Consider the following 576,716-nt stretch of genomic DNA (forward strand, 5'->3'; position numbering starts at 1 on the left):
GATGACTGGTGGATACTTGTTAATTGTGTACCTGGCTTATGTGTCTTTCACGGCTTCTGAGCTTCCGGTCCTACAGTTTGAGACCCATCAAACATTGACCTTAACTCCATCTCACTTTACTGCCAATAGTACCACAGAGCTCTTCACCGTCTGCACAAAGAAGTGCATCCAGCATGAGTCTCTTCCAGAAGCACTTACTGTTGAACATCAACTTGACTATGAGACTGCGTATTTAAATGGAAGCCGTACACTGACTACAGTAGTAGTACAAATACCTCAGAGCAATATCAAGAGCAAAAAGCAGAGCCATGCCACATTTATGCGCAGACGGAGGCAAATCTATGGACCAGATATCCGCTTTTCCATCAGAAGTCAGCGTTTTCTTAAAGAATTTCCTTTTGCAGCTGCTGTTCAGGTTTCCACAGGATGCACAGGAGTGTTGGTAACTGAGCGTCATGTGTTAACAGCTGCTCACTGTATCCATGATGGTCACGACTATGTTCAAGGAGCACGTAAGCTACGAGTTGGTTTCTTAAGACCAGGATCTCTTCCTTCTCTACGATGGGTACGTGTTAAAAGTACAAGGATACCTCGTGGATGGATTGGATCCCCAGTAGAACTTAGTATGGATTATGATTATGCATTATTGGAGCTACGGCGGGCACAATCTCAACCTCACATGCGCCTTGCTGCCTCTCCATCTTTGGAGAATTTGGCAGGAAAAAGAGTGCACTTCTCAGGATTTGACAGTGACCGACCTGGAGAATTGGTTTACAGATCCTGCAGAGTGCAACAGCAGACCGTACATTTGCTCTATCAGCACTGTGATGCACGCCCAGGTGCTAGTGGTTCTGGTGTTTATGGACGGCTGCGCCATGGTGACCGCTGGGAGAGGAAAGTTATTGGGGTATTCTCTGGACACCAGTGGGTTGAAGTATCTGGAGAGCCAAGAGAATATAATGTTGCTGTCAGACTGACCCCTCCCAAATTTGCACAGATTTGCTATTGGATACGGGGAACTAATACAAGTTGTCATTATAAATAAATAAGGGTATCATTAGAAATGAATGGTAATAATATTAAAACATCTTCTCAACATTCCATAAACAAGAAATTTGTCAAAGGAGCAAACATTCCAGCAAATTAAAAGGCCTCAAGCTTGAAGCTAACTGAGGAATTTACATAGAAAAAAAATACACATACGTTTACATCAGTCATAGTCCAGCAATCAAAATTCTGTCCGCTCTAGTCTAAAAGTAATCAGCCAGCATGACTCAGTAGAGAATAACTCTGCTTGCAAATTCTCTTATCTTCTTATGGGAATATCCAATATTCAAACAGTCAGAACTGATAATTATTTCATGCTACAGTATGCCAACTGGAAAAGATATACACGCCGAAGCTGTGGCAGATGAGCTCAGTGAAGGATAATGCTGCAGGGTCTGGAACAGTGTGTTAAAGTAACAACTGAACAAAGACTATAAATATTAGCAGAGTAAGCTATAGCAATTGGGACCATTACCCACACAGACCGAATCCGGATACAAACATTATTCATGATGAATGCATCATGTGCAGAATATTTGCATGGGAATGAAATGCATAAATAATAAAGCGTTAATTTTATGAATGTGTTCAAATCCTTAGTTGTTGGTGAGGCATAGCTGGGAGGTCATTGTGACAAGAATGTTTATATGCAGCAAAGACCTCTTTTTCTTGAGACTTAAAGTGCAACCGTCAGTTCAGATGATTTTTGATATTGGGTGGGGAAAGGGGTGTTGTGAACATTTTTCATATCTACTTCATTAAGAAATTATCCATCGTTTGTAAAGAAATTTAATGTGTAATGTACCGATTAGTTACAATGTTACTTGCATGTTGCTATGGCAAATCTGTCTACAGCATTGCAATAGGGTCTCTCTCTTCTCTCCTGTTTGTTACACAGCTGTCAGTGTTAACTACTCCTGCTCTCTCCCTGGCTGTCATAAGCTTTGAGCAGTATTTTTAAGCTGAAAGTGTAGGGGTAATTCTCAGAGCTGTTTAACCAAGCACAAGGACATTACATGTGAGCTCATGCAGCCTATATAGACACACATGATACAGGCTGGAATACACATCTCTGTGTGGCACCGTTCAGCGTCGCACACCAGGAAAAGATAGAGCTTGTTCTATCCTTTCGTGGGTGTGCGGCCGTGCACCGCTGTTTCCTGGGGAGGGGGTCACCTCCTCCTCCTTTCCAGGGCATACCACCGTATCAATGCACCCTAAGCAGAATTTGTTATTGAGAGTACATTAGAAAAATATATACCACATCCCACCAGACACGATATTAAATATTATTTCAAATGACAGTTTCACTTTAATTTATGGTTTTGAAACACAATGGGGCACATTTACTAAAAGCTTTGCGGCGCTTTTCGATGCACTTTAGTCAGACTGTTCCTGTTCTTCATGGCTAAAATGTCTTGCACAGGTATTAAAGGAGTGTGTGCGCTGCGATTGTAGAGCACGCAATCCTTTTGTGGCGCAGATGCGTTGGCTTCCAAATCAGGGGGCATGTCGTCAGACGGTTCGACTGATTTGAACTGAATGCTATATTTAACATTCGAATTATGTTGCACGCCCTATGTTAAAGATGCACCATAAAAAAGATTGTGAACTCTGCTGGACTTGAGCTGGGAAGCGACACATTCATGATTTCAGGCGCACAATCTTATTTAATAGCCGCACAGTGCATTATAGACGGACAATGCATTTCAGTGAACTCGAGTGACCTGGTAAGTAAATGTGCTCCAGTATCTTCGCATGTTTTGATCACATTTTATTCTCATACTGGATCAACATCCAAAATCTAAAATTAACAATATTTTTTGGTGTAGATTATAAAGGGGTTCTTGGATTTCGAGAAGCATCGTCCACTTCCTGCGATATCTCCCACTATGGCGGCTACGTTATCCACTGCTGAATCCAGACTGCAACTATCCATGCCTTTTATATATGATGGAGATGCAAAGTTATGCAGGGGATTAATCACCCAGTGGTCCTGCACATGGAACTAAATTCGCCACAGAATGGTCCAAGGTGGCTCTTGTGGTCAGCCTTCTCTCCGGCAAAGCCCTGGCATGGGTCACCCCTCTCTGGGATAGGAACGACTCGGTCATGGCTTATATCACCGCAATTTGGAAATAATCTCAATTTTCAAAGTTCAACATTTTCTACTTTTTCAACAGAGAGTCATAACAGCAAACTTAATGACTAATATTTATTAAATGTCTGCTTTATGTTGACATGTTGTTTTATGCATGAAACGCTCCACAAAGTTTGACACACAATTTCTCCCAAGTAAATTGCTGTATGGTCACACATCAGGGCATTGAAGGGAAGCTGCGCCATTGCGAGCATATTTGCATTGTTACTTTGTAAAGGCTATACCATAGCCATAGTTTATAAGGTTGAAGAAAGACACTTGTCCATCAAGTTCAACCAAGGAAGGGATACAAGGCATACAATCTTTATTTATTTGTAATTTGGACATATAAGGGCTTGCGAGATTAGATATACTTTACAAATACTTCATTTTAGTGGGTCTTTAGCTTATTGATGAGATTTTATTAATTCTTAAGTCCAGCACTAGGCTTACCCGGAGAAGCGCTGGGGCCCCAGAGCTCCCACAGAGCCCACCACAATCAGAATAATCAATTATGGTACATTGGCGACGGTAAGTTATTGTTTTTGAAGCCATCCATAGGTTTTTGCATTTTGCAACAATGCACAGTTCCCACCCCGAGATGACCCCAGATATGATAGATTGTATAAGGTTTGGCCCACATTAGACTATCTGAGTGCCCGATTTATGGAAGTGTATACTCCAAAAAGGCACACATCGATAGACGAGTCCCTGGTAGATTTCAATGGGAGACTTCAGTTCCGCAAGTATCTGCACAATAAGAGGGCAAGGTATGGCATGAAGATGTATAAGCTGTGTGAGAGTGCATCATGGTACACTTTTAGGTATAAGGTATATGAATGGAAGGACCCCCCCCCCCCCTTCCTAGGAATTGCTGGAAAGATAGTTTGGGATTTGGTGCACCCACTATTGGACCAGGGCTACCGCCTCTACTTGGACAATTTCTATTATAGTACTACCCTGTTCAAGTGCCTCTCTTCCAGACAAACTGCGGCATGCGGCACTGTTAGGAAAAATCAGAGAGGTCTCTCTAAGTTGCTGCTAGGGTAAAGCTCAGAAGGCACGAGAGCCCTAAGAGCACTAAGCAGCGACACATCCTTGTACTAACAATACATGGACACTCTACCACCCCTGCCCATGTACGAGGTACCAGTGCATAAGCCCCCAAGCCAGACTATATTTTGGATTACAATAGGTACATGGTAGGGGTGGATTTGTGGACCATCTACTTCAGCCATATAACACCATGTGGAAGTCAAGGGTGTGGTACAAGAAGCTGTCTGTGCACATCATGCAGATGGCATTGTATAATGCTTACATGCTACATCGATGTGCAGGCCAGAGGGGAACTTTCCTGGAATTTTAAGAGGTGGTAGTCAAGTCATTTTTAAAGACCAGGAAGGGGGGAGTTCTAGTACATCTGGAAGCGAGGCCACATCACCCATTGTAACAGGGCAGCACTTTCCAGGAGAATTTCCCCAAACTGCCACCAAGGGAAGGACACAGAAGAGGTGCAGGGTGTGCTCCAAAAGGGGCATAAAAAACAAACTATATACCAGTGTGACACATGCCCTGAGAAATGTATGAAAGATTGTTTCAGGATTTATCACACGTCCCTGGATATATAGTTGTACCCTGAACAATGCACTCACACAGCTTATACATCATGCCGCATGCCACATCTTCCCTGCTGAGTTCTGCCGTGTGCCCAGCCTGTAGATTATTGCTACATATGGGGTATTGTCATACCTGGGAGAACCCGCATCATGATTTTTGGGGTGTTTGTCTCTCGTGGCAGGAGCATCTACAAATGTTTAGGGCTAAATTTTAGGGCTAAATGAGAATAATCTCATTCAAAAATTGAAAATTTTGAAAGAATTAAAGAATTAAATTGAATAGTTTGAGATGTTAGGTTAATAAAGTGATGTTACTTGTGGTGATATATAGTGCATAAGCCTTTACAGGGCACTTCCAAACTGAATTGGTCAACAAAAATTTAACATTTTTCAAATCTCTTGAAAAATTACTACTACTTGAAACCTTCTCACATCCTTAAAAAAAAATGGAAACGTAAAACAAATTACCGAATTAAAAAGACGACCAATGGCAAAAGGTTTCTATCAAAATAAATTTGTGGTGTGACTTTTTGTCTAAAAAGTAGAAAATTTGAAACTTTGAAAATTGTCATTTTTTTCAATTTTTTCCTAAATTATTGAATTTTGACCCCCCAAAAAAGAAACTGATACCAAAATGACACTATTTATACAAACTACAATGTCTCAAAATTACAGGGATATCTTAAAGTGTTGAAAAGTTATTTCCACAAGAAGAGACACTGGTCAAATTTAAAAAAAAGGACTGAGCCTTAACGTACAAACAGGCTGTGTCCTTAAGGGGTGAATGGTGGTGGCTGCAGCCTCTGTTCTGTATATTTATTCCTAGAGGCTCTGCAGAGATATTATGGGGGGACAAAATGGCTTCCATGGGTGCACCTGCGACCCATGTACCTCCGTGTGCCCCTCTGCGGCTGATGCTTCACTCACCTCGCCAGGTTATTAAATTAAAAGGGCCATTGCGCCGCTAATTGGTACTGACCTGCTGATCTGTTAAATAGCCAGCCTCTTCATATCTTTGTGCCTTGTTGCCATTGAGAAAGCTTGTTCCTATATCCTCTGTGTTTATAATGATTTGCCGTTGTGACTTCTAATATATTCCTGACTACGGTCCTGTGCTGCCCGTTCTGACCTTTTGCTACGTCCCTGACTCTGATCCCGTGCTGCCTGTCCTGATCTCATGCCTGTCCCCGTCCATGAGTTTGCTGTACGATTCTGTACTTCGCCTTGGCCGCCACCGCGGACAAAGTCGCGCCTGTGGAACGACCAGGTAATATCACGCCACAGCAAGTCAAACCTGCTTCGTGGCAGGTGCTGGAGAAAACCGGGTGCCACTTAGACTCCGGTCCCAGGTGTTGGCTTACGTCATCGCCCACGCTGGTCCACTACCCCTAGTGCCTGACAATGGCTTGTGGGGGGCAGTATGGCGATGAGGGGCCACATTATGGGTTATGGGGGGGACAGTGTGGCTTATAGGGGACAATGTGGCTTATGGGGGGACAGCTTTACTATGGGGGATAGTGTGGGTACGGTGGGCAACAGTGGGACTTATGGGGGCACAGTATGGCTTATAGGGGATAATGTGCCTTATAGGAAACAGTGTGGCTACGGGGGTCACAGTGTGACTACGGGGGGGCACAGTGTGGCTTTAGGGGCGACAGTGTGGCTTATGGGGGAGAAAGTGTGGCTTATCCGGGCGACAGTGTGGCTTATGGTGGCGACAGTGTGGTTTATAGGGGACAATGTGCCTTATATGAAACAGTGTGGCTTATGGGGGCGATAGTGTGGCTTATGGGGGGACAGTTTTGCTATGGGGACGACAGTGTGGCTTACGGTCTTGGCTTATACTCGGGTATATATGTTAGTTAAAATCGTTTTTGTTTATATATCACCATCTTTCCATAACTTTAATATTTTTTTATTGACAGAGCTGGTTTAGGGCTTATTTTTTTATTTGTTGAATTGTTATTTTCAGTGGTACCATTTTGGCGCATATAACTTTTTTTTATCACTTTTTAGAACATTTTTGTGAAGGGATATTATGAAAAATTTACATTTCTGGCAAGTTTTTTGCTTTTGTTTTTACGGCGTTCATCAAGTGGGTCAAATTATGTTTCTGATTTATTGTGCAAATTGTTACAGATGCAGTGATACCAAATTATGTGGTTTTTTTTTGTGATTTTGTGTTTTTCGGACTTTTTTAGATATATTTAGGGGACTTTTACTTTATCTTATTATTTTAATTAAAAAAACTTGATAAATGTTTAACGCTTTTGTGTCATTTTTTCTTACAGGTTAGCTTGAACAAGCAATCGTCTGATCCTCAGATGTATTACATTGTGTTACAGCCAGCTCCAGGAAGACATCGAGTAGCCTGGGGGCACTGACCAGGCCTCTTGGCTGCCATCAGATCCCCCCGATAAGCACTGTAGGTGGATCATGTGTGACAAAGGCGTGTAAGAGGTTAATTGGAGGAATCTCGGATCGTCAGTGTTAGAGGTGGGTGTCAGCTTCTGGTACGTCATGTTGCAGTAAGTCCCTGCTGCCCATGACGTACTTTTACATCAAATGCCAGGAAGGCGGTTAAGGAATCCTACCATCACGGATCTACCTAATAAGGTAAATCCGGTGGCAGGTTCCAGTATTTATGGGCAGCCCGATGGTTTTTTAATTAAAAATTTTAGTCCCCCAGATACATATACAAAGTTTATTTTATTGATATGCTAATTTTCTTTGGAGGCTACTGGGGCATGAGTAGCCGCACTGTGGAGCAGGAGCTACGCTACTCCAAGCCCCAGTAGCCTCTTTCAATACCTCCTACAGGCCTCAGTGCACAGCTCAGTATAGCTCACATTCTTCGAAGCTAGAGTTCTGTACATGCACAGTAGCTCGGGCTTTTCAGGTGAGGTTGCGTAGCGGTAGGTGTGTATGTAGCTGTACATGCACAGAACTAAGGGAGCTAAAGCTAATGGGGCGTGGAGTAGCCTTAGCTCCCACTGCAAAGTACAGCTACTCCCCGTCTTAGTTGCCTCCAAAGAAAATTTGCATATTTATAAAATAAACTTTTTATAAATATATCTGGGTGACTAAAAGTTTTAATAAAAAATAGAAAAACACTGGCTACCCATAAATACAGGAACCTGCCACCGGATCTACCTTATTAGGAATGTGCCACTGGATCTATCTTATCAGGTTTCCTTTAGTATAGACCGGGATCTCTAGCAAAAAATGTATAAAAGCAATGAAATCATATATTCAATGATGGTGATTAGTATTTTTCTAATTATCTTTATTATTTTCCATTGCTTGTGCTGTCATTGGTATTTAATAAAAAAAAAATCTTTTCACACAGTAATGAACAGTACTATGTTATCCATCTATAATCTGGGTTTATTCCAGTCTGTACAATACATTAAATAGCTCAGAGGAATTGGAAATCTGCCAGGGACTAAAAAATGAGCTTTTATGTAAAAGGTAGAGGCAACTGAATAGTTTTTCAATTTATAGTTTTGTTGTCAGTATACAGTATTTTTAACCCTGAAAGGAGCCAAGCACAGGATTATCTGTCCACATGCAACATCTCCCCACTGGGGTTTGACCATTTTAGGTCTGGGGCAGCTGGATTTCCCTGGTATCTGAGTGGCTGGTTTGAGTGTGACCTACCACTCGACAGGGTCACGGTACAGGTGGAACAACCCTTGTCCGTGCTGGGTAGTTGTCAGACAGGTGCCTGTTATTACTGCAAAACTGGTATATGTGACAAGGTATTGGGGTCCTGTAGTATGTGTTAAGCACCGATGTGTGCTTTTTAAAAATGTTTTGAACTTTTTGGATTAATTAATAAAGATTTAATATGAATTTGGACTTTATGTGGGAATCCGATCTTTCTTATTGACAATACCTTGAAAAGACGGTGCATACCTGCTAATGTCTTTAATGCATCAGGACCCCCTGCGGTGCTCTAGTTCCAAAGGTAAGTAAATGTTCACACTTCAATCCATAAGACAGGACGGCACTCACTTACCATGATCGACAATCTTTTTATTCAGCGTTCAATAGACAGACATGTGAGGACGCCGAGGTAACAGGTAACAGGCTGTTTCACGCTCGTAGCGCTTTGTCAAACCTCCTCGTCATGTTCAGAACCATCCCTTATAACACTTAAAGGGGGGGTATCTGATCTCATGGCAAGTAGCACATTTCATAGTGCAAAAAAACGAACAGGTACATACAATTGACACCTACTCCTTCACCACCTCCTTTCCTTTTTTCACATAAATACACTTAAGTCATTTCTGTCATTTAGTCCTGCTGGACCCATTGCTCCCGTTTATATGATCCATTTTGCCTATTCCCATAATAATGCTCGTTGCCGCCGCCCCCCCCCTTCGGGTTATTCTTTACATGCATGATCCCTGCAGTTTGGGATATGGGACCCCTTTAAGGACATTATAGAATTGCAATGTTCACAAAACCTTATAAACAGATGACAGATTGTTTTCCCAATATTTGGAATATTTGCATGGACAGTAAATTTCACACACGAGGATCTGTAATTTATGAAGTTTGTACCTTATGTGTAATGCCAACAATATGTAACAAGTTGCTTGCACCCATCTGACTACAAAAATTGCAGTGCCCACATTTGAAATTACCTTTAGGGATGCCTGCATTTAACCATGTCCCAGCAGGTGTACTAAAGCGACTGTTGACTAAGATATTCCTTAGTGTTTTGCTTCTTCTGAATGCAATAATTGGTTTCTGTTCCGTCAACTCCTTTAAGTGGGGGTCCTGTTTAAGGATACCCTAGTTTCTATTTATTGCTGAACGGATTTTTGCTTCAAAAGTATTATATCCAAAGGAGAAGGCAAAACGATTTTGTTTATTTGTTCTATTTTTCCTACGCCTCTTTTTTCCCTAAAGGGCCTCTTCACTAGTGACAGAGCAAGCTCTCTTGGCTGCCTTTGCAACATTACCTTTTGGATACCCTTTTTTCTAGTCTTTCTGTTAGCTCTTCAGCTTGATCCAGAAAGGTGGAGACGTCACTATTTATTCTGCGTAGCCTAAGAAACTGACTGCATAGAACCCCTGTCTTGGTATGTTTGGGATGAAAACTTTTAAAATGCAACAGGGTTTTGGAGGCAGCTGTAATTAGAACATCAAGGAATTCTAATTTTGTATCCGTAAAATTTGCTGTGAAGAACATATTGTATTCTTTGGTTTCATTCAAGAAGCCCACGGATTCTGTGAACTCTCTTTTGTGACCCTCCACACAATGAACACATCGTCCATATATCTGAGGTATGAATGTATATATCTCAGAAATTGATTTGTTGTGTAGTATATATATGTTGTTCTTCTAAAGCTGCTAGAAATAAAATTGGGGCATAGCAGCCAGTCAGTATACTTGGAAAGGGGTTCTGTTAAAGAGTCTATGCCAGCCACTATGGGGCGGCCTGGTGGCTATTTTAACCCCTTTTGAACTTTAGGTAGAAAGTACCATTAAGGAAAGGTGGGGTGTGCTGGAAGTAATTTTCTGCAAACGGTTTAGTAAATATACCTGTTTCTACTCCTGTTCTTAACAAAGACTGAAGTTTCCCTTTAAACTTAAGGGTGGGGTTGGTGGATAGGGGGAGATATGTTTCTTCATCTTTTAGCTGTCTCTCTGACCCCTTTATATAGTAGTCTCTCGACTACTATTGCCCCCCTTGTCTGCGGCTTCACTATAATATCTTCCCTTGATTGTAGCTATCCGAGGGCAGAAAATTCTTCTTTAGTAAGGTTTAAACAGATTTTTTGGATAAATCAATGCTTTCAAATCACTCATAACTTTTCTTTGGAATTCTTCTACACTGCTACCAGCAGACAAGGAGGGTGGGGCAATAAGTAGAACCTATACCACCTCTGAAAACCTCTATTTCCTCTGTTACAGTGTGTGTGTGTGTGTGGGGGGGGGGGGGTATTTTACTACTATCTGAACTGCCCCATAAATTAGCCAAGATATATGCATCTGACATGTCCTGAAAATGTGTTTGTCAAAGAGGAAAATGCACTGAAACCTAGGGGGCCGATGGAACACAGAGTTTCATCCTGTCTCTGTGAGTTGGCACCTTCAGCAGTTTTGTTTGAAAACGCTTTTTTTAAATTAAGGCGCGTACTGCTTTGAAGAGGTCAATCTCAAACGAGACAGAGTCAAATTCTACAAAATTTAAACCTTTCTCCAACAATGATATGCATGCATCATCTAAAGTATAGGAAGTAAGATTAATCCCTTTCCTACCCAAGTCCTTTTTAGAATACTCACCCTTAAGTTTAAAGGGAAACTTCAGTCTTTGTTAAGAACAGGAGTAGAAAGAGGTATATTTACTAAACGGTTTGCAGAAAAATTACTTACAGCACACCCCACCTTTCCTTCATGGTACTTTCTACCTAAAGTTCACAAGAGGTTAAAAGCGCCACCAGGCGGGAGAGGCTGATGTATTGGTTTCTCCCTGGGGCAACCCCTGAGGTGTCTGTAGAATGGGGAAGCCCGTGGTGGTAAGCAGCCATATCCAGGGATCAGTTGGAGGCAACATTGTGCAAATCAACTTAAAGTCCTTTATTGAACAGCAGGCAATGGGCAGAAACGGTTAACAGCAGATCTTTGATGCTGGAGTGGTCATGTAGAGTTGGTCCGCAGGAAAGGTGCACACAGCCTGATGGCTGTGCAAATGGTGGAAGCTGCAGTTCTGAGATTAAGTCTCCAGACTTCTGGCAGTAGGCCTGAGGCACTAGAAGTTCCTGGGATGAATGGCTGTGGCAACACTGAAGGTGTGCTGCTCACTCTCCTGAAGAACAGACCATGTGCTCTCACCTAGCAGGAGTTTTTATACTCCCCCTGGTCAGCACCTCTCCAATCACCTTCCAGCTTTTATAACAATCAGATTGTTGGATAATTACATACACCAGCTAACTGTTGCCTTGCTAGACAGTGGGGCACATGTATCATAGTTTGGTCTCTCTGAGGTGAATTTTAGAGACTTTTGGCGGCTAGTTTTTGCACCTTATGTATGATCCTGTCTTTTTACTTGTGATACATGTTCAGTTTTTCCTTTCCTGGCAGGCGCAAATTTTGGCTTCTTTATGAGACTTTTTGTTGCAAATGTCTCAAATCCTCATGGACACAAGCCACGTAAGGGGGTTATATTCAGGAGTGGACACTACTGTTAATTTGGGATTTAACATGTTGCATTTTTAATGCATTGTGAAACTAATTACAACAGCTGAGGAGAGTTGAGTTTCCTAATTACATTACTGTTAATATTTGAATGTACAAAACGCATAGTAAACACAATGTTAACACATGCGTTAATGTGGCGTTTATATTGCATTTCACCTCTCCTCAATTGTTGTAATTAGTTTCAAAATACGTTAAAAACGCAATTAAACAGCTATGTGTGACCTCACCCTTAGAAGTAACCAATAATTAAAAAAAAAAAAAAAAAATGTAAAAATTTTGACAAAAGAGGTTACTGTGCAAAATGTTAAACAGTTAAAGAATGTGAAATAATTCCAATTTACATGTTAAAATCGGATCCATGAAAAAAAAAAACTTCCTTTGCACCTGCCCTGGACCAGGTGCATAATTGCGCCAAAAATGGTCCAAAAACTGCAAAAGTCGCACGGAACATCTGGAAGACAATGATACATAAGACACACTGCACAAAGGTGCAGGCAAGCCTTAATTGAAAAAGAATAGAGTTAAAAGTCGCAAATAAGGCGCAAAAATGTAGTGCAGAAACTATGATACATGTGCCCCAGTAACTATAGCTACAATTACACAATATCTCAATTCTAGAAGCTTCTTAGAGGGTTCAAGACTCCCCCTAACAGCTCCTGATCTGGAGAGGCCGCTACTCACAACCACCAGCTTGCCTATGCGTTGACAGAGGTGTTGCACAACTTTCTATGGAATTACACAGATTTCAGAATTAGCTGGCCATACTTCTTCGTCCATACATCTTGGGACTTTGGGACATAATTGGATAAATTAGATCAATTTCTTAAAGTAGCCTTTTCAATCAGCAGTTACACACACATCTCCCTGTACTGAAAAATGGTCCCTCTTTATTCAATTTCTGGGTGGGCAAATAGTACACAAGGTCAAAGCTTGCCCTCAGGTGATATTCTGTCCTGTGTCTAGAGAGCTGTCAGAGCGTGTATTCAGCCCATTGGTTCTTTTACTGCAATGAGAATGATTAACTGTGTCTGAACACCCTGAGCACCCTCAATCGCAGTTAGAGGAAGGATGTATAGTTTTACCATTGCCATTTTGTGGGTGTTAAAATCTGAGTTTCTATTGACTTCAATGAGATTCGTGTTCAAGTCAATTTTCGGCCTGAAGTCTGGGGCCCCACAGGGCCACATCTGCCATGAGGTGAGATTAAAATCTCGCCTCAGGTGGCAGAATGCAGAGCCCTTTGGGGAGTGGCAAAATTTGCTGCTCTAATGTGGACAATTTGGGTACCCGCTGCTGCCCAACTCACCCACCAGCTAAAAAAATCGCACCTGTCTCCGGGACACAGCGACGTGTGATGATGTTTCACGCCATCTGTGTCTCTGAGCAGAGCCGCGACTGACAGGAGAGCCGGGAAAAGAAGGGAGCCGCACAGTGTTGGAGCACACTGCCTGCAGGTAGGTATCAGCTTTTTTATTTTTCATGGACAATTATTGATTAAATGTGGCTCTATATATATTTCTATGGGGTCAAATACTGATATAACGGGATAGGAGTGGGGGGCTTCTATATATATTTATATGGGGCTGGATTCTGTATATACTGGGGGGGTGTTTGTATATATTTATATGGGGCCGGATACTGTATATACTGGGGGGAGGGGGGGTCTGTATATGTTTATATAGGGCTGGATTCTGTTTATACTGGGGGGCTGTATATATTTATAGGGGGCTCAATACTGTTTATACTGGTGGGGTCTGTTTATATGGGGCCAGATACTGTTTATACTGGGGGGGGGGCGTCTACATACATTTATATGGAACTGGATACTGTTTATACTGGGGGGGGTGTATATATTTATATGGGGCCAGATTCTGTTTATACTGGGGGGTCTATGAGCAAAAAAAAAAAAAAAATAGCAAACATAATTCTGCTCAAGGTGTCCCTGGGAATCATTCCTCAAAGTATTTTGCCCCTCGGTCCTCATCTATGTTTAATCCACGTTTATTAACAAAACAGCATGTACAAACATAATTCTCTGAGCATGGATGGTCGTCTCGCAGGACTCCAGCAGTAAAACACATCCAACGTCAATAATAGGCTGCCGGGTTGCGCTGAGGCAGAGGTCCACGGTCATCACTTAGTACCTTTTTTGGCCCAAAGCAACTATGGTTTCCAGCTCTCAAAAGAACTACAATCAGCAAGAAGGAGGGGTGGGACCTGCCTCCTGTCACCTCATCACAAGCACGACGTGCTGACAGTAGCCTACTCCTGTTCCATTGCCTGCACCTTGTTCAGTAAATGTTGAAAACTTTACTAACAATTATTCCTTTATATACCTGCCCAGTTCCATTAAATCTTGCTGGTTATATTTTCATACTCAGCTTTCTGTTGTTGTGTGCCGGAGGCGGGTTGAAATCTAATAAATAAAGCAGTTTTACAAGCCATACATCGGTTTCTGAAAATAATGAAGATGTGCTCCGGCACCAGCTCACCCTGATAATAATTGAGAGTTATAACTACCATTTTAAAGTGGTAGGTTTCCTTTAACCCCTAGGCGCACCACGACGTTATACTACGTCCCCGGGGCTAGATGCTTAGCGCACCGGGACGTAGTATAACGTCCAGCTTCTGGGACCGGCTCACGAACGGAGCCGGTACCAGAAGCAGCGGCTGTCAGCTGTCTATCACAGCTGACACCGCGCTGTAACACCCGCGATCGGAGCCGACTCCGATCGCGGGTGTTAACCCCTTACACGCCGCGGTCAAGCATGACCGCGGCGTGTAAGGGTGTTCCTGCTGTGGATCGGATCCCCCGTGCCGCTTACCGGGGGATCCGATCCTCTTCCGGGCAGCTCCGAGGACTGGCATGTGCCCCGGAGCTGCCCGGTCTCCATGGCAGCCAGACCCCTTCCGGGTCTGACTGCAAACTGTCTGAGCATGCGCAAGCTTGCTCAGACAGTTTACACTGCTCTACAATAAAATAGTATTGTAGAGCAGTGTATTGAACTTAAACCAGTGATCAGAGCATCACTGGTTTAAGTTCAAGTATGTATAAGTAAAAAAAATGCAAAAACAGTTAACACTACACATTATAATAACTAAAAAATAAATACATAAAATATAAGCCCCTAAAATGTCACTTTCCCATAATAAAGTATAAAAAACATAAAAACACAAAAAAACCCTGCATATTTGGTATTGCCGCTTCCGTAACAATCTGCATAATAAAACAGAATTGTTACTGGACCCGCACAGTAAACGCCGGAGGAAAAAAACGCAAAAAACGTTCCGAAAAAAGATAATTTTTAATTAATACCCTATAAAAAATGCTCTAAAAAGTGATTTTAAAAATTTTATGCACTCTAAAATAAGCCCACTAAAAAGAACAACTGTTCTCGCAAAAAATAAGCCCCTAACAAGATTTTTCAGCCAAAAAATAAAAAAGTTATGCATATAAAAAGATGGTGATGCTAAAATGAATAAGATTTTCTCCAAATTAGTTTTTATTCAGTACAATTGAATAAAATACACAAAACCCCCACATATTTGGTATCCCTGCGTCCGTAGCAATCTGTATAATAAAACAGAATTGTTATTAGATCCGCAAAGTGAACCCCGTAAAAAACAACCTAAAAAAACGCTCTCTGAAAAAGAAGATTTTTTATTAATGCCCTTTAAAAATGCTCTAAAAAAAGTGATTTTAAAAAGTTACGCAATCTAAAATAAGACCACTAAAAAGAGCTATCATTCTTGCAAAAAATAAGCCCTTAAACAGATTTGTGAGGTGAAAAATAAAAAAGTTATACATATGAAAGACGTTGATGCTAAAATTAACAACAATTTTGCCAAATTACTTTTTATTCAGTAAAAATGGTAAAAAATAAAAAATATATATAAATGAAGTATTTTCATAATCGTGGCGACCCATAGAATAAAAATAATATACTATTTTTATGGTATGGTTAACGGCCAAAAAAAAAAACACATAAAAATTTTCCTAAAAATTGATGATTTTCATTTCCTCCACCAACAAAGAGTTAATTAAATCTCACCAATTAGCTGTAGATGCCCCAAAATTACATACCAGAAAAGTGCATCTCATGTGGCAAAAGAAATAAGCCCTTATAGGTCCTCATTAAAAAAAAGAAAAAAATTATAGCCTGTACAATGTGACATAGCAAATCTGATTTGGATGGCGCCTCCTTCCCTTCTATGCCCGGCCGTGCGCCCATACAGCAGGTTACCAGCACATATGGGGTATCCGTGTACTCGGGAGAAATTGGGTATCAAACTTTGTGGAGCCTTTTTTAATTTAATCCATTTTAAATGTTTAATTTTCCACCCAAAATGAGTGTATTGTGAAAAAATATTACAATTTGCAGACTCCACCTCCGTTTTGTTTTAACCCCTATAAAACACGTAAAGGGTTAACAAACTTCTTAAAAGTAGTTTTTCATACGTTGAGGGGTGTAGTTTCCACAATGGGGTAATTTATGAGTCTCGCTATTATTTAGGCCTCTCAGTGTCAATTAGAAGTTGATCAGGTCCATCTAAGTACGGGTTTTGGCGATTTTACAAAAAATGTGAAAAATGGCACCCAAATTCTGAGTAAAACATTCTAGTAAAATATGTGGAATCTTAAAAAACCATGCCAACATAAAGCAGACATTTGGGAAATGTAAGTTATGAATTTATTTGGGTGCTTTGACTATCTGCATCAAAAGTAGAGAATTTAGAACGTTGAAAATAAAGAATTTTTCAAAATTTTTGCCAAATTTAGTTTTTTTTTATAACTAAACGCAAAAGATTTCATCCAAATTTTTAAACTAATTTGAAGTACAATGTGTCACGAGAAAACAATCTCAAAATCCCCTGGATATCTCATAGCGTTCCCACGCTATAACCACTTATAGTGACACAGGCCAGATTTGAAAAATGGGTCCGCGTCCTTTAGGCCAAAAGATGCTGAGTCCCCTAGGGGTTAATGTATTATTGAAATGCAGGGTATTTATCTAGCATAGGAGGGAAGAGCCTACTTAGGTACTATGCTTGGTTGTGATTGGCTTATCCTGCATATGCGCAGATACAAGATATAATGAACAACATATCATGTGATATTAACCCCTTAATGACCGCCCTATCGGCTTTTTACGGCGGTCATTAAGGGTACTCCTTCTGACGCGATGCCTTTCTACGGCGGTCGCGTCAGAAGAAGATTTGGGGACATCGGGTTTAGCTGGTGCCAGTGCGGGCTGTAATATCACAGCCCAGACTTGGCAAAAACACCCGGAATTGGAAAAACTTTATCCCCTTACACACCGCGTTGTCAAGCATGACAGCGCCGTGCAAGTGTCCCCACCGGTGTGCTTACCCGGGTATCCGATCCCTCCTGTTGTAACCCCGGGGTCCGTCGAGTGCCCCGAGGCTGCTGGCTTCTCTCCCTGCCGGGTTCAGCCTCCTGGCAGGACCTGGCTGTATGTATTTGAGTATGTGCAGCAATACAAGTGTGTTGCAGTGTAAAGGCTTAAACAAGCGTTCAGGTGAACGTTTGTTAAAGCCAAAAGGTTGAAAATGTAAAAAAGTAAAAAAAAAAAAAAATTTAATCATTTTATAATAATAGTTAAATAAATAAATAAATAAAATAAAAGTCGCATAATCTCCCCAGTTACACATAAAATGCAAATAAGGTAAATAAAACACACAAAAAGTACATATTTGGTATCTCCGCGTCCGTATTAATCTGTACAATAAATCTAAATCAATATTGAACCCGCTCGGTGAACGACGTAAAAAAAAACACGAAAAACTTCCTGTAATATACAATTTTTCATCAAACAGCATCACAAAAAATGTTCTAAAAAGTGATCAAAAAAGTAAAAAAAATTAGATTTCCTCCAGTATTGGTTTTGCTCAGTAAAATTGAGCAAAAATAAGAAAACTATATAAATGAGGTATCACCGTAAACGTAGTGAACCAAAGCATAAAGATAAAAAATTATTTTTACGTTACGGTGAGTGGGGGAAAAAAGTGCTAAAAATCCAAAAGTACACTCTGGAGAAATTGGGCATCAAATGTTGCAAAGCGTTTATTCATTTAATTTATTATGAAACTGTCAGTTTTGGCCTAAATGAATTTATTTTCCCAAAAAATTCAAAAGTTTCTAAATCGCATGTCCATATTGTTTTAACCCATGTGAAACACTTAAAGGGTTAATAGACCTAATTGAAGTTGTTTTACATACGTTGAGGGGTGAACTTTCTATAGTGGGGTTTTACTATTATTTAGGCCTTTCAAAGTCACCTGGAAGCTGAGTTGTCCCTCAAAATGTGAGTTTTGGGGATTTTCATGAAAATGAGAAAAATGGCACCTAAAGTTCTGCGTTCTGTGCAGACATTCCGTAAATGTTAATTATCAAGCTTTTTGGGTAGTTTTAATTCCTGTCTGGAAAGCAAAACATTTTAAACTTGGAAAATGAAGAATTTTTACGAACTTTTGCCAAATTTTCACTTTTTTTGCAGACTGAAACACAAAACTTATCACTCAAATTTTACAACTAACATGAAGTACAATGTGTCACGAGAAAACATTCTCAAAATCACCTGGATATGTTAAAGTGTTCCGAAGTTATAACCAATTATCGTGACACAGGGCAGATTTGTAAAATCGAGTCTGGTCATTAAAGGACACCTGTCATCAGGTCTGTGTCACTTGTCCTGTCACTACTACCTGTTGGAGCAGCTCACAAGAATCCATTCCAACCTTTATCTAGTCAATTCATACATTAATCATTGCAAAATCATCTTTTTTATTATGTAAATAAGGCTGGTCACATGGTCAGAGACAGTGATGTCATCCCTGTTACCCCTCCCCTCTCCTCCCCCAGCTCATGTCTGTGTGTATGTATAGAAAAACATTTCTAGTGTCTGTGTTTTATCTGATTACATGCTGCATCCTCTTAATACACATGTGAAAGACACAGACATCAGCTACACAAGTACCTGACATATTCTGCTATAACATGGCTGCCTGGAGCTGTTGTATCTCTCCTATACACACACAGGCTGCAGGGAGTGCCAGCACCAGGAAGCACATGGAGGAGCCATTAAACCATTATACCTCACATCATTGTACAGGCTGTCACTCAAGCACTGGGGGGTGTGGCTGTGCCTCCCACTCATGAATAAGTTGGACAGCTTGAATATGATAATGACTCATTGGACATCTCACAGGTCATTTGCATACAGCTTTAGGACCTCATTGCTTAAGTTTACAGGCATGCAGAGGGACAATGAAGGGATAGAGTCAATGCTTCCTAATGGCAGTTTATTTGCGATGTACCCTCTTCAAGGCCATGTTGTTGTTGTTGTTGTTTTGGAGGTCATAGCATACAAACACCATCCTGCTCATGGACAGTTGTGATCACATGACCGTCTATCTGCAGCTGTTTATTATTGACATGAACAAGTGGCAGTTTTTTTTGATGAATTCAAGTATTATAATTCTGTTAGGAGTCATTAAAGGGAACCTGTGACCAGGGACCTCTTTTCCTCTAAAGACAGGTTGCAGAAGCCCATCACACCTGCATTTCAAATCTGCCTTTCTGCCTTTTCTAAGTATTTGAATCACAATATAATTGAGTGTTATAACTTACCTTGCACCCTGACAAAATCCTGGGGTGGTCACAGAGGCTGGACTTTGGTTTGGATGTATTTCAAAAAACAACATGTGACTTGTCTGTGTTACTCACTCCTCAGAGCTTGGCCCCCACCTTTGTGCTCCTGTATAGCTCCTCCTTCTGCTCCTTCTCAGAGGTTACAGCCTGGTCAGCCTGACATCAGTGGGGGAGGGACAAGCTGTACAGGAGCACAAAGATGGAGGCAGCCTGCAGCTCAGTCTTGTCACATGTTGTTTTTTTGAATGCATCCAAACCAAAGCCCAACCCCTGTGACTACCCCAGGATTTTGTTAGGATGCAAGAGTAAGTTACAACACGCAATTATATTGTAATGTAGATGCTTAGAAAACGAAGAGAGGCATTTTTGCACTGCAGGTGTCATGGGCTTTTACAATCCGTTTTAGTGAAAATGAGGTCCCTGGTGACAGGTTCCCTCTAAAGAAGTATTGATGCCAGTCTTAGATCCTAAGACTCCTCATATACCAACATGAAAACTATCCATAATTTCCACTGGTGATGAGCGTGGAGGTCTAAAAATCCTTCTTACAGGCTTGAATATACATATGAATAAAGTGGTGCATAACTTCTAAAATGTGTTTATTGGTGAATTACCTAATATCCTGCGCCCCTCACTTACACACACAGTATAACATGTGGTAAAGTGGATAACCCATTTAAGGCACTAAGCCCCTGGGCTGCCTGTAATAAGGTGCATACATTATTAATTATCCATGATTTTTCAGTGTACAGAATCCTCACAACTCATATAAAAGCATATTGCAGTGACTGGCTATTGTGCAGAGCTGTCCAATCACAGCGTGTTTGGGGAAATGTCCAATCGGAGCTGCTGATGATATCAGCTGTTGCTGGGCAGAGTGAGATGTCGCTCTCATAGGAACGCTGACTGAACTGCCTCAGTAACACAGTAAGAGATCGTCACTGAGGTAAATCTATATGCACGGCTGCTGCTGGGTGCTGGGGACTTCTCATGGCTGACTGGGAAAGACAAACATTCAAGAGGGAGAAGGGAGTCATGTTAGTCTCATTCATGACCCCATGTAAACTCCTAATTATAGTCATACAGTTTATTTTTTTCAATCAGTTTTGGCTATCCGTAGCAGATTTCATATTGGGTATCTGTAGCAGCCTCATGTATTAATATCATACTTCAATAAAAATGTGCAAAATAAAAAACCTTTTCCAAAATTTTCTACAGAAAAAAACGTGAGCATTAACCCTTATAGAAGAAAACAAGGACAACTAAACCCATATTTCATGATGTTACAATATTAGGCAGCTTTCACACACGCTGTGTGGCACATATATCCGGCCTCAAAACGTCTGCGTGGACGGCTATGGTGACCCGGCGGCGGGCTCTGTCTTTCCCCTTGAAGCGCTATATCCTATTGAGAAAGGAGGGGTGAACAGCACTCAGCCCTCCTCCACTCCAGCGCACTGCCGTATCTGTAGCTGGGCGATCATATGTGCTGTGTGAAAGCAGCCTAGGCTGTGAAAGAAGAAGGCCACAGGTGATGTGTAACGGCCCTAAAAAATCCCTACTTGTATTTAGAAATGTACAAAACCCCTTATTTATCACAAAGACTACAGGTAAGGATAAAAGCAATTAAAATGCATGATAATGTGAATCCAGTCTAAGTGTAGGAATAAACACTGATTCTGAGGGTGGGGGGTCACATGTGCCGCTAGCATCGCGGCGCGATTGCACATGAGTTTCCATGAACCAGCACCTGGTATTAAGACAATACAAGACACCAGGTGTTGTTTACCGATTGCATGCGTTTCACTGGAAACACTTATGCGATAGAGCCGAGGCTCCATGCGCTAGCGTTACATGTGACTGCAGCCTACTGACAATATTAGGCTGTGTTTATACATTGTGGTTTCGCTTGGGTTTGGTTTTGTAAGCCTAAGACCATGTGAACGTGATTTAGTGCGCTTACAGTTTTTGGTTTGCACTCATTCTCATTTCATTCTACGGGTTCATGTAAACGTCCAGGTATTCTGCGACCAATCACGGATTTTCATATATGTGGTATGGACGCCCTGTTGCAGAAACATATCTTGTTTAATCTCTGAACTGAGTGGTTTTGCTCAAATAACTATTGTAAAGTTCAGGACAAAGGTGCAAACTGGCTCCTGTTTATAAACACAGGTTCTACTTACACAGGTGCAGCCTGAACTGTCCAGACAGGACTAATCAACCTGAGCTGGATGACTCATACACAGCAGCGCTCGATTACTTCTGCCTGTCAGGGACAACATAGTGATGATGTATTATCGGCCTATGCTGATAGGACAAGGCTGGAGCAGAACATAATAAGGGAAAAAACAGAGCGCTGGGGCAGCCACAGGAGCGACAGAGCCTCATTACCATAGTTTTATAATTCTATTGAATTCTATTGTACCACCTTTGTACAAATTTCCGTCCTGGGATTTGTGGTAATCCAAGAGAAAGGCTGTTGTATATTCCTATGCTGTTGCAGTGGCTGTTCTACATTTCTTTTTGTATATATCTCCCTTTCTCCCGCGCCATTGATAATTGGTGCGAAGTCCCTATTTGTTTACAGAGGCCGGCATGCTTTTCTTTGACAACTTCCGCCTGCCGGTGACACCCACCGATCCCCTGTCCCCGTGCCTGATACAGCAATATGACTTTTGTAGGAGGATGAATGGCACTGCTGCATCATGAAAACCATCTGTGAATCTCGGTCACATGACACCTATGTCATCTTAGTGTTAACCATTTAGGGCATTAAACTAACAATTGCTTGCTTTATCTTTTGGCTATAATTGTAACTTCAGATGTTCATATATTTTATTATATTATGGCGAGAAAGAACTAAGGCTACATTCACACTGCCGTTGCCCGCCCGTACTGTAGCGGGCAACGGCAGTGCACGGGGAGAGGAGAAGGAGGTGAGCGCAGCTCACCCCCGCCCCTCTCCATAGAGATACATGGCGCACGGCGCCGTATTAGGGGAAAAGATAGGACAGGTCCTATCTTTTTCGCGGGTACGGAGCGGTACGGCGCCACACGTGTGTGTATATACGTCCTCCATACGGCAGTGTGAATGTAGCCTAAGGCTGTTATAAAAACTTAACAGTATGTCCTCCAGCATCGGACTAGGTCCTGGAGTAGTGCATGCCTCTCCTAAGATAGCGCCCCAACACAACGGTGTTAAAGGGGTTGTCCGAGTTTTTGAAAAAAAGCTAAAAGTGGCCGGGACAGGGCTGCTTAAAAAAAATAAAGATGTACTTACCTCCTGGTGCCCTCCCGTATCCAGCGCTGCTGTCACTCCGGTCCGGGCGCCATGTAAACAAACATGGCCGCCGGAGCAGCGCTGGATTCAGCTTCCGGCCGGCCATGGCCGGGCACGCCTATCCGTCCCTATACACAGCATTGTGTATGGGGGGGCCAGAAGGTTGTTGGGTCCGGCCGGAACTGAGTGCAGCGCTGCTCCGGCGGCCATGTTTGTTTACATGGCGCCCGGACCGGAGTGACAGCAGCGCTGGATACGGGAGGGCACCGGGAGGTAAGTACATCTTTATTTTTTTTAAGCAGCCCTGTCCCGGCCACTTTTAGCTTTTTTTCAAAAACTCGGACAACCCCTTTAAGGCTGCATTGACTCGTCGGGGCACTTAGCCCTTCACAAGATGGCGTTGCTAACCACAAATGCGCTTCAGGCCCCACTTCTCAGAGGGTGGCCTTCCTGCCAACGGACGTCCGAGACCACGTTGTACTAGGAGCCGATTTAACTAATTGATGCCAAAAGAAGCCTGTTCTTCTACATACAGTAGTATGCTTAAGAACTATATAGTAAAAAGCAAGCTACATTTAATATTTGGAAAATGTCTCTCAGGATACTCTTCGTGCCCTTCAGTCCTCTTCGGCTCCTCTTCGGGTCTCCTCACCATGCCGGCGGCTCACAAACAATGACATCGGCAAGCGGCTGAAGTTATTGTGTGTGCCGGCCGAGCGCGTTGATCCAAAGAGAGCCGAACAACCCAAAGAGGACCTGAAGAAGATGGTAAGAAGAGGATCCGAAGCAAGAAGAGGATGTGTCGCAAAGGTGAGTACAGTGTTAATTTTTTTTTTCAATTAAAAGCTTGGCATACTAGGGGCAGGGTCCGGCAGACTATATACTATGGGACTCACAGGCTATGTACTGCAGGGGGCTGGGAGGCTATATACTACAGGGGCTGGCAGGCTATATATTGGTGGGGGTTGGATATATAGTACAGGAGCTGGCAGGATATATATTTGGGGGGTGGCTATGTACTACAGGGGTTGGCAGGATATGTACTACAGGGGCTAGCATTCTATATACTGGTGGGGCAGGGGCTGGCAGGCTATACACTACAGGGGGCTGGCTATTTACTACAGGGGCTGGTAGGCTATATACCAGTGGGGGCAGGGGCTGGCAGTCTATATACCGGGTGGGTGGGGGGCTGGCTATATACTGTAGGAGCTGGCAGCCTATATACTGGGAGACAGGGGCTGGCAGGCTATATACTGGGGGGGGGGGTGTCTGTGAGCAATGCATTTCCCACCCTTAGCTTATACTTGACTCAATGGGGGTCATTTACTAAGGGCCCGATTCGCATTTTCCCGACGTCTTACCCAAATATTTCCGATTTGCGCCGATTTTCCCTGAATTGCCCCGGGTTTTTGGTGCACGCGATCGGATTGTGGCACATCGACGCCGGTTTGCACGCGAAGGGAATCAGGGGGCGTGGCCGAACGAAAACCCGACGAATTCGGAGAAACCGCTGCATTTAAAAAAAAATAAAAAATGGCGCTTGACACGCGCTTACCTTCACCAGGAATAGGATCGTGAACTCCGGCAGACCTCGGCGGACTTCAGCGCAGCAGCGACACCTGGTGGACGTCGGAGGAACTGCCTTAGTGAATCGACGGAAGACCCGAATCCACCGCGGAGAAGGCGCTGCTGGATCGTGAATGGACCGGGTAAGTAAATCTGCCCCAATAGGTTTTCCCAGTTTTTTTGTGTTAAAATTGGGTGCCTCGGCTTATACTCGGGCTTGCTTATACTCGAGTATGTATGGTAAATGCACTCAATACTTTGTAGGGGCTTCTTTTGCATGAATGACTGAATCAATGCGGTGTGGCATGGAGGCGATCAGCAGAGGTGTTTTGGAAGCCCAGGTTGCTTTGATATAAGCCAGTGATGTCGAACCTTTTAGAGACCGAGTGCCCCAACTACAACCAAAACCCACTTAGTACCCTTATGTGCCAATGTGCCATTTTAAACAGTAACTTATTTCTACCTGTTCTTCCACTTCTTCAATTGTATCGGCCGCCTGAGGCCACCAATACAATTGAATCAAGGTGGGCAAATTAAGACTATCATTGTAGCTTCTCTCCAGGGTCTCTCTGTTTAGGAAGAATGGTGGGTCCAGCAGGAGGACCTCCAAAGATAATGCACTTCTTTCAACACATTCTCACTTTTCAAGCAGTTCCAAACAGTCAATGAAGTGTCGCTGTAAAATAGTGCTGTGCGCAGCATAGGACTGCAGGAAGATTTAATGGATTTGTTCCTGTTTGGTGAACTCTGTCCTTGGCTGTTGGCTTGAGTGCCCACAGAAAGGGCTCTGAGTGCCACCTCTGGCACCCGTGCCATAGGTTCGCCATCACTGGTATAAGCTTTTAGCTTGTCTTGTTGGGTCTGGTGTCTCTCATCTTCCTCTTGGCATTTGACAACTGAGATCCTCTTACCACTTTCACCTCTGGTGAAGCTCTCTGGATGCTTTACTATAGTCCCAGACTGCAATGATGAGCTGTAAAGTGTCTGTAATGAAGCTTTATTGATAATCCTTGGTCTCATTACAGCAAAAAAAATGAAAACTCCAATTGTCACTGGGGCAGAATTTTTTTTTGTCTAGAACTACAATTGTAAAGTATACAGTTTCGACTTACATACAAATTCAACTTAAGAACAAACCTATGGACCCTATCTTGTATGTAACCCGGGGACTGTCTGTACATGGTAACATCACAGTATGTGTACATACAGTGGGAAAAAAGGATTTAGTCAGTCACACACTGAGGCTGAAAGTACAGCATTACAGAGGGATTTGTGGAAGCTTGAGGAGTAGGCGGAGAAATGGCTGATAAGGTTGAGAGTCAATAAATGTAAAGTTGTGCACTTGGGCCATGGAAACAACATTATATTCTAAACAGTCAATTACTTGGTAAACTTGGAGCTGAAAAAGACTTGGGGGTATTGGTGGATGTTAAACTTAATTTTAGTGACCGGAGTCAGGCAGCTGCTGCTAAAGCAAATAAAATTATGGGATGTAGCAAGAGAGGAATAGATTCTCAAGATAAGGACATAGTTTTGCCCTTATACAAATCACTGGTCAGACCCAAGGCCTGATCATAGGGGAGGGGGCGTGGGGCGCGAGCCCAGGGCCCCCACTACTACTGCTCTTAAAGGGGCCCCCACCAAATGTGGGCGATTCGCCCACTGTGTACTTGAGTCCTCGCTGAACAGGCCAGGAAATGGGGCGCCCCGACTTAAGCCTATGGCAGAGCCAGGGAACAATAAGTCGGCGCATTATGTGACGTCACACACTGCGCCGGCAACTCCAGCGGGGCGCCGCCATCTTGGGACACCTCCGAGGATAACCGAGACGAAAGAAGACGAGGCGCGCATCGGGGAAACGGAGGTAGTTGAAGTATAATTTTATTATTTTACCTTGAACTGCACATAGTTATTATTGGGGGGTATATAGTTATTGTAGGGGTGAATATAGTTAGTTAACCCCTTAACGCTGAAGCCACTTTTCACCTTCCTGACACGGCCCATTTTTTCAAATCTGCCCTGTGTCACTATTTTAAAATTGTTTTCTCGTGACGCTTTGTACATCATGTTAGTTGAAAAATTTTGGTGTTATGTTTTGCATTTACAGGCGGTCCCCTACTTAAGGACACCCGACTTACAGACAACCCATAGTTACAGACGGACCCCTCTGCCCACTGTGACCTCTGGTGAAGCTCTCTGGATGCTTTAAAATAGTCCCAGATTGCAATAATCAGCTTAAAATTGTCTGCAATGAAGCTTTATTGATAATTCTTGGTCCTATTACAGCAAAACAATTGGAAACTCCAATTGTCACTGGGGCAAAAAAAAAAAATTGTCGGGAACTACAATGATAAAATATACAGTTTCGACTTACATACAAATTCAACTTAAGAACAAACCTACAGTCCCTATCTTGTATGTAACCCGGGGACTGCCTGTATTTATGAGAGAATCAGATATTTGGTGAAAATTTGGAAAAATTCTTGATTTTCGAACTTCAAAATGTTCTACTTTTTCCATACATAGTCATAACCGCAAAAAAATTTAATAACTAACATTCACTAAATGTCTAATTTATGTGGACATGGTTTTTTAGGCATCCTCTTATTTTTGTAGGATGTTATGGGCCTTTGAACGTTAGGTGCGATGTTTCACATTTTCATAAAAAAGGCAAAATCCTGCTATTGAGGGACCTGCTCAGGTTTTAAATCACTTTGAGAGGCCTAAATAAAAGTAAAACCCCATAAATTACCCCATTATAGAAACTACACCCCTCAACGTACGTAAAACAACTTTTATGAAGTTTGTTAACCCTTTAATTGTTTTAGAGGGGTTAAAACTAAATCGGATACAATTTTGAAAGTAAACTTTTTTGGCTAAATGAATGTGTTTTTCAAAAAATGTACAAATTCTCAGTGGATAAAATACCAAAACGCTCCACAAAATTTGATACCCAATCCCTCCCGCGTATAACAATACCCCATATGTGGTGGTAACCTGCTGTATGGGCACACGCCAGGGCATCGAAGGGAGCTGCGCCATTCAGAACAGATTTATGCATTGTCACTTTTTATTGGCTATACAATCTTTATTTTTTTGGCAATTTGGATATACAAGGGCTTATTTTTTGCGACATGAGATGCACTTTACAAATAATTCATTTTCGTGGGTCATTAGCTTATTGATGAGATTTTATTAACTCTCGAATGTATGGGTGAAAAGAAAATTGTCAATTTTGGTTTACTTTTTTTTCGTATTTTTTGGGGGTCGTACACCGTACACTAAAAATACTATATTATCTTTATTCTATAGGTGATTACGATTATGGTGATACCTCATTTATACAGTTTTTCATTTATTTTTACAATTTTACTGGATAAAAACTAATATGGAGGAAATCTCATTTGTTTTTGCATCGCCATCTTTTCGGAGACGTAACTTTAATATTTTTTGGTTGACAGAGCTAGTTTTGGGCTTATTTTTTTACAAGTTGAGTTGTTCTTTTCAGTGGTACCATTTTGGCGCACATAACTTTTTTTGATCACTTTTTAGAACATTTTTGTGTAGAGATTTTATGAAAAATGTAAATTTTGGCGTGTTTTACGGGTTTTGTTTTTACGGCGTTCACCGAGCGGGTCCAATAATGTTTCTGAGTTATTGTACGGATTGTTACCGACGCGGCGATACCAAATATGTGGGGTTTTTGGCGATTTTGTGTTTTTTTTTCACTTTATTGCATGTGTATAGGGAATATTTGTGTTTAGGGGACTTTAACTTTATTTAATTAATTCTTTTTATTAAAAAATGATTTTATGTAGTGTTTTTAACATTTTTTATTAACTTTTACAGGTTAGCTTGAACAAGTGATCCACTGATCACTTGTTCAAGCTCTTCTTCACATTACACAGTGTAATACAGATGTATTACACTGTGTAATGTAACACACTGAGCATGCTGCGCATGCTCAGTGTGTTACAGCCGGGTCCTGCCAGAAGGCACGGACCCGGCTCACAGAAGAGGATCGCGCAGTCCCGGGGCTGCGATCGGAGCAGCGGACCCCCCGGTGAGCGCCGCGGGGGGGTCCGATTCTTCTCAAATGCCCCTAGCATGCCGCGGTCAGCGCGACCGCGACGTGTCAGGGGTTAACACCCGTGATTGGAGAAATCTCCGATCACGTGTGTTAGAGGCGGGTGTCGGCTATAATATATAGCCAACACCCGCAGCTTCTGGCGCGGGCTCCGTTCTGGAGCCGGTGCCAGAAGCATGACGTACTATTACTGCATTTTGCGGGAACGCACCTCCCGCCATGCAGTAATAGTACGTCAAATGTCGGGAAGGGGTTAATATAGGGGGTGCATATAGTATATATCTCCTCCAAACAAGTTCTACTTTGGTTTCATCTGACAATATGATATTCTCCCAATACTCTTCTGGAACATCCAAATGCCCTCTAGCAAACTTCAGACAGGCCCGGGTATGTGCTGGCTTAAGCAGGGGGACACATCTGCAGGATATGAGTCCCTGGTGGTGTTATGTGCTTCTGACTGTAGCCTTTGTTACGTTGGTTACATGTGGTTCTGGGATTTTCGCTTAACGTCTTTGTGAATATTTTGACATTTTGGGTGAGATCCTGCGTGGAGCGCCTGATCGAGGGAGATTATCATTGGTCTTGTATTTCTATTTTTCTAATTATAGCTCCCACAGTTGTTTTATTCACACCAAGCTGTTTGCCTATTGCAGATTCCAGCTGTTCCCAGCGTGGTGCAGGTCTACAATTTAGTTTCTCGTGTCCTTTGACAGCTTTTTGGTCTTTTGGAGGAGCCTCTCAAAAAAGAAGTTACAGGCAGACAGAAATCTTGCTTGTCTGTAGGTTACCAAATACTTATTTCCACCATAATTTGCTTATATATTCTTTCTAAATCAGACAATGGGATTTGTTTTCACATTTTGTGAGGTCTACCTATGATGTCAATTATAGGCCTCTTTTTAAGTTGGAGACCTTGCACAATAGGTGGGTGACTAAACTTCGCCTTGGCCTCCACCGCGGACAAAGTCGCGCCTGTGGCACAATCTGTAGGTAGCACGCTGCAGCAAATCCAGCAAAAACCGGGTGCCACTTAGACTCAGGTCCCAGGTGTCGGCTTACGTCATTGTCCGCAGTGGTCCAGCGGGTCCACTACCCCAGACGCCTGACATGAAGGATGGAATGTGCCGGTTGGACAGGTGCTTGCCGGCTCATAAGGGGGAGGTTATAAAACCTCTTGTGGGTGGGAGCATACGGTCCAGTCTTGGTCCGAGGATTCCAGAATCTATTCCAGAGTGCAGCAGATACCTTTGCTAAAAAGTAAGTGTGCAACACCAGGAAGCAGAGGTGTCACAAGCTGCCTGACACCTTTGGCAGTGAGAAGACTAAAGCCCAGAGCAGAGCTCCACCACTCAGCTCCAGCCTAAAGCTATGATCCAGGCTGTGAGCATCCATCTTCCCACGGACCTGCACTCCGACCAGCTATCTCCTTCCAGCTGAAGTTCTGCTGATGTTAAAGCCGTTGCCTGCTGTTTGAAGTTCCAATAAAGAGCTGTAAGTTATTTTGCACCAATGTACCTCCTTGTGATTCCTGGATTAGGCTGATCACCATCACGAGCACCCCATCCTCCATCATCTGGGATCCCTATCTACACATCGGGGCTGCCTCAGGGAGAAACCTACTCTGTTAGCCTCTCCCTTCATTTTCTTGCACTAACCACCTGCTGGAGACCTGCCAGGCTCTGGACAAGGCCTCCTTTTACCAAGCACCGTGACCATAGCGCGCCCAAGGCTATTCACCCAGGCCACGAGTAAGGCTTGGCCCCGGTGGTGGATGGTATTTACCGTATATACTGGAGTATAAGCCGAGGTGCCTAATTTTAACACAAACTGGGAAACCTATTTTTTCAAGTATAACCGGAGGGTGGGAAATGCATTGGTCCCAGCCCCCCAGTATATAGCCTGCCGGCCCCTGTAGTATATAGCCTGCCGGCTCCTGTAGTATATAGCCTGCCAGCCCCTGTAGTATAACATTAACACTGTGATCACCTTTCCAACGCCTCGTCTTGCTTCAAATCCTCTTAGGGTTCTTCGGTCTTCTTCGGCTCATTCCGCTCTTTTTTAGGTCTTCGCACTCGGCTGGCACACAGAATGACCATCTCACCAAGTCCAGTTAACGGAGCTTCAGGGCTTGGGAGTGACATTTGCTGTTGCAAGAAACAGTGGACCACTCTTCTGGAATGGAAGTGGAGTACCTCTTGTGCGATGGTCCATCAGCCTCATGATATGGGAGGTTCCATGATGCTGTGCACCGAGGCCCACGCTACACCAAAGTCACAGAATGCTGTTTGAGGGGTCAAAAAAGTTGCAGAGAGGTTCCTGAAGCCCCTGAAGTAGTAAATGGACTGTAAAGGGCACAAATTGGAATGGATTACAATGCCTGAGCAGATCAGCAGATTTCTGCCTCTTGCTTGCACTGCTGCTAGGACATGCCCCGTATTGATTTTCTAAATCCAAAAATTCTATCTACGAATGAGTTGGCCAAGTCTGTCAGAATGGTGCCTATGTATTTGTTCTATAGGGATCATTCTGGCATGGCTACAGTTACTATGTAGAGACACTAGAGACAGTTACTATGGCTAGAGACACTATGAATCCAGTTTTGGTTTTATTGAGATGGGTATTAGCGATTGGGATGTACGACCCACATATTGGAGTGAACATGGACACTCCAATAGATATATAACACAATTGGAAGAACAATTCATAGAAGACTTTATCCTGTATTTGATGTGAATAATCGCCTTCTGTGTTCGGCATATCTTGTGTTACCACACTAAAAAAACCCATAGGCTCAGATTTACTAAGGGTTGCGCCAGTTTTCAGCACATGTATTTGTCGGGTGCGGCAAAGACTTACCGTTAACCCCCTCGATCGGTGCTAGCCTGTCGATTGCCGCCGGCAAAGCTGCCTCGTAATGGAAAATAGCGGCCAAAGTGAAAAATGCCATTTTTTTGCCATTTTGACAAATATAAAGAATTCAATAAAAAGTAACCACAGGTCGTAGAGTTCTCAAAGTGGTAGCATTGAAAACGTCATCAAAAGTCGCACAAAATAACACCACCCACAGCTCCATACACCGAAGTAGTTATTAGCGCCAGAAGATGGCAAAATACAAAAAAAAATTTGTACAGGAGGTTTTAATTTCTGTAAATGTATGAAAACATTATAAAAGCTATACAAATTTGGTACCGTCTTGATCATACCAACCGAGAGAATAAATAAGACATGTTTGGACCGCACAGGAAAGCCGTAAACACCAAGCCCACAAGAAAACGACGCTTATGTGTTTTTTCACCATTTTCACTGCATTTGGATTATTTTCCCGCTTCCCAGTACACGACACGAATATTCAATACCGTCACTATGAAGTGCAATTTGTAATGAAGAAAACAAGCCGTCACAGAGCTCTTTACCTGTAAAAATAAAAAATGTATAGATTTCTGAAGTGGGGAGTGAAAAATGGAAATGAAAACACACAAAAAAGGGCTAGGTTGGTAAAGGGTTAAGGAGTGACCAGGAGTTGCACGCAATCCTTTTGTTTCACAGCTACACTATTCTTTATGCGACACAAATTGCATAATTGAAATGGCCGTTCTGATGCACAGTTGGACCGTGCTCTACATTTAACATACAAAGTCCAACTGAAGTGTGTCAACACCCCATGATAAAGGTCCTCTCTGTCTGGGCAGTTCAGGGAGCACCAGATTCATGAAGATTGGGCACTACAATTCTTGAATTTGGTGCCATCTGCAAACTACACAGGAACTGTTTTTAGTAAAACAGTCTTTTGAAATGTAAACAGTCTTTTGAAATGTAGAAGTTTTGACCTTCTGGCAGACCTTACGTGTTCTTGTAGGTGCCAGTAGTGACTTAAGAGTGGGTGCTCTCCTAGAGATGAGTACTCGTCTTTCTGGTAAAGATTTGGCCAGATACAGATCCTTTTGCTGGAATGGATAGCACCGTTTTGTGATCTGTAGTAAAGGCCGTAATAAAATTGAGATTTCTGATAGTTGGATTTTGGGGGCTCTTTGCAGGAATAAGGCAGTCATTTGGGGTCAAGATGTCTGTTTTTTGGAAGGCATACTTCAAAACACTTAAAGACTAACCTTTCTGACGGAACCCTTTTCCTTTATAGGCCTGCTTGACATTAAATATGGTTTGATTTGAGCAATGTCTGCATATTCTCCTTTATAGGCTATGTGTTATGATTATTTGTTAATTTTTATAATGAGAGCTGTACATTTCTAGAAAATTGTTAATGTCCACAGACTTATAAATCCAGGCACTGTGACTGTGGTAATCTTCTTATATTAGATATTCATGGCCTCTATCCTTCTAAAATAAGCTTTGAAATTAAGCTAATGATGGTTGGCTGGTGGTTGGGTTTCCAGAGCACCTCTCTGCTGTTTTTTTACTGGTGATTTCCTCTGCTCTCTCTCCTTCCTTATGCCTGTGTAATCTAGCAGCAGCAGGAAATGTAGGGTGTCGGGAGACGCTCACCAGAGCACTTCATGGTTCATGGCAACATAATGTTAAATGTTGATTTTAAAAGAAGGGAGGCCGTGGATAACAACTATAAGAAAATTGCCACACTCAAGTGCATGTATCTATAAGTAAGTGTCCTTGGTTTATCATGCTTCACAGGCTGAGCCCTCTTCATACAGAGGTGGGGTTTGCTGCATATTGCACCCACCACTAATAGCCGTGGATGGTATTTGCATTGATCGTGCGTATTAACTCTTACCAAGCCATGGGCAAAGCTCCCGGTGGCAAATAAAAGACGGCGCATTAGCTCTGCCAATTTGGTTCCCATAATGTAATTGGGGGCAGCGATTGGTTGCCATGACGGCCTCTGGTCTTCGGCAGTGACTCATTGTAATGAATACTGTGCAAAAATGCCATATACTACAATACAGAAGTATTGCAGTATATGGTAGAAACCATCAGACCTTCAAGGGTTAATGTACCCTAGAGGGTCTAAAAAAATAGTAAAAAAAAAGTTTCAAAAAATAATAAAAAAAGTAATAAACCCAAAAGTTCAAATCACCCCCCTTTCCCTCAAACTGATATAAAATGTAATAAATAGTAACAATCACAGACACAATCACAGATGCCTTCACTCACCACCTCCCAGCATGGGAGAGGGAGGTGAAACCCAGCGAGAGGCGTGAATTCCCCCAGCATGGGAGAGGGAGGTGGTGCAGGCGTGGATATTTTGCATTCCGGAGTGCCGGACATCTTGTCGTCTTGCTCCATGCTGCTAATTATATATTTCTTTTCTAGATGATCCCAGTGTGTGTATCCCAGGTGAGTATCTTTAGCTGGTTTTTAAGTGGATGATTTCCTTTTTTTTTTTTCCAACTTACTTTTTATTATTTAACCAAGAATAATAAAAACAGACATGTACATTATGGGGGGAACAAAGACATATCTAGTATTATAAAGCAAGTAATCACTTCCGGGTCGCGCAGGACCCATCTAGACTCTTTAAGCTAAAGGATCGTAGGTCAGATACATCTGTTCTGAAAAAAAAAGAAGAAAGAAGGGGGGTCTTGCCATCATTCAGAGATCGTGATCAATGACAGGACAACAAGAGACAACAGTATTACAAACATAAATAGCACAGAGGTAAACACAGACCTTAGGAAAGAAGAATTTAAAAAAATAACTTTTCCATGGGTCCAACTATACAAAAAGTTCAACCTAACGTGTCCATGAGCCTCTAAGCGGTTAAAGACATAGTTTAATAGGGAAAGTTGTCACCAATCGCATCCCAAGGGGACCAGACTTTAAGAAAGGGATCCGACCTTTCCTGTAGGGTCGCATTCATGGATTCCAATGTCCGCATATGGCGTATGCGGGCACATAGATCCATTTGTGAAGGGGGAGCGACTCGCTTCCAGTAAGCAGAGATCAGGGTCTTTGCGGCACAAAGTATATGTAGAAACAATTTAGAGTGAGTCTTGCCCAGATTGTTAGGAGGGAGGCCTAAAAGGAAAGCGACAGGGTCTTTCTCAAGTGTGACTCCAAGAGTTTTTTCCAACACATTTTGGACCTCGCTCCAAAAGGGTTGTATATGGGGGCAGTCCTAGAAAATATGAAACATGGAAGCTCCATGTGCATCACACCTCCAACAAACATCTGGTATTTGTGGATTTAGTTTATGAAGCAGTGCTGGGGTGTGATACCACTGCATAAGGATTTCATACTGGTTCTCCTTGTATAATGCTGACAAGGAACCTTTAGGGGCCCTGTCCCATATAGCTTTCCAAATGGGTTCCGGTAACCGTCTCCCCAGCCAGTTTTCCCACCTTTGCATATATGCATGTTGAATTGGTTCTGAGTACGTCTGGGTCAGTAGTAGGGCGTAAAGATCACAAATCAAACCCTTAGATGAGGAGCTCCTAAGACAAATCCTCTCAAAGTCTGTGAGGGGTGGTACTATAGTGGAGCCTAATGTCTGGGAGCAAAATCGGTAAATTAGAGGGTAGGAGTCTGTTACTTGGCTAAACTGGTCAGACGCCGCGCAGCGATCTGAGAGGGTAAGTAGCTGTTTTGACGTCGGATGGGCAACGTCTTTAATGCGAAAGGCCTGCATGGGTTTCCAGAATTCCACGAAATCGGACTTCAGGCTCTGAGGTAGGTTTGGCGTATATAGAAAGGGGGTCAAAGGTGACTTAGATGTAGCCAAGGAGTATCTAATGCGACATCTACGCCATATCTCTCTAGTAAAGGACATTGGGGCCAGCAAAGATTTAAATGGAATCTCTATAGGTGGTCCCCAAACTAAGGCGCTAGGATGTGTTGGAGCTATCCAAAGCTTCTCAACCTCTGTCCACCTATTAAAGGCAGGCAGGGAAGTCCAAGAGGTAATATGGCGTAGATGGGTTGCATAGTAGTACAAGGTTATGTCCGGTAGACCTAAATGGTCCTCGGAAACCAAAACGAGCAAGGGTTCTGAACATGAACTGCCAATTTAACCGATCAAAGGCTTTTTCTGCGTCAAGACTAAGGAGCAGAGCCTCTGATTTTGTTTTTTGGACCACATCTATTAAATCGATGGTGCGACGTGTGTTGTCCCCTGCTTGCCTAAATTTAACGAACCTGACTTGGTCTTTATGCACCAAATTCGGGAGCCAATCGCCTAGTCTGTTAGCCAGTAGTTTGGTGAAAATTTTGAGGTCGGCATTGAGCAAACTAATGGGCTTATAGCTAGAGCACTCAGATGGGTCTTTTCCCTGTTTGGGGATTACTGTGATATGTGAGGATAGCATCGTCTGAGGAACTGGCTCACCCTGGAGAAATCCATTGAAGAGTTCAGTCATATTAGGGAGCAAGAGAGGGAGGAACGTCTTATAATATAGGTACGTAAACCCGTCTGGGCCAGGGGCCTTACCCCCGGGCAAATTCTTTATTGTATCCTCTATTTCCTCTGCCGTGATGGCTTGATTCAGGTGAGTCAGTGCCTCAGACGACAGCTGGGGAAGAGAGCCTTGAGAGAGGTAGTGATCTAGTGTAGCGTTTTGCTCTAAAGATGAAGATGGCGAAGGGGAGTCTAGAGAGTAAAGAGCGGAGTAATAGGTGTGGAATAGTACGGCTATTTTGGAGGGATGGTAATGCATAATACCCTTTTTATCTCTTATGGCGAAGGGGGCTTGAGAGGATGATTTATGTCTAAGCTGACGGGCCAGTAGTGTGTGAGCCTTATTACCGAATTCGTAGAATTTCCGTTTAGAGTATTTTATCATGAGCTCCACATCTAAAAGGTCTAACTCCCGAAATTTAGAACGTAGAACCTGGATTCGTTGTAGTAGGGAAGGTGTAGGGGAGGTGGCTAGATCTCTTTCAGCCTAAGATTCTGTTTATATCTAGAGTAATTAATTAATCTATCTCTTTTTATCTTAGTGGCTATGGATATAGCCTCACCTCTAAAAACTGTTTTGTGGGCCTCCCATAGAATTGGGACGGATGGCGCCGTCGGGGATTCTCTTGAGAGTGGGGAAGAAAGGAGGGTTTCATTAAGACGCCAGTGGGGAGATCTAAGTGGGGTATCTTCCAACCTCAGGTCCAGGGAAATCGGGGCATGGTCCGACCATGTTATTTGGCCAATTAAGCATCCCCTAGGGCTCGTAATGTCGGGTAGTTGCCAAAAAAATAGTCTATTCGCGTATGAGTCCTATGTGGGGGGGGGGAATAAAATGTAAAGTTCCTGGCCGTCGGGTTATTCACTCTCCATAGGTCATACAGTGAGCTTTTACGGATCAAATGGCGGAACCCTGTAGCTAACGTTTTCGTCCCCTGAGGTGTCGGGCGGGCTTGGACTGATAGGCGATCTACACTGTCCGAGAACACAACATTAAAGTCACCACCCACCAATAAAAGTTCGTGTTGATCAGATGCTAATCCAGAAAGGACCTTATTGAGAAAGGGGAGCTGGCTGGAGTTTGGAGCATACATATTACATAGTGTCATGTGAATGTTCATGAATGATCCCTTAATTATGATGTATCTGCCGTGGGGATCTGCTACGGTTTCCGTTAGCTGAAATGGGCAATGCCTAGGAATAAGAATATCTACACCTGCCTTCTTAGTGGGAGCATTGGATGATTTCCTTTAACCCCTTAACGATGCGTGACAAATTGTTATGTTATGTGCAGGCTGCGGGTGTTTGGAGGGGGCTCACTGGTAACACCAGTGTTAACCATGCGAAGCATTAAAAAGCGCCGCCATGTTGGCTAAGATTGTCTCTCACCAATGACGCTATCTGTTGCTATGACAGCCTCAGTGCACACAAAAAGGCCTGAGGCTGTCTTGACCATTTATTACAATATTCGATTTGCACATTGTAATAGCTGATGTGGAAAATCAACATATACTGCCATACAGTAGTATAGGGTACTTTCCTGATTGATCAAATTCATATCACCCCCCCCCCTTTTCCTAGAAATGATATAAACAGTAAAAAGCAAAAACTTGTTATGTATCAATGTCTCCCAAAATGTCCGATATTTTGAAATATAATAACGGTTATTCCTGGCGTTTAGCCCCATTAAAGGAAAATAGTGGCCAAAGTTGAAAATGCCACTTTTTTGCCATTTTGAAAAATATACAAATTTTTTGTTAAAAGGTAATCCAAAGGCCGTACAGTCCTCAAAATGGTAGCATTGAAAACGTCATCTAGAGTCGCAAAAATGACACCACATGCACTGAAGTATGAAAACGTTATTAGCGCCAGAACATGGCAAAATGAAGAATTTACAGGAGGTTTTAATTTTTGTAAATGTATGAAAACATTAAAAAACTTTTATACATTTGGTATCCCCCTGATCGTACTGACCCAAAGAATGAAGGTGACGCACAGTGAAAGCTGTAAAATTCAAGCCCACGAGCATGGAATATTAAATACCATCACTATGAAGTGCAATTTTTAAGCAGAAAATAAGCCCTCACACAGCTCTGTATATGGAAAAGTAAAAAGTTATGGAGTTTTGAAGGTGGAGAGTGAAAAAAAATTAAAAAGGGCCTGGCCTTAGGGGCTAAAGCAAAATCATAATGTATTAAAGTGTAATTAGAAATTGTCTTGTGACTGGTAAGAATGCTGAAAGATTTATTTCCATTTTTTTACCGTATCTCTACTACTGTGACATTTTTCTTTTGTGTCTTTATAGAACCAATAACAATGCATGAAGAAAATTGTTTTAAAGAATTAACAGGTAATATAACGCTCTAAAATGTAACATTTTTATTATAATACACTTTTAACTATACAGGCAGTTCTTAAGTTGAATTTGTATGCAAGTCGGAACTGTATATTTTATCATTGTAATCCCAGCCAGAACTTTTTTGGTCTCTGTGACAATTGGATTTTAAAAATGTTGGGTTGTCATAAGAACCAGGATTAACAAAAATTAAAAAAGCTTCCTTACAGACACCTGTGATAGCTGTCACAGCTTTTTTTAATGTAGCCTAAGACTAAAGTACAATAAATTACCAATATCCAGTGGTCCGTTTGTAACTAGGGTTCGTATGTAAGTCGAGTGTTCTTAAGTAGGGTAAGACCGTCTGTATTTTATTAAAGTTTTCAGAATTTTAAAAGTTATGCCAAAGATACACATGAGTTATTATCATGGTATGAAGAAGTTCCACAGCATTTTAAAGGAAATCTACCATCAAAATCAAGCATAATAAACCAGGGACACTTACTCATAGATCCATGCACTGTAACTGTGGTATTGTTCTCCTTGTTATATTTGTCATACTTTTTTGTAAAATAAACTTTTACAATGATGCTGGGGGTGTTATCGAAGCCCCTGTGACGAATCTTCACGAGCTGTTACAAAGAAATTACATCAGACAGAGACAGGGGCAGGGGTCGCAATAACACCTCTAAAAGCATGTATGATGCACGTAGGGTCTGAATCACTCACCATAAAAACCACGCTTGGTGACTTTCTTGTTTCACTTGCTGGCGGCTCCAAACGTTGCTGGCGCTCACTGCCGGTGCCACACCAGAAAGGCAGCGGGAGATCAAGGAGGTAAATAAGTGGCTCAAAAGTTGGTGTAGGAAGGAGGGGTTTGGGTTCATGGAGAACTGGGCTGACTTTTCTGTCGGCTACAGGCTCTACAGTAGGGATGGGCTGCACCTCAATGGGGAGGGGGGCGCTGTTTTAGGGGAAAAAATGGCTAGAAGGTTGGAGGAGTGTTTAAACTAGAGACCTGGGGGGAGGGCAACTACACTTGTGCAGGGCAAATAGACAGTGTAGATAGAGAGCTGGGAAGAGTCATAGTCCATGGGGGAGGAAGGGGGGCTGGAATGAGATTGAGGAATAAGGACAAAAGGAATACGGACAGGGAAAACCATATAAAGTGCATGTACACAAATGCCAGAAGCCTCACAAACAAAATGGAGGAACTGGAACTCTTGATGTTGGAACGGAAATATGATATAGTGGGTATCAGCGAGACATGGCTGGACAGTAGCTATGACTGGGCTGTTACTATAGATGGTTATAGTCTTTTTAGAAAGGATCGTATAAATAAAAAAGGGGGAGGGGTTTGTTTATATGTGAATTCTTGCCTCAAGCCCGTCTTGCGAGATGACATCAGTAACGCAAATGTGGAGTCCCTATGGGTGGAGATAAGAGGAGGGAAAAAGAATAATAAAATATTACTAGGGGTTTGTTATAAGGCTCCAAATATAATGGAGGCAGCAGAGGAAATGCTGATAAGTGAAATGGATGCGGCTTCAAAGCATGGTGAAGTACTTATCATGGGGGACTTCAATTACCCAGATATTGACTGGGGGGCAGAAACCTGCAGGTACTTCAAAGGCAGCAGGTTCTTGTCAACAACAAAAGACAATTACCTGTCGCAACTAGTCCTGGAGCCAACAAGAGGGGGGGCAATGCTGGACCTTATCCTTACCAACAGACCTGATAGGGTATCAAAACTACAGGTTGGGGGGAACCTGGGGAATAGTGATCATAATATCATTGATTTTGTATTACGCTTTACTAAGCACGTTAGTGAAGGGGCAACCAACACTCTAAACTTCAGGAGGGCAAATTTTCATCAACTAAGGGAAGACCTTAAAGGCATAGACTGGGATAATGCTCTCAAAGACAAAAGCCCCCCCAAAAAATTGGACTTTTTCTCATATATTCTGAAAAAGTCCTGTGAGAAACACATACCTTATGGGAAAAAGCATAAAAGGAGCAAGAAAAAGCCTATGTGGCTAACTAGTCTTGTAAGGAAAGCAATAAGCGAGAAAGATAAGGCGTTTAAGGTGCTAAAACGTGAAGGTAGCGATGAGGCATTACAGGATTATAGAGAGAAAAATAAATCCTGTAAAAAGCAGATAAAGGCTGCAAAAATAGAGACTGAGAGAAATATTGCCAGGGAGAGCAAAAATAATCCCAAATTATTTTTCAAGTATATAAATGATAAGAAATTAAAAATAGAGAGTGTGGGTCCCCTTAGAAATAACATGGGGGTCATGGTGGAAGGAGATGAGGAAAGGGCCAATCTACTGAATGTCGCCTTCTCAACTGTCTTTACCCAGGAAAATCCCCTGGTGGAAGACACAATGAGGAATAATGTAAATTCTTTTTATAATGTCAACAGTTTAACCCAGGAAGAGGTACGGCGCCGCCTCGCAACCACTAAGATAGATAAATCACCTGGGCCAGATGGCATACACCCCCGGGTTCTGCATGAATTATGTACCGTGATAGACAGACCGTTATTTTTAATATTTGAAGATTCACTGAGGACTGGTTATGTTCCACAGGAATGGCGCATAGCAAATGTGGTACCAATATACAAAAAAGGATCAAATAGCGATCCTGGAAACTACAGACCCGTGAGTCTAACTGCTCTGGTGGGGAAAATATTTGAGGGGTTTGTTAGAGATGCTATCCTGGAGTATCTCACTGTGCACAAACCAGCGTCAGCATGGGTTTATGAGAGATCGGTCCTGTCAGACTAATTTCTACGAGGAGGTAAGTTCAAGACTGGATCTGGGGGACGCTGTGGATGTTGTATATCTGGACTTTTCAAAGGCATTTGACACCGTGCCACATAAAAGGTTGGTATATAAAATGAGACTGCTGGGAATAGGAGAAAATCTGTGTATCTGGGTAAGTAATTGGCTTAGTGATAGAAAACAGAGGGTCGTCATTAATGGCACATTCTCAGATTGGGTTGATGTTACCAGTGGAGTGCCACAGGGGTCAGTATTGGGGCCACTTCTTTTTAATATTTTTATTAATGACCTTGTAGTGGGTTTACACAGTCAAGTTTCAATATTTGCAGATGATACTAAGCTGTGTAAAGTAATAAATACTGAGGTAGATAGTTTAGCATTACAGAGGGATTTGTGGAAGCTTGAGGGATGGGCAGAGAAATGGTTGATGAGGTTTAATGTAGATAAATGTAAAGTTATGCACTTGGGCCATGGAAACAAAAAGTATAATTATGTTCTAAACGGTCAATTACTTAGTAAAGCTCAAGCTGAAAAGGACTTGGGGGTATTGGTGGATGGTAAACTTAATTTTAGTGACCAGAGCCAGGCGGCTGCTGCTAAAGCAAACACAATAATGGGATGTATCAAGAGAGGAATAGATTCTCATGATAAAGACATAGTTCTGCCCTTATACAAATCCCTGGTCAGACCACACCTGGAATATTGTGTACAGTTTTGGGCACCAGTGTATAAAAAGGATATAGTAGAGCTGGAACGGGTGCAGAGGAGAGCAACCAGGATTATTAGGGGAATGGGGGGACTAGAATACAATGACAGATTACAAAATTTGGGATTATTCAGTTTAGAAAAAAGACGACTGAGGGGAGACCTCATTACAATGTACAAATACCTGAACGGACAGTACAAGGATCTCTCCAAAGATCTTTTTATACCTCGGCCTGTGACCAGGACAAGGGGGCATCCTCTACGCCTAGAGGAGAGGCGATTCTACCATCACCATAGACAAAGGTTCTTTACTGTAAGAGCAGTGAGACTATGGAACTCTCTGCCGCAGGAGGTTGTTATGGCCGACTCTATGTACATGTTCAAGAGAGGCCTGGATGCCTTTCTGGAGAGAAAAAATATCACGGGTTATGGGGATAAAACATTTATTTAATTCTTGAAGGTTGGACTTGATGGACTTGAGTCTCCTTCCAGCCTTATATACTATGATACTATGATCCTGATAGCAGCATGCCCTCCCATGGGCATGTAATGTAGAGCTATTTCTCCTCCCCAGCCAGGCAAGCTTGCGGCTCTGATAAAGGTTATGTAACCTTGTACAGCGGCCATGGACCAGAGCATTGAGGAGCTCTGCCCCAATCCAATAATAGTGTGCACTCATGCACACAGAGCCATCAACAGGATCAAGCAGTCTATATGACAGCCCGATCCTTTACTGTCATAGGGCCGATGTTATCAGTCTCAGCAGCCCCTGTATACAGTGAGAGGCATGCTGGGAGGATGCTATGTGCTTATAACAGTGCTCCAATGGGCTGTTACCATAAGATCACTGTTAAATGAAATAAAACATAAGCGGCAGCAGCCCCAGTGTCGCCTGAGGGGTCTGGGGCTGGCAATATCCTCAGCATGCTCTGGGGGGGTTTTGGGCCAGTGTCAGCCCTGCCTGCTCTGTAAGGGGGGTCTGGTGCCAACATCAACCCTAGCCAGTTCAGCCCTAGCCTTAGCTTGCTCTGAGAGGGGGGTTCTGGGGCCATCATCAACCCCAGCCTGCTCAGGCTTGATCTGGGGGCACCGTCAGCCCCAGCCTCAGCCCTCTTTGGGGGAAGTCTTGGGCTGTCATCAGCTACAGCCCATTGTGGGGGTTTCCGGGGCAAGTGTCAGCCCCAGCTGTTCTGGGGTGAGTTTGGGGCAGATGGGGCCCGCTCTGCGGACAGATGTCAGCCCTAGCCTCATAATGTTCTTTGGGGGGGGGGGGGGAAGGGTCAGCCTGGTCTTCTTACTATAATTGTCTCAATTGGCTACTTAACCACGGAAAACAGGGGCTGTAATGATTTTTTAATATAAATCATATTATATATGATTTACTGAAAATTTCATACTCCTCCTTGGCTCAAAATTATCCTCAAAAACGGTGAGAGGAGTATTTTTCCCCTTCTAGAAAGTATGCAAATACGTTGGTGTTAAATGGAAAACTATGCCTCCTTTTGCTACCTTGAAAGGCTGCCCCCTCAACACCAAGTATGACCTACAAGAAGCCTAATAACAAAATGTGGGATTAAGCCAAACCAGTATATCTATTCCAGAAGGAACATACTCCCAACTGTAGACAGCGCTGTTTCGACCTGGTTCGGTCTCCTCAGTACAGCGTAGGGAACTGGTTTGGTTGTGTGAGAGGCTATTGACTAGGGTCAGACAGTAGGTGTTCTCCTTACAGAGAGATTGCCCTTCTGGAAAAATGTAAATGCAGAGGGGGGGGGGGGGGTTGAGATTCTACCCCTGGAACCCTTCAGATTCATTAGCATAATTAAAAAACTTATCTTAGGCCGTGGATAACAAATAAAAGAAGGTGACCAGAGTCACAATGCCTCAATCTATGAGTAAGTGTCCCTGATTTATCATGGTTGATTTTGATGGTAGTTTTCCTTTAACCCCTTCCAAACATTTGACGTAGCAATATTTCACTGGCGACAGGGACTTGCCAAAACGTGACTTACTACCTGCTGAATGGAGCCCGTGCCAGAAGCTGTGGGTGTCAGCTGTATGTTATAGGTATCACCAAATATCAGTTTCTTTCATAAATAAATGCACACCATACCACCAAAATGTTTCAACGAACATGAACTACAAAGTGTCACGAGAAAACAGTTTCAAAATCACTTGGATATATTACGTTTTTCTAAATGTGTATACACTTATAGGGACACGTCAGATTTGAAAAAATGGGCCATGTTAGGAAAAAGTGGCTTTGGCGGCAAGGGGTTAAGAATACTGTATGGCTCCATCAAAAATCACAGACAAAATATTGTAGTTAGATGTTCTAACCGCATAATAGTAAATAATGTTGTCCAGGATCAGTTGATTTCCATCAGAAGGCAGATAACTTGTCTTTCACAATGGAACAGAAAAAGCAACAAGATATAAACTGAGCTGTACTATAACAACGTAACAACAAACTAAATGGTGCAGAGTAGGAAGACCACATGAGTTTCATTTGCAAAGTGGCGCTTTGAACCCGTTTTTGCCCGTTTTTAAGCATTCCGTTAAAAAACGCATTTGTTAAAAAGCACATCCATTTTTTTAAAACAGCATGCGTTTTTTTTAACGGACTGCTTAAAGGGAACCTGTCACCAGGACCTCATTTTCACTAAAGACAGATTGCAGAAGCCCTTCACACCTGCAGTGCAAATCTGCCTCTCTGCCTTTTCTAAGCATTTGCATTACAGTATAATTGTGTGTTATAACTTACTCTTGCACCCTGACAAAATCCTGGGGTAGTCACAGGGGCTGGACTTTGGTTTGATGCATTTCAAAAAACAACATGTGACTTGTCTGTTACCCACTACTCAGAGCTTGGCCCCCACCTTTGTGCTCCTGTCTAGCTCCACCTCCTGCTGGTTCTCAGAGGTTACAGCCTGGTGAGATGACATCAGTGGGGGAGGGACAGAGCTGTACAGGAGCACAAACATGGAGACAGCCTGCAGCTCAAACAGGTCACATGTTGTTTTTTGAAATGCATGCAAACCAAACTCCAGCCCCTGTGACTACCCCAGGATTTTGTCAGGATGCAAGAGTAAGTTATAACACACAATTATATTGTAATACAAATGCTTAGAAAAGGCAGAAAGGCAGATTTGCACTGCAGGTGTCATGGGCTTTTACAATCTGTCTTTAGTGAAAAAAGTGTGTGTTCTCGGTAAAAGGGCTGTGTCTGCATCAGAAATAACCTGTGCACCAAAAAATTCAGTCTGTGTGCCTGAAAAATGTAATATTATGGCGCAGACTAAAAGGGGGTCCAAAGTACAACTCACCAGTCCTATACTGTAACACATTAGTCATCTAGCATCAGACACAGTTAAACGCAGTGAAATCCTGTTATTTTATTTTGATAGATCGGGCATTTTCGGACCTGGCGAAACCTAATTTGTTTATGATTTTTACTGTTTATTTATATTTTTATCAGTTCTAGGGAACTGGTTTGAATTAGAATTTTTTATTTTTACTATTTTTCAGACCCCCTAGGGTTCTTTAACCCTAGGTTGTCTGATTGATCCTACCACAGTATATGGGGATTTTCTTCGCACATTGTAATTAAGTGGTTAAAACGAGACAGCCTCGGGTCTTCGGAAGACCCGAGGCTGTCATAGTGACCGCTCGCCGCTCCCGGGCGTCACGGGGAGCGACGATGCGCCGTCATGTTTTTGATGCGATTGATGGGATAACACAAGCAATATGCAGAAAAGACTTACTGGCTATGGAGAGGGCTCAACCGTACTCTGTCGGGAAGGGGTTAAGTCTAGTAATCCTTTAATTGTTTCACATGGGTTAAAACAATATGGACATGCGATTTAGAAACTTTTGAATCTTTTTGGAAAATACATTTATTTAGGCCAAAACTGACAGTTTCATAATGAGTAAAATTATGAAATGCTCTGCAAAGTTTGATGCCCAATTTCTCCCGAGTGTGCCGATATGTGGTACTAAACTGCTGTATGGGTGCATGGCCGGGCATGGAATAAAAGCAGCGCCATTCACAGATTTGTATTGTCACATTCTACAGGCTATAAAATTTTTTTGGTAATGTGAACATATGAGGGCTTAATACTTGTGGGGTGAGATACACTGTATAAGTAATTCATTTTGGGGGTCAGTAGCTCATTTAATATTTTATCTTAATTCTCTGGTTCACTACGATTACGGTGATATACACTCACCGGCCACTTTATTAGGTACACCTGTCCAACTGCTCGTTAACACTTAATTTCTAATCAGCCAATCACATGGCGGCAACTCAGCGCATTTAGGCATGTAGACATGGTCAAGACAATCTCCTGCAGTTCAAACCGAGCATCAGTATGGGGAAGAAAGGTGATTTGAGGCCTTTGAACGTGGCATGGTTGTTGGTGCCAGAAGGGCTGGTCTGAGTATTTCAGAAACTGCTGATCTACTGGGATTTTCACGCACAACCATCTCTAGGGTTTACAGAGAATGGTCCGAAAAAGAAAAAACATCCAGTGAGCGGCAGTTCTGTGGGCGGAAATTCCTTGTTGATACCAGAGGTCAGAGGAGAATGGGCAGACTGGTTTGAGCTGATAGAAAGGCAACAGTGACTCAAATCGCCACCCGTTACAACCAAGGTAGGCAGAAGAGCATCTCTGAACGCACAGTACGTCGAACTTTGAGGCAGATGGGCTACAGCAGCAGAAGACCACACCAGGTGCCACTCCTTTCAGCTAATAACAGGAAACTGAGGCTACAATTTGCACAAGCTTATCGAAATTGGACAGTAGAAGATTGGAAAAACGTTGCCTGGTCTGATGAGTCTCGATTTCTGCTGCGACATTCGGATGGTAGGGTCAGAATTTGGCGTCAACAACATGAAAGCATGGATCCATCCAGCCTTGTATCAACAGTTCAGGCTGGTGGTGGTGGTGGTGGTGGTGGTGTCATGGTGTGGGGAATATTTTCTTGGCACTTATGGGCCCCTTGGTACCAATTGAGCATCGCCACAGCCTTCCTGTGTATTGTTGCTGACCATGTCCATCCCTTTATGACCACAATGTACCCAACATCTGATGGCTACTTTCAGCAGGATAATGCGCCATGTCATAAAGCTGGAATCATCTCATACTGGTTTCTTGAACATGACAATGAGTTCACTGTACTCAAATGGCCTCCACAGTCACCAGATCTCAATCCAATAGAGCATCTTTGGGATGTGGTGGAACGGAAGATTCGCATCATGGATGTGCAGCCGACAAACCTGCGGCAACTGTGTGATGTCATCATGTCAATATGGACCAAAATCTCTGAGGAATGCTTCCAGCACCTTGTTGAATCTATGCTACGAAGAATTGAGGCAGTTCTGAAGGCAAAAGGGGGTCCAACCCGTTACTAGCATGGTGTACCTAATAAAGTGGCCGGTGAGTGTATATATATATATATATATATATATATATATATATATATATATATATATATATATATATATATACACACAGGCGGTCTCCTACTTACACCCGACTTACAGACAACCCTTACTACAAACGGACCTCCGGATTTTGGTAATATGCTGTACTTTAGCCTTAGGCTAAAATAAACAGCTATAACAGTTATGAAAGGTGTTTGTAATTAAGATTTATTGTTAATCCTGGTTCTTGTGACAACCCAACATTTTTAAAACCCAATAGTCATAGAAACGAAAAAGATTTTTGCCTCGGGTTACAATTATAAAGTATACAGTTACGACTTACATACAAAATCAACTTAAGAACAGACCTGCAGAACCTATCTTGTACGTAACCCTATATATTTATATGAATATATATATATATATGTGTGTGTGTGTGTTTATATTGTTTTTCTTATCTTTGCTCAATTTTATTAACACACACTAATCAGCTTGCCAAAATACTGTATTTATGTATTGAAGTAACTCCATCATATATCTTTTGTTTCTAAAGGCAATGTTGAAGAATTGCTAGAAATGCAGAATCATATTGATATAGGTCATGTTCTTGAGCAAATGTACAAAAAAGTCAAGTCTTTAGAAGAAAGTGTTGACAAAGGAATTTCTGACATGCAGGTTAGTATTTTTTGCCTACACAGCATATTCTCTTTCCACTTGTTTGTAACCCACAAGTTTAATTAAAGAAGGGGATACTTAGGAGAACATTTATAAATAGGCAGGTTCTTTGCAAAAGTCCTATGTCTTTGGTGCTCCACAGCCTGTCAGATTTATTAAAGTTGTTCAGGCCTTTAACCCCTTAGTGACCTGACCTGGCTCTATGACGGCTTGTGCGCCGTTTTCTTGTGTGCTTGGATTTGATGGCATTTTATGTGGGCCCAAAATGACACGTTTACTTTATTCTTTGCTACGGTGCGATCACGGGAATAACACATTTGTATAGGTTTTATAAAGTTTTTATACTCTTACAAAAATTAAAACCTCCTGTACAATTTTTTTTTTTAATTTTGCCATCTTCTGGCTCTAATAACTTTTTTATACTTTGGTGTACAAAGCTGTGGGTGTCATTTTTTGCGACTTTTGATGTAATTTTCAATGCTACCATTTTTAGGACTGTACAGCCTTTTGATCACTTTTTATTTAATTTTTTAAGTATTTTTCAAAATGGCAAAAAAGTGCCCTTTCAAATTTGGGCGCTATTTTCCGTGACAGTGTTAAGCGCAGTGAAAAAACGTTGTTATATTTTGATGGATTGGTCATTTTCAGACGTGGCGATACCTGTAATGTGATATCAAATGATAATGTGTTTGATTTTTATTTGATACGATCTCCAGCATCTTTGCCGGCAGCCGTGATCGGTGTTAACATTAAGTCTTTGCTGCAATATGCTGCAAAGACTTACCGGCTATGGAGAGGGCTTAGCCTGTGAGCCCTCTCCATGCACCCACAGCCGTTAAAGGCTTAATACTCCCCATCTCACAGAAACGTTGCGGTCATTACTTTCCCTCCAGCTTTATACTTCTGCACATGACATCAACTCTGCCTTCCTACAGAACACCAGTGATTGTCTCTCTGCCAGTGGCTCCGGTGCAAACTCATTGGGACGTAGCGGAAGCTCAGGACAGGCAGCACAGGATCGAAGTCAATAACGGAATTGGGGTCACAACAGTGTCGCAATAACAGCACAAGGTGTAGAAACAAAGCTTTCTCTAGGGCACAAGGCACGAAGATCTGGCGGGGTGTGCAGGGAGAGGCTGGGTTATAAGGGATTCTGGGATCGGGCAGCACTAATCAACGGTGCGCTGGCCCTTTAAATCTTCTGAAGCCGGTGTGTGCGCGCCCTAGGAGATAGGGAATCACACGCAAGACTGCTGAAGCAGGAATGGGGACAGGTAAGAAACGCTGCGGGGTTGCTGGAGCATGGAGAAGGGGCATACGGGTGACATAGCTCACGGGAGATTTGACATTGACAAGATCTTTGTGGTCTATGGCCTTCCGTAGGATATTATCCCTGTCTCTGAAATGCAGGATCCTTAGCAGAATGAGTCTTGTTTGGGCCTTGGTGGTAAAGGTCTGGTAGGCACCCTGCGTGATCTCAAAAGTGAATAAGAATGATAACATTTTTCTCCAAATTTCTCCCTTATCCAGGCCTCAAAAAAGTTGATAGGATGAGTGTCCTCCGCTCTATGAAAATATGTATTCATAGAGAAGAGGGCAGAGTCACAGTCATACTCTACAGCCAAAACATCTCTTATTGTAGATTCTACAGTAGAGGCTGTGGCTGCACCTGGGTACCTGTGAGTGGAGCAACCTGACTTGCAGCCTTCTCCGGAGACAGCTCCTGTATAGGTGCAGCATCACCCCCTCCACCCCCTCCGGCACAGGGTCCTCTGGCATAGCTTCAGGACTGTCCAGGGAGAAGATTCAACACTAGGAGCCAGGCAGGTGGAGAATCTCCCCAGTAGCACCGTGTACACTCTTATGTCTGCCATGGAGCCATACTGCTTTGCAGTGATGGACAGGCCGCACATATTTCCCTTCTTCTTCCTTGCTGATTTCTTTACCCTAATGCTTCAAATTACTCAGGGGGTCAGCAGTCGGGGTCACCTCTGCCAGTATGCAACGCAGGGAGCAGGATAAATGCAGGATCAATGCCACACCCCTCTTCTTTTTTTTTACATCTTTTTTCTTTTTTACAGATATTAGAATGATTATAGTTTTAGCAGCAAGTTCTCAGATTTTCAAGAGATTTCAAATACCTTTATTTTCGTGTCCAATTTAGTTTGGAAGTGTTTTTTAGGGGCTTATGTACTTTGAACCCCTATAACATACCCCCATTTTATAAAGTTTACATCTCCAACTACTCAAATCAACATTTAGAAACTCTCTTAACCCCTTAATGACTGCCCTATCGGGATTCTACGTCGGTCATTAAGGGTACTTCTTCTGACACGGCGCACCAGAAGAAGATTTCGGGACATCAGGTCAATCTGGTGCTGGTCTCGGGCTGTTATGTCACAGCCCAGTCCAGCACTAACACCAGGGATCGATAAATCTCCGATCCCGGGTGTTTATCCCCTTACACGACGCTGTCAAGAATGACCACGGAGTGTAGGTGTCCCCACCGTGGATTGGACCCCCCCCCCCCTGGAGTGTGTACCGGGGGATCCGATCCATTCTGCCGCTGCCCCGGGGTCTGGCGGGTACCCCAAGGCTGTCGGCTCCTCTGCACGCCGAAAGTCCCCTAATCAGCCCAATTACTAATGTGTCCTTATATGATACAAATGAAAAGAACAGCTCTTTTCGCAAAAAATAAGCCCTCAACCAGATCTGACAACAGAAAAATACAAAAGTTATGCCCCTAAAAAGTTGTTGATAGTAAAAACAATGCGATTTTCTCTAATATTGGTTTTACTCAGTAAAATTTAACAAAGATAAGAAAAACGATATAAATGATGTATCACCGTAATCGTAGTGAACCAGAGAATAAAGATAAAATATTATTTTTATGTTACGGTGAGCGGGGAAAAAAAAGTGCTAAAGATCCAAAATAAAAATGGATAATATTGTTTGTATCCCCCTTGAAATAGTTAATAAAGTCTCATGAATAAGCTTTAGACCCCCTAAATTAATTAGCTATACATTGTATCTCACCTCGCAAATAATAAGAATCATATGTTCACATTACCAAAAAATATGTAAATTTTATAGCCTGCACAATGTTACAATACAAATCTGCTCTGAATGGCGCTGCTTTGATCCTATGCCCAGCCGTGCGCCTATACAGCAGGTTATCACAACATATGGGGTATCAGTACACTCAGGAAAAATTGGATATCAAACTTTGCAGAGCATTTCATCATTTTATTCATTATAAAAGTGTCATTTTTGGCCTAAATGAATGTATTTTCCAATAAACTGAAAAGTTTCTAAATCGCACTTGCATTTTGTTTTAACCCATGTGAAAAACTTAGAGTTAATAGACTTAATAAAAGTTGTTTTACATACATTGAGGGGTAATTTATATAGTGAGGTAATTTATGGGGTTTTACTATGATTTAGGCCTTTCAAAGTCACTTGGAAGCTGAGTTGTCCCTAAAAATGTGAGTTTTGGCGACTTTAATGAAAATTTGAAAAATCGTACCTAAATTTCGAAGCCTCATAACATCCTAGAAAAAGGAGAGGATCGATAAAATATCATTCTACCATAAAGCAGTTATCGGAAATGTTAGTTATCTGGTTATTGGGATAGTTTTACTTCCTTTCTGGAATGCAGAACATTTCAAACTTTGAAAATGAAGATTTTTTTCCGAAATTTTGCCAAATTTTAATTTTTTCCTGAATGAAACGCAAAACTTAGCACTATTAATTTTACTTTAATTATGAAGTATAATGTGTCTCAAGAAAACAAAAATCTCAAAATCACCTTGATATAGATATGTTAAAGCATTCCGAAGTTATAACCAATTATCGTGAGACATGTCAGATTCGAAAAATCAAGTCTGGTCATTGAGCTGAAAACAAGCGTCGGTGATAAGGGGTTAACCCTTGATGATTGTTTTGCAGGCATTTTTAACATTCAAATTTTGTATAAGAATATTCTCATTTAGCACCTACAATGTAGACATTCACAAGGTATAAGAGGTAACAATAAATCCACAAATTTGTTCAGTAGCTTCTCCTGAGTACAGCAATGCCGCATACATGGATGTCAAAAGATGTTTTGGCACACATCGGTGGTTACAATTGTTTTTGGTTGCCACAATGTACTTGCAAAGTCCCTGAGGTACAAGTACAATAGAAATCCCCTAGATGTGCCCTAATTTTGGAGACAAGTGAGCATTTTAACCCCCGAGGTGCTGGCCTAAATGTAATACAACTTGAATGGCTCAGCGTAAAAATAGCCTTTTTTCTTTCAAAATGCCATTCTGGTGCCAAATATATTGTGCCCAACTTCTGCCACTGGAGACAAACACCCTAAAACGTATGAAGGTTCTCACAGGTATGGAAATACCCCATATGTGGCAATATTCTACAGGTTGGGACACGACAGGGCTTATAAGAGAAAGACTAAAATTTTGCTTGTGGGCCACTAACTGGACATACCGGCGTGCCCAGCCTGAACCACCACACACAGAAGCGCCATACCTGCCCCCTGGCAGGGGAGACCATCCTGCTTCCCCCGGAGCCCTGAAACTCCGCTTCTAGGAGGCGATATGCCGGGTGGCAGGTCCGGTTAGGGGATGAGGAGAGCCTTACAACATGGCGCCGCTGAGGCCACGCCTGCCCGCTCCACACGTGCTGCTGAGGCAGCCAGAGGTGCTGCAGAAAGGCTAGGACAGTTTGCCTGCAATAGGCCCACAGAAGGGGGTGACCGCAGGGCTGGTCCAAATTATTACTCCCCTGGAAGGGCAGCCACGGCTAGGAGCCGTTTTAGAGATCAGGAGGAGATGTCTGAGACAGAGGGAGCAGAGGAAGGCCGGGCAAAAAGCCACTCACCCACTGCCCAACATGATAACCCCCCCTAGATACACTCCTGGAGCGAGAATTGGAATGTTAGCTCCAGGGGAAGTCAGCCAATAGCAGAACACCACTGATATTAGGCTAAGGCACCCTGGGTTTGGTATGGGGTTAATGGGAATAAAGTACCCGGTTGATTGGAAGCAATGGCACGATCTTCCAATCAAAAGTTCTGGGGTTTTAATAAAACCCCAGACCTAAAAAGTACCTCACTGATGGGAGGGGGATAGAAAAACTCCCCCTCACAGTGACATTACAGCCAGGGGTAGGCGTCAAAAACTAGAAGACTGGATCGCTTTCTATGCCCTGTCCTCGGGCCAAAGAATTTCTTCCTATTTCAATAGCAAGACTTTTTTGTTTCCATTTTCCCTGTAGTAAGTATCGTGTATTGGATTGTTTTGAGTATTGTTTTTAACTTTTTCATTTTATCTGACAATTTTATTCTTCAAGTGTACTGTATTTTTTGAATGTAAATTAAAGTGTTAGCTTGTAGCCTTAAAGAATCTAAGTCTCCGAAGGGGATTACGTTGCCAGAGGTCATTTTTAGCATTGTCTATGTAGTAGGTGATTGCATGTTCTGTGTTGTAATATTCTATAAGTAGTGAGTGCATGTGCTGTGTAATCATCAGGGTGCATTGTCTGTGTGATTGAGGTGCCTACGGCCTTCTTTGTGTAAGTAACTCGTGGGTGGTGGCAATGACTAGTTTGGACTGGGTGCCGAGATTGCGTGGAGTAAATTTAGCGTTAAGTGGGCAGAGCTTAAGAGGTAAATTCTGGGACTACATAGAGTAACTCCGGTGATTGGGGTTCGTGACACGGATTATTCGGCAGATGTACAGAAAAGGAGAGCAAAGTTTCTAGATAACGAGATGCGTCTGCGAAATCTACAAGTCTCCTACTCCATGATGTACCCAGCTCGTCTGCTAGTTGTTGCTTTGGGCACCACTCATTTTTTCAATTCCCCCCAAGATGCGCTCAGATGGCTCAACATGCATGAGCAGCAAATAAGGGACAACATCAACGGCGCAGATCAATGGCAGGAATGAGACTGAGTTTCCTTACTATTTCTCAATGGTCGTGCTGTGAGCATGGCCCGACTTAAAGGAAACCTACCACTTGGGATAGGGTTTATAAGCTGGACATGCCGTGCACCAGCTCAGGGTGAGCTGGTGCCGGCGCTTATCTCCGTTATGTTTTTAAACAGTTTTAAAGTGTTTTAACAGTTTATTAATGTTTATATCCTTACTGCGTGCGACCGTGCGTGCATTTGAATAGGAAGCGGTAGCGCGCATGGTGCGCCGAGCGCGGACCCCGGTGCGGGAAAGCCAGTAAGGATATAAACATTAATAAACTGTTAAAACACTTTAAAACTGTTCAAAAACATAATGGAGATAAGCGCCGGCACCAGCTCACCCTGAGCTGGTGCACGGCATGTCAAGCTTATAAGCCCTATCCCAAGCGGTAGGTTTCCTTTAAGACTGTGGTCTCACACTGGACAGTCTGTTTCTAAAATACAGAGGTTCAGTATGATAAATGTGTTATTACAGGTATGCAAAGCATACGCATGTTTTATCAGCATATTACTTTACTGTAACTGACTCACAGGTTTATTGTGTTGTATGCTTTGAATCCATGTTGTCTAGGTAGCCTTGGGGGTTGAGGAGAGTTGCAGTGTGGCTCTTCTCATCCCGCACCATAGTGATTTCTAGATAACTCCCCCACAAACACTGCAAGTGTTGACACTTCCACCTTGGGGGTTCCTTTTTCACAGGACCTGTATTTCAATAGGCGACGGCGGTTGCACACTGAGTGGGACGTTTATGTTCCTTTATGGTTAGGAGGTTACATATATGCATATCTGATGTTTGGCCATATAGGTGGAGCGCTGCTGCCTCCTTGTGGGGAAAGAGGGCATGACGGCATCAATAACATACTTTACTGAACATCTATGGTGCTACCTATAGCCATAGTTACTTGGAATATGTGACTTCGGCTGGTGAGCCGTAAAAGAGACAGGCAGTGTTGGACACATTTGAAAACCTTACCCCAGTGATTTGCTGCTTGTAAGAAACCCACCTAACAGAAGAAACAACAAAAAATTTAAGCCATCAATGGGCTGGTCTATGCTACCATTCAGTGTATTCGTCTTACTCCTGAGCAAGTACCATTTACCTGCCATGAATCATTAATTGATAAGGAAGGCCGCTTTATATGTTTATATGGGGAACTATATAATGTACATTTTATGCTACTGGCAGTGTATGTACCCCCGCCCTACTCGGCGATAGTTCTAAAGAAGCTACTATGTTTTGTTGAAAAATACCCAGGTATCCCCCTGTTATTTAGTGATTCCCATCCCTCACCTCTGTCTAATACCCCTACTCAATTTGGTTGCACAGTGACTGATATTGGATTGATAGATGTATGGCGCATGTCGCACCCCATGGAAAAACAATATTCTTGTTACTCCAAATCACATTCACGCTATCCAGGATTGATCTAGCCCTTGGCAATCTACTAGTGATCCCTATGATCTTAGAAGCTAAATACATGTCAAGACGCCTTTCCGGTCACTCCCCACTCCTCGTGCGGTTAAGGCTCTTGCTAGAGCCTACTAAAGGACTGAGATGCAGACGCTTCAATCCATTCTGGCTGCCAGTATTGTCTGAAAAAAGTTGCATAATGGAATTACAAGCTACGATTATTGATTTTCTTACGCGCAACAATGGGTCTACTTCCCCTCTATTAGTGTGGGATTGTTCCAAGGTTTGTTTTAAGGATAGCCTGGTCACAGAGGTAGCCAGAGTAAAACGGAAATCTAAGGAACTTGGGGAAGTTCTTGGTAATACCTTAACAGCAACGGAAGAGGCCTAAATCTTACATCCGTCTGAGACCAACAAATTGTCATGGGAGGGGGCACAGAATCAATTTATTGAACATTTACTAACTGTCGCTGGCATGCAGAGGTTTTATGAGGGGGGGGGGGGGGGAGGCCGGCCACCTTCTAGTTATTATGCCCTCTAACCAGAGGACGGCCACCCATATACCAGCAATTAAGGACCCAAGTAGTCACCCAGACCCACAAAATTTTAGATAGCTTTAAATCTTTTTACTCTTCCCTTTACTCATCAAAGGTTAGCCCCACACAGGAGTGATTATACAGCTTCTTAGACAGCCTTATTCTACTTAAACTAGATAGAGAACAAAGGTCGGCACTGGAAGCCCTGTTTACATTAGAAGAGCTAGAACTAGCATAAGACTCTGTGTCCAATAATAAAGCTCCAGGAATAGATGGAATTCAAGTTGAAATCTTTAAAACATTTATATAACTTTATATAACGAGGCTTTGGACTTAGGCCACCTGTCACCATCAATGAGGGAGGCGGTTATAGTAGTTCTTTTAAAACCGGGGAAAGACCCTCTTGAAATGGACTCTTATCGTCCTATTTCACTCCTTACAGTTGATATCAAACTGATGGCCAAAATGCTAGCGACCAGGATGTCTAATGTCATCACGTCGGTTGTACATACTGACCAAGCAGGATTTATGCCTAATATGTCCACAGCTATTAATCTGCGCCGGCTATATTTAACCGGCTAAGGACATGGCCCTTTCCTGTTTTTTCATGTCCATTTTTCACTCCCCACCTTAAAAAATCTATAACTTTTTTATTTTTCCATGTACAGAGCTGTGTGACGGATTGTTTTCTGCGTAACAAATTGCACTTCATAGTGATGGTATTAAATATTCCATGCCATGTACTCGGAAGCAGGAAAAAAATTCCAAATACAGTGAAAATGGTGAAAAAACGCATTTACGCCATTTTTTTGTGGGCTTGGATATTACGGCTTTCACTGAGCGCCCCAAATGACATGTCTACTTTATTCTTTGGGTTGGTACGATTACGGGGATACCAAATTTGTATAGGTTTTATAATGTTTTCATACATTTACAAAAATTAAAACCTGCTGTACAAAAATTATTTTTTTGATTTTGCCATCTTCTGGCGCTAATAACTTTTTTATACTTTGTTGTACGGAGCTGTGGGTGGTTCATTTTTTGCGATATTTGATGATATTTTCAATGATATCATTTTTTGGACTGTATGACCTTTTGATCACTTTTTATAGATTTCTTTTATATTTTTCAAAATGGCAAAAAAGTGCCATTTTGGACCTTGGCCGCTATTTTCCGTTACGGGGTTAAACGCATTGAAAAACCGTTAATATATTTTGATAGATTGGGCATTTTCGGACGCGTCGATACCTAATGTGTTTATGATTTTTTTTGTGTTTATTTATATTTCTGTCAGATCTAGGTACTTTAACCCTAGGTTGTCTGATCGATCCTATCATATACTGCCATACTACAGTAGGGCAGTATATGGGGATTTTCCTCCTCATTCATTACAATGTGCTATCAGCACATTGTAATGAAGGGGTTAAAACGAAATAGCCTCAGGTCTTCGGAAGACCCAAGGCTACCATGGAGACAGATCGCCGCTCCCCAATGACGTCACAGGGAGCAAGGATCCTAGGCAAGATGGCGGCGCCCATGCGCAAAAACTTACCGGCTATGGAGAGGACTCAGCACGTGAGCCCTCTCCATGCAGCGGGACACGACGGTCGTGAACTAGTTAAACATCCAAGCCTCCCGTAGCCACTTACCGGATGCTGCGGTCGTGTCTTTTGACTTGGCCAAGGCAATCAATAGTGTGGAATGGCAGCATTTATTAGCAGTACTGCGAAAGTTAGGATTTGGGCCCAAATTCCTAAAATGGGTACATTTATTATACTCTTCTCCAATGGCTAGGCTACAGATAAACTCACTGCTTTCCCCCACATTTCCATTATTTAGAGGGAGTCAGGGGTGTCCGCTGTCGCCGCTACTATTTGCAGTCGCGGCGGAGCCTCTGGCGGCTGCCCTGCAGTCTGCTGTAAACGTAAAAGGTTTTCAATACGGAGAGCACCAAGAGAAAGTTGCATTATATGGTGACAACCTGTTTCTCTTCCTAGATAATTGGTCCCCCTCTCTGCAAGCGGCAATAGATATAATAACATCTTTTGGGTCCCTGTCAGGCTTTACTATCAACTGGACAAAATCAGTGGTAATGCCCCTATTCCCCCAGGTGTGTCCTAAACCACTCACTGAGTACGGTCTCTCAGTGGTGTCAGTCTTTAAATATCTGGGTGTCCGAATATCGGCAGACCCTACTGAATTCATTGCGCTCAATCTCTGATTTATAAGTTTCAGACGAAAGTAAAGGACTGGTGTAAACTTCCCCTCACCGTGATTGTCCACAGTGCACCTCCGCTCGAATTAACCTCCAAGCACGTTGCCATTGTTACCTCTGGAAACAGACCACCGGCTTTTGAACATACATGCTGTGATCCCGACACTGGGTCCCTCCGATCGTAATATTAACTGGAATAATATATAACGGTTGCAGCATGGCAGACAAGGTAGTGGAGTATGTGCCAGGCAGCAAATGATGGTGACAGTCCCCTGATTGCAGAAGTGATCTAGATAGAATAAACAAGATGATTGATAATTAGTATAATATAATTGTCAGGCTTAGAGGTTGTGGATCCTCTGAACCACTGCGGACGATGGCACAAGCCACTACCTGGGACCGGAGTCTAAGTGGTACCCGGTTTTCACCAGAGCCCGCCGCAAAGCGGGTTGGACTTGCTGCGGCGTGGTACCACCAGGTCGTTCCACAGGCGTGACTTGTCCGCAGTGGCAGCCAAGGTCGAGGTACAGAATCGGCAGGCAATCTCGTAGTCGGGGACAGGCAGGAGGTCAGGACGGGCAGCACAGGTTCGTAGTCAGAGTCGTAGCAACAGGTCAGGACAGGCGGCAAAGGAGCGTAGTCAGAAACGGAACTGGGGTCACAACAGGAAATCTCAAGAACAGCACAAGGCATCAAATACAGCTTTCTCTAGGGCGCAAGGCACAAAGATCCGGCAAGGGTAACAGGAAGAGGCAGGGTTAAATAGTTTAAAGGGAAAAGACCAGCGCCAATTAGTGGCGCGCTGGCCCTTTAAATTTGCAGAACTTGCCGCGCGCGCGCCCTAGCTGTCGGGGATGCGCGCGCACAGCCGAAGGGGACGGAGCAGCTGCGGACGGAGCCGATGCCGGCAGGGCAGGAGCCGGGACCCGTGAGTAGCGCTTGCAGCGCGCTGGCAGGGGACCGACGGCACGGGTGAGCCCGCGATCCGCGACGGGGATCGCGGGACCACCCGTGACAGTACCCCCCCTTCGGCCTCCCCCTTTTTCTGGGCTGGAGGAATCTCTGCAGGAGGTCCTGGTCCAGGATATTGTCCTCGGGCTCCCAGGATCTCTCCTCAGGCCCGAACCCCTTCCAGTCAACCAAGAAGAACCGCTTACCCCTTACAGTCTTGGCATCAAGGATCTCCTTTACCTCATAGATGTCAGAGGAGTCGGCCACCGGAGCAGGAGGAGACAGCTGTCGGGAAAAGCGGTTCAAGATGACAGGCTTGAGCAGGGAGACATGGAAGGAGTTCGGGATGCGCATGGTGGGAGGAAGGCGCAGCTTATATGAGACTGGATTGATGCGATGCATCACCTCGAAGGGACAGGAGAGAAGAAGGGGGGAGGCCTGCGTCTTTTATCGGCTTGAAATTTTGTTTGAGTCGAAGCCTGTAATAAGGAAAGGCGGGTCTGCTCCCAGATGGTTTTTAAGTCCTGTACCAACTCCTCAACAGCAGGAACATCAGAAGCCACGGGTAGAGGTAGAGGCGGGCGAGGATGGAGTCCATAGTTGACAAAAAATGGAGCGGAACCCGCTGATGCAGAGTCCAAGGAGTTATAGGAGAACTCCGCCCAAGGCAACAGTTGGGACCAATCGTCCTGACGGGCAGAAACAAAGTGGCGTAGATAGCAGCCCAAAGTCTGGTTAACTCTCTCCACCTGCCCGTTCGACTGGGGATGATAGGCGGAAGAGAAGTCCAACTTCACCTGTAGTTGGTTACAGAGAGAATGCCAAAATTTCGAGGCAAACTGTACTCCACGGTCAGAGACTATGTGTCGTGGAAGTCCATGGAGTCGGAAGATGTGGTGAAAGAACTGGTCGGCAAGACATGGAGCAGCTGGCAAACCTGGCAGAGGAATAAAATGGGCCATCTTAGAGAACCGGTCAGTCACCACCCAGATGACGGTATTGCCTGAAGAAGATGGTAGATCCGTGATGAAATCCATAGCAATATGAGTCCATGGACAGCTGGGTATCGGCAACGGCAGAAGACGACCAGCAGGCTTAAGACGTGAAGGCTTATTCCGGGCACAGGAAGTACAGGCACCCACAAAATCCCGGACATCCCTGGCCAGGTCTGGCCACCAGTAGAATCGGGTAATGAGGGCGATAGAACGCTGCACCCCAGGATGCCCAGCCACACGAGAGCAATGTCCCCAAGACAGAATTCTCCTCCGTAGCACAGGTCGTAAGTATGTCTTGCCAGGAGGTAATAGACGAAGATCCACTGGAGCGGCCAGTACAAGTCGGTCAGGAGAGATAACATGACGAGGAACCGGTTCTTCCCCAACGACATCCGAAGCACGAGAAAGGGCGTCTGCCTTGATGTTCTTCTCGGCCGGACGAAAATGAATGAGAAAATCGAACCGGGCGAAGAAGAGTGACCAACGAGCTTGGCGTGGGTTGAGTCGCTGAGCAGTCTGGAGATAGAGGAGGTTTTTGTGGTCTGTATAGATGCTGACCGGAAACCTAGCTCCCTCCAGGAGATAACGCCACTCTTCTAGGGCAAGCTTGATCGCCAATAATTCTCGATCTCCTATCCCGTAATTCCTCTCTGCGGAGGAAAAAGACTTGGAGAAGAATCCACAGGTGACTGTGCGGCCTTTGGGACCCTTCTGCGTGAGTACTGCTCCGGCCCCTACTGAGGAGGCATCCACTTCCAGATGAAAAGGCTTTTCAATGTCGGGACGCACCAGGACTGGAGCCGAGGCAAACAAAGATTTTAAGTTCTTAAAGGCCTCCTCAGCTGCCGAAGGCCAGAGTCGGGGATTGGCACCCTTCTTGGTAAGCGCCACAATTGGAGACACCAGAGAGGAAAAACGTGGGATGAACTGGCGGTAATAATTCGCAAAGCCCAGAAATCGCTGTATAGCGCGCAGTCCCACTGGGCGAGGCCACTGAAGAACCACCGACAGCTTGGCAGGATCCATACGAAGGCCTTTGTCCGAGATGACATAGCCGAGAAATGGAATACTCTGCTGATGGAACAGACACTTTTCGAGCTTGGCATAGAGACGATTGGTCCTTAATCGACTGAGTACTTGCCGTACTTGGACTCAAGGGGTCTCAAGGTCCGGAGAAAACACGAGGATATCGTCCAGATAGACCACCACACAGACATAAAGCAAGTCTCTAAAGATGTCATTCACGAACTCCTGAAAGACGGCTGGTGCATTACAGAGTCCGAACGGCATCACCAGATATTCAAAGTGTCCATCACGGGTATTAAAAGCGGTCTTCCATTCATCCCCTTGGCGTATACGAATGAGGTTGTAAGCCCCACGAAGATCAAATTTGGAGAAGATCTTGGCTCCACGAAGGCGGTCAAACAACTCAGTGACCAATGGCAACGGATAACGGTTCTTAACCGTGATTTTGTTAAGACCGCGATAGTCTATGCATGGTCGGAGTGACCCGTCCTTTTTGGTCACGAAGATAAAACCTGCACCAGCCGGAGAGGAAGACTTGCGTATAAATCCCCTCTGCAGATTTTCTTGGATATAGTCCGACATGGCTGAGGTTTCTGGTACAGAAAGCGGATACACACGACCCTGTGGGGGAGAAGTGCCTGGCAACAGATCCACAGGACAATCGTAGGGACGGTGAGGTGGCAACGTCTCAGCTTGCTTCTTTGAGAAGACATCACGAAAGTCCTTATAACATGCCGGAAGACCCTCCAGGGCCTTAAGGGACACAGAAGAGGCCAGAACTGGCACAGGACGAGGCAAATCCACACAGCGAGATTGGCAGTCGGGTCCCCACCGAAGGATCTCCCACGTCTTCCAGTCAAGAACGGGTGCGTGGAACTGCAACCATGGTAGACCCAACAGGATGGAGGATGTGGAACGTGGAAGCACATAAAAGGACAGGCTCTCCTTGTGCAGCACACCGACTTGCACAGACAGTGGCTTGGTGCGGTAGTGGACCGGGTCAGAAAGGATTTTTCCACTGACGGAGGAGATGACCAACGGCCTTTCAAGACCACAGGAAGGTGATGCCGGGAGACCAAGGCGGCATCCACGAAGTTCCCCGCGGAGCCTGAGTCCAAGAAGGCAGAGACCTGGATCTGGGTGCCGGTGCCCACGCTGAGAAGCACCGGTATCATCAAACGTGGAGAAGCTTTGCTCACACCTAGGGACGCTTCTCCCAAGAACCCTAGGTGCTGGCGTTTCCCGAAGGTTGGGGACGGATTGGGCAAGACCCCAGGAAGTGTCCAGGACTGGCACAGTAGAAGCAGAGGTTTCCCTGACGCCTTCTGATACGCTCCTGGGAAGAGAGTCTGCGCCTGTCCACCTCCATTGGCTCCTCCACGGGTGGTACATCAGGGGGCTGGAGCGGTCTTTGAAAAGCAGGAGCCAGGCGAGGAAATCGTCGTGGGCGAACTTGCGGTTGCTCTAGGCGTAATTCCTCAGCACGCTCTCTAAATCGCACGTCAATCCGGGTGGCTAAGGTGATAAGACCACCCAGGGTAGACGGCAGATCCCGAGCGGCCAGAGCGTCTTTAATATGAGGGGCAAGTCCCTTCTTGAAGGTTGCGGACAGGGCCGCATCGTTCCAGGAGAGTTCCGTGGCCAAGGTACGGAACTGGACCGCATATTCTCCCACGGATGAGCCCCCCTGGCGGAGATTCAACAGCGCAGTCTCAGCAGAAGAGGCCCGTGCAGGTTCCTCAAAAACGGACCGGAACTCCGCCAGAAATGCAGTGAGATTGTCTGTGACCGGGTCGTCTCTGTCCCAGAGAGGAGTAGCCCAGGCCAGGGCCTTACCAGAGAGAAGGCTGACGATGAAGGCCACCTTGGATCGTTCCGTGAAGAATTGAGACGGCATCAACTCAAAATGCAGGGAGCACTGGGTTATGAAGCCCCTGCAAGACTTGGGATCACCATCATACTTCCCGGGCATAGACAGCCGTAGCCTCGGTTCAGTGGCGGGAAGAGAAGCCGGGGTAGCGGGAGCCACTGGAGCGGCCTCAGGAACCTGTTGTTGCTGCTGGGTGGCCAGCAGCTGCTGCAGCATGGCGGTAACCTGTTCCAGCTGTTGGCGTTGAGCGACAATCTCTCGGGATTGTTGACCCACGATGGCAGCCAGAGTCGGCCGAGTAGGAAGCGGCACCTCAGCGGGATCCATGGCCGGATGTTACTGTCAGGCTTAGAGGTTGTGGATCCTCTGAACCACTGCGGACGATGGCACAAGCCACTACCTGGGACCGGAGTCTAAGTGGTACCCGGTTTTCACCAGAGCCCGCCGCAAAGCGGGTTGGACTTGCTGCGGCGTGGTACCACCAGGTCGTTCCACAGGCGTGACTTGTCCGCAGTGGCAGCCAAGGTCGAGGTACAGAATCGGCAGGCAATCTCGTAGTCGGGGACAGGCAGGAGGTCAGGACGGGCAGCACAGGTTCGTAGTCAGAGTCGTAGCAACAGGTCAGGACAGGCGGCAAAGGAGCGTAGTCAGAATCGGAACTGGGGTCACAACAGGAAATCTCAAGAACAGCACAAGGCATCAAATACAGCTTTCTCTAGGGCGCAAGGCACAAAGATCCGGCAAGGGTAACAGGAAGAGGCAGGGTTAAATAGTTTAAAGGGAAAAGACCAGCGCCAATTAGTGGCGCGCTGGCCCTTTAAATTTGCAGAACTTGCCGCGCGCACGCCCTAGCTGTCGGGGACGTGCGCGCACAGCCGAAGGGGACGGAGCAGCTGCGGACGGAGCCGATGCCGGCAGGGCAGGAGCCGGGACCCGTGAGTAGTGCTTGCTGCGCGCTGGCGGGGGACCGACGGCACGGGTGAGCCCGCGATCCGCGACGGGGATCGCGGGACCACCCGTGACAATAATAAAACAAGCAACATACAATTAGATACTTCCCAACACCGTAAGAAGTGTCATGCATGGTTCAGATGGGTACGGGCGAACTCATATCAGAGTGTTGAGATTAAAACTATGTTGAGCCCAGTAGAATGTACAGAATTTAATCTGTATATCCATTCTGTCTCACATTTTTTAAAGCCTTTTGTCTATTGCCACCTCTTCTAGCGGGTGGTACAGAGTCTATAATCCAAAATTTAAGTCGGTGGATCTTATGTTCAGCCTCAGAAAAATGTCGGGGGACTGGTAAATCTAGTTTACAAGTATTAACAGTTGAGCGATGATTGTGAAGTCTTGGTCTACATTCAGTGGTTGTTTCCCCTACATACAATTTGGCACACGGACACATGAGGACATAAATGATGTAGTCGGACCTACACGTCAAGCGTTGTCTAATATTGTACTTCTTTTGTCAGTGGGTCACTAAAGGTGTCCCCCTTAAGCATATGGCTGCAATTCTCAGCTCATGCAGGGGGTAGCATCCAGGTTTCAAAGTCATGGCAAGGCTGTCCTTCAGGTTTCTTGACCTGTTGTAAGAAAATAGTGGTGGTAATTGAAAAGACCCAATATTACTATGGTATTGTGACAAGATATGCCAATGTTTCCGTGTCGCCCTAGAAATATGGGGACTATGGGGCCCATAGGTGGATACAAAGGGAATCCTCATAGGTTTTTCTGGATTTTCAGCTCTTGGCGTTAATAGAGTAGATCTATCTAAATTCTTGGCCCTATCTCTGTATCTAGAGACCAACTGTGTGGGATAACCAATGGCTACAAATTTTTTAGACTTCTCTTGCAATCTGGTTTCGACCCATGTTGGGTCATCCACAATTCTGCGGGCCCTGACCGTCTTGCTGTATGGGAGGGAATGCATTATTCTCTTAGGGTGAGCACCGTCGTACTTCAACAAATTGTTATGGTCAGTGGGTTTTACATATAGGTCAGTTTTCAACCTATTGTATATGTTGGTGTATAGAAACTGAATGTTTGAGGAAGAATAAGTCAACATAAATTTTATATCTGGCTCGATCAAATTGAGTGTGTCAAAGAAAGCTCTAAAGTTCTCGAAACTTCCGGTCCAGATCACATCCTCTGACTGGCGATGCACACGTTTCCCTATTCCAAGATGGCCGCCAACGTACTAGGTGCAATCTCGTGATAACCACGGGACTCTGATGTTGACAGTGCGGAGACTAAGAAGCAAGCGATCGCTAGGTCCGAATGCAGCTGTCTTAATTAAAGCCCCTAGGACTTACAGGTATGGCCTCTTGCCGAGGGCATTTGGAGTGTGGCAAAGCCTATATATCCACTTTTTACTTCAAATGCTGCAGCTTGCGTGGTGGTCTCATAGAAACCACTGGACATGCGCCTTCACATTGTTTACAAACAATGATATCCTGGCACGTGGAGGTGTTTGTCTTCCTCATAAGCCTACACTTTTTTATGATTTCTGATTTTTATCTGCAATGGATAACATTGTATTTCACTGTAAATGTTTATATGCACATCTCTTTGACACTGATATGCAAATACCATTGTTCCTGTCACTGATTGATTGTGATGTCATATCCTGCAGGGATTTAAACCCGCTTTGTAACACTGGCTCACTATGCGTGAAAATGGCTACATTGAGTTAGCTGAAACGTTGCTGTTTGCCCACATGTGAATAAAATCCTGAAACTGATGGAGTGCTGCTTCTCTGCTTGGATATTTGGATAACCTGAAGGCCTTGAGTCGGACCTCGCTAGCTTGCACCCGCAACGGATTATAATCCTATTTCTTTATATACACTGTGCCACTCTTCAAAACCTGATCATTGCGATCCGGGGATGGGGGAGGGCTATCCTCACAGAAAGTGCTTCGGCATATTTTGGATATAGGCAATATTTGGGGCTCATTCAAAACTGTAGGTGGGGAGTTAGTAACATTGAAATGCGTAGACAAACTGTGGTGGAAGATGCCCAGCCTGCTAGGGATAGAGGGATATATTCTACATACCCCTATATGGCCAAATGTCCAATACCCTGAACTTGGTAAGCTCACTCCGTTACCTCAGTGGATAAGCAAGGGAATTACCACTATGGCTCAATTATATGAGGAAACTACACTGAAGTCCTTTGAGCAATTACGCTCGGAGTTCAACCTTCCACATACCTGTTTTTACCAATTTCTTCAAGTTAGGCATGCAGTAACCAAACAAGAATGCTCCCAACCAATTAAGAAGTCAGCCCACAACATAGAAGTGGATATGATAACTAAAGCAGGATTATGCGGGGTATTATCTCAGTTAATTACTACTCTCTCTCCTAAAAGAATCCTCATCACACGGCTAAACAGATCCTGCTAACAAATGCGCACCTGTAAAAATTACTCTCAACGTACTAATGGCATGGCACACTGAAAAGTGCGTCCAGTGTAAGAGAGCACTTATTAGAACAGCACACTTATAAGTGTGGTTTTAGGGCAAGGGACAGATGGATAATGGGAGTGTTCACAGGAACAGTACAAAGGATGATGAGTGTGATCACTGGCAACGTGGTGGCCTCATATGTAAGTGCCACGGCAAAACTGAATATATCTGTTGCTGATCGCTAATTGATAGTGTGCAGCAACGCATATATCCGTTGGGGACCATATATCCCCACAATGCCACACTTACCTACATCTCGCATGCTTTTCCATCTACCAGGACTTCTGGAATGCCCTAAAATACCCTGGACTATCATGCTAATACCCAAACTCCAAAGCTTCACACATTCTCTTAAAACCCATTCATTTAGGCGAGCCTAACTGCATTAAACTTCATCTCTCTTTTTACGAACCCATCCTGTGCACTCCAATTTGTTTTCCAGTGAAAACCAAATAAACTATAGGTTTCTGTGCAGTCCCAGAGAACCCGGACTCTGCATATAAGATTGCGGCTTACACCTCATGTGTCACCCCCTCATCTTCATAGACTGTAAATGCTACTACATCTCCAAATGAGAGCAAGGCACTGGATCTGTGTGTGTATATATAGCAGCACTTTGGTGCCCTAGGCAGGCATTAAAACTTGTCCGTCCTCCAACTTCATAGGAAAGTCATTAGTAGAAAAGAGAACAAAGGGCTCTAAATTTATGGTGCTTGAACCACAGGCAGAACAAAATAAAGATACACCCTATACCCGATATACTTCCTCTTCTTTTTTAAAAAAAACATCTCTATGTCCTCTATTTTCTCCAGCCAGGTTCCCCCTCTTTCTCAAAGAGTGAACCACAATGTCCCACATTCACACTGCCTGAACCCCAATTTCTTCCTCTTTCTCAAGTTACACCCTCATGCCCCCTTTTCCTTAAACTTTCACATTAATATTCCCCTCTTTGTGCAATGTTTTGCCCTTATGTATCTCTGTTTCTCGAGCTATCACCGTCTCTAACCTGCAACTTCATATTCGCCTTTTTTTTCCAAGTTGCACCATCATGGCCCCCTTTTTTCCATCCAGGTCCCCATTTTTGTCAGATCTTAGCCTCCAGGCCCCTCTCTTTTTTAGCTTTCGCCTCCTTCTTCCTCTCTTTCCCCAACTTGCGCCTCTGTGTTTTCCTCTCTTCTCAAAGAAAATAGAGAAAGACAAAGAGCCATCAAAATGGTAGTGTTAAACCAAGTGAGATGTATTCATGCTATTATGTTACAGACTTTCCCGCCATTACGTATTTTTTTTTATAGATCTTTTACATTGCTAATTATTGGCTTCTGATTTTTTTTCTGTTGTAGAATGTTGTAGAATTCTTTTACATTTTGATCACTAATATTCATTTGTAGACGGAAGAATGTGCAATTAACTTGTGGAATTGGGGAGTTGCTAAGAGAGCAGAAGATACTATCACAGAAGAGGAACAAGCAATGGGTAAATATGTTATTTGAGTACATGTTTAATATGATCTTTGAACATTTTTCCAATGTACTGTATGTTTTGTCCATACCACGTTTTGACAAAACAGTTACATAAATATATGCATCTAAGATACTTTTTTTTGGTGCTTGTCCTTCGGTAAGTTTTTATATTTCGATTTTAAAATCTCTGCACTTTATAAGACAGAACATTATGATTTTTCCATCCCCATTAATTTATTTTTGTAGGTATTTTATGGAAAAGGGGAATTATTAAATGACATATCTGTACAGAGTGCCAGCAGTGACGTCAAGACCAGTGCACCTACTCCAGCCTCTTCCCGCGGTCGGTGGGGTAGGTGTGCGCTGTGGCTGTGACATCACTGCTGAGCTTCTGTTTACATCCTCTTGATCACCGCCCATTACTGTAATTTATCTGAATCCAGTGAAGCAGATTTATTTATTGACAGAAATATATCAAAATTTGCAGCAAAATGCCTTGCTTTATATTTACGGGAATAAAGATTTTAGACAAACTTAAAGCTTGTATGACAAAATGGTTGTGGCCTTACAAAAAGTTGGCACATACATCAGGCACATTTTTTCTGTTGTAAACTAAGCAAACAAATAGAAGCAACATTGGACTGGACAGGTATGAGGTACACCAGATATTACACGCAGCATTAGGCACTCCAATACATGTCCCCTAAAGACTGTGATCAACCTGGCACCTGGAAGTCATGAGGATAAACTTCTGCAATTTAAGTGACACATATTTGAACCCTGAAACCTTTGGGTATGGATTGAGTAGTTTTAAAGGGATCAACTAGGTTCCATAAAATATTTGAGAGTTTTCTATTAAAATTACTTACTGATCTCCTTTTCAACAGTGATATGAGCATTGTACCTTGGTTGGTCATAAAGACTTCAATAAGTCATTTTTTGTTTAGTTCTAAACCAGGATTACGTTGGATCACATTGCCCTTTACAATTGTAACTCATATAAAAGGCAATACCAAATTTATTTAAATTTACATTTCTTCAAAAGATTTTAAAATATAATAAAAATGTGATATCTCTGTGACATAATGTCCATAAGAAAATGGCACATTTCACCCTTGTACCCTTGTAATCAAACCTGTGCACAGAGGAGACGGACCGCGGCGCTGGACATCAGCAGTGCCGGACGAGGTAATTATTGGGCTATTATTTTTAAATAGCCCAACCCAGCCCGGCCCTAAGTAAATTGTAACACCCAGATAACCCCTTTAAGTATCTGGTGTTTTTACTTGAAGAGACCATTGTAAGAACAGAAAATCCCTCACTACCTGATTTGACCCTAATTTGTAGCTTTTGAAATCACTGGGGATATTTGTCATTAAAGGGAACCTGTCCCCAGGAGACCCATTTTTAGCACTCCCCCAGTCCCCGCAGAGCGTAGTACATACACTGCCAAAGTGTTGTTGTATAAAAAAATTGTTTTACAGAGAAAAAGATATGTTATATAGTGCTGTGTGACTAGGCACTTGTCACCTGGGAGTGGCTGGAAAGGAACAGTCCCATCGCCCTCCCCCCACCCTTGGGAAACTGCTCCTCCATGTGTCCTTTCCAAATGTATGAAAACACCCATCACTTGGCTTAGCGACGCCCCCTGATCCTCTACAGCCAATCCCGAGTGATTGGAGTTACTCATTTATTTTAAAAGAATGCATGGAGGATCAGTTTCCCAAGGGTGGGCGATGGGACTATTCCTTTCCAGCCACTCCCAGGTGACGAGTGCCTAGTAACACAGGAGATGCTAATGAAAGGTACTATATAACATATCTTTTTTTTTCTGTAAAACATATTTTTTATACAGAAACACTTTGGCAGTGTATGTACTATGCTCTGTGGGGACTGTGGGAGTGCTAAAATGGGTCTCCTGGTGACAGGTTCCCTTTAAGCAGGCTTTATGCAGCAATTTTTTAGGCTGTCTTCTGAGCTTATGGCAGCTATGTTGGCTTTTAAAGCAACACTTGAGAAAAAAGGACTTCATATGGATATTATCCGTGTGTCCACATGTCAGAAAAAAATACTGAATGCTGCAATTTTTTCTCTCAGCCTGCACATTAGTGAAAAAAAATTAAACAGATCCATAAAAATCTATAGGTCAGAATGCTATCCGCAAAGAAAAAACATTGATACAGATACTGTTGATAGTGAATTTTATCTGCAACCCAGAGATAATTCAGTTAGTCATCTGATTATATGGTATATTTTAAATATATTAAATTGCTAATTCTGTGACAGTGCGGCATATATCCTGCAAGCTTAGCTGTTGGTCTCAAGGTTTGGAGGCATCCGAAGGCATTGTGGAGAGAAACATTTTAGTAAGTATATCTTTCCAAACTGAATTTGTTTAAAATGTAAGCTTTTAGTGAGAATTTTAAAATTTCGGGAATCATGTCTTTGTAAGTTTTAACTCTTTCCAGACATTTGATGTAGTTGACATCACGGTCGGCAGAAACTTGCGGACATGAGACATACTACTACGTCCAGCTTCTGACACCTGAATGGAGCCGGTGCCAGAAGCTGCAGGGGTCAGCTGTATATTACAGCTAACATCCACCTCTAACACTCGTGATCGGAGATTCCTCTGATCGCGCTTGTTAACGCCTTATAAGCTGCGGTCACGCATCCACACATATTTGGTATAGCGGTGTACGTAACAATATGTGCAATAATTCGGAAACATTATTGGACCCACTTGGTGAACACTGTAAAAAAAAATTAAAAAATCTCTTCACAAAATGCTCCAAAAAGTGCGCAAAAAGGTTAAGTGCCCCAAAATGGTACCACTGAAAAGAACATCTCAAAACATTGTGAGAAAGTGTTGTTTGGGAGAATCTGTCATACAAGCAGAAGGTTGCATGGAATAAGCCCTGGATTTGTCTGTGTGTGTCCCTGCTTCCTGCACTTCTACCAAGCGTCTAGCAGAGCAATTTCTCACAACATAAAAAATAAGCCCTAAACCATCTCTGTCACCAAAAAATATTAAAGTTCTGTCTCAGAAAAGATGACGATATGAAAACAAATGGGATTCTCTCTATTTTAGTTTTTCTACAGTAAAATTGTAAAAATATATAACCCTAATTGTAGTGATCTATGGAATAAAGATAACTTATTATTTTTTATAGTACAGTTACCGGAAACAAAAAATATGCACAAATTAGAAAACCAGAATTGATGATTTTCTTTTCTTCCATACATTCAATAAAATCACATCAAAAAGCTAAAGACCTTTTTAAATAAAGTATTTGTAAAGTGTATCGATTCTAACGGTAAATAAGCCCTAACATTTCCAAATTGCCAAAAAAAAGATTGTATACCCCTTAAAACGTGACATTGTACATCTGCTCTGAATGGCGCAGATTACCTTCAGTGCCATGGCGTGTTCCCATACAACAGTTTACCTCCACATATGGGGTATTGTTGTAACATAGAAATTGGGTATCAAACTTTGTGTAGCATTTTGTTATTTTATCCACTGAGAATGTTACATACCGTATATACCGGCGTATAAGACGACTTTTGAAGACAGAAAAATCTTCTGTCTTCTCTGGGGTCGTCTTATACGCCGGTAATCGTCTTATACGGCGGCGGTCCCGGTGCATGGAGAGGGCTCACGGGCTGAGCCCTCTCCATAGCCGGTAAGTCTTTGCTGCATATTGCAGCAAAGGCTTACCGGTAACACCTGCGATCGGTGCTAGCACCGATCGCGGGTGTTTGCACAGCGATGGCTGCCGGCAGCCTCAAAAAGCTGCCGGCAGCCTCAAAAATACATCGGGGGAAAATACTCACCCTCCGTTGGCCCCGATGTCCGCACTGTGCTGTCTTCAGTCTTCCGCGCCATCTTCTTTCTTCTGCTGGGCGCCGCCATGTCTTTCCTCGGGTCGGCGCCTAGTATGACGTCAGCAGCGGCGCGTCATACTAGGCGCCTGCCGGGGAAGATCAATTGCGGCGCCCAGCAGAAGAAAGAAGATGGCGCGGACATCGGGGGAGCAGCGCCGCACATCGGGGCCACCGGAGGGTGAGTATATAAGTTTTTTTTTTTTTTTTAATGCTGGGCAGTGCTGTAAAATACTGGGGGCAGTGCTGTATACTACTGGGGGCTGTGCTGTATACTACTGGGGGCTGTGGTGTATACTACTGGGGGCTGTGGTGTATACTACTGGGGGCTGTGCTGTATACCACTGGGGGCTGTGCTGTATACTACTGGGGGCTGTGCTGTATACTACTGGGGGCAGTGCTGTATACTACTGGGGGCTGTGCTGTATACTACTGGGGGCTGTGCTGTATACTACTGGGGGCAGTGCTGTATACTACTGGGGGCTGTGCTGTATACTACTGGGGGCTGTGCTGTATACTACTGGGGGCAGTGCTGTAATGGTAATGTTGTTGTTGTATGCCTTATGTTTATGAGCGACAGTTTTCCTGCTATATACCTGCATGTCATAAGAATTTACATTAAAAAAAGGACCATGTTAAATTCAAATCTGTTTTTTTTAAAATTTTTACCGGTGTTTTGTATGCGTTGGAAAAGGGGTAGTCTTATACGGCGAATATATCTTAAACTCTATATTTTAAACAGGAAAGTAGGGGGGTCGTCTTATACACCAGGTCGTCTTATACGCCGGAATATACGGTAGATTCATATATATATGGTTCAAAAAAGACACAAGTCCATCAAATTCAACCTAGGAAAATTTTTTGAAAAATGCATTTAGCCAAAAAAAATTCAAATTTCAAAATTGCACCCAATTTTGTTTTCACCCCTGTAAAACAATTAAAGGGTTAACAAACTACAAAACACTTGTTTAAAATACATTGAGGGGTGTAGTTTCTAAAATGGTGTACATAATTTATGGGGTTTTACTGTTATTTAGGCCCCTCAAAGTGACTTGAAATCTGAACAGGTCCCTCATAGTATGATTTTGCACTTTTTATGAAAATGTGAAATACTGCACCTCAAGTTTTAATCCTCATAATATAATATCCAACAAAAATGAGAGGTAGAAAACTTTGAATTTCCAAAGTAGAGAATTGTTTCATAAATAACCGCAAAACGTGTCACCAACATTTTTCAATGAACATGCAGTAAGGGGCGGACTGGGAATTTAAAATGGCCCTGGAAAAATCTGTAAAAGTGGCCCCCTATGTACAAGAATATAACTGCTATAATACTGCCCCCTATGTACAAGAATAAAACTGCTATAATACTGCCCCCTCTGTACAAGAATATAACTACTATTATACTGCCCCCTATGTACAAGAATATAACTACTATTATACTGCCCCCTATGTACAAGAATATAACTACTATAATACTGCCCCCTGTGTACAAGAATATAACTACTATAATACTGCCCCCTGTGTACAAGAATATAACTACTATAATACTACATATATACACAAAAGCAAACATGCAAAAAATCAGTATTTATCATATACAGCTACAGAAAACACATGAGATCCTCACCTATTACATCCAGTGACATCAGGTGACGTCTCCTCTGATTGTACTCGTTCCTCATCTTCTCCATTAGTTCCACCATCACCTTGTCTCTTCCTCCAGGTACACAGCTTTCCTGCAGAGTTTACCACACAGACGTCTTATGTTCTGCACTTTCCCATTGTCCCTTCTTCTGCTACCACCAATACTGTGCCCCAAATACTGTAATAGAGCCCCCTACAATATTAGTACCACACAAATAGTGCCCCATAATGTAAGGTTAATGTATTTCTTCTTTCTCTCCTTTAACCTCCTTAACCCCCCACCCCCACCCCAGTATTGATAGAGCTCCGACTATGACCCAGGTGTAATAATAATGGCCCCGGCCTACCCCAGTCATAAAATTAATGCCCCCAGCCTGCCCCAGACACAGAATCAATGCCACAGCCTGCCCCAGACATAAATTGAATGACCCCAGCCTCCCCCAGTCATAAAATTAATGCCCCCAGCCTACCCCAGACATAGAATTTATGCCCCCAGCCCGCCCCAGACATAGAATTAATGGCCCCAGCCTACCCCAGACATAGAATTAATGGCCCCAGCCTGCCCCAGACATAGAATTAACGGCCCCAGCCTGCCCCAGACATAGAATTAACGGCCCCAGCCTGCCCCAGACATAGAATTAATGGCCCCAGCCTACCCCAGACATAGGATTAATGGCCCCAGCCTACCCCAGACATAGAATCAATGGCCTCAGCCTTCCCCAGACATAGAATAATGGCCCCAGCCTGCCCCAGACATAGAATAATGCCCCCCCCCGCCCCAGACATATAATTAATGCTCCCGCCAGCCCAAGATATAGAATAATGCCCCCGACATATAATTAATGCCCCCTGCCAGCTCCAGATATACAATAATGTCTCCGCCATATAATTGATGGCTGTTGCCAGCCCCAGATATAGAATAATGCCCCCCCTGCCCCAGACATATCATTAATGCTCCCTGCCAGCCCCAGATATACAATAATGCCCCCACCATATAATGCCCCCTGCCAGCCCTAGATATAGAATAATGCCCCCTGCCCGCCCCAGACATATAATTAATGCCCCCTGCCAGTCCTAGATATACAATAATGCCCCCCTGCCCCAGACATATAATTTATGCCCCCTGCCAGCCCTAGATATACAATAATGCCCCCTGCCCCAGACATATAATTAATGCCCCCCCCCCCGCCCCAGACATATAATTTATGCCCCCTACCTGCCCCAGATATAGAATAATGCCCTCCCCCCGCCCCAGACATATAATTTATGCCCCCTGCCAGCCATAATGCCCCCCCCCCGCCCCAGACATATAATTAATGCCCCCCCCCCTGCCCCAGACATATAATTAATGCCCCCTGCCAGCCCTAATGCCCCCTGCCAGCCCTAATGAACCCCCCCCCCACCGCCCCAGACATATAATTAATGCCCCCCCACCCGCCCCAGACATATAATTTATGCCCCCTGCCAGCCCTAATGCACCCCCCCACCCCAGAAATAATTATTGTCCCCATTCTATCATTAAAAAAAAACAAAACTTCATACTCTCTTTGGTGCAGGTTTCTTCCCTCGGTTTTCTGTGGCTTGGTGTAGAGGCGCGGGATAGTGACGTCACTGCTCCACGCCTCCACACCAAGCCGCGGAGCCGCAGGGAGGGCCGGACAACTGACATGGTAAGTTCCAGCCTCCTCCACGCTACACAGGTCGCGCAATGACATCAATTGCGCGACCTGTGTAGCTGCCCATTATACACAGACGCAGAAGCAGCGGTGCTGCGCTGTGTACTAATCAATAGTACCTGCATCGTACAATGCAGGTACTATAGATTAGATGAAAAGTTGTAGGGAGGGAGTGCGGACCGGCCCCGCACCAGCTGCGGACCGGCCCATCGGGAAAACTCCCGGTGGGTACAATGGCCAGTCCGCCCCTGCATGCAGTACAATGTGTCAGGAGAAAACAATCTCAGAGTCCCCTGGATATGTTTCAGTGTGGTTGCGTCTCTTCAGTACAGTGAAGGGCACTGGTTTGGCTGGTTTGAGTGCAAGGCTTTTGACTGTGGTCAGAATGTAAGAGAGCTCCTTAACTGGCAAAATCTCTGTTATTAAAGAAACCATATGGCGGCTTGATTTACTAGCACCATTTTGTAATACATATGGATTTAACTTATTGGTTAATTTTGATTATTTTTTGGATGCAAGCGCAGTAAGCAAAAAAGCAATCAAGAAAAATTATTTGATGGAGTTTATTAATGTGTCACAGACCGTGCAGAGCTCGACAACATTTATTCTTTTTCAGCGACAGATTAATCATTGTACTGATTAAATTGTTGCAGTTTAACCCCTGAATGCTAAAGCTACTTTTCATCTTCCTGACACGGCCCGCTTTTTAAAATCTGACATGTGTCTATTTAAGTGGTTGTAACTTTGGAACGCTTTAACATATCCAGTTGATTTTGTTTTTTCGTGACACTTTGTACTTCATGTTGGTTGAGAAACTTAAGCAATATTTTTAGTATTTATTTATGAAATAAATAGAAATTTGGCGAAAATTTTGAAAAAAAACAATGTTTTCAGAATTCAAAATTTTCTGCTTTTTGGAAAGTTAGTCATATCACTAAAATAACTTGATAACTAACATTTTCCATATGTCTGAGTTAATTTGGCATCATTTTTCAAACATCTTTTCCTTTATTTAGGATGTTAGGAGGCTTATAGCTTTAGGTGCAATTGTTCAGATTTTCATGAAAATCATCAAAACCTACTTTTGGAGGGTCAATTTAGTTAGAAAAACCTAAATAAAAAAAACATAAAACCCACAAGTGCCCCTAGTTTGCTAACTACACTAATGAAATATTCAAGGGGTATAGGGAGCAATGTGATCTAACAGTTGTTACAATTATTCATTTTACCGAAATGAATTCACAACAGGTTGGGCGTGAATTGTGAATGTGTTGTGTATAAGAAGGCGATATATACCAAGGAAGCAACTAAACTTTTGTCACTCTGGAGGTGTCGCAGGTCTCTTAGTAGTATGTAATGTCCATCTTAACTCCTCTTTTGGAACAGACTCTTTATTGAGTCCCACCTTTAGAAGCAGCAGTATTCACCAGGAAAATGCTGTCCTGGCAAAACACTGCAAAGCATCTAATCCAAAGGTACTGGGGCCCCGTCCTTCTTGTCCAAATACTAGTTTCCTAATATCTTCCTCTTGAAAATCGAGAAATGATACGGCAGGACCTGCACATTGGAACAGCTTGTAAGATTTGTACAGCATCATCTGTACAATGTGTACGGCCAGCACTTTTGTACCATATCTTCGTTTTCCATAGGGAAATTATCGCCAAGTGTTGCTCTTATTCACCCTAGCGATGCGCATTGTGACGAATATTTCTGCTATTGGCTGGACCAAATCGACCAGCCAATAGCGGCAAACATGGACAGAGGGGGCTAGCAAAACCCCCTCTGGACCGCAAGGCAAAGTTGGTGGCTGTCAGGAACAGCCGCCACCCTGCCCCGAGTGCCCCACAGCGTCTTCAGACATGGTTATCGGTATTATTGACATCATAAGTAAATTCGCTGCTATTGGCTGGTCTGCATCGATGAGCCAATAGCATCAATCATGAACTGGGGGGGGTGGGGGGCATGAAACCCTTCTGGTCCATAGGGCAGGATGGATGGCTGTCAGGAACAGCCGCCATCTTGCCCCGATCACTGTGTCTGAACCGTGTTGGCAAGTCACTACTCGCCACACCGTTCTATGACAACGCACGTTGGGAATTGGGAATTTTTTGCGAGACGAGATGCACTGTAAAAAAAACCCTTCATTTTAGTGGGTTTTTAGCTTATTGAAGCAATTTTATTAACTCTTTACGTGTGGAGGAAAATAAAACATCAATTCTTGTTTTGGATTTTTAGGGGGGGGGGTTGTTCACTGTAGCATAACAATAATATATTATCTGTATTCTACGAGTCACTACGATTACAGTGATACCTCATTTATATAGTTTTATAAATATTTGTCCAATTTTATTGAAGGAAAACTAGAATAGAAAAAATTGCATTTTTTAGTATCGCCATTTTTACAGCGGCATGACTATAGTATTTTTTGGTTGACGGAGCTGGTTGTGAGATTATTTTTTGTGGGATAAAAAATTTTAATTTTTTGCAAGTTTTTTTTTTCCCCGCTGAGGGCGTCCAATTATGATTATGATTTATTGTACAGACACAGCGATACCAAATAAGTGGGGTTTTTTTGTGATTTAGTGGTTTTTGTACTTTATTACTTGTATACAGGGAAATGGGGGGACTTTCACTTTATTTCATTATTTATTTTTATTTAAAAAACCTTTATTTATAGTTTTAACTTTTTTTTTTTTTTTTTTTTACTGTTACTGACATGTAAGCTTGAACAAGTGATTTTCTGATCACTTCTTCAAGCGCAGATACAGCTTACACAGTGCAATACAGATGCGCATGCTCAGTGTCTTACAGCTGGGTCCTGCTAGAAGGCAGGGACCCGGCTCCCGGAAGAAGATCGCGCAACCCCGGGACACTGGCAACCCCGGGGCGATTGGAGCAGTAAGTGCCACGGGGGGTCCAGTTCACATTTGATGCCCCTAACATGCCGCGGTCAGCACGACCGCGGCGTGTTAGGGGTTAACACCCGCGATTGGATAAATCTCCGATCGCGGGTGTTGAAGGCGGGTGTCGGCTATAATATATAGCCGACACCCGCAGCTCCGTTGCCAGCTCTGTTCAGCTTGACGTAATAGTACCTCCCGCAATGCAGTATTATTACGTCAAATGTCGGGAAGGGGTTAAGACTGTCGAGTTCTACTTTTAGACCTACTTTTAGCTGTTCTAAACTGTGCGCCACAATGTGGTGTACACTCCCTATTTTTTTTGTAGCACAGACTATCTTCTTACCGGTCATGTCAGAAGAGCAGGAAAAGGGGAAAAAAGGTCTCAAAGCCTTAATAATGTTGTCGGAAGGTGTTTTTTGGTGCAAATTACACCAGAAAACTGCCTAGCATGACTTCATGAATCCCCATTACTGTCTTTGTTATTTTAATTTGATGCCTTTATTATTGCTGTGAACTTCAACTGTGTACACAGTGTTCTTGAGCATTTCTGTCACGGGCTCACCCGTGCTCCCCGGGGCTCACAGGCGCAGTGCTGGCGCGACTCACCTCTCCCCGCTCTGGAATCGCTGCCAGGTTCCGGCCGCATGTGTCCCCGCCTCCTAGGGCGCGCACGGCATCTTCGGGAAACTTAAAGGGCCTGTGCACCGCTAATTGGTGCACTGGCTGATCACTTCCCCTTTAAAAACCCTGCACCTTCCTCACACTCTTGCCGGATCTTTGTGCCTCACAGCCTGAGAGAAAGCTATTCTGCGATTTGCCTGCGATTCCTGCGTTCTTGTGTCTTCTGCGTTCCTGTGTCTCCTGTGTACCTGACCTCCTCTGTGTTCCAGTGTTCCCTGACCTCCTCCGTGTACCAGTGTTCCTCCGTGCTGCTGTCGTGTGTGCTGTGTTTCCGTACCCTTCTGCTTGGACCTCCTGTTGCTGACTCTGGACCGGACTCTGACGTTGCACCTCTGCCGCCTGCCCTGACCTTGTGCCTGGACTTCGACCACAAGATTGTCAGCCGTCTCTGTACTTCTACCTTGGCCGCCACTGCAGACAAGTCACGCCTGAGGATTGACCTGGTGGTACCACGCCGCAGCTTGTCTAACCCGCCTTGCGGCGGGCTCTGGTGAAAACTGGGTCCCACTTAGACTCCGGTCCCAGGTAGTGGCTTGTGTCATCGTCTGCAGTGGTCCAGAGGATCCACACCTGCAAGCCTGACAGTAAGATCCGGCCATGGATCCTGCCGAGGTTCCGTCTCCCAGCAAGCCAGATCTTGCCACTATTGTGATTGTTGCTCAGCGAGATCAACTGGAACAAGTCACCCCCATGCTTCAGCAACTGTTAGCTAACCAGCAACAGGTACCTGAGGCTGCTCTTGCGACCCCCACTGCTCCGACTAGTCTGCCTGCTCTTGAACCTAGAATGCGGTTGCCTATGCCTAGCAAGTTCGACGGCAATGCCAAGATGTGCCGGAGTTTTATTACTCAGTGCTCCCTGCACATAGAACTTATGCCGACCCAATTCATCACGGAGCGATCCAAGGTGGCATTTTATAGTCAGCCTTCTCTCGGGGAAAGCCTTGGCCTGGGCTACTCCCCTTTGGGATAGGAACAACCCATTTACGGCTTCTCTTGCAGCCTTTTTGTCTGAATTCCGGTCAGTATTTGAAGAACCGGCTCGGGCCTCCTCCGCAGAGTCAGCTTTATTGAATTTACGTCAGGGGAATTGCTCCGTGGGAGAGTATGCGGTCCAGTTCCGTACCTTAGCGTCGGAACTTTCCTGGAACGACACGGCTTTGTCTGCAGCTTTTAAGAAGGATCTATCCTCTCAGGTTAAGGACGCTCTGGCTGCTCGTGATCTACCATCTTCTCTGAGTGGACTCATCTCCCTAGCCCCCCGGATTGACGTGCGCTTCAGGGAGAGTGCCCAAGAGTCACGTTTTGAGCAGACTCCAGTCCGACCACGACGCCTTCCTCGACTAGCTCCTGTCTTCCAAAGACCGTTCCAGTCTCCAGTCGTACCACCTACAGAGTAGTCTATGGAGGTGGATAGAGCCAAATTGTCTTCTCATTAGCGTATCAGAAGACGCCAAGGAAACCTTTGCCTCTATTGCGGTAGTCCTGAGCATTTCCTTGCATCTTGTCCTATCCGACCCCAACGCCCGGGAAACGCCAGCACCTAGGGTTCTTGGGAGAAGCGTCCCTAGGTGTGAACAGTGCTTCTCCACGCCTGTTGATTCCGGTGCTGCTCAGCGTTGGTTCCGGCAATCAAACCCAAGTTTCTGCCTCCGGCTCCGCTGGGAATTTCATGGATGCTGCATTGGTTTCCCGGTACCACATTCCAGTGATTCTTCTTGACAAACCACTCGTTATTTCTTCGGTTAGTGGACAAATTCTCTCGGACCCCGTACGGTACCGCACGGAGCCGATAACCATGCAAGTTGGTGCCCCTCCTGCTAGGTCTTCCGTGGTTGCAGTTCCATTCGCCAGTCCTTGATTGGAGGACGGGGGAGGTTCTACGTTGGGGTCCAGACTGCCATTCTCGTTGCTTGGATGCTCCTTACCCTGTGCCTCTCATGCTAACTTCTGTGGTTGCCAAGTCTTTGAAGGACCTTCCGGTTTGCTACCGAGACTTTGCCGACGTTTTCTCTGAGAAGCAAGCAGAGGTTCTGCCTCCACATCGCCCATATGACTGTCCCATTGATTTGCTGCCGGGTACGTCTCCTCCACGAGGTCGGGTTTATCCGTTATCCGTGCCCGAGACTGAAGGCATGTCCGCTTACATAAAGGAAAATCTGCAAAAGGGGTTCATCCGCAAGTCTTCCTCCGCCGCTGGAGCTGGATTTTTCTTTGTCTCTAAGAAGGATGGTTCCCTCCAACCCTGCATAGACTATCGCGGTCTCAACAAGGTTACGGTGAAGAACCGCTATCCTTTGCCTCTTATCACCGAACTCTTTGACCTTCTACGAGGTACCAAAGTGTTTACCAAGCTGGATCTGCGGGGAGCATATAATCTCATCCGAATTCGGGAGGGCGACGAGTGGAAGACAGCTTTCAATACTCGTGACGGGCATTTTGAGTATTTGGTAATGCCCTTTGGTCTCTGCAATGCTCCAGCGGTATTCCAGGAGTTTGTTAATGATATTTTTAGAGACCTGCTCTACTCCTGTGTTATAGTCTACTTGGACGACATTTTGGTGTTTTCTTCAGATCTTCACTCTCACCAAAACCACGTCCGGCAGGTTCTCAGATGCTTAAGGACTAATCATTTATACGCCAAACTCGAAAAGTGTCAATTCCACCAAAGCAGTCTTCCGTTTTTTGGGATACGTCATTTCTGGCCAGGGACTCCAGATGGATCCTTCTAAATTGGCAGCCGTACTTCAGTGGCCTCGCACAGTGGGACTGCGTGCTGTTCAGAGATTCCTGGGCTTCGCCAATTACTATAGACAGTTTATTCCACACTTCACTTGTGGCTCCTATTGCTGCATTGACTAAGAAGAATGCCAATCCTAGACAATGGTCTCCAGCTGCTGAGGAAGCCTTTACTAAGTTAAAATCTGCCTTTGCCTCTGCCCCAGTACTTACAAGACCAGATACGGAGAAACCTTTTCAGTTGATGCTTCATCCGTTGGTGCTGGTGCAGTTCTTACCCAGAAGGGGCCCAAGGGTCGTACCTTCACCTGTGGGTTCTTCTCGAAGACATTCTCTCCTGCCGAGAAGAATTATTCCATTGGAAATCGGGAACTGTTGGCCATAAAGCTGGCTTTGGAGGAGTGGCGCTATCTCCTGGAGGGGGCTCGTCACCCGGTTCACATTTATACTGACCACAAGAACCTCCTGTACCTTCAGACCGCTCGGCGACTGAATCCTCGTCAAGCCCGTTGGTCTCTTTTCTTCTCCCGATTTGATTTCTTAATCCATTTCCGTCCTGCGGAGAAGAACGTTAAGGCTGATGCTCTCTCCCGTGCTTCGGATGTGGTTGGAGAAGACCCTGTTCCCAGTCATATTGTGCCTCCGGAACGTCTGGTCCTTGCAGCTCCAGTGGACCTTCGGCAGCTTCCACCAGGCAAGACGTACATCAGACCTGCTCTTCGTAAGAGGATCCTGATATGGGGACATTGCTCTCGTGTGGCTGGACACCCTGGAGTGCAGCATTCCATAGCCCTTATTTCCCGTTATTATTGGTGGCCAGACCTGGCCAAAGATGTGCAGGATTTTGTGGGTTCCTGCATCTCCTGTGCCCGAAACAAGTCATCACGCCTCAAACCTGCCGGTCTCCTGATGCTGTTGCCGATACCCAGCCGCCCGTTGACTCATGTGGCCATGGACTTCGTCACAGACCTGCCATCATCCTTGGGGAATACTGTCATCTGGGTGGTAACCGACCGGTTCTCGAAAATGTCCCATTTTGTCTCCTTGCCAGGTTTGCCATCTGCTCCGCGTCTTGCCAGCCTGTTCTTCTCTCACATCTTTCGGCTGCATGGAATCCCATTGCACATTGTTTCGGACTGTGGGGTCCAGTTTGTCTCCCGTTTCTGGCCATCCCTGTGTAACCATCCCTGTGTAACCTTCTCGTCAGCATATCATCCTCAGTCGAATGGACAGGTAGAGAGAGTCAATCAAACCCTTGGCTGCTACCTTCGGCATTTCGTCTCGGCCCGCCAAGATGACTGGTCTGCCTTGTTGCCATGGGCGGAGTTCTCATACAACTCCCTGGACTCTGAAGCTTCTGGTTCTACTCCCTTCTTCATTGTTTATGGACAACATCTACGTCCTCCTCTCCCTCTGCCTGTGTCCACGGAGGTTCCTGCTGTCGACGAGTTGGTACGAGACTTTAAGACCATTTGGGAACAAACTCGCCTTTCGTTGAAGCAGGCTTCCGCCCGTACCAAGCTCCTAGCGGATAAGAAACGCAGGCCACCTCCTGTTTTTTCTCCCGGGGACAAGGTCTGGTTGTCAGCTAGATACATCTGGTTAAAGATTCCTGGATACAAGCTTGGTCCACGGTTCTTAGGTCCTTTCGAGGTTATATCTCGCATAAATCCGGTGTCTTACAAGCTGCGCCTTCCTTCCACCATGCGCATCCCGAACTCCTTCCATGTCTCTCTACTCAAGCCTGTTATTCTGAACCGCTTCTCCCGGCAAGTACCTCCTCCTGCTCCAGTGGCTGACTCCTCAGACATTTATGAGGTAAAGGAGATCCTCGACATGAAGACCGTAAAGGGTAAGCGGTTCTTCTTGGTTGACTGGAAGGGGTTGGGGCCTGAGGAGAGATCTTGGGAGCCTGAAGACAACATCCTGGACCATGATCTACTACAGAGATTTTTACAACCCAAGAAGAGTGGGAGGCCGAAGTGGGGGGGTACTGTCACGGGTGGTCCCGCGACCTGTATCGCGGGTCGCGGGCTCACCCGTGCTCCCCGGGGCTCGCAAGCGCGGTGCCGGCGCAACTCACCTCTCCCCGCTCCGGAATCGCTGCCAGGTTCTGCCCGCGCGCGCCCTAGGAGGCGGCATCTTCAGGGAATTTAAAGGGCCAGTGCACCGCTAATTGGTGCACTGGCTGATCACTTCCCCTTTAAAAACCCTGCACCTTCCTCACACTCTTGCCGGATCTTTGTGCCTCACAGCCTGAGAGAAAGCTATTCTGCGATTTGCCTGCGATTCCTGCGTTCTTGTGTCTTCTGCGTTCCTGTGTCTCCTGTGTACCTGATCTCCTCCGTGTTCCAGTGTTCCCTGACCTCCTCCGTGTTCCCGTGTACCAGTGTTCCTCCGTGCTGCTGTCGTGTGTGCTGTGTTCCCGTACCCTTCTGCTTGGACCTCCTGTTGCTGACTCTGGACCGGACTCTGACGTTGCACCTCTGCCGCCTGCCCTGACCTTGTGCCTGGACTTCGACCACGAGATTGTCAGCCGTCTCTGTACTTCTACCTTGGCCGCCACTGCAGACAAGTCACGCCTGAGGAACAACCTGGTGGTACCACGCCGCAGCTTTTCTAACCCGCCTTGCGGCAGGCTCTGGTGTAAACTGGGTACCACTTAGACTCCGGTCCCAGGTAGTGGCTTGTGTCATCGTCTGCAGTGGTCCAGAGGATCCACACCTGCAAGCCTGACAATTTCATGCATGTACCCACTGCCCAGCCCATCAATTCATGTCCTACTGTTGTTTGATTTTATATATACGGTATATATATATATAATACGAAAAAACAGCAGCACAGTCCACAAAATTAAAGGTATTGGGTGGAGGTGGAATAAACGCTAAATTGATTTTTTTCACTATTTTGGAATGCTGCCGTTTTCTTATTTATATATACACTCACCGGCCACTTTATTAGCAACTTTATTAGCGAGCATCAGTATATGGAAGAAAGGTGATTTGAGTGCCTTTGAACGTGGCATGGTTGTTGGTGCCAGAAGGGCTGGTCTGAGTATTTCAGAAACTGCTGATCTACTGGGATTTTCACGCACAACCATCTCTAGGGTTTACAGAGAATGGTCCGAAAAAGAAAAAACATCCAGTGAGCGGCAGTTCTGTGGTTGGAAATGCCTTGTTGATGCCAGAGGTCAGAGGAGAATGGGCAGACTGGTTTGAGCTGATAGAAAGGCAACAGTGACTCAAATCGCCACCCGTTACAACCAAGGTAGGCAGAAGAGCATCTCTGAACGCACAGTACGTCGAACTTTGAGGCAGATGGACTACAGTAGCAGAAGACCACACCGGGTGCCACTCCTTTCAGCTAAGAACAGGAAACTGAGGCTACAATTTGCACAAGCTTATCAAAATTGGACAGTAGAAGATTGGAAAAATGTTGCCTGGTCTGATGAGTCTCGATTTCTGCTGAGACATTCGGATGGTAGGGTCAGAATTTGGCGTCAACAACATGAAAGCATGGATCCATGCAGCCTTGTATCAACGGTTCAGGCTGGTGGTGTCATGGTGTGGGGAATATTTTCTTGGCACTCTTTGGGCCCCCTGGTACCAATTGAGCATCGTTGCAACGCCACAGCCTACCTGAGTATTGTTGCTGACCATGTCCATCCCTTTATGACCACAATGTACCCAACATCTGATGGCTACTTTCAGCAGGATAATGCGCCATGTCATAAAGCTGGAATCATCTCAGACTGGTTTCTTGAACATGACAATGAGTTCACTGTACTCAAATGGCCTCCACAGTCACCAGATCTCAATCCAATAGAGCATCTTTGGGATGTGGTGGAACGGGAGATTCGTATCATGGATGTGCAGCCGACAAATCTGCGGCAACTGTGTGATGCCATCATGTCAATATGGACCAAAATCTCTGAGGAATGCTTCCAGCACCTTGTTGAATCTATGCCACGAAGAATTGAGGCAGTTCTAAAGGCAAAAGTTACTAGCATGGTGTACCTAATAAAGTGGCCGGTGAGTGTATATGTGTGTGTGTGTGTGTATATATATATATATATATATATATATATATATATATATATATATATATATATATATATATTATACAGACAGGCCCTGGGTTATGTCGAAGATTTTGTAGCTTTTTTCTTAAGTATGTATGTAATTTGTATGCAAGTCGGAATTGTATATTTTATTATTGTAACCCAAGCTAAATTTTTTTGGGTGATAATTGGATTTTAAAACTTTTAGGTTGTTATAATAACCAGGATTAACACTACAGCTTAATGACAAACACCTGTTTACAACTATTACAGCTGATCATTGTAGCGTATTCTTACATAGAGGACCACTTGTATATGTGTGTAATATAAAAAAAAAAAAAAATATATATATATATATATATATATATATATATATATATAGTAAGCATCTAATAGTAAAAAAACACATGCAATTGCATCTTGTACCTTCTAACTGCTATATATCCAGCAATATATATTGACTGTAATAAAAGTGAGCTTTACATCATAACACAGATGGCCATGGAGACTGGAAAAGGTTGGATAGATGCTGGGAAGCCTGACAATGCAACTGAATTTCTTGGACTTGCATTGAATGTAAGTGATTTTTTTTTAGATGGTGTTTGCTTCCAATAAAGCAAGAATTGTGACTCAGTTTGATATGTCTAATTAACTACCTTTTGTTTTACTGGTAGAGCCTAGAAAAATTGTATTTGATGATGACTCAAAGGAGCACCCAAGAAGCAGATCTAAATGTTCATAAAACCCATGTGGAACGGGATATTTTTAAAGTGTTAACATATCAAGCTGAAGCTGTAAGTCAACCTGATATAAATTATGCAGTAATCAAGACAGTAATGTTATTCTTTAAAGGCAATCTAACATCGAAATTAAGCATAATAAACCAAGGACACAGTGGCCCTTTTCACAATATTCATATATATGTCCCCATGCTCTATCTTCTCACGTGTTTACCAGAGGATCGAATGTTAATGTCTTATTAGGTTATGCATAACCTGTTCTGCTGCAGAACCTCATAACTCGTGGCTAAACTGCTGCAGAACCTAATAGGACATGCCTCAGCTGCTGCTGAACCTTATCAGTACACACCACATAAACAAATGAATTCCCTTGCTTATCTGCACCTATCCGCATTGTACCATTTGCTATGGTTACTTTACTGTTGCCCATGGTTGGCTGATTCCACCTGCTTGTGATGGCCACACCTACAGAAAAATTGCACCTGCCTATATTCAGCTTTGGATCCTTGGCAGAGGAGAATCTCCTTTTCTCCTTTGCTTTCTGTCTGGTTTCTTATATTCAACAGGATGCTTCATTGTTTACTTCCTGTGGATGAACACCAGACATTGGTCATGTGATGTCACACAGGGGCTTAACCCCTACGGGACACAGCATCTTTTGGCCTAAAGGACGCAGCCCCATTTTTCAAATCTGGCCTGTGTCACTATAAGTGGTTATAGCGTGGGAACGCTGTGAGATATCCAGGGGATTTTGAGATTGTTTTCTCGTGACACATTGTACTTCAAATTAGTTTAAAAATTTGGATGAAATCTTTTGCGTTTAGTTATGAAAAAAAACAAAATTTGGCAAAAATTTTGAAAAATTCTTTATTTTCAACGTTCTAAATTCTCTACTTTTGATTCAGAAAGTCATAGCACCCAAATAAATTCATAACTTACATTTCCCAAATGTCTGCTTTATGTTGGCATGGTTTTTTAAGATTCCACATATTTTACTAGAATGTTATGAGGCTCAGAATTTGGGTGCCATTTTTCACATTTTTTGTAAAATCGCCAAAACCTGTATTTAGATGGACCTGCTCAACTTCTAATTGACACTGAGAGGCCTAAATAATAGCGAGACTCGTAAATTACCCCATTGTGGAAACTACACACCTCAACGTATGAAAAACCACTTTTAAGAAGTTTGTTAACCCTTTACGTGTTTTATAGGGGTTAAAACAAAATGGAGGTGGAGTCTGCAAATTGTAATATTTTTTCACAATACACTCATTTTGGGTGGAAAATTTTACATTTCTAATGGATAAAATGAAAAAAGGCTCCACAAAGTTTGATACGCAATTTCTCCCGAGTACACCGATACCCTACATGTGGTGGTAACCTGCTGTATGGGCGCACGGCCGGGCATAGAAGGGAAGGAGGCGCCATCCAGATCAGATTTGCTATGTCACATTGTACAGGCTATAATTTTTTTCTTTTTTTTATTGTGCACCTATAGGGGCTTATTTCTTTTGCCACATGAGATGCACTTTTCTAATACATAATTTTGGGGCATCTATAGCTAATTGGTGAGATTTAATTAACTCTTTGTTGGTGGAGGAAATGAAAATCATCAATTTTTAGGAAAATTTTTATGTGGTTTTTTTTTTTGGCCGTTAACCATACCATGAAAATAGTATATTATTTTTATTCTTTGGGTCGCCACGTTTATGAAAATACTTCATTTATATATATTTTTTTTATTTTTTCCCATTTTTACTGTATAAAAAGTAATTTGGCAAAATTGTTGTTAATTTTAGCATCACCGTCTTTCATATGCATAACTTTTTTATTTTTCACCTCAAAAATCTGTTTAAGGGCTTATTTTTTGCAAGAATGATAGCTCTTTTTAGTGGTCTTATTTTAGATTGCGTAACTTTTTAAAATCACTTTTTTAGAGCATTTTTAAAGGGCATTAATAAAAAATCATCTTTAGCAGAGAGAGTTTTTTTAGGTTGTTTTTTACGGGGTTCACTTTGCGGATCTAATAACGATTCTGTTTTATTATGCAGATTGTTACGGACGCAGGGATACCAAATATGTGGGGGTTTTGTGTATTTTATTCAATTGTACTGAATAAAAACTAATTTGGAGAAAATCTTATTCATTTTAGCATCACCATCTTTTTATATGCATAACTTTTTTATTTTTTGGCAGATAAATCTTGTTAGGGGCTTATTTTTTGCGAGAACAGTTGTTCTTTTTAGTGGGCTTATTTTGGAGTGCATAACATTTTTTAAATCACTTTTTAGAGCATTTTTTATAGGGTATTAATTAAAAATTATCTTTTTTCGGAATGTTTTTTGCGTTTTTTTCCTCCGGCGTTTACCGTGCGGGTCCAGTAACGATTCTGTTTTATTATGCAGATTGTTACGGACGCGGCAATACCAAATATGCGGGTTTTTTTTGTGTTTTTATGTTTTTTATACTTTATTAAGTTTTTTTATGGGAAAGTGACATTTTAGGGGCTTATATTTTTATGTATTAATTTTTTATTTATTATAATGTGTAGTGTTAAGTGTTTTTGCATATTTTTACTTATACATACTTGAACTTAAACCAGTGATGCTCTGATCACTGGTTTAAGTTCAATACACTGCTCTACAATACTATTTTATTGTAGAGCAGTGTAAACTGTCTGAGCAAGCTTGCGCATGCTCAGACAGTTTACAGCCAGACCCGGAAGGGGTCTGGCTGCCATGGAGACCGGGCAGCTCCGGGGCACATGCCAGTCCTCGGAGCTGCCCGGAAGAGGATCGGATCCCCCGGTAAGCGGCACGGGGGATCCGATCCACAGCGCTAACACCGTTACACGCCGCGGTCATGTTTGACCGCGGCGTGTAAGGGGTTAACACCCGCGATCGGAGCCGGCTCCGATCGCGGGTGTTAGCGCAGGCTGTCAGCTGTACTAGACAGCTGACAGCCGCTGCTTCTGGTACCGGCTCCGTTCGTGAGCCGGTGCCAGAAGCAGGACGTTATAGAACGTCCCCGTGCGCTAAGTATCTAGCCCCGGGGACGTACTATAACGTCCAGGTGCGCCTAGGGGTTAAGCCTTTTAACTTATAAAAGTTCGCATTGTTGATAAATGTAATGGCTGTCTATCAATTGCACTACTACTGTGCTCAGGGCCGGTTCTAGACAAAGTGGGGCCCTGGGCAAAACTAAAAGGGGGGCGCCAAAATAAAAATATTTTATGACCAGTCACAGTCAGCAAGAGGCTCCCTTTAGTATGGTAAAACAAACTGTAATATTGGATATTTTATAGATGATAGGGAGATTGATGGGCAGCATGGTGGCTCAGTGGTTAGTACTACAGCCTCGCAGCGCTGGTCAACATCTGCAAAGAGTTTCTATGTTCTCTCTGTGTTGGCGTGGGTTTCCTCCGGGACCTCCGGTTCCATCCCATACTCCAAAAAATTACTGGTAGGTTGATTAGACTGTGAGGCCCATTGGGGATAGGGACCGATTTGGTAAGCTCTGTGCAGTGCTGCGTAATCTGTGTGCACTATATAAATAAAGAAATTATTAATTATTATTGTGATAGAAGATAAATATGAAAAATGATACAGATTTCTAGATAAAAAACTATAAAGTAGATGATATATACAGTAGATGGATATGAGAGATAAATACAGTAGAAGAGAAATAGAAGATTGATTAATAAATAGACAGAGAAAAAGTGAGATATATAAATGGTCAGATTATAGGAGATAGATAACTAGACAGATAGATATATAGACAGGAGACAGATGATAAGAATCTTCACCCGAGAATTAAACAAACCGGTATTAGCCCTTTCAATCCCCCCCCCACCCCTCCAGCATTTCTGGATATTTTGCTGCGTTATTGACCAAAGCAATTTTTACAGGTTTGACATTTAAAAATAAAATCAAAATTACAGCAAAAAGAATCAGAGTAAACCCAACAAACCACATATTTTATGAAAGCAAAGACTTGCCCCATTTTCAAAATTGCATTAAAGAGTTTATAGTCATAGGAGCCTTCATGCAATTTTAATTGAAACTGAAACATTTTATAAAAAATACTTAAAATTTGACTTTGATGGCAAAAAATTTGTTCCAAACAGAAAATATTTACCTTTACATCTCCAATATGTAATAGATGGACACGTGTACAGTTCACAAATGTCCCATATTGATATGTTCCCATAAATGCTTTTCAGCTAGAAATTTTAAGACAGTCACAACCTGCAAAATATAGCAATAAAACAGAATAAAAAGTAAAGGCGCCATAAAACCTATATCATTTTGAAAGCAGACAACCAGGCGATGCATTTGGCAATTAACATTCAAAATTTCCTCTAAAATATGTACAAATCCAGAATACTTATATAAAGAAAATATACTTTCCTAAAACAGTAAGATGTGAGGAGATCAGACATACCCCACATATGTATATTCACCAAAATATGCAGCACAGGGAACGTTAAATCCACAGGGGACACCAAATTATTTTTGCTGAGCTTCGCACAGATCTATCGTTGTTACCCAATGGTAACCCAAATAAATAACTATATATCCATAAACCAAGCTAATGAGATAGTAAAAGTCACATTTAGATGTGCGCCATTGTATTAGCCGCACAATAACAGTACCCTCCGCTCTTCATAAGAATTTGAGTGAGAACGTCATAACATAGGTGTAAATTATGGAGGATGGTGTGACATAAAAACTTTATTCCAGAACATGTGTGTGTTTTTGGTGTTACATATAACTTTATGGACATGTTCTGGTTGCGGTGTTAATTTGTAGTCACATTAGGCGAAGAGGATCGAATGTTCATCGTATCAGTCAATTTTCCCAAAACAAAAAACGATCACGAAATAAAAGGGATAAAAGAGATAAAGTTTTGCATAGAGAAGGGTTAAAAACATAAATATTAGTTGATATTATCCTTTCTCAAAATGTAGTAACATATAAAGTGAATATTTCCATTATCTGTGAGGTGCAGCCGCTCCTGTGTGCAGCAAATTCTCCCTGTAGCTGCCGGCTAAGAATCTGGAGGAGGGGGCTACAATTCAGGGGGCTGTATCTTTGGCTCTGTGACACATAGAACCTCACTTCTTTTTTCCTAAGAAAGAAGAGAGTCTCCTCTTTTATATGAATCTATGAATTTGTTTCTAAGCATTAGGAAAATGGAGACATTAACTGTTAAACTGTCGTTGGGAGTGATTTTTATATATAAAAATGGCTCCTTATATTCTCACTTTGAACCTGAATATCTTTAGATCCATGGCACCTAGAAACAAAATTCAAAATTAATTTGAAAGAAGAGACCCTGCCTGTAGTTCCATCTGAAGAAGAGACTCGTAATTAAAGAACAAGAGTCTTCCCCATATTTTGTCATCATTGCTTTCCAACTTTGTTGTTGGAGAGGCAATCTTTCTTATCCTCCTTTTGGATCCCTCTGTTGTGCTGTAGTGGTTTTTACATTACATATTGTGACTCACCAAGCTATCTTTAAAGGCAGTTTGATTAAATCCCATTAGAGCTCTAGGAAAACTCAGATTGTAGTTTTCTTCTTGTCAAATAATAATCTATTCTGTGGATCATGCCACTCATCTGCTGCCACACAGGGACATAAATTCCATATAGTTTGATTTTACAACCTACTAAATATGCTTCTAATTCATATCAAAAGAGGAGAAGTATTTCTTTTCTTCTGCAGATTCAGGTTCTGCAGCTAGATTTCAACAATTGCTTGCTGCTGCAAACACTCCCTTTCCAGAAGGCCAGTTCTGCAGTGCAAAGGCGAGCAGCAGCAGGCTATGACTGCCGAAAATGTGAACACATGCCATGCACTTGAAGCAGCGGCTTCAGCAGGTCTTGCCCAGGAATCTTTGCACCACCAGGTTCAGCACATGTGCATGGCATGGGATGTGCGTCAACCTGGCTAGGCCCAAAGTTACAACAAGGTTCTGGCCATTGTCGCACACCACTTTTTCGGCCCCGAGGTTCAGTGGTAGAACCCCCCTGTCTGTCTGCTGTTGGATTCCAGTCCACAGTTCCCATCAGTGTGCAACCTTTTGTCCAAAACAGGTGTGTATCAACACAACCTGCTGCCCTTTCCCCATGGTTTTGCTAAAATTGGTGGTGTGGTACTGTGCTAACTGAATGAAGGATGTCCGGCAATATTGTGTAGGGGCAGAATGTGTGCCAAAGCCGCCTTGGGACCAGGCGCCACTGCATTAACCCAGTGGGCAGTTAAGGAGATGTAATGTGCTTATTTATCCATGTCTCAGTTGTAAGGTGCACCTTGTAATTAATGGCATTGCACAGGGCACATCTCATGTGCAAAGTCATATATGAGGTGCTCAGATTGTTAAGGTTTTGGTTAGGCTTTATGGACCCTTTATGGTGGCACAGCATTCAAATGACATATGTTCTGTCATCTGCACTGTGCGAGAAAAAATGAACAGGACTTTTGTTTGCTGGTCCCTGGGTGCAGGCAACAATGTTTCTATGGGCTGACTGCTTCTCCTTGGCATCTTTCGCTTGTTCTGCCAGCTGCCTGGGACTTCCTGACCACCACCTTTTTGCCAAACTATCAATGACTTCCACCTGTGTAAGGTCTAAGACCTCATTATCACCTCTCACTTCCTCTAAAACCGAGCCCTCTCTACTGCCCTTCTTCTCCGCCACAGCAGTTGAGAGTTGAGTTTCATCATCATCGTAATTCTCTTCTGAGAATTACAGCTCTGACCAACTCTGTCTGGGGCAGATGGATAGCCCACATTTAAGATAGTCATCGTACAGCATGAGTGACGGCTCCATGACTTTTGGCTGAGACGGCTTTTCTGTTTTGAAGATGGCTTTGCTTAACAGAGGTTCAGTGTGACAAACATAATGCCATGGAAGTTGAGTTTGTCATATAATTAACCGAAATTTGGGTCTACAAGAATACGCTGCACTCCCTGGTGCCTGATTATATCAGAGGAACATATCCTCTTCCTGTAGGACTAGCTTTAGCAGCAGCACCATGGCCACTTAATTTCTGCTTTCCTCATCTTAAAAAAACCTGCAGTACCATTTGAGGATATATGTAGTTGAAATAATAACAACATCACTACAATAGAAGTACTGCATGTTGCCGATTTCTATCTGTCCCTAATCACAGCAGCCTCAGTAGCTCAGCAACCAGCATCGCTGGTTCAAGTTCAAGTATGTATACGTAAAAAAAGTTAAAAACGCTAAAGTTAACACATTAGAATAACTAAAAAATAAATACATAAAAATATAAGCCCCTAAAATGACACTTTCCCATAAAAACACTTAATAAAGTATAAAAAACACAAAAACCGCCACATATTTGGTATTGCCGCGTCCGTAACAATCTGTTTAATAAAACAGAATCGTTACTGGACCTGCATGGTAAATTAGGGGGGAAAAACGCAAAAAAAGTTCCAAAAAAAGCTAATTTTTAATTAATATCTTTAAAAAACATGTTCTAAAAAAATGTTACGCACTCTAAAATAAGACCACTAAAAAGAACAACTCTTCTCGCAAAACATAAGCCCCTAACCAGATTTGTCAGTCAAAAAATAAAAAAGTTATGCATATGAAAAATGGTGATGCTAAAATGAATAAAATTGTCTCCAAATTAGTTTTTATTCAGTAAAATTGAATAAAATACACAAAACCCCTTACATATTTGACATCACTACGTCCGTGACAATCTGCATAATAAAACAGAATTGTTATTGGACCTGCAAAATAAACCCCGTAAAAAACAACAATGCTCTAAAAATTGATTTAAAAAAGTTAAGCACTCTAAAATAAGACCACTGAAAAGAACAATCCTTCTCGCAAAAAGTAAGCCCCTAACCAGATTTGTAAGCCGAAAAATAAAAAAGTTCTGCATATGAAAGTTGGTGATGCTAAAATTTACATGTTTGCCTAATTACAATTTTATTCAGTAAAATGGGAACATTTTTTTTTGAATAATATACTATTGTTACGGTATGGTAAACGGCCCAAAAAAAACACACAAAAAAAGTTCCTAAAAATTGATGGTTTTCATTTCCTCCACCAACAAAGAGTTAATGAAATCTCACCAATTAGCTATAGATGCCCAAAAATTATGTACCAGAAAAGTGCATCTCATGTGGCAAAAAATAAGCCCCTATCAGTCCACAAGAAAAAACAAAAAAAATTATAGCTTTTACAATGTGACCTAGCAAATCTGATCTGGATGGCGCCTCCTTTCCTTCTTTGCCCGGCCGTGCGCCCATACAGCAGGTTACCACCACATATGGGGCTTCAGTGTACTCGGGAGAAATTGGGTATCACACTTTGTGGAGCCTTTTTTCATTTAAACCATTACAAATGTTTAATTTTCCACCCAAAATGAATGTATTGTCAAAAAGATTACAATTTGTAGACCGCACCTCCATTTTGTTTTAACCCCTATAAAACACCTAAAGGGTTAACAAACTCCTTAAAAGTGGTTTTTCATATGTTGAGGTGTGTAGTTTCCATAATGGGGTCATTCACAATTCTAGCTATTATTTAGGCCTCTCACAGTCAGTTAAAAGTTGAGCAGGTCCATCTAAATATTAGTTTTGGTGATTTTCCCAAAAATTTGAAAAATGGCACCTAAATTCTGAGCCTCAAAACATTCTAGTAAAATATGTGGAATCTTAAAAAACCTTCCAACATAAAGCAGACATTTGAGAAATGTAAGTTATGAATTTATTTGGGAGCTATGACTATCTGCATCAAAAGTAGAGAATTTAGAACTTTGAAAATAAAGATTTTTTCCAAATTTTTGCCAAATTTAGTTTTTTTTCATAACTAAACACAAAAGATATCATCCGATTTTTTTAAACTAATTTGAAGTACAATGTGTCTCGAGAAAACAATCTCAAAATCCCCTGGATATCTCATAGCGTTCCAAAGCTATAACCACTTATAGTGACACAGGGCAGATTTGAAAAATGGGACAGCGTCCTAAAGGCCAAAAGAGGCTGAGTCCCGTAGGGGTTAATAAAACTATCGAGTTAAAGTCTCGGGTCATGAAAAGAAAACAACATATAAACAGCTTCGATATCTTAATCTTTTCCAAAGATTTGCAAAACAGGACCTGCATAAACAGAGCATGCCGTTGATTATATTTTTGTTGTAATTCTGTGTATATTTCCACAGGCAGTGTTTCAAGGCAATTTTGAATTGGCCTCGCATTTGATTCAAAGATGCAAGGATATGTTACAAAGACAACCAGAAGAGGTGAGTGAGGTTCTAAAATGGTCAGCTGATCATGCCAGGATGACATAACGGTGACATATATGTTCTTCCTGAAAGGAACTCACTACTATGATAAATTGCTATTTAAAGCTGTTTTCTGAGATTATAACCATCAGGCATTAGGACAGGGGAATAGTAGGCGTGCCAGGTGGGCGGAAGTTGTCCCAGATATATTATTGTGCCTGCACCAGTTTTCTGTCAAAATTTTCATGAAAAGGTGTCTTTGCACATTATTTATTATGTGTGTGCGCCACTATAGTGTAGTGGCTCTATTGTGTCCAAGACTTTTGAAAACTCTGCATCTAAAGGGGCACATTGTTCTGCGTTCCCAGTTTGTGCCACATTTATTACTGCCATGCACCAAAGTTGTGTTGCAACAGCATAAAACAAAGTCCACCAAGAAAAAAAAGTGCAACTGTGTGCACATCCTGAAAACAGACCAGATTAATTAAGAGCATGTGACACTATTAAATAATGTGACACAAAGTGCACATTAGTTAGGTAAACTGCACTAAGGCATATTGCTCATGCTTTCATACATCTGAGTTAGTGTATGAACACAGCCTAATGCCATGTCTGCAAGATGTGCTTGAATTGCATTTGAAACGCATCTGCAGTCACTCCTTTCCAAATGCATATATTGCTAGACCTATACACTTGCCTTCAGTAAGTAGTCTTATAGATTTTTATCTGGGGCTCAAACCCCTAATCATTGTAAAGGTGACTTTCAAATTAAATGAGTCTGTGTCCAGCTTGGAATTGAGTAAACCAGGAAAGACACATTGTTCTTTTCTGAAGAATTACCTCGAGACTGTTACTTTATTGTGGGACTGACACATTTATAGAAAACCATAAGGCACTTTACATAAGGCGTGTAATTAGGAAAGCAGCAACTATAATTGGGTGTTCTCACCCAGGAAATGTAACACTATTGGATGTAAGCACACAAAGGAATGTAGAACCATTGGCTGTCTTCACATAAACCAAATGTCCAGATGTTCACCTGGATACCTTCCACTAGGTGGTGCTAGTGAGCACTAAGTCTTTGTGTGCTGAGGGGCGAACCCCACCCAAACTTAGTTATCACTACACAAAGTTATATGAAATGAATGCTGAGTCTTTAAAATGTCTGACAGTATGTAAGATGGCATCTGAGTCCAGTGTGATAGCTTTAACATTTCCCTCCTTTTGAGCTTTGCATGGCCTGTAGGCTAAACCCTTACCTGCTGGACTTGTTAACTCTTCACCAGATCCCCTGGAGGCCAGTCACTCGGGGGTTACAGGCCTGCATACTCAAATTACATCATTGTGTTTCCATAGTTTATGGGTTTATTAACAGGCTGGTTCTTCAACAAGACGGTATCCTCCACACCGGGACTTCTCCTGTCATGGTTCTTGCCATCTGGGACATGGTGGACTTGATGAGGGGGACCACACAACACGTAATAAGTGACGAGAGCAAAATCACAATCCCCAATATAACCCCCACTTACAGGAAACCCTTCCAATCCCCCAACCACAAAGTGAAGGACAAAGTGTCCACCCCAGAGTTTCTCTTGAGTTCCCTGGACAGTCCTTCAATCTCTTCAAGTGCATGGGTAATGGATCCATAGGGGGCGATGTCATCCGGGATGTACATGCAACAATCCACTCCCACCATCTTACAGACTCCTCCCTTCTCAGCAAGGATCATGTCCAGAGCCATGCGGTTCTGGGAAGCATCTCGGATATAATTCATAAATCTCTGTTGATTACAATAAAACTAGTTAAGCCAACCAACATCTTTACTCATAGCTCTCTGGGGAATAATGGACTCTAGACTTGCCCATATCTGATTGTGGGCCTTGTACTCATCTGGGACCCCCCCCCCCCTTGGTGCTCCCACTGTATCTATATAAACGTTGTCATATAGGTGCTCCTCTCAGACCTCCAGAATCCTTTGGGATTCTCTACCTTTACTTTATGTGTCCGATCAAACTTATCCCTGGGAATCACGAGGAAGGATTGCACAAGTGTTATCACAGTACACTCACCTTCCCAGCCTCTAGGCCTGACCTGACTCTCCTATCCCCACAAATCCTGTACACATCAGACACTGCTAATACAGGGTTACCTGTGCTGTCAATGTTATAGAAGGTCATTGTCCTGCACCAACCGTAGGTAAAGTCTCCTTCCCTGGGGGCATCCTGGTCAGCCCTATAGTTACAGTGATAGTCATGGTTGGGGTGTCCCTGAGAATACAATCAGCCCTATAGTTAAAGTGATAGTCATGGTTGGGGTGTCCCTGAGCATACAGTCAGTCAGAAGAGACCAGCTAGCAAGAAGAATCAGTAAGTTTGCAATAGAAAGCGTGGAAGCATGCTGGCTTCCCTCTAGCTTCACAGACGTGGCACTGGTCAGCAGGACTTGGAAAGGACCGTTGTAGTGAAGCTCCAGACTCCCTCTCTGGTCTCTTTACCACAATGTAGTCTCCTGGCTTCAGGTTATGCGTCCTGAGGTCTCTGTCTGGATCTGAAAAAAAGGAATCAGAAACACTTTTGCGGACCTTTTCCAAGGCCTGGCTCAACTGTGTGGCATGTTCCACCTGGTTTCCTGCCATCAGCTATAGGGTCTGTGGGAAGTAGGGGCCTAGTCTGGGTGCATAGCCAAAAAATACTTCAAAGGGGGACAATCCCATCTTTCTGTTGGGGGTGTTCCTAACTGTACGGTGGGCAGCAAGAAAGCACTCACGCCATGGTTTCCCTATTACTTCCATGGCCTTCTGGATCTCCAACTTAAGAGTGCCATTTATTCTCTCAAACCCACAACTAATTCGGGAAGGGGTGTGCAGGGCCTCTTCTACACCCAGGAGGGACAAGTCTTTAGGTCTTTACCTGTCCAGTGAAGTGGGTTCTGCGACTGGACTCTAGGGTCTCCGGAAGTTCAAACCTGCAGAAAAATCTCACTCACCACCTTCTTGGCTGCGGCTCTGGCAGTAGCCTTGGTCATGAGAGAAGCTTCTGGCCACCCTGGAAAGAGATCAATGCACACAGGCACGTACTCCTACGTGCCACTTTTGGTAGCTGGATAAAATCCATCTGCAGTCTTTGGAAGGGATACAGCGGCTTGGGTGTCACCTTCTGTGGGGTCTTTACCACCTTACCCGGGTTGTGGCGGGCACAGACAATACAGGCTTTCACTAGTCTAGTGACAGGGGTAGTAATGCCCGGGGCAAACCACTTATGGTTTATGAGCACTAGCATGGCCATTTTGGATGTGTGTGTCCGTTGACTACTTGACTTACTGTCGGGTGCAGGGCTCTGGGCAGGCACACCCTCTCTCCCAGCATCCAGGTCCCATCGGCATCTGGGCTCCAGCTTTCCTCCACACTCCCTTCACTTCTGATGACTCTCGGGTCACCAGGGACTGGAACACCTGTGGATCAAACTTTTAGCTCAGAACTCACCGCTGAGACTTCAGGACAGTCTCTGGGTTCCATCTGTGCAGCTGCCTTCGCCATCCCGTCAGCCACATACTTGCCCTTGGCTTGTGGAGTTACCAAATTGTGTGTGCTTTTACTTTTACTATCCCCACCTCTTGTGGAAGTAAGAGAGCATCCATGACCTCTTTAACCAGCGTGCCATGCTTAAAGGGGGTCCCTGCAGAGGTGAGGAAATCTCTAGCCTTCCATATGGGTTCATAGTCGTGTTTAGACCCCAGAACTATACCTTGAGTATAGATGTTTGCCCTTTTACCTTCCACCAGCTGTAGCACTTCCCTGAGTGCTGTCACTTCACCTCCTGCGCTGACCTGTGTGGAGGGAGTGGTTCTGCTTGTACTACCTCATGTGCGCCACTGACCACTGCATATCCAGTGTAGAACCGTCTGTCTTCTCCTACAGACCTGGAGCCACCTATGAGAAAAAACTCAACATCTGCATTAATCACCCTTCACTCCCCCCTCTCTGAATCCTGGAAAACTGGTGACAGAGCTGTGCACCTTGTCAGAGTGTCCTGGGGCATCAGGAGTGCACACTGGAGTCTGAGCTGTCTGGCCTTTGCTCAGATGCTTGGGCTGTACTTGGGTGAGGACACTGTGCAAGGTATGTGGCGTTTGCACTGTAATTGAGTGATCTAGGGTCTAGGATCAACTCACTGGCCTTGCTGAGCAGATTGATGGCTGCAGCTACTGACACATGTGGGGCTCCCCTCACGACTGAGTCTAACCGGGCCTAATAGTGGGCCACTGTGGAGGCCACCACGTTCCTGGACTCGACATCTTTGGCCTAGATACTCAGTGCAAAATAAAACAAAAGTTTTATCCAGTGGGATGTGCCTAGGGCCGGTGCAGACAGGATTTGCCACCGTAAGGCTATGGAATGCATCATTTGCCTCCTGACTAAGGGCAAATGGAGAAGAGGCAATTCAATTATCAAGGGGCAACATCAGGCTCGAGGCAGACCTTATCCCAGGCCTGTAGGAACCGGCCAGTCCTAGAAACATGTGCAGAGGCTTAGGGCCTCGGGGGAGGGGCACATTCTGGACTGCCAGCTTTCTTTCCTCTGTCAGGTGTCTGCCTGTGGCTGAAAAGCAGTGGCCTAGGAAGACCACCTTCTCCTGGCAGTACCGGAGCTTGTCTCCGGAAACTTTGCAACCCTTCTGGAACAGAAAACACATAAGGTCAATAAATGCATCCTGGCAAACAAAAACAGTAGGTCATCCACATACTGAAAAGGAGAACATCCAGTAAGGGGCTAGTCTGCCAGTCTACTCCCTGTAGGGCCGTGTAGTATGGAGTACTGGCTGGGGGAGTTTTACCCCCCTTGTGGGAATCTGCATCAGATATACTGGAATACTACACTGGTAAAGGCAAATAGATACTGGTAATCCTCATGTAGGGGCACAGAGAGGAAAACATTTGGCAACAGGGAAGAGTTCTACAATGAAAGGCACTAACTCTATTTGGGGGGGGGGGCTTTCAGAAGAGGGGGACTGTTCTTGCTGACATCCTTGTCCATTACCGCCCCCCTTGTCCCGCGCTGTTGGGGCCGTCTACGTTTCCTAGAGTGTGGGAAGTCACTTCAGTAATGTCTCCTCCCCGTAACGCCCACTTGGGTCGGGGTGTCGGCGGAACCCAGCTTTCTCTCAGTCTCACTTTGGCGTGGTCTGTGAAACTGGACTCTGTTCTTCCTGGCTTTCTATCACAAGTCTGCCAGAGACGTCTCTAGTTTGCTAACACCGGTCTCCGCTTTATCTCATCTAGACATATAGGATTCTCTCAACCATCTCTAGTTCAGTGTTCTGTGCTCTCTATAAAGTTCTGGCCAGACTCCAAGTCTCAAACAGAAGTCAGGTACACTTGTGTTGGTTTTTAATCAAAAAGGAACAAAAGTCAGTCATAGGCTCTGTAATACAGTTAGGGGCTTGTTCTTGCTTAGTCTGTTCGTGGGGTACACAGGAGGACGTCACATCATACTGTCTTTTTGTATTCTTATCACAAGCAAATTCCTTTAAGTCTTTTAGGCTGTTAGCTCTGTCTCCCCCACTCAACACAGATGCTTTCTGTGTGCTTCAAGGCCACTTCTCACAGACACAGATAAGGCAAAGCAAAGCCCAGCTGCACAGCTGCCCACAGATCTGACCCTGATTAACTCTTTCAACTCCAGAAAGCAGGTACCAGAGACATTGCAACACTTTTTCTAGTAATTTTTCTGCAATTGTCAAGATCAAATAAAAATAAAATAAACAAACAGCATTGCACACTCAAGACCCTTAGCAAATGTTTGAAATTGGTGAAAATATTCACCTGCCGGCATTTTATCTCAAACATCCGCCAGGATGCCTTAAGGGTGAAGCTGCTATCCTACAACCAGCCATTATGGCTGCCTACAGTGTAGAATCATAGGCAATTAACTTTCAGGGACTTGAAGGAAATATACTGTCTTAAGATGTCCGCCACTGAAAAATGGTATCTCTAACCCCCAGATACGGGGTTGGAGTCTAAGAGGGTGCTGGTCTGCATTCCAAAAGATTTTTCTTTTCTTTTTTTTTTTTAATGAGCACTCTCTAGGATTCCTGTCCCTCTGTCCTGGTCCGTCCGTAGTCACTGGTCTAAGTCTCCAGTAATCAACCCCATCCACTTTCCTTTGTCATTAACTCTCTACTTACATCAAGCCAACCTTCTGCCTGGGTGTGCCACTTTTTGTCTTTGAGCCAGCCACCATTTTCATCAAGTGCTGTCTCCCACCTTTGCACACTCAGGGGATCATCTAACATACCCAAAAACTTCAATACCTCATAACTTCCTTTTACCCACTCTTTACCTTTCCTGTGTTACACTTTGTCAGTTGACTTTTTAGGTCTGCAGTGTCCAGCTACAGTCTTACTTTGCTCACTACCCATTTTGTGGAATCTGTGGAATACCTGATTTTGTTCAAGGGCTATAGATATCCTCCGTACATACAGCTCCAGACTACCCCGCTACCTATCAGTAACTACAAATTAGAGACCTTCACACAATGTTTCAGAAATCAAGGATGTAACGCTCAACTGTAAAATTCCCATCAGTGTCCCTCTTGTCTCTACTGTCCTTAATGCATCACGGGGCTGATCCCAATCCCGAAGGAAAGATACGTAAATTTGGCCAGAATTTGTCTCTGCACACTTCCAGATTCTATCTGCGCTTACATGAACAAAAATCTCAACACCATCACAAACTTTCTGAACTACATCAACAATTCACAAGAGGGCACTGCAGACCTTTTTCTACAACATACATAGTCACGTCCAGTCTCTGTCAGTCACCTTACAAGAGATCCTTGCCACAATTAAAGTGAACATACTATTATATATGGACATATAAGGCAAAGTACATAATATCACACAAGGAGATGACCTTACCCAGTCCCTTTCAGCCAGTGAAACAGAACTACAGTCAAGGTAGACTTACCCCGACGAGCGCTCATTGTCAGTTCTGGTCACTGGCCGCCTGGACTCTTGCGGAGGTCACCTCGATGGTCAGATGTCAATAAAAGTATGCCCACCCAGGGACGCCAATTCTTATAGATGTTTATCTGGGGCTCAAACCCCTAATCATTGTAAAGGTGACTTTCAAATTAAATGAGTCTGTGTCCAGCTTGGAATGGAGTAAACCAGGAAAGACACATTGTTCTTTTCTGAAGAATTACCTCAAGACTGTTACTTTATTGTGGGACTGACACATTTATAGAAAACCATAAGGCACTTTACATAAGGCGTGTAATTAGGAAAGCAGCAACTATAATTGGGTGTTCTCACCCTGGAAATGTAACACTGTTGGAAGTAAGCACACAAAGGAATGTAGAACCATTGGCTGTCTTCACATAAACCAAATGTCCAGATGTTCACCTGGATACCTTCCACTAGGTGGTGCTAGTGAGCACTAAGTCTTTGTGTGCTTGGTGGCGAACCCCACCCAAACTTAGTTATCACTACACAAAGTTATATGAAATGAATGCTGAGTCTTTAAAATGTCTGACAGTATGTAAGAGGACGTCTGAGTCCAGTGTGATATCTTTAACAGTAGCAACAAATGCAATTCAATCACTGCAAACCGGTCCTGCCCATTGCGGGTCTGCATGAAATGATAAGAAGATCTGCAGTTTCCCACACAATGCTTATTGCTAAATTCACCATGCAGTGAAAGGGACAGCATTATGGTAACGGCAGGAAGAGGACTTTCTGTCTGCTCAGGTTGACATTTAAAGAGACACTGAGCTATCAATCAAAAAAGGAGGCAGGGTTCACTGGCAGCCTGGAGAAAACATGACTTTTCTATTCAGAAATTGATATGTATAATCATTTGCATATCAGAAAAATGGCTGTAATTAATTTGCTGTACAGGCGGTCCCCTACTTAAGAACACTCGACTTACATACGACCCCTAGTTACAAACGGACCTCTGGATATTGATAATTTATTGTACTTTAGTCCTAGGCTACAATAAACAGCTGTAACAGTTATCACAGGTGTCTGTAATGAAGCTTTAGTGTTAATATTGATTCTTATGCCAACCCAACATTTTTAAAATCCAATTGTCACAGAGACCAAAAAAGTTCTGGCTGGGATTACAATGATAAAATATACAGTTCTGACTTACATACAAATTCAACTTAAGAACAAACCTACAGACCCTATCTTGTATGTAACCCGGGGACTGCCTGTACTTCAGTGGCAGAAAATTAAGGGAAATAGGGTGAGTACTTTTAACCCTTTTCCAGCAGGAATTACTGGAGGGAGGGAAAAATTCTGATGACAAGTCTTCTTTAAGGTCCAACATTAGGCAGGACCTCTTGTTAGAAGCAATCTGTGCTTCACACTCATATTGTGGCCCTATCACCTCCTGCTTATTTTCTGACCCCATAATGGCCCAATATCAGATCCCCCTTCTTATTGTGACTACACAATGTATTATTAAAATTAACTTAAGATTCCCCACCTCTTCCCTTTCCCCCCCAACATCCTCTTCAATGCTGCTGCTATGATCTGTAATCACATCGAGCCTGCCGGCCTCTACTACGTAATCAGAGGCACAGTGATGATGTAGTGAGTTGAGGGTTCTCTGCATCATCATTGTACAGTCATGGCCATACGTTTGGAGAATGACACAAATATTATATTTTCACATGATCTGTTTCCCTCTGGTTTTTATGTGTGTTTGTCAGATGTTTTTATCACATACAGAAATACAAGTGCAATCATATTATGAGTAACAAAAGCTTTTATTGAGAGTTAGAATGAGTTAGTGCAGTAAGTCAATATTTGCAGTGTTGACCCTTCTTCTTCAGGACCTCTGCAATCCTCCCTGGCAGCTCTCAATCAACTTCTGGACCAAAACCTGACTGATAGCCGTCCATTCTTGCACAATCAATACTTGCATTTTGTCACAATTTGTTGGTTTTTGTTTGTCCAATGTCCACCTGTCTTTTGATGATTGACCACAAGTTCTCAATGGGATTAAGATCTGGGGAGTTTCCAGGCCATGGACCCAAAATCTCTGTTTTGTTCCCTGAGCCATTTAGATATCACCTTTGCTTTATGGCAAGGTGCTCCATCATGCTGGAAAAGGCATTGTTGATCACCAAACTGCTCTTGGATGGTTGGGAGAAGTTGCTCTTGGAGGACATTCTGGTACCATTCTTTATTCATGGATGTGTTTCTAGGCAAGACTGTGAGAGAGCCAATTCCCTTGGCTGAGAAGCAACCCCACACATGAATGGTTGCAGGATGCTTTACAGGTGGCATGAGACAAGACTGGTGGTATCGCTCACCTTGTCTTCTCCGAACAAGCTGTTTTCCAGATGTTCCAAACAATCGGAAAGGGGATTTACAGAGAAAATGAATTTACCCCAGTTCTCAGCAGTCCACTCCCTGTACCTTTTGCAGAATATCAGTCTGTCCCTATGTTTTTTTCTGGAGAGAACTGGCTTCTTTGCTGCTCTCCTTGACACTAGGCCTTGCTCCAAGAGTCTCCGCAGTCTCACAGTGCGTGCAGATGTACTCACTCCTGCCTGCTGCCATTGCTGAGCAAGCTCTGCACTGCTGGTAGCCCAATCCCAAAGCTGAAACACTTTTAAGAGACAGTCCTGGCACTGCTGGTCCTTCTTGGGCGCCCTGGAGCCTATTTGGCAACAATGGAACGTCTCTCCTTGAATTCCTTGAAGCTTCAATAGATTGTTGACTAAGGTGCAATCTTTCTAGCTGCGATACTCTTCCCTGTTAGGCCAGTTTTGTGCAGTGCAATGATGACTGCACGTGTTTCTTTAGAGATAACCATGGTTAACAGAAGAGAAACAATGATGCCAAGCACCAGCCTCCTTTTAAAGTGTCCAGTGGTGTGATTCTTACTTGATCATGACAGATTGATATCCAGCCCTGTCCTCATCAACACCCATACCTGTGTTACTGGAGTAATCACTGAAACGATGTTAGCTGCTCCTTTTAAGGCAGGCCTTAACTGACTTTGCAATTAATTGATGTTAAGCTGATCACTCTTTATAACATTCTGGAGTATGTGCAAATTGCCATTATAAAACCTGATGCAGTAGATTTTGTAAAAATTAACATTTGTGTCATTCTCAAAACTTATGGCCATGACTGTATTCAAATCCTATCTCTCTTCCGAGGACACAGATATAGTTGGAGTCAATAGGTTTTGGGACCCGCTGGTGGGCTTGACATTGCTTGGTGCTATGCATTAGATTTGATTAGACTATTCCATATTGCAGAAGTATATGATCTTCGTTTGTAAATCTAAAATGATAATTAGGGTTTCTTTGTTATGCTCAGTCAGATAAAATGCTAGATTGTTTAACTCACTACTATACTTGTTCGATTAGGCCTCCTTTGTAAAATCATATTTTATTGAATAACTGTACTGACTTTTCACAAAGACAACTACTTTTGTTTACAGGCTGTATTCCTTTCTTTACTTTGCTATAACTTCGGAGTGGAGACTTACGATAAAAAAGTTTATGACCAAAGCTCCTTTTGGTTAAGGTACAGATTACTTATCTTATAACTTTGGATTCATTAAAGGGATTGTGTCACCATAGCAAATGGCTGTAATTGGGTCCAATGCATTGTGACAAGTACTTTCACCATTTACACTTATTACAAAATATGCAGCCTTACTGAGATAACTCCTTTTGTCCTGGTTGCTGGCGCCCCCTGCTGGTAGCTGTGTCCCGTCCTGAGCAACACCTGATCTGGCCGAGTCTGCGCACAAGGAGTCAGCAGCTGCTCTGCTATACAGATCACTCCACTGGCTCACAGCTCCTCTCCACACTGAGAGATCAGCTGACACACTGCAGCCAATAGGAGGTGAGAGAGGAGGAGGGGCAGAGATTGTGCTGTGATGTCCTATGCTTACCAGCTCCACAGGAGCCTACAGCAGCAGATACAAGGTAACTGCAGCCAGCCAGACATGGCTATCTGCTGCACAGAGGAGTCCTCCCCTAACATGGATCATAGCAATGTAGCAGCCCTCTCCTCCCTCCACCTCACCTGTCATCTATCCATCCATCCATCTCATATGTATCTATCACATATCCATCTATCTATCTCATAACTATCGATCTAGTTATTTAGTTGCAATTCCTTACAAAATGCACAGAAAGAGATGCAATGAACGGCCCTAAAGTAAGATAAAAAAATACAAAAGTTTATTAGTAAAAGTCATAAAAACAACTGAAAAGGTCCATGTTATTGCACCTAATTTTGTACAATCAATGTATACAAGTATAGCAAAACAATGTATTCTCACAGCATCATGGTCGGTCAGGGGGACAGTAAAGTGTAAATATGTCGGAGGTCTGGAAAAATGCAGGGACGGCAAACTCCATGCGTATCCTCACTACAAAGTGACTTCCTCAGGGGTAAGTGTCACTTTGGAGTGACAATACACGTGGGGTTTGCCTCCCCTGCACCCACCTAGACTTCCGCCATGCATGTCAGCCTGACCGACCATGATGCTGTGAGAATACATAGTACATGTGCACTATGTGCAGTGTCCTGTGTAGTGTGCAGGGGGCGCCAGATTCAGGATTTCTGGTGCACGTTCTTCATGAATCTGGTGCCCCCTGCACTGCTTTGACAGACTGCACCAACTTTTTTTGGTGCACTTTTAATATGGGGCATATGACACATTTCTATTGGACTTCTATTGGATCAGTAATGCAGGGACTATTTGAGCACAGCAGGTGGAAGGAGACTCTGAAGGCTGAGCGCTCTGTAGCACTGAGTTGTGCAATAACTGCCGCTGTCAGTGCTGTGCATGTGCCTGGCTAGGCCCCTCCCACATCTGCTTCTGTGTGGAGCAGAATAGAGAAAGAGAGACAAAAACAACAGCGGAGGAGGACGGCGCCTCGCGTAATAACGTAGAGACAAGTGTACCGATAGAGGTGAGAAAAATTGGTTGCTCACCTGGTAACCACTTGGGTACAAGCGGTAATAATCAATATGTGGGAAGGATCCTTGATGGTGTGGAGATTTAAATCTTAGGTTACTGCAGCAACTTTTTGGCGCTCCAAAGCCGGTAGCCAGAGGTACCGTAGAGTAATTGTTACAAATTAGAAAAAAATGGAGGGGGCCGGGATAGTGCGCTTGTAACCAAACAGAAAACTCCAAGTATAGTGATAAACACAATTTTATTGGTAGCAGTGATATCCAGAGGCAACGCGTTTCGGGGAGACCCCTTCGTCAGGCCAAGACTAGCAAAATAGATAAATAAATAAAATAGAATAGATAAAGTACGATAAAAACATATATATATAGAGAATGTAGGTACATAAAAATCTTACAAAAAAGTTGATACTTAGTATAATACAATACGTTTATCGTGAAATTGTATAATTGTATACATGGCGTGAATAACATGAAACATATGCGGAAGGAGTGATGACTTAATTAATGAAGGGTAGAAGATGAAGTAGGACTCTAGTTACATAATAAATTAATTCGTCGATGCATAAAGCGGATTAGTTAGATTTAATTGAATGGTCAAAGGGGAGGGAGAATACCTGGAAAGCATCAGAGGTACAGTGTTGCAATAGTGATTATACCAAATTGAAACAAAAAAGAAAATTGCAGACTTACATGGAGATGTTGGGAGGATGCTTAAACTGAAAGGGGAAACAGAGGGCAAGAGATAAATAAATAAATGAAGGTAAGATCATAAGCCATAGATAGTAGTGAGGAGAGGAATAGAGCCAGTGATACTTACATAATAGCGCTGAGAGAGAGCTCAGGCGGTCAGCTGCTTAAAGCTGGCGCGCGGGGAGTGAGCCTGATATAAGGCTGAGAACGCCGGCGCCTGCGTGTAGAGCGGCGGGCAGAGGGAACCGGCGCATGCGCAATAGCGCCTGTGTGTGGAGCGGTGGCAGTAGATTGTGGCGCACGCGCACTAGGATCGACACTGCGGCGCATCAATGAGAAGTAGTGGGAGCATCGGCAATGCACATATAAGTGAATGGCAGGCCGGGAGGTAAAAGACACTGGCCACCATCGATGTTAGAGTGAGATAATGACTTGAAGTAGTAGGGTGAGGTACTTAAGGGTAAGTATCGGTAAGGGGATAGATCAAGGGATGCATCTGAGTGTTCCAATAATGGGTAATAAGTAAGGAACTAAGGTACAGAGGGGATACATAAAAGGGTACATAAGTGAAGAGAATTATTAATAATGAATAAATAAATAAAGGAACATCAATAATACCATTGAGAAGAATACATAAGAGGAAAGCACGGTTGCACTATATGATGATTTAGACATTATCTTTTGGATAATTTACTAACACGAGATACAAATAGATAAAAATTGAATAAAATTAAAAGTAATAATAAAAAAATGACAATTACACACAGCGATAAAACAATTGAATAATATATAAGCAATTAGCACACAAAATAATACCCAAAATAACAAATGTTATATAATATTGTAAAATGAGGCCATAAATTGTGATGCGAGAGAGATATAACTGAGAGAATAAAAGTGGGAAGGCTGGGGGTATAGTGAAAGTGTGTTTATTATTTAAAAGATATTTTCTAAAGACTCGTTGAGGCCGGCCGGCATGAGACACTGAAGTTTATAGATCCAGTACATTTCGCGTTTCTTTAAGTGTTCAAAACGCTGGGGGGTGGAGGGACTCACATGTTCAATTGGTGTTATGCTGAACTCCCTATAGTTCTGTTTATGGTATAAGGCCGCGTGTCTCGATATACTATGAAGGAGAAAGCCGTTAGTGATGTTACTCCGATGTTTATTCAAGCGTTCTCTTAGTGGTTGAATGGTGCGGCCAATGTACTGTAATTTACAAGTGCATTCAATCAAGTAGATCACGAAGTTAGAGCTACAGTTAAGGAAACTTTTGATTTCAAACATCTCTCCAGTTGTATTGGATTGGAAGGTGGATCTTCTGTGGTGAATGGTTTCGCAGCACTTACAAAGTTTGTGACCACATTTATAACTGCCTAAAACTTTTGGAAAAAATGATAGATCCGATTTGGTTTTCCTGGAGGTGCGTAAACGGCTAGGTGCCAGGATGTTTTTTAGAGAGAGTGGTCGTCGGAAAGTGATAGTAGGATTGGCAGAGATACTATTTTTGAGATATGGGTCGTGGAGTAATAAATTCCAGTGTTTTTTAAGGATATGTTTAATTCTGCCACCATCGTTGGAATAGGTGGTGATAAAATTGGCTTGATTGAAAGTTTCTCCGGTCTTTCTTAAGCTCGGTTTAAGGCATTCGTCTTGGCTTAGAGCGCCTGCCTTAGCGCAGGCGGAGGAGATGAGTGGGGGTGGGTAGCCTTTGGCTTTGAACCTATCTTTTAAGACTGTGCTTTGTGTGATATAGTCATCATTAGTGGTGCAGTTTCGTCTTATTCTTTTGAATTGGCCAAAAGGTATATTTGTTTTCCATTTCTTAAAATGGTTGCTCGTAAAGTCCAAGTAGCTATTACTGTCAACAGATTTAAAAAAGGTTTTGGTAAGAATCTTCTGGTCAACATGATAGACCGTGACATCGAGAAATTCAGCGAAGTTGGGTGTAATGTTGGATGTGAACTGTAGACCCCACTCGTTGGTGTTAAGATCCTCAATGAAATCTAGAGCTTCCTTCTCACTCCCTTTCCAGATTATAAAGATGTCATCTATGTATCGCTTGTAGACAACACATTTGTCATATGATGAATGTGTGTAGATGTTCTGTTCTTCAAACAGACCTACGTATAAGTTCGCGTAGCTGGGAGCGAATTTGCTACCCATCGCTGTACCCCTTTTTTGAATAAAGATCTGATCGTGAAAAGAAAAATAATTATGATGAAGGATAAATGTGATAGCCCTCAAGATGAAGTTACTCTGAATGGTGGACATGCAAGGGTCACGGGCAAGGAATTGTGAAGTGGCATGAACACCAAGGTCGTGGGGAATTACAGTGTATAGGGAAGAGATATCCATAGTAATGAAAAGGTAGGAATCAAACCAGGGGACTGGCAGAACGTGTCGGATTAGATCTGAAGTATCTAAAGTGAAGGAGACCAAGTTCTTGACATATTTTTGTAAAAACAGGTCTACATAGTGGGACAAATTCGCCGTGAGAGAATTGATCCCAGAAATGATGGGGCGTCCAGGTGGGTTGGTGGCGTTTTTGTGAACCTTGGGTAAATAGTAGAAAGTTGCCGTTGACGGTTCTTCAATTCGAAGGTATTGGAGCTCCTTTTTAGAAAGGACTCCTGATACGAAGCCCTCATCCAAAAGTGTATATAGTTGCGACTTGAACAAGTGGGTGGGATTTTTTTCTAGCTTTAAGTAGAAGGCCGTATCTGACAGAAGGCGAAAGGATTCTTTGATATAATCGGATTTATTAAGGAGGACGATCCCACCGCCTTTATCAGCGGGTTTGATAATAATCTCATCGTTAGAAGAGAGTTGTTTTAGTGCCTTCCTTTCTTTGGTTGTGAGATTATTTTTAGAAGTATTTAAATTCTGTGGGTTTTGTGTGCTGGATTTAAGATGCTTAAAGTCGGATGAAACTAACGTATAGAACGTTTCTAAATGGTTACCTTTATGTTGTGTGGGGTAAAAGGTGGACCTTGGTTTAAGATCTGTATGTATAATTGGTGTGGAATTGGATACGGAGGGGTTGATAGTGGTGGTGAATTCTTCGTTACTGTCCTGTTTGGAATTAATTATATTAAAGTGTCTTTTAAGCGTTAATTTACGAATAAATCTGTTCAGGTCCACAAACAGTTCAAAATCGTCTGAAGCTGATGAGGGGCAAAACGAGAGGCCCTTTTCCAGTGTTTTGGTCTCAATTTCATTGAGGACATAATTAGAGAGGTTAAAAATTTTAACTAGATTCACAGGGTTGGCTTTCCGTGTGTCATAAGGTGTTGTGGGGGGAATGCAAATCTCGGGGCCGGATAACTGAGGAGTGGAAGTATTGGGATCGGAGACTACTTCAATCTCTTTAATCTTGGTGTCTCTATTTGTGACTCGTCTCCTGAGGATGGACTGCCGGGATCTACGTTTGCCTCCTCTATTGCCTCTCTTGCGAGATTTTTTCTTTTTACACCTAAGGGAGCTGCCATGTGTACCGTTTCTTTGAGGTTCGGTGTATAATGAAACGTAGGGGTCTTTGTTGTGACTTCTTGAGGAAGTCCTAAAAAAGACGAGCTTGATTCATTGGTGGAGGGAGGATCTTGTGAAGGACCCGTGGGGTGTCCTCTATTATGGGAGGTCACTTGCGGGGTAAAAAATAATATGGCTTCATCTTGTGGGCTGTCAGGTTCCAAACAGCTGTCATGTATAGTGAGAATAGATGCATTAGGTTCTATAAATTTGCCCGAGGGCAAGGTAGGCTTGGGTAGTTCGAAATCGAATGGACTATTGCATGTGGGGTTGTGAGGAACAGCTGTTGACGTGAGTAGAGTGGGATGGGTTTTGGGTCTGGTAGATAGACTTGTACTGACTGGTGGAGCCGAGCCAATGGATGTTTTATTAGAGGTGACAAAGGTACGTCCACGTGTGGTGGATGTAGATGGAGGATTCTTATACTGTGTTTTATGGTGTATTGTGTTGGTCCAATTCTTGATAGTTTGGTTCTTGGCCAGGTTGGTGGAGGGTTGATGTCTAGATGGACGGGTCCCAACAGGGGGGTGTATGTTGGGTCTGATGTTTGTCAAGTTAGTTTTACTGTTTTTTGTCCAGAATTTGATGTTATTAGAGTTGTAGTCTGTACGGTCTCTCTCGAGTTTTCTAGTTTTTCTATTGAGAATATCTTTCTCAAAAGATTCAATCTCGAGATTCAATCCTTTGTTTAGTTTGTGGTATAGTGGATGTTGTTCGTAGGTTTTTAGTTTGGAACAGATGTTATCAATAGTCACAGTGGCAGTATTGGCGAGAGCCGATCTCTTATCGAACAAACATTTGATGAGTGTCAAAGAACAGTCATGAAGTAGTACATCCCAGTTTTTGACAAAGTCTAGATCATTTTTAAAGGCTGGTTCTGGACGGAGCCTTAGTCCCCTTGGAATAATGTTTTCTCGTAGATAGGTTTCTAGAAAGAGTCTATCGAGGTGGTGTTGTGATTCTGTTTTGAGAGATATTTCCAGATCATGGAAAAGATCTGTAATTATCTTTTCATCAGAGACAGAGGGTGTGCCGGTGGAGTTAGTGGTGATTGGCTTATCTGATTTTGAAGTGGCGTAGTCCTTAAATATCCGTTCACGTTCCCGGAGTCTGGCTTCTTTCTGGCTCATGTTGTAGAGATGAACCTATCAGTCAAACTTGTGGAGGTATAGGTAGTTGGGATGGATGATACCAGAGTTGCAGGCAGCCTGGAGATCTCCGTTGAAACTTAACCCGGGTCAGCCAAAAGGCCGCCGGTTAGGCTAGAGAAAGAGAGACAAAAACAACAGCGGAGGAGGACGGCGCCTCGCGTAATAACGTAGAGACAAGTGTACCGATAGAGGTGAGAAAAATTGGTTGCTCACCTGGTAACCACTTGGGTACAAGCGGTAATAATCAATATGTGGGAAGGATCCTTGATGGTGTGGAGATTTAAATCTTAGGTTACTGCAGCAACTTTTTGGCGCTCCAAAGCCGGTAGCCAGAGGTACCGTAGAGTAATTGTTACAAATTAGAAAAAAATGGAGGGGGCCGGGATAGTGCGCTTGTAACCAAACAGAAAACTCCAAGTATAGTGATAAACACAATTTTATTGGTAGCAGTGATATCCAGAGGCAACGCGTTTCGGGGAGACCCCTTCGTCAGGCCAAGACTAGCAAAATAGATAAATAAATAAAATAGAATAGATAAAGTACGATAAAAACATATATATATAGAGAATGTAGGTACATAAAAATCTTACAAAAAAGTTGATACTTAGTATAATACAATACGTTTATCGTGAAATTGTATAATTGTATACATGGCGTGAATAACATGAAACATATGCGGAAGGAGTGATGACTTAATTAATGAAGGGTAGAAGATGAAGTAGGACTCTAGTTACATAATAAATTAATTCGTCGATGCATAAAGCGGATTAGTTAGATTTAATTGAATGGTCAAAGGGGAGGGAGAATACCTGGAAAGCATCAGAGGTACAGTGTTGCAATAGTGATTATACCAAATTGAAACAAAAAAGAAAATTGCAGACTTACATGGAGATGTTGGGAGGATGCTTAAACTGAAAGGGGAAACAGAGGGCAAGAGATAAATAAATAAATGAAGGTAAGATCATAAGCCATAGATAGTAGTGAGGAGAGGAATAGAGCCAGTGATACTTACATAATAGCGCTGAGAGAGAGCTCAGGCGGTCAGCTGCTTAAAGCTGGCGCGCGGGGAGTGAGCCTGATATAAGGCTGAGAACGCCGGCGCCTGCGTGTAGAGCGGCGGGCAGAGGGAACCGGCGCATGCGCAATAGCGCCTGTGTGTGGAGCGGTGGCAGTAGATTGTGGCGCACGCGCACTAGGATCGACACTGCGGCGCATCAATGAGAAGTAGTGGGAGCATCGGCAATGCACATATAAGTGCATTGCCGATGGTGCACATAACATCCTGGCACCTAGCCGTTTACGCACCTCCAGGAAAACCAAATCGGATCTATCATTTTTTCCAAAAGTTTTAGGCAGTTATAAATGTGGTCACAAACTTTGTAAGTGCTGCGAAACCATTCACCACAGAAGATCCACCTTCCAATCCAATACAACTGGAGAGATGTTTGAAATCAAAAGTTTCCTTAACTGTAGCTCTAACTTCGTGATCTACTTGATTGAATGCACTTGTAAATTACAGTACATTGGCCGCACCATTCAACCACTAAGAGAACGCTTGAATAAACATCGGAGTAACATCACTAACGGCTTTCTCCTTCATAGTATATCGAGACACGCGGCCTTATACCATAAACAGAACTATAGGGAGTTCAGCATAACACCAATTGAACATGTGAGTCCCTCCACCCCCCAGCGTTTTGAACACTTAAAGAAACGCGAAATGTACTGGATCTATAAACTTCAGTGTCTCATGCCGGCCGGCCTCAACGAGTCTTTAGAAAATATCTTTTAAATAATAAACACACTTTCACTATACCCCCAGCCTTCCCACTTTTATTCTCTCAGTTATATCTCTCTCGCATCACAATTTATGGCCTCATTTTACAATATTATATAACATTTGTTATTTTGGGTATTATTTTGTGTGCTAATTGCTTATATATTATTCAATTGTTTTATCGCTGTGTGTAATTGTCATTTTTTTATTATTACTTTTAATTTTATTCAATTTTTATCTATTTGTATCTCGTGTTAGTAAATTATCCAAAAGATAATGTCTAAATCATCATATAGTGCAACCGTGCTTTCCTCTTATGTATTCTTCTCAATGGTATTATTGATGTTCCTTTATTTATTTATTCATTATTAATAATTCTCTTCACTTATGTACCCTTTTATGTATCCCCTCTGTACCTTAGTTCCTTACTTATTACCCATTATTGGAACACTCAGATGCATCCCTTGATCTATCCCCTTACCGATACTTACCCTTAAGTACCTCACCCTACTACTTCAAGTCATTATCTCACTCTAACATCGATGGTGGCCAGTGTCTTTTACCTCCCGGCCTGCCATTCACTTATATGTGCATTGCCGATGCTCCCACTACTTCTCATTGATGCGCCGCAGTGTCGATCCTAGTGCGCGTGCGCCACAATCTACTGCCACCGCTCCACACACAGGCGCTATTGCGCATGCGCCGGTTCCCTCTGCCCGCCGCTCTACACGCAGGCGCCGGCGTTCTCAGCCTTATATCAGGCTCACTCCCCGCGCGCCAGCTTTAAGCAGCTGACCGCCTGAGCTCTCTCTCAGCGCTATTATGTAAGTATCACTGGCTCTATTCCTCTCCTCACTACTATCTATGGCTTATGATCTTACCTTCATTTATTTATTTATCTCTTGCCCTCTGTTTCCCCTTTCAGTTTAAGCATCCTCCCAACATCTCCATGTAAGTCTGCAATTTTCTTTTTTGTTTCAATTTGGTATAATCACTATTGCAACACTGTACCTCTGATGCTTTCCAGGTATTCTCCCTCCCCTTTGACCATTCAATTAAATCTAACTAATCCGCTTTATGCATCGACGAATTAATTTATTATGTAACTAGAGTCCTACTTCATCTTCTACCCTTCATTAATTAAGTCATCACTCCTTCCGCATATGTTTCATGTTATTCACGCCATGTATACAATTATACAATTTCACGATAAACGTATTGTATTATACTAAGTATCAACTTTTTTGTAAGATTTTTATGTACCTACATTCTCTATATATATATGTTTTTATCGTACTTTATCTATTCTATTTTATTTATTTATCTATTTTGCTAGTCTTGGCCTGACGAAGGGGTCTCCCCGAAACGCGTTGCCTCTGGATATCACTGCTACCAATAAAATTGTGTTTATCACTATACTTGGAGTTTTCTGTTTGGTTACAAGCGCACTATCCCGGCCCCCTCCATTTTTTTCTAATTTGTAACAATTACTCTACGGTACCTCTGGCTACCGGCTTTGGAGCGCCAAAAAGTTGCTGCAGTAACCTAAGATTTAAATCTCCACACCATCAAGGATCCTTCCCACATATTGATTATTACCGCTTGTACCCAAGTGGTTACCAGGTGAGCAACCAATTTTTCTCACCTCTATCGGTACACTTGTCTCTACGTTATTACGCGAGGCGCCGTCCTCCTCCGCTGTTGTTTTTGTCTCTCTTTCTCTAGCCTAACCGGCGGCCTTTTGGCTGACCCGGGTTAAGTTTCAACGGAGATCTCCAGGCTGCCTGCAACTCTGGTATCATCCATCCCAACTACCTATACCTCCACAAGTTTGACTGATAGGTTCATCTCTACAACATGAGCCAGAAAGAAGCCAGACTCCGGGAACGTGAACGGATATTTAAGGACTACGCCACTTCAAAATCAGATAAGCCAATCACCACTAACTCCACCGGCACACCCTCTGTCTCTGATGAAAAGATAATTACAGATCTTTTCCATGATCTGGAAATATCTCTCAAAACAGAATCACAACACCACCTCGATAGACTCTTTCTAGAAACCTATCTACGAGAAAACATTATTCCAAGGGGACTAAGGCTCCGTCCAGAACCAGCCTTTAAAAATGATCTAGACTTTGTCAAAAACTGGGATGTACTACTTCATGACTGTTCTTTGACACTCATCAAATGTTTGTTCGATAAGAGATCGGCTCTCACCAATACTGCCACTGTGACTATTGATAACATCTGTTCCAAACTAAAAACCTACGAACAACATCCACTATACCACAAACTAAACAAAGGATTGAATCTCGAGATTGAATCTTTTGAGAAAGATATTCTCAATAGAAAAACTAGAAAACTCGAGAGAGACCGTACAGACTACAACTCTAATAACATCAAATTCTGGACAAAAAACAGTAAAACTAACTTGACAAACATCAGACCCAACATACACCCCCCTGTTGGGACCCGTCCATCTAGACATCAACCCTCCACCAACCTGGCCAAGAACCAAACTATCAAGAATTGGACCAACACAATACACCATAAAACACAGTATAAGAATCCTCCATCTACATCCACCACACGTGGACGTACCTTTGTCACCTCTAATAAAACATCCATTGGCTCGGCTCCACCAGTCAGTACAAGTCTATCTACCAGACCCAAAACCCATCCCACTCTACTCACGTCAACAGCTGTTCCTCACAACCCCACATGCAATAGTCCATTCGATTTCGAACTACCCAAGCCTACCTTGCCCTCGGGCAAATTTATAGAACCTAATGCATCTATTCTCACTATACATGACAGCTGTTTGGAACCTGACAGCCCACAAGATGAAGCCATATTATTTTTTACCCCGCAAGTGACCTCCCATAATAGAGGACACCCCACGGGTCCTTCACAAGATCCTCCCTCCACCAATGAATCAAGCTCGTCTTTTTTAGGACTTCCTCAAGAAGTCACAACAAAGACCCCTACGTTTCATTATACACCGAACCTCAAAGAAACGGTACACATGGCAGCTCCCTTAGGTGTAAAAAGAAAAAATCTCGCAAGAGAGGCAATAGAGGAGGCAAACGTAGATCCCGGCAGTCCATCCTCAGGAGACGAGTCACAAATAGAGACACCAAGATTAAAGAGATTGAAGTAGTCTCCGATCCCAATACTTCCACTCCTCAGTTATCCGGCCCCGAGATTTGCATTCCCCCCACAACACCTTATGACACACGGAAAGCCAACCCTGTGAATCTAGTTAAAATTTTTAACCTCTCTAATTATGTCCTCAATGAAATTGAGACCAAAACACTGGAAAAGGGCCTCTCGTTTTGCCCCTCATCAGCTTCAGACGATTTTGAACTGTTTGTGGACCTGAACAGATTTATTCGTAAATTAACGCTTAAAAGACACTTTAATATAATTAATTCCAAACAGGACAGTAACGAAGAATTCACCACCACTATCAACCCCTCCGTATCCAATTCCACACCAATTATACATACAGATCTTAAACCAAGGTCCACCTTTTACCCCACACAACATAAAGGTAACCATTTAGAAACGTTCTATACGTTAGTTTCATCCGACTTTAAGCATCTTAAATCCAGCACACAAAACCCACAGAATTTAAATACTTCTAAAAATAATCTCACAACCAAAGAAAGGAAGGCACTAAAACAACTCTCTTCTAACGATGAGATTATTATCAAACCCGCTGATAAAGGCGGTGGGATCGTCCTCCTTAATAAATCCGATTATATCAAAGAATCCTTTCGCCTTCTGTCAGATACGGCCTTCTACTTAAAGCTAGAAAAAAATCCCACCCACTTGTTCAAGTCGCAACTATATACACTTTTGGATGAGGGCTTCGTATCAGGAGTCCTTTCTAAAAAGGAGCTCCAATACCTTCGAATTGAAGAACCGTCAACGGCAACTTTCTACTATTTACCCAAGGTTCACAAAAACGCCACCAACCCACCTGGACGCCCCATCATTTCTGGGATCAATTCTCTCACGGCGAATTTGTCCCACTATGTAGACCTGTTTTTACAAAAATATGTCAAGAACTTGGTCTCCTTCACTTTAGATACTTCAGATCTAATCCGACACGTTCTGCCAGTCCCCTGGTTTGATTCCTACCTTTTCATTACTATGGATATCTCTTCCCTATACACTGTAATTCCCCACGACCTTGGTGTTCATGCCACTTCACAATTCCTTGCCCGTGACCCTTGCATGTCCACCATTCAGAGTAACTTCATCTTGAGGGCTATCACATTTATCCTTCATCATAATTATTTTTCTTTTCACGATCAGATCTTTATTCAAAAAAGGGGTACAGCGATGGGTAGCAAATTCGCTCCCAGCTACGCGAACTTATACGTAGGTCTGTTTGAAGAACAGAACATCTACACACATTCATCATATGACAAATGTGTTGTCTACAAGCGATACATAGATGACATCTTTATAATCTGGAAAGGGAGTGAGAAGGAAGCTCTAGATTTCATTGAGGATCTTAACACCAACGAGTGGGGTCTACAGTTCACATCCAACATTACACCCAACTTCGCTGAATTTCTCGATGTCACGGTCTATCATGTTGACCAGAAGATTCTTACCAAAACCTTTTTTAAATCTGTTGACAGTAATAGCTACTTGGACTTTACGAGCAACCATTTTAAGAAATGGAAAACAAATATACCTTTTGGCCAATTCAAAAGAATAAGACGAAACTGCACCACTAATGATGACTATATCACACAAAGCACAGTCTTAAAAGATAGGTTCAAAGCCAAAGGCTACCCACCCCCACTCATCTCCTCCGCCTGCGCTAAGGCAGGCGCTCTAAGCCAAGACGAATGCCTTAAACCGAGCTTAAGAAAGACCGGAGAAACTTTCAATCAAGCCAATTTTATCACCACCTATTCCAACGATGGTGGCAGAATTAAACATATCCTTAAAAAACACTGGAATTTATTACTCCACGACCCATATCTCAAAAATAGTATCTCTGCCAATCCTACTATCACTTTCCGACGACCACTCTCTCTAAAAAACATCCTGGCACCTAGCCGTTTACGCACCTCCAGGAAAACCAAATCGGATCTATCATTTTTTCCAAAAGTTTTAGGCAGTTATAAATGTGGTCACAAACTTTGTAAGTGCTGCGAAACCATTCACCACAGAAGATCCACCTTCCAATCCAATACAACTGGAGAGATGTTTGAAATCAAAAGTTTCCTTAACTGTAGCTCTAACTTCGTGATCTACTTGATTGAATGCACTTGTAAATTACAGTACATTGGCCGCACCATTCAACCACTAAGAGAACGCTTGAATAAACATCGGAGTAACATCACTAACGGCTTTCTCCTTCATAGTATATCGAGACACGCGGCCTTATACCATAAACAGAACTATAGGGAGTTCAGCATAACACCAATTGAACATGTGAGTCCCTCCACCCCCCAGCGTTTTGAACACTTAAAGAAACGCGAAATGTACTGGATCTATAAACTTCAGTGTCTCATGCCGGCCGGCCTCAACGAGTCTTTAGAAAATATCTTTTAAATAATAAACACACTTTCACTATACCCCCAGCCTTCCCACTTTTATTCTCTCAGTTATATCTCTCTCGCATCACAATTTATGGCCTCATTTTACAATATTATATAACATTTGTTATTTTGGGTATTATTTTGTGTGCTAATTGCTTATATATTATTCAATTGTTTTATCGCTGTGTGTAATTGTCATTTTTTTATTATTACTTTTAATTTTATTCAATTTTTATCTATTTGTATCTCGTGTTAGTAAATTATCCAAAAGATAATGTCTAAATCATCATATAGTGCAACCGTGCTTTCCTCTTATGTATTCTTCTCAATGGTATTATTGATGTTCCTTTATTTATTTATTCATTATTAATAATTCTCTTCACTTATGTACCCTTTTATGTATCCCCTCTGTACCTTAGTTCCTTACTTATTACCCATTATTGGAACACTCAGATGCATCCCTTGATCTATCCCCTTACCGATACTTACCCTTAAGTACCTCACCCTACTACTTCAAGTCATTATCTCACTCTAACATCGATGGTGGCCAGTGTCTTTTACCTCCCGGCCTGCCATTCACTTATATGTGCATTGCCGATGCTCCCACTACTTCTCATTGATGCGCCGCAGTGTCGATCCTAGTGCGCGTGCGCCACAATCTACTGCCACCGCTCCACACACAGGCGCTATTGCGCATGCGCCGGTTCCCTCTGCCCGCCGCTCTACACGCAGGCGCCGGCGTTCTCAGCCTTATATCAGGCTCACTCCCCGCGCGCCAGCTTTAAGCAGCTGACCGCCTGAGCTCTCTCTCAGCGCTATTATGTAAGTATCACTGGCTCTATTCCTCTCCTCACTACTATCTATGGCTTATGATCTTACCTTCATTTATTTATTTATCTCTTGCCCTCTGTTTCCCCTTTCAGTTTAAGCATCCTCCCAACATCTCCATGTAAGTCTGCAATTTTCTTTTTTGTTTCAATTTGGTATAATCACTATTGCAACACTGTACCTCTGATGCTTTCCAGGTATTCTCCCTCCCCTTTGACCATTCAATTAAATCTAACTAATCCGCTTTATGCATCGACGAATTAATTTATTATGTAACTAGAGTCCTACTTCATCTTCTACCCTTCATTAATTAAGTCATCACTCCTTCCGCATATGTTTCATGTTATTCACGCCATGTATACAATTATACAATTTCACGATAAACGTATTGTATTATACTAAGTATCAACTTTTTTGTAAGATTTTTATGTACCTACATTCTCTATATATATATGTTTTTATCGTACTTTATCTATTCTATTTTATTTATTTATCTATTTTGCTAGTCTTGGCCTGACGAAGGGGTCTCCCCGAAACGCGTTGCCTCTGGATATCACTGCTACCAATAAAATTGTGTTTATCACTATACTTGGAGTTTTCTGTTTGGTTACAAGCGCACTATCCCGGCCCCCTCCATTTTTTTCTAATTTGGAGCAGAATAGAGGCTGAACAAGCATCATAATAACAAATAGAAAGGAATCTTTAATTCCAGGTAACCATTACAAATAGATTTTTGAAATATTTTAACCACTTTGACAGCTTTTTGTAGTCAATTGTTTCGTGGCATAACCCCTTTAAGTACCTCATTGGTTGCAAACATTATGAAGATAAAACCACCTATTTTTTTTTATTTAGCCTTATTTAAAAATATACATTTTGCTTCCAAGCCATCTCTCTATTCTGTATTTCAACTTTACTTGGCCTCTATTCTCTGTTGCATATACCATTTTGCAACTGTATTTAACATCAGTCTAGTTACACTGTTGAGAATGTTCCCTTGCCCGCATCATCCTCCAGCATGACCTGTATAGTGGTGGGTCAATTATGCTAGTCAGAAGTGCCCTGACTGCCATTAGGTACTGGGATGAACTCCAAAGACCGATTGTGAGACCATATGCAGGTGGAGTGGGCCCTGGGTTCCTTCAGATGCATGACAATGCTAGAACTAATGTGGATTTAATATGTATGAAGTTCCTTATGATAAAGGCATTGATGCAATGGACAGAACCTACCCATTCCTTAAACCTGAATCCAATCAAGAACATTTGGGCCTTCTTGGGGCACATTTACTTACCCGGTCTCACGGAGTTCACCAAAAGTGCATTCTTTGACGATAGCTGACGGCACCTTGCGCCTGCCCCCTGCAGCTGCCGGCACTGGGTTTCCGCTCCCCCGCCTGCCGGCCTGCATCGAACGCTGGCCGGCCAACAATATGCTCACGCTCCCCACTACCCGCATACCCCTGCTCCCGCCCCCCAATCCCCGCATAACTCAGTTCCAGGCTTCCCCTCCACTCCCGTCTCAACCCCGCTCTGCTCCTGTGCCCCGCCCCTTCCTCTCAGGGCTCTTGGCTCCCTGCTCCTCCCAGCATTTTATACTACATGGCGGTATGCTGTATGCATTTTATACTACATGGCGGTATGCTGTATGCATTTTATACTACATGGTGATACGCTGTATGCATTTTATACTACATGGCGATACACTGTATGCATTTCATACTACATGACGGCACGCTGTATGCATTTTATACTACACAGCGGTATGCTGGATGCATTTTATACTACATGGTGGTATGCTGGATGCATTTTATACTACATGGCGGCACGCTGGATGCATTTCTTTTTTTTTAATATAATTGTGTTTTTATTAAAAGTTTAACAAACAATGTGATGACACATGTCAGCAAATAAACAGGCAGTATAAGATTTTTTTTTTTTTTTTAAACAATAAATACAAATAAAGAAAGACAGGATTTGTCGGATCTGAGAATACAAGCTTTCAACAATATAAAATGCAAACAGGGTTGGGACCTGAACATACGCAACCAATAACCTCATGTGGTGCCTGAAGTTGTTGGCCTCATAGCTGAGGTATGCAATCAGACTTATCCGCTTTTGTGCTAGCACATTTCTAGCAAAAGTCCTAATACACAAGAAAGGAAAAGAGAACCAGTAGAAGAGACACAGGGACCTCAGTCATACCCACAAGGACAAAAGACAACATATGAATTTCAAGACGGAGCCTCCTCAAACAGTTGGGCACCCACTTCACTCCTCCCCGCGCCCCAACTCCTCCGCCCAGAAGCGATCCCACTGTTCCCACACTTTATCAAAGGCCAAAATACGATTATCCAGGGAGGCAGTTAGGGACTCCATAGTGCGAATACTTCTCACTCTGGAGAGGAGGTCCAGGCGGGAAGGGGGGGCCTTCCTCTTCCAGAATTGCGAAATCAGGCATCTGGCTGCCGTCAGAATGTGTAGGCACATCTTGGTGATTGTCTTGGCCAGGGGCTGGGGAGAAACATTCAGTAGGTAAAATAGAGGGAAAAGTGGGACATCTACCGCTGTGACTGCTTGAATAAGGGCCTGCACCTCTTGCCAGAAGGGCTGTATGAATGGGCAGCTCCAGAAGATGTGCTGAAGGGTCCCACCGGCGAGACCACAGTGCCAGCAAGTATCGGGTTTGTCCGGAAACAGTTTATGTAGCAAGGAGGGTGTATGATACCATTGCATCATTAGCTTGTACTGGTTCTCCTTGTACGTGGCACAACGAGACGTCTCCGCAGCCCTCAGCCAAATCAACTGCCAAGTTTCCTGCGGTATCGCCTCCCCCACTATGGCCTCCCACTTGGTCATGTATGGATGTGAGATCACTTCTTCTGGGTCTGGGTGCAATAACACCATGTAAATATCTGAAATGAGACCAGCCGTGTGAGTAGCGTTTTTACAAATGTGCTCAAATACCGTGGGTATCGAGACCGTTTCAGTGCTCTCCAGGGATTGTAACAAGTGCCTAACCCGCATGTAATATAAGTTGGCGGAGGGCAGAAGATTGAACTTATCTTGCAAGTTCTCAAAGGGTAGAACCTTCCTATCTCGGTAGTCCATAATATCTGCAAATCTGAATAGACCCTTTTCATGCCAGGGCTTGGAATCCTGTGCACTCCCTGAGCATTGCAAGGAAGGAGTATGTAAAAAGGACTGCATTGGGGAACACTGTGACACCAAAGGGAATTTGTTCATACAAGCTTTCCAGACTCTGATTGTGAAAGCAATGGGACCTAGCAAGGAGCTAGGTGTCGGGGGCGGTTTCTTAGACCAGAGGTAGGAGTTGGGATGAAAGGGGGCTAACCACAATTTTTCAATCTCCATCCATTTGGAGAAAGCCCACAAGGTGGACCAAGCCGGAATTCGTCTCAGGTGGGTCGCCCAATAATACTTAATTATGTCTGGGACTGACAAGCCTCCTCTGGACTTATGGGATAGCAAAACTGATTTGGAAATCCTATGTCTCTTTTTGGCCCAAATAAAGTGCAAAATCATCGCCTGCAGAGATCGCAGGACGCTCAACGGAATCGATACCGGTAGAGTCTCGACTCCATAGAGCAGTTTGGGCAAGATGGTCATTTTGACCGCAGCTATCCTACCAAAAAGAGACAGGGGGAGGGAGTTCCACTTATCCGGCAGGGTTCTTATCTCCCGGAAGAGACCAGGGAAATTCTGCGTGTAAAGCGAGCCATAGGAGGGGGTCAGCAGTATCCCAAGGTATTTGATGGCATCTGTTTTCCAGTTATATATGAAGGTCAATTTAAGGTTGTCCACTAGGGGTTGCGGTAGATTAAGCGGCAGGGCCTCCGTCTTGGAGGTGTTGACCTTATAACCGGATAGACGCCCGTACTGTAATAGCCGAGCTTGCAAATTGGGCAGGGAAATGAGGGGTTGGGTTATGGTAAGCAAGATGTCATCTGCAAACAGCGCCAATTTAAATTCTTTATCTCGAAGTGCAATGCCGTGTATGTTGGGATCTTGCCTGATGATGGAGGCCAGGGGCTCTATGCACAGTATAAACAGAAGAGGGGATAGCGGGCAGCCCTGTCGGGTACCATTTCAAATCTGCAGAGGTGGGGAAGAAGCATGCGGGAGCTTAATTTGAGCTGTGGGATTTGAGTATAGCCCTTTCAATGCCTGAAGGAAGGGACCCCGTATGCCTATTTGTTCTAGAACCTGGAACATAAAGGGCCAACTGAGGTGGTCAAACGCCTTCTCAGGGTCCAGGCTCAAAACTAACGCTTGATCACCCCGTTTGTTAACCAAATCAATAAGATCAATCGTTCTTCTGGTGTTGTCAAACCCCGCCGACCAGGGACAAATCCCACCTGATCTTAATGGATCAAATGGGGGATCCACTGGATCAGACGATTGGCCAGTAATTTTGTAAAAATTTTTAGATCCGTGTTTAAAAGTGCTATTGGCCTATAGTTAGCACACTCAGTCGCATCCTTCCCCGGTTTGGGGATGAGGGTGATATACGAATGGGTGAGGGTCTCAGGCAGGGGTTCAGCTTTAAGAAAGGTATTAAATAGCTTCGTCATTCGGGGCAACAACACATCAGAGAAGGTCTGATAGTATAAGTATGTGAGTCCATCCGGCCCAGGAGACTTCCCATTAGGCATTTCCTTTATTACCTCTCCTATTTCATCCGGTGTTAGTTCTGAGTTAAGAGCCCCAACCGCCTCCCGGGACAACCCTGGAAGGGAGCAGGAGTCTAAAAAATCCACCAAAGCTGCATTCCTGTGATTTTCATCTTGGGGCAAGGTGTCTGGCAGGGAGTACAATTTGGTGTTAAAAACGTGGAAGCGGGATGCTATAGCCCTTGGGTCATGTAGTAAGCCCCCAGCCGCGTCCCGTATGACATGGGGTACCTGATGGTCTCTTTTTTCCCTCAACTGTCTCGCCAACAGGGAGTGTGGTTTATTGGCCTGCTCATAATACTTTTGTCTAGTAAACACAAGTAGCTTTTCTACCGCTTGGGTTTGAATTTCCCGGAGCTGCTCCCTCGTCAGCCGGCGTAGGCGACTCTTAGTGGGTTTAGCCAGGAGTGCTGCCTCTTGTTTGCCTATCTCTTTTCGCAGTTCCCCTTCCAGGTGCAGCCTGTTCTTTTTGAGTCTGGCCCCTTGCTCCATACAGTGTCCCCTAAAGACTGCCTTGTGAGCCTCCCATATCATAGGGATGGAGGGTATAGATTCCTCATTGAATTGAAAGTACTCTTTCAGAGCTGCAATAAGCTCTTCCTTAATTAAGGGTTTTTTTTTAGAAGGGACTCATTTAAGCGCCAGTGACAAGCCCTGACTGAGGAAAAATCCTCCTTGAGTGCCAGATGGACAGGCGCATGATCTGACCACGAAATATCCCCCACCTCTGCAAATTGCATCAACCGCAATATTTGTATATCCCCGAACCAGTAATCGATCCGGATGTGCGTGCCGTGTGGAGCGGAATAGAAGGTGAAGGAGCGGTCGCCCCGATTACCCACCCTCCATAGATCGTACAAAGCGAATCGTCGGATAACCCCACGAAAGGCCGTCGAAATGCTGTTTTGGGATCTTGCTGGAGGTGTTGGGTTAATTGCTAAGCGGTCCATAGTTTCTGAGAAAATTACGTTGAAGTCGCCCCCTAACAGTAATGGCGCAGGTGGAAGTTTGGCTAATTTGTTCAGGACTTTGGTGATAAACCGAACCTGAGACTTATTAGGGGCATACAAATTGCATAAGAGAATTGGCGACCCAAACATTTTACCCTGAATGATAATGTATCGCCCATTGGGATCCGAGGTCACCGATTCCAGGACAATGGGACAGGAAGTAGAGAATAAGATTGCCACTCCCGCTTTTTTATTGTCTGTGGAGGCCATATAGGAGACGGGATATAGGTGCCTCGCGAAGTTTAGGTTCCCTGTGGTGTCAAAGTGCATTTCCTGCAGGAAAACTACATCAGCTCTAGACCTTTTCAGCTCATTGAGCGCTAAGCAGCGCTTACGGGCTGAATTGAGCCCCTTCACATTCAAAGTCAAAAACTGAACCATGATGAGCTAAACAGTTAGAGCGTGGATATGATGCGGCTAAGACACCATAAGCGGGTTTTACCTTAGAGAGACTGGAGAGACTGGAATGCAAACTGGCTGCCAACCAGGTCAGTGAGGTCTGGAAGGGTATGAAACTAATAACAGGGATGCAAGCAAAGATGGGTGGTTTTTCAGGGAATAGAGATACTGCGAATGCCTTGAACTCCTTTTTTAATCGGTTTAGTACAGGGGAAGGGACCCCATGCACCGATTGTGATGGGGATACTGACGTGGAGGATTTTAGTTTGGGAAGTATGGCCAATAAAGACGTGGGTTTCTCAATTTTGGAAGAGGATGTAATACGTGAACTAAACAAACTAAAGGTTAGAAAGTCGTCAGGGCCGGATTGCATAAGTGCGAAAATCCTCCGAAGTTGCTCTTGGGAACTGGGTCCCGTTTTCTGTGATATGTTTAACCGTAGTATTTCAACTGTTGTGGTTCCAATGTTATGGAAGACGTTGTGTATTATTCTGGTTCAAAAGGTGAGGGCTCCAAAAGAACCAAATGACTACAGCCCGATAGCGTTAACACCGATAATTATGAAGGTGTTTGAACGTTTTGTTCTGCGATATCTTGCTGAAGTAGTTGGACCGTATCTTGACCCTCTACAATTCGCATACCAACCACATCTGGGTGTGGAGGATGCGATTCTTTACCTGCTCCACAGGGTATACATGCATCTGGATGAGCCGGGGTCTGAGATTGGGATAATGTTCTTCGACTTTGGGAGTGCTTTTAATAGGATTATCCCGAAACATCTATGTCAGAAATTGGGTAAAATGGGGGTTGGTTCTGGCCTAATTCAGTGGATCTTTAATTATCTGACATTAAGACCGCAGAAGGTGAAAATTGGAAACACGGTGTCGGATGTGGTTGTGAGTAACATTGGAGCCCCACAGGCAGGGGCGGACTGGCCATAAGACCCACCGGGAGAAATCCCGGTGGGCCGATTGGTTTGGGGCCGGTCCGGGGCCGGTCTGGGACAGGTGGGGCCGGTGGAAAAGTAAAAACACATGGAACTCACCTGTCCGATGCCCCGACGCTGCTCCCCTGCTTGATTCAGTCCGGCCGCGGTGACAGCTCCGTACGGGTCGGCGTCGCACAGACCATGACGTCGGCAAGCGGCTGACGTCATGGTCTGTGAGACGCCGGCGCGTACGGAGCTGTCACCACGGCCGGACTGAATCAAGCAGGGGAGCAGCGTCGGGGCATCGGAAAGGTGAGTTCCATGTGTTTTTATTTTTATGTACTGTGCTGGCGCTGTATAGTGGGGGATGTGGCTGTATACTGGGGGATTTGGCTGTATACTAGCGGCAGTGGCTGTATACTGGGGGCAGTGGCTGTATACTGGGGGCAGTGGCTGTATACTGGGGGCAGTGGCTGTATACTGGGGGATGTGGCTGTATACTGGGGGATGTGGCTGTATACGGGGGGCAGTGGCTGTATACGGGGGGCAGTGGCTGTATACTGGGGGCAGTGGCTGTATACTGGGGGATGTGGCTGTATACTGGGGGATGTGGCTGTATACTGGGGGCAGTGGCTGTATACTGGGGGCAAGGGCTGTATACTGGGGGCAGGGGCTGTATACTGGGGGCAAGGGCTGTATACTGGGGGCAGGGGCTGTATACTGGGGGCAGGGGCTGTATACTGGGGGCAGGGGCTGTATACTGGGGGCAGGGGCTGTATACTGGGGGCAGGGGCTGTATACTGGGGCTATGGGTTGGCAGGCTGTATACTGGAGCAAGGGCTGTATACTGGGGCTATGGGTTGGCAGGCTGTATACTGGAGCAAGGGCTGTATACTGGGGCTATGGGCTGGCAGGCCGTATAATGGGGGCATGGGCTGTATACTGGGGGCATGGGCTGTATACTGGGGGCATGGACTGTATACTGGGGGCTATGGGCTGGCAGGCCGTATACTGGGGCTATGGGCTGGCAGGCCATATACTGGGGCTATGGGCTGGCAGGCCGTATACTGGGGCTATGGGCTGGCAGGCCGTATACTGGGGCTATGGGCTGGCAGGCCGTATACTGGGGCTATGGGCTGGCAGGCCGTATACTGGGGCTATGGGCTGGCAGGCCGTATACTGGGGCTATGGGCTGGCAGGCCGTATACTGGGGCTATGGGCTGGCAGGCCGTATACTGGGGCTATGGGCTGGCAGGCCGTATACTGGGGCTATGGGCTGGCAGGCCGTATACTGGGGCTATGGGCTGGCAGGCCGTATACTGGGGCTATGGGCTGGCAGGCCGTATACTGGGGCTATGGGCTGGCAGGCCGTATACTGGGGCTATGGGCTGGCAGGCCGTATACTGGGGCTATGGGCTGGCAGGCCGTATACTGGGGCTATGGGCTGGCAGGCCGTATACTGGGGCTATGGGCTGGCAGGCCGTATACTGGGGCTATGGGCTGGCAGGCCGTATACTGGGGCTATGAGCTGGCAGGCCGTATACTGGGGCTATGGGCTGGCAGGCCGTATACTGGGGCTATGGGCTGGCAGGCCGTATACTGGGGCTATGAGCTATATTCTTGTACATAGGGAGCAGTATTCCAATATATTTTACTTAGGGGCAGTAGTATTATAGTAGTTACATTCTTGTTTATTGGAGAAGGTATTGTAGTATGTTTTTAGTGTACATATATGGCAGTATTAAGTTGTGTGCTCTTAAAATAGAAGTATTATTCCTGTACAAGGAGGCAGTATGAGTCTCTTTCTCTGGGCTGTACAAGTTGATTTAGACCATCTATAAACAGTTTGTATGGAGTTTAGTAACTCACATCACAAGGCCACACCTACTTGTTTTGACTCCGCCCACAGAATGGGGCCACTTTTACAGTTTTTTCCAGGGCCACTTTAAATTCCCAGTCCACCCCTGCCCACAGGGGACTGTTCTTGCCCTGTTTTTATTTACCATCTACACTGCAGACTTTCAAAAAAATAGAAGTCAGTGTTTCCTGCAGAAGTATTCGGATGACACTGCGATAATAGGGTGTATAAAGGAGGGAGATTTGTCTGAGTATTGGTCGACTATCGACTTGTTCTCGGAGTGGTGCGATACAAATGGCCTGAAATTGAATCCATCAAAGACCAAGGAAATGGTAATCAGTTTCCGAAAAGAACGGGATACTGATGGTGAGCCTACAAAGATTAGGGGTGTCGCAGTGGAACGCGCCACAAACTATAAGTATTTGGGCGTCTATCTGGATGATAAGTTATTGTGGCATATTAATTCAGAGAAATTGTATAAAAAGGCGTCTGGGAGACTGTACTTTTTAAGATCGCTTAGGTCTTTTGATGTGGACCGTAGGATGTTGCTGTCCTTTTACCAGTCTGTAATTGGAAGTGTTTTATTTTATGCGGTGGTATGTTGGGGAAACAATGCACGACTGACTTAAACAAGTTTAAGAAACTGGTTAGGAAGGTGAACTCAATTGTTGGAACTCAGACAGAGGATTGGGAGTCAGTCTTGTGTGCACGTATGCTCTCCAATTTTAAGTCCATTTCATGGAACGAGAAAAACCCATTACATAACATACTGATGGGTCAGCGTAGTTTATTTAGTGAACGGTTTCTGCATATTAAATGTAGAACGCATCGTTTTAAAAACTCTTTTATACCTAGGGCAATTGCATTAGTTAACTTGGGCAAGTAATTAAATCCTTAACTATGGTGCTTTTCTCTTTTTTACTGTTTTTTAAAAATTTTTATTACTTATTTGTATATGTGTGTTAGTACATGTATGTTAGCATCTTACTTGTCTGTATATGTACAATTGTGATCATGAATGGAGGTGTTCTTGTTGTCGTTGTGACGAAATCAATTTCCCCTATAGGGACAATAAAGCATTCTATTCTATTCTTCTGATGGGCGAGGTCTATACACTGCTACTTCCACACCTCCTTTAAGTGCAGAGAATGGAGTCCCGTGTGCACAGCACCCTAGAGCAGTGATGGCTAACCTATGGCACTGGTGCCGGAGGTGGCACTCAGAGCCCTTTCTGTGGGCACTCAGGCCATCACCAGAGATGACTCCAGGTATCTTCCTGCAGTCCCAGACAGCCCAGGACTTGCTGTGCACAGAGATATTTTAAAGTGACAGAGCTACGTGGGACTATTTTCTGCTTTATTGGTGTCCTGAGGGGCTGATATGAATGAAAGTTGTGACAGAGCAGGGAGTATAAATTTCTGTGGTGGCACTTTGCGATAATTAAGTGGGTTTTGGTTGTAGTTTGGGCACTTGGTCTCTAAAAGGTTCGCCATCACTGCCCTAGAGCAACAGGGAGACTAAAACGACACAAACACAGACACAACAGATACCTAGGAAGACAAACACTCGATCCGAAACAACAGGAAAGGGGAAACAAATAAAATAGAACGAATCCAAGAAAAAAAAGGGGGGGGGAGGAAGGGAAAAAGGACGGAAGAAAATAGAACAATCAATCTATAACTAGAGAGAAGGAGGCACCTCCTGTCTCCAGTGTAGGCCTAATCAGCCGATCTACCCCTAGACTCGGGGAGCACTGTCGGCTGGTTCAGAATCCTTCACCACCTAAGGGTTAGGAGGAAAAGGTCTGAGCAAGACCTACTTACCGAGGGTGTTGTGGCAACGGAAGCCTCTAAAAGGCTATAAACCTTGTAATATACAAGTCGATAACAGCTTAAGAAAAGTATTAAACAACAGATTACAATAAGACATCACACTGCGAGAAGCACCCCAGCGCCTTAGTGCACGTATGTACCCCGGAGGTACACCCAGATAAAAGAAAACACCCCTCCCCCCCAGACCAACATAGCTAAAGAAATTAACTTCAAAGGATATGTAGCAGGGCGGTCAGCCGCCCTCAATCACACGAGTCCCTGGAGAAGGTTCTATTTCTCGGTTTTCGTCGCTTCTGCTGGGGCTGGCTTCCCTCTTGCCTCTGATACATCGGTGGAGGGAGAAGGTCCCAGTCATCCATCTCCGGAATCGGGATATCCCAGACCTTGCAGAATTCTTGTAGGTCCGCTCTCGCAGATAGAGTGGTCGTGACTCCGTCTTTAGTAGCTGACAGAGCAAATGGAAAGTTCCAGCGGTAGGAAATCCCGTGTTCACGTAGCACATTCTGCAAAGGTCGCATCATCCTTCTCTTCTGTAGCGTAATTCCTGACAAGTCCTGGTAAAGCTGCACCTCTACGCTGTTAAAGGTGAAGTCTCTCTTCCTCCTTGCCAGGGACATAATCCGCTCTTTTAGCTCGAAGTCATGAACACAGCAGATGATATCTCTCGGGTTCGCCCCCATCGATTTAGGTCTCAGTGCTCGGTGCGCCCTGTCAAGCTTAACTTGTGTCTCCAGCTCATCCAGCAATGCAGAAAACAAAGCTTAGAACGCACATCCTCCTTACCCTCCACTTTGGGGATGCCCCTCACCCGGATATTGTTGCGTCTGCCCCTATTATCCAAGTCTTCCAGATGTCTGGCCATATCTTGTATCACAGAGGACGCAGGACTTGTTGCGTGTGTGAGATTTGGCGTTTCGTATCCGCTTGTTTGGCTTCCAAGTTGCCAATTTTCATAGACTGGATATCGCGCCTCATCTCCGAGAATTCGAATTTGAAAGTTTCTTTAACATCCGCAATCAGACATTTAAAGTCCTCTTTAGTGGGCAGATTCTGCAAGTGAGTGTGCCAGCTTAAATTTGGCGCTGCCTCGCCAGAGTGGAGCCCTGCTGTATTTGTGGCGCAGGGGCGCAACGATGGCGACCGGAGACCGCATAGTGCGGGGAGGCGTCCGCATGGCCTCGTACCTGTGGCGGCTGCACGGTGGCGTCCGGGGAGCTGCTTTTGCCTGCAGGAGCTGTGGGTGGCAGCTTGGTCCCTGGAGGAGCTGATGGCGCCATTTTCGCTGGCATCCTGCTACTGGGTGCAGGCCCCGCCGGTGGTTCAGTGGCGGAAACGGAGCGGAGGTACCGGGTAAGTGCCGTATTCCCTCCTGATGCAGCTGGTTTTGGTCCAGGGGTAGCTCCTCTCTTTTGGGTTGAATCAGGCACCGGGGTGGCAGAGCTCTCTCAATGTGCGGCCATCTTCCTTGAGGTCCAGCCACACCCCCCCAGCTGGATGCATTTCATACTACATGGCGGCCCGCTGGATGCATTTCATACTACATGGCGATATGTTGGATGCATTTTATACTACATGACGGTATGCTGGATGCGTTTATAGCTTATATGATCAAACAATAATTTGTAATGGTCAATGAATAATTGAAAATTGTTTTAAATGTATTATTTGCTTAACTTACAATCAATTTACAAGTATATATAGCTAGTGGTGAGCTATTGCATAGTGGGCCTATACAGTACAGACCAAAAATTTAGACACCGCTTCTCATTCAAAGAGTTTTCTGTATTTTCATGACTATAAAAATTGTAGATTCACACTGAAGGCATCAAAAATGAATTAACACATATGTAATTATATAATATATATATATGTATATGTGTTTGTGTGTGTGTGTATATATATATATATATATATATATATATATATATATACAGGCGGTGCCCCTACTTAAGGAGAACCGACTTAAAGACGATCCCTAATTAAAGACGGACGTCTCTGCCTACTGTGACCTCTGGTGAAGCTCTCTGAATGTTTTACTTTAATCCCAGGCTGCAATGATCAGCTGTAAAGTGTGTGTAATGAAGCTTTATTGATAATTGTTAGTCCCATTACATAAAAAATGTTAAAACTCCAATTGTCACTGTGGCAAAAAACTAATTTGTCTGGAACTACGATGATAAAATATACAGTTTCGACTTACATACAAATTCAACTTAAGACCTGCCTGTATTAAAAAGTATGAAACAACTAAAAATATGTCTTATATTCTAGGTTCTTCAAAGTAGCCACCTTTTACTTTGATTACTTCTTTGCACACTTTTGGCATTCTCTTAATGAGCTTCAAGAGGTAGTCACCAGAAAAGGTTTTCACATCACAGGTGTGCCCTGTCAGGTTTACTAAGTGGGATTTCTTGCCTTATAAATGGGGTAGGGACCATTAGTTGTGTTGTGCAAAAGTCAGGTGGATACACAGCTGATAATCCTACTGAATAGACTATTAGAATTTGTATTATGGCTAGAAAAAAAGCAGCTAAGTAAACAATTGTCCATTATTACTTTAAGAAATGAAGGTCAGTCAGTCTGAAAAATTGTGAAAACTTTGAAAGTGTCCCCAAGTTCAGTTGCAAAAACCATCAAGCGCCACAAAGAAACTGGCTCACAGGACGACGGCCCCAGGAAAGGAAGACCAAGAATCACCTCTGCTGCGGAGGATAAGGTCATCCGAGTCACTAGCCTCAGAAATCGCAGGTAAACAGCAGCTCAGACTAGAGAGACACATCTCTACAACTGTTAAGAGGAGACAGTATGCTTAGTGTGAAGTAGGCTTCATGGTAAAATAGCTGCTAGGAACCACTGCTAAGAACAGGCAACAAGCAGAAGAGACTTGTTTGGGCTAAAGAACACAAGAAATGGACATCCGACCAGGGGGAATCTGTGCTTTGGTCTGATAAGTCCAAATTTGAGATCTTTGGTTCCAACCACCGTTTTTTTGTGTGATCCCATCACAAAGCATGGGAGAGGAGTTTTGTGGTGTGGGGGTGCTTGGCTAGTGACACTGTTGGGGATTTATTCAAAATAGAAGGTATACTGAACCAGCATGGTTACCACAGCATCTTGCAGCGACATGCTATTCCTTTCGGTTTACATTTAGTAGGACCATCATTTATTTAACTTTGAAGAACCTAGAATATAAGACATATTTTTAGTTGTTTCACACTTTCTTGTATTATATAATTCCACATTTGTTAATTCATAGTTTTGATGCCTTCAATGTGAATCTACAATTTTTATAGTCATGAAAATACAGAAAACTCTTTGAATGAGAAGGTGTGTCCAAACATTTGATCTGTGCTGTAGATAGAGGGTTGTTATCAGAAAGGAAAATGTGGGGAAATAGTGGGAAATTAATCAAATGGGATAGCTTACCAAGTTTACCTAATCGTTGTGACCACGTCCGATCGGCTCTGCTTTTTTGTGTGATGGCGCCGGCTTTCGCTCGAAAAAGTGGCACAGGCGTAGTAGAAACTATGGGTGCATGCACATTGTGTGTATTGCTAGATCGTGGAATGGAGATGATTTGAGACTGTGGAGTTGGAAGGATTGCGGAGCAAAGGTAGATACTCTTTATGATATGATGGGGCAAAATTAATATTTTATTAGATGGGGTCAATGGAATTGAGAAAAGAACTGGGTAGAAAATGCCACAGCTAATTACAATACTTAATGGTAAGAAAAGATAATAGAGTATTTTAACTATGTGATTTTGAACATGGGTGCAGCGATGATAAATGAGGAATAATAACGATAAAGACTACAAGAGGATAATTGATATTATTTGTATAATGAAAAGTTACACAATTTTTCAATATACTTTCTGTATCAATTCCTCTGCTTGCTGTACTTCTATAGAAAACTTCTCTGTTTACTTCCAGTGGATAGAAATCTGTCCATGATCATGTAATGGGCATGCAGGTGCACAAGCCGTTATTATCACAGAGAGTAGTAGGAGTTGTGCTGTAAACTTACAAGCTTTCTATAGCAGGACAGCAAGCAGAGATCTGGAAAATGGCGAGGAACTGATACAGAAAGTATATTGCAAAATTATACAACTTTTCCTTAAACAAACAATATCAATTATTTGCTGAAAGTGGACAACCCCTTTAAATACCCGTAATAATAATAATATATACAATTAATAATGATAAATAAAGGCATGTTCAAAGACTGTCAATCAATGTTAAGCTTTAAATAATGTTTCAACCATATAGTTCAGGCTGTTTGGAGACATAATTGGGTATACAATTTATAGATCCAGAAATATTCACATTGGGGTAACTTCTGTAATCTGTTGGGAATAGAGGCTGGTATCTGTTCTTTTGTTGTTATCCAAGTGAAGTTGAAGTCTTTTTGATGCTTTAGAGCAATACAGCTTCAGATGCTTCTGGAAGCCATTTGTAATCTTCAATCGAATATGCAAATTTTGGGGGTTCGACCTAGATACTGAAATAGCAATTTAGGAAGGTTTTAATTTCAAAAGTGTCGCCTGTGGAAGTAGAGTAAAGCATTTTTATCATGTGTTGTGTATTAAAGTAGCAGAGACATACACTCACCGGCCACTTTATTAGGTACACTATGCTAGTAACGGGTTGGACCCCCCTTTTGCCTTCAGAACTGCCTCAAATCTTCGTGGCATAGATTCAACAAGGTGCTGGAAGCATTCCTCAGAGATTTTGGTCCATATTGATATGATGGCATCACACAGTTGCCGCAGATTTGTCGGCTGCACATCCATGATGCGAATCTCCCGTTCCACCACATCCCAAAGATGCTCTATTGGATTGAGATCTGGTGACTGTGGAGGTCATTTGAGTACAGTGAACTCATTGTCATGTTCAAGAAACCAGTCTGAGATGATTCCAGCTTTATGACATGGCGCATTATCCTGCTGAAAGTAGCCATCAGATGTTGGGTACATTGGGGTCATAAAGGGATGGACATGGTCAGCAACAATACTCAGGTAGGCTGTGGCGTTGCAACGATGCTCAATTGGTACCAAGGGGCTCAAAGAGTGCCAAGAAAATATTCCCCACACCATGAATGACACCACCACCACCAGCCTGAACTGTTGATAAAAGGCAGGATGGATCCATGCTTTCATGTTGTTGACGCCAAATTCTGACCCTACCATCTGAATGTCGCAGTAGAAATCGAGACTCATCAGACCAGGCAACGTTTTTCCAATCTTATACTGTCCAATTTCGATGAGCTTGTGCAAATTGTAGCCTCAGTTTCCTGTTCTTAGCTGAAAGGAGTGGCACCCGGTGTGGTCTTCTGCTGCTGTAGCCCATCTGCCTCAAAGTTTGACATACTGTGTGTTCAGAGATGCTCTTCTGCCTACCTTGGTTGTAACGGGTGGCAATTTGAGTCACTGTTGCCTTTCTATCAGCTCGAACCAGTCTGCCCATTCTCCTCTGACCTCTGGCATCAACAAGGCATTTCCGCCCACAGAACTGCCGCTCACTGGATGTTTTTTCTTTTTCGGACCATTCTCTGTAAACCCTAGAGATGGTTGTGCGTGAAAATCCCAGTAGATCAGCAGTTTCTGAAATACTCAGACCAGCCCTTCTGGCACCAACAACCATGCCACGTTCAAAGGCACTCACATCACCTTTCTTCCATATACTGATGCTCGGTTTGAACTGCAGGAGATTGTCTTGACCATGTCTACATGCCTAAATGCACTGAGTTGCCGCCATGTGATTGGCTGATTAGAAATTAAGTGTTAACGAGCAGTTGGACAGGTGTACCTAATAAAGTGGCCGGTGAGTGTATATTGGAGGTGTCTTGTACCGCCCTGAAGACCTGGCCCTTTTTTGTTTTTTTTTATTTCCATTTTCACTCCCCACCTTCAAAAATCTAAACTTTTTTATTTTAACAAGAAAAGACCTCTGTGATGGCTTGTTTTCTACGTAGCAAATTGCACTTCATAGTGATGGTATTTAATATTCCATGCCATGTACTGGGAAGCTGCAAAAAAAATCCAAATGCAGTGAAATTGTGAAAAAAAACCCATTTGCTTTGTTTTCTTGTGGGCTTGGATTTTACGGCTTTCACTGTGCTCCCCAAGTGACATGTCTACTTTATTCTTTGGGTCGGTACAATTATGGGGATACCAAATTAGTATAGGTTTTATAATGTTTTCATACATTTACAAAAATTAAAGCCTCCTGTACAACATTTTTTTTAAATTTTGCCATCTTCTGGCGCTAATAACTTTTACGTACTTCGTTCTAAGGAGCTGTGGGTGGTGTCATTTTTTGGGACTTTTGATGATGCTTTCAATTATATCATTTTTAGGACAGCATGACAAAATGGCAAAAAAGTGACATTTTCTACTTTGGGTGCTATTTTCCATTACGGGGTAAAATGCTGTGAAAAAATGTTATTATATTTTAATAGATACCTAATGTGTTTATGATTTTTAATGTTTATTTATATTTATGTCAGTTCTAGGGAAAGGGGGGTGATTTGAATTTTTAGTTTTTTGTGTGTAGACCCAAGGCTGTCATGACAACGGATCGCCGCTCCCAGATGATGTCACGGGGAACGACGATCCTCGTCAAGATGTGCCGCCATCTTTTTTAAGCCATCGGCAGCTTTGGATCTGTCTGTGGGTGTGAATTTGGTTCTTCAGAAAGCATTGTGAACTAGTAGTGTTAGGTAGGGTTTGACTCTAAATTTTTGTTAGAGAGTTTTGGCTTGTTAGTAAAAGGTTGTAGTGTTGGAGAAGTTATTGCAGATCCGTTTGAATTGTCTGTAGAGAATGTTTTGGAGATAACGAGTGTAGTGGGTGTGTAGTGTACTGTGGAAGTCTTAATAGCTGTTAACATGTAGAGACTTAAGTGTGTGCTAGAGGAAAGTAAATCGTTCTCACCAAGCTGAATGGATAAATCCAGAAATTCTATTGTAGTGGTGGAATAATTGTAGGTGAAGTTAAGACCTGTGGAGTTATTGTTAAGATGGCATATGAAATACTAAGCTTATTGTTGATTGCCTTTCCAAATAAAGAATAGGTCATCAACATAGGGTCAAAAAAATTGAATATTTTGCTAAAAAGTGCCTGCGTCTTATACAGGCAGCACACATACATACAGCACACATCATGAAATTCAAGTGTATACATACATATAAAGCTGCATTCACATGACTGTCAGGGGCCCGTATGTACGGCCGGAAGCTTGCTGCTGTACATATGTCCCCCACTGACGGCAATGGGCACATGGTGCCGCATCTCTGCGGCACCATACCGCTCTCTACACGGATAAAAGATAGGACATGTCCTATCTTTCCCCGTGTTATGGCACCGTGCGCCATGCATCGCTACGGAGAAGGGAGGGGTGACCCCTCCTCCTCTTCATTGCGGTAAACAGGCTACAGCCCAGAAGGCATACATTCATGTGCATGTAGCCTAACATATATATCGATATGTATACACATATTCCAATATGCAAACACAAATAAATCATGCATTTACATACACATATAATATGACATACGTAGATACACATAAGTATATTCTACCATACATGTATTACATATACATATTCATGTCCCTACATACACATGTGCTACAATATGCATACAAAAATGCATATGCTAACAAACTCAAGCACACATCATGCACATACGGTTTAAATAAATATACATACACACATTGTGCATATAGTTTACACATACATACACATAAGACTAAATGGTGTGCGCGGGGGGAGTAAGGTTTAATGTAGCAGAACTATCTATGCACAATTTACAGAGAGGCGTTTCTGTTGGAGCTATTGAGATGGGTGACAACCTGAAAATTTAAATTTCTTTTTTATGTCCAATTCTGGGTCTTATAGTAAGGTGTGCCTTATATTTATCAATGGCATTTTATTCATGCAGCCAGAGTTACGACATTGGGAAGACATATGAGCAATACAGCACTGGTCGTGAAACGCAGGTGAGCATGCAAATAGTTCCATTCAATATTACAAAATGAAAATTGAGTTGCAGAAAATTTTGCACACTAAATTTATGCCACTGGTTCACACTGTTTGTGGGCATTCACTTTATTTGAAGACATTTCCAGTTTAAAAATTCTTAATTTTTTTTTTTTTTAGCAGAAGGTCTTACCACTGTATTTGGTTAAAGGGGTATTCCAGGAATCAGCATAATTTATATACAAGTGGGCACTCAAAATATAAGCTAATGTGTAATTAGTTGTTATTTAAAATTTTGCCCCCCTTAGCAGAAAATGCTGATGACAGGCACTGTAATGAAGAATTAAAATGCTACTGGCCCTTTAATCAGTCCGTTAATTTCCTCAGCGCGGTCCGTTGCAGGACAGAAGATGGCTGCTGGTCACATGTCCATATCACATGTCCTGTACCTGCCTGGGCAGGTCATGTGATCACCACTATGTTTGGCTGTAGTCGGTTGGTTGCAGTGCATCCAGTATGGTCAGTGTTGTGGTGATGGCAGTTACACATCATTGCTATGGTAACAGAGCAAGAAAACCTGTTAGATCATCACTGTTAGCAGAGCATAAGTGATAGGAGGAGTTACTGAGAACTAAAGGCTCTTGGGACTTGTAGTTTGCAGTGCAGCCATCTTAGTGATAACTCCACCTACTTTAGAGAGGCCATAAGTTTTGTAAATCATAAAACCATATTATTTTAGCTCCGTTTTGTGACTAATGACCTTGAGTATTGTTGTACTCATTTATTTATATCATCATGGGTTTTTGTGTCAGCCGTTCATATTCCCGGAATACCCCTTTAAAGCATTTATATGGTAAATGTTAGCATAATGTGAGCATTTTCTAACATCTTTTTATTTTTTTTAGAATGTTAGAAGGCCCACCTGTCAATGTCCCAGTTCACACTTGCCTTCACATAAACTTATAGTCCTCCCCATCCCTCCATGGCGGTATACTGTGATTTCCTGTGATCAGTTACACACATAGGGTAGATTTTGCAAATATTAGGGGGTAGAGGACTTTAGATGATATCACCCTGGTCATATGATGAATGATGTAACAGAGCTCTCTATCAATGTTCCAGCAATGTTCCTCTACCCCTAATAATAAGTAAATAGAGCTGTATATGTCTGTATGTCAGCAGTGACACCTGTCAATCAGGAACAGGGAGGCAGGGCAGTGCAGTGAACTTTAAATATGCAGGACCCTATTAATATTATTGAACTCTCCTCAAGTGAGATGCATTTGAGTTTACAAACTTATTTTTAACGTCACAACCTTTTTAACCCCTTTACATTAAGATGTACATGTGCAGTCTATAGCCGTGTCCGGGTGTACATGTGCGTCTTCGCATTTGTGCAGGCTCAGAAGCAGAGTCCGTGTGATACCTGTTGAAGCCTGGCTGTGCGTGACAAGGGTGTTCATGTGCTTGGATGATCACTTGTTCAAGCCCCACCCTGTGACAAAATAAAAACGTTAAAAAAGTAAATAAAAAAACTACAAATAAAAAAAAATCATTAATAAAATAATAATTCTCCAATTTACCCAATCTCATGTTAAAATGCATATAGCATAAAAAGTGAAAAAAACCAAATAAATACTACATTATTGGTATTGCCGTGTCCGTAACAACCCGTAAAATAAAATTGTTACTGAAACATGCAATGAACGGCATAAAAACATGCAAAACTTACGAGATTTTCATACCCAACCACATACAAACAGGATAAAGTGACATTTACTCCAATATGCCCATACCAATAAAAAAGTATACCTTGTCACACACAAAACAAGCCCTAAAACAGATCTGTAAACACAAAAATAAAAATATTATGCCTCTTAGAACATGGCAATGCGAAAACAAGCAAATTTCTCAACAAATGAGTACTATATTCTGCAAAACAAGTCAACCATAAAAAGCCATATAAATGAGGTATCACATAATCATGGTGACCCATAGAATAAAGATAACAAACTATTTTTATGGTACATGAACAGCCAACAAAAAAAACCTAAAAACCCTAAACCAGAATTAATGATTTTCTTATCCCCACTAAGAAAGAGTTAATATAATCTCATCAAAGTGGAATGTAACCTGTAAAATGTGACAATGCAAATCTGCTCTGAATGGTGCTCTATTTCATTCTATACCCGGCTGTGTGCCTATACAGCAGTTTACCATCACATATGGGGTATGTACTCGGGAGACATTGGGTGTAAAACGTTGAAGGAGCATTCATCGTTTAATCCATTGTGAATGTTTAATTTTTGGGCCAAAATTATTGTATTGTTTAAAAAAACTACAAAATGTAAATTCCACCTCCATGTTTTTTAACCCCTGGGTTTTTCATACATTGAGTAGTGTAGTTTCTATAATGGAGTAATTTACAGGGTTTTATTATTAATTAGGCCTCTTAAATTGAGCCCAAAAGTTTACCTCTTTTTTTGACAGAGCAGTGTCCCATGGTTCCCCCCCCCCTCACAAAGTTATCCGTCTATTTCAAATTAAAACGGCTCCTCATAGCCCACTCCCAGAGAGCAGAGAGAAAGGTAAACTTTAATCTAATTTTTCTTTTTATTGGAAAAAGCCACTTTTATTATAAAACACTTTTTCCGAGTGAGAGCAAATGGTAACATTTCTCAGGAATTTTACTTGGGGAGAGGCACTAGACAAGGATGCCCTCTGTCCCCCCTCCTTTTTGCCTTGGCTATTGAGCCATTAGCAAGTCTTATTAGACAGGCTCCTAATATTGTTGGATTTCGTAGAGGGAGATTGGAAGAAAGGGTGTCTCTATATGCAGACGATATGCTTATCTATCTGGGAGATGTGGAGTCGTCTCTAAATCCAGTTATGAATATAATTAGGTCCTTTGGTCAGAAGTCAGGGCTCAAAATAAATTGGGACAAATCTGTGATTCTGCCAGTTGACCCCTTGCCTGAACCAATAAGATTGGAAGAGACATGTATTCAATCTGTGCAGTCATTCAAATACCTGGGTGTGATAGTATCTAAGAGACCACAAGATTATTTACATCTCAATATTCAGCCGCTCCTAGAGCGCACAGGAGCCAAGGCCTCCGCATGGAATAAACTACCCTTATCCTTAATAGGTCGTTGTAACCTTATAAAAATGATAATAATGCCACAATGGCTATATCTGCTACACAATGCGCCGATATGGATACCCCTTTTGTACTTTAGAAAGTTAGACAGAATATTCAGAACACTACTTTGGAAGGGAAAACAGGCGAGAATAAGGCTAGAAACCCTACAAAGAGGAAAAGAAGAGGGCGGTTTAGCACTCCCCAACGCCTGGATTTATTACTTGGCCTCACAAATACAACACATGAAGGGCTGGGACAGGGAAGAGCAATTAGGTTCGGCAGGTAAATTGGTAATAGAGGGTTCACCATGGAAACTCCCAATACATCTCCTAGAAATCTTAGATGGACACAAACAGTGGAAAGACGCCCCGACAGTTCAACTATTATACAAAGTATGGGACAGAGGGAAGTCGTGTGTAGGATTTTCGGGTTGGACCAAACATACCCCAATATGGCACAATGCCCATTTTCCAGAACTCCAAAAACTTAACGAAATTGACACGTGGATGTCGGCAGGAGTAGTGACAGTGGACAAGATAATAGAAGGTGGGAGACTTAAGCAATTTGACCAACTGCAAGAACAATATAATATCCCTCATCGTTCCTTTTATCAATATCTACAATTGAGGCACGCATGGTCTACTCAATTTAAAGATGAGGTCAGAGAAGTGGGATCCTTTCCTGTGCTAGGAATATTGGGGCAGGCTAAGAGCACGAAAGGGCTCATCTCAAGTATGTACAATCTACTACTTAGTAAACACCTGGAGAAGTCTCCCTTATCAGTAAAAAACAAATGGGAAAGAGATGTGGGACCAATATCTGAGGAACAGTGGAACAATATCCTAGAAATGACACCCCAATTATCTCTCTCAGAGATGCATAGATACTCGCAGCTCCTGCTGATTCATAGAGCATATAAGTCACCGGTTGTACTAGAGAAAATAGGGGCATGGGATACATCGAAGTGCCCCAAATGTGGGGTGGAAGGGGCAGATATAATGCACATGTTTTGGAGTTGTGTCAAAATTGGGCCATTCTGGAATGAAGTATTAGAAATAGTAAGGAGGGTATGCTCAATAACTCTCCAGGGCTCCCCAATTACATGCATCCTAGGGTGGCTGGAGGATTCATGTGAAGGTAACGCATTGACATTAACTGTTGCAAGACTACTATACCAAGCCCGCAAGCTTATTGCATCACACTGGATCCAACCCACTGTCCCTACCATTACAGAATTCTGTACAAGAGTAAACAACTATATTAGACTGGAGAGAGCGGTATACAAAAAAAGAGGGGTACTTAAGAAATTTGATGCTGTTTGGGGTAACTGGATCTCTACTCCGGGTTTGCCATCAGGAGCTTTGCTTAGAGATGACCTGATCCATATATAGACCTCTGGAGAGAAAAACGAACCTTATACGCACTAGGGTCCCATTGGCGCTTCCGGTGCCCTTATGGGTACATGCCGATCTGCAGGTCGGCCCGGTATGGGCCCTATGAGTTAGGGCCGGGAACGTATAAAATTCCTGGTATAAGGAACTCTGATAAAATATACACCGCTGCACTGCTTCACTTGCTTGGGAGGGAAGGGAAGGGGAGGGATGGGAGGGTTATTGTTATTAGTATTGTATGTAAATTGTGATCTGTATTGTTCATGTTACGTTTGTAATTTTCTGTTATGAAAATGGAAAATGAAGTTGGTGGTTAATAAAAATTACCTGATTTAAAAAAAAAAAAATAAAACACTTTTTCCACTAATGTCCACGCTATTCTCTATGGGGACAGGGGGAGCCAGAAAAGAGTTTCCCTTTAACCTTTATTTATCTTTCAAAATTTTCCAGTTTTATCATGGAGAAATATGTATAATAGACAAAAAATTATTATGCAATTTTATTTTTTTGCAGGCCAAAGTTCTTAGATTACTGGCCACTGTCTATCTTGAGTGGGACTGCAGAATGTTCAACGATAAAGCACTTAATGCTGTTCGATTAGCAAATGAGGTAAATGTCCCTAGTTATTTAAATGAATGGTCCTGACTTTTAGTAACTCACACACATCAGTGTTTTGGTCATAATTTTTCATCATTACAGGCGGTCTCCGACTTAAGGACACTCGACTTACAGATGACCCCTAGTTACAGACAGACTCCTCTGCCTACTGTGACCTCTGGTGAAGCTCTCTAGATGCTTTACTTTACTCTCAGGCTGTGATCAGCTTTTATGTGAAATGAGTGCAGTACAACTATGGGTTGCATTTGGCATCAAAATCTGCATTCTAAAGCAGACATAGGGGGTCATTTATAACAAGTGTCTGAGAGCAGAATTGTTCTACCGGTGTCTGTAATGGCGTTTTATTGATAATCCTTGGTCCCATTACAGCAAAACATTTTGAAAATCCAATTGTCACTGGGATAATAATAATTTTGTCTGGATCTACAAATATAAAATGTACAGTTCGGACTTACATACAAATTCAACTTGTACAAACCCAAGTAACCCAGGGATTGCCTGTATTTGTAAGCAAAACCAGGAGTGGAACTTTCCCACAAGGGTCGTTCCTGCCAGTAATTTCATGTTTACTCATATGCAAATAAGCAAAGTTTTGTTGTAATAATTACTTTGACATACATTGCTTAATCTTGGAGACCTAGAGCACCTCTCACATTTAGGCTCGTTTCACACTGCCGTTGTGGAGATGTATATATACGAGGTGGTACGGTAACCATACTCGTGTGGTACTGCACAGTGCACGGGGAAAAGATAAGGCATGCTCTATCTTTCTCTCTATGTACTCCCAGCACCGTGCATCTCTGGAGAAGGAAAGGGGGAACAGCTGTCACCCCTCCAGCGCGCCGCCATGTGCTTGCCTGGGCTACAGCTTTAGGCTGTGTCTCCTAGCCATAAAACCACATATACAGCCAAAAACACCTGTGAAAAACCTCAATACCAAATCATTGGATAATTTTAATAAATATGAATACATATGCGGGCAGTCCCCAGGTTACGTACAAGATAGGGTCCGGAGGTTTGTTCTCAAGTTGAATTGTATGTAAGTCGAAACTGTATATTTTATAATTGTACATCCAGACAAAAAAAAATTTGGCCCCAGTGACAATTGGAGTTTAAACATTTTTTGCTGTAATGTGACCAAGAATTATCAATAAAGCTTCATTACCGACGCCTTACAGCTGATTATTGCAATCTGAGACTATAGTAAAGCATTCAGAAAGCTTCACCAGAGGTCAGAGGGGTCTGTCTGTAACTATGGGTTGTCTGTAAGTGGGCCGTCCTTAAGTAGGGGACCGCCTGTACACATTAAAAAATACATCTTACAAGGAGAAAAAGCATTCTGTACGTTTCGGCTCCAAATGAGCCTTTGTCTGGGGGTGACGAAGACGAAGGCTCATTTGGAGCCGAAACGCGCGTCGGGGCGGGCAGCCATCCCAGGCAGTGGAACACTTAACCTCCCTCAACTTGGTAAGGACTGTTTCTTTGAGTAGACCTCCACATTACTTATTCATTGTTCAGGCACGGTATTCATCACCAGCATGTACTCTAGAGGTCCCCTCGGTATACATATTGACCCAGTCCTGTGTAACATCTTATATTACTATGTTCCTGTACTGTCCCGGTTGTTGACTGCTATTTTTCTGTGACCCACCACACTGTGTGCTATGTATCTTTTTCATGTATTTGTTATATTTTATGAAACTCTTCCTTGGTATAAATAAAATTTCTACTTTTTATACTATTGTCATAAATTAGTCGTTCCTCTCTTCCCTCCACTTCCGTTGGGGGGATACTATTGGTTTCATTAATTGTCTGAGGTACTAGATTTCATGCGTACACCATATGAGGGGTGCCACTTGGGCACTGAGTGAGGGATCCAGTACTATACACTTATAATTCATTGTTTTTTCCCCCGTTGCCTTCCCCTCGATCTGCTCCTTCTTGTTTTGTTCAATCATCTTATTTATGAGTAGGAGGCACAGCCAGGCCCCCCCCCCCCCAGTGCTTGACTAACAGCTTGTATAACGATGCTGGAGCTGGCTCCTCTATGTGTTTCCAGGTGCTGGAGACCGCGCTGATTATAGAGTCCCCTACAACCACTAGCTGCCTTGGCTTACCTGCACTCCCATCCACCCTACGCCTAAGCTGGTCTGCTCCCCTGGCTGTTTTGGAGAGCAGGATCCGCTAGGGCTGCCATTTCTGACACTGACGTCCTTACATTATTGCACAATTTTGCAATTTTGCTCGGATGTTCAGAGTCCGAATTGGCCTTCCTTTTCTTGGGCCCCTTTCTTCCCCCATTTACAGTAACCCAGGTCCTCTTGGCTTTTTTCTTCACTCTTAACTTCTATCCAGCTTATTGCTTGCTCAGTGAGCAGCATACTCCTCTCAGGATTGTTGATTGCTTGAGACGTGCAACATATTCCTCCAGATCTCTAACATGAGCTTCCAGGAGAAAAATATGGGCACATCTGTCACAGCGGTATTCACCTTGGAACTCCTGCTCCAGCAATGCATGGATACTGCAGAGTGTGCACTGGAGCATACCACTAATCTTGCTAGCCATATCCTAATTACAAAACTGTGAGGAGTTTATAAATCAAGAGATATAAAATAAGGATTACATATATACTTCGAGTATAAGCCAACCCGAGTATAAGCCGAGACTCCTAATTTTACCACCAAAAACTGGGAAAGCTATTGACTCAAGTATAACCCGAGGGTGTAGTATACAGCCAGCGAGCCCCAATTAGTATACAGCCAGCCAGCCCCCAGTAGTACACAGCCAGCCCCCAGTAGTATACAGTCAGCCCCCATATAGTATACAGTCAGCCCCCATATAGTATACAGTCAGCCCCCATATAGTATACAGCCAGCCCCCATGTAGTATACAGTCAGCCCCCATGTAGTATACAGCCAGCCCCCATGTAGTATACAGCCAGCCCCCTGCCAAAAAAAAATTAAGAGAGGAAGTAAAACTACCCAAAAAGCTAGATAGCTAACATTTCCGGATTGTCTGTTTTATGTTGGAATGATATTTTATTCGTCCTCTCATTTTTCTAGGATGTTATGAGGCTTAGAACTTTAGATGCAATTTTTCTTATTTTCAGGAAAATCAGCAAAACTCACATTTTGAAAGCAGCGCCAATCACAGCAGATTTGTATTGTCACAATGTATAGGCTAAAATCCAAACGGTGCTTCAAAATTCAAAAAACATAACTTTTAATAATGAGTCAACAAACCAGCAAGAGAGAAAACTGTCTGACCAGTGGCACACTCAACCTGATGCTGCATCAGCTAATCACCAGTAAGAACACAAACCCGGTGGGCTATGTCCAACAATGCCCATGAAGTTTCAGGAGGCCAGGAGTGCAGGTGTATGGCAATAGTCTAGATTGAGGTGTGATGCAGACCGAGGTCAGGTGAAAAGAGGGTAGGAGAGACAGCATGGCGGGGTGCATAACATGTAAGCTCTGGGGTGCATATAAACAGATAATGTTGGGCGGAAACCTGAACAGACCCTAAAGTAGTGGCTGGGGTCTAGGTCGCCCTAAAAGTCCTAACCTCGGAGCTGCAGCACTAAACAGCAGCACTAGACCGAAATCTGTCCCTTGTATCAGGCAAACTATCCCTAGGCTATAGCACCAAGAGAGACAGAGATAATAGGATGCCCATATATGGATCACAGATTATAAAATTCGGGGTCAAATATGCCGAGACGTGTTAGCACAAGGTCAACATGTACCCTACATGCCATGTTTCGCTCATCAGGGGTATGATAAATGACCACTAAATCTCATAGCAATAATGAGAGTAGAATGTAAGGGATTGCGACTGTGTCCATGCAATCCGAACATGGGATGCTTAGAGCCCTGCGTGCCCTATTGATGAGGGCGATCGATGAGCGGCACAATCGCTCCGTGTGCGTTTTTTTCTCTTGCTGGTTTGTTGGCTGATTTTAGGAACTCATTATTAAAAGTTATGTTTTATGAATTTTGAAGCACGGTTTGGATTTGTTTTTTACACATAAAGTCGCCTATGGCAGAGCAAAATTACCCATATCCGGACAAATATAGTGATTCTAAAACGTCACTTTTATTAATGTTCAAGAATAAAAATGGTAGTAGTGTGACTACTAACTGCTCAATTTGAGAAAGAAAAAGTATTAAAAACACAGGTGCCGAAGGTTGAATGATTTTAAGGTGGAACCACAAGGTTTGTGGTAGCATAGGCTGTAACAGTGAACCCTTACTGGGATGGCATATGGATGTGGGCTGCGGGGTATAAGCCCTAATGGTTATCTGGTAGAAGGTATCCTCAATAAACAATTGAGCCTAATATACACAGAGTCAGGGTTACGGGATCCTCTCCTAAACCAGCAGAGTGAATGGATATTTAGCTGCAGTATTTAATGCAGAGGGTTATTATCTTCTAAACCCAATGCATTAGGTTCTGTGATTTGAGATCGAGCACGATCCTGATTGTACACAGAATCCTATCACTCTGCTTGTAGTATAGGTGTGCTTGTGCTCATTGGCATCAATGTAAATGTCCCCTGCGCTACCTGTCGGTGTCTGTCACTACCTCGCCCCAGGCTAGTTGTAGCACAAGGGCTGCCACAGTCCTGCCACACTACGCCATATCGGAGGTTCACCACAGCTAAAGAACTATATTAACAAGACGTAAAGCTTGGCACACTGCACATTAAAAGTCACTACAGATTTGCCCCTCGACATGTTTCGCCAGAACCTGGCTTCATCAGGGTTCAGGCTAATAGTAATTGTCTACCATGCCGAGTATATAAAGACTAAACCCCTCCCATGTGCGGGCCGATGACCAATAGGCAGGATGGAAATGTTACCATGCCCCGGACCTCGAGGTGCTGATAGTTCCGGATAAGCCAATGGAGAGCTGTCTGACACTAATCAGCTGTTCCCCTATCCCTCCAATCAACGTGGATACCGCCATTAGAAACCCCACAGATTAAAATGTAAATACGGAAATTATGGGAGGAGTACAATCTGTGTACTGTGTACAATCGGGATCATGCTCGATCACAGAACTTAATGCATTGGGTTTAGAAGATAATATCCCTCTGCATTAAATACTGCAGCTAAATATCAATTCACTCTGCTGGTTTAGGAGAGGATCCCGTAACCCTGACTCTGTGTATATTAGGCTCACTTGTTTATTGAGGATACCTTCTACCAGATAACCATTAGGGCTTATACCCTGCAGCCCAAATCCATAGGCCATCCCAGTAAGGGTTCACTGTTACAGCCTATGCTACCACAAACCTTGTGGTTCCACCTTAAAAGTATTCAACCTTAGGCAACTGTGTTTTTAATACTTTCTTTCTCAAATTGAGCAGTTAGTAGTCACACTACTACCATTTTTATTCTTAAACATTAATAAAAGTGATGTTGTAGAATCACTATATTTGTCTGGATATGGTTAATTTTGTGCTGCCTTAGCCGGCTTTATGTGTAAAAAGTTGGCTCTAAATCCCTGTTGTGACAATAGGTCCAATATTTAGAAAAAACTCAGTTTGGATTTGGGCTCTTGCATCTAGGGGTGTTGACGGGGCTGGGGGTCTACTCCAACCTCCCCTCCTTTTTGTAATTTTTGGATTTTCACAATGTATAGGCCACAATATTTCAAATTTTTTGGTAATGTAACACAGTTGTTCGTGGTGCACAGTTTGCCCCTTAAGGAGCTACTCACGGTATAAGACCGGTCCACACAGTCTTTGAAAAAGTCCACAAAATAGAGAAAAATATTTTCACTATGACCGGAGCTCCAAGGATTCTAAAACTTCGATGAACAGCACCAATCTTCAATTTCTCCTGCTGAAAGTATGTCACCATTCAGACTAGCACCATCGCACTCTCATTCTCCTCCTTTATTATATTGTAACTGGAAGAAAATATGCAGGCAGATGGTGTTGTACGTTCCAACAAGGTTAAAATTTATTCCAATTCATTATACTCACAAAAATCCAATAAAAATGCGCATATCACAAATTCACATAACGGGACGCTAGCTTTCTCTCCGCCCTTCTCTCTTCTATCTTCCGGCATGGAGGCGGCCATGGTTTCTTAGTGGCCGCGCATACTATGACGTCAGCAGCGGCCGCGTCATAGTATGCGCATGCTAGAAGAAAACATGGCCGTGTCCATGCCGGAAGAGAGAAGAGAGAGAGACATCGGGAACATCGGTAAGTCGCGCCGACATCGGGGAGCCGCGCTGACATCGGAGGGTGAGTATATAAGTTTATTTTTTTAAGGGCCGTGGGGGCAGGCTGGCTGTATACTACTAGGGGCTTGCTGTATACTATTAGGGGCTTGCTGTATGCCACTAGGGGCTTGCTGTATGCCACTAGGGGCTTGCTGTATGCCACTAGGGGCTTGCTGTATGCTACTAGGGGCTTGCTGTATACTACTAGGGGGCTGCTGTATACTACTAGGGGCTTGCTGTATACTACTAGGGGCTTGCTGTATACTACTAGGGGCTTGCTGTATACTACTAGGGGGCTGCTGTATACTACTAGGGGCTGCTGTATACTACTAGGGGCTGCTAAATACTACATGGGGGCTGGCAGGCTGTATACTACTGGGGGGGTTTGACCAATGCATTTCCCACCCTCGGCTTATACTCGAGTCAGTAGTTTTTCCCAGTTTTTGGTGGTAAAATTAGGGGTCTCGGCTTATACTCGGGTCGGCTTATACTCTAGTATATACGGTAATTCATTTTGGGTGTCTATGGCTTATTCATGATATTTTATTAACTATTTAAAGGAGGACTTTAGCACTTTTTTTCCCCCTGCTCACCGTAACGTAAAACTAATATTTTAGCTGTATTCTTGGGTTCACTATGATGGCGGTGACCTTCATTTAACAATTATCTCACAAAAAGGTGTTTTTATTTGCTAAAGTAGTAAAACATAAAAAAAACCCAGTAAATAATTGGTATCTACTTAATCGCACTAACCTACAGATAAATTTTTTTCTCATTTTTTTTTTATACTGTAGGATCTAACGTTTAAATGTCTTAATAAAAAAAAAAAAACAAGCAGCTGATGGAAACTGTGTTTCCCCGAAAATAAGACAGTGTCTTATATAAATGTTTGCTCCTATTGAGGCACTAGATCTTATTTTTAGGGATATCTTGTTTTTCCATGAACATGAACATTTATTGTTAAACAAAAAAAGTCTAATTTATTAATATGCGGTGGTCATGTCATCACATACACCGGCATAAACAGCCAAACTCTGAATTCCATCAAGAAAAAATTAAAGTACTTTTACTGATGCCAATATTTGTGAAAAAGCAAGATTTTTTTTTAATTTTAAGACATTCATGTCAACAATTTCTGTAACATCCTTATAACTGTAAAAACACTGAATTCCATCAAAATTGTATAAAGTAAAAGATCCATACCTCCCAACCGTCCCGTTTTTGACGTGACAGTCCCGTTTTTTGGGCTATATACACGCGTCACGGGCGGTTGGGAGAATGTCACGGCTCCCCCCCCCCTCTCCCCCGCTTTGTCCCGCCTCCTCCTGGCCCCGTAGATAAGAGCTGCAGAGCAGCGGAAACATCGGAGCCAGGAGGAGGCGGGACCAGCCCCTGCTACCTCCTCACATGATGAAGTCATGGCTGGCTGGCCCCGCCCCCTCCGCGAGTCAAGTCGGAGCCCGGGAGAAGGAGGTAAGAACCTGAGGGGACAGGGGGCCACAGGAAGAGGGGGCCAGGAGGAGGATACAGGACAGGGAGAGCTGGAGGACACAGTTGAAGGCTGCTGGGGGACAGGAGGAGGCTACTGGGGGACAGGAGGAGGCTACTGGGGGACAGGAGGAGGCTGCTGGGGGACAGGAGGAGGCTGCTGGGGGACAGGAGGAGGCTACTGGGGGACAGGAGGAGGCTACTGGGGGACAGGAGGAGGCTGCTGGGGGACAGGAGGAGGCTGCTGGGGGACAGGAGGAGGCTGCTGGGGGACAGGAGGAGGCTACTGGGGGACAGGAGGAGGCTACTGGGGGACAGGAGGAGGCTACTGGGGGACAGGAGGAGGCTACTGGGGGACAGGAGGAGGCTACTGGGGGACAGTGAAGGCTGCTGGGGGACAGGAGGAGGCTACTGGGGGACAGTGAAGGCTGCTGGGGGGCAGGAGGAGGCTGCTGGGGGGCAGGAGGAGGCTGCTGGGGGACAGTGAAGGCTGCTGGGGGACAGTGAAGGCTGCTGGGGGACAGTGAAGGCTGCTGGGAAACAGGAGGAGGCTGCTGGGGGACAGTGAAGGCTGTTGGGGGACAGTAGGAGGCTGCTGGGGGACAGGAGGAGGCTAATGGGGGGACAGGTGAAGGCTGCTGGGGGACACCGGAGGAGGCTGCTGGAGGACAGGAGCTGCAGGAGGAGGATGGAGGCCACAGGAGGAGGATGGAGGTCACAGGAGGAGGATGGTGGACATGAGCTACAGAAGGAGGATGGTGGACATGAGCTACAGAAGGAGGATGGAGGACATGAGCTACAGAAGGAGGATGGAGAACAGGGAGATACAGGAGGTGCAGGAGCTACAAGAGGAAACTGGAGGCCACAGGAGGAGGATGGAGGACAGGAGCTACAGGAGGAGGCTGGAGGACAAGAGGCAACAGGAGGAGGATGGAGGACAGGGGGGCACAGGAGGAGGATGGAGGACAGTAGGCTACAGGAAGAGGCTACAGGAGGAGGAGGGAGGAAAGGACACTACAGGAGGAGGATGGAGGGCAGGAGGAGGATGGAGGACAGGAGGAGGATGGAGGACAGGAGGAGGATGGAGGACAGGAGGATACAGGAGGAGGATAGAGGACAGGAGGAGGATGGAGGGCAGGAGGATACAGGAGGAGGATAGGGGACAGGAGGAGGATACAGGAGGAGGATGGAGGACAGGAGGAGGATGGAGGATACTGGAGAAGGATGGAGCTACAGGAGGATACGGGAGAAGGATGGAGGACAGGAGGAGGATGGAGGATACTGGAGAAGTATGGAGGACAGGAGGAGGATGGAGGACAGGAGGAGGATGGAGGATACTGGAGGAGGACGGAGGATACTGGAGAAGGATGGAGGACAGGAGGATACAGGAGGAGGATAGAGGACAGGAGGAGGATACAGGAGGAGGATGGAGGACAGGCGGATACAGGAGGAGGATGGAGGACAGGAGGAGGATGGAGGATACTGGAGAAGGATGGAGGACAGGAGGATACAGGAGGAGGATGGAGGACAGGAGGAGGATGGAGGATACTGGAGAAGGATGGAGGACAGGAGGAGGATGGAGGACAGGAGGAGGATGGAGGATACTGGAGAAGGATGGAGGACAGGAGGATACAGGAGGAGGATGGAGGACAGGAGGAGGATGGAGGATACTGGAGAAGGATGGAGGACATGAGGCCACAGGAGGAGGATACTGGAGAAGGATGGAGGACAGGAGGATACAGGAGGAGGATGGAGGATACTGGAGAAGGATGGAGGACAGGAGGAGGATGGAGGAGGATGGAGGATACTGGAGAAGGATGGAGGACAGGAGGCCACAGGAGGAGGATGGAGGATACTGGAGAAGGATGGAGGACAGGAGGCCACAGGAGGAGGATACTGGAGAAGGATGGAGGACAGGAGGAGGATGGACGATACTGGAGAAGGATGGAGGACAGGAGGAGGATGGAGGATACTGGAGAAGGATGGAGGACAGGAGGCCACAGGAGGAAAATGGAGGATACTGGAGAAGGATGGAGGACAGGAGGATACAGGAGGAGGATGGAGGACAGGAGGAGGATGGAGGATACTGGAGAAGGATGGAGGACAGGAGGCCACAGGAGGAGGATACTGGAGAAGGATGGAGGACAGGAGGATACAGGAGGAGGATGGAGGATACTGGAGAAGGATGGAGGACAGGAGGATACAGGAGTAGGATGGAGGATACTGGAGAAGGATGGAGGAGGATGGAGGATACTGGAGAAGGATGGAGGACAGGAGGCCACAGGAGGAGGATGGATAACAGGAGGCCACAGAATGAGGAGGATAGAGAACTGGGACCACACCATGTGAGGAGGGGTGGGGGTAGGGGTACAGATAGGATTATGTATAAATTTGGGAGATTAAATAAAAGTGGAAAACCAAATATAAAGGGAGGATAAAATTAAAGAGGTGTTTTATATGTTGCAGAGTTGCATTAAGTGTAATTATATGGGTCCACGGGGGGGGGGGCAAAGTAAGGGGCATTGTTCTATGTGGGGACCATCAAGGTCAATATTATATTATGCTTGTGGGTGTGGCAATGGGCGTGGTTTAGAAAAGAGGGAGGGGCTTTTTGTCCCGCTTTCTCTCACCCAAAAGTTGGGAGGTATGAAGATCTACTTATACTAATGGATGTCGTGGGGGAAGCCATAGCAGGCTGCTGCTAGGTCTTATTTTCAGGGGAGGCCTTATATTTCTAAGCCTGAAAAAAATATTGCACTAGGTCTTATTTTCAAGGGGTGTCTTATTTATGGGGAAACTGGGTAGCTGTTTTATTCTGTTCCCACACAAGAAAGAGTTGATACATTTTTAGCAGTATTCTATTTACCCTAAAAACAAGGCCATTGGAAAATCCAACTCTTGTCTTGCTTTGTGTTCTGGAATTTGATAATGGAAAAATGAAAAAATTGTGCTCTCTTCTGGCGAAAACACACAACCTGAATCAAACAACATAAATTTGTTAACATTTATTTCAGGAACATTTGCATCCAGCTGGTCTTTATCTGAAAATGAAAATACTTCTTCAGTGTTCTTTGCCTGATGATGTAATCAGCATGGGTAAGCGGATATAAATTGTATCTATTTCCACAAATATCAACTCCAGCACTGTCCAATCTCTAAACAAAGCAAATACAGATGGTCCCCTACTTAAGAACACCTGACTTACAGACTACCCCTAGTTACAAACGGACCTCTGGATATTGGTAATTTATTGTACTTTAGTCCTAGGCTACAATAATCAGCTGTAACAGTTATCAAAGGTGTCTGTAATGAAGATTTATTGTTAATCCTGATTCTTATGACAACCCAACATTTTTTAAATCCAATTGTCACAGAGACCAAAAAAGTTCTGGCTGGGATTACAATGATAAAATATACAGTTCTGACTTACATACAAATTCAACTTAAGAGCAAACCTACAGACCCTTTCTTGTATGTAACCCGGGGACTGCCTGTATTAGTAAACCAATTAAGACATAAAAGGGGGAATTAATTAATTTTTCCCCTTGGGTTTTTATTTTGCACTTGTTCAAACTGATTTATAGCGTTGGTGCCACAAACTTTTTATTTTTAAACTTTCAATTTGGGCACATAATTTGCTTCTGTCCCTTTTTTCTTCACTTTCAGTTTTCTGCATCTATTTTTGGTGCACATTTACACAAAAAAAGCACTTCTACCAAGTTCTAAATCCCTTCCTGAATGTAGATTGTCATTTCCGATGCCCACTTTTTTTCTTACTACTGTGTGCCACATACATTAAGGCTTTTTGCCACAATGTAAAATCATAGTCCAAAAAAGCACTAAAGTCGAAAAGCCCAAAAATGAGACACAAATCATTAATTGAATAATGGCGCACGGTCTTAATCTAGCGCATCCTGCACTGCTCGGGAAGTGTGCACCAACTTTTTTGGTGCACCTTTAACATACAGCATACAACACAAGTCTGGAATGCTGCTTTTGGTGCTGAATTTTGTGTTGCCGTGGACATAGTACAGCAGTGACACGGTACTGGCGCAAACACTTCATAAATTCATGTACAACCGGTTTGCAAAGTCAGAGACAGAATACTGTCTCAAACGTTTTGATAAATGTGGGCCATTATCTAAAAAAATGTGTACTCATATTAACAAATTAAAAGGAACCTTTCACCAGGGACCTCATTTTCACTAAAGACCGTTTGCAGAAGCCCATCACACCTGCAGTGCAAATTTGCCTTTGTGATAGGACATTGGGGCAGATTTACTTACCCGGTCCATTCGCGATCCAGAGGCGCGTTCTCTGCGCTTGATTCAGGTCTGGCCGGGATTCATTAAGGTAGTTCCTCCGCCGTCCACCAGGTGGCAGTGCTGCGCTGAAAAGCATCGGAACGCACTGGAGTTCACCGAGCTGGGCTGAGTGAAGTTAAGTGCAAGCTCACCGACAGATTCTTTTTTAAACGCGGCAGTTTTTCTGAATCCGTCGGGTTTTCATTCGGCCACGCCCCCCGATTTCCGTCGCGTGCATGCCAGCGCCGATGTGCCACATTCCATTCGCGTGCGCCAAATTCCCAGGGCAATTCAGGGAAAATCAGCGCAAATCGGAAATTTTCGGGTAACACGTCAGGAAAATGCGAATCGGGCCCTTAGTAAATGACCCCCATTATGTACAAACTACCTAGTTCCGCCATACACTGCAGAAGCGTGCACTGCTACCCAGGAGATGAGAACGCCGCAGCACAAAAGGGGCTCCAAAGAAGATAAGTATAAGTTGTTTTCTCGCAGCCCCCAGGCCAGCTATATATATTTTTTAACACTCAAACAATCCCTTTAACCCCTTAACGCTCTGCGCCGTAGCTCTACGGCGCAGAGGTATAAGGGATGTATGAAGAGGGCTCACGGGCTGAGTCCTCTTCATACAGAGGTGGGGGTTTTTGCATTTTGCAGAAAACCCCAACCGCTAATAACCGCGGTCGGTGCTTGCCATCTTTTTTCCGATCGCCGCGCCCCCGAACGTCATCGGGGGGCGGCGATCGGTTACCATGGTAGCCTCGGGTCTTCTTTTGACACGAGGCTACATGGCTTATGCAGGTTCATTACAATGAGCCAGTGGCTCATTGTAATGTATGACCTGCAAAAATGCCATATATTGCAATACTGTAGTATTGCAGAATATGGTAGGAGCGATCTGACCATCTAGGGTTAATGTACCCTAGATGGTCTAAAAAATAGTGGAAAAAAAAAGTTTAAAAAAATAAAAACAATTTATAAAATATTAAAAGTTCAAATCACCCCCCTTTCCCTAGAATGGATGTAAAACATAATAGTAAACAGTAACAGTAAAACATAACAGTAAAAATCACAAACATATTAGGTATCGCCGCGTCCCAAAATGCCCGATCTATCAAAATATAAAAACGGTTACGGACGGCGGTGACCTCCGAGGCGGGAAATTCCGCCCAAATGTCCGAAATGCGACTTTTACACCTTTTTACATAACATAAAAAATGTAATAAAAAATGATCAAAATATCGCACAGACCTCAAAATGGTAGCAATGAAAACGTCGCCTCATTTCGCAAAAAAGGACCCCTCACACATCTCCGTGCGCCAAAGTATGAAAAAGTTATTAGCGTCAGAAGATGGCAAAAATTTTTTTTTCTTTTTTGTACACTTTCGTTTAATTTTTGAAAATGTATTAAAACGCAACAAAACCTATATAAATTTGGTATCACCGCGATCGCACCGAACCAAAGAATAAAGTAAGCGTGTTATTTGGAGCGAAGAGTGAAAGTCGTAAAAACTGAGCCCACAAGAACGTGACACACGTGCAGTTCTTTTCAATTTTTCCACATTTGGAATTTTTTTTCAGCTTCGCAGTACACGGCATGTTAAAATAAATAACATTACGGGAAAGTAAAATTTGTTACGCACAAAATAAGCCCTCACACAGGTCTGTACACGTAAAAATGAAAAAGTTATGGATTTTTGAAGTTGGAGAGCAAGAAATGAGCCGAAAAACCCTGCGTCCTTAAGGGGTTAAAGTGATACAACTTCCCAATTTGAAATGAATATGCAATATCCTTGTAATGGAAAACCAAAATGAAGTTGAAGATACAACATGTCTGCTCTTGAGATAAGACAGTTCATGGCCACTTTCATGGGAAACTATACCATTCGGAGGATAATGAGAGAAAACATGTGCATACACGTTTTTTTCCATATAGTTTGGTGATGCACAGACATGGGGTATAAAACTTCCGTACTATAGCCTAGTGGTGGATTTGAGAGAATTGAGAGCTAGCTATTGACTGATGTTGTACTGATTGGGTACTTGTGGGACGCCTCAAGACCTGATGATATCTGTCAATACCTGTCATTCTACTGCTTGGTGATAGTCTGTGAAGACCCCTACCTGCTGGAAGGTCATCAATAATGCTGGACAGAGTTGTAAGTTGATAAGCCCGTGAAGATTTTGTGTGCCGGAGCTCATCAATGAAAGTTGACAGTGTTGTGAGTATAATATTTGATTTAACTCTTTATATACTTTTGTATTACAATAAATCTTTTAAATATTGTTGACTGTGTCATTTTTCTTATTCTATAACACGAAATCCAAAGAACCTGTCACTCTTTGTAATACAATCCTGAATGTAAAAAGGAAAACTTAAGTATAATGCCACATTTTGGAAAGCAGTTTGTATAAGTGGACTCCCGGGATTGGTGTGGATCAAGTTAGATACCAAATATTTTTTACAGGGCTTCTTAAAAGTTGTGCATTTAATCATAGGGGTTGTTTTCTAAATGGCATTGGAGGCCAAGTTTCCTTTCTAAATCCATGAAAAACTTGCATTCTTTCCCAGAATTCTTAGTGAAGCATTCATGGCCTATTAGTCTCTATATGCTTGCAGAGATGCTCTCTGTAAAGTTCCCTGACTGCTTCATTCGACAATGGAAATGCAGAGATGTCTTTGTGCCTCAAGCCTCTTGACAGGAAAATTTGCCTGCGCAAGTCTCACAGTAAAGTCGGGGTACTGCACTACAGCTTCAGAACATATGTGCCATGGGTCCGGCTCTTGCCAATGAAGCAGGGGTGTACTTAGCCAGCTTCGCTACATTACTGCGCAGGGAGTTCCAAAATGGGTCTGATGTGCCTCATCGGTCCCATTTCTAGGTAAGTGTAACTTTTTTTTATAGAGGGCACTAAACCACTGGTTCATAAGGACATAAAGAAGAAGTGGTTCATATATATAATGTGTGTGTGTATATATGTAATATATTTTAATTTATGTTGTATTTATGTAAAATTTATTTATATAACTATAATGATGTTGTTTGATAAAGTCATGTGACCTACCCCATTACTATAAATGTATGTACATTTCTCACTATTGAGTTTAACATAGCCAAAACATAGCATATAACTGGGATAAAAGACCACAAAGGTATTTCGGCACTTGATTTTGGAGTGCTGATTATTTTTTCTTTTTATTAATTTATATATATGTGCGGGCTGTCCGAAGCACTGTGTCCCCAGTGTCTAGTGGCATATACTGCCCTGTGGGAATATATATACAGGCAGTCCCCGGATTACATACAAGATAGGGTCTGTAGGTTTGTTCTTAAGTTGAATTTGTATGTAAGTCCCACATATATCTCTGAACTCATCAGCCAATATCGCCACACACGTAATCTCTGTTCCTCACAAGACCTTCAGCTTCAATCTGTTACCATCCGCTCTTCTCACAACCGCATCCAGGACTTCTCCCGTGCATCTCCTATACTCTGGAAATCTCTATCAAAATGTGTCAGACTGTCTCCCACTTTCCAAACCTTTAAACTTAACCTCAAAACCCACCTGTTCAGGTTCGCTTACAACGCACGTTAAGCGCACTGCTCTGCTCCCTCACCTCGTGTCTCCATCTTCCCTCCCATATAGATTTTGAACCTGGGCAGGGTCCTCCGTGCATTTGTTTTTCTCTTACTGTACATCACCATGGAATTTATGGTGCTCTATAAATAATAATAATATATATATATATACACATACATACATAATAAATGCCCAATAATCCAATAATAAATACAATGGGGGAGATATATACAGGCGGTCCCCTACTTAAGAACACTCGATTTACATACGACCCCTAGTTATAAACGGACCTCTTAATATTGGTAATTTATTGTACTTTAGTCCCAGGCTACAATAAACAGCTATAACAGTTATCAGAGGTGTCTGTTATGAAGCTTTAGTGTTAATATTGATTCTTATGACAACCCAACATTTTTAAAATCCAATTGTCACAGAGGCCAAAAATGTTCTGGCTGGGATTACAATGATAAAATATACAGTTCTGACTTACATACAAATTCAACTTAAGAACAAACCTGCAGACCCTATCTTGTATGTAACCCGGGGACTGCCTGTATATAAAAAAAATGTTTTTAGTTCTTATTGACAGATATATTTATCTGTCAGTATTTAAAAAATTACTGTACACCAGCAGTGCAACCTATTGTTTTTCCAGCTGAGACCCACAGATTTCTAATGTAGACATACATAGTAGTAAACTTTAGATTCTGAATACTGTCACGCACCAGCAGCAATGAATTTATTTATACATTTTTAATACTGTGTATCATTCACTGTAAGAAATAATTACTTAACGCCGAAGCCACTTTTCACCTTCCTAACACGGCCCATTTTTAAAAATCTCACATGTGTCTATTTTAAGTGGTTATGACTTTGGAACGCTTTAACATATCCAGTTGGTTTTAACCTGTTAACGCTCAACGTCCGATATATCGGACGCTGAGCTGATGCAGGTTCAGCTCAAGATCTGAGCCGTACCGCCATCGGGAAACACGGAGTGCCGGCTGTAACATATAGCCGGCACCCCAGTGTAACACCCGTTAAATGCATCTAACATACCTTCCGGGGGTCTTTCCCCCACGCCGATTGTTTCTACGGCATCTTTGGGGTCCGATCATGACCCCAGAGATGCCTGAAGGCAGTGCCTGAAAGATGACATCTATGACATCATGTGCATAGGCTGACACTGCTAATACCCTGCAATACATGAGTATTGCAGGATATTATCATGAACAAGCAATCAGATGATTGCTTGTTCATGTCCATGGTGGAAATAGTCAAAAAGTAAAAAATAAATGTTTTTCAATAAAAAAAATAAAGTAATCACTAAAAATGCCCATAAGCCCCATAACATATAAAGAGACATATAACGTCCGTAACACTCCGTAGAATAAAACGAAGTAATTATTGAACCCGCACGATGAACGGCGTTAAAAAAAAAACTGTTAAAAACCCGCAAAAACTGTGATTTTTACTTATTGAACCCCACAAAAAATGCAATAAAAAGTGTGATACTGGTGCAAAGTACAACATGTCTCGCAAAAAACAAGCCATCAACCAGCTTAGTAGCCAAAAAAGTAAAAATGTTATCCCACTTGGAAGACGGCAATGCAAAAATGATAGATTTTTCCCACATTAGGGTTTTATTTGGCAAATTAGTAAAACGTATGAAAAAATATTCATGTCTGGTATCCCCGTAATCATATCGACTCAAAGAATAAAGATAACATGATTATTAGGCTAAACAGTGAACACAAAAAATCCAGTACAGAATTGATTACTTTTACTCCTGCCCTCAAAAAAAGTTCTACATTTTCAACAGTAGGGGATACCAACCCCAAAATTGTAACACTGGAAAAAGCATCTCATCCCGCAAAAAAAATGCCGTCACATGGCCCCAATAACGAAAAAGCAAAAATTGTATAGCCTACAAAAGGGGCTAATGAGGAAACTAAAATCCTGGCAATTGCAGGGCGCTCCTTCCCTCCTGCACCTCGCTGTGCGCCTAGAAAACAAGTAACGGCCATATGTGGGGGGTCTCTGTACTCAGGAGAAATTGTAGAACAAATTGTATGGTGGGTTTTCTGTTTTTACCTTTTGGAAATGTGTAAACCGGCACAATTTGACCATTCTAAATTTCACCTCCATTTTGATTTCATTACTATGAAGATCTCAAGGGGTTAAAAATCTTCCTAAAAGCTGTTTATGAAAACTTGAGGGGTGCAGATTTGAAAATGGGTTGGTTATATAGGGAATTTTTGATGCTAAATATGTAAAATTTCATTCAAAACGGGATTTAGCCCCAAAATAATCAATTCTGAAAATACGGAAAATCTATGTTCGATTTGTAACCCGCGCGACATCAAAATAAATTATCCAGATATATTTTAAAAATTATGAAAATGTAAAGTAGACATATGGGAAATGTATTCAGCAACTTTTTTAGGTGGTAAATCTATCAGCCTGAAAACGCAATGATTTCGAATTTCGACAATGGCAAATTTTTCAAAAAAATCATCATTTTTTCTTTTTTTTTGTAAATAAATGCAAAACTTATCAACCAAAATTTACCACTAAAATGAAGTACAACATGTGAGGAAAAAAGGATCTCAGAATCGTCTAGATAAGTAACAGTGTTCAAAAGTTATAACCATATAAAGTGACGCAATTCAGAATACAAAAAATGTGACTGATCCTTAAGTTACAAAATGGCTGCGTCCTTAAGGAGTCAAGATTGTTTTTTTTGTGACACATTGTACTTCATGTTGGTTGAGAAACTTAAGCAATATGTTTAGTATTTATTTATGAAATAAATGGAAATTTGGTGAAGTTCCAAATTCAAAATTTTTAATAACTTGATAACTAACATTTTCCATACGTGGCATCATTTTTCAAACATCTTTTCCTTTCTTTAGGATGTTAGGAGGCTTATAACTTTAGGTGCAATTTTTCTGATTTTCACGAAAATCATCAAAACCTACTTTTGGAGGGTTTTAGAAGTGACTTTATAAGGCCCACATGACAGAACCCCCCCCAGAAATGACACAAATTTAGAAACTACACCCCACAAAATATTCAAAACAACCTTTGGGAATTTTGTTAACCCTATGAGCGTTTCATGAGGATAAAAAATAAATGAAAGTGAAATTACAGAAATGTAATTTTATCTTACAATAGATTCATTGAACACTAAAATTTGCACCTTCACAATGGGTTAAAAAGGAAAATGCATTTTACAATGTTTAGTGCAATTCCTCCTGTGTATGCCAATACCCATTTTGTCCCTGTACCCTGCTGTACGGGCACAGGGGGGCACTTGGAAGGGAAAGAGCGTTGTTGCATTTTTGGAGGGCAAATATGGCTGAAAATGTTTTCATGTGTCAGGATGCATTTGGAGAGCCCTAATGGTACCAAAACAGAGGAAAGTACACCCCTTGGAGAGTTTAGCCAGTTGTAATTTGTGTATTTGCCACAACAGGTGTTTGATTCAAGTAGGCCCCAAAAAGGAAAAAGGTGAAAATTGTCTCAAAAAAGTCACTTTTACCCCAAATTTTTGTAAGCCACAAGGGATAAAAGATGAAACAACCCCCATAAATGTGTAAAACTATTTCTCCTAAGCACAGAATTGCACCACTTGTGCATATAAAGTGTTGTATGGGTACACAGTAGGGTTTAGAAGTGAATTTGGCCTTTGAGAAGCCAGATTTGACAGACATCCTTTACATGTGTCAGAATACATTTGGAGAGCCCTAGTGGTACCAAAACAGAGGGTGGTAACCCCAACAAGTGTCACCATTTTGGAAAGTGCAACCTTTGGAGAATTTAGCAAGGTGTAATATGTGTATTTGCCCCTACAGGTGTTTGCTTCAATTAGGTCCCTAAAAGGAAAAAGATGAAAATTTGCCCAAAAAAGTCACTTTTACGGCTAATTTTTGTATCCCATAAGGAATTAAAGATGAAACAACCCCAAAAAATGTGTACTAGCATTTCTCCCGAGTATAAAATTGTCCCGCACATGCAAATAAAATGTTGTATGGGTACGCAGTGAAGCTCAGAAAGGAAAGAGGGGTGTTTTTCTTTTAGAAGCCAAATTTGACAGACATCCTTTACATGTGTCAGGATGCATTTAGAGAGCTGTAGTGGTACCAAAAGAGAGGGGAACCCCAACAACTGTCACCATTTTGGAAAGTACATCCCTTAGAGAATTTAGTAAGGTGTAATATGTGTATTTGTCCATAAAGGTGTTTCATTTAATTTGGATAAAGACGAAAATTTTCCTATAAAGGTAATTTTACCCCTTATTTTTTATAGCCACATAAGATAAAAAATGTAATAACCCCCCAAAATGTGTAAACCTATTTCTCTCTAGTGTAGAAGTACCCCCACATGTGCATATAAAATGTTGTATGGGCGCACAGTAGAAGGAAAGAGGGATGTTTGCCTTTTAGAAGCCAAATTTGAAAGAAATGTTTTACCTGCATTTGGAGAACCCTAGTGGTATAAAACAGATACGAATCCGAAAAGTGACCCTTATTTTTGAATGCACACCCCTTAGAGAATTTTTCAATGTGTAATATACACTCACCGGCCACTTTATTAGGTACACCTGTCCAAATGCTCGTTAACACTTAATTTCTAACCAGCCAATCACATGGCAGCAACTCAGTGCATTTAGGCATGTAGACATGGTCGAGACAATCTCCTGCAGTTCAAACCGAGCATCAGTATGGGGAAGAAAGGTGATTTGAGTGCCTTTGAATGTGGCATGGTTGTTGGTGCCAGAAGGGCTGGTCTGAGTATTTCAGAAACTGCTGATCTACTGGGATTTTCACGCACAACCATCTCTAGGGTTTACAGAGAATGGTCCGAAAAAGAAAAAACATCCAGTGAGCGGCAGTTCTGTGGGCGGAAATGCCTTGTTGATGCCAGAGGTCAGAGGAGAATGGGCAGACTGGTTCGAGCTGATAGAAAGGCAACAGTGACTCAAATCTCCACCCGTTACAACCAAGGTAGGCAGAAGAGCATCTCTGAACGCACAGTACGTCGAACTTTGAGGCAGATGGGCTACAGCAGCAGAAGACCACACCGGGTGCCACTCCTTTCAGCTAAGAACAGGAAACTGAGGCTACAATTTGCACAAGCTCATCGAAATTGGACAGTAGAAGATTGGAAAAACGTTGCCTGGTCTGATGAGTCTCGATTTCTGCTGCGACATTCGGATGGTAGGGTCAGAATTTGGCATCAACAACATGAAAGCATGGATCCATCCTGCCTTGTATCAACGGTTCAGGCTGGTGGTGGTGGTGTCATGGTGTGGGGAATATTTTCTTGGCACTCTTTGGGCCCCTTGGTACCAATTGAGCATCGTTGCAACGCCACAGCCTACCTGAGTATTGTTGCTGACCATGTCCATCCCTTTATGACCACAATGTACCCAACATCTGATGGCTACTTTCAGCAGGATAATGCGCCATGTCATAATGCTGGAATCATCTCAGACTGGTTTCTTGAACATGACAATGAGTTCTCTGTACACAAATGGCCTCCACAGTCACCAAATCTCAATCCAATATGGACCAAAATCTCTGAGGAATGCTTCCAGCACCTTGTTGAATCTAAACCACGAAGAATTGAGGCAGTTCTGAAGGCAAAAGGGGGTCCAACCCGTTACTAGCATGGTGTACCTAATAAATTGGCCGGTGAGTGTATGTATTTGCCCCTACAGGTGAATGATTCAATTAGGCCCTAAAAATTTAAAAAGTGAAAATTTTCCTATAAATGTCACTTTTATCCCTAATTTTTGTAAGCCACAAGGGATAATATATGAAATAACCCTGACAAAGGTGTAAAACTATTTCTCATGAGTGTAGAAGTACCCCACATGTGCATATAAAATGCTGTATGGTCACACAGTAGAGGAAAAGAGGGATGTTTGTCTTTTAGAAGCCAAATTTGACAGAAATCCTTCTCATGTGTCAGGATTTGGAGAGCCCTAGTTGTACCAAAACAGAGGAAAACCTGAAAAGTGACCCTAATTGTTGAATGTACACCCCTTAGGGAATTTAGCAAGGTGTAATATGTGGTGTAGTGTAATACACGTGGTGAAATGAGCATTTGGAACATAATGGTGGTTTCCAAATATGATGTGCAATGGAGTCCAAGATCGAAATTGCAATTATTTCTGGAAAGTTCAGTGCCCATTATGTGATGCCCCGTTTCTGCAACTGTAAAATGTCAGCTCTCTGATTAGGAAGCCATATTTCCTGACGCAAGAAAGACCCAACATGTGATCTTAAATGCAACCAGAAACCCAGCAGGGCTCCGGAACGATAAAGCACTTGGAATATAAATAAATAATAAAAATAAATAAATAAAGAACTTGGAGAATTATAAAGGATCTGCTAACAATTCCAGAGACTTAGAGGGGATATAGAAAAACCTAAATAAAAAACATAAAACCTACAAGTGCCCCTAGTTTGCAAACTACATCCCGCAATGAAATAATGGAGGGGTATAGGGAACAATGTGACCTAACAGTTGTTACAATTATTCATTTTACCGAAATTAATTTACAACAGGTTACAGGTTACAATAATAACTTTACAGCTTGAAATTACTGACTCATTGCTATTAACCTGTGTCTGCAAAACCAAAAGCAGACGTACACATGAGAATATTATATATCTTTTTTTCACAGCAGCCATAGAGATGCTTCAACATGAATTGTCATTGGATATTTACTTAAACACAGTAAAACAACTTATGGAACATAATAGGTAAGATGGCTTTTAAGCTGAAAAAAAGTGGTAAAAAGTACAGTATGTCATGTCATGATTCATTTCTTTTTGAAACTATAAAGGCTTCTTTTTGTATTTCATGCCATGAAAGAAACAAAAACTAGAAGGTATTACGCGGCTTGACAATATACTGGTAGTGGTTTATTAGGCCAATTGCTGATAACAGTTAATGTTATTAATCAGATCTGGCCACAGTCTGTTATTGGTCAATGTTCTGATGCTGGCTTGGTCACTGTAGGTGTTTTTCATAACAATATTTCCCAGATATCTTAAACTGATAGGGCGCTTTTATTTCAACTTTATTTTAGTAATGTGTGAGGGCAGGATCTTGGGTAACTTACTAATATACATTTATGAAAATTTCTATACTGCATTCTTGAAATGGTAAGCCATGGAAATGCTATTAACCTTATCAGAAATCTATCCCCATCCATAAAATGGCAGAGTTATGACAGTATTCAGTCTTATCACATTGCCACTTAGTTTATTGATCCACGAAGGACAGCATCTCACAGTACAGGTATTTTAAAAAATAATATGAAGCACTGGAGCATCTGTGCAGAGCTTCATCTATGTGATTTCTCACTGTATCAGTGAAGTATAATATGGTGTGGGTTAAGGTTAGGTTTGGCTGCACAAGACCCTGCAGAGACCAGGAGGGATATTGGAAAACTTTTTCTGGATCAATTTGGTGCAATGGATAAGTCTGTGCCTTTGCCTCCTCCACGTCGCCAAGATGGCCGACTCTGGAATACTTCTGTAATGACGATCTTCACAATCAAGGTCCTGCTGACACACTCAGAACCATGTCCTGCCTTCTGTATCACACCTCCCCGGCCTCAAACTCTCCGATCTTCCAGCGTGGCACCAGTTCAATGTGGCCATACTGTCTGTGTCCCAGATTCCCCAGCTCACACTAAAATATGCAGCTGTGGATTACCAGCCAACATTTACCCCAATCCTGCAGGTCTTGTGGCTACTGATGAAGCTGCACCAGCTGCACTTCCCTGGGCCAATGCCTGATCCTACAGTCTCTCCTTCCTAGGAGACCTGTACAGTGCCTCAGCAACCCGCCTCACTCCACAGCCTGGGCTCATGAACCCCCAGGTTCCACTTTAGTACACGGCGTGGAAGAATAAATACCGTCACTATGAATTGCAATTTGTTATGCAGAAAACAAGCCTTCACAGCTCTTTACGTTAGATTTTTGTCCCTTCTACCTGCGTGGTTGTGGCGCACTCCTCACACTGCTTGTTCCTGGCTCTACCAGACCTCCACCTTCAGTACCAACAATTTGACAGAATACAGAAAGGATCCCATGCTGGATAACTTGTCTGGTAGAGTAGTATAGCCTATTCTGCAATGTGGAAGCTGAAACAATCGGTACTACATATTAAACTATGCGAAACTTGGAGACTGCAGAATCCCTCAGTTATTTCAGTTTTTATTCCTCTCCACATGGGGTTTATAGAAGGTTAATTATGTCCTGACTCAACTCGCTTCCCCCACTTACTTCTAGCTCCATTGGAAATATCTTCTTGCCTGACAATGCCCCTGTCTGTTACTCTTTCAGACTCCTCTTCTTAAATCGGAAGGAGTGGGCATGGAGTTTTAATGAGGCTTAATGAGTCTTTACTCCTAGACGCAGTCTTTATTGATGAGATCTCCTGCACCATCGCTCATTTTGCCCCGGACCATGTTGGAGACCCTGCCTCTACCTTGGTTCGATGGGAGACCTTCAAGGGCTCCATACGAAGTGTCCTCATCAACCATGGCTCTCGCCTTAAAAAAAAAGCTCACACCCCACACAAAGCACTTGAGAAGATCTCTTCCCTTGAGTTAAGGCACATAGAGGCCCTCTCCCCCCTGTACCGCGCAAACTCCAAGCTGTCAGACTGGAGGTTAAACATTTGCTAATTTCTGAATTTGGCAGCATGATAAAAGTGTACTGTAGAAAGTTCTATGAATAAAGGAACAAATGGCCTGGATGTTAGCTGGAGCCTTTAGAAGTACTTTTACATTTCATTTCTTTTATCATAAATATTTTATAGAATTTTTCAACAAATGAATATGAGCTGCCAACCCAGGCATGGGATACTGTCCCTGTGGTGCAAAGTTTGCATACAATGCAGTATCGTAGTTACTAACACATGGATAATAACTTGGACAAAACATACATTATCAACATTGATCACACATTCTTCCTACATTTCATTTCTTTTACACCAACCTCTAAAATCTACCCTCACTCTCAGCAGGCCTGTTCTCCTCAAACCTGAGGAATCCTAAAAGGAAACCTACCACTTGTAGTGGCAGGTTTCAGATGGCAATACCGGGCACCAGCTCAGGGTGAGCTGGTGCCAGAGCTTATTTTAGTTAGTGTTTTAAACCGCGGTATCGCGGTTTTAAACACTTTTTAAACTTTATAGCCGGCGCAGGCAGGTACGCGCTCGGCGCTTACCGTGCACGCGGCTACATAGGAAGTGAATGAGAGCCGCGTGCATGGTATGCGCCGAGCGCGTACCTGCCTGTGCCAGCTATAATGTTTAAAAAGTGTTTTAAACCGCGATACCGCGGTTTAAAACACTAACTAAAATAAGCTCCGGCACCAGCTCACCCTGAGCTGATGCCCGGTATTGCCATCGCAAACCTGCCACTACAAATGGTAGGTTTCCTTTAATCCTACAGATCTTTCATTGGTAGTGAAAGCCCTGCCTGAAAGGAAAACTCTGGCCTAGACAGATTTACTGGGGAACTTTATAAGCATTTCTTACATGAACTTAGCTCCATTTTGCTACAGGCGTTCAATGCTCCTGATTTCCCCTTCCCTCAACAGGCCACTTCTGCACATGTCGTGGTCATCCCTAAGCCTGTCAAAGATCCTCAACTGTGTTCTAGCTACTGACCTATTTCCTTACTGAACATGGATCTTATGATTTTTGCTAGGTTAAACTCTCTCTTACCTTCACTCATTCACCAGGACCAGGTGGGATTCGTGCAAGTCAGGGAGGCCCTTGACAATACTCTAAAGACCCGAGACATTATCCATCATGCCCAGACCCACAATATACCCATGATGATCCTGTCATTGATGATCCTTTCATTGGATGGTGAGAAGGCTATTGACAGGATTCTATTCTTGTACATTAATCCATCTGCCCAACATAAAATTAATCGCACCTTCTCGACCCCATGCTCTATTCACAATGGTGCACGTCAGGGGTCTATTAGGGGAAATTAGGTGTATACACATAGTGGGAGCAGAATACAAATGTTTGGCTTTTGCAGAATATCTCCTAGTCTATATTACTGACTCTTCACTTCCTATTTTGATGACTGAAATGAGTGCTTTTGGCCACTGATCTAACTTCCGTGTTAACATGAAGAAATCTGAGGCTCTTAAGATTTCATTGCCAGCTTCTGTGGTGTTCACTGTAATCTCCAGGTTCCTTTTTTTGCCACCATGAGGCATCAATTATTTTGGGGTGAAGATTTCCAAGTACTTAACAAGGCTATTCCCTTCCAAAGCTTTCCACGTGACCTCGGACTTGGTTGTCATCAACTCAGGATCCCATTCCTCTTTCATTCACTAATGCCCACATAACCTTTGGGCTACTTAATGGGGTTGTACAAGATTTATGAAAGAATGAAAAGGTGGCTGGGAGGGGGCTGCTTAAAAAAATGAAGATGCACTTACTTTTGGACGCCCTCCTTGTGCCCTGTTCTGCTGTCTCTCTGGTCCGTGCGCCATGTAAACAAACATGGCCTACGGAGCAGTGCTGAATTCAGCTTCTGGCCGGACCCGACAACTATCCGGCCAGCTTACGGTGGGCGTGAAGCTGAATCCAGCACTTCTCCAACGCCCATGTTTGTTTACATGGCGCGTGGACTGGACCGAAAGCAGCGTGGGACACCCAGAAGGGCGTCGGAAGGTAAGTACATCTTTATTTTTTAAGCACATGTTTTTTTCGTAACTCTCGGACAACCCCTTTAATGTCATATAGAAACAGGGTAGTGTGAAGGAAATCGTGTTTCTGACCCCTGAAATGTACGCAAGATCACTTAGTTATCCTTTTATAGACACTCCGAGAATGCACGGGTTCTGAGAGACGCAGGAAGAGATTTAAAGTTGTCCACACAACTTCTGGATATGGCACAACAATAAATTCCAGCCCTGAATGGCTATGAGACCCCTTTCACTAGCCCCTAGATATATTTACAGTTAAGCAGAGTACAAAATACAAAGGTAGCACTACTAGTATCAGCAGTTCAGTAAGTTAGTTACCTTGTATGTCGGCCTAATGGAACCTGATAGTCCAGACCTTAAGATCTTCTTCTGCACTTGATGGTAAAATGGGTGCCCAGACAAAGATGATGTGGCCTCAGAGGTGTCTGATTATATCAGGTGCAGACACCCCTCTATCCACCCCTTGGAGCGGTCAGGGGTCCCTCCTACCTGGTATTACGTCCAGAAACCTGGAGAAGTCATAGCTTCTGTAGGGGAAGTCATAGGGTCATGGTTCAGGTATCATTGGATCCGGATGAATCCCTCGATTTGATTTGATACCAAACCTGCTATGGCCTTATCCAGAGATATTTATTTCTCTGGACCCAAGGGTGCTAGAGCATCTGTAATTGGACCACTATGATCCCTTGAAGATAATGAATCCAAGTGTGTAATTGCCATTGGGCTGAGATAGACCATAGAGATAGAACATAGCTAGCTAAAGTGTTATCTAATTGTGATGAGGTTAGAGGGAGGTGGGGGATTTTAGTAGTACTGTATAAGGCCCCCTTCCCCTTGGCCATATTTATTACAGGTAGTATCAAGCATATTTGTATGTATACAATTAGAAATGTATTATTTATTATTATTTCACATATATATTGACAAGGGACAACGCGTTTCGGGGATTGTATTACCCCTTTGTCAGGTCCGATAAACAGTTCTGTAACAATGAGAAGATAGTAAAAAAAAATAATTATATGTAGAATGAATTATGACACTAAATAAAATGTTGGGTGTAGTCGTATTTACATAATATGCAATTAGGGAGACAAACCATTATTATGAAAAGAGTAATAGAATCCAGTTAAGTAAAATGGATAAAAAGACAATGAAAAGGTTCATATAAAAAGTCCATAAATACATGTGCATAAAATAGCAATCATATGTTAAGTCCATAAATAAATTCATAAGAAAATTCATATGCATAAAATAGTCATCAATTTAAAAAGGATGTTATAAAAACTTACAGCAAACATAAATAGACATTTCATAGATATTGTACTGACCAGTCTAGTTGCTTAAAGGGGTATTCCGGGAATATGAACGTCTGACACAAAAACCCTTGATGATATAAATAAATGAATCCAACAATACTCAATGTCATTAGTCACAAAACGGAGCTAAAATAATATCATTTTATGATTTACAAAATGTATGGCCTCTCTAAAGTAGGTGGAGTTATCTCGAAGATGGCCGCCACTATAATCTACAAGTTCCATGATCCTTTAGTTCTCAGTAACTCCTCCTACCACTTATGCCCTGCTCCCAGTAATGATATAACAGGTTTTCTTGCTCTGTTACCATAGTAATGATGTGTAACTGCCATCACCACAACACTGACCATACTGGATGCACTGCAACCAACCGACAACAGCCAAACGTAGTGGTGATCACATGACCCTGCCCAGGCAGGTATAGGACATGTGATGTGGACATGTGACCAGCGGCCATCTTCTTTTCTGCGATGGACCGCGCGGAGGAAATTAACGGACTGATTAAAGGGCCAGTAGCATTTTAATTCTTCATTACAGTCTATGTCACCAGCAATTTTTGCTAAGGGGAGCAAAATTTTAAATAACAGCTAATTACACATTAGCTTATATTTTGAGTGCCCACTTGTATATGAATTATGCTGATTCCTGGAATACCCCTTTAACAATACGCTTCTGCATACGGTTCTGCAGAGATTGTAGATGCAATGCTAAACAAATAATGTGCTTGTAAATATATAGTGAAGGGATCAGATTATGAAATGTAAAATATTATTAACCCCTTAACCCCCCAACTTGAAAAATCTATAACTTTTTTATTTTTCCATGTAAAGAGCTGTGTTTGGGCTTGTTTTCTGTTTAACAAATTGCACTTCATAGAGTTGGTATTTATTATTCCATGCTGTGTACTGGGAAGCAGCCAAAACATTCTGAATGCTGAAAATGATGAAATAACGCATTTGCACCATATTCTTGTGGGCTTAGATTTTACAGCTTTCACTGTGCACCACAAATGACATGTCTAATTTATTCTTTGGGTCGGTACACATTTGTATAGGTTTTATAATGTTTTCAAACAGTTACAAAAATGAAAACCTTCTGTACAAAAAAATTCTTCATTTTGCCATGTTCTGGCACTACTAACTTTTTCATATTTCAGGGTACAGAGCTGTGGGTGGTGTCATTTTTGACACTTTTGATGACATTTTTCTATCATTTTGAGGACTGTACGGTCTTTTGATCACTTTATAGAATTTTTTATATTTTTCAAAATGGCAAAAAAGGGGCACTTTCGACTTTGGGCGCTATTTTCCATTACAGGGTTAAACGCCGGTAATAATCATTATTATATTTTGATATATATAGCAATATTACAATATTACAGTATATAGCAATATTACAATGATTTCTAATAGCCTGCCATCTTCTGGCTATTAGAGATCATTGCACATAGCAAGCCTACGAGTCTCAACGACACTGTAGGCTGTCATGGCAACCGATCCCCGCCCTCCATGACATCCAAGGGGGCGCGATCATCCATCCAAATGGCGTCGCTTACTGTGTATGGTGAGAGCTCAGCTTGTGAGATCTCTCCATACACCCTTCGCAGCACGAAGACAATATAGTTCGTCCTTGTTCGCAAAGGTGTTAATGGATGATCGCACTGAATGGAGTGGAAGATTTCTACAAGGGAAGTAGGAAAGCATTACTCCGACTAAGGCTACATTCACACTGACGTATGGAGGACGTATATACGGCCGACGTATATACGGCCGATATACGTCCTCCATAGACGTCAATGGGCGCACAGCGCCCTACGGGAGCGGTACGGTGCAGCACACGTGCGGCACCGTACCGCTCCGTACCCGGAAAAAGATAGGACTTGTCCTATCTTTCTCCGTAGTACGGCGCCGTTACTTCCTATGGAGAGGGGTGGGGGTGAGCTGCACTCACCTCCTCCTCCTCTCCCTGTACACTGGCGTTGCCCGCTACGGTACGGTACGGGCGGGCAACGGCAGTGTGAATATAGCCTAAGGGTCGCGCATGCGCCTGGTTTGCTGGAATGTAAGGGTAAAAGCAGTCGCTTGTTAGTCCGTGAGCTTAAGGCAGGCTATAATAGAAACGGGCGGTGTGATAGAGAATAGAGAGGGAAGAATTTACTCATCAATCTGCAGAGTCATCTGGCAGCAGTGCGGGTTGCAGCCTGATGGGGTGTGTCTCAGCTTAAATGCTCTCTGTGAGCATTTTTTTTTCTCTGTTTGAAGGATCAAGCTTTAGGAAGAGAGAAGCCAGAGGTGATTGTCTAGGCAATGGGAATACAATGGTAATGAAACCTAATGTGACTAATACTGTACATTATGTACAGGCGGTCCCTTACTTAAGAACACCCGACTTACAGATGACCCCTAGATACAAAAGGACAAATTGGTCATTACTGAACAGGCTACAATATACAGCTATAACAGTTATGAAAGGTGTCTGCCATTAAGCTTTATTGTTAATCCTTATGACAATCCAACAGTTTTTAAATCCAATTGTCACAGACACCAATTTTTTTTTTCCTGGAGTTACAATTATAAATTATACAGTTCTGACTTACATACAAATTCAACTTAAGAACAAGCCTAAAGAACCTATCTTGTACGTACTTGTCCTGCCTGTATTGAATATAGGTACAAAATACTAATGTTGTATTTAGTGGAAGATATTAGGTGATGGTAAATGAAACCAATATTAAACTTTAAAAAGGATACTGTATGCTAGTGTTTTGCTTAATGGATGGTCATGTATGTTCTATTGCTTCATTAAAACCATAAGGACCTAATGGGGCCTATTTACTATAGGTGCCGTGGCCGTATTTCCGTCAGGTTTTACGACGTTGTCGGGGATTGCGCCACTGGGACAGGAATTTAGAAGGGGGTTGTAACATACGCAATCGGATTTTGGCACATCGGCTTTCATGCAACAGAAATCAGGGGACAGGCTGTCAGACAATCCGACTGATTCCGACTGAGCGCGGGATTTAACTTTAAAATTGTGTTGCAAGCCATGCACTGCAATGCATACACTGGGAAGAAGATGGTGAACTCCGGCGGAATGACCAGTGGAAGCGACACATGCAGGAAATCGGGCGCACAATCTTTGTGAATCGCGGCAGACTTCATCCTTATCGGACATTCCGGAACGGTGATCGCGCAGGGAACGGCTAAGTAAATCTGTTTAATTTAAAAATCCAAAAGTTCTATTCTATGTTGTTCTATAGAGAGAATCTTGGCCATATTGAAATCACTGTGGTGATGTGTTTTAAAATGTCTACAGACACTGTTTATCATGGTCTTGCTGCGGTGAGTGTTGACACGTTCCCTAAATGGTTGGGAGGTACATCCCACATATGTAGCAGACATACAGGCATTAAAACAGGTAAACCACATAACAGTTTAGAAAACTCTCAGATGTGGTATATGAAGTAAATGTGCAGGATCTATGTTGGATGGATTCGCATTTAAGATATTTTGCACTGATGCACCTGTATGCGCCCTTGAGGATAGGGAACATGGTGGTTCCTAGAGTGGATGAAGATGTACTCTTCTAATTTTTTGGAAAATACATTTTAGTTGGTGCCAATACTGTCTTTAAGGTGCTCTTCTGAAAGTGAATTTTGGGACTTTTGGTATCAACCGTGCCAAATAGGCATCTCTCTGTAATATAGTCCAGTGTTTTTCCAAGATGGATCTCACCGTTTTGTGGTTGGTGGAATAGGTTGTGATGAAATTTAAATTGTGACCAGTGCTCGGTATGGAGGATTTTAAAGACTGACGGAGGCAGTCTATCTGAGAGTGCGTTTGTCCTATGAAATGCATCCTTCAGGATTTTGGGTGGGTATCTTTTTTGTCGGAAGCGCTCTCTCAGAATGTCTGTTGTCTATAGGTGGTTGTGTCAGTACAAATTTTTCGAATCCTTTTGTACTGACTGTACGTAATGTTAGTAAACCATTTCCTATAATGCGAACTTGAAAAATAAAAAAAACTACGGTCTTGAAAAACGTTTTGGTGTTTAGTTCCGTCCTGATCTGGTCCATGGATATTAGTAGGTCCAGATATTCTATGCTCATACTGCTTACACTGTGTTCCAAATTATTATGCAAATAATTACCTTATGAATTGCAGTCATTGTAATTTTCCAGGCATCAACTATTCGAGTGTAATTGAAATGTTTTTAAACAAAATGCATATCATAACAGTATATTTTAAAAAAAAACACTCAAAATGCATGTTCTTATTATTATGCGCAGCAGAGTTTTAATTTTTATCAAGAACAAATGTCATTTGTGACATTATAAGCATTAGCGAGTTTTTCAAACTGAAATCAAACAGTTTTCAAGTCAAAAATGGATGATGTTATATTGATGTTGATAGGTGATGTTATATTTGCACATAGGACCATAAAGACACTGCAGATATAGTTACAAATTTACATAAAAAATACGGCTTCTATCACTGAAGGAATACAGAGGGTCATTGCATAGGGTCAAAAATTATGCAAATTCGAATTGGACAGGAATAGAAACAAATTATTATCAAATAAGTTTAGAAAAGAAACTACAAACAGAAAATTAGAGAAGATCATAACACCAGATGGCTCAATTACTTATGACCCCCACAAAATTGTAGTTCCCTTTCAAAACTTCTGCTCTGGTCTATATAATCTGGAGGCTCAAGGTTAGGGTACATTCACACAGCGGTATGCCCGCCGTGCGGGCATACCGCCGTGTGCTGGAGAGGAGGAGGAGGCAGCCCCTCCTCCCTCCATAGAGAATAGCGGCGCACGGCCGCACACACGCCAAAAGATAGAGCATGCTCTATCTTTTTGCGGTGTGCGGGCCGGATCGGTGCCACACATGTGTGGCACCGCATCTGCGCCGCGCCAATATTGCCGTCTATGGGGACGTACATGCGGCCGCAAATTTGCGGCCGCATGTACGTCCCCGCAGACGGCCATGTGAATGTGCCCTTAAGCTTTTAAACCAGATCTACACCCTATAAATGCCTTTCTAGACCCACTATCCCTACCTAGTATAAATTTACAACAAGCAAAGGAACTAGAAGCGGAATTTACTTAAAATGAGGTTTCCTGGAAGCGATATTGGTGAAGTTCTGACTCCCCTTAGGCTTTATCAGTATGTTATTAAGACTTTACGGATGACCCACCGCCTTCATAAGCGGTTTGGGGTTTTGCTCCAAAAAATGTATGATTGCTAATGGCGTCCGCCAGGGCTGTCCGCTCTCTCCCCTTTTATTCAGTATTTTTATAGAATCTTTTGCACAGGTGATTAGAATGAACAAATACATAAAAGGGATAAGTAAAAAGTAAAAAAGAGTCTGAATATATAATTGCTCTCTATGCAGATTATTTCAGGCTAAATCACTTGCCACTTTTAAGACACTTATAAAATTAATAAAAGTAAAAGTAAACTATTATTAATAAATGGAACTAGATAATAAAGTAAACAATATACCAAACTATCTGCAGAAATGTCACCTGAACTGGCTAAACAAAATAGCAGCAGTCAAAATAAATATAGTCCCCATAAAATTTTACTATATGAGATGTATTCCATTAATGTTCCTAAAGGAAGAAATTAAAAGGTTGCAAAAACACATTGATAGATACATCTGGAAAGCGAAACTCCCAAGGCTGCCTAAAGACACACTTTATGCTCCTAATTTTCTAGGAGGAGCAGCTTACCGGAACTTGTTGCGATATCATGATGCTATACATATAGAACCAATTAAACTTTTTTGGAAAGATATAAAGCATAAAAAGTGGATATCCATAGAAGAAGAGGTACTAAGGAAGACCCCTCTGAAAAGCTTAATTAACATGACCATATTAGATACTGCAAGGGACGATGTAAATGGCATGGCGTTCTTACCATTCACAGAGAAAGGGGCTGTCTCTGGGGAAACAGGAGGTCAGGTTAGATGTATTAAGTTTATGTATCCCAGACTTGTCATTGACTAAGTGGATCTATGCAAATATCCATGTAGATGATATTTTTAAAGAAGAAATATTAATGTACTTTGAGGAGATTTACCAAAAGTATAACATCCTTAAGTGCGAGTTCCTCAACTATAAAAAGAATAGAATTCTTTTTACGATCAGCTACTGCACGAGGAAAGCTATTTACGGACAATACAAATTTGCAGAAATTTATAACATTTCTGAATGCGGGAAACAAATTTAAAAGTGGAATTTCAATAGCATACAGAAACATGATCACCGTTAGCCATTTAAATAACAAACTAACCTATATGCTAAAGTGGGAATTGGACATAGGGAAGACCATTCCAGTAAAAGTCTGGCTTTCCTCATTAAAGGGAATCCGTCAGGCAAAATAACCCTCCTAAGCTAACTATATTTTCATTAACTACCATTAGAGAGCATTGCCTCTATCCCTTCATTATCCCTCTACATGCCTGTAAATCCAAGCAATGAGGTCCTAAAGCTGTATACAAATGACCTGTGAAATGTCCAATGAGTCATTAGCATATTCAAGCTGTCCAGCTTATTCATGAGTGGGAGGTACAGCCACACCCCCAGTGCTTGACTGACAGCCTGTATAATGATGTGAGGCTGTATAATGATGCGCTTCCTGGTGCTGGTGGCCACACCCCCTCCAGTCTGTGTGTTTGTATAGGAGAGATACAACAGTTCCAGGCAGCCATGTTATAGCAGAACGTGTCAGGTACTTGTGTAGCTGATGCCTGTGTCTCTGTGTATTAGGAGGATGCAGCATGTCAGCAGATGCAGTACACACACTAGCAATGCTTTACTATACATTACACATAGTCATGAGAAGAGGGAGGAGAGGGGAGGGGTAGCAGGGGTGACATCACTGCCTCTGACCATGTGACCAGCCTCATTTACATAATAAAGAAAAGATGATTTTTCAATGATTAATGTATGAAATGACTAGATAAAGGCTGGGATGGGATCCTTGTGAGCTGCTCCGACAGGTAGAGGTACAGAAATAGTGACACAGGCCTGATGACAGGTGTCCTTTAAATGAGGTAGTAAAGAGTTTAAACTGTCTTAACCACAGTGAAGGCTTCTATAAAATTATATCAAGGTGGTATTTGCCCCCTAACAGGTTGGCTAATATATATATATGATAATTATATTGGATGGATGATAACCGTACTGATTGACTTGTACAAAATATGTATTTTTTGTGTCGTTCTCTTTTTCTAAATATTGTAATTTAAAATATATATATATATATATATTTGCACATAAGACCCCTAGTTCGAAAGGAGCTTTTCTCTCTTTTGGATGGTTTCTGCTTCTATTGTTTTGCATTAGGACAGAATACCTTCCCAGAGCTGTTGCTTAGATGTGAACTGCCTCCTGCTATCATAGACACTCCTTTTGATGATGCTCCAGAGGTTCTCAATTGGGTTGAGGTCAGGGGAGCATGGGACCATACCATAAGTTTGTCCCCTTTTATGCCCATAGCAGCCAGAGATGCAGATGTGTTATTTGCATCGTGAGATGGTGCATTATCATCTTCTTAACCATGGCAGGAAGTGCTGTTTGAGAAACTCCACATACATTATGGAGTTTATCTTAACCCCTTCAGGGATCCTAAAGTGGCTGACAATCTCACTCCCCATGATTCCAGACAACATTACCCCACCTCCTCCTTGTTGGCGCCATAGCCGTGTTTGCATGAGGTGTCCATCAACCAGCCATCCTCCACTCCTTCGATCTGGACCATTGAGCGTTGCACTGCACACACTGGTGAACAAAACAGTTTTGAAGTTACTCTTCATGTATTGTTTGGCCCACTGGAGCCGTTTCTGCTTGTGTGCAGTGGATAGAGGAGGTCAACAGGATGGCTTACGCACAGCTGCAAACTTGTGAAGAACCTTGTTTCTTGTTGTTCGGTGGACGTTGGAGGCACCAGCAGCTTCAAGGCATTTTTGCAGCTGCTCTTTCAACCTGATGTAATTGCCTGTTGGAAAGAGTCCTCAACATGTGTGTGCTGTGAATCAGCTACATACTTCTTTGTATTGTGCGATGATCACGATGAAATGTCTTGGCAATGTTGATTGTAGTAATGCATTGCCCTAAACAGTCCACAATTTGTTGCTTCTCAGCAACCGACACATCCTTATTCTTAAAGGGGTATTCCCATCTGAGCATTTACATTTAATTTAATTTGTTTTTAAAAAAACAAAAATGTTCCTGTGTGAAGACAATTTCTCATAAATGTAGCCATGTTGTCCCTTAGAAACGAGATAGCTTCCTCGGATACGACCACCCCACACTCTGTCAGCGGTGGCCAGACATGTACTATTTAGTCCTGCCTGACCACCAGGATTCAGTAATCATTACCACAGGACGGCTGTGGGACCCGCAGTAACTCCCAGACATTTCATATACAAACACGCTTTGTGTCTTTGTGCAATCACTCCAGCAGGGGTGGCCGTATCCGAGGAAGCAAGGAACATTTTTTTAATAACATCTAATTGAAGAAATGTTTATATATGGCAGATTAATTAAACTGAATGTGAATGCCCAGATGAGAATACCCTTTTAACTATTTTGGATGAAAATGTAGGCTGATTAATAATGTGGGACAGACTTTTTAAGTAGTCTTGCTTTTGATTGGACACACCTGCCAAACTAATTAGCACAGATGTCTGCAATTACTTTCAGTGATATAAAGAGCCCTGACACACAGCAACCTCAATGAGTTTAACTCACAAACAAGAAAATTCTTACCTTATCACTCCTAAACAGATTTTGCATAATAATTTGGAACACAGTGGGGCACATATACTTACCCGTCCGAGTTGCGATCCCTGATCCCCCCATTGTGCAGATCATGTGCCGGAGTTCACCATCTTCTTCCCGGTGTATGTGAGTGCATGTCTTGCGACACAATTTAAATCCCGCGCTTAGTCTGAATCAGTTGGATCGTCCGGCGGCCCGCCCCCCGATTTCTGTCGCATAAATGCTGATACGCCAAAATCCGATCACGTGCAACACAAACCCCTTTTAAATGTGGCGGAAATAGTCTGAATACCCGACAAAGTGCAGTCCATGGACCCTTTGTAAATGAACCGCAATGTACACTTATCCCTTTCTCTCTGAGATGTTTAGAGCCCATTAGAAGCTCTGGTTTGGTTTACGTAGGTATTAGGTGACAAAGTTATCTAGCCGCTGCAGATCCTACTCCAACATGAAAACCTCAGCACTACTCATCACTTTCCATATGATCAACATTTCTACCATTCGCTAAAACAACATATGAGTCTGTCCCACGCTCAATCAAATTCATCTCCTGTATGGCCGGGGAAACCGAATTAGGAAAATCCTTCTCCCATGCTTAATGGACAAAATGCTTCTCAATGGTCCGCTGAAGCCACCAAACATCAGAAGATGAGTTATAAGGTTCTTACCAAATGGTACAGAGTGGTTACTGCCTGAAAATATAGAACACTTAAATGGTACAGAGTGCCCTCCCTTCTGCATCTCTGGTGGTCCTGCCCTCTCCTGAATAACCTATTGTCCACAGTGCTTAAATGCATACATGATGTTACAGGTACTGTGATCCCTACAACCCTCGAGGCTGTCCTCCTATTTATGTTTGACATGCCAACCTCTAAATATAAGAAGCCTCTAAATGTAAGAAGTCACCTTCCTCGGGTGACTAAAACGATCATTCCTAGAAATTTTACATTTTTAATGTCCATAGGAGAGTGGATAACAGAATTTGCTCTGACTCAGAGAATGGAAGAACTAATAGCCCACACCCCTGCAAACCGCTCTTGATATTACGTCTGTGGTGTTGGTTGATACCAAATTTAACTACCCCATTCAGCAAAACCTCCACCCTCCCCCCGCTCTCCCCAGACTGACAAACTGTACACTAGAGGCAGTATATCTACAATGCATTCTCACACCCGTGTGCCTTCCTTTTCCCCCTGGATCGTGTCTGCAGCTTCATTTGCGTTCCACGCACTCTGGAGCGCATGTCCCCGCCTCCTAGTGCGTGTGTACGCCGGCTCTGTAAGATTTAAAGGGCCAGTGCGGAGATAATTGGTGCTGGCCACCCACCTGCCATGATAAATTGCCAGCCCCTTCCTATGTCCCCTGCTGGATCTTTGAGCCCCGTGCCTTAAAAAAAGCTTGTTCCCTACGTCCTATGTGTTTATGATGATTTCCTGTGATTTGCTGTTGTGACCTCGATTCCGTTCCTGACTTCGCTCCTGTGCTGCCTGTCCTGACCTACCGCTACATCCCCGACTCTGATCCCATGCTGCCTGTCCTGACCTCCTGCCCATCCCCGACTCCATCTCTGCCCCACGATTCTGCACCTCGCCTTGACCACCACCGCGGACAAAGTTGTGCCTGTGGAGCAACCTGGTGGTACCATGCCACAGCAAGTCCAACCCACTTTGCGGCAGGCTCTGGTGAAAACCAGGTACCACTTATACTCTGCTCCCAGGTGTCGACTTACGTCATTGTCCACGGTGGTTCAGTGGGTCCACTATCCCTGAATCCTGACCCTGAATCAAATACCCTAGGACAGTGATGGCAAACCTTTTAGACACAGAGTGCCCAAACTACAACCAAAACCCACATATTTTTTGCAACCTGCCAATGTAACAATTTAGGCAGTGACTCATTACTCCCTGCTCTGTCACAGGTTTAAATTGTATAGGCACCAGAGGACACCAATAGTAAAAAGAAGAAGTTTGGATTATCATTGAGCTTCCTTCCAGTGTCCTGAGCTGCCTGGGAGTACAGAGTTCTGTTTGGCAAACTCTGTGCTGGGGTGAAGGCGCGAGTGCCCACAGAGAGGGCTCTGAGTGCCAGCTCTGGCACCCGTGCCATAGGTTCGCCACCCCTATCCTAGGGGGACTGAAATAATAGTAAAAACGTTTTTTATAAAGATGTCTTTTTTTTTTTACAATTATTCCTGCAATGAACCCTGTAACAGAAAATAGTGCCTAAATGTTCAAATCACCACTTTTCCCCCATTTTGCCTATAATAACAATTTGAACAAAAAGTGATCCAAAGGTCATACAGTTCAGAAAATGCTTTTAATGAAAATTTCATCCCAGACAATTTACACAGCTCCGTACACTGAAGTATGAAAAAGTTGTCAGAATATAGCGAAGTGAGGTGTTTTATTTTTTTTCATTATGCAAGGATTTTTTTTTTACAGTAATAAAACATAGCTAAATTATATATCTCTGTGCTTGTACCGATCCATAGAATATAGCAGAAGTGTCATCCTGACCACACAGAATAAAGCCCATCAGAATAAGGTGCATTCTCGGTCTTCTCAGTCCAAGGCATAGAATATTAAATGGTGCCTCTATTAACCCCTTAACGCTCTGCGCCGTAGCTCTATGGCGCAGAGGTGCAGGGAATGTATGAAGAGGGCTTACGAGCTGAATCCTCTTCATACAATGGTGGGGGTTGTTGCATATTGCAGCAAACCCCCACCGCTAATAACCGCAGTCGGTGCTTGCACCGATCGCGGCTATTAACCTCTCTGTTGCCGCCAGCAAAGTCGCCGGCGGCATTTAAGAGACGGCGGCACGTGGGCACCCCCATCTTTATTCCGATCGTCGCTCCCCCGAACGTCATTGGGGGACGGTGATCGGTTGCCATGGTAGCCTCGGGTCTTCGTTTGACCTGAGGCTACATGGCTTCTGCAGATTCGTTACAATGAGCCAGAGCCTCATTGTAATGAATGACCTGCAAAAATACCATATATTGCAATACAGAAGTATTGCAGTATATGGTAGGAACGATCCTACCATCTAGGGTTAATTTCCCCTTGATGGTCTAAGAAATAGTGAAAAAAAAAGTTTAAAAAAGAAAAAAAATTTATAAAATATTAAAAACTCAAATCACCCCCCTTTCCCTAGAACTGATATAAAACATAATAAACAGTAAAAATCACAAACACATTAGGTATCACCGCGTCCCAAAATGCCTGATCTATCAAAATATATAAACGGTTACGGCCGGCGGTGACCTCCGAGACGGGAAATGGCGCCCAAATGTCCGAAATGCGACTTTTACACCTTTTTAAATCACATAAAAAATGGAATAAAAAGTGATCAAAATGTCGCACAGAACTCAAAATGGTAGCAATGCAAACGTTGGCTCATTTCACAAACAATTTCATCTCACACAGCTTTGTACCCCAAAGTATGAAAAAGTTATTAGCGTCAGAAGATGGCAAAAATGTTTTTTTCTTTTTTGTACACATTCGTTGAATTTTTAAATATGTATTAAAATGCAATAAAACCTGTATAAATTTGGTATCACCGCGATCGTACCGAACCAAAGAATATAGCTGAGGTGTTATTTAGAGTGCACAGTCAAAGTCGTAAAAACTGAGCCCACAAGAACTTGACGTTTTTTAAAATTTTTCCACATTTGGAATTTTTTTTTGTTACGCACAAAATAAGCCCTCACACGTAAAAATGAAAAAGTTATGGATTTTTGAAGGTGGAGAGTGAGAAATAAGCGAAAATACCCTGCGTCCTTAAGGGGTTAAATACAATTTATCTTGCAGATATTAAGCTCTTATAAAGCTTTGTAAACTAAAAAATGATTAAGTTGCTTATGGAAGTACCAGGGTTAAAAAAAAAGCGAAAGTGCAAAAAAACTGGCCTTAAAAGGGTTAATACTGACAAGAGCCTGGGATCATTGTCTCATAAAAAGTGAAAACTATTGTGAATCCAGTTGTGGAAGTGGTGCTATAAATAAATTGAGGCAAATGGGGTTACTATTTTACATTAATCATGTTGCTGTTTTTTTGTCTTGAGAAATATACAAATAGGTTTTCTATTCGGAACAAAGGAAAACCACGCCTGTTTTGCTACTTTCTAAGGCAACCTCTTTACCATCAAGCATGATGGAAGCCTAATGACATGATATAGGATTGAAGACTAGGGTCTGGGAGTTGGAGAGTTTGCCAATTAAGGCCAAGTTCCCAATCAGGGTTTGACTGGGGGACCAAGGGCCCAACAGTGAAATTGATTTTGGGGGCCGACCTACTGCTACATAGGAATATTAATCCCTTACCGACATGTGACGTAATACTACGTCACATGTCGGGTGCGGCTGCATGGAGAGGGCTCACGGGCTGAGCCCTCTCCATAGCTGGTAAGTCTTTGCTGCATATTGCAGCAAAGGCTTAGCGGTAACACCAGCACCGATCGCAGGTGCATTCCTGCTGATCTCCGCCGGTGGCTTAAAAAAGATGGCGGCGTATGGGCGCCGGCATCTTGTCGAGGATTGTTGCTCACCATGACGGCGATCCATAAGCTATTCCAAAGACCCGAGGCTGCTTTGTGTTAACCTTTTAATTACAATGTGCTATCAGCTCATTGTAATGAATGAGGAGGAAAATCTCCATATACTGCCATACTGTAGTATGCCAGTATATGATAGGATCGTACAGACAACCTAGGGTTAAAGTACCCTAGGGCGTCTGAAAAATAGTAAAAATAAAAATTTTAAAAAGTTGGAAAATATATATCAAAATATATATCAAAATATAATAACGGTTTTTCATTGCGTTTAACCCCATAACGGAAAATAGCCGAAAATGGTACTTTTTTGCCATTTTAAAAAAAATAAATTCTATAAAAAGTGATCAAAAGGTCGTACAGATAATATTGTAAACGCCATCAAAAGCCGCAAAAAAGACACCTCCCAAAGCTCTGTATACCAAAATATAAAAAAGGTTAATAGCGCCAGAATATAATTGAAAACATCATCAAAAGTCCCATCATCTGTACAACGAAGTATGAAAAAGTTATTAGCACCAGAAGATGGCAAAATCCCCCAAAAAAATTTTGTACAGGAGGTTTTAATTTTTGTGAATGTATGAAAACATTATAAAACCTATACAAATTTGGTATCCCCGTAATCGTACCGACCCAAAGAATAAAGTAGACATGTGATTTGGGGCATCCATAATATCCAAGCCCACAAGAATATGGCACAATTTTTTTTTTTACCAATTTCAATGCATTTAGAATTTTTTTCCGCTTCCCAGTACAGGGCATGGAATATTAATTATCACTATTTTGAAGTGTAATTTATTACGCAGAAAATAAGCCATAACACAGCTCTGTACATGGAAAAATAAAAAAGTTATAGATTTTTGAAGGTTGGGAGTGAAAAATGAAACCGCAAAAACGAAAAAGGGCTGGAAAGGAGTTAAATGTACCGTAAATACTCAAGTGTAAGCGGGGTTTCTCAGCACAAAAAAAATATATATTCGAGTCTATAAAAAAGAAAAAAGGGGGAACTTAACTTCCGACGCCCCCCGCTCACGACCTGACGTCAGCTGCTTGCTGACATTCTAGTGTGTGCGCGCCACCATCGGTACACACTATGATGTCAGCGGGCAGCTAATGACGCAAGCAAAAGCACTGCGCGGGGGGCTCGAAGCCGAAGCATCAATGGAAAGAAGAGGAGGGGGGAATCGGAAGGTAAATACACGTTTTTGTTTTTTTTCTTATAGGATGGGAATTCCTCAGGGAGGAGCTGCCGGCTATATACTGGGGGCAGGGGCTACAGGCTGTATACTGGGGAGCAGGGGCTACAGGCTATATACTGGGGGGCAAGGGCTACACGTTATATACTGGCGGGCAGGGGCTACAGGCTTTATACTGGGGGCATGGGCTTCTGGCTATATATTGGGGCAGGGGCTGCTGGACATATACGGCGGCATGAGCTGGCAAGCTATATACTAGGCTTATGCTCAAGTCAATAGGTTTTTCCAGTTTTTTGTGTTAAATTTAGGTTATATTTAAAGTATATACGGTAACTTTTTAGGCCACATTGAAAAATTTCATTTCCCTGCTCTTATGGGCCCTCATCTTATTGTGGATCCCCTTTTATCCATCCCTCATTTTGTAGCCTCTCCTCTCCCATTGTGGGCCCCCTCTCATATTTTTTGCCACCTCTCAACTCCTGTCTTTTAATGTTGCCCCTTGTATCTCCCCCTCAATTTGAGCCCCTCACCCACTCTTATTGTTGGTCACCTGGTATCTTCCCTCATCTCCACCTCTTTTTCTAACCCACTCTAATCTCCCCCTATCTTGTTGTCCCTCCCTCATCTTCTGTTCCACCTCTCTTTTGTGGTTTTCTCATCTCCCTCCTCTTGCCTTCTTCTATCTCCTACTCTTATTATGGGCCCCCTTTCATCTCCTTCTCATTTTGTAGCCCCCTCATCTCCCCTCTCTTATTGTGGGCCACTTGGTATCTTCCCCTCTCATTGTGGGCCCCCCTAATCTTCTGTACCCCCTTTCATCCCTCTCATTTATGTCCCTCTCAATTCCCTCCTCTTAAGGTTATCCCTTTATATCTCCCCAACTTATTGTGAGGCCCCTCTCATCTCTCCCTCTTTTCTGCCCCACTCTCAACTCCACCTCTCAATGTGTCCCCCCCATTTTCTGGGCCCCCTCTCATTTTTCCTCTTTTTCGTGGTCCCTCTCATTTCCCTCTTTTTAATCCCTCTTATCTCCCCATATTTTTGAGGGCCACGCTCATCTCCCCCTCTTAGTGTAATTTCCTCTCCTCTTTGTAACATAGTTAAAAACAAACACCACATGCTCACCTTTCCACATTCCCCAGCAACTCCTATTGTTCTCTGCTGTTGTGTGCAAAAGGCCGGCATGCGATGATGTCATCATGTCATCATCCCCCAAAAAACTTCATAGATGTCATCATACGGCGCCTGCCGACCGGCTGTTCACAGCAGCTGAGAGACACAATGATTAAGCGGAGAGCTCCTCGCTCTCTGCATTATCTTGCTCTCGACTTCATTGGGCACAGAGTTGAAGCCCTGAACGGAAAAAGGGGCAGAGCCGGCGAGGGGCGGAGTCAGCAGGTGTCACGGCCCACCGATGTTTTCACCGCCACACTTGTAGGTGAGTGTGACCCTGTTCCCAATTAAGGCCTGTAAAGCGGCCCTTATTGGCAAATTCTCTGTAAGGAGAACCCTTACTCTCTCATCTTTGTCTTGAACTCAGTCCTGGTGATGTATGTAATGAGGTTGAAGTAGAAATGCAAAAACATCATACAGCCACAGGGGGAATGGGTTAAATAATGTTAGTTGCAATTCCTGGCCATGCAGTACCTCCACCCCAAGTGGCCAATGCTTATAATGGGCTGCAAGCATCCATGGGGATGCCGCACTGGTCCCTTAGCTATAGCCTGTGCCAGATCCTAGCCAGGGCTTGGGGTAGAAGTATTTGGCCAACGGGTCATGCACCTGAAATACTAAGAGGCTGGAGCCTCTTGGTGTGTCCCACACGACCTGCTGGGTCGGGTACATGATGTACCAGTGCTTGATTAATCCCCATTCCTTGTTTTTAATATGCCCTTTACTTGGCATAGCAGATTGGCATAGATTTTTAACTAAAATTGTCACACGTGATAAAATTTACGTGTGTTTGCACAACAAAAGTCTTAACTTCAGTTAAAAGGGGTGTTGTTTAAGTTGCGCCAAGAAAGCACGAAAAGCTGGCATATTTTTGAGCATAAACTAATAAGAGGTAATAAACTGTTTTAAACTACGCTGGATTGAACATCCAGAATCAGGCAATGTATAAATCTGATTGAGTATAAGTCTTCACAACTTTAACTGTTTGACACTTTTGGTATTATACAGCAAAAATCCACAGCAAAAATGATCCTGATTGCAGAACTCTTTAGATACTTTGGTCAGCTTCAGAAGACTTTGCAGTGTTTCAGCATGTTCACATATCTGATAAAAACAAATGCATACTTTACAAAATCTATTTTAAAATGTATTTTTTAGGGATTGTGTTGGATTTGATTTCCTAAAAATGATTTGCGACCAGTTTGAACAATCTCCTGATATTTGGAAGGTTCTACTTCTGCAACTTGATTTTTTGATAAAGCGGGGAAAAGAATTTCTTGCACAACAAAAATTGGAAGAGGTAATCAAAGGTATGGATAAATAAGAAATAAAGTATGGATTATGGGTTGCAGTTTCTAAATTGCTTTGGTAATGAATGTCTAGGGGTTTTCACATAAATGACACGTATTCACATATCAACAGACTATAGGGTATTCGATAGCCAGGAGCCCCATCCCCCCCCAATTGGCAGAATTGGTCACTGAGTTCTCCTCAACTAATTTGTATTGTCAAGTTCTGGCAATATCTTGATTGTCTCTGGAAGTCATGATGAAAATCCCAAAGCAATCTGTTTGAGGAAATGTTCTTTGCTCCATTGATTCCTATTTGTCTTGTAAGTTGGCAGTACAAGCCACCAAACCCCATTGCTTTGCCATCCTCTGTTCAATCATTCATGAGCTGTCGTTACAAGTACATATATACAAGTTATCTTACATAGGCACTCAAACACCTATGCCTATAGAGAAATCAAAAGGTGCCATTTTCTTTGTATCTCCTGCCTGCTCTTCCTCCTCCTCTAATACATAGTTCCTCCAGTCTGTAGAAAAGTCTATGAATTCATGTCAATACAACCTTGGAGAACATTCCTTCATTCTTAGTCTGCATTTGGATACCATTCTTAAATTATATATGATATATATAAGCTGAATGTATATGTGTGGGTGTGTATGTATGTCCACTAAAAGAATCTGCACTGTTGCATTTACATTTACCAAATTTTGCACAGCACCTACCCCCATTATATGGTCCCCACACATCCCCCCAGTATATATTTAGTCCCCACACATGCCCCCCAGTATATATGTAGTACCCACACATGCCCCCAGTATATATTTAGTCTCCACACATGCCCCCAGTATATATTTAGTCCCCACACATGCCCCCAGTATATATGTAGTACCCACACATGTCCCCAGTATATATTTAGTCTCCACATATGTCCCCAGTATATATTTAGTCTCCACATATGTCCCCAGTATATATTTAGTCCCCACACATGCCCCCAGTATATATTTAGTCCCCACACATGCCCCCAGTATATATTTAGTCCCCACACATGCCCCCAGTATATATTTAGTCCCCACACATGCCCCCAGTATATATTTAGTCCCCACACATGCCCCCAGTATATATTTAGTCCCCACACATGCCCCCCAGTATATATTTAGTCCCCACACATGCCCCCCAGTATATATGTAGAACCCACACATGTCCCCAGTATATATTTAGTCTCCACATATGTCCCCAGTATATATTTAGTCCCCACACATGCCCCCAGTATATATGTAGTACCCACACATGTCCCCAGTATATATTTAGTCTCCACATATGTCCCCAGTATATATTTAGTCTCCACATATGTCCCCAGTATATATTTAGTCTCCACATATGTCCCCAGTATATATTTAGTCCTCACACATGTCCCCAGTATATATTTAGTCTCCACATATGTCCCCAGTATATATTTAGTCCTCACACATGTCCCCAGTATATATTTAGTCTCCACATATGTCCCCAGTATATATTTAGTCCTCACACATGTCCCCAGTATATATTTAGTCTCCACATATGTCCCCAGTATATATTTAGTCTCCACATATGTCCCCAGTATATATTTAGTCCCCACACATGCCCCCCAGTATATATTTAGTCCCCACACATGCCCCCCAGTATATATGTAGTACCCACACATGTCCCCAGTATATATTTAGTCTCCACATATGTCCCCAGTATATATTTAGTCCCCACACATGCCCCCAGTATATATGTAGTACCCACACATGTCCCCAGTATATATTTAGTCCTCACACATGTCCCCAGTATATATTTAGTCTCCACATATGTCCCCAGTATATATTTAGTCTCCACATATGTCCCCAGTATATATTTAGTCCCCACACATGCCCCCCAGTATATATTTAGTCCCCACACATGCCCCCCAGTATATATGTAGTACCCACACATGTCCCCAGTATATATTTAGTCTCCACATATGTCCCCAGTATATATTTAGTCCCCACACATGCCCCCAGTATATATGTAGTACCCACACATGTCCCCAGTATATATTTAGTCTCCACATATGTCCCCAGTATATATTTAGTCTCCACACATGTCCCCAGTATATATTTAGTCCCCACACATGCCCCCAGTATATATTTAGTCTCCACACATGCCCCCAGTATATATTTAGTCTCCACACATGCCCCCAGTATATATTTAGTCTCCACATATGTCCCCAGTATATATTTAGTCTCCACACATGCCCCCAGTATATATTTAGTCCCCACACATGCCCCCAGTATATATTTAGTCTCCACATATGTCCCCAGTATATATTTAGTCTCCACACATGCCCCCAGTATATATTTAGTCTCCACACATGCCCCCAGTATATATTTAGTCTCCACACATGCCCCCAGTATATATTTAGTCCCCACACATGCCCCCAGTATATATTTAGTCCCCACACATGCCCCCAGTATATATGTGGTCCCCAAACATGTCCCCAGTATATATTTAGTCCCCGCACATGTCCCCCAGTCCCCAGTGAAGGGGTTAAGTCAACTGACTATGTTAGGTAAATGTACAGCAATATACATACCTCTGTGATCTGATGACTAGAACACACATTTACATTAAGTATAGAGAAGGTAAGTTTAGTACAACTCCACTGCTCTTGCCTTAAAGGGGTATTCCCGTCTGGACATTCACATTCAGTTTCATTAATCTGCCATTTATAAAACATTTCTTCAATTAGATGTTATTAAAAAAATGTTCCTGTGTGAAGATAATTTCTCATAAATGTAGTCATATTGTCCCTTAGAAACAAGACTGTGTCCCTGGATACGGCCACCTCTGCTGGAGTGATTGCACAAAGAAACAAAAAGTTTTTGTATATGAAATGTCCGGAAGTTACTGCAGATCCTGCAGGTGTCCTGTGGTAATGAATGCTGAAGCCAAATGGTTCGGATAGGACTCAATAGCGCATGTCTGGCCATTGCTGCCAGGGTGCGGGGTGTTCGTAACCAAGGAAGCTATCTCGTTTCTAAGGGACCATATCACTACATTTATGAGAAATTATCTTCACACAGATACATTTTTTTTTATAACATCCAATTGAAGAAATGTTTATATATGGCAGATTAATGAAACTGAATGTGAATGCCTAGATGAGAATATCCCTTTAAGCATCAGGCACATGAGCTTGGGGTCTGAAGTAGACTCAAGTGACTGGACATGAGCCTTTCCAATGTTTAGTTTGGGAACACTAAGTTAAACCCAAGTTTATACTTGTGTTTTAGGGGCTCCAAATCTTCAGGTTACCGTTATTATGTGGACCATAATAAGAAATTGTACTATTGGAAGCTCTACTAATCAGTTTTTCTATTCTTTTCAGGACACCACTCAGGAAAACAGCTGCCTCTTAATATATTGAACCACTTGCATTTTATCTTATGGAATTGTGCAGCTAAATATTTTAAGGTTTGCTGTGAATTTATAAATTATTTATTGAATGGAGGTTTATACGTATGGTCCATTATGAGTTATCTCTTCCCATTGCTAGACTTATTATACTGTGGCATAATGTTGGGGTTAGCATGACTGGGTTTGTATGCGTGTTTCATGTTGGTGACACTACACATTCCGAGACTATGATCTGTGACATGTATTCTCCATTTATGATTGGCATACTTTATGACTTTGTCAGTTTGTCACTCCTATTGTCCTCTACACTAAAATATATATACTGCAAATATATTTCTTGCTTTTTGAAAACTGTCATAAAAAGACTTTAAAAAACAGCAGCAAAGAAAAAGGTTAATACTCACCGACACGCTGCTGGCATGGGTGGTCCTTCCTGTGCCAGGTGGCAAGCAACTTAACAATATGGCATATTCTAGTCTGGGACTTAGTACAGGAACCAGGGCCAGGATAAAGCATTTTTGTGCCCTAGGCAGCCAAGCAAAATTGCGCCCCTCCCCCAAACACAGCCAAATTAGGGCCGGTTCTTACGCGAAGAATGAAATGTTCCCCCATTAAAAATAATAACGCAGAAATCTAAGTGGCCAACTACTATGGAAACATCTACAATAAGGCCTCCCAGCCGTAAATATAGTGTAAAATAAAATACTTTGTCCCTCCAGTGAAAATACCTGCGATGCTTATACCAAAAATATAAGCAATGAATATACCAAACACATAGATACCAATGACTGTGCCGCACATATAAATATTTACCAGCAATGAATAAACAGCACATAATAATATCCTGCACATATAAATATAGACCAAAAATGATTTTACTACATGCATCAATATATACCAGCAATAAATGTATAATGCACATCTGGGCTGCATATACATCACTTACTGTTAGGGTGCTGCTGTTTCCTTCTATGTCTGTGTTGGTCTCATCCATCCCACTCTTCTTCCTGTAGTCTCCTCATTGCTGCCAATCCTTCACCATGAGGAAGAGAGCGTCACGGCAACTTCTCCAGGCCGTGACTTACCTCTAAAATCAGTCAATATTATGTCCCCTAGATAAGAGCTAGGTACCCCCTACATATACAGATTATACACTCCTACCCATCCATATACTATAATTTAAACTTGCACATAATTTCACCATCATTAATCCTGTAGCTCCAGCGCACTTCCACAGTATATAGGTAGTCCATGCCCTCAGTATATAGCCAGCCAATATATATCCAGCGAATCCCATAGTATATAGCCAGCCTGCCACCCCAGTAGTATATAGCCAGCTCCCTGTGATATATAGCCAGGATGCCCCCCCTGTTGTGTATATATAGCCAGCCTACCCCCTGTAGCATATAGCCAGCCTGCCCCCCTGTAGCACATAGCCAGCCTGCCCCCTGTAGTATATGACCAGCCTGCCCCCTGTAGTATATAGTAATCCTGCCCCCCCTGTAGTATATAGTCAGCCTGTCCCCCCCTGTAGTATATAACCAGCCTGTCCCCCGGTAGTATATAGGCAGTATGCCCCCCTGTACTATATAGGCAGCCTGCCCCCCCTGTAGTATATAGTCAGCCTGCCCCCTGTATATATAGCCAGCCTTCCCTCCTGTAGTACAAAACCAGCCTGTACCCCCTGTATTATATAGCCAGCCTGCCCTCGCAGTAGTGTATAGCCACCCTGCCTCCCTGTAGTGTATAGCCGGCCTGCTCCCCCCTGTAGTATTAGGCAGCCTGCCCCCCCCTGTAGTATATAAGCAGCCTGCCCCCCCTGTAGTATATAGGCAGCCTGCCCTCCCTGTAGTATATAGCCAGCCTGCCACTCAGTAGTATATAGCCTTCCCTCCTGTAGTATATAGCAAGCCTGAACCCCCTGTAGTATATAGCCATGCAAAAAATAGTACCACCTACCTGCGCTCCCTGGAAGTGCCTGCTGTCTCCACGTCCCGCGCGCCTGGATCATAGAGGGTGCCGGCTGCGTAAAGCTACACATATCGCTGATCACTACTGAGGCCGGGACGGCGTTCCTGGATGGGAGGCAAGGGTAGCACTCTAGGTGATCGCCTACCCCGCGTCCTGGCCCTGTGATAAACGTGTTTTTTTTTTTATCTTATCAAGTAGGTTATGTGTTTAATGCCTAAAAGAGGTTATCCAACCATTGTAACTTTTAAGTCTTTACAGAAATTAAAGTTACAGATGCCTGGTTATCCAACTGGTAAGGTAATTAAAATAGATAATGGGTAAATAGATAGATGGGTAAATAAATTGTCATTATATTTTGTTTACTTTTAAAGGGGTTTTCTGAGAGTTTCAAACAATAAGGAGTCAAGCTAGGGTGGGCTTTTTAAAAAAATTTACTCACCACCTCCGTTGCTCCTGATGCCCCGCTCCACGGTCCCTCTGATCTTTGCCCCTGTTTGTTTACAAGAACACAGAAGCTGTGCTCGACAGCTTCCACCCGCCTGAGGAGGCCGGCCACGCCCACCCGTCATTGTCAAAGGCATATGGTGACGGAGGCCTTGTATGGGCGGAAGCTCCCTGAGCATAGCTTCTGTGCCCCTGTAAACAAACAGGGACATGCATCAGACAGACCATGGTGCAGGACATCAGGAGAGACATCAGGAGGTGAATACACATTTATTTATTTATTTTTAAAAAAGCCCATCCCAACCTGACTTCTTATTCTTTGGAACTCTTGGACAACCCCTTTAAGCTAATGAATCTGTCTATTTAAATCCACAGATAAAGAACTATACTGAAGCATTACAATGGTACAACTACTCTTATAGCTTTTATGATGCAAACCATAGTGATCCAAACCTTGCTAAATTATTGAGGAACCGTGCCTCCTGTTTTTTAAACCTCAATGAGCTATTTAAGGTCAGCAAGTTACTATTTAAACTTATCTTCAAAGTGAAATGATTCATATACAGCCTGTATTTTACCTATTGTTACGGAGATATCAGCACTGATATCTGACCATTATAATGTTTAATGTTTACTGTCAGAGAGTAGAGCAGAAGATAATCTTCTCTGATGCTTGCATAGAAGCATGTGGAGTACACATTGTGATCTCTCTATGCTCATCTAGATGCTATGTTCACAAATAGCATTTACATTTGCAAATTGCAATTACACTTACATTCTGCTAACCTACAGTTAACATTGTGTTTACATAACTTCAGTGTAGCGCAATTGTGATGTGAACGCAAACGGATGTTTTAGAAAATATGATGCAAATGTGATGTTACTGCAAATGCAATGTAAACACAAACACTATGTTAATGCACATAATGTTTACGGAATGATAATGTAAACCCAATGTAAACATTAATGTAAACTTCAATGTAATATAAATACGATGGAAACACAAATGCAATATAACCACAATGTAAATGCAATGTAAACCTCAACGTGTTGTAATCAATGGCTAAAAGAAAAGCCAAAGTCCCCCTGAATTTGTGCAAGCAGCCCCTACATTATGGTATGTTAATCTCCACATGTATGAGGTGGTGGGTTAAATATGTTTTAACATTGATATACAACAAAATTTTGGTAAAATGCAATTAAATTGATTTTTTATACAGGCAAAAGAAGCAGTAATGTTAGCTGAAAAGTGTGAAGAACACAGCTTCTTTACTCAATTTATCTTGTATAAAATTGCAATGAAAGAGAATGATGTCTTAAAAGGCAAGTATATGTTTTGTTTGTGCTATGTAAATAGAATGCTACAGCATGCCTTATTTACTTATTTATGCCTGCATACCGTAAATACATATGAATAATTTATATGTGGTCGCAAAATGTTAGGGAACATATTTTTACTACCTCCAGTTAAACATGATTAAAATTTTATTTTAAACAATATTACAAGTTACTTTGTGATAAATCTTTTAATTTAAAAAAAGCCATTCAGCAGACTTCTTTCTTGTTTTTTTGTTTTTAGAGTTACATCTAAGTCTCAGGTCATACCTATATTCGGCAGGTTCTGTTCCCTTTTTGTTTCCACATTCCGTTTACCTTCCATCCTTAGTTTCAGTTATCCTTTTCTAAAATGGAGAGTGTAAAAGAACTCCCACACAGAAACACACACAGGTGTGAAGAGAGTGATACAAAGAAGTCTATAAAGAGGGGAGGGTGTGGATAAGGCAAATGTTATAGACTCATTTGCTGCTAAATCCTGACTAGACAGCTGATTTGTCTATACTATGTCTATCCCCTTCATAGCCTTATGCCTTATGGCTATATACATCCTATTCGCAAATGCCCTGAGCCGAAATATTTTACACTGTTTCATTAGAAAAAAAAAAGGGTTGAACCATTATGTAAAGTCTTATAACTCTTGTGTCACCCCCTTCATCCTCACGGACTGTAAGCTCTTGCAACTAGGGCCCTCACTCCTATTGTTCCATGTCACTGTTTTTACTCTGTAATGTTATTTTATTGTATATGTCCCCTATGAGTTGTAAAGCACAACAAAATGTAATGGTGCTGTATAAATAAAGATTTTAAACGTCAAGACAGTGGCCAACTTCAAACTGCTATATCTCATGAACCCTGGCACCTAAAAACATAATGGGTACATTTACTTACCCAGTCCGGAGGAGATTTCGAAAGTGCATTGTCCAACAACAATGCACTGTGCCGCGATTCAAAAAGATCGTGTGCCCGATATCCCGCATGTGTCGCTTCCCCGCCAAGGTCCGCCGGAGTTCACCATCTTCTTCCCGGTGCATGTGCGTGCATGACTTGCAGCACAATTCTTAAGTTAAAACCGCGGTTTCTCCGATTTGCCCCGCCCCTCCCCCGATTTGTGTCACGTGTAAGCTGGCGCGATTGCGACTAAATCCGTTCGCGTACAACACAGTAAACTAAATACCTGTCCCAGCGGTGCGATCCCCGATAATGTCGGAAAACCAGACAGAAATGCAGCTGCAGGACCCTTAGTAAATAAGCCCTCATGTTTAATTCCCCTATTCTTAGCAAGTGCCCTCTTTTTCTGCCGTAATTCTTACTGTCTACTTTCTCAGTAAATGGCCCTTTTATTTGCCCCTAGCACACAAAAACTGTGATATGACAAAACTTACTGCATAGAAACTATAACACAACAAAGATATTACATGGGTACAGTACCAGAAATGATTTTACTACTAAGATACAGAACCGGAACCAAAATTACCACATACATACATTACCAGAACTAAGATTACTACATATATACATTAACAGAACCAAGATTAGTATATGTAAACCACACAAAAACCAAGATTACTACATAAATGCAGGAATAGAAACAGGACTTATATTGCAGTAAACTTATCACATTGATGCTGGATGATAAATCTGGTGCAGTATAATATGTCTCCATGTAGCTCCCCTCATAGGACAAGATAACAGAGAATCACAGCACAGGAGAGATGCTGAAGGATTGTGAGCTTATGTGTAATACTAGCACTTACCACAGTAGACTTTAATAAGTTATCCCCCCAGTAGCTATTAGTAATATTCGCACCCTCCCACAGCAGCGACCATTAGTAATATTTCCCTTCCCCCTCAGTACACTTTAATAAGCTATACTATTAGTAATATCCCCATCCCAGTGCCCATTAGCAGTTTTGCACCATAATAATAACAGGGCCCCAATATGGAGAGAAAAAAAAGAAAATAAGATACTCACCTTATTTCCCCTTCTTCTCAGGCAATTTGGTGCAGGCAGCATCTGATGACACATCTGCAAAGTCACATGCTGGGTCATAAACTTCAGCAGACCCAGCGCAGGCAGACGCGTCATTAAAGTGCCTGCATCATGGAGGCAGGTGGGATTCAACCCGACTTTATCCCGGTTGGATCCCATTATCTGATAGGGGACAGAGGGTGGGCGGAGCGGGAGGGCCGGCGAGTCGCAAGTTCTGATTATGAATTGTGACAGCCGCGGGTCCTCTCTTCCAGCGCACGGCCATGATATGCAGAACAGTCCATGCGCTGGAACATGGGGCCTGTGGTTGTCACAATTCATAATCAGACATCTGCCCCATGTGCTGTGACCAAGGTAGTTACACCCCTGAGTCTCTGCCAGTGGTTTGTCCCCCTTGGTATCGATTGGATTAGGACTTTGCAATAATATTTATGCAACTTGACTGTACTAATTTGTCACTTTTCTTTTTCAACTTGTGAACCAACGGTTCACAAGTCAAATCATTAGTCAAAATTGCAAGTGCCTGTTCTTACAGTCTATAGGGAAAAATTTTAATGTGATTACATACTCGGACATGAGCCAGGACTGGTAATTTATTATTCTCTTTTTGCCCAAGGACATTGTTGGCAGTATTCCATCACTGTGGTATTCTTTCTATCTCTGTATACATACTCTGACTTGACACGTACATAGTTACAGTTACATGCTAACAGTAGAGGCCTCTGGCATTATCAAGGTTTGCAGCTTATAGATTTTTATTGCATTTAATTTCATTAATAAAACATTCTACTTATCTATCAATTATTGCAGCTACAAGTGCAATCCTAGCTATGGGGGAGATGGCAAGTCAGACAGAAATCAAGGAAATGCTCTTGGAGGAAAACTACTCAGCTACAGATCTGCTAAGCATAGCTGCACAGATAGCTCTAGACGTAAGTAAACAGTGAAGATACAACCAAAATCAGTTTCCGTAAACTGCAATAAACCGAAAAGTTTACCATACGCCTTTAATCACAAATAAACTCCTTTCACTTCTTTAACCAATTTGCCAATGTTTAAAGGGAAATTCCACTTGATCATAATCATGAGGGTTCACACATGAAATGTAATCCATTATCTTAACTTCACTCATAGGCCAATGAAAAAAAAGTGGCTATCAAGGCTCTTGAATCTGTAGTTGAACATTGTCAAGATACAGACCAGCTGTTTACTTCGCTCAGGTAAACTTCGTTCCACTTACATGCAAATATGCAGGTAAATATTTATTATTTATTATTATAAATAATTGCATATACAATACAGCAGTCTTTTCATTATAGAATTTTAATGTGTGGGAAACTCCCACGTAGTAAGGGCTGTTTGATAAATAAAAGTAAGGTTCAGGGTCGCAACATAGGCGGGGGGCGGCCAGGACACCTGCCCTGGGGCCCTCCACCACTTTGCCCTTAAAGGGGCCCCCACCAAATGTGGGTGATTCGGGCGGTCATGTGTATTTGGCTCCGGGCTCCCCAGGCTAAATCCCACCGTTGTGCCTGACTTTAGTCTATGGCAGAGCGAGGGAACAATATATAGGTAATGTTGGGAGCTGTATACAGTGATTACTGGGAGTTGTATACGGTGATTGCGGGAGGAGCTGTATACAGTGATTAATGGGAGCTGTAAATAGTGATTTATGGGAGAACTGTATATAGTGGTTGCTGGGAGAGCTGTATATAGTGGTTGCTGTGGAGCTTTATATAGTGATGTCTGGGGGCTGTATATAGTGAATACTGGGCGCTGTATAGCGTGATTACTGGGGAGGCTGTATATAGTTATTCCTGGGGAGTGGTATATAGCGATTTCTGTTCCCTGTCTGGACTACATTCAATGGGGGCCCCCACCATATTTTGCACCCAAGGGCCCCCACCAACCTTAATACGGCCCTGGTAAGGTTCTAAACAGAGATTGCATTGTGAATACAAGCGTAGACTGCAAAACACCAAACAGTCTGATGCAGTGGCATATACAATACAGCATACAGTATTTTTATTGTCTGGTTTTAAATGAAAAATCCAGAAAGCTTCCCAACTATTTGTCTTCCAATCACCCCCACGTTAAGGTCTGTTAACCTCTTCAATGTGAAAAAACGAAAAATGGGTAAGTAAAAAAATGTTTTGAAGCTTACTACGTGGGAGTTTCCCACACATTACAGTTCTATAATGAAAAAATACATGCAGTATTATATATGGTTTTATATCAGACTGTTTGGTGTTTCATGTCCTGCAGTGTATGTTTGTATTCGCGCTGCATTCCCTATGCAACATCAAAACACGGGTGGGGTTCTAACCCCACCCGTGTTTTGATGTTGCTTTAGATGTCGCTGCAGTTTTCTTCTGCTCCTGTGCTAGCTGTGGGATCAGGACCGGTCACCAGGAGACCCTAGGGAGAAGGGAGATGTGGTTTATTACCGCTTCTCCGCTTCTCACAGCATTGCGCCGAATTAGCGCGCTGCATAGAGGAGCAGAGCTGGCACCTCTGCCGGCTCTATAGACTCGGTGGTCATGTGACCGCCAGCTCTAAAGAGTTAATTAGAGCTCTGATTAACATCAACCTTCACAGGTAGTCATTTCCCCCTGTAACTGAGGCTCTTATAGATGCCTCAGTTACTGGGGAGAACTTAAAAAGGAAAAATGTGAAAATGTCTCCTAGAGGTATTTTATAACCTCATGGGGGACATTTTTGGTAAAAACACACATACACAAAAAATATGAATATTCAGAAAACATACATTTGTAAAGTGTAACCCCGCTACACTACAAAACAAATCACCATAGTCGCCCCGTTTGCCCGAGACTATACGTATTGGGGGTCATTTACTAAGGGCCCGATTCGCGTTTCCCGACGTGTTACCCGAATATTTCCGATTTGCGCCAATTGTACCTGAATTGCCCAGGGATTGTGGCGCACGCGATCGGATTGTGGCGCATCGGCGCCGGCATGCGCGCGACGGAAATCGGGGGGCGTGGCCGAACAAAAACCCGACGTATTCGGAAAAACCACCGCATTTAAAAACCGAAAAAGTGTCGCTTGGGGAGCGCTTACCTTCACCTGGTCCGAGGTGGTGCATTCCGGCGCGATGAGATGACTTTCAGCGGGGGTCATTTACTAAGGGCCCGATTCGCGTTTTCCCGACGTGTTACCCGAATATTTCCGATTTGCGCCAATTGTACCTGAATTGCCCAGGGATTGTGGCGCACGCGATCGGATTGTGGCGCATCGGCGCCGGCATGCGCGCGACGGAAATCGGGGTGCGTGGCCGAACGAAAACCCGACGTATTCGGAAAAACCACCGCATTTAAAAACCGAAAAAGTGTCGCTTGGGGAGCGCTTACCTTCACCTGGTCCGAGGTGGTGTATTCCGGCGCGATGAGATGACTTTCAGCGCAGCAGCGCCACCTGGTGGACGGCGGAAGAACTACATTCATAAATCCCGGCCGGACCCGAATCCAGAGCAGAGAACGCGCCGCTGGATCGCGACTGGACCGGGTAAGTAAATGTGCCCCATTATGTATCAAAACGAACAAAATTCAATAATAATGTTCATTTTGAGTTAATTTGAAAATCAAAAAATATGTACTATAAATCACAAAAAAAAGTCTTTTTTACACTTTTAACCCCAAATCATACTAAAGATTAAAAAAAATTCAACTTTTATTACATTTTAACTAGCTTTATGTGTCCCGGACAAAACACTGCAAAAAATTTTTAAGGTATCATGCAAAAAAAAAAGTTATGACCCTTAAAGGGGTATTCTCGTCTGGGCATTCACATCCAGATTAATTAATCTACCATATATAAACATTTCTTCAATTAGATGTTATTAAAAAAAAATGTTCCTGTGTGAAGATAATTTCTCATAAGTGTAGTAATATGGTCCCTTAGAAACAAGACTGTGTCCCTAGATACGACCACGTCTGCTGGAGGGATTGAACAAATAAACAAAAAGTTTTTGTACATGAAATGTCCGGGAGTTACTGCGTGTTCCGCAGCCGTCCTGTAGTAATGATTGCTGATGCCAGGTGGTCAGGCAGGACTGAATAGCGCATGTCTGGCCACTGCTCCTGGAGTGTGACGTGGTCGTAACCGAGGAAGCTATATCGTTTTTAAGGGACAACATAATGAGAAATTTTCTTCACACAGGAACATTTTTTTTAATAACATCCAATTGAAGAAATGTTTATATATGGCAGATTAATGAAACTGAATGTGAGTGCCCAGATGAGAATACCCCTTTAAACCATTGCATGCAAAAATTTGCTATAAATGCCTGGTCACTAGAGGCTTTTCAGCTTGCACACCTTGGGGTTAAACATGCCAACATTGTATACATGGATTTCTTGCGTCTTTATCTCTTACTAACTACGAAAATAAGTAAGGAATACTTTTTTCTTGTAGGTGTATGGTGCGATTGTCACAAGAACATGATGATGACAAGAATGTTGATAACCATCAGTAAGCATAGTAGGCTTAGGAGCAATTTATCATTCTGTTAAGTTGCGCAAAAACTGTTTAAAATGCCTTTTACCACATTTATCAAGAGTTTAGTAAGGTTTTAGACCATATGACACGTGCCAAAAGAGTGTGTCTTTACAATAAAAGCAGTTTGTAGCAAAAATATTTAGACATAGGGGGTGCAAAGTTAGGCTAGACAGATTCATCATTCAGCATTAGACACTTATAAATCTAGTATGCTGTAGTTTGACTTTACATCTAACTTTGAGACACTTTTTTTTAATAATTTCCTGTTTTCAACACTTTAAAATTGAAGAGTAACCATCATTACAGAATTTCAGATAATTTTTGATATTGTTTGGAGGGAGTGTTGTTAAAATTTTTATTATATAATTCATTGAGAAATTCTCCTTAGGCTGCATTCACACCAATGCAAGGGGGACGTATATACGGGCGACATACGTCCCCCATAGACGGCATTGGGCGCTCCTATTTTTTCGCGGCATACGGCGCCGTGCACCATGTATCCCTATGGAGAGGGGCGGGGTGAGCAGCGCGGGCAACGGTAGTGTGCATCCAGCCTTAGTTGGTAAAGAAACAGACTGTAAAGTGCCCTTTAGTTATAATGTTACTTTGGCAATGCTATGGCAAAGCTGTCTACCAGATTGATGAGGGGTCTCTCTCTGCTCTCTTGTTTGTTACACAGCTGTTAACCCTTTCTGCTCTCTCTCACTGTAGTATGCTACGAGTGGTATCTTAAGATCAAGTTTAAAAACTCTTAAGGACCAAGCCACTTTAGGGCTTTCGAGCAAATCACGATTTTTTTAAATCTTCCCTGTGTCACTATAAGGGGTTATAAACTTCAAATGCTTTAACATATTCAGGTAATTTTGAGATTGTTTTCTCGTCACACATTGTACTTCGAGTGTTGGAATCCCAGCTGTTACTGCAGCAGCCCGACTTACACATACAGCGGAGCTCCCACAGCGACCGCACAGGCTCTGCTACTGAGCCTGGGTGATCGGCGAGACGTACATGTACGTCGGGACAAAGCTTATTGTGGACCCCCTACTGGCATCCATTTCCATATTGATACATAACATTGTATACACATTTTTTTTTTTAACAAAACATTTTAAAGCGAAGACAACCTAGACTCTTTTGACAGGACCCTACTCTACTGCATGTATACAGACTGCTCCCCTTGCACATGCCCACTCAGTCCACAGCTGATGCCCCCTTGAAAAAATAAATCTATACTCACCCTCGGCTTCTTTTCCCAGGCCTTGCGGCTCGGTCTTCTCCTATTCCGACTCCGGTGTATTCACTATGACATGGCGGTCATAGTGTCGTGACAGCATGACGTCATAGTGCAAGAGTCTGCACTATGTATGCTCCCGGGCCAGAAGAGGAAGAAGAAGCTGAAAGTGAGGATAGATTTTTATCTCAGACTGATGGTGACAGTGCTAGGGGGTTTGTGGGTACTGTGAGCACCTTGGGCAGTGCAGCTCTCCCTTTTCAGAGCTGCTTAACCAAACACAAGGAGATATGATGTTAGCTCATACAGCTTCCAGTGACACACTGCACAGGCAGGAGCAGCTTGATTTTTTTTTATAATGTTTGAAAAAGATTCACATCCACCCCCCACACACACGTAAACGATACAAAAAATGATCTCAGATTACGGCTTTAATTCAAATCAATGAAGTGTGCTTTCAATTTTTATGGATAGGAACTGGGACAGGGTGGGAGTAAAAAAATACAAAACTCCTTGCCTGCTTCTGTTAAAATGGGGAGACAAATCAGGGTATGTTTTTTTCCCCATGTCCCCATGACTCACCTCAAAACGGTTTTCCAGGAAAGCTGAAAAAACCCTTGAGGATGCAGCCAAACGTGCAGTTTTTGGATGATAATGGGTGAGGACTCCTATTTACACTCTACTCCTGGTTTGGCCATCAAAAACTGTTTTTGAAAAACTGAACGTGTGGACGCACACTAAATTAAATGTAGATTTTTGTAATATTATTTCAATGCTAATATTTTGTTAAATATTCCTTTATCTACAGGATCACCAAAAATTTGATTTCTTATTTAAAAACAGGTATGTTTGAAATGAAAAGAAATTAAAATTTGTATAATATAGACGGTCCCCTACTTAAGGACACCCGACTTACAGACAGACGCCTCTGCCCACTGTGACCTCTGGTGAAGCTCTCAGGATGCTTTACTATAGTCCTAGGCTGCAATGATCAGCTGTAAGGTGTCTGTAATGAAGGTTTATTGATAATCCTTGATAATCCCATTACAGAAAAAATGGGACAAAAAAAATTTGTCTGGAGCTACAATTATAAAATTAAGTACCTGAAAATAGCATAACAAATAAAATAACAAGCCTGGTCAACAAAGCAAAAAGGAAAAAAGTATTGAACATGCTTACTGAAATTCATTTAATACTTTGTACAAAAACTTTTGTTGCTCATGACATATTCAAGATGCCTCCTGTACAGAGAAACTAGTTGCATGCATTTAGCATGTGTGACTTATGCCCATTCTTCTACACAAAAGCTCTTCAAATCTTGGAGGTTCCATGGACTCCTTCTTTGATCTGTGGGCCATTATAGCAGGTTTATTTTCTTTCTCTGAAACCAATTGATGCCTGGTTGCAATTGTGTTTTTACTGAAACACTTGAAATTGACAACATTGTTTAAATTCAGAATGTGGTGCTTGTTGACAATTGTAAGGGCCAAGTCTCTCCATTCAGTCTTCAAATTAATTTTCAAAATGCAATTCAAACACTGTGACTGCAGCATAAGGGTGCGTCCACAAGTGGCGTTTTGCGGATGAGTTTTAAAATGCATGTGTCAGAACACATGCATTTTACATGTTACCAGGCATTTGTCTGCTTTGACAGTGTTTTTCCTATTGCTGGAAGTGTAAGGCTACATTCAGACTACAGTATGGGGGACGTATATACGGCCGACGTATATGCGGCCGATATACGTCCCCCATACACTTCTATGGGCTCACGGCCCTGTACGGGAGCGGTACGGTGCAGCACACGTGCGGCACCGTACCGCTCCGTAGCCCGGGGAAAGATAGGACATGTCCTATCTTTCCCCGTATTACGGCGCCGTGCGCCATTACTTTCTATGGAGAGGGGCGGGGATGAGCTGCGCTCACCTCCTCCTCTCCCCACGCTGCCGTGTGCCCGCCGTACTACGGCGCGGTGGGCTCACGGCAGTGTGAATTTAGCCTAAGCTAGGGATCCACCCTTTATTTCATTTTCATCATCCTGGTAAATGCAGCAGATATTTTACAAGATTACCTTGGTGCTTGTGTCCTTTCACCCTTCCTTCAATTATATGAACTTTACTGTTTGTTTTGGGGTGATATGCAGTGCCTTTTGCCTCCAAACATAATGTACATGATTGACATCCAAAGATTTCAATTTTGGTCTCCTCTGACCAGACTATATTCTTTGAGTATTTCATAGTCTTGTCTAAATGTTGTTGAGCAAACTTTAATCATATTTGAACATTTTTTTTAGCAATGCAGTCTTGAGTGGTCTCTATTGCTATATATTCTTTTATAGAATGGAATATGGGACACCAAGAACTGCATGTATGACCCTCAGCATGGGTGTCCTGAAGTTTTAATTTTTTACCAATAGCGTAAAAGTTGGTGGACGTATTTGACCACTGCATCTAATTGATTGAACAATACACTGTTGGTGTGCTATGTTGCCATAGTGCACATCTAATAATAATAATAATAATTCTTTATTTATATAGCGCACACAGATTACGCACGCTGCACAAAGCATGTCAAATCGGTCCCTGTCCCCATAGGGCTCACAATCTAAGCAACCTAACAGTATGTTTTGGAGTGTGGGAGGAATCACATCTGCCTTATATTAACCCCTTACTGACATGTGACATAATACTATGTCACATGCCGGGTGCGGGTGCATGGAGAGGGCTCGCAGGCTTAGCGCTCTCCATAGCCGGTAAGTCTTTGCTGGATATCGCAGGTGTTTTCCCGATGATCGCCGCTGGCAAAGCTGCCGGGGGCTTCAAAAAGATGGCGGTGGAGAGGATCGTCTCTCCCTGTGATGTCATCGGGGAGCTGCGATCCATCGCCATGGCAGCCTCGGGACTTCCGAAGACCCAAGGCTGCTTCGGGTTAACCTATTCATTACTGTAGTATGGCAGTATATGTTAGGATCGTACAGACAACCTAACGTTAAAGTACCCTAGGGAGTCTGAAAAATAGTAAAAACAAAAAGTTATACTGTGCGTCCTGGAATGTCCGGGGCTTAGGCGCTGCAAATAAACAAAGGGCCATCTTTAAATATATGAAAGACCATTCAGTTTCCATAATGGGGTTACAGGAAACGCATTTAACGAGGGATACGGTGTCGGTACTGCACCGTTCGTGGATTAGCCACGGGTTTCACGCATTCCATTCTACCTATTCGAGAGGAGTGAGCTTGTTGGTCAAACAATCAGTGCCTTTCCGATGCCATGCCTCCTTTGCGGATCCGGAGGGTCGATTTGTGGGGGTGCATTGTAGAATATACCGCTGGGATTGCATTATAGTGGTGGTATATGTTCCGCCACCCTTCTCTAGCGTAACGCTGAGGGCCATATTGGAACGTTTGTCCTCTTTACCGGAGGCACCACTTATTATTATGGGAGATTTTAATGCCGTATTGGATGAAAGCATTGACAGGTTTCCTAGTGGGGGGGGGAGGGGGACTACAGGTTCCACACTACTGGCGAGATGGTGTGAAGAGTTAGGTATGCATGATTTGTGGCGGGTACGACATGTGGGAGTCCGTCAGTATTCTTGTGCCTCTGCTACTTATAGAACTATGTCGCGCATTGATATGATACTGGGCTCTGAGAGGGTGCTGCCGGTGGTGATGGACGTGAAGTATTTGCCTAGAACCCTTTCGGATCATTCCCCTGTTGTGATGCAGGTAAATGGAAGTGGAGAGAGGGAAGTGGTGAGTAAGAATGGTGGGATATGGAGACTGAATGCGTTTTGGTTGAAACTGTTTGAAGGGGTACGAATGAAGGAACAACTGAGAGAGTTCTTTGCCCTTAATGAGGGATCTGTGCCTAGACGGGTATTGTGGGATTATTTTAAGGTATATTTGCGAGACAGGTGTAAAAGCGAGATCAAAAAGGTCAAGGAGACTTCTAGGCAGATAGGGGCAGACCTACAAAGGAGGGTGGTGGAGTCAGAGGAGAATCACATTATGGGTGGTACCCCGGAAACTGAGAAAGTGTGGATGGAGGCACAACATCAGCTTACAAAATTCCATTTAGAACAAGCTGATAATAAACGTATGTTCTTAAAGCAGCAATTCTATGCGGAAGGAGAACAGACGGGAAGGTTGTTGGCAAGGATGGCTCAGGGGCAAAAAGAAAATAACTTTGTGCATAGTATGCAGAATGAGGAGGGGGAGTTGCTTACAGACACTAAGGGTATCTTAGGAGTCTTTGAAACTTTTTACGCCAGATTATATGCATCCAGGGTTAATTATTCAACGGCTCAATTGGAGGAGTATTTGGGGGGGATTGCAATGCCCAGATTGGGACAGGAGGCACGGGATATGTTAGAGGGACCCATAACAATGGAAGAACTTGAGGAGGCGGCTATGGGCATGGCCAATGAGAAGGCCCCGGGTATGGATGGCATACCGGCTGAAATGTATAAAGAGTATGGGGATATCCTGTTACCTCAGTGGTGGGAAACCTTAAAGGAATGCTTTGAGGAAGGCTGTCTTCCTGCCTCATGTTATGAGGCATTGATAGTGGTGCTTCTGAAGGAAGGGAAGGAGGCCCAAATACCTGAATCCTATAGACCGGTCTCCTTGCTAACGTCTGATATTAAGATTCTGGCGAAAATATTAGCCAATCGGCTGAGCAGGATAATAGGGACTGTAGTACATCACGACCAAACGGGATTTATCCCATCCAAATCCACGGCTATTAACATACGTCGCTTGTTTTTAAATCTACAAGTACATCAGGAGGGGGCGGAGGAGGCGGCGGTGCTATCTTTAGATGCCGCCAAAGCCTTTGATAGTATAGAATGGGAATACCTATGGGCAGTGCTGAAGAAACTGGGCTTTGGGCCACATTTTAGAAAGTGGGTGCAGATGTTGTATAGGGCTCCCGTAGCTTGTGTCCGAGTTAATGGAATGGTGTCTGAACGCCTGTGCCTGCGAAGGGGTACGAGGCAGGGATGCCCGTTGTCCCCACTATTATTTGCTATGGCTATTGAGCCCTTGGCCTGCCTGATAAGACAGCACCCGGACTTAACAGGGTTTAGATATACCGGGGGGGAGGAAAGGATCGCATTATATGCAGATGATATGCTCCTTTTCCTGGCTGGAGTAGACCGAGGCTTGCCCACGGTAATGAACCTCTTAATTCAATTTGGAGACTTCTCAGGGCTGCGCATTAATTGGACGAAGTCAGCATTACTACCTTTACGGGCATCTAGTTCTACCGGCATGCAGAGGTGGGGGATACCGGTGGTGGAGAAATTTAAATACTTAGGCATATGGGTCACAAGATCTTTGGCGGCTTATATAGATTTGAACTTGGCCCCTCTGTTGGGCAGAATGAGGTCCCGAGTGTTGGTGTGGAATAAACTGCCCTTATCGGCGCTGGGCCGATCCAACCTCATTAAAATGATTTTAATGCCACAATTACTCTACATATTACACAACGCACCAGTTTGGATTCCGAAGTTTTGGTTCCGAAGGATACATAGCTTGTTTAGGGACTTGATTTGGAAGAAGGGGGTCCCCAGAATTAAGTTGGAAAAGTTACAGCTTCCTAAGGGCCAGGGAGGTCTAGCAATCCCAAATGCATGGGTATATTTCCTTGCAGCACAATGTCAGCACCTCGGGGGGTGGGATATGCCTGGCTCGGAGTCATGGTGTCCGAGGGTTCTGCAGCATTTCTGTGGTCCATTGTCTCCAATGGCGGCTTTGGAGGCGGGGGTCTTTGGGAGAGTAGCTAGGGGACACCCGACAGTGCTCTTGGTTCAGAAAATATGGGGAACTTATAAGAAGATAATGGAAATAGGACCCATTACAAAATATACCTCTTTATGGGATAACCCGTACCTGGGGGAAATATATATGCTGGAAGGTATGCAAGGGTGGAAACAGCAGGGAATAAAAATGCTTGCACAATTATATGACCAGTCTGTACTGAAATCATTTCAGCAATTGGTGGATGAATTTGAGCTACCCCGTTCATTGTTCTTTCAGTACCTTCAGATTCGCCACGCTGTGCAGGCTCAATTCGGCCCTGAGGAAGTGATGTTCTCTTCCATTAAAGTGATGCAGGGGGTAGTGTCTGCTAAGCATATGAGGGGGCTAATATCTCTTGTATATATGGTCTTACTGGATAAGGTGTTGGGGGACCCAATGGCAGGGGTGAGAAGAAAGTGGGAGGAGAGAGTCGGGAGCATGGAGGATGAGGAATGGGGGGAAGTATTGTCATCTCCAAGTACGCTGTCTATAAATGTGGCGCAGAGGCGATCGCAGCTGTTCTTACTCCATAGAGTATACAGGACGCCACAGGTGTTGCAAAGGATGGGTTTGAGGGGGGATGCCTGCTGTCCAAGGTGTTCAGAGGAGGAAGCAGACGATCTACATATGTTCTGGACATGTAGAGAGTTGGATGACCTGTGGAACAGAGTGCTGGAAATGATACACAGGGTGTTTGAAGTGGAGGTGCCAAGGAATCCAAAAGTGTGTATGTTGGGGTATGTGGGAGAGCTCGAGGTTAATAAAAAACAACAGCTGGCGATAGCTAAGGTGTTATATCAGGTGCGCAAATCCATTGCCATGCACTGGTTGGATGCTGCCCCGCCGAGGGTGAGGGAAGTGCAGAAATTTTTGAATAATACCATATGGTTGGAGCTGAAGGTGTATGTGAGAAGAGGTGCGGTGGATAAATTTGAGAAGCAGTGGGGAAAGTGGCTTGAATGTCCGGGGATGGCATCGGAGGAATTGTCGCGGAGCTGGATGCGGGCCAGACCAGGGGGAGTGGTAGGAGTTTAGAAATGATGGGGTATCCTAGTGGAGGAGGGGATAGGAGGGAGTGGGTTAGGAAGATTGTAACGGTGGACCAGATCACAGGGAGGGAAAGGGTTCTGGGGAGGTAAAGGGGTGGGTTTTATTGTATTATCAATATGTTCTTTTTGATGCAGTTTGTAATATGCTTAAAATGTAAAGCTGTAATTTACTCTGAGATATCTGCGTTAATAAAATGATCTTTGATTTATAAAAACAAAAAGTTAAAAAGTAAAAAAAAAAATTAGAATTAAAAAACCTAAAAACTCAAATCACCCCCCTTTCCCTAGAACTGATATAAATATAAATAAACAGTAAAAATCATAAATACATTAGGTATCCACATGTCTGAAAATGCCCGATCTATCAAAATATAATAAAGTTTTTTCACTGCGTAACGGAAAATCGCGCCAAAAGTCGAAATGGCACTTTTTTGGCATTTTTTTAAAAAATTTAAAAATTCTATAAAAAGTGATCAAAAGGTCATACAGTCCTGAAAATGATAACATTGTAAAAGTCATCAAAATCCGCAAAAAACGACACCACCCAAAGCTCCATACGCCAAAGTATAAAAAAGTTATTAGCGCCAGAATATGGCAAAATCCCCCCAAAAATTTTTGTACAGGAGGTTTTCATTTTTTTTTAATGTATGAAAACATTATAAAACCTATACAAATTTGGTATCTCCGTAATCGCACCAACCCAAAGAATAAAGTAGACATGTCATTTGTAGCATATAGGGAAATCCGTAAAATCCAAGCCCACAAGAACACGGCACAAATGCGTTTTTTTACCAATTTCACTGCATTTAGATTTTTTTGTCCCGCTTTCCAGTACACGGCATGGAATATTAAATACCACCATTTTGAAGTGTAATTTGTTACGCAGAAAATAAGCCAGAACACAGCTCTGTACATGGAAAAATAAAAAAGTTATAGATTTTTGAAGGTTGGGAGTGAAAAATGAAAACGCAAAAACGAAAAAGGGCATCGGCGGGAAGGGGTTAAACAAAAAAGCCTTACAAATGTACCTGTTCGACACCAAATGTAATATTTGAAGCTGCTAATTAGCAGGTAACTGGAGTTATAAATATATGCACTTAATCTTTGATACCATAGATGTCCAGACGGTATGTAGTTGTTTACTTCACTTTGATTAGTGAAGTGGGAAAGGAGGCCCAAAACATTCTAGCCGACTTTACCCATAAACCAGTGCATACCAGACAGAAATGCCCCCATAAGTGTATTTGACAGCAACAATTTCTTACATAATCGTGTATGCTAGCCACTGGTGCCTCTTTATTTTCTTGATTCATCAGATTATGCACACCAACAACTCCCCCCAGACCCCATTATGTCCACCAGGGGTTTATCATGTGCTATTCTTCTAATCAAATGTGACAGATGCCCAGAGAGGTTCCAAATGGAGCCTTATTTTATTTATATTGGATACAAGAAGAGATAAACATGAGGGCAGCGCGTCTTCTGATAATGGAAAGATTTATTAGATATAGGAGAACTACGCGTTTCAGCTCTGTACCAGAGCCTTCATCAGGTTGAAACATCACAACAGCTTTTCAACCTGATAAAGGCTCTGGTACAGAGCCAAAACACGTAGTTCTCTAATATGCAATAAATCATTCCATTGTCAGAAGAGGTGCTGCCCTCATGTGGATTCCTTCTTGCTTCCAATATATCTAATCTTTGACGAGTAGCTATCCATGGAAGACGCCACATTCACATGTGATGAACACAAAGTATTTTGGCTAGTGTCACTTTTTTAGTATGTTTTTCTATTGAATTTCTTAAATTTAATAGATTTTTCTTTCTTCAGCTTACAAGAAGCTAGAAGATCCCCTGATTTGGAATGAAAGACAGGAACAGCGCATCAAAGAGGGTCACTGGTTCAGAAAAATTGGTAATATTTTAATCCATTAAGGACATGCCATGTGTTACCATATGCAGTTATAACTTTGGAACGTTTTATCTTATAAAGTTTATTTTTATACAGTTTTTTTCATGACATGTTGTACTTAACATCAATGCTATATTTTTGTTAAAATTTTTTGCACCTTTTTATAAAAAAAATTAAAATTTGTGCAAATTTATAAAAATTAGCTTTTTAGATTTCTTAATGTTACCACTTACCTTTAGGTGTCTATCTGACTGAGTGATTACACTTAGGGGTTGATTCTCCGGTCTAAATTACATCCTGAGACTGGTGTAGATTAATGGGTGTGAAAACTCTAGGGAAGGATAAATATTGCCAAGAGGGTATCATGTATGAAAAAACAGGGGGAAAGTGAAAGTACAAGAAACCTAGGCTACTGTCATCCCTCTCACATGATCCTTCTGATCCCTACAGCTATCAGAGCCGAGCCTGTATCTGAGATTGGCTATTTTTATAGACAGCTTCTGAACCCTTTTTTCTTTTTTAATGAAATACAAATTAAGTTATTTTGTTTTAAATGTCCTTCTCTAAAGGCAGTATTAAAGTTATTACAATTTGGACATAAACACGTGTATTGCAAATTGTTTTTGTCATCATACAGTTAACCTAACTATCTAAATTGATTGCTAACTAACATTAAAGGGGTTCTCCTGTCACTAAACGTACTTTTTTTTTTAAACTGGCCGATTCTTTTGCATATATTATAGTGACACGCCCATACCTCACATCCACAGATTCAATTATTTTAGAGGCCATTTCATTTTTAGGCCAGCATGGTGGTGCAGTGGTTAGCACTACAACATTTCAGTGCTGGGTTCAAGTCCCATCCAGGTCAACATCTCCAAAGAGTTTGTATGTTCTCTCTGTGTTTCGTGTGGCTCAGGGCAGCCCTGTGTAATCTGTGTGCACTATATACATAAAGAATTATTATTATTTTTAAAACTGCTTCCCTCAAAATATTCAAAACAGCCTTTGGTAGGTTTGTTAAACCTTCAAGTATCTCACAAGAATCAAGAATTAAAACAAAATGGAGGTTCTATTTGGAATGTTTAAATTTCAGCAATAAAATTATTATTTCACCCTAAAATTTCTAAAAGTTCATGCTGGATAAAGCACATCTCAAATTTTGTTGTGCAGTTTCTTACGAGTATAACAAAAACCCCACATGTGAATGTAAACTACTTCAGGGACCCACAGGATTTCACAGGAGGGAAGGAGACATTGAGCTTTAGGAGGCCAGATTTTGATGACGTTGTTTTCGGGTGCCATTACACTTTTGAAAAGTTCCTAAGGTACCAGAACAGTAAACATCCCACAAATGATCCTATTTTGGAAACTATACCCCAATAATGTATCAAGCTTATTATTGAGTTTTATACCAGATGTTTTATAGAAAGTATTTACATTGGCTCGTATAAGTGAATATCCTTTTACAAAAAAAACTTGCTTTGGCACCTAAATTAGTATTTTTAGAAGAGGTTAAAGAAGTAAATGCAGCCCATAGTTTAATACACAGTTTTTCTAGGATACAGCTATATCCCACACGTGGTCACAAACTGTTGTAGGGGCGCACTGGGGGTTTGGAAGGGAAGGAGCATCTATTGGTTTTTGATGGGCGGATTTTACTGCAACAAATTTCAGTTTTTAAAAGAGTTTTAGACGGTATATGGGGCATTTAGCGGACTTTTATTATGTATGAAATTTCATTTTTATTAAACTTTTTAAAGTTTTTTTACACTTTTTTTTTTGTTCACCTCTCATTATCATCTGATCACTAATTCAAGTGAATACACTGCCTGCTTTCAACCTGCAGTTACACGACCTTTGAAGGACCTTCTAAGGTCCTGAAATGGCTCTTGGCAACATGTGTATTGAGAGAAGAATCAGATGTATGAGGATCACATGGCTTAAAGTCCTAATCAGTATAAAATTTGGTTGGGGGTTTTGATGGCCATAGCCCCCCGGGCTACTGCCCTAAATGCCTACTTTATATTCCACTACTGTCCCGACCCTAATGTCAGAAGATTAACGGTCGGATCCTGGGGCAACCGAAAGTGTAAACACCAGGACTTAAAGGTTGGAATTATATCTGTGAAATTATGTATTTTTGTTAATAACAGTGAATTAGAGAGCACACACCACACACTCTAATAATAGACCACCCCCCACAAATAACACACCCATAAATGGTTTGATTTTACATTTTTGTAGCTCCCTGCTCTGTGCTTCTCATCTCATATGGTGCGCCTGCATCAGATCCCTGCTACATAGGCCAGAGACCTGAATAGGACTTTGACCTGTGATGCATCCATCCCGGTGCAGGCGCATGTGATGAAGCCATTGTAGGCTGTGCAGGAGGCAACAGAAGCCGCACTGGAGGAGACAACAGTGGTGAAGTAAGTACTGTTTTTTTTCTGGCAATTCTGGGCGGTCTTATTATTACAGACTACTGGTGCACTGTTACTTTCTACTACTGGGAGCACTGTTCTGTCCACTGGGGCACTGCTCTATCTACTGGGGTCACTGATCTTACTACTGGGGGCCAGTGTTACTTTGTGCTACTGTTGGCACTTTTACTAGTTACTTCTGGGGACACTGCTCTGGCTACGAGAACCACTACTGATGGCAGTGTTACTACTGGCTACTAGGGGCACTATTCTGGCTACTAAGGCACTGTTTCATTTTGCTCCTGGGGGCACTGTTATTTTCTGCTACTGGGGGCACTGTTGCTTCTTGCTACTGTGATCTGTCACACAGTAGCAAATTCCACAGCGCTTTAGAAATCATAAGGGACGTATACAATATTACATTACAGAGTACAAACTGTCATATGTAACAATAGAAGTGAGGGGCCTGCTCGCAAGAGCTTACAGTCAATGAGGATGAAGGGGGTGACACAAGAGGTAAAGAGCTTGTATAATAGTCCAGCCATTCTTTATAAGGGATAAGTATAACATAATATAATAAATAAAAATTCTGCTGCTTGAACCATTCATCTGCCGCCATGTTATATACAAAGTCCAAGGTGAAAGTAACTGCAGAGAAGCCTGGAGCATGATATATATCTGGTGTTTGCTGGATAACAGACGGGAAGAGAACACAGGATGAGTTAGTAAACAGAAAGTTGACATTTAATGCAGTGAGTGAGTGTGATAGGCTTGCCTAAAGCAGTGATGGGCAACCTTTTGAGCTTGGTGTGTCAAAATTCGCCAAAAAAACGAGCATAACTCGGTGGTGTGTCACCTTGACAAAAAAACATAATTTTGTGATATTTATAGTTTAAATAACAAATATGTATAATTATTTAACTTCTAGGGTACTTTAACCCTAGGTTGTGTGATTGATCCTACCATGTACTGCCATACTACATCTATTTACAGGCGGTCCCCTACTTAAGGACACCCGACTTACAGACAACCCATAGTTACAGACGGACCCCTCTGCCCACTGTGACCTCTGGTGAAGCTCTCTGGATGCTTTACTATAGTCCCAGACTGCAATGATCAGCTGTAAGATGTCTGTAATGAAGCTTTATTGATAATTCTTGGTCCAATTACACCAAAAATTTTGAAACTCCAATTGTCACTGGGGCAAAAGAAAAAAAATTGTCTAGAACTTCCATTATAAAATATACAGTTTCAACTTACATACAAATTCAACTTAAGAACAAACCTCCAGACCCTATCTTGTATGTAACCCAGGGACTGCCTGTATTACAATGTGCTGGACAATCTCTCAGCCTCCCGGCTACTGCACCTGGCCGTGTAGGAGCGGAGGATGAAACTTAACTCTCTGGCGGCCGTGTGTCACTGAAAATGGCTATGCGTGTCAGCACTGACACGCGTGTCATAGGTTGGCCATCACTGGCCTAAAGAGATGGGGTTTAAGAGCACGTTTGAAACATTGAAGGTTGGATGTTACTCTGGGGAAGGTCATTCCAGAGCATTGGTGCAGCTTGGGAGAAGTCCTGGAGGTGTGCATGAGAGGTTCCAAGTAAGGTAGAGATTAAGCTAATATCATTGGCAGATTGCAGGGAGAGCATGGGTTGGAGCAATAGACTGAGATGAGAGAAGAGAGATAGGAAGGTGCAGCATTCTGCAGAGCTTTGTGGATGAGGGTAATTATTTTAAACTGTATTCAGTGCAGTGATTGGCACAAGTTGGAGGCATTCTTGTAACGTTTGGTCTGAAAGACGAGCCTGGCTGCTGCATTTAGAATAGATTATAGAGGAGAGAGTTTAGTGAGTGGAAGACCGATTAGTAGGAAGTTACAGTAGTCTAGTCAAGAGTGAATCAGAGCACCAATTAGCATTTTAGAGGTTTCAATTGTAAGAAATGGGTGGATTCTGCAGATGTTTCTGACAAGCATGCAAGAGCAAGCAAGAGATTGAATATGTGGTACAAAGGAAAGGTCGGTGTCCAGCACAACCCCAAGACAGCTGGGCTGCAGAGGGCATGATTGGGTTGGTTAGTAGATGGTGGAAAGACAAGAGGTTCAGACTTAGAAAGATTAAGTTTCAATAAGAGAGAAGACAGGATGTTAGAGACAGCAGAATGTGTTCTGAAGGAGGAAGTTAGCTGAGAGATAGCGGTTTGGTCAAGAATAAACCAGGCATTCCACTAGTTTTATAGATGAAAGATATCTGCTGGCACTCTTACTACTGGATACTAGGGGCACTGTTCTGGCTACTGGGGACACTGTTTCTTTATGCTACTTAGGGCACTTTTGCCTCTTGCTACTGGGGTACTGTTACTTCTTGCTTCTGTTCATCTCTGTTCTGGCTCCAGGTGCAACTGTAACTTTTTGCTATTGGGGACAGTGTTGTGGTCCCTGGTGGCACTGTTCTTTCTAGTGGGAACATTTTTCCTTTTTGCAACTGGAGTCTCTGTTCTGGCTACTGGTGGTAGTGTTCGCTTTTGCGTCTGCTGGCACTGTTATTTCTTGCTACTGCTGGTACTTTTACTACTAGTTTCTGCTGGCACTCTTACTACTGGATACTAGGGGCACTGTTCTGGCTACTGGGGTAACTGTTCTGGCTACTGGGGGCACTGTTTCCTTATGCTACTTAGGGCACTGGTGCTTCTTGCTACTGGGGGTGCTGTTACTTCTTGCTTCTGTTCATCTCTGTTCTGGCTCCAGGCGGAACTGTAACTTTTTGCTATTGAGGACAGTGTTGTGGTCACTGGTGGCACTGTTCTGGCTAGTGGGAGCACTTTTCCTTTTTGCAACTGGGGGCACTGTTCTTGCTACTTCAGTCCATGCTCTGCTACTTGGGAAATTTTTGCTATTGGAGGCACTGTTCTATCTACTTTATGAACTGTTGCTACTTGAGGCTCTTTTTTCTACCCGTGGCACAGTAACTTCTTGCTCTTGGTGGCACACTTCCTTCTTGCTACTGGTGGCACACTTCCTTCTTGCTACTGGTGGCACAGTTACTTCTTGCTACTGGTAGCAAAGTTACTTCTTGCTATTGGGGCACTGTTGCTTTTAGTTACTGGGGCAGTGTTCTGCCTAATACAGGTACAGTTCTGTCTACTTGGGGCTCTAGTATTACTTGCTACTTGGGGCAGCGTTGCTTTTGGGCCATTGGCGACACTGCAGTGGCTATTGGGGGCTCTAGTATTACTGGCTACTGGGGATACTGTTCTTGCTAATGAGGACACTGTACTGGCAGCACTGTTATTCCAGGCTACTCAGTGAACTGTTATTCCTGGCTACTCAGGACACAGTAACTTCTGGCTACTGGGGGCACAGTAACTTCTAGTCACTTGAGGCACTGCGAATATTTGCTACTGTGCATTGCAGCTAATGTGGCTACTGTGGGTGACAGAAACTAATGGCTAATGTAGGGCACTATACATTTATTGGCTATTTGGGGCACTGTTACTTTATTGTCCACTGTAGAGCAATGTTAGTATATTGGCTAATGTGGGGTCCCTATTACTATGTTGGCTACTGTAGGGGCAGTGTGACTTTATTGGCTACTGTGGGGGCACTGTTACTTTATTGGTTACGAGGGGGCCATTTCTCTATTTTGGTTACTATATGTCTTCCATGATACTATTATAATATTGACTACTATTATTGACACACATATTGGATTTTCTGGAGAACTTATATTGGCTCCTGTGGGGTAGTAGTATGTAACTAAAATGTTAGTGTTGCAGAGATGAGTCGTGACTATAAGGTGATGTGGTGGTCTTGGTCTAAGAAGAAAATGAGACTTCCCCAGTCAAACCCAACATCTGTGTTTCACGAGAAAGTAAATGCTTGTATTAACCATGAGCTCACAATTCTTTGGCATATCCCCGTGCTACCGTATGATGTGCTTTTGTTTTCCTACTATGAGGGCAGATAGACATAGACTTTGTGGGAAATATTTATCATACACCAGCGCTTGTGCGCCGGCATATGATAGCCCCGCCGCTGCATTTTCGCAGTGCCATACATCAAGAGGCTACTGCTCCAGCACCCCTCGCCCTCCGGATTGGGGCAAATAATTGCAACTGCTAGCAATAAGCTAACATTTGCGATTATTTCACTGATGTGGCTCAGAGGCACTGATAAATATGCCCGTGTATGTTGGATCTGTGCAATCAGTTCAAATTAGTCTAAAAATGAGTTCATATAGACTTCAAATAGTATGTACAGGTAGATTCTGTATGTAAACAATTTTATTTATAGTTAGTTAAATGTTTATTACATTTTAAGATAAATTTCTATAAAGTTTTAAAAAAAAAGTTAATTTAAACATTAAATATATATTAATATAAAGATTATTTAAAATAGGGCAATTCTTTACAGTACTGGAGAAAAAAGCAGATTTGAATCCAGCACTCTATGCCAAACACGGAGACGGTCCAATGTAGAAAAAATGTTCCTTTATTGAAGATAAAATCATGCGGACACACATAGCTGATTGTAAGGGATCAACGCGTTTCGGCAGAAGCTGCCTTAGTCATGATCTGATATACACAGTAGAACATGATGCTTTTAAAATAACCCGCTTCATGACCTCACGAGTCAGGTGACCAATGTGGGAGGGGTTACACACGTCACAGAATCATGTGATGCGGTGTCAGACCTCATGAACCTGAAATCGAGAGGTAGAAGAAATCCGGTAATAAAAACACAATGTAAACATTGCAAGATGACAGAAGGGACTCAAGTCATGGCATAACAAATAACATATTGGAAAGATATACAAATAGCATCTAAGGAGAAATATATGGACCTCTGTAACAATCGCTCGGGGAGAAAAACGCACAGGTAAGTAAAAACAGGTCATTATTCACATTGTTAAATCATAGGTGTGCAAACAAGCGTAATAGTATAAAGTGCATCAAATAGCAACCACAGGTAAGTCTCTGTGATAATCCCTAAATGAGGTACATGTGAAATATTGTGATGATATATCATGTACAAAGAGACTGCATAAACATAACACTTATAAAGTGCCAGAATGTAAACATACGGTAAGTTTCCGTGGTGATCAAAGAATGGATGCACGTATCAAGACATCTATGCAGACATATAAACAATCGCTCAAAAAGAAAAACGCACAGGTAAGTAAAAACAGGTCATTATTCACATTGTTAAGTCGTAGATGTGCAAACAAGCATAATAGTATAAAGTGCATCAAATAGCAACCACAGGTAAGTCTCTGTGATAATCCCTAAATGAGGTACATGTAAAATGTTGTGATAATATATCATGTACAAAGAGACTGCATAAACGTAACACTTATAAAGTGCCGGAATGTAAACATACGGTAAGTTTCCGTGGTGATCAAAGAATGGATACACGTATCAGGACATCTATGTAGATATATAAACAATGTTAGAATAATGTAAGTTGTTTACAGATAACACATGATACGTGAACAATGCGCTAGCATGAACCAAATAAAAAAAGGGAAATGTTTATGAACCGATAACAAAATAAAAAACGTACCTCCAGAGGGAAAGAGGATATTATTAATATGTTAATATAATATCAGATCTTTTGTTTAAGCCCTCTGGTTGGCGACTGGCTAGGGTGAACATCCAAAAAGTCTCTCGATTGAGAAGCTTGCGTTTAATATCTCCCCCTCTAATAGGTTGGTATACTCTCTCTATGCCAGTCCAAGAGAAGCCATCAGTACGTTTACTGTGGCAATCTCTGAAATGTTTGGAAATAGAAGAAACATTTACCGAATTGTTGCTTATGTCAGATAGATGCCTACGTATCCTAATTTTTAAAGGACCAGCTGTATGTCCTACGTATTGTTTGTTACATTTCAAACAAGAAGCTACATAAATAGCATTGGAGGTATTACAGTTAATATAGGATTTAATATTGTGACATGTGCCTGTATGCATCGATGTAACAGTGTCTCCTGTTTTAATGAAGTCGCAGGCTATGCACTGTTTATGTCCACACCTAAAATTACCTTTGTATTTTAACCAAGTGGGTTTTTTCTTGTCCTCACTGAGGAAGAGGCTTGGAGAAAGACTATTACCTAGAGTGGGAGCTCTTCTGGCAATATATTTTATTCCAGGGGATATAATTTCTCGTAAGACGGGATCTTGAATAAGCATTGGGATAAATCTTTTGATAATGTTTGTTATTTGGGAATATTGATTACTATACGATGTAATGAATGGCACCATTTGTTTCCCTACTTCCCTGATATGTTTCTTTTCACTCATATCCAATAATGCTTTTTGTGAAACATTGTTAATTTTCTTGGCCGCTATAGCTATATCTTTGTTTTTATACCGGCGGGTTCTTAGTCGTTGACCTAGGTTTTGTCTCTCCGTTATAAAGTCCTGATCTGTTTCGGCGTAGTCTTATCATTTCCCCATAGGGGATGTTTCTAATGACGTGTTGGGGATGACATGAAGTAGCTAGCAGGGTGGTGTTTCCTGAGACTTTCTTTCTGAAAGGTTTGACTGATACCCTATCTCCTGTACCAATGAGGGTAATATCCAAAAAGCTAATTGAATTTCCTCCAAACTCTGAGGTAAATTTTAAATTCATTTCATTGATGTTTAAATAATTAACGAACTCAAAAAATCTATCCTTTGAGTCTCCCCAGACCCATATCAAGTCGTCGATAAATCTACCGAACCATACAATAGATTGAGAATATGGGTTGGTGTCTGAAAAAATATGTAACTCCTCCCATTGGGACATGTAGATATTTGCAAGGGAGGGGGAAAACTTAGCCCCCATGGGGGCCCCCTCCACTTGCAAATAAAACACACGATCGAAAATAAAGAAATTATTTTTCAGCAAAAATTCAGTAACCATCAGTAGAAATGTTTTCAGATGTTCGTCATATGTGCTGTATATGTCTAGATGTCTCTTTAGAAAAAATAAACCCATTGAATGAGGGATGGAGGAATACAATGAAGCCACATCACATGTGGCCCAACTATAGTTGTGACTCCACTCGAAATTGTCCATGGTGTGTATGATGTGCTTCGTGTCCTGTATGAAGCTGGGAGTAACGTGTGTAAGGGACTGGAGATACATATCAAGCCATTCTCCTAGCTTTTCTCCTAGGCTTCCAATACCAGCCACAATTGGCCTCATAGGAGGAGGGAATGTGTCCTTATGGACTTTCGGTAGAGAGTGGAAAATCGCTGTAACCGGATGTTCAACATATAGATGTTCCTCCAGCTTCTGTGTTAAAATGCCCATGTATACCCCTTCTTTTAAGAGTCGTTTCAGTTCTAATTGACTGCCCTGTGTAGGATCCCCATTTAGTTGTTTATAGGTAGTTTGGTCTTGTAGCATGGCTACATTCAGTTTTCTGTACAAAGAGGAATTTAGGACAACCACCGCCCCACCTTTGTCCGCATTTCTAATAGTGATATCAGTGTTATCTTTAAGGTTCTTAAGTGCTGAAAATTCACCCTTAGATAAATTATGGTGAGAGTGTGATTGTTGGATACCTATTTCGTTATGTAGTTTAATTACCTCGCCCTCCACAATCTCTTGAAATCTATCCAGTATAGGTGGGCGTGAACCCACTGGATAAAAATCAGGATTTTTAACAGAAAAATTTTTTTTAACAACATTATTGGCTTCAGAACCACCGCACATTAAAGATCGCATACACAAAATATTACATTGTTCTGAAAAATTTGTATGTAAACTGGGTATAGATAATTCTGTAATATAGTCATTTGACACAACATCCTGCATACATGTATTAGCCTCCTCTATGCTAGTATCAAAAAAATGCTTTTTAACCGTGATGTTTCTGGCTAATTTGTTGACATCTAGTATCGTTTTAAATAAATCAAAATTACATGTTGGAGAGAAATTAAGTCCTTTACTTAACAACGAGATTTGATTTTCGTCTAAGATGTAACTAGACAGATTTATGACTGAATGTGTCACTTCTGTAGTTTCTTCTGAAACCGGGTTGTAGTGCCCGTTTTTTCTATGTTTCTTTCCTGCCCGTCTGCCCCGTTTTTTGACGGTTGTGGAATAATTTGATGTTGTAGAGAAGTGGAAGTATTCATTCTTCCTATATTTCTGGTTGTGTTCCTATCATTGGAGTTAGACGGTGTCGAAGATAAACTGCCATCCGAATCGTCTGTTTCTGAAAAATTCACTTTCCTGTAAGATCTCCTATATCTTCTCTTGGATCTGCCTTTTTTAAGGATAGATTTCGGTGTGTCACCAGGCACTCCTTGTTTTTGGTCGTTATCAAGTTCACGTCTTCTCCACGTGTAGACCTCATTCCTCTTATAGTCAATAAAGTCTCTCTGGAATTTTCTCTTTTTAACCTCTGCTATATCTTTTTCAATACTCTTGATTTTAATAGTGATCTCGTTCATGTGTTCCTCAAACACAGGTGCTGGAGAAGTACTTTGCAGAGTGGTTTTTAACTCATTGATCTCCACATTCAATTTGTTTAGTGTCTCTTGCTCATGTGAAACAATCAATTTCATGAGTTTGAACGAACATTCACTCAAGATGGCTTGCCATGTTTCTAAAAATTTGTCAGAATATATCGTGGTAGGTAACTTTTTGATTCTCAGGCCTCTGGGAATCATTTCTTTATTAATGTATGAGGTCAAAGTTTCAGAGTCCCACCAAATCTTTGTTTCTTTTTCTGTAAGTTTGGATAAAGAGTCCCATTCTAAAAAATGTTCTGAGAGTGGGTTGTCAGCGGAGGATTCGCAATCAAAAATTTGTGCGATTAAATTCTTCCTCTCCGTATATATTGGAGTTGTCGAAATTGCATCATCGACTAGTCCCACTCTTTCAGCTATGGTGTCCTGCATGCAGGGCCGGCGCTATGGGTAGGCAAAGGTGGCAATTGCCCAGGGCCCCCTGCCCCCTGGAAGAGGAGAATCTCTTCTTTCAAATGAATCTTGAATTGTGTTTCTAGGTGCCATGGATCCAGAGATATTCAGGTTTAAAGTGAGAATATCAGGTGCCATTTTTATATATAAAAATTACTCCCGATGGCAGTTTAACAGTTATTATCTCCATTTTCCTAAAACATAGAAACACAAATTTAAATTCATACAAAAGAGGAGACTCTCTTCTTTCATAGGAAAAAAGAAGTGAGGTTCTATGTCTCACAGAGCCAGAGATATAGCCACCTGAAGTATCCCCCCCTCCAGATTCTTAGCCATCAGGCTACAGGGAGCATTTGCTGCACACAGGAGCTGCTGCACCTCACAGATAATGGAAATATTCACTCTATATGTTACTACATTTTGAGAATGGATAATATCAACTAATATTCATGTTTTTAACCCTTCTCTATGCAGAACTATCGAAGAACGCACTTTGGGCCACATGTATCAATCGTTTTTTTTCTGTTGTTTTTGGGCCTTTTCATTCAGGCGCACCGTTTTTGCGCCATTTTTGCCAAACTAGCTGCGCAGCAAAAATAACCAGCTTTCCCTAGCAATCCAGATGTTTTGCTGCGCCTTATGATATTCATCACTTCCGACTTTTCATTTAGGCGCAAAAATGGGCGCAAAAACACTCCAGCCCGAAGGTGGTGTTAACTGAGAAGAAAGCACTGAGCCCCTTTGCAGAACAGCTCATTTCTAGCAGCAAAGCTCAGCCAGACACTAGAACAGATCATACAGACATTAGATACTCTGCAGACACAAGAACAGATCATACAGACATTAGATGCTCTGCAGACAGGAGCTGCAGACTCTATTTACAGTTCATCATCTTCTATTTACAAAACATTCTGCAGAATCCTGAGCTCAAAGCAAGAGAGCTGAGAACGTTGCAGAATGTTGCAGATACTACAGACAAGTGTCCCCCATGTAATTCTGCACAGTATAACCAGTGTGTCTGAGGGGGATACTGTTAGGATTGGGTACACAAAAGACAGGGGATAGTGTGCCCTGAGCTTGCCCCAGCCTCTGTCCCTTCCTATAGCCCCCCCACGCTAAACCGTGGGGCGACTACTTGAAGACTCGGAATACTCTGGTTTAAGTGCGGGAAGGGAAATACAAACAGACTGACGAACATAAAACACAAAAGAATCGTAAACTAGCCGGAGTCACAACGGGAGGGTACGTCAATAGCAAAGTCAGTAAGCAAATAGTCAATGTCAAAAACTAGCCGAGGTAACAACAATACAGATACAGAGCAATACAACCTAGTGCAGCAAGCAAGTGGAGAAAGAGATTTCAAACACTGGCACAGGTGACTAGTGAAGCTGCAATTTATGCAGCCAGAACTCCACCTCCAGAACCTGATAGGAGCTGGACAGCATCTGGGAATTAACCCCTCACGGTGCAGAACAACAGGCACCAAGCAGAGGTTCAAGTCCCAGCCACTCCTAGACAGCGCGAGATCTTAGCAGCCGCTGCCCAGGACGAGAGGTGGAGTTTGCGCGGACACGCGCCGGGGTTCGGAGAACGCTGCTGGCACCACCAGAAGTCCCAGCATTCTCCCTAGCGAACCTGACAGTACCCCCCCCCTGACGGGGGGCCTTCGGACCCCTAGATCTTAAAGATGACTTCTGAGGGTAGGTCTGATGAAACAACCTGAGTAACCGTGGAGCATGAACATCTCTAGCCGGAACCCAAGACCTATCCTCAGGACCAAAACCTTTCCAATGGACCAGGTACTGCTGGGAGTTACCTACCCATCTGGAATTCACAATTTTTTCTACCTCAAATTCCAGATTCCCCTCCACAATAGATGGAGAAGGAGGGTCAGAAAGAGGCAAAACAGGCTCAACATAGCGCTTCAGAAGACTCTTATGGAAGGTGTTATGGACCCGCCACCCTGCTGGAAGTGTAATCTTGAAGGAAACCGGGTTAACAATATGCGTAACAACAAACGGACCCACAAACCTGGGAGCAAACTTCAAAGAGGGGACCTTCAATTTAAGGTTTTTCGTGGATAACCACACTTTATCCCCCACCACAAACGTATCGGAGTTAGTGTGCCTTCTTTCAGTTTGTTGGGCCATAGAATTTTGTGCCCTCTGAATATTCCCCCGAACCTGTGACCAGAGTGAGCGCAACTTGGATGTAATAGCTTCCGCTCGAGGAATATTAGAGACAGGCACAGATGAAAAAGAGAAACGAGGATGAAAACCATAATTGCAGAAAAACGGAGATACCTGTGTGGAAGAACTACTGTGGTTATTAATAGCAAATTCTGCCAACGGAAGGAATTTCACCCACTGGTCCTGACTGTCCGAGACAAAGAGTCGCAGATATTGAATCATCTCCTGATTCATCCTCTCGGACTGACCATTAGACTCAGGGTGAAACGCCGACGAGAACGATAAATTAACTTCCAGTCTAGAACAAAATGCTCGCCAAAATTTGGAAACAAATTGTACGCCCCTATCTGACACAATATCATCTGGTATACCATGGAGGCGTACAATATTCTGTATAAACAATTCAGCTAATTCTTCAGCTGAAGGTAACTTTTTTAATGGAACAAAGTGTCCCATTTTAGAGAAACGGTCCACTACTACCCAAACCACTGTACAGCCTTGAGACGCTGGCAGATCAGTGACAAAGTCCATAGACACTTTAGACCACGGCCTGGTGGGAACTGAAAGCGGAAGAAGAGGCCCCTCAGGACGTCTCCTGGGAGTCTTTCCTCGCGCACAGACCTGACAGGCTTGGACAAATGCGTGCACATCCTTAGTCATGTGAGGCCACCAGTAACTTCTCTTCAAGAGATCCAAGGTACTCCGCATTCCCGGATGACCTGCCAACACCGAGCAATGCGTCTCCTCCAACACTCTCAAACGACAAGAAAGAGGAACAAATAATTTGCCTTCCGGAAGGTCTTTAGGTGCAGATCTTTGTCCTGCTAAAATTTGAGAGGAGAGGTGGGAGGAGACAGCTGCCAGCACAACCCCTGGAGACAAAATATTACTGTCAGTAGCCTCTGGAAGCTCAGGAGTCCCGAAGCTACGGGACAAGGCATCAGCCTTCACATTTTTTGACCCAGGTCGGTAGGTGACCACAAAATTGAAGCGAGAGAAAAACAAGGCCCACCTAGCCTGACGTGAGTTCAAACGTTTAGCAGTATCCAAATATACTAAGTTCTTATGATCCGTGAGCACAGTGATCGGATGAAGAGCTCCCTCCAAAAAGTGTCGCCAGACTTCAAATGCCCACTTAATGGCAAGGAGCTCTCGATTACCAATATCATAATTCCTCTCACAAGAGGAAAACTTTCTAGAGAAATATGCACAGGGCCTAAGTCTGGTGAGAGTGGAGGACCCCTGAGACAACACTGCACCAACTCCTACCTCGGAGGCATCCACCTCCACAACAAATGGTAGAGAGAGGTCAGGTTGAACCAAGACTGGGGCTGACGAGAATGCCGCTTTTAAAGTTTCAAACGCTGAGCAAGCGGCAGGGGACCAATTGTTCGGATCAGCACCCTTACGGGTTAGATCCGTGAGGGGTTTGGCGATCACGGAAAAGTTCTTTATAAAGTTCCGATAATAGTTAGCGAAACCTAAAAAACGTTGTAGGGCCTTAAGATTGGTAGGCCGAACCCAGTCCGTGAGCGCCTGAACCTTACTCGGATCCATCTGTACATCAGAGGGAGTCACAACATAACCTAAGAAGGAAACCTTCTGGACGCAAAAAACACACTTTTCCAGCTTAGCGAAGAGGTGGTTTTTGCGCAACCTGGTAAGTACTTGGCGGAGGTGTTGCTGGTGAGAAACCATATCAGGAGAGAAAATCAAAATATCGTCTAGATAAACCACCATAAACACACCGATGTAATCATGAAAGATGGAGTTCATAAACCCTTGAAAAACCGCTGGGGCATTACTCAAACCAAAGGGCATAACCAGGTATTCAAAGTGTCCCAAAGGTGTATTAAATGCGGTTTTCCACTCATCCCCTTCCCGGATCCGAATCAGGTTATAAGCCCCTCTGAGATCTAATTTGGAGAAAACTTGGGCCCCAGAAACCTGATTTAAGAGATCCGGGATCAAGGGGAGAGGACCTGAGTTTTTTACCGTTATCTTGTTTAATTCTCGATAATCAATACACGGCCGTAAACCACCGTCTTTTTTCTCAACAAAAAAGAACCCGGCCCCAGTGGGCGACTCAGAAGGACGGATATGTCCGATTGCCAAACTCTCATCAATATAACTCTTCAGTGCCTCCCGTTCAGGTACCGACAGGTTATATATACGACCCTTTGGCAATCTAGCATCAGGAAGAAGGTCAATTTTACAATCAAACTCCCTGTGAGGAGGAAGTACTTGGGATAAGGGTTTTGAAAACACATCTGAGTAATCAGAGAGAAAACCTGGAAGACTCTGATCTTCCGCCACTACTGTACATAATGAAACTCTGGACAGGTGATCCTTACAGTGAGGACCCCAATGAACCAGCTCCAGAGTTTCCCAATTGATTACCGGATTATGGATCCGGAGCCAGGGTAGACCAAGAATGACATTTTCAGACAGGTTTTCCATAACTAGGAAAGAACACCATTCTACTGTCAGGTTCGCTAGGGAGAATGCTGGGACTTCTGGTGGTGCCAGCAGCGTTCTCCGAACCCCGGCGCGTGTCCGCGCAAACTCCACCTCTCGTCCTGGGCAGCGGCTGCTAAGATCTCGCGCTGTCTAGGAGTGGCTGGGACTTGAACCTCTGCTTGGTGCCTGTTGTTCTGCACCGTGAGGGGTTAATTCCCAGATGCTGTCCAGCTCCTATCAGGTTCTGGAGGTGGAGTTCTGGCTGCATAAATTGCAGCTTCACTAGTCACCTGTGCCAGTGTTTCTGTTAGGATTGGGTACACAAAAGACAGGGGATAGTGTGCCCTGAGCTTGCCCCAGCCTCTGTCCCTTCCTATAGCCCCCCCACGCTAAACCGTGGGGCGACTACTTGAAGACTCGGAATACTCTGGTTTAAGTGCGGGAAGGGAAATACAAACAGACTGACGAACATAAAACACAAAAGAATCGTAAACTAGCCGGAGTCACAACGGGAGGGTACGTCAATAGCAAAGTCAGTAAGCAAATAGTCAATGTCAAAAACTAGCCGAGGTAACAACAATACAGATACAGAGCAATACAACCTAGTGCAGCAAGCAAGTGGAGAAAGAGATTTCAAACACTGGCACAGGTGACTAGTGAAGCTGCAATTTATGCAGCCAGAACTCCACCTCCAGAACCTGATAGGAGCTGGACAGCATCTGGGAATTAACCCCTCACGGTGCAGAACAACAGGCACCAAGCAGAGGTTCAAGTCCCAGCCACTCCTAGACAGCGCGAGATCTTAGCAGCCGCTGCCCAGGACGAGAGGTGGAGTTTGCGCGGACACGCGCCGGGGTTCGGAGAACGCTGCTGGCACCACCAGAAGTCCCAGCATTCTCCCTAGCGAACCTGACAGATACTGTACAGAATTACAGGGGTGCAGCAGGAGATCAGCACTGGGGGATCCCCTCCAGGAGAAGCCCCTGCTGAGAAGGTCACTGGGTGCAGGGTGTCACACACCTGGGTGCTGCTGTGAGTGTTATCTTCATTCTGGGATGTGGGAGAAGAAGAGAGGAGCTTGTAGCAGGATCACATGTAAGTGCCCGAATCTAACATTACGCCGAAACTGCACCAAAACTGTGTTTAAGTAAAGTGATTAATAAGAGGCAGGAAATTACCTTATCACAGATGGTTGTAGCTTGTGATAATTCTGGAAAACGGTGCGCCAGAATTTAGGCGCAACTACTTCACTTAGGCGCACAAAAGTGATAAATGTGGCCCTTTCTCTCTTATTCCCTTTTATTTTGTGATAGTTTTTTCTTGTTGGGAAAATTGACTGATACGATGAACATTCGATCCTCTTCGCCTAATGTGACTACACCGCGACCAGAACATGTCCATAAAGTTATATGTAACACCAAACACACACACATGTTCTGGAATAAAGTTTTTATTTCACACCATCCTCCATTATTTACACCTGACGTTCTCACTCTCATTCTTATGAAGCACGGAGGGTTCTGTTATTGTGCAGCTAATACAATGGCGCATATCTAAAAGTGACTTTTATTATCTCATTAGAGAGGTTTAGACTGTCTAAAAATGTCTAGCTGAAAAGCAGATATCTAGTTATTACAGTTTTAGTGCTATTATGTGGATTTATTTATGTGAACATATCAATAGGGCACATTTGTGAACTATACACATGTCCATGCATTACATTTAGGAGATGTGAAGGTAAACATTTTCTGTTTGGATCAAATTTTTTGCCATCAAAGTCAAATTTTAAGTATTTTTTTTAATAAAATGTTTCAATTTTAATCAAAATTGCATGAAGGCGCCTATGTCTATAAACTCTTTGATGCAATTTTGAAAATGGGGCAAGTGTCTGCTTTCAGAAAATATCGGTCCTTCTCCCCAATGGGCCTCACAGTCTAATCAACCTACCAGTAATTTTTTGGAGTGTGGGAGGAAACCGGAGGACCCGGAGGAAACCCACGCAGACACAGAGAGAACATACAAAATCTTTGCAGATGTTGACCAGCGCTGCAAGGCTGTAGTGCTAATCACGGAGCCACCATGCTGCCCATAAATCTCCCTATCATCTATCTCCTATAAAATTCTCCCATATTACAGTTTGTTTTACCATACTAAAGGGAGCCTCTTGCTGACTGTGACTGGTCATAAAATAGTTTTATTTTGGGGCCCCACTTTTAATTTTGCCCAGGGCCCCACTTTGTCTAGAACCGGCCCTGCCTGCATGTTATGCACAATATTATTTCACCTATATGGTGGGGAGCTCGAGCGTGTATGGACTGAAAGCATATAGCATAAAACAGAAAAGAAGAGACGCCGGCTCACCCGTTCCAACGGTGTGGATGACTTATCCGAACTCCAATTCACGGCAGGTGCTTCGGAAACTGGCCTCCGTCCACAGGCCCAACAAACGTGGAGAAAAAAGCAGATTTGAATCCAGCACTCTATGCCAAACACGGAGACGGTCCAATGTAGAAAAAATGTTCCTTTATTGAAGATAAAATCATGCGGACACACATAGCTGATTGTAAGGGATCAACGCGTTTCGGCAGAAGCTGCCTTAGTCATGATCTGATATACACAGTAGAACATGATGCTTTTAAAATAACCCGCTTCATGACCTCACGAGTCAGGTGACCAATGTGGGAGGGGTTACACACGTCACAGAATCATGTGATGCGGTGTCAGACCTCATGAACCTGAAATCGAGAGGTAGAAGAAATCCGGTAATAAAAACACAATGTAAACATTGCAAGATGACAGAAGGGACTCAAGTCATGGCATAACAAATAACATATTGGAAAGATATACAAATAGCATCTAAGGAGAAATATATGGACCTCTATAACAATCGCTCGGGGAGAAAAACGCACAGGTAAGTAAAAACAGGTCATTATTCACATTGTTAAATCATAGGTGTGCAAACAAGCGTAATAGTATAAAGTGAAATATTGTGATGATATATCATGTACAAAGAGACTGCATAAACATAACACTTATAAAGTGCCAGAATGTAAACATACGGTAAGTTTCCGTGGTGATCAAAGAATGGATGCACGTATCAAGACATCTATGCAGACATATAAACAATCGCTCAAAAAGAAAATGCAATTTCGACAACTCCAATATATACGGAGAGGAAGAATTTAATCGCACAAATTTTTGATTGCGAATCCTCCGCTGACAACCCACTCTCAGAACATTTTTTAGAATGGGACTCTTTATCCAAACTTACAGAAAAAGAAACAAAGATTTGGTGGGACTCTGAAACTTTGACCTCATACATTAATAAAGAAATGATTCCCAGAGGCCTGAGAATCAAAAAGTTACCTACCACGATATATTCTGACAAATTTTTAGAAACATGGCAAGCCATCTTGAGTGAATGTTCGTTCAAACTCATGAAATTGATTGTTTCACATGAGCAAGAGACACTAAACAAATTGAATGTGGAGATCAATGAGTTAAAAACCACTCTGCAAAGTACTTCTCCAGCACCTGTGTTTGAGGAACACATGAACGAGATCACTATTAAAATCAAGAGTATTGAAAAAGATATAGCAGAGGTTAAAAAGAGAAAATTCCAGAGAGACTTTATTGACTATAAGAGGAATGAGGTCTACACGTGGAGAAGACGTGAACTTGATAACGACCAAAAACAAGGAGTGCCTGGTGACACACCGAAATCTATCCTTAAAAAAGGCAGATCCAAGAGAAGATATAGGAGATCTTACAGGAAAGTGAATTTTTCAGAAACAGACGATTCGGATGGCAGTTTATCTTCGACACCGTCTAACTCCAATGATAGGAACACAACCAGAAATATAGGAAGAATGAATACTTCCACTTCTCTACAACATCAAATTATTCCACAACCGTCAAAAAACGGGGCAGACGGGCAGGAAAGAAACATAGAAAAAACGGGCACTACAACCCGGTTTCAGAAGAAACTACAGAAGTGACACATTCAGTCATAAATCTGTCTAGTTACATCTTAGACGAAAATCAAATCTCGTTGTTAAGTAAAGGACTTAATTTCTCTCCAACATGTAATTTTGATTTATTTAAAACGATACTAGATGTCAACAAATTAGCCAGAAACATCACGGTTAAAAAGCATTTTTTTGATACTAGCATAGAGGAGGCTAATACATGTATGCAGGATGTTGTGTCAAATGACTATATTACAGAATTATCTATACCCAGTTTACATACAAATTTTTCAGAACAATGTAATATTTTGTGTATGCGATCTTTAATGTGCGGTGGTTCTGAAGCCAATAATGTTGTTAACAAAAATTTTTCTGTTAAAAATCCTGATTTTTATCCAGTGGGTTCACGCCCACCTATACTGGATAGATTTCAAGAGATTGTGGAGGGCGAGTTAATTAAACTACATAACGAAATAGGTATCCAACAATCACACTCTCACCATAATTTATCTAAGGGTGAATTTTCAGCACTTAAGAACCTTAAAGATAACACTGATATCACTATTAGAAATGCGGACAAAGGTGGGGCGGTGGTTGTCCTAAATTCCTCTTTGTACAGAAAACTGAATGTAGCCATGCTACAAGACCAAACTACCTATAAACAACTAAATGGGGATCCTACACAGGGCAGTCAATTAGAACTGAAACGACTCTTAAAAGAAGGGGTATACATGGGCATTTTAACACAGAAGCTGGAGGAACATCTATATGTTGAACATCCGGTTACAGCGATTTTCCACTCTCTACCGAAAGTCCATAAGGACACATTCCCTCCTCCTATGAGGCCAATTGTGGCTGGTATTGGAAGCCTAGGAGAAAAGCTAGGAGAATGGCTTGATATGTATCTCCAGTCCCTTACACACGTTACTCCCAGCTTCATACAGGACACGAAGCACATCATACACACCATGGACAATTTCGAGTGGAGTCACAACTATAGTTGGGCCACATGTGATGTGGCTTCATTGTATTCCTCCATCCCTCATTCAATGGGTTTATTTTTTCTAAAGAGACATCTAGACATATACAGCACATATGACGAACATCTGAAAACATTTCTACTGATGGTTACTGAATTTTTGCTGAAAAATAATTTCTTTATTTTCGATCGTGTGTTTTATTTGCAAGTGGAGGGGGCCCCCATGGGGGCTAAGTTTTCCCCCTCCCTTGCAAATATCTACATGTCCCAATGGGAGGAGTTACATATTTTTTCGGACACCAACCCATATTCTCAATCTATTGTATGGTTCGGTAGATTTATCGACGACTTGATATGGGTCTGGGGAGACTCAAAGGATAGATTTTTTGAGTTCGTTAATTATTTAAACATCAATGAAATGAATTTAAAATTTACCTCAGAGTTTGGAGGAAATTCAATTAGCTTTTTGGATATTACCCTCATTGGTACAGGAGATAGGGTATCAGTCAAACCTTTCAGAAAGAAAGTCTCAGGAAACACCACCCTGCTAGCTACTTCATGTCATCCCCAACACGTCATTAGAAACATCCCCTATGGGGAAATGATAAGACTACGCCGAAACAGATCAGGACTTTATAACGGAGAGACAAAACCTAGGTCAACGACTAAGAACCCGCCGGTATAAAAACAAAGATATAGCTATAGCGGCCAAGAAAATTAACAATGTTTCACAAAAAGCATTATTGGATATGAGTGAAAAGAAACATATCAGGGAAGTAGGGAAACAAATGGTGCCATTCATTACATCGTATAGTAATCAATATTCCCAAATAACAAACATTATCAAAAGATTTATCCCAATGCTTATTCAAGATCCCGTCTTACGAGAAATTATATCCCCTGGAATAAAATATATTGCCAGAAGAGCTCCCACTCTAGGTAATAGTCTTTCTCCAAGCCTCTTCCTCAGTGAGGACAAGAAAAAACCCACTTGGTTAAAATACAAAGGTAATTTTAGGTGTGGACATAAACAGTGCATAGCCTGCGACTTCATTAAAACAGGAGACACTGTTACATCGATGCATACAGGCACATGTCACAATATTAAATCCTATATTAACTGTAATACCTCCAATGCTATTTATGTAGCTTCTTGTTTGAAATGTAACAAACAATACGTAGGACATACAGCTGGTCCTTTAAAAATTAGGATACGTAGGCATCTATCTGACATAAGCAACAATTCGGTAAATGTTTCTTCTATTTCCAAACATTTCAGAGATTGCCACAGTAAACGTACTGATGGCTTCTCTTGGACTGGCATAGAGAGAGTATACCAACCTATTAGAGGGGGAGATATTAAACGCAAGCTTCTCAATCGAGAGACTTTTTGGATGTTCACCCTAGCCAGTCGCCAACCAGAGGGCTTAAACAAAAGATCTGATATTATATTAACATATTAATAATATCCTCTTTCCCTCTGGAGGTACGTTTTTTATTTTGTTATCGGTTCATAAACATTTCCCTTTTTTTATTTGGTTCATGCTAGCGCATTGTTCACGTATCATGTGTTATCTGTAAACAACTTACATTATTCTAACATTGTTTATATATCTACATAGATGTCCTGATACGTGTATCCATTCTTTGATCACCACGGAAACTTACCGTATGTTTACATTCCGGCACTTTATAAGTGTTACGTTTATGCAGTCTCTTTGTACATGATATATTATCACAACATTTTACATGTACCTCATTTAGGGATTATCACAGAGACTTACCTGTGGTTGCTATTTGATGCACTTTATACTATTATGCTTGTTTGCACATCTACGACTTAACAATGTGAATAATGACCTGTTTTTACTTACCTGTGCGTTTTTCTTTTTGAGCGATTGTTTATATGTCTGCATAGATGTCTTGATACGTGCATCCATTCTTTGATCACCACGGAAACTTACCGTATGTTTACATTCTGGCACTTTATAAGTGTTATGTTTATGCAGTCTCTTTGTACATGATATATCATCACAATATTTCACATGTACCTCATTTAGGGATTATCACAGAGACTTACCTGTGGTTGCTATTTGATGCACTTTATACTATTACGCTTGTTTGCACACCTATGATTTAACAATGTGAATAATGACCTGTTTTTACTTACCTGTGCGTTTTTCTCCCCGAGCGATTGTTACAGAGGTCCATATATTTCTCCTTAGATGCTATTTGTATATCTTTCCAATATGTTATTTGTTATGCCATGACTTGAGTCCCTTCTGTCATCTTGCAATGTTTACATTGTGTTTTTATTACCGGATTTCTTCTACCTCTCGATTTCAGGTTCATGAGGTCTGACACCGCATCACATGATTCTGTGACGTGTGTAACCCCTCCCACATTGGTCACCTGACTCGTGAGGTCATGAAGCGGGTTATTTTAAAAGCATCATGTTCTACTGTGTATATCAGATCATGACTAAGGCAGCTTCTGCCGAAACGCGTTGATCCCTTACAATCAGCTATGTGTGTCCGCATGATTTTATCTTCAATAAAGGAACATTTTTTCTACATTGGACCGTCTCCGTGTTTGGCATAGAGTGCTGGATTCAAATCTGCTTTTTTCTCCACGTTTGTTGGGCCTGTGGACGGAGGCCAGTTTCCGAAGCACCTGCCGTGAATTGGAGTTCGGATAAGTCATCCACACCGTTGGAACGGGTGAGCCGGCGTCTCTTCTTTTCTGTTTTATGCTAAATTCTTTACAGTAGGTATAATTTTATTATCGCACCACACCTCCGACTTCTCGCTCCCAAATAGCCGCAGCCCTCCCATTAATATACAATACAGCAGGTCCTTATACTGTTCAGTAGGCCTCAGCACAGTGCAGGTCTGTCTCTGCACCCTTCTCTCAGTGAATTGTACTCCAGGTACTCCCTGTGAATCTGATTATTATGTTCATGCCCCGTATGAATTTAAAGAGTATTACTGACTCCTTAATGATTAATGAAGCTTTCAATAGCCTCCCTTGGTAATTAATGTAGTGTTAAGTCTCTCACTCTTAAAAAATACATTTTCTAAATGCCCCACCTTATTATTTTACATGTGGCAAAGTGTCCTGTTTCATTACCACCAAGACTTCTACCAAGATAATAAAACAAACAAAAAACAATCAAATGATTACTCACCGGCCGGCCCAATGGTTTTATCCCCTTTTCATACTTCCCTGGGAGTGCACAGTCAGACGTATCTCTGCCTGTGTTAGAGTCACAATTCTCAGGATTCGGGATGCGTGGATCCACTGGACCACCACGGGAGGTGGTACTAGCCGAAACCTGGGACCAGAGTCAAAGTGACTGCCGCAAAGCGGGATGGACTTGCTGCGACAGGGTACCAACAGGTCGTTCCACAGGTGCGACTAGCCCGCGGTGGCAGCCGAGGTCAAGGTACCTTAGCAGGAGACAGTCACAGGGTCAGGCGGCAGAGATGCAACTTCAAGTCCAATCCGGGGTCAGCAACTGGAAGTCCAGGCAGATGGGAACGGGCACACAGGAACTCAGGAGCAGGAACACGCGGGAGCAGAAACGCAGGATACACAGGAATATCGCTGGGGAGCTTTTTCTAAGGCTGCGAGGCACAAAGATCCGGTAGGGCAGTGATGGCGAACCTTTTAGAGACCGAGTGCCCAAACTACAACAAAGACCCGCTTATTTATCGCAAAGTGCCAACACAGAAATTTAATTTGTGATATATACTCCTTTCTCTGTCACAGTTTTCATTTATACCAGCCCCTGAGTACACCAATAAAGCAGAAAATAGTCCCAGGTAGAGCTGTCACTTTAAAATAGCTCTGTGCACAGCAAGTCCTGGGCTGTCTGGGACTGCAGGAAGATACCTGGAGTCATCTCTGGTGATGGCCTGAGTGCCCACAGAAAGGGCTCTGAGTGCCACCTCTGGCACCAGTGCCATAGGTTAGCCATCACTGCGGTAGGGTGTGATGGGAGAGGCAGGTTTAAATAGCCTTCTGGGAAAATGGCCAGCGGCAATTAATGGTGTGCTGGCCCTTTAAATTTTCTGTGCGAGGACAGGAATCAGGAGCCGGGTCAGGTGAGTGGCACTGGTGCTGCGCCCACCGGCCACAAGGGGCACGGGTGAGCCCGCGACCGCAATATGGGTCGCAGGTATACCCTTGATAGTACCCCCCCTTCGGCCTCCCCCTCCTCTTGGGCTGGAGAAATCTCTGCTGGAGATCATGGTCCAGGATGTAGTCCTCGGGCTCCCAAGAGCTCTCCTCCGGCCCGAACCCCTTCCAGTCAACCATGAAGAACCGCTTACCCTTCACAGTCTTCATATCAAGGATCTCCTTTACTTCATAGATGTCACAGAAGTCAGCCACAGGAGCAGGAGGAGATACATCCCGGGAGAAGCAGTTCAGGATGACAGGCTTTAGTAGGGAGACATGGAAGGAGTTTGGGATGCGCATGGTGGGAGGAAGGCGCAGCTTGTAGGACACACCGGATTGATGCGAGTCAGGACTTCGAAAGGACCCAAGGATCATCGATAACATGATTATTAGGTTAAACAGTGAACGCCAAAAAAAAGAAAGGAAAAAATCCAATACAGATTTGATGCTTTTTTACTCCTGACCTCCAAGAAAAGTTCCTAAATTTTCAACAATAGGGGATACCAACCCCAACATGGTAGTACTGGAAAAAGCTTCTCATCCTGCAAAAAAATACCTTCACATGGCCCCAATAACAAAAAAGTTAACATTTTATAGCCTACAAAAGGAGCTAATGAGAAAACTAAACTAAAATCCTGGTAGTTGCAGGGAGCTCCTTCCCTTCTGCATCTCGCTGTGCCGCCATAAAACAAGTAACGGCCACTCTGTACTTTGCATAACAAATTGTAAGATGGGTTTTCTCTTTATCTTTTGGAAATGTGTAAATTTTAGGGCTGAATGAACGTATAACCGACAAAATTTGACCATTCTAAATTTCACCTCCATTTTGATTTCATTATTATGAAGATTTCAAGGGGTTAACAATCTTCCTAAAAGCCGTTTCTGATGGGGTGCAGATCTGTGGGGTGCAGATTTGAAAATGGGTTGATTTATATAGTGGTGTTTTAATGCTAAACATTTAAAATTTCATTCAAAACGGTAATTATCCCCAAAATAATCAATTCTGAAACTATGGAAAATCGATATTTGATTTGTAAGCCGCGCAAAATCAAAATAAATTATCCAGACATTTAAAAAATTATGAAAATGTAAAGTAGACAAATGTTATTCAGCAACTTATTTAGGTGGTAAATCATTCTGCCTGATGATTTTTAAAAAATTCATCATTTTTACTTTTTTTGTAACTTAAACAAAATTTACTAAATTCACTAAAATGAAGTACAAAATGTGAGGAAACAACAGTCTCAGATAAGTAACAGTGTTCAAAAGTTATAACCATATAAAGCGACAGAAACTCAGAATCCCAAAAATGGGGCTGAGCCTTTAGCTACAAAATGACTGCATTCTTAAGGAGTTAATAACATTTCCTTGGAGGAGAATTGAATAATAGAGCAATTTTGCAATTATTTTTTAATAACAAATGTTACACATGTTTTTTAATTCTGTGTGTCAGCATGTAAAGCAACTTATGCATACTTTATGCCGCTAACTATACTGGTAAAGTTGATACTGACCCAGTGATACCCTTTATGTTTTTTTAATTACTTTGTTTTTTGTTGTACGGTAAATAATTGTTTAATTATAATTTATTTTAATTTAGTAAACTTTCTGCCACATTTTACTACGGTCTACCAGAGGAATTAAACTTGCATTTGCTTAATCACTTGCTTCAAATTGCACTATATCGGCCACTACGAGCCAGGCTATTGGTTCCAGTCTTTTGCATGTATAACTTGAATTTCGGACGCTGTCTTGTCAGTAGCTTGAAACAAAGCGTAAATATCTGGTGTTTACTTACCGGTCCCGTTGCGATCCCCACCGTGCGTTGTGCGACGGGGATTCGGGTCTGCCGCGATTCACTAAGATCGTGCGTCCAATTTCCTGCATGTGTCGCTTCCCCCGCTGAGGTCTGCTGGAGTTCACCTTCTTCTTCCCGCTGGATGTGAGTGCTAATCTTGCGACACAATTTGCCGGTTTGTCTGAATCAGTCGGGTTGTCCAACGTCCACGCCCCCCCCCCCCCCATAGCTTCCATCTTCTAAAATCTACTTGTAAAATTATGCTAATGAGCGTGATGTGCTACCCCAATCCCTCTGTGATCTGATTTTACAGGCTGTTGCACTTCCCCACAATGAGCACTTCCTCAATCTTTCTAAATCCCAATAAACAAACCATGAGATATTTCACTAACTTTTATGAATAATTTCAAAATATATTTATTTTGCTGTGGCTTTTTTGGTTATTTGTAAATGTTCTTTTTTAACTATCCCCTTTTTATTCTTAAATATGTCTTGTTGGTGCAATTAGCCTGGAATCTGGCAGTACGTAATCAGGATTCACTGTTAATGATGCAAGACTGCTTCCTACTTTCTTATAAGGTACTAAACCAATCAAAGCTGAGCTTTCATTTTCCTACTCTCACAGTTTTCATAAATGAGGCTCATTGTGAATTATCTAATTGTATTCTCTTTCACAGCTTTCATTGTTCTGCCCATGTGACAAGACAGTGTTAGTAGCTCAAAAGTCTTGTTTAATAATGGCAGCATCCGTTGACCTTGAAATGGCTAGAAATGCCACTTGCCACAAGGAGCAGGTAATAAAATGAAAAAAAAAGTTTAAACATTTATTTACATTACCTATTTTTCGGACTATAAGGCTCACATAAAATCCTTTGATTTTCTGATAAATCAAAGGTGAGCCTTATAGTCCAGTGTGCCTTAGGCTATATTCACACTGCCGTTGCCCGCCCGTACCGTAGCGGGCAACGTCAGTGCACGGGGAGAGGAGGAGGAGGTGAGCGCAGCTCACCCCCGCCCCTCTCCATAGGAAGTAATGGCGCACGGCGCCGTACTACGGGTAAAGATAGGACAGGCCCTATCTTTTTCCCAGGTACGGAGCGGTACGGTGCCGCACGTGTGCTGCACCGTACCGCTCCCGTAGGGCGCCGTGCGCCCATTGCCATCTATGGAGGACATATATCGGCCGTATATACGTCCTCCATACGTTAGTGTGAATGTAGCCTTATATATGAACCGTACTCACAGACAACAGCTGCCTTGAACTGTGCACAGGTCTGCCAACTGCTGGTCATTCATCCTTATAATCCGGTGTGCCTTATATATGAACCTAGACGATTTAGCAGGCATTTATTGATGGTGCACCTTATAATCCGGTGCACTTTATAATCCGGTGCGCCTTATAGCCTTTAGGAAGCTTTTAATCTGTTACAACAATACAAGTATTTTATTTTTGTTGATGGCTGTGAATATCATTTAGAGACTGGGAAAAAAACAAACTTTGCATGAATGACCTGTCATTTAAGGGCAATAGAGCCCCTGTAAGCAGATAGAGGAGAGGGGAGGCAATGTTTCTGGGATGGGTTTCCGGGATGTAAAGCAAACTGGTGGTAAGTGTATACTTCAACTTTGTAATGTGTCTTTACATTCTGCGAAGATTCATGTGTCTGATTTTCCATGTGACCTCTCCTGACTGGATTTAAGTCTTTTGATGCAATGTCAACTATTGCTACACACAAACCAGATAGCTAGTGAGGACCTAATATTCAGGGGCAGAAAATCAAGTCTTGAAGCTACATAGTGAAATTATGAAACTTTTTCAGCAGCCTCAGCAAGGACTTTTTGGAGGGACTTTTATTCCAAAAATTGATTTGTCACTTGTTACTACCATAAGGGTCAAAGCTTTATAATAGAGTTTACAAGCGGATATTTAGTTCTAGCCCTTTTTTCATTTCTTTACCTCACATTACTTTTGTTTTTTATTATTGTATGTGTCTCCAGGTTCAATTACTCATGAAATCACTGGAGAATATTAATTTGTGTCAAGAGCTTTGGATCATTTTACAGTCTACAGGTATATATACTGTAGCATTTTAACACATTGGGGCTCATTTACTTACACGGTCCGAGGAGTTCACAGAAAGTGCATTGTCCAACTATAATGCACATCTGCCGCTATTCTCTAAGATTGTGCACCCAATATCCTGCATGTGTCCCTCCCCCTCTCAGGTCCGCCAGAGTTCATCTTCTTCTTCGTGGTGCATGTAAGTGCTTGATCTTGCGACATAATGTGAAACTTAAATCCCCCGTTAAGTCCGAATAAGTCAGATCGTCGGACGACACGCCCCCGATTTCTGACGTATGGAAGTAAGCCCAGCTGCGCCACAATCTAATCGTGTTCAACACAATCCCAGCGCAAACCCTTAGTAAAAAGGCCCCATTCTGTTGGTGGACTGGTGGTCTGCAGAATATGGAGTTTGGAAAACTGAGCCCATCTTTGCATATAGTGCTATGTAAAGTTTCTAAGATCAATTGCTGTGTGAAAAATGTTATTGATCCCACTTGTAAATGTTTAATCCATCTGTACTGTATATTCTTTTTAACATTTTTCTTATGTTCAGGTGCATTTAATACAGACCCTACTGAGACTATTTTACTTCTTTATGAGTTTGAAGCAAAGGCAAAATTAAATGACCCAGGACTGGGAAATGTTCTTGATTCCTTATGGAATTTGCCCAATCTGGACACTAAAACACTAGAATCCATTGCATGTAAGTATAAATGGAAATCAAATGCGATGAGGTATACGAGAAAAGCTATGTTCTATGTTTACCTCCTGTTGATAGAAATCTGTCCATAATCTTGTGATGGACATTCAGGTGCACAAGGCTCCTCTTACTCTCTTAAGGAGGCTGAGTGGGTAGCAAATAAGCTCCGGCACCAGCTCACCCTGAGCTGGTGCTCGGTATTGCCTTCTTACACCTACCACTTCAAGTGGTAGGTTTCCTTTAAAGCTCTCCGGCTGTTCAGACACTGTTCAGTACTTTCATAGCAGATTAAAGAAGCAATGGAAAAACCACAAATGCTTCCTCTCACTGCGGTAAAAATCCAGCTGCTATAGGTAGTGTGCCCTGAACACGGGAGTCTGAGGATGCACTGATCTGAGCTCATCTGTACCCCCATCACTTTTATTGGCATCCTTTTTTACAATTATGGGGAAAAACCTCATGGTAGACCCCCACTAAGACTCAACACCCTGCATTGGTCAAGCCTGGTATCAGGCATTTATTTGCACGGAAAACCGTCTCACAGAAGTCATCAGAGGCGGCTACCATTACATATTCCCAAGATGAATGCCTTTTGTAGAGAGCTTCAACGTCTTCCCCCTCCAGAAGACAAATGGAACGATTCTCACCTCCCAGCAATACAGCTGGACCTTCCTCTCCAGCAGTTATGACTCCAGCTGCCCTACCAGCTCCATGCATCCACCACCAGGACACCGCCATTCTATCTGCTTCATCTCCTAAGACGGATGCTTCTCCTCAGTTAGGCCAGCCACTTTCATTTGCCAGGGGAGGGATGCAGCAGAGCCCTGCTACGCCAACACACACACACCGTGCGCCAGACACCAGCACACTGCTGTTCCACTTCCCTCGTTGCCTGCAAATCAGACTTAATCACAGCTATGCTTTCCACCTCCACCTGCCCTGGAGTGCACTGGAGTCATGTGGATCCCTAAACTTGCAGGCTTCTATGCCTGCTGACGTGCCCATGGAGTACCTGTTGTGTAGCCATATAACCAGACAGTTGCCAACCTACACACCGCAATCACCTTAAACATAACAACACACATGAATCTTCTTATTTCTGCTTATCTTATTGTATTTTATTTTTTAACAGTAACACAATGCATAGTTTTGTATTACCTTAATCCATCTTATTTAAGAAGAATGTCCATACATCCTATCCAAGCAGATGCCCAAACAAAATGTCCAAATACTTGTAATTCTAGTTTCTTAGAATAGGTTCCACATTGGTACCCAAAGCAAATCAATAGAGGACTAAGGCCCCTTCCACACTTGCGTTGCAGATCACGTCAGAGTCTGATCAGGGTGCGATCAGGGTTTGGTCAGTGAAAAACGCACATTTTGCATCAGAGTTCAATCAGTTTTCAGTCAGTGTTTGTTCAGTGTCTCAGTTTTTCACGCGCGTTTTTAATGCAATTTCAATGCGTTTTTCACACGCAGAAAATGCGAGTGAAATGGACTCAGGACTGAGCTCTATTTTTTCTATGGCAATTGATGCGTGAAAAACGCATTGCACTTGCATTGCACTTGCAAGTGTCTCAGAGTGCAATGCGTTTTTGATGCATCTCCATAGACTTGTATGGTGCGTTTTTCACGCGCGTGACTTGCAAAAGTAGAGCATGTTGAGATTTAAACGCGCGTTTAAACCGCGCGTGTGCGTGTGAAAAAAAGTGCAAGTCTGAAAAGACCCATTTGTTACAATGGGTCAGAGTGCAATGCAAGTTCTGCGCGTCAAAAGCACACGCAGAAAACGCGCGTGAAAAACGCAAGTGTGGAAGGGGCCTAAGTGTGCCAAGTGTTCGTGGCTACGTTTTCGGGCTCCATTCCTTTCTCAAGCATTCTCACTCCACTGCTCAGTCGCCTTAAATACTCTATACGTGTTCTATCATATTTAACAAGGTTTCTAAGGCTCTCTTATTATTGCACAGCTTAAAGGGGTTGTCCATTTTCAGCAAAAATTTATATGGTTTGTGTTAGGAAAAGTTATACAATTTTCCAATATGTTTCCCTTATCAATTCCTCACTGTTTTCTAGATCTCTGCTTGCTGTCATTATAAAGGAAGCTTCATTGCTTACTTCTAGTGGATAGAAATCTGCCCATGGTCATGTGATGTCACACAGGTGCACGGCTCATTATTATCAAAGAGAGTAATCAGAGCTGTGTGCTATATAATGATTCGTGCAGCTGCTTGTCTATCACATGACCATAGACAGATTTCTGTGCACTGGAAGTAAACATAGAAGCTTTCTATAGCAGGACAGCAAGCAGAGATCTAGAAAATCGTGATGAATGGTTACAGAAAGTATCCTTACAGAAACAATATAATTTTTTTGCTGAAAGTGGACAGCCCGTTTAAATCTTAGAGACTGATAAATATAATTGTATGTGCACTTACTAAGGGCTTAATTATTTACAAAACCACAGAAAAGTTACAACACTTGTTCATTCCCTTTGGACTTATTGTATTCAATGTAAATATCCAGTATGCTTCTTAATTTAATTTGTTTGCCATCACTGCCTTTGATTTCCTCTAGTACGTGCCATATTAAATGGGTTTGCCCATGAAAGAAAGTTCTCAAATTTTAATAGTGAAGCGTTTACACAATAAAGATCATTCTTAACCCCCATAATTAAAATTTGGCTGATAGTGGAGTGTACATGCCGAAATGTAGCCACAAGCATTTGGCAGACTTAGTCCTTCTCTGTCGATTTGCTTAGTGTACCAAAAATGTATTCTTAGAAGCCAGAATCACAGATATATGGATACACCACATGCCACCACAATTATTATGCAAATGATAGTTATCTCTTATTTTCCTAGATGGTCAATGTAAATGACAGCCAGTACAATATGTCTTCACCCTTTAGAGTATAGATTAAATTTTTATTGAACCAGCCCCCCCCCCCCCAATGTAAAGATTGAAAATGGTTATTTGATGAATTTGCAACATTAGAAGGTCACATTTACGGATATCAAAAGCTATCTCAATCCAAAGCATCCTAACAGGCCCAGCTACATGTAAATCAGGGATCCCTCTTTGATATCATGTTCACAATTCTTGTGAGTTTTAAGTTTTTGAGGAGTTTCTGCTTGGGAGGCAGTTCACATTGAAACAACTGCTCTGGGAGGCTATTCTGACATGTAAATCTTGTAAACAAATTTGAAGAAGAAACTCTCCCAAAACTCGCAAGTTCAATGTATGCAAGAATTGTAAAGGGTTCCTACGTTAACACGTAACCTGCCTGTTAGGATGTTTTAGATTTGAAATTTTGATTTAGATTTAATTTTGATTTATACTAACGGATGATGACTTTTATTATACTGTCATTTGCATCGACCATTTAGCAAAATCAGAGATATAATTTGAATAATAATTTGGAACGTGGTGTATTGTATGAACATTCGCTTGGATAGAATGCATGGACATGAGTAAGGCTCTGTATAGCTTAACCCCTTAAGGACGCAGCCTGTTTGCAGGTTAAGGCTCGCAACTTTTTTTGGAAATTTGACCAGTGTCTCTTCCTGTGGTAATAACTTTTCAACGCTTTAAGATATCTCTGTGATTTTGAGATTGTTTTCTCGTGAGACATTGTAGTTTATGTTAGTAGTGTCATTTCAGTGATCCGTTCCTTTTTTGGGGGGTAAAAATTCAAAAATTTAGGAAAAATTTGAAAAAAATGACTATTTTCAAAGTTTCAAATGTTATAATTTTTAGACAAAAAGTGATACCACAAATTTTTTTTGATAGAAACCTTTTGCCATTGGTCTTCTTTTTATATCCATAATTTGTTTTACGTTTCCATTATTTTTATGGATGTGAGAAGGTTTGAAGTTTTAGTAGCAACTTCTCAGATTTTCTTGAAATTTGAAAAATGCGAACTTTTTGGTGATCAATTCAGTTTGGAAGTGCTCTATAAAGGCTTATGTACTATATACCCCCACAAGTAACACCAATTTATGAACCTAACATCTCAACCTATTCAAATCAGCATTTAAGAAGTCTGTTAACCCTTTAATTATTTTTCCGGAAGCATATGAAAATGGAGTGGAAATTTTGAAATTTCAATTTTTGATTTCAATCTTTCCAATTTAGCCCTAAAACGGATACATTCAGAAGGAATTTGAGGTAAATATATATTCCTAATTTCTTGCCCTGCTTCTTCCGAGTACGGCAATACCAGACATGTGGATGTCAGCTGCTGTTTCCCCGCACATCGATGTCCAGAACAGAGTTAGCGATACCGGGAATTTGGAAGGCCAATTTGGCTGCAAATATTTTGTGGTGCCACAGTGTAATTGAAGAGCCCCTGAAGTAAAAGTACAATAGAAAACCCCCCAAAATGTCACCATTTCGGAAACTAGACCCCTCAAAGAATTTATCGGTGGTTGTGGTGAGCATTTTAACCCCCGACACGCTGGTCAAAATTGAATGCAAAGTAAATGGTGCAGAGTAAAAATTGTGTTTTTATCTCAAAAATGTCATTTTAGTGCCTCATATACTGTGCCCAACCCATGCCACTTTAGACAAACACCCCAAAAATCATTCTGCGGGTTGTCCCGAGTACAGCAATACCACACATGTGCCAATAATTTACAGACTGGGCGCACAGAAGGGATGAGAACGGAAGGAGTGAAATTTTGATTTTCCAGCTCCGTTTTCACATGTTTGGATTTGGAGTGCCATGTCATGTTGGCAGGGCCCGTGAGGTGCCAGTGCAATAGAAACCCCCAATAAATGATACCATTACGGAAACTAGACCCCTCAAAGAATATATCGGTGGTTGTGGTGAGCATTTTAACCCCCGACACGCTGGTCAAAATTAAATGCAAAGTAAATGGTGCAGAGTAAAAATTGCGTTTTTATCTCAAAAATGTCATTTTAGTGCCTCATATACTGTGCCCAACCCATGCCACTTTAGACAAACACCCCAAAAATCATTCTGCAGGTTGTCCCGAGTACAGCAATACCACACATGTGCCAATAATTCACAGACTGGGCACACAGAAGGGATGAAAACGGAAGGAGTGAAATTTTGATTTTCCAGCTCCGTTTTCACATGTTTGGATTTGGAGTGCCATGTCATGTTGGCAGGGCCCGTGAGGTGCCAGTGCAATAGAAACCCCAATAAATGATACCATTACGGAAACTAGACCCCTCAAAGAATTTATCGGTGGTTGTGCTGAGCATTTTAACCCCCGACACGCTGGTCAAAATTAAATGCAAAGTAAATGGTGCAGAGTAAAAATTGCGTTTTTATCTCAAAAATGTCATTTTAGTGCCTCATATACTGTGCCCAACCCGTGCCACTTTAGACAAACACCCCAAAAATCATTCTGCAGGTTGTCCCGAGTACAGCAATACCACACATGTGCCAATAATTTACAGACTGGGCACACAGAAGGGATGAAAACAGAAGGAGTGAAATTTAGATTTTCCAGCTCCGTTTTCACATGTTTGGATTTGGAGTGCCATGTCATGTTGGCAGGGCCCGTGAGGTGCCAGTGCAATAGAAACCCCAATAAATGATACCATTACGGAAACTAGACCCCTCAAAGAATTTATCGGTGGTTGTGGTGAGCATTTTAACCCCCGACACGCTGGTCAAAATTAAATGCAAAGTAAATGGTGCAGAGTAAAAATTGCGTTTTTATCTCAAAAATGTCATTTTAGTGCCTCATATACTGTGCCCAACCCATGCCACTTTAGACAAACACCCCAAAAATCATTCTGCGGGTTGTCCTGAGTACAGCAATACCACACATGTGCCAATAATTTACAGACTGGGCACACAGAAGGGATGAAAACGGAAGGAGTGAAATTTTGATTTTCCAGCTCCGTTTTCACATGTTTGGATTTGGAGTGCCATGTCATGTTGGCAGGGCCCGTGAGGTGCCAGTGCAATAGAAACCCCAATAAATGATACCATTACGGAAACTAGACCCCTCAAAGAATTTATCGGTGGTTGTGGTGAGCATTTTAACCCCCGACACGCTGGTCAAAATTAAATGCAAAGTAAATGGTGCAGAGTAAAAATTGCGTTTTTATCTCAAAAATGTCATTTTAGTGCCTCATATACTGTGCCCAACCCGTGCCACTTTAGACAAACACCGCAAAAATCATTCTGCGGGTTGTCCTGAGTACAGCAATACCACACATGTGCCAATAATTCACAGACTGGGCACACAAAAGGGATGAGAACGGAAGGAATGAAATTTTGATTTTCCAGCTCCGTTTTCACATGTTTGGATTTGGAGTGCCATGTCATGTTGGCAGGGCCCGTGAGGTGCCAGTGCAATAGAAACCCCCAATAAATGATACCATTACGGAAACTAGACCCCTCAAAGAATTTATCGGTGGTTGTGGTGAGCATTTTAACCCCCGACACGCTGGTCAAAATTAAATGCAAAGTAAATGGTGCAGAGTAAAAATTGCGTTTTTATCTCAAAAATGTCATTTTAGTGCCTCATATACTGTGCCCAACCCATGCCACTTTAGACAAACACCCCAAAAATCATTCTGCAGGTTGTCCCGAGTACAGCAATACCACACATGTGCCAATAATTCACAGACTGGGCACACAGAAGGGATGAAAACGGAAGGAGTGAAATTTTGATTTTCCAGCTCCGTTTTCACATGTTTGGATTTGGAGTGCCATGTCATGTTGGCAGGGCCCGTGAGGTGCCAGTGCAATAGAAACCCCAATAAATGATACCATTACGGAAACTAGACCCCTCAAAGAATTTATCGGTGGTTGTGCTGAGCATTTTAACCCCCGACACGCTGGTCAAAATTAAATGCAAAGTAAATGGTGCAGAGTAAAAATTGCGTTTTTATCTCAAAAATGTCATTTTAGTGCCTCATATACTGTGCCCAACCCGTGCCACTTTAGACAAACACCCCAAAAATCATTCTGCAGGTTGTCCCGAGTACAGCAATACCACACATGTGCCAATAATTTACAGACTGGGCACACAGAAGGGATGAAAACAGAAGGAGTGAAATTTAGATTTTCCAGCTCCGTTTTCACATGTTTGGATTTGGAGTGCCATGTCATGTTGGCAGGGCCCGTGAGGTGCCAGTGCAATAGAAACCCCAATAAATGATACCATTACGGAAACTAGACCCCTCAAAGAATTTATCGGTGGTTGTGGTGAGCATTTTAACCCCCGACACGCTGGTCAAAATTAAATGCAAAGTAAATGGTGCAGAGTAAAAATTGCGTTTTTATCTCAAAAATGTCATTTTAGTGCCTCATATACTGTGCCCAACCCATGCCACTTTAGACAAACACCCCAAAAATCATTCTGCGGGTTGTCCTGAGTACAGCAATACCACACATGTGCCAATAATTTACAGACTGGGCACACAGAAGGGATGAAAACGGAAGGAGTGAAATTTTGATTTTCCAGCTCCGTTTTCACATGTTTGGATTTGGAGTGCCATGTCATGTTGGCAGGGCCCGTGAGGTGCCAGTGCAATAGAAACCCCAATAAATGATACCATTACGGAAACTAGACCCCTCAAAGAATTTATCGGTGGTTGTGGTGAGCATTTTAACCCCCGACACGCTGGTCAAAATTAAATGCAAAGTAAATGGTGCAGAGTAAAAATTGCGTTTTTATCTCAAAAATGTCATTTTAGTGCCTCATATACTGTGCCCAACCCGTGCCACTTTAGACAAACACCGCAAAAATCATTCTGCGGGTTGTCCTGAGTACAGCAATACCACACATGTGCCAATAATTCACAGACTGGGCACACAAAAGGGATGAGAACGGAAGGAATGAAATTTTGATTTTCCAGCTCCGTTTTCACATGTTTGGATTTGGAGTGCCATGTCATGTTGGCAGGGCCCGTGAGGTGCCAGTGCAATAGAAACCCCCAATAAATGATACCATTACGGAAACTAGACCCCTCAAAGAATTTATCGGTGGTTGTGGTGAGCATTTTAACCCCCGACACGCTGGTCAAAATTAAATGCAAAGTAAATGGTGCAGAGTAAAAATTGCGTTTTTATCTCAAAAATGTCATTTTAGTGCCTCATATACTGTGCCCAACCCATGCCACTTTAGACAAACACCCCAAAAATCATTCTGCGGGTTGTCCTGAGTACAGCAATACCACACATGTGCCAATAATTTACAGACTGGGCACACAGAAGGGATGAAAACGGAAGGAGTGAAATTTAGATTTTCCAGCTCCGTTTTCACATGTTTGGATTTGGAGTGCCATGTCATGTTGGCAGGGCCCGTGAGGTGCCAGTGCAATAGTAACCCCCAATAAATGATACCATTACGGAAACTAGACCCCTCAAAGAATTTATCGGTGGTTGTGGTGAGCATTTTAACCCCCGACATGCTGGTCAAAATTAAATGCAAAGTAAATGGTGCAGAGTAAAAATTGCGTTTTTATCTCAAAAATGTCATTTTAGTGCCTCATGTACTGTGCCCAACCCATGCCACTTTAGACAAACACCCCAAAAATCATTCTGCGGGTTGTCCCGAGTACAGCAATACCACACATGTGCCAATAATTTACAGGCTGGGCACACGGCAGGGGTCAGGAATAAAGAAGCACAATTTAGGTTTTCAAGCTTCGTTTTCACTAGATTGGTAATGGGGGGTACCCCCGAGGTACCAGTACAATAGAAACCCCCAAGTAGTGAACCTATTTTGGAAAGGGCACCCCTCAAAGAATGTATGTAGGCTTGTATGAGCATTTTAACCCCCAACACGCTGGCCAAAATTGAGTGCAAAGTAAATGGTGCAGAGTAAAAATTGTGTTTTTATCTCAAAAATGTCATTTTAGTGCCTCATGTACTGTGCCCAACCCATGCCACTTTAGACAAACACCCCAAAAATCATTCTGCGGGTTGTCCCGAGTACAGCAATACCACACATGTGCCAATAATTTACAGGCTGGGCACACGGCAGGGGTCAGGAATAAAGAAGCACAATTTAGGTTTTCAAGCTTCGTTTTCACTAGATTGGTAATGGGGGGTACCCCCGAGGTACCAGTACAATAGAAACCCCCAAGTAGTGAACCTATTTTGGAAAGGGCACCCCTCAAAGAATGTATGTAGGCTTGTATGAGCATTTTAACCCCCAACACGCTGGCCAAAATTGAGTGCAAAGTAAATGGTGCAGAGTAAAAATTGTGTTTTTATCTCAAAAATGTCATTTTAGTGCCTCATGTACTGTGCCCAACCCATGCCACTTTAGACAAACACCCCAAAAATCATTCTGCGGGTTGTCCCGAGTACAGCAATACCACACATGTGCCAATAATTTACAGGCTGGGCACACGGCAGGGGTCAGGAATAAAGAAGCACAATTTAGGTTTTCAAGCTTCGTTTTCACTAGATTGGTAATGGGGGGTACCCCCGAGGTACCAGTACAATAGAAACCCCCAAGTAGTGAACCCATTTTGGAAAGGGCACCCCTCAAAGAATGTATGTAGGTTTGTATGAGCATTTTAACCACTAAGGTGCTGGCTCAAATGTAATACAAAGTGAGTAGTGCAGAGAAACAATTGTATTGCAATTTATCAAATATGCCATTGAAGTGACAAAAGTATTTTGCCCAACTCATGCCACTTTAGACAAACACCCCAAAAATCATTCTGCGGGTTACCCCGGTTAGGGCAATACCCCATAGGAGGCAATAATCTGTAGGATGGAGACACGACAGGGCTCAAAAGGGAATAACTTGTTGGAGCACAGACATTGTACTTTTTTTTTTCTTTTTGGCATCATGAAAGATTTGTAGATGGCAATAGGGGCCAGTACAGTAGAAACCCCTAAGAACTGACCCTATTTTGGAAACTACACCCCTCCATGAATTAATCTAGGGGTATAGTTAGCATTTTAACCCCACAGGTGGACCCCTGAAAAAGTGCATAATGGATAGTGCATAGTAAAAAATATCCATTATGTCATTTTGTGCCCAGCTGCTGCCACGGGAGACAAACACCCTAAAAATCATGATGCATGTTTTCCCGGGTAAAGCATACGGGACAGTAATCTACAGGCTGGGCACATGGCAGGGCTTAGAAGGGAAGATGCGGCATGCGGCATGATGTATAAGCTGTGCGTCAGGGTAACAACAGGGTACTCTAAAAATCCAGGGATGTATGATAAATTCGGAAGCAATCTTTCATACATAACCCTGGTTTTTCTGGGCATGTCTCACAGTGATGAATGGTGTCCTTCCTAATGCCATTTTTGGAGCACACCCTGCACCTCTTTTGTGACCTTCCCTTGCTGGCTGATTGGGGAACTACTCCTGGAAAGTGCTGCCCTGGTACAATACGTGATGTGGCCTCACTTCCAGATGTGCTAGCACTCTCCCCTTCCTGGTCTCCAAAAAGAAAGTACTTTATTACCACCTCTTGAAATTCCAGGAAAGTTCCCCTCTGGCCGGCATATCGATGCAGCACATAAGCATTATACAATGCCATCTGCATGATGTGCACGGCCAGCTTCTTGTACCACACCCTCGACTTCCGCATGGCATTGTACGGCTGAAGCACCTGGTCAGACAAGTCCACCCCTCCCATGTATTTATTATAATCTAAAATACAGTCTGGCTTGGGGGCTTCTGCACTGGCACCTCGTACTGGGACAGGGGTGGTGGTGTGCTCATGTATTGTGGTTAATACAAGGACCTCTCTCTTGTCCTTGTACTTAACACACAGTACAGAGTCGCTGCATAGTGCCCTGCTTTCGTGCCTTTTAAGTTTTTGCCCAAGCAGCGACTTAGGGAGACCTCTCTGATTTCTGCGTACAGTGCCGCATGCCGCAGTATTTCTGGAAGTGAGGCACTTGAACAGGGTGGTGCTGGTGTAGAAATTGTCCAGGTAGATGTGGTATCCCTGGTCCAGCAGTGGGTGCACTAAATCCCACACTATCTTCCCTGTAACACCCAGGAAGGGGGGGCATTCTGGGGGCACTATAGTGGAGTCCTTCCCTTCATATACCCTGAACTTGTATGTGTACCCTGATGAACTTTCGCACAGCTTATACATCTTCACACCATACCTTGCCCTCTTATTGGGCAGGTACTGGCGGAATTGAAGTCTCCCTTTGAATTGTACCAGGGACTCGTCTATGCTCACATGTTTGGCGGGAGTATATGCCTGGGCAAACTTGGCACTAAAATGATCTAATATGGGCCTGACCTTAAATAACCGATCATAACTGGGGTCACCTCTGGGTGGGCACTGTGTGTTGTCAGTGTAGTGCAAAAACTTATGGATGGCTTCAAAGCGCATCCTGCTCATTGCCATGCGGAACATGGGGGTGTGGTACAGTATGTCTGTGCTCCAGTAGTCCCTGATTGAAGGCTTCTTTACTATCCCCATAAGGAGTATTATGCCCCAATACTTGTGCATCTCTGCTGCAGTGACAGGGGTCCACCTGTAGGGTTGTGCATAAAAGGACGTGGGGTTTTGGGCAATATGTTGTGCAGCGTAGAGATTTGTCTGAAATATAATAATATTCAGCAGCGCCTCATCAAAAAAAAACTTAAAAAAGTCCACAGCTCTGAGCCCTGTCGTGTCAAAGTTAATTCCAGGATGGCCCGTAAAGTCAGGGACCTGAGGGGTATAATTATCTGGGGCTACCCATGTGGGGTCAGTGGAAGCCCCAGACGCTTCTCCTGCAGAAGTCCCAGAAACTTCTCCTGCAGAAGTCCCAGGCACCTCTCCTGCAGAAGTCCCAGGCACTTCTCCTGCAGAAGTCCCAGGCACTTCTCCTGCAGAAGTCCCAGGCACTTCTCCTGCAGAAGTCCCTGGAACCCTACGGCGCCTTCTTGGGGGTCCTTCCAGGTCACTAGAAGATGAGCAGGAGGATGATGATAAGTAAAAGGGACCATCATCCCCACTAGCTGACTCGGTGTCAGAGGCAAGCATGTTATATGCCTCCAACACGGTGTACGTCTTCTGAGACATTGCACACAAAAAAAATAGAGAACTAGAAAAATTAGATAATGTGCACCAAACTACACGGATAAACCGTCTAGCAGGCACACAAAAAAAAAAAAATATAATGCACACCAAACTACACGGACAAGCCGCACAGATGGCACACACAAAAAATAATGTGCACTAAACTACACGGACAAGCCGCACAGATAGCACACAAAAAAAAAAAAGAGAATGCACACCAAACCACACGGACAAGCCGCACAGATGGCACACAAAAAATAATGCGCACTAAACTACACGGACAAGCCGCACAGATAGCACACAAAAAAAATAATGTGCACTAAACTACACGGACAAGCCGCACAGATAGCACACAAAAAAAAAAAGAGAATGCACACCAAACCACACGGACAAGCCGCACAGATGGCACACAAAAAATAATGCGCACTAAACTACACGGACAAGCCGCACAGATAGCACACAAAAAAAATAATGTGCACTAAACTACACGGACAAGCCGCACAGATAGCACACAAAAAAAAAAAGAGAATGCACACCAAACCACACGGACAAGCCGCACAGATGGCACACAAAAAATAATGTGCACTAAACTACACGGACAAGCCGCACAGATAGCACACAAAAAAAAAAAGAGAATGCACACCAAACCACACGGACAAGCCGCACAGATGGCACACAAAAAATAATGCGCACTAAACTACACGGACAAGCCGCACAGATAGCACACAAAAAAAATAATGTGCACTAAACTACACGGACAAGCCGCACAGATAGCACACAAAAAAAAAAAGAGAATGCACACCAAACCACACGGACCAGCCGCACAGATGGCACACAAAAAATAATGCGCACTAAACTACACGGACAAGCCGCACAGATGGCACACAAAAAAAATAATGCGCACTAAACTACACGGACAAGCCGCACAGATAGCACACACAAAAAAAGAGAATGCACACCAAACCACACGGACAAGCCGCACAGATGGCACACACAAAAAGTAGCTACGTACGGGTACACCTACGGCGCTCTGAAAAAAAATATTACCAGGCACCGAAAAAAAACCTATGTGCACCGCGCAAAAAGGCGCTACAAATGCACCTAGCTTGCCCTAAGACAAACTAACTACCGCTAAGACTGCTAAAGATTCTGTGCAGCGCTATTCACACGGCGCACTGAAAAGTGCGTCCAGTGCAGAACAACGCTAACACAGCGCACTGAAAAGTGCGTTTGGGTTCAGAAGGACAAGACAGGGAAAAACGGAAGACACGTGGGATCACACAAGGCGATCACACAGGGAACACACAGGACACAGGAAAAAACAGATAGGATGGGAATTTGTAGGGAACAATAGGGATCAGATAAGGATCAGAACACTATTTATAGTGTAAAAGTGTATTTTGGTGCACACAGTAACGCTCTTTCCTCTCTCCAGCGATACCAAACCAAAATGGTGCCGCTGGAGGAAGAGGAAGGGGCTAAAACCACGTTTTTCAGCCCAAAATCGCTGTAATTGGCCAGTCAGGTTTGACTGGCCAATCACGGCGATCGGCGGGCGGGACCGATTTGATTGGTCGGGTGACGGAGACAGGAACTCCTCCTGCCTCTGTCACCCAATTCTCGTCCCGATGTCACCACGTCGCGAGACGTGGTGACAATTCTAAAATCCTATGCGCTCGCGCCGTAGCTGTACTGCGCTGAGCGCTAATCGTCGGAAGCTGCGCAGTACAGCTACGGCGCGGAGCGCTAAGGTGTTAAACATGTAGGCTTGTTTGCCTTATCCTTCATGCTAATATTTATACTATGACATTTTAATGGATACATAAAGGATTTTTTTCATTTTTACCTGGGATGTGCTACAGCATCATTTCTATACATTTTAGATTACAAGTAAGACGCTAAGATGCACTCCTGTATGGATTCCACCACATTATTTGGAGACTTTATTATACTTTTTTTGCCTGATAAGATTCACAAAGGTTCAATGAACAGTCGGATTTCCTTTTTTTATAAATTGTATTTTTATTGAAATAAGTTTTATAAACTAAAACATACAATCACAGAGAAATTATTTGCAAACAAATTCACAGGAATCAGCACATAGAACTGTAGTTGAAAACCATATTGCGACACGCACTGTATGTCATACAAATCACATATGCATATCATAAAACGTGGAATGAAGTAAAAATATGCCGATAACATTGCTACATTATATATTCTACTGTGGTTGGAAACAAACCCCCAGGAAGGGGGGGGGGGGCACAAAGGAAAATTAAAGTATAAACAATATGAACAGAGAAATGAGAAAGACAAAACCAAGGGGGACAGACATAGACAAGACGGGAGACAGAGGGAAGTAGGGTAGGGAGGTCAAACACATCTCCACATAATCACATTCTCCCCAATATTGGCTCTCGCGTGGCATCACCTCGGTCTCCCATGCTTCCGGTGAAGGTATGCATAATTAGCAGTCCAAAGCCAGCTAATCTGTCTGGGGGTTAGAGTCCTGGTACAGAGGGGTTCACTGGCAAATTTTACCAGCTATTCCTGTCTAAGCTTAACCCTTTAATACTGAAGGCATTTAACACTGTCTCTCCTGACTCCCCATTCCCTCTGCAGTCTAAGACAGCTCATGTCGAGGTCATCCCTAAGCCTGGCAAGAGTGCCCAATTGTTCTCTAGTTATCGTCCCATTTCCTTGCTAAATGTGGACCTAAAAATATTTGAGAAACTCCTATCCAATAGTCTGAATCCTCTTCTGCTAGCTCATAAAGAGCAAGTGCGATTCATGCCAGACAGGGAGAGTTGTGATAATATCCTTAAAACTCTTGACATTATACATCACACCCACACACACACCAGACAAACCATGATGATCCTTTACCTGGACCCTGAAAAGGCCTTTGACAGGATCTCATGGCTATCTCACAGACAGAGCCTCTCCACTAGACCCATTTTTTATTGACCAAAGTTTAATCCCTCTACAATAATCCCTCGTTCAGACTTAAAGGGAACCCGTCACCACTATTTTCACAAATACAGGTAGTGGCAGGTTCCTATAGAGCTCTAGTAACTATCTGACACCCTGCTTTTAGCTAAAAATTGTCCCCCTCAGATCCCCATAAAATCAGAGTTATAATCTTGCCTGGTATCTATGCAGCTTTGGAGCGAGTCCATGGGGGCGTGGCCTAATGCCATGTGACCAGGGTGACATCATCAAAGGTCCTTGAGCTACTTAATATGAAAACTATACCCCATGTACATATCTGACCACATAAAACCATCACAGCAGCCTCCATGGACTTCTACTCCTCTCCATGCAGGCTGCTGTGATTTCTTGTGATAAAATATGCTGTGATTTCATAGTGTACAGTTCCTAATGCTACAAAAGCTATAGGACCTGCGATGATGTCACCCTGGTCACATGACATTATAGCAGCATACAGAGATAGGGATGGGGAGGAGCTGCTGGATTCAGCCTGAGGAGGCCACGCCCACCTGGACTACATGTAGCCATGCTTAGTTACCAGATAAAACTATAAAGTTGAATATATGGGAATCTCAGGGGCATAATTCTTAGCTACAAGCAGGGTGTCAAATAGTTATTAGAGCTCTATAGGAACCTGTCACTAGCTGTATTTGTGAAAATAGTGGTGACGGGTTCCCTTTAAGATCAACGGCACCCTCTCATTCAACCCCATTCTCCATTCACTCTGGCACCAGTCAAGGTTGTCCATTGTCTCCACTTATGTGCTGTGATGGAAGACCTCCTGGGGACCATTCAAAATAACCCGGACATCAAGAGGAATTCAGACCCACACTCCTCCTTCCCTGCCCTGATATCTGAATTGGATAATTTTTGCCACTGGTCCAATTTTAAGAACATGTCAAAATCTGAGTATCTCAATGTTTTTATCTCAACTTCCGTTGTATTCTCCCAGAGGTCTGGGTTCCCCTTTGCTTAGCCCCTGGGTGGTATTAAATTTTTTGGGACCAAAATTTACAAAGACTTACGCAAACTATTCCCTGACAATCTCAGCCCCCTACTTTCTACATTTGAGGAAGACTTGGATTCCTGGAGAAAGAAGCAATTTTCCTGGTTTGGCAACATAACTACCTCGACTACTCTACCTCACACAAACCATTCTGATCTTCATACCTTTCTCCTACTGGACAAAGTTCATACCCTTTCCCACCTGGGTTGGCAGGAGGCTCATTTCTTTATAGTTCCCATGACAAGTTACTCAGTTTCTCACAGGTTTTGGAAGGTTCAACAATCCAACCCTTTCAGTTCTTGATCTCTACCAAGACTAATATTCAACTCAAACACTTCAATGATTCAATCAAGCACCATACTCAATCATACGGATGAGTTGTAAGTGATGACGCACTTCCGGTTCGGAGCTTGTGTAGCGACACTCATCTGCTTTAGCTGGCGCACGCGCAGTAGTTTGGCGCGCACGCCGTAAAGAGCCAGCAGCATGGATCTGTCACTATAGCCAGACTGACTGGACCACTGCCAGCAGTCTTGTATTTGGTGAATGGCCTTCCTTATATCTCTTTATGTATAACCTTTACTTTGAGCCCCTGATTAATCTAATGCTATCATAGAGGAAACGCGTTGGGCAAATCTGTCTCTGTTATGTATTGTAGGGTAAGTTGCTGTAGGACTAGATGTGGACTGTCCTTGTTAGGACATGAGCTTTTGGGTTCAGTGAGGGTCAACATTTATTGATAGGGTCTGAATAGAGTAGTTTGATGTTTCCTTCTATCTGGATGGATCGAGTTTGAAGGACCGCAAGACCCATGCATGCTGTACCCTGACCAGAACCTGGTACCACTGACTGGGTGATAGTTCCTGCCTTCCTTTGCTATATTTACTTGTTGGCTACATTGGTATTTATACAGCTTTTATTAACCTGCATTTCAGATACTGGAGCTTGTTATAGATTGTTTCGCTCAGATATGTTAAAAACTTTCTAATTTTTACTGTGTTATCTCGAGGCCTAATTTATTGTATATTTATGTAATGGCTCACTTGTTTGCGCTATATTTTAGCAATATATAAGTAAAAGTTATGTTTTAATTACGTTTTTTCACCCATGCTTATACATATGGTTTCCTTTGTGGTGAGGTATAGTATCACTGTGCAGGGGTACCTTTTACCTTCTTACTGCAGTAACATTGATCGAATATTGCTGGGTTCTCTGTTACAATTCTACAACCAAAAATTGAACAGGGAAGACCAATCCTTCCAGCATTTGAAGGACTGAGCTTTCGATGTCGGCTGTGAACGCTAGTAATGCCTCCACCAAGTAAGCTTGCACTCCCTCATTATGTAATATTACCATATATCGATGTAATATTACCACACTCTACTGGTGGAATGAAGGATAGTACGCTATGTGGTGTGGATCCATCAGGGTAGCCATCCAGTATTCAGCACTGTTGACTATTTGGGCAACTTGAGTGTCATTGTGCAGGCGCTGCAGCATGTTTTGGCTCATGTGGGCAAGGTTGGCCAGAGGCAAGGACAAGCTGTCCTTGGTGGGAGGTGTTTCCTCCTCCACATCCCCCCGACCACACTCCAGTGATGCCCATTAGCTGCTCTGGGCATCATCCTGCTGGGAGAAATGCTCCTCATCCCCCTGCTCCAGTCTCTGGCTGGACAGTGCAGTACTGGATTCTGGAGCGGGAATTGAACTATTGCCTGCTGATGCTCACACACCTTTTCCAGCAAATGCATAGTTCAATTCCACTGAGTTGGTACACAACATATGAGGCGGTGGGTGGGTAGGCAGTACAGACATCCCCCTGCTGGTTTTGAGGCTTAGCAGCAGCAACCACTCGTCTCTCTGCTCCGGGCCAGTTTTAGACAAAGTGGGGCCCTAGGGAAAACTAAAGGTGGGGTTTCAAAATAAAACTAATTTATGAACACCACCCAGTTGCCTCAAGCTCCCTACGATGCAGCCCACACCTATTCATATTGCCAGAAGTACATGTCAGGGCTGTCACCTATCCCCACCCCTATTTGCTCTGGAACTTCTAGGGCAGTGGTGGCGAACCTATGGCACGGATGCCAGAGGTGGCACTCGGAGCACTCCTTGTGGGCACCCAGGCCATCACCCCAGCACAGAGTTTCCAGACAGGACTCAAAACCTCCTCCTTCAGCCCCTGGCCCCCCAGGATGTGCTGTGATCAGTGCTGTTTTAAAGCTACATATGCTTAGCTGTCTGGGACTACAGGAGGAGCAAGGAAGTGCAGACAAGACAGCATTATTACTGGAGCTCCTGCTCTGGGCCCCACAATTCTGCCTGTACAGGGGACCCTGGAAGGAAGCTACAATGATGGTATGAATTTCTCCTCTTTCTTTTAGGGCTCATTCACATGGCCGTCTGCGCATGTACATCCCCATAGACGGCAATAGCGGCACGGTGAGGATACAGTGCCACACATGTGTGTCACCAATCCGGGCCGCACACCGCAAAATGATAGAACATGCTCTATCTTTCAGCGAGTGTGCGGCTGTGTGCCGCTGTTTTCTATGGAAGGAGAAGGGGTCACCTCCTCCTCCTCCTCTCCAGCACACAGCGGTATGCCCGCACAGTCTATGGAGGATGCTCATAGGCTGCAGGGTGACTTGGACAAACTGAGTGTTTGGTCATCCACTTGGCAAATGAGGTTCAATGTGGATAAATGTAAAGTTATGCACCTGGGGGCTAATAACCCAAAGGCAAAATATGTCCTTGGGGAAGTAAATCTGGGAGAGTCCCTTGTTGAGAAGGACCTGGGGGTACTAGTAGATCATAAATTGAATAACAGGATGCAATGTCAATCAGCTGCCTCTAAAGCAAGTAGGATCAAAGCTGGTATGGACTCTCGGGATAGGGATGTAATATTACCACTGTACAAGGCATTGGTTCGGCCTCACCTGGAATATGCTGTCCAGTTCTGGGCACTGGTCCATAAAAAGGATGTCCTGGATCTAGAGAGGGTTCAACGTAGAGCCACAAAAATTATAAGGGGTATGGAGGGTCTCAGTTATGAGGAAAGATTACAAGAGGCGATTAATTTTATATAAATTTATGAATGGTCCATACAAAAAATATGGTGGTAAATTATTTCATATTAAATCAAATCAAAACACAATGGGCACTGTCTCCATCTGGAGAAATCAAGGTTTAATCACCAGAGGCGACAGGGCTTTTTTACTATGAGAACTGTCAATCTGTGGAATAGCCTGCCTCAGGCGCTGGTCACAGCAGAGAGCTTCAAGAAGGGTCTAGATGCCTTTTTACACCTAAATAACATTGATGGTTATGTTATATAGAATGGTTTTCCCTAAATCCCGTCTTCATCTAATCCCTTCCCTTCCTTGGTTGAACTTGATGGACACGTGTCTTTTTTCAACCTAACTATGATGATACTATAATGATTTCACTATCTACCATGTTCAAACATAAAAGCCTGGGTGGTATGCCACTTCCCAATTTCGCCCTATACTATAAAGCAGCTCAAGTAGCCCAATTTGCCTCTATTGCCGCTCCCAAAAATGCACCCAGATGGATGTTGCTTGAATCCCAGCTAATCCAGCCATTCGCACTACCAAGCCTGTTCAGGATGACAGGCCCAATGCCAACCTTATTACAGACCCTGTACATAACGGACTTACACTTCACTCCTTAGCGCTCTCTTAGATTTCAACATAAATTGCAGACTAATCCTTCTCCATTGTTACTCCTTTTAACCGCTTAAGGACCGGGCCCTTTCCTGTTTTTTCATGTCCATTTTTCATTCCCCACCTTAAAAAATCTATAACCTTTTTATTTTTACACGTAAAGAGCTGTGTGACGGCTTGTTTTCTGTGTAACAAATTACACTTCATATTTATGGTATTAAATATTCCATGCCATGTACTCGGAAGCGGGAAAAAATTTCCAAATGCAGTGAAAATGGTGAAAAAACGCATTTGTGACATCTTCTTGTGGGCTTGGATATTACGTCTTTCACTGAGCGCCCCAAATGACATGTCTACTTTATTCTTTGGGTCGGTACGATTAAGGGGATACCACATTTGTATAGGTTTTATAATGTTTTCATACATTTACAAAAATTAAAACCTGCTGTACAAAAATTATTTTTTTGATTTTGCCAACTTCTGGCGCTAATAACTTTTTTATACTTTGGTGTACAGAGCTGTGGGTGGTGTCATTTTTTGCGAAATTTGATAATATTTTCAATGATGTCATTTTTAGGACTGTACGACCTTTTGATCACTTTTTATAGATTTTTTTATATTTTTCAAAATGGCAAAAAAGTGCCATTTTCGACTTTGGGCGCTATTTTCCGTTACGGGGTTAAACGCATTGAAAAACCGTTATCATATTTTGATAGATCGGGCATTTTCGGACGCGTCGATACCTAATGTATTTTTACTGTTTATTTATCTTTATGTCAGTGAAAGGGGGGTGATTTGAAATTTTAGGTTTTTTTATTATAATTTTTTTTTAACTTTTTTTATTTTTACTAATTTTCAGACTCCCTAGAGTACTTTAACCCTAGGTTGTCTGATCGATCCTATCATATACTGCCATACTACAGTATGGCAGTATATGGGGATTTTCCTCCTCATTCATTACAATGTGCTATCAGCACATTGTAATGAAGGGGTTAAAGCGAAATATGGAGACGGATCGCCGGAAACCATGGAGACGGATCGCCGCTCCCCAATGACGTCACGGGGAGCGGCGATCCCCAACCACTATCTTTTTGAGGCTGCCGGCAGCTTTGCTAGCACCGATCGCGGGTGTTACCGGTAAGCCTTTGCTGCAATATGCAGCAAAGACTTACCGGCTATGGAGAGCCCTCTCCATGCAGCGCGACCCGACCTCCGCCACGGCGGGCGGTCGCGAACTGGTTAAAAAACCCGCTTTTCCTCCAAGACTAGAATCAAGGGATTTACGATGGTGGGTGACAAAGGGTATCATCCATTTGCGGCACCTGATGGCCGGAGGTAAACCGCTGTCTCATAACTAAGTTGGAGTATACCTGGGAAAGGGAGTGGGTTCGCACAGAGCTATGTATGTGCCCTCTTCCGCGTAGTGGGATAGATTGACAAAAGACAAAAAAGGAATATGAGCGCTCTCCTAGTGCATTAAACGATGTAAAACTTAGGAAGAATTATTTCTTTATAGTTGGACTCTCACCTGATATAATTGGTCAAGAAGCATGTATAATCAATCTTTCGAGAATCCTGGCAGCTCTTCCACAAGCAGGTTCCGTTTTCCGTGTTCCAGGGTCACCGGTGGACGGTATCCAAGATGAAGGAAATTACTGCTGGTATTCCAAGCTTGTTGGTTATAGCGCCCAAAAAAGGATATCTCGGAGTTCCGATCTTAAAATTAATCTCGTGCTTTATTTCATAAAAATTAATAAAACATGAATAAAAATCGCAACGCGTTTCGGTTCTGTACTAGAAGAAGGAGAAGAAGGTAACCTCTCTTAGGATACTCCATGAAACGTACTATGTTCCCGCACGTCTTGCCAATATGTACCCCCACCTGCCCAACAGTTGCTTTCCAGGCTGCAATGCCCTGGGCGATATGGCACATATATGGTGGCACTGCCCCAAAGTTGCTCCCCTTGGAACCGTGTGAAAACCCTCATCTGCTCTCTGTTACAGAGACACCTGTAACCCCAGCAGTACTCCTGCTAGGAGATAAACCGGCAAAGGTTAAAAACAGAACCCATCACTTAGTCCAATTTACAGCTTTAGCGACTAAAATTTACGTAGAAGTTAAATGGAAATCCCCGGACTTATTCTTTACTGGAGAAGGAGAGAGATAGAAGACCAATTGGTACGTGGATAGATAAAAGTTAGGAGATAGATAGATAGGTCAATAGAAGATATAAATGGTTAGACAGACAAATATATAGATAGGAAATAGATAAATTATAGGAGATAGATAAGTAGACAGATGATTTATCTATCTAGCTTTTTCTATATATTGTCTATTTACCAATCTATCTCCTATCTTTTATCTTTCCATGTATCAATTGATAGATAATAAGTATCTTTACCCGGACAATGAACCAAGGGATATTAAAAAAGCAATAGATCCTCTGCCAACAAAAGTCCACATGCAAGGGGCCCTGGGCATAGGCTCAGTTTGCCACCTCCTAATGCTGTCCCAGTGTCTGCTTTTGGATCCCAGATGACTAAGACTGGTACTATATTGTAGAAATATTGTACTAAAAATGATACTGTAAGGTAGTACTGTATGATGCAGTATGATAGTACTACGACCATCCGTTTTAATATATATAATGTGTGTGTGTGTGTGTGTTTATGATTTTTTGATAGTTAGGACTGTATGTGCCATTACCATTAGGCATTTGAGGGTCTTTGCCTAGGATGTCCAGTTACAGAGGGAATCCTTGGTAGGATAAATGTGTTTTTTTCATACCTGGAATTCAGTTTGGAACATATACCTGGATCTGGGTAGGCAGTGCCCCTCTCTCTGCTTCCCTAAACATAAACTGACTGCTTTGTGATATGTGGGGAGGACTGGCTGGATTTCACACATGAATATAATATATAATCCAGTCTGTTAGACAGTATTTGCATATGTGTGTTTTGTTCATTCACTTTTTAAAAAATATTTTAGCTCTATCCATGGAAGCTCCAGCATATTATCCATCAATTTGCAAGAAAGTGTTACAGGCTGCTTTAACTCTACATAAGAAGCAGGACTCGCCAGATGTCTACAAAATAAGGTATGATATTTATCTTTTAGGGTGTCACTGGGTCTAAGAGGACAGGGAGAGTATAAACTAGAACAAACTTAAAGGGCACCTACCACCAGGATGAAGGACTGTATGCGAATGAGCCTTTGGGGCTCCACAGGTGTTTATAGAGCCTGGAGCCCCTCAGGCTCATTTGCATACAGTCCTTCATTCTGGTGGTAGATGTCATTTAACCTTTATTAGGTGATATATTAAAATGATATAACCCAAATTGTGCTATGATAAAATATTGTTTGATCAATGGCAACACAAGGGATTTGATAACAACTGGTGTACAGAGCAAACACCAGTCACTGATTTATCCATAGTACATCCAGCTGAATATTACCAGCTATGACCACTAGATGTCAGTGGTTACCACATTTTGATATGTGACCGCATGGTGTACTGAACTAAGAGACCGGATACATTCAACTCCTGTCATACCAAGCACATTTGACAACAAGGGTGGTAGTACTAGAATGTTGCCCTCATAAGGTGCTCAGAAAAAAAGGAGGCTTTTAGATGCGTTTCATCTCCAATGTTCACCATTCACCAAAAGTGTATATCTGTAAAGTGGAATGCCCAACTAATTACTTATTTTGCAAGCTCTGTGCAGTGCTACATAATCTGTGTGCGCTATATAAATAAAGGAATTATTAATAACCCTGGCTGGATGACTGAAAGCCACCATATTTCATTATCAGGTCAGTGGTACATTGTGCTAACAAATTTGGTGACTTCATAACATACTACAATGCGTGATCTAGTCCTGATTGTAGACAAGAAGATAACTTCTAAGAGACACCAATGCCTTGGCCGTGGATGCTGGTGAAATTGATCACCTGTGGTGTCATCTGGCTAAAAGGACAATTCCGCCCCTCAGTACAGTTCTGGCACACCCATCTCTCGAGAAGCACCAATCATGTGAGCCGAGCGAGGTATGACTTGATTACAGGGTGGTGACTGTTTATGTAGCAGATGCATCAAGGTGCCTCCGCCTAGTGCGCACACTGCGCTGTCACCACTCTCAACATGGAAAAAGATGGTAGAGAGGCCAGCTACGTATCTGAAATTGTCCCGTCAGCATAGATGAAATGCGGGCATCGTTATGTATTTATTCACAAGATTCCCCCCTTATACAGTCGAGGGAGTTCCTATGCAAGACAGGTAATGAGTTTAAAAGCAGGTAACAAATCAGATAAAATTATCCATAGAAGGACATACAGCTGTGCAGAGAGAATTAAACTGTAAGCTTAAACTGTAACTGGAGCTAAAGAAACGGCGTCATTCAAACCGTCTGGTTTGGTAGTTCTCTAATGGAATTGCCATTGTGCCTCTTTTACCGGGATACGTTTATTCCAGTTGTCCCTGCTGGGGGACAGACATACCCATTCAATCTTTTTCGCCAACTTCTTTGTCCCTCTTGAGGACATGTCAAAATCTAGAGATTTTTTTCTTGGACTGGCTCATCGAATATCATACGTTACGGTTATGATCAGATGAATCATACCTTCACCATCAGACTTAGCTCTAACAATGCTGACTAGGTAGTGTCTGCTGTGTGCCTGCATGCATTACACATTTCTTGTTTATGTTAATCCCTTACCAGGAATCTGCATTCTAAGCGAGCTGCCTGTTCTGCAAATTTTCGGTATCTGACGAATAGTTCCTATGGATCCGCAGGAACTGTCCTTATGGTATACCCTTCTTAAGTACGAGAGGATGATGGCTATCCCACTGCAGCCAACTATTATTCGCTGTCAATGTTCATCAATCTGGATTGATCCGCATTGTTTGGACGCTACAAAATAAAAAGAGTGAATCACCTGATATTTCACAATGATAGGTTAGGGAAGGGAACGATGTAGGGTTGTGTGTGTGTGTGTGTGAGGGGGGATGGGGGGTTTGAGGACTTAACCTAGCTCACAATACCAAGTTGGGGCGAATATAAATTCTAAATTTCCTCGATTCCCAATGATCTATTTGCTTTATGATGTCATTGAAGAGGCTCAGTGGATGCCCTGATGCAAAATGAATGAGAGGCGAACGGACTGAAACATGGGAACAGGCTGGAACGCAGGAACGGAACACAGGAACTGGAACACAAGAACTGGAATGCAGGAATTCACTGGGGTTGGGGTTTTCACTTCACACAATAAGGCTTGAAGATCTGGAGGGGAGTGATGGGAACCGCCAGATTATATAGCAACTGCGGAAGTGGCCAGCACCAATGAGTGGTGCTCTGGCCTTTAAATCACCAAATGAGTGCATGCCGGGGACCTCCAGGTGCGTCTGTGTAAAATTCCACTTCCACAGTGGTTGTCTAATACTGAAGCCATACTGACTTACCATTATAATCAGTACACACAGCCAGATCAGCTTCACAGGTCCTTCACTACTAATGTGCAGCCCGCTCACCTAGCCAGTGAAGCCCCGCGGAATCGGACCTCTGCTCTCCATCTCCACAGGTCCGACTCTGCAGATTCTGACCTGATGAAGACACCGATACGGTGTTGAAACGAGTTGTCAAATATAAATATAAATAAAAATAAAATAACTCTTACACTTTACCTTGGATGTAGCGCGTCAATCTACCCTACCCCATATTTTTTCTTCCCTTGCACCCCTACAGGTGTCATCCCCTTTTCTAGTAAGATCAGGGGCACAGTTCCTGGTTCTTTTGAAGCAGAATGCTAGCCAGCGCAGTGGGAACATTCATGCTTAAATCTGGGGTGACCAGATGGGGGTTGGGTTGTTAGAACCCAACGCCCTGCCCATCAAATCTTGAAAACCTGACCACATCTGAGCTATCCTATGGGGAAGGGAACCTAGCCCACCCGCTATCAGTAAGTTATTATTAAATGAATACATATGAGGAAGAGGTAAGGGAATGGGTGGGTGAATGGGGCAGCATGGTACTCACCGGGCTGCCACGTAGGGGGAGAACAACTGTCGGGCTGGATCCTGTATCGGTGGTAAGGGATCTGGTCGAGAGGATGAGCCTCATTGGAGTCTACCGACTCTGCCAAATCCTCTGGAGGTTCAATGATGGAGCAGGCCAGGGTAGACTGCTGTGTTGGGGGGCAATATCGTGGTGACTGCAGGGACGGAGGTGACGAAGCTAGAGGGATGTGGTCCACCGCTTACACCATGTGGTGATTGCGCCTGGGTGAAGTGCTAACCTTAAGCGCTGTGGCTGGTGGAAGAGGGGGGTGTATTGGGTGCTCTAACCCTCCCCCGCTCATGGCTTATGCTGTGGTGAGGGAGATCGCTGGGCAGAACTTGGAAGACGTCCCGATGCTAGTAGGTGAAGGGAAGCCCCTTTAATCCGCTGATGCTGAAGGCGGCTGCATCCCTCTTTCTCTCTTTGTGAGTGGAGAAAAAGAAAATCATCAATCATCAGTTGATGAGTCATAGCTTATTTTTTTCACTGTACCATAAAAATAGTAGGTTAGGTTTATTCTATATGTCACAATGATTATGGCGATACCTCATGTATTTAATTTAATTTATTCAATTTATTTAATTTTTTATTTTTTTTTAGTTTTGACAATCTCATACATCTGCATCTTTAGACATAGTTCATTACCAACACCTATAATGTCCCCTTTTCTTTGGCCTTTTCACTGCGAGAAAAAAAATATATACATACCTCATATACACAAGTATAAGCAGACCAGACTAGAATACAACCCGGGGCATCTAATTTTACCACAAAATAAACTGTGAAACTTGACTTGAGTATAAACCTAGGGTGGGAAATGCAGCCGTTACTCTTTAATAAAATGTCCCGCAGCCTCCACTCACAATGAAATGTCCCCAACAGAGACCCCGTAATAATGTCCCCAGCAGAGCCCTATTAAGAAAAAAAAAGTGGACACAGTGGCCTGTGGTGCTGGTACAGAACTCGCCATTTCCTTATTTGGTGGAACTCTGTGTGCCATTTAGGGAAGTGGACTCTCGTGATCTGCAAACTTCCTTATGAGCACATGCGATACACACATTTTTATGGTCCTGGTGAAGGGAATATTCCATTCCCACAACGTGTTGTCCCACTGTTACTTCAATAACGCCATTTCATACACACGTTTTACCACTGTTGTATACTTTGGAGGGAGCACGAGAAACAACCAGTTTTTTTGCCATATTTGTAAGCTTGCCCTTATTAAAGTCATGGGAAGGTGAAATTAAAATGTGTGCATTTAATTCTGCATGGCAGAGATTCTTTTCTTTGAACATAATTTCTCTTATTCTTATTTGTTATATTATATTTTTATTTCAGTAAATGCCTACATAGCCTTATAAAGTTGACCTTACCTGAAAGGTCTGTGGAGCTAGAGAACTGTGACCAAGAAGAAGCATGGCAGTATTATAAAGAGGCACACGCTATTATTTCCACTTCGGTAAGTTAAATAATTTCATGTAGTGAACTAAAAGTATAGGCAGCACCCCTGATACTTCAAGGCTATTTAAGGCATTCAAAACTTTGTACCTTATCCCCACTGTAATGTTTCTATGGAGTTTACGATTCCTTTGATCAACTGTTGTCTTGCACAGAAGTTTTATTAATTTGAAGCTCATTCCTGATTTTTCATTGTATTTATACTATAAAGCTGATACAAATGCAGCAACAAAACTATTTAAAGCACAGTAATAAAACTTCCTTCCTGCATCGAGTGAAAATGGACCAATTGACATTGGGAAGGAAGATAAGATGAGGACTCCCTCAGGTGATCCCCTAAGCAGAACATCTGCCGCCTCATGAGGAACATGCCCAGAGGTCATACATGGCACAGGGAGGCCACATACACTACTGAGTCTCATTTCCTTAAAGGGTTTTTCCCCATGAAGAAGACTTAGTTTTCCACGGCATAGGGCCTAACTTGCTGATCAGTGGGAGTCTCAGTGCTGAGACCCCCACAGATCATGAAAACTAGGGGTCCGACGGGGTCCCATGTAACTCCCTTGAACCCCTTGTCAGACTAATGGAGCAAACGGCCGTGCATGACCGTTCTGCTCCATTTATCTCTAAGGAGCTGACAGAAATTGCTGAGCGCTGCGCTGACACCCCCAATGATCACAGGGGGAAAACCCCTTTAGTGGAAATGCTCCAAGTTAAAGTTGAAATTTATTTTGAGTATCATTCTAAATGTGGACCCTTCATTGGATATTCATTTAATTTTTATTGATCTTTTTTGTTTTTGTTCTCAACACATTTACTATGTAATAAATAAATAATTGCACCGGGAATATTGTATTAATTTAGATCTAGGATATGGTACTTTATATTTTTTTGAACAGTGTATATATTTTCTTTATACCTTTCTGTACATATTTCAATCTACTACTTTTTGGGGTTTGAGCACAGTGTGGGGGCTTCAGGAATCTCAGGAAGACTGAAGGCTGCACACATTTAGACACATTTACTAAGGGCCATGCGCCATTTGTCAGACTTTGAACGTTCTTTTAGGTGCTAACATTTTGCACAGGTTTTGTGTTGCATGTGACCATTTGTGGCGCAGCTACTTCATGCGTCACAAATTTCTGCACTGAATGGGGCATTTCGGTGCTCAGTCAGACCCTGGGCCAGATTTAACATGCAAAGTCTGAAATGTTTCACAGACCATATGTTAAAGGTGCACCAAAAAAAAAATGAGTTGGTGCCAGATTCATGCAGAACGTAGTACAGAACAGCACTGCACTGTGCTTAGTAAATGTGCCCCAATGTATAACACAAAGTAACGCAATTGAATTACATTTACACTATATAAGATATTTTTATCTGGGCATTGGCATTTAATTTAATTCATCTGCCACATTTCTTCAATTTGGATGTCATTAACCCCATAGCGCAAAAAGACGTACCTGTACGTCTTGATGCGTAGGGGAAAGTATGAAGAGGGCTCACGGGCTGAGCCCTTTTCATACTCACCGGTTGTTTGTTTCATTGTGAAGCAAACACCCGGTGAGTATGAAAAGGGCTCACTAACACCCGGGATCGGGGAGCGGCGATCCGTTGCCATGACAGCCTCGGGTCGCACAAAGATCCGAGGCTATCATGTTTTAGGCTATCTATTACAATGTGCGATTTGCACATTGTAATAGATGATGTGCAAAAACCACATATACTGCCATACTGTAGTATGGCAGTATATGGTAGGATCAATCAGATAACCTAGGGCAGGGGTCCCTAAACTACGGCCCGTGGCCCGTTTCTATCCGGCCCCCGGCCCATCAAGCTCAGAGCCCCCGGATCCGGATTTGTTACTTGGGGCCCCCGGGCTGGAGCTTCAATAGAGTCAGTGATTGGGGGCCTCAGTCCAGACAGGAAGCTCCTGCCCGTCACTGAAAAGTGCTCGATGCGGCCGGAAATGGCCGCATGAGCACTATTATTGCAGGTGGAGCGATGTGGCCGGAAGACAACCCCGGCGCACATCGCTCCTTGAACCTGGATGTGCGTCCAAGGGTGATCACGTCATCACGCGGCCGCGCACCCCTTCCTGTACGGCAGCAGCCAGAAGAAAGAAGACGCGGGAGCCAGAGGTAAGTACAGGGGTCTTTTTTTTTTTTAAACAGCAGTAGAAAGATTGTGGCTGCCCTATTATATGAAATAATGGATTATGGGGCCATTATAGAAAATAATAATGGAGGGGCAGCATAGGGAATAATTATGAGGGGCAGGATAGAAAATAATTAATTATGAGGGGCAGCATAGAAAATAATTAATTATGAGTGGCAGCATACGAAATAATTAATGGTGGGGGGCAGCATAGGAAATAATTATGAGGGTCAGTCTAGTAATTAATAGGGGGGGTGACAGCATATTTAATAATTAATTGACCCAATTAATTCATTAATTTGGCCAATAAATAAAATAGTTCACAAAGGGGTGCAGTATATTAAATAATTAATTGAGGGGGCCCAGTGCATTACGGATGCGGTCGCATGTACCACTAGCGCTGTGTTTTCAAAGTATTTCATATATTTTTTTTATTTTTAAACTTCAGTCCGGCCCTCCAACGGTCTGAGAGGGACAGTGACCGGCCCCTATGTAAAAAGTTTGGGGGCCCCTGACCTAGGGTTTAAATACCCTAGGGACTCTGAAAAGTAGTAAAAAATAAAAATAAAAAAAGGAAAAAACATTAAAAATGATATTAAAAAACCCTTAAATCACCTCCTTTCCCAAGAAGTCATATAAATAAACAGTAAAAATCATAAACACATTAGATATCGCATATATATGTCCGAAAATGCCCGATCTATGAAAATATAATAACTGTTTTTCACTGTGTTTAACCTCGTAAAGAAAAATAGCATCCAAAGTCGCAAATGGCATTTTTTTCCATTTTGAAAAATATAAAAAATTCAATAAAAAGTGATCCAAAAGTCGCATAGTCCAAAAAATAGAAGCATTGAAAATGTTATCAAAAGTCGCACACAGTGCGAAAAAAATAGCACTGCATGCAGAATTTTTTTCCCGCTTCCCAGTACACGGCATAGAATATTAAATACCATCAATATGAAGTGCAATTTGTTACGCAGAAAACAAGCCATCACAGAGGTCTTTACATGGAAAAATAAAGGTATAGATTTTTGAAGGTGAGGAGTGAAAAATAAAGACGCAAAAACGAAAAAGGGCCTGGTCCTCAAGGGGTTAAATATATATATATATATATATATATATATATATATAATATGTATATATGTGTGTGTATACAGGCAGTCCCCGGGTTACATACAAGATAGGGTCTGGAGGTTTGTTCTTAAGTTGAATTTGTATGTAAGTCGAAACTGTATATTTTATAATGGAAGTTCTAGACAATTTTTTTATCTTTTGCCCCAGTGACAATTGGAGTTACAAAATTTTTGGTGTAATTGGACCAAGAATTATCAATAAAGCTTCAATACAGACATCTTACAGCTGATCATTGTAGTCTGGGACTATAGTAAAGCATCCAGAGAGCTTCACCAGAGGTCACAGTGGGCAGAGGGGTCCGTCTGTAACTATGGGTTGTCTGTAAGTCGGGTGTCCTTAAGTAGGGGACCGCCTGTATATATATATGTGTGTGTATATATATATATGTGTGTGTATATATATATATATGTGTGTGTGTGTTTAACCCCTTAATGTTCCTCTTTGAATCCTCTTTGTACATGGTCAGTGTTGGCTGCATTATGCAACCAACAAAAATCGCTGACATACGCGATCAGTGTCGGCGTCAAGTAATTGCTGACAGCACGTCGGCGCCGCCATCTTGGGTTGGATCGTCATTGGGGAGCAACATTCCGTTCCCATGGCAGCCGGAAGTCTGTGTGTGACTCCAGGATGTGTCATTGGGCTACATCTATAACACAGTGCCGGAGGCCAAGCAAATTCTCCATATACTGTAATACTGTAGTATTGCAGTATATGGTAGGAAAAAATAACTAAAAATGTAAATCGCCCCCTTTCCCTAGAACTGAATTAAAACAAATAAACAAATAAAGTCATAAACATATTGGGTATCATTGCATCCCACAAATCCCAGCATCACAGTTTTCCAGCATTTCAGTGTACAGAATAGAATAATCGTAAAATGCTGTCACATGGAAGTGCGATTTGTTACACAGCCCTCCTACAGCCCACATAAAAAGTAAAATGAAAAACTTGTGGATTTACATCTGCACTTTGCAATTAGCGAATATTCGTAAGTGGCGGTTTAAGGGCCATAACTTTTCTTCTTTTCGTGCTACGTTAACATTTTTTGCAGTGTTTTTTTGGGGGGACACATAGAGCTAGTTAAAACGTAATAAAAGTTAAAAAAAAATTTCATTTATATTCTTATTTGGGATTAAAAGTGGAAAAAATTATTTTTTTGTAATTTAAAGTACTTTTTTAGAAAAATTTTCAAATGAACTCAAGAATAACATTATTAATGAATTCCCTATTTTGTTTCGGTAGTTTTGATATATAATATATATAGTCTCAGGCAAATGGGCCGACGACTAGGGCAGTGTTTTTTGTAGTGTATATTTTTTATTATATGGGGAAATTTCGTTGTATTTTTCTGAATATTTTTGTGTATGTGTGTTTTTACTTTATATGTCCCCCATGAGGTCATAAAAGACCCCTGGGGAACATTTTTCACTTTTTTCTTTTTCTAATTTTACCGTATGTTACGTTACAAGTTTTCCCCTGTAACTGAGGCATGTATGGGTGATGCCACACATGACGTTTATGGTCAGATTTTAAGCATGTATTTTCAGTCCGTTTTTAACAATTAGGCAAATCACCTCTCCTCAGCTGTTGTAATCGTTTCAAAATGCTATGAAAACGCAATCAGAATGCACCGTGTGACTGCGACCTTAAGGCCGGCGGAACACGTGGTGTTTTGAAACCGTTTTTGACCCGTTTTAATTAAGATAATTGGTAAAACCAGTCAAAAACTGATGCATTTTCAAAAAACAGCCCAAATACATGTTCAAAACGCCACGTGTGCCGCCGGCCAAAACCTCTGAAATAATCTGATCATGACTATTCTTCTCAGGGTGATGCCACACATGACGTTTTGAACCCATTTTTGATCCGTTTTTAAGCAGTCTGTTAAAAAACGCATGGGTTAAAAATGCATGCGTTTTTTTGAAAAATGCATCTGTTTATGACAGGTTTTACCAATTATCTTAATTAAAACTGGGTTTTTTTATGCAGGCGTTTTTGGATGGACTGCTTAAAAAACGGACCAAAAACGGGTTCAAAACGCCATGTATGGCATCACCCTCAGGCTGCAGTCACGTGGTGCTTGCGGTATGTATGACGGCACCCTCATGATAAGTTTTTTTTGTTTTTTTAAATAAGCCTACATAATTAAATTAAACCAGCTTTATTCAATGTTATTTTGTTATTTAAAAATCCCAAAGGTGGGAAGAATGGATGGATGACCTTGATGGAAGTAGTCATCACCTCCACATGCACATGTTAATCAGCACGTTCTAGTAAACCTAAATAAATTGTGCAAATCCCCCCCAAAAACTTTTTATTTTGACCAGACTCTCTAACAAACCCCAGAATTAATCAGATCCCAGTTTACATGCCTGCTTGGACTCAATATCGTAACTGATGTCACCTGCAAATGCTGAGTGCCAGGACCCAGTTTGGCTGATGGTGCTTGGGGCAGAACTGGGACATGAAGTGGTTTGGAAGTCCATTGAAGCACAACACTGGTGCCCAAGTATTTGTGTGTCAGTGTGAACCACTACACACATTAAATTGCATTATGAGGTTCTGTATTGTATACTGCATTCAGAATTATTGAATGTATTTATCTGTGCTTTTATTTTTTCTAAAATGCTAGTGTTACTGTATACAAATATGTTATATTCACATATGCTTTGTATTCAGAAAAACTATCCAGAGATAGAAATCCTATGGCTGATGACACGAGCTTGGAACACTGGGATTTTCCAGTATAGTGAGGGGATATACTTGGATGCTGAACGCTGGTGTTCATTGGCGCTGTCTCTTCTACATTATTTGGGCTCTTTAAAGACGAGCTATGAGAGCAAGGTAATGCACACCCCAAAAAGAGATTTGACTGATTACACAGCTGTTAACAATGCATTTACAAAATGCATGCATTAATGCAAGTGTTTGTTAATGCTTCCTGTAAACACATGCATTTTGTTAACGCATTGTTAACAGCTGTGTAATCTCCTCCTCTTTTCAGCTGTTCAGAGGTGTTTGAAAACAAACACATGCATTACTGTCATTTGTGAACGTACCTGAATCATTGAATGTAGGTGTTTCATTCCTTTCCTGCACTTTTTTGTTTATGAAAGAACGGCTTTCTCACAGGGTGGGTTCAGACGTCGAAACACGTGTGTGTGAACGCATGCATTTTTAAATGTTACAATGCGTTTTGCTACACTAGAAGCGGTTTTCTTTATTGCTGTAAGTGTAAGCAGCTCTGTAAACATACAGCAATGAAGAAAAACGCTTCCAGAGTAGCAAAATGCATTGTAACATTAAAAAATGCATGCGTTCTGACGCACATGTCCTGAAGTGTGCGTTTTGACGCTTCCAAAACGCCAAGTGCGAACCCACTCTAAAACGTACAAAATTTCAGCCTGACATAGGATACAAAATATAACAAGAAATATTACCACTTTTGTGTCCAGTCATGATATCTTGCTCCTGTGCTCTGTGCGGCTTCAGCGAGTATACAACCTTTCTTCCAGCAACAATATTCAATGTCCAGCAATAAAATACACAGGGTCGCATCTCCAGCAACCTGGCAATTATCAAGCAAACAATTTCAGTTAATCGATAATTGGCAGCTTGGAGATGTTACTGTGTGTATCGTTTTTGTAGGATATTACAATGCATTGAATATCAATGCTGGACCCAGTTTCTGCAAGATGCAACTCACTGGGGTTACATATCTTTATTTTGACACCCAAGCCAGGGTGTTAAAAAGTTTGCTGATGTTTGAATCTGATGCAGTGTTCCTATTGTATTTTTATAAGACAGTTGATTTTGTTGTTCCCCAACCCCCTATTCCGCAAATTAGACACTTTTAGGTTTAAATTGAAGTACAACAGACCCGTGCTTACTTCCATACAGTCACCTAAAAAGTCGGAAAAAAATAAAAAAAAATTTGCAAACTCACACCAACAAAAACAAAACAGATGTTCTTATGTATTTCAGTCTTAAATATATAAGATCACACACGTATGCAGACAGCAGATAACTTTGAATAGAGGTAGCAAAGATAAAATGCTACGTGTGCTCCAGTGTGTAAAATTCCACATTCAGCTACAAGATGTATTATTGAACAATGGAAGAGTCCTGAAGTTCTGAAGTGGTTGTGATGGTTTATTAGTGGATATTTTATTCCAGCAGAGAAATGGCTAGGGGTTCAGCATTGGGTGGGGGGCCAAAGTCCTCCCGAGTGAGCACCCAAACTGCTGTATACCAATATTGGCACCATATAGTGATGATACATGGTAGATATTGGTTCTACTCATTTCAATTCATCTTATCTTATAAATAACAGTACATAACAATCTAGTGACTTCTGTAAGTGTAGTTATCCACATACTGTCTTCTCCATCCGACTAGGGCCACTATGACTTACATCTTATATATATCAGACTAGTAGTACTGTGCTGTGCCCAAACATACAAATTCATAGTAGTATAACTCTGCTGTGCCCAAATAAACAGATTAGGAGTTCTGTGGCTATATGTACAAGATAGGTGTAAAAGGACTGTTCCCACACTTACAGATTCAGAGTAGTAGTAAGGTGCCTATATATACAGGATTGGAGTATTCTTACTGCACTGTTTTCAAATATACAGAAGTAGTAGTACTATGTGCACATATATGAGAGTGTATATATAGGAGTTGTAGTACTGTGGTATGCCCATTTATGTAGGCTAGGAGTGGTAGTACTGTTCTGTCCACAGATACTGTAGTATAGGAGTGTGGCAATGCAGTGTCCAAAGCAGAAGAAAAGTGACAAAGGAGACAAACATGCAGACATACACAGGGACACACATCACAAGTCTCATTTGTTTCTCTCCTTGAGCAGTGCTGTCCTTTTCAGGACCTTTAGAGGACTCACAGTTCTTAGACGGTACATACTAAGGCCGTTCCACACTTGCGAGTGTGATGCGATGAACTCGCATCACACTCACAACGCAAGCTGCCGGGAACGCACGGCCCGAACGCTGCACCGCGGGAGTGAACTCAGCATGTCAGTTCTCTCCCGGTGTGCAGCGTTCGGGCCGTGCGTTCCCGGCAGCTTGCGTTGCAAATGTGTGATGCGAGTTCATTGCATCACACTCGCAAGTGTGGAACGGGCCTGATACTGTACATTTATCTTGGGAGCCAGTACACTTGTATTATTACAGAAAGCAGAGCAGTGCTAGTCATTGCATTCAACTCTGTGTCCTAGAGACACAGCAGTGAAAGCTGGGGACTGGGCCCCCCAGAGTCCTGGTCCCCACAGTCACCTCTCCCTTTGCTCCACTCATAGCTATACCTCTGAATGCCAGTAAAGGAAAATTTTAATGCTTTATAATACCATTGCAACTTGTTGCTTCCAACTTTACGGGAACAGTTTTGGAAACAATCTTTACTTATCTAGCTACAAAAGAAAGGGAAGACAGTTTGCAGCTACTGGGGGGGGGGGGGGGGCCCAATATATGAAATAATTCACGGGGGTCAGGCAGCATATTAAATAATTCATTGAGGGAGGCCCAGTATATTAAATAATTAATTTTGGGGGGAGTATATTAAATAGGGCCAGTATGTAAAGTACTTCACGGGGGGCCCAGTATTTTAACCCCTTCAGGACCGCTCCACTTAAATATATTTTATTTTACTGTGACAGATTGCAGAAAGGACTTTTTTTTACGTCATGACAGTGGCCAGAGCTATAGACCCTAAAGTTGATTTTTATACACAGCTTTTTATTGCCGATTGTACATTTAAGGGGGAATATCTCCGGTTCTGTTGAGCATCCATAAACATTACATATGAAAGGGGAACTCTCCTGTTTAAATGACACCAGAATTTTGTTTCTAGGTGAGGGTTCAGGAGATATAGGTGTTTGAAGTGAGCCCCCCTCCATACAGTTAGCAGAAGGCAGAATATAGAAGGCGCTGCAGGAAACACTTTCTTGTTACTTACTTTTCATTATTGCAGAAGTACATGCATCCTCTGCATCTGTAACTGAACCTGGGAAAGGGTGATGGAATAATGTTGTACATATTTATAACATAGTTTGGTAAAAGTTGCTACTTAAAAAACAATTTAATTGATCATCGCGTTGACTGTTGGGTTTTGTAAACTCAAATGTTAACAGCTTTTTAATTAGGCAAATCTCTCTCCAGCTGGTGGAATGCTCCTGAAACACATGCGTTATACGCGATGTGTGACTGCACACTAAGGCACCGTACCGCTCCGTACCCCGGAAAAAGATAGGACATGTCCTATTTTTTCTCGTAATACGGCGCCGTGCGCCATAACTTCCTATGGAGAGGGGCGGGGGTGAGCTGCGCTCACCTCCTCCTCCTCTCCCCGTGCAATGCCGTTGCCCACTACGGTACGGGCGGGTGGGGGCGGGCAACGGCAGTGTGAATGTAGCCTTAGGGTGATGGTACACATGGTGTTTTTGAACCCGTTTTTGGTCCATTTTTAAGCAGTCTTTTGAAAATGCATCCATTTTTGACCAGTTTTAATTAAGATATTTGGAAAAACCTGTCAAAAACGCATGCGTATATGCGTACATATATCATATTCACCCCTCACACCACAACTGACCACACTGTGCTCCCCACACATACCATATATACCCTTCACAACTAACCACACTGTACACCCACACATACCATATATACCCCTCATACTAAAGCCGACCACACTGTGCCCCAACATATATCATATATACCCTCACACCACAACTGACCACACTGTACCCCCACACATACCATATATACCCCTCACACCACAACTGACCACACTGTGCCCAAACATATATCGTGTATACCCTCACACCACAACTGACCACACTGGGCCCCCACACATACCATATATACCCCTCATACCACAACTGACCACACTGTGCCGCAACATATATCATATATATCCTTGCACCACAACTAACCACACTGTGCCCCCACATATATCATATATACCCTCACACCACAACTGACCATACTGTGCCCCCACATATATCATATGTACCCTCACACATACCATATATACCCCGCATACCACAACTGACCACACTGTGCCCCCACATATATCATATATACCCTCGCACCACAACTGACCACACTGTGCCCCCACATATATCATATATACCCTCGCACCACAACTGACCACACCGTGCCCCCACATATATCATATATACCCTCGCACCACAACTGACCACACCGTGCCCCCACATATATCATATATACCCTCCCACCACAACTGACCACACTGTGCCCCCACATATATCACATATACCCTCGCACCACAACTGACCACAATGTGCCCCCACATTTTATTTATACCGCTAGGACCCTTAATCTGGCCCTGGTGCACCAACTAACCAAAGCTTCAAAAATAAAGTGAGCAGTGCATACCCACATGCATATCTTTATGTGTGTAAATATTATACATATATGTATATAGTTTTTTTTTCTATTTGCTTGTTTAGATGACTGCCATATACAACAGTATCCAGGAGAAAATTGCTACAGGAAAAGCATCATTGTTGAAGGAGTGAATTTTATACACTGTATGATTTCAGTTGCAGTAAAATGTAGGTTTCTATTTTTTGTTACCAGTTTTGCAATTCAAAATTCATAAATTTTAATCTGTTTAATGCATTTGTTAAAATGTCAAAACTTGTTGCATGTTTGTTTACAAATATAGACTCACAATGCTACTAAATTGAACAAATTATTAATAAAAATATCATAGAATATAGATATTTTCCATACTTTAGTCCTTATCAAAAGCCTATGATGTCAGCTGCTGGTGACATCACAGAGTGCGCCGGCCAGGCCATGCACACAGAGTTGTCGCGGTCCTGGCGCCGTCCTGAAGAAAGAAGAGGCGCTGACCACGGAGCTGCAGCGGACCGACCACGCACATGAAGATAGAAGAGGAGCTGCCCAGACCAGTACCAAGTTTTTTTTTTTTAAGGGCAGGCCATCTACTACAGTGGGCTGGCTGGCTGGCTGGCTAGCTATGTACTACAGTGGGCTGGCTGGCTGGCTATCTACTACAGTGGGCTAGCTGGCTGGCTGGCTATCTACTACAGTGGGCTAGCTAGCTGGCTGGCTATCTACTACAGTGGGCTAGCTAGCTGGCTGGCTATCTACTACAGTGGGCTAGCTAGCTGGCTGGCTATCTACTACAGTGGGCTGGCTGGCTAGCTATCTATCTATCTACTACAGGGGGCTGGCTATTCACTGGGAGGCTGTGACCAATGCATTTCCCACCAAGGCTTATACTAGAGTAAATAGGTTTTTCCAGGTTTTTTTTTTTTTTTTAAAATTAGGGGTCTCGACTTGTACTCGGGTCGGCTTGTACTCGAGTATATACGGTGTCTCAAATGATGCAGATGAAGCATTTAACAATGTGTCCTGTATGTGTTCTTCAATGGATTGATTCTTTTTGTAAAAACTCTAACTACTTTTTCTTTCTAAATCAGAACTACAGTTAACAAGAAAATCAATATAAAAAATTCAGAAAAAAAACATTTGAGAATGTACATGTGATATGTGATAATATTGTTATCACTTATATTTATTTTATTAGCAGAATTTTAAAGTAAGGCTCTAAATACAAAGTATTTAATTTTCAATATTCAACATAAAATTGCTTCCCCGAACCCACACTTCTCTCATCTAGTGAATTATTACCTCCCAAGAAGGTACCAATTTAAAGAGAACCTGTCAACCTGCAAAATAACCCCCTTAAACTAAATATATTTTCATAAACTGCCATTAGAAAGCATTGCCTCTATCCCTTCATTGTCCCTCTACATGCCTGTAAATTTAAGCAATGAGATCCTAAAGCTGTATGCAAATGACCTGTGAAATGTCCAATGAGTCATTAACATATTCAAGCTGTCCAGCTTATTCATAAGTGGGAGGTACAGCCACACCCCCACTGCTTGACTGACAGCTGCTCCATGTGCTTGCTGGTGGCTACGCCTCCTGCAGCCTGTGTGTGCATGTGCTGTGTGTGTATGTGAAAGATACAACAGCTCCAGGCTGCAGCCATGTTATAGCAGAACAAGTCAGGCACTTGTGTAGCTGATGTTCAGCTAATATTTTCATAACTTCTTTTCCAATTATCCTTAGCTACAGTCCTCTATATTCCACTTCACCATACCTCTAAGGGACCTTTTTTTTTTTTTTTTTTAATAAACTAAATTGCAGTAACTAAATATATGACCACAGCAAAACTCCTTTTTCTTTATTGGGTTTCTCAAGGCCAAGTTCTTTTCTTTCTAAAGCAAATCTTTCTCTTGAGAGGCTCCCTGTGCACGACTCAATTGAATGTATTAAAATGTATATTCTATGTTTAACTTAAAGAGGACGTGTCATGCCGATTTGGGACCAATTACAGGTCCATATGGCCATGTGGTTTAGGGCCCGTCCCAAATCAGCCTTTATCAGGTCTCTACGTGGCCCCCATGTGAAGTTATAAAAATTATACTTGCCTAGCTGCGAGTCCGATGAGGCAATTCCTGGGTTATGCTTAAGATACATTATGTAGGTTTGTTCTTAAATGAATGAATTTGTGCACAAGCCAGACCAGGTGTATTCTGCACGTATAACTCCAGACAGAATATTTTCGCTTCCAGTGATTTAACCCCTTAGTGACCAAGCTCATTAGTGCCCTAATGACCAAGGCCTATTTTTCAAAACCAGCATGTGTCACTTTGTCCGGTTAAAACTTTAGAAGGCTTTAACTTACCTGAGTGTTTGAGTTTGTTTTTCTGTTTACTTCAAAATAGTGGGAAATTTTGGTTGATATATTTAACATTTATTTATGAAAAAAGGGGAGTTTGAAAATAGCTATTTTTTTCTAAATGTTTACTTCAAAATGTTCAAACTAATACTAATTTGTGTAGTAAGACAAACGTTTACCATATCTCAGCTTTGTGTTGGCGTCATTTTAGAAGTGTCTTTGTTTTATTACGACACTTAAAAATTTGAGAGAATGCTGTTCCATTTGTGATCTTTTAAGAAAATTTTAAAAAATACATGCGAAAAGGAGGGTGGTGTATACCCCCTCCTAACCCCACTTGTACTTATTTTTAAGGAAATTTTAGAATCAATTATTTTGGGGACCATTTCATTTCTATAGGGGTTTTGGAAGTTCTGTTAATAGAAACCCCCACCTATCACCCCGTTCTATTAACTTCACCCCTCAAACTACTCAAAACATCAGGTAGGAAGCTTATTAACCCTTTATGTATTTTACAGAAATTCAAACAAAATCATGTTTTGATTTGGAATTCACCAATATTTATCATTAATACATTCATTTACCTGTAAAATGTAACCACATTAACTGAATAAAAGTAGAAAATGCATCTAGGAATAGATTGTGCAGTTTTTTTTTGCGAGTAAGAGGACACCCCGTGTGGATGTAATCTACTGGCCAAACATGGCTTTTGTAGGGTAGGATAGTTTTCAGGTGCCATGATGTGTTTGTAGAGCCCCTGGGGCCACGTTCACTCGTGGCATTTTGGTTGCATATTGAAACATAATCAAAAGGCTCCACTTGCGATCGCACATTGAGGTAAGATTGCACTTTGTGTTCAGTTAACAGGTTGGAAACACAATGTTATCAAAATATGTTATAACGAGTGCAGCCTTTGGATTGCGTTTTCAAAACGTAACCAAAATGCCACAAGTAAACATGGCCTCAGGTAACACAAACCTTTATCCAAGAGAATTTGTAAACTTTATCATGTGGTATAGGTGGCATATTCACCCCATTGCCACCGATAGGCTTTTTCTATTTTACCGTACTTTGTTTCAAAAATCAAAAACTTTATTTTTCCATGTACATGGCTGTATGAGGGCTTGTTTTCTGTGTAACAAATTGTACTTCCTAGTGACTATGTTATATTCCATCCCTTGTACTGGGAAGTGGAAATACAATTCAAAATGTGGTAAAGTTGCCAAGAAACCACATTAGCACATTTTTCTTGTGGGCTCTGTACGTCTTTCACTGCACATTCCACATGGCATCTCGAATATATTATTTGGTTAGCTACGATCACAGTTATATAGGTTTTATTAGGTTAATAAGTTTAACATTTTTGGTAAAATCTATGTACCCCAAATAAATTACCTTTACCATATTCTGTCTCCAATAACTTTTTCATCCTTAGTACGGAGTTGGCCAAGGTGTAATTATTTTCCGGGACGATTGACATTTTTTGTGTTTTGCGAAACGACAAAAAAAAAAAAAGTGTTGATTTACACATTTAAACGCAATTTTCCATTACTGGTTTCACAGCTGGGAATAACCATTTTTATATCTTTATAGATTCATACAAAACATGTTGTGTTTTTTACTTTTTTTCCCCACTTTTATTTTATGTGTTAGGGGCTTTTGGAACATTTTTATTAATTTTTACATTACTATCATATGAACTAGTGATCATGTGATTACTAATTTATACTAATGCGCTGCAATATCCATGTATTGCAGTGCATTAGAAGTGTCAGCCTATGCATTTGCACAGGCTGACAGGCATGCATGTGCCGATGGCAGGCCCGTGGAACTTCATTAGATCCCCGGCTGCGCAGCACCCCGCGTTCGAGCCCCCTATCTCTGCAGGTACATCGATGCTGCGGTCACGACATTGACCGCGGGATCCAACGGGTTCTCTTCCGGACTGTTAGGAAAGGTCGAAGGGTTTCTCCGTCGGCCTAACCTAAGGCCGATTAGTGACAGGCGTAGAAACCTGTATGGGTGTCACTAAGGGGTTAATATTTCATGGTGTGTAGTGGGAAAAAAAAAAAAAAAAAAATTCCAAATGCGGTAATATTGGTGGAAAAAAATCCATTTGCACCGTTTTCTGGTGGGCTTGGATTTTACAGCCTTCACTGTGCACCCCAACTTTATTTTTAAAAGTCTCAACTTTGCCATGTTCTGGCGCTAATAACAACTTTTTCATATTTTGCTGTACAGAGCTGTGGGTGGCTTCATTCTTTTGGAACTTTTGATGAAGTTGTCAATGCTATCATTTTAAGGACTGCACAGCCTTTTGATCATTTTATTGAATTTTGTTTCATTTCAAAATGGCAAAAAAATTGCATTTTTTTACTTTTAAAGGAAAATGGCACCCAAAGTTGGGTAAAACAGTTCTTATATTTTAGATCGGACATATTGGGACACGGGGATAGCCAACATCTTTGCTCTTAATTGTCTAATTATATCAGTTCTAGAGTACCGCAGTAAATGGGGATTTTACACATCTATTACAATGTGCAATTTTCACATGGTAAAAAAAATGATTGCCGCTCTCAACTGACGTCACGGGGAGAGACGATCCAACCAACATAGCGGCGGCCATGCGCTAGCACCGATCACAGGTGTTACTAGTGGGCATTTACTGTAAGATTTAGCAAACGCTCAGCAGCTATAGAGAGGGCTCTGACAGAGTCCTCACTGTCCCTACCCCTTAATACGTCACAGTCGTTAAGGGTCACCTTATCTGCCACTTGCTCATCACATACATACTACTAACTAGTGCATATACCTACCGCTAGGTTCTCCTTTTCTTCTCCCAATTACCAGGCCCCTTTGGAGTTCATCAGCTAATTTTATCTAATGCCATCGTGATTATTGAAAAGAGGTTCATACTTTTATAAATGTAAAAGTCATGCAGATATAATTTGTCTACAGAAATTCTGATTCTCCACCTCCTGCCCCAAACATTCACATGTATCTACATTTTAGAAATACTTGCTTTTTGCCAAAAAGTGAGAGCTCCATATGTGTACATAATTTGAGGATTGAGCCTGAAGGGAAAAAAAAACAAAAAACTAATAACCTACAGTGTTCTGGGATGTGATTTTTGGATCTCCAGCAATAGGATTTTGATTACCTATACTATGGACTTAATTTTCTTTCATCTATCCAAGACCCACCACACTTTTTTCAGTGTGCACTCTATTAGGAAGAGCTGACCAGCACTCTGTGGCATTGACAAGATTTAGCATTTGCAAAGAGAATAAAATCCATTTGCAGAAATTGACTTAAACCGCTACCCATACGTTTTCAAAATAGCTTCAAGGTTTTTAAAGAGAACCTGTCACCATATTTTCACAAATACAGCTAGTGATAATTAATAGGGCTCTATAGGAACCTAACTGACACCCTTCTTTTAGCTAAAAATAATTTCTCTTGGATGCCCATAAAATCTAATTTATAACCTTGCCTGGTATTCAGGCACATCTATAGCGATTCAGGATGGGTACGACCTCTAATGTCATATGACCTGGGTGACATCATCTAAAGGTCCGTCTTACATTAGCAAACTGTATCTCATGCATATATCTGATCACATGAAATCACAGCAGGCCTCAATGGGGAGGAATATAAAGTCAATGATCAGAAGAAATGCATGGGGTAGAATTTGCTAAAGGACCTGGTGAGGTCACCCTGGTCACATGCCATCTGCTGAATGCTGGGAAAGCAGGAGCAGCTGCTGGATTCAGCCAAGGAGGCCACAGAGATCTCTAACAACATTACAGAGGGAATCCAACCATCTGCCAGATTGGGATGGATTATGGATGAACAAATTAGCCTCACCAGTTAGCTTCTGATAAAGGGTAGCCTGCCCCCACCTGACCTACACACTGTGGCGGGTTTTCAAGTAGCCTTCCTAGGGACATCTTACATTAATTTTACAAAAATAAACCCAGCAACTAGGTTCAGGAAAATTGTACATCCCAAGTAAGGACTTTCCATTTTGGGAACAGAGCAGACATGTTTTTCAGCTGTCATTCAATCAGGAACATTTACAAAAACACAAGAGCCGCTCTTAATTCATTGCAACTTCGTTTATTAAAAAATATATGTGCCTCCTGGGTTTTCAGCATCTCTTAAAACAATCAGATTCCATATCATTTTCTGCTTTACTGTAAATTACAACAGGGTGGGGAGAGGCAGGGACAAAGATATATATATATATTTATATAAAAGGCTGTATCACACATTGGTACCAGCCACCCCACTTGCCATTTAAAATCCCATTATACAAATAGTACCATGACATACCTTCTTCACAACCCATTCATGCTGTTGGAAAACAAGCAGGTGGCAATATTTAAATAAAAGTGGATTAAAAACAGGAAAGGAGAAGCTTGCAAATCCCAGATCCAGCAGCTGGGGAGTCTCCCATTATAGACATTCTGCTTGCTTCACCCACCGCAAAGCCATCTCCCATTGTCCTTAAGCCACCACGATTAATCCAGCATCATCATTCATAAGCAATCAATATTATAGCCCTAGGAGTGAATGACCCCAAACTTCAACCACTGGATAGTGCAGGACAAACCAGAAAGGCCAGCTGGTTTACAGCGCACCAGTATCTCCAACAGAGGAGGACAAAGGAGAAGAGTCAGTGTTGTCCGAGTCCTGCAGTGTCTGTTCCAAGTCAGTGGAAGAGATCGTGCTCTCCATTACAAGGAAAAGGGACCCTGAGCGTTAACATTTTCACACTGAGCTTCACGAAAAAAAATTTTTTGGCTCACCACTTCAGAGAGTTTAAGCAGCTCATTACGTACAGCAATAATGCACACCAAATATGTCATTAGGGACAGCACAAAATTTTAGTGTTTTTAAAATATTTTTTAAAAAAAACACCCTAAAATACTTCCTTATCCATCTTTCAAGCATACATTATTTCCTTCCTGAATGCTCCAATACTTTACATTCTGCCATAAAACACCCAGGACAAGTTACTTTAAGTCCCTTCCTTTCCATGCTTGCAGAAATTCAGATATGTTCCCAATGGTTAAACTGTTACCTAAAATAATCAAAACAAAATCATTATGATGTAAAAGTGGTGAAAAAAAAATATAAGTGGAGTTAATACCCGTTAATTTACAAATGGAAGTTACCATGAAAAAAAAAAATGAATATTAGTGACAATGCAGCCTTAAAAACAAAATAAAAAAAAATAATTCTCATGCAAACTCTCCAGAGGCAGACAACAGTCTCTCACATTCCCTTCTACACTATTGGCTACTTCTGGGCTCACACTAGCAACAAAAGTACAGGAACAGAGTCACTACCATTGGTCCTCAGATTCATAAATAGGCCAGCAAGGAGCAAGCGTTCCCATGCACACCTTGGTAAGAAGAACACGTGCAAACCCCAGGAGTGAACTCCCCAAACTCTGCAGAATGGGAAAGATTGAAAAGTTCTCCAGTCTTAACACATGTAGCCATATATTCAGGATCCATGGCACAGGATTGAAACCAAAGGAGGCTGCAGGCGTATGGGGAGACACTGGTCATGAGAAGGTACCATCTGATTATAGGTGGTCAGAGAAGTTTCTTCTACAATAGGACAAGGGAATCACTTCCTTCTAGAAGCTTCCATTTGTCGCACGTCAGTTATATGCGGAGGATGAAATCATATCTGAATGAGCAAGGTCAGTTTTCTATGAGGTGAGAGTAACCAGAATGTGCATTAGGAGAAACTTTCAATCTTGACGAGCTGCAAAAAGGCAGCTAGAGCCTGCGCTGAAATCTCCTGTATATTTGGTACTGGCTGGATCAACCACACATAGATACCAGTACCTTTTCCCCCAGACATATGCCTTGCTGCCATGGTGGGGAGGCATATAGTACCAGAACAGAGCCTTAAGCTCAGCCCGTCACAGAAAAAGAGAACTTTAAAAAAATCATTACAAACAATAGAATAGCAGGGACAAATATCCCATCACAGCCAAAATATATATAATATATATATATATATCATATATAAATTATATATACACACACACGCGCACACACATTATATATATATGTATATAAATATGCCTTCTTCCAATCCAGCAGGGACGGGGGCTTTAGGGAAAGGATGGGCGACTTGGAGGAGGAGGGAGGACATGGCCTCTTCTGCTCTTTTCCCTTCTTTTTTGCATTTTATAGCCTAAGTGTTTAAGTCTGTTCTTGCCCCAGTCAAGTAAGGACACGATTTATTCCTTGTTGACCCCATAAAATTCCCCAAAGGGTCAGTGTAATGACACTCAAGTTGCAACTTCCAAGAACCAGTGGAGTCCAATGGGCTCTGAGGGGACATTTTTCTGTGTTTGATGGCAGACGCACATTGAACCCCACTCCATTTCTCTGTGGGTATGGGTAGCGGAGGGTAGTAGACAGAGCTGCAGTCCAGTAGATTTAAAGTTTTTCAGGAGATGGCACCCAAATGTGATGTCCAGAATGATCCTCAATTATCTGCTTGATCTTGTTATAAATTTCTTCCAAGGACTCCCCCTGTACAATGGCTGTGAAGATAGAAACATTTTACATCAACTCCTTGCTGCCGATGCCAGTTCACACCTCCCTGACCAAGCCCTATTTTTTAGAATCTGACATTTCCTAGTTATAAGTACTTAACATATGCAGATAATTTTTTCGTGACAGTTAAACTTGAATAATCTGGTTGATATTTTGCGTTTATGACAAAGAAACCCCCTAAATTTGGCAAACATTTTGAAAAAATTGTCATTTCCTACATTTACTGGTTTTCAGGCAGACGACACTCAAATAATGTAATAATTATTTCCGGAATGGCTGCTTTATTTTCTGCGTCCTCAATTTTTTCAAAGAGGAAAACTTTGGTGCCATTTTTCACATTTTCAAATCTGGTCTAATAATGGTAAAACCCCATAAATTACCACATTATAGAATCTAAACCCCCCAACGTATGTAAAACCACTTTTAAGACACGTTGTGTGTTAACCATTTAAGCACGTCAACAGGGTTGAACTCATGGATCCAGGCATTGTGACTGGTGTTATATTCTTATATTTGTTATCCATGGCCTCCTTCCTTCTAAAATCATCTTGTATAATTATGCTCATGAGCTTGACATCTTTTCACTTGTTGTTACAATGAGCAGATCATATCTAATGCACTTCCTGCAAGGAGGGAGAGAGTAAGGAGAGAGGGAAACATGTTCTGATTATTGTAACAACCTGTAAATCTGCAGCACAGAGGGGCTTTGGAAACACCCGCAGGAGGCACTCATGCTCATTAGCATAATTTTAAAAGTTTATTTTAGAAGGAAGCCATGGATAACAAATATAAGTTTACCACAATCACAGTGCCTGGACCTATGAGTAAGAGTCCATGCTTTATATATGCTGGATTTTGATGGTAGATCTCCTTTAAGACAAAATTGAGGTGCGCTTTACAAATTCGTAATTTGTTTTGAAAATACATTCATTTTGGTCTAAAAATAACACACATTCTCCATGACAACATGCACTGCAAAGTTTGATACTCAATTTTTCCCGGGCACACTAATACGACAAGGCACAGGATATGAAAAGTCTTTTTTGTAATGTGAACATTTGGGTTTATTTTTTGCAGTACGTTTCATCACAGATACTTTACAGATACTTCATTTTGGGGGAATCTATAGAATACTGATGAGATATTATTAACCCTTTTGTGGTGGAGAAGAAAAAAAAAAACAATTCTTGTTCCAGGATTCTTTTGTTGTTTTTGGTGTTTACTGTAACAAAAATATCATGTTATTTTTATACTATGGGTCAATACTATTACATGGATTCTTCATTTATGTAGGTTTTTTTTTTTTTGCTCAATTGGACTGAATAAAAGCTTATTTGATTTGTTTTAACATCAGCATTTTTTCACACAGCCGGTAGTGGCCTTTCAGTTGTTCTGTTCAGTGGTGTCATTTTGGGGCGTGTGAGGTTTTTGATATGTGTATTCGTTAATGCTTCAGATTTGTTACTGACGTGGCAATACCAAGTGTGGGTGGGAGTGGAGGGGGGTTTATCCTTAGTTATTTTTATGGTAATGTGTGGTCTTTTTCTCAGACTTGGGCTTTAACAAAATGTTTGTCTAATCGCATTGGGCAGCTCTGGCGTAAGTATCAAAATCAGGTGTAGGATTTGCTCCCCCCTGTAAGCGGCACATTTCCCTAACACGCCGTGGTAATGCCAAGGTCTTAACACCCGCAATCAAAGAAATCTATGGTCGTGGGTGTTAGAGAAGTTTCAGTTCCACTTATGAGCAAAAGGCAGTACTATTACAACAGAAGCTCAACGTAATAGTACTGACGCTTGCAGGAATTCACTCGAATACATATTAGATGTTTTTCTGGCCCCACAGAGGGTAACAAGTTCTGTTGGTTGTTCTAATGCGAGACATTCACTTCACTGGTGCCGAATTTGGACTGGCATCAGTCGGACAAACAGCCCCAAGAACTACATCCAGCTTTACCTGTGAAAAATTCTCCAAACTCCTGCTCCAGTTTGGTGGCTTTATCAAACATCTTGTGGGCTTGTTCAAACGTTTGTCTCCGATTCATTTCCCTATTAAAAACAACAAACAAGTAAAGATGAATAGTAAAGGAGAAATCAATTTGACCATTTTTTGATTGCTCTGACTTAATTTGGGACTCTGGAAGTGTGCATCAGAAATCATACAGGAGCTATATCTCAGCTTCACCATTAGGTAAGTGATTGTTTTGTCCCTATAAAAAAAGGGTAGGAGTGGGAAATACCTGCTGCACCTCTCACATGCAGACTTTTTATCTCCTAGTAACAGAAACTTACTAGGGATCAGACAGATCCATTACTACCGTCAAACCAGTTTTTGATTCAATTTTCAAAGCAGTGGACATTGATGTTGACAGTATTGCAATGCGCACTCTCCCATCATTTTTTACCATTGGACGGCCAATGTACACACATTGCTTCCCTCATACTCAAAGCCACACAGGTATACAGACAATGGTAGGAATAGCAAGTACTAATACATTGGGTTTGTGACAGTACTGTCTTATTTATGTTACACACAGTTATTGCTATCTGCAATAGTCTCATGGGTTTCTATGTATCTTCCAGTAGGTCGCTTTCTTGAAGCATTATCTGCATATACAGTAAATTAAAGAAAAGCCAAAGAAAACAATATTCACTTACATGAGTGCTTCTACCGATTTTGGTTTAATAAAAATAGCAATGGGGAAAAGTTGTGCTTGTTGCAGTCGTTTGATAGCATTCCCAGATACATCAAGAATGCAGTGCTTTCCCTGTGGAAGAGAGGACATTAGAGCAAACTACAAATAGGGAAACAAATGACAGACTAACATGCACCTTTCAATACTTGCCCTTTCAGCCACCGCTCGTACAGACTGAATACTAGTTCCATAAAGATTATCATTAAACTGCCCGGCTTCTATGAATTTGTTTTCCTGAATGTCTTTTTCCATTTGCTCCCGAGAAGAAACAAAATGATAGTCCTGCCCGTCAATTTCATTCTCCCTTCGAGGTCTTGTTGTGTCTGTAGCAATTTATGAGTATTAGGAGTGTTGGAAGTTGTTTAAAACAATATTAATTCTAGAAGCGTAAATAGAAACTTACGAGGAACACAGGAACCAAATTTGTGAGGAAATTCAGAAATCAGGTCATCATTGACTCTGTCCTTCAGTGGACCCAAGATAATGACTGGTCTTGTATAATGGACTAGAAGAAAAAAATTACACATTAGAAAACTTTCCAGAACACAGAACTAGAAAAAAGACCAAGGTGCCTGAATTGCCAGGTGTATTACATTGTACAAATACCGGGACCTGCACATATCTCACATAATGGGTAGAATAGCAGTGTATTTTATAATTTTAGGTATTGATAGCACATTGGTTACCATCATAAAAAGTTATGCCCCATACACAAGACCGTATATAACAGCCGTATAAACAGCAGCTGGCATACAACTAGCATTAAAGTGTATTGTTCATGGTACCGTATGATGAGCACACACACATTTGTCACTGTACCGCACAGTCTCAGGCAAAAAGATAGAACAAGCTCTTTTTTTCACTGTATGTTCGGCCAAGCTGTGCAGCTCCATAGTGAGGGCATAGCATGTACTCGTATGGAAGGGGCTCTGGGCTACACAGTCACATGGCTGTGGACTCACCCAAACCAGATACCAGGAAATGTGGAAAAAGAGTGAGCGCTCCTCACCCCTGCCTCCACTTTTCATTGAAAGACGAGCAGCTTGGTCACAAGCAGACAGTGTGTACCCAATGCACCATGAACAGCGCCAGATCATGGCCCTCATTACAGTCGTCATTTTACATTTTCTCAAGCACATTTGAAACATACTGTCCTGAATGTGTAGTACAAATACCACAACCAAAAACTCAGCAAACTGCAGTTCAACGGTTTTCAAATTTTTAAAGCAGATAAAAGGGAACCAGTCATCAGAATGTTCACCACTGAACAGCACCTTCAAAAGGGTATGTAATAAATAATCTAAGACTACTAGCATTGAATAGAAGGGAGGAATGCAAGTCCTTAATATTGTTGTTTATTTTAATATATTGCTGACCCTGGATTATAAAATGACCCCACTTTACAAATGATTGTTCGTCATGCCATGTGCCCAATAACCAAGAGCTGTAAAGAGATAGGTACTCTAAAGAAATAGACTCTGAACATGGATCCAATTCTTCACCTGAATGTGCCAAATAATTTGAATGAATAGAACAAAACCAAGATATGAAAGTACTGCCAGCTGTGCAGCTAGGAAACATAGTGCATCACTGAGCATTCAGAAGCAAATAGGAAAAGACAACTATAGTAAAGCAGATGTTCACTTACTTTCTTGTCGAGTCACAGGCTCATATGAAAGTATAGTGTCTTCTTGTCCCTCTGTAGAGCAAGTTAGACAGCTCTTATTAGCAAAATGTTATGGAAATGAGGAAGGTTACATTAAAAGTAGTGATAACTTACTGGAACTACTCTCACTGTCACTGGTATTCGATGTCACAGCTTCTGTAAATTAATAGTTACAATTAATAGGAGACAAAATCAGTCAGTTTACAAGTAAAGCGCTGCACAAACATTGCATAGAGGGGAGGGAGGGGACACAAACACTACGAAGCAGCACTATCATTACATGGTCTATACTAGGCCACCTAGATGATTACTGGAGGATACTGCCTAGATGACATTTCACCCTTACATACAAAGCTTTGGAGGTTAAAGTAATTTTTCTTTATATATCAGGCTAATCTTTAAAAAAAAAAAAAAAAAAAAAAAGCACTGTATTACACCAACAATATGCCATTTACAAATAAAATTACAAAAGTAACTTCCAGGTAGTTAAACCTAGCTAACAGTAAAAGCTACACTTTTTAAAAAGTTCAAAAATTAAAATCTGAAAAAAAAAATGTGCTAGTTAAGCAGCCCTCATAGAATGAGTGTTATTGGTCAGCACCCTAAATTCCTGGGGGTTTAGAATGATATATCATAGGCTTAAAGGGAACCTGTCACCAGGAGACCTCGATTTTAGCCCTCCACACTTCCACATAGAGCATTGCATGTACACTGCTAAACATCTTATCGCAAGAATCGGCTTTACAGAGAAAAAGATAACTTATATTTTACCTTTGAAAGACCTGTGCTCCAGTTGCCTACTCCAGTTGCCAAATGGGCGGGGTTGAAGAGGAGTATATTCCCCACCACCCTCGGGAAACGTCTCCTCAGTGTCTCATTTTCAAATCAATATTACCGACCTTCGTCTTCATTGAACGAATTCATCTGCGCATGCGCCACACTACCTAGGGCGAGTTGTCAGCGTAGTGTGGGGCATGCGCAGATGAATTCGGGGACCTTGCAGCCGGCACTGCTTCATCTGCGCATGTCTGTGCGCACAGCACAAGCGATGCTGACCGCGCAGGCACGAGAATGCCAGACGCGGTCAGCAAGCAGGTGGGACGTGAGTAGGTGACGTCAACAGTAGGAACGAGCAAGGGGGCGTTCAAATGAAGACGAGGGGCGGATGAGGGTCGGTAATATTGATTTGAAAATGAGACACTGAGGAGACGTTTCCCGAGGGTGGGGGGGGGGGGAATATACTCCTTTTCAACCCCGCCCATTTGGTGACTGGAGTAGTCGCACTGCACAGGCCTTTCAAAGGTAAAATATAAGTTATCTTTTTCTCCGTAAAGCCGATTCTTGCGATAAGATGTTTAGCAGTGTACATGCAATGCTCTATGGGGAAGTGTGGAGGGCTAAAATCGAGGTCTCCTGGTGACAGGTTCCCTTTAACTGCATCCCTCATCTAAACTGCAGCAGATTCTTATATGTGCAATAAGGGTAAGAAATCACATCACTGAGTGTACCCACTGCCCAGACCTAACAGCACATGCCCCCAAGCAGACAACCCAACCAAGAGGACAGGAGCTTCCCACTCACACTGAGGGACTTACTCAGACTCTTTGATCCATAATAATCGTCACTTAAGCCAGGGAAGTCCTGATATTACAGACAAGAAAGAGGAGAAAGATAGAGATAGTGAGACAGCAAGATAAAGACAGTGTTAGGGACAGCAGAAAAATTACCACGCTAAAAGAAATGTCACCACCTCCTTATGTGACAAATATGCCAAAGTACAAGTAATCTTGTCCACAAGGATGAAGGTGCATCTGACCCCTTTCATTCAGGAGTATTAGAAAGTGTCAGACATAACTGGAAAAAGCACTACAGAAAAGTTGAAAGGGAAAAAAAGCAGGAATATCGAAGAACCGTCAGCCTTTTACTAAATTAATATAGGGAAATGATCAATATGGAAACTAAGAAATGTATATTTGTAATCTTCTTAAATCTAGATAATCTAAGTACTCAATTTCCATACAAAACATTACCATCCTAATCAATACATTTTTTATTACCCACATTTGAACACAAAATGCAGATATTCCACTCAGTATACATATGTAGTACATACTGTAGATGTAGAAAAAGCTTGGTCTCTGTATTTTAACAGCCACAAATCTCATCTGTGTAATAAACTACCCTGTATATAAGAAGTCTGTTCTCCACCAGAAATATACAATTCGTATAGAGAATGCATGCACAGTGCATACTGTTCCTGCTCAACATCACTATTAATAAGCATTAGAATGGGTTAGAGGCGCCCCGGAAAAGATGATCTATCTTCCAGACACTGCTAGTGTTTAGTAGCAGAGCTCTTATCCATAGCTCTGTACAAGTAATGCTGCTTTAAACACCGACTCCAGAAAGTCTCCAGAATAATCACCAGTTATGAAGGCCTATAACAGGATCCACCACTGGCAAAACCTGACGGTGTGTAGCTCATCTCCTCCTTACATACACAGGTCATATAACAGGCTCACCAAGCTCTACCATAGAGTACCTCACACAAGATGGCTGCTACAGCTTTTATCAAAATAAAAATGCAATACATTTGTGTTTCAGTATCTGCATTCCTTTACAGGGACCCACCAGCATGCACAGCTAGGTTATGACAAAAATCAGCTGGATTCTAATGTTATACACAATGTGTTAGAACTTCTAGAGATTTTGGATGCCCATTTCTAGGGCTCTATAGAACAAAGCTTTTCACATGTTAAAGACACATCCGGATATTTTTTTTTATTTCAACTACCAATACCTCTAGTTTCATAGCTCACAGAAACATAATGCAGGTGTGATCTGAAAGATTAGATTCTTATTGTTTATAATATATACACTGCTCCAATAAAAAAATAAAGGGAACAATTAACACAATGTCACTCCAAGTCAATCACATTTGTATGAAAGCAATCTCAAAGGAGGCAACATTGATTATGAATTATTTTCTCCTGCTGTTGTGCAAACTGAAAAGACAAGAGGTGGAATTGATTTAGCAATTAGAAGGATAAAGGATTGGTTCTGTAGGTGGTCACCACAGAGCATTTCTCTGTTCTCACCAGTTTTTGCAGTTTGGGTCACTTTGCATCTTGCAACACAAGTTGCAGCACATTCAGGATGAAATAAGCAAGCAGAGCAGAGAGCTAGCCAAAACAACAGGGAGCGTGGAGGGGCTTGCTTAAAAGGCAAAAACCCAGCAGTAGGACCTCTCTGGAGGAACAGCACTGGAGCCCTGCAAAATGACCTCCAGCACGCCAGCATTATCCACGTATCTGTTCAAACTGTCAGGACAAACGCCAATGGGGGGTAGGAGAGCCTGACATCCATAAGTCAGCATTGTGCTTACAGCCTAAAAACCATACACAGCGAATGGCAGAATCAATATTGTGCTCTATACAGACAAGAGCAGATTCACACTGAGCACATGTGACAGACCTGACAGTCTGGAGACTCCATGGTTAATGTTCTCTGCTGCCTGCAACAGCCTCCAGCATGACTGGTTTGGCAGTGGGTCAGTAAATGCATGGCAAAATTTTATATTGGAGGGTTGCAAAGCAGGTGCTAGCCAGGCATAGCAGAATGAGATCCTCAGACTCCTTGCGAGATTGCAGGTGCAGATTACCCCCTACACGCACTTGGCCGCAATGGTAGGTCCTTGCGGGAAGATACTTTCCACACCGGGACATGCTATTACACCCAGTTACTGGCAGCGGCTCACAAACTGGGCCGGCATAAAAAGCGGTGATTGTCAGCATTTATAACACAGCTGACACCGTGCTACAACCCCTGCAATCCGCGCCGGCTCCGATCACAATTGTTAACCCCTTACACGCTGGGGTCAAGCATGACTACAGTGTGTAAGGGTCTTGCCTTAAGGAACGGATCCTCCATGCTGCTTCCGGGTCCGACTAAGCTTTCTGCGCATGTGTTAGGATACCAGACAGTTTACATTAGTATTGTAGAGCAGTGCATTGGACTTGAATCAGCAATAAAGTTCAATTTTGTATAAACTAAAGTTAAAAGAAAGTTTAAACATTAAAATAAATTTAAACCCTGAAAAAGGATAATATTTAATTAATACCCTTAAAAATGCTCCAAAATAAGACCACTAAAAAGAACAACTCTTCTCACAGAAAATAAGCCAAAAAATAAAAAAGGTTATTTGAAAAACATGATTATGCTAAAATTAACAAGATTTTCCTTAAAATAAATATAAAATAACAGATTGATGAATGGCCAAAAAAACCCCAAACCTTACCAAAAATTGATTATTTTCATTTCCTCCACCAACAAAAAGTTAATGAAATCTTATCAAGTAGCTATAAAATACCCCAAGTGCATCTCATGTGGCAAAAAAATAAGCCCCTATATTTCCACAATTAAAAGAAAAAAATTCTAGCCTTTACAATTTGACAATGCAAATCTGCTCTGACCTACGCTCCGTCCACATACCCATACAGCAGTTTACCATCAAACATGGGGCATCTGAAAACTCCTTATAAAACAACTAAAGGGTTAAACTACTTAAAAGTGCTTTTTCATATGTTGAGGGGGTAATTTACGAGTCTTGCTATTATTTAGGCCCTTCACAGTCATTTAAAAGTTGAACAGGTCTCCAAATACAGGCAGTCCCCAGGTTACATACAAGATAGGGTCTGTAGGTTTGTTCTTAAGTTGAATTTTAATGCAAGTCGGAACTGTATATTTTATCATTGTAATCCCAGCCAGAACTTTTTTGGTGTCTGTGACATTAGGATTTTAAAAATGTTGGGTTGCCCAGAATTAACAATAAAGCTTCATTATAGACTCCTTTGAAAACTGTTACAGCTATTTATTGTAGCCTAGGACTAAGGTACAATAAATTACCAATATCCAGTGGTCCGTTTGTAACTAGGGGTTGTATGTAAGTCGAGTGTTCTTAAGTAGGGTACCGCCTGTACAGGTTCTGGCAATTTTCAAAAAAATGAAAAACACGACACCCAAATTCTAAGCCTCATAACATTCTAGTAAAATACCCGGAATCTTAAAAAACCATGCCAACATAAAGCAGACATTTGAGAAATGGAAGTTATGAATTCATTTTGGTGCAATGACCCATCTGCTTCAAAAGTAGAGAATTTAGAACTTTTGCCAAGTTTCCGATTTTTAATTACTGAACACAAAATACAACAAGTACAATGTGTCACGAGAAAACAATCTTAAATTCCCCTGGATATGTTAAAGTGTTCTAAAGCTATAACCTCTTATGACAGCACTGGGTAGATTTGTAAAATGGGGCTGTGTCAGAGCCTGAAGATGTCAATACTGAAGCATGACAATGTTTGGCCTCATGTGGTTGTACGGTGCCAGCAGTATTTGCATGATGAAGGCATGGATGCCATGGACTGGCCTGCCCGTTCCCCAGACCTGAATCCAGTCAAGCACATCTGGGACAACATCTCCTCCTTACCACCAAGACCCATGGACTGTCCAGGAGTCGAATGTTGCTTTAAAAGGAACCTGTCAACACATTAGCACATATACAGCCAGTGATAGGTTCCCATAGAGCTCTATTAACCCAGACACTTTTTTTTTTATCTAAAAATTGTTTTGCTTACATCCGCATAAATCGCCTTTTATCTTATAGTCCCTGGAATCAGTGGGAGGTGTGTCCCACTCGACCGGTCCCTCTCATCTACCCTCCTCCCAATGCCATATGCCTCCTTACTAGTCACTGTTCATGTCACCAGAGTGACATCATCTGAGGTCCTTTAGCCTCTTAATAGCAAACTGCATGTATCTGACCACATGAAGTCTCAGCAGCCTCCAACGACTTCTACTCCTCTCCATCTGGAGGCTGCTGTGATTTTATGTAATCACATACATGGTGTATAGTTTGCTATTCTTAGAAAGCTAAAGGAGCTGTGATGAAGTCACTGGTCACATGGCATAAATGTTACGCAAAGAACCGTGTAAAAAAATGTACACTATTTCCCATCTGTACATAGAGCTTTATGTGTCTGTAGTTGAATATAAGACGGGAAGGGCTTTGAAGAGACACAGAGCTGTCAGTCAGAATAATGGGGTGTGGTTCACTGGCAGCCTGAGAGAGAGGAGTCATACACCAGACACAAAAGCTAATTTGTACATCAGAAAAACATCTGTAATGAAGGTTAATAATTACAGCTGGCAGCTAATTTTAGATGATATGGGGACGACTTGTAACCCTTTATCAGCAGGCATTGTTTTCAGGGTCAAAATCTGTCAGGGTGGTCAAAATCTGGGGAAAGCTCCTCTTTAATCCAGCTTTGGGAGGAGATCCTTCAGGAGAACATCCGCTGCCTTATCAGGAGTGGTCCAGGTAGTCATACTGGCCTTGGAAGCCAACTATTCAGCCTCATTAGTGTCTCGAGGAATTTCCACTGAAGCTGCATCAGCCTCAAATTAGATTTTTCCACTTTGATTTTGAGTATTATTCCAAATCCAGACCCCCATGGGATAGTAATTCTGTTTTTCATTGATATTTTTAGATTTAATTGTTTTCAATGCATTCCACTATGTAATCAATGAAGAATTGCAACAGGAATATTTCATTCCAGGATGGGTTCTTTTGGGTTTCATTTATATATACTCCATATATATTGGGTTTCCATATATACTCAAGTATAAGCCTAGTTTTTCAGCACAAAAAAATGTGCTGAAAACCCCAAACTCGGCTTATACTCGAGTAAAAAAAATATAGGTTTTACAAGGTTTTTGTGGTAAAATTTGGGGCCTCTGCTTATACTGTATATATATATTTTTTTTAACAGTGTATATAAAATATATAAGCGTGATTCCAGGTACTACATTATTCTTTGGGTCAGTATGATTACAGAGAGAACCCTTTTTATACTTTGTTGGAGTGGCTGTGTGAGGTGTCATTTTTTTTATATACATTTGTTTGGGAACTGTAGGACTTTTAAAATAGTTTCCATTCAAATTTTATTGGTGGCAAAATGGATGTGGGAGGGGACATTCTTTTACAATATGCAATCCAGGCCTTTCTAAAGAGTTAACTGCCCAGGATCAGAATTTCTCTGATCCTGGGCACACTGCCAGAACACTGTTCTTCCTCCTTTCAGTTTAGAGGGGACAGAGAACAGCTTAAAGTACTATCAAGTGAGCAGCCCTTATAAGGAGGTCAGTCAGCAGTTTTGACCCCTTCAAAAAGCCGACAGAAGCAAAGTTGTAAACATACATTGGTACTTCCTGTGTGGCCATGAAGGTTCTAATCACCATGGCAATTAAAATCAAGTTTCCTTTAAGTGTTGCTGATACACAGGAGATCAGTAGAACAACCAATAGATCAAAGCTAAAATATAAAAACTCCAGTTTAAGATACCTCGTTAAAGAGTAATATGATATGTTTACGAGAGCTGGTTATCATGATCTGTAATGTAACATCTAAGGTAATTATAATGGTTATCCAACAAGAATAGGTTTAAAGCTAGAGTATAAATATGGGCAACAATTTCAGTTTTTCAGTAGACCTGGACAGTGTCTGAAATGATGACAGACACTCTTAAAGTAAAAATAAATAAATATTAAAAAAAAACATTTTGAGTAAACTATTCAAAAGAACAAAATCAGAAATTTACCATGTTTATGGATGCATGAAGGTTTACAACCCAACCGGGAAAGCCTATTGACTCGAGTATAAGCCGAGGGTGGGAAATGCATTGGTCACAGATCCACCCAGTATGTATCCAGCCTGCCCCCAGTAGTATACAGCACAGCCCAGCGTGCCCCCAGTATTATACAGCTGCACGTTAGGGCCACCGGAGGGCGAGTATATAAGTTTATTATTTTTTAAATATTTTTTTTTATGACTGTATGTATGACTCGTGTATAAGCTGAGGTGACGTTTTTCAGCACATTTTTTGTGCTGAAAAACTCGGCTTATACACGAGTATATACGGTATATGTTCTCCATATGCTTAGAAAAGGTGTTAGTTATTGGTCACAGGTCAAGACCCAGCAAACAGACTATGCAGGGCGAAATTGTGTCAATATCTGGCAGCACTTACGTTGACTAAAGTGTCTGATGACCCCATGCACAATTAAGTGAAAACACAAAAAGAGGCGACGTCTTTAATGGAGGATTCACTTATTTAAAAAGTGAGCTGTGATATACACAATGTATGTGAACTGTAGGGCTACTGTAGTCTGCGCTCTTCTACTCAAGCAAGCGCTATTATTAACCTAAAAGCACTATACTACACTTCGGTAACATGGGTCAATGAAGTGCCCTCTTCTCTTACTTACGTGCATTGGCGTTCTCTTGGACAAGGCTCTTGTAAAATGGAAACTTGCGGGATAGTCGGAAACTCTTTTTGCGCTTGGATCTGATGGACTTTGTCAGATGAGGTGATGACACAGACAATGGGTAACAAGGATGAAAATGCCCAAAGAGAGTGGGAGAGGAGGGAGGGACCGAAAAGAAACACAAAAACAAAACAAAAACAAAATCAAGACAAAACTAAATAAAATAATAAGGGTTTACCAGTCATGCACAAAAAGAAAGCAAAATTGTAATGAATGTGTTATGAATGGGGTGGCAAGGGTCAACATGAATAGGATAGGTCTCTAACAAAAAGAAACATAAACTTAATTTTGTGCACGACTCTGATGTTTGCCATTATGAAGGTGACTAGTTATCTAGCATTGGGCATCTGCTCCAGTTCGACTTCGGGCTACTTGCAGCTAACACACTCCTACCCCTGCTCCCATTTTAGAAAAAGAGGAGGTTAGAGTAATGGGGTTAGAGTAACAAGACAAACCTTGTGTTTGTAGTTTGTATCAATGGACACACATTCCTCTATATATGGCAGGTTATTGATTTTGTAAAATTACCGAATTAAAATGTAAACAATTGCAGGTACTTTAAACATATGCTACAGCAGCCATACTCACTCTGTTTGTTTCCATACCAGAACGCCCATGAAACTTCACAGTTTTAAGTCGAGCCCTCTCCTTTTTTTCAACCCTGTAAATGGAAGAGTATATATTTCTTATGTTAGAGAAAAACAAAAAGATTGGTCGGCTTGCTGATTGAATGCAAAACAAATTTTCAGCTCACCTTTTTTTACTGGGGATCACACCTATTTGTTCACTTTCTCCATGCAGTGTGACAAGCCTAGCTTGCCACCATTCATCATCAGAAGCATTGATAACATGTAAAATGTCCCCATAAGAGAAACTCAGCCCCTGGCTTGGCAAACAGCTGTCCCGGGATCGGTCGTAGTCAAAGAGAGCCCTAAGATGACAAAATTCAAATCAGGTATCACAAGTGAGCAAACATTTTTAAGAGAGCCACCGTAATTGCATATGATAAAGTTACATCCATAGACTGATTTGTTGCTAAAAAAAACCTACAACAAATGCTTTGGTATAATTGGGCCCTCCCCCATGATCTCCCTCATCTCGCCTGCCATTACTTCCTTAGATCAGCCGTTTTTTAGTCTCTTAACAGTGGCAGTACTTGTAAGAAAGTAGTATCTTGTCTACAAGACCCATGCCAGTTTCCTATAAGCAAAAGTGATACACAGCGCTTATGTGGTACTGATGGTCTGTTAGTTGGGATACAAATAATGGATACATCTGAGGAACAAAATACAGTGTAGTTGAAAGACGCACTATTAACCCCTAACTTTTCACCTTCCTGACAGGGCCCATTTTTTAAAATCTGCCCTGTGTCACTATAAATGGTTATAACTTCGGAACGCTTTAACATAGCCAAGTGATTTTAAAATTGTTTTCTTGTGACACTTTGTACTTCATGTTAGTTGAAAAATTTTGGTGTTATGTTTTGCATTTATTTATGAGAAAATCAGATATTTGGTGAAAATTTGGAAAAATTCTCGATTTTTGAACTTCAAAATGTTCCACTTTTTCCACACAGTCATAACCACAAAAATACTTAATAACTAACATTAACCGAATGTCTTCTTTATGCCTCCATGGTTTTCTATGCATACTCTTATTTTTGTAGGATGTTATGGGGCTTTGAACGTTGGGTGCGATTTTTCACATTTTCATAAAAAACACAAAATCCTTCTATTGAGGGACCTGCTCAGGTTTCAAATCACTTTTAGAGAGGGCTTAATAAAAGTAAAACCCCATAAATTACCCCATTATAGACACTACACCCCTCAACGTATGTAAAACAACTTTTGTGAAGTACGTTAACCCTTTAATTGTTCTACAGGGGTTACAACAAAATCAAAAATTTTCAAAAAATGTACAAATTCTCAGTGGATAAAATACCAAAAGCTCCACAAAATTTGATACCCAATTTCTCCCGCGTATAACAATACCCCATATGTGGTGGTAACCTGCTGTATGGGCACACGCCAGGGCATCGAAGGGAAGCTGCGCCATTCAGAGCAGATTATGCATTGTCACTTTTTATTGGCTGTACAATCTTTATTTTTTTGGCAATTTGGGCTATAAGGGCTTATTTTTTGCGACATGAGATGCACTTTACAAATACTTCATTTTCGTGGGTCATTAGCTTATTGATGAGATTTTATTAACTCTTGAATGTATAGAGGAAAAGAAAATTGTCAATTTTGGCTTACTTTCTTTTTGTATTTTTTGGGGGTCGTACACCGTACACTAAAAGTGTATCTTTATTCTATAGGTCACTACGATTATGGTGATACCTCATTTATATAGTTTTTCATTTATTTTTACAAGTTTACTGGATAAAAACTAATATAGAGGAAATCTCATTTGTTTTTGCAGCGCCATCTATTCAGAGAGATATAACTAATATTTTTGGGTTGACAGAGCTAGTTTAGGGCTTATTTTTTACGTGTTGAGTTCTTTTCAGTGGTACCATTTTGGCGCACACAACTTTTTTGATCACTTTTTAGAACATTTTTGTGTAGAGATTTTATGAAAAATATACATTTTTGGCGAGTTTTTCGGGTTTTGCTTTTACGGTCTTCACCGAGCGGGTCCAATAATGTTTCTGAGTTATTGTACGGATTGTTACGGAGGCGGCGATACCAAATATGTGGGGTTTATTGGCGATTTTGTGGGTTTTTTTCACTTTATTGCATGTGTATAGGGAACTTTAACTTTATTTAATTAATTCTTTTTATTAAAAAAGGTTTTTATTTAATGTTTAACTTTTTTAAATTTACTTTTACAGGTTAGCTTGAGCGATCCACTGATCGCTTGTTCAAGCTATTCTTCACCTTACACCGTGTAATACAGGTGTATTACACTGTGTAATGTAACACACTGAGCATGCGGCGCATCCACTTTAAATGCCCCTAACACGCCGTTGTCCGATCTCCGATCGCGGGTGTTAGAGGCGGGTGTCGGTTATAATATATAGCTGACACCCACAGCTTCTGGCGCCGGCTCCATTCACTCCGTACCACTGCACTCTCCGCCCGGGCAATTCATTCTCATTGCGAATTTATTTGCCATCCAGCACCACCATTACATGACACAGTTCAACTTACTATTCATACTTCTAGTGGGACATCGAGCCTATCCAGTTCCCCAGCAAGATCTATGGATCGCCGGCAATTCCTTTCCCAATACATTCCTCTTTTTAAAACTAAAAAAAAACTCCACTCACTGCTTCTATTTTTATGAATTTTTATCAATTTTCTATACCATAATTTATACAAAATTGCATATATTGATACGTATTCTAGTCAAACGCTTCTTATATATCTGTATACGTTTTAAACATCTACTACTACATTCTTGCAGTTTCATTATTGTGTGTGAATATATACAAATATATTTTTATATATACATTTTCTGTACATTTTTTCCTTATTTATACTCTTTGTATTTTATGTCTTTTTGTAGTTTTTAACTAACTGGACCTGAAGAAGAGAGCAGTACACTCTCGAAACGAGTTGTCCACTATTGCAGGAAATAAAGAGCCTTATTTGTACCCAACTAGTCTGCTGTTTGGTAGTGCGCGTTTCAACAACCCTGTATTTTGTTCCACAAATAGATCTGTGCCAGAACAGCTTCACTCATACGGAGAGATTCCCTTAGCTTCCTATGCCGGCCTATCGACCACCCCACCCATTTCCAACTCCCATTTTTAAAAGCAGTACCCACCATTACTGTGAAAGTAAAGGGGAATTACAGTCCCCCATTCCACAGATCACAGCGAGTCACAGCAGTCAGGTTCCCACACAATCAGAGGATAAGTATGTTAATGAGAAAACCCATTCAATAACCAATAATTAGAATAGGTTATCAAAAATAAAAGAAAAATTATTAACTAATAAAGCACCAGAAAATGGTTTAGGTCTTCTGGGTTGGAAATTAAATAGGATCTCTCTGAGCTTACATTCAAATAGGTGACAATAAAAGAAAATACATCATGCACGCACCTGACATAAAGTGATCTTTTCTCACTGGTACGAAGGGAACCAGACCCAGAGCTCATACTGCTGTTCATCATTTGCTCCCGCAAGTCATGGATCTTTGACTCAAACCGACTATACTCTATAAAGAGGGGTGAAAGAAGGTACAAACAAAGGAGTTAAAGGTCTAAGCTTTTATAAAAAAAAATACATTTTATCTTCAAGCTCTTTAGTATAATTTCTAACTCCAGTACAATGAATGCAAGTAATTTCTAGGAGCAAAAAGCTACATCCCAATGAAACGGCAGTGAACGTTTTACAGAGCAACAGGGCCCCCTAAATGTTTATACCAATGTCAGTCACTTACAATGAGTGTTTAGCTTTGGCCAAAAGGTTCCATTTGTAACAATACAGCAATCAAGATTACAAAAAGCAGCTTGAAAAAATGTTTCATTATGTAAAGTGAAGCTTCCTTTCTTTTACCTCATCACCCAGACATTCCTGACCATAAAACAGCTGCAGATGGCAGGCCATGTGATCTTACCACAATCACCCTGCCAGGATCTTATGATAGAATTCATGATTATAAGATTACGGTCCTGGCAGGGCAATTGTTGATAGACATAAAGATCACATGAGCCTCCATCTGAAGCCACATTATGATCAGGAAAGTCTGGCTCATGAGTTAATACATGTGGTAGTACATCTTAAGAAAGCTGTATACATTGGGTTGGGGTAATGGTAGTAATTAGAAAAGTAAGTCCCACAGGGGAGCCGGGCGATACGCGTGGGGCATTCCTGCTCTCCCCAGCTTCTCATCTTCCACACTGTAATAACATGCTTTTTAACATCTTTTTTGCTCACCATCACTGCTTTAGAGTATACTACATACTTCACTATCTAGGTGCAGAGATGTCCACTATAAAAGATTTAATACTCTTTACAATGTACTTGCCCTTAAAGCTATTTGCCTAAAATCGAAATGTTTAGAATGCCATAAATTAGCCAATACTACAGTCTCCATCTCCAACATTATATTAGGAAAACTCGTCCAATCGCAGCAGAATAAAATAAAGCGATGTAACAATTACTCTGCTGAGTTCAGGGAGTGGATTAACCATCAAGTCACACGCAGATTAAATTGTGTTCTTCTCTAGAGGGTTCCCCGCTTTGCTCCCTGCTTCCACAGAGCTCTAGCGGTCACAGCATGCCCTTCCTCCTGTATACTTTCTGCAATCCATGCCTGATGAAGGTCTGAATTGTTTAAAGGAGATCTACCACCAGGATGAAGGCTTGTAAACCAAGCACACTGACAAACTGGTGTGTGCCCCCTCTGGCAGAAGCTACTCTTCTTGTAGCTTCATATGCCTTTGTTTTTAAGAAAAAGGTGTTTTAAAAATTATCCAGATGAGCCTTTGGGGCTCCAAGCTCCATTGACATCTATGGAGTCTGGAGCCGTTGAGGCTCAATTGCATATTTTGTGAAACCTTTTTAGTGTAAAAACAAGGTCCTAAGAGGCTTAAAGAAAAGCAGAACCTGCCAGAGGGGGTACTCACTAGTATGTCAGTGCTTGGTTTACAATTCTTTATCCTTGTAGTAGATTTCCTTTAAGACTCAAACGTTACACAAGTATTTTTTCTGGATTGCTATACAATTTACCCTAATAAAAGATCATCATTGAAAAATCTGTCATCATGGAGTGCCAAGTTACATGAAGAAACACCGGAGACTGGATAACTCCAAAAGCTCCCCCCCCCCCCTCTTGGGTGAAGGATCTCATTGATGCCACCTGGTGGCATCACATGTGTGGTACTGCCTGTTGAAATACTATAAACCAGTGATGGCAAACCTTTTAGAGAATGAGTGCCCAAACTGCAACAAGGCCCACTTATTTATCGCCAAGTGTCAACACCGCAATTCTAGCATTAACTTACTAAAATCTTCTTGCTCCGCGTTACAGATGTCAACTGACCCGAGGACAGAAAGATCATTGACAGAAGGAGGGAAAATTCAGATTGCCATTGGACTTCCCTTGAAAACTCACTAACCAGGAAGAATTGTGGCGCTAAGAGCGGGAGTTTCAATGGCGCCAATGATAATCCGCTCATGTCCACACCTTATCTTCCTGCAGTCTCAGGTAGACCCAGATGCTTCACTTGAAAATAACGTTGAGTGTGTCACGTCCTGGGCTACCTGGACCTGCAGGAGGATCTCAAGTCCTGTCTGGTAAATTCTGTGCTGGGGCAGCCCGAGTGCTCATTGAGAGGGCTCATAGTGCTACCTTTGGCACCTGTGTCATAGGTTTGCGACTACGGCTATAAACGTTAAAGATGGGAATAACCCTTTATAACTCAATTAATCCCATAACTATCCTCCTGGTGCCCCTGCTGACCTGTACAAGACTGGTGCTTGGGCGACTTCTCATCATAATCATGTGACAGCATGTGTCATTAAGAATGATTCATCATGCCATACTGTAGTACATGGACAGTGCAGAACTACCTTGTATTATCACATATCACAACTCAGCAAAGGGTGGCAGTAGGGGAGGGAGAGAACTTCTAAGATGGTTATGCTAAAAATAAATTCATTCCAGAAATTTTTGTGCATGCCTTGCATATCTGAGGAGTCCTGCACAATCACGTGTGGAACGAACTTTAAAAAAGCGTCCAAAAAAACTTCCGTAATCGATAAGCATCCCCGTGAGACACCTCTAGTCACTGCTGGTGAGAGATGGCATTATAAGTCTAAGTCAAATCAATAGACTGTCTTCCAGGGCAGGAGCTGTTTCTCCTATTAGTTGCACTCCTAGCAGTCTCAAGCCTGTGATACATATCAAACATTGTACATACTGTTGCCACTTATTTCCAGTGGGAACAATTTTACCGTCAATAAAACTCCATTCCTTATCTTCAATAGAGAAACATGCATAAGCACAGTTCTGTTACACCTGTCTGCACCACAATCACCCATTGTAAATGGATATAAATTCTGAAATATTGCAGAACAGTGCAGAATTTCGGAACCATTTTTACAGTAGCAACAAGGGAGGTGAGCTATAGGCTAATAAGAATAGCCCTGTCCACTACAATGAACTACACTGTTTCTATAACTCATATATACATGTAGCAAAGTCACAGAAACAGCAGATGAGCCACATTTGGCAATTAATCTAACATGTTGCACTAAAACAATGTTCATGTGCATGTAATCGCACTGACATATTTTAAATGTAACCCCAATATGAGTGCAAAATATTAGCCATGCTTTCACTGCCCAGAGCAGCTAGTGCACTCCCCAGTCGCCTCTGGCGATAATTAGCATATTAGTGGTGTTTGTGTGGTTTCCTCTGGTTTCCTCCCACACTCCAAAACATATTGGTAGGTTTATTAGATTGTGAGCCCCATTGAGGACAGGGAAAAGCTCTGTGTAGCGCTGCGCAATCTGCATGGGCTGTATAAATAAAGGGATTATTATTAGTTAGATAACGTCTTAGTTTAGGAAGTATATTAGAATTAGGTAAAAATAGATAAGGGAATAGAATGTTGCCAGCCGCCTACCACCAGATCTATCTTAATAGGTAGATTTCTGATGGTAGGTTTCCTTTAACATGTTGCAGATACTGCACCTTGAAAATCAATGCGGTGGCGAAGGTTCACATCACTGCTTATAAAGGCAGCAACTCCAATGATGTGAAAACGCTGCCATCTGCTGCGGTCACAACCATTGTGGAATTACCAGCCGCCAATCCCATGTGTGGAATAACGGGAGCTGTGGGTTAAACGCAGCACAGTGAAGACAGACGGATAATCTTCAGTGAATTATACGGAGCGCACGGTAGGTGGGATTTCTATAGCAGCTGCTGCAGATTCTTTATGGGAATTTCTGAACTTCATGTAGAAGCTTTGTTGCAGGTCAGGAGTAGAAGTCCTCCATGTATTTCTGGAGGACTAGTTATACTGTACACAGAAGCCATAACTGAGGTACTGAGTGCGTTTTATACTATGGTGAATGGGGCTCTCCACCCAGTGTAATTGGAATCCGGACTATGTTCACACCTGCGCTCCTTCCTCTCAGCTACTAACGAACACAAGAGTATAAAACCAAAGCCCTATAATATTTACGGATAGTCACCGCAGCTCTATTATCCCATTCACAGCAATGGCACACACACAGAAGGCTCGTCCGCTGAGCTCCGGACTCGCCTGTCACACAGGTGCCGCTCAGCTCTGACCTCTGGAGCAGCCGCACCCGCGTCACACAGCGCGCACCCTCCACCACAGACACTCATAACTATGTACCTGCTGACCTTCCGTATGGCGCGCCCGCCTCCCCACACGTATTACACACAAGGACACCGGTGACCGCTTCACTTTCCCGTTTGAACGCAGAAACAACCGAAAACCATAAAATCCCCGCCTCTTCCGCTGGGAACAAACAACCAACCAGTTCAGTCGAAAGTCAAGCAACCAATCGGTGTCCACCCGATTTCTGGCCACCAATCGGAAGAAAGTGCAAGACTGAGAACCAACCAGAGCGCAGCATTTTCCCGCCCACCCTGTAAGGCTGTGGCGATGCGCAGCGGAGTTGTCTGTAAGTCACGGTCACTACTAGCGGGCTATGTGCCAAGCTGTAATACAGGAGCACTGCAGAGCATGCGGGTCATACCAATACAACACACACGTAGGAATTGCTATTGTTTCCCCGTTGCTGGCTCGTACCCTTTGTGTACATGATAAGACCACCAGATATTCAGTAGCAGAGCAATCTAAGGGTTCTGTAGAGTGGAGCTTTTGTTACCTAAACTTATAGTTTTGTTTAAGTCATTTCATTAGAACTTTGAGAGGCTGAGGTAAAATGTAATGTTTTTATGAATCAGTCATCTAATGCAGAACAGGAGATTCTCATGATAAAGACATAGTTTTATACAAATCGCTGGTCAGACCACACATGGAATATTGTGCATACCTCCCAACTTTTGTGGAGGAGAAAGAGGGACAAAATGGCGGCGCGCTTCGCGCGCCGCGGCGATCTTTTTACCCACAGAAGCCACACCCTAGCCACGCCCCCTAGCCACACCCCCTGCCCACGCCACTGCTCATACCTTCAACGCATCCACTGGCACCAATGTATATTTATGTATATAATTGGGGGGCATATTCCACTCCCCCTAGACAACGAGCATGCCCTCCTAGACAACGAGCATGTCCCCCCCCCAGACAACGAGCATGCCCTCCTAGACAACGAGCATGTCCTCCCCTAGACAACGAGCATGCCCTCCTAGACAACGAGCATGTCCTCCCCTAGACAACGAGCATGCCCCCCCCAGACAACGAGCATGTCCTCCCCTAGACAACGAGCATGTCCCCCCCTAGACAACGAGCATGTCCCCCCCAGACAACGGGCATGTCCGCCCCCAGACAACGAGCATGCCCCCCCCTAGACAACGAGCATGTCCCCCCCCAGACAACGAGCATGTCCCCCCCAGACAACGGGCATGTCCGCCCCCAGACAACGAGCATGCCCCCCCCTAGACAACGAGCATGTCCCCCCCAGACAACGAGCATGCCCCCCCTAGACAACAAGCATGCCCCCCCTAGACAACGAGCATGTCCCCTAGACAACGAGCATGCCCCCCCCCAGACAACGAGCATGTACCCCCCCCTAGACAACGAGCATGTACCCCCACCTAGACAACGAGAATGTACCCCCACCTAGACAACGACCATGTCCCCCCCTAGACAACGAGCATGTACCCCCCCTAGACAACGAGCATGTCCCCCACCTAGACAACAAATAAAATGGTCAACGAGGGTGTGTCTGCGTTTTTTGTTCAATAAAATTTTCTGAAAACGGTGTGATTATTTATTTTTTTGCGACACTCTTCATAGTTTGCCGTAGTAGTGGTGCCGGCTAGGTGACGGTGCTCATTACTAAGGGCTGGCCTTAGTGTTTGCCTTAATTTTTTTGGCAAATTCACACTAACGCCCATACCATTACCCCGGTACCCACCGCCACCAGGGGTGCCGGGAAGAGCCGGGTACAAACCAGTACCTGACCGTCTATAGATGGTCAGGTGTTGGGGCGGCTGCAGGCTGTTATTGTTGCGCTGGAATAGCCCCCTAACAGTAGCCTATCCCAGCTCAGTAATGGCAGGCTGCTGCTGCTTTTTTGTATCAGGCTGATTTGAAAAATAGGGGCACCCCATGCCGTTTTTTCTTCAAATTTTTGACAAAAATATGTGTGGGGTCCCCCCTTTAAAGGGGGCTCCCAGGCTGTTTCCCCCATTTTTACAAAAAAATGGGGGGGGAAAACGGCATGGGGTGCCCCCTATTGTTCAAATCAGCCTGATACAATAAAGCAGCAGCAGCCTGCCATTACTGAGCTGGGATAGGCCACTGTTAGGGGGCTATTCCAGCGCAACAATAACAGCCTGCAGCCGCCCCAACACCTGACCATCTATAGACGGTCAGGTACTGGTTTGTACCCGGCTCTTCCCGGCACCCCTGGTGGCGGTGGGTACCGGGGTAATGGTATGGGCGTTAGTGTAAATTTGCCAAAAAAATTAAGGCAAACACTAAGGCCAGCCCTTAGTAATGAGCACCGTCACCTAGCCGGCACCACTACTACGACAAACTATGAAGAGTGTCGCAAAAAAATAAATAATCACACCGTTTTCAGAAAATTTTATTGAACAAAAGACGCAGACACACCCTCGTTGACCATTTTATTTGTTAGAAATGTCGGTCATAGACGTAATCCTTCGAATCCGAAGCAGTCCACAGCAGGCACGGTCCTGGAAGACAAAAATAACACAAACACACAAAAAAGGGCACGCAGCCACAGGGGAGGACATGCTCGTTGTCTAGGGGTCAGGGGTAGACATGCTCGTTGTCTAGGGGGGGGGGAAATGCTAGTTGTCTAGGGGGGGGACATGCTCGTTGTCTAGGAGTCGGGGGGAGACATGCTCGTTGTCTAGGGGGGGGACATGCTCGTTGTCTAGGGGGGGGAATGCTCGTTGTCTGGGGGGGGGACATGCTCGTTGTCTAGGGGGGGGGCATGCTCGTTGTCTTGGGGGGGGACATGCTCGTTGTCTAGGGGTCAGGGGGAGACATGCTCGTTGTCTAGCAGGGGGAAATGCTCGTTGTCTAGGGGGGGAAATCCTCGTTGTCTAGGGGGGGGACATGCTTGTTGTCTAGGGGGGGGAGACATGCTCGTTGTCGCAGTAAAGGGGAGGGGTCCTATGGAGCGCAGTAAAGGGGAGGGGTCCTATGGAGCGCAGTAAAGGGGAGGGGTCCTATGGAGCGCAGTAAAGGGGAGGGGTCCTATGGAGCGCAGTAAAGGGGAGGGGTCCTATGGAGCGCAGTAAAGGGGAGGGGTCCTATGGAGCGCAGTAAAGGGGAGGAGTCCTATTGAGCGCGCAGTGAAAGCCATAAAAAACACATTTGATATTTTCCTTCCCGCTTCCCAGTACAGGGCCTGGAATATTTAATACTGTCACTAGGAAGTATACTTTGTTACGCAGAAACAGGCCGCACACAGCTCTGTACGTGGAAAAATAAAAAAGTTATTGATTTTTGAAAGTGGGGAGTGAAATATGGAAACGCAAAAATCGTTCCGTCAGAGTAATGGAGCAGGCGGCCGTGTATGACCATTCTGCTCCATTACCGTCATAGAGCGATGACATGGACCTTATGTGGACCCCAACAGACCCCTCGTTTTCATGATCTATGGGGGTCACATCACTGAAACCCCCACACATCAGCAGGTTAAGCCCTGTCCTATGGATAGAGCCTAACTTGTATTTGTGGGAAAACCCCTTTAACCCCTTAACGCTCTGCGCCGTAGCTCTACGACGCAGAGAGTATAAGGAGTGTATGAAGAGGGCTCACGGGCTGAGTCCTCTTCATACAAGGTGGGGGGTTTTGCATGTTGCAGAAAACCCCCACCGCTAATAACCGCAGTCGGTCATTGTCGCCGGCAAAGTCTTTTTTACGATCGCTGTGCCCCCGAACGTCATCGGGGGCGGCGATCGTTTGCCGTGGTAGCCTCGGGTCTTCTTTTGACACGAGGCTACATGGCTTCTGCAGGTTCGTTACAATGAGCCAGAAGTATTGCAGTATATGGTAGAAGCGATCTGACCATCTAGGGTTAATGTACCGTAGATGGTCTAAGAAATAGTGGAAAAGAAAGAAAAAACAGGTTTTAAAAATAAAAAAAATTTATAAAATATTAAAAATTCTAATCACCCCCCTTTCCCTAGAACGGATATAAAACATAATAAACAGTAAAGATCACAGACATATTAGGTATCGCCGCGTCCCAAAATGCCCGATCTATCAAAATATAAAAACGGTTACGGGCGGCGGTGACCTCCGAGGCGGGAAATGGCGCCCAAATGTCCGAAATGCGACTTTTACACCTTTTTACATCACATAAAAAATGAAATTAAAAATGATCAAAATGTCGCACAGACCTCAAAATGGTAGCAATGAAAACGTCGGCTCATTTCGCCAAAAATGACCCCACCCCCAGCTCCGTGCACCGAAATATGAAAAAGTTATTAGCGTCAGAAGATGGCAAAATTTTTTTTTTTTTTTTGCACACATTCGTTTAATTTTTGAAAATGTATTAAAACACAATAAAACCTATAAATCCGGTATCACCGCGATCGCACCAAACCAAAGAATAAAGCTGAGGTGTTATTTTGAGTGCACAGTCAAAGTCGAAAAAACTGAGCCCACAAGAACGTGACATGTGCGGTTTTTTTAAAAAAAATTTCCACATTTGGAATTTTTTGCAGCTTCGCAGTACACGGCATGTTAAAATAAATAACATTACGGGAAAGTAAAATTTGTTACGCACAAAATAAGCCCTCACACAGGTCTGTACACGGAAAAATGAAAAAGTTATGGATTTTTGAAGTTGGAGAGCGAGAAATGAGAGAAAAACCCTGTGTCCTTAAGGGGTTAAGGGATTAAGTATATGGTACAATAAAAACAGAATAGAAGGGCACTGGGGGGATTAGGGATGGGGGCAGGGGGTCTATGGAGGAAAGTGTTTAACCCTTTAGCTGCTGCCTGCAGTCACTGTAGAGTACCTGTTATCACACTGCAGCAGCTGCACACACTCGGCTCTGCTTCATCAGACGAACTTCAGTGAGGAGCAGGAGGAGGTGGGGGCAGGGAGCTATTGATGTAGCAGAGCTGGAGAGCTCCTGCCTGCACGGAGGGGATGATGTAGCAGAGCTGGAGAGCTCCTGCCTGCACGGAGGGGATGATGTAGCAGAGCTGGAGAGCTCCTGCCTGCACGGAGGATGATCCCCTGGGGCTGCTGTGCAGGGGCAGTGCAGAGAACATGACACTCTGCACTGCTCCATCCATCCATCCATCCATGTGCCTGCAAGTGGCAGCCTGAGGACAGGGAGGGCTCTGCCTCCCAGGGGAGGGGATGGGGGAGGTGCCGGCTCTGCAGCAGACAGCCCGGGAGCTGGAGAGGAGGAGGACGCTGTACCCCGCCCCCTGGCTTCTCTGTATCCTGAGCAGGACGGGGGCGGGACTCGGGGGGGGGCGGGACTCGGGGGCGGGACAAAACGGAAAAATCCGTGAAACCGCAAAAAAACCGGGACTTTCACTTAACGGTCCGTGCAGGCGGGACAAGGGTTAAAAAACGGGACTGTCCCGCCCAAAACGGGACGGTTGGGAGGTATGATTGTGTACAGTTTTGGGCACCAGTGTATAAAAAGGACATAGTAGAGCTGGAACGGGTGCAGAGGAGAGCAACCAGGATTATTAGGGGAATGGGGGGACTAGAATACAAAATATGTGATTATTCATCTTAGAAAAAATATGACCTCATAACAATGTATAAATACCTGAACGGACAGTACAAGGATCTCTCCAAAGATCTTTTTATACCTAGGCCTGTGACCAGGACAAGGGGGCATCCTCTACGCCTAGAGGAGAGGCGATTCTACCATCACCATAGACAAAGGTTCTTTACTGTAAGAGCAGTGAGACTATGGAACTCTCTGCCGCAGGAGGTTGTTATGGCTGATAATTTGAACATGTTCAAGAGAGGCCTGGAGAGTAATTATATCACATCATATGGGAATAAAACTTTTCTTAGTAGTTTCTGTTGATCCAGGGAGTTATGCTGACCACCATTATAGGGGACGGGAAGGAATTTTTCCCGGCTTTGAGCCAATTGGTCCGCCTTGCAGAGTTTTTTTGACTTCTGGATCGATGCAGCATAATGTATAGGTTAGACTTAATGGACTGATGTCTTTTTCTAACCTTTTTTTACTATGATACTGTGACCTGATTACAGATTACATGTTTACATCAGCTACACAAGAAACACACTAATGACAACTCTGTTTTAGTTTTTATTATTGTAATATCAATGGTGCAGGTGCACATGAGTCAGTCCCATTTCAGAGTCAGCAATTATATGCTTCTATTCACCTTGGCAAACAAGTAGAATTCCCATAGGGTCAGCAGCAATAGTAATTTTAGGCGTGTTGGCTACATGGCTCATAAGATTTGCCTATACGCCATTACTAGTTGGGTTATATAGAACTAGTATATTATACTTTTAAATGTTTAGAACCTCCATTACTAATATAAGGTAAAGGGCAGATGTATCTTTTTTTTCTTAATTTTGCACATTCTCTAAAGCACATGGCGCACAGCTTTTCCTGCTCTGTACCCAATTCATCTTTGAACTGCACCTGGTGGCATATGTGGGTGCATGATCATTTATATGTGCAAATACACTTCACTCCCCACCAGCTATAGGAAACTGTTTAGTATGTGCCAGTTGTGCCAAAAATTCAGCAAATTTTTACAAATAGCACAAAGATTTCCACAAAAAAGGGCACAATTCGTCTAAAGTAAATCAGCCCAAGGATAAATCAAGGGGCAAAACTGCTTAAAAAAAGCAACTTGCGGGACTTAAAGGGGTTATCTGATAGATTTTAAAGTTCTGGAGGCGGGTTTGGGAGGGATTTTTTTTAAAAAAACAATGCTGTACAGGCGGTCCCCTACTTAAGGACACCCGACTTACAGACAACCCATAGTTACAGACAGACCCCTTTATGAATGCTTTACTATAGTCCCAGACTGTAATGATCAGCTGTAAGGTGTCTGTAATGAAGCTTTATTAATAATCCTTGGTCCCATTACAGCAAAAAATGTTTAAACTCCAATTGTCGACTTATGCACACAACATCCCAATTCCCGCATATCATGGTTAGAGTACTCACAACTGCAGTCATACATACATGCCCAGGAGGACCAAGTAGCATTCTCCTCCCCTCTTACTGCGTTTGAGGAACTATGTAGCTCCCCCTCTCCTCCGATACATGTAATCTCACAAATATATGTTATCTTACAGGAGGAACTACATCCTGGAAACCCTAGTTACATAGACAAATGGCAAAGGGATTTAGGTACTGAATTTACTCAACAGGACAAACAGAAAATATATGTCTTCACTCACAAACTCTCCTCGGCATGCGCTGCTCAGGAAAATTTTTTAAATAATTACTAGATGGTACCGGGTCCCGGCAATTTTACACACATTCTATTCCACCGTCCCTGACATCTGCTGGAGATGCGGCGAGCCGGGTGGGACGATGCTACATATATGGTGGGACTGCACAGGTCTAAAACCCTTTTGGGAAAGAGTATTCTCAACTTACAGGTTGGTCTCTGGCCGCTCTGTCTCCCCCTCAGCCAAAATCGGTCTCCTATCTATCCTCCCAGGCACAATAGGAACACAGAAAAAGGGCCTCTTATGTTTCTTTCTTACAGCTGCCCGAGCGGTTATACCTCGGCATTGGAGATCTACCAATACGCCCCCTTTTACAGAATAGATTCATGAGCTTTCAAATATTTGCCGCATGGAGGTGAACCAGTCAATGGAAAAGTTTACGCGCATTTGGCAGCCTTGGTTTCTATTCAAAAACACTCCAGCATACGCCCAGCTATTTACTGATCCGTCATAATGTGTCCCCCCCTTCCCCGTGATGTCTCTATCCCTTCCCCTATCTTTCCTCTCCCTTTCAGTCCTATCTCTTCTCACCCCCCCCCCTTGCCCTTTAACTCAAAACTGAACCTGCTAACGGTTTCTACCCACTAAAGAATGTAACAGGGCGCCCATAAGGTCGCCTATTTGGTTTTATTCGCTTACATTAACTCAATGTTCTTATTGTGTTCTCTACTTTTCAAGTGTGTTATAGTTCACATACTCATATTTTTGCTAAGCAATGAATATATCTTACTGGGTCTCTAACATGTCAAGCTGACTCTGTCCACAAACATTGGAGCGTGACGTAGTCACATTGCCGGACGGACACTTTCTGATCGATTACTCTGTTTAGGTCCTGCGTGGCCAATTTTGATACTGATTTGTTACAATTGACAGTCTCGATCTTTTGTATTTTGGTATGTGAACTTCATTGCTTCTTAAATAAACTATATTGAATATAAACTCCAATTGTCACTGGGGCCAAAATTTTTTTGTCTGGATCTACAATTATAAAATATAGTTTTATATATATGCAGTCCCCGGGTTTCGTACAAAATAGGGACCGGAGGCTTTTACTTAAGTTGAATTTGTATGTAAGTCGGAACTGGTATAACAGTTCTTCCTGTGCAAGCCCTCGGCCCACTGACTGGTAACTAAGGAAGCTAATGCATCCTTAGTTACCTGAAACCTCTGATACTGTGTGTATATATATATATATATATATATATATATATATCAGAGGTTATATATATATATATATATAAATAATTTTTTTTTTAATTTTGATGTGTATTACATGAGATTGTCCATATTGGACATATTGTAACTTGGTCTACATTTGGTTATATTGGATGCTTTATTATTAAGAGGTTTTTAAACATCTGAAAGAAAATGCTTTAGGAAAGTACCTTATCTATGATGTGTAATATATTAAATTCATGTCTATGTTTTTTAAAAAACAATATTCATTTGTACCTAATAAAAGTGTTTTTTTTCATAAAAAACTATTTTTCCACTGTTTTGTACTCTTATTCAATACACGCTAAGTATATACTGTACTTACCTGAGTTGAGCCTTCCTTATAACGACTCATGGCTGTACTAGCTCAAAAGGCTGAATACTTATGACCATGTGATTATCCAGTATTTCTTGTTTAATAAACTAGCAAAAATATCTACATTTCTGTGTTTGCCTGTCAAGATGGGGTGCAGAGTGTAGAATAATGAGCAAAATAAGAACTTTATTGAGCTTTCCAATTAGCTACAGTGAAACTTAGAGTGACAAATGTAAAATTTAACCTTACTGACGTCCTATCAGGTCACATGCCAGCAGCAGGTGTATGAAGAGGGCTCACGGGCTGAGCCCTCTCCATACAAGGTGGGCGTTTGCTGCATATTGCCCCCTTTTCCTAGAACTCATATAAATAAAAAGGAAAAATAAACAATCTTTTCAGGCATCGCCGCGTCCCAAAATGTCTATCAAAGTATAATAAAGCTTATTCCAAGCTTTTAACGGAAAATAGTGCCCAAAGTTGAAAATACCACTTTTGCTATTTTGAAAAATATAATAGAAAGATAAAAATATAATAAAATATAACAAAATCTATAAAAAAATGATCAAAAGGCCACACAGTGCTAAAAATAGAAGCATTGAAAACGTCATCAAAAGTCACAAAAAATGACCCCACCCACAGTTCTGTACACCGAAGTATGAAAAAGTTATAAGCGCCGGAAGATGGCAAAATTGAAGATGTTTGTTTTTGTACAGGAGGTTTTTGTAAAGACATTATTAACCTATACAAATATGGTATCTCCGTGATCACACCGACCCAAAGAATAAAGTAGACATGTCATTTGGGGTGCACAGGGAAAAGTGTAAAATCCAAGCCCACAATAATATGGCACAAAAGCATTTTTTCACCATTTTCATTGAATTGGCATGGCATGAAATATTAAATAATGTCACTATGAAGTGCAATTTTTTTACACAGAAAATAAGCCATCACACAGCTCTTTACATGGAAAAATAAAAACAGCTTTTTTTGAAGGTCGAGGAAAAAAAGGGAACACAAAAAGGTAAAAGGGCCTCGGCGTTTAGGGGTTAAAGGAGTTTGAATAGTTTCTGTACCCACTGTGCATATGGTAAAATAAAGCGCTCACACATTGATCTTATTAACTCTAACTATATTATTGTGTCTAGCAATATTTTAAAGTGCTATATAATAATGGGGTAATAATAAAGATGGATTCAAATGTTTCAATTTTTGTTGCAGTTAAAGGTAAACCACCAGTAAAAATGCATCCAAAGGTGCGACAAAAACACATTTATTTCTTCTGTATGTTTTAATACTGTTTAACTGCACCTCAACAATTCCAGGTAAAAACACCTTTATGTGTCTATGGGTTAAATATTTAACTGCATTTTTCTTGCAAGAAATGTGGAGTTATTTTACACGTGAAAATCAGGAGTCCAAGGTTGTCTGTGCCTGAGTATAATGGAGCTCTGTGTTCTGTGAGATGGTCATTTGTAAGTTAAGATCACAAGCCGTCCAGTCATCTCAGGTAATGTTACTGTTCAACATAGCATAATGCCGAGCAAGACACTATAAGCCAGGGCTCAGAAACCTTTTTGGCTGAGAGAGCCATGAACGCCACATATTTTAAAATGTTATTCCATAAGAGCCCTACAACATGCCTCCCAGTAGCTTGGTAGCCCCAGCACATGCCTCCCAGTAGATAGGTAGCCCCAGCACATGCCTCCCAGTAGATAGGTAGCCCCAGCACATGCCTCCCAGTAGATAGGTAGCCACAGCACATGCCTCCCAGAAGATAGGTAGCCCCAGCACATGCCTCCCAGTAGATAGGTAGCCACAGCACATGCCTCCCAGAAGATAGGTAGCCCCAGCACATGCCTCCCAGTAGAAAGGTAACCACAGCACATGCCTCCCAGAAGATTAGTAGCCCCAGCACATACCCCCAGTAGATAGGTAACCACAGCACATGCCTCCCAGAAGATTATTAGCCCCAGCACATACCCCCAGTAGATAGGTAACCACAGCACATGCCTCCCAGAAGATTAGTAGCCCCAGCACATACCCCCAGTAGATAGGTAACCACAGCACATGCCTCGCAGTAGATAGGTAGCCCCAGCACATACCCCCAGTAGATAAGTAGCCAAAACACATGCCCCCAAGTAGATAGCTAGCCACAGCACATACACCCCAGTATAAAGGTAGCCACAGCACATACACCCCAGTATAAAGGTAGCCACAGCACATGCTTCCCAGAAGATAGGTAGTCACAGAAAAAAAAAAAAATGAATATTCACCTGCGCTCCCTGCAGCCAGCTCCTCATCGCTCCAACACTCTTCTCTTTGAGCCAGGCTAAACAATGGCGGCTGGGTCGCACAAAGGACGTAGGCAGGGGTAACATAGCTGCCTTGTCCAGTGATAAGTCTAAGACACACACACCAGGCATTGCTGCAGCCATCTGTCTGAGAGCCAGATGCAGCCAACAAAAGAGCCACATCTGGCTCCCGAGCCATAGGTTCCCTACCCCTGTATAAGCTATAGCCATGGAAGACTTGGTTAGGACCTAAAATACTGCATGATGAGCGCTCATCTCTCCAGCCGGAGCAACAGCTTTTCCTCCTTTCCACCTGTGCTCCAGCGGTCATAGCACCGCATCTCTTCTCCATTTCTACTTATTATTAGAGATGAGCAAGTATACTCGTCCGAGCTTGATGCTCGTTCGAGTATTAAGGTACTCGAAACGGCTCGTTGCTCGGACGAGTATTTCCCCTGCTCGAGATCGAGCATTTAATTAAAAAAACACAGTGAAGAACAATGAAGAATAGAATAAAAACAGTGAACACTGTGAACACAGGATCATTTAAGTGAAAAACACAGTAAAGAACACAGTGAAGAATAGATTACAGATGTTCGGCACATCTGCTTACTTGTCGGAAGATACGCGCGGAACGGTGCGAACAAAATAGTATGTGAAGAACAATATATATGCGTGAAGAACACATTGAAGAACACGGTGAGCAGGACAGAGACACCGGGGAGCAGCACAGAGACACCGGGGAGCGGCACGGAGACATCGGGCAGCGGCACGGAGACATAGGGGCACGGAGACATCGGGCAGCGGCACGGAGCGGCACGGAGACATAGGGGCATGGAGACTTGGGGGCACGGAGACATCGGGGCACGGAGACATCGGGGCACGGAGACATCGGGGCACGGAGACATCGTTGCACGGAGACATCGGGGCACGGAGACATCGGGGCACGGAGACATCGGGGCACGGTGACATCGGGGCACGGTGACATCGGGGCACGGAGACATCGGGCAGCGGCACGGAGACATCGGGGAGACTTCAGTGGAAGAAGAGCTGCGGATCCCGGGACAGCGTATCTCCCGACAAGTAAGCAGATGTGCCGAACATCTGCAATCTATTCTTCACTGTGTTTTTCACTTAAATGATCCTGTGTTCACTGTGTTCACTGTTTTTATTCTATTCTTCACTGTTCTTCACATCTGCTAACTTGTCGGGAGATAATATACGCACGGAACAGTGAAGAATAGATTGCAGATGTTTGCATACATCTGCTAACTTATCAGAAGACATTCTTTTTCAATTAATTAACACATTTTATTCCCGAACCATGGTCCCTTTGAAAAATGCTCGAGTCTCCCATTGACTTCAATGGGGCTCGTTATTCGAGCATCAGGAAAAGTTCGTCTCGAATAACGAGCACTCGAGCATTTTAGTGCTCGCTCATCTCTACTTATTATACCTTGCAATCCGTGCCTGATGAAGGTCAGAATTTATAAAACCAAAACATTTCAAAATAATAATTTTTGTTGGATTGCTATACTGTTTATTCTGGATTAAATAAATTCTCAATATTTGACCTATAAGGAGTGCCACGTTATCTTTTCTCTGTATATATGGTGTAGTAACCTACTTGTGTACCCATATACTCCAAAACATCAAGTGACGTGTATTTTTTTCCAATATAAGAAAATAGATTTTAGTCTTATTCAGGTGCACGGAGATCCATGGTAACGATAAAGATGATCCATATTTCTCTTAATAAACAAAATTAAAAAAAATGATGGCCTACCCTAAGGAAAGGTCTCAGTAAGCTCTTTAGGAGCAAAGATGTTTCTGACCTTGCAGTTTAAGGCCCCTTCTACCCTTGCGTTTTTCATGTCCATGTTCTGTGTGTGCTTTTGACATGCAGAACTTGCATTACACTCTGACCCTTTTTTTTTTTCCAACACTCTGACCCATTATAATCAATGGGCTTTTTCAGACTTGCATTCTTTTTCACGCACCCACACACGTTTTTATTAATGCGCGTTTAAATCTCAGCATGCTCTACTTTTGCAAGTCACATGTGTGAAAAACGCACCATACAAGTGTATGGAGATGCATCAAAAACATCGCACTCTGAGACACATGCAAGTGCAATGCATTTTTAACGCATCAATCGCCATAGAAAATCAAGCTGTCTGAAAGTCAGAATATTTCTAGTTGCCCATGGCAACAAATCACAGCTCCCCTTTAAAATATTCATGAGCACTGGAAAAATAAAAGCTGAGCTGTGATTGGTTGCCATGGGCAACTAGAAATATTCTGACTTTCAGACAGCTTGATAAATCTGCCCCATAGACCTCGGTCCTGAGTCCTTTTCACATGTGTTATCCGCGCATGAAAAACGCATTGAAATTGCATTGAAAAGGTGCGTGAAAAACTGAGACACTGAACAAACTCTGACTGAAAACTGATTGAACTCTGATGAAAAATGTCAGTTTTTCACTGACCAAACACTGATCGCACCCTGATCAGACTCCGATATTTTATGGAATATTTTAGTAATTCACAAACAACCTACAGTCTATGGTAGAAAAGCATTGTCAATACAGGCTCAATACTGTGGAGGAAAACTATTAATCATAAACAAGAAACCAATAAGTGCAATTACACTTTAACTAAACAAATTTATGTAAAATAAAATACTAATAACTTTGCCACATATATCATACTACATTCCAGAAAGTAAATATTGTCAATATTATTACAGAAGAAACCTATGAAAAGACAGATACAAAGGTCACAGCAGTCGTGTTCAGCCTGTGTCTCAGTCTCCTCACTTCCACACTCAACCATCAAGAATGCATGAGGAGACAAACGCACAAAGTCTTATGCAGTGGTCCAATCCCGCACCCCGTACCTCCTGGGACTCACACCATGCTGCTAGCAGGGAGCCAGGTAATGTGAAATGATTCAGAATGCTGGCAAAAGCAGTTTTAAAATCAGCAAAGGATATTGTCAAGATAAAATTGACATTCCTATTTACAGGTTCACTTTAAAAATAACCTCCACAGTATAGGGATAAGAGCACTACAGATCATATTCACTACATGCAACTAACACTTTCTAAAGAACCCAAGAAAAATATATGGCTGCCAGTGCCTGTGCAATATATTTTCATGTGTTATGTGTGTGTCTCCCTGTTAGACTACTTTTTTTGGTCTCAAAAGCAACATGACACATAAGGCTGCTCTTCATCTCGGGGTACGATGAGGGTACAACGAACCCCTGTTGTCCTGATGCATGGGGGAACCATTACTGAGATCCCCACTGCTCAGCAAGTTATCCCCTATCCACTTGTATGTCACTAGAGAACCACTTTAATCAAAATTCCACTCTAGTTTCCTAGTTACACTCATAGAACTTAGGATCTTGTTGTGCTAAATTAGCATTTTTTGTGTGGCTTTTTGGTAAAAAATCTGCAATTCCACTCCAGACATTAAGATCACATGTGCCACATTTATGAAGAAGACACCCTAAAAAGGTGGAGTACAATACCTGCCCAATCATAAAGCTGTCCCACTATGTATCACTCAAGTCATCAGCATATTTTCTGCTAATCCAACTTTGATAACAATACAATTTAGCATAGGAAAAACTAATAATAATGTTCAAGACCCCCAGTACGCTCAAAAAAAGACTGATCACAAAATAAAGCAATATGCATAGATGTGATATAAAAAACAAACTACAGGCGGTCCCCTACTAAAGAACACCCGACTTACAGATGACCCCTAGTTACAGACAGACTGGATGTTGGCAATTTACTGTACTTTAGCCTTGGGCTACAATAAACAGCTATAACAGTTATCACAGGTGTCTGTGATGAAGATTTATTGTTAATCCTGGTTCTTATGAAAATCCAACATTTTTAAAATCCAATTGTCACAGAGACCAAAAAACATTTGGTTGGGGTTCCAATAAAAATATCATAAAAGATAAAACTATGATCTATATAAGATAAGATATAAAGTTATACTCATGCCCTATAATTGTAGAGCAGTCTTACCCAAAGGCTTTGAGGTTGCAAACTAGGAATGGGACAAAGCCAAGCGACCATGCAGGGAATGGTGGCCATAGACTCTATCATATCTTGCTTGAACCTCAGAATAAACTCCCACCAGGGGCGTAACTTGAGGGGCTGCAGAGGTTGCGGTCACACCAGGGCCCAAGAGGTTTAGGGGGCCATTATGGTGTCACTTTCCCATATGAGAAGACTATTACTATAAACCATACATTATAGTTGGGGGCCTGGCACAGACTTTGCACCGGGGCCCATCAGCTTCAAGTTACGCAACTGACTCCCACCCAATCAACCCCCATTCCTTGCCCTAAAATGTGTGGGGGATCTCATGCAAGGACAGCTGCCTTGTTTCTAAGGGACAAAGTGGCTAAAATTATCTTCGCACAGGTAGATATTTTAATAAATGCAATTAAAGAAATGTTTGAATATGTCAGATAAATTAAATGTGAATGTCCAGATAAGAATACTCCTTTAACACACTTTAGATAAATCTGCCAAAATGTGTATCACTCAAGCGATCAGCATGTTTCATACTAAACTTGCATTCCCTTTACAAACCACCATTCATTTTATTTCAGGTTCATATTCCTTTACCCACCACGGCAGCCTACGGATTGACTGCTTGCCATCCACTTCAAAGAGAAATGTGTTGCCAGCAGACATGATGTCATTGATGCCTACCTCTATTCCTGTTTCCCACACCCTAAATTGTTGCTGTGAGAGAATTTTGTATGTTTTACTTTTACAGATTTCTAATTTAAAGCACAAAAGAGAACTATGTGAGAATGTAATGTTGTACAGTAGTTGCTTATGTTCACACACATAACTGTAGTGAATTACTAATGTGCACACAGTATGAGAGGGAACATGCTTCAGGTATGTGTCATGGGCACATATTCACTCAATGAAGGCCAAAAGAGTTAGTATGTACTACAATACTTTTAAAAATATAAATGGGGAATCCCTCTGACACAATGGCATACGATAGCTGTTCATTTTCTTGGCAGGTATCTTCCTCAAGGGTCCCATAAATGTGTGCACACAGCCCATTTATTCTAAGTTATAGCTATAAGGACAGAGGGCGAATGTATCACTGACTATTGTCTGCTACTGAAATAAAGTAATGAACACATTGCATATCAGCATTCCAGATCTAACTATTCCCAACATCAACTGTTTATAGACAGTCGGCAGGTAACAACATATTTGTTCTTTGTTAGTCTTAACCACCAGAAAAACAGTTAATGGTCCCTCCATTAGATTAGACCACCACTGTCATTAAATTTGTTAATTAACTTCAATCCTTAAATTGTGTAATATTTTTGCTTTTGGATCTTAGTGTTTTCCATCCTGTGACTGCTGGGGGCACGAATTGGCTGTGAAAGTCATGTGACTAAAAATATTCATTACATTGCCATCACATGGAGGTACACAATGGGGCACATGCATCATTTGTTTTCATTTGCGACTATTTAAAGTTGGCTAAAGTCGGCATACTTTAGCAGTGCTATGTATCTTTCTACTTGCTCCCTGTTTTATAGATCTCTGCTGTCATCCAATAGAAAGCTTCTATGTTTACTTCTAGTGAACAGAAATCTGACCATGGTCACACATGTGCACGGTTCTTTAGTATACAGAGAGTAATCAGAGCTGTGTGGTATAATGAGCTGCGCACCTGTGTGACCATGGTCAGATTTATATTTGGATTCATGGGAAAATCCCTTAAAAACAAACCTATCACCTTTGACAATATTCGGAATACTGTCACTACTTCATAAAACTCTATTTCACATTACCTGGCTCCCTGCCAGCAGCATATGTGACCAGCGAAAAAATGCTGTTCCTGGTGACAGGATTGCTTTAAAGTGAAATATGTAAATGGCTCTTACCTTCAGGTCGGTATTGTGCTACAATTGTGACTGTTTGTCCTGCCCGTTTAAGAGCGGCAGCAGCCTGTTCATGTGTTGCGCTGCGTAGATTCACTCCATTAACCTAAAACAGGTAACAGGAAAATGCTTTTTATGTAGTAGATAGTCACTAGGAACTATATACATACAGAGGGCTTAGGAAAAGAATTTATGCAAGGTGTATCAGTAAATTTTTTTTGCTATAAAACATATTTGTGAATGTCTCTTAGTAAGATCAAGTACATTTGGGTATAATGAATCATCAAAAATATAACAATTGACTTACAGAGAGGATGCGATCACCACGACGCAGTTCTCCACTCAGGTCTGCGGGTCCCCCAGCAAGAATGAAAGATACAAATATTCCTTCTCCATCTTCTCCACCAACAATGTTAAAGCCCAGTCCTGTAGATCCTTTATGTAGAATGATCTTGCGTGGTTCCCTGGAGACACGACGAAAAGACATGTCTGGTACTCTGACTCAAGAGTTAGAGGTATGAGAAATGACAGGACTATTAAGAAAAGTAAAATACAAAGGCTATGTCCAACGTAAGGAAGCTGAAGTGAGAAACATCTGTCTGGACCTCTCAAAAAGGTATCTAACTATAAGTAGAATACAATCGGGAATACAGATAAATTATGACAACAACAGAAGGATGTTGTAGTCTGTCCTGTATCAATGGCTAGATGAGATGGAAGCTGAATATAGAAGGTGCTGCTAAGCCGGTCTGACAAGTGCTATCAAAGGAAATCACTGTCTAATGAAACCTCCCGACAAGTTTCAGGGCAGGAACAACTATGGATTGCAACACGACTCATCACATCTGTTTTGCACTTATGTGTAACCCCCTTAACATTAAAAAAAAATGTAGTTCTTATAATAAGTCTTATAGACTTCCTATTTTGATAATTAAGATTTTCCCCTATTCCTCCTTCCTAATCCTACCTCTCTTTGTTTGTCTTGTGTGCCTGCAGATGTCGCTTGGAAGATGCAACGCTTGGTGGTCTTCGATAGGACATAGATGAAGAGACATTCACTGTAAACATGAGGGCGGTTCCCAGACTTTGCTACCACCTCTTCTGTTTCCCTTTATTATACAATGCTACCCTTATTCTTCCCCTTGTACCTATTAGCCCCAGCTTTCTGTGCTTAGCCCACCCGATATCTATCTATTCCCTGTCCTTTCTTCAGCTTCTACAGATCCTCATGGTTCAGGCAGCTTTGAGGTCTCTCTAGCTGTGGTTTTTGAACACTTAGTTTCTCTCTCCCTTTCTCACTGACACATTCTTTCTCACAATACAAGTAGGGTGTTGCTAACACCTCTTTTCTGTTTCGTTGATTTAACCTTTTCCTGGGTGTTTCTAATCATGCAGAGAACATTGAAGATTTCTATGTTTCTATGGATCTGACTGCGACAATGTGAAAACTACAGTATGTGTCTGTCAAATGCAAGTACAGGAATGTCTCTTGGGAGTGTTTGTTAGCAAGGGACAGAGATCTCTAATCTGTCTGACACATTACAAGCTTTTAGTTACAGGGTTCAGTAGGATAGTTCACATTCCCATCATTCCAAGTGAATTGACTGTCATCTGGTCACGACTTACAGAAGTGATGTCATCACATCACATGTCTCCCAGGTTGTACCAAAGCCACTGTTTTACAATGGGGTGGAATGACAGCTGACTAATTTGTGTCGCTTGTTATTCTGCGCCACCCTTACTTATTTCCCTCCTCCACGTGATCTTTCTCCTTACACACCTATTTTTCCTCACAATCGTTTTTCCTTTTGCTAGCTTCACATCTACTTCCCACAATCATTTGTCTTATCCCTATGTGCCTTTTTTCTTTCCATGCGGGGAGCATAGATATTTTCATGCACATCTGTCCTGAAAGCATTCATTTATTCATAGAAGTTGTAAGTCCATATCATACGTAAAATAGACACAAGCGAAGACTGCTGAAATGAGTGTAAGACAGTGGTATATTGATATGGTAAACAATTAGTTGTTTATGATACTATAAATTTCATTATTGGCCACCAGTGCTCAAAAATCTATGATGGCAAGTAAAATTTTGACATCTTATTACCAGTCACCAGCAATAAAACTGTCATACCTCCTGCCTTCTAGAGAATAAACAATTTACAGCCCGTTGCCCACTTATTGTTCACCCTACAGAATAATAATTGTTTTTTGCACAGTATAAAGTCCCCTTAAGCTACATTTACACGACGTATGAATGGCCGCAAGCTTGTCCCGTGGGCCAGCAATGGTCGCACGAAGCGATACGATGCACGCGTCTTTCCCCGTGTTACAGTACTTTGCGTTGTGGATCGCTATGGAGAGGGGAGGGGGGTCACACACAATGCAATATCTCCTAAGTGTCTAATGCAGCCCCTTAATGCCCTCGACATAATATAATGCCCCTTTAGTGGTCTGACACAGTAGAATGCCAGCTATTCGTGACATGTACATGTTATAAAGCCCCCCTTAGCACCCTTACACTGTACAACTTTCTTTCAGTTATCCCCACATGGTATAATGAGACCTTGTCACACCCACACTGTATAATGACCCACGACAAAGTAGAATTTCCCTTCTACTCCAAGGGAGAAAGTCATCTGCTCCCTGCTTCAGCATTATAATCAACCTTATCTTAGTAATCAGGACACATTATAGAGTTGTGGTCCAGACATAAAACCTAGCAAGGACAGTGGGATAGGTTGCAAAGTATGGTGAAAGTTTTGTCCACCATTTACAGTATTTCATGTTTCAGCTTACACACATAACATCAAATCTCAATCATAAAATGTATCTCCTACACCATAGATTTTTTTTTCTCTAAAAACAAACAATGCCTCAATCTCAATGTTGGTGGTTGTGTCTTATTATGCTGTGCTTCGATGTACATGTTAATGAAGACGTAGGGCTGTTTCACACTACCGTCATCAGTGTGAAAAACAGACCACGCATGTCTTCTGCATTTCCCTAGCCGACCAAGGCCATGTAAACCGTACTTACAGCATCATAGTGAGATGATACAGTCAGCTCTGAATGCTACTGTATAGCTGGGCCCGAGAGGTTTAGGGGGCCCTTATAGTGTCACTTTCCCATATGAGAAGACTATTAGTAAAACCATATATTATAGTCAGGGACCTGACACAGACTTTGCACTGGGGCCCATCAGCTTCTAGTTACGCCACTACTGTATAGTGTACTTATCTCACATGAGTACAATGTGGTTAGAGTGGCTGTGGTCAGTTCAGGAAATGTGGATGGCAAACAAACTAAGTTTCTCCAACTGTACAGGGTGAAACCAGATTGAATCCACTTTTAGGCTGGGTCCACATGGGCAGTAACAGCAGGTGAGATGCTGGCAGATATGTATCTGCTGCTTGACAATAACTGCTGTTTTGGCACATATAGCTTGCAATGAAAAGGCTGAAACCTGTGAGGGACACACAGATTTAAAAGAAATAGAGGCAGTCCCCAGGTTACATACAAGATAGGTTCTACAGGTATGTTCTTAAGTTGAGTCTGTATGTAAGTCGGAATTTTATCATTGTGACCCCAGTCAAAATTTTTTTGGTCTCTGTGACAATTGGATTGTCATCAGAACTAGGGTTAACAATAAAGCTACTTCATGCAACTGAACAGAAAACGAACATGGCCTGATGCAACAAATGCTGTATTACAAAAATGTTTAACAAGAGGGCATTGCCTCTATGGGTGAACAACTCTTCTGGAAACAACACTATACTACAGAACTCAGGGTGACTATGGATTTATAGTAACACACTGCCTGTACATTCAGATACCAACACCATTTCTATAGAACCAGTGTACATTTCACTGACAGAATGGAGAACCAGTGTACATTTCACTGACAGAATGGTTTGATGAATTGTTTCAAGTTTCTGGAATCTTAGTACAAATCATTTACATTGAAGCCATGTTTATTCACACAGACTATACAGTATACCCCCAACTATCAATAAGGCCACATAAATTGTTTTTTTTTGTTCTAGAAGTCCTTTATTTGCTCTGGATACTATATTACAGTTCTGCACTTTAGAAAACGAATTATTATCCTATGTGTGAGTTAGTCGGATATTAAATTCCCAGCATTCATCTCGAAAACTAGAGGTTTGCAAAACCGGTTTAACTGGAATTGGTCATAGTATCTGCTAGGTACATATAAGTCTCCACTTATTCTTCATTTAACTAGGTGATCCCATCTAATTACATATTACAGTTACAATAAAGAAGGCTCCATTGCTTAATTTTAGAGTATAACTGCAGTTCAGTAGAGACAGTAGATTAGAGGAGTACCTGCATTTAAACTATGTTCTCAAAAACAAGAGCACCAAGAAAATGGGACATTTTCAAATATTGGAAAATATTGGAAAAAGCATAAGCAAGGAAAAAACAATAAGCTATGGTAACTAGTACTGTAAGGCGAGCAATAAATGAGAAAGATAAGGCATTTAGGGTAAATTGCTAAAACACAAAGGTATCAATGAGGAGTTACAGGATTATAGAGATTATGAATTCTATTAAAAAAAATAATGGCAGCAAGAATAGAGACTGAAAGAAATATTTCAAAGGAAAGTAAAAGTAATCCCAAATTATCTTTCAAGTATATAAAGAAACTAATAACAGTGTGGGCCCTCTGAGGAATTACCTGGGGGTCAAGGTAAAGGAAAATGAGGAAAGGGCCAATCTATTGAATGCTGTTTTCTCAACGGTCTTTACCAGGAAAAATCCCCCGGCGGATGACAATATACAGACTAATGTAAATCCTCTATTACATGGGGGGCAAAATCCAGCCCACAGCCTTGGGTTATCCTGCCATCTCTTATGTCCCTGTCATTATGCCGTGCTCATCGATACTCACCTTTCCTCACTCCCACAAAGCAGCGCTCCCCACTGTACATGCCAGCTTTGAACCTGGCATAGATGACATGACATCATCACTTGTGCAGGCTTCAGAGTTGGCACTTACAGCGGTGAGGCCTGAAGCAAAATGACGGCTGTTGGTGCCGCTTCATGGAAGTGAGGAAAGGTGACTACATCCCCCCCCCCCCACACACACACCACATTGGAACAGGGGAGGGGCAAGTACTACTGGGGGCAGTGAGGGCTCTTGGTACTGTAGTCACTATGGCTACTGGAGGGCAGTGTGGGAGCTCTGGCTACTAGGGGCACTCTGGCTACTGGAGGGCAGTGTGGGGGCTCTGGCTAATAGGGTCACTCTGGCTACTGGAGGGCAGTGTGGGGGCTGTGGCTTGTGGGGGCACGGTGGCTACTGGGTAGCACTGTGGCTGCTGGGTGGTTCAGCTTTATGGTTCTCCTCAAATGTCTGACTGGAATGGTAATGCTGTATAAATGTAACTACTACCCATCTTCAGTACATTTATATAGTAATAAAATGACATTCGGCCCATTTAAGGCAAGCACAGGGCTGATGTGCGCCCATTTGAAAATGAGTTTGACACCCCTTGTCTATTGAATATTAGCTGCTTAACCCAGGAAGAAGTGTAGTGCTGCCTCAAAACCATTTAAAAAGAAAAATCACCAGGCCTAGATGACATGCACCCCCGAGTACAGATGGAATTATGTACTTTGACAGACAGACCATTATTTTTAATATTTACAGATTCAACTCCTGGAAACTATTGACCTCTTAGTTTAACTTTGGTTGTAGGGAAGATAATTGAGTGGTTTGTTATAGTATCTCACTTTACATAACCTTATAACCTAGCATCAGCATGGGTTTTTGATTAATCAGTGCTGTCAGATTATTCTGATGTAAAGCTCTAGTCTGGAACTAGTGGAGACTGTGAATGTTGTGTATCTGGTCTTTTCCATGGCATTTGATTCAGGGCCGCATAAAAGTTTGGAACATAAAATGAGACTGCTGGGACTAGGCTTTACACAGTTGAGTTTCAATATTTACAGATGATACTAAGCTCTGTAAAGTAATATGCTGATTTCAGGAAGCTGATTTCAGGAAGCTGGAGGATTTGCCAGAGAAATGGCTGATGATGTAAAATGTAGATAAATGTAAGGTTATGCACTTGGGCCATGGAAACAAAAAGTATAATTCTACTTCAGCAGAAAAAAGACTTGGGGGGATATAAACTTAATTTTAGTGATCAGTGCCAGGCAACTACCCTCTTTTATGTGAAATCTCACCTGTAAGAAAAATCACCTCCAAGGTTAAGTGATTAAGCCCTCTTCAAACATACTAGTGTTTGCTGCATTATCCTGGCACCAATCAAGGGTGCCGCCATTTTGGCTGGGATCTTCCTTAGAACTTATATAAAATCATATCAGTTCCTAAGAACTCATATAAAAATTAAAAAAACAATCATAATCATGTTAGCTATAGCTGCGCCTTAAAAGACCTGATCTATCAAAATATAAAAATTGTTATTCCCAGTGGTTAATACTGTAGAGCAAAATGGCTCCCAAATGTCTGAATTGCCACTTTTTTTCCATTTTGCACATCATAAAAATTGGATAAAAAAAGTCATACAGTCCCCAAAATAGTACCAACGAAAACGTTATCTCGTCACAAAAAAAAATTACACTTTAAGAAGCAATGTACACCAAAGTATGAGAAATTTATTAGCATCAGAATATGGCGAGGAAAATACTTTTTAAAATCTATTAAAACCAATATAAATTTGGCATCCCTGGGATCATACTGACACAGAGATTTAAGGAAAGGTGTGCACAGGGAAATCCCTAAAAACTGTGTCCATAGGAAACTGGCGCAAATGCATTTTGGAATACTAAATACAATATTAATTACAATTTTTTAATGGCTCAAATAGCTTAATACACAGAAAAATAAAAAAGTTATGGATTTTTGAAGAAGGGGAGCAAAAATGAAAAAGGGCATTGTCTGGGAGGTGGTTAAAGACGAGAATTTCATTATTTAAATCACAGATTTCTTGGTTTGTGATCTACCAGAGATATGGGCAGGTAAATTCATAGTTGGGAATGCAATCTGCAGATCCAATTCCATACTCTTCCCCTTTCAGTTATCAAATAACAGAAACAATAGCACAGCAGCCATATCTTTTTTCTACTATTATAACAGAATCTTAATAGAAGGGAACTATCCATACATTGAAGTCAATTGAGACCTTCTGATCTTAGTTTTGCGGAATCCTAATGACTAAGGTGTGAGCTGAGCTTTCAATGTATATTTCTGATTTTTGAGTTTCCATGGAAAATGAAAAATGTCTGATTTTTATCATGCTTTGCTTTGTTGACTGTAAGATATTTACAACATCAGATATATCTGGGGACAGCTGAACTCTCTCGTCTTATGAGAATAAATGTTTGACTCTGAGATATGTATGTTTGTGGGGAAGTTTAATGACCTTGCTGTCAGTGAAAAGAACATCTGTCCCACAGTCATATGAAAAATGTATGGCTGTATTTCGTTTATTCTGACATTAGTAAACCAATGTACTAGGTCTACCAGCACAATTCCATAGGTTACTATATAAGTGAACAGAGAAAACATTATGACAAATCTCAGATCACTGGTTATGATAAAGTTGCTAAACTTTGTGCTGTAGATTGCTGGCACACAAACCCTATATTATGTGATGAAACATGAATGGGAAATGAAGTGCACACTGATTGGATCTCCATAATTATAAAGATATTTATTTATTTATATTTATTTGTGAAATAATAGCCCTAGCAGCTATAGTTACTACACCAATGCATTACTGTAGAAGAAAGATAATACAATGAAGACCATTAGCTAAAACTTCCACTCAAATTAAACACCTGATAATAAATATGAATTCCCTTCTGAGCTGTGATTTATATCAAAACATGTCAATGGATTCTAAATCTATAGGTGAAAAATAGTAAATGTAGAACAGCAAGGTATCAGTAATATTACTCAGTAAATATGATACTTTATAAGCTATACCTTTCCAATAGGTATGTTTGCTATGTTTACAGAGAGGCCAGCCCTCTTGTCCCATGACCGTGTTGTCTTTGCAGGCTCTTTCCTGGTTGTCTCTGTTTCCTAGTTGTTACATAAACTCAGCAAACATAACACTAAGTCTGAACTTTCTTTTAAAGAGCAAGTACCCTCCTTATAAGATTACAACTGAAATGTACTCTACATAGACGCAGAAGGCTACATTTATATCATGCTATACAAAATACACTCACCGGCCACTTTATTAGGTACACCTGTCCAACTGCTCGTTAACACTTAATTTCTAATCAGCCAATCACATGGCGGCAACTCAGTGCATTTAAGCATGTAGACATGGTCAAGACAATCTCCTGCAGTTCATACCGAGCATCAGTATGGGGAAGAAAGGTGATTTGAGGCCTCTGAACGTGGCATGGTTGTTGGTGCCAGAAGGGCTGGTCTGAGTATTTCAGAAACTGCTGATCTACTGGGATTTTCACGCACAACCATCTCTAGGGTTTACAGAGAATGGTCCGAAAAAGAAAAAACATCCAGTGAGCGGCAGTTCTGTGGGCAGAAATGCCTTGTTGATGCCAGAGGTCAGAGGAGAATGGGCAGACTGGTTCGAGCTGATAGAAAGGCAACAGTAACTCAAATTGCCAGCCGTTACAACCAAGGTAGGCAGAAGAGCATCTCTGAACGCACAGTACATTGAACTTTGAGGCAGATGGGCTACAGCAGCAGAAGACCACACCGGGTGCCACTCCTTTCAGCTAAGAACAGGAAACTGAAGCTACAATTTGCACAAGCTCATCGAAATTGGACAGTAGAAGATTGGAAAAACGTTGCCTGGTCTGATGAGTCTCGATTTCTGCAGCGACATTCGGATGGTAGAGTCAGAATTTGGCGTCAACAACATGCCTTGTATCAACGGTTCAGGCTGGTGGTGGTGGTGTCATGGTGTGGGGAATATTTTCTTGCCACTCTTTTGGCCCCTTGGTACCAATTGAGCATTGTTGCAACGCCACAGCCTACCTGAGTATTGTTGCTGACCATGTCCATCCCTTTATGACCACAATGTACCCAACATCTGATGGCTACTTTCAGCAGGATAATGCGCCATGTCATAAAGCTGGAATCATCTCAGACTGGTTTCTTGAACATGACAATGAGTTCACTGTACTCAAATGGCCTCCACAGTCACCAGATCTCAATCCAATAGAGTATCTTTGGGATGTGGTGGAACGGGAGATTCGCATCATGGATGTGCAGCCAACAAATCTGCGGCAACTGTGTGATGCCATCATGTCAATATGGACCAAAATCTCTGAGGAATGCTTCCAGCACCTTGTTGAATCTATGCCATGAAGAATTGAGGCAGTTCTGAAGGCAAAAGGGGTCCAACCCATTACTAGCATGTTATACCTAATAAAGTGGCCGGTGAGTATATGCACTTCATTGGAAGCACATAATACACAATGGAAGCAGGTTATTGGAACATTACTTCCCCCATGTGTCAAAAAAAAATCATTAAATATGTGCAATATATACCGATTATTTGCAATACTGCTTAATACTCAAAGGGGCACATGTATCATTGTTTCAGCTGGCCAAATTGTCTAACTTTAGTGACTTTTGCTGTTTTTGCGCCATTTTTGCGACTTTTAACTCTGTTCTTTTTCAAGTACACCTTGGTCTGCACCTTGTGCAGTGTGCCTCATGTATCTTAACTTTCCAAATGTTCCGTGCGACATTTCGCCATTTTTGCCCCATTTTTGCTCCAATTTGGCACAATTCTGCACCTGGTCCAGGGCAGGTGCAAAGGAATTTTTTTTTTCATGGACCCGATTTTAACATGTAAATTGGAATTATTTCACATGCTTTAACTGTTTACCATTTTGCACCGTAACCTCTTTTGTCAAAATTTTAAATATTTGCATTTTAAAAAAAAAATTGGTTACTTCTAAGGGTGATGTCACACATAGCTGTTTAATTGCGTTTATAATGCATCTTGAAACTAATTACAACAGCTGAGGAGAGGTGATTTGCCTTATTTCATTACTGTTAACATTTGCATTTACAAAACGCATGTGTTAACATTGTGTTTACTATGCGTTTGGTAAATTCAAATGTTAACAGTAATGTAATTAGGAAAATCACCTCTCCTCAGCTGTTGTAATAGGTTTCAAAATGCATTAAAAAATGAAACATGTTAAATCCCAAATTACCGGTAGTGTCCACTCCTGTATATAACCCCCTCACGTGGCTTGTATCCTCTCTTGTATATAACCCCTCACATGGCTTGTATCCTCTCCTGTATATAACCCCCTCACGTGGCTTGTATCCTCTCCTGTATATAACCCCCTCACGTGGCTTGTGTCCATGTGGATTTGAGACATTTTCAACAAAAAGTCTCAAAAAGCAGCCAAATTTTGCACCTGCCAGGATAGGAAAAACTGTACATGTATCACAAGTAAAAAGACAGGATCATACACATAAGGTGCGCCAGCGTATGATAGCCCTGTCGCTGCAAATTCGCAGCCCGATACATCAAGAGGCTGGAGGCAGCAGCATGAATGCACGTATGAACGTATGAAAAGTCGCCGGCAGCAGCAAGTGCGCAGGTGCGGGGACAGTAACACCCCGCACCGGCCCACTCCGCTCGGCCGGCTGCGCCCCCCCCCCCCCTTCATGCCCCACTAGCGTGAAGGTGGCGGATCGGGGAAAATAATCGCAAAAGCTAACAATAAGCTAGCATTTGCAATTATTTCAGGGCCTCTGCGCCACTGGCGGTGCGCAGAGGTCCTGATAAATATCCCCCCCAAAAGTCTCTAAAATTGACCTCAGAGAGACCATGATACTATTATACATGTGCCCCAAAGTGTACATGAATGAAAAACGTACAGTTCTTATTTCCATACATTTTCAGATAAGTATATGTAAATCCAGCAAATAAGTAACTAAAATACGACCTATAGTGAAATAGCAGAAATACTATGTCACCTTATTCCACTAATCTGTACATTGTTAGATATTTTGGATCTCTTGCCACAAAAATATATGTATGTAAATGTATGTAAATCTTTATTGGTTGTCAAAAAAAAAAATCTGTTCTTAAAAATAATAATACATTTTTTCTTTTTTTCTTTTTTTTTCATTCTGTCTTGCAATTTATTTATCCTAGCAGAAATGTATGCGCCGTTGTCAGGGGTTTCTGTAACCTTATAAATAGATTCAGTTCCTATCACAACAGTCTGCAGCAGGGAGAACATAGCCAAAGCATGGACTACTCATTATATTATTGATACTTTAACTAGTTCTTCCACAAAATCAACATAGTAACCGCTAGTGGCTACCAACAACAGTAACTATGAGTGCACAGATATCTGATAAGTTCGCATGTATGATTACTGTTGGCAAATTATCAGTCTTTATTAATCCAGCTTCAACCATGGCAGAAGTTTTTTTTAAGCTAGTCAAAGTATTTAGTTCACAAAAAAGACCAGGTTTTCTATCACAAAGTGTAATATAGCGGCTGGATACTGCACTCTTAAATTGCCATGTAGCCATATCCTTACCCAACGCCAAGGAGCACAGCTACTAAAAAAGTGTGTACTGTACAGACAATTAGTTACTGACACCTTGGTTGGAGTTGCTGCATTAAATGACTGTCCCTTTTGCGGTCATTTTATAATTCTTTAAACAGCAAGTTGACATAATAAAAGGGATGTGATGTATGCAGGATGTAATAACAAATAATGTATTACATTACAGCAGGAGTTATATCTGAATTCACCTGGCGATGCAATACACCCGGCTGTGTGCACAGTCTACTGTCTCGCTCAATGTAAGATCATTGGTGAAATGTTACCAGTTTCCATTCTCAATGCCAATCACTTGCCATACGTTGTGTTTAGCATCTGCTTTATTTCTGCTTTTCACTTTCATTCAGTAAAACAATACAATGGCTCATGTCTACCAAGTGCATAAATAGATCACAAGTGATCGTAGATCACAGACTCACCAGGTTACAAAATCTTCAGACTCCATGTTCTACCGTTCCCTCCGTGTCTATGTCAGTCTGAAGTGGGAGGTGGAAACTACAGAATTTTTGCCTTCTGTGACTATTTGAACACTCCTGTTCTGACTTGTTAACTACGTTGCTGAGTTTAGAGTTACTCTCAATAGGAAGCTGTCTCATTCCTTTATGTTACACTTTCTAATACTTACCAGCAATGTAATCATAATGTGACAAATGGTGTAAAACATTGACTTTTCCTATAACGTTGCATATTTCATAAATGGCAACAAACCGAAAGACAATGACACTGCTCTTCAAAGGAATGTCATGCTATATTACTTGTCTCATGTCACACCTAAGCCTCACCTGGTGAAGTCTTCTTCTCCCAGCATATGTCGAGGAACAGGAGAGTACCTAGACGGGGTGACTTGAGGGGGCTGATAAGGAGATTTACTCTCCACGCTGCTCAGGTATCCTCCCAGAGAGGAGTTATGGCTTATGTGATTATCAACAGTGAAAGCTGGAAATGCAAAACACAGATTAGAGATGAGGAACAACACATTTCATTGGTAGATATATAAAGCTTATAACTTACAAAGGGATAAGATAAACAGCCCATATTCACTTTGGGGCAATGAGCTAGAACACACTTTTGCAATGTTTAGATGAATAATAAAAATGCTAATAAGGTAATGCAGCTGGAAACAACATGATTAAAGCACATCTACCACCAGGATGAAGGATTGTAAACTAAGCACACTGACATACTGGTATGTGCCCCCTCTTCCAGGATCCCCTCTATTAGCTTCTTATGCCATGGTTTAAAAAAAATGGCTTTTAAAATTATGCAAATGAAGCCGAGGGGCTCCGGAGTCTCAGGATTTTAATGGAGTCTGGAGTCCCTCATGCTCATTTGCATAATTTTTAAAGCCCTTTTTTTCTTAAAAACAAGGGCATATGAAGCATAAAGAAGAGCAGATCCCACCAGGGGGGCACATACTAGTATGTCAGTTTGCTTGGTTTACATTCCTTCATCCTGGTGGTAGATGTCCTGTAAAGGGATTTTCAACTACTACCTTGAATAGAGTGTAAGACAGTGATCATTGGGGGTCTGACCACTAAGACCTCCATAAGAATGGGGTTTCTATAGGAGTGAATTATGTGGTGGCCCAGGGAAAAAAACACCTTCATTAAAATGATAAGGAAAAATCTAGAAAGATGAGCATTTTTTCTTAAAGGGATTTTGAGCTGTTTATGAAAGAGATCTAATTGTTTAATTGTTTGTCTGGAAAGTAAAAATTATCAATACTTTGTTCCACAAAAAAGTCATGGTGACCTCACTGATCCCCACAAGAACATGACATAATATTTACTGGTAATGGTGACCAGTCAGTGTTGGATCTGGGGCAGATCTGGGGACAGTGTTTTTCCTGTCTCATTACAGGTGGTCCCCTACTTAAGGACACCAGACTTAGAGACAACCCCTAGTTAAAGACGGACCCCTCTGCCCACTGTGACCTCTGGTGAAGCTCTCTGGATGCTTTACTATAGTCCCAGACTGCAATGATCAGCTGTAAGGTGTCTGTAATGAAGCTTTATTGATAATCCTTGGTCCCATTATAGCAAAAAATGTTGAAACTCCAATTGTCACAGAGGTAAAACAATTTTTTGTCTGGATCTACAATTATAAAATATACAGCTTTGACTTACATACAAATTAAACTTAAGAACAAACCTATGGACCCTATCTTGTACGTAACCCGGGGATTGCCGGTAATGTGGAAGGCCACACTTTATGCTGTGCTGGCAATCTGGCAACACTGATGCCTCATTGTAGAGCTAATGGAGAAACAATGGCAAACTCAGGCAGTGGATTTGTAAGATACAATAATTTAAGTGAAGAAAGTTGTGTATTAAGGTGTAAAAAGAAAATTATAAAATTGATCTCCACATTCCGTATTATTTTCAGGAAGGTTGGGCAGATTACACGTATAATGGATCGACACTTGACGGTAAGGTCTGCCTTATATATGTGCAAGCAGTGAAAGGCGCAAGTACACTCACTAATCCCACACCTAAAAGGTTGTTAAATTAAAATGGTCGGTTTTCCCGTGATCAAATGTTCTTGGAATCTATTGCTAATTAAGAGCGATCTATGATGTGATAATAATAATTCTGTCATAACCTGTGACATCACTGCAACCTATGTCTTAATGGGGGTCACACGACACCTGTCCTCACCTGCAGTATCAGAAAAGGAGGATCAGATAACCCAGGTAATATAAAAATGTTAGAATTTTTTTCATATTACCTGGGTTTTCTGATCTTTCGCCGATCCTCGGCGCGGTACCAGGCGACGGTGGCTCCTCTTCTCTCTTCTGTAGCCGGCAGATCACTTCCATGCGGGCGCGCACTAGGATACCGCGGTGTCGCGGCTGATGACGTCATCAGCTGCGACACCACTGCATCTTATTGCGCGCCGCCGGCAGATCACATGGACGCGATCTGCCAGCTACAGAAGAGAGAAGAGGACCCACCGCCGCCTGGTACCGCGCTGAGGATCGGGAGCCTCGCGCTGAAGATCGGGACCCGCGCTGAAGATTACATTTTTTATTTTTTTCTTGACTCGTGTATAAGCCGAAGTGAAGTTTTTCAGCACATTTTTTGTGCTGAAAAACTCGGCTTATACACGAGTATATACGGTAACATCTTTTACTTTTTTACTTAAACTACTGTTTACATGGAGTGTGGGAACATTTGTGGTTTTTATTTTTTTCCCTCAATTATTTCCTGGTTTTGGACTAGCGATTTGCCATCCCAGCACCCACCTTCCTCCTCCCATCTTCCTGATGTCTACATAATATGGGTGAGCTGTATTTTTCCTTTTTTCAATTTATTTTCACTCTGCTGTAGACAACATGTCACTGTCGAAACAGGATTGTGCAGCAGCTCAGTAATAAATGTGTCTCACACTAGCACTACCACACCCCTTTAGGTGCACAGTTTTGTAAAGTGGCAGACAAAATGCAACCGCTATACAAAAGTGGTGAAAACACTTCATAGATACAATTGCAAGCTCCAAAGACACTTTTTCTGGTGCAAACTTAAACAAAAAAACTGGCACAGACACAATGATATACAGTGATATACAGGTAATCCCCGGGTTACGTACAAGATTGGTTCTGTAGGTTTGTTCATAAGTTGAATTTGTATGTAAGTAGGAAGTATATTTTATAACATTTGTAACATCTGTGACAATTGGAATTTAAAACTTTTGGATTGTCATAAAAAACAGGATTTACAATAAACCTTATAACTCTTACATCTGTTTATTATAGCCTGGGACTAAAGTAGAGTAAAGTACCAACATCCATAGGGCCGTAACTAGGGGTCGTCTGTTACTTGGGTGTTCTTAAGTCGGGGACCGCCTGTATCTGGGCCAATGTGTTCAGTTATATGGAATGCAAACAATGGTCCTGTGAACTGTTGCTTGTTCCCCGTGTTTCATGGGTGGGGAAGTTCCGTTCACACACCAATGACAATTGGAATAGACTACCCAGGGCGCAAACACATGCAGGAATGGAATCATAGCAGAGTACAGAGCACTACCTGCCAGTACACAGGAGACTGAGACTGTTCACATGTATTGCGCTTTAAAAGGCGATCACATATGCGTTACAAGTGAAGTGCATATTATTGGTAACAAGCACCATGCATTGATTACATGCATTATGCATGGTGCTCATCCTCTATTGCATGCGTTTCATTGAAAACACATGTGCGTTTAGGCAAGCCCCTTCCGTTGCATTGTATTTTAAAACACAACGTGTGAGCGCCACCTCAGGCATCAAATAACTGAAAAGCAGGTGCTGTTGCACTTATCTTGTTTAGTAACGAAACCTTCAGTCCAACACCTACATGTTACAAGTATCACTTTATTTTCCTTCCCTGAAATACAATATACTCACTGCTAGCGTAGTCAGGGGGAGCATAAATCTCATTGAGATGAACAGGGCCAGGCTTAGCTACTTTAAGATAGACCATGTCAGAGGTGTTCTTCAGTGCAGCTACAGCTTCCTCGTGCCTGACATCCTGGAGGTTGGTGTTATTCACCTTCAAGAAAACATGACATAACATTACTAAAAAGAAGCCACAGCTTTCGGCATTTTTCAGCAGGCTGTTACTTACAGCTAAAAGCCTGTCACCAATCTGCAGCCTTCCATCTTTCTGTGCAGCCCCACCTTCAATGATCTTGGTGATATAGATACTGTTGTCCCCTGGAATGTGCTGGTTACCTATGCCTCCAGCAATACTGAACCCCAGCCCTGTAGAAAGTGCAGATGAAGTTATAGTTGGAGTACATCAAATTATGTTTATTTATTTTTTCTATCTTGTCTGAATCATCAACTTCAAATTGCAATTTATTTGACCCAGCTTGAATGTTATAAAAACAGAAAGGAGTGGAAAAAGACTTCCACCAGCCTTGGTACTAGAGTCAAGCTTCTTGGGCCCTGGAGGATTTGTCCCTTCTGCCTGCTTTCAATCTACAGTTTCAGGACCTTTGAAGGACCTTCAAAGGTCCAGAAATGGACTCTTGTGTACATTTGTATTGAGGGCAGAAACAGATGTATGAAGATTTTATGGGTGAAGGTCCCTAAAAGGCTTGGCCCGGACTACCACTTATATTATAATCCACTACTGATCCTATTGAACTATACTTTCAGCTATACAAGTACATCCATTAGGTAAATGGATTTTACCTTATGGTTTGAATCTTTAGGGTTACTGATATTTTAAACATTCATTATAGCGGACCTATCACCATGAAAGTCAAATGTAGTCTGGAGGCAGAAGGAGCTGCACAGACAGATATACATTTTTGCAGAAAAAGCTTCAGTTTAGAAACAGTAGAGGAGTCATTGGGCTGGTCATATCTATGACTGACAGCTATTTTTGGATGCATGGTCATACATGAAGGATTGTCAATCACTGCCCCCTAATTCATCGACTGTTTCAAAATTCAATATCGGTCTGCTCTGTGACACTAAGGGTGACAGATTCCCTTTAAAGGTATTTTCTTCTATTGAAGAGCTATAGTGATGGATCAATGGGTTCTAATACCTGGCATCGCCACTGATTAGCTGTTTTTTAGCTGCTCTCAATGTCAGGAGCACCACAGAAAGCTGCCTATTGTAGGGATGTAAGGAAAATTCACCTGGAAACCTGCTTTGAAAGTTTATTCACTTGCATGTTGTATTTAATGTTTACCTTTAGGTCCTTTGAGTAGATTAACTTCTACTATAGTCTCGGGAGGACTCTGTCTGCGTCGGACCAGCAATCTCACTACAGGACCAGCCTCCTTCAGAGCCTCCACAGCTTTACTGTGCACCACCTCAGTTACATCTACGTCATTGACCCGCAGGACACAGTCAGTCACCCTGTAGCAAATGCAAAGAAAATTAACTATAAGGGGCATCATTACTAATAAAAACAACAATAACATTGTTAAAGATATTGTCCATCCAATGAAAAACATTTGAAAAAAAATCAACGTTGTATCACTGGCTGAGGAGGACGATCTCTGTAGTCAGTATTAGCTGAGTAGTCCTCTCCGAGGTGGGGGAGATGGGATCAGGTAACAGTATAGGAATAGCAGCATAATAAGCCAGACATCCCCAGGATACCAATGTTTAACATACATTATGTAAGGGAAATAAAAGTAAAGTTATTATAAGCACAATCATCTCTTACATTAGTCTTCCATCCATTGCTGCAGCTCCTCCCGGGATTATTTTTGTGATGAATATTCCAGGGTCATCTGGAACGTGCGGATTATCAATTCCTCCAGCAATGCTGAACCCCAGTCCTGAGTTTCCCTGCAAAATGTATCAATAACAATAAAATTTAAGTTGAAAAAACTTCTGAGAAGAGGCTTATTTTATTCAGGGTGGAGTAGTTTATAGGTTCTCAAAAGTTATGCGGGCATTGAATAAGAGATAAAAAGAAGAGGAAATGTTTTATATCTTACCCTTTCCAATACAATCTCTTCATACTTATATAAAGCATCACTACCGTTTACCTGCAAAGAAAGCATTAAATGTTAAACAACAGTAACACTTTTACACACAAATGAATTTTTCTTTACATCCACATAAATCACCATTTATCTTATATTTCCTGGCATCAGAAGAGGCGTGTCCTGCTTGCCCGGCCCCTCCCAGCTAATCCTCCCCATGCCTTATGCCTCCTTACTGGTCACCGTTCATGTCATGTGACCAGAGTGACATGATATCAGGTACTTTAGCCTCTTAACAATAGCAAACTGTACCCCATGCATGTATCTGACCACATGAAGTCACATTAGCCTCCATGGACCTCTACTCCTCTCCATCCTCCCACGGAGGCTGCTGTGATTTCATGTAATCACATACATAGTGTACAGTTATTTTTAGAACAGCTATTTTTAGAAGACTAAAGGACCTGCAATGATGTCACTGGTCACATGTCATGAATGTAACACAAGGCACCGTTTTAAAAAGTTGACACAATATTTCTCATTTGTACATAGAGTTTTATTTGTCTGTAGTTGATTATAAGTAGACAGTCCCTAAGTACAGGGAGGCAGATCAGTGATTTGAAGAGACCTGGGAGAGAGAAGAGTCACCAGACACAAATCTAATTTGCATATCAGAAAAATGGCTGTAATTAAGGTAGAGGGCCCCACTGCCAGCTAATTTTAGCTGATATGGGGAAGATTGTAACCCTTTATCAGCAGGCATTGTTACTCAGGGTAGTCAAAATCTGGTGACAGGTCCTCTTTAAGGATATGGGACTTACAGACGACTCCTAGTTACAGACAGACGTCTCTGCACACTGTGACTTTTGGTCAAGCTCTCTGGATGCTTTACTTTAGCCCCACGCTGCAATGATCAGCTGTAAAATGCTTGTAATGGAGCTTTATTTATAATACTTGTTCCCATGACACCACAAAATGTACAAAATCCAATTGTCACAGGGAGACGAAAAAAATTTGTCTGGAGTTACACAAAATAAACATGTTCCAAATTCAACTTAAGTAAAACCTATCTTGTACATAGCCTGTGGACTAACTGCATTTGGAACCATCATCCAAAATTTTGGTATGTTTATATTGAATACACTCACAAATATTATCTGCTAAGAAAATCAGCAGCATATATCTATAGCAGTGTATAGAGGTTACTACCTGTGGTACATTATTGTCAACTCCTAATTTTAGGTGCAGCAAAAAATATGTGATGACCGGATAAACAAATGTTTGCAGTGTAGGCTGCACACTGGCAACTTACATAGAACTATTATTGTTTCTAGGAGTGGTTGTTCCTAAAACCATCTCTGAGAATTGCCTTATATAGGCTTTAGAATTAGAGGTTTATATACCGTAGATAAAAACCTTTGCTCCGGAGACCCTTCTCCTCCTTGTACAGCACAGGGTAATATTAAGTTACATTTTGTCAGCACAGATTTTAGAAAGGGTGAATCTTGAGGGGAAGCAGAAGGTGGGTGAATCTAGCCAAAAGCCTGAACAGATTTGCAATTAGTAAACTTTGTAATATGCTTGTAATATAAGAAACATGTTCCTTTTCCCTTGGTTTTTCTCCTGTACTAAAAAAATGACAGCTGATAGAAACACTTCTCATCAAAGGAGAGAACAAAAGGACAGAGAAGCTTTTTCCTAATTAAATTATATTGAAAAATGTACTATTATCACCTCTTGCACTATCACTCTTCCAAAGCCCCCTGGCATACCCTTAGCATGGTGCTGCTGTAGAGATATCTTCAAGACCCCAGTAGGTGGCGCTAACCAGCTGAATATAGAACTGCGGACAATGGACTCACTAACACAGTGATGTCTTCAGGTCTATTCTTCTAAACAATGTGCACTATCCACCAACAATAAAATCTTATTAAAAACCATTAGTAGCACAAAGTGAGAGGAGGAAAGATATAGAGGGTATGCATGTAAATGGAAGAGGCATAGTTACAAAGTGATAACACAACCTCTCCAAAATGAATAAATATTTAGAAGAAAAACTATATCAAATACAAACATTTAGTACTCTATTTATGTCTAGCTGGGAATAAATCACCAGCTAAAACATGTGTGCAGCCACTTACTAAAGAGACCGGCACCCCGCTACCTACACTGAATTTCTTATATCTAAACAGCCATACGTATACCTGGTCTTCACTGAGCATCTCACATGTAGAAGACCTCAATGTCAATTTCTCCTGCATAGACATGCAGATTTCAATTTCATCAGCACCTTCCCTTAAACCAGTACTATGATCTAAGTCTGTGTTCAGGTGGAATTACATACTTAACAAAAAAGTGTGAAACATATTGTAGGTTCTTCAAAGTAGCCACCTTTTGCTTTGATTACTGCTTTGCACACTCTTGGCATTCTCTTGATGAGCTTCAAGAGGTAGTCACCAGAAATGGTCTTCCAACACTATTGAAGGAGTTTACAGAGATGCTTAGCATTTGTTGGCCCTTTTGCCTTCACTCATGCGGTCCAGCTCATGCCAAATCATCTCGATTGGGTTCAGGTCTGGTGACTGTGAAGGCCAGGTCATCTGCACCCCATCACTCTCCTTCTTGGTCAAATAGCCCTTACACAGCCTGGAGGTTTGTTTGGGGTCATTGTCCTATTGAAATATAAATGATGGTCCAACTAAAGGCAAGCCGGATGGAATAGCATGCCGCTGCAAGATGCTGTGGTAACCATGCTGGTTCAGTATGCCTTCTATTTTGAATAAATCCCCAAAAGTGTCACCAGCAAAGCACCCCCCCCCCCCACCATCACACCTCCAACTCCATGCTTCACGGAACCAGACATGTAGAGTCCATTTGTTCATCTTTTCTGCATCGCACAAAGACACGGTGGTTGGAACATAAGACCTCAAATTTGGACTCACCTTCGTCTCTTAAAGTAATGATGGCCACTCGTTTTTCTTTACTTAGAATTTGTATTATGGCTAGAAAACAGGCAAGAAATCCCACTTATTAAACCTGACAGGGCACATGTGATGTGAAAACATTTTCTGGTCACTACCTCTTGAAGCTCATCAAGAGGAAGCCAAGAGTGTGCAAAGCAGTAATCAAGGCAAGAGGTATCTACTTTGAAGAACCGAGAATATAAGACATATTTTATTTAGTTATTATAGTTATTTCACACATGTGTATTTAATTCCACAAGTGTTAATTCATAGTTTTGATGCCTTCAGTGTGAATCTACAATTAGTCATGAAATTACAGAAAACTCTTTGAATGAGAAGGTGTGTCCAAGCGTTTGGTCTATACTGTATGCGAATTACAATCACACATTTATCCACTCATGAACACACACATAAAGCCATATACAAATGTAGAGCATATATATACACATACAGTATAATACAGTATATACATCACATACTGTATGTCATATACATATTATGATGTACAATATGTATATAATGGTACACCTCCTTCACTCTGTCAGTTTGGATGAAAGGGCCCCCTCACACTGTGGCCCCATAGGCATTGCTATGGCTGCTACCACTGTCGTTAGGCCCCTGTCTGTGTTCACTCCCCTATATGACTACTCTAAATCTTGAAAATAAATAGACCGATATTATATTCTAGTAAATGAGAGCCCTGAGTTACCTCGATTCCTGTATGTCAAAATTGGATTTGAAACTCAACCCATCCTTATTCTGTAAAATTATAATTGAGCTCTGACACTAGCCATTCAGGTAACCCAATGTTTGCACCATTGGAAGCACCCTATAAATGCTTAGATGGCACTACCCCTGACTTGACACTTTATCGCTTTCTTCCTCTGACAGATGTTGGAGAAATAGTGGAGATAGCTATCCAACTTTGTATTTGATCTTTTCCATTCCTATCAGCTTTCTGGGAGGATATATCTGGAAAAAAAACCTATAGAGCAGTGATGGCGAACCTTTTAGAGGCCGAGTGCCCAAACTACAACAAAGACCCTCTTATTTATCGCAAAGTGCCAACACAGAAATTTAATTTGTGATTTATACTCCCTGCTCTGTCACAGTTTTCATTGATACCAGCCCCTGAGGACACCAATAAAGCAGAAAATAGTCCCAGGTAGTCCTGTCACTTTAAAATAGCTCTGTGCACAGCAAGTCCTGGGCTGCCTGGGACTGCAGGAAGATACCTGGAGTCATCTCTGGTGATGGCCTGAGTGCCCACAGAAAGGGCTCTGAGTGCCACCTCTGGCACCAGTGCCATAGGTTAGCCATCACTGCTATAGAGCAACCTTTCTCCTGCACTTTTCCTGTAACTAATAACGCCCTGTTTTTTACATGGCAATTTGCCATATTTCCATAAAAAGGGCCAAAGGCTTAATTTCCTGAAAATTGAAGACTACATCCATACCTATTCTATAAACAGTCTCTGATACAGATAAGCACCTCCGGCAATCATTTGCCTCACATCACAACCTGTATTTCAGATTTACAAGGGGACTGCGCCACAATAGATAATTATCATTCACAGGTTGGATAAAAAACATCTGATTACTTGGGCTATCAGTCTGTCCTAAAGAAATTAATGGAGTGCAGATTGAGCATGCACACATCACAGCACTTTATTCTGTATAGTGACTTTTCTCCTAATCGGTTGGGAAGTCCACAGTGCACAGACCACCTTCCCCGGCAGTGTATATAGGCACAGTGCACAGACCCACTTCCCTGGCAGTGTATATAGGCACAGTGCACAGACCCACTTCCCTGGCAGTGTATATAGGCACAGTGCACAGACCACCTTCCCCCGCAGTGTATATAGGCACAGTGCACAGACCACTTTCCCCCGCAGTGTATATAGGCACAGTGCACAGACCACTTTCCCCCGCAGTGTATATAGGCACAGTGCACAGACCACCTTCCCCCGCAGTGTATATAGGCACAGTGCACAGACCACCTTCCCCCGCAGTGTATATAGGCACAGTGCACAGACCACCTTCCCCCGCAGTGTATATAGGCACAGTGCACAGACCACCTTCCCCCGCAGTGTATATAGACACAGTGCACAGACAACCTTCCCCCGCAGTGTATATAGACACAGTGCACAGACCACTTTTCCCCACAGTGTATATAGGCACAGTGCACAGACCACCTTCCCCCGCAGTGTATATAGACACAGTGCACAGACCACTTTCCCCCGCAGTGTATATAGGCACAGTGCACAGACCACCTTCCCCGGCAGTGTATATAGGCACAGTGCACAGACCACTTTCCCCCGCAGTGTATATAGGCACAGTGCACAGACCACCTTCCCCTGCAGTGTATATAGGCACAGTGCACAGACCACCTTCCCCCGCAGTGTATATAGGCACAGTGCACAGACCCACTTCCCCTGCAGTGCATATAGGCACAGTGCACAGACCACTTTCCCCCACAGTGTATATAGACACAGTGCACAGACCACTTTCCCCCGCAGTGTATATAGGCACAGTGCACAGACCACCTTCCCCGGCAGTGTATATAGGCACAGTGCACAGACCACCTTCCCCCGCAGTGTATATAGGCACAGTGCACAGACCACCATCCCCGGCAGTATATATAGGCACAGTGCACAGACCACCTTCCCCGGCAGTGTATATAGGCACAGTGCACAGACCACCTTCCCCCTCAGTGTATATAGGCACAGTGCACAGACAACCTTCCCCCGCAGTGTATATAGACACAGTGCACAGACCACTTTCCCCCGCAGTGTATATAGGCACAGTGCACAGACCACCTTCCCCAGCAGTGTATATAGGCACAGTGCACAGACCACCTTCCCCTGCAGTGTATATAGGCATAGTGCACAGACCACTTTCCCCCGCAGTGTATATAGGCACAGTGCACAGACCCACTTCCCTGGCAGTGTATATAGGCACAGTGCACAGACCACCTTCCCCCGCAGTATATACAGGCACAGTGCACAGACCACCTTCCCCCGTAGTGTATATAGGCACAGTGCACAGACCCACTTCCCCTGCAGTGTATATAGGCACAGTGCACAGACCACCTTCCCCCGCAGTGTATATAGGCACAGTGCACAGACCACCTTCCCCGGCAGTATATACAGGCACAGTGCACAGACCACCTTCCCCCGCAGTGTATATAGGCACAGTGCACAGACCCACTTCCCCTGCAGTGTATATAGACACAGTGCACAGACCACCTTCCCCCGCAGTGTATATAGGCACAGTGCACAGACCCACTTCCCCTGCAGTGTATATAGGCACAGTGCACAGACCCACTTCCCTGGCAGTGAATATAGACACAGTGCACAGATCACCTTCCCCCGCAGTGTATATAGGCACAGTGCACAGACCCACTTCCCCTGCAGTGTATATAGGCACAGTGCACAGACCACCTTCCCCCGCAGTGTATATAGACACAGTGCACAGACCACCTTCCCCCGCAGTGTATATAGGCACAGTGCACAGACCCACTTCCCCTGCAGTGTATATAGGCACAGTGCACAGACCACCTTCCCCCACAGTGTATATAGGCACATTGCACAGACCAACTTCCCCTGCAGTGTATATAGGCACAGTGCACTCACCCACCGAAGGTAAGTAACAGAGTTCCTTTTTCTTGTTAACCCCTTCACACTCCGTGGCGCGCAGTGACTTAGCGCTCAGTGGCGGATATATCCGCCACGGCGATTATGCCGGCTCGGCTCTGGATCAGAGCCAAACCGGCATCGGGAAACACGGCACCCCAGTGTAACACCCGCGGTCGGAGTGGGCTCCGATCGCGGGTGTGTAACCCGTTTAATGCCTCTGGGGGTCTTTCCCCCACGATCGCCCCCCCTGAACCGTTTTCGGGGGACGCCGATCACTGCTATGGAAGTGCTGGGGTCCGATCTGGTCCCCAGCACTGCCTGCAGGCACTGCCCGTAAGATGGCGTCTGTGACGTCATCTTACTGGCATAGTGCCAGCCTATGCAAGCGCATAGGCTAACACTGATAATACCCTGCAATACATCATTATTGCGGAGTATTATCATGAACAAGCAATCAGATGATTGCTTGGTCATTTCCCATGGTGGAAAAAGTGAAAAAGTAAAAAAAAATGTTATTCAATAAAAAATAAAGTAATAAATCAATAAAAATGCCCATAAGCCCCATAACATATAAAGAGACATATAACCCCAAAAAAGTCTAAATCATAACAAAAACCCCACATATATAGTATCACCGTTGTCCGTAACAACCCGTAGAATACAAGTAAATCATTATTGAACCCGTACGATGAACGCCGTTAAAAAAAACTACCAAAAATTAACATTTTTACCTATTCAATCTTACAAAAAATGCCATCAAAAGTGATCAAAAAAACATATGTACTCCATAATGATACTGCTGCAAAGTACAGCATGTCCCGCAAAAAACAAGCCATCAACCAGCTCCCAAGTCAAAAAATTAAAAATGTTATACCACTTGGAAGACGGCAATGCAAAAATGATAGATTTTTCCCACATTACGGTTTTATTTGACAAATTTAGTAAAATGTAAGAAAATATATTCAGGTCTGGTATCCCCGTAATCGTATCGTCCCATAGAATAAAGCTAACATGATTATTAGGCTAAACGGTGAACACGAAAAAAAAAAGTCAAAAATCCAGTACAGAATTGATGCTTTTCTACTCATACCCTCAAAAACGAGTTCCTAAATTTTCAACAATAGGTGATACCAACCCCAAAATGGCAACACTGGAAAAAGCATCTCATCCCGCAAAAAAAAAATGCCATCACATGGCCCCAATAACGAAAAAGCGAAAATTTATAGCCTACAAAAGGGACCAAAGAGGAAACTAAAATCCTGGCAGCTGCAGGTCCCTCCTTCCATTCTGCGCCTCGCTGTGTACCCATAAAACAAGTAACGTCCACATGTGGGGGGTCTCTGCACTCGGGAGAAATTGCAGAACAAATTGTATGGTGGGTTTTCTATTTTTATCTTTTGGAAATGTGTAAATTTTAGTGCTAAATGAGCATATAACCGGCACAATTTGACCAATCTAAATTTCACCTCCATTTTGATTCAATTACTATGAAGATCTCAAGGGGTTAACAATCTTCCTAAAAGCTGTTTCTGATAGTTTGAGGGGAGCAGATTTGAAAATGGGTCGATTATATACGGGGGTTTTGATACTAAATATGTAACATTTCATTCAAAACTGTATTTATCCGCAAAAGAGTAAATTCTGAAAATACGGAAAATCGCTATTCGATTTGTAAGCCGAGCGACATCAAAATATATTATCCAGACATTTCAAAAATTATGAAAATGTAAAGTAGACACATGGGAAATGTTATGCAGCAACTTATTTAGGCGGTAAATCTATCTACCTGAAAATGTAATGATTTTGAATTTCAAAAAAGTGAGATTTTTCAAAAAATTCATCATTTTTTCTTTTTTTGGAAAATAAACTTATCAGCCAACATTTAGCACTAAAATGAAGCACAACATGTGGGGAAAAAACAATCTCAGAATCGTTTTGATAAGTAACAGTGTTCAAAAGTTATAACCATATAAAGTGACGCAAGTCAGAATCCAAAAAATGGGGCTGAGCCTTAAGCTGTAAAATGGCTGCGTCCTTAAGGGGTTAAGTAACAGAGTTTGTTTTGTTTACCTTGGAACAGGGGACATAGAAAAAGGAGGCTGGAGGACAGGAGGACACAGTAAGAGGAGGCTGGGGGACACAGAAAGAGGAGGCTGGATGACAGGAGAACACAGTAAGAGGAGGCTGGGGGACACAGAAAGAGGAGGCTGGAGGACAGGAGAACACAGTAAGAGGAGGCTGGAGGACACAGTAAGAGGAGGCTGGAGGACAGGAGGACTGTAATTAATATATATTGTGTCTGTAATCAATATATACACTTCACCAGAACAAAGCTTGATGGCTTTGGCACCCAGTCACTGAGCGGTGAGCACACATTGCAATACCGCAACAAGGCCGTGCAGGGTGCAAAATAGGACATGTCCTAAATTTTGCTGTATTACGGCGCCAGCTCTGAGGAGAGGGGTGAACAGCTCGCTGACATTCATGTGAATGTACCTGTAACCACTGCTAAGAGCACAACATGTGAACAAGACGATGTAATTGCTGGGCAATTACAGCAGCACCTACTCTTCACGAGCAGACTCTACATCTCCCAGCAATCCCTGCTGCTCTGTGCCACTGACACTGATAGGAGGAGCTGCTGGAGAGAGGGCTGATGGGTGAAACAAGGGATTGTGGGAAAGAGAGACCTCATGTGCAGCAGAGAGGACTGACAGCACATGGCAAAGTGTAGAGAGTCCTGCACTGAGACTGACACAGCAGAGGACTAGAGACAGCCCAGCAGCTCAGCCCCAGAGGAGCAGAGGACCTGCTGGAGAAGCTCCACCTCTGCACCACAGCCCCAGAGGAGCAGAGGACCTGCTGCAGAAGCTTCACCTCTGCACCACAGCCCCAGAGGAGCAGAGGACCTGCTGGAGAAGCTTCACCTCTGCACCACAGCCCCAGAGGAGCAGAGGACCTGCTGGAGAAGCTCCACCTCTGCAACACAGCTCCAGAGGAGAAGAGGACCTGCTGGAGAAGCTTCACCTCTGCACCACAGCTCCAGAGGACCTGCTGGAGAAGCTCCACCTCTGCACCACAGCTCCAGAGGAGAAGAGGACCTGCTGGAGAAGCTTCACCTCTGCACCACAGCCCCAGAGGAGAAGAGGACCTGCTGAAGAAGCTCCACCTCTGCACCACAGCCCCAGAGAAGAGGAGGACCTGCTGGAGAAGCTCCACCTCTGCACCACAGCCTGATCCCCAGGAGGTCTCCACATCCACCACACAGGAGGTTCCTTCCTGCCCCTCCATTACCATCCAGGTGCCTGAACCCTGCAGCCACAAACAGATGACTGGGTGCAGTTACTCAGAGTTGTGAGTAGACCTTATTGTTAGTAAGGAGTTTGCAAGAAAATACTGAGAGTATTAAGTGCACCAACTTTACAGAAATCGCGCCATCATCCACGGCAACAGGGCCCCAACGATTGGACTGTGTAATAGCTGCTAATAGCTGCAGCATAAGAGTATAATCTGTGCAGGTAGAGAGTGCGTGTTATTACCTGCAGAGTGTGTGATAGTGACAGGTGTCATTTGTGTTGCGTTCTGATTTATCCCCTTTGTTGCTCACAGAGCTCATTATTTAAATGGACCCATCTGCACCATTATCCCAACCAGTACATTTTAGTAGAAAATCTGCATCTGTAAATATTTTATTCCTGTTTATGCTTTTCCCTGTTTGCATTCATTGCACTTGGCTCATCCCTAATTCCTTCCCTCACAATAAACCTGCCAAGTTGTTTTACCCTTACCTATTGTGAGTGTGTGTTCAGCTTAGGCAGGGGTTTCCCGAGTCAACCCCTGGCAGAAGAGGAACACCCTCCTGCTTACCTACAGAGCTTCAAGCAAGATTCGGGTGGAGGCACTGCGCCATATTGAGTTTGAAGTCACCATACACCCTTCCTGCAGAGGTAGGCCGGAAGGGGTGTTACATACCCTTAGTATGTAAATACAGAACCAGTATGGAGTCCAACACATAAGTACATTACTAGAACCGAGTTTCATACAGTAACACAGCACCAGGACCAATCCCTGGTCCCTGTAAACGTATATACAGGCAGTCCCCAGGTCACATACAAGATAGGTTCAAATTTGTATGCAAGTTAAAACTGTATATTTTATCATTGTACATCCAGACAAAAAATTTTTTTCCCCAGTGACAATTTTTTGCTTTAATGGGAATAAGGATTATCAATAAAGCTTCATTACAAACACCTTACAGCTGATCATTGCAGTTTGGTACTAAAGTAAAGCATCCAGAGAGCTTCACCAGAGGTCACAGTGAGCAGAGGGGTCTGTCTTTAACTAGGGGTCGTCTGTAAGTCGAGTGGCCTTAAGTAGGGGACCGCCTGTATAGTATCCCACATTATTTTACATATGTACATATGTAATTAGTCCGCTAATTTGCATGTCTACAGTACAATCATAATGAATGAATACATGCAGTATTCCCTACCCTATAAAAAAGTTTACTTTAATCACGTGAAGTCTTTATTTTTTTAAATAAAAAAACTTTAAATATATTTTACATCCACCTATGTCAATTTAAAGGGGTTATCCAGCAACAACAAGTTAGCCCCTGTCCACAAGATCAGTTATGGGACCCCCATGGATCATGAGAACAGGGGTAACCCAGATGAACAGAGCACCATGTTATTTCGTCTCTGTGGCGCGGATGGAGATAGCTGAGGCTGCTGATCTGGTTAGGGGCTAACTTGTTGTCACTGGAGAACCCTTTAATCTGTCTTTGTCAGATATCTGTGATTCCCACAGGTGATATCCACATATTTGTCACATCTTGTGATACGCCATAAATGTCTACAATGATAAACCCCATGCACCTTTTTCACGATGCAGAGCTACTAAGGGTGTATGAAGAGGGCTCATGGGGTGTCGTACAGAGTTGGGGATTGCAGCAAACATCCACCGCTAATACCCGCAATTGGTGCTAGTATTATCCCCTTGATCGCTGGCGGAGGCATTTAAAAGATGGCGGCGTCTGGGTGCCACCATTTTTGTTGAGATTGCTGCTCCTTCTGGCTTCTGGAGATATGTTACAATGCACCAGTGGTGCATTGAAATGATCAGATCATCTAGGTTTAAATAACTATAGATGGTCTAAAAAAATAGAAAAAATTCTTGTGATGTAATCATTGAGGCCCAGTCAATAAACACTGGACTAAGCAGCAAAGTGAAGTTTTACAGGTAACTACTGCTGTGTCTTTATAACCTCATTCACTTCCTGCACAGAATTTCTCCCGAAAATGAAAAACCCCTTACATATTAGAGCAGATTGTAAAAGCATGATACAAATTGTACTGTGATCTTAAATATTTCTTTAGCCATCTAAATGAAAGCATACAATCTATTCAGGTAATGCCTAACTACCAAACTTTCAAGCCCATCTTTTCAGGCAGACCTATCACATTCCCTGGAAATAGAGGAATCCAGCAAGTCGATCTCCAGGAAAAAAAAGTGACGTTAAAAATACAGTTAAAAACATAGTAGTTTATTCAATAACTTTAAAAACATGGATACAAGGAAGCGTATCCATACTGATTCTAGTCCCGGCTCAGCTCTCCACTCCACCTTCAGCTGCTACAGGAACGAAGGGTGAGCCGATTTTATCCATTTTTTCTATTTTCTCTTTCACAATCGCTAACTGTGTATAATCTTCGCTTTCTTTTTTCTAATCCTCCACTGATTTGTCCCCTGCAGGTTTCTCTGCAGACTGATGCACCCTGGTTTCAGTGCATATCATTAGCCGCTGGTTCATTCAACATTATTTACCTATTTAATTGTTTTATCCCCTAAAGAATGACTGGACCATCGTACATGTCACCTTCTGGGTCTCTCCTTCATACTCGTAGACCGTAAGCTCTTGAGAGCAGGGCCCTCACTCCTATTGTTTCATCTGATTATGTTTATACAGGCAGTACCCGGGTTACATACAACATAGGGACTGTAGGTTTGTTATTAAGTTGAATTTGTATGTAAGTCGGAACTGTATATTTTATCGTTGTAATCCCAGCCAGAACTTTTTTGGTCTCTGTGACAATTGGATTTCAAAAATGTTGGGTTGTTATAAGAACCAGGATTAACACTAAAGCTTCATTACAGACACCTGTGATAACTGTTACAGCTGATCATTGTAGCCTAGGACTAAAGTACAAGAAATTACCAATATCCAGAGGTCTGTTTGTAACTAGGGGTCGTATGTAAGTCGAGTGTTGTTAAGTAGGGGACCGCTTGTACTCTGTAATGTCTTGTTTTATTTGTATGTGTACCCCATGATCTGTTCAGCGCAGCGGAATATGATGGCGCTTTATAAATAAAGCTTTATTGTAATAGTTTGATTTATTCTAGATTGTTCTGGTTTTTTTCACCATAATGTTACTAACTGGCAGAGTTAATTTACATGTTTGAAACCTACACTCTCAGTGCATTGAAAAAGTCGCTTATTTGTGGATGTGAGGATGATTCTACATGACTTGTATAAAATTGCCACCTACACACACACACACACACACACAGTACTTTGTGGGCTAAACTAAAATTCTAAACTAAAATGATGATTCAGGCAGTGAATCATATTGCAATCTACTTTTCCAATAGGCAGATACATTTAAGGCCCCATCGGTAATTAGCACCTACTTACATTGACTTTGATTGGTTGAGCATCCAAGTGAAACATAAAGACAAGTGAGTGACAATCCCAACAGAGTTAGATGCAGGGCAGTAGGTAAATGGTTGGCATTGAGTGTCCTATCTTATTTTCTTATGCCCCTTTGGATGTGTATAAGTTGAAAGAACATGAAACTCACAGTGTCCACGATTGGCCTACAGAAAAGGCAAAGATTGTGTTTGGAGGAGCAATGCCATTGCCAATGCCCTTCAGACATTCCTATTAGAATGTTAAACCATATTTGAAGCCAGTCAGGGAGTCACTGGCTTCAATGCAGGTATCATGGTCACATTAAATGTTCTTTAGATTGTAATATAGTTACATAAATCATCTAGGGCAGATAGGAGTGTGAGAGTTTTCCATACATGGGCCCTACTTGAAGGGTTGAGAGGAGTAGCAACCGAGATTGCTATGATAAGGAAAGATCAAAGAGAAGTCAGATTGGAAGAAGGAGTCATACAGTACAAGTTAGAATGCCATATCTGTTTCCATGTGATACCAACCAGAACCAGTATGTCTCTACAGTTTATGTCCCCTTCATAATGTAAAAAAAACAACAAAATTAGTATAATTGCCCCAGAAACATCCCAAACTATAAACTTATCACATTAGTTAACCCCTGCTGTAAACACTGAATAAGATATTTATTAAAACCTTTTTTTTAATAAAAAATATTTTTTTAAAAATTATATATATATACTCGTGTATAAGCCAAGTTTTTCAGCACAAAAAATGTGCTGAAAAATGTCCCCTCGGCTTATACACAAGTCAATGGACTTAAAAAATAATAAACTTATATACCATGATGTTAGAGAAGACAGAAGACGGGCGCTGAAGCAAGAAGAGGAGCCAGGAAGACAGAAGACGAGTATATAAGTTTTTTTTTGTTTTTTTAAATTCTGGGCAGACTGTATACTACTGGGGGCAGGCTGGGCAGTGCTGTATACTACTGGGGGCAGGGCTGTATACTACTGGGGGCAGTGCTATATACTACTGGGGGCAGGCTGTATACTACTGGGGGCAGGCTGTATACTACTGGGGGCAAGCTGTATACTACTGGGGGCAAGCTGGGCAGGCTGTATACTACAGGGACAGGCTGTATACTACTGGGGGCAAGCTGGGCAGGCTGTATACTACTGGGGGCAAGCTGTATACTACTGGGGCAGGCTGTATACTACTGGGGGCAAGCTGTATACTACTGGGGGAAAGCTGGGCAGGCTGTATACTACTGGGGGCAGGCTGTATACTACTGGGGCAAGCTGTATGCTACTGGGGGCAAGCTGGGCAGGCTGTATACTACTGGGGGCAGGCTGTATACTACTGGGGACAAGCTGGGCAGGCTGTATACTACTGGGGGCAGGCTGTATACTACTGGGGGCAGGCTGTATACTACTGGGGGCAAGCTGGGCAGGCTGTATACTATAGGGGGCTGGCTGGCTATATACTGGGGGGGGGTCTGTGACCAATGCATTTCCCACCCTCAGCTTATACTCGAATCAATACGTTTTTCCAGTTTTTGGTGTTAAAATTAGGGGTCTCGGCTTATACTCGGGTTGGCTTCTGATTCTATTCCAGCATTTTTGTTTGTAAGGCCAATGTTTCGGCTCTTCGCGGACCTTGGTGAGACTAACCCATTTGCTATTGATGCACGACTGCTAAATAAATGGATAAATCTACATAAAGTTTTATTTATTTATTAAATATGGTATATGCTGTTGGTTGGTTGTGACACCGGGAGCGTTGGGCAAGGTAAGTATTAGTTATTTTTTTATGCAGCGCATCTAGAACTTTGGGTGCGGAGAACCACTTAACTGCCCTTATAACTTTTTGTTAATGCACCAACATGACTTTCTTTTCCAATGATATACAATGCTGATATCCAAGAATGAAAATTGAGTGAAAACATATAGAAAGGGTAGATGCCAAAAAAGGTTAGGAAGCAATCTTACAGAATCTATGAATTTATGCTTATTTACTGGAACAGAAGACATGATGGCCGGGTGATGTGAAACTAGTGACGTTACCAGTGCCCCCTGTGGCCCGGCCAGATGTGTCAGCAAACCTAACGGATGCCACAATGATGGTACTAGCTGCCAAAGCAGGGTAACTATGCTTTGTACTTGTGTGTCTAAACAGTGCACAATGTGCAATGGGTAACAATACACAAAAGTACTGTTGGAACGTGCTTAACAAAAAATACTATAAAGATACAAATTCTATATTTAATCTGCACAGCCAGAACGTCCAGATCCAGAAAAGACGACTTTTATAGAACAGTAAACCAGACCCAGAGGACATGTAACATCTACTTGTAAAAGGTTTATCATTAATATAGACCAGATCTCATTAGATGATATCAGTAAACGAGCACAGACTAATTACCCATCCAGTACTTCTTATTCCTACCTTGTAATAACACTGCCAGTGAATGTTTCAGTGAGAAAGAGGCCCTAAGCATTTTCTGGATATATCCTTTAAAGCAGGGGTCTCAACCTCGCGGCCCTCAGGACAATAGTTTGCGGCCCCTACCTCAATATCAAAGTTTAATGTTAGTACGGCCCAGGGCCTAGGTCACGTGCCCCAGATCTTTTGTCATAAGCCCTGAATCTTCCCTGTAGGGCATCTTTCCCCATGTGTCCCGCTGTAGGATATCTTTCCCAATTCTCATCCATTTCTTCCGGACACAAATAGGAATGATTTCTGTAGTACAGCACTAAACTTAAAAGTTCTGTGCTCTACTACAGAGACCAAGCTGCTGTATACAGCGCGGCCGGGGGCTCAATGGGAGATGACGTTCCCACATTGCGCAATTTAGTGACGTCACCGCACCAGGCCCTGCTGACTGAGGAGAGAGGTGAATATGTGTGTTTGTCTTTTTAATTCATCAGTGTTTGGGGGCATTCCTAAGGCTATTTTTGAGTGTGGGAGGGGAGCTATTACGAAATAAGTGTGGCTGTTTTTAAGTGTGGGGGAGGGACCTATTTCTAAGTGTGGGGGGGGGCTCTTACTAAGTGTGTGGGGGATATTTCTCTGGAGGGGCTGCTACCTGTGGGGCAGCTATCACTATGTGTGGGGGACTATTACTATGTGTGTGGAGGCTATTACTATGTGTATGGACGCTTTTACTAAGTGTGTAGAGGCTATAACTAAGTGTGTGGGTAGGCTATTACCGTGTGGGGGCTATTACTGTAAGAGCTTTTCTTGTAGAAAACCTGATGCTGCCCAGTCTCACCCAATTGTTACCTCCAGCTGCCCCTGGGTAAATTGAGTTTGAGACCCCTGCTTAAAAGAAACACTTGAGTCACAGCTAGTTCATTGAATTAAACTTTGTGCAGGGACTGAAGGGAGGAGCATGACTCCAGGTTCGAGCAAGGTTCTAGGAACATATTGAAAATTAGACATACTTCTCCCTTCAGGCCCTGCACCATGCTTTATTGAGTGAATTAGCTTTGACTGGAGTGTTTTTTTAAAGGGAGCCTGTCACCAGGGACCTCAATTTCACTAAAGACAGGTTGCAAATATGCCTTTCTACTTTCTCTAAGCATTTGTGTTACAAAAGAATTGTGTGTTGTAACGTACCTTGCACCCTGACAGAATTCTCTGTGTAGTTCTAGGGGTTGGGCTTTGGTATGGATGCATTTCAAAAAACAACACATAGCCTGTCTGTGTTGCAGACTGCTCAGCTCTTGGCCCCACCTTTGTGCTCCTGTACAGCTCCTCCCACCCCTATGTCAGCTCACCAGGCTGTGACCTCTGTGAAGGAGCAGGAGAGAGGAGCTGTACAGGAGCACAAAGGTGAGGGCTGAGAGCTGAGCAGTCTGCAGAACAGACAAGTCACATGTTGTTTTTTGAAATGCATCCAAACCAAAGCCCAGCCCCTAGGACTACACAGATGATTCTGTCAGGCTGCAAGGTAAGTTATAACACACAATTATATTGTAATGCAAATGCTTAGAGAAAACAGAAAGGCATATTTGTAATCTAGCTGTAATGGGATTCTGTAACCTGTCTTCGGTGAAAATGAGGTCCGTGGCGACAGGTTCCATTTAAGAGTTAGGAATTGAGAGCTCCGTTTACTATTGCTACTTCCTCCATTAATGATGTCATCATGCAATAACTCTTCCGACCAAACGGATCACCTAATTTACTATACATGATAAAGATATGAATATAAATGAATGTAGCCACTAGTTTTAAGCCAACCAATTTTTAAGTTATTTTTTCATTTCATCTTGGTGCTATGAAAAGGAAACAGCCTTATAGCGGATAGACCTCTGCTACCAAGGAAAAAGAACTTCAAATGTGAATCTTATATGTTCAAACTGAGGTCCCCACCATTCTTTGTGTCATCATGCTTGTGTCAACACTAATCAGCAGATTTATTATCTAGTTTTTCAGTCTGACAGCTTTTCGGATAATTATTTCCGAATGTAGTGGTCATGATATGGTGCAATGCCTCTCGACCTACAATAGGTTTCGGAAATGTTCATTGCTGCTTTAAAGAACCAATTGTAGGTTTTGATTTTTTTTTTTATTTCATCTGAACTGCATAAATTATCAACTCTCTTTACTAACCCATCCTGTGTCCTCCACCCATCTGTTATCCGGAAAACACCAGATACCAAGCTCCAGGCTTCTCTGCAGTCACTTTCACCTTGGACTTTTAAAATATAAGATAGCGGCTAACGGTTGGTTTAAGCAGCAGCATCTTTATTTATTAAATTATTGTATTCTGTTACCTTATAAAGAATGGCTGGACCATTATTCAAGCTCTTATATCTATTGTGCCACCTGCTCCCCCCCTCATCCTCATAGACTGTAAGTTCTTGCGTCAGCCCCTCATCCTCATAGTCTGTAAGCTCTTGCGAACAGGGCCCTCACTCCTGCTGTTCCATGTGACTGTGTACTCTTTAATGTATTATTTTTTTAAGTATATGTCCCCTATGATTTGTAAAGTGCTACAGAATATGATGGTGCCATATAAATAAAGTTATCATTATTATATTAGATAAGTAAGTTCTCTAGATCTAAAAATGTACCCATATGAATGGATAGATGCTCCCTGTATTTTTACAGGATAAAATAGTAAAGTGTTCTCAGCCAACCTAAAGATTTCTAATTGCTCCGGATAATAAGTTATTTTTTGGATATCAATTTTGTGATCTATGCAAAAGCACCTCCTCTGTATCGCTTTAAAGGAAACCTACCACTTGAAATGGTAGGTGTAAGCTGCAAATACCGAGCACCAGCTCAGGGGGAGCTGGTGCCGGAGCTTACTTTAGTTTATTGGCTTTGAGGGGTGTATTTTCACACCATGTGCCTTCTAGTATCTGCATTTGTTACCAACACCATAGAAGCACCAACTAATAAAAGAAAAACCAACACAGAAATTGCAGCACTAACTACAACCCCAGGAGCACAAGAAGAAATACTGCAGCCAGACATAATACACAGTTTAGACAATAAATACAAGCCCTAGATCATACAATTAATAATGTAGACCCCTGACCACACAATATTAATGCAAACCCCAGTCCATTATAATTAATAATAATACAGACTCTACATCACATGATTATTACGGTAATAATGCCTGCCCCACACCAGAGAATAAATGCAGACCACAGAACAGGCAAAATTTATGGAGGGCACAGGTGAGCCACAAAATCCAAAGAGACGCCATAGCAGAGCAGATAAATATGATATGTATGCAACCAGCATCAGGACCGCAGAACAGAACAGGAGAGGTCCAGTGAGTGATGAATACTTACCAAATGTACTCACACGCTCCTGCACCAATGAGCACTTACATCAGTCATGGAAACAGCCATTTGTTACTTGTGTTGCCATTGCCAGGTTGGAAAGTGCTAAACACCTGCGGTCCACAGGTTGTGCTTAGGAAGCTGGCCAAATCTACTGACACTGTCTAATATTAATCAAATTTGGTAGATTTGGTGGATTTAGGGAAAACAAAATTCTTAATATTAAACTTTAGCAGATATGTGAGGTTGCTTGTCACCTATGGTACAATAATGCGTTTTATAAAGAAAATTACGGAGGTGTTATACTGACTTAACATTTGTAGATTCTGAATACCCCATTTACTGCAGCCTATCCATTCCAGATGGAGAATAGGCAGCATCACTTAGGGTCCCAGATAGACTTTGTTCATTGCCCCTTTTACATTTTGTCTTTCCATTCTGTCAATTAACCTTGCATTATATTGTGTTCCGATTTCATACATTTCACTCACCGAAGAGCCTGGATCCAGACAGTCTGTGTTCACCAGCATTGGTGCAGCACCAGCCTGTAGGCAACAGAGAGAGCACATTAAACACACATCATAAATATAATACAATAAAAGGTAATGCCAGTGACATTAGTATATAAAGTTATAACTTATTTGAAGTTAAAATTTAGGTTAAAAATAATTTTTGGATCAGGTAAGGGAATTTCACACATTGGCCCACATTTATCAAAACTAGTGCAAACTGCTCTAAGTGTAGTTACTGTGCAGAGTGCCCTGATTAATCAAAACTGGCACACAGTCATTCTAGTGCAAAAGTCAGACAGTCTGGGCACCCAAAGCATACATTCTATTGCGAATATTGGAGATACAGCTCTGGCGTGTCTTAGAGGCACAGAGTACGGAAACAGATCTAACTATTTAATCGCAACTGATTCGCAATGACCTGGTGGCCTCTGGGGACACAAAAGGTTTTTATCTCTTTAGTCTACAAGAGGCTGTTGAGCTATTACTGTAAATATCTTATCACAACACGTCAAAGGAAAATGGGAGGAGGATGTTCATAGTATCATAGTATGTAAGGTTGGAATAAGCTTCAAGTCCAACCTTTAAATAGCATTGGCCCACTAGGGGTGCGCAGTGGTCATCTTTGCTGGAAGGGACCCCTATGTTATCACTGTATGATGCCTACAGGTTATCTCAGCTATTTTTATACATGGGCTATACAGAACTCCCAGCTGGCTACACAAAGTGGGGTGTAGAGTTAATGATAACTGCCCAACGTGTGGGATTGAGGGGGCACATTTACTGCATATAATGTGGGAGTGCCAGAAATTGGGTTCTTATTGGAAGGAAGTTTTAGCTTGGTTCTAGGAATGTCTGCTAACTTTAGACGTCAGCGCATGTCCCGCATCTTCAGATGTTGTTGCAGACACCCGGGGACCCTAGGGAGAAGGAAGATGAGGTTTATTACCGCATTTCCCATGTCCACTCCTCACAGCATCCAAGTAAGAGGAGCATTGCCACCGGCTCTATAAACTCTAAAGGTCTAAAGGGGTTAATCAGAGCTTCTGTTGATGAGACCCAGTACAGCTCTCATCAACATCAGCCTTCACAGGGGGTCATTTTCCACTGTAACTCTTATAGATGCCCCAGTTACAGGGCAAAATTTGGAAAATAAAAAAAGTAAAATAATAAAAAAAAAAATTTCAATGTCCCACATAGTGTATATACATACTATAAATTACTTTTAACTCCAAGTAAAACTTAAAATTAACTAACTAGTCTAACTAGCCCTGTGTGTCCTGAAAAAAACATGCAAAACATTTTAAATTAGCTTGCAAAAAAAAGAAGTTATGGCCCTTAAACCACCACTTACAAAAATTAACTAAAAATGCCCTGGTCATAAGGAGACACGGTGTAAACCTACCGGCTTCCCCCATAGTGTGTGTTCTGGGCCTCCTAGGTGAAGAAGACCTGACGAATCCAGTCTCTATAAGCAGTGGCAGAAATTTGTACCAAGCCCTGAAAGCTAAAACTGGTTGCCCCCTTCTGCACCCACAGTGGAGGAATACATCTCTAGAATGAACACCATTAAAAAAGTAGAGAAAGGAGTATATTGTAAGAACAAAGTTTTGGAAAAATGTTTAAAAGGTGTGGGGTCCATGCGTGGACAATTATTCTTTCCCTGATCCGTAGCCTGTTATATTCCTTTGTGTAATTTGAATATTCTCTTGTCAGAATGCTGTTGCCTTAGGCGTTTTTTTGTTTGGCCTGTAAGTGGAAGAGGTTGGTTTTTGGAAGGGTGTTTATATATTTGTAAAATAAAAAAAATTCATTAAAAATGTAAAAAAGAATAAACTCTCCACGACGATATTATTTTACAACCAGTTCTTAATAAACTGAGTTGAACTTGAACCTCAAAGGGGTGTACTCAGGATAACAAAATAATACCGTATATACTCGAGTATAAGCCGACCCGAGTATAAGCCGAGACCCCTAATTTTACCACCAAAAACTGGGAAAACCTATTGACTCGAGTATAAGCCGAAGGTGGGAAATGCATTGGTCACAGACCCCCCCCCCCAGTATATAGCCAGCCAGCCCCCTATAATATACAGCACTGCCCCCAGTAGTATACAGCACTGCCCCCAGTAGTATACAGCACTGCCCCCAGAAGTATACAGCACTGCCCCCAGTAGTATACAGCACTGCCCCCAGTAGTATACAGCCTGCCCCCATTAGTATACAGCCTGCCCCAGCCTGCCCCCAGTAGTATACAGCACAGCCCAGAATAAAAAAATAAACTTAGAAATACTGAAGCAGCACTCCGTAAATGTGTTTTTATTCCACCTTCATGATGCGACGTTTCGTCTATTCAATCAAGACATTTTCAATGCTTGAAAATGTCTTGATTGAATAGACGAAACGTCGCATCATGAAGGTGGAATAAAAACACATTTACGGAGTGCTGCTTCAGTATTTCTTCTTTCCTGGATACAAGGGCTCTTAGTGGACCCTGTTGTGAAGACCTGCACATGAGTTTTTCTCTCCCCAACGCGGTGCTGCTCCTTATCTTCCGTTTTTTTGAAAAAATAAACTTATATACTCACCCTCCGGTGGCCCCGATGCGCAGCGCTGCTCCCCCGATGTCATCGCGGCTCCTCTTCTGGCTTCCCGGCTGCTCTTCTTGCTTCAGCGTGCTGGGCGCCGCCATCGTTTTTTCCCGGGCGGCGCCTAGTATGACGCGCCGCGGCTGACATCATACTAGGCGCCGCCCGCGAGAAGAACATGGCGGCGCCCAGCACGCTGAAGCAAGAAGAGCAGCCGGGAAGCCAGAAGAGGAGCCGGGAAGCCAGAAGAGGAGCCGCAATGATATCGGGGGAGCAGCGCTGCGCATCGGGGCCACTGGAGGGTGAGTATATAAGTTTATTATTTTTAGTCCATTTTTAATAAATTTTTGGTAGTATTGACTCGTGTATAAGCCGAGGGGACGTTTTTCAGCACATTTTTTGTGCTGAAAAACTCGGCTTATACACGAGTATATATGGTACATTCTCTAATTCACTGTTATTAATAAAAATGCAGCATTTCACAGATATAATTCCAACATATCTCTATCAGTACAGGTGTGCACAATTTCCTGGTGTATAGAGCAAGCAGCATACACAGATTTACTCTAAAAGCTACATATTAGATAAGATCTTTATAGCAAGGGAAGGAGGCATGTAACAGAGGCCGACTGTGTGTGTTATAGTTGAGTTTAATGGAGGGCCATTGTGTGTTATATCCATCTGAGGGATCTCATCATCATTTCTCTTTTTCTATGTGTCAGATACTAGTAGAATGTTCAGAAGGTAAATGAAAGTGTAGAAAACCTGTGCCATGATATTCTGACCACATTGTCAGCACAGAGGAATCGTAACGTTCATGCTTATAGAGTCCTCCACCCACTGCTCATCACTGAGTTATAGGAGCTAAAACAGCAATAAAGCTGAGTAAAATTGTAAAGTAAGGGGTTTAAAATTATCTGTATTGTGAAGACATCACTATGTATTTATAATATGAGATCTTTCTTTCATGGGTTAATCAGTTTAAGCAGGAATTCCTAAGGTTATTTCTTCTCGATCTGTCTTCTAGATTGACAACTTTAGCTCACTATTTCCTTGACTTATTTTAGCAGAAGATGTTTTGAGCATATCCATATCTTTCTCAATTTTGATAAAGATCTTAAAGATCTACGGCAGAATTACAATTTTTAACCAAAACATTGTCATTAGCAAGTTTCTATTATGGAAGTAGGAAAAAGGTGCAAAAAGGCGCAAATTGTGCCAAATGTAAGGAACAAAATGGTCAATTGACAGATTTAAAGGACAGATAACATAATTGTAGATGTTTATACTCACCTCCCCGTTCCGTCCCCATTGCCAATAACATTCTTTTTTCATCAATACGAATTGCCGGATTGCATAGATAAAGCTTTATTACCTATGCAAATGGGCCTAAGGAGCTCTGTTGAGCACCTCATAGCTCCGCCAGTAAATAAATTGTGCCTTACCCCCCCGGCCAATTGGCATGCCCACACAATGTTGATAGTGACATCACTGATGAGACAGATGAGAGATGATGAGATCCATGAGATGCATATGACACAAAATTCTCAGTTCTGCTATCTAAGCCATAACATACACTTTCAGGTCTGCTGTGCCTCCCTCCCTTGGATAAAGACCTTATCTTCCTATATCCTCTGGATTTATTCTCCTCACACTGTTGCTTGCCGACAGGAAGTCTGTATGTGTGTGAGCTCGTGTTGGAATGCAATGGGAGGGGCTGATGCAGAGAGGAGCTGCAGGGTCTACAGGGTCAGACAGGAGAACAATCTGTCCTGCCCCACCCTACACTTCTGGTTGTATACACCAGGGCTGATAGAGACCGGTTGTAATTATATGTGTGAAATGTTGTATTTTTGGTAATAGCAGTAAATTAGAGAATGTGTTATTTTGTTATCCTGAGTATATCTAAGAATATTGTCTTTGTGGGAATACCCCTTTAATGATCCCAATGTTTTTTTTTAATGAATACATTCATAATAATAATAATTTTGCACTTCAAAGAAGCCTAGTGAGAACACGGCCTTAGACGTTTGCAGCAGTAGACAAAATTGACATTGAAATGCATCTAATGTAGATGTTAGACTAGGATTTAGACTGCATTCTTTTTCTATAATTTTCAATATACAGTTTTTCTGGAAAACAGATTTACGTCAAGAAAGTCTTGTATGTAAATCTCCACTTTGAAGTCCCCGGAGTTTCCTGTTTTATGTAAATTAATTTCATAATGAAAACGGACGCAACCTTCTTATCCTTTGTTAATAAATGTATCCGCATATGAACGTGACAAAGGTTGTACAGTGGATCACATGGTAGGGGCCACATAGACCATGTATACGGTAATGTCAAAGTTATCCCATTTAAACACAATAATAGGGGAGAATATGTGCAACAGTAAGGAAGTGTATGGGACGCCTTCATGCAACCTAAAAGTTGTCAAGTTGTTGGTCCCCACTGTTTCTCCCTGATATCATATGATATATATCATATAAGCCTCATACAGGAGGCTTTGATAGTGTTCATGGGAATGAAACTAAAGAAAAATTTTAAAAAAATCTGTTTTTTTTTTTGGGGGGGAGTGTTCATGTGCATCATAGATAATACTTGTAAGATGGCTTTCTGTAGAAATTTTGCACATTTAAGGTAGGTTTACACCCTTACGGTCCACGGTCAGGATTTTCATGCAGACATGCTGTGGAAGAGAAAAATCCAGGTCACTCAACACTAATATGACAACCAGAAACACCTCACACTATACTCAGTTTTCACTTACTGTTCAGTTATGCTTGATAACAAAAGAGGGAACAAATAAGGCACATATTACTATGGCACCCCGGCACCATAGCATACATGGATGTTATTTGCTATGGCCATGAAGTAATGATTGCTGGTAAGTAATTTGTTTTATTTCTTATTGTGTAAAATATACACATATACACACCATTGCCAGTCTCTGGGGGACGTAGCTTGCGGCCGTACGTATGTCACCCTACAGACCTGCAAATGCAGCCTAACTCCATCATCCAACATTTAGGATGCGTTCACATGATGCATTTGCATGTATGAAACACATGGCACACGCTTTGTGCAAAATACATCATTAGACGCATGTGAGTTTTGATCAAAACACGTCATAAGCACCCATGTTTTTACTTTCAAAACCCATGCAAAATGGTAAACATGCATATCCTTATACTGCACCACTGTGGGGCAATATGCAATAGAATTTCAGACTTTGCCTGGGGCAATGGACCTTCTTTACAGGATGTATGGCTACCAGACACCTACTTCTAAGACATTTGAGTCAGAGCAAACCCAGCGATTTGTCAAGCATTCAGCCTCTGCAAAAAGGTTGAGAGCCTGACTGATCTGAGAAGTCTATTCAGAATTGTCCTGTTAAGATGGAAAGCTATTCGGCCTAAGTTTAGTTTATGATTAGGAACATCATGCCATGTCATCATTTAATACATATGACAGACACTACAAGTATCTACTACTTTATAATGCAGCTGCCATATATCATAACTAGAGATGAGCAAGCACTAAAATGCTCGAGTGCTCGTTATTCGATACAAACTTTTCCCGATGCTCGAGTGCTCGTCTCGAATAACGAACCCCATTAAAGTCAATGGGAGACCCGAGCATTTTTTCACTGAAAGAAAACATTTAAAGAACAGTGCAGAAAAACACATGACAGATGTTTCCTGATGTTTTCCTTGTAAGAACACATTGAAATAACACTATTCTTCACATTGCAGGTGTTCGCGCGTGTCTTCCGTTAAGTTAGGAGATGTGAGCGCACATCTGGAATGTGAAGAATAGTGTTCTTTCAATGTGTTCTGCACTTAAATGCTCCTGTGTTCACTGTTTTCACTGTTTTTATTCTATTCTTCACTTTGCAGGTGTTCGAGCATGTCTTCCGTTAAGTATGGAGATGTGCGCGCACATCTGCAATGTGAAGAATAGAATGAAAACATTAAAAACAGTGAACACAGAACCATTTAAGTGCAGAACACATTGAAAGAACACTATTCTTTACATTCCAGATTTTCGCGTACATCTCCTAACTTAGCGGAAGACACGCGCGAACACCTGCAATGTGAAGAATAGTGTTATTACAAGGAAAACATCTGTAAATATGTGTAATGTGTTATTCTTCACTGTAAACACTGTTCTTCACTGTCTTTTATTAATATAATGCTCGAACTCGAGCCGGCGAGATACTCATCCGAGCAACGAGCCGGTCCGAGTATGCTAATACTCGACCGAGCAGTATACTCAGACGAGTATACTTGCTCATCTCTAATCATAACATTTCATAACATTTACTGCTATGTCCTAAATAGCAGGGTGATGGTAAGGCAATATGTAACTTCTATTACATTAGTGTCATGTGTGAACTGTAGCTGGTTAGATGGAAGAATGCCTATTAAACCTGTCCCTGTTATCCTTTGCAAACTATATTGTAACTACTCTCAGGCTGCACCAATTCTCTGGAATGCCCTACCCCCGTCTATCAGACTAATATTCAATTCGCAAAGCTTCAAACGTGCTCTCTAAACCCTTATTTAGGCAGGCCTTATAAAATGGCTGGACCTTTATACAAGCTCTTATACCTTTTGTGTCACCCCCTTCTTCCTCATAGACTGTAAGCTCTTGCGAGCAGGGGCCTCATTCCTATTGTTCCATATGACTGTTATTAATTTCTAATGTCTTATTTATTTGTCTATGTTCCCCATAATCTGTAATGAGCTACGGAATTTGATGGCGCTATATAAATAAAAATAATTATTATTTTGTGCTTGGACCTTGCCATGGGGAATAAATCCCATACAACACTTTAAGGAACTTGACATGTGTATCTTAAATGTATGTACCATAATCTTCAGCATTTTTTCATAAGGGTGCTAGTCATAAGGAAAAAATATGGTGCACACACCCAGAGCAGTGCAGGGAGCGCCAGATTCATGAACACCGTGCACCACAATTCATGAATCGAGCGCACCCTGAACACTTCTCAGGCATTGTTTTTGATAAATGTGGTCCATTATCAATGGAATGGGGTGGCAGTGAGTCCACCCCATGGTACTACTACTACTAGTCCTAGATTAATGTAATTTTAATTATTTGGTTGTATAAAACTTTCTATACTTATTCATTTATCTAGCAGATAAATACAATCTTATAAGAACAAGTTTGTCCCAATGGGGAAGGGTAAATCAGAGTTTACAACTGTCTGCCCTGAACCTCAGGGATTAGAAGAGGCTCAACATTTCCTGGAGGGCTCTGGTAAGTAATAGTGCTTATCCTGAGAAGGCAGACATGTCCTGTGCCTGGAGGATTTTACTGCAAAGTAGCTTTCCTGTGGGAAGTGTTATGGAAAGGGCACATACAGAAACACATATTATTAACATATTTAACTTTATATCAATCAGGTAAGTTTTGGAGATCCCTAACAGTACAACAAGAAGCCCTGGTTGAGATACCCTGTTTCCTCGAAAATAAGACAGTGTCTTATATTAATTTTTGCTCCTAAACAGGCGCTAGGTCTTATTTTTAGGGGATTTCTTATATTTCCATGAAAAATAATTCACATTTATTGTTGGACAAAAAAAAAATCAACTTCTCTGACATACTTATAACTCTCCAAACTTATGTCATGCTGATTTTCTTGTGACTCCATTTCTGTTGGAAACATTGTCCCCAATCTCTCATGTCTAGCAAGAGCACTTTCCTTAAATGATCCCCTTCTTGTCAGCACTTCTTGTCCAGGTAGCTGCTTGTATCACATTTGCAGTGCAACAGTCAGAGATTTTATCCCATGAATTCTTCCCCATGTCACAACCTCTTGTGGTATCTAAATGATCTACTAATACTAATGTATGGCGTGGGGGGGAGCAGCGGCAATGGCTTCCACTAGGTCTTATTTTCAGGGGAGGCCTTAGATTTCTAAGCTTGAACAAAATTCTACTAGGTCTTATTTTCGGGGGATGTCCTATTTTAGGGGAAACAGGGTAGTACTGAGAATTCTCTTAGAAAATAAATCGGTAAATGCATTTACATGCATAAGTGTCCACGATGTATTTCAAGATAATATCTGCTTTAATTACAATAAATATAACAGAATCATTTAATAATACAATGTAAAGAAAAATGTTAAAGTCTATGTATAACAATTACAGATGGGTATTTAATGGTGGCCGCCATTTCTATTGGTTAACCCTTTAGCTTTTTAAAATGAAAAATAATGAATTGAATAATATTAAATACTTACCGTAAATACAAAAGACTAAAAGATACTTGATGCTTTATTTTTAATTATGATTTAATTATCAATTAATGATTCAGTTATGTATGGTAAAGTTATATAGAGGTGATATCGGATATGAAAGCAGATGTGAACATGGTCTAAGAATCTCTCATTACAGTACTGGATACAGTATCAGCACTAGGTCTCATTGCACAGTGTCTAGGGAAACAGCATGTGGAGGAGCCCATAAATCTTCAAAAGCTGTCGGCCAGAGATATTCCTCTGTGTAAGCCTCTCATCTATGTACTCCAGTAAAGAATATGCAAATAAGTTTTCTAGGGTAGTTAAATAAAAAAAAATACCTTACCTTAAATGAGGCAACTCCTTCTACATAAATGTCTGACTTTCATGAAGCCTAGTGACATGACATAGGATCATAGCTAAACCAGTATTATAAGAATGGAGCAATAGTTTTATTTTTCCCACCCTGGACAACTTGATAGCAGGATGCATGGCTATTACGACTCCTGTCTGGGCAAAAAGGTGGGCTGCCGGGGCAATGGACTCCTTTAGGACCTATGTCCATGGCCTCTTACTTGTTACAAGATGTAATAACATTGAAACAGCTCTGTTCAAAGTTGAGTATATGTTTTAAAGACAACTTAGACATGTCTGGTGGTGCCTTATATCTCTACAAAACAGAGGACCAGATGTTGAATTTGATAAAATGGAAGGGAAACTTAACAGTACCCCAAATGCAAAAGATAATTAGCCAAACCTTCCAAAATAGTTTGATTCCAAGTGATACTCCCAATCAGTTATTCCCACCTTAGGGTCCAAGCACACCTTAGGTCCGGGCACGCTGGAGAGGACGAGAAGTTAGCGCTACTTGCCCCTCCCCTCTCCATAGAGAATAGTGGTGAACGGCTGTTCTTATGGCCAAAAATAGAGCACGCTCTATCTTTTTTGCACGTTGTGCTCACCGTACCAAGCCCAGTTGCCATAGACAAATTTGCGGCCGTTATTACACCCCCTATGCATTCATGTGCATGGGCCCTTAGACTGCTGCTATGGAACAAAATAAATAAATACATTTATGAGGCATTCTCTGCAAAGGAGCAATGGGGGTGTCATAGCTTTGCATATACACTATTTATACCAATGTAATCTTTAGTGACCATGTATACGTCTTGCTGTTTTCACAATTCTCTGTACAGCTGACCATATAGTAGATTTATTCCATCAATGAATACACATCAATCAGGTCCACATCCCCCACCCTTCTCTTGGATGTAGCCTCAGGCTCTTGTATAAACTGCAGTTTTCTGCTTCACTTAGTCAATCTCCCATGACTAGACAATCAATATTCAGATATTGAGCTCTGCTCTGGGTGTGGAGTCCCTAGGGCAAGCTTTCCATAAAACAAAGAACCTTCATTATATGACCTCATGCCCAACCCAATGCTATTATTATGATTAATAAATCACCCTGCGGCCACTTGGAAAGTACCACAAAATATTTTGCTCTAACAAAATTAACGTAAAAGAGAAAAATGCAATGCCAAAAAAAAAGGAATGTACGGACAACACAATGGGGAACATTTACTAAGGGCTGTGTGCAAGTTTTCTCTCAGAATTTGTACCACCAGGATGAAAATGAGCCTGAGGAGCTTCGGGATCCATTAACACCTATGGAGCCTGGAGCCCCTCAGGCTCATTTGCCTACAGAGCATCATCCTGCTGGTAGATACCCTTTAAGAAGTGTTTGCACTACAATTGTGTTGCAAGCCCTATGTTAAAGGGGCACCTAACAAAAGTTGGTGAACTCTGTCGCGGCAGTGCAGGGGGCGCCAGATTCATGAAGAACGTGCACCAGAAATCCAGAATCTGGCGCACAGGCAAACTACATTTAGTGCAGGTTGTACTACTCTTAGTAAATGTTCCCCAACGTTTTCGGTATTATACACAAATATTCCAATATATCTTCCCAGTGGAACAATCTTAAGACCTGAGGAAAATAATCAAATAACTTGTATATGCTGAAACCATAAAACCACTACAATCTATGCAACTATGCAACTATGCAAACCAAGCGGTTTATGCTGTATAAGAATCAGAGAAAAAATAATTTCATAGGCTTTGGAGTGGACTTTAAGCTAATACAACCTGTTTTTATGGGATTATTCCAGTAATCACAACTTACGGTATATCCATTGAATACAACTTAAAATATCCATTTTATCATGTCTGAACCCCCATAAATCATTACAACAGAGCTGTATAGTCTGCCTATATGAATGAGGCAATATGCCAATTCTCCATTCATTCCAATAAGACGGTGGAAGACCAAATTTTTTTGGATGTTACATAAATCTGCCTTTGAGGTTTGAGTAGATGTCATTTGCAGGAATATTGCATTGTAATGGGCCCTTAGATGTCTTTGTGTGACCCTAAATCAGTGGTAAATGCCCCAACAGAGGTTAAGGTTAGATCTGGACTCTTGGCATCTACCCAAATAGAGGAATAAGAAAACGTTTGAACTCTAAGAACCTGCCCGCATGGAGGTATAGGAGGAAGTTTAGTTTCTGTCCAAACAGCAATCCAGAAGTAGATTTTGGAAGGTAGAAGTCTCTAAATTGGCAGAAGCCAGATAGGGAAACATTCCCAATTCACCAGGCAATGGTACTGTACCAATTCTGTATGTGCTAATAAGCCATACAAGAGATAATACATTGGAAGTCAATGTTGTACACATTTCTCAGGGTATCTACAGAAATCCTTCCTACACAAGTTACACTTGCTGACAACTTATCCTACATTAGCTGTGTGTTATAAAACAGTTCAGTATTTTGTCCAGTGTTCAGTCTAGTACTGCCTTGATACCCATGGATAACAAATACCGGCTGCCCCGGTATTATGTACAATATAGGTTGTTTAGGTTTGTACTTAAGTTGAATTTGTATGTAAGTTGGAACTGGTATATTTTATGAATGGAACTTCAGACAAAATATTTTTTGTCCCTGTGACAATTACATTTTCAAAGTTTTGTGAAGGAACCATGGATTATCAATTGCAGCCTGGGACTAAAGTAAAGCATCTAAAGAATTTCACCAGAGGTCCGTCTGTAACTAGAGGTCATCTGTAAGTCAGGTGTCCATACAGAGAACCTGTAGACTTAAACAATCAGGTCCTAAATAACCTGAGATAGGTCCAATGAATCATATTCAGCTGTCCAGCTTATTCATGAGTGTCAGGCACAGTCACACCCCCCAGTGCTTGACTGACAGCCTGTATAATGATGTAACACTCCTGGTGTTGGCGCCCCCTGCAGTCTGAGTGTGTATGAGATACTCCTAAACACCTGACTGACAGCCTGTATAATGGTGTGACACTCCTCTATGTGCTTTCTGGTGCTGGCGGCCACACCCCCTGCAGCTTGTGTATATGAGATACTCCTATACATATGAATGACAGCTGTTAAAATGATGTGACACTCCACTATGTGCTTCCTGGTCCTAGTGGCCATGCCCCCTGCAGCCTGTGTGTATGACATACCCCTATACACATGGCTGCATTCTGTAGCAGTTGTAACAGCCTAACAGACTGTTAGGCCTCTTTCACACATGCGTTGCAGATCTCGTCAGAGTCTGTTCGAGAGCAATAAGGGTCAGTAAAAAACGGACATTTTTCATCAGAGAGACATTTTTCAAATAGTTTTCAGAGTTTGTTCAGGGTCTCAGTTTTTCACACACTTTTGGAGTTTTCAATGCATTTTCACAGTCATGCTCGTTGACTCATGACTGTGGTCTATCTTTTCTATGGCAATTGATAATTGAAAAACGCATTTCATTTGCATGTGTCTCAGAGTGCAATGTGTTTTAGATGGTTCTCCATAGAGTTGCATGGTGCCTTTTTCAGCATGTGACTTTAACGCAGGTTAATAAAAACGTGTGTGTGTATGTGAAAAAAATTGCAAGTGAGACAATACCCACTGAATACAATGGGGCACATTTACTTTCCCAGTCCCTCGCAGTTCCCAAAAGTGCATTGTCCGACCACAATGCACTCTGCCGTGATTCACTAAGATCGTGCGCCTGATATCCTGCATGTGTCGCTTCACCGATCAGGTCCGCCATCTTCCTGCCGCTGTATGTAAGTGCATTGGTTGCGACACAATTTTATCTTAAATCCTGCGCTCGGTCCGAATCAGCCGGATTGTCAGACAGCCCGCCCCCCGATTTCTGTGGCATGGAAGCCAGCGCCGCTGCACCTAAATCCGATCACGTGCGACACAATCCCCTTCTAAATCCCTGTCCCAGTGGCGCAAATTCGAAAACGATAAACAGTAAGGCGGAAATGGGATCCGCGGACCCAGTAAATAAGCCCCAATGTGTTGGAGTGCAATGTAATTTCTGCACATCATGAAAAACGTGAAAAACGCAAGTGTGAAAGGGGCCTTGCTCCTATACACTACTTATGTAGCTATGAGTAAGTGCCCCTAATTCATAATGCTTCATTTTGATGGTATATTTCATTTAAAAGTCTTATTTTCTTTTCCTTGTTCATCCTCTGCAGCACCAGTTGTCAGTAACCTCTCAATGCACAGGGGATTACTGCTCAGCCAATAACTGGCTACAGTTTTGGTAAAAAAGAAGTTTATCCACCAGAAAACTTTTTTCACAAGTGAAAATGGATGCAACTAAAAATTTGCATTACTTTCTGCTATTCTGCTACAATCCATTTAGAAAGAATACAGTGCCAAATGAGGCCTATGATATGATGTTAGAATTATATGTCAGTTGTAACAGCTCACTATATAACATTACAAAGGCTTTGCCATTCAGGAACCATCTGCATGGATGCCTAACCAAGATCATGTGGCATAAAATATAATAAAATCATTTATGACCACAAAGCTGTAAACAGCCATGGAAAGGGGACCTGAAGGGGTTGCCCAATTTAACCTTTATTGCATAAACAGACCTGGCAGTGCAAAGAATTGCTTTTATCTTGTATAAAAGATGAGGTTGCAAATACTACAATGATGGTCACGATTTGAGCAACTGTTCTAATTCTTGTGATGAACCTACCAAATTACCCCAATTTGGTTTTACATAGGTATTCATACAGTATCCCTTGAATTTTACCTCTTTTGTTAAAGATACATATATAAACTTAAATGGTTCACTTTAGCTCCCATGGAGCCTTACTAAATGCCACCCTTTTTAGCTGTTTCCCTTACATCCCCATAAATCAACTTTATGTTATCCTACTTGGCATCACAGGGGGCCATGATCTGCTCAGCCAGCCCAACCCATCTACACCTCTTCATGTCCTATGGCTCTTATCAGCATGTGACCAAGGGGATGTCACCTAAGGTCCTTTACCCATTAAGATTTGCAATGTCTATCCCATGCATGTATCTGATCACATGAAATTAACCTTAACTGACAGCCCAGAAAAGGAGAAGCAGCTAAGAGGTCCCAAGACACTTTGGAAGAGTTGCAGAGATCAGGGAGACTCAGTCCATAGGAAAACTATGACTCACGAACTCCTCAAATGTGGCTTTTGTGGAAGAGTGGCAAGAGGACAACCATTAAGTTATCAGATGTCCTGTTTGTGGTTTTGAAAAATCTATCCAGACCTTACCAATCCTTACATATCAACATTTTGGTCAAACTCCTAGACCTTTTCAAAAATAGATGTGCAAAAACAAAGTAAAATGTGCTAAGATCTTGGGGGGATTTATCATTGAGACAAGAAAAGTCTCAAAAAGTAGGACAAGAAACCAGACAGCATGGTGATAAATTCTTCCCGCTGCATCATACGTATGTAAGTATAACAGGCAAAGCAGGTGTTACTTTTACATAATTCAGGTCAAATATACAGAATGGAAAATTAAAGATAAGAGAGAGTTAATATGAGCAGACACCAGAAAAGGAAAGAAATGGGTAAAATCAGAACTGAAATCTACAGAAACCAGAACAATGCAGGAACCAGAGGTCTGGTCCACGTTGTAGAACAGAAGGGAGACAAAACAGAATGAGAAATCTCTTCAAAGAAAAATGGAATGACGACAGGACTGGATCAGTCTCCTTCTGCTGCTTGTTTAGATTTGTATAACTACTGCCTCATTCTCATCTACCCTACTTTCTTTGCTTTTTACCTCTGCTTGCATTTAATTCCATTTATTTTAGCTGTAAGTCATTTATAATTACTTTTCGTCAAACATTCTTTCTCTTTTACCGTTTTGTACAGTTTTTTGCATGTTACACACACCTTTTGGCATGTCCTTGTAGCCGCCATGAAATAGAGCAGTATTCACCCAAGCATGCTGCCGCTCCAAGTGTTGTATTTCCCTTCTGTGGTCCCACAGAGATGATTGAAGTCACAGCAGATTGGGTACAAGGGACCCCAATACGAAGGTACGAGATGTCACATCACTTTACATAAAATCTCCATGTCTTGGAGTATTTTTATTGCAAGAAATACAGGATGGAGGGAGCTTAGTTGCTCAGATTCACCCACTCATTTCTTTTTATTAGGACATCTCATATATTCCATTAAATTAAAGCATCTGTTCAGTGAGAACTTATTACATATTTCAAGAGAAATATCCAGTTATCTCCTAGTAGTGGATGTATCATCATGCTCATCTATTTACAGGTCTGATATTATTTGCCAAAGTAATGTTACCCAGTAGAATGGAGCAGGATATTAGGAAGTCATAAAACAAGTGTAAATGGCTGTGTCTGGCCTGCAGCTAAAGGACTGACTGGCTAGCTGAAGAACAGGCTGGGGATTGTGCCCTGTTGATAACTGTTCCAGAGATAAACATAAAAATAGTTTATATCTGATATAACAAAACATATTGTTGCCAATATAAAAATTGCTTTAACTATTCCTAAAAGAACATCCATAGGACCTAATAGAGATAAACTCATTAAACATGTGGGTTAAACAGAGCTTTTAGATAAATCCATCTTCTAATCTATTATTATTTTCTGATTGTACAATTTCCTATTGACTGTTTTATACAGAATTATGGGGGGTGCCTGCCCAGGGAAGTTACAAAGGTATCAGTCATAGCATTTGCTTTGGGGCCCATCAGCTAAGGGGGCTCATTTCAACTCATAATCTGAAGTTAGTTATTGCAATGGAAGGATGACCTACAAAATGTAAGTTTTACTACGGAGTTGTGCAGGTCCGGCACCAGCAGCTGGCTTACCGGGCAAGTGCCGGGGCCCCGGAGGTGATGGAGGGGCCCACTGGGCTGCACGATCTTAATGAATCGCGGCAGAGTGCATTATCGTGGGACAATGCACTTTATGTGAACTCCGTGACCGGCTAAATAAATGTGCCCCTGTATGTTGCACAAAAAAGATGGTGCACACTTTACACTGTTTGCCAGTACTCAATAATCTGGAGCACCCTGCACATTCAAAAGACAAACTGCACTTAGTGGAGTTTGCATCACTTGTGATAAATCCGGGCCATAATCTATGTATTGCAACATCACTGTGAGCATTATCTCTGTATAGTGAAATTAAAGCATTATCTTTGTACTGTGACATAGCCGTTTTGGTCTGTATTCATTTATGGGAAAAGAGAGCCTGACAAGAATGCAGCCAGCTTTGGCACATGGCACCTAGGATACCCTTCTTACGGCCTATTGGGTAAAAACTTGATATAAGGAATAGGTAACTTTTTTGACTACATATTTAATTTGATCCTAATTCCACCCATTTTTTTAAAAGCTCAGGCTTCAAAATCACAGACCTCAAAGATATGACACAAGATATAAGCAACCTTATTTCTACCACTTACACTGATGACCACTGCCTGACTTACAAAGTACTAGCATGAAGTTTGAAGTTGTCAATTATGGTTTTTCGGACCACAGAGAGAAATAATAGTTTTTTATATTCCAGATTCCAAAATAACTGTAAAAAGAAAATGGAGCTTCGATATTAAGGATTGCAACGGCCACTCGTGTATTTGTATTCGTAGAGTGGGGGTACGCTTAAAAGAGGATTCCCTTTGTAAACATTAAAATTGACATTCCCTTGTAAATTCCAAGTCAGGGCGACATCCGAGGTTTACAATTACCATTTCCTGTTTATTTCCACCACATCACCTACTTTCTACTGCAATTAGATCGTCAAGGGATCGTATGGTGTTCCAAGCTGAATAGAAGCAAGCCGAATAGAAGAAATAAGAACTTTGTATGTGGATCCATTCATACTGAGTCTCCAAATTTAATCCATTTTCGCAGTCCTACTATTTCTAAATATAACAATTGCTATGTAATAGTTTTGTTTTTTTGAAGAAACACTTGGTCGTCACATATGAATTAGATTCTTACCAACTGATGGTAAAACAGTAAAATTTGTTAATAATTGATAAATCAATGATTGGTCGGCTAGAATGCATGGGCGCTAAGCATCGGTGTGGGGAGTGACAACAGTAGTGAATACTGACTTGACTCCAAAAAGATTTTTAAAAAAATGTAATTTCTTTTTTATTAATAAAATAATCAAATAAACAATAAAAAATAAATAGTAAAAAGAATGTATGAAATGTTAATAACTGAACATTTATCAATAGTTAATGTAACTGTTAAGGTATCTATACTCTATGCATCTGACATCTCTATTCCAATCTTGCCTTTATTTTTCAAAGAGGAAAGGAGAGCAGGCCATTGGGATATGCAGTTTATCTATTACAAGAACAAAAGAATTAGGTATAGAAAATTTAACATGTGCGATCCTTCTTCCTCTGACATCAAATGAGAGTCTAGTGACCCACATACACATAACATTTTTGATGAAATTAACATGTAAATGAAAATCAGTATATCCTGTATAGAAATCCTCTTTAAAGGGGTTTTCCCACAAATTCAAGCTAGGCCCTATCCACAGGATAGTCGGACCCCTCGTCACTCCATGAGAGTAATGGAGCAGACAGCTGCAAATGAACGTTGTGCTCCATACATCTCAATGTAGCCGACGGAAATTGCTGAGCGCCGCGCTCGGCGATCTCTTTGCAGCTCCATAGAGATGAATGGAGCAGAAAGGTCATGCGTGGCGCTATGCTCCGTTACTCTCATGGAGCGACAAGGGGTCCGACTGAGGTACGTGGGACCACATCGGACCCCTCGCATTCGTGATCTGTGGGGGTCTCATCGCCGATCAGCAAGTTAGGCTCTATCCTGTGGATAAGGCCTAACTTGAATTAATGGGAAAACCCCTATAAGGGGTTGGATCTTGACACTGTTTGCTGCACCATAGCATAGCTGTGTGTACTTTTTCACTAAAATCACTTAATTCGGGGTTGCATCTTCTCAACCCTCAAGTACAGTTATTTTAGTAATCCCACTGTAGTTTGGTTTATATATTTAATTCAACCATCATGTCTCCCTCACCCTGGCACAGACACATGAGTGCACATTTTCTTTTTTTTCCTAGGCTCATCTGATCTGATCACATCTGGCATTTACCATGGACTTGATTACAATATTATGTTCACTGGCAATTACAGAGCGTACAGCAATGTACAAAGCATCTCTCCGTACACAGGACCCCTTCTTCCGGGTGACAGAGGAGTATATACTGTAATGGCAGCAATATTTGTGGAAAAATCCAGGGGACCAGAGTTAAAAATTTAAAAATAACACATACTCACCATGTTCCAGCTCCTGAATCCACTACTTCTGTTTTCGGCCTTTACATGTTCAGAAAACTTGGGGGACCAGCCTTATCCTTAGACAATGGGATGTCACTGTATTTCCAGGGGACATCACTTCCTGTGTTGTCCTCTGGAAAAAGTAGGCCCGTCATTGGCTAAAGCGGCTCCTATGACCACCCAGAACTTTGATTGGGTTCAGGCCCTACAACCAGAAATATTGGAGATATGCCGCAATTGGTAGATGTGTGTTTTCCATATTCATCAAAAACCCCTTTAAATATGGACATTACAGATTTGCTCCTTCCTTCTAATGACAGCATGAATAGAACTAGATTACTAATGTGGGAGTGATAATTCTTCTATATGGAAATAGTTGATGGTTAGGATGCAGCAGAATAACCTACAAACATATGAGTACCACATGTATACATCATCCTGGTATATTGGTGAATCGTACCAGTATATAAAGTGTGGTCCTGGTGTGATGAGTCTAGACTGCCATGACACACAAACCAGTGACTGGATGCAGAGGATGTCATTGCCAACCAGATGATTCAACTGTAACCTATCAAGACTTCACAGTATATGTCATGTGGGGGACTAGATCAATGAATAAAAGAGAGCAGTAAGAAGGAAAAGAGAGAATTAAAAGGAAAAAGGAAGCGAGGGAGTAAGAGGGAGCGAGAGGAGAGCCATGGTGCTGGGGTGGGAGTGTGCACATTCTGGTACATGGTGATCTGTGCAGGAGGAGGAGGTTTCCATGGTAACTGAATTCCTACTCCTTCCACCCTCCCCAAAATAATTAACTCTTATACTGCCAGTAACCTGCCTCAGGGGAGTCACCAGCTGTCAGGCAGCTTACAAGCACACAGGCCACTATGCATATGCCCGTAGTGTGTGTAGACTGCCATCTATATCTATCTATATATATATCTATCTATATATATATATATATATATATATATATATATATATTACACAAATACACACATATGTAAGTATAGTGAAAACTGCTATTCCAAAAACATGGCCACTATGCACACAATGTGGTCCACATCCGGGGGTGGTCTTCTAAGAGAAATGGTATATGTATACATACGCTTCAATAGTGTGTTGTGTGTAACCCATTTGTACATATTTTAACATTATTTGCTAACCTATATTGATACATTTCACTTTTTCTATTTCCTGTAACATGAGTACACTTATAATCAATTTTTGTGGTATTACTATGCTGTTTATTTTTTTTGCCCTATATACACGTTAAAAAATCATAAGCTTTTCTAGGCTTCATCCTTTACATATAATACAGTATACTCCACAGTCAATATATATGCATTTTCCTGTTCACCATTCTGCCTATACTCACATCGTTATCGCCTTTACTTTATACTTTGTAAAATGTATGCTTACATTATAAAAGAGCAATAAACAAATTCTACAGCTATGTGTCGAAGAGATATAAGACCTCCTTCCCAATGTATTTTCTGCCACTAGTAATTCTTCCATAACAGCCTCCATTTTACAGCACTCAGATTACTCCGTCCATTTTCTGAACAGACTGTGACTGTAATGCAGGAAAACATAAACTCCCCCAACCTCAGCCACCTACATGAATGAATCTATACATACACATATATATATATATATATATACAAATCATTTGTACTGTTTTCTAACATACTGCTAAAATAGATGGCAATATGCAGAGTTGAATTTCTATAGGGAGCTTCAGAGGTAATAAAAAATATTGATGCAGGTCAAAGAAACAAAGCACTTAGATGACACAAGATGAGGCACAGATGGAATGGGTGGGTAGTTGTGTGAGTCTGTGCCTGTATATGAAGTAAACTACCTGAAGTATATGGGAGCACCTGTTGAGGAGTAGTCCTCCTGGATGCTAGTGCAGTCTGGCACATTGGCCAAGCGTCTCACATATAACTGTATGTATGGTGGTGGGGTGGGGGTCTTGGATGAAGAGCCACTTCACCTTGGGGACATTTTCATTCACTATTTCTCACCGTCAAGCAAGTTGGATGGCCCAGATATATTATTACAGATTATTCTCAATCATTTATTCTATACTTCAAACCATAAACTATCTTATCCACTCTGAAAACTGGACAAATTCTCTGATCCACATAAAATACCATCTTAACATAAACATCCCCATATAATACATAACATACAACCATTTCTTCTATTATTACCTCTGATTTCTTCTGCTTTTACAACCATATAGTCAATGCATAAAATCTGGTCCTTACAGTCTCCCCAATATTATAGTTATTGATTTATCAATATAACTGCGCTTCCACCTGCAGTGTAGACTATTCAAAGCCCTGAGCTTGGATGAAACGCATATGTGCATCCACCCACACAATGTACAAGATTCACGTATGTGAATAATACATATATGTATGTGCCATTTTTGATTTTAAGAAAGACCTACAAAATGGGGCTACATAAATATGTTAAAAGCAAGAATTGCAGAAGGATGTGCTATTTATCGAAGCATATTTTATAAGACAGCAGCATTATATACACCCACACCCAGGCATGCGTTATACAATCTAGTAGCATTATACATGTTATATAATGTGAAATGGCAGCCGTACAGCCAGCATCTCCTGCATGCTGTGCACTACTGTGCTTGTGAGCAGATAGACCCTTATATGTTTCTATATCAATTATAGATGTTTTATTCTTGTAGTTTCTGTATATAATTGGAATGTAACGGACGATTTTATAAGGAGCTACTGCACCAAAGTGAGCGATGTTGTCTCTGGTTTTATATGAATTATATGATAAATTACCAGTGCATTTTTCAATAAAGAAACAATATTAGAGTCAACAATTTGATAATATATCAGTGAAGAGAGATTTAAGCTAAATCAAACATCAACAATCACCTCTTGCTAGTTATGTGACCAGGCCTTAAAAAAATTAGGTTTGAGATGTAAGATTATAATACATCACTCACCTGTTCATACCAGTCACGATTGGTGCAAGTGCACTCTGGCCACCAGTTGGGACTGTTGCCATTCATTTTTGGGGTGGCACTTTTGGGGGGCCCTTTCAAGGTTGGGGTGAGGTTTTCACGTGTGGCAGGTACAAGCTTTGCTTTTCCACGAGCTGTTGGGGTGACAGCAGGTTGTGACGGGAGGGTCTGAGAGCTGTAACCTCCATAGCCACCCCCATACTGCTCATGCTGCCACTCTCCATATGTTGGGGGTTCCATCCTGCGCAGAGCAGACATGCGAGATGCTTCGTAACACTCAGGGCACTTGCAGCAATGATGATGTTTGTGCATCATAAGATCCGACTCCAAAATGAATGAATGTGTAATCACAGCTCAACCCAGTACCCAAAACTACCTACACCCCCAAAATAAGGCTATATGAATATGGCAGCAGCTCAGATTTTTTTTTCTCACAGGGCCATGTCTCCAGGAAAGGATTACAATATATTCCAGTGAAAAATTGGTTGCAAAAATCTAGGCAGTGCTGAATATTTACCCTGGATTGGACACACAATGCCCAAAATACATCAAAACATTTGCAAAATGAAAACTAGAAAGGCAGATGGCATAGGTGCCCAGCGGGTGGATGAGGCAGAAGCAGAAAATTGTGATAAAAACATCCAATGATTGCAGTTACCGGAAAAAATGAGAAAAATCTGCCCTTATTAGCATGAAAAATACAGATTTCCTGAGCATTAATCCTGCAGGTCTTTCCTCCTCCTCCTTCTTGTTGTGGGGGGTCTGCTATGAGGAGGGGGTTAAATAAAATGCAGTCGCCTGTGCACCCTCAAAGATCCCTCCGTCAAGATGGCGTCCTTCTTCCTCCTTTTTCTCTCTCAGCTGTAAGGAGCTGTGGTGTGATGGGCAGCTCGCTCTTGCAGGCCCAATGTCGGGTGTGGGTGCCTACGGCTGGGTGCTGGATGCTCCTGGACAGTGTGCAGAGGAGGCTGTGCTGCTGCTGGTCCCTGATGGAGCTGCTGCTGCTTCTCTGCCTCTGGATGCAGCATCTCCTGGTTGCAGCCAATCAGGAACCAGTAGCAGCATCAGCACCATGGGCTGTAACTCCTTCCACGCCAGAAGCAGACCTGCAGTGCATAGAACCAGGATTTCAAGCAGCGGCTGCACCAGGAGCTGGAGAGTTAATTAAAGGAGAGTTAACGGAGACCGGGATCTGCAGCTGACGGCTTCTTAGGGGGGAAGGTGAGAGTAGCAAGGGGGAGGGCCAGTAACATTTTATTCAAGGATACAAAATCAGAGCAGAAAAGAGACACCCGCCCTCCTGAGCCTTAGAGCTCTCATCTTGAGGTTGACAAGTGCTACTAAGCATCATCGTACACCGTGCACAAAGCCCTAGTCTGCTCTGCACACAGCAGCCAGTTACATCTGACCTGTCACTATTCACACTGACAGATGCACTCACTACGTATATGTACAATGTGTTATTGTAGACCAGTGTCATAAGAAGCCAGCAGTGATGGGGTTAAATGGTTCAATATTACGCACTAAGCTGCCACATGAGAAAGCCTTTAAATCACAATGAGATTTTACTTTCAATATTTATACTGATATAAGAAACCAAATGGATAACAAGAATTGATAGGGTTGAAATTGAAAATTTCCCAAACATATGTGTCCCGCATCTGCTACCCACCGCTGGATGTAATTTATTGCTTGTATAGGTATATGGGTATAGCATAGACATGTACCTCTAAGGCTACATGCACACAGATATTTGGACATGTGTTTTGCCATTGTTTCAACATCTAGTACACATCCCCATGTCTTTCTATATGTGTGTGAGCAGGACACAAATTATTGAGCCAGTCCAATTATAGTTTGCGTCCCTGGTAGTCCTCTTCCATTGCTGATTGGACCATGGGTCCGTTGTTTGCGGTCTCTTAAAAGCACAAAAAAATCACTACATCGCCATATTCTGACATTCATTTTACATTTTCACTTTTACCATTCTGGAAACTGTACAAATTGATCATTTCTTATTAAAACTTTTATTTATGGCAAAAAAGGCAAAAAAGTAGCTATTCTGACATTTGTACATTTTTTTCCATTACAAGGTTCATTGCATAGGATAAGCAGGCATTTTGGAACAGGTAGATACATGTTTATGTTTGTTTATTTTTATTTACACTTTAGGTGAGTAATTAGAAATTTTTTCTAATTTTTAAACTTTTAAAAAAAATACATTTTATGACACCCCCTAGGGTACTGAACCTGATGAAATATTATGGTAGAGGCAGTCACCAATCTCATCCAACATGTTGGTGCCATTGCATTTTGCTGCTACTGCAATGGAAGTTGGTGCTGGTAAGTATTATATATACAGGAAAGGAGTAGTAGTACAGTGATGTGCCCCTATATACAGTACATAATAACTGTTATATGTGATCTGTACATAAGAAATAAGTAAACGCATATAGAATGTTCTCCATGCTACATGTTTCACTGTAGAAAAATTTTAATTAACAAGAAAGAAAAAAAAATTAAAAAGTAAAGAAAAAATTAAAGATTTATTGCCTTTCTCTCAAAAATATTAATTAAAGGAGTATTCCGGGAATAGGAACGTCTAATACAAAAACCCATAATGCTATAGATAAATGAATGTAACAAAACTTAATGTCATTAGTCACAAAATGGAGCTCAAATAGTTTGATTTTATGATTTACAAAATGTTATGGCCTCTCTAAAGTTATCACCAAGATGGCTGCCACTGGAAACTACAAGTCCCAAGATCCTTTAGTTCTCAGTAACTCCTCCCACCTTTTATGCTCTGCTCCACTGATGATGTAACAGGTTTTCTTGCTCTGGTCTGAGAGATATGAGGCATCAGCTATAGCCCGGTCTGGGGGGTTTGGGGCCTGGTCTGTGAGATCTGGGGTCTTGGGCCTGGTCTTGGAGGTCTGGAGCATCAGCCATAGTTTGGTCTGAGGGGTATGGGGCATCAGCTATAGCCTGGTCTGGGGGGGTCTGTCATAATCTGGTCTAGGGAGGGGGTTGGGGTGTCAGCCATAATCTGGTCTCGTGAGGGTCTAGGGCATAAGCCATAGCCTATACCTACCAGGCTGACAACCATAGCCTGGTCTGATGGGTATGGGGCATTAGCTATAGCCTTGTCTGGGGCATCGACCATAGCTTGGTCTGGAGGATCTGGGTCAGCCACAGTGTGGTCAAGGGTTTGGGGCGTCAGCCTTAGTCTGGTCTGGGGGTCTGGGGCCTGGTCTGTGGTGTCTGAGGTCTTGGGCCTGGTCTGGGGGGGTCTGGGGCATCAGCCATAGTCTGGTCTAGGGTATCCTGGTCTTCATTGTATGGGGTGTCAGCAATAGCCTGGTCTGATTGGTGTGGGGCATCAGCCATAGGCTGGTCTGGGGGCTCTGAGGCATCAGTTATAGCCTGGTTTTGGAGATTTGGATAGCAGCTACAGTGTGATCTGGGGGTCGGGGCATCAGCCCTTGTCTGGTCTGGGGGGTCAGCATCTGCTATAGCCTTGTCTGGGGGGGTCAGTCCTAAGGGGCAGCCATATAGCCAGCCAGCCCCCTGCCCCCAGTATATAGTCAGCCAGCCCCATGCCCCCCAGTTTACAGTCAGCCAGCCCTCTGCCCTCCCAGTTTATAGTCAACCAGCCCCATGCCCACCAGTATATAACCAGCCAGCCCTCTGCCCCCAGTATATAGCCAGCCAGCCCTCCGCCCCAGTATGTAGCCCCTTCCAGTATATAGCCAACCCGTTGCCCAAGTATATAGTATACAGTAATATTACTGTAATTGTCTCAATTGTCTATTTAAGCACAGAAAACACTGGCTGAAATTTTTTTCTTGTATAAATAGCTGTCCGTTAACACTACGCATATAGGCCGAGGAGTTATTTATTTGTATTACTGAAAATTTTATACTCCTCCTCAGATAAAAATATCCCTCAAAAATGGTGAGAGAAGTATTATTACCCTTATACATTCAAACAGATTTATATATCATATAATTACACATATAGGATACATACACATATGTACAGTATGAACACACCATATACACACATATGTACAGTACCATATGCAGACATGCAGATAAACAAAACACATATAGAGCATGTACACATCACATAAACACTTAAAATAACAATACAGCACTTTGTTGTGAAACACAATATAATGGGGCAGATTTATCAAGCTGTCCGAAAGTCAGAATATTCTTAGTTGCCCATGGCAACCAATCACAGCTCAGCTTTCATTTTACCAGTAGTCATGAATACTTTAAAGGGGAACTGTGATTGGTTACCATAGGGCAACTAGGAATATTCTGACTTTCAGACAGCTTGATAAACCTGCCCCAATATGTACGAAGCACAATGTTAACACAATGGGGCAGATTTACTTACCTGGCCCATTCGCGATCCAGCGGCGCGTTCTCTGTGCTGGATTCCGGTCCGGCCGGGATTTATTAAGGTAGTTCCTCCGCCGTCCACCAGGTGGCGCTGCTGCGCTGAAGAGCATCGGAACGCACTGGAATACACCGAGCCGGGCTGAGTGAAGGTAAGTGCAATTTTCGCAACACACTGGGGGTCATTTACTAAGGGCCCGATTCGCGTTTTCCCGACGTGTTACCCGAATATTTCCGATTTGCGCCGATTGTACCTGAATTGCCCCGGGATTTTGGCGCACGCGATCGGATTGTGGCGCATCGGCGCTGGCATGCATGCGACGGAAATCGGGGGCGTTGCCGAACGAAAACCCGACGTATTCGGAAAAACCGCCGCATTTAATAATTGAAAATGTGTCGCTTGGGAAGCGCTTACCTTCACCTGGTCCGGCTCGGTGTATTCCGGCGCGATCAGATGCATTTCAGCGCAGCAGCGCCACCTGGTGGACGGCGGAGGAACTGCCATCATAAATCCCGTCTGGACCCGAATCCTGTTCAGAGAACGCGCCGCTGGATCGCGAATGGGCCGGGTAAGTAAATCTGCCCCATTTTTTTAAAAAAATGCGGTGGTTTTTCCGAATCTGTCGGGTTTTCGTTTGGCCACGCCCCCGATTTCCGTTGCATGCATGCCGGCGCCGATATACCACAATCCGATCGCGTGCGCCAAAATCCCGGGGCAATTCAGGGGAAATTGGCGCAAATCGGAAATATTCGTGTAACACGTCGGGAAAACGTGAATTGGGCCCTTAGTAAGTTAACTAAGAACAGTGCAAAGTGCACTATGCGCAGTTTGCCTATGTATGGAGCAGAGGGCGCCGGATTCAGAATTTATGGCGCGTATTCTGCATGAAGAACTTTTTTTTTTTGTGCAACTTTAACATACGGCGTGCAACACATCTCTGTTGGACTTTGCATGTTAAAGCTGGTGCACGGTCTGGCTGAGCCGTGTCACAAAACGGTCACGTGCAACACAAATGTGTAGCAGAAACTTCTTAACTACCTGTGCAAGCAGTGTGCACCTAAAAGAATGTGTCCGACAGAAAACTGGCAGGCGCCCCTTGTGCCCCGATGTGTTAATAAAACACACTCTTTAGGTGGCAGCCTCACATGGCGCTTGCATTGTGTTTACTAACACAACGCATGTGCCCAGGGGTGGCCCCGACTCACATGCATTTTGTAACTAGCACCCAGTGTCTTGCAGTGTTTGCATGGGTGAGAGATAGTAGACTATGAGCTGCGCCCACTGCAGGAGAACAGTTTACTGCCAATTGTCATGAAACTTCAAATCTCAAAATCAAAATTCCATCACCCCAAGGGCCATAATAATCTTTGAGAAACAAGGCTAACAACATTTTGATTTTATTATTTGCATTTTTATTTAACTGATTCAGTGCCCAAATTCTACAAAATGCCCTACGATTTTTCCTATTTGAAATGCATGTCGGCAAATTGGGCCAAATCATCCTGTAACAAAGTCAGATTTCGAACAGTACACAAAAGATTCTGGAATCTGTTTTGATATGTCACTGGCCATCAGTTATCACTCTATGAGAGTCATAACACTGCCTTGCTCAATAATGTTTTTGACTTTTACTGTCTTTTTCACATGAGTTGTGTTATTGTGGTAATTATATATCCATGCATATATCAATGCTTAAGCTCATTAAGATGACATGGATGCACACATCACAATTACCGCTTATTGTGAAGGCAAATTGCTACCATTTATGACTCAGAGTCTATACAAAGTAGTACATTGCAATAATTCATCTAGCAAAATAGATGCATGTGTTGTAAACATGAAAAAGAATCAATTCTGTGACAAGGGTACATTCAAACCGGAATTGTGGCTGGAATTGTGGCAGTGATCTGGCTGCACCAATTGCGGCCAGATTACAACCACAATAAAAATCTATGGCTCCACAAAATATAGGAGTTGGCCATGGTTAGAGATGAGCGAACATGCTCGTCCGAGCTTGATGCTCGTTCGAGCATTAGCGTACTCGAAACTGCTCGTTGCTCGGACGAATACTTCGCCCGCTCGAGAAAATGGCAGCTCCCGCCGTTTTGCTTTTTGGCGGCCAGAAACAGAGCCAATCACAAGCCAGGAGACTCTGCACTCCACCCAGCATGACGTGGTACCCTTACACGTCGATAGCAGTGGTTGGCTGGCCAGATCAGGTGACCCTGGGATAGACTAGCCGCTGCCCGCGCTGCTCGGATCATTCTGTGTCTGGATGCCGCTAGGGAGAGAGCTGCTGCTGGTCAGGGAAAGCGTTAGGGTGTTCTATTAGCTTACTGTTAGGCAGGAGTGATTCTCCAAGAACCCAACAGCCCTTCTTAGGGCTACAATAACGTTCTACTTTTTTTTTTTTTTATTTGCATCTAGTACCATTTTGTGAGGAATTAGCAGGGGGACTTGCTACCGTTGTGTTTAGCTCTTAGTGGCACACATATCCACCTCAAACACCAAAGTGGGAAAATTTAGTAGGGGTTGGATTTCAATTAGGCACAGTCTGCCATTTTTCCTTTTTTATTTTACGTTTATTTTGTTTAATAACTCAGTGTCATCTCATCTGGCATAGTAGTGTGCTTTCATACTTGGCTAGAAAATAGCCATAGGAGAATCCAAACGGCTTACGCCTACAGTAGCGTTATATATTTGATTTCTGGTTGATCTGCTGGTGGCTGTACTTGCTGCAGTGCATCTACTAGCCAATTGTGAGCAATTTGTAGTGAGACTTGCGACCGCTGTGTTTTGCGCTTAGTGACGCACATATCCATTGCAAAGACCGAAGTGGGAAAATTTATTAGGGGTTGGATTTCAATTAGGCACAGTCTGCCATTTGTCCTTTTTTATTTTACGTTTATTTTGTTTAATAACTCAGCGTCATCTCATCTGGCATAGTAGTGTGCTTTCATACTTGGCTAGAAAATAGCCATAGGAGAATCCAAACGGCTTACGCCTACAGTAGCGTTATATATTTGATTTCTGGTTGATCTGCTGGTGGCTGTACTTGCTGCAGTGCATCTACTAGCCAATTGTGAGCAATTTGTAGTGAGACTTGCGACCGCTGTGTTTTGCGCTTAGTGACGCACATATCCATTGCAAAGACCGAAGTGGGAAAATTTAGTAGGGGTTGGATTTCAATTAGGCACAGTCTGCCATTTGTCCTTTTTTATTTTACGTTTATTTTGTTTAATAACTCAGCGTCATCTCATCTGGCATAGTAGTGTGCTTTCATACTTGGCTAGAAAATAGCCATAGGAGAATCCAAACGGCTTACGCCTACAGTAGCGTTATATATTTGATTTCTGGTTGATCTGCTGGTGGCTGTACTTGCTGCAGTGCATCTACTAGCCAATTGTGAGCAATTTGTAGTGAGACTTGCGACCGCTGTGTTTTGCGCTTAGTGACGCACATATCCATTGCAAAGACCGAAGTGGGAAAATTTAGTAGGGGTTGGATTTCAATTAGGCACAGTCTGCCATTTGTCCTTTTTTATTTTACGTTTATTTTGTTTAATAACTCAGCGTCATCTCATCTGGCATAGTAGTGTGCTTTCATACTTGGCTAGAAAATAGCCATAGGAGAATCCAAACGGCTTACGCCTACAGTAGCGTTATATATTTGATTTCTGGTTGATCTGCTGGTGGCTGTACTTGCTGCAGTGCATCTACTAGCCAATTGTCAGCAATTTGTAGTCAGACTTGCGACCGCTGTGTTTTGCGCTTAGTGACGCACATATCCATTGCAAAGACCGAAGTGGGAAAATTTAGTAGGGGTTGGATTTCAATTAGGCACAGTCTGCCATTTGTCCTTTTTTATTTTACGTTTATTTTGTTTAATAACTCAGCGTCATCTCATCTGGCATAGTAGTGTGCTTTCATACTTGGCTAGAAAATAGCCATAGGAGAATCCAAACGGCTTACGCCTACAGTAGCGTTATATATTTGATTTCTGGTTGATCTGCTGGTGGCTGTACTTGCTGCAGTGCATCTACTAGCCAATTGTGAGCAATTTGTAGTGAGACTTGCGACCGCTGTGTTTTGCGCTTAGTGACGCACATATCCATTGCAAAGACCGAAGTGGGAAAATTTAGTAGGGGTTGGATTTCAATTAGGCACAGTCTGCCATTTGTCCTTTTTTATTTTACGTTTATTTTGTTTAATAACTCGGTGTCATCTCATCTGGCATAGTAGTGTGCTTTCATACTTGGCTAGAAAATAGCCATAGCAATAGGATAGCATTGTTTGGTTTTAAAAACTCAAAAACACAAAAAAAAACAAAAAACACAAAAAAAAGTTAAAAAAAAATTAAAGCTATAACTCTCATTTTAAAAATGTTTAACTCGAGGGCTAGGGGTAGAGGACGAGGGCGGGGACGTGGGCGTCCAACTACTGCAGGGGTCAGAGGCCGTGGTCCTGGCCGGGGTGAGACACCACCTGCTTATGAGGGAGCAGGGGAACGCCGCAGAGCTACACTCCCTAGGTTCATGTCTGAAGTTACTGGGACTCGTGGTAGAGCACTGTTGAGGCCAGAACAGTGCGAACAGGTGATGTCGTGGATTGCTGACAATGCTTCGAGCAATTTGTCCACCAGTCAGTCTTCCACGCAGTCCACCCATGTCACCGAAATCGGCACTCCTCCAGCTCCTGCACCTCAGCCTCCTCCCCCCCAGTCTGCCCCCTCCCAGGAAAATTTGGCATTTGAACCGGCATACTCTGAGGAACTGTTTTCTGGACCCTTCCCACAGTCACAAACCACTTGTCCGGTTGCTGCTGAGCAATTTTCCGATGCCCAGGTTTTCCACCAGTCACAGTCTGTGGGTGATGATGACCTTCTTGACGTAGTGGAAGTGTGTAAAGAGGTGTCCGACGATGAGGAGACACGGTTGTCAGACAGTGGGGAAGTTGTTGTCAGGGCAGGAAGTCCGAGGGGGGAGCAGACTGAGGGATCGGAGGATGATGAGGTGACAGACCCAAGCTGGGTTGAGAGGCCGGGTGAACACAGTGCTTCTGAGACAGAGGAGAGTCCTCGACCAGAACAGGTTGGAAGAGGCAGTGGTGGGGCCAGACGGAGAGGCAGGGCCAGAGCTGGTGCATCAGCGCCAAATGTGTCAACTAGTGAAGCTCCCGTGGCGAGGGCTCTTGCGGCGAGGGCTAGATCTTCAGAAGTCTGGAGGTTCTTTAAGGAAACACCGGATGACCGACGGACTGTGGTGTGCAACATTTGCCAAACCAGGCTCAGCAGGGGTTCCACCACTACTAGCTTAACTACCACCAGTATGCGCAGGCATATGAATGCTAAACACCCCACTCAGTGGCAACAAGCCCGTTCACCTCCGGCCGTGCACACCACTGCTCCTTCCCCTGTGTCAGCTGATAGTCAGCCCCCTGCCCAGGACCCTGCCACAAAAACCCCATCGTCGCCTCCACGATCCTCCACAGCATCCACCAGCGTTCAGCTCTCCATACCCCAGACGCTGGAGCGGAAACGCAAATATAGTGCAACCCACCCGCACGCCCAAGCCCTTAATGTGCACATCTCCAGATTGCTTAGCCTGGAGATGCTGCCCTATAGGCTAGTAGAGACCGAGGCCTTTCGCAACCTCATGGCGGCGGCCGCCCCTCGGTATTCGGTCCCCAGCCGCCACTACTTTTCCCGATGTGCCGTCCCAGCCCTGCACCAGCACGTGTCAGACAACATCACCCGTGCCCTGACCAACGCCGTTTCTGACAAGGTCCACCTGACCACGGACACGTGGACGAGTGCTGCCGGGCAGGGCCACTATATATCGCTGACGGCACATTGGGTTAACTTGGTGGAGGCTGGGACCGAGTCTGACCCTGGGGCTGGTCATATACTGCCGACGCCGAGGATTGCGGGGCCTACCTCGGTCCAGGTGTTTCAGGCCTACTATGCCTCCTCCTCCTCCCACCCCTCCTCCACCTCCTCCTCCGAACTACCATCCGTGGGCACGGCGCCATCAGTCGGTAGCTCTAGGCACAGCAGCAGTGCCGTTGCTAAGCGACAGCAGGCGGTGCTCAAACTGCTGAGCCTAGGCGATAAAAGGCACACCGCCCAAGAGCTATTACAGGGCATCACGGCGCAGACTGATCTGTGGCTGGCACCGCTGAACCTGAAGCCAGGCATGGTTGTGTGTGACAACGGCCGTAACCTGGTGGCGGCTCTGCAACTCGGCAGACTGACACATGTGCCATGCCTGGCCCATGTGTTAAATCTGATAGTTCAGCGTTTCCTCAAGACATACCCCAATCTGTCAGATTTGCTCACGAAGGTGCGCCGCATCTGTGCGCATTTCAGGAAGTCCAGCACAGATGCTGCCACTCTCAGGGCAGCGCAGCGCCGCCTCCAACTGCCCGCTCACCAACTGTTGTGCGACGTGCCCACGAGGTGGAATTCAACACTGACCATGTTATCCAGAGTTTACCAGCAGCGCCGAGCCATTGTAGACTGCCAGATGTCAACTTCCACCAGAACTGGTAGTCAGGTCAGTCAGCTTCCTCAAGTCTACAATGAGGAGTGGACGTGGATGTCTGATATCTGTCAGGTGCTGAGTAACTTTGAGGAGTCAACACAGATGGTCAGTGGCGATGCCGCCATCATCAGCCTCACCATCCCGCTGCTTGGCCTGTTGAAAAACTCTCTGATCAGCATGAAGTCGGAAGCTTTGCGCTCGTCACAAGAGACGGGGGAAGAAGATTCCCTTGTTGATAGCCAAAGCACCCTTAGGTCTGTTTCTCAGCGCATATCGGAGGAGGTGGAGGTGGAGGAGGATGAGGAGGAAGAGGAGGAGAATGTTGGCGAGACACAAGAGGGGACCATTGTTGAGTCCTTTACTGTTCAGCGTGTATGGGCAGAAGAAGAGGAGTTGGAGGAGTTGGAGGAGGAGGAAATGGACAGTCAGGCCAGTGAGGGGAGTGAATTCTTACGCGTTGGTACTCTGGCGCATATGGCAGATTTCATGCTAGGCTGCCTATCCCGTGACCCTCGCGTTCAAAGAATTTATTCCAGCACCGATTACTGGGTGTTCACTCTCCTGGACCCACGGTACAAGCAAAATCTTTCCACTCTCATCCCTGCAGAGGAAAGGAGTGTGAGAATGCATGAATACCAGCAGGCCCTGGTGCACAAGCTGAAACAGTATTTCCCTTCTGACAGCGCTAGCGGCAGAGTGCGTAGTTCTGCGGGACAAGTAGCGAGGGAGAGTAGGCGAGCAGGCAGCTTGTCCAGCACTGGCAAGGGTACGCTTTACAAGGCTTTTGCCAGCTTTATGTCACCCCAGCAAGACACTGTCACCTGTCCCCAGTCTCGGCAGAGTAGGGCTGATCTTTACAGAGTACGTAGCTGACCATACCATCGTCCTAAATGATCACACAGCTCCCTACAACTACTGGGTTTCAAAGCTGGACATGTGGCACGAACTGGCGCTGTACGCCTTGGAGGTTCTTGCCTGCCCTGCCGCTAGCGTCTTGTCCGAGCGGGTTTTCAGTGCAGCTGGTGGCATCATCACCGATAAGCGTACACGCCTGTCGACTGACAGCGCTGACAGGCTGACGCTTATTAAGATGAATAAAGCCTGGATTTCTCATAATTTCCAATCTCCACCAGGTGAAGGAAGCTCAACCTGAATAATTGATCCACTCCTCCTCCTCCTCATTTTCCTCCTTCTCCTCCTCTTTGTACAGTAAAGCAGAGGAAACTGGCTATTTTTTGACAGGGCCCACTGGCTCTTGCTATAGTACTTTATGCATTTAATTTTTCTGGAGGGCCACCGACCCGGTCCTCTGTTTTAAACAATTTTTGGGAGTGCCACATACAGGCACTCAATCTATTCAATTTTTCTGGAGGGCCACCGACCCGTTCCTCTGTTTTAAACAATTTTTGGGAGTGCCACATACAGGCACTCAATCTATTCTATTTTTCTGGAGGGCCACCTACCTGCTCCTCTGGTTTGAAAACTTTTTGGGACTGCCACATACAGGCACTCAATCGATTCCATTTTTCTGGAGGGCCACCTACCTGCTCCTCTGGTTTGAAAACTTTTTGGGACTGCCACATACAGGCACTCAATCTATTCTATTTTTCTGGAGGGCCACCTACCTGCTCCTCTGGTTTGAAAACTTTTTGGGACTGCCACATACAGGCACTCAATCTATTCAATTTTTCTGGAGGGCCACCTACCTGCTCCTCTGGTTTGAAAACTTTTTGGGACTGCCACATACAGGCACTCAATCTATTCAATTTTTCTGGAGGGCCACCTACCTGCTCCTCTGGTTTGAAAACTTTTTGGGACTGCCACATACAGGCACTCAATCTATTCAATTTTTCTGGAGGGCCACCTACCTGCTCCTCTGGTTTGAAAACTTTTTGGGACTGCCACATACAGGCACTCAATCTATTCAATTTTTCTGGAGGGCCACCTACCTGCTCCTCTGGTTTGAAAACTTTTTGGGACTGCCACATACAGGCACTCAATCTATTCTATTTTTCTGGAGGGCCACCTACCTGCTCCTCTGGTTTGAAAAATTTTTGGGACTGCCACATACAGGCACTATCCAAATTAAATTGTCTCCATAGCAGCCTCCACACGTTGTCTCCATTGCTACCTCCAAAAGTCGTCCATATAGCTGCCTCCATACATCGTCCCTTTATCAAACGAGGTGTGTCAGGCAGAAATTTGGGTTGTTTTCATGGATTCCACATCAAAGTTGTTAACTTTGTCGCCACCCAGCTGTGTTATCCACAAAATATACTAATAAACTTTTATCATTTACCAATATTATTTCAGCGCTTCTTGCGCATCTGTTTACATTCCCCTCACCCGCCATATCCTAAACTTATAAGAACGCTACTACACTTGATCTTATACAAAAGGTTCTTAGAAGTGCTGTTTGGGGAGTAGCCTAGAGACAGGGGCTTGGATTGGCGAAAGCTCGCCTGTCAGCGGAGCGCCAACTCCATGCCAAGATCCAACTAACATAGTTTTAACTGCAGAACCTTTAATCTACTACTAGTTCACTGCCTCCATACATGGTCCCCTTATCAAACGAGCTGTGTCAGGCAGAATTTTGGGTTGTTTTCATGGCTTCCATGTTAACTTTGTCGCCACCCTGCTGTGTAATCCACAAAATATACTGGCAAACTTTTATCATGTACCGATATTATTTGAGCGCTTCTTGCTCACCTCCTTTGGTTCCTCTCTGCCACCCATTGGTTTGAAGCCTGAGTCCATTTAGGGTATGTCGCCATGCCACTCTCTAGCCTGCTGCCGCTGCCTCTGCATGCCGTCCCCTATAGTGTCAGGGTCAATTATTGCATGTTTTAGATGCTATCTAGCTTCATTCTGTCACTCTGTCATGGCCATGCTGTTGCCCATAATTTTGGCATAATGGTGCGATTAAGCAGCCTCAGAGGCATCCATGCATGCTGCCCCTGCTGTTTCCTGTCCATTTCCGTGGTGTTTCCATCCTTTTCTGAGGTTCCCAGGTGTTTGGCCAAGCTTCCCTGTGCAGAGCCTTGGTCCCCTTGAAAAATGCTCGAGTCTCCCATTGACTTCAATGGGGTTCGTTATTCGAGACGAGCACTCGAGCATCGGGAAAAGTTTGTCTCGAATAACGAGTACCCGAGCATTTTAGTGCTCGCTCATCTCTAGCCATGGTGGTGTCGTTGGTAGCCACTTGCTGTGGGGATGCTTCGCTTTAGTAATCTCTGGGGAAGCTGGTGAGAAAGATAGATTAATGTAGCTAAATACAGGACAATCCTGGAAGAAAATCTATTAGAAGCGGTAAAAGACATGAAGCATTTCCGTCCAACACTTTGCTGTTCACAAATGTTCTCCAATCAATCTCACTAAACTAGAGCTATGCTGCAAAGAAGAATTCTGGGCTCTAGATATGCATATCTGGTAGAGGCATCCACCCAAGAGACCTGCAGCTGATATGCAATAGGTACCACCTAATGTCTGCTCACACCCCCCTAGTCTACCTAATGTTTGCCCACATCATCTGACTCTGCTTTATGTGTGCTCACACCTTCCTAGTCTTCCTAATCCACAAATGTAGAACTCAATCAAGCATAGAAAAATTTTCATCCAATCTTTAGTTTCTTAATTAATGAAGCATCTCCATAAAATCACTTCATATTGTCATCATATCACTTAGCAGGGGCGAATTGGTCTACGCATTTCGAACGCTCTTAGGCGTTCTTAGTCATTGCTCAAATCATCCCTGAGGATAGAAGTCTGATAAAGCCCTCCTCCTGGTAATGCATCTGATCCAATCGGTAACATATTGCATAGTCCCGACTCAATCTGTAAATACTTCTTGGATTAGGGTACGCGGTTTTTCTCTGCACTGCTCCTAGCCCATCCACCTAAAATTTACCCATGACCGCGATCTTCCAAGTGGCTTTGCCACCTGATAACCTGGCCCAGAGCTGATTTTTTTTAACCCCTTAGATCCAACCCCACCCTGACACCTTTACACTAGACTACGCTAGACTATATGTTTCGCCTACGGGCCACCACCAACCTTGAGCAGTCCGACTCACTGGAGAAGCAAAGAAGGACAAATAATAGAATACGGGGAGTAGGAATCACAGTAGATGACAAAAGGGGGATTTAAAAATTAATAATCTTTATTTCTATAGCGCCATCAAATTCCCCAGTGCTTTACAAATCATGGGGTGGGGCATATACAAATAAAATAAGACATTAGACAAGAGTTAAAACATAGTCACATGAATTGTGGGTTTTAAGAGCACATTTGAGACTTTGGAGGTTGGGTATTAGTCTGATTGTCCAGGGTAGGGCATTCCAGAGACCTGGTGCTGCTCAGGAGAAGTCCTGGAGATGTGAGTGGGAGGTTCAGGAGTTGGTCACAGTAGGAACAGCATAGAGCTTCAAGAAGATTCTACATGTGTTTCTACATCAACATTGATGGTTATGTTATAATATAGAATTGTGTTCTCTTATATCCCTTCATTTTGCCTTCCATTCTCTTTCCTTTCATCATTGAACTTGACAGATATATGTGTTTTTTTTTTCAACTGAACTATCTAATTATATTATGGGTGACCCAATTAGGGTCTTATACTTACACGTTTAAAGTTTTCTATTCTATAATTGAATTATATTCTATAAACGGAGAGCAGTTGACAGAGTCCCGGAAAGCAAGTTATCAATTAGTAAATCAATTACAGGTTTCCATAGACTTCTGTTTGGCAGACACTTCCACCATATGCTCCCTACTGCACCGATTGTTGCAAAGCTCTTCCAACACAGGCCAAGAGCAGAGGGGAAGATATAATTTAAATTTTGTGGTATTCCATACTACCCGGAACATCTTACAGTTGGTTTTCTCCAACTTGAAGTGGGTGGACAGTTCATGAGTACTGTACTTCTTTCTCATTGATGTAAAAGTATAGTATCTGCCTCACTATACACATCAGATATAGGATAACTATAGGATATCTCTATGTAGCAGTGCAGTTGGATCATTTGGACGAAAAAGGCATTAAATAAACATTCTCGTTACTAAAATATCTGTGCAATATCAATGCAAATAATTTCCAAATGTTGACTAATATGATCAATACATGGTAGCAGATGCATCACTTAGAAGGGAAGGCAGGCAGGGCAAGCCATATGGGTCTGGAAAAGACAGCTGAAATTTTATTGATATATGTGCTCTCTAGTAAGTAACAGATAGTGAATCAGCTGCAACTGATGTCATCTCTCCAGGGACGAAAAAGGCCACAAAGTTAATGTCTTGGATGAAAGGGAAATGAATGCAGGGGGAGAGTCACAGAAATTGCCTTTTAGAAATAAAAATCACACATTAGAGCTAATCCTATATAGCAGCACCAGCTTAGCTAATGATGAAGTCGCACAAAAGATTTTTATTTCTATCACGTTTGCATATGAGGCAACAAGCTCACTCTTTGTGGTCAGATGATGGTTTTTGTGAAACATGTTGTGGTATTTTATTCGTTTTTACGGATGGAAAATATAGTAGTAACTCTTTGCTAAGATAAGTCAAATGTTGTTTGGCTCATATTGAAAGTGATATGACATTTATTCTACAGTTATAAATGGAATTTGTTTTATGGTTTTGTATCTTTAATAATCTTTATTCATTGAAAAAAAAACTGTTTTCATTTTCTCTTTAATGTAATTCCACCCATTGGCACATGTAAACGACGTGTCAGACATAGCAGCACATTTATCATATGCTTGAGCAGTATGATGTGCTCCAGTCTCCTGATAAATCCGGGAGGGCATCTGCAATGCGCTGCTATGGTGGGGCACTTCTCTGCCAGGTCTGACCTGGTGTAGAATTGTGCCCTAGCATGTGCTGTGCCTGAATGAGTGCAGGCTATAGGCAGGGCTCAGGTGCGGACTTAGCTACCGATCATTCCTCCACTTGGCGTGGAGGTGCCGCACGTCCATATTTTCAGGGCTTGTACAACAGATTTCAGGCATAACAGACCTACACGCCGATTACAGTAGAAAAGACTACCCGGAAACCACGGCCATGTGTATGAGCCCATAGAAAATAAATTGTACATGTGTTTCTGTTGAATGACCAGATAGCACATGGCCAAAAACAACATTCTTGTGCCTGAGGACTAAAAAAAGGCAATATATTAAGCCAAGCAGGACTTGACAGTTCAGCAATTTGAGACTAAGAGGGATGTGCTGAGAAGTAAACAGAAGGAGTATGTGGTATTCATGTCTAATAAAACACAAAGGATTTTCTTTGCTGGCGAGAAATATTTTTGTAAATCAGGTAAAAATCGAGTACAGATTATCAACAGCACTCTCATGATTAGATCCATTCAAGGGTTTGGCAGTGGTGGGAGCAAGGATACAATTATTCATTATGACGATAATATTCGATGTTTCAATGGTGGGAGAGGTTTTGTCAGGTTTAGACATTAATTCAGAAAAATCCACTTAATGCCACTAGATGAGAAGCAAAATTGAGGACCTGTTAATTTAAGACACATTGCAGAATTTGGAATATTTAGGAATTCAGATAAGTCGGAAGTAGAGGACTTTGTATCACTCAACGTAGCTCCTGTTATCACTAACATTACATCTTAGATAAATGTTTAAAACTGTCTCTTTTAAAATAGTTATTCTCCAATAACTCTTACATGTTTTAAGTGCATGTCCAGTATGGATGGACCATATTTTTATCCAAGAGTCTACCCCTTAAACCAGTGATACCTGCTGATAAAGGATTAGAAGTACTCCCAATATCATCTAAAATGCACTGTACCTTAATTACAAGGTATGTAAATGAGAATAATCATAGATGAATCAACTTCTGAAGAGAATAGTCAAGTTTTCTCCCAGGCCATCAGTGAACCATGTCTCTGTTTTGTTACTGACAGGTCAGTCTCTCTTAAAATCTCAGCCTGAGCAGACAGGAAGTCCAGGGCCAGTTCTAGACAAAGTGGGGCCCTGGGCAAAACTAAAAGTGGGGCCCTAAAATAAAACTATTTTATGACCAGTTACAGTCAGTAAGAGACTCCCTTTAGTATGGGAGACATTTTATAGAAGATAGATAGATGATAGGGAGATTGAAGGGCCGCACAGTGGCTCAGTGGTTAGCACTACAGCCTTGCAGTGCTGGTCAACATATGCAAAGAGTTTGTATGTTCTCTCTGTGTTTGCATGGGTTTCCTCCTGGTCCTCCGGTTTCCTCACACACTCAAAAAAATTACTGGTAGGTTGATTAGATTGTGAGCGCCATGGGGACAGTGACGCCGTGCAGCGCGGCGTCATTTGTGTGCGCTATATACATAATGGAATTATTAATTATAATTATTATGATAGAAGATAAATATGCAGAACTATAAAGTAGATGATATATACAGAAGATGGATATGAGAGATAAATACAGTACAAGAGAAACAGAAGATTGATTAATAAATAGATAGAGAAAAAGTGAGATATATAAATGGTCAGATTATAGGAGATATATAACTAAACAGATAGATATATAGACAGGAGATAGACAATAAGCATCTCCCCCTGGGAATTCAACCAAGGGGTATTAACTAGAGATGAGCGAACATGCTCGTCCGAGCTTGATGCTCGGTCGAGCATTAGGGTACTCGAAACTGCTCGTTGCTCGGACGAATACTTCGCCCGCTCGAGAAAATGGCAGCTCCCGCCGTTTTGCTTTTTGGCGGCCAGAAACAGAGCCAATCACAAGCCAGGAGACTCTGCACTCCACCCAGCATGACGTGGTACCCTTACACGTCGATAGCAGTGGTTGGCTGGCCAGATCAGGTGACCCTGGGATAGACTAGCCGCTGCCCGCGCTGCTCGGATCATTCTGTGTCTGGATGCCGCTAGGGAGAGAGCTGCTGCTGGTCAGGGAAAGCGTTAGGGTGTTCTATTAGCTTACTGTTAGGCAGGAGTGATTCTCCAAGAACCCAACAGCCCTTCTTAGGGCTACAATAACGTTATACTTTTTTTTTTTTATTTGCAGCTAGTACCATATTGTGAGGAATTTGCAGGGGGACTTGCTACCGTTGTGTTTAGCTCTTAGTGGCACACATATCCACCTCAAACACCAAAGTGGGAAAATTTATTAGGGGTTTGATTTCAATTAGGCACAGTCTGCCATTTACTTTTTATTTTACGTTTATTTTTTTAATAACTCAGTGTCATCTCATCTTGCATAGTAGTGTGCTTTCATACTTGGCTAGAAAATAGCCATAGGAGAATCCAAACGGCTTACTTACGCCTACAGTAGCGTTATATATATTTGATTTCTGGTTGATCTGCTGGTGCCTGAACTTGCTGCAGTGCATCTACTAGCAAATTGTGAGCAATTTGTAGTGAGACTTGCGACCGCTGTGTTTTGCGCTTAGTGACGCACATATCCATTGCAAAGACCGAAGTGGGAAAATTTATTAGGGGTTGGATTTCAATTAGGCACAGTCTGCCATTTCCTTTTTTATTTTACGTTTATTTTGTTTAATAACTCAGCGTCATCTCATCTGGCATAGTAGTGTGCTTTCATACTTGGCTAGAAAATAGCCATAGGAGAATCCAAACGGCTTACTTACGCCTACAGTAGCGTTATATATATTTGATTTCTGGTTGATCTGCTGGTGGCTGTACTTGCTGCAGTGTATCTACTAGCAAATTGTGAGCAATTTGTAGTGAGACTTGCGACCGCTGTGTTTTGCGCTTAGTGACGCACATATCCATCGCAAAGACCGAAGTGGGAAAATTTATTAGGGGTTGGATTTCAATTAGGCACAGTCTGCCATTTCCTTTTTTATTTTACGTTTATTTTGTTTAATAACTCAGTGTCATCTCATCTGGCATAGTAGTGTGCTTTCATACTTGGCTAGAAAATAGCCATAGGAGAATCCAAACGGCTTACTTACGCCTACAGTAGCGTTATATATATTTGATTTCTGGTTGATCTGCTGGTGGCTGTACTTGCTGCAGTGCATCTACTAGCAAATTGTGAGCAATTTGTAGTGAGACTTGCGACCGCTGTGTTTTGCGCTTAGTGACGCACATATCCATTGCAAAGACCGAAGTGGGAAAATTTATTAGGGGTTGGATTTCAATTAGGCACAGTCTGCCATTTCCTTTTTTATTTTACGTTTATTTTGTTTAATAACTCAGCGTCATCTCATCTGGCATAGTAGTGTGCTTTCATACTTGGCTAGAAAATAGCCATAGGAGAATCCAAACGGCTTACTTACGCCTACAGTAGCGTTATATATATTTGATTTCTGGTTGATCTGCTGGTGGCTGTACTTGCTGCAGTGCATCTACTAGCAAATTGTGAGCAATTTGTAGTGAGACTTGCGACCGCTGTGTTTTGCGCTTAGTGACGCACATATCCATCGCAAAGACCGAAGTGGGAAAATTTATTAGGGGTTGGATTTCAATTAGGCACAGTCTGCCATTTCCTTTTTTATTTTACGTTTATTTTGTTTAATAACTCAGTGTCATCTCATCTGGCATAGTAGTGTGCTTTCATACTTGGCTAGAAAATAGCCATAGGAGGATCCAAACGGCTTACTTACGCCTACAGTAGCGTTATATATATTTGATTTCTGGTTGATCTGCTGGTGGCTGTACTTGCTGCAGTGCATCTACTAGCAAATTGTGAGCAATTTGTAGTGAGACTTGTGACCGCTGTGTTTTGCGCTTAGTGACGCACATATCCATTGCAAAGACCGAAGTGGGAAAATTTATTAGGGGTTGGATTTCAATTAGGCACAGTCTGCCATTTCCTTTTTTATTTTACGTTTATTTTGTTTAATAACTCAGCGTCATCTCATCTGGCATAGTAGTGTGCTTTCATACTTGGCTAGAAAATAGCCATAGGAGAATCCAAACGGCTTACTTACGCCTACAGTAGCGTTATATATATTTGATTTCTGGTTGATCTGCTGGTGGCTGTACTTGCTGCAGTGCATCTACTAGCAAATTGTGAGCAATTTGTAGTGAGACTTGCAACCGCTGTGTTTTGCGCTTAGTGACGCACATATCCATTGCAAAGACCGAAGTGGGAAAATTTATTAGGGGTTGGATTTCAATTAGGCACAGTCTGCCATTTCCTTTTTTATTTTACGTTTATTTTGTTTAATAACTCAGCGTCATCTCATCTGGCATAGTAGTGTGCTTTCATACTTGGCTAGAAAATAGCCATAGGAGAATCCAAACGGCTTACTTACGCCTACAGTAGCGTTATATATATTTGATTTCTGGTTGATCTGCTGGTGGCTGTACTTGCTGCAGTGCATCTACTAGCAAATTGTGAGCAATTTGTAGTGAGACTTGCGACCGCTGTGTTTTGCGCTTAGTGACGCACATATCCATCGCAAAGACCGAAGTGGGAAAATTTATTAGGGGTTTGATTTCAATTAGGCATAGTCTGCCATTTCCTTTTTTATTTTACGTTTATTTTGTTTAATAACTCAGTGTCATCTCATCTGGCATAGTAGTGTGCTTTCATACTTGGCTAGAAAATAGCCATAGGAGAATCCAAACGGCTTACTTACGCCTACAGTAGCGTTATATATATTTGATTTCTGGTTGATCTGCTGGTGGCTGTACTTGCTGCAGTGCATCTACTAGCAAATTGTGAGCAATTTGTAGTGAGACTTGCGACCGCTGTGTTTTGCGCTTAGTGACGCACATATCCATTGCAAAGACCGAAGTGGGAAAATTTATTAGGGGTTGGATTTCAATTAGGCACAGTCTGCCATTTCCTTTTTTATTTTACGTTTATTTTGTTTAATAACTCAGCGTCATCTCATCTGGCATAGTAGTGTGCTTTCATACTTGGCTAGAAAATAGCCATAGGAGAATCCAAACGGCTTACTTACGCCTACAGTAGCGTTATATATATTTGATTTCTGGTTGATCTGCTGGTGGCTGTACTTGCTGCAGTGCATCTACTAGCAAATTGTGAGCAATTTGTAGTGAGACTTGCGACCGCTGTGTTTTGCGCTTAGTGACGCACATATCCATTGCAAAGACCGAAGTGGGAAAATTTATTAGGGGTTGGATTTCAATTAGGCACAGTCTGCCATTTCCTTTTTTATTTTACGTTTATTTTGTTTAATAACTCAGCGTCATCTCATCTGGCATAGTAGTGTGCTTTCATACTTGGCTAGAAAATAGCCATAGCAATAGGATAGCATCGTTTGGTTTTAAAAACTAAAAAACACAAAAAAAAACAAAAAAACACAAAAAAAAGTTAAAAAAAAATTAAAGTTATAACTCTCATTTTCAAAATGTTTAACCCGAGGGCTAGGGGTAGAGGACGAGGGCGGGGACGTGGGCGTCCAACTACTGCAGGGGTCAGAGGTCGTGGTCCTGGGCGGGGTGAGACACCACCTGCTTATGAGGGAGCAGGGGAACGCCGCAGAGCTACACTCCCTAGGTTCATGTCTGAAGTTACTGGGACCCGTGGTAGAGCACTGTTGAGGCCAGAACAGTGCGAACAGGTGATGTCGTGGATTGCCGACAATGCTTCGAGCAATTTGTCCACCAGTCAGTCTTCCACGCAGTCCACCCATGTCACCGAAATCGGCACTCCTCCAGCTCCTGCACCTCAGCCTCCTCCCCCCCAGTCTGCCCCCTCCCAGGAAAATTTGCCATTTGAACCGGCATACTCTGAGGAACTGTTTTCTGGACCCTTCCCACACTCACAAACCACTTGTCCGGTTGCTGCTGAGCAATTTTCCGATGCCCAGGTTTTCCACCAGTCGCAGTCTGTGGGTGATGATGACCTTCTTGACGTAGTGGAAGAAGTGTCTAAAGAGGTGTCCGACGATGAGGAGACACGGTTGTCAGACAGTGGGGAAGTTGTTGTCAGGGCAGGAAGTCCGAGGGGGGAGCAGACTGAGGGATCGGAGGATGATGAGGTGACAGACCAAAGCTGGGTTGATAGGCCGGGTGAACACAGTGCTTCTGAGACAGAGGAGAGTCCTCGACCAGAACAGGTTGGAAGAGGCAGTGGTGGGGCCAGACGGAGAGGCAGGGCCAGAGCTGGTGCATCAGCGCCAAATGTGTCAACTAGTGAAGCTCCCGTGGCGAGGGCTCTTGCGGCGAGGGCTAGATTTTCAGAAGTCTGGAGGTTCTTTAAGGAAACACCGGATGACCGACGGACTGTGGTGTGCAACATTTGCCAAACCAGGCTCAGCAGGGGTTCCACCACTACTAGCTTAACTACCACCAGTATGCGCAGGCATATGAATGCTAAACACCCCACTCAGTGGCAACAAGCCCGTTCACCTCCGGCCGTGCACACCACTGCTCCTTCCCCTGTGTCAGCTGATAGTCAGCCCCCTGCCCAGGACCCTGCCACAAAAACCCCATCGTCGCCTCCACGATCCTCCACAGCATCCACCAGCGTTCAGCTCTCCATACCCCAGACGCTGGAGCGGAAACGCAAATATAGTGCAACCCACCCGCACGCCCAAGCCCTTAATGTCCACATCTCCAGATTGCTTAGCCTGGAGATGCTGCCCTATAGGCTAGTAGAGACCGAGGCCTTTCGCAACCTCATGGCGGCGGCCGCCCCTCGGTATTCGGTCCCCAGCCGCCACTACTTTTCCCGATGTGCCGCCCCAGCCCTGCACCAGCACGTGTCAGACAACATCATCCGTGCCCTGACCAACGCCGTTTCTGACAAGGTCCACCTGACCACGGACATGTGGACGAGTGCTGCCGGGCAGGGCCACTATATATCGCTGACGGCACATTGGGTTAACTTGGTGGAGGCTGGGACCGAGTCTGACCCTGCGGCTGGTCATATACTGCCGACGCCGAGGATTGCGGGGCCTACCTCGGTCCAGGTGTTTCAGGCCTACTATGCCTCCTCCTCCTCCCACCCCTCCTCCACCTCCTCCTCCTCCGAATTACCATCCGTGGGCATGGCGCCATCAGTCGGTAGCTCTAGGCACAGCAGCAGTGCCATCGCTAAGCGACAGCAGGCGGTGCTCAAACTGCTGAGCCTAGGCGATAAAAGGCACACCGCCCAAGAGCTATTACAGGGCATCACGGCACAGACTGATCTGTGGCTGGCACCGCTGAACCTGAAGCCAGGCATGGTTGTGTGTGACAACGGCCGTAACCTGGTGGCGGCTCTGCAACTCGGCAGACTGACACATGTGCCATGCCTGGCCCATGTGTTAAATCTGATAGTTCAGCGTTTCCTCAAGACATACCCCAATCTGTCTGATTTGCTCACGAAGGTGCGCCGCATCTGTGCGCATTTCAGGAAGTCCAGCACAGATGCTGCCACTCTCAGGGCAGCGCAGCGCCGCCTCCAACTGCCCGCTCACCGACTGTTGTGCGACGTGCCCACGAGGTGGAATTCAACACTGACCATGTTATCCAGAGTTTACCAGCAGCGCCGAGCGATTGTAGACTGCCAGATGTCAACTTCCACCAGAACTGGTAGTCAGGTCAGTCAGCTTCCTCAAGTCTACAATGAGGAGTGGACGTGGATGTCTGATATCTGTCAGGTGCTGAGTAACTTTGAGGAGTCAACACAGATGGTCAGTGGCGATGCCGCCATCATCAGCCTCACCATCCCGCTGCTTGGCCTTTTGAAAAACTCTCTGATCAGCATGAAGTCGGAAGCTTTGCGCTCGTCACAAGAGACGGGGGAAGAAGATTCCCTTGTTGATAGCCAAAGCACCCTTAGGTCTGTTTCTCAGCGCATATCGGAGGAGGTGGAGGAGGATGAGGAGGAAGAGGAGGAGAATGTTGGCGAGACACAAGAGGGGACCATTGTTGAGTCCTTCACTGTTCAGCGTGTATGGGCAGAAGAAGAGGAGTTGGAGGAGTTGGAGGAGGAGGAAATGGACAGTCAGGCCAGTGAGGGGAGTGAATTCTTACGCGTTGGTACTCTGGCGCATATGGCAGATTTCATGCTAGGCTGCCTATCCCGTGACCCTCGCGTTCAAAGAATTTATTCCAGCACCGATTACTGGGTGTTCACTCTCCTGGACCCACGGTACAAGCAAAATCTTTCCACTCTCATCCCTGGAGAGGAAAGGAGTGTGAGAATGCATGAATACCAGCAGGCCCTGGTTCACAAGCTGAAACAGTATTTCCCTTCTGACAGCGCTAGCGGCAGAGTGCGTAGTTCTGCGGGACAAGTAGCGAGGGAGAGTAGGCGAGCAGGCAGCTTGTCCAGCACTGGCAAGGGTACGCTTTACAAGGCTTTTGCCAGCTTTATGTCACCCCAGCAAGACACTGTCACCTGTCCCCAGTCTCGGCAGAGTAGGGCTGATCTTTACAGAAAGATGGTGAGGGAGTACGTAGCTGACCATACCATCGTCCTAAATGATCACACAGCTCCCTACAACTACTGGGTTTCAAAGCTGGACATGTGGCACGAACTGGCGCTGTACGCCTTGGAGGTTCTTGCCTGCCCTGCCGCTAGCGTCTTGTCCGAGCGGGTTTTCAGTGCAGCTGGTGGCATCATCACCGATAAGCGTACACGCCTGTTGACTGACAGCGCTGACAGGCTGACGCTTATTAAGATGAATAAAGCATGGATTTCTCATAATTTCCAATCTCCACCAGGTGAAGGAAGCTCAACCTGAATAATTTATCCACTCCTCCTCCTCCTCATTTTCCTCCTTCTCCTCCTCTTTGTACAGTAAAGCAGAGGAAACTGGCTATTTTTTGACAGGGCCCACTGGCTCTAGCTATAGTACTTTATGCATTTAATTTTTCTGGAGGGCCACCTACCCGGTCCTCTGTTTTAAAAAATTTTTGGGAGTGCCACATACAGGCACTCAATCTATTCAATTTTTCTGGAGGGCCACCTACCCGCTCCTCTGTTTTAAACAATTTTTGGGAGTGCCACATACAGGCACTCAATCTATTCAATTTTTCTGGAGGGCCACCTACCCGCTCCTCTGGTTTGAAAACTTTTTTGGACTGCCACATACAGGCACTCAATCTATTCCATTTTACTGGAGGGCCACCTACCTGCTCCTCTGGTTTGAAAACTTTTTTGGACTGCCACATACAGCCACTCAATCTATTCCATTTTACTGGAGGGCCACCTACCTGCTCCTCTGGTTTGAAAAGTTTTTTGGACTGCCACATACAGGCACTCAATCTATTCAATTTTTCTGGAGGGCCACCTACCCGCTCCTCTGGTTTGAAAACTTTTTTGGACTGCCACATACAGGCACTCAATCTATTTCATTTTTCTGGAGGGCCACCTACCTGCTCCTCTGGTTTGAAAACTTTTTTGGACTGCCACATACAGGCACTATCCAAATGAAATTGTCTCCATAGCAGCCTCCACACGTTGTCTCCATTGCTACCTCCAAACGAGGTGTGTCAGGTAGAAATTTGGGTTGTTTTCATGGATTCCACATCAAAGTTGTTAACTTTGTCGCCACCCTGCTGTGTTATCCACAAAATATACTGGCAAACTTTTATCATTTACCAATATTATTTCAGCGCTTCTTGCGCATCTGTTTACATTCCCCTCACCCGGCATATCCTAAACTTATAAGAACGCTACTACACTTGATCTTATACAAAAGGTTCTTAGAAGTGCTGTTTGGGGAGTAGCCTAGAGACAGGGGCTTGGATTGGCGAAAGCTCGCCTGGCAGCGGAGCGCCAGCTCCATGCCAAGATCCAACTAACATAGTTTTAACTGCAGCACCTTTAATCTACTACTAGTTCACTGCCTCCCTACATGGTCCCCTTATCAAACGAGCTGTGTCAGGCAGAATTTTGGGTTGTTTTCATGGCTTCCATGTTAACTTTGTCGCCACCCTGCTGTGTAATCCACAAAATATACTGGCAAACTTTTATCATGTACCGATATTATTTGAGCGCTTCTTGCTCACCTCCTTTGGTTCTTCTCTGCCACCCATTGGTTTGAAGCCTGAGTCCATTTAGAGTATGTCGCCATGCCACTCTCTAGCCTGCCGCTGCTGCCGCTGCCTCTGCATGCCGTCCCCTATAGTGTCAGGGTCAATTATTGGATGTTTTACATGCTATCTAGCTTCATTCTGTCACTCTGTCATGGCCATGCTGTTGCCCATAGTTTTGGCATAATGGTGCGATTAAGCAGCCTCAGAGGCATCCATGCATGCTGCCCCTGCTGTTTCCTGTCCATTTCCGTGGTGTTTCCATCCTTTTCTGAGGTTCCCAGGTGTTTGGCCAAGCTTCCCTGTGCAGAGCCTTGGTCCCCTTGAAAAATGCTCGAGTCTCCCATTGACTTCAATGGGGCTCGTTATTCGAGACGAGCACTCGAGCATCGGGAAAAGTTTGTCTCGAATAACGAGTACCCGAGCATTTTAGTGCTCGCTCATCTCTAGTATTAACCCTTTCACCGCCAGGAATTCTGGATATTTTGTCCCGTTATTGACCAGAACAATTTTTACAATTTTCAGGTTTAAAAATAAAATCAAAATTACAGCAAAAAGAATTAAAGTAAACCCAACAAACCACATATTTTCTGAAAGCAGACACTTGCCCCATTTTCAAAATTGCATTAAAGAGTTTATAGACATAGGCGCAGGGCCGCATCTGCCATGAGGCGAGATGAAAATCTCGGCTCAGGCGGCAGAATGCGGATCTCTGTAAAGGGCGGCGAAATTCGCCGCTCTAAAGTGGGCGATTCGGGCGCCCGTTAACGCCCGAATCACCCACTAGCTAAATAAATCGCGCCTGTCTCTTTAAGACACAGGCGCGATTTATATGCGGAGTGACGCAGCGCCTTTCCGGCTGCTGCGTCGCTCCGTTCTAATCAGTGACACAGGCGTCATCACGTCACGCCGCCTGTGTCACTGTGCGGAGCCGTGTGAAGACGGGACCCGCGCGCCGAGGGAGCAGCTGCCTGCAGGTGAGTATATATTTTATTATTTTTCCTCTTCTTTCATTTATTTTATGTGGCTAATAAGGGGGAGTGGGGAGGTATCGTGGGCGTGGGAGGGGGGGGGGAGTACTGTATACATTATATGTGGCCATAATTGTTGTATACTGTGGGGGGGGGTTGTATACATTACATGGAGCCAGAATTGTTTTATACTGGGGGGGGGGGGTACTGTATATATTTTATATATAATGAAGGGATGTTTTATATGTGGGAGAGTGCGGTCAGTTGTGTTGTGAGTGGTATATATTATTTAGGAGCACAGTGTTGTTATCCAGGAGACTTTATACTGTAAGTGTGGTATTTTTAGGGATGCCAGGGTGGAGATGCTGCACGGAGCTGAAGATATCTGGCCGTGAACTCAGCAGTGATACGTCATGGATTGGAGAATCCGGAATAAAGTCCTCCTGATGGAAGAGATTGTCATCTATAAGGTACTAGATGCCACTAATGACTCCCAGAACCTGTAGTCAGTCACACAGTGTCAGGGAGCTGTCTGTAGGGTTGTTAATTGTTAGTAAAGTTTTCAGCATTTACTTAACAGGGAGCCGGGGGGGGGGGGGGGTGCAGCATTTTAATATTCGCCTCAGGCAGCAAATATGCTAGAATCGGCCCTGCATAGGCGCCTTCATGCAATTTTGATTGAAACATTTTATAAAAAATACTTAAAATTTGACTTTGATGTCAAAAAATGTTCTCCAAACAGAAAATATTTACCTTCACATCTCCTAAACGTAATAGATGGACATGTGTACAGTTCACAAATGTCCAATATTGATATGTTCACACAAATAAATCCACATACTATCACTAAAACTGTAATAACTAGATATCTGCTTTGCAGCTAGAAATTTTAAGATAGTCACAACCTGCAAAATATGGCAATAAAACAGAATAAAAAGTAAAGGCGCCATAAACCTATATAATTTTGAAAGAAGACAACTAGGCGATGCATTTGGCAATTGACATTCTAAATTTCCTCTAAAATATGTAGAAATCCAGAATACTTATATAAAGAAAATATACTTTCCTAAAACCGTAAGCTGTGAGGAGATCAGACAGACCCCACATGTGTGTATTCACCAAAATATGCAGCAAAAGGAACATTAAATCCACAGGGGACAACAAAAAATTTTTCAGAAAATTGCACTGACCGTCACACAGATCTATCATTGTTTGCTCCTTACACAATGGTAACCCAAATAAATAACTATATATCCATAAACCAAGCTAATGAGATAATAAGTCACTTTTAGATGTGCGCCAATGTATTATCCACACAATAACAGAACCCTCCGCGGTTCATAAGAATTTGAGTGAGAACATCCTAACATAGGTGTAACCAATGGAGGATGGTGTGAAATAAAAACTTTATTCCAGAACATGTGTGTGTTTTTGGTGTTACATATAATTTTATGGACAACTTTCTGGGTTGTGGTGTTAATATATAATAGCGATATTAGGCGAAGAGGATCGAATGTTCATCGTGTCAGTCAATTTTGCAAAAAGAAAAACTACCATGAAATAAAAGGCAATAAGAGAGAAAGTGTGTTCTTAGATAGTTCTGGATAGAAAAGGGTTAAAAATATGAACATTAGTTGATATTATTCCTTATCAGAATGTAGTAACATATAAAGTGAATATTTCCATTATCTGTAATGTGCAGAAGCTCCTGTGTGCAGTGGATTCTCCCTGTAGCTGATGGCTAAGAATCTGGAGGGGGCTACACTTCAGGGGGCTGTATCTCTGGCTCTGTGACTCTGTGACTCTGTGAATCTGTGAAATTTGTGTTTCTAAGTGTCAGGAAAATGGAGATATTAACTGTTAAACTGCTGTCGGGAGTGATTTTTATATATAAAAATGGCACCTGATATTCTCACTTTAAACCTGAATATCTCTGGATCTGGGCCCAATTGCCCACTTTGCCTACCCATAGCGCCGGCCCTGAGGAAGTCTTTCCTTTACTTTCCAAATTGCTGTTCTGTCACTGCATGCTATATTTAGTAGTGACCACTAAGCGAGAACCGCTTGGGGCGGGGCCAACCGATGGTGGGCAGGCCCACCTTAGACAAAGGTGGTAAAAGTTATGGAAAATGTTTTACCTGAAGGAGGAGGCAGTTTACAGCTGGGACACCGGAACACCTGAGCAGCGGAGGGGAGTGGGTGCTTGATGACAAGTTCCCTTTTAACTAATTGAAACTATGACAAATTATTTCAATTGGGGGAAAAAACTGTGAGTATAAAACATTTATGTGGATATGATAGAATGTTGGGGAACTTGCGCTACCATTGTTTCAAGGATACTTTTTGGCATCAAAACTACAGTTGTTGTTTAGGTAGAGGGATAATTATTATAATTATTAAACAGGGCTATTAGGGAAACCTAAAAATATATTTCATTTGATGGAAACTGAATTTGTCTAGGGATTGACTTAATAGTAAACTATTCTCACAATTTTGGGGTTCTTTTAAAAGATTCCTAAATATTACAGGTAGCTTATACTTCACTCCACTGTGGAATAATTATTATTTGGGGGGTTTGTCATAATCCCTGATATGATTGTGTGGGGATGATTTGGAATTACTGTACAGATGATTTAGTTACATTTAAAGAATTGCAATTGGGGTGCAGGAAGATATAAATTTACCATCAGGTAGCTCATGCATTAGCAAAAACGAAAGATAGGCAGAGTTTATTGATCCATTCACATAAATGCATATATATTAAATGGAGTCTGGGTCCAAGACCACTGCAGCAAAGCACTTTCAGTTATTTCTTCCTTTGGGATCCAGAAAGCATGAGAAGAGTATTAGGGTATACAGATCAGGATAAATGGGCTAAACCATATATATAGAAATGCAAATTGATTTCAACCAATGTATATTTCCGATTTATCCAATTTAATATTTTGATAAAACACTATATACATCTGTGTAATGGACATATAACAAGAAATCCAATTTTCAAAAAAAAATTGTGTTACAAATTTGTACACAAAAAAGTTATTAAAAAGCAGTATATCAACATATGACTGTAATGGTTCATGGTGATGCTGATCAAAATTTGAAAAAGAACAAAATCATTTTGTTAAATGATACTGATAACTTATGGCAATTGGTTCTAAGAGGAGCTGTCCCCCAACTACTCACTGTCACTATGACATTAAGGAAGAAACTATAGCCCCTTGTTAAGGGTGCTACCGCAACCCATATCTCAGTTTGCGGGGTCACCCGTGCCACTCCGTATTCGCAAACTTGGCACCCCCGCGCCTCTTACCTGTCCCCGCTCCTGTTCCCAATCCTTCGGCCGTGCACGTGTGTTCAAGGAGACAGGCGCCGGATTTGAAATTTCTCAGAATTCTATATAAATCAGCCTCTCCCTGTACACTCTGCCTGCACTGTTTTCACGTTTCACGTTGTGATTTCACGTTGTGACCCCGGTTCCGTTCCTTACTATGCTCTGCTGCCTGCCTTGACCTATTGCTATGTCCCCAAATCCAATCCCGTGCTGCCCGTCCTGATCTCCTGCCGGTCCCTGTATACGATTCTGCCTAACGTCTGTGTACCCCGCCTTAGCTGCCACCGCAGACAAATTTGCACCTGTGGTGTTATCACGCAGCAGCAATTCCAACCTGTTTTGCGGCGGGCTCTGGTGAAAACCAGTTACCACTTAGATTCCAGTCCCAGGTGTCGGCTCATGTCATCGCCCGCGGTGGTCCAGTGGGTTCACTACCCTTGAAACCTGATAGTAAGATCCGGTCATGGACCCCGTCAAGGTTCCACTGTCTAAACTGGCTGATCTTACCACCGCTGCAGTTCAGCAGTTCCAGCAGATTGCCGTGCAAGGTGAAAAGCTTGGTCAAGTCACCGCCATGTTGCAGCAACTGATGGCTACTCATCAAAAGCGGCAAACTCCTGCAGCCCCTCCTGCTACTTCGGTTAGCCTGCCTTCCGCTGAACCTAGGCTGACACTCTCCATGCCATCAAATTATGATGGTGACCAAGTTGTGCAGGGGCTTTATCACCCAGTGCTCCCTGCATATTGAACTTATGCTGACTCAATTTGTCACGGAACGGTCTAACGTGGCATTTATCATCATCATCAGTCTCCTTTCCTCTAGCATGGGCTACTCCTCTCTGGGACAGAAAAGACCCGGTTACAGCTGACATCACCTCCTGCTTCGCTGAGTTCCAGTCTGTCTTTTAGGAACCTGCACGGGCGTTTTCAGACGAGACTGCACTGCTGAACTTACATAAAGGGTGACTATGTGGTTCGGTTCTGTACTCTGGCCTATTAGTTAGCCTGGAATGATGCAGCCCTGACTGCGAGTTTGGGGCAAGTTAAAGATGAGCTGTCTGCATGTGACCTGCTGTCTACTCTGAGTGAGCTAATATTTCTGGCCACTCGAATTAATATCCGCTTTATGGAGCGCACCGAGGAGCAACGTCTCGACAAGCGAGTTTGATGGTTGCCCCGCTTGGCTCCTGCCTTCCAAAGACTGGTTCAGCCTCCTGCCATGACAGCTGGAGAGGAATCTATGCAGGTGAACAGAGCTCGGCTATCTTCTCAGGAACATTCCAGGCAATGCCTGGAGAACCTCTATTGTGCCAGCCTGGAACACTTCCTCCAGACCTGTCCACTCCGTCCTCAGCGTCCTAGGGTTCTTGGGAGAAGCATCCTAGTTGACAACAAAGCTGCTCCATGTCTGAACCTTCCCGTTCTGCTTACGTCAGGGACAGGTGCTCAGTTCCTGGTTTCTGCCTTCTTAGACTCCGGTTCTGCAGGAAACTTTGTGGATGCTGCTCTGGTCTCCTAGCCCCGAGAAGCCTCTGGTAATCTCCTCTGTCAGTGGCCAAATCCTCTCCGATCCCAAGTGCCCTGTTGATCTGCTGCTGTGTGCATCTTCTTCTCGGGGGCGGGTATTCCCACTCTCTGTGCCCAAAAACGCAGCTATGTCAGACTACATCAAAGAGAACCTGCAGAGGGGGTTCATATGTAAATCTTCTCCTCTGGCTGGTGCAGGCTTCTTCTTCATGACGAAATGTCCATGTATAGACTATCGCGGTCTTAACAAGGTCACCGTTAAGAACCGCTATCCTTTGTCATCGACCGCTTATGTGGAGCCAAGGTCTTCTCCAAACTGGACCTTCGTGGGGCCTTCAACCTCATCCGTATCCGCGAGGGAGATGAGTGCAAGACCGCTTTTAATATTCTCAATGGACACCTTTGGTTACCTGGTGATGCCGTTTTGACTCTGTAACACACCAGGAGTTTATCAGTGACATCTTTAGGGACTTGCCATATACGTGTATCATGGTCTATCTCAACGATATCCTGGTGTATCCGGACCTTGAGTCCCACCAGTCCCATGTACGGCAAATCCTCAGTCGTTGAATCGCCTTAACGCCAAACTTGGGAAGTGCCAGTTCCATCACAGGAGTCTTCCCTTCCTTGACTATATTATCTCTGTCAGGGGTCTACGGATGGATCCCGCCAAGTTGACTGCAGTTCTTCAATGGCCTCATCCACTATGTACAATAAGGAGGTTTCTGGGCTTTGCAAAGTACTACAGGCAGTTTATTCTGCACTTCTCCTCTCTTGTGTCTTTCATCATGGCACTCACCAAGAAGGGTGCCAAATTTAAAGTCTGCTTTTGCTTTGGCTCCAGTTCTCTCACGACCTGATACAGATAAGCCTTTCCATCTAGAAGTTGATGCTTCCTCAGTAGGAGCGAGAGCGGTGCTTACCCAGAAAGGGCCCAAAGGCCGAACTATCACTTGCAGGATTTTCTTCTGGAGGGAGCTCACCATCCGGTCTTTGTATATACAGATCATAAGAACCTCCTTTTTCTCCACAATGCTCAGTGCCTCAACCCATGGCAAGCCCGCTGGTCACTCTTCTTTTTTAAGTTTTAACCCTTTTGATTCCCTTCCGTCCTGCTGAGAAGAATGTCAAGGCTGATGTCATTGGGGAAGAACTGGCTCCTTGGCATATTATTCCTCCCGAGCAACTGGCTGTTGCTGCTCCGGTGGATCCTCAGCAGCTTCCTCCTGGAAAGACCTATGTCCGACCCCCACTTCGAAAGAGGATATTGACTTGGGGACATATCTCGGTTGTGGCTGGGCTCCCTGGAGTGCAACGCTCTGTAATCCTCATTTCACGATTCTATTGGTGGCCTGATCTTGTCAAAGATGTGGGGAATTTTTGTGGGCTCCTGCACTTCTTGTGCTCGTAATAAACCTCGCCTCAAACCAGCTGGTCTACTACGGCCATTAACGATACCCAGCCGCACACGGTCTCATGTGGCTATGGACTTCATCATGGATCTTCCATCTTCCTCTGGGAATACCGTCATCTGGGTGGTAATTGACCGGTTCTCCAAGATGTCCCATTTTGTGCTTATGACAGGTCTGCCATCAGCCCCTCGCCTTGCCAGCCTGTTCTTCACCCACATCTTCCGGCTATATGGACTTCCTGAGAACATTGTCTCTGACCGGGGGTCCAGTTTGTTTCCCACTTCTGGCGTTCTCTCTGCAGTCAACTTCAAGCAAAGTTGGATTTCTCTTGTGCGCACCATCCTCATTCCAATGGACAGGTAGAGAGAGTTAACCAGCTCCACCCCCTTGTCTATGGACAGCATCCTTGTCCACCTCTACCATTGTGGGTGACTTCCGATGTTCCTTCTGTGGAGGAGTTGGTCAGAGATCTTAAGTCCATCTGAGAACAGACTTGTCTCTCCCTTCTTCAGGCGTCTGCCCGAACCAAAGCCCAGGCCGACAAAAAGTGCAGACCCCCTCCGATCTTCTCTCCAGGGGATAAAGTATGACTTTCATCCAAGTATGTCCGGCTGAAGATTCCCAGCTACAAGCTTGGTCCTCGCTTCCTGGGCCTGTTCGAGGTGTTGATACGCATTAGTCCTGTGGCTTATAAGCCTCATTTTAAGCCTACCATGCACATTGCTAATTCCTTACACGTCTCCCTGCTGAAACCTGTGCATCATTAATTGGCGCTGGTCATTTCCCAGAATTCAATATTAATCAGCCCTGTACACCGTGGCGGATCTTCGTACCTTGTGTCTTAGAGAAAGCTTTGTCTCATGCCCTGCACTGTTATTGTGAATTCCCGTTGTGACCCCGGTTCCGTTCTTGACTATGCTCCTCTGCTGCCTGCCCTGACCTATTGCTACATACCTGACTCCGATCCAGTGATGCCCGTCCTGACCTCCTGCCTGTCCCGACTACAATTTGGCCTAACGTCTGTACCTCGCCTTGGCTGCCACCATGGACAAAGTCGCATCTGTGGAACGACTTGGTGGTATCACACCGCAGCAAGTCCAACCCGCTTTGCGGTGGGCTCTGCCTAAAACCGCTACCATTTAGATTCCGGTCTCAGGTGTTGGCTTACGTCATAGTCTGTGGTGGTCCAGTGGGTCCACTACCCCTGAAGCCTGAAACCCCTAACCCCTTTTTCAAATAAAAATATAATTAGGAGAAAATTATTTTTTATATATACAGACGGTCCCCGGATATAGGACACCTGACTTACTGATGACTCCTTGTTACAGCTGCACCTCTCTGCCCACTAAGATCTCTAGTGAAGCTCTCTGGATACTTTACTTAAGCCTCAGGCAGCAATAGTCAGCTGTAAGGTGTCTGTAATGAAGCTTGTAATGAAGGATTGATAATCCTTGTTTTCATGTCAAAAAAAATATTTTGCCTATAGCTACAATTATAAAATATATCAGTTTCGACTTACATACAAATTTAACTTAAGAACAAACCTAACAAACCTATCATGTACATAATTCCCTGCCTGTATATAGTCTATAAGGTTGAAGTAGCATTCCCACAATTATTTTTGTATTTTCTAGCCCATTGAAAAGTACATAATGGAAGTAAGTTACCCCAAAATAACTAAGTCCCTCCTAATACTCAGTTCAATCATGTAACAAGGAAAATATAACTCACTCCCATGCTGCAGCTTTAAATTTTATTAGCACCTGGAGGATGACCAAATTATTTAAACATGCATAGTTGCTGGTTAGCATTTAGTTTCTCCTCTATTTTCAAATTAGCTGGGGTTTTTTTGTTTTTTTTTACAGACATACGAACAAACAATTAAAGTCAAGTGCTTGTAAAATAAAACTCCATAAAAACATCACATAAGATTCTTGGCTTGATTTGGACTTATTATACAAGCGCTTGACATCTGTTATTTGTATGTGTCAATCAAATAGTTATTAATAGGCAGTTGATATCAAACTGGTCTATACTATGTACTGCTCTATCCGCAATAAGTTAAGGTGGAGCTTTTGAACTTTGGGAGCTCAAAGGAGCCAAATGTGAAGAGAAGAGACAGAAAAGAATATCTAGCAACCTGGTACATACACTAGAGATGAGCGAACATGCTCGTCCGAGCTTGATGCTCGGTCGAGCATTAGGGTACTCGAAACTGCTCGTTGCTCGGACGAATACTTTGCCCGCTCGAGAAAATGGCAGCTCCCGCCGTTTTGCTTTTTGGCGGCCAGAAACAGAGCCAATCACAAGCCAGGAGACTCTGCACTCCACCCAGCATGACGTGGTACCCTTACACGTCGATAGCAGTGGTTGGCTGGCCAGATCAGGTGACCCTGGGATAGACTAGCCGCTGGCCGCGCTGCTCGGATCATTCTGTCTCTGGATGCCGCTAGGGAGAGAGCTGCTGCTGGTCAGGGAAAGCGTTAGGGTGTTCTATTAGCTTACTGTTAGGCAGGAGTGATTCTCAAAGAACCCAACAGCCCTTCTTAGGGCTACAATAACGTTCTACTTTTTTTATTTTAATTTGCATCTTTTACCATTTTGTGAGGAATTAGCAGGGGGACTTGCTACCGTTGTGTTTAGCTCTTAGTGGCACACATATCCATAGCAAAGACCGAAGTGGGAAAATTCAGTAGGGGTTGGATTTCTATTAGGCAATAACTCAGTGTCATCTCATCTGGCATAGTAGTGTGCTTCCTTTGATACTTGGCTAGAAAATAGCCATAGGAGAATACAAATAGCTTCTTGAAGCCTACAGTAGCGTTCTATATATTTGATTTCTGGTTGATCTGCTGGTGGCTGTAGTTTCTGCAGTGCATGTACTTGCCAATTCTGAGCAATTTGTAGTGAGACTTGCGACCGCTGTGTTCTGCGCTTAGTGGCGCACATATCCATAGCAAAGGCTGAAGTGGGAAAATTCAGTAGGGGTTGGATTTCTATTAGGCAATAACTCAGTGTCATCTCATCTGGCATAGTAGTGTGCTTCCTTTGATACTTGGCTAGAAAATAGCCATAGGAGAATACAAATAGCTTCTTGAAGCCTACAGTAGCGTTCTATATATTTGATTTCTGGTTGATCTGCTGGTGGCTGTAGTTTCTGCAGTGCATGTACTTGCCAATTCTGAGCAATTTGTAGTGAGACTTGCGACCGCTGTGTTCTGCGCTTAGTGGCGCACATATCCATAGCAAAGGCTGAAGTGGGAAAATTCAGTAGGGGTTGGATTTCTATTAGGCAATAACTCAGTGTCATCTCATCTGGCATAGTAGTGTGCTTCCTTTGATACTTGGCTAGAAAATAGCCATAGGAGAATACAAATAGCTTCTTGAAGCCTACAGTAGCGTTCTATATATTTGATTTCTGGTTGATCTGCTGGTGGCTGTAGTTTCTGCAGTGCATGTACTTGCCAATTCTGAGCAATTTGTAGTGAGACTTGCGACCGCTGTGTTCTGCGCTTAGTGGCGCACATATCCATAGCAAAGGCTGAAGTGGGAAAATTCAGTAGGGGTTGGATTTCTATTAGGCAATAACTCAGTGTCATCTCATCTGGCATAGTAGTGTGCTTCCTTTGATACTTGGCTAGAAAATAGCCATAGGAGAATACAAATAGCTTCTTGAAGCCTACAGTAGCGTTCTATATATTTGATTTCTGGTTGATCTGCTGGTGGCTGTAGTTTCTGCAGTGCATGTACTTGCCAATTCTGAGCAATTTGTAGTGAGACTTGCGACCGCTGTGTTCTGCGCTTAGTGGCGCACATATCCATAGCAAAGGCTGAAGTGGCAAAATTCAGTAGGGGTTGGATTTCTATTAGGCAATAACTCAGTGTCATCTCATCTGGCATAGTAGTGTGCTTCCTTTGATACTTGGCTAGAAAATAGCCATAGGAGAATACAAATAGCTTCTTGAAGCCTACAGTAGCGTTCTATATATTTGATTTCTGGTTGATCTGCTGGTGGCTGTAGTTTCTGCAGTGCATGTACTTGCCAATTCTGAGCAATTTGTAGTGAGACTTGCGACCGCTGTGTTCTGCGCTTAGTGGCGCACATATCCATAGCAAAGGCTGAAGTGGCAAAATTCAGTAGGGGTTGGATTTCTATTAGGCAATAACTCAGTGTCATCTCATCTGGCATAGTAGTGTGCTTCCTTTGATACTTGGCTAGAAAATAGCCATAGGAGAATACAAATAGCTTCTTGAAGCCTACAGTAGCGTTCTATATATTTGATTTCTGGTTGATCTGCTGGTGGCTGTAGTTTCTGCAGTGCATGTACTTGCCAATTCTGAGCAATTTGTAGTGAGACTTGCGACCGCTGTGTTCTGCGCTTAGTGGCGCACATATCCATAGCAAAGGCTGAAGTGGCAAAATTCAGTAGGGGTTGGATTTCTATTAGGCAATAACTCAGTGTCATCTCATCTGGCATAGTAGTGTGCTTCCTTTGATACTTGGCTAGAAAATAGCCATAGCAATAGGATAGGATTGTTTGGTTCTAAAAACTCAAAAAAAAACAAAAAACACAAAAAAAAACAAAAAACACAAAAAAACACACAAAAAAAAAAAAAAAGTAAAAAAAAAAAAAAAGTTATAACTCTCATTTTAAAAATGTTTAACCCCAGGGCTAGGGGTAGAGGACGAGGGCGGGGACGTGGGCGTCCAACTACTGCAGGGGTCAGAGGCCGTGGTCCTGGGCGGGGTGAGACACCACCTGCTGATGAGGGAGCAGGGGAACGCCGCAGAGCTACACTCCCTAGGTTCATGTCTGAAGTTACTGGGACTCGTGGTAGAGCACTGTTGAGGCCAGAACAGTGCGAACAGGTGATGTCGTGGATTGCTGACAATGCTTCGAGCAATTTGTCCACCACCAGTCAGTCTTCCACGCAGTCCACCCATGTCACCGAAATCCCCACTCCTCCAGCTCCTGCACCTCAGCCTCCTCCCCCCCAGTCTGCCCCCTCCCAGGAAAATTTGCCATTTGAACCGGCATACTCTGAGGAACTGTTTTCTGGACCCTTCCCACAGTCACAAACCACTTGTCCGGTTGCTGCTGAGCAATTTTCCGATGCCCAGGTTTTCCACCAGTCACAGTCTGTGGGTGATGATGACCTTCTTGACGTAGTGGAAGTGTGTAAAGAGGTGTCCGACGATGAGGAGACACGGTTGTCAGACAGTGGGGAAGTTGTTGTCAGGGCAGGAAGTCCGAGGGGGGAGCAGACTGAGGGATCGGAGGATGATGAGGTGACAGACCCAAGCTGGGTTGAGAGGCCGGGTGAACACAGTGCTTCTGAGACGGAGGAGAGTCCTCGACCTGAACAGGTTGGAAGAGGCAGTGGTGGGGCCAGACGGAGAGGCAGGGCCAGAGCTGGTGCATCAGCGCCACTGTCAACTAGTGAAGCTCCCGTGGTGAGGGCTCTTGCGGCGAGGGCTAGATCTTCAGAAGTGTGGAGGTTCTTTAAGGAAACACCGGATGACCGACGGACTGTGGTGTGCAACATTTGCCAAACCAGGCTCAGCAGGGGTTCCACCACTACTAGCTTAACTACCACCAGTATGCGCAGGCATATGAATGCTAAGCACCCCACTCAGTGGCAACAAGCCCGTTCACCTCCGGCCGTGCACACCACTGCTCCTTCCCCTGTGTCAGCTGCTAGTCAGCCCCCTGCCCAGGACCCTGGCCCAAAAACCCCATCGTCGCCTCCACGATCCTCCACAGCATCCACCAGCGTTCAGCTCTCCATACCCCAGACGCTGGAGCGGAAACGCAAATATAGTGCAACCCACCCGCACGCCCAAGCCCTTAATGTGCACATCTCCAGATTGCTTAGCCTGGAGATGCTGCCCTATAGGCTAGTAGAGACCGAGGCCTTTCGCAACCTCATGGCGGCGGCCGCCCCTCGGTATTCGGTCCCCAGCCGCCACTACTTTTCCCGATGTGCCGTCCCAGCCCTGCACCAGCACGTGTCAGACAACATCATCCGTGCCCTGACCAACGCCGTTTCTGACAAGGTCCACCTGACCACGGACACGTGGACGAGTGCTGCCGGGCAGGGCCACTATATATCGCTGACGGCACATTGGGTTAACTTGGTGGAGGCTGGGACCGAGACTGACCCTGGGGCTGCTCATATACTGCCGACGCCGAGGATTGCGGGGCCTACCTCGGTCCAGGTGTTTCAGGCCTACTAACCGACAGCAGGCGGTGCTCAAACTGCTGAGCCTAGGCGACAAAAGGCACACCGCCCAAGAGCTATTACAGGGCATCACGGCGCAGACTGATCTGTGGCTGGCACCGCTGAACCTCAAGCCGGGAATGGTTGTGTGTGACAACGGCCGTAACCTGGTGGCGGCTCTGCAACTCGGCAGACTGACACATGTGCCATGCCTGGCCCATGTGTTAAATCTGATAGTGCAGCGTTTCCTCAAGACATACCCCAATCTGTCTGATTTGCTCACGAAGGTGCGCCGCATCTGTGCGCATTTCAGGAAGTCCAGCCCAGATGCTGCCACTCTCAGGGCAGCGCAGCGCCGCCTCCAACTGCCCGCTCACCGACTGTTGTGCGACGTGCCCACGAGGTGGAATTCAACACTGACCATGTTATCCAGAGTTTACCAGCAGCGCCGAGCGATTGTAGACTGCCAGATGTCAACTTCCACCAGAACTGGTAGTCAGGTCAGTCAGCTTCCTCAAGTCTACAATGAGGAGTGGACGTGGATGTCTGATATCTGTCAGGTGCTGAGTAACTTTGAGGAGTCAACACAGATGGTCAGTGGCGATGCCGCCATCATCAGCCTCACCATCCCGCTGCTTGGCCTGTTGAAAAACTCTCTGGTCAGCATGAAGTCGGAAGCTTTGCGCTCGTCACAAGAGACGGGGGAAGAATATTCCCTTGTTGATAGCCAAAGCACCCTGAGGTCTGTTTCTCAGCGCATATCGGAGGAGGTGGAGGTGGAGGAGGATGAGGAGGAAGAGGAGGAGAATGTTGGCGAGACACAAGAGGGGACCATTGTTGAGTCCTTCACTGTTCAGCGTGTATGGGCAGAAGAAGAGGAGTTGGAGGAGTTGGAGGAGGAGGAAATGGACAGTCAGGCCAGTGAGGGGAGTGAATTCTTACGCGTTGGTACTCTGGCGCATATGGCAGATTTCATGCTAGGCTGCCTATCCCGTGACCCTCGCGTTCAAAGAATTTATTCCAGCACCGATTACTGGGTGTTCACTCTCCTGGACCCACGGTACAAGCAAAATCTTGCCACTCTCATCCCTGCAGAGGAAAGGAGTGTGAGAATGCATGAATACCAGCAGGCCCTGGTGCACAAGCTGAAACAGTATTTCCCTTCTGACAGCGCTAGCGGCAGAGTGCGTAGTTCTGCGGGACAAGTAGCGAGGGAGAGTAGGCGAGCAGGCAGCTTGTCCAGCACTGGCAAGGGTACGCTTTACAAGGCTTTTGCCAGCTTTATGTCACCCCAGCAAGACACTGTCACCTGTCCCCAGTCTCGGCAGAGTAGGGCTGATCTTTACAGAAAGATGGTGAGGGAGTACGTAGCTGACCATACCATCGTCCTAAATGATCACACAGCTCCCTACAACTACTGGGTTTCAAAGCTGGACATGTGGCACGAACTGGCGCTGTACGCCTTGGAGGTTCTTGCCTGCCCTGCCGCTAGCGTCTTGTCCGAGCGGGTTTTCAGTGCAGCTGGTGGCATCATCACCGATAAGCGTACACGCCTGTCGACTGACAGCGCTGACAGGCTGACGCTTATTAAAATGAATAAAGGCTGGATTTCTCAGAATTTCCAATCTCCACCAGGTGAAGGAAGCTCAACCTGAATAATTGATCCACTCCTCCTCCTCCTCCTCATTTTCCTCCTTCTCCTCCTCTTTGTACAGTAAAGCAGAGGAAAATGGCTATTTTTTGACAGGGCCCACTGGCTCTTGCTATACTTCATGCATTTAATTTTTCTGGAGGGCCACCTACCCGGTCCTCTGTTTGAAACAATTTTTGTGAGTGCCACATACAGGCACTCAATCTATTCCATTTTTCTGGAGGGCCACCTACCCGGTCCTCTGGTTTGAACAATTTTTGGGACTGCCACATACAGGCACTCAATCTATTCCATTTTACTGGAGGGCCACCTACCTGCTCCTCTGGTTTGAACAATTTTTGGGACTGCCACATACAGGCACTCAATCTATTCCATTTTACTGGAGGGCCACCTACCTGCTCCTCTGGTTTGAAACATTTTTGGGACTGCCACATACAGGCACTCAATCTATTCCATTTTACTGGAGGGCCACCTACCTGCTCCTCTGGTTTGAACAATTTTTGGGACTGCCACATACAGGCACTCAATCTATCCCATTTTACTGGAGGGCCACCTACCTGCTCCTCTGGTTTGAAAAATGTTTGGGACTGCCACATACAGGCACTATCCAAATTAAATTGTCTCCATAGCAGCCTCCACACGTTGTCTCCATTCCTACCTCCAAAAGTCGTCCATATAGCTGCCTCCATACATCGTCCCTTTATCAAACGAGGTGTGTCAGGCAGAAATTTGGGTTGTTTTCATGGATTCCACATCAAAGTTGTTAACTTTGTCGCCACCCTGCTGTGTAATCCACAAAGTATACTTGCAAACTTTTACCATTTAGGGATATTATTTCAGCGCTTCTTGCGCATCTGTTTACATTCCCCTCACCCGCCATATCCTAAACTTATAAGAACGCTACTACACTTGATCTTATACAAAAGTGCTGTTTGGGGAGTAGCCTAGAGACAGGGGCTTGGATTTGCGAAAGCTCGCCTGGCAGCGGAGCGCCAGCTCCATGCGCATCATGCGCTTCTTGCGCATCTGTTTACATTCCCCTCACCCGGCATATCCTAAACTTATAAGAACGCTACTACACTTGATCTTATACAAAAGGTTCTTAGAAGTGCTGTTTGGGGAGTAGCCTAGAGACAGGGGCTTGGATTGGCGAAAGCTCGCCTGGCAGCGGAGCGCCAGCTCCATGCCAAGATCCAACTAACATAGTTTTAACTGCAGCACCTTTAATCTACTACTAGTTCACTGCCTCCATACATGGTCCCCTTATCAAACGAGCTGTGTCAGGCAGAATTTTGGGTTGTTTTCATGGCTTCCATGTTAACTTTGTCGCCACCCTGCTGTGTAATCCACAAAATATACTGGCAAACTTTTATCATGTACCGATATTATTTGAGCACTTCTTGCTCACCTCCTTTGGTTCCTCTCTGCCACCCATTGGTTTGAAGCCTGAGTCCATTTAGGGTATGTCGCCATGACACTCTCTAGCCTGCTGCCGCTGCCTCTGCATGCCGTCCCCTATAGTGTCAGGGTCAATTATTGCATGTTTTAGATGCTATCTAGCTTCATTCTGTCACTCTGTCATGGCCATGCTGTTGCCCATAATTTTGGCATAATGGTGCGTTTAAGCAGCCTCAGAGGCATCCATGCATGCTGCCCCTGCTGTTTCCTGTCCATTTCCGTGGTGTTTCCATCCTTTTCTGAGGTTCCCAGGTGTTTGGCCAAGCTTCCCTGTGCAGAGCCTTGGTCCCCTTGAAAAATGCTCGAGTCTCCCATTGACTTCAATGGGGTTCGTTATTCGAGACGAGCACTCGAGCATCGGGAAAAGTTCGTCTCGAATAACGAGTACCCGAGCATTTTAGTGTTCGCTCATCTCTAACATACACCCTTTACTTTCTGTTTTTTTTAAAGGGGTGGTGAGCTGATTTCAGTTGATTTTTGTTGATTTTGTAGATTCTTTAGTTGATTTACTGGTAATGCCACTTTTATGCCAGAATGATCATGAGGTCACATGATAAAATTGAGTGTGTGTTCATATTTGTCACACAAACTAGTAGGTAAGGTATCCACTACACCAGTTGGTTTTGACAGGGACCATATTTCAACATCACAATCCAATTGTTACTAAATAGTAACTGTTAATGATTAGAGATGAGCGAACACTAAAATGCTCGGGTACTCGTTATTCGAGACAAACTTTTCCCGATGCTCGAGTGCTCGTCTCGAATAACGAACCCCATTGAAGTCAATGGGAGACTCGAGCATTTTTCAAGGGGACCAAGGCTCTGCACAGGGAAGCTTGGCCAAACACCTGGGAACCTCAGAAAAGGATGGAAACACCACGGAAATGGACAGGAAACAGCAGGGGCAGCATGCATGGATGCCTCTGAGGCTGCTTAAACGCACCATTATGCCAAAATTATGGGCAACAGCATGGCCATGACAGAGTGACAGAATGAAGCTAGATAGCATCTAAAACATGCAATAATTGACCCTGACACTATAGGGGACGGCATGCAGAGGCAGCGGCAGCAGGCTAGAGAGTGTCATGGCGACATACCCTAAATGGACTCAGGCTTCAAACCAATGGGTGGCAGAGAGGAACCAAAGGAGGTGAGCAAGAAGTGCTCAAATAATATCGGTACATGATAAAAGTTTGCCAGTATATTTTGTGGATTACACAGCAGGGTGGCGACAAAGTTAACATGGAAGCCATGAAAACAACCCAAAATTCTGCCTGACACAGCTCGTTTGATAAGGGGACCATGTATGGAGGCAGTGAACTAGTAGTAGATTAAAGGTGCTGCAGTTAAAACTATGTTAGTTGGATCTTGGCATGGAGCTGGCGCTCCGCTGCCAGGCGAGCTTTCGCCAATCCAAGCCCCTGTCTCTAGGCTACTCCCCAAACAGCACTTCTAAGAACCTTTTGTATAAGATCAAGTGTAGTAGCGTTCTTATAAGTTTAGGATATGCCGGGTGAGGGGAATGTAAACAGATGCGCAAGAAGCGCATGATGCGCATGGAGCTGGCGCTCCGCTGCCAGGCGAGCTTTCGCAAATCCAAGCCCCTGTCTCTAGGCTACTCCCCAAACAGCACTTTTGTATAAGATCAAGTGTAGTAGCGTTCTTATAAGTTTAGGATATGGCGGGTGAGGGGAATGTAAACAGATGCGCAAGAAGCGCTGAAATAATATCCCTAAATGGTAAAAGTTTGCAAGTATATTTTGTGGATTACACAGCAGGGTGGCGACAAAGTTAACAACTTTGATGTGGAATCCATGAAAACAACCCAAATTTCTGCCTGACACACCTCGTTTGATAAAGGGACGATGTATGGAGGCAGCTATATGGACGACTTTTGGAGGTAGGAATGGAGACAACGTGTGGAGGCTGCTATGGAGACAATTTAATTTGGATAGTGCCTGTATGTGGCAGTCCCAAACATTTTTCAAACCAGAGGAGCAGGTAGGTGGCCCTCCAGTAAAATGGGATAGATTGAGTGCCTGTATGTGGCAGTCCCAAAAATTGTTCAAACCAGAGGAGCAGGTAGGTGGCCCTCCAGTAAAATGGAATAGATTGAGTGCCTGTATGTGGCAGTCCCAAAAATGTTTCAAACCAGAGGAGCAGGTAGGTGGCCCTCCAGTAAAATGGAATAGATTGAGTGCCTGTATGTGGCAGTCCCAAAAATTGTTCAAACCAGAGGAGCAGGTAGGTGGCCCTCCAGTAAAATGGAATAGATTGAGTGCCTGTATGTGGCAGTCCCAAAAATTGTTCAAACCAGAGGACCGGGTAGGTGGCCCTCCAGAAAAATGGAATAGATTGAGTGCCTGTATGTGGCACTCACAAAAATTGTTTCAAACAGAGGACCGGGTAGGTGGCCCTCCAGAAAAATTAAATGCATGAAGTATAGCAAGAGCCAGTGGGCCCTGTCAAAAAATAGCCATTTTCCTCTGCTTTACTGTACAAAGAGGAGGAGAAGGAGGAAAATGAGGAGGAGGAGGAGTGGATCAATTATTCAGGTTGAGCTTCCTTCACCTGGTGGAGATTGGAAATTCTGAGAAATCCAGCCTTTATTCATTTTAATAAGCGTCAGCCTGTCAGCGCTGTCAGTCGACAGGCGTGTACGCTTATCGGTGATGATGCCACCAGCTGCACTGAAAACCCGCTCGGACAAGACGCTAGCGGCAGGGCAGGCAAGAACCTCCAAGGCGTACAGCGCCAGTTCGTGCCACATGTCCAGCTTTGAAACCCAGTAGTTGTAGGGAGCTGTGTGATCATTTAGGACGATGGTATGGTCAGCTACGTACTCCCTCACCATCTTTCTGTAAAGATCAGCCCTACTCTGCCGAGACTGGGGACAGGTGACAGTGTCTTGCTGGGGTGACATAAAGCTGGCAAAAGCCTTGTAAAGCGTACCCTTGCCAGTGCTGGACAAGCTGCCTGCTCGCCTACTCTCCCTCGCTACTTGTCCCGCAGAACTACGCACTCTGCCGCTAGCGCTGTCAGAAGGGAAATACTGTTTCAGCTTGTGCACCAGGGCCTGCTGGTATTCATGCATTCTCACACTCCTTTCCTCTGCAGGGATGAGAGTGGCAAGATTTTGCTTGTACCGTGGGTCCAGGAGAGTGAACACCCAGTAATCGGTGCTGGAATAAATTCTTTGAACGCGAGGGTCACGGGATAGGCAGCCTAGCATGAAATCTGCCATATGCGCCAGAGTACCAACGCGTAAGAATTCACTCCCCTCACTGGCCTGACTGTCCATTTCCTCCTCCTCCAACTCCTCCAACTCCTCTTCTTCTGCCCATACACGCTGAACAGTGAAGGACTCAACAATGGTCCCCTCTTGTGTCTCGCCAACATTCTCCTCCTCTTCCTCCTCATCCTCCTCCACCTCCACCTCCTCCGATATGCGCTGAGAAACAGACCTCAGGGTGCTTTGGCTATCAACAAGGGAATATTCTTCCCCCGTCTCTTGTGACGAGCGCAAAGCTTCCGACTTCATGCTGACCAGAGAGTTTTTCAACAGGCCAAGCAGCGGGATGGTGAGGCTGATGATGGCGGCATCGCCACTGACCATCTGTGTTGACTCCTCAAAGTTACTCAGCACCTGACAGATATCAGACATCCACGTCCACTCCTCATTGTAGACTTGAGGAAGCTGACTGACCTGACTACCAGTTCTGGTGGAAGTTGACATCTGGCAGTCTACAATCGCTCGGCGCTGCTGGTAAACTCTGGATAACATGGTCAGTGTTGAATTCCACCTCGTGGGCACGTCGCACAACAGTCGGTGAGCGGGCAGTTGGAGGCGGCGCTGCGCTGCCCTGAGAGTGGCAGCATCTGGGCTGGACTTCCTGAAATGCGCACAGATGCGGCGCACCTTCGTGAGCAAATCAGACAGATTGGGGTATGTCTTGAGGAAACGCTGCACTATCAGATTTAACACATGGGCCAGGCATGGCACATGTGTCAGTCTGCCGAGTTGCAGAGCCGCCACCAGGTTACGGCCGTTGTCACACACAACCATTCCCGGCTTGAGGTTCAGCGGTGCCAGCCACAGATCAGTCTGCGCCGTGATGCCCTGTAATAGCTCTTGGGCGGTGTGCCTTTTGTCGCCTAGGCTCAGCAGTTTGAGCACCGCCTGCTGTCGCTTAGCGACGGCACTGCTGCTGTGCCTAGAGCTACCGACTGATGGCGCCGTGCCCACGGATGGTAGTTCGGAGGAGGAGGTGGAGGAGGGGTGGGAGGAGGAGGAGGCATAGTAGGCCTCAAACACCTGGACCGAGGTAGGCCCCGCAATCCTCGGCGTCGGCAGTATATGAGCAGCCCCAGGGTCAGTCTCGGTCCCAGCCTCCACCAAGTTAACCCAATGTGCCGTCAGCGATATATAGTGGCCCTGCCCGGCAGCACTCGTCCACGTGTCCGTGGTCAGGTGGACCTTGTCAGAAACGGCGTTGGTCAGGGCACGGATGATGTTGTCTGACACGTGCTGGTGCAGGGCTGGGACGGCACATCGGGAAAAGTAGTGGCGGCTGGGGACCGAATACCGAGGGGCGGCCGCCGCCATGAGGTTGCGAAAGGCCTCGGTCTCTACTAGCCTATAGGGCAGCATCTCCAGGCTAAGCAATCTGGAGATGTGCACATTAAGGGCTTGGGCGTGCGGGTGGGTTGCACTATATTTGCGTTTCCGCTCCAGCGTCTGGGGTATGGAGAGCTGAACGCTGGTGGATGCTGTGGAGGATCGTGGAGGCGACGATGGGGTTTTTGGGCCAGGGTCCTGGGCAGGGGGCTGACTAGCAGCTGACACAGGGGAAGGAGCAGTGGTGTGCACGGCCGGAGGTGAACGGGCTTGTTGCCACTGAGTGGGGTGCTTAGCATTCATATGCCTGCGCATACTGGTGGTAGTTAAGCTAGTAGTGGTGGAACCCCTGCTGAGCCTGGTTTGGCAAATGTTGCACACCACAGTCCGTCGGTCATCCGGTGTTTCCTTAAAGAACCTCCACACTTCTGAAGATCTAGCCCTCGCCGCAAGAGCCCTCACCACGGGAGCTTCACTAGTTGACAGTGGCGCTGATGCACCAGCTCTGGCCCTGCCTCTCCGTCTGGCCCCACCACTGCCTCTTCCAACCTGTTCAGGTCGAGGACTCTCCTCCGTCTCAGAAGCACTGTGTTCACCCGGCCTCTCAACCCAGCTTGGGTCTGTCACCTCATCATCCTCCGATCCCTCAGTCTGCTCCCCCCTCGGACTTCCTGCCCTGACAACAACTTCCCCACTGTCTGACAACCGTGTCTCCTCATCGTCGGACACCTCTTTACACACTTCCACTACGTCAAGAAGGTCATCATCACCCACAGACTGTGACTGGTGGAAAACCTGGGCATCGGAAAATTGCTCAGCAGCAACCGGACAAGTGGTTTGTGACTGTGGGAAGGGTCCAGAAAACAGTTCCTCAGAGTATGCCGGTTCAAATGGCAAATTTTCCTGGGAGGGGGCAGACTGGGGGGGAGGAGGCTGAGGTGCAGGAGCTGGAGGAGTGGGGATTTCGGTGACATGGGTGGACTGCGTGGAAGACTGACTGGTGGTGGACAAATTGCTCGAAGCATTGTCAGCAATCCACGACATCACCTGTTCGCACTGTTCTGGCCTCAACAGTGCTCTACCACGAGTCCCAGTAACTTCAGACATGAACCTAGGGAGTGTAGCTCTGCGGCGTTCCCCTGCTCCCTCATCAGCAGGTGGTGTCTCACCCCGCCCAGGACCACGGCCTCTGACCCCTGCAGTAGTTGGACGCCCACGTCCCCGCCCTCGTCCTCTACCCCTAGCCCTGGGGTTAAACATTTTTAAAATGAGAGTTATAACTTTTTTTTTTTTTTACTTTTTTTTTTTTTTTTGTGTGTTTTTTTGTGTTTTTTGTTTTTTTTTGTGTTTTTTGGTTTTTTTTGAGTTTTTAGAACCAAACAATCCTATCCTATTGCTATGGCTATTTTCTAGCCAAGTATCAAAGGAAGCACACTACTATGCCAGATGAGATGACACTGAGTTATTGCCTAATAGAAATCCAACCCCTACTGAATTTTGCCACTTCAGCCTTTGCTATGGATATGTGCGCCACTAAGCGCAGAACACAGCGGTCGCAAGTCTCACTACAAATTGCTCAGAATTGGCAAGTACATGCACTGCAGAAACTACAGCCACCAGCAGATCAACCAGAAATCAAATATATAGAACGCTACTGTAGGCTTCAAGAAGCTATTTGTATTCTCCTATGGCTATTTTCTAGCCAAGTATCAAAGGAAGCACACTACTATGCCAGATGAGATGACACTGAGTTATTGCCTAATAGAAATCCAACCCCTACTGAATTTTGCCACTTCAGCCTTTGCTATGGATATGTGCGCCACTAAGCGCAGAACACAGCGGTCGCAAGTCTCACTACAAATTGCTCAGAATTGGCAAGTACATGCACTGCAGAAACTACAGCCACCAGCAGATCAACCAGAAATCAAATATATAGAACGCTACTGTAGGCTTCAAGAAGCTATTTGTATTCTCCTATGGCTATTTTCTAGCCAAGTATCAAAGGAAGCACACTACTATGCCAGATGAGATGACACTGAGTTATTGCCTAATAGAAATCCAACCCCTACTGAATTTTGCCACTTCAGCCTTTGCTATGGATATGTGCGCCACTAAGCGCAGAACACAGCGGTCGCAAGTCTCACTACAAATTGCTCAGAATTGGCAAGTACATGCACTGCAGAAACTACAGCCACCAGCAGATCAACCAGAAATCAAATATATAGAACGCTACTGTAGGCTTCAAGAAGCTATTTGTATTCTCCTATGGCTATTTTCTAGCCAAGTATCAAAGGAAGCACACTACTATGCCAGATGAGATGACACTGAGTTATTGCCTAATAGAAATCCAACCCCTACTGAATTTTCCCACTTCAGCCTTTGCTATGGATATGTGCGCCACTAAGCGCAGAACACAGCGGTCGCAAGTCTCACTACAAATTGCTCAGAATTGGCAAGTACATGCACTGCAGAAACTACAGCCACCAGCAGATCAACCAGAAATCAAATATATAGAACGCTACTGTAGGCTTCAAGAAGCTATTTGTATTCTCCTATGGCTATTTTCTAGCCAAGTATCAAAGGAAGCACACTACTATGCCAGATGAGATGACACTGAGTTATTGCCTAATAGAAATCCAACCCCTACTGAATTTTCCCACTTCAGCCTTTGCTATGGATATGTGCGCCACTAAGCGCAGAACACAGCGGTCACAAGTCTCACTACAAATTGCTCAGAATTGGCAAGTACATGCACTGCAGAAACTACAGCCACCAGCAGATCAACCAGAAATCAAATATATAGAACGCTACTGTAGGCTTCAAGAAGCTATTTGTATTCTCCTATGGCTATTTTCTAGCCAAGTATCAAAGGAAGCACACTACTATGCCAGATGAGATGACACTGAGTTATTGCCTAATAGAAATCCAACCCCTACTGAATTTTCCCACTTCAGCCTTTGCTATGGATATGTGCGCCACTAAGCGCAGAACACAGCGGTCGCAAGTCTCACTACAAATTGCTCAGAATTGGCAAGTACATGCACTGCAGAAACTACAGCCACCAGCAGATCAACCAGAAATCAAATATATAGAACGCTACTGTAGGCTTCAAGAAGCTATTTGTATTCTCCTATGGCTATTTTCTAGCCAAGTATCAAAGGAAGCACACTACTATGCCAGATGAGATGACACTGAGTTATTGCCTAATAGAAATCCAACCCCTACTGAATTTTCCCACTTCGGTCTTTGCTATGGATATGTGTGCCACTAAGAGCTAAACACAACGGTAGCAAGTCCCCCTGCTAATTCCTCACAAAATGGTAAAAGATGCAAATTAAAATAAAAAAAGTAGAACGTTATTGTAGCCCTAAGAAGGGCTGTTGGGTTCTTTGAGAATCACTCCTGCCTAACAGTAAGCTAATAGAACACCCTAACGCTTTCCCTGACCAGCAGCAGCTCTCTCCCTAGCGGCATCCAGAGACAGAATGATCCGAGCAGCGCGGCCAGCGGCTAGTCTATCCCAGGGTCACCTGATCTGGCCAGCCAACCACTGCTATCGACGTGTAAGGGTACCACGTCATGCTGGGTGGAGTGCAGAGTCTCCTGGCTTGTGATTGGCTCTGTTTCTGGCCGCCAAAAAGCAAAACGGCGGGAGCTGCCATTTTCTCGAGCGGGCAAAGTATTCGTCCGAGCAACGAGCAGTTTCGAGTACCCTAATGCTCGACCGAGCATCAAGCTCGGACGAGCATGTTCGCTCATCTCTATTAATGATATATTCCTCTACGGTGGCCATCTTGGACCAAGAGAACCAAACAGAAGTCATTTTGAAAATCAAGCGGCCGCATTCTTGAGTGCAAATTCTTGAGGATGCTGTGTATTGTGATATATATAAATCATCTCACTTTGTGTTTTAATTTTTACATCCCTATTTGTGCTTAAATCGCCGCTTTGATGTGAATTTTATGTAAGCATACACATTTTCATTGCATTTTCTTTTTAATAAATTTGTGTTGCATGACGGTGGTGCAGACTGCCAACTGTTAATCAAGACAAATACAATTTCCTGGCTGTCTTTTTACAAAAATATTTATACAGGTTTTAGTGGTTCCCTCAGTTTTTAATTTGTTGTAGTGCTATATTTTGCAGGTTGTGACTTTTCTAAATGAAAAGAAGATTTTTGGTTATTTTAGTTTTAGTGAAGTGATCATTTATTCATGTGAACATATGACTATGAGGTATCTGTGAACTCTGCATAAGTTCATCTATTGCATTTAGGGGATGTGAAGCTAATTATTTTCAGTTTGGGGCAGATTTTTGAATCAAAATTGCATGAAGGTGTCTCTGTCTATAAACTCTGTAATGTAATTTCAAAAATGGGGCAAGTGTCTCAGAAAAATATTAAAATAATAAAAATATTTTTCTGCTGAAAACTACCCATTTGGGTATATAAAAAATAAATAAACTTAGTGCTCACCATTTCAGCACCCCGACAGTATCCCTTCTTTCTTCATGTGCCCCGGCGCGGGCTCCAGGGCAGCGTTGGAACGGTGAGTACTTAGTTTATTTTTGATGTGCTGGGCATACTGGGGGCTGGCAGACAATAATCAACACAGGGCTGGCTGGCAGGCTATATAGTACACAGGGCTGGATGGCAGGCTATATACTACGTGAGGATGGCAGGCTATATACTACACGGCTGGCTGGCTAGCAGGCTATACACTAAACAGGGCTGGCTGGCAGGCTATATACTACATGCGGCTGGCTGGCAGGCTATATACTACACAGGGCTGGCTGCCTGGCAGGCTATATCCTACATGGGGCTGGCTGGCTGGCAGGCTATATAGTATACAGGGCTGGCTGGCAGGCTATATACTACATGGAACTGGCTGGCTGGCTATATACTAGAGGGGGATGGCTATATACTACTGGGGGCTAGCTATATACTGCTGGGGGCTTTCTGGCTACATACTAGTGGGGACTGGCTGGCTACATACTGGGAAGGCTGTGACCTATGCATTTGGTGGTAAAATTAGGTACCCTGACTCATACTCGGGTCGGCTTATACACGAGTATATATGGTATTTGTATATGCCAAAACTGTAAAAATTTCCAGGTATCTTCCTGCAGTCCCCGACAGCCCAGGACTTGCTGTACACAGAGCTATTTTAAAGTGACGGCTGTACCTGGGACTATTTTCTGCTTTATTGGTGTCCTCGGGTGCTGGTATCAATGAAAACTGACAGCAAAGGGAGTATAAATCACAAATTAAATTTCTGGGTTGGCACTTTGCGACAAATAAGCGGGTCTTTGTTGTAGTTTGGGCACTCGGTCTCTAAAAGGTTTGCCATCACTGCCCTATATGGTTGAGCGGCACCGTTCCTATACCAGGTCTTTACTTGTGCTTCCAGTAGCCAGAAAAAAAGAAGACCAGGATAGGCCAGAGACCTGTGAATTCCATTTTTAAATGCGGCGGTTTTTCCGAATACGCCGGGTTTTCGTTTGGCCACGCCCCCCCGATTTCCGTTGCGCGCATGCCGGCGCCAATGCGCCACAATCCGATCGCGTGCGCCAAAATGTCGGGGAAATTCAGGTACAATCGGCGCAAATCGGAAATATTCGGGTAACACGTCGGGAAAACGCGAATCGGGCCCTTAGTAAATGACCCTCAATGAGTTCAGTGAGGTCTGGTTAACCATTGGTCCATGAGTTAGGTTTTTTTGGATAACGCTTTCTAAAGGCATCATATAGGGCTTTAAGCTTTATAATGTGCAGTCTAATGCTTTATTTGGCCAATTTTTTTAAAACTCTGCCAGGCCAACAAACTTAGAGCTTAAAGAAAGTCCTATCCTATTGTTTCGACTCCTAAGAAAGAGGCCAGAGTCTGGAACTTTGGAAGGCTCACTTTTAATATGATCAGCATTTGGGAGGCCATTTAATAAGTGAATTTACAGTATGTAGTTTGCATTTATTGTGACACTGCATACATTTGCTTAATCTGGTGTCTTTAAAACTGATATACACATAAGCTACTATTTTGTGCTTGACTGTTATTTATTTTCTTTAGTCTTTGCTCCCCGACTGAATTCTTAATGCGATTACAAGCAGGTAAGCCGTAAATAGAAAATCACTTATAACTACTCTTAGCTTGAGACAAATTGTCCCCCTTAAGATTTGCTTTTACTAAAAGGTTGAATTTTAGGATTATCTCTGTACACAACTAGCCACACGCATATTTCGTGCATCTTATGAAAACAGACAAAAATGGAGAATGGTTTGCATGACCTTTTTTATGACTACCCCAAGCACAAAACAGATGCTGCAGTGGTTCCTGGACTTTGTTCATAGACAGATAGGGGCATGACTACTGGGGTGAATCAGCTGCCTCAGTGGTCAGGTGGGTACTATAGGCAACACGGCTTTGTCAATTGTGTCTCTTTGCAATATGTAGTATTTACTTATTAGATTAAATGTTAACTTTTAGGTTAAACAGAATCTTATTCACTGTCAATGAGAGTGCACGATCTAAATGAGCAATGTGCTCATCAATTTCCAGTAGTAGAACCCCCACCAATAAGAATGTCCCACCAATCCCCATCCTGTAGGGAGAGATTACCCAGTGTTTCCTAGTACAGGCAGTCCCCGGGTTACGTACAGAATAGGTTCTGTAGGTTTTTTTTTCAGTTGAGTTTGTGTGTAAGTCAGAACTGTATATTTTATAATCATAATTCCACTCAAAATTATTTTTTGGTCTCTGTGACAATTGGATTTTAAAAATGTTGGTTTGTAATAAGAAGCAAGATGAACAATTAAGTTAAATTACAGACACCTTTGATAACTGTTTATAGTATCCTAAGGCTAAAGTACAGTAAATTACCAACATCCAGACGACCGACTGTAACTAGGGGTCGACTGTAAGTCAGGTGTTCTTCAGTAGGGGACTTCCTGTACCCAGTACTAACCTTTACTTCAATAAGACTCCACAAGCATAACCAGAAAATGCTGAAGGTTCTTATTATTATACTATTGTACTATGTTTCTCGCTTCCTTTTCTGTTCCATGTTCCAGAACATGTAGCAGACTGGCTAATAAGTATTCATATTTTTTCTTTTAATTAATTCTTTATGGTGATAGTGCTCAGGTATTATACTATAGATTTAATTCCCAAACCAATCTTTAAAACCAACAAGATACAATATTCTTCTTTCTGTCCAATGGATTATAAAGAAACACAAGATCCTATAAAAGTAGATCAAGACATTAATGGCTACAACCTTTGACTTTCAAGCTGTTGCAAAGCTACAACTAAAACCAACAATCTTATGCGGTCTTCAAGGCACACATTTAAAAGCAGTGATCCAATAACTTCTTAGAACATACGGATAAATCTTTTTCCCCTAATCCTACTTTTTTCTTATTTAGAACCATCACAATCTAGAGTATGCTTCTCTGTAAAAACTATTTATAACTGTAGAGGAGGCGCATTGAGGAAGCCCAGCTGTGCAATGTATAAAGGAGAAGCCAGTGTGAAAAAACATTAGAAGAGACTGTGATGAAGACATGGAAGCTTGAATGGTGCCATCGTGTAAAGTAAACGCACTGGACTATAGTTTGCAAAATGGTCCACAGAGTGAAACACTTCCTGTACACAATGGCTTACAACCTGCTAAATCCATGGAAACCTCATTCACAAATATTAAGTTAGTTGATCTCATCGTAAAGAATAAACAATGCTCTGATCATAGATTTAAATCTTCTACTAGATACAAGCTGCAGCATTGAAAAAAACTTGCCAGTTCTTGCTGAATTTTTTTACTTGACATCACTGTACAAACATTTGTGTGCATGTCTACAAATGCTGTAGCTTTATGTATGGAAAAGAAATGTGGAATTAACTAATGTGCAATTGTCACTTGTAGGCTGGATTTCTTTTCTCCACAGAGGCTTTTGTTGGTTGGATTGTGCGTGGGTGTGCAGTGGTGGCAGTAGGGGTGATTAATGTATAGAAGAAGGTGAAAAGGATGTACTTTGATAACATAGTTGTTAATGAAGAAAGGGGAGTAATCCAAGGAGCAGCAGCTGTGTTAAAGAAGGCAAAAACACAATGTAGGGAATTTATTAAATCTTGCACTAAAATGTCACTAAATAGGGACTTTTTACAATTATATCACTTACACTTACATCATGTTTGAGAAGCTAAAAATAAAGAATGATTGGGTAGCCTGTTGAGCTGACAATTGCCCCTTTTATCAAATGCAACTTTATCAAAAGTAAATAAATCTCACCTTAGTAGGGCCATGTGGTAAAAAGGGTAGTAAGATCTCAGGACAGAAGTATGAATTCCATCCTGTGTGAAATCCACAGGGACCATGTTCTAAAATTGATGTGCATCACAGGGATAGGATCTATATCTCGTTTATATTTATATCATGTACTGTGGATATGCCATAAATATCTAAAATGGGAATAACCCCTTTTTTCTTTTCAGAATAGGGTTCTTGGTGCAGCTTACCTTTGAGGTCCATAAAGGAGAAGTGTTTGTGTAATGTGGGCTCTAGAGACACCAGGTACAGATAACAGTTGTACTATGTATACATAAAGAATATAAAAAAGCATTGTCTGCTCCTATCACTTATACAAATATAATAATTTTGGCCAGGGGCGTAGCTACTGGGGTAGCAGTCATAGCAGCTGCTCTGAGGCCTGCAGTGTCAATGGGCCCATAGTTACAGCAATATATGTATATAACAATGCACTTCTACATTACACAGCACAGGTTGAAGCTCAGATAAGAAATGTTGGGGGAGGGGACAGCAAGATGGCAGGATTAGGAATCAATCAATCATTTTGTATAAATGTGTATTAATGGTGTGCATATACTGTATATGTAATACTATGATGTATATAAACTATATGTGTCTTTTTGGTTTAAAAAATGCTGCATTGAGGCTTTTTGGAACTTCTCACTGCTAAAAGTCTCACAGGGCTATTTACGCTACTTCATTAATCTATTGTAAAAATAGAACTACAGCTAGTGCTACACCATGCAAAGCAAGATTCATGAATTGAGACTTTTGGAAAAAGTCCCCTAAAAAGTCTCATAGTTACTCCAGTCCCCTGATATTGTCTGTGCTGGGACATTTTTATGCATTTTGAAAGAAGGGTTAAGGAAGCCCTATTCAGAATTCTGCTATGGGGCCCAGCTTCTCCTAGTTACAGCCCTGATTTCAGCCTAGTGGTAACCGTGTAACTTAAGCAAATCTGTTTGATATCTATGCATTCTGACCTTGGGGAGAATGGTGTGTTGTGGGCACAGTAACGTCTGTACAATCTCCTTTTTTTCTGTAATCTTCCCAGTGACATGAACACACTGAGGCTCCTCCAGGTTCAGTAGCATGTTATCTTCTACGCCCTTGAAGAAATAACAGAGTTAAATGTTAGCAATAGAGTAGAACATAAATATAAACCATAAACCACATCTGGTGGTTTTAAGAGGACCTGCCACCAAGGAAAACATTTTTTGAGTCTTATTTGAATACTTGATGAGTTAGCCTGATGAGTTTGAAGTATTCTTTGTAGGGAACCTGTCACCAGATTTCAGCTCAATACTACAAGCCACCACGTACTCGTAGGCGGTACGGGCGGGTGCACAGGGCCCTATATGAAAATCACCAGGTTAAAAAACCACGATAAACTCACATCCAACTCCTTCTGCTTCCAGCTCCAGATTTTCCTCTGTAAAGGGGAGCTCTGCTGTGGACATTTATGTAAAGGGGAGCTCTGCTGTGGATATTTCTGTAAAGGGGAGGCTCTGCTGTGGACATTTCTGTAATGGGGCATTTGCTGTGGACATTTCATTAAAGGGGGGCTCTGCTGTGGACATTTCATTAAAGGGGGGCTCTACTGTGGACATTTCATTAAAGGGGGACTTTGCTGTGGACATTTCATTAAAGGAGGGCTCTGCTGTGGACATTTCATTAAAGGGGGCTCTGCAATGGACACTTCATTAAAGTGGGGCCAGTACGGGCTGTGGTGGTGGTTGGTTTGCACACTGGCGGGCCATATAGAATTTCCTCACTCGTTCAGCAATATAAAAAAAAAGAACAGTTAAAGACATCGGGGCTCATTTACCAAGGGTCCGCGGAGAGCATTTTCATTGGATTTCCCGACGATTTCCATTTTGTGCCGAATGTGCCGAAGCGCCAACTTGCACACAACAGAAATCGGACCGATTCGGACTACGCACGGGATTTAACATTTAGAATTGTGTTGCAAGACACACACTTACAAGCACCAGGAAGAAGAAGGTGAACTCTGGTGGACCTCGGCGCAGGACCGAGAGATGCAGGAACTCGGGCTCACAATCTTAGTGAGTCGCGGCAGATTCGAATCCTCGTCAGATCGCGGTAGGACCGGGTAAGTGAATCTACCCCATATTTGGAAATGCAAGCTACAGAAAAAATTCTATTCCAGCGTTTTCCTGCCGGTATCTCCAGTTCTGTAGTTCACAGAACAACAAGCTTGATGTCATCTGAAATATAGGATTCTTCTTTTAAAATGTTTCTATGTAGTAAAGGAGAGTCTGAAGTGATATTCCCCTGCAGCCCCTAAACTTAGCTCATCTCAGGAAAATATGACTCTTCTCTTCTAATTTGCATATGACTTGGATGATATTTATTGAAAGGATGAGATTTGATATAACAGAAGGAAATCTAGGACATATCCTACTGTACCTGAGGGTGCTGCTAATAATTTCATGGGATAAAATATGGAGACAGCTAGTGGAAACCCTCCACTATTTTTCATGGTTTCTAGATCTACTGGTCACCATCTATTCACTATCTATTCTGTAGAGATCTTTACTGACTTGGCCTCCTCCACATGAACATCTTAAACAAGGTCCACAGAAGCCATATTCCTATCAGCCGCCATATTACTAACAACACCCATCACCCTGCTTCCTCATTCCCCGTTAGTTGTTTCTTGAGCCTATTGTATGTGTTTTATTACTCATCATGAAAGTCTTTTTTGGGACAATATTAAAAATCATATTTAAAAAGTCATCACATCATAACAGCATTTTTAGGATACCCTCTCAAACTGTCTATTTTTTACAGTCCTGCTACAACTAACAACATTCAGTACACATATGTATTAAACAGTTCTTCTGTTACAATACCTAACATTATCTTTATATTGTATCAAACAAAGCCATAAGTTAGACAAAAGTATCTTTTATGTCTGTCAGGATGTGCCAAATATATTACACAGCATAATACACTATTATAAAGTGTCACATCAAGTCAAAGACTGAACTATCTATTCTTTTAAAATCACTGAGGTAACTAAACATAACATTTATTAGCGTAAAAACAGAACACAAAGCATTTAGCTTAGCAAAAACTTTATGGCAGTGGAGGCGAACCTACAGCATGGGTGCCAGAGGTAGCACTCAGAGCCCTTTATGTGGGCACCCAGGCTGTCATCTCAGCACAGAGTTTACCAGACCAAACTCAAAGAATCTTCCTGCAGTTCCAAGCAACTTAAAATATGCTGCTTTCAGTGCTATTTCAAAGTGACTCTGGAGGTCCTGCTGACCCCATGATCCTTCCTGTACAGAGGGACACTGGAGGGAAGTTAAAATTCTAGTCCAAATTTTCCCTCCCTTGGTCCCTTCAGCAGGCCAATATGATTGAAAGTTGTTGAAGAACAAGGAGTAATAAGTCACCTCTTAAATTTCTGTGTTGGCACTTGGACACTGTGTTGGCGTTTGGACACTCAGTCCCTAAAAGGTTTGGCATCACTCTTGTAGGCTCTGGCAAACTTTGGGATTTTAGAAGGTTGAATTAGCAGCCCATCCTATTGCTATCACACTTAGGTCAGCAGTGGGAGGGCTTCTGGTGCCAATCCCAGTATATTGCAGTGGAATTATTCCCACTCTATCTCCTAACTGCCCATGTGAATATATGTAAGGCAATCACTAAAGGACCCTGCCTAATTCTACACATCGGTTGATAGCAAGGACCCTAACAGGAATAGTTCAGTAGTAATTCTCAATGCGTTTCCAGCACTTTTTCATGGGTTCATCAGGAGTGAATAACATGATTGTCAGGATTCGTTATGAGTGGGTCCTCTTGACCACCGTGGGAGGTGGTACTAGCCGACACCTGGGACCGTAATCTAAGTGGCACTTGGTCTTCACCAGAGTCCGCCGCAAAGCGGGATGGTTTTGCTGCGGCGGGGTACCACCAGGTACCACAGGTGCGACTAGCCCAAGACAGTCTCGTGGTCAGGTTCAGTCACAAGATCAGGGCAGGCGGCAGAGATGCAAGATCAAGTCCAATACGGGAACACAGGAATGCAGGAACGCAGGAACACGAGAACTCAGGAGCAGGAACACAAAGGAATGCAGGAACATCGCAAGGAAGCTTTCACAAAGGTGTAGGCTCTAAGATCCAGCGGGGTGTAATGGAAGAGACAGGTTTAAATAGCCTTCTGGGAAAATGGCCAGCTCCAATTAACGGTGCGCTGGCCCTTAAAATTACCTGGAGCAGGCGCGCGCGCCCTAGGAGCCCTTTTTAATAAGTTGTGCGAAAATCTGTAGTTTTTTGACCATTATATGATTTGTTTAGCACTTTTACCATCTGCAGCCTCTGTGTGATTTTCAGTTCTCCCTACCTGCTGTGATGAAGGTCTTGCCTATCTCCCCCTTTCCATAGAACTACTGTATTCTGTCTTGCAAGCAATGCAAACTGCTGTTTACCTTGCTGGCAAGACAGAGCTCAGCAGAAATTTCACTTTACGGCCAGAGACACACAACTGTAATTAGTAGGTAAATCGAGCATTTCAAGGACCGACTAGGAGCACAATAGTGATACATGATAATAGAAATCCCTTCTTCCCCACAAAACCTCAGTGCAGTGCTGTTTGGTGTGAAAATTTAGGAGGCAATTTTTTTGGTTAGTGCGTTTACAGTATCTGATAATTATAAGACTTGTTTCTGCATGCTCTATTGCGTGGGACTCCGCAGGGACAAGTGGAAGTTGCTGCCAGTCCTTTTATTGAGTGGAGACTGCCGATGGTTGTTTTATTGAGTAGAGGTTGATAACATGTGTTTTATTCAATGTTGGCTGCTCCCAGTGGTTTCATTGAGTGGAGGCTGTTGCCGCTTGTTTTATTGAGTGGAGGCTGCAGCTGGACATTTTATTGAGTGGAGGCTGCTACTGCAAGACAGGGGGGGGGGGGTTGCAAGACAGTATTGTAATAAGGGAGGCTGCTGCTGGAAGGTGCAGCATAAAGGTGCATGAGTGTGGTGCTGTGAGTATATATCGGTGGTACATATATGTGTATTTTTAAATGAAATGTAAAGGACTAGAGTGGCAGCGCAATTTTAGGTATATGGGGACCCAATCCAAAGTTGACATCTGGCCTACTGGTATTTTGACAGACGTCACTGTCTGTCGACCTATTTATCTTTCTCCTATCATCTATATATCTGTCTATCTATTTATATATTTTTGTCTATCTATTTATCTATAAATCGCCTATCTATTATCTATCATTTCTATCTATCGAAGATATTTATCTATCTGGATATTTTTCTCCTGAATCTCCAGAACTTCGACTCCACCAAAATGGTCACTGACTCTGACTCCAAAGTCCTGTTGTCATATCTCTCTTCTATTTATCTATTATCTGTATCCTATTTATCTAACAATAATCTATCATCGATCTATCTGTAAGACAAGCATATAATTAAATATCAGAGTGCATGGCAGAGGCATGCCTGTATAACATCATACAGTGCACGCGGGCAGAGCGCACAGACTTGTCTCTGCCGTCTCTATTGCACAGGACGCCGCGATGAGGAAATTAAGTTGCTGACGGTTATTTTATTTAGAGAGGGCTGCTGCCGAACCTTTTATTATGTGAAGGCTGCTGCTGGAAATATTATTGAGTGGAGGCTACTGATGGACATTTCATTGTGATGGCTGCTGCTGTCTGTCTACCTATTTATCTTTATCCTATAATCTATCTTCTATGTACAGTATATATCTGTCTATCTTTTTATTTATCTATAGATCGGTAAACCAAACCTCCAACTTCAACTTCTCATTTTCCTGAACTTTGACTATATCTCCACCAAAATGGTCACAGACTCCAACTCCACAGTCCTGTTTTTCTGGTCAGACATACCTTCCCAGTGCCTTATTCCTCTAATCTATAGCAAAAGTGAGTCACTCCTGAGCATGTACATAAATTGCTGTCTCATTCATCTCAACTAAAAGGGGTATCAGGAGTGAAAAAGCTGCACCAATAGGCCACTTGCAGCCTGTCAAACCATGAGTTGCGGTCTGCACCTTGCTGACAGTCCTTCTATAACTAATACTTACGTAACATACCCGTTACTTAAGGGAATTCCAAAAGGTCAATATCTGCGGGTACGCCGCAACTGTAGTTCGGAGAAGGAATTCCGTCTATAGGCAATGGATCTGGGACAGAGATTCCGAGAGTGGGGGTGCCCTGACAAGATCCTAAGAAAGGCCTATCAGGATTGCAGGCAAAGAAATTGAGCAGACCTGCTACATACATTACCTAACCAAAAAAGAATCCAATAATAAACTGAGCCACTTTTGATATCGGTTCAATGGAGGCGATAAAAATCTTGGAGAAGTACCGGCCTATCCTATTGATGGATAAAGATCTCAAAAATATGATTGGACCGACTCCTGCCATTACTTTTCGAAAAGCCCCCTCTATAAGAGACTGTCTGGTGCATAGCCACTATGCAACTCCCAAGCCAAAAGGGACGTGGCTTGAGAGACAAGTAATTGGAAGCTATAAATGCGGAGGCTGTATGGCATGTCCTTAAATGCAGACAGGAAAATCCTTTACAAGTAACATTACAGATAAACAATTTACCATCACAGATTACATAAACTGCAAAAGCAGGGGAGTAATCTATAAAGTTACCTGTAAGTGTGGTCTCGAATACGCAGGAGAGTGGGGGAACACCTGGGGGACATCACGCATAAAAGAGACAGACCAATCTTGAATCATATCTGGATACACCATAAGGGTGATGCAACAGCATTACTTTTTATGGGGATTGAATTAGTTCCCTATCCAGAACATGGCGGCAATTGGGTCCAAGTGATCCTCCAAAAGGAGGCAAAATGGATCTTCAGGCTGGACACGATGCCCCCTAAGGATCTTAATGATCAAGTGATTTTTACCACTTTTCTCTGAAAATATGCACTATATCCCCGTTATTATAACAAAATGTACATGTCTCTATTTAACTGGATACGTTATTTTTCTGATTTTGCAGGGTATTTTTGAGCGATGGTATTCTTCAATACCAAATAATGCATAATTCGTAATAAGTGTAATGCGGTATTTTATTTACAGGAGGGTACCATTGAAGGTAAGTGCAAGTTTCGCGACACATTTTTTTTTAAAAATGCGGCGGTTTTTCCGAATCCGACGGGTTTTCGTTCAGCCACGCCTCCCGATTTCCGTCGCATGCATGCCAGCGCCGATGCCCCACAAAACGTGAATCGGGCCCTTAGTAAATGACCCCCATTGACTTCCCCACAGCACGCACGCGCACTGGTGCCTTCTCGCGATCCCGGCTGTTTACATTGCGGTCCACAGTACGAGTGACAGTGCCCCGCGCCAGTGCAATAGGATTGCTGGCATAGGGAGGCGCGCCCAATAAAACATGAGAGGGGGTGGGGTTATTGATTTAAAGAGGCAGAAGTGCCTTCTATCTGGCGCAAACAGACTGCCAGCCTGCATATCACATCTCCAAATCCCCCACCAGGACTCGAGAGAAGCAGTTCCCAAGATTGGAGCCGGGCTTACAGCAAGCTCCTGAACGTATTTTTGCATGCCATCATGTTTTGAAGCAGCTAGATTTAATCCCTCTGAGGAGTCAAAGGACGAAACGCCTCAGGGAATGTGGTGCTTACAGGGGGCATGCGCTTGTTAGCAGGGACAGTTGTGGACTGCCCTTGTAAGGGCGGGAGTTAAAGAGAACTCGTCAGGCAAAATAACCCTCCTAAACTAAATATATTTTCATAAACTGCCATTAGAGAGCATTGCCTCTATCCCTTCATTGTCCCTCTATATGCCTGTAAACTTAAGCAATGAGGTCCTAAAGCTGTATGCAAATGACCTGTGAAATGTCCAATGAGTCATTAGCATATTCAAGCTGTCCACCTTATTCATGAGTGGGAGGTACAGCCACACAACCAGTGCTTGACTGACAGCCTGTGTAATGATGTGAGGCTGTATAATAAGGTGATGGTTGCTCCATGTGCTTGCTGGTGGCCACGCCCCCTGCAGCCTGTGTGTGCATGTGTGTGTGTTTAGGAGAGATACAGCAGCTCCAGGCAGCCATGTTATATCAGAACATGTCAGGCACTTGTGTAGCTGATAACTGTGTCTCTGTGTATTAGGAGGATGCAGCATGTTAGCAGATGCAGCACATGCACTAGCAATGCTTTACTCATGCTTAGGTTTACAGGCATGTAGTGGGACAATGAAGGGATAGAGGCAATGCTCTCTAATGGCAGTTTATGAAAATATATTTAGTTTAGGGGGTTATTTTGCATGACGGGTTCTCTTTAAGTCCTTATCATAAAACCGATTCATATAGAAACCTTTTTTGTGTAAAAAACCTCAGGTAGTGAATGCAGTCAGCATCTCCCTAAACGGAAGTGTACATTCTAGGATGACTCACAGAGCTTTACCATCTGATATAGGTTTAACCCGCGGGTTGGAAAGTATCTCCTACCGTGGTTCAGACGTGTTCAGCTCGACGGTTGGGCAGGAAAAAGGGGGTGACTGGAACCTTTCTTAGCCCTCAAACATCCCCTTTAAAGGTCCTAAAGCTGCATGCAAATGACCTGTGAAATGTCCAATGAAGCATTAGCATATTCAAGCTGTCCACTCTATTCATGAGTGGGAGGTACAGCCACACCCCCAGTGCATGACTGACAGCCTGTATAATGATGTGAGGCTGTATAATGATGTGCTTCCTGGTGCTGGTGGCCACGCCCCTGCAGCCTGTGTGTGCATGTGTGTGTATAGGAGAGATACAGCAGCTCCAGGCAGCCATGTTACAGCAGAACATGTCAGATTCATGTGTAGCTGATGTCTGTGTCTCTCACCTGTATATTAGGAGGATGCAGCATGTCAGCAGATGCAGCACACACACTATCCATGCTTTACTATACATTACACACAGACATGAGCAGGGGAGGAGAGGGGAGGGGTAACAGGGGTGACATCACTGCCTCTGACCATGTGACCAGCCTCATTTACAAGATAAAAAATAGATGATTTTACAATGAATAATATATGAAATAACTAGATAAAGGCAGGGATGGGATCCTTGTGAGCTGCTCCAACAGGTAGTAGTGACAGGAATAGTGACACAGACCTGATGACAGGTGTCCTTTAATAAAAGTTATGTTTTAGCCTTAAGAATACTCCTTTATATTCCCTCTTTGCTGATTTTGTCTTCTATAACTAATGTAAAATAACTGATGGAAGTGTACATTGGTGTTGGTTGCTGGGTAGCGGTGAGTGCAGCTGAGATGTCCTCACTTCTGCCGGGTCCTCTCCTTCTGAAAGCATTCTGCTCCGGTTCCTGCTGCCACTGCACGCAACCAGCATGTGGCAAAGAGCAGAGAAGCACGTGGTGGAGGGAAGAAGCTACAATGTGGTGCAGGGAGGAGAAAAGCAGCTGCAGTGTGGTTCAGGGAAGAGAAATGAAGAGGAGAGGATTTATTTATATTTTTGTCTGCTCTAGGGTCTCCAGTAATAATAGTTTTATGCTCTTAGGGTCTCCAGCATTGTCTTCTATGGGGTGTCCAGTATTATTGTCTGCACTGGTTTGTGGGGTGGAATTTATTGCTGTACTGTGTGATTTATAATCTCTGGATCTCCTATGAAATCCCATATTACAGAGTACCTTACCGTAATACTTTCAGGAAACAACAAAGGGAGCACTCTTAATGAATGTGACTGCTCATAATATAGTATTATTTGGGAGTCCCACCTTTAGTTTTGCCCAGGGCAGTATTATGGTGGCACTGCCACTGTTTAGGTTAGTAGCACTGCACACAGTGATCAAAGACAAATCTGTGGGAGGGCTATGTCCCAGAAGTTAAAGACTACTATACTGCCTCTATTTTGAGTCAAGCTAAGTCTTGGTGGGGGAAAGACTTAAATCACAAATGGTGCTCTATCGTAAAGCATTATAACAAAAATATACCCCTGCAAGTTCACTTAATAATCTCCCTCTGGATATTCACCCATTACCATCTAAACTAAGCACTATAACAGCAACTTACCAAGCCTGGAAAGATCTAATCTCTTCCAACAAGCAAGACTTGATACATCTCCCACTAAACAATATACCCATCTCTCTTATTGAGAATAACATTCAGGATATTAACCTTTGTTTGTGGCGGATGCAGAACATGACAACTTTAGTGGACATAGTTGTAAACCAAGAAATTGTTCCTCTTCTCCAAACTACTCAAAGATTTTAACCTACCCCAAGAAGATATCTTTAACTATCTTAATACCAGGCGGTCCCCTACTTAAGGACACCCGACTTACAGACGACCCCTAGTTAAAGATGGACCCCTCTGACCTCTAATGAAGCTCTCTGGATGTTTCTTTAGTCCCTGGCCCCTGGACGACAGTGCCTCAATGGGCCTCTTGGAAGTGAACTCCCGTGGCGGCATTAAAAATGAAGAAACTAAAACAGTTTCCTGTACCCAAAAAATATTCCCTAATTTATCATCCCAAACAGTCCTCTCATTGTTTATTTTATATGCAGCCTCCTTATAGTTATTTTATATACAGCCCCCTCATGGTTAATTTACGCATTAATTAGATACAGCCCCCCTTAGCCCCATGTATTCCTATGTACAACCTTATGTTGTACCTTATGCATTTGTCATGTTTGTAACATGTGTACATCAGCTAATATCGTCATTATGCCAATGTACCTGTGCCCACACACTGAAACCCCTCCTCCATGTGACTTCACCGACGGAGGCCACTAGGAATCATAGGAGGGACACCTGATTCTTAGCTGCTGCCCCTCTGTGACGTTAGCTCACCATTGCAAGCATTGCCGGCGCTTGCCCGGTGAGCATCTATCTTTCCGCTTCTCACTACTTATGTCGTGACGTCACATGGAGGGGGGTTTCAGTGTGTGGACACCGCCAAAGGATGGGGAGCAGAAAACTGTTTGAATCCCAGCCCCGGGACTTCAGCTGGGACTTCAGCCGGGACGATATTAGCTGATGTATACATGCCAAAACATGACAAATGCAAATATCTTCATGAAGCTTGAAATTTCGGGTACCTAAAAAAAAGACTTTTAAAAATATGTTAATTAGCTTGGGGCACCACACAGGTGCTCCAGGCTCATAATTATGCACGTCTCCTGTGTGACATCACCAGGATCCAGCAGGGGATAGGAGGTGAGTATTGGGCTGGAAGCCTGTTTAATTTCTAGCCTGGAGCTCCTTTATGATGTACACACTGTGCCCCAGGCTAATTAGCATATTTTTTAAAGTCTTTTTCTCTACAGGTACTTGGCAGGTGAATGCTTTTTGAAGATATGTGCCCAGATCCCTGAGAAGACGCAGACAGGTACGTATGTATAGTGTAAATTACTCAATTTCAAATGGTTGATTTTCTTTAAAGATACGCCCAATTGCTTTAATAAAAAGCACGCAGAAGACAATGAAACCAGCAACTGTCTCTTATGTCACGTCGTTCTGTGGCATGTCCAGCACCTATCTATATCCCACTAGCCCAAAAAAGCTGTATTAACTTCCTCTGTGAGTGCCCTGTCTATTCTCTTTTCTTCATATGAGATGAAATGTCCAATTGCCACATGGAGTCCAGAGGGATATTTTCCCATTCTATGCTTCTTTAAGATTTACAGAAGGAAATCAATATCACCATCAATAAGAAGCATAATAAACCAGAGACACCTACTCATAGATCCAGGCACTGTGACTGTGATAATATTCTTATATTTGTTATCCATGGCCTCCGTCCTTCTAAAATCAACTATAAAAATTATGCTAAAGAAAGACTATACCAGAGCCCTCCACGTTCTGGCTTCACAGGCTGTTGCACTGCCTCACCCTTCCCACTGCTCTTTGGCACTTCCCTGCTCCTTCTTTGTTCTATATTCTAATGGCAGCACACAGTGGGGCTCGTTTACTAAGGGCCTGAATCACCGCGTTTCCAGAATATTACCATTTTGTGCTGTTTGTCCCTGAATTTCCCCGGGTTTTTGGCGCACGCGATCGGATTGTGTCGCAGCGGCGATGGCTTGCATGCGACAGAAAGTGGGGGGCATGGTCGTTGGAAAACCCAACAGATTCGGAAAGAGAATTTGTGTAGCTTGACAGGCACTCACATGCACCGGGAAAAAGAAGGTGAACTCCGGCGGACCTCAGCGCAGCAGTGACACCACCTTAATGAATCCCGGCAGAACCCGACTCCACGTCCGAGAAAGCGCGACTGGAAAGTCCTAGATCGCGACTGGACCGGGTAAGTAAATGTGCCCCAGTGTGTGTGGGGAGGGGAGTGCTCCTCACAGTGTAAAAGCCTGAGGATTCCATGAGGATTCCACAAACCATCAACCTGTTTTCCAGGACAGGGACAGGATCACAATGATGTCCGTCTGTCTTCTGCATTCTACATACAAATGACCTAAGGACTTACAGTGGCAGAAAAGAGTCATTCTGGCCGGACCCCAATCCTGGCTTCCTGATCATCATAATGTACCTTAAAGTCAGCAGATTTAAATTAGACTATAGGACATTAATTAAGTCAAGTGGGAACAACTGTACTGGTCATTTAAATATAGCATGTAAAGAGGTGTTTCTGCATGATGCGAAATCTCTCTATGAATATTACTGGTAGATGGCAGTTTGTGGGCCTGAATCTTCATGACAAGTTCCCTTAGGGGTTATCCTTCTAAATTCTTTCAAAATTCCTAGTAATGTTCAAAGGAATGGTTAAAATTATCATTGTCCAAATGTCCTTTTTAAACACATCAGGTATTTCTATCCTTATCACAGCCTAGCAGTGGAGAAAGTCTGAGAATCTCACATTTCACAGGTTTCCTGCTTAATTCAGAATGCCTTGCATGTACATCCTTCTGAAAAACCCTGCAACAAGTGTGGTACCGATGTGTGCACCCTCCGTCCTTCCTTCTTTACAAAATAGTCCTACAAAGGGCTGGTTTTAGACAAAAGTGGGGCCCCAAAATAAAACAGTTTTATGAACAGTCACATTCAATAAGAGGCTCCCTATAGCCCTGCACAATAATCCCACTTTACAAAGTCTAGTTTACAAAGAGTAATATGGTAAGCCAATCTGTAATATGGGACTGTATGAACATTTTATAGGAGATAGATAGATGATAGGGAGATTGATCATAGAAGATAAATATGAAAGATGATATCGATTTACAGATGCCGAAATATAAATGATAGATTATATATATAGATAACTAGAAGATTGATTGAATGGTAGATAGATAGATAGATAGATAGATAGATAGATAGATAGATAGATAGATAATAGATAGGAGATAAATGTTAGATAGACAGATATATAGATAGGAAATAGACACATTGTAGGAGATAACTAAAAAAAATTATAGATATATAGATAATAAGCATCTTCACCCGGGCATTCACCCCATTCACCCCTTCACGCTCTGTGATGTATATATCGGGCGCGGAGTTATGAAGGGTGTATGAAGAGGGCTCATGGGCTGAGCCCTCTTCATAAAGAGATGGGCTTTGCTGCATATTGCTAACACCCATCGCTAACACAATAAAATGCAAAAATTGTGGGGCATGGCCTGGACGAGGATGTGAACTGTCAGGCTTGCAGGTGTGGATCCTCTGGAGCACTGCAGACGATGACGCAAGCCACTACTTGGGACCGGAGTCTAAGTGGTACCCGGTTTTCAACAGAGCCCGCCGCAAGGCGGGTTAGACAAGCTGCGGCGTGGTACCACCAGGTCGTTCCTCAGGCGCGACTTGTCTGCAGTGGCGGCCAACGTAGAAGTACAGAGACGGCAGACAATCTCGTGGTCGAAGTCCAGGAACAAGGTCAGGGCAGGCGGCAGAGGTGCAACGTCAGAGTCCGGTCCAGAGTCAGCAACAGGAGGTCCAAGCAGAAGGGTACGGGAACACAGCACACAGGACAGCAGCACGGAGGAACACTGGTACACGGGAACATGGAGGAGCTCAGGTAACACAGGAAAACGGAGGAGGTCAGGTAACACTGGAACACGGAGGTGGTCAGGTAACACTGGAACACAGAAGAGGTCAGGTACACAGGAGACACAGGAACGCAGAAATCGCAGGCAAATCGCAGAATAGCTTTCTCTCAGGCTGTGAGGCACAAAGATCCGGCAAGGGCTTGCAGGAAGAGGCAGGCTTATATAGAATTAGTCAAATGGCCAGTGCCAATTAATGGCGCACTGGCCCTTTAAATCTTAGTGAGCCGGCGCACACGTGCCCTAGGAGACGGGGACACGCCGCGAGAGCAACAGAGGACGCCGCGGGAGCCAGGGAAGGTGAGAGAAGCCGGCCACTGGACCCCAGGGGGGCACAGGTGCACCCGCGATCCGAGACACCGAGCGATCGCGGGAGCACCCGTGACATGAACAGACATGTAAAACAGAGCTCCCGGCAGGTGACCCGGCAGGCACAGAGTGGGGAGAGGCGGAAGAAGATCAGGAGGAATGGGCACCATTACTATCAGCCACATTGTATAAAACATCCTCAGAGCCACGTGCGGACCTCGTGGCCCCCCTCCACCAACGCTCTCTTGATGCAGCAACAGCTCCAGGTACAGCTTCTACTGTGTTGCCCCCGAACCCACTCTGGCTGATGTGTTTAAGGCAGTTCAACAGCGACAATTGGAGGTGTCAGAGAAGATGCACAAGGTGTAAGAGAAAGTGGGAGCCTTGGAGGAGCATGTGGGGGAACTGGAGGACAGATTCACACCAGTCCATTTTGTAGTCTAGGCTACAAAATGATGTGGTTGCCCTAAAGAATAAGGTAGATGATATGGAAAATCGACTTTGTAGGAACAACCTGCAGCTGGTTGGTGTGCCTGAAAGAGCAGAGGGGAAAAACCCTGGAGATTTCTTTGAGGACTGGATCATGGGGGTGTTTGGGAAAGAAACCCTCACCCCATTGTTTGCTATAGAGAGGGCGCATCTTGTTCCCACTAGGCTCCTTCGGCCTAGCAACGCACCAAGACCTGTATTGCTGCGGCTCCTACACTACAAGGACCGTGATATAATCCTGCGCAAGGCAAGGGATAGAGATGAGGAAACTAAACAATCTTGAACCACAAGGATACACATAAGTGTCAATGCTGTATCAATACTACTGTCAGGAGATCCTACCAAACTGAACTAAGTCCTATCATATCTCCAAAACCGAAAATAATGAAGACTTTGTAAATGAAAACAAGTCTTTATTGCACAATCTATTGCTAAATTACACCTCAAGATATTATCTGACTAAAAATACCCCATTAAAAAGGACATAAAAACACAATGCAAAACAACACGGACAGTGTGAATATTCATGGAGATGCAACACATAAAACAAGAAATTACATCATAGGCGCTGGTAAAAAGATTTTCCAAAGTACTAAGGTTCCACACAACAGATAAGCGAGGCGGTACCACATATCAAAATCACTCAATGAATAATATCAAAAATCCAATCATGTACCTGTGCATCATCACAATATTGCAAACCTAATAAACAATATGGGACCAAATTAAATACCCACCAGTCGCCATGTTGCTTAACCTAGTCACACCGTCCCATACCCCGACGCGCGTTTCGCACCCAGCTTCGTCAGCCCCGACGCACGTCAGGGTGTCAGATGTGTGACTAAGTTAGGCAACATGGCGTCTGTTTTATGTGTTGCCTCTCCATGAATGTTCACACTGTTCGTGTTGTTTTGCTTTGTGTTTTTATGTCCTTTTTAATGGGGTATTTTTAGTCAGATATCATCTTGTGATGTATGTTATGAATAGATTGTGCAATAAAGACTTTCTTCACAAAGTCTTCATTATTTTTGGTTATGGAGATATGACAAGACTTAGTAAGGGATAGAGATGAACTTGTTATTGGCAAGTCACACTCATTTGGGTTGGGGAGGGGAACATGGCAGGGCTGTCCCCTGTCCTCATTCCTGTTTGCCCTGGCGGTGGAACCGCTGGGGTGCATGGTCAGAACCTCTTGGGCAATTGGAGGCTTCAAATATGGGCCAATAAATGAGCGTATAGCATTGTATGCTGATGATATGTTACTGTTTTTTGATAATGTGCAAAGTTCCCTACCCCAATTATGACTCTTATATGGGGGATACTCTGGTATCCAAATAATTTGGAACAAGTCGGTGCTTCTCCCTCTAGACCCTCTTCCTGGGAACTTCAATGCAGGACAATTACAAATAGTTTAATCATTTAAGTACCTAGGTATATGGGTGTCAGCTACCCCTGAATATCCAACCAATGATGACCAAGGCCCTAGAAAAGTTGGATGCATGGTGTAGGTTACCGCTGCCTGTAGTTGGGAGAGCAAACCTGACCAAAATGGTGTTGATGCCACAATTTCTTTATCTGTTACACAATTCACCAGTATTGATCCCAATGTCAAACTTCTGTCAAAGTATATTTAGGTCTCTGATCTGGAGAAAGAAAGTGGCACATATTCATCGAAAGATGCTGCAAAAGATAAAGGGGAGTTAGGGGTGCTCAATCCGTGTGTTTACTTCCTAGCTGCCCAGTTACAACAGATGAAGGGATGGGGACAGCCTGACAACTTTATTGTGGGAGACCCCCTCTTTACCTCCTTGAGATAGATGCCCAGACCCGACCCCCTGACACACTCCCCACAGTGACATTTCTGACTGAAGTGTGGAGAAGGGCCAAACTGATGCTGGGACTGGAGGGCTGCACGAAATTAACTCACATATGGAGAAATCCGCAACTTGAAGTGATTAAGTTATAGGGGGCTGGATTAATCCGAAACTAAGGGGATCCATAGGGTAGAGCAAGTGATGTGGTCAAGAGTTTTGAGCAGCTACGTGAGGCATAGCATGTCCTCATTTGGGAACTTTCTGGAAGGAGGTGCTAGAGCTTGTTAAGAAAGTGTATGACGTGCAGATCCCTGCCATTCCCATGGTATGTATCTTGGGTTGGGTAGATGAGGTGTCAGATGAGAGGGGAGTGCGACTGGGCATAGCCCGTATGCTGTACCAGGCGAGAAAATTGATTGCGTACCATTGGATTCAGGCTGCTTCTCCTACTAAGCAGGAGTTTATAAATAAAATGAATAAGGTTGGAGAAGGGGGTCTATCTCAAAAGGAAGGCGTTGAAACTGTTTAAAAAAATATGGGGGTCCTGGCTTCACTCACCGGGATTACAATCTGCATTCCATGCATTGTAATATTTTATATTGTTAATGTTGTGAAAATATTGTGATCATATATTGGCTATTTTAAGCTCTATTTACTGTATATGTACTGAGGACGTGTAGCCCTCGTGTACTCTCTCACAAGTTGCTAACTCTTCCGCGGAATGTGCCATGTATATTGTACATTATATACTAATAACATTCTTTCATGCTGTGCGGTTCTTGAAGGTGGTTGGGGGGTTGTTTCTGTGAGTTGTAAAATGAAAAATGGTCAATATAAAAAATTGGATTTAAAAAAAAATGCAAATGCAAAAAAATGCAAAAATTGCATGAAAATTATACATTTTCTCTAAAATATCTACAAATCCAGAATACCTATATAAAGAAAACATACTTTCCTAAAACAGCAAGATGTGAGGAGATCATACATACTCCACATATGTATATTCACCAAAATATGCAGCAAAGGGAACATTAAATCCACAGGGGACACCAAACTGTTTTTGCAGAAAATTGCATTGAGCGTCACACAAATCTATCACTGTATGCTCCCTTATACAATGGTAACCCAAATAATAACTATATATCCATAAACCAAGCTAATGAGATAATAAAAGTCACTTTTAGATGTGCGCCATTGTATTAGCCGCACAATAACTGAACCTTACGCGGTTCATAAGAATTTGAGTAAGAACGTCAGAACATAGATGTAATAATGGAGGATGGTGTGACATAAAAACTTTATTCCAGAACATCTGTGTGTTTTTGGTGTTACTTTATGGACTTTTTTGACACATTCTGGGACACGGAGGATCATTTACTAAGGGCCCTATTCGCGTTTTCCCGACGTGTTACCCGAATATTTCCGATTTGCGACGATTTTCCATAAATTGCCCCGGGATTTTGGCGCATGCCATCGGATTGTGGCGCATCGGCGCTGGCATGCACCCGACGGAAATCGGGGGGCGTGGCCGAACGAAAACCCGATGGATTCGGAAAAACCGCTGCATTTAAAAAAAAAAAAAGTGTCGCGGGACTCGCGTTTACCTTCACTTGGTCTGGCTTGGTGAAGATCAGTGCATTCCGGGGAACTTCAGTGCAGCAGCGCCACCTGGTGGACGTTGGAGGAACTACCTTAGTGAATCCCGGCCGGTCCCGAATCCACCGCAGCAAAAGCGCCGATGGATCGTGAATGGACCGGGTAAGTAAATCTGCCCCACAGTGTTAATATGTAGCCACATTAGGTGAAGAGGATCAAACGTTCAGGGTATCAACAATTTTTGCAAAAAAAAAAAAAAAAATCACGAAATAAAAGGCAATAAGAGAGCAAGTGTGTTCTTAGATAGTTCTGGATAGGTGAGGGTTAAAAACATGAACATTAGTTGATATTATCCCTTCTCAAAATGTAGTAACATATAAAGTGAATATTTCCATTATCTGTGAGGTGCAGCAAATTCTCCCTGCAGCCTATCGGCTAAGAATCTGAAAGGGGGGTGCACTTCCGAGAGCTGTATCTTTGGCTCTGTGACACATAGAATCTCACTTCTTTTTTCCTATGAAAGAGGAGAGTCTCTTCTATTATATGAATCTAAATTGTGTTTCTAAGTGTGAGGAAAATGGAGACATTAACTGTTAAATTGTTGTCAGGAGTGATTTTTAAATATAAAAATTGCACCTGAAATTCTCACTTTAAACCTGAATATCTCCGGCCGGATCCATGGCACCTAAAAACACAATTTTAGATTCATTTGAAAGAAGAGATTCTCCTCTTTCAGGGGGCCCTGGGCAAATGCCCACTTTGCCTACCCATTACACCGGCCCTGCAGGGAAGTGAGGCTGTTACTACATACCACAGATTGGGGATAGCCAGAGTATAGGGCAGTGATGGCAAACCTTTTAGAGTGCCCAAACTACAACAAAGACCCGCTTATTTATCGCAAAGTGCCAACACAGAAACTTAATTTGTGATTTATACTCCCTTCTCTGTCACAGTTTTCATTGATACCAGCACCCTGAGGACACCAATAAAGCAGAAAATAGTCCCAGGTAGAACTGTCACTTTAAAATAGCTCTGTGCACAGCAAGTCCTGGGCTGCCTGGGACTTCAGGAAGATGCCTGGAGTCATCTCTGGTGATGGCCTGAGTGCCCACAGAAAGGGCTCTGAGTGCCACCTCTGGCACCAGTGCCATAGGTTCGCCATCACTGGTATAGGGCATATAAATTGATTCTATCTTTCTCTGTGTCAAAAAACCTATTAGGAGAGACTCGCCTACAACACTATCACTATTGGGATCAATTCAGCTGAACAGTTAGCTGTACTGCACACTCCTGACCTACATTGCATCATGCAGAGAGCCAGAGTGAAGTAACAGCAGTATGCACCAGTCAGATCTTGTACATGCCACATCATTTTAGGTTACAATTAGTAAAAAGATGAACCTTTTGGATTTTTTTTTACAACCTATTTTACAATAATGTAACCACGTGGACCCTTTTTTTCGCTTGTGATGACAATGACATGATGACAAACTTGCCTGTACCTTGACAAGCAGAGCTGTGTGCCTCTTGGTACTGATGCACAAGGCCAGGTGGGCCTAAGTATATGGATATACACGGTAATATAAAAGATAAGTTCCATATGTTTGTTCTTAAGTTGAATTTGTATGCAAGTCAAAACTGTATATTTTATCATTGTAGCTCCAGGCAAAATTTTTTTTCAAAAGTTTCAACATTTTTAACTGTAATGGGACCAAGGATTATGAATAAAGCTTCATTACAGACACCTTACAGCTGATCATTACAGTCTGGGACTAAAATAATAGCATCCAGAGAGCTTCACAGTGGGCAGAGGGGTCCGTCTTTAACTAGGGTCATCTGTAAGTCGGGTGTCCTTAAGTAGGGGACCGCCTGTATGTTCTTTTATTAGAATTGTTATTAGAAGTAAATATCTCCATACATACATGTTCACAGGACACTTATTGTACTCATCTATGAAATCTCATTACCTGGGGTTCCACCTTTATCGGATCTAGATTTAGAGTTTTAATCTTATCTCTACTTGAAGAAGTCAGCAGTAATTCATAACACTCTTGTATGTCTGAAAAACAAAATGGTAGGATATCATTGACAAGAAACTCGGTGCACAAGTCATTTGTACTGCAGGGATTGTAAAAAAAAACTTTTCGACTTCACCTGTAAGATTTTATGCTCATTTTAAAACTGACAGAAATGTAAAATATAAATAAATTACAAAACTATTTTGATTTTCATTTTAACATGGCAAATAATGATATTAATAAAATATATAATCATTATAATGATCATATAATATTTGTTATAGGATACGCTAAGAACTCAGCTGGGACAAGAAATGTTTACACTATTTTTTGGTTTGAGTTTCAGCCAGCGAAACTAAAAGTTACAGGTCAGCCTAGCCGGATAACTTAAGTTGGCTCTGAGCCTGGCAAACATTTACGTTATGTCAACATTTACACATTCGCCTTTATTTCGTTTTGTTGAGGTTATTTTACCTATTGCTGATGCCTTACAAAAATTAATGTAACAACATATTTGGACTGTTGCTCCTCCCTTATACTGATCCCTTTAACTCCCCTTCCTGGGAAAATAACTCTGAGTTCTTCAAGCATAAGATCTCAAGCTCCTGATTTACAGGACATTAACCCTCATCAACCTGTTATGCTAACTCATGCTACAAACCTATGTAACCATGGTTAACTACTTCTCTATGTCACCTTATCACTTTATCATCAGCGTTTACAAGATCATGCCTAGTTAAAGGGTCACTGAGCTTAATGGGATTTGACCATGTAGAACTACTGACAATTCTAGGTAGGTAGTGTCAATATGACTGTAAATTCAAGGCTACAGCTCTGCATTTGCTTGTAATGGGGGACGGGTATCTCCCCACAGATAGCAATACACTAACTACCAGCTATATTTCTCAGAAAGTAGTAAGAACTAGTCTGTTTAGAAGTCTCTGGAGTGTTTGTGCCTTTACTTCTCAATCAATTGGCTACTCCTACCTCCTATCTCTTTAGACTTTTCAACATACAATAAATCAGACCAGTGGCGTAACTAGGAGAGGTAGGGCCCCATTCAGAAGTCTGCTATGGGGCCCTGCCTATCCTGGTTATGCCACTGGTCACTTCCCCCTTAAAAAAACTATAAATATTTGTATACTATCACATGTGAGTTACAATCACATACATTTTACACTCATATATACACAAACCATTTATATACTTATACTTATATTTATTTACACATACAGCATATACACACATTCAGCATAAAAATACATACAGTATATATGCACACCATTTACAACCTTACAGAATATACACACATACAGTATCATATACAACATATAAACATACAACAATTATATACATATCATATAGACACATACAGCAAATATACAACCAATACCCCAGAATCAAAGACCCCCTGACACTGCGGTCCCTATAGCAGCTGCTATGGCTGCTAACGCTGTAGTTTCGCCCCTGAATCTTACCTACATACAGAAAGAAGGTCATAAGTGATTTTAAGTAGAAATTTCAGAACAAGTGCACATTTAAGAATGGAGGTGGTGAGGAAGAGAACATATTTTTTAATTGATACTTTAGCTATGTAAAGCGTTTTGTAAAAGTTTGTAAATGTTTATAGTTTGATCAGTTTCTGTGGGGGTACAGAGCGGTAATGTGCCTCATGTGTGATGCAATGTATGCGGGACGTATATCGGCCGTATATACGTCCCCCATGCGTTTGTGTGAATATAGCCTTAGAGATGCATTAGTTAAAAAAGTGACTCACATAGGCAGACATGTTTCCTGGACCTGCTATCATTTATCTCACCTATGGATGATTAAGTACTAATAACAGGTTACGTCCCTTTAAGGGTATTAGAATAACATGGAATTTCTAAACATACATCATTGCATCATAAATGAAAGGTAATACTTTCTCGCACCCAGAAGAGCCTGGAAGAGGTCACTACTCAACATGCTCGTCACCTCCTGAAGGGAATCTCTGAGGATTTGCTGTCCAGAAGCGGAGAGCTTGGCTTGGTAAGAAGAGAGCAGGTGCAGAGCCCTTTGCGTATCTGTGAATCAGACAGGTCATATGTCATTGAGTATTGATACTAGAAGTACATGGACACACACTTGGGCTTTAATTCTGCAGATGGCTAGAACTTGACGTGAAGGCAAATATAAGAATATTGAACAGTGTCTTACCCCTTTTAGGAGACATGTGGGTGTTGCTCATTACACCTCCAGCCTAGGATAACGTTCCAGATGTTTAGAAATTAGGTGTAACCGGTCTTCCAGTCAGCGCCGCAGCTGCTTCCCTCTCTGCTGCAGATCAGCTTCTGGAGAGTTTGTTTAGAGAAAGTAGGACAAAGTGCAACTGCAAACACAGGCAATTATTAGTCAGTGACTGCCCTAAACACACTGGCACACAGGGAAAGTCAGGACCTGGGAAATTCTGACCAATTACTACTGTATGCACATGTCATTTCTGCTGTAGGTTATATTATTGGATTAATAACAGGTGGCTCACGTTACAGCGCTGACAGACACAACCATTTAGAGGATTTTAGTTTACATTTCTCCTTGTGACTGATGCCTGTTTATCAGATGTATATACGCAGCACGTATAGAAAGTTTGATGGCAATGTACAGTTTCATTCTGGTGTTACGGAATTTCTTTTTCTGATAATCATTTTTCAGATACCCTACTACAGAATTTTAATCTTAATGGACCGAGGTCTACTCTTCAGTTCAACTCTACTAGAAAATTTTAAGTTTAATAGATCAAAGTCTACTCTTTAGGACACATTCAAAAAACCATATTAGTTGAGTATTTTAGTCCATATTGTCACGGGTGCTCCTGTGACCTATCTCCCGGGTCGCAGGCGCACCTGTGCCCCTCTCCGCTGCTCCGGGTCCCCGCCGTTCCGCTCACCTCCCCACGATCCAGTGATGACTTCGGCAGTGCGGTGAGCACGTCCCCGCCTCCTAGGGTGCGCGCACGGCAGCTTCAAGAAATTTAAAGGGCCAGCGCGTTGATAATTGGCGCTGGTCGGCAGGCCCCTTCCTGTGTCTCCTGCCAGATATTTGTGGCTCACAGGCTTAGGAAAAGCGCCCTAGCGATTATCCTGCGTTCCTGTGTATCCTGCGTTCCTGCTCCCCTGTGCCTGTGTTCCCGTTCCCATCTGCCTGGACCTCCCGTTGCTGACCCCGGATTGGACTTGATGTTGCATCTCTGCCGCCTGCCCTGACCTTGTGCTTGGACCTGACCCTGAGACTGTCTCCTGCTAAGGTACCTCGACCTCGGCTGCCACCACGGGCTAGTCGCACCTGTGGAACAACCTGGTGATACCCTGCCGCAGCAAGTCCAACCAACTTTGAGGAGGGCTCTTGTGAAGACCAGGTGCCACTTAGACTCCAGTCCCAGGTGTCGGCTAATACCACCTCCCGCGGTGGTCCAGTGAATTCACGCATCCCAAATCCTAACACAAATTAAAATAGCAAATCTTACCATGGCCATATCTGTAATGACCAGAACTTAGAGCCTCATAAATACATTATGCATCTAGTTCATGTTATTAGACTTGCAGATGGAAAAGGATTATTTTACATAAAATAAAAGCCATTAAACCTCTTAACGACCTGGCCCTTTTTAGTTTTTTCACTTCCATTTTTCACTCTCCACCTTCAAAAATCTAGAACTTTTTCCACGTAAAGAGCTCTGTGATGGCTTGTTTTCTGCATAACAAATTGCACTTCATAGTGGTGGTATTTAATTTTCCATGTCATGTACTGGGAAGCGGGAAAAAAATTCCAAATACAGTGAAAATGGTGAAAAAATGCATTTGCGTCGTTTTCTTGTGGGCTTGGATTTTACGGCTTTCAGTGTACGCCCCAAATGACATGTCTACTTTATTCTTTAGGTCGGTGCAATCAAATTTGAATAGGTTTTATAATGTTTTCATACGTTTACAAAAATTAAAACCTACTGTACAAAAATTTTTTGGGGGATTTGCCATATTCTGTCGCTAATAACTTTTTCATACTTTGGTGTACGGAGCTGTGCGACTTTTGATGACGTTTACAATGCTGCCATTTTTAGGACAGTACGACCTTTTAATCAGTTTTTATAGAATCTTTTCATATTTTTTTAAAATGGCAAAAAAGTGCCATTTTTTACTTTGGGCGCTATTTTCTGTTACGGGGTTATTATATTTTGATAAATCGGGCATTTTCGGATACCTAACGATACCTAATGTGTTTAATTTTTTTTACTGTTTATTTATATTTATATCAGTTCTATGGAAAGGGGGTGAATGAATTTTTAGGTTTTTTTTCTATAATTAGTTTTTAAACTTTTTTTATTTTTATTATTTTTCAGACTCCCTAAGGTATTTTAACCCTAGGTTGTCTGATCGATCCTATCATATACTGCCATTCCACAGTATGATAGCACATTGTAATGAAAGGGTTAAAAGGAGACAGCCTCCGGTCTTCCGAAGACCCGAGGCTGTCATGGTGACGGCGCCCGTCGGTAAGGGGAAAAAAAAATACATTTTTGTTGTGATTGCCATCATTGTAACAGACACAGAAAATTGATACGATTAAAAATGTGGAGCCTCAGGATATATGTTACACAATTGGATAATTATATGAAAACCATTTACTCAGCAACTTTGCTTACCGGATCTCCAGTTTACAAATAGTACTTTAGTCCTGCTTCACCGGTGGGCCCCAAACCACAGTACGGGGCTGTTGCAGTGATGTTCTTGCAAATCTGTTTGAATGATTGGTCCCAATTTACATGTGTGTTGCTTGGTACCACAATGGTGATGTAAACAAACCTTGAGTCTGAAATTTTGTCCATATATTGATGTTTAAATGTATACTTGTCTCAATAGCGTAGTTTAGTTTGTAGTTAAGCTCAATGGCAGGCAGGCCGTATGGTCACACACTCTCTCTGGCAGATTTCTCTCTTTCTGGCTACAGTCCATGTGATAAGGTGATACTTCCGTGCATGCATTGTAAATGTGTGTGCAAGGATGCATAAATGCATGTATGTGTGTAACAGTGTATAAATGTTTGTGTATATGCAGTATGTAGTTTTCTAGATCTCTGCTTGCTGTCATTCTATAGAAAGCTTCAATGTTTACTTCGGTTTGTCCATGATGATGTGATACACATGCAGGTGCACAAGCCGTTAGTAACACACATTACTCTGATAATAACGCCTTGCGCACCTGCATGTCCATCGCATGGCCATGGACAGATTATATCCTCTGGAGTAAACATAGACGCTTTCTATATAAGGACAGCAAGCAGAGATCTAGAAAACAGTGCGGAATTGATACAGAAAGTATATTGCAAATTGTATAACCTTTGATTACACAAACAATATCAAATATTCGTTGAAGTGGACAACCCCTTTAAAGGGAACCCGTCACCACATTTTTCACAAATACACGTAATGACAGGTTCCCATAGAGCCCTAGTAACTAACTGACATCTTTATTTTAGCTAAAAATTGTTCCCCTGAGATTCCCATATATTCAACTTTATAGTTTTACTTGGTATCTAAGCATGGGTACAATGAGTCGAGGTGGGCGTGGCCTCCTCGGGCTAAATCCTGCAGCTCCTCTCCTTCCTATCTCTGTATGGAGCTGTAATGTCATGTGACCAGGGTGCCATCATTGCAGGTATACTATACCTTTAGTATTAGAAAACTGTACACAAAGCATATCTCATGAAATCACAGCAGCCAGCATGGAGAGGAGTACTGTAGAAGTCCATGGAGGCTGCTGTGATTGTTTTATGTGGTCAGATATGTACAAGGGGTACAGTTTGCTAAGATCTGAGGGAAACTATTTTTAGCTAAAATAAGGGTGTCAGATCATTACTAGGGCTCTATAGGAACCTGCCACTACCTGCATTTGTGAAAAATGTGGTGACAGGTCCCCTTTAAGTAAAGCATCCAGGGAGCTTCACCAGAGGTCACAGTGGGCAGAGAGGTCCATCTGCACGTTGGATGTCCTTAACTAGGGGATCGCCTATCTGTATATTTTCTAAGGGGGCCCAATGCAAAAGTCTGCCTCTGTCTTTATAACCAACTATGATGCCCCTAGCCCACTTATAAATGTCATCACACCAGCCAGCATCAGCACCAGGGGAGAGGAGCAATGAAGACTCAAGTCAATCAATGTAGAGGCGTTTTCCCTGTTTTTGGGGACCTTGTGCGGTGACCTTGATCTCTTCTCTTCAGTCAGACTTCTGGCACAGGCGTTGGAGTTGTTTGACGACACTGCACTGCCTGCTCCGAAATGCGGACATCCTGTGCGCTCGGCGGTCTATTTCTACTGTTCCCTTGCTCTGCCACAGGCACTAGTATACTGGTTCTCTGAACTGGCTGCCATTTTAACAGCCGGTTCAGAAAAGCAGGTGAGCCAGACCCACACATAATAGTAGGCAATTCGGGTGGACATTCGACTGCCCAAATCTCTCTCACTTGGTGGGTGCCTCTTTAAGGGCAAAGTGGTGGAGGCCCAGGGGCCACACGAAGAGGGGGAGATTAGTGAGGGGCAGCATTGTGAGAGGGAAATAATATGAAGGGGAGCTGACGAACGCAGAGATTGCTTTTAAAAAAAGTTTCCTGGCTCATTAGTATAATTTTAAAAGTTGATTTGGATCTATAAGTGTCCCAAGTTTATCATGCTTCATTTTCATGACAGATTTCCGTTAAGCACAAGCTTTAAACACCTTTTATTCCACTGAGAGGAATGTGTCCTATAAAAACCTTACATAAGGTGAATAGATAACAGTAAATGTTTTAAAAAGAAAAATACCTTCATATAGCGCCATCATATTCTGCAGCTCTTTACATATACCAACACAATAAGACATTATAGAGCTTTTACATGGTCAGATGAAACAATAAGAGTGAGGGCCCTGCTCAAAAGCGCTTGCAATGTTTTGGATGTTTTTCAATGCTCCAAGAAAGTTAGAAAAGAAATCCAAAGACTGAATAAAGTATTTTTTAATTATAGAGGTTTTTACCCAAAATAAATTGGTTTTAAATTTATCTTGTGAAGTTTCTCTTCCAAACACTCTTTTATTGAGCACACACCATGAATGGGGCTGCCACATAAAGCTGCAGAGAACAAGTGACATTGATTAGGCGATTAACTACCAAGGATTCAGTGCCAATGCAGGCTTCACCAATGCAGAAAAAGACTACTGATAAATTGTTATAGGGTAATATTCAATGCGTATCATATTTTAAATACGTCACAACAATAGTGAATTGTTACTTGAAGGGTTCCATCTAGATAGGATATTATTGTATATTGTGTAATGACATTTAAATTTGCCTTTATGAACGGAACATTTAAGCCTCATGCACATTGTAGTATTATGGCTTTATACATCCTCCTTATGGAGTCACATTATTGAACCCATAAAGTTCAAATAGGTTTATACTTTAGCCCTATTTCTCTGATTTTATATTGTAATATTCATAGATTTTGTTTCTGCTGTGGGTTGGTTAATGTACTAAGGGGTGCATCACACCTGAATAATAACATAATATGGATTGGAGAAACCAACTGTTGTAATGGCTCAGCAAAATGAAAACATAGGCACTGTACGGGCTGCTGCCTGTGCTTTAGGGTAGACTCACATGGGCGGTTTTTTCCCCATCAGTGATTTTTCACTGAATAATTTTGGCTTATGTACACATACAGATTATTTTTCACTTCCATCCTTCAGTGATTGTTCACTGATGCTTTACTGAACCATTGTTTTTTAAAGGGCTTTTTCAACGCACCTATGGCACTCCCTATAGCAGTGATGGCTAAGCTATGGCACTGGCGGCACTCGGAGCCCTTTCTGTGGGCACTCAGGCCATCACCAGAGATGACTCCAGGTATCTTCCTGCAGTCCCAGACAGCCCAGGACTTGCTGTGCACATTTTAAAGTGACAGCTCTACCTGGGACTATTTTCTACTTTATTGGTGCCTCAGGGAGCTGGTATCAATGAAAACTGTGACAGAGAAGGGAGTATAAATCACAAATTAAATTTCTGTGTTGGCACTTTGTGATAAATAAGCGGGTCTTTGATGTAGTTTGGGCACTCCGTCACTAAAAGATTCACCATCATTGCCCTATAGCAATAGTTATATGGAATATACAGGCGGTGCTGCACCCAAAAACCACGCTCCTGTGATTTGCTGTCTACAGGAAACCCATTTACCTGAACCCTAAATGGGCTGGTTTATGCTACCACTCTGTATATTCCTCCTATTCTAGAGGGGTTAGTGTACTCCTTCACAAGCAACTAGTATTTACTTGTCATGAATCGCTAATTGACAGGGACAGCCTTATTCGGCAGTAGTCTTAAAGAAATCGCTCTGTTTTGTTGAAAAATTTCCAGGTATCCCCTTATATTAATATTAGGTGATTTCAATTATGTTTTAGATGGGACATTAGACAGATTTAGTCCTTCTCCCCTCTCCTCTGGGTCTACTATTCCCACTCAGTTTGGTTGCACAGCGACAGACCTGGGCTTTGTAGATGTATGGCATATGACGCACCCCACGGATAGACGGTATTCTTGTCACTCCAGATCGAAAAATACTTTATCCAGGATTGACCTAGCTCTTGGTAATCAATTAATGATCTTAGAGGCTCAATATCTACCAAGAAGTCTCTGAGATCACTCCCAACTTCTTGAACAGTTGAGGCCTTTGCTAGAGCCCGTTAGAGGACTGAGGTGCAATCGCTTTAACTCTTTCTGGTTTCCCGTGTTGTCAGAGAAGGGTTGTTTGATAGATCTACAAACCATGCTAACCGACTTCCTCATACGCAATGAGGGGCACACTCCCCCTCTCTTGGTGTGGGATTGTGCCAAGGTTGGCTTTTAAAATAGTTTGGTCAGGAAGGTATCCTTGATAAAGTGGAAATCTAGGGAGTTCAGAGAAATTTTTAGTAATGCTGTAACAGTGATGGAGGGGGCCTATGTAATGAACCCATCTGAGGCAAATAGATTGGCATGGGAGGAGGCTCTAAACTGATTGTCTGAACATCTAACTAACTGTCGCCGATAATAGGCACTTCTTCTGCAGACCAAGGCTCTATGAGGAAGGTGAAAAAGTAGGCCATCTCCTGGCTATTATGGCTTCCAACCAAAGGGCAGCATCACATATACCCACAATTAAAAATTTAGATGGCAGCATAGTCACTCAGGCCCATGATATAATGGATAGTTTCAAATCCTTCTATTCTTCCCTATACACTTCCAAAGTAAGGCCCGTAGAAACAACTAGACCCTTGTTTTGGATAACCTTACTTTACCTGAACTAGATGGAGAATAAAGGTCAGCACTAGAAGCTCTGTTTACACTTGAGGAATTAGAACTGGCATAAGCCTCAATGCCAAATAAAGCTCCAGGAATAGATGGGATCCCAGCGGAGATATACAAATCATTTAGAGACGTTCTTATTATTATATAATGAGGCTTTGGACCTGGCCCACCTCTCGCCATCAATGAGAGAGACGATTATAGTAGTTCTCTAAAAGCAGGGAAAGGACCCCCTGGAAATGGATTCCTATCGCCCTATTTCCCTTCTTACAGTAGATGTTAAGTGAATGGCTGAAATGCTGGCCCTCAGGATGTCAAATGTCATTACATCAGTCATGCATACTGACCAAGCAGGCTTAATACCCAACATGTCCACAGCTTTTAATTTGCGCTGGTTATGCTTAAATATTCAAACCTCTTGCAATCACCTGCAGGATGTCTACTACACCTAGCATGGATACACCTACTACAGTCCTCTCCAATGGCCAGATTGCAGATAAATTCTCCGATTTCCTTCCCCTTCTCATTACACAGAGGAACTCATCAGGGGTGCCCGCTGTTGCCGCTAATTTTTGCCTTTCAATATGGACAGCATCAGGAAAAGATAGAATTATATGACTGCAGGTGGCAATAAACATTATAACCTCTTTAGAGCCATTTTCCGGTTTTACTATTACTGTATATACTTGTGGATAAGCCGAGTTTTTTTGTGCTGAAAAACCTCACCTCGGCTTATACATGAGTCAATAAAAAAAACTTTAATACTCACCCTCTGGTGCCTGGATCCTTGGCGTGGTTCCCAGCGGCTCCTCTTCTCTCTTCTTTCTTCTCTCTTCTTTCTTCTCTATCCAGAAGAGTCGCGTCCATGCAATCTCCCCTGATGATGTCATCAGTGTGCGCCTGCTGGGGGTGAGTATTGCCGGAGGGTATTAAGTTTATTTTTTTTTTATGTGCTTGGCATACAGGGGGCAGGCTGGCTGTATACTATTTGGGGCTGGCTGTAGTCTACTTGGGGCTGGCTGTATACTACTTGGGGCATGGCTGTAGTCTACTTGGGGCTGGCTGTATACTACTTGGGGCATGGCTGTATACTACAGGGGGATGGCTGGCTGTATACTACAGGGGGGTGGCTGGCTGTATACTACACCCTTGGCTCATACTCGTGTCAATAGGTTTTCCCAGTTTTGGTGGTAAAATTTGGGGTCTCTGCTTATACTCGAGTATATACGGTAATTGGACCAATTCGGTAGTAATTCCCTTATCCCCTCAAGTGTGCCCTAGACTAATCACTGATTTGGTCTCTCATTGGTATCAGTCTTTAAATATCTGGGCGTTCAAATATCAGTAAACTCTACGGAGTTCATTGCTCTCGATATCTCCCCATGATTAATTCTAAATTAAAGTTAAATACTGCTGCAAGCTTCCCCTCACTATGATTGGCCCTGCTAATCTCAGTAAGATGACCATGATGCCTCAACTTTTGTATATCCCATCTGGATAAAGGTGAAATTGTTCCACAATATTAATAACATTTTTTGGCATTTCTCTGGAAATAAGTGATCCCACAGATTAAATTAGTTACCCTTCAGTTTTCTAAATTAGATGGGGGACTGTCTTTGCCGAACCCATGGCTCTATTTTCTGGCAGCTAGGCTGCAACATCTTCGAGGATGGGGCGATTCCTCAGGAGGTTTATCTTCCTAGAGACTGCTCTGTCATACATTAAATATAAGTAATCTGTTGGAAGATTTAGAAGGGGGCCTATTCAAGAATGTGAGTGGTGAGTTAGTGACGCTAAGATGTATAGACAAGCTGTGGTGGATAGTAATTTACTGTATCTGTTGCAGAGAGTCTAGTTAACCCCTGCTAGTTTGTTCAGGGTGGGATAAAGAAATGATGATTGCTGCCCTAGATGCAACAGATGTAATGCAAACCTGATTCACTTGATGTGGAACTGTCCCAGGTTACGCCGCTACTGGCGGTGATTACAGGCAATTCTCTTGTTTGTATCCTTTTTGAATTGCAGCTGTCTGAGAGTCCTAGATTAGCAGTTCCTTATTGCTCTATATAGCCAAGAAACTTATCGCCCTCCATTGGAAGGGCGCTGAACCTCCACAAGTAGCAGAATTTGTTTCCGGGGACAATCTTTCGCTACAACTGGATACATTTGTTTATCATAAGCGAAATTAGCTTATAAAACTTGCAGACATATGGTTCCCCTGGCTTGATGCCCCAGGTCTAGCTCCTCTGACCCTCACTAGGGATAGGATACTTCAAGGTATTACAGGCTAGCCGCCACCATTATACCCATTAAAATATATCATGCAGAGCTGGTATAGATCTATGACTCTCTGACAACGATATACGATGCTAAACCAAACAGTTTTTTCCCCACCTATGAATATTGCTATTTGATCTATTGTGTAATATGCAACTCTTGAAAAGCCTAAGGGTGCTCCGGATGTACTCTTCTTGTGCCTCACAAGCCCAACCAGACAACCAATGGATCTGACTACTATGGACACTTGGATGTTTTACACACAAAGCAGAGGAGGGGATTATGGGGGGATGAGGCTGTATATAAAATAAAAGCGGCTGTTTGGGATGATAAACTAGGGAATATATTACAACTTCACTGTTTCTCAAATGGAGAGAGTATCGTTTGTGGTTAAAACAATCTTTATTCACAAAATATTATAAAATTTACCCCATAGCTGTGGTAATCATATGTTCCTCCACCAGGTTTAAAACATTATGTATCATGTCCTGACTGCATGTGTTTTTCGACCTGGGACAGATAGATGAGTGCTAAAACACTGTGATGCTTGGACTGCATAGGGTGCCTTACAGCTGGATTTCTGATGCTCAAAACGGACTAGTCGTTGCTGTTAACACTAGGCTTTCGGTCATATACTGCCCACAGCTAACTCTCCCTCAAGAGAAACTATATCCAACATGTTTCTTTTTTACAATTCATCGGGGATCTAAACTATAGAGTCACATACGTATATTCTGAATTGACAATATTGTAACACATGGTGACGTGTTCCCATATAGATGAGAGCGGAATTCACAAGGGACGCAGAGTTATAAAATATTAGCCAAACCTCTGAGGTAGCACTACAGTTGGACCAATCAGGGTTAGCGAGGCACACGAGCCTCCCCTGACTCCCGCGTCATTGTTGTATCACCAATAGCATGATTCGGGGGGGGGGGGGGGGTTAAGACACAGATGTAGCGTTAGAGCCATGGAATCACAGCATCTATGACGCTGCTTTCACATCAGCCAATGGGGGGTGTCGCTGATCGATTCTCAAGGGAAACTGGCTGCAGCAAGATAAACTGATGTATAGGGGTAACCAAATACCCAACTGTGTGGTATAGAAGGAATGGGGAAAAGGGAGTACGAGACCCATCACACCGAAGTCTCTGATGAGTAATCGTATAGCAAAAATATCCCAAGTACCGTATTTTTCAGACTATAAGGCGGACAAAAAATCCTTTGATTTTCTCAGAAATCAAAGGTGTGCCTTATAGTCCAGTGCGCCTTATATATGAACCGTACTTACAGACAACAGCTGCCCTGAACTGTGCACAGGTCTGCCACCTGCTGGTCATACATCCTTATAATCAGGTGCGCCTTATATATGAACCTAGACGTTTTAGTAGGTATTTATTGATGGTGCGCCTTATAATCCTGGACAAACTCACAGCAGTCTGATGGAGTAGATAGCCATAGAATTATTATGTACCTAAGCCACATAGAGATAGATGACGTCCATCTTGCATAGTGATCTGAGAATACATGCCGAGGTACAGATTAGCATAGCTGGGTACCATTGGGCTGCCCATTGCTGTACCCATCAGCTGGTGGAAGAACCTATTCTCAAACAGAAAGATGTTCCTTTCCAGAATAAATCTTAGGAGGTCCACTAGAAATCTATTGTGTCGTGAAAATTTTGTCCTCGTGTGCTAATGAAGGATTCCACTGCGCCTTATAATCCGGTGCGCCTTATTTATTAACCTAGACGTTTTAGCGGCCATTTATTGATGGTGCGCCTTATAGTCTGAAAAATATGGTATTTATCATTAATCAGAGTGTGCTAGAGGTCTTCTCTGAGGGGAGGTTTCTATGGAAATACTCCTGGAAAAGTGGAAAAAAGCACTGATAGGTAGCGGCTTCCTATGAGTAAGAATTGATCACAGGAAGCAAACAAAAGACAATTTTTCATTAAGGTCTGCTGGATCGACTGTGTGCAGTCTATATATACATTTGGTTTCTTTCTGTTGGATAAGTCTGTCCCAGTCGCCGGCTCTCTTCGGTGGTCTCACTTTCTCTATAGCCTGAAAGCGCAGATTTCGAGGGTCACTGTTGTGTTTATTGGTAAAGTGTTTCGCCAACCCATGTGGCCCGTTGGTTTCTAATGTCTCCCATATGGTCCTGTATTCTGGTTTTTAAACGGGCGATAGGCCTTGCCCACATAATTCAATGGACATGGACACGTGATCAGGTAGATCATGACTTCGGTTCTTTAATTCGAGTAGTGCTAGCACTTTGGAAGGTATTTCCAAATAACACCAGTGGGCAGACACTGCCATTCCCACACCGAAACGTGACATGGTTTGGAGTGAGCTATGTCGTAGGTGGACGTGCCGGTTCGAGATGACTATGTACCAATTTGTCAAGCAGATTTTCCCCCTTCTGAAGGTCACAGAGGGTGTTGGAGACAAATTGTCTACTAGATCTGGATCCTGTCATAGGATAAGCCAGTATTAATCCACTATCTGTCTGACATGCCCAGTATTTTCATCAAAGGTCCCTACCATGTGTATGGTGTTATCATTTGTTCTGATCTTTGGAACAAGAAGAGTCTCTCTTTCTGATGTAAGTGCATTATTAAATGCATTTTAATAACCTTCCTAAGGAAACCTTTCTGAGGGAATCTTGTTGACAGATCCCTGGATTGTTTAATGAAATCTTCAGTGTGACTACAGTTACGGCGTAACCAATGGAACTGTCCTCTCGAAATTCCCCTTTTCAGGTGTAAGGGGTGACATCTTTCCCACAGTAAAAGACTGTTTGTTGCAGTCTCTTTTCATTGCACACATGTGGATTTGGCCTTCCACTGTTCTCATGATCTGTAAGTCCAGGAAAGCTATTGATTCATGTCGGATCTCACTGGTAAACATCAAACCCAGATCATTTATATAAGCCTGGACAAACTCACAGCAGTCTGATTGAGTAGATAACCATAGAATTATTATGTACCTAAGCCACATAGAGATAGATGACGTCCATCTCGCATAGTGATCTGAGAATACATGACGGTCCTCCCAAAAGCCGAGGTACAGATTAGCATAGCTGGGTACCATTGGGCTGCCCATTGCTGTACCCGTCAGCTGGTGGAAGAACCTATTCTTAAATAGAAAGATGTTCATTTCCAGAATAAATCTTAGGAGGTCCACTACGAATCTATTGTGTCGTGAAATTGTGTCCTCGTGTGCTAACGGAGGATTCCACTGCCTCACAGCCCTTACTATGAGGGATTGAGGGGTACAGAGCCTCAACATCCAGATTAGCCAAAGATGTGTTTTCGTCAATAACCACTCAGTCTAGTTGTTTAAGGACGTCCGTGTTGTCATGCACATATGAGGGGAAACTGACAACAAAGGGTCTTAAAATTACATCCACATATTGGCTGATATTTTGGGTCAGGCTGCTGATCCCTGATACTATTGGCCTGTCCTCTCAGTTCAAGGAATCGTTTACGAACATTACATCTGAAGAATCTTTTCCACTTAAGTTTTCTGGCGAATAAGTGAACGTCTTTCACCCATGTAGATGGATCAAAACATACCGTTGGCACAAAAGATAGACCTTTCTTGAGGAGGCTTATCTCTGCCTCGTTAAGTTGGTAACTTGACAGATGAATGATGCATTTATCTTCCCCCTTTTTCATATTTGTCCCCCTCACTGTTGACTTTGGTTGCCTCTTAGCAGGTACCATGAAATTGGGGGATGGTTGGCCAAAAAAAAAAAACACCAAAATTGCCTCTGCTAATGTTGGCTCTTCCTCTCGGTCTACCCCTTTTGCCCCCTCTTTGGTTTTGTCTCCCTCCTCAAGGTGACTGAGTTCTATGTGGGTTTTCTAAATCAGTGGTTTCACTTTCGGAGGTAGAGGGCTCAGTATTTCTCCCCTGAGGGTTTTTGGGGAGCTGAGTTTGTGACAGGAATTCATAGGCCCGCTTATCCTTGAATTCTTGTAAGTCACCCTGAAATTGGTAATTTTCATGTTTCTTCAGCTGTGATGTGAATTTCTCAATAGTTTGTTGAAGGAATGTGTCTTTTAAATGTACGAACAGTCTCTATTTAATTTTGGAGACTCTGATTTATATTTATAAACTGTACTTTCTCCTCCTCTAGAAGCATATGCATTAATCTCAGCGCACTGGATGTCACTTCCTCCTCCCATCTATTCTTAATGTTAGGTGTTTTGAGTCCTGGTGCTGAGGTAATAGGGATCCTAAGGCCTCTAGGCACACCCTGGGCTTTTTATTTCCTACCATGATCTTATATTTTCTTTGTCTGTCTTTGTCAGAGAATTAAAGGCAGTCATTATAGACACTGTTCAAGTGGATGGAAGTAATTCACCCTCAGAAAAGATGCTCTGAGCTTCACTTGTCCGGCTATCGATACAAGGGTCTGAAAATATGAAACTGCTACTTTGCTTTATTCCAATTACTGTCAGTTCTATGCCAACTTCATAACAGACCAAGCTACAATTGTTGCCCCAACTATAACCATCACTTCTTTATAAAAATGCAAGGAGGGATGGGAATTCACCATCAAAGGGGGCCTTAATGGAGCTCTTCTCTAAGTCTCAAGCCCCCATTACTCGTAAGATGGCCCCAACTCCCTCTTCCAGGCCTGAATCTTCTAACATTGCCACCTGATTGACCCTTGCAGTCTGATTATGAGCTCCCAGGATCTGCTCAAAGCCTTTGTTATAAGTTTTGTCAGAACTTACAGCTGCAGATAATTCTATCTCAGCACTGATTATTGACATGGGTCAGCGAGCATCTGACTTGGAACATAAGACTGACAACATTGTTGACTCCTTATGGGGATAGATAGAGGGTGGACAACATTTAAACTATATTCAACCAACTCAAAGCCAAATGCAAAGACTTGGAGAACAGAATCTACTTCAACGTCTGTCCTCAGTCTCTTTCCTGCAAACTCTTTCCTGCATACAACCCCAATCAGTCTAGGAATGTAGTCCTTAATCTCCATGATACAGGTATGAGGAATTAGATCCTGCTAGTAGCCTCTGCTTTCAAGGGTCTTCTAAATGCTGTACAACTCTACGCTGATCTGGTTCCTTCTACGCTCTTGAAGAGGTAAACACTGCGCCCTATTGTAACGCTAGCAATGGGTTCCGCCCCTTGCTGCATTCCCCGTCGCAGGCTTACCTTCAGCTGCCATGTTCGGCTGGCAATGCCTCAGCTCCCTTATGGCGTTGGTGGCGCCCCTCCCTCCTTCTTAAAAGGAAGAGGACGTTCCCCAGCAAGCCTATGAGCTTGCACCTCCCGTCATATAGTCCAGCATGCCCTATTCTCCACCTGAGTAAGGTTGTTAGGTCTAACTTGCTGTATGGTGTCTGTTTGTGCTTGCCTGTGGCTCTGGCTCGTCCTCTGACTCTTTTTCTGCTCTGTGTTCCCTGGTATCTGACCCCCGATTTTTTTTTTCATCCTATCGTGTCTAGCTGAATTTAGTTGACTTGACACCCATTTTATTTGTACAACAGTTTCTCGTCAGTAAATCCCCTATGACCACTTTGGCGGATTGTGGCACAGTTTTATTTAATAAATCCAATAAAATAATTATGAAATGAAAAAACACTGTCCACTGCCTGGATTTAAAAGACCACCCACAGTAATATATAATGCAAGTCCATTCCATTTCATTCCTTCTTCATGGAAAGTCGGCAAGTCAGCTGCACCTCAATAGTTCTGTACTCTGTATTCTGACCAGTACACTTTACTAAACAATATAACACTAGGGGAAAGGGATAGTTAGCCCTCATACTACACCCCCAAACTGCCCCTACCTACTTAATAACCACCCTACGTGATGGCTCCTAACTGGGCGATGTTCCTTTACTTATTAATGTGGAAGTTGAACGTTTTAGCAAGCTGGGTCAAAACCAGGAGGGTATGTGTATACAAAATCACAAAAAAGCATACTTAAGTCCATGCCAGGGTCACCGCTAGAAATATGTGAAATACCAAGATCAGAAATACCGAGGACCAGTTAGGAAACGAGCCTAAATGTGAAGAGAAGTCATGTCAAGCAGTGTTCATACTCTAGGATAGAAAGAAAATGAAGTGGCCACTCTGGAAGAGCCTGGGGACTATTTATGCCAGGAACTTTGCTGAGAGTTTGGTGTGCCCCAGCACTAACCCTCACCTCAGCCCCTTAGTAGAAGGAGACATGACCGTTTCTTTGTTGTATTATGCTGAAGTAAAGGCGAAACAACAAAGATGAGCTAAGAGGCAGTGCCTATCTCCCAATAGAATGGATCTGAATAGTTTCCATGTACCACGTACCATACTTACAACAACCACATTTGTGAAATAGAGAAAATGACTTCTGCCCCTGAAAACAACCCCTTTTGTGTTCCACATTCCTGTTTGTGCCAAGACATACACAGCTTTGTTTGTATTACCTCAATGTGTAAATGGCAGACTCCTGCTGTGTGGATGGAGTGTTTTATACACAGATTGCTGCAATAACCAGACCCAAAAAGGGGAGGGAGGGAAAGTATATTTTCTTTTCAAATTGAAGGTATAAATAGACATAATCTGTACCATTGCTGGCACATGTAAGAACACCCAGATAATTCTGCAATCCAGCCTTAAATGATGCAAACAATTAATAAATGTTTCCTGGCAAATGATTTCTATCACCGGCGCTCGTGATTCCAAGGATCAATGAGCAGAGAGTATATTGCAAGAAGAAATAAATAATTGTTGTTCTATGATACTATTCTGCATAACTCTATTATACTGACCCAACAGTGTATCAATATTAGGGGTTAAGTTGGTGACAAGTAAACCAAATTACTTGTTTTCTGTACTGTGTATATCTTATGTGACATGAGGACACCTACTGGAGAGAGGGTGGTAAGGGTGGTTCTCTGGTGGGCCAAGGTTTTCATACAATACAATAGGTCTTCTTACAGATTGATGGTCATGATGAGCAAAAAATAAAATAAGTTCAGACAGAAGAAGAAATACCCAAGATATTTATGAATGACTAGGACATCAGATCTGATGAAACTGGTAGTAAGTAATGAAACTAGTAGCATATCTTCAGAGGTTGTAAACGGAATCCTTTGTACACAAACAGAAAATTATTGCGGTCTATTATTGAACCATATACCGTATATACTCTCTGACGTCAGCCACCGCTGCTGCAATAGTATTGTGCAGCGGTGGCTGACATCAGCGCTGTGCGCCACATGCTGCCGCTGACTGACAGATCGCACAGAAGACCTGCGAGAGCGCCAGACAGATGAGTTTTGACTTTTTTTCTTAAACAACGGTCTGTATTACGGGCCGTAGGCCAACTGTATAGTGCGGTAGGGGGTTGGCTATATACTGGGACAGGGGCTGGCAGGCTATATACTACAGGTGGCTGGCAGGCTATATACTACAGGGGGCTGGGAGGCTATATACTACAAGGGGGTGGCTGGCAATATACTACAGGGGGCTGGCTGGTTATATACTATAGGGGGCTGGCTATATACTACACGGGGCTGGCTGGCTATAGACTGGGGGGCTGTGAATTAATTTCCCACCCTCGGCTTATATTCGAGACAATAGGTTTTCCCAGTTTTTTGTGGTAAAATTAGGGACCTTGGCTTATACTCGAGTATATACGGTAAATACGTTCAGCCAACAATGATTTATGTAAATAGGGTCCCAACTCTTTTCCTCCCTTAACAGATGTCTCTCCACTGATTATACATACAGCTTACTTTAGCTTACTGTTCCCAAGCAATTGAGAGAGCCTTATGAGTATATTATCTGCAGAAAACAACAAAGGAAACAATCTACTGTCCTTAGAATGTCAAATGAAAATTTAAATGAAACTAAAAAAAGACACAAATGAGAACATCCAGATGAGAAACATCTAAAAACATAAGTCTATACTAAACCTTATTCTAAGACTCACCCATAGTGTCATAATAGAAACAGACAATAATCCAGTTATCTTTGCGCATCGTATTTATCAAGCAGCAGCCACACATTCTGAAACAAACTGGGTTTATTTGAATTCTATATACAGTACATAGGACATGACTGTTTTTTCCAAACCTCAGGATGCCCTCTGCTTGGAATACAATTTTGGTAGGAAAAAACGATAACAGTTATTACAACAATTCAGTACATTATTTCCAGTTACCACAGACACAGTTTTAGGCAGTACAGTTTTTGATACAAAAGAAATAAAAATTGTTTTTCTACTTTACGCTTTGTGTTCTTCACTTTATGAAGCTGCCCTCTGGAACATTGCTTTTTGAATGTTCTTTGTCAAAGGTACTTTGTAGTTCAGTCTACACGCTCACATCATATGGAACTTGTGCACTTTGTGAATATAAAGGTAAGGCTATGTGAACATCATTCTTTGGCATCCTTCATGCCCTTCCGTTAGTAATAGTGGTAAAAAAATGCTGCAGCTGGTATCATTTTTTCTGCTATACATAACGGAAGCATGATTGGGAATGAAAGTGTGCCACAGGTAACAGCAGTACTCCTAAAGGGGAAGCCCCTGGAGGGTAAATAATAAACACCAACTGTGCCTAAGAGACCTACCTGACAACTTTAGGATCTACTGTGTCTCTCTTGAAGTGTTGATTATTTTACCAGATGAAAATAAAGGCCTGTTTGCGGGAGTTTTCCATAATTAAATAACGGAGCTTCCAAAATAGATTGGATTGTAGAGATTCATTAATGTCGTTGGAAAACACTACTGCAAATGTCGAACTCAGTGCTACTTGAAGTCTTTCTCCCATTTACAGTAGAAATGTGTAAGTTTTAGGAAAAAGTGGGAAAACAGCCTCATAAATATGTGTAAGTCTACCCTTGGTCTGCTTCTTTGCTTAGCATTCTCCATCAGCATATGGTTATGTTCCTAACGCAATACCAGCAGCACATGGAGTAGTAAGAAGCTACATAGCACCCTGCTGGATTTAAATTAAGAAACTACGCAACTAATGTTCTAGAATATAAATTAAAAAAAAAAAAAGATTCTTAGAAAATATTTAAAGAATCATTACCCTGTTCCCATGTTGCTTGTTGGGCTCTAGTAAAAAAAAAACAAAAAAAAAAATATACTGAAGAAAAGTCTAAAACTGACCCCAACAGGTCAAACCTTCATGAAGGGCTTCAGTATGCAGCAGTCTTCAGTGCCTCCTATGACTCAGTAGTAGAGATTTCTCAGATTAGACAGTGCAGGTATCTGGGAATAGTCCAGTTCAACTTAAACCCCAGCCATCACTGTGAGATTATATGTAACTCACAGCGAATTGTAGATGTTATGAATCCAGTGTGGCTATGCAACCAAGTTCTCAATCCTCATCAATAATACCACTTCAGAATCTACAAAGCAAAAAGATACATGGTGTGAAATTCAGTAAAGGTTATTCTAACAAGGTTATCTGAACATGATCCACTCATAAAATGCTGACAACCAGTTATAAATATGTACACGATATACATATTAGGGTACTACACAAGATATAAAAGCTAATGGTTGGAGTCCCAATTCTGGAACCTGTTCCCACATCAATACACTGTCTATGGTCCTGTCATGGCACTATGGTAGCAAGCTCTGCTATTTCGGACAGCACCATAGAAAATGAATGGAGGTTTGGGTGTGTACTACTAGCACAGCTGCTAGCTAGTATGAGTGTACGGTGCTGCAGAATGACCCCTGAATAATATGGGTCCCTGTACAAGTGGTGTTATTCGCAAACTTTCTGAACTGAGATGCATGCAGCAAACATGCTGCCGAATACAATAATTTTTTTTATAGTAAATTCAACCAAATCTGACAAATATTCAGCAAAGAAATTTATATCATCTGTTTCTTATGTCTCTATATGAGTAGAATGAGAGAGTATGCTCCAAAATGAAGGCAAAACGTATGACTGCAATGAATCCACATGTAATACTTGTGTATTCACAGTGGATTTTGTGCAGCATTAACCTACAGTTTTTGTGCAAAGTTATCCAAACCTACATGTAGATATATGTAGTAGACATATTTTACCTATAAAATTTAGAAAAATCCTATTTTTTAACCCCTTAAAGGGGTATTCCCACAAAGACATAAAATGATTTTTTATTGTGTTAACATCACTAGGGGATTGAGATGTGAGAATTTTCTTTCATGTGAAGACCAGGCCCTTTTTTGTTTTTTCATTTTTTACTCCCCACTTTCAAAAATCCATAACTTTTTATTTTTCCATGTAAAGAGCTGTGTGAAGGCTTGTTTTCTACGTAACAAATTGCACTTCATCGTGACAGTATTTAATATTCCATGCTGTGCACTGGGAAGTGGAAAAGAAATCCAAATGCAGTCAGAATTGGTGAAAAAAAATACATTTGCACAATTTTCTTGTGGGCTTGGAGTTACGTCTTTCACTGTGAGCCTCAAATGACATGTCTACTTTATTCTTTGGGTCGGTACCATCATAGGGATACCAAATTTATATAGGTTTATAATGCACTTACAAAAATTAAAACCTCCTGTTCAAAAAAAAAAATCTTGCCATCTTCTGGCCGTAATAACTTTTTCATACTTCTGTGTACGTAGAGGTGCGTGGTTACATTTTTTGCGACTTCTAATGACTTTCAATGCTAACATTTTGGAGACTGCACGGCCTTTTGATCACTTTTCATTGAATTTATTTATATTTTTCAAAATGGCAAAAAAGTGGCATTTTGGACTTTGGCCTCTATGTTCTATTACGGGGTTAAATGCCAGGAATAATCGTTATTATTATGATTATTATATTTTGACCTTTGGTGTTAACGGTGGGTATTTCCTGCAATATGCAGGCCGTCAGCCCTCTCCAAACACCCGCAGCTGATGCGTGACATCACGCATTGTTAAGGGGTTAAAGATGCAGTTTTTAATACAACCATCATAATGTACCTTTAGGACTGTATGAAGTTTGCTATTCATAATGAGGAATATTGCTTACCTTCTTCTTCTCTTTTTTTGAAACATGCTCTGTTTGGAGAAAAAGATAGAAAAGGTAATGCATTATTTTAAAACAAACAACATGACTGCAAAAGAGGAATATTTGAGGGAAACTGATATATAGGGCGATTTGGAACACTTAAAGACCTGAGGGTAGTTAAACGTTCAAAATCTCCAAAGCAAGTTCCCTTTCGGGGTAGAGTCACACAATTCATAAAATTCACATTGGTTTCACCTTCTCATGAATATTCATGCATAAATATTTTTCTGTTCCTCTGCCCATAAATTATCTTTCCTTGCCATGGTCTGAGAGAAGCCCTGAAAATGCAACTGAACATTGAAAGGGGCAAGTAAGGATGTGCCCCAGCCCAGGTTATAACTGGAAATGATAACAGAGCCATCAGGCGTGGCATGAGGTCCTATACCTATACATGTAGGCAATGGCGGGTTTTCATGTACCCGGGCCCTATATAAAAATCTTTACTTACCTTCAGTCTCCTTCTCATAGTGATGCGCCCGGGCCAGAAGAGGAGATTTTTTTTTCTTTCAAGAGGGCCTTGCCGTGGACATTACATTAAAAGGGGACATCTTGGGTTGAACATTTTATTAGAGGGGGCCATTTGGGATGGACAATTCGTTACAGGGGGCATCTGGGATGGATATTTCGTTAAAGGGAGCATCTGGGATGGATATTTCCTTAAAGGGGGCATCTGGGATGGATATTTCGTTAAAGGGGGCCATCTTGGGTTGGACATTTAATTGAAGGGGATGATAGTCAGGGTGGATGGTTTCATGCAGTTAGGGAATGTTATTGGCTTTCCTAAATAGATGGGTTAAACTGTTTATTAAAGTAATTTTTTGCTCTTCTAAGATTAAGGATATAGAGGATTTAGAGTAGTACTTAAGTCCTAAGATCCGGGAACATGTTGGTATGAACGCTGGGGGGAGGCCTCAGTCATGTGAACCGCCCAGGGCCTATGGGACACTTAATCCGCCACTGCATGTAGGTTTATCTGGTGTGCACTTGAATACTAAAAGTTTATTTTTTAGTAGCCAGAAAGCATCCTGCTAATCCTTTCTGACTCCTGTAGAGGGAGCTCCCTTCATATAAATGTACTAGTCTAGTATGAGCTGTGTAAATTCATACGCAGTGATCTCACTCTAGTGTCACATCATATCATGTAACTCTATAGCCCACCGTATGCGAGCATGGGATTTGGAGTTCCAACCCCTATAAAGAATTTAGAACCTAGTCTATATTAAAATAATTTATAGGAACCATTTCCTGACATTTGGTTGTAATTTCATCAACTCCTTTCACAATGCAAATAAAACATTAACCAGATACTGGAATTATAGTATTCAATATTGAATGTTCACCACTAAACCTCTCTAGACCTTCAAGGAAAGTGGATATTAATTATTATTATTATTAAGTGGATTATTATCTTCTTCCTCACTTTAGTCATTCAAAAGCATGACATATGTGGACTAAATACCAATATATGTGCATGAAATGTACATTAGTGATCTGCAAGTGCAAGCAAAAGTATGTGGAACATAGGTAAGATATGAAACAGTAATGTCTGACCAGTAATATTGATTTTGGACTTAATGTAGGTAGAAATTTGTGTGGATTCCATATTCACAGATTCAGAGTATCATGTTGCCCCTTGTTCACAGGTGGTACAGTGATTCCTGCTATTGTGTAGAACAACCCATAGATGGCTGTTCTAAGAGGGAATCAAAAGAATACCAGGGCTGCTATTATAGGTATATAATAGCAGTAGCTAGGCACAGTAATATCTTATGACAATATCCTTTGACATAGATTTGACTGCCATTCAGAAAGTTTTAGTTCCATCTCCCCTGAAAATTTAAGAGCAGATTGTAGTCTTAATCCTATCTACAGATTACTGTGGACTGCAGTCTGGGTCAGATCTATTGTAGGAAAAACCCGGAAGAATGAGATTTGCTGATATAGATATGTTTAAATGCTGTTCAATGAAAAAATGTTTGTTTATATATTTTAAGTATGGTAAATATATTTTAAATAATAGATATGTTTTTGTTTGAATGCATTCACATGAACACAGAGACTTGCAGAGGAGCATTCAATAATGGGAAAAAATAGAAATGGCTGCTGGCTGATGTTTAAGCTACGTGCTAGCTTTCCCACCATTTGAAGGCAGTTCACTTACCAAAGGGAAGTCAAGGTATTATGTCCTAAGCATAGTGGTGTAGCGATGGGGACTCACAGTTAATACCGGATAAAAGTAATTCCCAAAAACTGATACTGAATGCATAATAAATAATAAAAATCTATATTTCTATAACACTATCAAATCACAAAATAACAAGAAACTCATAACGCACACCTCAGCTACTGTAGAACATTACACACGTCTCAGCTACTGCAAATATCATAAGGCACACCTCAGCTACCGCAGAACATCAAAAGGTACACCTCAAATACTGTAGAACATCTTAACAGGGATATATCCACAAAGACAAGTTTCTTAAAGGGAACCTGTCACCAGGGACCTAATTTTTTTTTAATAAAGACAGGTTGCATAAGTCCATTACAGCTGCACTGCAAATCTGCCTTTGTTTTCTCTAAGCATTTGCATTACAATATAATTGTGTGTTAGAACTTACCTTGCACCCTGACAAAATTCCCTGTGTAGCCTTAGGGGTTGGCAAAAGTTTGGATCCATTTAAAAAATACAACATGTGGTGTAGCTTTCAGCCTGGTGAGATGATCAGTGGGAGAGGGAGGAGCTGTACAGGAGCACAGGGGTGTGGGGCAAGAGCTGAGCAGTCTGCAGAACAAGTCACATGTTGTTTTTTTTAAATGCATCCAAACTTTTGCCAACCCCTAGGACTACACAGAGGATTTTGTCTGGGTGCAAGGTACCGTGCCGTATTTTTCGGACTATAAGGCGCACCGGATTATAAGGGGCACCATCAATAAATGCCTACTAAAACATCTAGGTTTATATATAAGGTGAACCTGAATATAAGAATGAATGCCCAACAGGTGGCAGACCTGTGCACAGTTCAAGACAGCTGTTGTCTGTAAGTACAGTTCATATTTAAGGCGCACTGGACTATAAGGCACACCTTTGATTTTTGAGAAAATCAAAGGATTTTTTGAGTTCCTTATAGTCCGAAAAATACGGTAATGCAAATGCTTAGAGAAAGCAGTAAGGCATATTAGCAATGCAGCTGTAATGGGCTTCTGTAGCCTGTCTTTAGTGAATAGAGGTCCCTGGTGACAGGTTCCCTTTAAGTATACTCAGGATAACAAAATAACACATTCTCTAATTCAGCAAACAACACATCAGAGCTTGAGGAGAGGAGAGCTACAAGCTACAGGCAGAAACGTTATTTAACCGAGGAGGGGAAGGGAGGCACATCAGATCAGTGTGTTGTGGCAGAGCAGAAATGTAGCAGAGCGAAGAATGTAATTGTGTGTAATATGCATCCAATTATCTCATCTCTGATCTGTTTCATCTCTCTTTCTAGGTGTCAGACACTAGTACAATGTTCAGAAGGTAAATAAAAGTGTATATACACCTAGTGCCCTGATAATCTAACCACATTGTCAGCACACAGTATCTCATAGAATTACAGGGATCATAATGTGTCTGCTTAGAGAGTCCTCGCCCACACTCTGTAATTTTGCACTGATCATCAGTGATGGGAGCTAAAACAGCAATAAAACTGAGTAACATTGTAAAGTAAGTGGTTAAAAATTATCTTTATGGTGTAAACGTCACTAGGGGATTGAAATTTGTGAATTTTCTTTCACAGGCAATCCCTTTTAACCCCTTACCGACATGTGATGTAGTATTACGTTACATGCCGGGTCCCGGTACATGGAGAGGGCTCGCGAGCCGAGCCCTCTCCATAGCCGGTAAGTCTTTGCTGCATATAGTCTTTGCTACACCGATCGCGGGTGTTTTCGGGCTGATCACCGCCGGCAAAGCCGCCATCTTTCTGAGGATCGTTGCTCCCCATGTCGTCATCGGGGAGCAGCGATCCGTCGCCATGGTAGCCTCGGGTCTCACGAAGACCCGGGGATACTTTGTTTTAACTCATTCATTACAATGTGCTATCAGTACTGTAGTATGGCAGTATATGTTAGGATCTTACAGACAACCTAGGGTTAATGTACCCTTGGGAGTCTGAAATATAGTAAAAATAAAAAAGTAAAAAAAAAAATTAAATTAAATAAAAAAACCTAAAAATTCAAATCACCCCCCTTTCCCTAGAACTGATATAAATATAAATAAACAGTAAAAATCATAAACACATTAGGTATCGCTGTGTCCAAAAATGCCCGCTCTATAAAAAAATATCCAAGCCCACAAGAATACGGCACAAATGCGTTTTTTTTACCAATTTCACTGAATTTGGAATTTCTTTCCCGCTTCCCAGTACACGGCATGGAATATTAAATACCAACATTTTGAAGTGTAATTTGTTACGCAGAAAATAAGCCCTCACACAGCTCTGTACATGAAAAAATAAAAAAGTTGCAGATTTTTGAAGGTGGGGAGTGAAAAATGAAAACGCAAAAACGAAAAAGGGCTGTGGCGTTAAGGGGTTAAAGCACACCTCGGCTACGGCAGATCATAATGCACACCCTAGCTCAGTGATGGCGAACCTTTTAGAGACCGAGTGCCCAAACTACCACCTAGTTAGGACACCAATAAAGCAGTAAATAGAAGAAATTTGGATGATCATTGTAGCTTCCCTTAGGGTCCCGTAAACAGGAAGAATTGTCAGGGCCAGAGCAGGAGCTACAATGATGATCCAGATCTGTTCACACCTTCCCACTCTTCCAGTAGTCAATGTCACTTAGTAGTCAAGTAGTCACTGTCACTTTAAAATAGCTCTGTGCACAGCAATTCCTGGGATGTCTGAGACTGCAGAAAGATACCTGGAGTCCTCTCTGGTGATGGCCTGAGTGCCCACAGAAAGGGCTCCAAGTGCCACCTCTGGCACCAGTGCCATAGGTTCGCCACCACTGCCCTAGCTGGTGTTCATAAATAAAAGACTTTAGTTGCTATAGAATCTCATATTACCTGCCACAGTTGCCACCTAACCTCATTATACAAATCAGCTGCCACAAAACATTGTAATGCGTACATAGGCTGCTGTTTTACCTTATAACAAAAACAATCTGCTGCAGAACCTCAGAATATGCCCTGAACATTCCTGTTTCTTTTATCTTACACATCATGGCACTGCTCCTATGTCCATGATCCTGGGAATGCATGTCGGAATATCATCAAAATCTTCCACCAAGCCCAGTCCCCTCTGTATGCACAGCTAGGGTCAACAGGAGCAAGAAGGTACTGGGCTTTTATAACTCCCTGTACTGCATAGCACTCAGCAATATCTTGCAATGTCTTGAGGACATCATTATTGCTGATCATACAGGAGGAGTGAAGACAGACAGGATGATGGGGGGCCCCTCTTCCTGCTCACTGGTGGGGGCCCTAGGGCTTGCACCCAAAGTGCCCTCTCTATATTCCAGCCATGGTGTCAAGATGGTGCGTTTTTGTGTGGTTCAAAACACACCAGGAAGCAAGTATAAAAAAGTTTATATTTTTGATGCAGTCGATGTTCCATTATCAATCAGTTTACAGTTTTTTTTCTTCAGTTTCAATGGTTTTATTAATTTTATAACAAGGTAAGAAGAAGAATAGCCTGGTTCTACAGTAGGTACTGTACTAATACTTATAAAATCACAATACAATGCACATAAAAATCAACTGAACCAAATAATCATACCCACACCCACTAGTATTTAAAAGTGTCTACATCACCCACACACTCCAGCTGTAGCTGTGGCAATTTCAAGAAATAAGAGTAAAAAGCTACACCACCTCAGAGACCTCAGAGAACCTCAGAGAACTGTGGAAGTTTAATGCCCCCCTATGAGCAGACCACCCCTTTAACCAATTCAAGACTGCCATACAGCTTTATTGTAGTTTTTGCACATTAATAGAGCTTAAACAGTCATATCTCCTTAACTGTGGCATCTAGAAATGTGTCCTCTGTGGCTTTTTACTCTAATTTCTTGAATGAAATGGTTATAGCTACAGTTCAGTATGTTTGTGATGTGGAAATATATGATTATTTGGGACAGTTGCTCTATTGTGCATTGCACTGTGATTTTCTAAGTATGTACCGTATATACTCAAGTATAAGCCGACCCGAGTATAAGCCGAAGCCCCTAATTTTACCACAAAAAACTGGAAAAACCTATTGACTCGAGTATAAGCCGAGGGTGGGAAATGCATTGGTCACAGAACCCCCCTGTCGTGCAGCACAACAATAGCATTGCAGCGGCTGACGTCAGATCATGTGACGTCGCACGGACTTGCCACCACTGCCGGATGGATCGCACAGAAGATCTACAGGGGCCACCAGACAGGTGAGTTTTGATTTATTTATTTTTTTGACTCAAGTATAAGCCGAGTTTGGGGTTTTCAGCACATTTTTTGTGCTGAAAAACTGGGCTTATACTCGAGTATAAAAGGTATTGAATATAAGGTTTACAATTTTAGTTTTTGTGGATTTAGGGTCACAGTCACTAGGCGAAGGGATCTTTTCTTATTTAAAAAAAATAATAAAACTGTGGTCTGCCCGGTACTTCTGGCTGCAGCACAGAGCACACACACTAACTGGATAATAACTGCTGTGGATCTGGTCAAGGAGCTTTGATGAGGTCATGACCCCAGGAAGTCACACAGAGGCAGTGCAAGGAAAAAAAAAATGTCAATATTGGGGTGCAGTGCGACAAGTATGTAACATGACTCATCTAACATAACAGGACTCATGGCAACCAACCAGAGCTCAGATTTTGTTTTACAAGCAGCTGAGCTCTGATTGGTTGCCAGGAGCAACTACAACAGTTATGTTCTCAGATTCTTCTGGTAAATCTGCCTTAATGTGTTTAATACTATACAAGGTATTTGCATGTTTTACACTTCCATTAGTAGTCTGGTAATCTTTCTAGTAAAAACATAGTGTGGGCCCCAAAAATGATTTCCGCTGGTGGGCTCAAGGTACTCCAGTCTGAACCTGCTCCTGTAGAGTTATTCTATACAGGTGTGGATTACTTCTGTGGGGGGCATAATTTGGATATAGCCACTCCTACATTATTTTGTGAATATAAGGTAACAAGAGGGTTAAATGCCCACAATTAAGACAATTCTTGGCTATGAAAAATGGACATTAAAGGAAACCTACCACTTGAAGTGGCAGGTTTCCGATGGCAATACCGAGCACCAGCTCAGGGTGAGCTGATGCCGGAGCTTATTTTAGTTAGTGTTTTAAACCACGGTATCGCGGTTTAAAACACTTTTTAAACTTTATAGCCGGCGCATGGAGGTACGCGCTCGGCGCTTACCATGCGCGCGGCTCTCATTCACTTCCTATGTAGCCGCGTGCACGGTAAGCGCCGAGCGCGTACCTGCCTGCGCCGGCTATAAAGTTTAAAAAGTGTTTTAAACCGCGATACCCCGGTTTAAAACACTAACTAAAATAAGCTCCGGCACCAGCTCACCCTGAGCTGGTGTTCGGTATTGCCATCGGAAACCTGCCACTACAAGTGGTAGGTTTCCTTTAACATCCTTTTTTTTCCATGGCCGATTTGAACCTAGGATCCTTTTGTCCAGTTTTTTATGGACGAGTTGCCTGTGTGTAACAATTTTTTTTTCTTTCCATAAAGAATTTTGTAATCTACCTGTCTCTCAAGAGTGAATCGTAACAACCACCTGTTTTATTCTGATAAAATGCAGTATGATCACCATGACAAATAGTCTACTGTGGGTCACAGATAATAATGATACTGTACAGTTTAAAAACTTACCTTTGCACAAGAAATGCCCAAATAATGTGAATAAAAGCTGTAACATCTGCTACTATCCAGTGTCAGGTTCGCTAGGGAGATTGCTGGGACTTCTGGTTCTTCTGGTGGTACCAGCAGCGTTCTCCGAACCCCGGCGCGTATCCGCGCAAACTCCACCTCTCGTCCTGGGCAGCGGCTGCTAAGATCTCGCGCTGTCTAGGAGTGGCTGGGACTTTGAACCTCTGCTTGGTGCTTGGTTGTTTCTGCACCATGAGGGGTTAATTCCCAGATGCTGTCCAGCACCTATCAGGTTCTGGAGGTGGAGTTCTGGCTGCATAAATTGCAGCTTCACTAGTCACCAGTGCCAGTGTTTGAAAATTCCTTTCTCCACCTGGTTGCTGCTAGTTTGTATTGCTCTGTATCTGTATCTATATTGTTGCTAACTCGGCTAGTTTTGGACTTTGACTCTTGCTTACTGATTCTGCTTTTGACGTACCCTCTAGTTGTGACTCCGGCTTGTTTACGATTCTTTTATGTTTTATGTTTGTCAGTCTGTTTGTATTCCCCTTCCCACACTTACCCAGAATATTTCGAGTCTTCAAGTAGTCGCCCCACGGTTTAGCGTGGGGGGGCTATAGGAAGGGACAGAGGTTGGGGCAAGCTCAGGGCACACTATCCCCTGTCTTTTGTGTAACCAATCCTAACAGAAACACTGGCCACACATAGGTCTGCATCCTGTATCCGACCTGCTACATTCTCTCCTTCCATGGAGCCTTTGTCAGCTGTGGTCGCTCAGGTCCAGACCCTAACTCAGCTTGTCCAGGATCTAGCTTCCCGTCTCCAAATTCAGGAATCTATGCAGGTTCCACGGCAGACATCACCGCAGGATCCACTGCCACCCACGCCTGAACCTAAGGTTCCTCTCCCTGACGTGTTTTTTGGTGACCGTAAGAAATTTTTTTCATTTCGGGAGGGCTGTAAACTTTACTTTTCTTTACGCCCTCGTTCATCGGGCACAGAGATTCAAAGGGTGGGCGTGGTAATTTCCCTGTTGCGTGGGGATCCGCAAAATTGGGCTTTTTCTCTCCCACCTGACTCTCCATCCCGTTCTTCTCTTGACGCTTTTTTTTCTGCTTTAGGCCAGATTTATGACGAACCTGACCGCCGAGCACTTGCAGTTTCCCACCTTAGATCTCTGTGTCAGGGAAAACGGACAGCAGAAGATTATTGTGCCCAGTTCAGACAGTATGTGACTGACTCTCAATGGAATGACTGCGCCCTAAAAGACCAATTTATGTCCGGACTGTCAGACCGAGTACAGGACTTAGTCTTAGCTTATGCCGAGCCTCAGACATTAGATGATGCTATGACTCTGGTCATCCGAGTTGATCGTCGCCTAAGATCCAGGCGATCACCTCGGGTGTCCTCGGACTGTCAGCCAGCGGCCAGTCCGTCTCCAGGTAGTCCAGAATTGGAATCCATGGAGCTGGATAGCATCTCTCCTGCACAGCGGAAGCAACATCGAATAAGACGACATCTTTGTTTCTACTGTGGAAGTCCTGATCATCAGATCAACACCTGTTCCAAGAGGCAGCAGCAGGAAAACTTCCGCTCCTAAGCAGTAGTCGGGGGGACTGCTTAGGAGCTCAGGTACTCCCTATTGTGTCTAGAATGTATTTACCTTGTACGGTTAAGTTTCAGTCTGTTTCCTGCACTGGTCGCGCCTTTTTGGATTCAGGTGCTGCGACTAATTTAATCGATTATAATTTTGTGTCTCAGTTTTGCATGTCATTGATTCCATTGTCCACTCCTATCCAGATGTCGGGTGCGGATTTGACCCCTCTACAGGCAGGGTTGATCAAATTCCGAACCCCGCAGATAAAGCTTATGGTAGGAGCTATGCATGAAGAATGGTGTTCTTTTCTAGTTATGGAAAACCTGTCTGAAAATGTCATTCTTGGTCTACCCTGGCTCCGGATCCATAATCCGGTAATTAATTGGGAAACTCTGGAGCTGGTTCATTGGGGTCCTCTCTGTAAGGAGCACCTGACCAGAGTTTCACTATGTACAGTAGTGACGGAAGATCAGGGTCTTCCAGGTTTTCTCTCGGACTACTCAGATGTGTTTTCAAAACCCTTGTCCCAAGTCCTTCCTCCTCACAGGGAGTTTGATTGTAAAATTGACCTTCTTCCTGATGCTAGATTGCCAAAGGGTCGTATATATAACTTGTCGGTACCAGAACGGGAGGCACTGAAGAGTTATATTGATGAGAGTTTGGCAATCGGACATATTCGTCCCTCTGAGTCGCCCACTGGGGCCGGGTTCTTTTTTGTTGAGAAAAAAGATGGTGGTTTACGGCCGTGTATTGACTATCGAGAATTAAATAAGATAACGGTAAAAAACTCAGGTCCCCTCCCCTTGATCCCGGATCTCTTAAATCAGGTTTCTGGGGCCCAAGTTTTCTCTAAATTAGATCTCAGAGGGGCTTATAACCTGATTCGGGTCCGAGAAGGGGATGAGTGGAAAACCGCATTTAATACACCTTTGGGGCACTTTGAATACCTGGTTATGCCCTTTGGTTTGAGTAATGCCCCAGCGTTTTTTCAAGGCTTTATGAACTCCATTTTTCATGATTACATCGGGGTGTTTATGGTGGTGTATCTAGACGATATTTTGATTTTTTCTCCTGATATGGTTTCTCACCAGCAACATCTCCGCCAAGTACTTACCAGGTTGCGCAAAAACCACCTCTTCGCTAAGCTGGAAAAGTGTGTTTTTTGCGTCCAGAAGGTTTCCTTCTTAGGTTATGTTGTGACTCCCTCTGATGTACAGATGGATCCGAGTAAGGTTCAGGCGCTCACGGACTGGGTTCGGCCTACCAATCTTAAGGCCCTACAACGATTTTTAGGTTTCGCTAACTATTATCGGAACTTTATAAAGAACTTTTCTGTGATCGCCAAACCCCTCACGGATCTAACCCGTAAGGGTGCTGATCCAAACAACTGGTCCCCTGCCGCTTGCTCAGCGTTTGAAACTTTAAAAGCGGCATTCTCGTCAGCCCCAGTTTTGGTTCAACCTGACCTCTCTCTACCGTTTGTTGTGGAGGTTGATGCCTCCGAGGTAGGAGTAGGTGCAGTGTTGTCTCAGGGGTCCTCCACTCTCACCAGACTTAGGCCCTGTGCATATTTCTCTAGAAAGTTTTCCTCTTGTGAGAGGAATTATGATATTGGTAATCGAGAGCTCCTTGCCATTAAGTGGGCATTTGAAGTCTGGCGACACTTTTTGGAAGGAGCTCTTCATCCGATAACTGTGCTCACAGATCATAAGAACTTAGTATATTTGGATACTGCTAAGCGTTTGAACTCACGTCAGGCTAGGTGGGCCTTGTTTTTCTCTCGCTTTAATTTTGTGGTCACCTACCGACCTGGGTCAAAAAATGTGAAGGCTGATGCCTTGTCCCGTAGCTTCGGGACTCCTGAGCTTCCAGCGACTACGGACAGTAATATTTTGTCTCCAGGTGTTGTGTTGGCAGCTGTCTCCTCCCACCTCTCCTCTCAAATTTTAGCAGGACAAAAATCTGCACCCAAAGACCTTCCGGAAGGCAAATTATTTGTTCCTCTTTCTTGTCGTTTGAGAGTGTTGGAGGAGACGCATTGCTCAGTATTGGCAGGTCATCCGGGAATGCGGAGTACCTTGGATCTCTTAAAGAGAAGTTACTGGTGGCCTCACATGACTAATGATGTGCACGCATTTGTCCAAGCCTGTCAGGTCTGTGCGCGAGGAAAGACTCCCAGGAGACGTCCTGAGGGGCCTCTTCTTCCGCTTCCAGTTCCCACCAGGCCATGGTCTAAAGTGTCAATGGATTTTGTCACTGATCTGCCAGCATCTCAAGGCTATACAGTGATTTGGGTGGTAGTGGACCGTTTCTCCAAGATGGGACACTTTGTTCCATTAAAAAAGTTACCTTCAGCTGAAGAATTGGCTGATTTGTTTATACAGAACATTGTACGCCTCCATGGTATACCAGATGATATTGTGTCTGATAGGGGCGTACAATTTGTTTCCAAATTTTGGCGAGCATTTTGTTCTAGACTGGAAGTTAATCTGTCGTTCTCCTCAGCGTTTCATCCTGAGTCTAATGGTCAGTCCGAGAGAATGAATCAGGAGATGATTCAATATCTGCGACTCTTTGTCTCGGACAGTCAGGACCAGTGGGTGAAATTCCTTCCGTTGGCAGAATTTGCTATTAATAACCACTGTAGTTCGTCCACACAGGTATCTCCGTTTTTCTGCAATTATGGTTTTCATCCACGTTTCTCTTTTTCATCTGTGCCTGTCTCTAATATTCCTCAAGCGGAAGCCATTACATCCAAGTTGCGCTCGCTCTGGTCACAAGTTCGGGAGAATATTCAGAGGGCACAAAATTCTATGGTCCAACAAACTGAAAGAAGGCGCACTAAATCTGATACGTTTGTGGTGGGGGATAAAGTGTGGTTATCAACAAAAAACCTTAAATTGAAGGTCCCCTCTTTGAAGTTTGCGCCCAGGTTTGTGGGTCCGTTTGTTGTTACTCATATTGTTAACCCGGTTTCCTTCAAGATTACACTTCCAGCAGGGTGGCGGGTCCATAACACCTTCCATAAGAGTCTTCTGAAGCGCTATGTTGAGCCTGTTTTGCCTCTTTCTGACCCTCCTTCTCCATCTATTGTGGAGGGGAATCTGGAATTTGAGGTGGAAAAGGTGGTGAATTCCAGATGGGTAGGTAACTCCCTGCAGTACCTGGTCCATTGGAAAGGTTTTGGTCCTGAGGATAGGTCTTGGGTTCCGGCTAGAGATGTTCATGCTCCACGGTTACTCAGGTTATTTCATCAGACCTACCCTCAGAAGCCATCTTTAAGATCTAGGGGTCCGAAGGCCCCCCGTCAGGGGGGGGGTACTGTCAGGTTCGCTAGGGAGATTGCTGGGACTTCTGGTTCTTCTGGTGGTACCAGCAGCGTTCTCCGAACCCCGGCGCGTATCCGCGCAAACTCCACCTCTCGTCCTGGGCAGCGGCTGCTAAGATCTCGCGCTGTCTAGGAGTGGCTGGGACTTTGAACCTCTGCTTGGTGCTTGGTTGTTTCTGCACCATGAGGGGTTAATTCCCAGATGCTGTCCAGCACCTATCAGGTTCTGGAGGTGGAGTTCTGGCTGCATAAATTGCAGCTTCACTAGTCACCAGTGCCAGTGTTTGAAAATTCCTTTCTCCACCTGGTTGCTGCTAGTTTGTATTGCTCTGTATCTGTATCTATATTGTTGCTAACTCGGCTAGTTTTGGACTTTGACTCTTGCTTACTGATTCTGCTTTTGACGTACCCTCTAGTTGTGACTCCGGCTTGTTTACGATTCTTTTATGTTTTATGTTTGTCAGTCTGTTTGTATTCCCCTTCCCACACTTACCCAGAATATTTCGAGTCTTCAAGTAGTCGCCCCACGGTTTAGCGTGGGGGGGCTATAGGAAGGGACAGAGGTTGGGGCAAGCTCAGGGCACACTATCCCCTGTCTTTTGTGTAACCAATCCTAACATCCAGATTATTAAATAGCTGTCAGGATCCTATAAGACAGGGGAAAATGTGAACAGTCAGCAAAATCAGATCACACATTCATCATATATTTTAGAATGTTGTAACAGTTACAATTTTCGTCACGCCCTTTATACTGGATGTTTTGGTTGTAATTTGATGCGGTTTGTGATACAGTTTCTGCTTAGAAAAGGGGAACACATGATTTATGAGGCAATTTTGAAGTTTAAAATTCGCAAAATAGATCACAGTGGGCAGAGAGGAGAGGTTTGTAACAAGGGGTCGTCTGTACGTCAGGTGGTGTAAAGTGGGGAACTGCCTGTATCAATAAAAATGGTGGCTGATCCCACAAAACATAAACCTTACACTGAAGTATACAAAAGTTATAATGTATGGCAACACAGAAAGATTTTGTCTCCTAACATTTTTCTTTAAGATGAATTATTCCTTATTAGAATTTATTCCTTATTAGTACTGAAACATAACAAACATAATTTGGTATCACTGATACAGTAGCTGGCTATGTGTCTGAAGAGACTGTTTTATACTTGTTCCCCCTGTGATGGGCATATGTTTCGCCTGTTCTATTGTAAGGCGTCTCTATGCTTTTTTATCAATAAAGTTTTGCTGAAACTAAACATAACTTGGTATCTACATGATTAAAAGAATAAAGGAGATGTTTGATTTTGGCTGCAAAGTAGAAGACTTAAAAAGCCTGAAAGAAAACGTTGCAAATCAATTTTTTTGTCCATTTCACATCAAGTGGAATTTTTCCCCAGTGTTTGATACTGGGATGTACATCCCTAGAAAACAAGCTTTCAATAATCTCTCTAAAAATAAAGTTATAGCAATTGCAATGCAGGGAGTAAAAAACAAATGCAAAAGACAAAAACGTGCTGTTAAAAGTTTAGAATGTCATGAAAATATTAGAAATTTCATATTACTACTTAGTAGTGTAGAAAGTGCATTCAAATTTTAGAAAAGACTTTAAAATGAATCAGATTAATCAAAATATCTAAATTTGTAGCATTTTGAACTGTATACAGTTAGACTGTGATACTAATTTTTATATGGTTTAGAATGTGTAAGAAAAAAATAAAAGAAGCAATACATTACTAATCTTGTCTTACATTGCTCAGGTAACCCAATGGTCTCTACACACAGGAAAATGGACCATTAAGACTGCCCCCCAACAATATGTATTATGTGTGGGAAATTTGCAATGTAAAAGTTGAGCTTTGTTCCCCCACCGCTGCAAAAACAATTGAGGCACATTTACTAAGGATTTATTCACAGGCCATCTGCGGGGACGTACACGCGGCCACAAATTTGCGGCCGCATTTACGCCCCCATAGACAGCAATAGCGGCACGGCGGCCACACCGCAAAAAGATGCTCTATCTTTCTGCAAGTGTGCCGCTGTGCGCCGCTGTTTTCTATGGAGAGAGGAGGGGTCACCTCCTCCTCCTCTCCAGCACACGGCGGTATGCCGTAGTTGCTGGCTTGCATGTGACACAAATCAGTGGGCGTGGTCCAACTGATTTGGATCAAGCGCCATATTTGAATTTCAAATTGTGTTGCACGCCCTATGTTAAAGGTGCACCACAAAAAAAGAAGTTGAACTTTGTCAGACCTCAGCGGGGAAGTGACACATTCATGATTTCTGGCGCACAATCTTAGTTAATCACCGCAAGCAGCATTACACACGGACAATGCACTTTCAGTGAACTCCAGTGACCTTGTCAGTAAATGTGCCCCGTTATTTCCCGTTTCTGATGCCTGTGGAATTTGTCTGCAGAGGGTCTTAAGCAAGGTTGCACCAATACCAGAATTTGAAGTTCGATACAAATACTCTGTTTAGTACCTTGATACTCAATACCAAAATGATTCTTTTTCCACAAAGAAAAAAAAAGTAAACAACTTCTATGGGGCTACACACTCACTATGCTGGCAGGCCAATAGAAGGCACTAAGCATATAAACTCATTTACGTATTTTGCTTCCCACATTTCAAAAACCCATATATTTATTTTTTAATTTACAGAGCTTATGAGGGCTTGTTATTTGTGGGACAATTTTACTTCCTAGTGGCTGCAGGAAATTTTGTGTGCAGTGTACCAGGAACCTGAAAAAAATCCAAATGTGATTAAATCGACAAAAAAAGGCTTCTTGAAGGCTTCAATATAACAGTTTTCACTGTGCAGTCCAACTGACGCATCTCCTTATGGTATCACCATAATTATACTGTGTTTAGCTCTTTTTAGCAACCCTAACTTTAGTATGATGTGGTCTAAGTCTTTGAGGCTGCGATCACATGCTGCGTTTTCATTGTGTTTTGAAACGCTATTCAAGCACTTCAGGGAGGGATTTTATTCTGATTGCAGACGTATTTACACCTAATTGCTTGCGATCGGGAACAAGCAACAAGCAACAATTGTGAAAGAATTGGTTTACTCTTATCAATTTTATTTCACCATCCATACTCAGGGTTGGTTAGAGAAAAGAGAATTGAAGTTTCATGCAGTTAGGGAATGTGATAGACCTGCCTTAAGATAAAGGTTTTAAGAGCATGTTTGAAGCTTTGGTACTTGGTTCTTAGGCTAATAGTCCAAGGCAGGGAATTCCACAGAGTTGGTGCAGCTCGGGAGAAGTCCTGAAGACATGAGTGGGAGCTTCAAATTAAAGAAAAATCTTCGATCAGTGGAAATTCGAAGAAGAGTTATGAACGGAGATGGGGGAAGAGAAGTAAGATGGTGCAGCACACAATCAGAACAGAGCTTTGGAGATGAGGGGGATTAGTCAATGTCAATGGGGAAGACAGGGTTGATATATATATAATCCCTCAAAAGATTTTGGTCATAGAAAATTTACTCACCATCAGCCAAATTGGTTGCTTCAGATCCTTGAGAAGATGGCACGCATTAGTGGTGACAGATGTGGCTCCTGCGCACCATACATGGGAGAACAACCAGGGTTTGTTAACCACAAAAAGATTCACAGAAATATTATCTTGACGATACGACCTTGGCAAGGAGATGCAAGAAAAGCTTACAATTGGATATTAAGAAAGCAAGTTCTTTCAAAGGCTCAGCAACATACATGAAAATATATTGAGATATCTGCCAAACCGCTATTATTTTAAACAAATAAGACATAAAAATAAACTTTGAAAGAGATACATAGCTTACATGAGAACGTTAAGTTTCTTACCGGATTTCTGACACACTTATATTTATATATGATAAATTCACAGCATCCAAGGAGTCGGTGTCATTTTGTTCCCTCCTTCTACCATAAATCTGTTTGAAACCAGGTGCCATCTCTATAACTTCTTCCCGCTCATCATCAGGCAGCCAGAGTATCTGGAACAAGTTTGTAACAAGAATTTTTTTTAATTTCTTTTCAAAATCTTTTTCCTTTATCATTTTCAAAAAAAATTTCCAGTCTTTAAAACACATAACATTTAAAAGAACATCTCCCCCTTCCCAGTCCATACATCAAACGTATTGCGCAGCAACCCAGAAATAATAATATATTGAAGGCTTTTCCATTCCATATCATACCTCCCATCCCCCCATATATCAGCAATTAGAGTGCCTTTCTTCAGCTAGAGGTTACAACACCTTAACGACCAGCTCCAGGCTAAGCACCCCAAATCTTTTCAAACTTCATCATAGTTTTACTTTTAAGATACACCCATTTTTCCATTTAAAACTCTACCAAAGTAGGCAGGTGTGGGTTCAGCCATTTCTGGGCTATAAACTTTCTGGCTTGATTAAAGGCTCTCTGTGGAGCCATTTTGACCCATTCATATCCTGGCATCTCTTCAAATATCCCAAGAGACACTGCAATGAATTGCATGGTATAGTTACATCATATATTTCCCCTATATAATGACAGTACCCTGTTCCTGAATCTGCCCAGAGAGACACAATTCCAGAACATATGGATGTGATCTGCAGGGTCCAATGCACACCTAGGACAGGCATCATCACGTCACCTCCAATACTACATAAAAAGAAAGGGTTCCTGTATGCCCTATGAAGGATAAAAAAATTGTGATATGCACAAAGCCTCACTATAAAGGAAAGAATCGTGGCTCAGTGGTTAGCACTTCAGCCTTGCAGCGCTGGGGTGCTGGTTTCAAATCCCATTCAGGTCAACATCTGCAAAGAGTTTGTATGTTCTCGTGGGTTTCCTCCAGTTTCCTCCCACACTCCAAAACATACTGTTAGGTTAATTAGATTGTAAGCCCCTTGGGGACAGGGACTAATTTGGCAAGTTCTGTGCAGAACTGCGTAATCTGTGTGTGTTATATAAATAAAGTACAGGCGGTCCCCTACTTAAGGACACCCGACTTACAGACAACCCATAGTTACAGACAGACCCCTCTGCCCACTGTGACCTCTGGTGAAGCTCTCTGGATGCTTTAAAATAGTCCCAGACTGCAATAATCAGCTTAAAATTGTCTGCAATGAAGCTTTATTGATAATTCTTGGTCCTATTACAGCAAAAAAATTTGAAACTCCAATTGTCACTGGGGCAAAAAAAAAAATTGTCGGGAACTACAATGATAAAATATACAGTTTCGACTTACATACAAATTCAACTTAAGAACAAACCTACAGTCCCTATCTTGTATGTAACCCGGGGACTGCCTGTAATTATTATTATTACTCCCACTGACTGTTATGGGTCTGACCATTATGGGTACCAAATCTTCCTCCCATTTTTGCTTAACCTGAAACAGATATTGCTTTAAGTAATAATTATGTAAATGGACTTATAGTAGCAAGATTAGCACTTGCATTTAGTAGGTTTCCCGCTGGGCTCCCATCATCCTCCTCTTCCCATCCTTTAAGATGCTGTAGCTGAGAGGCCAAGGAATACACAGACAGGTTGGGGGCAACCATTGCACCGGACTCCTTAGCTCTCTGGAGGGTCTCATATTTAACTGAAGCCACTCCCTTTTTTCAAATAAAATCCCTAAAAAGGGTTTGAAACTTATAAAAGTATCTAAGCAAGATCCAAAACGGGGTATTGTCGAAATGAGTTGTGGCATCAGGATCATTTTTGTTTAAATAGTCTACCAATAACAGACTAGTAATTTGTACTAAGTACCAATCACATTAGCAAAGTTAGATATAAGGGATACTACATTCAAAGAAATAAAATCTTTGACCCTAGCTGATACCTGTATCCCAAGATATTTAAAAGTTTGAACAACCTGCAAGGAGGTATATGATGCAGTATAGATTTCTGGAAGAGGATCAATTGTGAGCAGAACAGACTTAGTCCAGTTAATCCGGAGCCCTGAGAAGTCACCAAAACATACTTATAATTGATATGGCCTGCAGCAGAAAGTGACCCGAATCCCCTGAGAAAAGGAGAAGGGAGTCTGCATAAAGTGCTATTTTTTTCAATATGCTGACCATTTTGGTGACCTGTAATTGAGGAATCGCCGCTAACTATCTGGGCCTGTGGTTACACAGCGAACAGCAAGAGCGACAGCGAATTCCCCTGCGTAAATCAAAAGGCAAGAAGGGAATGGCATTAGATCAGATTCTGCCTTTCGGATTAGTATAAAGAAGCCTGTCCCATTTCCTAAAATTGGGATCCAGGTCAACTTTTTCAAGGACCGCCCATAGGTACTCCCGCTCCACACTATCGAAAGCTTTTGCCGCGTTGTGTGAGAGCACCAACCTCTTGCTCAGGATCTATATATAGATTTAAAACCATTCTGTGCAAGCTTTTTGCTATGGCCCTTGCCTGCATAAAGCCTGCCTGATGTACCGGCTGGGTAATAGCTTTTTTTAAATCTTTACACTTATTCATCCTTATCCCCAATACATGACATAAAATACAAAACAACTTACCAGATCCTGTGGTATAGAGGTGTTCAGAATTGTATTAACAGTAACATTCACAAAGCTCTCATTATATGGGTGCCCTGATTGTGGCTGGCGCAGATCAAATAATATAGAGATGTTGTTCTCCTTGCATGCCATCACAACTTCCTCTAGGGAAGGAATTCTCTGCTGCATAACTTCTCTGCGTTCAGCATCAGTCACTGAACCACCAGTTCCAAAAGGGTTCCTCTAAAAAGATGTAAGAAAAGTTAAATTTTTTTTTTAAAAAAAGCAAAAGTTACATCTACAAGATAAGAAAGCAGCACCCTGAAAATTACACTCCGAGTATACAAAAAAGAGAGTTATAAACATGATTTTATTACCTGAAGAAACCATTCACCAGCATTTAGCCTCTGGAGTTCAGACCAGGTGAAATCTGAGGAGTTGTGACGTGAACGGTATGGAAATACCTGTTTTACATTGGTTGTCCTTAGGAGAGTTTCATCATGCATTAGGAAGGGGATTCCATCCCAACTAAATCGGTGGAACAAGTAAAGACAATTAGTATCCACACCACTGGTGCCGTTAGGAAGGACCACTATGTTCTCCTACCTCACCATGACATCAGTCTCAAACACCTTCCCTCCAGATTTCACCATCTTCTCTAAGGACAACATTGTATTTTCTGGGGCAAACTGGAAAAGAAAACCCAGAGACTGAAATAGATACTATTATATCAAAAATAAAACTATTTTGTACTGAACTGCTCAAATAGTGTACCATTGGAGCGCCACGGTGACCGATGATTTGTGGTTTTGGAGGAAGTTTTGAAGCCTTCATGATACAGGGAGAGGAAATGAAGAGAGGACTCACAAACAGAGCACAAACAAGAATGATGTATGTGAATGGAAGCAGACATTTTAACGCTGCAAGGACAAAAAAAGATTATAAATTACATATTATATGTGTGCAAGTACAGTACAGTAAAAATATTCTCTATGCTTCCTTTCTGCCCCCAAATTTTAATGTACATAGATTGTAAGCTCTTGAGAGCAGGGCCCTCACTCCTATGCTTTATATTCATATGTTATTATTCTGTAATGTCGTATTATATTTGTACATGTTACCCAGAATCTGTAAAGCGCTACAGAATTTGATGGCGCTATATAAAGATAATTATTCGATTATTATTAAAGGGGTTTTCCCATTACAGCAAATTTATGTCATTCCTTTTATGATAAAAAGTTATACAATTTTCCAATATACTTTGTTTATTAATTCCTCACAGTTTTCTAGATCTCTTGCTGTCCTTCTATAGGAAGCTTCTATGTTTACTTCCAGTGGACAGAAATCTAACCATGGTCACACGTGCACGGCTCGTTATATCACACAGCTCTGATTATTGTCTGTAATATAACGAGCTGTGCACCTGTGTGACCATGGTCAGATTTCTGTCCGCTGGAAGTAAACATAGAAGCTTTCTTTAGGAAGACAGCAAGCAGAGATCTGGATATCGGTGAGGAATTGATAGAGGAAGTATATTGGAAAACTCAATAACTTTTCATCATAAAAACAATAACAATAATTTGCTGAAATGGGAACACCCCTTTAAATCCATCAAAAGGCAGCATTCATGTATCTGATCAGCAGTCATCCAAACACTCTTCTCTACTTGGGACTTTCATTCCAGTATACAATAATCTTGTAATATAGGATAGGTAACATTTATGGTTAGACAACCCCTTCAAATATGTAAATAATAAAGGAAAACCCAACTGATTACCTTTATTCTTTGTTTCCCAAAAATAAGCTGCTAATGGCCAGGCCAGTGCGGACACACCAATCACAGCACCAATGTGCAGAAAAGGACTAGTTGCCTAAGATAAAGTAAAATGGTAAACATCGAGAGCAGGAAACAAATAAGAGAAGCGTTATGCAGTTATAACTATGTTATAAGATGTAACCTGATTTCCTCAGGTTTACACTGTCCGTTATGAAGGAAAATTATTTCCTTTTTTCACACTATAAATAACGGATATGAAAGGGAAGGTATTGGAAGATACTTTAAAGTATGTGGGGAATAGAAGGTACACAGAGGTCTTCTATTCATCTACTGTTTTTTAAATGGAGAATGTTAGGGAAAACCCCAATGCAGGTGTGAAGTAGGCATAACTTATTACTCCCAGTTCTGTCACAGATTATAACGATATTGGCATCTGAACACACCAATACACTCCCAACAGCAAGAATTGTGGAGCTCCAATAATAATCGGACCCTCTCCGCACCTACTCATTTTGGGACTGCAACTGGATGCTTTAAGTTCTGTCTGGCAAATTCTGTGCTGGGCAACAGCTATAGGGAGGGCTCTGAGTGACACCTTTGGCACCACTGCCATAGGTTCCCCTCCACCTTCTAAGGGCCTGAAATGTATGCATGTAGATTGAGAGCAGGAACACATACCGTATATGAGGACTTCATGGATGAAGGTCCCTCTCTTTATTATATCTACAGGGCATTATCAAAATTGGTGGTTGGTTTAGGTGACCTAAGTGTTAGTTCCTGCTCATTTTTTTCTCTGCTACTCTTATTGTCTACTCTTTTACACCTCATGTTCTCTTTTAGCTTGCACTCTACATATATTGCTGCAACAACTCCCCACAAAAGTAATCTCAGACTATATATTGTCTATTATTTAATGTTTTCCAAACTGTTCTCCCTCTTGAATTGTAAATGTTTTAAAGGGAACCTTTCCCCAGGAGACCCATTTTTAGCAGTCCCCCAAAATAGGTTTTACAGAAAAAAAGATATGTTATATAGTACCTTTCATTAGCATCTGCTGTGTGACTATATATGAATAACTCCGCTCTCTCGGGATTGGCTGTAGAGAAGCAGGGGGCATCACTAAGCCAAATGATGGGTGTTTTCATATATTTGAAAAGGCACTCGTCCTCCTTCCCAGCCACTCCCAGCCACTCCCGAGTGCCTTTTCAAATATATGAAAACACCCATCATTTGGCTTAGTGATGCCCCCTGCTTCTCTACAGCCAATCCCGAGAGAGTGGAGTTATTCATATATTTGAAAAGGACACATGGAGGAGCTCTTTCCCTAGGGTGGGGGGGGGGGGCAACTGCTCCTTTCCAGCCACTCCCAGGTGACGAGTGCCTAGTCACACAGCAGATGCTAATGAAAGGTACAATATAACATATCTTTTTTTCTGTAAAACTTCGGCAGTGTATGTACTATGCTCTGTAGGGACTGGGGGAGTGCTAAAAATGAGTCTCCTGGTGACAGGTTCCCTTTACATTCAAACAAAGAGTTTCAAATGAAATCCTGTAAAAAAGCATTTGTGCAATAAAATGAGCCTTAAAGATTAAACTTTGGACTCCTTTGTTCTGCTTTTCATCTGTGCTTCTTTACTGTGACACAGTAGTATAGTTTGCCAAGCATGTGTGCCCAGGGGAGAAGAAATAAACACCGATAGAAAAAAATACTCTAATGGAGTCTAGAGTTTAATGAGGAAAACGGAGCCCAAAAGATCTGCTGGGGGATACATATGAACAACCTTTTGGGGCTCTGAGATATACGTCTCTTAAAAGAAAACTTGTTGGACGGCGAAAATGTGATGCCATGTGTGGTGCTCCAGAAAAAAATGGAATTTATACCCATATTACAGAGGACAGAAGGGTAACACAGAAGTCCAGAAAATGCAGACAATTATACATTCAGTTACAGAAAGACTTAAAGTGGAACTCTAAATAGCTGACATATAGTGAGTTTATTGGCACCAAATGCATTCCAGAGCTTGTGAAAATAACCTGGAGTGTGGCCAATAATGTTATTTGTAGCTTTTATGTATTCAACACTAGTGCAGTCATAAAGCTTCAGTAGACTGAACAGAGCTCCACTGTCTGGTAAGAAATTAACAGGTAAAGACCGAGGAGACCCTACAGACGTAAAGACGAGGCCGCGGAGAGCATGCTGTGTGTTTACACATATGGGAATAGAATGTTATAAAATAATGTCAGAAGTGCAATGCAAATATGATATCCACACACAAAAAATAATAGAAATAGATGGAAATAGTAGAAAATATACTCTGTTTTGTGTTGTGTCTGTTCTCCATAAGGGTTATTCACTGGACAGATGATCCTGCAGCACAAAACCTTTCTAATTTCACACATCCTGTCTGCTGTAACTTAGTACAGTAAATGTAAGCAAAAAACTGTACCAAGTCTCAGATGGAAGTCATTATAGTTTCATGGCCCCATGAACTGAAAAACTTACTTGCAAAGAGACGGCAACCGTTTTCCACTCTATTTTCCACTTCAAATCAAGGCCAATAATTCCAAGGGAAACCAAAATAATGCAGATACAGATGAGAACCTAATGTGTATAGAAGAATGTCCAGTTAGTGACAAGATGCGGAAGAATCCAGAATAACTCGGGCAGATAATGTGATCTCACCTTATGCAGCCAGTGAAGATTCAGAGGTTGAGAGCTCACTACCATACACATGGAGAAAAACTGTAGAATCAGAGAACATAATGACAATGTCAAAGAATCAGACAAAGTATTCCTTACAAAAGTACAGCTACTGTAAGACCAGCAGATGGCAGCAGCACAATGTAAAATGTCAGGGATGGAAGCAACACCAATAGATGCCAGGGATGGCAGCAGTGCAACATAAATGCCAGGTATAGCAGCAGCACAACATATATGCCAGGGATGGCAGTAGCAGCACAACATATATGCCAGGGATGGCAGTAGCAGCACAACATAGATGCCAGGGATGGCAGTATAAGCACAACATATATGCCAGGGATGGCAGCAACAAACATGGATGCTAGGTATAGCAGCAGCAGCACAACATATATGCCAGGGATGGCAGTAGCAGCACAACATAGATGCCAGGGATGGCAGTATAAGCACAACATATATGCCAGGGATGGCAGCAACAAACATGGATGCTAGGTATAGCAGCAGCAGCACAACATATATGCCAGGGATGGCAGTAGCAGCACAACATATATGCCAGGGATGGCAGTAGCAGCACAACATAGATGCCAGGGATGGCAGTAGCAGCACAACATATATGCCAGGGATGGCAGTAGCAGCACAACATAGATGCCAGGGATGGCAGTATAAGCACAACATATATGCCAGGGATGGCAGCAACAAACATGGATGCTAGGTATAGCAGTAGCAGCACAACATAGATGCCAGGGATGGCAGTAGCAGCACAACATAGATGCCAGGGATGGCAGTAGCAGCACAACATATATGCCAGGGATGGCAGTAGCAGCACAACATATATGCCAGGTATAGCAGCAGCACAACATATATGCCAGGGATGGCAGTAGCAGCACAACATAGATGCCAGGAATGGCAGTATAAGCACAACATATATGCCAGGGATGGCAGCAACAAACATGGATGCTAGGTATAGCAGCAGCAGCACAACATATATGCCAGGGATGGCAGTAGCAGCACAACATAGATGCCAGGGATGGCAGTAGCAGCACAACATAGATGCCAGGGATGGCAGCAGCAGCACAACATATATGCCAGGGATGTCAGTAGCAGCACAACATATATGCCAGGGATGTCAGTAGCAGCACAACATATATGCCAGGGATGGCAGCAGCGCAACATAGATGCCAGGGATGGCAGTAGCACAACATATATGCCAGGGATGGCAGCAGCAGCACAACATATATGCCAGGGATGGCAGCAGCAGCACAACATAGATGCCGCGGATGGCAGCAGCACAACATAGATGCCGCGGATGGCAGCAGCACAACATAGATGCCGCGGATGGCAGCAGCACAACATAGATGCCGGGGATGGCAGCAGCACAACATATATGCCAGGGATGGCAGTAGCACAACATATATGCCAGGGATGGCAGCAGCACAACATAGATGCCGCGGATGGCAGCAGCACAACATAGATGCCGGGGATGGCAGCAGCACAACATATATGCCAGGGATGGCAGTAGCACAACATATATGCCAGGGATGGCAGCAGCACAACATATATGCCAGGGATGGCAGCAGCGCAACATATATGCCAGGGATGGCAGCAGCGCAACATAGATGCCAGGGATGGCAGCAGCGCAACATAGATGCCAGGGATGGCAGCAGCGCAACATAGATGCCAGGGATGGCAGCAGCACAACATAGATGCCAGGGATGTCAGTAGCAGCACAACATATATGCCAGGGATGGCAGCAGCGCAACATATATGCCAGGGATGGCAGCAGCGCAACATAGATGCCAGGGATGGCAGTAGCACAACATATATGCCAGGGATGGCAGCAGCAGCACAACATATATGCCAGGGATGGCAGCAGCAGCACAACATAGATGCCGCGGATGGCAGCAGCACAACATAGATGCCGCGGATGGCAGCAGCACAACATAGATGCCGCGGATGGCAGCAGCACAACATAGATGCCGGGGATGGCAGCAGCACAACATATATGCCAGGGATGGCAGTAGCACAACATATATGCCAGGGATGGCAGCAGCACAACATAGATGCCGCGGATGGCAGCAGCACAACATAGATGCCGGGGATGGCAGCAGCACAACATATATGCCAGGGATGGCAGTAGCACAACATATATGCCAGGGATGGCAGCAGCACAACATATATGCCAGGGATGGCAGCAGCGCAACATATATGCCAGGGATGGCAGCAGCGCAACATAGATGCCAGGGATGGCAGCAGCGCAACATAGATGCCAGGGATGGCAGCAGCGCAACATAGATGCCAGGGATGGCAGCAGCACAACATAGATGCCAGGGATGGCAGCAGCACAACATAGATGCCAGGGATGGCAGCAGCACAACATAGATGCTAGGGATGGCAGCAGCACAACATAGATGCCAGGGATGGCAGCAGCACAACATAGATGCGAGGGAAGGCAGCAGCACAACATAGATGCCAGGGGTGGCAGCAGCGCAACATAGATGCCAGGGGTGGCAGCAGCGCAACATAGATGCCGGGGATAGCAGCAGCACAACATAGATGCCAGGGGTGGCAGCAGCGCAACATAGATGCCAGGGGTGGCAGCAGCGCAACATAGATGCCGGGGATAGCAGCAGCACAACATAGATGCCGGGGATGGCATTTTATTGCCATGGAGAGGAAATTATACATTATTGTTTAAATTAAAACATTACACAGAATGTTATCACATTTTATCTGTCAGAACGTCTTTTGTTACACGTAAAATAATGGACATGGAAACAATTATTGTAATAAATCTGAATAAGGTGCCCCTAGCACAGTGATGGCGAACCTTTTAGAGACCGAGTGCCCAAACTACCACCTAGATCGATTTATTTATTGCACCAATAATTTAGGACACCAATAAAGCAGTAAATAGAAGAAATTTGGATGATCATTGTAGCTTCCCTTAGGGTCCCGTAAACAGGAAGAATTGTCAGGGCCAGAGCAGGAGCTACAATGATGATCCAGATCTGTTCACACCTTCCCACTCTTCCAGTAGTCAATGTCACTTAGTAGTCAAGTAGTCAATGTCACTTTAAAATAGCTCTGTGCACAGCAAGTCCTGGGATGTCTGAGACTGCAGAAAGATACCTGGAGTCCTCTCTGGTGATGGCCTGAGTGCCCACAGAAAGGGCTCCAAGTGCCACCTCTGGCACCAGTGCCATAGGTTCGCCACCACTGCCCTAGCGGCTTATTTGTAGAATGGTCAAAGTAAGTAGATGGAGTGCACGTCCGGGAATGTGCGGTGCTCCGGGTGCGGACAAAGCCAAGTAAATGTAAATGAACAAATCCCGGCACTCGCAAGTTCTGATGCTCAAATTTTAATTATGAGGAAAACATACATCAATGCAGGCACAGCAGTGGCTGCATTGATGTATGTTTTCCTCATAATTAAAATTTGAGCATCAGAACTTGCGAGTGCCGGGATTTGTTCATTTATATTTGTAGAATGGATCTTGACCACAGGCGGTGGCTCATTTCCCCACCCAATGCACTTGTATTGTATTATTGTGGCAGATATATGCAATGCTAATTGTAATTGTTACATGTAACACAAATGCTAAAATCGGCATTCATGTATTTTCTGTTATGTTTTATTTTGGAAAATTCTATTAAAGAAAAAAAAAAGGAAAGAAACCGGAATATGGACATAACATCTTATACCCTTAGTCATTCGTAAGATATTACAGCAAATTACCAGTTCAAAAATGCATCACTGTTGGATCAAATTGATTTTCTTTGAAAACAGTGGGCATGTTTCAAATGTTTGGCTTGGCTTTTTCTTTCTTTATTGTGACTTTCTCTGGAGAATGTGCACTTTTGCAACTTTTTTTTGTAATTCAAAGTTTGGGAACGCTGCAAATACACTAGACAGTGGCAGAGTTGTCACCTGAATTCAGATGTGCAGGTGAGCAAATCCAAAGCTGCCTCCTACCAGACCTAGAAATTAGCTTAGAGCTTTTTTCGACTAGTTGCAAATTCACTAAAGACCAAAACTCCTTAAACATGCATGTGGATGCATCAATTTAAAAAAACATTAAGATAGATCTGACCAGCAGAAAATCCCCCAAAAGAAAGCGGGCGCACAAAGCCAGATTTATGATGTGTGCCTCAATGAAATCTGAAATTACTTTTGTGCCAACGTAAAACATTTGGCATCATGTTTCATGAATAAAACTAGTGATAAAATTGCCCACCAGAGAACCAGAGGCTCTTCCAGTAGGCCCAGGCTAACTACTACTGGACCTCATAGGTACAGTTTGGAGGATACTAGGTTCTATTAACTAAGGGTCCAAGGTTTATGGGACCAAGGCACCCCAGTCTAGTGTATAATATAAGATGAAATTTTACCTCAACAAAAACTTTCAACCTGAATGATGTAGATGACTGCACAGATGACTGCACAGAAGTATACAGTGGTGTGATTACACTAGTCGGTATAAGATCATCTCAGATTTTGTGAGTTTATGAATATAGGATTATGAATATATATAAATTCTTAAAAGGGTTTTCCCATGAACACTTATTCTCTATTCACAGAATAGTGGAAAAGGGTGATCCTCAATCTTCTGTGTTGAAGGAGAGATACTACACATGTGTGACCACTCCATTTACTTCTATGGGAATGATAGCTGTGGCAGACATTAGCATTTCATCGGTTCCTAAGAAGAAAATGTACTGTATTCACATTACTTCTTCATCTACACTGGGTACTTAGGGACAGAGATATCTGCTGTTTGAGCAACAAAACCTAAATAACTTGTATTGTATAACTTTAATTCACCTAAACTTGACAAGAGGGAACATTTATACTTATACTAGACTTATAGCCTAGTAAAAGCAGAAACCAAAACAGGTAAGATTACCTTAACTGCCTTCAGGCAACATAAAAAATGTTTGCTTTTTTTTCTCAGGAAGTAATTTACTCACTTGCAACATATTTAGAATGGAGCGAGGCAATAAAAAATAACAATAACTGACAGAGTATGAAGCTTAGTCACTACAAAACTTGTTTGAGCATTAGAAGTGCTAAAATTTCTCCAAAGGAAGCCTAAGGGCCTCACTGTATGGAGGTGGACGTGTTTGTTTAGGCTTGTATGCAATGTATGCTGCAGGCTAGTGGACTTTCTATATGAAAAAAGTGTGTAAAGAAAAGAAACTTTCTGTTTAAATGAATAAATTGTGTATTTGAAAATAGAAAATTTTCATTGATCTGATTCCAGTAAGAATTCACTTTTTTATGGTATACTTGTTTTCATACATTATATAGAAAATAGGCTTTTGGACTTTTTTAAAGCTGTGTATGACCATGGGTCCTCTACTATTAGCACACTTTAGCCATTTAGGGGTAGGTGTATATGATTTTTATTCCACATTTTCCATATGATCTTACAAGTTTTAGTACATGCTTGATGGGCAGCACTGGTTTATATCTGTGCATACTATTAACATGCGGCTTTTCTGGTTATACTTTGTATTTGTATATAGGTATATTGGTTTGATATGGTTAGCAAACTGCTTTGCCTTTTATTTTTTTTTTTTTGTAACAGTACTAGATTTTCTGTATGACAATGCATGTACAGGCAGTCCCCGGGTTACATACAAGATAGGGTCTGGAGGTTTGTTCTTAAGTTGAATTTGTATGTAAGTCGAAACTGTATATTTTATAATGGAAGTTCTAGACAATTTTTTTCTTTTGCCCCAGTGACATTTGGAGTTTCAAAATTTTTGGTGTAATTGGACCAAGAATTATCAATAAAGCTTCATTACAGACATCTTACAGCTGATCATTGCAGTCTGGGACTATAGTAAAGCATCCAGAGAGATTCACCAGAGGTCACATGGGGCAGAGGGGTCCGTCTGTAACTATGGGTTGTCTGTAAGTCGGGTGTCCTTAAGTAGGGGACCGCCTGTACATGATCTGATGCCTCATTACTGCTGAGCGGAGCTTCAGCAACCAAGCCCAAGCAGTACACAGTGTACACGGCTGTATGCATTTTGTTTTTAAAATAAGCAAATCCCAACCCCTAAATACAATAAAATACAAAATTAAGACATTTCCAAGTACCGTACTCTGTTGCTGGTGATTTATCAAATCAATATCAGCCATCTTGACAGAGAGAACAGGTGATGCATGTGTATCCTTTCCCCATTGAAAAGAATGCAATTTACAGAAGCCAACTTATTGCTTCTACTGTCAGTTACTATTACTCCAGTGAATAAACATTGTCATGGGACAAGATGTAACATACAACTTGTCTACATTCTAAGGTCAGAAATAACAAAACACACGTACCAGCAGGATGAGACAGTAAGAGGTCAGAACCGCAGCCACTGTAATCAGGACAACAGACCAATCTTGCCATATACCTATGATCCGGAAGATCTCCCTATATAGGAAAATAATCATTAGAAATATCTGATACATCAGAAAGAACTACCACTGAGGCAAGTCTATGAAATGAAGAAAACAGCATGCTACTTACTCATTGAAATTGTGTATGTCATTTTTCAGGATGAAGGTGACATACAACCATATCAAGGTAAAGAGAAACACTATGAGAATCAGGATGATCCAGACACATCCGCACTACAACACAAGACCATAATAATAGTCAGCATTTTTTACAAATTATTAGTGGCAGCGCAATGAGATAACTGTGAACTATGAGTCCAGGTATTCACGGTGCAGCTGATTAACAGCTTTCTTCCCATTACTGTTAATAACCATGCTCCCTTCAAACCCATAAACATGTGCACTGTAATAATAGTCCTGAAGGAAAAAAAGGTTGTACATTTTGAAATGTGAAGCTGAAATATACTTTAAACACATTTAAATTCTTTCTGTTATTCCTGAAGTTATGATAGATACAACACTTAGTGATATTATGATTATAATTATGATAACTTTTTGTTTCACTGTCAGGAGATCTCTAGCTTTGGAGTATGTATTTTGTAAGTGTTACATTTTACCTGTTTAGGTAAAAATTCATACTAAAAAAAAACATCTCCGTGAATTTCAAATAAGCACCATTATAAAGTATTAGCAAAAAGAAAAATCTAAGAATAATATGGATCTGAATTATAGAGCTTTCCTCACATAACGAGGAAATATACCTAATTTGAAAAATGAAGACCTAAATTAGACTGCATCCTTATGGGGTTATAACCTAAACGCAGCAAAACTAATTTTGACCTTTAATTTTAAGAGTCAGCTTTTTATTGGGAACAGCAGTGCAGGTCAACAACCCATATTTTACATGTTAGAAAGTGGAATGTGCTGGACTTCTCCTTTAATAACAGTTTAACAACCTACATTTATCCCTGTCATTGCATTTCTACTTGTAGGTACTTCTGAACAGTTTATAGATGCATGTGGTGTGATTACTATGGACTGCACACATCTAATAAAAACTGAAATGTATTGGATTTCCAATCAATAAAACTATTTTGTATAGGGCAGTGATGGCAAACCTTTTAGACATCAAGTGCCAAAACTACAACCAAAACCCATGTATTTTTTGCAAAGTGGCGATGCGTCAATGTAAACAGTAACTTATTGCTCCCTGCTCATTCACAGGATTAAATTGTATAGGCCCCTGAGGACACCAATAGAGTAGAGTATCATTGTAGCTTCCTTCTAGGGTCCTGGGCTGCCTGGGAATGCAAGAGGCCTTGAGTCCTGTCTGGCGAACCCTGCCCTGGGGTGATGGCAAGGGTGCCCATATAGAGGCCTCCGAGTGCCACCTCTGGCACCCGTGCCATAGGTTCGCCACCACTGGTATAGGGGATCACAAGAAGGCGTATCTAGTATCTCCATTGTATGTGCTGGCGTGGTAATGCTCTAGTTAGTTCCATGGGACTGACAAACATGGCCAAGCAATTGCAGGTCTCACCTTGGAAGTCATGTCTTAGGACCCACAGGGCTTGGATGCCACGGGGCTGCCAGAAGGCTATGTAGCAGAGCCCAGCAGAAGAGAATGGCATGCCGATTGAGCATGCATGTTGGTGCTTTATTCACAGAGAGGACTTAGAGGGACATGTCCTGTGCACAAGGAAAAATGGTTTTTGGTGGAAAAACAACCTTAATGTGTGCTCCCTTGGTGGTAAATGGGTAAATACCAGTTCCCCTGATGGTTTAAGTTACTTTTAATTACACCATTTGGTACACATGACTTTGGAGTAATATTCCAGAATGGGGGGGAATATATTTATTTTGAGAGGAGGAAAAAGAGGGTGATCTGAAATTTTATAGCTTTTTGGGTATCTGTCCAGCAAATTCAATGAAATTGATGACAATCCCTTACACACAATGCAGAAAAATATCTGCAGCATAAAAGCCATTCAACTGCAGATATTTCGTCAGCATAATAAAAGTGACCTCTCACTTATTGCCCTGGATCATGGCAATGCAAAGGCTGAGCTCTGCCCACTTGTCGCTGTAGAAAGATACATATACATATGGCAGTATACGCATCAGAAACAAAGCTATTTTGGTTTGTATCTGATTAACAACTAGGCCCTTTTTTTGTTTTTGCATTTCCATTTTTCACTCCCCACCCTCCTATTTAATATTCCATGCCGTGTACTGGGAAGCGGGGAAAAAAATTCCAAATGCAGTAAAATTGGTGAAAAAATGTATTTCCAACGTTTTTCTTGTGGGCTTGGATTTTACGGCTTTCACTGTGTGTCACAAATGACAGGTCTACTTTATTCTTTGGATTGGTACGAGCACGGGTATACCAAATGTATATAGGTTGTATAATGTTTTCATACATTTACAAAAATGAAAACAAAAAAAAAACTTCTTCATTTTGCCATCTACTGGTGCTAATTATTACTTTTGATGACTTTTTTAAGGCTACGATTTTTAGCACTGTACGGCCTTTTGATCACTTGTTATTGAATTGTTTTTATTTTTCAAAATGGCAAAATGTGGCATTTTCGACTTTGGGCACTATTTTTGTTACGGGGTTAAATGCGCCATTATATTTTGATAGATCGGACATTTTGGGACATGGCGATACCTAACATGTTTATGATATATTTATGTCAGTTCTGGGGAAAGGGGAATAATAATTAGAATTTTTCGTTTAATTTAATTTTTGTAACTTTTTAAAATTTATTTATTTTACTATTTTTCAGACCCCCTAGGGTACTCTAGGGTAGATTGACCCTAACACATACTGGCATACTACAGTATGGCAGTATATAGGGATTTTACACATCATCTATTACAATGTGCAAATCGCCTAAAACAAGACAACCTCAGGTCTTTGTGTGACCAGAGGCTGTCATTGTAACCAATTGCTACCCCCCGGTGATTTGACCGCCAGGATTTAAAAGCCTTTGCTGGAGGAATTTACAGGGTTAACACCCGCTATTGGTGCCAGCACCGACCAGGGGTGTTACTGGTGGGCGTTTGCTGTAACATGCAGCAAACGCCCACTTGTGTGGAGAGAGCACAGGCCGTGATGATACGTCACACATCGGTTAAACTTGCTGCAGCAACATCAATCTTGTCTCAATGTAATTGCTATTAATAGCAAAGGGAATGATACCCCTCAGATACCATAGTCACATTTGACAAAAGCATCTTTGAGGTCATCAGAGTAATCTCTGATATGTAAAACAAGAGCTAAGAGGAGGCCATCTTTAAAGAGTAACTGTCATTTCAGATCTTTGATATTGTGTGGGTAGGTCTTGTGAACATAAACCTCTTAAGGATGCAGCCAGTTTAAAGCTTAAGGCTCAGCCCGTTTTTTTAAAATCTGCCTTGCGTTATAGTTATAACTTTGGTAAACACTTTTACTTATCAAAGTGATTCTGAGATTGCCTTTTCCCCACATGTTGTACTTCATTTTATTTGTAAATTCTGGCTGATAAGTTTCGCTTTTTATTTACAAAAAAAGAAAAAATTATGAATTTTTTTAAAAATTTGCCACTGTTGAAATTCGATATCATTGTGTTTTCAGGCAGATAGATTTACCACCTAAATAAGTTGCTGAATAACATTTCCCATTTGTCTACTTTACATTTTCATAATTTTTGAAATTTCTGGATAATTTATTTTGATGTCGCGCGGCTTACAAATCAGATAGCGATTTTCCGTATTTTCAGAATTTACTATTTTGGGGATAAATACAGTTTTGAATGAAATTTTGCATATTTAGCATCAAAAACCCCCTATATAAGCAACCCTTTTTCAAATCTGCACCCCTCAAGCTATCAGAAACAGCTTTTAGGAAGATCGTTAACCCCTTGAGATCTTCATAGTAATGAAATCAAAATGGAGGTGAAATTTAGAATGGTCAAATTTTGTCGTTATACGTTCATTTAGCCGTAAAATTTACACATTTCCAAAAGATAAAAAGAAAAAACACACCATACAATTTGTTCTGCAATTTCTCCCGAGTACAGAGACCCCCCACATGCGGCCATTACCTTATTTTTCGGCCTATAAGGCGCACTGGAGTATAAGGCGCACCTCTAATAAATGCCTGCTAAGACATCCAGGTTCATATATAAGGCACACTGGAGTATAAGGCGCAGGATCAAATGCAGTACCTAAAAATGACCAGCAGGTGGCAGACCTGTGCACAGTTCAAGCCAGCTACACTTCCCGGGAAACTTGTCTTCAGCGTGTCAGAGAGCTCCGATCTCAGAGGTATGGCTGCTGGGGGTTAATGCAGGGTGATGCAGCAGGGGTTAAGCGGTCTCCCTCTGCCCCTTCTCCTTCCCTCCTCAGCCAGGGTGTTATTCCTGTGGGGTTCCCTGTGGCTCCTTCTCTTTCCCCTGTGGGCTGTCAGGTATGGGGGATTGTTTACTGATGATGATGATTGCCTCGTGGTCGGCACAATGGCAGCTCCGGTCTCTCCGTGCTAGAGGAGGGCAGGATGGGCCCATTTTGTTGGCTATAAAATTTTCGCTTTTTCGTTATTGGAACGGGATTTTTTTGCGAGATGAGATGCTTTTTCCAGTGTTGCCATTTTTGGGAATTGTATCCCCTATTGTTGAAAATGTAGAACTTTTTTTTAACCCCTTCCCGACATTTGACGTAATAGTACTGCATCGCGGGAGGTGCGTTCCCGCAAAATGCAGTACTATTACGTCAAACTTCTGGCGCCGGCTCCTGAACGGAGCCGGCGCCAGAAGCTGCGGGTGTCGGCTATATATTATAGCCGACACCCGCCTCTAACACCCGCGATCAGAGATTTCTCCGATCGCGGGTGTTAACCCCTAACACGCCGCGGTCGCGCTGACCGCGGCGTGTTAGAGGCATTTAAAAAGTATTTGATGTCAATCGGACCCCCCCGCGGCACTTACCGGGGGGGGTCCGCAGCTCCGATCGCAGCCCCGGGACTGCCGGTGCCCGGGGCTGCGCGATCTTCCTCCCGGTGCCGGGTCCGTGCCTCCTGGCAGGACCCGGCTGTAAGACACTGGGCATGCGCAGCATGCTCAGTGTCTTACATTACACAGTGCAATACATCTGTATTGCACTGTGTAACCTGTAAAATAGCTTGAACAAGTGATCAGAAGATCACTTGTTCAAGCTAATATGTAAGTTACTGTAAAAAAAAGTTAAAACAATAAATAAAGTTTTTTTAAATAAAAATAAATAATAAAAGAAAGTGAAAGTCCCCCCAAACACCACATTTCCCTGTACAAAAGTAATAAAGTATAAAAAAACACTAAATCATGAAAAAACCCCACTTATTTGGTATCGCCGTGTCCGTAACAATCTGTACAATAAATCCTAATCATAATTGGACCCGCTCGGTGAACATGGTAGAAAAAAAACCCCCAAAACTTGCCAAAAATTAAAACTTTTTATCAAATTGCTTTACAAAAAATGTTCTAAAAAGTGATCCGAAAAAGTTACAAGCACCAAAATGATACCAATAAAAAGAGCAACTTGTTACGCAAAAAATAAGCTTACAACCAGCTCCGTAAACCAAAAAATACTAAAGTTATGCTGCTATAAAAATGACAATACTAAAACAAATGCAATTTTTTCTATTCTAGTTTTCCTTCAATAAAATTGGACAAATATAAAATAAACTATATAAATGAGGTATCACCGTAATCGTAGTGATCCGTAGAATAAAGATAATATATTATTGTTATGCTACAGTGAACAACCCCCAAAAAAATGCTAAAAATCCAAAACAAGAATTGATGATTTTATTTTCCTCTACATATAAAGAGTTAATAAAATTGCTTCAATAAACTAAAAACCCACTAAAATGAAGGTTTTTTTTACAGTGCATCTCGTCTCGCAAAAAATAAACCCTTATTTGTTTAAATTGCTTAAAAAATAAATAAAGATTGTATAGCCTATTCCCAACGCACGTTGTCATAGAACGGTGCGGTGGGTAGTGACTTGCCCACACGGTACAGACACCATGATCGGGGCAAGATGGCGGCTGATCCTGACGGCCATCCATCCTGCCCCATGGACCAGAATGGTTCCGTCCCCCCCACACCCCCAGTTCACGATCCCTGCTATTGGCTCATCAATTCAGACCAGCCAATAGAAGCGAATTTACTTATGACGTCAGTAATACCGGTCACCATGTCTGTAGACACGGTGATCGGGGCAGGGTGGCGGCTGTTCCTGACTGCCACCAATTGTGCCTTGTGCTCCAGAAGAGTTTTGCTGCCCCCCTCTGTCCATGTTTGCCGCTATTGGCTGGTCGATTTGGTCCAGCCAAAAGCAGCAATATTCGTCACAATGGGCATCGCTAAGGTGAATAAGAGCAACACTTGGCAATAATTTCCCTACGGAAAACGAAGATATGGTACAAAAGCGCTGGCCGTGCACATTGTACAGATGATGCTGTACAACTCTTACGAGCTGTTCCAATGTGCAGGTCCTGCCGTATCATTTCTCCGTTTTCAAGAGGAAGGTATTAGGAAACTAATATTGGGACAAGAAGGACGGGCCCCAGTACCTCTGGTTTAGATGTTCCTGTGTTTTGCCAGGACAGCATTTTCCCGGTGAATTCTGCTGCTTCTAATTGTAGGACTCAATAAAGAGTCTGTTCCAAAAGAGGAGTTGGGATGGACACTATATACTACTAAGAGACCTGCGACAACTCCAGAGTGACAAAAGTTTAGATGGTCCCCTGGTCTATTCTACCTCCTTATACGCAACACATTCACAATTCACGCCCAACCTGTTGTGAATTCATTTAGGTAAAATGAATAATTGTAACAACTGTTAGGTCCCGTTGCTCCCTATACCCCTCGATTATCTCATAAGGGGCGCCACATAACGGGCACTGAACTTTCCAGAAATAATTGCAATTTCCATCTTGGACTCCATTGCACATCATATTTGGAAACCACCTATATGTTCAAAATGCTCATTTCACCACGTGTATTACACTACACCACATATTACACCTTGCTATATTCCCCAAGGGGTGTACATTCAACAATTAGGGTCACTTTTCGGGTTTTCCTCTGTTTTGCTACCACTACGGCTCTCCAAATGTATCCTGACACATGTGAAGGATTTCTGTCAAATTTGGCCACTAAAAGACAAACATCCCTCTTTTCCTCTACTGTGCGCCCATTAAGCATTTTATATGCACATGTGGGGTACTTCTACACTCGGGAGAAATAGTTTTACACCTTTTTCGGGGTTATTTAATATATTATCCCTTGTGGCTTACAAAAATTAGGGGTAAAGTGACATTTATAGGAAAATGTTCACCTTTTTTATGTTTAGGGCCTAATTGGATCATTCACCTGTAGGAGCAAATACATATATTACACATTGCAAAATTCTCTAAGGGGTGTGCATTCAAAAATTAGGGTCACTTTTCGGATTCTTATCTGTTTTATACCGCTAGGGTTCTCCAAATGCATGTCAAACATTTCTGTCAAATTTGGCTTATAAAAGGCAAACATCCCCCTTCCCTTTTACTGTGCGCCCATACAACATTTTATATACACATGTGGGGTACTTCTACACTCGAGAGAAATAGGTCTACACATTTTGGGGGGTTATTACATATTTTTATCCCTTGTGGCTATAAAAAATTAGGGGTACAACGACCTTTATAAGAAAATTTTCACCTTTTTCCTATTTAAGTCCTAATTAAATCAAACAACTTTATGGACAAATACACATATTACACCTTGCTAAATTCTCTAAGGGGTGTGCTTTCCAAAATGGTGATACTTGTTGGGGTTCCGCTCTGTTTTGGTACCACTACAGCTCTCTAAATGCATCCTGACATATGTAAAGGATGTCTGTCAAATTTGGCTTCTAAAAGGCCAACGCCCCTCTTTCCCTTCTGAGCTTCACTGCGTACCCATACAACATTTTATTTGCATGTGTGGGGCAATTTTATACTCGGGAGAAATGCTAGTACACATTTTTTGGGGTTGTTTTATCTTTAATGCCTTATGGGATACAAAAAATAGCCGTAAAAGTGACTTTTTTGGGAAAATGTTCATCTTTTTCCTTTTTGGGACCTAATTGAAACAAACACCTGTAGGGGAAAATACACATATTACACCTTGCTAAATTCTCCAAAGGGTGCACTTTCCAAAATGGTGACACTTGTTGGGGTTCCCCTCTGTTTTGGTACCACTAGGGCTCTCCAAATGCATCCTGACACTTGTAAAGGATGATTGTCAAATCTGGCTTCTAAAAGGCCAAAGCCCCTCTTTCCCTTCTGAGCCCCACTGTGTACCCATACAACACTTTATATGCAAAAGTGGTGCAGTTCTGTGCTTAGGAGAAATAGTTTTACACATTTATGGGGGTTGTTTCATCTTTTATCCCTTGTGGCTTACAAAAATTTGGGGTAAAAGTGACTTTTTTGAGAAAATTTTCACCTTTTTTCCCTTTTGGGGCCTAATTGAATCAAACAACTGTTGGGGCAACTACACAAATTACACCTTGCTAAACTCTCCAAGGGGTGTACTTTCCAAAATGGTGTCTCTTGTTGGGGCTTTCCTCTGTTTTGGTACCATTATGGCTTTCCAAATGCATCCTGACACATGAAAACTTTTTCAGCCATATTTGCCCTGCAAAAACGAAACAATGCTCTTTCCCTTCCAAGTGCCCCCCTGTGCCCGTACAGCAGGGTACAGTGACAAAATGGGTATTTGCATACTCAGGAAGAATTGCCCCCAACATTGTAAAATGCATTTTCCTTTTTAACCCATTGTGAAGGTGCAAATTTTAGTGTTCAATGAATCTATAGTAAGATAAAATTACATTTCTGTAATTTCACTTTCATTTATCTTTCACCCTCATGAAACGCTCATAGGGTTAACAAAATTCCCAAAGGTTGTTTTGAATATTTTGAGGGGTGTAGTTTCTAAAATGGTGTCATTTGTGGGGGGTTTCTGTCATGTGGGCCTTATAAAGTCACTTCTAACTAAATTGACCCTCCAAAAGTAGGTTTTGATGATTTTCATGAAAATCTGAAAAATTGCACCTAAAGTTATAAGCCTCCTAACATCCTAAAAAAAGGAAAAGATGTTTGAAAAATGATGCCAAGTTAAAGCAGACATATGGAAAATGTTAGTTATCAAGTTATTTTAGTGATATGACCAACTTTTCAAAAAGTAGAAAATTTTGAATTTGGAAAACATTGTTTTTTTCAAAAATTTTGCCAAATTTCCATTTATTTCATAAATAAATACTAAATATATTGATTAAATTTCTCAACCAGCATGAAGTACAATGTGTCATGAAAAAACAATCTCAAAATCAACTGCATATGTTAAAGCGTTCCAAAGTTATAACCACTTAAATAGACACATGTCAGATTTTAAAAAATGGGCAGTGTCAGGAAGGTGAAAAGTGGCTTCAGCGTTAAGGGGTTAAGGGCAGGAGTAGAAAATAATCAATTCTGTACTGGATTTTTTCCTTTTTTTTTTCATGTTCACCGTATAGCCTAATAATCATGTTATCTTTATTCTATGGGTCGATACGATTATGGGGATACCGGACATGAATATTTTTTCTTACGTTTTACTAAATTTGCTGAATAAAATCCTAATGTGGGAAAAATCTATCATTTTTGCATTGCCGTCTTACAAGTGGCATAACATTTTAACTTTTGTGGCTACAGAGCTGATTGATGGCTTGTTTTTTGCGGGATATGTTGTACTTTGCAACAGTATCATTCTGTTCATACATTTTTTTAATTACTTTTTATTGCATTTTTCGTGGGATTGAATAGCTAAAAATAATAATTTTTGGCAGGTTTTTAATAGTTTTTTTTAACAGTGCTCATTGTGCGGGTTTAATAATTATTAAGTTTTATTCTACGGGTATGTTATGGACACGGTGAGACTATATATGTGGGGTTTGTGTTATGATTTAGACTTTTTTTTGAGTTATATGTTTCTTTAAATGTTATTGGGCTTATGGGCATTTTTAGTGATTTATTACTTTATTTTTTATTGAAAAACATTTTTCTTTACTTTTTCCACCATGGGACATGAACAAGCAATCATCTGATTGCTTGTTCATGATAATACTCTGCAATACTGATGTATTGCAGGGTATTAGCAGTGTCAGCCTATGCACATGCATAGGCTGACACTCTACCTGTAAGATGACGCCATCTTTCAAGGCACTGCCAGCAGGCACCTCTGGGGTCCCGATCGGACCCCAGAGATGCCATAGCGGCAATCGGCGCTCCCCAAAACTGGCTATTAACAGGTGTTACACTGGGGTGCCGGCTATTAGTTATAGCCGGCACCCCGTGTTTCCCGATGCCGGTTTGGTTCAGATCCTGAGCTGAACCGGCATCAGCTCAGCGTCCGATATATCGGACGTTGAGCGTCAAGAGGTTAAGGAAGTCTGCTTAGTTTGTTAAGAAGCAGGCTACTAAGTGCCCCTTATTTACAATGTCACTTCAAATATGTCTACAGGATTTAAGAGGGGTCTCTCGCCTCTCTTCCTCACACATCTGTGAGTTTTCATCCTTCCTGCTTTCAGCCTGGCTGTAATATGCCATGAGCACTGTATTCAAATGGTAAATAGGAAATTAGATGTGAGCTCATGCAGCCTCTATAGACACACACTGTACAGGCTGGAATACCTATCTCCATGGAAGTAAGTAGTATTATAGGAAATGCCTGTGCTTTGCTCTTCTATCCAGGTTTCAGTCATGTCTGCTTGTCCTCTAGCTTTATCGGGATGCTGAACATGAGCCTGTTTTGCTTTCATTCCCTTACCAATTGTATGGATTCATGCAGGGCAGAAATACAGGGAAAATAGTACTCTTTGCATTAAACTCTCGCCAAATAAGGGCTTGTACAATTTAACCTTCAATAGAAAGGGCCCTAACCCAAAGTCTACACTTACATAATGACACATGATTTTTTTTTCTAAAGGTAACAAAGGAAAAGAATTCCTAAGATGGTCACGTCCACTTGTCCAATCTATCATTAATGTTTCAATCATAAATATAACGTAAAAACTGGCACTGTTCAAGAAGCCCCTGTTCTGGCCCTAGCACATCAACTTTCAGTGCTCCCCGCTCCTCTCTTCTATCTTCAGTAGTTGCGCAGGCAGAGCCAAGTCTGTGCGTTCTGCCCGCACGCACATTATGCTGTCACAAGACGCAGCATCGTAGTGTGCGTGCAGGCAGAGTGCGTAGAGCTGGCTTTACTTGTACTACTGCTGAAGAGAGAAGAAGATGAGCAGCACGGAGCACCGGAAGGTGAGTACTAAGTTTTGTTATGTGCTGGGGACAGTGTTTTCGGCTACTTATATATTTGGGGGGTGCAGTGTGCTGCATACATATATACTGGGGGCGGCAGTGACTGGGCAACTATATATCCTGGGGGGACAGTGTGCTGGAGATATATATATTGGGGGAGGGTGCAGTGCAATCCTATATACTGGGTTCAGTGTGCTGGATACCTATATACTGGGGCAGTGTGCTGGATACATATATACTGGGGGGAGGCTTCTTGGCATTTTACTAGTGGGTAGGTTGCTTTGCATTTCATTAGTGAGAGAAGTGAGGCTGTGACCAATAAGTTTTCCAAATTTTTGTGGCAAAATTAGGAGCCTTGGCTTATATTCAGGTTGGCTTATACTTGAGTACATAAGGTAAGTTTACTATTATATAAGAGGGCACCGTATATAATTGAGGGGGCACAGGAAATATCTAACAAAGGGAGTATAGTATTTAATATAGGGGGTACAGAATATATATCATAGATGGGGTAATTTATATATCTAATATAGGGAGTGTAGTATATAATAAAGGGAGCACAGTGTATATATCTAATGTAGGGGGCACATTTGTACTTCTTTCAGTGACACAGGATAGTAATTAAAGAGGACCTGTCAGCTCAATAAAAAATCTAGCTGCACATACTAAAGGAATAATCTCCCTAGCCCTCCCTCAATTATCACACTGTTAAATTTCTAGCTTAATCGTAACAGTGAGAAACAGTGAGAAACACTGAGATACGTAGCAGTCCAAACGATGAATTGAGCTTCCAGCGGTAAGACGTATTCACAAGGGGGCGGTCCTAGGCACTCCCCTCTCTTAAGCTTCTCTCCATGACCGCTACTCCCACACCAGACTCTGGCGGTGACTGCCAGGCTTAATACTGCAGTCGCCACCTCCTCAGACCGCCCACTCAGGAATAAGCCGGAACGCTTGAAGCTACATCCGTTCGGACTGCTACGTACCTCAGTCTGATAAAGCTAGAAATTTAACAGTGCCATAACTGGGGGAGGGCTAGTGCGATTCTTCCTTTAACATGTGCAGCTAGATTCCTTTATAGAGCTGACAGGTCCTCTCTAAATATTATTAATCATTTTAGGGGGAGGGTGTCATGTTTCATACTATTTACAGTATGAACCAAAATGAAAAAATTCTTATAATGTTTTTAAGTTGCCTTCTGAATATCCATTGTTTGAATTCTTTAGTTTTAATATAGAGGGGCACAGCATATATACCGGTATATCTAATAAAGGGAGGATGGTATTTACCGTATTTTTCGGACTATAAGGCGCACCAGATTATAAGGTGCACCATCAATAAATGTCTACTAAAACGTCTAGGTTCATATATAAGGCACACCTGATTATAAGGATGAATGACCAGCAGGTGGCAGACCTGTGCACAGTTCAAGGCAGCTATTGTCTGTAAGTACGGTTCATATATAAGGCGCACTGGAATATAAGGCGCACCTTTGATTTCTGAGAGAAAGGATTTTTTGTGCACCTTATAGTCCGAAAAATATGGTAATATAGGGGGCACAGTATCTATATTAATTACAGGGTGCACAGTATGAAAAGGAGGTACTGCATGTATTCATTCATTATGATTGTACTGTAAACATGTAAACTAGAGGACTCTGTACATATGTAAAATCATTTGAGATATTTTATATATGTATACAGGGACTGTTTCTGTATGAAGCTCTGTTCTAGTACTGTACTTGCATATTCAACTCCACCATACTGGTGCTGTATTTATGTACTAAGATTTGTTCTGGTGAAGTATATATGTAAATCACAATTATAATAATTCATGACAGGCACAGTATTATAATATGAAAGACACTGTACATTTTAATTAAAGGGGGGGGGGATACTGCATATGTTAGAATTAACTCAGGAAGAGCAATGTCTAAGGTAACTTAGTGGGATAGTGCTGCACACACTGTAATACATACATATCTGCATGTCTATAATGGTTTTAATTTAGTCGGGGGGTGGGGGGCTGCTTATGCTAAAATCATGGAAAGTTGTATTTGTTTTAATTGCTTCGAGATTGATTTTAATCGCTTTGAGATTCGGCCTGTAAAACAAATTACTTAGAAACTGGCCTGTATCATATGTACTTTCACAACTGACATGATCCCCTAATTATCTAAATTTTAATTTTCTTCAGAAAGTAACCTAATATTGCACTTTTCCCTCATGCCACTCACTAGTGGAGTCTAAAGTATGTTTTCTATTACTAAGGTTAAATCTGCAGCTCAGAGCGGAAATAGGTTTTCTTAAGGACACAGGGTTTTCACATAAAGTTTTATAGCACAGACAGACACAAAAAGTATAATAAGACCACAGTGTGTATGGTGTCGTATATCTTTCATTCCACAATGGCCGGTGTACTTTTACATAGACATTTAACAATTTTAAATGCCATTTTGTTATACTCTACTTTTAAACATATCACTTTAATGTAAGTAACTAAATGATGGATATTTAGGTTCATATTGTATTGCAGTGCATATGAACAGTTTGATTCATGCATAAACACTGTAAAGATAAAACATTTGTCTTCTCACCACTAGGCTTGCTGATGATTTCTTTGTAGAAAAAATATGTTTTTTCTTGCCAGTAATCTGAGTCACAGGTTTATTAATGCATTAGGTTTGGCTATTAAATGTTTCTAGCATCAGCCTGAGGGGTAAATTGCTCAAGAACAATGGAGGTCTAGAAGAACTTCCCCATAACCAAGAACCATCACAGGTGACTTATTTATGTCTTGAAATGGCTGACACTTACTCATGGTATGTTACTTATTTGTTTTTTAAACACAATGATAGATGTTAAAGCATTTTTGAGAAAACATAGATTAAACCAAAGAATCATTATCAATCAATATGGATATTTGCATAATTCACAAGAAATTTACGGTACACCCCTGAACACTTTTTTTGTGTCCTAACTATATTCAAAATTTAGTTCTTGTGCATTTCTTCATTTACTTTAGCATCAAATCACCTATGTTTCACTAAGGTTAAAGGAGTTATGAATGGCTCCCAGTGACACCAATATGAGGTTGTAAAAGTAATCAGGGTCCTAGTAAATGCTCTAGTCCTGCCATTTTGGCACCAGAGATGATTGTAAAAGCCCAATAAACAGCAATCCGCAAGTATTACAGTGTACAAACAATCAACAACTGTATACTATATATTAAAATACATAAATATGGCATTTCCCACCTTAAAGTTCAAACTATTAAAATATTATGTGCTATGAATAAGGCATTTATATTATATAAAATAGGGAAAATCCTTTAAGGGGTGGACTAAGGTTTGAAAGACACGCCTATTTTCTTCCATTGGTAATGCATGATATTGTAATTAAGCTCCATTTATTTCTTTATAAACTGCAATACCGGCACCAACCATGGCCAGGTGTGGCACTGTTTTTGTTGAAAGCAGCTATGTTTTATCACCACCAGAAAACTTACTTAAATGTTACAAAACCCTATGGTGAACATTTCTGTGTAACAACTTGGTAAATAAGTCAGTCGGTTTTATGTGAGATGTATGTAAATTCATAAGTCCATTAAAAAAATCCAATAATAAATAAAAATGTATGCAATTCTGCAATTCCATTGTATGTTATTTGAATCATTTTACAGCCCCATGCTAATGCTGCTACAAATACTACATGTTCACATTCTGTCTAATATACAGATCACATCATACATTTTTTTTTTGTATTATTAATTTGTCCACAACATTTTTAGAAAGTCAGTAGAAATGCAGAAATATACATCTAATACATTGGTCCATGAATTTCTTAGAGATAACATTTGGATGCAATATAAGTGTTCCAGATATAAAATATAATTCTTATCTTTAAAACAGATTATTTTTTTTCCTTACTTACCGTACTTGGTATTTCCTTTTTGTCTCTTTTACATGAGCAGCTATAAAAGCACCTCAAGCAATTGGTACACGATGAGCAGCAACTGCACCGAGACATCTTTTTGCTATAAGAAGAAAATCAAGGTTACTGTTTGGTTTTAAAATTCAGAAAGAAGAGTCCCAGGTAGTATCTCACCTCCGTTCAGCAAAATATCATCACTAGCACTTCCACAGCAGGCAGTGTCACCAGATTTCTGTTGGTGCAGATCAAAACAAAAAAAAAATGTAAAGAACAAGTTAAACCAGACTGGGAGGGTCACACACAAAAAAATGTCACAATCGTCCAAGGAAGCCCCTCTCCTGTGTGCGAGACAATGAGAATATAAGGAAGACCCACTGCAGTCTAAGATTACTTCATAGAGTCCATAGTGGTCGCTAACTGGAGATTTATTAAAAATAGCCTAAAGCTAAAGCTCTGGAAAGGTTAGGAATGCTTGTTTGATGTTAGAGGAGAAGGTGTCTCAATTCTTCTGTGCGTCATTATGACCTGAAGATGTTTCTACACAGTCAAGAAGATCATAACCAGTTTTCACTTAAGCAATTAAGAGAAACCTTAAAATATTCCCCAAAAATTTTGATCAGTCAGTGCATTTCGCAAACCCCTGTATAGACACCAAATACAATAGCCTCCCCATCATCATTTATGGTTATTAATTTTACATGTCTTAGCATTTTGTGACAAGAGCTATAGAAAAAGACCTTGAAGGAAATCTTCAGTTTTCTAGTGAATCACATTCTGACCTTACAGCTACAATATTTTAAAGTTCAGCATCATCCCTTAAAATCAAGAGTTCTGGAGAACTCCACACCCAGCCCATAAAACAATTAAATTTAATGTTAACAGCTGTAACATGCATGGACCAATATAGACTGGTTCTGAGAAGAAGCTGAGCCATAGAATATGACACATGAGGAGAATGGATAGATTCAGGGTCGGTCTGGCCCGCCGGGGGGCCGGTGAATCCCCCGGTGGGCCCCGACTCCTGTCACTATAGCATGGGCCTTTAATCGAGGCTGCTCCTCTACTACTAACAATAGTATTTGCATCACTCAGATGCAAGTACTATTTCTTACAGCACCGCGCAGGACCTCCTGTGCGGCGCTGCTGTGACACAGGAAGCACTTGCTAGCGCTTCCTGTGTCACTACCACAGAAGCAGCCAGAGGAGCGAACAGGAGGAGGAGCGAGGGGAAGGAAGCGCGGGAGCACCACATTCAAATCTGTGGCTGCTCTCCCTGGAGGTGCAGCCCGGGCAGAGCTGACAGGAGAAGCCCCGCCCACCAGCCCGGGCCTGCTGCACAGAGGAGACAGCTCCATCCACTGCCTGACCTGGACCTGCTGCTGGATATGAGGTAAGTGTAATGTGTATATGTATGTGTCTTCTCTGTGTATGTGTGTTTTGTCATGTGTATATATATGTGTGTACAACATGCCCTGTGCTTGTATATAGACTGATAACATGTAATAGCTGTATATATAGGTGTAATGTGTTCTATATGTGTGTGTATATAATGGTATAACATGTATTAGGTGTGTGTGTGTGTGTGTGTATGTGTATATACAGGTTTTACATGTGATATATGTGTGTATATGCAGGTATACCATGTAAAGGGTGTAGATATAGGTGTGTGTGTGTATATACAGGTATAACATGAAATAGGTTTATATATAGGTGTAATATGTAATGTGTGTGTATATTTATATATAGTGATTGCTGGGGGAGCTGTATATAGTGATTGCTGGGGGAGCTGTATACAGTGATTGCTGGGGGAGCTGTATACAGTGATTGCTGGGGGAGCTGTATATAGTGATTGCTGGGGGAGCTGTATATAGTGATTGCTGGGGTTGCTGTATACAGTGATTACTGGGGAGCTGTATATAGTGATTGCTGGAGGAGCTGTATATAGTGATTGCTGGAGGAGCTGTATATAGTGATTGCTGGAGGAGCTGTATATAGTGATTGCTGGGGGAGCTGTATACAGTGATTGCTGGGGGAGCTGTATACAGTGATTGCTGGAGGGGCTGTATGTATTGATTGCTGGGGGAGCTGTATACAGTGATTGCTGGGGGGGCTGTATACAGTGATTGCTGGGGGAGCTGTATATAGTGGTTGCTGGGGGAGCTGCATACACTGATTGCTGGGAGAGCTGTATACACTGATTGCTGGGGGAGCTGTCTACGGTGGTTGCTGGGGGAGCTGTATACAGTGATTGCTGGGGGAGCTGTATACAGTGATTGCTGGGGGAGCTGTATACAGTGATTGCTGGGGGAGCTGTATACAGTGATTGCTGGGGAGCTGTATACAGTGATTACTGGGGGAGCTGTATACAGTGATTGCTGGGGAGCTGTATACAGTGATTGCTGGGGGAGCTGTATACAGTGATTGCTGGGGGAGCTGTATACAGTGATTGCTGGGGGGAGCTGTATATAGTGATTGCTGGGGGGAGCTGTATATAGTGATTGCTGGGGGAGCTGTATATAGTGATTGCTGGGGGAGCTGTATATAGTGATTGCTGGAGGAGCTGTATACACTGATTACTGTACGCTGTATGCATTTTGTAGTACATGGCGGTACACTGTATGCATTTTGTAGTACATGGCGGTACACTGTATGCATTTTGTAGTACATGGCGGTACACTGTATGCATTTTGTACTACATGGCGTTACGCTGTAATTATTTTGTACTACATATTACATATATGGGGGGGGGGGTCTCTCTATGGCTCGCCTCGGGCAGCATAAAGGCTTAAATTCTTCACCCCTGTATTGGAGGCCCCTGCCAATGGCTGCAATAGTACTCAATGCGGCCGGAAGCGGACGCTTGGGTACTATCACTGAGTGCGTGCACCGCACTCAAACCTTAGATGCTGGAGGGAATGGCAGCATGTATGGGGATAGCAGTTTGCATGGGGGGCATTAATAAAATATGGAGGGGGGGATGGCAGTGTGTCCGATCAGTATTGTAGTCCCTGACTTACCTTCTAGTGTGAGACTGCTCTCAGCTTATATACTGTTATATCTATAGGGTCAGAGAGCCAGGTATAACTTGTCTTTGTGGTGCGGGCACCAGAGTAGGGTTATTGTCATCAGTTCTTATAAAGGTTTTCAGCATTTCCTTATTGGAAGGTTGGTGCAGTGCGAACACTTACATCCCTAACCACAGCCCAGCCACCAGCAGAAAGCCCTGGAAACCAGGGGTAACTCTTATACTATCCCTAACCACAGCCCAGCCACCAGGAGAAGCCCTGGAAACCAGGGGTAACTCTTATACTATCCCTAACCACAGCCCAGCCACCAGCAGAAAGCCCTGGAAACCAGGGGTAACTCTTATACTATCCCTAACCACAGCCCAGCCACCAGGAGAAGCCCTGGAAACCAGGGGTAACTCTTATACTATCCCTAACCACAGCCCAGCCACCAGCAGAAGCCCTGGAAACCAGGGGTAACTCTTATACTATCCCTAACCACAGCCCAGCCACCAGCAGAAGCCCTGGACACCAGGGGTAACTCTTATACTATCCCTAACCAGTGCCCAGCCACCAGCAGAAAGCCCTGGAAACCAGGGGTAACTCTTATACTATCCCTAACCACAGCCCAGCGACCAGCAGAAAGCCCGGGAAACCAGGGGTAACTCTTATACTATCCCTAACCACAGCCCAGCGACCAGCAGAAAGCCCTGGAAACCAGGGGTAACTCTTATACTATCCCTAACCACAGCCCAGTCACCAGCAGAAAGCCTGGGAAACCAGGGGTAACTCTTATACTATCCCTAACCACAGCCCAGCGACCAGCAGAAAGCCCGGGACACCAGGGGTAACTCTTATACTATCCCTAACCAGTGCCCAGCCACCAGCAGAAAGTCCTGGAAACCAGGGGTAACTCTTATACTATCCCTAACCACAGCCCAGCGACCAGCAGAAAGCCCGGGACACCAGGGGTAACTCTTATACTATCCCTAACCACAGCCCAGCGACCAGCAGAAAGCCCGGGAAACCAGGGGTAACTCTTATACTATCCCTAACCACAGCCCAGCCACCAACAGAAGCCCGGGACACCAGGGGTAACTCTTATACTATCCCTAGCATTAATGCCCTGAGGTGATATCACCACTGCAGCTCCTGTACACAAACCAAGAGCCAAGCACTAGCAGAGAGGGAGGGAGAAAGGGCTTAGCTTATCCTCTGCATCACTGCCCCCGCTAGTGCTTACAAATTCCCTCATCCCAGAATATTTATATGCAGTAGTAGGTGGGCCCCCAAAATCTATTTCACTGGTGGGCCCCAGGCACCCCAGTCCGACCCTGGATAGATTCCAGAACTGAGTACTTAGTATCCACAGACAAGGGCAAGTCATGTCAGGTGGTGTTCTCACTACCATTAGGGAGATATATTCTGCCTTCTTTTTAATCATCAAAATAATAACTTATCAATATTAAATATTAAGCTTTCAATTATGACAGCTAGTTTATTCATTACACTTTTTCCAAGGTGCACATACAAGTGTTTCTTAATAAATAAGAATATTAGCAAAAAGTAATTTTTTTCATTAATTCACTTCAAAAAATGAAATAATATATTATCTAGAGTCATTACGAACTTTTTCAAGTTTTTATTTTTGTTGATGATTACCTAAAGGCCATTATATAAGAAAATTTGAATGAACCCGAACACCTGCATTTTAAAAGGTCCCTTAGTCTGGTTCAGTATTCAACACACTCATGGGGAAGACTGCTGACTTGACAGATGTCCAGAAGGTAGTCATTGACACTCTCCACAAGAAGGGTAAGCCACAAAAGGTAATTTCTAAGGAAAGCAGCTGCTCATAGAGTGCTATATCAAAGCATACTGTAGTAATGTAAAGTTGAGTGGAAGGGAAAAGTGTGTTGGAAAAAGGTGCACAAACAACAAGGATAATCACAGCCATGATAGGATTTTAAGAAAAGGCCATTTGAAAATTGTGGAGAGATTCAAAAGGAGTGGTCTACTGCTGGAGTCAGTGATTCAAGAGCCACTACACAGAGACATATCCAGGACATGAACAAGTGTTGCCTTCCATGTGTCTGGCCACTCCTGACCAATAGACAACACCATAAGTGACTTACCTGGGCCAGGGAGAAAAAGAATTGGACTGTTGCTCAGTAGTCCAAGGTGTTGTTTTCAGATAAAGTAAATTTTGTATTTCATATGGAAAACAGGGTCCCAGGATGTGGAGGAAGGGTGAAGAGGTACACGATCTAAGCTGCTTGAGGTCTATTGTGAAGTTTTTACCATCAGCGATGGTTTAGGGAGCCACATCATCTCCTGCTGTAGATCCAATGTGTTTTATCAAGACCAAAGTCAGAGCAGCCGTCTACCAGGAAATTTTAAAGAACTTAATTCTTCCCCTTTCCGACAGGTTTTCTTGAGATGGAATTTTCATTTCTGAGCCCGACTTGGCACCTGACCACACTGTCAAAAGGAATACCTGGTTTATTAACCACAGTATCACTGGGTATGATTGGGCAGCAAACTTGCCTGACCTTAACCCCATAGAGTCTCTATGTCAAGAGGAAGATGAGAAACACCAAACCCACAATGCAGACGAGCTGAAGACTGCTACCACACAACCTTGGCTTTCATAATGCCTCTACAGTGTATCAGCTGATCAGGGCTCCTTCATGCTGAAGGAGCCCCAACCAAGTATTCAGAGAATTTGATCACTTCATTTCACTTCAGAATTGAATTACTAAAAAAAAATATAACTCTTTGGTGATGTTCTAATTTATTGAGTAGCACTGGTACTTTACTGTGACTAACTTAGTTTTGTTACACAAGTCAATATACCTGTCTGTGTGACAGTTTCCGATAATTACAGCAATAATGAAGTAGGTGTAGAATACTAGGTATGAGGAACTCTACAAACACCTCTAGGCAAGTACAGGAATGGGCATGTGTCTACAGCTACTGGATTACAGATAAGGAGAGCTGCCTACAAGATTTACGCAAGACTGATTTAATGCTAATGCAGCTTCATAGAAAGATGTGATTGTTCTTATATGAATTACAGAATTCTTGGTTTTATTTTACAGAAGTTTTACTTATAGATTATCCACTCTGAAGGTTTTGACACAGTGATTACACATAGGGGGTTTATTTGATGGTTGTAAGATGTGCAGCAACAGATGAGACATGGCAAGTACAGATGTTGCATTCAAGGGTATTTTTGCCACACAATGGGGCAGATTTATCAAGCAGTCTGAAAGTCAGAATATTTCCAGTTGCCCATGGCAACCAATCACAGCTCCCCTTTAAAATATTCATAAGCACTGGTGAAATGAAAGCTGAGCTGTGATTGGTTGCCATGGGCAACTGGAAATATTCTGACTTTCAGACTGCTTGATAAATCTGCCCCAATGTGTCATTTACATGCAACAAAACACCCCAAACGTTCCTGAATTAACACTGCGCTTAGTCCTGTCCTGAGCTGAAAATATGACCACAGTACGAGTTAATGGTCGTGGCGACACGAATGTGGTGCTCCGGGTCTGGGGTTGAGTGTAGTCTCTGTCAGGGTTCAGGGTCAGTGAACCCACTGGACCACTATGGGAGATGGTACAGCTGGGACCAGAATCTAAGTGGCACTCAGTCTTCACCAGAGCCCGTCGCAAAGCGGGATGGTATTGCTGCGGCAGGGTGCCACCAGATCCTTCCACAGTTGCAACTGGCGCGGTGGCAGCCAAGGTCGAGGTACAGAATCAGCGTTTAGACTCGTACACGCTATCAGGTACACGCTGGTTGACAGGGCAGGCAGCAGAGATGCAAGGTCCGAGGTCAGCAACAGTAAATCAAGGCAGAACGGGACAGGAACTAACACAGGGAACAAGAACACGCTAGGAAGCTTTCTCTTATCGCAGAATAGCTCAAAGATCTGGTGGGGAATGATGGGAGCAGCCGGTTTAAATAGGAACCCGGAAGTGGCCAATCTCCGAGTGCCGGCGCTCGAGCGCCCTAGGGAGCTGGGACGCACATGCGGGCTAGCCAGGATGGAAGCAGGACTGTGGAGAAGTAAGTGAGGGCCGGACATAGATCGCAGGGGCACTGCGAAAGTTTTCAGCTACAGCCAATAGTAGATGCAATCTATAGAGGAATTGAAAAAGTAAAGACTTCTACTTGCTAGATCCACTGCTGGCATAGGCTCAAAAAAAAAAAAAAAACACCTTCACAGGCTAAAACATGATTATGTATCTCAGTTAAGGTTCAACTACTATCTTTGGCCAGAATACTGCCTTCTGAAAATGATCTAAGAGTGCATCCAGAAATGTTATAACCCAGACATAACTGCAGTGTCACCTGCTGGTTTAATGCCAGAATTTAAGACAAAACTGAAAAAGAAAGTACAATCTTTCCAAGAGATGAAAGCAGCCTGACAAATTTGGCTAAATCTTTTAGGGGTTGTTTCTTCTTTATGCCAGGTACATAAATATTTTGAAGCTTCTCTTACACAGTCCATACCTTCTTAAAGAACATCCACCATTAGTTTAGTAAAGGTAGATCTGGACTTCTTTTATTATAACTCTACATCCCGTGATTGTTGAAATAGAGAGAGTTATAAAAGTTATAACTGGGGCACTCAAGCTGTGTCCAGGCCCCCCGGACTAATTTGCACAACTTTTATAACTCTATATTTCCATGATTGTAGATATAGAGTTATAATAAAAGAAGTCCTTTTTTTTTTACATCAGGGATTTCTCACTGAATCCATTTTGGCTGATGAACACATTTTTAACTGATGAATTACTAAACCATTCTTTTCAATGGGCTTTTTCACACTTCAGTCTTTTTCCACTGATACAATGTTGTCAGTGAACAAAGAACAAAAGCCTATTGAAAAGAAGGGGTTAGTAAAGCATCCCTGAAAAATAACTGAAACCAGGAAGAGAAAACCAATCTGTATGTGTCCATAAGCCAAAATGGCTTCAGTGAAAAATCACTTAGAGAATGTATAAATTGTTTGTAGGATCGTCCAGTGATGGGTCCACAATGGACTATGGATATATCTAATCTCATCACTGATTTTAGATATATATATATGTATATGTGGGTGTATATATATATATATATATATATATCACATCTTAATTAAAGCTGTGCCATTGTTCATTGTAATTTAATTGTGTTATTAAAACTAATCCCCCGGAGAAGGATTTTCTCTAATATAAGCTTTGAGAACATGCCTAATAGTCAATTGAAATGGATTTGCGAGTTCTAGGAAATATGGATCAGATGAAACTTGCAATCCCAGGGCTGACCATATCTTATTTGAACAGAGCACATGGAAGTATGGTGATTTCTGGGGTGGAGTCACTTTCCCATACATCAAGGGATTATCTGAGCACGGGACAACACAGAAGTGATCATCTGTACCTCACTACATTCTTCTGCTGTGTTGTGGTTGCAAACAGCATTTTCAGGACAGCACATGGTAATCTACATTGGCCCCAGTGTGTAGGAAAAAGCAGAGGGTGGAACGGCACCGTGTAAAAAAATTGGAGGGTGCAGGTCTTCGTCGGGGTCCGACAACCCCGTTAGTCGTAGCAGTAAAACAACAAGTGAAGCAGCACTCCGAATGGTAAAGTGAAGAAGTGTTTTATTCCACCATGGATAAGGATGCAACGTTTCGTCTTGCTCTATGAAGACATTATCATGCTTGATAATGTCTTCATAGAGCAAGACGAAACGTTGCATCCTTATCCATGGTGGAATAAAACACTGCGGCCCCAGTGTGTAGGTGACCGACAACAGATATTCATGCTACAGAATTTTTTTGCCAATGATTAACTGCTACATTATCTGTATATACATCATGCCAACTGTGTTAATTGGGAATCGCTTACAAAAACACAGCATAGGTATGCCAGCCTAATATCTAAATGGAGCTTTTGTTTTAGTTTCAATGTAGTTTCAATGTAGTTGGCCCAGGAGTGGTGGTCTTACATTCTCAGTCACTCAATCCCTGTAGCTTCTCGAATCTTCTTAAACACAGAAGGAAAAGCGGTTTGATGGCTTAGTTAACCCTAAAAAGTTATAGCGTATGATGTTGCATCCTAGAGGGGTATTCTTATATTTAAAATTCAAGACATCCCCCCCCCCCCACACACAGTCTATAGGCTTGGCTATTTTCATTTATGCAGGGAGTCAGTTGATCCCCTTTCATGAGGTATTCATGCGTACCATCATAACAAATACATTACGCATTTATGACCTATCAGGTGGAATAATACCCCTTCTTGCAAAGCCATGCCTCCTAGTCAGATGCTTTGTAAAAAGTAATAAATAAAAAAATTATGAATATCCTTTTTTGCCCCAAACTAAATACTTTCAGTAGTAAAGCTCTTCTATTATGTGAATACTCTGAAATGGAAATCAAAGAACACTAAAGCGAATATGTTGCAGAAACATTTGGACACAGAATATATATACAGTCAGGGACATACGTTTTGAGAATGACACAAATATTATATTTTCACATGATCTGTTGCCCTCTGGTTTTTATGTGTGTTGGTCAGATGTTTTTATCACATACAGAAATACAAGTGCAATCATATTATGAGTAACAAAAGCTTTTATTGAGAGTTAGAATGAGTTAATGCAGCAAGTCAATATTTGCAGTGTTGACCCTTCTTCTTCAGGACCTCTGCAATTCTCCCTGGCAGCTCTCAATCCACTTCTGGACCAAATCCTGACTGATAGCCGTCCATTCTTATACAATCAATGCTTGCATGTTGTCACAATTTGTTGGTTTTTGTCCGCCCGTCTCTTGAGGATTTACCACAAGTTCTCAATGGGATTAAGGTCTGCGGAGTTTCCAGGACATCTTTATGTTTTGTTCCCTGAGCCATTTAGATATCACCTTTGCTTTACGGCAAGGTGCTCCATCATGCTGGAAAAGGCATTGTTGATCACCAAACTCCTCTTGGACGGTTGGGAGAAGTTGCTCTTGGAGGACATTCTGGTCCCATTCTTTATTCATAGATGTGTTTTAGGCAAGACTGTGAGAGAGCCGATTCCCTTGGCTGAGAAGTAACCCCACACATGAATGGTTGCAGGATGCTTTACAGTTGGCATGAGACAAGACTGGTGGTATCGCTCACCTTGTCTTCTCCGAACAAGCTGTTTTCCAGATGTTCCAAACAATTGGAAAGGTGATTCATCAGAGAATGTGACTTTACCCAGTCCTCAGCAGTCCACTCCCTGTATCTTTTGCAGAATATCAGTCTGTCCCTGATGTTTTTTCTGGAGAGAAGTGGCTTCTTTGCTGCCCTCCTTGACATCAGGCCTTGCTCCAAGAGTCTCCGCAGTCTCACAGTGCGTGCAGATGCACTCACACCTGCCTGCTGCCATTCCTGAGCAAGCTCTGCACTGCTGGTAGCCCAGTTCTGAAGCTAAAACACTTTTAAGAGACGGTCCTGGCGCTTGCTGATCCTTCTTGGGCGCCCTGGAGCCTTTTTGGCAACAATGGGACCTCTCTCCTTGAATTTTTTGATGCTGTGATAGATTGCTGACTGAGGTGCAATCTTTCTAGCTGCGATACTCTTCCCTGTTTTGTGCAGTGCAATGATGACTGCACATGTTTCTTTAGAGATAACCATAGTTAACAGAAGAGAAACAATGATGCCAAGCACCAGCCTCCTTTTAAAGTGTCCAGTGGTGTGATTCTTACTTAATCATGACAGATTGATCTCCAGCCCTGTCCTCAGACTCACACCCACACCTGTGTTACTGGCGCAATCACTGAAACGATGTTATCTGCTCCTTTTAAGGCAGACCTGCAATGAAGTTAAAATGTGTTTTGGGGGAAAAAGTTAATTTTCTAGGCAAATATTGACTTTGCAATTAATTGCTGTTAAGCTGATCACTCTTTATAACATTCTGGAGTATGTGCAAATTGCCATTATAAAACCTGATGCAGTAGACTTTGTAAAAATTAACATTTGTATCATTCTCAAAACTTATGGCCGTGAGTGTATATGATCATGACAGATCTGTTGGACTATTAAGCTACGTTCACATCTGCATTCATTAATATTATTAATGGCAGAAACAATTCCACAGCAGGCTGCATTTTTTTAGCTATTGTTAACAGATGGCAAATGGTAAATAACGGAAGGTCCACTAAAGTCTATGAAGATAAGAAGTTAAACGTAAGACCTTGCATTAACCTTCCATTGTCGTTTGTTACACTCTCCTTAAAGGGATATTCTCATCTAGGCATTTAAATTTAATTTAATTCATTTTCCATATGTAAACATTTCTTCAATTGGATGTTATTAAAAAAAAATGTTCCTGTGTGAAGATAATTTCTCATAAATGTAGTCATGTTGTCCCTTAGAAACCAGATAGCTTCCTTGGATACGACCACGTCACACTCTGGCAGCGGTGGCCAGACATGCGCTATAGAGTCCTGCCTGACCACCTGGACTAAGCATTCATTACCACAGGATTGCTATGGGACACACAGTAACTCCCAGACATGTCATATACAAGAAACCTTTTGTTTCTTTGTGCAATCCCTCCAGCAGAGGTGGCCATATCCGAGGAAGCTATCTGGTTTCTAAGGAACCATATCACTACATTTATGAGGAACATTTTTTTGAATAACATCTAATTGAAGAAATGTTTATAAATGGAAGATTAATGAATCTGGATGTGAATGCCCAGACGAGAAAACTCCTTTAAACATTCAATGTAATGGAAAGCCCAGAATCAGGTGTAAACTGGGCCTTAGACTATCTAGTTTAACTTAATTAGTTTTATGTACTCATTGAAATTGCATTGCTTTGTGTTTTCATATATAATTGTGTTTAATTGGTCAATTTGTAATTAAAAATTAAGAAAATTAAGCTACATTGTAGACACCTTGCAGTTGATCATTCAGTGAATAACCAGCATCCAGAAAGGTCACAGTGGGCAGAGAGGTCCGTTTGTAACTAGGGGTCATCTGCAAACCTGATATGTATAGTGGGCAGACGAAGGTGACAACTATGCCTCCATCTGCCAGTATATGTAAACGTATGTATGTATATGCTGAGCATAACAATGTCACGTGAACCCAGCCTTACCAAAGTGATTTTGTTTATTTCATGACATTTTGTAGCAGTATATTAACTGGAGCACTGGCCAGGGCTCCAAGACCCACCCGATTGCTGCCCGGTGCCATCAGTGGAGGGATCGAGTACCCAGTGTCCTAGGCTCCCTGTGTAGTGAGGAGAACGCAACCCGAAGCTTTTTTACTGGGCCCTCTATTGGACAGGAACAAGCAATCATCCCATTGTGGTGGTACTTGCAACGTCCAAGAGATGGCTCTGTTGATGGGGCTTTGACCAAGTTGAGTGGTTGCTTCCCTGGGATTAAAATAAATTGGGTTAAGTCATCTTGCCTTATGTTGAATCCATTGGTAAGAGACAGATATGATACTGGTCAGCTGCATTTTTTTTGATAAATTTAAATATTTGGTTATAATAATCAGAAGAGATCCAAAAGAGTCTCTCAGACTTATTTGCATAATTTTAAAAGCCTTCTATTGTAAAAACCAGGGCATAAGAAGCAATAATAACAACAGATCCTCTAAGGGGGGGCACACACCTACATGTCAGAGTGCTTGGTTTACTTCATCCTGGTGGCAGATGTCCTTTAAAACAACTTCTAGGAAGTTTGTTAAAACTTGAATTGTTTCACAGAGGTAAAAACAAAATGGAGTTGAAATTTAGAAATTTTAATATTTTTTGTTAAATGTATTTTACCAATTATAAATTTTATAATGGATAACATGCTAAAATGCTCTACAAAGTGAGATACCCAATTTCTCCTCAGTATGCCAATACACCATATTGGTGGTAAACAGGGCACATAGCAGGACATAAAAGGGAATTAGCGCAATTGTAGAGCAGATTTGCATTGTCACATTGTACAGGCTGTAACATTTTTATATTTTTATTACCGTGGACATATGAGGGCTTATTTCGTGGGATAAGATGCACTTTTCCAATACTTCATTTTGGGGGATCTATAGAATATTGATGAGATTTTATTATCACTCTTTGGGTGGAGGAAAAGAAAATCATCAATTCCCATTTAGGATTTTTAGCATTATGTAGTATACAGCCAGCCAGCCCCATATAGTATACAGCCAGCCAGCCCCATATAGTATACAGCCAGCCAGCCCCTTATAGTATACAGCCAGCTAGCCCCATTTTGTATACAGCCAGCCCCCTTTTGTATACAGCCAGCCAGCCCCCTTTTGTATACAGCCAGCCTCATATAATATACAGCCAGCCAGCCCCCTTTTGTATACAGCCAGTCAGCCCCATATAGTATACAGCCAGCCTGCCCCCTGTATGTTAAGCACATTAAAAAAATAAACGTAATACTCACCTTCCGGCTATACTCACCCCCGATTCTTGGGGGTGGCTCCCGATCCCTGGCAGCGGCTCCCGGCGGCTTCTGTCTTCTTTCTTCTCTTGCCGGCGGAGTCGTGTCCATGCGATCTTCCCGTCAGAGCACACGATGGCACACAGCGGCATGCATCATAGTGAGTGCCGGCGGGGAGGTCGCATGGACGCGACTCCGCCGGCTAGAGAAGAAAGAAGAGAGAAGCCACCACCAGGGATCGAGAGCTGGCGCCGAGGATTGGGGGTGAGTATCACCGGAAGGTGGGTATTAAGTTTATTTTTTTTTATGTGCTTAACATTGGGTTCGGGATCGGGGATCTGGTCAACGGAGGGTGAGTATTACATTTTTTTTTTTTTATTGACTTGTGTATAAGCTGAGGTGAGGTTTTTCAGCACATTTTTATGGATGCAGTGATACCAAATATTTATGGGGCTACTTTGTGTTTTTGTCATCTTTATTTGATTTACATATAAATGTGATATTTTGGGGAGTTTCCTTTTTATTTATTTTACGGTAATTGAAACATTTTTTTCACTTTCTAATTTTTATTCACAGTTGGTCTTAAACAAGTGAATTATGGTACACTGCAGAAGAAAAACTAAAACAAATCCAAAACTACAGTACTGTATTATGCATTTTGAAAACAAAAGCTAAACACTACAATAAAAATAGCCAAACAATTAGAGGGATGAGGTGTGGTGAAATATGACCGCAGGTTGCTGGCTCAGGCTACAAGAGGAAATTGATGGAGTTTCATGCAAACATGGCTGCAATAGACTGAATATACACACATCCACATCATACATGATCAAGGTCTAGCTCCATCACTGTTATATTGCTGGTAGAAGGTAACTAAGCTTTTTGGCAGCAAATATTACTATCTTTAAGTTTTTATATTGCAAAATTCTGCAAATTGCAAACAGAAAATATAAAAAGATATTTTTGTTTATGAAATATATGCATTTTCATAACAACATATCTAGATTGATTCTTTGGAGCTTTTAACATCTTTTTATTAGGGCTAGGAGATAAAAGTACATCCAGTACTGGCGGATTGTCAACCACCCTTATTTTTGATAATTGCGTACGTGCATGTACCAGGTGCATATTAAAAAGCAGGTCATACCTGACTGGGGGGCAAGCTGCCACTGGTTGTGATCTATCATGAATAAGCACCTAACACATTTGACACAACAAAGTCTACTTATTTGTAATATTTAATATACACTCACCGGCCACTTTATTTGGTACACCATGCTAGTAAAGGGTTAGACCCCCTTTTGCCTTCAGAACTGCCTCAATTCTTCGTGGCATAGATTCAACAAGGTGCTGGAAGCATTCCTCAGAGATTTTGGTCCATATTGACATGATGGCATCATTGCAGATTTGTCGGCTGCACATCCATGATGCGAATCTCCCGTTCCACAACATCTCAAAGATGCTCTATTGGATTGAGATCTGGTGACTGTGGAGGCCATTTGAGTACAGTGAACTCATTGTCATGTTCAAGAAACCAGTCTGAGATGATTCCAGCTTTATGACATGGCGCATTATCCTGCTGAAAGTAGCCATCAGATGTTGGTTACATTGTGGTCATAAAGGGATGGACATGGTCAGCAACAATACTCAGGTAGGCTGTGGCGTTGCAACGATGCTCAATTGGTACCAAGGGGCCCAAAGAGTGCCAAGAAAATATTCCCCACACCATGACACCACCACCACCAGCCTGAACCGTTGAAACAAGGCAGGATGGATCCATGCTTTCATGTTGTTGACGCCAAATTCTGACCCTACCATCATCAGACCAGGCAACGTTTTTCCAATCTTCTACTGTCCAATTTCGATGAGCTTGTGCAAATTGTAGCCTCAGTTTCCTGTTCTTAGCTGAAAGGAGTGGCACCCAGTGTGGTCTTCTGCTGCTGTAGCCCATCTGCCTCAAAGTTCGACGTACTGTGCGTTCAGAGATGCTCTTCTGCCTACCTTGGTTGTAACGGGTGGCGATTTGAGTCACTGTTGCCTTTCTATCAGCTCGAACCAGTCTGCCCATTCTCCTCTGACCCCTGACATCAACAAGGCATTTCCGCCCACAGAACTGCCGCTCACTGGATGTTTTTTCTTTTTTGGACCATTCTCTGTAAACCCTAGAGATGGTTGTGCGTGAAAATCCCAGTAGATCAGCAGTTTCTGAAATACTCAGACCAGCCCTTCTGGCACCAACAACCATGCCACGTTCAAAGGCACTCAAATCACCTTTCTTCCCCATACTGATGCTCGGTTTGAACTGCAGGAGATTGTCTTTACCATGTCTACATGCCTAAATGCACTGAGTTGCCGCCATGTGATTGGCTGATTAGAAATTAAGTGTTAACGAGCAGTTGGACAGGTATACCTAATAAAGTGGCCGGTGAGTGTATATTCTGTGAGAGCATTATGTATATACTGTACCGTACATCCTAATTTCTCCTGCTAAAGGGGTTGCCACTCCCCCACAATCAAATATTTACGGAATATCCAGAGCATAGGCCACCAATAGTAGATTCTGGCCAACCCCTAATTTATGATTCTAATTACTATAGTGATATGACGTAACTACCCATCTCTCGAATGGCCAATCTGCCTTTTTACCCAGTGTGCTTTGGACCAGCAGTCGCTAACATCTTTGCAAATGTTTTTTCCAGGAACCAGTAGGAGGTGGTGCGGTGCCAATAATTTCCAGTTCACCAGCCTGTGCTTCCCCCTTCTTGTGACAACCCAATTTATAAAACCACCTTTTCTGTATGTCAGGGTGTGGTCACACATACCGCTTTGATTCAGTTTAGAAACACAGGGTGCAGTCACACCGTCGCGTTTACTGCATGCGTTTAAAAACGCATTGCTACAACTGAAGGGAGATTTGCCTAATTAAACAGCTGTTAACACCTGTTACAAAACGCATGCGTTAACCACTGTTAACGCATGTGTTAACAATGCATTAACACTCGCGTTTTGTAAACACAAGCATTAACAGCTGTTTAATTAGGCAAATCTCCCTTCAGCTGTAGCAATGCAGTAAACGCGATGTGTGACCGCACCCACAAAGAAAACGCACTGGGCATGCCATTGCCTGATTGCATATGTATTTCTATGGAAATGCATATGATCGGTAACCAGCACACGGTGTGTTGCTTTTTAACCCATTAACGCTCTGCACCGTAGCTCTACAGCGCAGAGGTATAAGGGATGTATGAAGAGGGCTCACGAGTCCTCTTCATACAGAGGTGGGGGTTTTTGCATTTTGCACAAAACCCCCACCGCTAATAACCGCGGTCGGTGCTTGCACCGATCGCGGCTATTAACCCTCTCAATAGCCGGCAGCGTTTAAAAGAAGGCGCCGCCATATTTTTTACGATCGCCGCGCCCCCGAACGTCATCGGGGGGCGGCGATCGGTTACCATGGTAGCCTCGGGTCTTCTTTTGACACGAGGCTACATGGCTTATGCAGGTTCGTTACAATGAGCCAGTGGCTCATTGTAATGTATGACCTGCAAAAATGCCATGTATTGCAATACTGTAGTATTGCAGTATATGGTTGGAGCGATCTGACCATCTAGGGTTAATGTACCCTAGATGGTCTAAAAAATAGTGAAAAAAAAAAAAAGAAAAAAAAAAGAAAAAAAAATTAATAAAATATTAAAAGTTCAAATCACCCCCCTTTCCCTAGAACGGATATAAAACATAATAAACAGTAAAAATCACAAACATATTAGGTATCGCCGCGTCCCAAAATGCCCGATCTATCAAAATTATAAAAACGGTTACGGGCGGCGGTGACCTCCGAGGCGGGAAATGGCGCTTTGTAAATACAATGTTAATGGAATTTTAACATGCTGCAAACGCTTTGCAGTAACATTGCGTTTTATAAACGCAAATATTAATGTAATGTAATTAGAATCTAAACAGAACGTGTGAACGCAGCCTGAAGTAATCCTCCTCTCCTCAGCTGCTGTATTACATTTCAAAATGCAATGTAATTGCCACATGTGAACACAGCCTGAGGGCGCGCTCACACGTTGCGTTTTGATCTGCGTTTTCATTGCGTTTGAAACGCATATACAACAGCTGAGTAGAGGTGATTTGCCTAAATGCATCACTGTTAACTAGAGATGAGTGAGCACTAAAATGCTCGGGTACTCGTTATTCGAGACGAACTTTTCCCGATGCTCGAGTGCTCGTCTCGAATAACGAGCCCCATTGAAGTCAATGGGAGACTCGAGCATTTTTCAAGGGGACCAAGGCTCTGCACAGGGAAGCTTGGCCAAACACCTGGGAACCTCAGAAAAGGATGGAAACACCACGGAAATGGACAGGAAACAGCAGGGGCAGCATGCATGGATGCCTCTGAGGCTGCTTAATCGCACCATTATGCCAAAATTATGGGCAACAGCATGGCCATGACAGAGTGACCGAATGAGGCTAGATAGCATCTAAAACATGCAATAATTGACCATGACACTATAGGGGACGGCATGCAGAGGTAGCGGCAGCAGTGGCAGGCTAGAGAATCTCATGGCGACATACCCTAAATGGACTCAGGTTTCACCAAAGGAGGTGAAATGATTTCCTATGTGAACAAAAGGTTGACGGTATATTTAGTCGATAACACAGCATGGTGGCGACATAGTGACCAAGTTCCATAACGTATCTGGTGAAACACCCGAAAAATGAGCCTGACACAGCTCTTTTGATAAGGGGACGACATGTGGAGGCAGCCATGGAGACGACTTCCATGATTAAGAGCGACAGTATGGGGCATTCATATTGCGCTGCTATGATTGCAACTTCAGGTCTCCAGCATGGCGGCAACAGATGGGCCGAGTTCCACTATGTATCTGGTGAAACACCTGAAAATTCTGCCTGACACAGCTCGTTTGATAAGGGGATGATGTGCTGCATATCCTCTCGTGCTCCAGCGTCTGGGGTATAGAGAGTTGAAATGAGACATTGGTGGACGCTGTGGAGGATCGTGGAGGCAAAATGGACAGGAAACAGCAGGGGCAGCATGCATGGATGCCTCTGAGGCTGCCTAATCTTGGGATGGAGCTGGCGGTCCACTGCCAGGCGAGCTTTCGCCTGTCCAAGCCCCTGTCTCTCGGCTCCTCCCCACCCAAAATGGGCCTGGGGGCCAGAAGCGTTTACTTTGAAAAAATTATAATTTTCAAATCAGGCCGGGTCGTTTGAATATTTCACCTAGGAATAATGGAATAGCATAGTGGTTCTATTTTTAATTGTTTTTACGGAAATGGTTCCATGATTAAGAGCGACAGTATGGGACATCCATATTGCGCTGCTATGATTGCAACTTCAGGTCTCCAGCATGGCGGCGACAGATGGGCCGAGTTCCACTATGTATCTGGTGAAACACCTGAAAATTCTGCCTGACACAGCTCGTTTGATAAGGGGACGATGTATGGAGGCAGTGAACTAGTAGTAGATTAAAGGTGCTGCAGTTAAAACTATGTTAGTTGAATCTTGAGATGGAGCTGGCGCTCCGCTGCCAGGCGAGCTTTCGCCAATCCAAGCCCCTGTCTCTAGGCTACTCCCCAAACAGCACTTCTAAGAACCTTTTGTATAAGATCAAGTGTAGTAGCGTTCTTATAAGTTTAGGATATGGCGGGTGAGGGGAATGTAAACAGATGCGCAAGAAGCGCTGAAATAATATTGGTAAATGATAAAAGTTTGCCAGTATATTTTGTGGATTACACAGCAGGGTGGCGACAAAGTTAACAAGTTTGATGTGGAGGCCATGAAAACAACCCAAAATTCTGCCTGACACAGTTCGTTTGATAAGGAGACAATGTATGGAGGCAGCTATATGGACGACTTTTGGAGGCAGCTATGGCGATGACGTGTGGAGGTAGCAATGGAGACAACGTGTGGAGCCACGTGTGGCGATGACATGTGGAGGCTGCTATGGAGACAATTTAATTTGGATAGTGCCTGTATGTGGCAGTCCAAAAAAGTTTTCAAACCAGAGGAGCAGGTAGGTGGCCCTCCAGAAAAATTAAATACATAGAGTACTATAGCTAGAGCCAGTTGGCCCTGGCAAAAAATAGCCAGTTTCCTATGCTTTAGTGTACAAAGAGGAGGAGAAGGAGGACAATGAGGAGGAGGAGTGCATACATTATTCAGGTTGAGCTTCTTTCACCTGGTGGAGAATGAAAATCTGGAGAAATCCAGGCTTTATTCATCTTGATAAGCGTCAGCCTGTCAGCGCTGTCAGTCGACAGGCGTGTACGCTTATCGGTGATGATGCCACCAGCTGCACTGAAAACCCGCTCGGACAACACACTAGCGGCAGGGCAGGCAAGAACCTCCAAGGCGTACAGCGCCAGTTCGTGCCACATGTCCAGCTTTGAAACCCAGTAGTTGTAGGGAGCTGTGTGATCATTTAGGACGATGGTATGGTCAGCTACGTACTCCCTCACCATCTTTCTGTAAAGATCAGCCCTACTCTGCCGAGACTGGGGACAGGTGACAGTGTCTTGCTGGGGTGACATAAAACTGGCAAAGGCCTTGTAAAGCGTACCCCTGCCAGTGCTGGAAAAGCTGCCTGCTCGCCTACTCTCCCTCGCTACTTGTCCCGCAGAAGTACGCCCTCTGCCGTTAGCGCTGTCAGAAGGGAAATACTGTTTCAGCTTGTGCACCAGGGCCTGCTGGTATTCATGCATTCTCACACTCCTTTCCTCTCCAGGGATGAGAGTGGAAAGATTTTGCTTGTACCGTGGGTCCAGGAAAGTGAATACCCAGTAATCGGTGCTGGAATAAATTCTTTGAACGCGAGGGTCACGGGATAGGCAGCCTAGCATGAAATCTGCCATATGTGCCAGAGTCCCAACGCGCAAGAATTCACTCCCCTCACTGGCCTGACTGCCCATTTCCTCCTCCTCCAACTCCTCTTCTTCTACCCATACACGCTGAACAGTGAAGGACTGAACAATGGTCCCCTCTTCTGTCACGCCAACATTCTCCTCCTCTTCCTCTTCCTCCTCATCCTCCTCCACCTCCTCCGATATGCGCTGAGAAACAGACCTAAGGGTGCTTTGGCTATCAACAAGGGAATCTTCTTCCCCCGTCTCTTGTGACGAGCACAAAGCTTCCGACTTCATGCTGACCAGAGAGTTTTTCAACAGGCCAAGCAGCGGGATGGTGAGGCTGATGATGGCGGCATCACCACTGACCATCTGTGTTGACTCCTCAAAGTTACTCAGCACCTGACAGATATCAGACATCCACGTCCACTCCTCATTGTAGACTTGAGGAAGCTGACTGACCTGACTACCAGTTCTGGTGGAAGTTGACATCTGGCAGTCTACAATTGCTCTGCGCTGCTGGTAAACTCTGGATAACATGGTTAATGTTGAATTCCACCTCGTGGGCACGTTGCACAACAGCCGGTGAGCGGGCAGTTGGAGGCGGCGCTGCGCTGCCCTGAGAGTGGCAGCATCTGTGCTGGACTTCCTGAAATGTGCACAGATGCGGCGCACCTTCGTGAGCAAATCAGACAGATTGGGGTATGTCATGAGGAAACGCTGAACTATGAGATTTAACTCATTCTGCCGAGTTGCAGAGCCGCCACCAGGTTACGGCCGTTGTCACACACAACCATGCCTGGCTTCAGGTTCAGCGGTGCCAGCCACAGATCAGTCTGCGCCGTGATGCCCTGTAATAGCTCTTGGGCGGTGTGCCTTTTATCGCCTAGGCTCAGCAGTTTGAGCACCACCTGCTGTCGCTTAGCGATGGCACTGCTGCTGTGCCTAGAGCTACCGACTGATGGCGCCATGCCCACGGATGGTAATTCGGAGGAGGAGGAGGAGGGGTGGGAGGAGGAGGAGGCATAGTAGGCCTTTGAGACCTGGACCGAGGTAGGCCCCGCAATCCTCGGCGTCGGCAGTATATGAGCAGCCCCAGGGTCAGACTCGGTCCCAGCCTCCACCAAGTTAACCCAATGTGCCGTCAGCGATATATAGTGGCCCTGCCCGGCAGCACTCGTCCACGTGTCCGTGGTCAGGTGGACCTTGTCAGAAATGGCGTTGGTCAGGGCACGGATGATGTTCTCTGACACGTGCTTGTGCAGGGCTGGGACGGCACATCGGGAAAAGTAGTGGCGGCTGGGGACCGAATACCGAGGGGCGGCCGCCGCCATGAGGTTTCTAAAGGCCTCGGTCTCTACCAGCCTATAGGGCAGCATCTCCAGGCTAAGCAACTTGGAGATGTGGACGTTGAGGGCTTGGGCGTGTGGGTGGGTTGCGCTATACTTCATTTTGCGCTCCAGCGTCTGGGGTATGGAGAGCTGAACGCTGGTGGATGCTGTGGAGGATCGTGGAGGCGAAGATGGGGTTTTCGCACGGGAGGTGTTTGGGCCGTGGTCCTGGGCAGGGGGCTGACTAGCAGATGACACAGGGGAAGGAGCAGTGGTGTGCCCAGCTGGAGGTGAACGGGCTTGGTGCCATTGAGTGGGGTGTTTAGCATTCATATGCCTGCGCATACTCGTGGTAGTTAAGCTAGTAGTGGTGGAACCCCTGCTGATCCTGGTTTGGCAAAGGTTGCACACCACAGTCCGTCGGTCATCCGGTGTTTCTTTAAAGAACCTCCAGACTTCTGAAAATCTAGCCCTCGCCACGGGAGCTTGACTACGGGCAACATTTGGCGCTGATGCACCAGCTCTGGCCCTGCCTCTCCGTCTGGCCCCACCACTGCCTCTTCCAACCTGTTCTGCTATAGGACTCGCCTCTGTCTCAGAAGCACTGTGTTCACCCGGCCTATCAACCCAGCTTGGGTCTGTCACCTCATCATCCTCCGATCCCTCAGTCTGCTCCCCCCTCGGACTTCCTGCCCTGACAACAACTTCACCACTGTCTGACAACTGTGTCTCCTCATCGTCGGACACCTCTTTACACACTTCTTCCACTACATCAATAATGTCATCATCACCCACAGACTGCGACTGGTGGAAAACCTGGGCATCGGAAAATTGCTCAGCAGCAACCGGACAAGTGGTTTGTGACTGTGGGAAGGGTCCAGAAAACAGTTCCTCAGAGTATGCTGGTTCAAATGCCAAATTTTTCTGGGTGGAGGAGCTGGAGGAGTGCTGATTTCGGTGACATGGGTGGACTGCGTGGAAGACTGACTGGTGGACAAATGGCTAGAAGCATTGTCCGCAATCCACGACATTACCTCTTCGCACTGTTCTGGCCTCAACAGTGCTCTACCACGAGTCCCAGTAACTTGAGACATGATGAACCTAGGGAGTGTAGCTCTGCGGCGTTCCCCTGCTCCCTCATCAGCAGGTGGTGTCTCACCCCGCCCAGGACCACGGCCTCTGACCCCTGCAGTAGTTGGACGCCCACGTCCACGCCCTCGTCCTCTGCCCCTAGCCCTCGGGTTAAACATTTTCCAAATTAAAGTGTAAACTTTTAATTTATTTTTTTTTTTGTGCGTTTATTTTTTTTTATTTTAATTTTTTTTTTAACAAAACGATGCTATCCTATTGCTATGGCTAGTTTCTAACCTACACTGACAGCACACAACTGGATTTTGTGCTGTGCCTGATGACTTTGAGCTATAAAATGAAATAAAGGTAAAAAAAAAATAAATCAGCAGACTCTGCCTAATTCTACTCAAACCCCTAATAAATTGTCCCACTTCGGTGTTTGAGGTGGATATGTGTGTCACTAAGAGCTAAACACAACGGTCGCAGGTCTCCCAGCAAATTCCTCACAATATGGTACTAGCTGCACTACTAATGCCAGCAAGCCCAGCCACAAGCAAACAAAAAAAGGAAAATATAACGCTATTGTAGGCCTAAGTAAGCCGTTGGGGTTCTCCTATGGCTATTTTCTAGCCTACACTGAAAGCACACTGCTTTGCAAGATGAGTTTGAGCTATAAAATGAAATAAAGGTAAAAAAAAAAATAAATCAGCAGGTCTCCCAGCAAATTCCTCACAATATGGTACTAGCTGCACTACTAGTGCCAGCAAGCCCAGCCACAAGCAAATAAAAAAAAAAATGTATAACCTTATTGTAGCCCTAAGAAGGGCTGTTGGGTTCTTGTAGAATCACTCCTGCCTAACACTATTCTAATAGAACACCCTAACGCTTTCCCTGACCAGCAGCAGCTCTCTCCCTAGCGGCATCCAGACACAAATTGATCCGAGCAGCGCGGGCAGGGGCTAGTCTATCCCAGGGTCACCTGATCTGGCCAGCCAACCACTGCTATCGACGTGTAAGGGTACCACGTCATGCTGGGTGGAGTGCAGAGTCTCCTGGCTTGTGATTGGCTCTGTTTCTGGCCGCCAAAAAGCAAAACGGCAGGAGATGCCATTTTCTCGAGCGGGCGAAGTATTCGTCCGAGCAACGAGCAGATTTCGAGTACGCTAATGCTCGAACGAGCATCAAGCTCGGACGAGTATGTTCGCTCATCTCTACTTTTAACGTTTCCATTTACAAACGTACACGGTAATGTAATTAGGCAAATTACCTCACATCAGCTGTTGTATATGCGAAGCCAAAAGCAGGTGTGAATCATAATGGGTGATGACTTATCATTAAGAAGAGCTCCTCCTCTATTTTAACTCCACTACTGGTTTGGGCATCAAAAACTGCATCTGAAAAACTGAACATGTGAACAGGGCGCGTTCACACATTGCGTTTTGACCTGCGTTTTCTTTGAGTTTGAAACGCATATACAACATGCGTTTTGTCAGGTTTGACCAATTATCTTAATTCAAACTTTTCAAAACCGCATGCATTTTTTTCCGATCTGAAAACGCTCTACTAAAAACGTCCCAAAAACGTCCTAAAAACGTCACGTGTGTCATCACCCTCAGGCCGGTGCTACACGCACCGCTTTATCTGCGTTTGAAAACGCAAACAAAGCTGCGCCTACCGGGTGTTTTTTAACGCATGCTTTTTTTACGATCTGGAACGGCCCAAAAACTGCCTAAAAACGCCACGTGTGTCTTCACCCTCAGGCTATTTGCGTCTAAGGGTGATGACACACGTAGCGCTTTGTCTGCGCTTGCAAACGCAGACAAAGCCGCGCCCACCGGGCTGGGCCTCGGCCCGACCGCATCGGCGTTTCTATGGAAACACCTGCGATCAGGAACAAGCCGCCGGTGTTTTGCATTAAATTAACGCAAAACACTGGTGGCTCGTTTTCAAACAGCTTGAGAGGAGAATTGCCTAATTACATTGTTGTCAACATTGTGTTTATGCAACAAACATGTGTTAACATTGTATTAACACATGCATTAACATTGCGTTGACACCAATATAATTAGGCAAATCTCTTCTTCAACACAAACAAAACGCAATGTGTGATTGCAGCCTCAGGGCGCCTTCCCATGTGGTGTTTCCGTTGCGTTTTTAAACGCATCCAAAACGCAAGGGAGGGGGGTCTGCCTGCAACGCAAACATGTATGCGTTTTGGCCAAAGCCCCTCCAAGTTTTGTTTTGGATGTGTTAAATAATATGACCACGTGGGAAGGCCCCCTGAGGGCGCGCTCACACGTTGCGCTTTCGTCGCGTTCATAACGCGACGCTAGCGCACAGGGGGACGGAGTTTGGGGCGATCGCATATGCGTTTCCAGAGAAACGCATGCGATCGGGTTATCAATCGCATGCGTTTCCCGGGAAACGCATATGCGATCGGCCCGAGCCCCGCCCACTGTGCGCTAGCGTATGAACGCGACGAAAGCGCAACGTGTGAACGCGCCTTCAGGGTGCGTTTAAAAACGCAATGCAATGCAACGCACACGTGGCATTTTGAACACGTTTGCAATCCGTTTTTAAGCAATCCGTCAAAAAACACATGAGTTTCAATTAAGATAATTGGTCAAACCTGACAAAAACGGATGACGGCCTGCTTAAAAATGGGTCAAAAATGCCACGTGTGCCATCACCCTTACTAGGATGGGCATCAGCCTGATCACACATCCGTTTCCATGAAAGAACATGCAATCGCTCACCAGCACCTGGTGTCTTGCATTTAAATATTGCAAGACATAGGATGCAGGTTACCGATCACATGAGTTTCCATGCCCGCCCCCAGTGCTTTTGCATTGCATTTCTAAACGCAATGCAAGTGCCGCATGTGACCAAAACCTTGCAGTGTTTCACACATTACAATTAAAACTGCATCACAACTGCAAGGTAAAGAACTTAGAGTGCGTTCACACGTTCAGTTTTTCAAATGCAGTTTTTGATGTACAAACCAGGAGTGGAGTAGAAAAAAGAGGAGTAACTCATCTCAATGATATGTGCTCGCCCATTATCATCCACACCTGCTTTTGGCTTCAAAAACTGGATCTGAAAAACTCAATGTGGAAATGCACCCTGAATTAAGTTTTGATATGGCTTTTGATGTAGTTTATTAAAGTGTTTGCGCCAGTTTTCTTTCTGACTTTGTACTAGAATGAACGTGCTTGCACATGTATTTATAAAGTGTCTGTGCCAGTTTTGTGCCGCGGCTACAGTTGTCCAGCTAAATATGCACCTAAAGAGGAGTGGTACTGTTTACTCAGAGCCAGAATTACGTGTGGCACAATTCTGTAGCATGATCAACGTGCACCAAAAAAAATGGTGCACACTTCCCGAGCAGTGCAGGGGGCGGCAGATTCATGAAGGACGTGCGCCAGACTACACTAGTTTTTATAAAAGTGGACCATAGTGTTACAGTACTGTGTCTGATCTGTGAGGCCGGGTAAATATGATACCCAATTTAAGTGTATCAGGAGCTACTCCTCGTGATGGTACATCCCAATTCCATGACTCCCAGACAGCCCGGACAAGCTGCTTTGTTCTCTGTATTGAATCAGATCCACTTTCCCAAGAGATTCATTCATTCCCAGGATCCACTGGTTTCCTCACATTTCTATGCTGTGGTCCTGGTTATTCTAGCTGTGAGACCTGGGCTGTACCTGCCCCATGTGAGGTTCTGAGCCCAGCAGCATCCAGGTTCTGGTGCCTCAGAGACCCCCATTCCAATCCTACTCAGCTTAGTCCTGGAGGAGCACATGTCCCCCCCACACATACCTGCAGACATGAGCCAAGTGTCATGGAGTCCCCTCGTGTCCGGTGTCCTCTTCCTCCATGGTCACCTGCGGCTCCTCGTCCTTCACTTTGTTCGCGTCCTGTTCTACTTCTCCTCTTACTTCTTCTCATCCTTCTGTAGTCCCCGACATCCCTCTTCACAATGTCGCCATCTAGTGGACAAGAAGAGAATGACAATGGCGGTGAGATGCTCACAGTAGTGAAGTGATTCCTCTGCTGCGTCATGGATTAAGCAATTCAGAAATATCCGATCAGTCACTGAGGATAACGCGAGGGGTGCATGGTTTCCGGGATGAGATGCGGATAATAACGCAAGAAAACATAGTTTTCATATGAATAAATAAATAATACTTCCCTAATATGGACTTGTAAGGCTCATTTCCATGTATGCGAGCCACATAGAAAGTTTACCACAGTAACAGCTGTTTTATGTATTGTAACTCCATAACTTCATAGACTCGGGCACAGTGACTGTGGTAATTGTATATATCATTTATCATACCTCCCAACCGTCCCGTTTTGGGCGGGACAGTCCCGTTTTTTAACCCTTGTCCCGCCTGCACGGACCGTTAAGTGAAAGTCCCGGTTTTTTTGCGGTTTCACGGATTTTTCCGTTTTGTCCCGCCCCCGAGTCCCGCCCCCCCCCCCCCGAGTCCCGCCCCCGAGTCCCGCCCCCGTCCTGCTCAGGATACAGAGAAGCCAGGGGGCGGGGTACAGCGTCCTCCTCCTCTCCAGCTCCCGGGCTGTCTGCTGCAGAGCCGGCACCTCCCCCATCCCCTCCCCTGGGAGGCAGAGCCCTCCCTGTCCTCAGGCTGCCACTTGCAGGCACATGGATGGATGGATGGATGGAGCAGTGCAGAGTGTCATGTTCTCTGCACTGCCCCTGCACAGCAGCCCCAGGGGATCATCCTCCGTGCAGGCAGGAACTCTCCAGCTCTGCTACATCAATGGCTCCCTGCCCCCACCTCCTCCTGCTCCTCACTGAAGTTCGTCTGATGAAGCAGAGCCGAGTGTGTGCAGCTGCTGCAGTGTGATAACAGGTACTCTACAGTGACTGCAGGCAGCAGCTAAAGGGTTAAACACTTTCCTCCATAGACCCCCTGCCCCCATCCCTAACCCCCCCAGTGCCCTTCTATTCTGCTTTTATTGTACCATATACTTAATCCCTTAACCCCTTAAGGACGCAGGGTTTTTCTCTCATTTCTCGCTCTCCAACTTCAAAAATCCATAACTTTTTCATGTTTCCGTGTACAGACCTGTGTGAGGGCTTATTTTGTGCGTAACAAATTTTACTTTCCCGTAATGTTATTTATTTTAACATGCCGTGTACTGCGAAGCTGCAAAAAATTCCAAATGTGGAAAAATTTTTTTAAAAAACCGCACATGTCACGTTCTTGTGGGCTCAGTTTTTTCGACTTTGACTGTGCACTCAAAATAACACCTCACCTTTATTCTTTGGTTTGGTGCGATCGCGGTGATACCGGATTTATAGGTTTTATTGTGTTTTAATACATTTTCAAAAATTAAACGCATGTGTGCAAAAAAAAAAAAAAAAAAATTTTTGCCATCTTCTGACGCTAATAACTTTTTCATATTTCGGTGCACGGAGCTGGGGGTGGGGTCATTTTTGGCGAAATGAGCCGACGTTTTCATTGCTACCATTTTGAGGTCTGTGCGACATTTTGATCATTTTTAATTTCATTTTTTATGTGATGTAAAAAGGTGTAAAAGTCGCATTTCGGACATTTGGGCGCCATTTCCCGCCTCGGAGGTCACCGCCGCCCGTAACCGTTTTTATATTTTGATAGATCGGGCATTTTGGGACGCGGCGATACCTAATATGTCTGTGATCTTTACTGTTTATTATGTTTTATATCCGTTCTAGGGAAAGGGAGGTGATTAGAATTTTTAATATTTTATAAATTTTTTTTATTTTTAAAACCTGTTTTTTCTTTTTTTTCCACTATTTCTTAGACCATCTACGGTACATTAACCCTAGATGGTCAGATCGCTCCTACCATATACTGCAATACTTCTGGCTCATTGTAACGAACCTGCAGAAGCCATGTAGCCTCGTGTCAAAAGAAGACCCGAGGCTACCACGGCAAACGATCGCCGCCCCCGATGACGTTCGGGGGCACAGCGATCGTAAAAAAGACTTTGCCGGCGACAATGACCGACTGCGGTTATTAGCGGTGGGGGTTTTCTGCAACATGCAAAACCCCCCACCTTGTATGAAGAAGACTCAGCCCGTGAGCCCTCTTCATACACTCCTTATACTCTCTGCGTCGTAGAGCTACGACACAGAGCGTTAAGGGGTTAAAGGGGTTTTCCCACAAATACAAGTTAGGCCCTATCCATAGGACAGGGCTTAACCTGCTGATGTGTGGGGGTTTCAGTGATGTGACCCCCATAGATCATGAAAACAAGGGGTCTGTTGGGGTCCACATAAGGTCCATGTCATCGCTCTATGACGGTAATGGAGCAGAATGGTCATACACGGCCGTCTGCTCCATTACTCTGACGGAACAATTTTTGCGTTTCCATATTTCACACCCCACTTTCAAAAATCAATAACTTTTTTATTTTTCCACGTACAGAGCTGTGTGAGGCCTGTTTCTGCGTAACAAATTATACTTCCTAGTGACAGTATTAAATATTCCAGGCCCTGTACTGGGAAGCGGGAAGGAAAATATCAAATGTGTTTTTTATGGCTTTCACTGCGCGCTCAATAGGACTCCTCCCCTTTACTGCGCTCCATAGGACCCCTCCCCTTTACTGCGCTCCATAGGACCCCTCCCCTTTACTGCGCTCCATAGGACCCCTCCCCTTTACTGCGCTCCATAGGACCCCTCCCCTTTACTGCGCTCCATAGGACCCCTCCCCTTTACTGCGCTCCATAGGACCCCTCCCCTTTACTGCGCTCCATAGGACCCCTCCCCTTTACTGCGACAACGAGCATGTCCCCCCCCTAGACAACGAGGATTTCCCCCCCTAGACAACGAGCATTTCCCCCTGCTAGACAACGAGCATGTCTCCCCCTGACCCCTAGACAACGAGCATGTCCCCCCCCAAGACAACGAGCATGCCCCCCCCCTAGACAACGAGCATGTCCCCCCCCCCCAGACAACGAGCATTCCCCCCCCTAGACAACGAGCATGTCTCCCCCCGACTCCTAGACAACGAGCATGTCCCCCCCCTAGACAACTAGCATTCCCCCCCCCCCCTAGACAACGAGCATGTCTACCCCTGACCCCTAGACAACGAGCATGTCCTCCCCTGTGGCTGCGTGCCCTTTTTTGTGTGTTTGTGTTATTTTTGTCTTCCAGGACCGTGCCTGCTGTGGACTGCTTCGGATTCGAAGGATTACGTCTATGACCGACATTTCTAACAAATAAAATGGTCAACGAGGGTGTGTCTGCGTCTTTTGTTCAATAAAATTTTCTGAAAACGGTGTGATTATTTATTTTTTTGCGACACTCTTCATAGTTTGCCGTAGTAGTGGTGCCGGCTAGGTGACGGTGCTCATTACTAAGGGCTGGCCTTAGTGTTTGCCTTAATTTTTTTGGCAAATTTACACTAACGCCCATACCATTACCCCGGTACCCACCGCCACCAGGGGTGCCGGGAAGAGCCGGGTACAAACCAGTACCTGACCGTCTATAGATGGTCAGGTGTTGGGGCGGCTGCAGGCTGTTATTGTTGCGCTGGGATAGCCCCCTAACAGTGGCCTATCCCAGCTCAGTAATGGCAGGCTGCTGCTGCTTTTTTGTATCAGGCTGATTTGAACAATAGGGGGCACCCCATGCCGTTTTTCCCCCCCATTTTTTTGTAAAAATGGGGGAAACAGCCTGGGAGCCCCCTTTAAAGGGGGGACCCCACGCATATTTTTGTCAAAAATTTGAAGAAAAAACGGCATGGGGTGCCCCTATTTTTCAAATCAGCCTGATACAAAAAAGCAGCAGCAGCCTGCCATTACTGAGCTGGGATAGGCCACTGTTAGGGGGCTATTCCAGCGCAACAATAACAGCCTGCAGCCGCCCCAGCACCTGACCATCTATAGACGGTCAGGTACTGGTTTGTACCCGGCTCTTCCCGGCACCCCTGGTGGCGGTGGGTACCGGGGTAATGGTATGGGCGTTAGTGTGAATTTGCCAAAAAAATTAAGGCAAACACTAAGGCCAGCCCTTAGTAATGAGCACCGTCATCTAGCCGGCACCACTACTACGGCAAACTATGAAGAGTGTCGCAAAAAAATAAATAATCACACCGTTTTCAGAAAATTTTATTGAACAAAAAACGCAGACACACCCTCGTTGACCATTTTATTTGTTAGAACTGTCGGTCATCGATGTAATCCTTCGAATCGGAAGCAGTCCACAGCATGCACGGTCCTGGAAGACAAAAATAACACAAACACACAAAAAAGGGCACGCAGCCACAGGGGAGGACAGGCTCGTTTTCTAGGTGGGGGACATGCTCGTTGTCTAGGGGGGGGGACATGCTCGTTGTCTAGGGGGGGACATGGTCGTTGTCTAGGTGGGGGTACATTCTCGTTGTCTAGGTGGGGGTACATGCTCGTTGTCTAGGGGGGGGTACATGCTCGTTGTCTAGGGGGGGACATGCTCGTTGTCTAGGGGACATGCTCGTTGTCTAGGGGGGGCATGCTTGTTGTCTAGGGGGGGCATGCTCGTTGTCTGGGGGGGACATGCTCGTTGTCTAGGGGGGGGCATGCTCGTTGTCTGGGGGCGGACATGCCCGTTGTCTGGGGGGGACATGCTCGTTGTCTGGGGGGGACATGCTCGTTGTCTAGGGGGGGGCATGCTCGTTGTCTGGGGGCGGACATGCCCGTTGTCTGGGGGGGACATGCTCGTTGTCTAGGGGGGGACATGCTCGTTGTCTAGGGGAGGACATGCTCGTTGTCTGGGGGGGGGCATGCTCGTTGTCTAGGGGAGGACATGCTCGTTGTCTAGGAGGGCATGCTCGTTGTCTAGGGGGAGTGGAATATGCCCCCCAATTATATACATAAATATACATTGGTGCCAGTGGATGCGTTGAAGGTATGAGCAGTGGCGTGGCCAGGGGGTGTGGTTAGGGGGCGTGGCTAGGGTGTGGCTTCTGTGGGTAAAAAAATCGCCGCGGCGCGCTTCGCGCGCCGCCATTTTGTCCCTCTTTCTCCTCCACAAAAGTTGGGAGGTATGCATTTATTATTAAAATTATGCTAATTAGCAGTGACGTAACTTGAATCTGAAGGGCCCTAGTGCAAAGTCTGTGCCAGGCCCCCGATTATAATGTATGTTTTACATTACTAGTCATCTCAATTGGAAACTGACACCTTATGGGCTCCTAAGCCTCCTGGGCCCGGTTGCGATCACACTCTCTGAGGGAGGGGTTTGCCCGATCGCAGATGCGCTTCCACTGAATTGCTTGCGGTCAGAAACAAGCTCCAGCTGGGACATTTATCATAGTTTGCTTTTGTCTTCTGCCTATTTGCGACTGGTTATGTGTTTTTTTCTAAGCCATATTTATCAAAGTAGTTTTTTTTTTTTTCAACTTTTTGTCAATTGTCACAAAATTGTTACAAGGTGTGAAGACCCGAGGCTGTCTCGCCCATTCATTAAAATGTGTGATTTGCACATGAATGAGGTGGAAAATAAATGAGGTGGAAAATCCCCATATACTATAGTATAGCAGTATAGGGTAGGATCGATCAAACAACCTGGGTTTAAAGTACCCTAGGGCAGTGATGGCAAACCTTGTAGAGACCGAGTGCCCAAACTACAACAAAGACCCGCTTATTTATCGCAAAGTGCCAACACAGAAATTTAATTTGTGATTTATACTCCCTTCTCTGTCACAGTTTTCATTGATACCAGCACCTGAGGACACCAATAAAGCAGAAAATAGTCCCAGGTACAGCTGTCACTTTAAAATAGCTTTGTGCACAGCAAGTCCTGGGCTGTCTGTGACTGCAGGAAGACACCTGGAGTCATCTCTGGTGATGGCCTGGGTGCCCACAGAAAGGGCTCTGAGTGCCACCTCTGGCACCAGTGCCATAGGTTAGCCATCACTGCCCTAGGGGGTCTGAAAAATAGTGAAAATAAAAATTTAAAAAGTTTTGAAAGATTATAATTAAAAAACTAAAAACTTAAGTCACCCCCCTTTCCCTAGAACTGATATAAATATAAATGAACAGTAAAAATCATAAACACATTGGGAGAGATTTACTTAAAGTGTCGATGTCTGCATTGGCTTTGTTACCGACCTGCTCTCGGTAAGAAGACACACATTTAATATTGTGGAGCTGTGCAGAGACATTTCTGGCGCCGAGACTATTTTCTGTCCCTGGGACCAAAATCTGTCCCGAGCACCAGAAATGTGTCCAACAGTCCCTGCTAGACCAGTTTTCTTTTGGTCTACTTTCCGCCAGTTTACAGCGCCCAAAAATGGCTGTGACACATATTAATTGTGTCTGAGTTTCCACTCCGCCAAAGCCACGCCCCTTTTCGGAGAAGAGTCGGAGCAGACGGAAAAAGTCATTTTTTCTGTCCCCGACAGCTAATAAATAGGTAGGAGAGCAGAAGATGCGGTGAAAGCACCACAAAAATGGTGGAAATGCCATAGTAAATGTCCCCCATTGCATCCAACAATGCCCGATCTATCAAAATATAATAAAGTTTTTTTTACTGCGTTTAACCCCATAACATAAAATGGCGCCCAAAGTCGAAAATGGCACATTCTTGCAATTTTAAAAAATATTAAAAATCAATAAAAAGTGATCAAAAGGTCATACAGTCCTAAAAATGGTAGCATATTCAATACCATTACTATGAAGTGCAATTTGTTATGCAGAAAACAAGCCATCACAGAGCTCTTTACGTGTAAAAATAAAAAAGTTATAGAATTTTGAAGGTGGGGAGTGAAAAATGGAAATGAAAAAAAACAAAAAAGGGACAGGTCGTTAAGGGGTTAAACGGACTGAAAACGCACGTGCTTGGCCGGTTTGAACTTGCATATCTTCATTTCTAGAAGTGTAGGCAGCTGTGAAACAAAAACACATGCATTTAAAAACGCATGCGTTTTCAGTCCCTTTAAAATTGGTTCAAGAACGCCCTGTGTGCAGGGTCGATTCTAGCCTTTTTGCTGCCTGAGGCGAAAATGGAAATGATGAGGAGGCAGGAGGAGGATCTCATTTTTGGTGATGCAGCACTGCCCAAGACTCAGTTCACAACATACTTAAACTGCTGAAATATGTGATGATATATTGTGGCACACGGCCAAAGGGTACATTCAGACGCCAGCTATGGGAACGTGTATGTGGCCGCAAGTTTGCAGCTGCATATATGTCCCCATAGACGGCAGTGGCGGCACGACTGCGGTACGGTGCCACACACTTCCACTTGCACCATTCCGCGTTGTACTCAGGGAAAAGATAGAGCATGCTCTATCTTTTCGCGAGCTGTTTTCTATGGAGTGGGGATGGGTCACCTCCTCTTCTCCAGAGCTCGGTGGTATGCCCACAATTTACTCAGTTTTATTACTGTTTTTGCTCCTATCACTCAGTGATGGTTAGTTGAAGATTCCAGAGTGTGGGTGTGGGCTTACTCTTTAAGCAGAAACTTTATGATTTCTCTGTGCTGTGAGATGCTATGTGCTAAAGAAGGGATTAGATTATCAGGGCCCAGTGTTTAGCTACAATTTCATTTAGCTTCTGAACATTGACTAGTATCTGATACATAGAAAAAGAGATGAGATCCATGAGATGTATATTATACACAATGAAACTCTCAGCTCTGCTACATCAGAGCTATAACAACCACTATCATCTCTGTTTTATGCATCCCTCCCCTACTATGTAGATCTTATCTATCTGTAGTTTGTATAGGTCATTGATAATTTATTTTTTGTCTTCACTTATATTATATATTATGTCTAAGATCTGTGTGTTTGGTCTCTTTGATGTTTTACTTACCTGCTTGACATTCTAATTTTTTACTATTAAATATTCATACCATTCTTTATGTTATTGAATGTCGCTAGCTCTAATCATGTGATCTGGGATGCCTGATCAGCTTATCATAAAGTGAAGAGTATTCTCATTTGTCACACTTCCGAGTATCCATGTAACTTCGAGGTGTGCATTTGAAGCAGAGTGTCCTCAACACTGTGTCAGGCACTGGACCACAGCAGACGATGACGTAAGCCGACACTTGGGAGCGAGTCTAAGTGGCACCAGGTTTCCACCAGAGCCCGCTGCAAAGCAGGTTGGACTTGCTGCGGCGTGATACCAGCAGGTCGCTTCACAGAAGCGACTTTGTCCGCGGTTGCGGCCAAGGCGGAGTACAAAGTCTTGTGGTAGAAGCTTGGTTGGAGACAGGCAGAAGGGTCGAGACAGGCAGCACAGAATCGGAGTCAGGGACGTAGCTGTAGGTCAGGACAGGCGGCACAGGAGCGAAGTCAGGAATGGAATAGAGGTCACAACAGGAAATCAATGTAATCCCAAAGGGCATGGAACAAAGCTTTCTCTTAAGCATAGAAGCACAAAGATCTGGAGGGGACCCAGGAAGGGGCTGTGAATTTAACAGGGCAGGCGGACGGCCAGCAGCAGTTATCGGCTGCCCCTTAAAATCTAAGCAAGCCGGACGCACGGAGACTGCCGCTGGAGCCACGGGCGCCCGGTGAAAACTTCCGCTGGAGCTGAGGAAGGTAAGTGACATTGCTCGTGACATTAATAGCCCCTTCTGCCTCCCCCTCTTCTGTTCTCGGAATCCCAAAACGTCTCCTCCGGACCGAACCCCTTTCAGTCCACAAGATAGAATCGCTTCCCTCTGACCATCTTCATATCAAGGACTTCTTTTACCTCAAAGACGTCAGTAACATCAGCTTCAGGAGCAGGAGGAGGTACTTGCCAGGAAAAATGATTCAGGATGACATGTTTCAGCAGGGAGACGTGGAAGGAACTTGGGATGCGCATGATGGGCAAGACGAAGCTTGTAAGCCACTAGATTAATGCGTTTCAATACATTGAATGGACCCAGGAAGAGCTTGTAACTGGGAATCTTCAGCCGGACATACCTGGATGAAAGCCGTGCTTTATCCCCTAGAGAGAAGATCGGAGGGAGCCTGCACTTTTTGTCAGCCTGTTTTTATTTTGGACAGACACCTGAAGTAGGGAGAGACGAGTCTGCTCCCAGATGGACTTAAGATCTCTGACCAACTCCTCCACAGCAGGAACATTGAACATGACTGACAGCGGGAGAGGTGGACGACAATGGAGAAGGGGGCCGAGCCCGCAGATTCCGAATACTAGGAAATGTAGGAGAATATTTCCCATGGAAACAGAGTCGAACAGTTGTCTTGACAGGCAGAAACAAAATGAGGTAACATCCCAGAGTCTGGTTAACTCTCTTTTCTTGTCCATTGGACTGAGGGTGGTACACAGAGGAGAAATCCAACTTTACTTCACGTTGACTGCAGGGAAAAGACCAGAAGTGGGAAACAAACTGGACCCCCTTCCCCCAACCCCCCCCCCCCCTGTCAAAGACGATGTGCACAGCAAGTCCATCTAGCCGAAAGATGTAGGTAAAGAACAGGCTGGCAAGGCGAGGAGCTGACGGCAGACCTGGCAGAGGCGTAAAATGGGACAACTTGAAGAACCGGTCAGTTACCACCCAGATGATAGTATTCCCAGAGGAAGATGGAAAATGTTTGAGGCTAGATCTCTTATTACGAGCACAGGAAGTGCAGGCTCCCACAAAATCCCGTACATCTTTAACCAGATCTGGCCACCAATAGAAATGGGAAATTAGCCAAGAGAGAAGGCATCAGCCTTGACATTCTTCTCAGCAGGACAGAAGTGAATCAAGAAGTTAAAAGGTTTATTTTAACTTTATTATCAATGCATGGAAGGAGGGAAACATCCTTCATGTCCACAAAGAAGAATCCAGCACCGACAGGAGAAGACGGCTTGCGGATGAATCCCTTCTGCCACATAGCCAGGATTTCAGGCACAAATAATGGGTATACCTGACCTCGCGGAGGAGATGTACCCGGCAGGAGGTCAATGGGACAGTCATAGGGATGGTGCAGTGGCAGAATCTCTGCTTACTTCTCAGAGAAAACATCTGCATATTCCAAAGAAGTAGTGGGAAGACCCGCAAGTGGCTTGGAGGAGTCTGCAGAAGACATGGCGGACACCGGATGGTGAGCCATGAGACAGTGAGAATGGTCCCCAACGATGAATTTTCCCAGTCTGCCAGTCGATCACTGGAGCATGTTTCTGCAACCATGAGAGGCCCAAACGCACTAAGGACGTAGACCGGGGAAGCACATAAAATGACAGTCTCTCCTTGTGCAACGCCCCAATTTGCAGAGACAAAGGCTCAGTATGATACTGGACCGGGTCATGGAGAATCTGTCCACTGATGGACGAGATAACCAGCAGCTTCTCAAGGCGAACTACGAGAAAGTGATGCTGGGAGACCAAAGCAACAGACACGAAATTCTCTGCAGAGCCAGAGTGCAAGGAGGCTGAAACTTGAACTGGGTTGCCTGTTCCAAAACTGAGAACTGGGATGCTTCTCCCATGAACCCTAGGCGCGTTCATTTCCAGGACGCTGTGGACAGACTGGGCAAGACATAAGAAAGTGCTCCGGGTTGGCACAAAAGAGGCAGAGGTTCTCCTGTCGTCATCTGAAACGCTCTTGGGAAGACAGACAAGCTCTATCCACCTGCATGGGCTCCTCTCCAGCAGACTTGCGGTTGTTCCAGATGTTTCTCCTCAGAGCGCTCAGTAAACCGGATGTCAGACTGAGTGGCCAGAGAGATGAGACCACTCAGCATAGATGGCAGGCCCTGTGTAGACAGGGCGTCTTTGTTCTGACCAGACAGTCCTTTTTTAAAATTAGCAAGCAAGGCCGCCTTATTCCAATCCAGCTTGGAGTGAACCAAGCCTTTCTGCTGCCTGAGGCGAGCCATATTTGTAATATATCAGATAAAGCGTAGAAAATAGATACAGCATGCCGCCATGTAGTACAAAATGCATACAGTGTGCCGTCATGTAGTATAAAATGCATACATTGTGCCGCCATGTAGTATAAAATGCATACAGTGTGCTGCCCTGTAGTATAAAAGGCATTCAGTGTGCTGCCCTGTAGTATAAAATGCATTCAGTGTGCCGCCATGAAGTATAAAATGCATACAGCGTGCCACCATTTAGTATAAAATGCATAAAGAGCGACGGGGTGGTTCTAGGGGGGGGATGGGACGGTTGGTAGAGCTGGGAGCGAAGGAGGGGGGTGGAGAGTCGGGAGCAGGGGGTAGAGTCTGGAGCAAGGGGGGGGGAACCGGGAGTGGAGGGAGGGGGGAGCAGAGGGGGGTTTGAGATTGGTGTCTGCCAGCAGGAGATTGATGTCGGGGGCGGGAGCTCGATGCCAGGGCCCAGAGCGCGGGGGGAAAGCATAGGGGAACAGAGGTATGCGGGGGGAGCTAGGAGCAGAGGGGAGTTCAAGATTGGTGCCTGCCGTCAGGAGTTTGATGTCGGACGGGGGGGGGGGGGGCGAGAGCGGAGGGTGGGGGAGTGGGGGTGAGCAGAGGTATGCGGGGGGCGGGCTCAGAGCCGGCCAGAGGGTGGGCGGGAGCTGGATGGCGGAGGGCGGAGATCAGGGGCGGAAGCTAGATGCTGGCCGGCGTGGGACGGGAGCTTGATGCCGGCTGGAGGGCGGAGATCGGTGGTGGGAGCAGCGGCTGGACTCTTCCAGCAGGAGTCCAGCCGCCTGAGGCGAGTTTCTCAACTCGCCTCATGGCATGTACTCCCTGTATGTATGGAGCACTGAGTAATGAAGCCCCTGCATAACTTGACCTCACCATCATATTTGGAGGGCATGGAAAGACGCAGCCTGGGTTCAGTAGTAGACAATGCAGTCATATGTAACGGGTGGTACCGGAAGTACTGGACGCTGGTGCTGAGCAGCCAACAATTGCTGCAGGGTGGCGGTGAGTTGTCCAAGTTGCTGTCCTTTCATGGCAATCTGTTGAGAGTGCTGGACCCCAATGGTGGTAAGATCAGCCAGTTCAGGCGTAACTTGAAGCTGATGGGACCCAGTGCAGAGTCTGTGCCAGGCCCACGACTATAGTGTATGGTTTATAGTATTAGTCTTCTCATATGGGAAAGTGACACCTTATGGGCCCCATAAGCCTCTTGGGCCAGGTTGAAACAGCACCTTCTGCACCCCCTCAAGTTACGCCCCTGGCGGAATCTTGCTGTCTATATTTGGTCACACACTGTGCTTACATTGCATTTAAATATACAATGCTAGCACACATGGGCAGGCTTCCACTCGATTGCATAAGCATTTCCATGGAAACACATTTGATCTGTAACTAGCACCCCGTGTCTTGAATTGTTACATGCACCTTTCGTGTATACTTCACCTGGCTGAACATCACCACCCATGGAACTGTTTAAGTCTCTCCCCACTTTCTTCTTATGAGATGTAGTACAAAGTTTTTGTTGGTGTAACTTCTATTATTTCTTGAAATTTGTGAAAAAGTTAAGGACCATTAGAGGCCGGCAGAAAATTCTTTCTGGCAGCATACAGCTCAATGGATATACTCAGCGGCCTGCAGCCTCTTTGTATAGTAGGCATGCAGTACACAGGGGAATAAACATTGTCATTCAATATGCCAGTCTTAATAAATTTCCCCTATATGATTTCAATATTCAAGATCATAACTGTAACAAGACAACAAGAAAAAAAATGACCAAACAGTACTATTAGCCTGAAATTGCAATAATAAATATTTCACAAACATTACTGTATTGCAGCAATTGACCCAAAGCCAAAACTTAATTTTTGCAACTTTAGTCCTGAGGCTTGCACTTCTGACACCAATATATGAATATATTATATAAATGATTCAGTGTCCTAATCCATGGAAACTGCAAGGCTTCAGGCTGTGCTTGAATATGTGTCAGATGGTATTAGTGTGGCTACTGGTGCATGATATATGTGCCAGAGTGTTTAGATAGAGAGACTATTGTGCCCTACCTATTCACAAAGTAGGGGGTGGGGGTTTAAAGGAATCTTTTCTACCCAAGCTACAGAAAATAGTGACATCCCAAATGAAAAGCAAAGCTTCTAGATGTGATGGAAATATCTCCAAGGCAACATCAAGTGTCAGGGTCAGACAATTGTGTAGCCTGGACGGGGAAATAAATTGTAACAAAACCAAATTATTAGCTCTATGCTACCCAAAGGGCAGTACTTAAAAATATCACAAAGAAATGGTTCATACTTGGACATACATACATAATATATTTACACAGTCTTAATTGTATAAAGATTTTTCAATATGCTTAATACATTTAGCAACTATACTAGCTAATCTGGTTTTGTTAACTTACATGCAGATATGAAGACATACCTCCTAACATTTCCGGAAGAGAAAGAGGAACAAAATGGCAGCATGCGTAGTCCTGCTATGATGAAGAGATGCAGTATTTGAAGCATTTGATGATTTTTCAGACACCCCTGCCAATACATGGTCAGAGGGGTAGTTGCGAACAGTGCCCTCTACAGGTTAGGAGCTGACAGAGGGAGTCGCGAACCCTCCAGGCAGGTTCTAGACCTGGTCATCAGTGGTTAACAGTGGTAGATCCTGCCTGAACAGGCAAGAGTTAACTATGCTAAAGTTGTAAATTGTATTCCTTCATGTAAACTGGAGTGTGATTGGAGAGTGAGCCACCACCTGACCAGGGTATAACAAAACCCCTGGACAGGAAGAGGCAAGGCTCTTAGGCTACTTTCAGGCTGGTGAATCTACTCCTGAGGATCACTCTCCATGACCATTCCAGTAATCCGGAATCTTTAACCAGATCGTTTGGCTCGCTGCCTGCAGTTGTTCGAATAAAAAACTGTGAGTTATCTTTGCACAACGTTTCCTCCATCTGTTCCCTGGATACGGCTGTAACACCAAGGGCTCCCCATCCATTACCCAGGGACATATACTACAGACATTAAAGGGGTTGTCCCAGGGAGATTCAGCACATCAGTCTCTACATTTTCTTGCACACACCACCTGCTGTAGACCTGCCAGGCTGTAGGACAGCCCTCCGGTCCCCATACCAAGCACCATGACATCAGCGTGCCTAGGCCGCAACCGCCAGCCACTCCAGCATACTGGGCCCTGGCGGCCTCCAGGCCCTAAGGAAAAGGCTAGGCCCTGGTGGGGAATGTTGCACAGGCCTGTCCTCATAGTTTGTTACTACAAGGGAGCGCTCACGTTTGCCACTAGCATTGGGCGCAGGCCTTGGCTTGATCACATCTACATTTCCTTTTCATTGAAAACGCACATGTGATTGGGCCAAGACCCAACCATTGTGCTAATGGCACACGTGACCACACCTTCAGTTTGGTGGTGGTCTGAGGTAAAGGTTGCGGACACACATGGTATTTGCACTTTGCAGAAGCGCATTCATTTTACAAGTTACCATGTATGTTTTTCAATTTAAAACACATGCATTTATACATGTTACTATGTATTTTGCTGATTTGAAAGCGTTTTTCTTCATTGCTGGAAGTGTAAGCAGCTGTGTTAACATTATCACAGCTGTTTACACTTCTAAACACTTTCAAACCAGCCAAACTCATTTTAACATGCAAAATGATGGGGCGTTACAATGGGATACGGGCCGCTGTTCAATGTGCCTCCTCTCTTTTCATACAGCTGCAGGCCCCTGCCTACATTAGCGGAGGTAGGAAGGCCGCCTTTGTTGCCTCCCCTGCTTCAGCTATGACTATATTAAACTCAAACAGAGTGCTAGATCATCGCCTGACCCGACCAGCCAAAAGGAGAGAAGGGAGGAGAGGCCAAAGTGTGACCACGGAGAGAAGGAAAAACACCAGAGCCCAGGCCGTATCTGTACAGTAAGGTGATAAATACAGATAAAACACATTCCTAAAAGGTAATGGACTCCTGACCAAGCTGACTAAGCAAGGCAGATGCTGCTGTTGCTACTTTATTGAGCAGAGGCTGCTTCTGCTTAATTAATAGAACGGAGCTGCTGCTGCTACTTTTATTGAGTGGAGGCTGCTGCTGCTATTGAGTAAATGCTTCTGTTGTTGAATAGCTTATTGAGGCTGTTCTAGACATTTAATTAATAAGGGGACGCTTATTGATTGAAGGCTGCTGCTGCAATTTTTTTGATTGGAGGCTGCTGCTGCTACTTTTATTGAGTGGAGGCTGCTGCTGCTATTGAGTAAATGCTTCTGCTGTTTAATATATTATTGAGGCTGCTTCTAAACATTTTATTAATAAGGGGACACTTATTGAGTGGAGGCTGCTGCTACTATATGGAGTGGAGGCTGCTGCTGCTACGATATTGAGTGGAGGCCACTGCTGCTATGATGTGGAGTGGAGGCGACTGATGCTACTTTGTTCAGTGGAGGCTACCGTTGCTACTTTATTGTGTGGTGGCTGCCGCGATTTTATTGAGCGGATGCTGCTGTTGATATTTTATCGAGTGTAGGCTGAAGCTGCTATGTTTACTGCATGGCGGCTGATGCTATTTTTATTGAGTGGCGGCTGCTGCTGCGACTTTATTGAGTGGAGGCTGCTGCTGTTGCTACTTTATTGATAGGAGGCTGCTGCTGTGATTTTATTGAGAGGAGGTTGCTGTTGTGATTTCATTGAGTGGAGGCTGCTGCTGCCATTTTACTGTGTAGATGCTGCTGTTACTACTGTATTGACCGGAGGCTGTTGCTGCAATTTTATTGAGCGGAGGCTGCTGCTATTTTATTGAGTGTAGGCCGATGATGCTATTTTACTGAGTGTCACTGTGCTGCCCCGCTCCCCTCGCCTGTACTCACCTCCCCAGGCTCCTGGCTCTGCTCAGGTCCCGGCGTGTGGTCCGCATACCTCCTTCCTTCCAGGCCGCACGCTCCCGCTGCTAGCGCGCTCGCGCCAGACTCTTCAAGAATTTAAAGGGCCAGCATCCTCCTTATTGGTGCTGGCATTCCCGGCTTGGCTATATAGGCCGGACATCTTATTAATGAGACGATCCAAAGTTTGCATTGGGGCCCAGTACTGTATTGTGAGGTCAGAGGTAAAAGGCATGCGTTTCTGCAATGCGTTTTAAAACCGCATCATAAACGTTATGTTGGTTCGGACACATAATGGGGCACATTTACTTACCCGGCCCATTCGCGATCCAGCGGCGCGTTCTCTGCACAGGATTCGGGTCCGGCTGGGATTTAAGATGGTAGTTCCTCCGCCGTCCACCAGGTGGCGCTGCAGCGCCGAAAATAATCTTAACGCCCCGGAATGCACCATCCCATAGAAGGTGAAGGTGAGCGCTCCCCAAGCGACACATTTTCGGTTTTTAAATGCGGCGGTTTTTCCGAATACGTCGGGTTTTCGTTCGGCCACGCCCCCCCGATTTCTGTCGCGCGCATGCCGGCCCCGATGCGCCACAATCCGATCGCGTGCGCCAAAAACCCGGGGCAATTCATGTACAAGCGGCGCAAATCGGAAATATTCGGGTAACACGTCGGGAAAACGTGAATCGGGCCCTTAGTAAATGACCCCCAATGCGTTTTGAATGCATTTCTAAAACATTACTAAAACGCATCTTCATGTTTACCCAAGATACAGGCAGTTAAAACTCTTAACCGCTTAGCACTCCATGGCTCATGCGGTTAGCGCTCAGTGCTGGTATGACACTGAGCTGATGCAGATTCAGGTCTGCACCGAAACTGAGCCGGCATCGGAATTCGCTGTAATCTACCAGTGACATCCCTGCACAACACCCGTGGGCAGAGTTAGCTCCAATTGCGGATGTTAATCCTTTAAATGCTGTGTTCAGCCAAACCGCAGTTCTAGGGCTGTTTGTATGTATCGAACTTGGTTCTGCTGTTCTAAATATGTAAGAACTTAGTTTACGTGCTTTGGTTACATTAAGAATGGAGCTTGGTTCTGGTGCTGTATTTATGCATAGAACTTGGTTATGATGCTGTATTTATGGTATGATCATGGCTCTGGTGCTGTATTTAGCTTGGTTCTGTTGCTGTAAGTGTTCTACCTTATGGATCTATAGTAAAGAGCTGTATATGTCCATATATATAAATAATTTTAGATACAAAAAGGTTGATTTACATAGCATATTAATATTTAGTGCATTTTTCTTCTCACGCTGCGCTACATGACTAAGTTCTCGCTTCCAAAGTAGGGAACCTGTTCTTAAAAATTTAAATCCCACCCCTGGGTCTTTGTGGATCAGTACTCTTTTCTTACTTTAGTTTTGTACTTAGTAAGCTAACTGTGTTAATCTGTCATTCTGGTATCTTCACCCTTTTCCTGTATTCTTGACTATGCGTTTTGCCTATTGATTTTGCATTGCTTGGTCCTCTTGGTTTTGATTTGTATTTGGCAACTATCATTCTCTGTTTCAATTCTCTTTATCTCTGTGTTTGCACTTTGGAAATGAAAATGTTAGCTTGTCATGCAAAAAAAAGTATGAAAACATTTTTGTTATCAGAAAGTGGTGAAACAAATACTTTTACATATTTACTAAAAAGCTGAATATGTATTTCCATTTAGTAAGAAATTTGGAGAATTACAGTAGTTCAGTAACAATTCTTAGATAAAATGTTGGCTAATGCAATACAGAACACATCTTGTGAAAACACCCACCCAATACACTGACTGTTGCTCAAAAAACCTTAAAAAAAAACAAATGTACAGTATATCCTCTTTGGTTTTACATTAATGGAATTTATGGACTTAACACACCTAAAGTTTTGAAGAATACAAGAAATCTAGCACAGAATAACTTCTTATAAGAATTACTAACAACTGACAAGTCATACTGTATATCCACTCATCACCAACACCAAATTCATAAGGCCTTGAAGAAAAATGAGATGGGTTTTTCCAGCGCCTGATAGATAGAAAACCAATTAGTAATTGAATAATGTTGTAGCACCTTCGTGAGCCTAACGGCTGGGAATTATATTGAATTCATCTACTGCTTCAGATGTAGTTGTGTCAATGGCCAACAGAAAATAATGATGAAATATAATTGTTTTGGATATTTGTGCACAAACGTTCTGTATGATCGTGCGCAATGAGACAACTGTGGTTATATTTTTATGGCCTTGTAACTATATTGGCAGGAGCATGTGGAAAAAGACAACAATTATATATCTGGCAAAGTAGCAAAACAATGAAAAAGCTAGGACTATCATATGCATGTCATTGATAGATTGTAAATGATGTGGCAATCCTACAGCTCTATTTTGTACAATACACAGAATAGGGTAAATGAGCCCTCTAATGTCCAGCCTAGCCCGCATGGTAGTGAATGGCAAATGTACAACTAGAGATAAATTAGGAGAACTTACATTTTTACTTCATAAATAACAACACTTAACTTCCACAAAGCCTGCATCACCCTGGTTTGGAAGAAAAATAAAGATAAATAAAACCATTAATTATGGTTCCTTCTCTTTCTTTTGAACACAGATGGAAAAATCACAGCAAGCCAATCACTAATCACTTCCAGATCAGTTCAGTTACATTTCACTGAAAGCGACTAG

The 576,716-nt window shown here is 42.8% G+C and overlaps 4 protein-coding genes across 27 annotated transcripts in view; 2 read left to right on the top strand and 2 right to left on the bottom strand.

Moving 5' to 3' along the window:
* Positions 1-1,626, top strand: part of LOC140077178 (serine protease 23-like) — a 22,358-nt gene extending 20,732 nt beyond the window's left edge. For all 4 annotated transcript variants that reach the window (XM_072124130.1, XM_072124131.1, XM_072124132.1 and 1 more), the window contains one exon: positions 1-1,626. This exon is cut by the window's left edge and continues 12 nt beyond it. In XM_072124130.1, the coding sequence (XP_071980231.1) occupies positions 1-1,045 (1,045 nt within the window). In that variant the 3' untranslated portion in view covers positions 1,046-1,626.
* An 18,917-nt stretch (positions 1,627-20,543) lies between these two features.
* On the top strand, positions 20,544-305,971 carry TEX11 (testis expressed 11). 10 transcript variants are annotated; one of them, XM_072125889.1, is made up of 31 exons: positions 20,545-20,637; positions 38,296-38,340; positions 47,795-47,916; positions 67,752-67,836; positions 70,110-70,189; positions 85,909-85,989; positions 86,088-86,207; positions 95,357-95,437; positions 105,884-105,969; positions 139,584-139,641; positions 144,668-144,763; positions 155,513-155,594; positions 167,082-167,160; positions 189,336-189,487; positions 192,856-192,941; positions 195,675-195,812; positions 196,520-196,622; positions 199,438-199,559; positions 199,762-199,847; positions 203,062-203,118; positions 205,185-205,219; positions 213,057-213,140; positions 240,564-240,634; positions 240,733-240,849; positions 242,054-242,126; positions 242,674-242,823; positions 265,478-265,586; positions 269,881-270,001; positions 275,977-276,141; positions 280,787-280,891; positions 305,900-305,971. In XM_072125889.1, exons 2-30 carry the CDS (start codon positions 38,307-38,309, stop codon positions 280,853-280,855), a joined length of 2,742 nt encoding a protein of 913 aa, XP_071981990.1. In that variant the 5' UTR covers positions 20,545-20,637; positions 38,296-38,306; the 3' UTR covers positions 280,856-280,891; positions 305,900-305,971. The 10 variants fall into 10 exon arrangements, with proteins under 10 accessions (XP_071981994.1, XP_071981995.1, XP_071981998.1 ...); XM_072125888.1 differs by lacking the exon at positions 305,900-305,971 and having other exon boundaries at positions 280,787-281,009; XM_072125891.1 differs by lacking the exon at positions 305,900-305,971 and having other exon boundaries at positions 167,085-167,160; positions 280,787-281,009.
* On the bottom strand, positions 287,156-465,851 carry DLG3 (discs large MAGUK scaffold protein 3). 9 transcript variants are annotated; one of them, XM_072125899.1, is made up of 24 exons: positions 465,714-465,851; positions 465,449-465,580; positions 463,464-463,555; positions 444,230-444,355; positions 365,328-365,381; positions 345,766-345,816; positions 345,489-345,613; positions 345,006-345,175; positions 343,926-344,062; positions 343,706-343,850; positions 340,104-340,257; positions 328,046-328,202; positions 327,742-327,844; positions 306,439-306,553; positions 303,144-303,320; positions 302,978-303,050; positions 295,600-295,645; positions 294,119-294,160; positions 293,987-294,037; positions 292,742-292,843; positions 292,489-292,661; positions 292,301-292,410; positions 291,600-291,691; positions 287,156-289,630 (listed from the first exon to the last, which is right to left on the bottom strand). In XM_072125899.1, exons 1-24 carry the CDS (start codon positions 465,742-465,744, stop codon positions 289,524-289,526), a joined length of 2,565 nt encoding a protein of 854 aa, XP_071982000.1. In that variant the 5' UTR covers positions 465,745-465,851; the 3' UTR covers positions 287,156-289,523. The 9 variants fall into 9 exon arrangements, with proteins under 9 accessions (XP_071982000.1, XP_071981999.1, XP_071982003.1 ...); XM_072125898.1 differs by lacking the exon at positions 295,600-295,645 and adding an exon at positions 302,330-302,417; XM_072125902.1 differs by lacking the exons at positions 444,230-444,355; positions 463,464-463,555; positions 465,449-465,580; positions 465,714-465,851 and adding an exon at positions 386,850-387,909.
* A 17,332-nt stretch (positions 465,852-483,183) lies between these two features.
* Positions 483,184-558,723, bottom strand: GDPD2 (glycerophosphodiester phosphodiesterase domain containing 2). 4 transcript variants are annotated; one of them, XM_072123307.1, is made up of 17 exons: positions 558,623-558,723; positions 558,103-558,272; positions 531,739-531,796; positions 531,565-531,667; positions 516,416-516,519; positions 516,226-516,319; positions 509,877-509,936; positions 509,697-509,795; positions 507,194-507,287; positions 506,191-506,336; positions 506,023-506,105; positions 505,794-505,944; positions 505,438-505,659; positions 502,772-502,923; positions 502,437-502,584; positions 486,137-486,165; positions 483,184-484,526 (listed from the first exon to the last, which is right to left on the bottom strand). In XM_072123307.1, exons 4-17 carry the CDS (start codon positions 531,658-531,660, stop codon positions 484,520-484,522), a joined length of 1,485 nt encoding a protein of 494 aa, XP_071979408.1. In that variant the 5' UTR covers positions 531,661-531,667; positions 531,739-531,796; positions 558,103-558,272; positions 558,623-558,723; the 3' UTR covers positions 483,184-484,519. The 4 variants fall into 4 exon arrangements, with proteins under 4 accessions (XP_071979408.1, XP_071979405.1, XP_071979406.1 ...); XM_072123304.1 differs by lacking the exons at positions 483,184-484,526; positions 486,137-486,165 and adding an exon at positions 499,505-499,595; XM_072123306.1 differs by lacking the exons at positions 483,184-484,526; positions 486,137-486,165 and adding an exon at positions 502,067-502,233.
* Between the last annotated feature and the right edge of the window lie 17,993 nt (positions 558,724-576,716).

The sequence above is a fragment of the Engystomops pustulosus genome, chromosome 9 (assembly GCF_040894005.1).
Source record: "Engystomops pustulosus chromosome 9, aEngPut4.maternal, whole genome shotgun sequence".
In the NCBI taxonomy this organism is placed as follows: domain Eukaryota; kingdom Metazoa; phylum Chordata; class Amphibia; order Anura; family Leptodactylidae; genus Engystomops; species Engystomops pustulosus.

Bases quoted from the DNA above. Each gene is read 5' to 3' on its own strand.
- DLG3 (XM_072125898.1), bottom strand. From the start codon at position 465,744: ATGAGCAACACCCACATGTCTCCTAAAAGGG. The intron at 344,063-345,005 runs GTAAACATTAAA...CACTTTCTACAG, and splicing joins TCTACTCAAAGGACCTAAAG to GGCTGGGGTTCAGTATTGCT. The intron at 292,662-292,741 runs GTAAGTTTCTAT...AAATTGCTACAG, and splicing joins ATTTGGTTCCTGTGTTCCTC to ACACAACAAGACCTCGAAGG.
- GDPD2 (XM_072123304.1), bottom strand. From the start codon at position 531,660: ATGTCTCGGTGCAGTTGCTGCTCATCGTGTACCAATTGCTTGAGGTGC. The intron at 516,320-516,415 runs GTAAGTAGCATG...TTTCCTATATAG, and splicing joins GACATACACAATTTCAATGA to GGAGATCTTCCGGATCATAG. The intron at 505,660-505,793 runs GTAATAAAATCA...ACATCTTTTTAG, and splicing joins CTGGTGAATGGTTTCTTCAG to AGGAACCCTTTTGGAACTGG.
- TEX11 (XM_072125889.1), top strand. From the start codon at position 38,307: ATGCATGAAGAAAATTGTTTTAAAGAATTAACAG. The intron at 213,141-240,563 runs GTAATATTTTAA...TGGTGCAATTAG, and splicing joins TCACTGGTTCAGAAAAATTG to CCTGGAATCTGGCAGTACGT. The intron at 242,824-265,477 runs GTAAGTATAAAT...AAAATATTTTAG, and splicing joins AACACTAGAATCCATTGCAT to CTCTATCCATGGAAGCTCCA.